The following is a 576,716-nucleotide window of genomic DNA, read 5'->3' as shown; positions in this document are numbered from 1 at the left end:
AAATTTTCTGCCCAAGGACATTGGATTTTAAATAGTAAAACTGATAAATTCAAAATTTTGTACACCAGGTGGCAATGTATTATTAAAAATGGCTAAATGAACATGTTTCATGGACATCATTAGATCATTGCTGCTTATCACTGAGCACTTAACCTGGAAATAAGACCAACTCAGAAGACATTGATCCAACTGCTCTGATGTGCAGATTCCACCTGACTCTCCACCTGAAACTCTCAGCAATGATCTTTTTTCTAAAGGTGGATTTTCCACCTCCTATTTTAAAGGGCAATTTTTAGTATTATGCACACATTATGTACAACTCCAAGTTTAGATTTCAGGTTTATATGAACACTTATATTTGAGGCACTTTTCCTTTGAGAATTCCTATAATTCAAATGCCTGATGAAAAAGGATACTCAGAACAAAATGCTGTAGTAAAAGAGCATTAGTGTTCAGCTGCAAGTCAGCAAGTCTGCAGTGGTTCATTTGACAACATTCAGCTTTGTACTAAACCTTGTAATCTCTAAGAAGTTGTCAAAGAAGGGTGTCTAGCAATATTCAACAGAAGAAGAGGTCAAGGCATATGTGAAAACCTAAAAATCTCCTTCTATGTGAAAAATTTTTTAAAATCTAGGATGTATTTCTTATTTTTTTTTCTTCCCAGCACTAACAAAGCTAACAGCTAAACCACACTGGAAAAAGCTTTGCATGATGATTGTGTGTTTTACAATCCTGGAAAAGAGAGGCTTAATCCCAAAAATCAAATTAAGTATTTAGCAGACCTCCATAATGACTAAAACTTTCTCACAGAAATTCCTTTCTTCCTCTCCATGCAGTTTTTAGCATTTTTCTTCCTGTGGAGAAGAAAACTGAAGTAAGTCTTCAAACACAGGATGAGAACTACACCATTCCCCAGGAAGAGCAATACAAACAAATGTTTGTTCCAACTGAAGTTTCACCATCTCCAGACACAAACATTTCCTTTACAGTTCATGTGATCTTTGTCTCTCAGTAGCAGGGACTTATGTGTCATCAGACATTCAGTACGGAACCAAGCTTTTTTCTCCAGATTCTTGACCAGGTCTTATTTTTCTACAGTTACGGCTGAGAAATTCCTTGATCATCTCTTCTAAGGGTCCCATTTTAGTCACACAGATAGAAGTCTGTATTAGTCCTGTTTATCTCAACAGCCCCTTTTCACTGAAATTACAGGTTCCTATCTTTGGCTTTTTACCAGCTTCACCCAGCTACAGCATAACCCTGCTTGCCACAGAATTGTTTGTCCCATATCAAAGTCTTATTCCAGGAAAAAGCAGAAATACGGCTTTTTCTTTAGGGGATCACAGCTCAAGACATCTTGTGTCTCAGGTGTTATCCTGATTCACAGCACATTGCAGACTTTCATTGAAGAACTGCAGGTCTCATTTTCTACCTAATTTATACCATTAATATGGGTTTTACTGCTACATGAGCTTCCTAAGGTATGCATTGCTCTATGGTTATTTCAAGTCCAGCTAAAATTACACATTTTCTGCAAAGAAAGATTTTTCAGGATAATATGTCCAAAAGTTCTTCATCCTCTAAGAATACAGTGGAAAATTGGGGGCCACATTTGTTTGTCTTAATTTTGAAACCAAAATCATGGGTGTGTGCATGAAGTTGAGAGCAAAACACTTCTTTGGGTTCTGTGGAACATGACAAGAAAAACCCCCTGAGGTTTTCAAAAATTTTAGGTGACATTATTTTTTCTTCTGAAACTGTATTACTAGTAATCAGTATCTGCATATCTAAGAGTACATATTTACCTCTTTTCCAAAGTCCCTAAGAGATAGGTATAACCTGAAGATAAATAGTCATGGCTATGGGGACAAAAAGAGTAGCTAAATCCATTGCAGAGAATTGTGAACCTTTCATTCACTTGGAAGATCACAGAATGAACAAACTTCATCCAAGCAAAAATTTTTTAAAAGTTTAAAATCTTACCAGCAACTGAAGTGCTTGGGTATTTGGAGCTGGTCTGATAGTGTCTGAGCATGTTAAATACAAGCTCTGTGTGTCACCTCTTTTGTGATTCAGTGATTGACCTCTGCCCACAGTAGCACACATAGAGACACGTACACCACCTGTTTTGGGTAACTCCCCATTGTGTTGTGGGGTTTTGTTCTCCAGGTTGTCCGCGCTGTTTACAAGCTATCTTGCTCCTGACATGCTTACCAGCCAAGCCCCTTTGTTCCTCAGGAACTTTGTGGCAGAGCCAGGTGAGTCCAGGGATGCTGCAACAGGCTGCCTGTGTGGGATCTCAGCAGCTCTTTCTGCATGTTATAGCTCTAGGTCATGTGAAACTGCAACAAATAAAATAACAATAAAGCCAGTTCTCCTAAGAATGATTTGGCACCTTTCAAAATGTAACAGGTAATGTAATGCAACCCTTCAAGTGTAATAATTTTGAGACTAATCTAAATCAGGATTGATTATGTATTTAAACTCATCTTCCTTCCAGAAGCAGTTGATTCCAGGAATAATATAACCCGGAGCTATTGTTAATGCCATGATGTGTGATGTATCTCTCCGAAGTCATAACATATTTGTAGTAGGAAGAGCTTAGGGGGAAAAACAACCAACCAGCCAAACACATACCTTTAAAATTAAAAGCTATGCACAAAGATATCCACCATTTAAAATTTTAAAAGCCCCAAAGAAGCAAAACAACCCCCAACAAACACCCAAACCCTAACGCCCAAGTAAAATCTTACCTTTCAAAAGCAGTAGTATAGTAGCATAGTATTTTTGTCTTACTGTTTCATTCTCAAAGTATCATTCTCAGTTATTAAAAATTTGGGCTCAGAAACTGAGCCACATGGGATGCCATCTATGTTTCACTAACACAAGTGCTGATTCCTCTTGCTTTCTAGGTCAATAAAGAAATAACCGGGTTTCACTGATATGAAGGATAATATCATACAATCATTGGCATAAAAATGCATTTACAAAATAAATTTTATGTTCCTGGACTGTGGAAATTACATATTGGTTTCATCTATTGCATACATATGTTGACCATATGGCTACATGTTCTAAGCCCGTCCGGAACACTTACAATAATTTTCCAATAAATCCTCTGTGTTATATCACCCTCTCGTCTCTTCCTAAAAATTACAAAGATTTCTTGATTTTATTTAAAAACTAGAAATTTTTGAAGTGTCAGTTATAAATATTTGAAGACTATACGCCTCTGTGAATTGTAGTTCATCTATCCTGACCACTGTATTTTAAAGACGATTTGTAAGCACAGTTCTAGAGCCTTGTGCAAGCCAGGCTATAAACAGTTTTATTACTGAATATTTTGCCAAGAAAAAAATTGCTAGTTTTCTTTGAAAAAAAAGAAGAAAACTTTTCACTGGAAATGCATGTGAAATGTAATTTAAATGGTACTGACTGAATTTACTGCACTCTGACCTCCTAAATTTGCATGAATCAGTAGGTTCAAATGGTTGAAAAATATCTTGAAGGAAGAGAAAATACTCATTAACTGAATCTCACAGTCCATGTGAATGCTGTAGTTTCCCTCTATTTAATTTCTTCACTATTCTGAGTTCCCTCAGCACCTGCAAAAAGAGTTCCCAACTCTTACCTGAGTCCTGCAAGGAGGAGATTCACATCACCAAACTTGCAGCTGATAGGGAGACACATACACCTCCAAAGGGCAATTCTGAATAGGAGCAATGGATAACTTCCTACAGTAGTGTCTCTTTTTGGCTCAGGAGTTGAATTTAAGTGTTCCCTTTTGAAGACCTTCTCTTCTTTTAGGATTTTCTGTATATGGGAAGACAGAGAGACTATTGTACAGCTTAGGGAGATGCCTACAATTTGACAGCAGGGAATATGCAATATGTCTCCTCTTCAAAATACAGATTATATTACATTTTCCTGGCTTCAGCTGAAGACACTTTCACTGGTTGGTGATATTATGACAGTCTTTGTCATCTAAGCATAAAGCAGTATCTCCTTTTCCTTTGCAAGAAGAGCAAGTGTTTCTTTGGCCACCTTTTGTTTCTATTGCTTGTTAAATATGCATTCCATTTGATGAAAAATTAAAGAGAAGAACATATTTTAGTGCAGCCAGGTATGTTGTCATAACAATTTCATTCTATCTTCAAAAATCATGTGAAAAGAATGACTGTCACCTACAGTAATATTAGCTCTTGAATCTTCCTCTTAGAAATGCAGGATTGTACCGCAAATGCAAGTTCAATCAGTAAATGTTTTGATATAATCCAAAATTAACTCACAGAAGATCTATTTTTGTCTTAATCTTTTGGGACATCGCTGACTTGAATAAGAGACAAAATTATTCCTACTTTTTGGGCACTGGTCTCTTTAGTTAAATTGGATTGAAGCACCCTATATCCTTATTATGCTGCATAAGTATAGAGCCCGAGTTCTAAACAATTTCACCTAAATTGACTTATCTGGGAAAACATATACTAACAAATACAACTTTGTTAGAAATAAATGTATTGATTCTGCTGCTCAGGGGCTTAGTTGGACAGTGACATCCCTCAACAGAGCTGCTAGTTCTGAGCTTTTGGTCAGAAAAAAAATGACCCTGACACCGTAAGTATATCATGTGAGTTAGACAGCTACATTATCTTTGTTGCAAACACAAGTGTTAAGTGCATAATATATTAACTGTATGTTGTTAAACACTGAGCAATGGAAGCTTGCATCTAACCATGTATGGTAAATTGGAGTTTATATTTCAGTTCATTTGCAAAGCACGGGAAGAGGAAGAGCCTACAATAAACACTTGTCCAGTTTGTTAAACATCATCAATAAATGACCCAGCAGTGCAATTCCTGTTTAAGGGCGTAATGTTCTTATGTGCAGTCTCATAACAGAACAAAGTCAAATAAACCAGGGGCCTCAACTCAATTCTCTTGTGTCCTGTCACTCTTCTCACTGATGTCCACATACAGCCACATTGGCCTACTGCTGGGAACACCTATTGTCCAGGGTGTGATTGCTTCCAAGTGCAGTAAAGAAAACAGTGTTATCACTCAGCAGAGAATGCACTTTGCCCATAACAAGTATTTAAGAATCAACAAGAGGAAGTACTTTTTCACACAACACATAATTACATTTTGGAACTCATTGCCACAGGATGTTGTTAAGGCCAAAGCATAAATGGAGTTAAAGAAGAGATTAGACAAATTCATGGAGAAAAAGTCCACCAGTGGCTATTAAAATATGATGGTCCAGATGCTGTCTCTAATTCAGGAAATCCCTAAGCCATTGTTTGCCAAAAGCTGAGGAGAGGGTAAGGGACGTATAACAGCAGACAATGTTCAGTACTGGTGTGTTATTCTTGTATGGATACTCAGTAAAAAAACATTAAAAATAAAAAGAAATAAACTATGCTATCCATCCTACCCTGTCTACAAACTTCTGAGCTCAAGGTAACCAAAATTTAAGCAAATTTAACAAAGAGCTCATGAAGTTGGTGGAAATAGGCAGATCAATGGAAGAGAGACTTTTTAAAAGCATTTCTTTTTTAGCTGTAGTACCAGCTCAGCTTTTATTAAATATTTACCCAAGATAAATACATAAAAGCATACAATACAAAAGCATTGAAACTCTGTTCACAAACCTATGTGCTGTTATAATATATAAATACTGCATAGCCTATCAAAATAGTTTCAACTAAATGAGAGCTGTAGTGAACTGTAATGAATATTTAACATTCAACACAGACTTATGGTCACATAAAAAAGCCCCAACTAATTCAGAACCCAGTATCAATCCAGCTGCTGAAATGCAATCAATATATACCACAAGAGAAAGAGAAAAACAACCCTAGAAACAATACAAAACAAGTTTGTTTATATTTGGTAGTAAAAATGTACATTATACGTTGCCATTCATTTGCAGTCACATACATAAAGTCACATCTGCACCAAATGTTCTACTCCCTCCCTTTGAACTCCTTTGAAATATTTCCTTGGTCTTTTTAAAGGAGTGTAAAAATGGCTTCAGACAAGTAATTCAAGATCTGTTTTGTTTCTTATCAAGATTTCCTTCCAGATTATTAAGAGGGCCTCAAAATTTAGCTAAACAAAATAATCATGTTGGAAAAAAATTAATGATTCATTTGAAAAAAGCATGCTTCTTGGCAAAAAAGGAAAGGAAATTAATAGAAGACAAAGGCAATAACTGAAGTACTTCTTTATAGAAATAAGCCTGAATGAATGTCAACATTGATTCTTATAGTCAGCACACATGATATGAACAGTATTAACTCTTTGTGTGTTATACATTATATATGGTAGAACACTTCAGACCAAACCATTTCACAAAGAAAATGCTGGTTCATGACTTAACCTTTTATCCAGTAAAACATCTTCCTGGCATTCCTGAGAGAGCTACAGAGTCCATAAAAGACAGAAATGAAAATCTGTCTCGTTAGAAGTTATTGCCCTTTGGGGAAACCCTAAATTTGAATGCAAAGAATCAGTATAGGAAGACTACAATACTTGGCCAGGAAACAAGCATGCCTATGGGATTGGTTTTTGGATTGACTCTGACTTCAGTATATTTATTTCTGAGTCTCAAAATTTCTAGCCAATAATAGTCCAAAACCACAATTTCATCTTTTAATATTGCATCAGAAGTGTTTTATATACTGCCCAACTTACAGTACCTTGTAAATGGAAATAAATCAGTAAGCGTGCCCTGAAGACCAAACTTACTGCAAATGGCTCAATCTTAAAGCTTTTGCTTGTACTTTTAGGAGTTCACTAAGCAGTTGAGGATGTTTAAGTGTGAAGGCTCAGACACTCCAGGGAAAATGAAGAGCAGATAATTATTTCTAACATATCATTTAAATGTTTTGAGCTGGTCCCAGTTGTCCACAGAGAAGTCACTAATTCATGCCTTCTCCTTACAGAGAGGAAAGCACCCTTAATAATAACTTGATATTCAGGGAATAAAGAATGCTGAGACTTGAGATAGTAAATTTTAATTTTTTTTGCAAAGTAATGAAAATTACATCTGCAATTGCCTATGTCACATAATTAATTTGTGAATAGAAAGGAAATTCCTTTAGTGGAAATTGAATACTGAAACTATTTTGGGTAAATAACCATTCCAGTGCCTCGAGGACTCAGTGATTGCATCTCTGCCTGTGCCTAAGGCTGCAGACAGCTGCAGTCTTGTGTCAGTATGAGTGCCCTTGCAGTTACATGCTGCAAAGCTTCCAACCCTGCCCAGATAGTGAGAAGGAAATATTTTATTAAACGTCAAGTCCATTAACTCCTTAGTATTCAGCAATGGCAGTACTTAGGGGAAACCAAGAATATGTCACTAAGATGAATATCTGTTAAGATACTCCCATATCACTTTACATTGATTTAAAAAGAATTTCCAGCTAAAGTAAAAGCCTATCAATTTCCAGTTCTCCAGCAGTCATATAATTGTGTGATGTAAGCCCATTGGAGTCTACTGGAGTCTTTCCAACTGCTTTAATATGTCTGGGGATGAAATATATCAGCTGAACTGACTAGGTAGTAACACTGGGGAAGATTGCCTAGGACTCCAGATGAGCTTCCTGTCAGTTCCCACAGCTCTTCCCCCAAACCGCTCTGATTAGGAAACAGCAATTGCCATACTCTGCTGACTTTGGATAAAACAGTAAGGCTCTGACTACTGTGTATGCACTGTGAGTTGAAGGCTTCCTTCTGATAAGTGTTTGAGGGATAAAATCTAATTATTTTCCAGGAACTTAGGTTAAAAGTATAGATGAAGCCATGGGAATAAAAAATATAAGTCAAAAAGTAAACATGATTTACATGATCCTCTCAAGTGAGACATCTTTATAAAATAAAGAAAAAAAATTTCATTCTTTTTCATTAATGCAAATAATTCAATTAACTTGTCCTCACACAGGCATCCCATGCCATTTGGAATATCAGAAACCATTGTACAGTCTTGGGAGCAGAGAAATGTTCCTCCTTTTCAAATAAATATCATAATCTAATTCTGAACTATAAAGAACAAATGTCAGAAGTTTAACTAACACCATCATAAATAGGTAATCTTATCATAAGTAACATTAATTTAATAGAGACACTCCTGAGATATATGCTGGAGAAATAGTGAATCTCTAATTTTCAGAATAATGATGCTGAACCTGAAAGGAATTTCAGCTGATGTGATTTCTCTCATTGCTGGGCTTACCTGACCAAGTATGAAATTTTACCCAAGTAGACTCTATGTTCATATAAAACAACAGATCAGGTAATGCCTCCAACAATTACAATTAATTTTAATTGCACCCTCAAGGAATCTTCAGTCAATTACTGAAGGCTCAGTTGAGGCAAAGTCATCTAATGTACAGGACAGGTGTGAATATGTGAAGAACAAGTAAAGTCTTCTGGAAAAAAATATGAATTATGAATTTTTTCAGTCTGATTGGCTTCATAAATATTCAATCAATATGTACCCCATCTACCTCTGTATACCTTTTGCAAAATTTGTCCCAATAAGATTAGATGTTCTTGAATTTTAGGCTACAGAAAGCTTAGCTCCATTTTGTAAGGAAATTACTTTTGGTTACCCCAGAAATTTTTAATACCTCATGTTAAGTGCGGTTTGAGTAATTTTTTTCATTTGACATCCCAGAGATTGACTTTAAATAAATATAATAGAATATTATTGAAGGCATTTATTAATTACAATCCCAAAGCCTTGAAATCCAATTATCTAAGACATTAAATTATTAGAGAGTTACAACTTCTTGCGAGTGGAAGAGGAAGGGCAGACCCTGATCTCTTCCCTGTGGTGACAGTGACAAGACTCAAGGAAATGTCATGGAACTGAGCCAGGGAAGGTTTATGTTGGGTATCAGGAAAAGCTTCCTCCCCCAGAGGGTGGTCAGGCACAGCTGGATCGGGCTCCCCAGGGCAGTGGTCACAGCACCAAGCCTGACAGAGTTCAAGAAATGTTTGGACAATACTTTCAAGCACATGGTGTGACTCTTGGGGTTTCCTGTTCAGGGCCAGGAGTTGGACTTCATGATCTTGATGGGTCCCTTCCAACTCAGCATAATCTATGATTCCATAATATTTTCAAATAAATAGTTAAGAATAGACTTAAACTGAAGCAGCTGTTAGGGTCACAAGCTGTAATAAATCTTGCAAAAGTCACTGATCAATACTAATTTTACAACATTAATGAATAAATATGCCATCTACATTTAAGAAAATGGTTTTTTGCAGGCATCTTACAGAGCAAAATGAAATACAAAGTTTGCATTTAAAAGATTATTGAGAAATTCCCATTGTCTTAAGTCTGTTTCTGAATTAAACTATACTAACTCAAAGAACCCTAAACTTGCAAACTGACTTAAATTGGCAGAGAAGAATTAATTTTACCTGTGTCTGTATTACTGCCTTCATGATCTCTAATGTGTTCTTTGGGCCAGCTGATCTCCTCCTTTTATACTATCAGCACCCTTCAGTGTGTACTGGCCCACCAGTTGTGCCAGTTTATATTTAATCCTCTCCACCTCACACTAGACACACCATAGATTTTTGCACAGACTACATTTTAGATCCCTGGGGTTTATTTGTTATTCTAGGAACTGTTTTCAAGCTGAGTTGAAAACCTCCAGTGAGGTCATCCTGTAATACACACATGGGTGACAATATTGTGGGCTTCTGCAACGGCAAACCCTCCCTCAGAAGTCGCACTTGGGTCAAATTGCATTTTGCTGATATGTGTGACCTCTCTGTGTGTGAAAAACATTTTAACTTGCAAGAAGTGAACCATTCCAAATGCTGTGTGTGAGAGAAAATATTCAAAATAGATCTCAGATATTTTTATTTTTAATGTAGCATATGAGCTATGGTATTTCTAGGTAGGTACACAATTTGTATGTTTGCCCCTATGGTCCCAGAACAGTTTTAGATCACAGTGTGATCCTATAAAACATTATCTGAGTTTTCTGGAAAACTATTATATTGCAATATAATTGAACCTTGTTAATTTTACAGAATAGTAGAAAATTACTCATCTCTTGCTTTGCTTCTTGGAAATGGGCAAAACCAGCTAGTACTTTTAGCTAAAGTAAGAATATTTTTCTTTTGTTCTTCTTTCCATATGTATTCATCATCTCCAGATTCCAGTCACATAGGTAAATTCATACAGGATACAAAACTAGAAATACAACTCATACAAATCCATTGACTTTTGACTGAATGAAAGTAAGTTTTATAAAAACATTTTCCCAAACTACAAGTTATTTTAAGGTTTGAACCAAGTCCAGTTTCCAGAATACTTAAATCTTGGCCCCAACTTGCTGGAATATGACCAAGAACCAAAAGATTGGCAAAACCTAAGGAACGTGACCTGAGAATATAAGATCCAAAACTCAAGGAGGTTCATATTGTCAAAATGTCAGTGCACTGCACTGAGACAGTGACTGCTCCCCCCTTGCCCCCTATGCTTGCTTTCTTTCACAGATAATAACTTGTAGACACCTGAAAAACATTAATGATGAAAGGTTGCTGAATACTACAATAAAATATAATGTTTGATCAAAACAGGGTAAAAGCATTCTATCTGGAAAAAAAAAAAGAATAGAGTTTATTGCAGTTATGATTATTTTGATTGCAAACTAAAGTTTAGAAATACAAGGAAACACAGCACATCTGGGAACTCAGTCCCTGTACACAGCACTTTTAATAGAAGTTCTGGTTCCACTGGTCCCCACAACTCCTTCTGCACACAGCTCTGACAGTCAGCACTGCTGCTCTGCTGCAAACCACATGAATTTTGTTTCTTTGCTGCATCACACAAAGCAGCTGGACATAGAAATCTCATTTTCTGTAGGTGTGAATTCTGTCAATGGATTAAGAACCTGCCTTACTAACCTATTAATATCTAAACAAGTCATGAAAACAGTGCAGCTTTAGTAGTTATTGGCTCAGATATCATCTAGAATGTTTCACAAACAAATATTTTTTTAATTATTAGATTAGAAAAATATCATTGATAAGTATACTGATTTGGGGATAATAAGAGGAAACTAAAGGTGAAAGAGTAATTGCTGAGTGTAAACTTAATCAGAATATCAGAAGTCATACACCAGTCATGAAAATTGTCTTTTTAGGGATAGAGAAAAGTATTCATATAAGCAGAAAGTCACTTTAAAACAGCAAGTAGTTAGAAGGGCTGGCTGGCCAAAAGTCCTCCTAATTTGGAAAAGGAATGGAGTTACAGTCATTTTACTGTGAGTTGATTTCATAGAGAGCATCATCACCTTCACTCTTCCATCATTATGTATCCTCACACATCTTTGAAAAAAGATATGGAGTCAGTTTAATGCAAGAAGAGAAGGCATAGTCTCCCAGTTTGGACAGAGAGAGCAAAAGGGAGACATGATGGAGGTCCATAAAACCAGGAAATACATAGAGAAATTGAATAGGGAAGCACTACTCACTGGTTTTCTTTGTATAATAATCAGGGAGTACCCAATTTATTTACCAGGCAGAAAGTTTAAAACAAACATAGGAAGTCATTTTTCACACATAATTAGATCTCATTCAACTTAAACTGTGGAACTCATTATCACAGGATGTTGGGGAGGTCAAAAGTCCAAAAGGCTCCAAAAGACATTAAAAATTCTCATGGAGACTAGAGCCATCAGATGCTACATAGCCTCATAGTCCAGATGAGACCCACAGTTCAGGAAATGTTTGCAACCACTGATTGTCATAAATGAGGAACTCACTCCAGGGAAGTAAGCAGGTGTAGCACATTCTATCTATGTTAAATTTATTCTAAGTATCTGCTACTGGTCATTGCGAAGTACAAAATAACAGTCATGATGGACAGATGATCTAAATAAATATGACATTGCTTCTTTCCTCAAAATTTGTTATTTATATGAATGAAAAGTAAATATAAAGTGATTGCCATTTTGACATTACAATCTTAAATCAAATTGATTAAAAGAAAATGCAAGGTGCACAGTAATGATCAGATGTTCCCTGGAGCACCATCAGCAAAATAGGGCAGAGTTCCAGTTTTCCTCTTGGTTAAGAATTCAAGAGTGAAAACTCTGTTCTTTCTGTGCTCCTCAAAATCAACATATTTTGAAAGACTTATATATTTCTCAACCTAATTTCACATAATCAGCTTCCAAAATATGTCTTTTTCACTCTAGTAGTAAAGAATTGACACATTTCCTACATCCTTATTGATTTCATCATCTCAATAATTTTCTTTAAATGCATGTTTCCTTCAAAGATCCAGATGACATTGATGAAATACTAATGCACTTTGGAAAGGAAAAAACAAGTTGAAGAAACTGACATTGCTGCATATTGCTATTACTTCAGGCAGTGTTTTAGCAACAAAGAAGCATATATAAAATTACATGTTTAGAAAAGAAAATATACTTGAACTTAGAGCACTTTATGTTAAAATACAGGCCAAGGCTATAACAATGTGTCTGAGTAAGGAAATTTCCAGTTCTCCTTACTATGTTTACAGAAAGAAGTGCTGTGTTTTAACATCAGGCAGGAAAGCAAGTTTCCATAGGCAATGATCTACAACAAGTAACAAGATGCATTTTGGTAGCCAGCACATGTGGTAGTTCTATTAGCTTGGAGATTTCAAGTAAGAATCCCCCAAATCCAGCTGCACACAGGAGCTGCTTAATTTTGTGTTAGCTACATGTACTTTTTTCCAACTCAACAAACTGTGCAAATAGTTTGGCCAAGGATTAGATGGTTCCTGGCAATTTCAAGTGCTCCAAAGAACATATGCTAAGTAACTTTCTAGTTTGTTTTGCCTTCAGTGTATTTGAACAATTAAGGAAAAAGAATAAAGCAGAAAAATAGCTAATAATCAATTCTGATGAGCAATGTTTACAAGTTCTAAGGGCTTGAATTGCTATAACTGTGTCCTGAGATCACCTTTTGATTTTAATAAGTTTGTAACACTGTCTTGTTCCTCCATGGAAGCTCCTTCCCTTTGACTAATAATTAGAGATATCAAAAGAAAACCAAAGTTTTGCTGTCATGACACTAGAAAAGAATTTTACTACTGGGATAGTAACTATTGTCCTAGACAACAGTAGCTATTAATTTCAAAAGTAGATCTGAGTATCCACTATATTTCCATTTGATATCCTGATCTGGCAACAGCAAAGCTAAAGCGGAAGGTAACTGTTACAAGAATTAAGTGCAACCAAAAGCATAATTGTTTCAAGGAGCATCAAATATGGCAATACATTAATTGAGTTTGTACAAGCCCACAAAATACAGATGTTTGTAGCAGATCACATATCTCAATCTGTTTTGAAGCACATTTTGTACAGGAATGTGTCATTGTGTATGGAACCCTTCCAGTACATGTATTACTTGCTAGGATAAGACTAGCCCTTCTTATTTTCCTCTTCTCACCCTTCCCTGAAGAATACCACAGCTAGAACATTATATTTGTGATGTTAATGTACTCTTCAATGAAGCAAAAAGTCAATTAAAGGATGTTTTCCCAATCTATTGTCTCTCTTACCTCTGCCTTGATTGGTGCACTGGTGATAAGTGGGTTGATAACATTAACTCAGCTTTTTCTGTTCCTGCCCTTGTCTGTTGCTCCTGGGCACCTTTTCTCCTTTGACTTCTGGTCCATTCTACATCATGTCTTTAACATACCCAGTATTGTAGCCTCTTCACCAAATGACAGGAATCTACAGAATATATATAAAAATAAGCCTTTATTGGGGGATACAGAAGAAGAGTACAAAATAAAAGTTTCTGCCATCACATGAAATGTGAGCATTATCCATAAATAAAGGGCCTTAAAGTATGCTGACCTTATGAATCAGCAACTTCATCTAACTTCAAGGTAGGTTTTCATTTCCAAGTTGGCCTTTCTTTGACCAGAGATACTATGTTACTTTCAGAAGTCCTTTCTAATCCAAATTATTCAATGTTTCTCTGTCCTGCCAGTTTATTCTGGCTGCTAACATCCACTTGGCTTCCCAAATGACATATCTGTTATAATAACCACTTATTTGCATCCATTTTTGTAATCACTAACTTGTAGGAACATACTCTAGACTTTGATGAGAACTTATATTTCTGTAACCACCTAAAGAAAAGAGGAAAGTAAAGAGGTAGTGCAAAGGTGTTTCCTGTCAGAGTTATAGTACAGGAGAATGAAGATCATAATGATGTGCAAGGACAAAAATGTTGGGACTCCAGTGGAAGATGGCCCCTTCATAATGGGCCTTCATTGGAGACATCTGCTTGGCAGATCTTCCACTGCTTCTGTGTTCAAATGGGGATGCCAATAAATAGGAGAATCTATTCATAGAGATGTTTTTAAGAGTGGGCCTTACATCCACTCAATGTCAGGAAGTCAAAATAAAGAAGTCCATCAAAAAAGTTGCTGTTAGTAGGTCCTCTCAAGAACAGCAGGAGAGCTTGACAAGGCAGTGGGTTGACTGAAATATAAGAAATATGTATTTGCCTGAAGCAGAAGAGGATCTGGAAGCATGAAGGCTTTAGGTTATCTAGGGAATCTGAAGCAACTCCAGCAGGAGAGAAGGCATGTGGCTGCTCAGTCAGGAAGTGCGGCTTGCTTAGCCTCAGCAGCCAAGGCCAAAACCAGATTTCTGTCTTGGTGACCTGGAAGGAATTTACCCTACTGATTTGAGAAACGTGCCCTAAGGCCTCTTCTTCTTCTTTATAGTGGTGCTTATACATTTCAAAGAGCAGTGCTTCTGGGACTGCTGAGGAAGCTGAAAGAATGATCTGCTGACTTGTGAAGTATTAGAAAATGCCCCTGCAAAGGGCCTGAAGTCCACTTAGAGAAAAGCTGCCAGGGCTCATGTGAATCACAGACTACTCCACCACATTGCTAACCCACGTAAGGATTGATGGTTCCTCTGGGGCTAAAAGCGAGCAGATCAGAAACCACCAGAGCCAGAGACTCACACTGTATTCTTCTCAAATCTCCTCAGTGTATGAAAAGGCTAGACAATGACTGACCTCTTTTGGATAATATGAGATATACACATGCTTTCAGGGATAGAAGGACAAAATAAAAGCAGTTAGTAGAAGGAAGAGAAAATACACCCTGCATACATACCTATTCTGGTAGCACTTTGGCTTCCCTCTTCATGCTGCAAAGAGACTTCTGCATAGATGCTGTAGTACCCAAAAAGAAAGGAAGAAAACTTTTTGGATATAGTCATCTGAAAAAGCTGAAGAAATTTCAGTCATTGAGGATAATTGATTAAAATGGCATGAGAGTCAGAAAAAAGAAAGGCAATTTGTCAGATTGATGAATATCTTACATTCTAAACTTCATCAAAAAGTAAAACGCCCTAGCAAAATCTGAATGCCTTCATACCTTCAAAATTATTAGCTGATTAGAATTACAGAGATTTCTTGGATATAACATTAACAAAGATTTCACTTGTTCAGAAATAAAATACAATAGGGTGATGATTTAAGTGTTACCTGGAAATATATGCATGGAGGAGTTGGGGTAGAGGGAAATAGCAACCACACTCATAATAAGGACAACAGTGATTGTCCATAGAGAGCTGAAACCAATGGGAGCTCTGAAATAGGAAACATTAACACTCCCCTACTAGTTAGCTAATGGTTTATTAACTTTCCCAAGAAGATAAGTTAGTAACTTCCTCAGACAACAGGGTTAGCTGTGATGGAGCTTGCAATGTCTAATCTGATGAAATGCCTTGGTGTCTACAGTTTGGTGTTTATAGGTGCCTATATGCACGTTTATAGGTGCCTATATGCACACGTCTTAACAAGAAGGTCTCTGGAATGTTTTCACTTCTGAACTGAACCTGGCAATTACTTGGGAGAACATCAGTCATCATGCCAGAGAGTTTTCCATCTCTTTGCTGACACAAAAACACTCACTGGCAGTGTTTCACTTTCTAGTAAATTTTCAGCCAGAGAGAAGGATTCATCTTGCCTGTTTTTACTGTAACTCCAGGGTAGTTGCGACTGCCAACATAATAATCCTTAGTTTTCTGTAAATGAGAACAGGCACTTTTCAAAATGATTAAATGTAGCCTGGTTTGGATATTTACACTAAATTGAGAAAAAACCAAACTTTATTTCTTTTTCCTGACTATGGATTCTTAGTTAAGATACAAAAGTCTGCAATGTTTATGTCTACACATGCTACACATGGTCAGATGTATTTCACACAGAGGAGAAACGACCAAAGTGCAATTCTTGATTACAAAACAGAATGGCTGTTATATTGTTTTCCTGAAACAGGCAGAAGTGACTCAAGGATTAGAAGCTAGAAAGCAATTCTTGTTAGGGTGACCATGAAATTACCAAGTCAATGTCATTGTATGGATTTCACACTATTCCTGCAATTTAGCAATGCCATTTCAAATTGCAGTCATGTTTCCTTTAAACTTGCCAGGTGTCTTCTGAAAACATTTTGTCCTTCTAGAGTGCCAAGTACAAGCTACAATGAAAATTGACACAGACACTAGCCCCAGGGGAAGCTGATTTCATGTCACTAATATGCCACCTTAAGAGCCAGCTACCAGAAAGACTTTTTTGACTGAAGGATTCCGTAGAGATTTGTATCTGCCTCACATACATCTTAATTTGTTCATGACAGTCCGAGGTGGGGAAAACCATAAACATACATAAGACCAGCTCTGTCATAAATGATGTTTCCCTTTTTCCACTGCACTACTAACTCTATTGAGGGAGTATAGCTAATTTGCCTTATAGTTATTATACATTATATATATAAAATATAAAATATAAAATATAAAATATAAAATATAAAATATAAAATATAAAATATAAAATATAAAATATAACATTATATATTTACTAATATATTTATAATTATATATATTTATATATTATATAAATATGTAATATTCATAATATATGTAATTATATATTGTTTATAAATATTATCTATTTATTGACAAGCAATGATTTGCATTTTTATCAACTTACTATTTCTCTACTTAAAACTGCTTTTCCTACTATGCAAAATGCGATTTCTTTGCCTTTCATCAGTTCTCAAAGATTCCTTGGCCCTCCATGAGTTCCCCAAGAAGAGCACAGTGAATCAAAAATTGCTTTGTCTTGTTTCCAAAGTAAACACTATAGTCTCATATCATGTTATCTAAATATTCACTAACTGACCTTTCTCCTTTTGTGTCCCATATTATTAATAATATTAATCATAGTAAGAATTTTAATGAAACATTTAGATTTAGCCAAACTTTGTATTAATCTGTTTTAATTTTTATCTCTCAAGAACTGGAAGTCTATTTGAGTCTTCTCTCTGATCTTACACCTGCATTCATATGCCTTACATTTTTTTCCTCTTTTAGAGAACAGAAATATGCCTTTTCCTGCTTTCAGTGGGATGCCTTCAATTTTCCAGTCGTTGAAGAATATTTTGTATTTCTTCTATCTTACTATATTCCCCCTTTTCCTCAATATCAATATATTATCAGGCATATTCTCAAAGCACTGAAAATATTCCTTATATTTAGAGATAAATTATGCTGCCCTAAGTATATAATTCAAGGCATTTTATGCTGCACAATTAAACACAAAAGAAATATTAAGGGTTTATTCTTTAAGGAAGTTATCTGAGACAGTAATAATGCATTTGACTCGGATGATAACATTAATATTATCTAGTATACATATATATATATGTGTAACACAGAAGCCTCAAAATACTCCATGGAGAAAATCTTGTTTATTATTTTCATGCTTTGAACAAATTTATATATTGGGTTTGGGGAGGAAATTAATAAAAAGAAAGAAATTTAAAGCAAAATAAGAAATAGCCATGTGACTGCCAACATCTAAGCAAAAAAGAAATCCAAGAAAAGTAGCTAGGGAGTTTCCTGAGTAATTAATAGGACAAGAATCAAAATACAGCCACAGAAATAACAAGCAGAGTGTATATTCAGTACCTGTGGAGAAGGGAAAAATTTCTCTCTAATCCCTCCAGATCCCCTTCACCTTTAATTTGACTGAGAACAATTGAACAGGGTTTGTTAAAAAATCAAAAAATAGCTAAAAATGTTACCAGGCATGATGGAGAAGTTTCAAACAGGAAGTTAGGGTATTAGCAAAAGAAGGAAAAAATAAGTATAGATAAATAGCAGAAAAGGAGAAAATAAAAATATTCTAATTAAGAATACAGTTTAAATAACTAAATCAACATTTAACTAGAGGGGGAAAGGTAACCAGAGCAAGAAAACAAAAATAGTAAGAATGTAGCTAGGGATGGTCTTTGGAATGGAGTATGCCTGATTCTTCAAAGCTTTTCAGCAAGATCCCTTGCTAAGCTAAAAGAAACTATCATGCACTAAGAGTAAAAAATCTTCCAGAAGATTAGAAATTGGTTAAAAGACAGAAATCTAGGCAAAATATAGACTGAGATGGCAAGAATCTGCTGCCAAACCTTTTTTGCTGCTCCATATTTTCAGAAATTATATGAAATATGGAACAAATAATGAGTTCACAACTGTCACCAAGTCCACAGAAGGTAGAGATGTACTCAGGATCATCAGTTCTGAGACTGGTTGAATCGGGCAATAAACAGTTTTCACTAGAAAGTGTCACCAAGCAATTAAGTTGCCTTAGGATGAAAACCATTATCCAGAAAGTGAAAGCCTATGGATGTAGGGGAAAAAGAATACCTAAGCACAGATACAGAAAGGTGTGTCTGAATTTCTTTTTACATTTCAAAGGCCTCAGACTTGCTTTGAGTATATTTGTGAAAACATTAATTTAAAGCTCAGCCACAGCTAAAAGTCATGTATTATTTGGAATTAGTAAAGGAGGAAAACACATCAAAAACCAGTAAAAACAATATAGAAAATTAAAAAAAAACACTGCATCATGCCATGGCATCATGCTTTCCAGGATATCATACAACTAGGGAAAGCTCAGAAAAAGAGAAACTAAGAATGAAGAAAGACTCCTATACAAAAGTAGATTAAGAACAGAAAAAGAGATATTTGAGGAAGAATGTGGTAGATCACTACCAAATCCTTTAAAGTATGGGAAAACTAAGCAGTTTAACTCACAGATTTTAGAAAACATAGGTCCAGTGAAGAATCCATAGCCAGTTTGGAGAAAATTTGGAAGATGAATGAGGAAATTAACTGTTTGAGTGAGAAATTGAACAGAAGTTAAAGAGTCTTTGCTTTTTTTTCATCACAAAAATATCTTTCATTGTCCTACATCCCTTGTTTTGGCAAAAGAAAAAGGGAGACAAAAAAAAAAAAAAAAAAAAAGAGGATGAAGAAAATAGCAACCCTGTCCAACTACTAAACCTGATTGGTTTCCATTTCATGTAGATTCTGTCTTATAGTTAAATAATAAATATTTATGCATTTATGTATAGAACTTCTCAGCTAGTTTTTTGTGCTATGTCTTTTAACAAAAGTTTGGGCTCAAGCAGAGAATGAGGCTTTGAGCCTTCTGACTGCCTTTTTTAATATCTCCCATTTGTATACACATACACATTTATTTGTTAGATTGAAATGGGTTTATTTGCCTTGTGGACTTCTTCCCCCCCCACCTCCTTATTCCCCTTCTTTTGTGTCTTTTTACTTCAAAAGCTTTGTTTGATTTTCCAGGAATGAAAAAATATACAAAGTTGTGAAAAAAAGGAAACGTAACAATTTCACATTCCTTCAGGATGGAATTGTATGACAAATATTATAGCAGGGCAATTATAAACCTCTGTATGGAGCTTTCTGTCTTTTATATGTGTAGCAATTTTTGGCGCTCATTTGGGCCCAGGGCCAGGACTGGAATTGGCCTAACCCAAAAAACAACTAACTCAATGTTTCAGTCAAAAGCTGTGATCCTGAAATCCCCCTCAGTGTGCCACTACTGAGCAGCCCAACCTCAGTACTCCACACCTTCTCCTTTGAAGTTCTCCAAGTATTTAGGCAGCCCTGAAACGGCTTCTCAAAAACAGATGTGAAGCTGGTCTGGTGCCTGAATTCAAGCCCTATCTCCACTGTCCATGTGAAACCAAAAAGGTTTTGGCATAGAACAACTTTTCTGGCACTGTGGTGGGGTCTGTTCCTGCCCCAGCTACCTCCAAATACCTCATGTGCCCCCTGGGGGTACCATGCTCTCAGAGCTTCCCACTCTACCCCAGGAGAGGGGCAGAAATTCCCCCCCTCCACTGCATGTGCTGTTCAAATTCTGGTTGTGTGAGAGGGGGTATGAAGGCAGCAGTTACAGCCCAAAGGACTCAGTGGGCTCCAGGATGCAGCAGAAGATGTGTCAGGAGTCCTCTGACACCAGCAAACCAGAGAAACTTGGCTCACGGCTTATTTCTCACTCAGAATGCCTGGCCTGGGTCGTTCCCTGCAGAAATCCTGCCATGACCCTTGTTCCAGGTTCTCCACTGCAGCCAGGTCTGCCACTTACAACCTCCTTCAAAGCACAGCAGCCCATCTGCAAGAGGTCACACCGGGCTCCAGGGGAAACATCCAGGAATCAGGGAGGAGTTTCAGGTCTCTTGGTTTGAGACACCCACGCTCCCAGCCAAAACACCAATGTAAAGATTACCCAGGATTCTTTAACTCATGCTGCTCTGTAAATTTTTCCACCAGGCTGGGAGCACAACACTGTGGGCTGACTTTTAAGGCATTTTATCTGCAAATAGTGCAGTCAGCTACTTCAAAGCCTGTTTCTATAGGCAATGGGCATTCACACATGTGTGAACTTCTCTAGGGGCAGTAGCATACCTTGAAGAACCATGTCCCAGTTTGAAGAGAGCTTTTTTTTCTCCATCTCTTAGGTAGCATTATATTTTTCACCAGTTCCATAATGTTATTTATTTGAAACACAGTTTCTCTGCATTATGCAGTATGTCCCAGAGACACAAGGATTTTTTTTTTCATGTTTTAAACAAGGAAAGTCACAAAATAACAATTTAAACACTCTTTGGAGTTACAAGCTTCCAACATGAGAAAGATATTTTAAAAGCATTATGGACAATATGACATTGTAACAGTCAAATGGTTATATCTTCTGATGAATTTTCACCTACCTTTTCCTTAAGTGGACAAATACTACATACTTTTACAAGCATAAAATTGGGGAAAAGTGTCAGAAAAATCAATACAGAGCATTTTAGTTCTTTAAGCCTATGGCAGACAACCAAGGAGTTTTAACCTGCCAATATACCTTCAGGAGAGCTAGCTGAGTGGTCAGATATGACTTCTGGAGAAACATCTAACACTTGCATTCAATCCATGTGAGCCATAGCGACAGATCCTGACAGTGTTCATTGCCAGGACAGATGTGCTGAAATTTCATTTTAATGCACCTTGAGTTTTCACAGAAATGAGGTTCTGTAGTTCTGAAAGATGCATAGCAAGCAACTCTCAGTTCCTCCTATGAAAGGTCAACCAATCTTGACATATGCTGGCTACTCCTGAAGCTGACAATGTCACCTTAGCTCTGAAACAGTAGAAAGACTGTGATAATTTAGTTATTACAAGACTAGATTTTCAGACTAGACTGCACAGTCCAGAAAGACAGGATGCCATCCACAGGACCATGGAAAAGCTGGAGAAATGGCACCATGGCAGTCTCACGAGGTTTACTGAGACCAAGTGCAAGGTGCTGCACCTGGGTCAGGGTATCAGTCCAGGCTGGGAGATGAGCATATCCAGAGTAGCCCTGATGGGAAGGAGCTGGGAGTGCTGGTGGATGAGAGGCTGGCCTGGCAATGTCAACTTGCAGCCCAGAAAGTCAAATGTATCCTGTGCTGCACCAAAATCAGGGTGGTCAGAGGGTGAGGGAAGGGATTCCGCACCTCTGCTCCACTCTGGTGAGCAGATTCTCCACCCCACCTGCAAGGTCCTCAGCACAGGAAGGACACAGACCTATTGGAGTGAGCCCAGAGGATGGACACCAAGATGATCAGAAGGTTGGAGCAGCACTCTTACAAAGAAAGATTAAGATAATTGGGATTGTTGGGAAGAAATACAGTCAGGATGGTGAAGTACCGGAACAGGTTGCCCAGAGAAGCAGGAGATGCCCCATCCCTGACAGTGTTCAAGGATAGGTTGGATGATCTAGTGGAAGACGATGTCCCTGCCCATAGCTGGAGGTTGGAACTAGGTGATCATTAAATTTCCTTCCAACCTAAGTCACTTTATGATTTTATGCTTTTACTTTTTTAATTTTTATTTGTAGGACTATGGTATCATTCAGGTGAACAAATAAAAAACTGAGAATGATACATACACACACACAGACACACAGAGAAATATATACACATATATACACACACAATATATAAATGTATATATTTACCAAATAAATCTGCACATGTGGAAACAATCTGTGACATCTGGTCTTTCGCTAAATCACATATATTTATATATAGACACATCACTGCTTATGTATTTACTCCAAACTTCTCTAAGATCATGATTCTCAGAGATGAAAATTGCTGAGCTCCATCCACACAGCACTAGGCTTTCATTAAGAAATCCAGTTCCCATAGTAATACTCTTCCATTCTGCATCTTTCCATCCAAGTACACGCCCAAGTATCAGAGAGAAAATAGAAATCAATGAGCATAGTAAAGTGGTAAATTTTAAATCTATCTTATGCACAAGAGTGATATTATGAGTTGAAGCCATATTAAAATTTAGTGTAATGAATCAAACAGGCACTAGACCAAGCAGAGAGGGTATTTCTTAACTCAAGGTTAGACAGCAAAATGCTACTAAAAAAATCCAAAAATCCTTTTTTTAAAATCTTGCCCTCTGTGCTTAAAAATTAGCCCAAGATCCAGTTTTAATGACTATCATCAGGAGAGTAAGTAAATGTCAGTTAACAGAGTTAACAGAGTAATATTCCCAGAGAATATTGGGTAGTTAGATGGTGACAAGTTGCACTGTGATCTTTTTAATTCACAACTTCTGATTGAAGATAAACATCTGCAGGAACCTCATATAGTTTGCATCAAGAGTAAATAAAAGTCTCTCTCCTGTGGATCATTATTCTGATAATACTCAACTTTTCACCATTTGTTTAACCTCTTACTGTAGAATCAGATGAAGATCTAGAAATGTATTCATATTCTCAATTAAAAGATCCAATCAAGATACAATCTTGGACACACCTACGCTGCTGTATAATCCCACTACATCAAATGAAGTCAGGAAATTAAATGATTGTGGAGTCTGTTGAATTCTGGCTTGATAAAATCTTTTAAGGAGCAATAACTGAAATCACAGTTTCCTAGGCTATAACATATGCATTCCACTGGAATGCAAGATGTGGGAACCCAGGATATTCCCCTGGCTTTCCTGGAGTCTGCACAGGGGGCTCAGAAGTCTTGGCAAGGTGCCCAAAATCCCTGTGAGTTCGATCTAAGTCCCTGGGAGAAATTACCATCTTTATATATAGAATTACAGAGTCACAGAAATAAGTAGAGTGTTAATTGGTGTATTAAAATGTAGAAAAGTAAGGTTTTAAAGATTGTTTATATTAGGGGGTTTGAACACAAGATGGAGGATTTGTGGCATAGTAAGAAATTCTTTCTTCTTCTTCTTCATGGCATCCTTCTTCTGTGTCAGGATGCCAACTCGGGATTGGTGAAGGGAAAACTGCACGGTGTAAAGTGGGTATAAAGTATTGGTGATTAATTGTAAATAAAGTAGACGTAAATTAGGGTATAAAACATAAGTCCTGCCCCAGAGGGCAGGAGAACAGCCTTGGATGAGTTGCAGAGTGGACCACTGTAAGGTAGAAAGAAAATTCCTTAGATAAGAAAGAATAAACAACCTTGGAAACCTCAGAACATCAGCTTTCGAGTCTTCTTTCGTGCCCTGCTGTGCCCTGGCTGCAAGACAAGAACTCTCAGACCACCCTTTAATGTGCAGGTGAGTGATCTCTGACCATAAAAGAGGTCGCTGCCTGTCACAGCAAGACACTTCCTACAGAGCTCCTGTGTATGTAATAATGTATGTAGAACTACATTGTCGAAGTGCCTCCATTTATTTAAGCTACATTATTACTACTAACTTTCTAAAAGGTACCCACACAGACTAGATGGGTAGCATGTCATCTGGAAAAATCCAGCTTGTCAAAACAAAATAATTTTTGCAGAAATGTGACAGTTTCACAGACTCAAATTCAGGGTAAAACACCATATACAGGAGCACTAAAGTTCAAAGCATCCAAAGAGCTCAGCAGTGCAGGCAATCCAATAGATTCAGCATCAAATCTCCTCCTTTTGCAGATCAAGGCTTTGAATTTGATTTTACTGGATTATTTAGTTTATTAGGCCAGTATTTCTTACCATATTATTACACAAAATGAAATGAGTCCAACATGAGATTACAGTAAATTCACGAATACAAGCCGCACTGACTATAAGCCGCATCTCTGGGTGTTGGCAAATATTTTGGTTTTTGTCCATAGATAAGCCGCACACGAATATAAGCCGCTCTGTCGTTCGCAGCGAGGACCCGCGTGCAATTATTAACAGAACGGCGGGAGGGCGGGGTTTACTGGCTGAGCTAAGGCTGTGCAGGCTCGGCCCGCTAGGGGCCGCTGACGGGGCCAGGTGGTCCAGCACGGTGCTGCAGCTCGGGGCCGGCCGCCGCTGCCCCTGGGCTCGGTCACCCCGGGTCGGCGCTGCCCTGCGGTGGCAGGCAGGGACGGAGCTTCCCCTGCTCCTACGGCAGCGGCGGCGGGCGGGGACGGAGTTTCCCCGCTCCTGCCGCGGCGGCGGCGGGCGGGGACAAAGCACCCCGTCGGCTCCCCGAGCCGCGGCAATGGCTGCGCGGGGCTCCCGTCGGCTCCCCGGGCCACAGCAATGGCGGCGCGCGCTTCCCCCCCCCTCCCCGGGCCGCAGCAATGGCGGCGCCGGCTTCCCCCCCTCCCCGGGCCGCGGTAGGGGCGGCCCGGGTCCCCCCTCTCCTCCCCGGGCCGCGGTAGGGGCGGCCCGGGTCCCCCCCCCCCTCCCCCGGCCGCGGTAGGGCCGGCCCGGGTCCCCCCTCTCCTCCCCGAGCTGCAGCAATGGCGGCGCCGGGCCCCCCCCCCCCGTCTCTCCCCTGGGCTGTGGCAGAGGAGGAAAGAGAGCTCTCCCGCCTCTCTCCCCGCCCCCCGTTCTGCCTACACGGATCCAGGCTCCACCCGCGGTGCAACAAAGTAGCGATTTGTAACAATCGCAAAATGCCGACTTTGCAGCTGCTCGGCTCAGCACTCTGGCAGGCACTTCTGAGGTTGTATTAGCTGCTCCTGATTATTAGCCGCATTTCCGGTTTAGGAGCAAAATCTTAGTCAAATTGGTGCGGCTTGTATTCGTGAAATTACTGTATGTTTTATAGCAGTCACTAGCTTAGATTGTATTCTTTGAGCAGCGCTGTACAGAAATATCCATGCTAGGCCACAGCTGAGCTGCTTTAGATACCAGAAGGAGCAGAGGATAAATAACTGTCTGGTTTTTTTTGCATGGACACACACACACACAAAAAATTAAGACAATTGTTCCTTAGCTGCTTGACAAGCCTGGAGAACAAAGATCAAACAGGAGGAACTGCAGCACACTGAGGGTTAGTATTAGAACAAACGTTTTAAACTTTAGAAAATTTCAGCTCTCTCAGAGAGCTCCATGGGAAGCTTCAATGAAGGATAAAGGAGCTAGCACATGCCAGGAGTTTCGCTAAAACTGTCTTCCTGGGAGCACAAAAACAGCTCATCTCCTTTAAAGATAGAGAAGTAGGCAGAGCAAGGGAACACCTTGGCTTAACTGTGAGCTCCTGAGTGTTCAAAAGAGAAGTGTTCCAGACTCAGAAAAGCAGACAAACACCTCTCAAGAACTACAAGGGCATTGCTACAGTGCACAGAAATGCCAACAGAAAACCAAAAGCTGAACTCAAATAGAAATTGGCCAGACATACACAAAACTACAAGAAAGGGCCAATTAATGGATGCAAACTAGAAATCACTCATAGATCTTCAGTCAGTCATTCTGAAACAACCCTCCTGTAGGACTAATGGGATGACAAAACCACCACTGCTTTTAACATTCAAGCTTGATATATGTGTAAAATTGATCAAATGAAACCATAAACAAAGCTACCAATCAGACTGGCTCAAAATCAAGAGGATTTTTCTCCAAGTAGGGAATTCTGGTCTTCTGTTTGTATTCACTGCAGTCAGAGGTCCTTCTGACTTGCTCTTGTTTGGCTTGGTTTTGGTTTTGCCTCCTCTCAGACTTATAATTCACTCAGCCACACATCTTACTGGAAAGTGTGTCTTTTATTTTACCTTGAATGTCAAGCATATTAACAGTCTCTGATAGTAGGACAACAGAAAAACAACACGTTTGAAAGCGACTTATGAAGCACTGGTTAACTCAATGCAGAACTCTGCCTTAATTTAAGAAATGGATTTTAAATTCTCATGGGAACTGCGTCTTTGCTCTTTATGAAAAAGCAAGCAATACACTTCATTAGCAAAGCATACAATGAAAATTACACACAGCTGGCTTAAAATGAAAAAGGGAACAGCATAACAAACATTGCAGCTGGTCAGCCACCAGTTAGACCTTTCTCCTTGTAAACCTGCTTCTTCAATTTGGCATCGCAGTCCTTGAGCAGAAACAGCAAAGGGTATATAACCTGATACTTCATTACACAAAGCTGTTACATTGGGGTTGTGCAAACATTTTTACATCTTTAATTTTGTCAAATCATAGCTAAAGCCAGCTATGTTAGTTTATTGCTCTTTTTTATTTTTAATGTTATTTTCATATGAGTTGAATCACCCACATGGAAACTTTTGACATTTAGTAGTTAGTTGACAGTACCATCTTCAATAAAACCTTGGTCCTTGAACTTGTAGTTGTACCATTGCATTTCACCTCGGTTTTAAGCAGAGCTGCATGGGAAAATAGGTGACATTTCTTCTGTGATAAGTCCCAGTATCTGTCTTAATTCATAAAAATCCAATAACACGCTTTCACTCACATCTAGAGCAATGACATATGAAATGTACATAAGGCAATGAAATTTGCACACATATGAAGTCAAAGCCAGCCATAAAATATTCAATATCAAATACTCTGTATGTTGGCTGCATGTGAAAAATTTCACAGTTATTTATACCTGACCAATGCCATTTAAGACCTAATTCTGTTCCCAGTGGGGTTTCCAGCAATTTTGCAAAGGACCTTCTTTGGTAAAAAGAAGTAAAAGGAGAATGATAAGACATTAAATACTAAATTCCAAATACTATATTTAGTTTTATTTCTATTAAAATTTAAAAAACTTGAGATTCAGCTAGTGCAAGATATAAAAAAAAAGTGACTGGAGTTTTGGAGTTTCTTGTCTAAAGGAATGTATAACCTTTGAGATCATTATTTATAATGCTTTTAATGTCAGAGGTACTTTTGTTCCTTCTTATGGGATTATTGCTGGTCACCTTCCTGAGATTTGAAAGACCATGAAAGACAAGCACCGTAACTATTCCTCTAAATTATCATATCACAAATTAATAATTTGGTCCTTTTCTAAATGGATCTCTCCCCACAATTACACTAAAACACAGTGATGGATCACAAATTCCAGGGGGTCCAACCGGTCCTGGCATCCCTGGAGTGCCACGATCTCCGTCTTTACCAGGCGGTCCACGCTCTCCAGGACGTCCTTCCTTACTCATGCCTGGTGGGCCTTCAGGACCTTAATAACACACATGCAATAAATAAATAAATGCATTTACTATTAAATGAAAGTGAGCAAGTATGGACCCATAACACCTGCACTCTTCGGTGAAGTACGCAGATAAAGAAAACTTCACTTCCTGCAAAAGACACTTTTTTGTTACAAACTGTTCATATATCTATATAAACAACATGGTATCTTGTAAACACTTTTCCTAAGCACAGGGAAAACACTTTAAATAAAGATAGTTTTTAAAGCAAAATATTAAAATCTGCTGCAGTACACTATTCTACTTTATCATATAATCTGGAACCACGATAACAAGAATCAGTCCCCCTATTTCTATTTGTTTCTTTGGCTTTGGATGGAGCCCTAATGTATCTTCCAAATGCTCAACTTTACATTTTGTACACATACACTAATATCATGAAGAATATTTTCCCTCATTAAGCAATGCTTACAAGTCACATGATCATATCAGGGCTCAGTTTACAGACACAGCTGACTTCAGGATACATCTATCAAGAAACAGTAGTCTCAGATACCAATCTCCACAGGACCCATCTCATATTGAATAATGTATTATATGGCAATTTATAAGGTATGCAAGAGACACGCATTACTCTAAAATATTTGGAAAGTAAGATGTGTACAAACTATATAAGTTTTTTGAAATTACATCAACATTTTTCCTAAACCAAACTTAAAAAAATTAGTAGCATGCACTGAACCTGCACACCTGAACCATCCCTCACCTGGAGGTCCTGGGGGCCCTTGGATTCCAGGAACGCCAACTCCTTGATTGCCTTTTGCACCATTCTTCCCTGGCAGTCCTGTGAATTAGCAAACACATGCATATCTTTGCACATCATTTTCATCAAATGATGTCAGAAATCAGCATCTCATAATATTTACTGAATTAAATATGTAATATTTCAGGAGCAAATAATGGGATACAAAACAGGTCTTTTCTGCACAGTGTGACTGGGCTCTAAACTATGCTAATTTCTACAAAATGTAGAGTTGATGTAGCAACAGTTAAGTAGACAGCCACTATCAGCTGAGGGAATAGATTATAGGTAACTAAGAAATTTGCTGTCATTGCCTTCTTATCAGCAAAGTTTTTAATATGTTGTATTAAGGAGGTGTAAGTTTTTCATCATAATTCCTGTGCAATACAGAATATATAGAATATGTTCCACAAAATACACAGCAGAAGTAAATCTCCACCAAAGAAATACTGTGAGAGTCAAAATATGAGCTCTCTTATACTATTACAGCCCAATAAATTCAGTTTCTTCATAGATACATTATCTACTTTTCCAACTTTTATGGAATAACCAGAACTGTTAGTGTCAGCTCCAGGGGAAAAGTGCATATTCTCCTGTTGGAGATTAAATAATAAAAGTACAACAGGCAAATCATCATTACATACAAGATGAATTTGGTGTGCTAGGTCACAGGTAGTAAGTCAAAAGAGAGCAAATATTTACCAATAATTTGTCCGCTTACCATTTGCACATTACTAGCTAGTTGTTATTTTACACAGCTTTCCAGATTATTTTGATACTACCAGTTACCAAATTATTGACTCCACTCAGTCTCTTGCTCTAGTTCCAGACTATATACGTGCAGTTAACATAAAGTTTTGAAAATACATCACAGAAATCAATTGGAATGCTTGGACAGCTGAGTTGCCTGAAAAAACTCAGACTAAAAAAACTGAACCTGCCTAAAAAGAATCTAGAATGTTTACAAAAATCATAAAGAAAGGAGCAAAAATCCTTCTGAAATAAAGAGAACAAAAGGACAAAAAGTCAGGAAATTAAAGGGAGTCTAAAAATTTGTTGGATGTCAAAAATCAGCAGAGATAGTAAGTGGCCAGTGAATAAATACTGTTCCTTAAAATAGCACAAACAAACAAGTTTGGAAGAAAAGAAACCAGAAGACATGGAAATACTTTGAAATCTATATCTAGGCATATTTGATCAAAAAAAATAATCTAATGCAGGTAGAAACATTTACATGAGACTAAGAACTTTCAAAAAGATCACAACAGAGTTTGACTATAGTAGAACTGAACAATAACTATCTGGCTGTGTTTCTGTATTCTCTCTTCTGTCACATGTTCTCTGAAAGTGCTGAAACATCCACACTGCTCCATGTTCACAATTCCATTCAGCCAAACATGCCCAGCTATTCTCTTACTCTACCCTGCATTAATCCCATTCAAAACAGAAGCAGAAAACCAAGACATAGCACTGTGACATAAGCACACTGTACCTCTTGTCCCACGAGCCCCAGGGCGACCTGGCATGCCCATCAGCCCTGGAATGCCATCATTCCCTGGTAAACCTGGAAACCCTCTTGGGCCTTCAGGGCCTCTTGGACCTGGTGGTCCTGGAAGTCCTGGGGGAGCACTTTGGGACTGACAATGGTTACAGTTTTGTAGTCTTCCACTATGGAGAATGGCAGGCAACTGGGCTGGGAGAATTCAAACAAAAAAAATTGCTTAAAGTGTTGTAAAAATAAAAGTATTGCCCCCAATCACTAATACAAAACCAGTTCCCTCTCTTAAGAGAATATAATACCTTTAGAAACAAGATGGTAAAGTATGGAGCCTGTGATGTGGAAATATAGTTCCATACGTGTAGGAAAACAAGAATAAATAGCAATATGGAGCTTGCTTTCAAAAAAGTGCTTCTGTAATTATCAGGAAACTTCTTTAGCACTTCAAATAAGGAAACAACAGTAAAGAAACTTCCAAACTTACTTCTGAGTACATCTGAACACACCTGTCGAATAAACTCTTCTGAAAATTCTCGTGCCTGAATTGAACAGAGAACAGAGCATGCAATTCTTTCTGGTTTTTAAGGCACACGAAATGAAAAGTTTGAAGTCCTATACATACGGGTTTTCCATCTGATCCAGGTGGTCCTGGGGGTCCTCTATCTCCTGGCTGACCTCTGAGACCAGGAGGTCCAATCAAACCCTGGACACCAGATTCTCCTTTTTGTCCACTGACGCCTCGAATGCCTGGATCTCCTTTCTCACCTTTCTGGAACAAAAAATCAATGAAAAGCCAACTGTAAGTTCACCGACCATTTGGAAGGTAGGCAGAACCAAACAAACATTCTGAGAAATCTTTGCTGAAGTTCTTCATAAAATCAATGTGAAATCAGTGAAAATTAACTTTATATTGATGAGATCTATTTTGCTAAAATGTACTGAAATTTTCAGATTCCTCAGTAGCTGTTTCAGATAAAATTACCAAAGAAAACTAGAAATAAATTAACTTTCTAGCTTTCAAACCCCATTTTACTGTTCATTATTAACACATGGAAGGAAGGGTTTTATTCACTTTTTCCTCAGAACCAGAAAATTTTTTATAGTATGTTAAAATCCTTGGAAGGACAGAAAAACTGGATGAGAAATTCTGGCATCACTGAAGTTCCTTACAATATTAACTTACAATAAAAATCAAGCCTTTTACCTCATCTCTGCAGTGTATAAGACATAGGGAAAAATTATTTCAGTTATGGATTTTTTTTTACTTCCTTTTATTTCCATCTGATTGATAGTAACTGTAGTCTGTTTGCATCACTGGAAAAGGTAAAAAAAATGCTGAAAAATATTTCGATATATCTTCACCAAAGCAATGGTTCTATGTATGGAATTACCCACTGCAATAGTTCATATGGAACTCTTTCCCTGCTCTGGAGCCAATAAAACTTTATTATGTGCCCAAGATTGAAGTCAGTGTCCTATGTTTCTGCATAACATTATCAGTTGTTGAAAACTTCTCTTTCTCCACTTCCAACTATTTTAGATGGAATTGTGAGAACAGGACTATTATATATGACAAACTTATTGAAGAGAATAATAGAAGTTTAAGAAATACTCATGCATATGGTCTCAACAGACTTACACTGAATTTTAAATTATGGTATTTATATTACTTCGTGACATATCCTATATTACTTATCTTCACATCAGAAAATTCTTCACATCAGAAAAATTCAAAGTTTCCTGTCTTGGTCTATATTAGTAAAAATGCCTCGAATTCTCTAAATGAATTACTACAGGGTAACAAGCTTTAGATTCAGTGTCAGACTAATCAGTTTTATGAGCTAGCCAGTGAAATCAGACAGGTAGTTCATGCTCTCACAGAAACAGAGAAATGCGACAAAATGTGACAGATGTCAGTCAAGTGCCTAAGAGTACTGCTGGAGTACTGGCCAGTTCAGGGGCATGACCTGAACAGCAGTCCATACCTTCAAAAAGTCGTACATTAATTCAGATACAACTTCTTCCAAAATTGCAGTTGTAATTTATTTTCTTGATATTGTCATCTTGAATATTGTAGTCACAGAGAAGGGATCGTCTTAAATTCCCTCATGTAAATTTTTGTACTTGCTCATTTCTAGTACATAACTGCAAAGGTGTTTGTGTTTCATTTAAATAGTCAGCAAGGCTTGGAGATAAACACATGGTGGTTATGTAGCTACCTGTGGCTATACTAGAAACTATATGTGCTGAGATCTGAAATCATGTTGAGTTTATAGCTAGGAGGGGTTTTATTTTGGTCCTTTACAATTTTAATTCCTTTTACCCCTTTGCACTATATTTACACTAAAGACTTGCAAGCTGAGCTATTTGAACTAAATGTTGAAGGGGCTAGAAGTCATTAAGAACCAGAGAATACTGGGGAAATAGCATCTACTGTAGAACAACATTAGAGGCAAGAAGCCAGCCTAAAAACACCAGGAGAAAATGCTGGAAACATCAGCAGAACTGTCCGAAGAACTTGCCAAGAAACAACTGAAACTGTAGGGGGGAAATTTTCTGCAGTATATCTTGGTCTGTTAATGCTCAACCACATCCATGCTAGGCCTTGTTTGCTGATCCTTGCTATTGGCAAAGAAAAGCAAAGAAAGGAGACTTACAGGCTGGAGAAACTTTTTAGAAATCACAAGTCTAACAAAAACCGTATTTTATAGAAAGAGAAAATAAACTAATTTTATAGGTTGGATAAGTAAACACAATGACATTATTATAGTTTAATACATAGTAAGAAATTATTAAAATTAATTTCCCGAAGAAATATTTTATTGCTGTGATTTACAATACTTAAGGAGACTAACTCAACAGCATACAAGGAATCTTTTACGAGTTTTGGCAATAATTTAGCAAAACACCTATAAGCCAAACCAAAACTGAAGTATTTCCTAGAATACTCACATAAGCATATGAAAAAACTTATATGTTAAAATGGATAAAATAATTTCATTATGAGAATGGAAATTCCAATTAATGTATTCAGCTATTGATACGCAACAACGCTTTAAGGAAAAAGGTTGAACAAATTAAATTTGCAGGAGAATTAGATTAATGGGGCAGTGTATACTCTGATTTTACAAAACATTAAAATAAATATGTAATAACCAACAAAATTAATATTTTAGATATCAATTTTTAAACAACATGCAGTACAATGACTATTTTTCTTAAGTTATTTTCTTTAGTTATTTCTCTGTGTAATCAGTTCTTTCTCTCTTTTTTTGCTGGTTGGTTTCTCAGCTTTTTAATTCTCTTAAAGTGTACGCTTGGCTTCAATAATTTTTAATGAAATGTATATCTCATTTTGCCTCTTTATAACTAATACTTCTTTCTCTGATATTTTTCAATTTCTCCTCTGTTGCTTATATACCCATGAGCACAGAAGTAAGACTATACATACATTTTACAGATCACATAATTTGCAGAAACAATGGAATGATTTTGTAATACTATACCTATCATTGCAAAAGTACATACCTCGCCTCGTTCTCCACTCAATCCTTCTACTCCCTTTAATAAATAAGATGAAAAAGAAATTTAAAATGCAGGCTGAATTAAATTTCCTGGAATCAAAAATTAATATTTTTTGTCCTTTGTTTTCAGCAATTAATCACAAATGTTAATTTTTAAAGATTCTCTGATTGCTACAAAATGAAACTGCATATAATGATGAAAAATACATATCAGGTGAATGAACACCTCAGTATTAGCTTTAATATCATGTACCAAGAGGAGAAGTTGGGAATATATCACACGTTATTATAAACATATAAACATAATATAAAACACAAAACCTCATTTGCTTTACAAAAGAAATCACGTGTCCTAGCAGAAGTAAACTCCTGATTCAACCTGTTTAATACTGTCTTACTAGGTAGAAATTAATTTCAGAGTCTTTGAAACACAGACTCTGTGATAAGGCAGATTTTGCATGCTAGCAAATTATTTTGGTGTAATTTCTGCCAAGTGGTTCCGTTATGTCTCATGACAAGATGGCAGTTCACTCTTCTGATTCATTCTTCTGGACAAGGAAATCTGTATTGTGTCTTGACAATTTTTGGAGAGATTTTGTATTATCTACTAAATGACTGATTTTTTTTGGTTGCTGACCAAACCAGATAAGCATGGGAAACAATTTTAGACTCAGTCTGTATTATTTTTTCTGCTTTCTCCAAAAAAAAGCAAGCAATCAAGCAACAGCAATTCAGTTGCATCATTCTATCTGAAAAAAAATGTTTTCTTTCACTATCACTTTGTTTTCCCTTATGACTAAAATAACAAAGATATGAAGAAATTCTCCATTATTTGCTAAATTAATAACCAGAAAGTTTAAATTGTAAAACATTAGTCTAGTACATTGCATTTGGTGAAATCAATGACCCATCTTTTAGTTTAAACTATTTATTTTTTTCAAAATCTGCTCAGGTTTAATAATGAACTATTTTCAACCTACGTATCTCTGAGAGTGTTAGCTAACATTCAGTCTAGATCTCCTGCCCAGAATCCCCAGGAACTGAGTCCATCTGGCTAGACGGGCAGCTGTATCAATGTTGTAATTCTGAAAAAAGCAACTATGGCTTCCTTCCAAGTCTAGTTTTAGATATGTACCTCTAAAAAATACTTCTCTGTTTAGACATGACATGGATTATGCAGTTAACAAGTATTTATAAATACTAGCAGCTATTTTCTGCAGAATAACAAGAAAGCCAACTATGACACCATCATAATGCTCTGGTCTAGAGTTTAAGAGAAACAACTGGATCTCACTTATTTTCAGCAGAAACAGGAAACATCTGTAATTTATGAGCACAGAAGACATCAATAATGACTCCCAGTATAGTCTAGGAGGTAATGAACTATATGAAAGTGTAGCATGAAACATGCAAAATCTTAACATCTCAAGTATCACTCTTACAACCTTTACACCAAAGACACTATTTGTTGTTATCTGCATTTTATATTACTTACAACTGTTCTATAAAAATATTCTATAATTAAGGTTTTACTACAATAAAAGTAATGCACTTATGGCCTGTTTCTCAAGATATTAAATCACTGAACACAGAAATACGTAGGTTGGAATTGACCTCCTTGGATTCAACTTCCTTTGCAGAACAGATGGAGCTTGATCAACTCAGCATGCTGTTCAGACAGGTTTTGCCACAATATCTATGAGCAGCCAGCTCCAGTGTCTGACCACCCTCAAAGCAAAATGTTTTTCCTGCATATCAAGTTCCTGTGTTCCAACTCGTGCATTTCCTCTTATCCTTCAAGCATGCACAGCTGAGAGAAGTGTTGTTCCATCTTCTCTGTATGTGTTACATTTTTTATTTTAAAAACACTGGGAGTATTTAACAGGTAATTTATATAGACAGGTTATCATGTTGTACATAAATATATTTCACCTGATGCAAAGATCTACATGTGTTGATGGAAGAAGTGTTAAGAAACAAATACATATCATACCCTCAAACTGGGATCACTATGGCTCCCTCAAAGTAGAATCACTATTTTAACAGTACCTGTAAGCCTGGATTTCCTTGTCTTCCTTTTTCTCCTTTCAGTCCCTTCAGAAAAAAAGCACATTTTATAAAATATAGATTTATCTGGTACATGTAATTAAAGGATCAAAAAAATAATGCAAGGAGCTAAATACTAAAATCTCATTCAAAGCCAGGACAAATCAATCTGAAAAGTTACTCTTCAAAGAGATTAGAGCAGAAACTGTGCAGAATAAAATTTCTATCCTGAATGCTGAGGAACCAATCCAGGATCCAAGTAATAATAGGATACTCTTCTTTTTCTTGTAGGTATTTCCAGGATTTTAGATAACAAGGAGGAAAATGCCACATGCTAATCATAAAGTAGGTAGGCAGAGGCCAGGTGGAGTTACTTCGACCCTGTTTCGGTGATCCTGCAGTGCCCTGCAGGCAGGGACAGAGTACATCCTGTGACAGTCCTGGGTGATGTCCCTGGCCTCTGGGGCAGCAGCACAACCTGTAACCCTGTACCTGAACCACACAGCTCTGCACCAAATGCCAACAGCCTGCTCAGCCCACAGAAATGCAGCTGAAAACTCATGCTGGCCATACTGGGCAGATTTCCTTGAAGGAGAGTTACTGCTGCTATTCAAGTTAACCTTCCATGGAGTTCAATCTTAAAAAAACCCTGTCTGAATTAATACCTAATACTTGTACAAACAGCAAAGCTAGATGATTTCATTAAAAACAAAGTTGATATACCTGGATACCAGTGTCACCTTGGTTTCCTTTCTCTCCCTGTAAAATATTAGAAGAAAGGTCACCATTTAAACATGAGTCACCTCAAAAACATGCAGTCTGTGCTTTAATTTAACGCAATAATTACGACAGAAACATCTATTTTTTTGTTATACTGAAAGAAAGCAAATCCCTTTATCTCCATATACACAAAAAGAAATCCAGAAAGCTATACTAAGAAAGGCCTTTGTCATTCAAACAACTATCAAAAAGAAAGTGGATACTCACATACCAAGTAAAAAAGTAAAAAATACAACATAATGAGGTGGTAAATCCAGCAGGATTTTATCTACTCAGCGCATGGGGGTGGAGAGGATGCAGACAGGAAGGGAGGCAATGTTTCTCATGGGTTAAATTTTAGCTGAATGAACCACTGCACGCAGAAGATTTGCAAAAAAAAAACTAACAAAAAAGTACAGTAATTTCACGATTACAAGCCGCACCGCTTTGACCAAAATTTTGCTCCCACACCAGAAATGCAGCTTACACTCAAGAGTGGCTAATACGTGAATAATTTTCTGACATTTTCAAACTGGGAAGTGCAAACTGAGTCAGTGCAAACTGCCAAGTTGAGCACCTGGTAGTAAAACCCGGTATTTACGCGATTGTTACACATTGGTTACTCTGTTGCGCAGCGGGTGGAGCCACTCCTTGCAGGCAGCACAGCAGGGGGGAGAGGTGGGGGAGCTCCCTCCTTCAGGCAGAGCAGCCTGGGGGGAGGCAGGGGCTCTCTCCTGTTGGTCCTGCGGCTCGGGGGGAGGCAGGGGGCTCCCGTCCCCGCCTGCCGCCGCCGTGGGTGCCAGCGGGCTCCATCCCCGCCTCCCACCACCGCCATGGGTGCCGGTGGGCTCCGTGTCCCTCTGCTACCGCGGTACAGCGCCGGGCCGGGGCGAGCGAGCCCAGCAGCGGCGGCAGCCGGCCCTGAGTGGCTCCGCTGAACGGCAGCGCCGAGCTGGGCCACCTGGCCCCATCAGCAGCCCCGAGCCCTCATGGCCCGAGCCAAGCCAGTAAACCCTGCCATGCCGCAATTCTGTTACTATTTGGCAACTTTGTTGCACGCGGGTCGTCGCTGCAAATGACAGAGCGGCTTATAATTGGGTGCGGCTTGTGTATGGACAAAGAACGAAATGTTTGCCAACACCCGGCAATGCAGCTTATAGTCAGTGCAGTTTGTAATCGTGAAATTACTGTATATTTCATCACAAAACCCTATATATTTAAATTAAATAAAAATATTTAAGGACTAAGTTTCATTTCTACCCACTTGTTTTGCCTCAAAATGTTTGAAGTAAATAACAGTGAGGGGATTGGCAATCAGAGGGTGTAAACAGTACTTAGAAGTCAGGTATGTGGTTTTATCAACTTCTCTGAAAATTATTTAATTGACATTGGAGAGAAACAGGCAGCGCATGAAAACTATTCATTCCAATTAACAACAGAGGTATAAAATATGTACTCCAAAAATGTGGTTACCTTTCTTCATTAATTGAAAAGGAAACTTAAGAGAGATGGCTCTTATATAACTCTGACATCTCATGTTTAAATACACATAAATTAAAACGCTGAACCATTAACACAGCTCATGAAACAAAAGACATATCTATAGGGAGTGAGAAAAACTTAATTTAATAAAGAAAAAAATTAGAATGGAGATTTTTGGCTCTGTTTTTTGTCAGTTTTCTTGTAAAAGCCAAAACTTTGTGTGTTTGGTTGGGGATTTTCTTGGGGGGGTAGAAAATAAAAGAATGTGTAGTTAAATGTCTAATAATAGTGGAGATTTTTGCCATGGTAAATATTTTTCTGACTGAAAATCCTAGAACATAAGACGATATTTATGCCAGTTGTAGTATTTTGCTGTATTGTACATGAATGTAAAACATTCTGTTGTTTCATATTTTAAAATCATCTATAGCTGAAAGACTTCACTTCTACTGTCAGACACCCAAAATGTGCTTTTCTTCCTGAACAATTCCAGTTTGTCATTGGACTTGTAACTCCAGCTAACTTTCCTCTTCATATAAAATAAATGACCTATTCAAAGGCTTATTCGGTTTAAAATTTAGGGAAGTTTTGTAAATTTTAACAAAATCATCTTTCAGAAAATATTATTGTCTTAGTACATGTGCCTTATACAACCCCTAGATATTGAATATATAGTGATAATGAAACTAATTAAACTATTATAATAACACTGACTCCATGCTCTAGTCAATGTAAGGCATGGCCATATATGTGTCTACTGACATGTGAAGTACTCTAGCATATGTAAGACGTATATGAAACACAAGAAACATGTGCCTTCTGGAGCAGAAGATGAACTCTATTGGAATACTTCTGCATGGGGTTTTCATAAAGCTTTAATTATAACACCACCTTTTTATCTTATTGTCTCTTTACCCTTCAACTTTTCTCTTCTTATGAAAGTGAAATGCCTGATTTAATTCTATTCCTCTAATGCTATACTAGGTCTGGCTGAGAAGAAGTTCATTTTCTCCATAGCAGAACTCATTGTGCTGTGCTTTGCAATGGTGGCTAGAAAGGTGTTGATAACACACCAGTGCTTTGGGTATTGCTGAGCAGATTGTTGCCCTGCAACATCAAGGCTGCCTCTCCAAATCCCCCCCCCCTTTTCCTTCAAGCTAGGGCCAGGCAAGATCTTGGGTGGAGACACAAATTCAGGCTAGGTAGAGAAGGGATTGAGAGTAGCCCTGCAGAGGACTTGTGCACGTTGATAGATGAGAAACTTCACATGACCTGGCAAGGTGCACTTCCAGACAGAAAACCAGCTGCATCCTGGGCTGCATCCAAAGCAGTGTGGCCAGCAGGGCAAGGGGTATGATTCTCCCCCCTCCACTCTCCTGAGACTCCACCAGCGTTCAGCTCCAGGGCCACCAACGTAAGAAGGAACAGATCTGCTGGATCAAGTCCAGCAGAGGGCCATGAAGATGATTAGACATCTGGAGCATCTCTCTCATGAAGACAGACTGAGACAACTGGGGTTGTTCACCCAGAGAAGAGAAGGTTCTGGGGAGACCTTAGAGAAGCCTTCCAGGACCTAAAAGGGGCTTAGAAAAGAGCTGGAGAGGTACTTTTCACAAGAGTCTATAATGACAGGACAAGAGGGAATGGCTTCAAACTGAAACTAGGTTCATTAGGAAGAAAATCCTTATGTAGAAGGTGGTGAGGCACTGAGACATTGCTCAGAGAAGGTGTAGATACCTCCTTCCTCTAAGTGTTCAAGGTCAGTTGGATGGGGCTTTGAGGCACCTCTTCTAGTGGAAGGAAGTGTCGCTGCCCACGACATGGGGGTTGGAACTAGATGATCTTTAATGTTCCTTTCCACACAACCATTCTATAATTCTACGACATAGCCAGGATAGATGACCTAAACTGAAAGGGATATTCCATACCATAAGATGTTCACTCTGCAATAAAAGCTAAAGGCAAGGGTAAGGAGAGGAAGTTTCACTATTTTGATATTTGTCTTCCAAACCTCTATGTGTACTGAAGTTCTGTTTCCCAGGAATTGGCGGGACAATACATGCTGACAGGAAGCAGAGAACAAATACTTTGTTTTCCTTTGCTTCCATGCATGGTCTTTCCTTTTGCTTCATTAAACTGCCTTTATCTAGACCTGTGAGCCTTCTCCCATCTTATTTTCTTGATTTTTCCCTGTCCTTCTTAAGAAGGGAGTGATAGAGCAGCTAGGTGGGCACCTGGCATTCATTCAAGGTCAACAAACCACAAATGCCTTCACATCAAGGGCTTTATCTTTCAGAAGAAAATTTTTAGGATGGGAATATTATTGCTTCAAATGTGTCCAACTGTTATCTTATAATGATATATTTAGAGAAAGGATTTAGTTAAATAATGATCACTTATAAGAAACGCACTTCCAAAAAAAGATGCAATTAATGTAAAACTGGAAAAAATACTTACCTTTAATCCCTGGGTACCAGGAATGCCTGGGTAGCCTGGTTCACCTGGAGCTCCTGGTACTCCTAGATCTCCCTGAGTAATACAATAGCTTTGTGTCAGTGATGTTCTGTGTGTAAAAACACACACTGAATGTTTCTCAAGGCCACATGATACACTTTGAATATGATATTTTAAAATTTCATAACTGAAGACGATTTAAATATCTGAAGGATTTTTGAAGGGATGGTGAATATAGAGAGCACATCCAGTATCTATATTGTCTTTTAATACAGTCGGCGTTTCAAAATTACACAAAAAATACTACCTCAAGTAATGACAATGTTTGCAGGTTTGAATTTAATGAACATCTGATGTTCACAACCTACAATCTAGTATAAAATTAGTAAGAATAAGTCATCAAATGGATTCTGGTGCAATGTGATATTAACTACTGTTTTACTGTGAAACAAACTGTCTTATAATTAACCAGGGGATATAATGAAAAATTAGTAAATCATTAAAAAGTAAATTAATCCTTTTCTTGAACTAGAACACTTCCAGAATCATATTTACCTTGGCTCCTGATGATCCTGGTTTCCCCTGTACTCCTGGTTCTCCTTTATCACCCTATATAACAATGCAGGAGTGTGGTTGACACATCATTATGTTTTGTCACGTGTGCTATGACTAGCAAACATAAACAGACACAGTTGAGAAACTGCCTCTTAAAAAGAGGCACAGGTAGTGACTGAAAGGCCGAAGTTTTTCTCCATTACACGTAGCCCGAAGGTATTACTTTCTCTCAGGAAAGAAGAGGTACAAAACCTGATCTCCCAGCCTCTGCGCACCTCTCCCATCCCCACCTGCCTCACTTGCCTCTCACAGTCACATCAAGTTTGTGTGTACTGACTTCACATTTCCCTCATCTTATTTAATTATCTAAGTAAAAATATTTATTTATGTTTTGGCTTTTATTGCAGACTATGGAATTAGACATATATTCAGCATGAGGATTTGCATTAAATATAAGATTTATTGACTACTTCATTATGGACTTCTGTAAGAATGAGCTTATTAAGAACGATTCTCTAAGAAATAGCTTATATTCTAAGCAAGATAAATATATAAAATAGAAGCCTTTTTCACAGACAAAAATAAAGTGAATTAATTTTTAGTTGTATCATAGGTATTCAATCTTCTTGACCATAGAAAACATTGACACTTAAAAAAATGCTACTGTCAGTACACAATTATAAATAAATGCATATAGTCATATGCATCATTTTGGATGTAAAATAATGTATGGGGGGAAGGGATCTAAATGTAAATGCAAAATTTGAGAAATGGATTCTAGATTCTTAAATATTCTCTAGGACACAATTCAACGCTTACTTACAATTTAAATTAATTTTGGATTAAATTAAAAGGCTACACTAACCAATCTGAATTTGTAGTATTTATTTTAGCTTTTGAGAACATTGGTAAAATTAGTTCTTGCTGTAGCTGCAGTGCAATCAATAAAGTTACATCTGAAATAAGTTTGGCTCCTTGGGTGGAAGAAACAGCACATAACATTATTTAACACAATTAAAATATAAATAAATGTAACATGGGAAAGTTGAGATGTATACTGAGAATTATCTCGTTTCCAGCATTGCAGAACATTTTCCAGGACTCTAAAGCTGAAACAGTCTCATGATCATTTCTCCAATTGTTAAAAACCCCACGGGATGACAGGCACCATTATTGAGCTATATTAACCTCTCTTGAGACTGAACTATTGTAGAAGGTGACTCAGGGAAAATCATACAGCTGCTCACCAATATTCAATACACCAAAAAATGAGCTGCAAAATCCTGGCACTGTCGACATCAAATGTGCATGGCAGTCATGTATCGAAGTCACAAGCAAATTGACTCAAACACTCACCTTAGGCCCAGGAGCTCCAGGTAGACCAAGTGAACCTTCTGGTCCCATCAAACCCTATTTGTTTATGAAAAAGACAGAGACATTTCTGTACTAAAACAGGGGAATAATGAGCTTGGTATTGTATTAGTAGCATCATTATTCTATTTCTTTAGTGAAATAAACATAAATATGGTGTCTTTTATATATACAGGCTATAGTTTTGATATAATACAGTGGATTATTTAGACCTTCTATGGTCTAATGAAGGGCTACTGTGCAATGAAAAAAAAACATACAGGAGAAAAGAACAGTACTGTCATGGAATACTCCTGAGAGAAAAAAATCTGCAACTCAAGACCCAGTCGTAATGCATCCTTAGTTATAACTGTAAGTTACACAAAAGTTTCTTGGATTCTGTTTAGGGTTTCCAATACCAGCAAAAGTATTTGTGGCATTTCATAATTCTGCTTCTCCTTTCTGACCTGTGTCCCTTAAAGGCTGCCATGACTTGACTCCTTGTGCAAATTTTGTGGAGATTTATCAGGAGCAGTTAACTTTTGGGGCCACTTTCCATCTTCTGTAAAATCTTCAGAGCTAAACTGCTCATTCAAAGACCCAATAGTTTCCGCCATTTCAGATCATGACAATTCAGCACATATACAAAGCCAAAACCATCTCTTGGACTCCTTGAATGGAATCATGGTCATAGAGGTATGTTTAGCTGTATGTTCCCTACATAAAATAAGAGTTAAAGAGTATTAAATCATCAAAGAGCTGACTTCCTTTATTTCTGTTTAAAGCTAGTCTCAATTACACTTTAGAAAAGCAATCCTTCTTTGAAATCATACTTTCCAGGAAGGAATTCCCATTAATCGTATTTTCCACATCTGGTATTAACAATTGCATTTTTCACCACTTCATCCCACTTCACTTTTAGTCTAGAACTGCATGCATCAATAAAAGCAACATATTATTATTGTTTTACTTAGACTTGCTTAAATACTGTGAAATACAATTGGCTATAAGGGTGTGCTTAAGAAGCAGCATAAAATAAAAGCATGACACAGAAAGTCAAACAATTAAATAAGGCCTGGATATCTGACTTGTCAGAGATTAAATGTTATCAATTATTCAAACTAATAATATTTTCAAAATTCACTGTTATTTAACATATAACTGTTATTTAATCTTTGCTTTCATATAAATAAAAACAATCACCTTCTATTTAGTAATAATATCACATTATCTCAGACTTCTTTCAAAAGTTACATGCAATCAAAACCAGATATATTTTTTTATGCAGATAACAAGTCAGTTTTGCAAAAAAATCAAACTTTATTTGCTAAAACTAAAAGGGTGTCTTTGTTTCTGCAACAGAAGAGAAAATTCAGGACAAAAACAAGAAGTAATTCTCTGTAGCCATGGTTTTCAGAATTTCATCAGTTTTCTGTTATTTCACCTGTGCTCTACCATTAGCCAAAGATCAATACAAATTAACCACAAATGAAATCTTGTCTGTTTTATGATAAAAAAAATACTGGTCACCAAAACTTTCCAACAATAAGTACAACAAATATTCTTTAGGCCATAGACACTCTTACCACCTCACTAGAACATTTCTAGTGAAACATCAATCTTTGGATTACAGAAGTGGCATATGCTCACCAAAAATGTCCTTCATTCATTTTATCTTACACAAAACAAAAACACTATATGTACAGAATAGCTTCTTTTTTTAAAAATTAAATTAACTATGTGTATATATCCACACTGACCTGCAAGCACACACCAGAGAAGGTAAATGAGAAAATACTGTAATTTCACGACCATAAGGCGCACTGGACTATAAGGTGCACTCCCCGGGAGCCGGCACATTTCGCAACTTTGTAGATCAGATAAGGCGCACTGGACTATAAGGCGCACTTTTGTTTTGCAGTGAGGAGCCGCGCAGTGCGCAACAAAGTAACGAATTAGTAACAGAATCGCGCCATCGCGGGTTTACTGGCATGTGCTGAAATTTGAAACATTTTAACAGATTGGTGTAGCCTTTAAATGCAGCTCCAGGCAGGGCCCGGCACGCCTGCACGCCGCTGACACCGGCTGGCGTGGCTCGGGACTGCCCACTGCTCACGGTTGCCAGGCGGGAGCCGGGAAAGAGCTGGGAGAGAGCCGACAGAGAGCGGGGACACAGCCGGGACAGAGTGGGGAGAGAGCGGAGGCAGGCAGCCGGCAGACAGCGGGGACACAGCCGGGAAAGAGTGGGCAGAAAGCAGAGGCAGACAGCGGGGACACAGTGGGGATACAGCCCCAACAGAGTGGGCAGAAGGCAGAGGCAGAAAGCGGGGACACAGCGGGGATACAGCCCCGACAGAGTGGGCAGAAAGCAGAGGCAGACAACGGGGATACAGCCCCAACAGAGCGGGCAGAAAGCAGAGGCAGACAGCGGGGACACAGCCGGGACAGAGCGGGCAGAAAGCAGAGGCAGACAGCAGGGATACAGCTGGGACAGAGCGGGCAGAAAGCAGAGGCAGGCAGCTGGCAGACAACGGGGATACAGCCCCGAGAGAGCGGGCAGAAAGCAGAGGCAGACGCCTGCAGATAGCAGGGACACAGCCGGGACCAGCCAGGAGCTCCAGCCGCGGGGAGGGAGCCGGATTGCCCGTGGGAAGGGACTGCTCGCTGGCGGCTGGGATCTGGTGTGGTCCATGTCGAACTCACTCTCACTGTTAAGAACCACCCTCAGTAACGCCTTCACCCACGGGTAGGCAAGAAGCTTTTCTCTGATTGGTTTATTGTGGTCAGAAACGCGGGTCCCGGCTTCCCCCTGGGATTGTTTGGGCGTGGAGATTTAGACAAATCCCGCATTTCTGACCAGGATAAACCAATCAGAGAAAAGCTTCTTGCCTGCGCAGGGGGTGAAGGCGTTACTGAGGGTGAGTGTTACCGGCGAGCGTGAGCTCGGCATGGCTCCACAGAGGAGACTAGCTTACGACGCACATTTTAGATTAAAAGCAATCAACCATGCAAAACAACATGGAAATAGAGATGCAGCTAGGGAATTTTTTGGGGGAGTTTTTTTCCCTTCACTCTTCTCAAACCTGGGACGACAGCCCTGGCGGTGCTATCTGGCTTCGCTGCTCCTGCTGGCTGCAACACCTGAGGGGACAACCAGGTCCCTTGGTGTAATGAAATGCCCTTTGTTATGTAATCCTGGTAATTAGGTGCTTACAGACGCTGAGTGCAATACTCGTTAGCACGTCTTCTGTTGAGTAAACGAAGAGCAGTTCCCAGGAGACTACAGAGACAGACCAATACCAGAGGACACGCTGAGAAGGGCGACCACACCAGATCCCAGCCGAGGGCGAGCAGCCCTGAACCAAGGCAATCCCGAACCAGCCGCAGTCCGGGTCCCTCCCTGCGACTGCAGGTCCCGGCTGCGTCCCGGCTCCCCGCGTCGGCTGCAGTTCCCGGCGGGTCTTGGCTCCCGCGTGGCGGCCGCGGGTCCTGTGGGTCCCAGCTCTCTCCCTGCGCAGTAGCCGCACATCCCACAGGTCCAGACTCTCTCCGCGCGCGGCGGCCGCGCCTCCTGCAGGTCCCGGCTCGGCTCGCAGCTCGCACTTCCAGGGTGGCAAATGTCACAACTTTGTACATCAGAAAAGGTGCACTGGACTATAAGGCGCATTTCCAGGTTCGAGGGAGAATTTTAGTCAAAAGGGTGCACCTTATAGTCGTGAAATTACTGTACATTTATTTTAATTAAAGGTCAATAATACATCTACAGGAAAAGGAGTAATAAAATCAATTTTCCTGGTTTTCTTCCTTGCACTTCCATTACTAGGTCATATTTAACTTGTTTTGTTTAAAAAATTACATAAAGACTGCTAAATTAAATCAGCACACTGCAAGAAAGAAACTTTCAGATGCAATATAGGAAAAGTTTGTGAACATAATCTGAATACTATATAAAATTAGAAGAGAAGAGAATGTCCTGAACAAAAATACAGAACAATTCAAGGACATAAAATGTAGCATTCTTATAAATTGCTGATGTTGGCAATGAAATAGGGATAGTCATTACCGAAGAAGAACTTACTGAAAAATTTTCCCAAGCTATTAATAGACCATCCACAAGCTTTCCATCTGTGTTTTCTGGAACAAACATATTCAGTGTGACTAATACAAGGAAAATCCCACTATCTTTTCTGGTTTAAATTCCCTAACGCCATATAACATATTCAGATATTCCATGCATCAGTCTCCTATTTAATTTATCAGGTGACAAAAAATACATTACATAAATTGACAGGAAAGAGGAATAAATTATTTTCAAGTGTATCATGAACCAGATGTTATTTATGTGAATAAAATTTGAAGAAAATATGGTAGGTGAGTTAAATAAATATGAGAACTCTGGAATCCCACAAGGCTTTATTGGAAATGATGATATAGCCCTCCCTCTGGCATTTTGTTCAACTTTTCTCAGAAAGAAATGGAGAAAAAAATTCCAGTAACAGGAAATAAAAATAGTTAGGAGGCACAGGTGAGAGAACAAATGTTCATGTGTTAACTAAGAGTAGGGACATTTGAGCTTCCAGTTCAGGTAGTGTTTCATCCAAATTTGATCTGGACAACTGCAATAACTGGTTGTCAAGGAAATCTATTTTTTCCACAGATCTGTAGGAGGTAGCTGGAAAAGTCCTCTAAGCTCATGAAAAGAAAACTAACCAGTGTACTCTCTTTATACAAAAAAGGATTTCTGACAATTGTAGTGATTGTGCTTGTGATAATCAGAAAAGGAAGAGATACTGTTTGGATAGGGGGTAAGTGTACACTGTGTAGGAAATTCTAAATTTACTGGATGACAGAGTAGCCCAGAATTTTTAAAATCCCAAACTAATTTCAATTTCTGTCTACATCACTTGTAATTGATAATATACTTTATTAAGGAATAATAAGGAGAAAGAGAGGAGAAGGAGGAGGGGAAGGGAAAGGGGAACGGGAAGGGGAAGGAGAAGTTGACATGCAGTAATCAGGCTGGTTTTTATCTGTTTAGATAGACAAAGGGGATTCTGATGTCACTTTGGAGTGTTAAAAGTAGAAGTAGTACATACTTATATCTTCAAGGAGAAATACAGAATACTCAGTGGTTGTCTAAAAAGGCCTTGATAATAATTTCTCAATCGTCGGTACTGTCACAGTGTTAAGACCATTTTAGTACCTACCTTTCCTTGCATTACAGGAATAATATTTTAGGGACCATTCTTTCCCACTTTCAGTGACTGCAGGGGTATTGTGGTGGCTTGTGCCTCGCTTGGTTTGATGACAGGAACCTTGAAGTAAAAGGATGCAAAGGATCTCAAAGTGAACCTTTTAGTCCTCTGTCTTTCTTGATGAAGCTCTTTAACATTCTAGCTAAATTATAAAAACCAGCCTGATTACTGCAAGTTCACAGAGGATGATTTTCATAGGGAAAGACCTCCAAAAAAGACGGGAGACATATCATGAGACAAGTATTAAACTGAAAAATACAATCTCTCAACAACTGTCAAAATCCAAGAACCTATAAAAACGTACTCTTACCTCTTTCCAAAATATTAAGAAGCTTAAAGTAATGGCAAGGCTAAGAGAAAAAAACATTTCACAGCTTTCAGCCAGAATTTCCAAGTTTTAAATATGTCACTGAGCTAAAAACTTATATTTGCCATAGCCTTGTCTTTCCAACCTGCAAATGCTATTTTGCTCCTGTATTTGCCATTGCATATTTGTTTATGACAAGCAGAGAATGACAACATCACAATCATTTGTTCATAGTAACACAATTTTGAACTTACAGTATCTCCTGGTGACCCTTTTGCTCCTGGTTGACCTGGCGGTCCAATTTCACCCTGTATTTTTAATATAAAGAGAAAAATTCTGTGACTAATGCATGTATACTTAACATTTTTTAATGTATCTTCTTTAACTATGCAGATTTAGTTAAAATTGTTTCTCAATGTATTATGAAATTAGCATGGTTCCTTTTAAACTATTCATTCATTCTGGAATAGTTAAAATAAAACCTAATAAGAGATTTTAAATATAAAATGAATTGTCTCCATTATTTTACAGTAGGATTTGATGTCATAAATCCCCATCATGAAAACTCTACTCTAAGCCTGAACTCTTAGTCTGGAATGGGTGTATATAGTATGGGTTTTAACTGTGTTTTGAATAACTAATAGTACCTTTTGTCCTTTTGCTCCTTGGTTTCCAGGAATTCCAGGAATTCCCTGAGATGGAAAAAGAAAACCTTTTAAATCTCACCATAATTTTTTTAGGACTTGCCTAAATGATTTGCGTTCAAAATATGGGCAAAGAAAAGCGGAACAAAATAAAACAAACAACAACAAAAATACAAAAAACAAAAGAAAAATCATCAACAAAAAAACTTAAAAATAAAAACATCCCTCAAAGCACCAAAAACACATAGGAGAAAGATTTTCAGCTAGAAACATGCAGACTACTCTAGGGATACAGTGAAACACTAATATTGAATTGTTCCCCACTGCTTTTGTTGCAGGAGTCCATGTCGACTGCTCAGCAGGCTCACATGCTCTTGCTTGCCCCAAAATTTTCTCAGTATCATTGTTCATTCAGCTCTACAGTATATCTCAACTTTTTCTAACAGTGATCATTTAATTGAACATGATTCAGGTTAAAACAGAACTCTGTATATGCTTAATACAGAAGTATACATTCAGTTAGTCTTTTTTTCTCTCAAGCAAAAACTATTCAAATTTGTTGGACAGACAATGTTCTTACTTGTACTATAACTCAACTGCAGCAAGAATTTGGTTTACAGACTTCACATTTAATCTAATATTGAAAATAACATGTTGCATGAAGACAAGAAGACTGTTCTAAACACCACTGAATCAAATGCATTCTATGGGAAAAAATAACATAAATATAACAACCATAACATAATAGTTTCCATATGGATAACATCTGTGCAAGATAGTTTCACTGTTTCGCAATTTACACCTGCTTTCAGTAAATAATGATCCCAGCAAGTAGAAACAGTTCATTGGTCAATGGCATGAGTTAATTACGCCCTGATCACTTTACAGACCATCAAAATCCAATGTATTTATCATTAAAGGAAGAGATCAAATAATGCAATAAAAAGAACTTGAAAATAATGCCTCATACTGAGGCTTCCACTCACTTTATCTTACATAACTTTTCTTACTTTTGTCCAAAATCTTCTTAATTTTTTTGCACAAATACAGAGATGGAAAATAGAGCATATTTGTCACCACATTTGGGAACTTCCAGACCTATCAATGGGTTCTCAATATAATTATTTAATATAATTGCAACATTTAATAATGTAGTTACTTATTTCAGTAGCTGTAAAATAAAACCAAATTATGAGTGTCTGTACCTGTATTATAAACCATAATTTAATGTATGTTGAAAAACATCCCACTAGGTAGCAACCCTCTTGTCTGGAATATACCAGAGATTTCTAGTTACACTTCTATGCAATTTGGAAGACTCAGAGAAGACAGTTCCACACACTTATCCAACACAACAAATTACAGTAATTTCACGAATACAAGCCGCAGCAATTTGACAAAAATTTTGGTGGAAACCCGGAAGTGCGGCTAATAGTCGGGGGTGGCTAATCTGTGAATAATTTTCTGACATTTACAACCCCAGACGTGCCAGCCAGGGCGCCGAGCCAAGCACCTGCCAGTAAAAGCCGGCATTCCGCGATTGTTACAGTGTTACTGTGTTGCCCTGGCTCCCTGCAGGCAGCACGGGGGGGCGGGGAGAGAGGCGGGAGAGCTCTCTTCTTCCCTCCTCTGCCGCAGCCCAGGGGAGGACGGGGGGGGGGCGCCGCCATTGCCGCGGCCCAGGGAGCCGACGGGGGCCCTGTGCCGCCATTGCCGTGGCTCGGGGAGCCGACGGGGGCCCTTCGCCGCCATTGCCGCGGGTTGGGGAGGAGGGGGGGAGCCCGCGTCGTCATTGCCCGGGCCCGGGAAGCCGACGGGGGCCCTGCGCCGCCATTGCCATGGTTCGGGGAGGACGGGGTGGGGGGCGCGCCGCCATTGCCGCGGCCCGGGGAGGACGGGGGGTGCTCTGCCCCCGCCCTCCGCCGCCGTGGCGGGAGCAGGGGGTGCTCCATGCCCGGCCAGCGCCGCGGCAGGAGCGGGGCCGGGGCGAGCGAACCCAGAGGTGGCGGCCAGCCCCGAGCAGCACCACCGAGCTGTGGCCCTGTCAGCAGCCCCTAGCGGGCCGAGCCTGCACAGGCTTAGTTGAGCCAGTAAACCCCCCGCCATGCCGCAGTTTTGTTAGTATTTGGCAACTTTGTTGCATGCGGGTCCTCGCTGCGAACGACAGAGCGGCTTATATTCAGGTGTGGCTTATTTATGGACGAAAACCGAAATATTTGCCAACACCCAGAGATGCAGCTTATACTCAGTGCGGCTTGTATTCGTGAATTTACTGTATTTACCATGATATAAGCATGCCTAGAAGAAGAAGCAGCACAATGTCCTGCTGAGCTGTGTTGATCTTTCTTGGTTAAAATAAATTGCTGGTTCACAACATTTAATATTATATCAGTGACAAATAAAGATGTAACTCCAAGAACAACAATTGTAAAACTAAGTTATATTTCCATTCTTTCCCTCCCCTTTTTTCCCCTATTTGACTGATTCTGCCCTACAGAGATACGTGGAACTTAGGCCCTTAAATCAGTGAGAGTTGGTCTAGACCTTAAAATTCTCTTATGGTTCACTGACATTCACTCAGCTAAGAATTAATACATCACTTATGCTGATGTGGCTGATTTCCAGAGTACATGGGGTGGAGATTTTCATTACTCTCCACATGTAGATTGGCACACAAGGAGAATGAAGTGGCTAATTTAGTCATAAAGAATGAATATTTCCCACAAATTATTTTTCTGTGTATCTTCCATGGTTAAGTAATTACAAACAACTAATTTCTGTAGGATCAGCTCCGGAATACCTAAAAATTAGAACTGGTTGCCTTGTCATTATCTATCCCAATCTATTACTCACATTTACTTGGATAATCTCTGGTTATGCCAATTAGAATTATTGGCACTTTCTCAGAAGACAGTGCATCTTGGTATCTGGAAGGTAGTTTAGATATCAAGAGTTTCCTAACTTCCAAGCCAAAAGAAAAATCAAGCTTTGCAAATGTGTCTTGTTCCCAAACAGAGATTTTATTTGCCATACAAATCCTTAGTATCTGAGTATCTTTTCTTTTTTTTAGTCCCATGAGTAATAAAACATTTTCAATAGGAAGTTACATTTAATAAGATGACATAACACTAACTAAACTGTCAAAGAAACCTTACCTTAATTATCAAAAACTGCATTCTAACTTTAAAGTATGAGGCAAAGCAATTAGTTTTACTCCATTTGTAAGACAATTTTAAAAAAATATTATATTGCAACCAAAACTATCACAAATGCCTGTGTTTAATCAAAGCTTAATATGAAACACATTCATCATGCATTTTCTCTGCCACTAAGGGAAAAACAATGTTTGGAACTGCTACAAATGTGAAAACTGCCACCCACTGGGAGTAATAGAATCAATACTGTGGAATAGTTCATGATTCACTGGCCCATAGAAAAAAACCTGCCTTTGGGGATGTCCTTTTCAAAGCTATCAAGCACATTTTGTTCATATAAAATATGAGAAGGAGTTGTAATTCTAAAGTTTCTTTTCCCTTGTCTTTCCAGAAAATGCATGCATGTTAAATGGTTCATATGTATCACATATGCAGTTATATTATCAATAGAAAGTAGCAATACTTTTCTAGTCAGAACATCTAAAAATCAAACCTAAATATCAAAGTTCTACTGATTTCTCTCCTTGTATGAGTTGGTGAATTTCTATACTTCTGAATCAGTTAATTTTTTCCCCTTTCTCTTTTACATCAAAGCTTCATGTAAGTTTTATTCAGTATTCCTTCATATTTAAAAATTAAATTAATCGCAAGTACTGCCTCAGTTCTTTTACCATCATCAATTCGACTTCATCAAATACCTTTACTTCATTCCAATACCTTCCTCCATTACCTGAAATTTTCCCTTAAATGGGAAGTATTTCCTTACCCCATAGAAGCCTGTAATATTATTCATTATTTTAGACTTAATCAGCAAGTGCTATAATCACATGAAATGTAAAGCCAGTATGATAGTCTAGGAAATCTAATTCCTTGGTTTAAAATCATGTTTATTCTAAAAATTCTCAACTGCAGTTTTATCACTTACTGTTGAGTTTGTACCTAAAAAGTAATGTCATTGTGTACTTGCCTGGCAGCTAACCAAGATTTTTGGAGACTAGGTAAGGACTGCTGTCCTTATTCTTCATTCAGCCTCTGCTCCTTGTTTAATTATTTATTTTCTACCTGTCTCACCTATGTGTACCTAGAAGTCTGTCAGCTTTCTAAAGACTGGTTAGGCCTGGGGAGGCTTTGCAGAGTAACTCCAGGACCTAAAGTGACACTTGAATACCAGATAATTGAAGTAATAATTGAAGTAGATAATTGAAGTAATCTCTAGTGTCACTGAGAGTGTTGTGGGATAGCAGATCTATATCACCCTTTAAAATAGATGTCACTCTGCCCTAAATACTGTGTTCTGCATGCCAGATGCTGTAGTTGTCCTCATACAGCTCCAATGGTTCTTGGTGGCCATGCCCAGGCAGCCAAATCCCACACACCTTGATGTCTACTTCTGTCGCAGTATCATTGCAAAATGAAGCTCATCTCGGTATACAATCAAATCCCTGGATGCAGTCCTTCTTGGCTGCAGCCTGCACAGCTGGGACTTCAGAACACCCAAAAGCATTAATTTGTTTCTGTTATGAAGAACCTCAATTATGACAGTTACAAAATTCTGTATAAATATTTTATTCCAGTTTCAGCAATTTAAATAAATCTTCCATTCTTTGACAATATCTGGCAGATAAAATGGATTTAACTGTAATAGAATGGATTTAACTGTAAGAGGAAAATGTTTTCACAATCCCTGGAAAAATTTTCTTGTAGTTTTCATTAATCATGAGGTATCTATTTTTGTTTTGGATTATATTAAACAGATGGACTTTCTTCCATGCAACCCCACAAAAAATCCATTAAGGAAATTGCCTGGGGCCTTATATAAAGTTTAACTAGATGTAAGCATTTTTACTTAAGACACAAGCCACATTTCTCAAAATATTTCCTGCTTTTTCTAGCTAGTACCAGGATTACTTGCATCCTCCTCATGGTTAACTTTATGCTTGCAAATAGCAGAAGAAACCATGCAGAAGACTTTTTTTCAGAACAAAACAAAACCATATATTAGCTCATTTCTATTCTTTATTTTCTACAACTGTCTTTAATATTCCCCATTTCTTTAGTGCATGGTAGGACAGGACACCCTATTATGGAAAGTAATCTTTTCCCTATGGAAAGTAGGATTTTCTAGACTACAGTGACATATCCATAATCATAACATTTTCTCTCTTCTCTGGAAGATGTGAAATTACAGAGTATTTCCAAAAGCTCTTCTCTTATGAGCAAACTGCTTTGCAGTCAATTCCCCAGGTAGATGTAGAGAACTTTAGTATAATTGTCTTTATTATCTTATTTTCTTCCAATAAAAAGATGGTATTTCTAGCATATATGAGTTTTCTGATTTATGTTTCAACCAAATGGTTCCTTCCACTCTGAAAAATATGCAATTCTGATTCTGGGAAGACCCTAAAGGGCCTTACATAAATTACAGCAATGGAGCAAGATACACAAAAGATATCTATCTATCCACATATTCCCATGATCCCTTTAAACACCTGGAAAACACAACTCTTTATGTATTACTGATCCTTACTTGAAAAAACCTACTTGATGATACATGAGAGATTTACTGGAGACATGCAAAAAAGTATAAGTCAAGCAAAAATTTGGATGAAAGTGCAACAATCAAAACACTTTTTAAAGGATTATAGCTAATCCTTAATAGTCCTAATAGAATGAAAGAGACAAACCGAATTTGGATAATGTATAAAACTGGAAAAGAAAGTCAATGAAGCAGAATCTGCTACTACTGAGTAGTTTCAATTGATGAAAGAAAAAAAGGGCTACATACAAAGAAGAATTCCCACAGACATAAGGACTATCCACCAGACTAGCAGAGCAGCTTTTAATTAAGTTCAGGAAAGAAAAAGCATTACCAAGATCTTTGCAGCTATAAGACTGCAATTTTCAAACACTTTTTTGGCAAATCAGTTATTACCAATAAAACACACATGTTAAATGGGGAACAGAGTGACCCCTATTGCATTGCCAACAACACAGACCTTGGAAAACTATAATCTGAAAGCTGGAAATACTAGTAGAAAATGAAAACTGTGTATATCTTGTCACAGGCTGAAACTGGTGTCACTTTTGATTCTTGTAAAGATCCCTCAAAAGTATAAGAGCATCAGACTTGCCAAATCTTCATGGATCCAAAGGTGGGCAGACAAAACAACTCCCAGCCCTGCAGGTGACACCATGATGCCCTCCCTCTGCCTATTGTGCTGGCACCAGCCTTAGAGACTGAAATCAACATCCAGCTTGTCAGAAATCCTACAGACTTCTAAATGCTGACAAACTGACCCAGGTTTGACACTTAAACACACTGATACTCCAGCAGTTACAAGCCTTCAAAATGTTTTAAAATTTCTCCATTACTTTTTCTTGCGAGGAAAAAACTTGAGGGTCACAGCACTTGAGCAACTTGCACACATAAGACAGGGCAGGTTGAGGCCAGCAGAGCCTCTCCAAAGGGAGTGCTGCTCTGTTCCTTACACCCAACTCAGAACCACAGAGTTCTGTCCTCACAGGTCACACTGATGCAGATGGACAGAGGTTTCAGCCACATCTCTTTCCCATAGTAAGGAATCACTCATTTAAATTAGCAGTGAGTAAGTTTAACAACAAATCATGCTTTTTTTCCTTGGGTATTTTTTTTTAATATGGTGGATTTTGCGAAATTGGTCACAGAACACAGCAAAAGCAAACAGTAAAACCATGTTCCAAAAGTGATTGTAAAATTCCAACAGAATTGGTCCATTGCTGGCTACTAAGCAGGATGGGCCAGTGTGCATTTTTGGCTAAGTCCCAAAGCTCTGACAGAGAGAATCTGACAGTAAATAACTGGTGAAAAAAAAAAAACCTTTCTATATAGCCCAATCCATTTCCAAAGAAAAAGTTCTGAGACAATTCCTTTAGTCCAAGTCTGTTTGGCAATTGTTACCTGTTTAAGAAATAGCTAAGAAAAATTGGAACAAAGGCTGGGACCAAATCCTTCCAGAGCACAAAGAAAAATCACACCTTGACTCCCTCAGTAATCATTAAGGTTAAATTTAATTACTAAAACTAACTACTCTGGCAAAAACTAATTTGCACAGTAAGAGGTAAACATTGCTTTTTAAAATGGTTTAATAACATTAGCAGAAATATTAGTTAAAACTTGCAAATGGATTTAAATTCACTCTTATTAAAGATCATGGTGTTTTGTTTTGTTTTGTTTTGTATCAGAAGCCAGACTAACATTCTGTATTCTGGCAAGACTTTCCATAACTTCAATTCACAGTAATTTCAGTATGGAAGGATTAAATAAAGGAAACACTTACTGGGTCAAATTTCCCCAAATTTTCTACATCTATATTTACTTCAGTGACTGAGACTTGAGTATCAGTTTCTCAGTTTCATGCTTAAAGTTTTTTGTGGAGAGGAATAATGCAGTGCTATTGATCAAGAAGGTCACACACAGAAGTGATAGCCCAACTACCACTTGAACACAAAACTAACAAAGAAGCCCTGCTACAAGTTGTTTATTTGTTTTTCTCTTGTGTATTTTCTGCAGGGTTTCAATTAAAATAACTTTAATCCAAATATCTAAACTTTCTAAGACCGTCAAAAATAAATTACCCCTTCTATTGGAGACACATATTTAATGATGAGCTGAATGCAGATATCAGTTTCACTGTAGAAAAAATCATATTAAAAAATAGACTAAATATAGACTCATACTTGACCATATGAGGTGAAATGAAAACCATTCTGGGTAATTCCCAGAATTCAGGCTGTAATCTGATGCCAGATACAGCACTCAGAGCTAGATACATCTAGAGTGCTTTGTATCACCACCTTGACCACAGTTCTCAAAGGAGGCTGTAATCAGAACCTCTGAGGACTCAGGTACAAAAATTTTTTTCTCTGTCTTTTCCCATCTTGAAGAAGATGACTAACTAGAAAACTGACTATACTGTTACTGCTCTGTTGAAGATGGATCAGAGGAAAGAAAGTCAAACATCTTTCTATGTGTGGTTAAACAACTTACCACAAACATGTTGCAAAGCATAGAAGAGAACAGCAATATGCAACCGAAATCAGTTGATAAAATAAATATTTATGTCTGCTACATTGCAACCCAGTGTCTTCCCACTCTCTATGTTTGGTTTCTAAGAATAGCAATTAGCTGGGGGAAGTTTGTTTGGTCTTCAGAGTCACTGGAAATTCTGGCAGATACTTACCTAAGTCATAAAATGTTAAGAAGAAAATTGAATAAAAGGAGATGTTATTCTTTAAAAATTAATCAGCATATTTGAAATAACGATTACTGGAGGCATAAACATCAACTTTCCAGGTACTAACAAGTCAGATGCCAGCCCAATATATAACATGTATCAGACCAAACATTCTCTACAAGCCTTTCCTCAGAAAAGTTTTCTTAGCTGAATGAAATTAGCACACAAGTTCAGGAATGCTCTATATTACTACTGACATCAGGTGGATCCAAAAAGAATGCAAATGAGTCCTTCTTTATATATCACATGTCATAGGAAGTGAACGTTGAGCATTTCAGGTATACTTATGATATTCCATTGTACCAATTAACTTTCAAGATTTTTACTAGTTATTTTCAGCAGGTTGAACTAACCAGTTACAGATATGCACACACACACACATTATATTGATTTAATTCTTTAATTTCAGCCAATTCAACAACCCCTGAAAAATCAGTATTTTAACTGATACTTGAGAATATAGAAATTTCTGATAAAGAACACAGGATCAGTTTAAAATTGTGTGGATTTGTCCATTCAACTTTTCAAAAATCTACATTTGATCAAGTCTAATGATTTTTTAGGATGTCTTTTTTTTGGGTCAAAGAAATAGTACATCAGATAATATACTTGAAATGTATCAATACATCGTTTGCTCAAAGGAACAGAAACAATTACAGTAATTTCACGATTACAAGCTGCACGGACTATAAGCCGCATCTCCGGGTGTCGGCAACATTTCATTTTTTGTCCATACACAAGCCGCACCTGATTATAAGCCACTCTGTCCTTCGCAGCGAGGACCCGCGTGCAACAAAGTTGCCAAATAGTAACAGAATCGCGAGATGGCGGGGTTTACTAGCTCGGCTCAGCCCGCTCGGGGCTGCCGATGGGGCCAAGTGGCCCAGCTCATTAGGGCCGCTTGGGGCTAGCCGTCGCTGCCGCCAGGTTCGTTCGCCCCGGCCCAGCGCTGCCCCGCGGTGGCAGGCAGGGATGGAGCCCTCTGGTACCCACGGCGGTAGTGGTAGGAGGGGAAGGAGCCCCCCCGCTCCCGCGGCGGCAGGAGGGAAAGGAGGCCCCCCATTCCCACGGTGGTGGTAGCAGGCGGGGACGGAGTCTGCCTGCTCCTGCAGCAGCAGGCGGGGGCGGGAGCCCCTGCCTCTCCACTGGGCCACAGGGATGGCAGCACAGAGCTCTCGCCTCCCCCTGAGCTGCAGGGATGGCAGCACGGAGCCCCTCGCCTCTCCCCCAGGCTGCGCTGCCTGAAGGAGGGAGCCCCCGCCTCCCTCACCCCCCACGCTGCTGGCACGGAGCCCGCCTCCACCCGCCACGCAACACAGTAACCAATTTGTAACAATTGCGAAATGCCAGGTTCTACTGGCAGGTGCTCGACTCGGCATCTCGGTTGCACTTCCAGGGTTGGAAATTTCAGAAAATTTTTCACATATTAGCCGCTCCTGAGTGTAAGCTGCATTTCTGGGTGGGGGCGAAATTTTAGTCAAAATGGTGCAGTTTGTATTCATGAAATTACTATAGTCAGAAAAGCTTTTGAAGGATAATAAGTTGCACTAAACTGATGCTTTCCCACTTAAAAACACATCATCATATTGCATAGCTATAATGTTAACATGCCAAAACCCACCAATTTCTATAGAAAAACCCACTGCAATATTAATACCAAGAAAATATAGTTTCTGGTATTGAGAAAAAAGGTAGTGATGTTTGTAAGCACATGTATATCGCAGTCTCTGCAATTTCCTAAATGCACAAGCATTTAAATAGGCAAACATTTATATGTATTTTTGGGGAATATTACCATGAATATTATTTGGGGAATGTTACCATTCATTATACATTGGATGTGTAATGAATACATCCATACCACCAAATGGATTCACTCTTGGTTTCAAACCAGATCCCTAGACTCCCTCTAGGCGAAGATGAAAACGTGAGAGCTAAAGGCTCAAGCTATATATCATCCTTCCCTCAGGGGGAAAAAACACAGGTGGAACAACATATGTCTTACTCTAGACAGAAAAAGCTTATGCTAAAGCACTTCAGCTGGCAATTAAAACTCACTTTCTAATACCAATAACCAAGATGAAAAACATCAAGTTTAAAGTCTCTATGTGAAAATTTTAAAAAAATCCCCAATTATTTTATTGCATAGAAGCAAACAAACTCTTCAGAAAAGCCTGTGGTTTTGTGTATAAACAGGTCTAGCTCACTGGAATCAGTCATGGAATACAAATAAATCATCACTACCCCTAATTTTGTGCTTAGAAGTCAGTTACCGCACTCTTTAACAAAGCTGCACCTTCAAGTGCTCACTGTGGTACAATTAAGAATCATACTGTTTTAACACTCATTGTCAGCTTATAAAATATTAACAAATTATTAAGAGAGATTTTTAACAAATGATAAGCACCTGTTTATTAGAACACAGCTCATGAAGTTAGAAGAAAGATTTTAAATTGTTAAAACACTTTTGCTAGAGGTATTTCTATCTCTATGTTGACAAAACACCAGCAGTAAGAGAGGAATGCTGGTGTCTAACTTATATCCACATTTTAATTAGCAAAAAAAGTGCCAGTATAGCCATAAAAAGACTTTTATTATCATAAAAACCACTAGTGCATACAAGCAGAAAACAGAGTGCTCTGAGTACCATTTACAACTATTTATAGCATATGCCATTCAAGTCCACAGTGGGTTTACAACTAGAGCTCCTTTCGTATTTACTTACAACTTTTAAGAATTTCCCTTTGTTAACATTGCATTTTTAAAACAGCCTTAAAGAAATGTTAGCAGGGTATGCCACCTCTTCTCTACATGATTTCCAAAAGTTATCAAATTTAAAATGGCATTAGCTAAAAAAAAACCAAAAAACAACTTTCCCAAGTTTTCAACAACTTCTTTCTCTGTAGATAAAACAAGGACAAATAAGATATTATAATTAGCAAATTAATATATTAATGTAATTGCATTGTATGAGAAAATAAATTTAAAAATTAGAAATCATGATGAACAGGCAGACAGTATGAATTAGTTGGGAGAGAAATGTTAGCTTTTCCACTTAAAAATCAGGTATTATTTTCCTAGCTGCATTAGGTTAGTGGATCCAAGTTTATTACAGCATTTATTGTGGTCCCAGTCCAGGCTGAATTCAATGGGAGTCTTTCCATTGACTTCAACACACTTTGGATCAGCAACTATGATGTCATGTCTTGTATCATCTTTGCCAATTGGGAACAATAAAGTAATTCAAATTAGTTGGCCTGAAGTTCTAGAAGTGTTTTAATTACCTGTTTCATTACAGCACTACTCTCATATTTTCTTCTTAACTGCAATTAACTCTTCTGTAATTATAGTATGGAATGAATTTAGCTAAAATAACTTGTCAGTCAGAATGAAGATAACCCGGGTTGAAAATAAAGGCCGCTCAAAATACATATGGCTACCAAGAAGTTATATTTGACAGAAAAGCCTGCATTCAGTCTAAACAGCGTGTTTGAGCTTACAGCACTACATAATTAACAAATGATTGTGGTCAAAGCTGTCATCTCCCCCTTTCTCAAGTGAGAACAAAACTAACAACATCTGTTACGTAGCTCAAGCACTCAGAAAGTCATCAGCAAAACTCTGCTCTGTCTACTTCAACAATTTAGATATTAGAAGGAGGAATAAAGAACCAATACCAAAAAGTGCATTCAACTAACCAAACCTACTTGTAAAGAAGTAATGAAGCATGGCAAATGCCTACAAAATCATCACTATCAGTCATCTATGCATTAAAAAATCATCCCACACAAATAATAACTTTTTTTATTATTATTTACAGGTAGAAGTCAGAATTTTCAAAAAGAAATAGGTATTCTTTTGAGACCCACAAACATTATTTGCAGAGAAAATGTTAATCTTTACACCCCTTATGACTGTAATGCTGACACCTTTGAAAAGCAGGCCATCAGAGCTCAGGTCCTACTATCAAGGCATCTCAGACTAGTACAAAAGCATGAATATCAGACCAGAAATGAAAACTTTTGATAGACTCACACCAACCACTTTGTTGAGTCTCCTGATCACTTTTCTCTTAAAAAACTGACAGGAAATAATTTCTTCTTTACAGACTACTTACAAAGAGAGTGCTATTTTACAGCAGGGCCTAATTTAAGGCGATATAAAATCTGAGAGAGTATTTAGTGCTCTATGGAATATTTCCACAAGTAATAAATTCACACAACACATGATCTTTCGAACACTGGAAATACAACAGGATCTTTATGCTTTAAACTATGAAGAAATTAAAAGCATAAATACAATAATCACACTAGGTAGATAAAAAATTAAGTAACACTTTCAGAAAGGAATTTTTTAACAAGGCCTACTGCACAGTTATACATTAGAGGTTTTAGGTTTGTTTTCATCCTAAGTATTTTATAACTCAATGTGCAAATGCAAATACAAGATACAAATGCTGAGTAAATGGCATCTTAGTACGTAAAATTGGTACAAAGCAACATAACATCAACAGCAGGAGCATCAAGCAAAACATTACATGACACAGAGAGGAAAATAACAGTGACAAAAAAACCCCAAACTTTGTCTGCATACTACTACATTACTAAGTCAAGATTGTTATTTTCTTTTTTCCTGTTTCTATCAATAGAAGCTTAGCTATTAGATGCAGTAGAATTACATTAACTATCTATTTGCTTTCCAAACATACAGGATATCTGGCTACACCAGTTTGTTTTCAGGATTTCTGCATTATGAAGACAATACAACTTCTGCTGTACCTTGTGTATTTTGAACATGTTTCAAGAAGAACTCTGCTACCATTGCATAGCATGAAACACATATTTTTTTTCAGAGAATGCATTGATCCATAGCTGGCATTCCTGATGGAGTTATGAAAGATCAACACATAAACCAGGAGTACAGGTATAACAGCGGGAATCAGAAGCTGAAAGTCATGTTATGCTGCTATCCCTGGCACAAATGAGGCCACATCTGAGGTCTTGCAATGTGACCTAAATATTGAAACAAAACTCTAACATTTTAAGTGCTTGCAGATGTATTTCTGAAAAATATGATTTCTGGAGAGTAAACATGAGCAGTTGCAAATGCTCAGACATATTACTTGTGGCAGAAGAGCATATGCTAGGCCTAGAAGAGTGCTATGAATGTCCTGCCAGCTTTACCCACAAGCACTCAGTTCAGAGTTCCCATCTGCATAATTGCAAACACAAGGAGCTTCCACTGAAACCCAACTCTGAAAACCCCAACCTATGTTAAAAGGACAGTCTGAAATTAAGCTCAAATAAATCTTGATTTATTCTATAGACATTTGGTCCTTCAAAGAATGCATTTATCAAAACAGCCTGTCATCAGCTAGATAGATGACTAGCCTTGAACTACTGAAGTGACAGCATGGTCTGTTTTTGCCATCAGGAAAATGAGCTTGATTACTACCTTTAACAAATCCTAAATTATTCTGTCCATACTGTCACATATTATTCTACAGAGTGGGTAGAACTGGGAGAGTGTGGTTGACTGAAGGTCCAAATAGCACTATTGAGGGAAATCTTCTGAAAATATTTACTTATTTTTACAAGCTAATTTTTCTGTTTGTTACTTTGTGGATTATTAAGAATAATAATATACCAGAAAGTACTCTGTCCAAAAAATAACTACACATCTCAAGGGCTGGAGGCACTGGGAGTCCACCTATGCTCTCCATCCTAGATAGTTGCTCCTAAGATGTCTCAAGAAGCATTCATTTCCCAACCATGTTCTTTTTATTTGCTAAAGCAAGAGGGATCATAAGATGACTATTTTTTAAATCATCAACTTAACAAATTAAGCCATGTCTAACACTAATGTGGTTGAATGAAAGAAATAAAGGCTGTCTGCATGTATGTTGGGTGGGGTATCCACACAACATGCTGAGCTGTCCCAGGGCCACAGCTGCATGTGGCTGGGCAATGATACAAAGTTATCCAGCTTCAACTGCGTCATCCAAGACTTGTCTTGTGCTTAGGCTGCCTATTGGGCTGCCCCAGGGATGGCACAGCACAGTTCAATCCCACTCTTCCACACCAGTGGTCTAACTATGAGCATCCCTCCAGAGCAGTTCACACTGAATTCCACAGCAGGGGAGAGGAGAGGAGGTGCTTACACATTATATTTCAAATACACTTTGGGGGAACAACAGAAACAACACAAGCAGTAAGTTGCAAAGTTGCACAAGACATCACTCACAGCACCCAAAATCCAGCTCACTTTCCAACAGGTGAAAGCCAATTGTCCTCTACTTAAATAGAGGAACCCATATATCCCACAGCTCAGGATAGCTTTCATTTTCCAAAACCCCACTTTAACCACATTTCTGCACTGAACTTCTCTGCCCTTTGCTCCTCCTCCAGGCCCTAAATAAATGGGAGCACTGTGTTTGCTCATGCAGGATGGTGCTAAATCAGCAACAGAGGCAGATGAGCAAGGATGATTCAGTGTCTTATATTCCCTAATGGTGACCTTGAGGCAATTTTGTGGTCAGCTTGTAGACTTCCTACTGCTCAGAACCTCCACTGATTATAAATGAAGCATGCAATGCAATTCAGCTTGCTCTATTAGGATTGTTTAAATTTTTTGTAGTTGTTTATATTTTGGACGTCTCCTTCTATAGTATACTGTGGTGATTTAAAAAGACTTCTTAGTACTTTTAATGTTTTAAATCTACCATTTCATTTCCCTTTAAAGCAAAATCATGGGACTCTAGTGATGAGTTTACACTACTTTTTAAAATGTTATATTGTGAAGCATTTATATTAACTTCAAACCAAAATTTATTTCATTAGTAGATACAGTTCATACTTAACAAATGTTATCACACTAGAAGGAGAGCTGTTAAAGTATTAAATATTTAGTTTTCTCCAGGTCATAAATGCCCTTCCCCTTCCACTTCTTAATTTTTTTTAAAAATCACAATGACCAACTAACATTTCTTTTGTAAAAATTAAAAGACAAAACAAGTCTAGGGACAATAACAGAACTCATTTTTATCTCAACACATTTGTTACAGTGTACCAACCTACAATATAACAAAATCCCTTCAGCTGTATTTTATGATATTTAATTAACACTCACTTTCAGTCTTTCCTACATATGAAGACACCACAGACTGTAAAAGGTTAAAATACCTCAAGTTATTTGGGGCCGAAAAAGAAGAAAAAATAAAGCCAAAGGAGGAACTATGTGAGCTTTTCACTTAGGTAAGTGGGAAGAAAGTCTCTTGGGCATGATTTTTCAGTGTTTTGCAGTCTATTCAAAATGTTTTAGAAGGTTTTGGTGAATACATAAAAAATGTAAACGAAAAACTTTCAGAATTTTTCAGCTGGAAGTGTTATTTCCAACTCCTCATAATCAAAACTTTCTATCTCATTTCAGTATCTTGTAACTCTGCCTCCCGTTGCATTCAATACCACAAAATTTCTGACTGTATAAAGCTGTATCTCTTTATCTTACAATTCAAAATGTAATTCAGAAAGTAATTCATCTGTAAGGCAGTGCTCCACCAACTGAGCTCTGTTTACTGCTCTTGGCCTGCAGAAGAGCTGCTGATGGTTTGAAGACAGCTGGCTGTCTCTCAGCACTCAAAGCTGCTACCTTGGCTCCTCTGCTTCAAGCAGTCTGCTGGCCTGGAAGAGCCAAAGGAGGAAACGACAAGGACAAGCCCAGCTATCAGATATTAAGAGGAGGTAAAATGAGCTGCCCAAATACCAGTAGAGGGACAATGTCTTTGGAAACAAGCAAAGCGAAAATAAAGCAGCATGGTCCCCAGCTGAGCAAGAAGAACAGAGATGCAGACAATATGGTGCAAGATCCAGGGAAGTAAAAGGCCAGTAAAACTGGGCAAGGGAAAGGTAGTGGATAGTGAAAAAATAGACTTTAAAAGTGTGATTAACAAGTATCTGAAAGAAGATACAGCATGTAGCAGAAATGAGAGTTAGACCATCCAGAACCTTTCCTCAAGTATATAATTATTAATATTTAAGTGTTGTTGTAGTAAGAACACCAACAGGACAGAAGTCATTAATGAGACAATTTTATACCGTATATATATATCATATATATTTATATATCAGTATACAACAACAATGTGGTGAAGAATCTTTTCTTTTAAGGCATCTTTGACTTTAAGGGCTTGTTTATTTTTTTTTAATTTAATCAAATTTAAAGATGAACAAGCACTTTTAAAAACATGGGCATATCAATCAATCTAAATCAACATAAATTAAACATGAAGTATAATAGCTATTAACTAAAAAAACAAACAAACAAAATCAACAAAACTAACAAATCAGTACGTAAGGATATTTCAGCAATTTAATCACTTACAGGCTCTCCTCGATGTCCTTCCAGGCCTGGAGATCCAGGCTGCCCAACTTCTCCCTTTAAAATAAAAAAAGTCCTAAGAAAACAACCTTATTTGCATAATAAAAATATTTATTTTAAACAGTAAATAATATTTTTAATCTAAGTAAAATTTCAAACCAATACACATTGAGACTTCACCAAAAATCTTTCAACAATTTAAGACAGCAAGAAGTGTCATCAATCCAATATTCTCTCATGTTGTGTCTGACAGCTATCAGTTTACAAAAAGAGATGAGAGAAAATTTTCTTTTCACTCAGAACAGCAATTTCTGGTAGAAAAAAATGCATAAAACAATAACAGACCGTTACTGTCTAATTTTTAGTATAAATAAGAGTATGAAAAAAAAGAGTACTGCAGAATACAGTAGTACCACAAATGATCAAATATTTATCAAAGTATGTATAATACTAAAGTATTCTGAAAATTTGAATAATTCCAGAAGTAAAAGTACATTAAAAGAGGCAAAGATACAGATACATATGTAGATAGATATACACACACATGTATAAAATAATCTGTCACAACTTAAAATTATAAAAGCTGGACTTGAAGCAACAATGGGTAGCATCTGGGTTTCAAGCCATGTTTTTTCCACATTCTTTCCCAAAATGAATATTGTAAAAAACCAGGAAAGCTCCAACAGAAATTTCCTTCAAAGACAGCCTGTTTGTTACTGTTCTGAATTTGATTACAGACCCAGAATGAAGCAATGTTTTATAGCAAGCAGATGTTGAAGTCAGGGTAACAAAACGTTTGAATGAAAAATATGGTTTCTATTAACTATTACATTGTAAAATTAATAAAAACTAATGAGCACGTCATATTTTTGGTACTACAATAATAAGGAAAATAGTCCAGAAAATGTCTTTCAGTTTAAATGTACACACATTCACACAATATGGTGAATTCTCTGTATATTGCTTACAAGGATAAAACATATGAAAGTACTCTCCAAATTCATGTTTTAGCAGTGCTTCACTCTAAATTGCCACCAGTGACAGTTAAAATTTTATGCTAATGTTAACCATGTCTATTACCTCTTCATGCTATCAAATATCAGAGAAGAAAAAAAATCTAGTATCTAATTTTTTTCCTATGTTCTGAAGTACCAGAAAACGAATTTCTCCTCCACCTTAGCAATAATATCTGTGTATGTGTGTGTGTGTGTGTGTACAAATATACACACATACACACAAACATATATGTAAAATAAGAGAGGATTCATTTGAAATAAATTCCTGGAGGTAACCAAGCTCATATTATATATAAAAGAAGTCTAGTCTGGACAATAGATGGAGGATTGATTCAGCTGACCAGACACCAGGAATTGAATTCCATTGCTCCCACACGGACATTTGGTCATATTTGAGATACCCAATGGTATCTTTTCTACTCCCAGTCCAGAAAGGCACTGGCTTTCCATAGGACTAAGATCATATTTTTCAGCTCCCTGAGGATGTTTTTGACACTAACGTATGTCAAATGCACCAGGGGGTTTTTATGTGCACAACTAAACTGATACCTATGATTCTGCCTTCTCTGAGCTGCATGACTCTCCAGACTCCACTGGCATTACCCTGGATTCACCTCATTGGCAGCTGCTGCCTGAAAGGTTTTAGGTCTCTAAATACATCCCTGCTGCAGCAGCTGTCACAGATATGCCAGCTACATCCCCAACTGCACTAGACAAACATGGTCACAAAATAGAAGATCCAGATCTCCAAATACAAAAATATCAATTCAGAAAAATGCACTCAGAAGTACACTTGCATTTTTGAACACTGAAGTAACATTAATCTTGAGCAGCCCTAGATAATTGTATTATTATTAAAATAAACCTTATAGAAACAAAGCTGCTGTTGAAAAACTTCTTTAAATCAATTCAACTGAGCATTTACATCACATATTTTTAAAATCTTTTCCTTGTGAACTTAAAACTGATACAACTGAAGTCTATGTTTCAACAAATTAGAACAGTGCAAACAACAACTTGGCAAGCAAAACATCCAGTGAGCTCACAGACTGCAATACATTACAGAAATACCAGATCCTATTGCCTTTTTTACAGTAGACACATACTTAGTTGAAAAACTGTTCTACATTAAATACAAACAGCACTGCATAGTGAAGAAAAACATATACAAAAATATTAATCCAACTGAAGGTACTTTCCCCTGATTTTCCTGTAGCTCCCTTCAAAAGCAATTATATTCTTCAATGTATGCTTGTATACAAATTGCTTTAACAGAATCATAGGGTTAGAGAAACACAAAAGGATAAAGGAAATAAAGGATACACAATCTCTAATGATCACTGATACTTAATAAAAGCTTTGCTCACAGAACAATTGAAAACAATTAAGTCTGCTCGTTGCTTCAGTAAACTTCCACACCTCCCAGTAACAACATTATTTTGATTTCCAGTAATATTCCACAGAATAAACTCGGTATGTTTACACCACCACCAATAGCAATGCTATTGAAGACTTTTATCAAGATATTAATATACATTTCTACATACCTTGAAGCCAGGACTGCCCGGTAATCCATCTTTCCCATTTCTGCCAGGGTCTCCCTGTGGCAACATTTAACAGCAATCAGCACGTAAATTAACAAGCAAAAGCTAATGACAAATTGTCTTAAGAAAACTTACAGATCGCCCAGGCATTCCTGGAAACCCTGTATCTCCCTTCTCTCCTTTTGAACCCTGAGAAAAAGAGCAAGCGGAAAGTAAGTAGTGCTCAATGTTTATGCCACAAATTCAATATATTTAACCAATAATTCATGTATTTGATTTCTTATTTTGCAAAAGCACAGAAGATCTGTTACTTCCTTAATTCAGGTAATTGTCAATTAATAACTACTACCCCATTACATACAAATATGCCTCAAACTACAGAAAGGCTAACACAGACCCTCTTTCAAATTGTTTTAACTCTAGATTGTGACTATAAACACATGAAGAAATTATAAGGCCAGATGAAAATACAGTTGTTAGCAATGGATGGCCAAACTATATTCTCTGCTTTATCCAAATTACAGATTAAAACATCTCTCTTCCCATCTGCTATCAGCCTCACTCCTTTCATGTGCTCTTCTTCTCCCTCCCCTAACTCCTCTCCCTCTCTCCTGTTGGGTTATATGCACATCTGTATTATAAAACATAGACTTCTTTGCCTTATAACTATTACATATGCCCCATATGCCTGTCACCCCACCGACATATTTACAAAAAACACGTGCATTTTGTGCTACGTGAAAACGAATTACACCGATCCACTGACAGAATTAAAAGATTCTCAAAACATCCAAATAAGCAGAGCATGAGCTTGACATTACTAAATGTAAATACATCCAGCAAAAGCAGTTTTTCTGAGCTGTAAAGAATTGCATTTCCTGTGAATATGTATGTTATAAAAATATTAATTATGTTGTCTGAGGTTCCCATGCCCAGGCTCTCAGTGGGAATGAGGAGCTGTGTGAGGGGAGGCAGGGGCTGCCCCAGCCGGACACAGCCAGATCCATCCGAGTGGGGAACGTGTTTAACAAGGGACAGAAACATGACACCAACAAAATAAGGAAAGAGGAGGTAAGAGACAGCTCTGCAGACATCAAGAAGAGGGTGCTGGAGCACAGATTCCCTGTAGGCTTTGGAGGAGACCATGGTGGAGCTGTGGTAGCCACAGTGCAGCCCATAGAGAATCCGTGTGAGGCCAGGTTTGCCCTGAAGGGCTACAGCCCTTGGGAAGGACCTGCCCTGGAGCAGGGGAGGAGTGGGAGGAGGAAGAGCAGGGAGAAGCTGATTAAGACCACCCTACCTTGCTCCCCATTTCCTATCCTATGAAGGAGGGAAGCTGAACCTGGGAAAAGGCAGGGTGGAGGAGAAGGGGGTTTAGTTGTTTGGGGTTTTTTTTTTCTCACTATCCAAATTTATTTTAGCTGTCAATAAATTAAATTACTTTTCCCCCAGTAGTCACTGTTTTGCCTGTGACAGAAACTGGCAGGTGATCTCTCTCACCTGGATCATCAAGCTTTTCCATCTTATTTTCTCCTTTGTACTGAAGAGAAGGAAGATTGAAAGAGGTGCTTGGGGGTTTGCACCAGGCAGATGGTCTAGGTGATCCCATTACAGATACATAAGCATTTTGCTTTAATATATGCTTATAGAGTCACTTGCCTTTTTTCCATATATTCCTGGCACTCCTTGATCTCCTTTAGGACCTCTTTCTCCCTAGACAAAATGTATATGAGTTAATTTTTAAAATAGAAGTAGTTCCATAGAGATCTATTTATATATATAAAGTATACATGTATAGCACACACAAAGAAGGCAAAGAGCTCCATGTGATAGAAAAAATATGCCCAAGACTTAAATGCAAATCCTGAATTTGCCCAGCTTTGCTAGAGGAGAAGGTAAGAATGTCCAACATGATGATGAGAAAATCCACAGCTCACATGCTTAAGGCTTCTACTTTCTATAGAAGGTACTTTGTGATTCCCACTACTTTAATATAGGCAGGAACCAAAGTGAAAATTCAGCTCTTTGAAAAGGGTTGGCCTTTTCTGAAGACCTTATTTGAAGAGTTAGAAACATGATTTTGGAAAAGCTAAGATGTAAATTCAGTTGAGTGCTGACATAGAAGAGCAAAAATATGGGGAAAATTGTTTTGGGGAGCACACACATGAACTAAGTTCACTGTGATAGTTCAGAACTGTTCTTCAAAATTCTGTCACTCACATAGAATGACAAGAAAATCATATAATTGTTTTTATTTTTTTTAAACATTATTTGTGATGAAGAATCCTCTAAGTAGTATTAAAATCAAATTAATAGAAAATCCCATAGAGCAAAACAGAAATTAAATAACAGGTGTTTTCTGTTGTTTGATATCCATGTAATGAAGTTCCATGGCATGTATCTTCCCTAAATATCACCTTCAGACCTATTCATTTTAAGCAATTCATCAAATGCTCTGAAGTAGTATTGTATATAGACTTGTTTACCCTTTAAATGAAACTTCAGGAAAAGCTGAAACATGGAATATTGTAATAAGAAATATTCAATTTCAACCTTTGGTGCTGGCATCCCATGTAATCCAGGAAAACCAGGTAGTCCACTGTCACCCTGAAAAAGCAAACATATTTTAAATCCTTGTATCAAAGAAGTAATATAGTAGTAATATAATGTAACAACATTCATATTCTCAGGATGAATAAATAGTGGAAAGATGTAATATACATCACTGTATCAACTTCATAATATTGGTGTGATGACTGAAATTAGTTTTTTTTATCTTTAAACAAAGTTCATTACATAAAAGAAAAATCTTAATCACTAAATTTTAAACTAAATTTATGGTAATCTTTTAGTAAGTCTTATGGAGGTTCAATAGCAGCAATTTATGACCTTATGAAATTTCCTCCCAGCTTACTCTTCATGAGTGAAGTATTAAAATACAAAATATTAACTACCGGCTCGAGAAAAGAAACTAAACTAAACCAAAATACAATTATAAAACAACTTTGGCAATTTGACAAATCAGTTCTCATTTCAGAGGAAGAAAGAATCCACTTTGGTAAAAACAGCTTGGCAATTGAAAAGACAAGGTAAAATACCACTTATTTTTGTGGTTCTCAGAGGTGTTGGATGTCAGGAATTCCAAAGTTTTGGTATTGTTACTGAAGATATTTAACTGACAATTTGTCTGCAAGTTCCCTTGAGCAGTAACAACAATCATAAATTACAACTTGTCACTACTTGACTTGAAACAATAATTACAATCCTACTTGCTTGGTGCAGTAGACTACTTCACATAAGAAAACAGCCAATCACAAAATCATTTTCCGACAATCAGAATGTTTTCTTTCCATTAATACCCACTTTTATATTGAACAATATAATTCAATTTATTTAATATATTTCAATCAGATAGAAGGAACAGTAAACTATGCTTAGAAAGTAATTTCATATAATATTTCAAATTCTAAGACAAGGGTTAAACCAGGACAACATGTCTCAGTGCCTAAGCAGATTGAAAAAGGTCTGTCATGTATTTGCAGTAGGCAGGAACATGACCACAGGAATGACAGCCTGTGGATTAATGCTATCACAATACCTCTCAACAAACAAATAGTAAAAGCAGGCAATTAAATGGAGTTCAAAAATAAGCAAAGGTTTATAAAATCAACACTTCATATATCCATTGCTTCTTAACAAAAAAGAGTGGAGTCTTGATTTCTACTCAGAAGTGGTGGTTAAATTATTGGACAAACTAAAACATTTGGAAATGAAAACAATTTTAAATTAGCTACTAGAGAAACTTTACAAGTAATGGGATGAAATAAAGACATGAAAATTTGGGCACAACTTCCAGGAAAAAAATTCTAATGGCAAGACCTATTTTACAATGGAAATGTTCCCTAAAACGGTGGTGGAAGCCCTATTTTTTGGCACATTTTAAACAAGGCTAAACTGAGCAATAGGAAATATTCTATCTGTCACAATCCAGCACTGCGAGGCAAATAGAGCTTTTCATCAGCAGCGTCTTAATTTCTACACACAGCCCAACACTGACTGATTAATTAGATTAACATCTAAAATCACTTAGATTGAGATGAATAAAGCACAGAACACATAAGCAATTTTTCAGTTCTAACCATGAATTTGAGAGTTCTGCTGAACAGTGACATATTTAAGGACCTGCTTATTGGGAACTTCAAAAAGAAATTCTAAGATCTGTTGGGAAAACAAATGCTTATTTTACAGAAAGGGCTTCGAAGTTTTAATGAATCAAAACCAAAATAATTGTCACCATAATCAGCTCAGAACTTTTCTAAACATAGGGCAGAAATGTGAGAGAAGCCCATAGCCAATGGGCAGTTTATTCACTGCGTATACAGAAGATCCAGAGTCAAGTTTATCCTGATTACCAGAAGACAGTTACATATAAGCTCCCATATCTCTCTATATCTCCAAGCTACTGGCTACACCTCAGCTAGAATTTTCCACAAAAAGTTTTGGGTTCAATTAGTCAGTGTTTGCTAATAAAAAGTGCCATCCAGGAATTCCTACCTAAGTCATCTGGATACTCACTTCAAGAGAAAAAGGGTGAAAAGAGTGGAAAAGAAACCATCCTGACAGATGTCTGTACTGGGCTTCCAGGCACCCACACTTAGATATACTTTCTAAGTATATATTATTTAGTGAAATAAAGTTGTTACTGGCAGTGCTAAAGCCTATATAAACTTTTTTTTAAATAAAGAGGGCCAGATTCAGAATTTAAACTTAGGATTCTTAGTTCTTCTTTATTACCTTTTAGCAAAAAGTTCTCACAGAACACTCATGTGAAAATACTGATGCTATTACCTGTATAACCAAAAATTGCAGTAGGTAAAAGCTTTTTATCTATTATTCTTGTTTGGGTTCTTTTACCTTTGCCCCATCTTTTCCTGGTTCTCCCTTGACACCTGGCAAGCCACGAGGTCCCTAGATTGAGAAAGAAATTAACACCAGCTCAAATACTTATACAATCTGATACAGAATTAGACATAGAAAATGTGACACAACATGGGCCAGAGACCAATGTGTCAGCTGCCTGATTCCAGCATTTGGTGACTGGACACAGAAGCAGAACTAAGCATAATGTGTACCCAGCATGCATGAACACAGCACACTATCATATTCCATGGCTGAGGAACACTGAGACAATTTTTTCTTCTAACCAAAGACCACCTCATGAAAAAAAAAAAGAATGTCACACAGTCATACCAGCCTGTTCAAAATCACAACCTGTCAACATGTGAGCCCAGAGACGTTCCCTTCAATAACCCATCAGATAGCCTCCACATAAGCCATTTTGCAGGCTTACTCTTGGCCCCAGTAGGCTCTCAGATACTTAATTCCACAAATGAGTAAATCCTTGACTATCATTCAGACTGGATCATGCCACAAGTAAAATACAGCACAGGTTTCTAACAACTGTCTCAGTAAAGACTACTAAATTAATACAACAAAGAAAAAGAACTGTCCTCTATCCATCTGGGCTTTATGTGAAAATTTGTTCTGGACTGTGCATTGTGGGCAATCCATCACCATGACAAGACTTCAGATCACTGCTAGCGATTTACAGAAAAATTGAAGAAACTACTGTTTGGCTTCTGGGGATAAAAATGCCTAATCTGCAGCTGAGTCCATCTTCTAGAGGCCTTACCTAGCACTGCTTAGATTTGCAGTCAAATTTTCAGCCTACCTACAAACCCCAAAGCCATGTGGATTTCAAAGCAATTCACCTAAGGATGACTCCTGATTTCATGACACCCCTTGAGCTCTCTTCATTCCTCATACCTCAACTCTCAATGACAAACAAGATATTGAGAGAGACTTGGCAGGATTTGTCTCAGATATTCAAATTCTAGGAATTAAATAGAAACTTACTTGAATCCCTGGAGTTCCTGGGATACCTGGAGTTCCTGCTGATCCCTGGTATCCCTAAGGAAAAGAACCAGTACTTGACCTTTCTAAAGCAACATACACAAATTTCCAAACACCTATTAAAAAAAAACCAAACAAAAACAGACAAAACCAATCCTCCTGCTTAATAGAGAATTTTTGTCACAACCCTGTAATTTTAGGTCACAGATTTTAGCAACTGCTATCACAATCATACATTTGGGATTTGTATTTCAGCTTTCAAAAATTTTCATATCTGCAGCTGAAGTTCTCAGCCTCCAGACTTTAGCTAAAACCAGTTATTTTAGAATTGTTACACAAAAGCATAATAAACATATTGTTTTATTTTCCACTGGAGAAAAAAGAAATTAATCCACATATGTAGACGCACTTTTTTCTCTCTCTCTTAGGAAAAATAGCTGAAACATGCCAAGACTTTTAAAGTCTTCTATCAAGTTACAGAAATAAGCTTTAACAGACAAGGTATGTTCTAATACATTATGCAGCTAGTTTTATAATATCCCTACATAATAAAAATTCCATTGTTGATATTAAGCACTTAGCTATGAACTTCAAGGTATATTACAGTCTATACAAATAAAAAAAATAAAAATTGAATGACCGGGACTACAAAAAGAAATACTAAATAATTCATGAGTTAAAAAGAGAATGTCAGGAATGCTTTGCTCGAAATCAACATTGGCAGAGCAAGAGAACCTTTACAGAAAACAAAATATATCTCTATGTTGTGGTAAATTGGATTCAATTTACCAAGTACAGCAAAGATAGCCAGTTTTCACGCAAAAATTAACTTTAATTATCTTTAAAGAATCTTTAACTTAATTATCTTTAAAGAATCCTTTAAAAGAGGTAAGTTACTGAATAATAAGAATTTTTCATAGCTCATTTAAGAACATTTTCCTTGTAGTAGAAAAAACGAGCTACCAAGAGGATTTTTTCAAGAAAACATATAAAAAAAGAAGAGAAATTGTTCTGTAACACTCTGAGGCTACTTGGTTCCGACATTTAAACAGGCAGACAAAACTGAATTTGATAAATCCCATTAAATGGGCTATCAACTTCAAATACCCAGAATTCAATCTTGATTTGAACTGAGAGAAGTAATAATCCTATCCAAATGGGTTTCCAGCTTAAAACCTTGGCAAAAAATTTCCTGGCGTGATTTCCACACTGGTAAAAAGGAGTTAACAGAACCTTTGCAGTACAAGGAAGGGTGTTTGATTTCTTCTTTGAATCAGTCAGAGCTTCCTAGGAATAATAAATTGAGCTAAAATTATTTGCTGGTTTAGATACAGGAGAGTCGTTGCTGTGCCCTCTTCCCAAAAGACATTTGAGCAGTAGCCCAATGAGCCAGCTGGTAATGTTTAATATAGAAGTAAACAGAATTCTAGGTCTCTGTCATACATGGATCCTTTATCAAGCATTTTACTTCTAGTGCTCAAGGCAGTTTTAGCAAAATCAGCTTTAACTGTAAATGGTATAGTATCCCCAGAGTGCTTATGGGTCTTCTGGGCAGCTGAAACAACTCACCAAATCAAAAAATGCCTCTAAAAGTTTATCCACCTTTTTCTTAAAAAAAAAAATTTAAAAAAAGTTATGACCTTCTGTAGGATATAATTCTATGCAAATAAAACTTTATTTCATAATTTAGATCTCTGCAATGCAATTTCCCTCCTCCCTCTTACTGAGCAGGGGAAGAAGAAGAGGACAATTTCCTGGCTGAACTGAATTTCAAAATCACAAGATGAATGGAGGACAGCAGAAGAATTTTCAACTTACAAAACTGCATATTTAGCTCAGGGCTAAATATTGTAATGTACAGTAATTTCACGACTATAAGGCGCATCCTTTTGACTAAAATTTTGCTTGAAACCTGGAAGTGCGCCTTATAGTCTGGTGTGCCTTATATATAGACAAAGCACGGAAATTTGCCAACCTGGAAGTGTGAGCCATGATGGGGGGCTGCAGCGGCCGGGCAGCCGAGCCACGAGGGGGAAAGGCGGTGGTTGGCACTGGGGGTGGGCGGGAATGCTGGTGCCCGCGGCACACAGAGGGCACCTGGAGCTTTGTTTAAAGGCTACGCCAATCTGTGAAAAATGGTTGCAAATTGAGCACCTGCCAGTAAACCCCGCGGTAGTGCGATTCCGTTACTAATTCATTACTGTGTTGCACACGGATCCTCGCTGCAAAAAAAAAAGTACGCCTTATAATCCGGTGCACCTTATACTTGTGAAATTACAGTAATTTCACGATTACAAGCCACACTGACTATAAGTCACATCGTCGGGTGTTGGCAAACATTTCGTTCTTTGTCCATACACAAGCCGCACCCAATTATGAGCCACTCTGTCATTCGCAGCGAGGACCCGCGTACAACAAAGTTGCCAAATAGTAACAGAATCACAGGATGGCGGGGTTTACTGACTCAGCTCAGGCCTTGAGGGCTCGGGGCTGCTGATGGGGCCAGGTGGCCCAGCTTGGCGCTGCCACTCGGTGGGGCCACTCGGGGCCAGCCGCCGCCGCCGCTGGGCTCGCTCGCCCTGGCCTGGCGCTGCGCCGTGGTGGCAGGGGGGCACGGAGCCTGCCGGCACCCACGGCGGTGGTGGGAGGCGGGGATGGAGCCCCCTAGCTCCCGTGGTCGCAGGCGGGGACGGGAGCCCCCGCCTCCCCCCCAGGTCACGGGGCCAGCAGGAGAGAGCCCCCCACCTTCCCCTTGGGCCGCGGGGCCAGCAGGAGGGAGTTCTCCCGCCTCTCCCCACACCGTGCTGCCTGTATGGAGCCGGGCTCTACCCTCCGCGCAACACAGTAACCAATGTGTAACAATCGCGTAAATGCCGGGTTTTACTGGCAGGCGCTTGACTCGGCAGTTTGCACTGACTCGGTTTGCACTTCCAGGGTTGGAAATGTCAGAAAATTATTCACATACTGGCCACTCCTGAGTGTAAGCCGCATTTCCAGTGTGGGAGCAAAATTTTGGTCATAATGGTGCGGCTTGTAATCATGAAATTACTTTACTGTAATTTCTACACAAACCAAACACACTGTCAATGTGTTCTTTTAATGGAAAGCTGAAGAGAGAAGATTCAGACAGAAATTCACAGAAAGTCACAAAAATTTGAATCACTGTCTGGTACAAATAATGTTGTTTGGGTGAGTTAAAAAACATCTTCTATAAAAATAGCCCCAAAAACCTAGATTTCATAAAAAATTAGTATATAGTTGTATCATTGCTCCTTTTGCAGCATGGATCATCCATCTACATGATAATGCCTACAAATTTTTTGCACTAAAGTCAGCTCAAATCCTCCTTCTCTAATGACAAATCCCTCAGTAGGAGTATCTATGTGCCTATGTGACATACATACATATCTGCACGTATAGCAGTGCCATAGCTGTCATTTTATGTAAAAGGGACAGAAGTGAAAATTCCCTTTCCAATTGATGAGTTCAGGACTGAAGGTTCTCTTTCAAAAAAGCAGAACACACTAAATTTACCACAAAAATATTTTTTATCTGAGCTTGATCTTATCTCATGAACTTTTCAAAAGATACACAAATAGTTTGAGAAGTATTATAGTTAACTCTGAATTTTATATTCAGTTTAGAATCCAGTTGCCTAAATAAAAAGTCAGCTCCTGCCATTTGAGACTCCTAAGACAGCCACTCAGTGCTCGAAGACTGGCACAAAATATTTGTAGTGTGGGCAAGACAAAATACCTTACAGCATAAAAATTCCATATCTTTTGTGGTATATTTGTTAAATACCTGTTGACTATTATGATAATTTAGACATCCTGTGTCTCTATACCCATTTATATACTAAATGTATGTGTCTTAAAATCCCACCTATAATGTTTCATCACTGTCGTCAGTCAGCACTACTCCACAGCACTTTATTATTTTGCATCAGTTCATCTAAAATCAGGATAAGACAAAATTTATCTCTCAGTTTACTGTTGTGAGACAGTACTGACCATTTTCTAGTGCCTGAAATTCCTTAAAAGGAAAGTGATAAAGAGCAAGACGTTGAGATCAGTTTTGTCCCAGACTGCTGGATATTTGAAAAAGTCACATATAAAATGAAATTTTATAATTTAAAGAAAATGGCAATAATTTGCAAATAATTCTAAGGAAAAACACTGAACACACTTCCTAGGTCAAAGAACTTTCATAATAGCCACAAAAAAATAGCAATACTGTCATCATCCTTACTGGAAAAACAAACTTAGTTTGCCTGTAAGGGAAAATATTGAGCATGAAGGACATTTGACGAGTATTAATTCCAAAGAACTGGAATGGAATTGGGTGCAATAGCAGAGGAAACCTCAGAAGTATATCTTCAATGTATTTGCATGCCTAAAGGACAAAAGTTCAGACAGCATTTCTAGGCAGATCTCATCTGATAAGGATAAAATAAAAATAAAAATAAAAATAAAAATAAAAATAAAAATAAAAATAAAAATAAAAATAAAAATAAAAATAAAAATAAAAATAAAAATAAAAATAAAAATAAAAATAAAAATAAAAATAGTGGATGTATGGATAAGGCAATGGGAGCTGCACTGCACACTTCTGCAACAAAAAGCTTTTGGAGTCAATGAAAATCAACAAAGGCATGAACACAGGACAGCTTGGGAAAGACACTGGGAGAAGTAAGCAAGGTGAATTTGGCTAGGAAGGAACCAGAGGTCAACAGTGGTGGTCTAAAGATACTCAAGGACTGTAAACACTAAGTAAAAAGAACAATTTTGGGTGATGTAACTAAGCATAATAGAATTCAACTGCAAAAGGAAAATTAGGAAAACACCCTGAAAGGTTTGCAGACCACTTGTGGTAGTTTCTTGCAGAAAATCTTCAAAGTACAACTATCTAAAGTATTACAAGACAAATCTTCAAACTCTTTTCATAAAATACATTACATGTTAAAAACCAGAAATTGTTGTAACTATGCAGACATGTATCCATGTTTATTATTTCTGCATTTCATTACACTTTCCTCCATTAGCTACTCCATCATCTGCCAAGGCCTTCATAACTCAGAGCCCCTAGCAGTTTATTTTACCTAAACATGATGTTTTCAAATAGCACAGAGGAAAAAAGATCCATCAAGATCATTAAATAAAAAGTTGTAAATCCAGCTTTAAAACTTTCCAAGCTTCAGGCTATTGGGAGATAGGATGATGTACCAAGAGAGTCTAACTTCCTCCTCACTGTTTAGATGTTCATCCTTATCATATCCTCTGCCTTTGGCAGCTGCTGCAGGTAGTGATGTGGTCTTTTATGTGAACTCTACAGTTGTCTCTTCAGCACAAGTCAGTGTCAGGCACCGCTCCCACTCCAGACTTGCAGGTCTCAGGGAAGACATTACATGACTGTATCAGAGCAGAGCAGAAAGATCTCCTCTAACAATAACAAGGCCATAGCATTACTGAGGAATAAGTATTTTCCTGGAATTGAGAGCAGCATTTCACAGCTGAATTATCAACTCTATCTATAAAAGCTTTCTGAGAAAAGTAGCTGCAGAGTTTACAACAACTTAAATCCCAGGCAAGCCACCCAGTATCACAGGGAATTCTATGTATATGTGAAACTATTACCCATTTTTATTCCAAAAGTATGGTTGAAATAGCTCATCATTGCTATTATAGTAAGTACACCATGAAAGATTTGGCCTTCAGTTGGTTACTAAATATTAAACTCTAGGTAATACAGCTATAATAATATTCTATAATATTTTAAAACATATATTGGAACAATCAGAAATTACTTGTTACGTGAGGCTTTTGATACCTTATGAACTCTATTTCCGCTTGTATCAGTAAAGTCAGTCTCACCAGATTTTTTTTTGTAAACTGCACATTTTTTCTCATTTCTTATTTTATTGTCTGTACTGTAAAGACAAGGCAAATTGTTCCAAATTTTCATGAGTGAAACTTGATGGAACACTCAAAAATTGTCCAGATTTGTCAGCTGCATGGTTCACAGTTCAAAACTGAAAAATGGATGGGTTTTTAAAATTTCTGTCAGCAGATTAATAACCTATCACCTCTATGAACCACAAGCGATCACTGCATAGATTCTGATAATTTATTTTTCCCCTTAAATTGAGTTTTTCACCAGTACATATGAAGCATCGTTTGGAATAAAAAATGCCTTTGTGACCACACAGTTAGGCTGCTGAGTGCTTCCAGGGCCAGCAATCACTCCAACTACTTCTTTCTGATTAATAATGTTCATGAAAATGAGTTCCATTTGAGATTCAAATATTGATTTTATCCTTGCACTTAATTATCATTATTTTTATTTTAACTAGACAGTTTAATAATTTTAGGTTCTAAATTATATTTTTATTGAAAAAAATGTATTTTCATTAAGTATGCTTCTCACTTTCAGGCGTTTTTAAAGTTCCTTTAATTGATCTTTTCTGTATGTATCAGAATATTAACAAAGGTGGCAAAGGGAGAAAACAAAGATACTCTAAACAAAACTAATAAAAATAACATTTAAGAAATTACTGAAAATAATTTGAAATTGAAAATAAGTCATGTTCATGTTCACTTGCCCAAATATTAGAATTAACGATTTTACTGGTTAACACCAGGTAAACAATTATTTTTTCGTAAGATTGAAGATATTAATAGGAATTGTTTTTGATTTTTCTAAACTAAAATTAACATTAATTACTAGAACAAACTAGCCAGCCCACAAACAACAACCTAAATTTTATTAGATGTTTTACTCTAAATTCAGTTTCATATAGTAATATAAATGCATACCTAAAGCCTTTCTCAGAAGAAACATTTTGTTGACCAGTTATACTGTTCCAAGAAAATAAATAACAGATCAGCAAACTGGAAAGACTTTAGAGAAGAACATAAAAATGTGTTTGTGAACAGAAAAGACTGACTTTGCAGGAAAAGCTTTTCATGCAAAAGCCATTTGATTAAACCGACTATACAACTACCTGTAAGCCTATGGTGCTGTCTGAATTAAAAGCTTGTTTCTCAGAGTTCCCTGGGACATAAAACTAAAAAGATTCAGATGAGCAAAGTTTCCCCAAACAAAAAAAAAATCACTGACAACACAGAAAATGTTCTAGCTGCATTAGCAAATACAAAAGAAAAATAGAAAGGAAAAGACAGAGGAATCTGTTTCCCTGCACAGTGAATCTAAAGTTCTCTCACCATTCACAGCTAAAAGGTTGCCAGGAATGCACCCAAGAATCTGCTGTAAGGAAAAATAATGCATACTGGCCAAAGGTGCAGATGACCTAATTGGTTTGCAATTATGTCCTTACAAAGAACAAGTGCAAAAACTACAACTGATATTTCAAAAGCACTTTTCAGTAAATAAAGCTATAGGATTTAGCTGCAAGCAGTTCAAATAATGCAAGCTCTTCTGCAAAGTGATACAATTTCTCCTGTAGTGGAGCTTTCTGATTCTCAATCTGAGACACTCTGGTGATCTTTCTTATGTTGAGAGAATGCCCATCTATGCACATTATGACTCACTCACAGGAAAAAACAAGCCATAACTCCTAGATTACAAAGTTACAGTAGGTCTACAGTATCAATTTATTTCGTCATTATTTGTGCTGTTACAAATTCCGGTGCTTATGGGAAAATAAATAGCCTTGGAGTGGAAACCTCTTCAATAAAGTATGAAAAAGTCATAACAAATTGTTTCTAAAACAATACTGTTGTAGCTGACCAGATGCTTCAGAAATGAAGTCTTAATCTATTTGTTACAAGAGAGAAGAGAAACTGATGTTTCCCTTCCAATATCCAGTCCATTCTGCTTTCATTAAAGCTTGCATGGTATCTCTTTACTTTTCAAAATATCAGACTTAGCTGGATTGAAGACTCTGCTATGTTTATCAACACTGCCAATCTATTTCCAGAAATCAGCATGGTCAGACTATGATGGACACCTTTCCCCATGCAAGTCAGTGTTCAGACAGTTTGTATACCTTTCTTTTATAGGAGATCAGAACTGGTCTTCATAAGCTTAAGCACCACCAATTATCAATTGAAGAGATATTCTGATTTAATACACTTCTCCATCTTAGAATACTTTAAAAGCTGCATTTTCAGGATTGTCTACAATCAAAATGCATTATTTTAAAGCACTGGTAGTTTCAATTCAGATTGTATTCTCTAACTCTGGTTCAAAAAAAAACTGAATTTAATAGCTATCAAAAACTGTCTAAGAGCAAAAGTATAAAAACATTTTACATCACAGTGAAAATGAGGATATTTGTTTGTGGGACTGATGACAAATTGATGTATGCACTGCTCACCTGGACCATCAGGGTTACCATGCTCAGGTTTCAATATAACAAGTCTCATACTTTAAAACAGGGAAATACTCATTTTTTAGAAATTATTACATTTCTTTTTTCAGCATCTATTTTCTTCCTGTTAAACTAACTCTGCTTACAAATGGAATCGCCACAGTTAAATGAACCAGTTTGGAACAAAAAAATCTATATTTTTAGAATTTTACATGTGTATCTACATATTTTGATGGACTACTTGAGGTAGCCTACAAAGAAATTATATGAACCAAGGATCAAGCCCTGAAAATAAAAATATCAGATTTTAGGCGACCCAAAGGGCTTTTTAGAGAACAAATTCCTAAGGAGCAAAGACTGAAGTTGGTAATATAACTGCTAAAAGTAATGCAAAGACCAACAGGAGCACTTATAACCTGTTCTTTGCTTTACAACAGTACTCTAATACTTACAGTATTTTACCTTGAAGCAAAATAGTATGAGTGACATATTCATACAACAGTTTCATGCAGATAGCGCTTAAATGACATTCACAGTTTCAAAGAATGGAGACAAAATAATCTAAATTTCAACAATCTGGTATCAGTGATCCATGTTTTTTCTCCTGTTAGTTTTACATTTACAATATATGACTAAGTTTTTAGTACTCACAGGCTTACCATCTGGACCAGGCAGACCAGGATAACCATGATTCCCAGGCTGCCCAGGCTCACCCTAGGGAGAAGCAACGTGTGAACACACAAAACATGTAAGCATTCTAAAATTGTTAGAATGTTTTTAAATTAGCACAAAGCAACCTTAATCCAAACACATTCCACAAAACAGTCTCTACAAGTCTAGAGACCTACTATTGATAAGCAATTCCCATAGTGAAAAAGAACTGATATAGGGGGCAAAGTTTTTGCCAACTTCTCCCCATCTTGTTGTGCAGTACTTGAACAATTGAGTCCACACTTAGTTACAGCACAAATTTGCCCCATCAACTTAAAAGCTTTCTAGTCTTTTAGCACTTTAATGAACAGAAATAGAAACACTTTTTATCAAACAGATGAGACAATCTTTAATAAAACTTTATTAATGAAGTAGTTATTTTCTGAAGAAATCGCTCACTTGCTTTAGCTGCGCCTAATTCTTAACATAAAAGCACTAAAAAGGCAAGAACCAAAATTAAAATCTGCAAAATAATTAAGTACTGCCTGAACACCAATTGCTGATGAAAAAGATATTTTTCAGATTTCCTCCCTTGCAATAATTTTGATAATCACTGTTACAATCAGATTAAAGTAAAAGAAAAGTTGCTTGCCAAGGAAAGAGAAAGAAGGAACTCAACATATCCTCCAAGAGTATTCACTTTCTGTTTATTTTACTAACAGTTTTGATTTGAACTCAGCAAAATCCAGTAAGACTTGAACTCTAAACCATTTTAGTTGTGCAGGGGTGTTAAGTGGGTACTTATTTCTTCAGCCTGAACCATCAACAGACATTGTTTCATATATAAACGACAGAAGTGTAATGCAGAACTAAGTGGAAAAGAATACAGAATAATGTCTTTTTTGAAAAGCATAGCCGTTAAAATTTGCTAAATTAGTAATTAGTTACCCATAATTATTGTTGTCCCAATAAAGAAGTCCAGGTTTGGGATTTGAGCAAAAATAAATTTGCTTTCAAATATACCATTTAACAGTGAAAAATTGTGCTTTTAACTTGAAAAGCCTAAAATATCAGTTACTTGTATTTTGAAATTGCTTTAATTTAATTATGTTTATTGTACTCCATTAATATCACAAACACAAAAATTAAGTTTAAATTCATTTGGTTCTGCAATCCAGTATTCAAAAGTTAATAAATACTAAAACTGAGATAAGCTATTCAACCTTAAATTGGCTTCCTTTACACTTTCTGCAGCCTTCTGTGTTATGTACCATCTTGTCACCTGTACTCAATTATCCCTAAACAAATATTACAGTGCATTGTAGTTGAAAAGTTTTACATAAGGCAGTAGGTATAGATCATCCAAGTTCTGAAATTTCACATTCCTTCATACTTTACAGGAAGGGGTTTTCAGTTCTTTTAAAATCACAAACATTTCATCCTCTCTCCTCTTTTTTTCTCTAATATGGTAAAAAGAGAATGAAAAAGGTAAAAGACCACAGAAATTGTATTACATGAAATAAATGTAATGTAAATCTGCGTTTCAGATTTCAATTCCCTGATCAGAAACTTTTTCCACTGTATCAAGAAGCCCTTTGATTTGAGGTAGCTGCAGCATACTGTAACCTCTTTTATGACAACAGTAGAGAAGGTTTTTATTAATTTGCTTAATGAAAGACAAGTGATTTGGGGTTTTCTTGTCTGCACTTTATAATTCTGTAAACACTGCTTAGCACAGTTATTGAGAAAGATACTAAAGCAAATACTAGGGATTTGAGTTTGCCATGTAAGACTTCTGCAACTCAAGTATAGGTGTTATTTTAGTTCTTCATCAACACAGAAAGGAGGTCATCAGCACAGCTAATGTGCAACTCTTCCAGTAAGCATCTAGTTCATTCTTTTACAAAGAAGGAAGAAACCCCCTTCTCCATCAAAATAATTTTGTTAGAAAATAATTTCATCCTCAAACAATTAACAGCGCAACATCGTTTGCTGAAGAGTAGCAAGCAAACACAGGTACACAGGTCAGATATCCCAACAAGACAGAACAGAGACTTACTTTGGGGCCTGGAGGTCCTTGCTTTCCTGGTGGGCATATGCAGGGGGCAGGTGTTGAGCCTACATCACTGGGACCATTCATGCACTACCAAGAGTGAAAACAGCCATCAGCACACAGCAAAAGGCAGCCAACAAACACATTGGAACACTATGTGAAGCTGACTTTCCTTAGGCTGCCTTTCACTTAGGTCTTGGCATTCACTCCCTTGTTCAGCTGGAACTTGAGCTTATCTCAATATGGGCCTCCAAATACTTCTCATGCACGAAAACATTTGATCCAGAATAAAAAGAAAAAAAAAAAGTACTAATATTGGGCTGATACCTGTAACTTTGTTTTTTCACAAATATTTTGTCACATAGTTTGATAATTTTAAATCTTGAAATATGAAAGATCCTTCTCCTAGCTAATCTATACTCATACTTTAAAGTGTGATCAATTCTCAAATATAACAATTTAATTTAGAAATGTGTACAATTTTGTCATACTTATGCATAGCATAATGATCCAACCACTGGCATGCTATTGTGTAGCAAGCCTGAAAAGAAGATAAATCCCAAGTCTCCTACCTCCTAGGCACACGCTCCAACTATGAAGCTACTTGAAGGGAGGCAGGACACAGCTGCTACCACTGACTCCCAGAGGTCACTAGACCTGGTCCCAAGAGTGCCCATCCTACAAAAACCATTAGGTGATCTCCTCCAACCCATGCTTCCTGCAGCACTAAACACTAAACCTCGGCAGATAACATAACCCTCTAGAATTCCTTTCCTTTTTTTTGTGATATTTACCTCTCACCATTAAGCCCCACATGAAACCTCAGTGCTTTACTCAGGCAGGTAAGGGGAGAGCTGCTAAATGAAATCTGTTAGAGGTACATCTGTACTAAATCTTTATGTTGAAGTTAGACTCAGTAAATTATTTTTCACTCATCAACCCTAACCCAACAAGTTCTTAGACCTATGGAAAGGCAAAAATCTAAGAATCCAAGCTGAAAAACAAAGATTTTTGTATTTATTATCTAAAACTTTCCATATCTTCTACTCCATATTTTGTAGAATAATGACATCTTTAAAGATGTATCTTGATTGGAATTCTTCTCAGGGTCAAATGATTGATTAAAACACAAACCCATGTTTCCTTTGCAACGGTACAAGTTGGGAGTTACAGGTAAGGTTGGGGAAGTTGTCATATTAAGTCTTGAGATAAGCTCTGTTCAGGGAGTTCCCATTAGGACAATGCAGGTAACAGCTACCTTACTATACATACCCCCCCAATCCTCTGCAAATAGCAGCAATTGAATTGAACTGGGAGAAAACATCAGACCATTTATTCTAATAAACATGTGTTTTTTCAGAAAAAAATTTGTCTACTGACTAGAGTTCAAGCAAGGGAAGTCCAGCACTCTTAAGCTTAGCAAATTCCTGTCCCCTTTTGAAAACAAAGTGTATATTACCTACAATATTAAGAAGCTTATAAAAAGTCAAATACTACCTTAAACTGAATTTGAGTAGTTTAGGATCGAGCCTACCTCTCCATTCTGAAACAAGAAGAAACACAATTTAAGAGTACAGCAATATTTCTAAAAGGAAAATCCATTCATTTGGAAACACTATCAAAACTTCTGAGTTGTAACTGTCAAGAAATTATAATTCAAATTTTAAGACTTTCCGAGACTTATGTGCAGCTGCTATTAATGCATATGAAATTAATTTAGTTAACTGTGTTTAAGGATCTGTCAATGGGAGTTATCTGTAGCAATTTTCAAAAGATAATGACAGATATAATACTAAACCATGTCAGTATATACACACTAAATGTTTAGATTCAGGTCAAACCTTTTACCAGAAGTAGCTTCTCATCAAAAATATCATCTGCTTATTCATTCATGTCAAAGAATGTACCAAAATACTTCTGAAATCTCTGCTCTCTGCCTGAATCCAGCATCTGGGACAACACAGGGCAGCACAGAGGCAAGGCTGGCTTTTTCTCCCTTTACTGTGACTGCATTAGACTCTGCTATCAGTTGATCTTTGTTCCAGTATCTGCAATACCACAGAACAATCCAACCCCAAATACTTCAGCAGAGCAACCATGAAATTGTCTGTCACGATAGTTTAGTAGCCACCATTAGCTGCACTGTCCACAGGAAAATTCCCATGCACAGTCACTGCAGATTTCATACACACTCTGAGGACACAGAGAGCCTCCTCTGTATTCAATTTTCAGCTTAAGTAAACCCTAGAGAAAGTTTTCATTTTCCATGGATCATAAAAGGAGCCTAAAATTACTATGCAGCTAGGTATCTCTGGGAAAGGGGATTAATTTGGGTTGTAATTAGTACATAAAGCCTCTTCTTATTTCAGGAACTCTGATACTACCACACTCTGACAGAATACAACCACAAAGCACATATTCCTCCTTGAAGATCATCCAACATTTTTATTTTCTGAAGCAGTCCAGAATTTCATGGGCAAAGTCCAAATTTAATTTTAAAAAACAGACAGTGAAACTAAAATGGCAAAAAGCAATCTTTTGGCTTCAACTCTTTGATAAATTGCAGAAAACATAAGATATGAAAGACTTTTTAGTGCTTGCTTTCTTTATGCAAAATATTTTTCATTTTATTACTTTTCATATCCTATTTTTAATTTGTAAAGAGCAAAAAGATATGTGATGCAGTTAGATAGCTATATATTTCATTTTCTTCGAGATTCAAAGCTAGTTTTACAAAAGTGTTCCAGCACCTGTTAGTTCTTGACACACAGAGTCAGAGTTCAGAACAGCTAATAATCCATTCACCTACTTGCTGCTTGACTAAAAGTTGAAAAAGCCCTGATAAGGATGCAGCAGACACACTGGCCCAAGAGAAAAAGAAGAAAAACAGACTAGCTGGCAATACATGCCAGTCTGACAAAAAGGAAAATCTGGATGCTTGATATACAATGGTTCTATTGTCAAACCAGCAAAATCATGTACTAAATCAAATCACAACATGAGGAATGTGTGTCTATGCAGTAAGAAACTGGCAGCTGATAATCTCTAGCTCAGTTTGTTTTAACCACCAAACAAAGGAGAGTATTTTCAATCTATTTAAATCAATCTCTTGCTTATGCTTTGAGATGGGAACTGAATGTTTAAACCCTGCTCTGTCAGTCATGACTGGTTTCCAAATCTGTTTGTATATGTTTTACATTTCAGTGCATAATTAACTGTAAGAGGACCAAGAGAAGGTCAAGAGGTCCCCACAAACTTACTAATTGCGTACATGTATCATAAAATCTTGATTTTATTTCTTTCTTGTACTTAATGTATGTCTTGACATCGGGGCAACATTTCAGATAATGGGATATTTATCACTGACCTCAGCATAGGTATTTCTAATGGGAGAAAGTGATTTAGAAATACAGGTTTGCTGGTTATGTACCAAAATTTCACAGATTAAATGACCTGACAAGTAGCAAGAAGTATATCAGAAAAGTTCAAAAGGTATGTTTAAAGAGTTTTACACTGAAAAAACCTAGAAGTTTTATTATTCTATAATGCTTAAATTGAAATTTAAGAGAGGATTCTGACATTTTTCTATACTCATATATATCAAATTTACACCATTAAATACCTAAACTGAAACAGCTTGTAAAAAACTTTGTGAGAAAATAAGGCTGAAAACAGACAAGGTCCGCGTCACTTGACATTGCACAGGTAACAAGCATGTGTGTGCACCAGCTGAATCAAAGCAGTATAATTTACTTTAAAACTTGATTAAGTCAGCTTTAAACAGTGATTTTTTCTTTTTTTTAATGCCAAGTAGACCTCAAAAGTTCAGCTATCATACTCACAAATCCTGGGATTTCACAGACTGTTTCTCGATTATTTTGCTCTGGGTCACAGTAGATTCGTAGTTTTTGTATATCAAACTAAAATTCAAAATAGAAAAGATTCTTTAGATATGTGTTCACTACAGCTGAAAATCAATTAAATATACAGAAATATTTTTAGGCTACACACAATGATAAACATGTGCAACCAATTAAACACACTATAACAGAATTATTTAAATAAAAACAATAAATCCAAGAAGTTTTTTTAAATAACAGAAATCACCATCCATATTCCCTGGGAATTAATCCAAACACATGCATCACATACAATGGTGGCTGCCAATATCATTGAGGAAACAAGTTAATAGCACAAGCAAGCCTACCCTCTTTCTCTTTACCTTAACAGACCTGGGAAGATGCTTCTACACAGACCTGCCCGTATTAGATGTAGGATTAGTAAATTCTGGTGAAGTACCTGAAGGCATTCCTAAGGCTTATTGTTTAGTATACAATATAAACCTTTAAAAAGCATTAAATAAAAGTACTGGTATCAGGTAAATAAAAGGGGTTTTTTTTATTCTCCTTTGTTGCTACATTCCAAAACAAAATTAAACCACTGTCAGTTTTTCTAGCATAAACTATCATGACTGCAAAGCAAAGAGAAAGAAACTTCATCAAAATTATCCTCTTTTACCAGCATCACCCATACACTGATGGAAGGACATTTTACGGAAATGTCAAGCAGAGGAAATTCCCTACTTTAAGACACTCTTTCACAAATTCAGGCAACCACGTTGCATCAATGCTGTCCTTGGAATAAGTGAGACCAGTTAAGAATCTGTGACAGAGGATACATCCCTTGTGCTAAGTCCTCCTGACCATTTTTATTCTCTCTTAAGTATTTTTTGCATACTAAATTTCAATCTACTCTAAGTTAGAAAAGTAAGCTCAAGAAAACAGAAGCCACCAATGCAATGTTAACCTACAACATAGCGACTGAATTACTGTAGTTTTATCATGTGCCTACCTGTACCGTTTCCTCCTTTCCAGAATACTTTCCTATTTGGGTAAGGCCACTGATGTAAATACCTAAAACAGGATTTAATGGCTTTGTTTCAATTTCTTGGCCATCTATATACAAAGTTACAAAGTCTTCTGTTACTAAGAGACGAATTTGATGCCAGCCTTCATCAAACAATGTCTAAGAAAAACGAATAAAACAGAATTGTTTAAAACAAAATGCCTTCAATTTAAATAATGATAAAACTGTACTTTAATAATCAAACTGCTGTTAATGGTTGAGATGATCAAGGCTGCAGGTTTTACATACAAATAATTCTAAACTATACAGGCAAATAAAGTATTGCCAAATAATATTGTAATTGAAAATATGACAATTTCAGAATTATTTTATAACTCACATCATTTTTTGGTTTTTCTTTTTAGTTTATGACCTTGAACATGCTCAAACCTGTATTTGTTAAAAAAATGCAGTCAGAAGCCTATTTATCAACAGTGGTATAATGTCTCAAACACTTCAGATCATCAATCATGGTGAAAAAAATAATGGTACTTATAATAAATTGATAAATGATAAATAATCATAAAGATTTATTTAAGAAGAATGTTCATCAAGATTGTATTGACACTTATACTCTGTTTAGAGACACACAGGTCTAAAAACACCATGAAATAATTGTTCTCCATAACAGCAAGGCAAGCATGGAGAAACAAAATCCAAAACAAAACAAATACAAAATTGCCGCTGAAAGTTTTCATGGTGAAGTTCATGGATACCTGGGACTGCATGAATAAGATTGATTTGTCTGTGCAGCTCCAATAAACAAATAAATACAAATTGAAACAATTTCCTAATGATTTCCAGTAAATCAAGTTTAACACAGCTTCTTAAAAAAATAAAAAATAACTTTGCCTAGTAATGATTATTAAAAGGTAGAGGAAATTTGGAAAAAGAAAAGTAAAAATTCTCCATTCAGTAACAGAAGAATAAAATACCTCTCCCTAGAAAAAGCTTAGTTGTTAAGACCTATTCCTTGGATAGAGTCCTTCTTTCACTGAGGACTTATATTTAAAATTCCTTCAGCCTGATTTGGAGTATAGATTTGAATGCAGGCCTCTGTTTCCCAGAAAAGTTGAACCCACTTGGCCATGAAGTGCTCCAGCAGCAAATCTTTCCCAGTCTTTTTTGTCTGCTGAATTAGCCCTCTCTGTTCACTTAAATAATACTCCCTGTGGCAGGAAGAGCAATCTCTGGGCCGCACATATTCCTGCTCTAAATGCAAAAATAAGGTCATTCAATCTCCATTCCTCTGTCTCATCTGCAGCTAAGAAAATCTTTCTTACCAGAGTGGAATACTTCAATGGAAATTACTGAAGAAAGACTGAAAGAAAACCTTCAAATTGTACTAGAAAACAATAAAACTGGTTTGCTCTAAGAGGGTAGTATTGCAATAATGCGTACTTGAACTCCAGCATGATAGTGACATACTACTTACCTTTACATGAGGTGCAGCAAATTTAATAACTTGTGTGCCATTTATTAAACTTGTTGTAGTGAATGATAATGTCTTCTCTTCTCCATTAACAGTGACTGCTATCTGTGGTCTCTTATCTAGACTCAGGATTCTCCACAAATCCCATGTCTTTTTTACTTTAAATCTTTGAGTGGAAACAAACACATAGGATGGAGGAAGACCTTCTGGAAACACATTCCTAAATAAGGGGGAAGGGTGGAAAAAAAACAAGACAATAATTGAACATTCATATAATTCTTGAAATATGTCCTTGTCGCTTAAAGAAACAAAAAAATCTTACTGAATATAGAAACATGTTTATAAAATTCAGTACCTTGTTAACTCTGAGAGGTCAACACGTGAGGTTACTTCATAAGCTTTTGCATTAGTGGTTGATATTTGAATTCTCTTTTTAACCTTTTTCTTCACACCTAATCCTACAAGAATGTCAAATCCTTTTTCATCTCTAGCTGCCACTGGAATTCTTGTTGGACAAACAGATTCTGCAAATAATAAAAGTAATAAATACAAAGGACAGTCCAAAATATGACTTAAAGCTTCCAAGAAAAGTAGCCTCACACACAAGTAATTTTTTTATCTGCCTTTCAAGAAACAAAAAGAGAACTGAGAACTGTCAGTTAATGAGAGAAGTGGTATGCACGATCCTTAGGGACTTGAAGCAAGAATATCAAGATGCCATATTTTGCTGCAATTACATTCACACACTATTTTGAATTGTCACTAATTGTAGTTAAAGGGTACTACAATATCTGGCTAACAAATACATTGAATTTCATTTCTAAAATTGCATGGTTCCAAAATTATATAAAATTATAGATGTTAATTTCCAAAATGCACTAACAACTTGAATTGAGCATCCCTCCCAATTACAAAATCAGTTTGAAAATGGACAAAGTTAAAATTATCTCCAACATTTATTTTCATTTTATTTAAGTCAAAATGGACCCTGAGTTCTTTTGTCTGTTACACTGAAATCTGGTTGACGTTATTCTCACTGGAAAAAAATGTGGGATATATTTTCTGTGGAAGCATATGTTAGCTGCACATTATCTTGGTTAATTATCTTTACACAAAAACAGTGGACCTAAGTAGTCCCAAACAGAAAAAAAGAAAAAGAGATGGGACAGTGAAACTTAATACTAAAACACTGGGGTAACAAATCAATGAAAATAAAGTTTTTTGTTTTACTAAAATTATGCTAAACTGTGTATAATAAATATCATGGTTGATTTCCCACTGTTTCTTCAGAAAAGCATCAGTTCATAGGCAGGGAAGATGTTACAAATAGATTCCAAAGAAGGGGTGGAGAGTTCTCCTACCTCCATCTGGACCAGCCATGGGCTGGAAAACTGTCCCTGTGCCAGTGAATTATCAGCTCAAAGGTCTAGACAGGCTCCTTTTCATAATATGAGCAACACTGCATGACCTCTGTTTCTAACCAACCCCAGGGCAGTCAGGAGCTACCCCACTCTGGTGGGGGAGGCAGGATATATATGCTATAAGAAAATTCCACTAATCTTCTGTGCAACCTGTCATGGAAAAGGACAATCCAGCCTAAGGGACACGTCATATCACCAAGAAGCCACATAAACTCCCCTTAGTTTTCTTTTCCTCCTCACAGTAAAATGACACCTGACTTCCAAATTAAAAATAACTGTCTGTTCTACAAGAAAGAACTGCAAAAACTCTGCCCACATTTTGGAAATTAAGATGTCTACCTCTTGAATAATTAAAAAAATATATATATATATCAAGTCCAACAAAACTTTTCTTCTCATTCTTCTCAAAACACATATTTAAGTCCACATTCTTATGCTGCTAGGAAAGAATAATAGTGCTTTTTTTTCAGGTTTCTTCTTTCTGTGCATTGTTATCATGGAACTATTTTCTAAGCTCATTTATTGCAAAGCTGGATATCACAACTAACAGAGACTACAGATAATCACACACTTGTACACAGATAAGCACAGGGTCTCATCAGTTAGAATATTACATATTTGGTGTAAAATCAAAAACTAAAGGCAGAAATAGGAGTACTTTATGTAAGAGGGTCATTATTATGGAATAGGGCCAAAATAACTGTTCCAAACTTACACCAACCAAACAAATTAGGCATGTATAAAATTACACACGAAGAAACTATTTTTTTTTTCCAGTGGGACATTGGTGAATTACATGAAAAATGCCCAGTCAGGTAGATCCTTTCGGGTCTTCTGGATAATCTTGTGGCAGGACTATTTAGATAACTAACTGAGCCATTATACAGCATGAAGAAATCAGTGGCAAAATTAAGAGCTGTCTTCTGTCGGAAATGGGGTTGTATTTCCAGTCCTTAGTACCAATCCCTTCAACTCTCTAGTCTTTTCTGAAATCTTGCTGCCTTTTAGTGTTTTTACATAGTTTTCAGATGCTTATTTTGTTTCCTAAAGAATGAAATAACTTTATAATGTTAAATCCCAGTATCTGGGAGAAAGCAACTTTTCTCTGTGTCCTCCATACAAACTTCTGAAGTCACTCCTGACACAATTTTTTTTTCCCTATAGCATACTGAGAGTACAGGAACATTTGACTTTCAGAATAAATAATAAATACTAAATATTCCTTGAATATTGTGGCTGACAGGTTCAGGAAGTTGTTTTTCCCGATGTACTCTAAAACAAACACTGGAGTCCCCAAAAGGCACACTAGAGCCCACCACTGTTCTTAAGAGCAATACTTGCCCCAAGAACCACCAAATCTCAGCTTCCATTGTCCAGAAAGCAGACAGGCTCTGTGGCCTTTCATCCATGTTTACTTAAGAATGGATTTTATAATTCCATAGAGTAAAAGCTAAGGTATTTTTAGACATTTACATAAACACCATGAAGAGGGAATTGCAAAATTTTCTGGCTGTTTCATGTGTTTGTTCACAGCCAAATCATTGCTGCTCAGCCCTCATGGAACTTCCTCTCCCTCAGTCAAAGTGAATCTTAACAACATGATAACCATGTTAAATAAATCAAACTATAAGTAAATTAATGCACAACTTAGCTATAAAAATTCCAGTTTATCACTCTTGGAGTTCACCTGCTAAAGACATTGTGGTTAGAAATTAAGCTGCCAAGTGGTTTTTATGGTTCTGCAAAAGAAGCACCTAAATGCTAAAACAATGGAAGTGTGTGACATAAGGGAGACGAAGCAAAGGGTCACTTCAAGTCACACAAATAGTCAACATTCACAGATTACTGCTGTGAATCATGTGAAATACCACAGATTAAATTTAAAGGATGCTAGTTAACTTGATGCTGAAAGCTGAAAATCCATCTTGACGAAATATAATGGCACTTCTTCTAAAACTTTAGTGAAAGAAAATACTGAGTTTATTTAGTGTTTATTTAGGGACATTTCTCCCTGCATTAAGTTCTATTAAAGAATTTAACTCCACTTAGTTGATTTAATTTTTGGACTGACCCCCTTACTACATCAGCCACAAAGAATTATTATGATTTACATTTAATGTAGCAAGAAATAAACACTAATATCCTCAACAAAAGATTCACCATATTTTTTTAATGAAGTTGATAATCAAAGTGAGAGCAAACAAAATCTATTTTTCACTCTAAGTAAATATAGAAATACAGTACAACTGAAATAGGACCTACATAAATTCTTGATAATAAAACATGTACAAAATACCACTGACATACTAGAGTCTGAGTGATACATTATAGAAGCAATTTGCTATCTTTTTTATATATAAAAGAAAGCCATTGTTTTACAAGATTTCAGAAAACTCAATGCAGTAATGCTGTTACCATTCTAAAGTAAAAGAGTCACTTCAAAATGTTGGTCTTGGCTAACTCTTCTACAAAATTCTTCTAAGAAACATCATAACTGCTTGCTGCGATTCCAGACATCTACTCCACTCTCCTGAGCCTCTACCTGGAGTGCTGTGTCCAGCTCTGGGGCCACAACATAAGAAGGATGCGGACCTGCTGGAGCAAGTCCATAAAGAGAGAAAGCCATAAAGTTAATTGGAAGGCTGGAGTCTCTCTCCTGTGGAAAAAGGCTGAGAAAGTCGGGGCTGATCAGAGAAGAGAAGGGTGTGGGAGGACCTTAGGGCAGCCTTCCAGTACCTAAAGGAGCATTACAAGAGACCTGGAGAGGGACTTTTCACAAGGGTACATAGTGACAGGATGAGAGGGAATAGTTTTAAACTGAAGGAGGATAGGTTTGGATTAGATATTAGGAAGAAAGTCTTTACCATCAGGGCAGCGATGCATTGGAACAGGTAGCCCAGGGAAGCTGCAGATGCCCCTTCCCTGAAAGCGTCCAAGGCCAGATTGGATGGGGTCTAAGCAACCTGATCTAGTGAAAGGTGTCCCTGCCCATGGCAGGGGGGTTGGAACTAGATCATCTTTAAGGTCCCCTACAATACAAACCACTCTATGATTCTGTGATTTTTGCCAGGAGACTTTCTTCTGGGTTTTTCCATACACACTACAAGTATGTATTCAGAAGAACTCCTGTTGTAATGGCAGGTTGTCCTCTCACTTCTCTAAAATAAATACTGGATTGTGCCTGAGGATCAGTTGCAACTAGAAAGTCAATAAAGCAAACTCCATATTCTCGGCACTATGAGAATTGCTGAAATATTTTAGTGTATTTAAACTTTATCAATGAGCAAAAAAAAAACCCTGGGCTTATGGCAAAAGGATACACACTGAAATTAAAGATATACTGTGTTAAAATATCTTTCCCAAATATACCTCTTTGTTTGACAGAGAAAGTAACATTTTGGGAGGATCAACAAATACGATCAAAAAGAAAGAAGATCACAGTAAAGAGTATCAGGTCCCTTAGCTTACATTAATCATGTATTCTAATCGTGAAATTAAAAAATATGTGTACAGAACTACATTTTGCACACCTAAAATATTTTATAATCACTTACCTTCACAGAGCTTCTGTTTTATAACTTCTTTAATTCTTGATATTGCAATATAGTCTTCAACATAAAATACATAAGTTGATGAAGGTTTATTGGCAATAGCTTTAAGTTCATCCTCCTCAATTTCTGAGCCAACACCAATTGCAAACAAAGTGATCTTATTTTTCCTTGCTTCTGCTGCTACATCTTTGACTTCATCTTGGGACTTTCCGTCAGTGAGAACAACTGCTATTTTTGTTAAAAACCGTGAAGATTTTGCAAAAAGATGGTCAAAGGCAAACTGAATAGCTCTTCCTGTTCTTGTATTTCCTCCCAGATAGTGTACGGACTCCATCTCCCTGATGAGGTTCTTAGTGGATTCATGAGTTCCAAGGGGAATTTCAAGTACAGGGTAATCACTGTACTGGACAACTCCAACTTGAATAAACTTCGGCCCTATGTCAAAATTTCTTGTAATATTAACAAGCCAACTTTTGATTATTTCAAAGTTTTCTGGGCCAACACTGTAAGAGCCGTCCAAGATAAAAACTAAATCTGCCGGAGCAGTTCTGCAACCTGAAAAAAAAAAATCATACAAATTATTTTAATGAGCCCTTTCACTTTCTTCCTCCACAGTAAATGTTTTTCCTATTAATTAGTCTTTATATTAGGATCTATATTGACAGATACATTCTGGCTGAAAAAAAATTAGTAGAGTTCATCAGAACCAACTTGTGTGTAAGAATGTTTGTGTAAGGTACACAGACCCAATTTGGTATCTGAAAGCCACACCATTTTCTGGTTTTTACATTAGCACCAGAAACAACTAAGAAAAATTTTGGAATTCTCTTCCTTAGTTGGCAATTGCATCCCATTCAACAAACACAGAGGAATATATATTGAGTTTTTTCATATCTCATCTGCAGAGACAATAAACATGAAAACTCCTTTTTGTTAGCAATCAAAGCACACTGCAGAGGAAGGCTATAGCCTGAATACTAAAGAATCCTTTTTAAAATACAGTAATTTCACGATTACAAGCCGCACCTGATTATAAGCCGCACATCCGGGTGTCGGCAATGTTTAGGTCTTTGTCCATGTAACAGCCACACCGGAATAGAAGCCGCATTTTCATTCGCAGGGAGGACCCGCATGCAACAAACGAATTAGTAACAGAATCGCGGGATCATTCACCCTGGCCCAGCACTGCCCTGCGGTGCTGGCGGGAGGAAGGCACGGAGCCCCCGCCTCCCCCCTGGGCCGCGGGGCCAGCAGGGGGGAGCTCCCCAAATTCCCCCCCAGCACTGTCGGCACAGAGCCCGCCTCCACCCACCGCGCAACAGAGTAACCAATTTGTAACAATCGTGCAATCCCGAGTTTTACTGGCAGGTGCTCGGCTTGGCACCCTGGTTGGCACTTCTGGGTTGGGAAATTTCCGAAATTTTTTCATATATTGGCCGCTCCTGAGTGTAAGCCACATTTCCGGGTTGGGAGCAAAATTTTAGTCAAAATGGTGTGGCTTATAATCATGAAATTACTGTACATTTCAATTGAGTTTGGACACTGCTACATGGCATTTACAGAAGAAGTATTATAAAATCCTGTCTCAATTAAATGTTGCTGGTAGCATATTCTGATTTTTACAGAAGATAAGTATTCAGTGAATGAGCTCAACCTCCAGAATACAGAATCACGTAAGCATTTAGTAACTAGAGTGCAACTGCATGCTGACTTAGGAATGGATTCAGTTCTCCTAGTTGTAGTCATAAACTGAGTTTTTAGACTAAATTGCCAACCACAAGCCATGGACAGACACAAGCATTTCCACAGGAAAGTCATACCCATGCTACATGCCCTGAGATGAAGGGAATAACTTTCTAAAAGAGAGAATCACCTTCCATTGGCTATGAAAGACACACAAGCTGCCAAGGACATGGCCAAAAGCAAGACTGATTATTTTGATCTCATGGAATATGAGGTCATGGGGCTTACTATCCTTTTGTTTTCTAAAAGTCTGCAGCTCCACCACAGGAAGGAGAGCTTTACCTACCCTGAAATCTGCCTATGGACACTTCTGGTCAAGACAATATTTCACCTTCCTTGAAAGTAAGTGACCACAATCTGCTGGAGAAATGCTCTTGCAATACAGGTGGTGGTGAAGAGAAGAGACACTGGGATAAAGAGCAAAGGGAATCGCTCAGTGCTTCAGGGATATGAAGCTCAGAGTAATTTCATATGGGAGGGACTCATTATCATTAGACTCTGCTAAAAGCGCGGTATTCATTTTTATGGATACTCCTAGAGCAGGTACACTGAAAATATAAAGTCTTCCTAAACACCAAAAGGAATTTTATAGGGTTTGTTGCAAAACACTGAAAATTGCTGGATTGAGAGCAAAACTGGAGGAAAAAGATACACCCTGGAAGTATCATTGCGGCTAGAGGCAAGTCTTCGACAATCTTTTTATTCATTTCAAGAAAATTACTTAGCTTTAATGTTTTCTTTTCTATAAACCAGATTTAGAGTATAAAAATGGTCTGGTGGGGTATGAGATGCTAATTTTGAAGAATGTGCAAGAAGGTATGTCCCAGAACTGGAGTTAGCTTCCTCTCACAGAATCTTTATTCTTCCTTACCTATTTTCTCACATAACACTAAGCTATTCAGAACATGACTTCTGAAGCAATGAAAATACAAATACTCAATTTTAAATCAAGACTGAAGCTTTACAGTTCAATCTGCCCCTGTGGGCATTTCTAAGACACAAATAAAGACATTCCCTTCCTAATGAAGAAATAAGATATTTACAGTAATTTCACGGTTATAAGCCGCACCATTTTGACTAAAATTTTGGTCCGAACCCAAAGTGCGGTTTATAATCAGGTGCGGCTTATATACGGACAAAGAACAAAAAGTTGCTGTTTTAGTTTGGAGGACAGGTGTCTGCTGAGAAAGGCAGGAACTTCTCTTTGAAATGGAGAATGTAAACCCCCTCCCTCCAAATTATTATAATTTGGAAATCAAGGGGCTTTCAGGAAAAGACATGGGAATTAGGAATAACATTTCTTTTCTAGGGAAATTAAAATAGAAATACAGTACTACAAGGAAACAAACTCCAAACCCTGACAAAGTCAGAGTACAACCTGACACCCTGTCAGGCAGGGTGTTGGTAGCAGTCCCATTCAATGGTGGCTGCATCCTCCTGCAGTGACAGATGTGATTCAGTTGAAGCAGTGGTCCTGTACAAGGTGCAGTTTCCCTCTGGATGTCCAGTGGTGATGTGGAGAAATCCGGTTTTCCACTGGAGTCCAGTGGAGAAAGGGGCTCCCTTAGTGTCCCAAAGCCTCTGTTTTTATCTTGGTAAGAAATGTTGGGCTCTTCCCCCTGGCTGGAGCAACTTCCAATGGGATGTAGTAATTTTATCAGTCACACAGTGAGACTCAATGGGCCATTAGCAGAAAATCACTCACTGGAGGAAGGATGGGGTGTGAAAAGATAAAGAACAATGCCCTGCCTGGTTTCAGTGGATGGCCCATTAGCAGATTATCTGCCATTGAGATAAGGATCCCTGTCCCCACCCTCAACAGATGGTGATAGAACAGATACCTTTTATCACACTCTGTATTGTAACACGCGGCTTATAATCAGGTGCGGCTTATATATGGACAAAAAACTAAAAAGTTGCTGAAACCCAGAAGTGCGGTTTATACTCAGTGCGGCTTATAATCGTGAAATTACTGTAAGCTATTTTTCATATATTATCAAATTTTCACCAGGAAAATTATATTGGAATAAAATCACCATCAACAGAAGGACACATGTGACCACCAAAATGGATACTAAAAATGTGAGGCATGCTTTGAAGTTGCACATATCTGGAAAGCAAAAATTAAGACCTACTTGCTCTTGTTTCACCATCTTCAGTTGATACATAATCATGAAGTAGCAGAACTAACAGCATATGAAAAAATGTTACAATCTGTGCCATGTGTATTTTATTCTCAAGGTCTTGATACAAAACTACATGGGGAAAAATGAAAAAAAAATACAGAGTTATTACATTACAAATAAACACCCACACTTCTGCAGTTTAAAAATTCTGCCTGAGGAACAGAATCAAATCTAAGACCAGATATGCCCACCCTGCAATGAACCATTGACTCAAGTGTCATCAGGCATGTAAAGCCCAAAACTGAGATTCTAAACTCAACAACACTCACCAGCCTTTTTGCAGAAGCTCAGTTTATACACTTCTCTGGCTAGGCATACTCACAAGTAGATTATATTCCTAGTCACACTTGTCCAAACACTATCCCACTATCCCACTCTATAGCCATTATCAAAAAAGGCCTTACCAAAAGATCCAAAATATGGCAAGTGTTTATGTATCAGGTACTGGTGGGGAGGTGCTACTTCAGTCTCAACCCACACACCTGGCTACTTCAGGGAGTCTGGGACCATTCCCACTTCTCTAGCCCAGGACTGAGACTGACACCAGCAGTCAGGGTCTCAGCAAGCCCCAGCCCTTCCCCAGCAGAGCCAAGCCCTGCAGACAGTGTACTGAAACATCCAAGATTACATAAATTACATACACCTTCAAATTTTTTTTCCCTCTGTTTATGTCTCTTTTTCTATCATGGTTTATTAAATATAACCCCCTGTCAAGCAAACATGCAATTTTTGTCTCATATTGCTGTTAAATATATTATTTGACTTATTTATTTTAATTAAGAAATATTTATTCATTATGTTTATTGAAAAAATTAGTATCATAGTGGTAAAAGATACATTTTTGGAGTACTATATTAGAGATCCATTAATTTCAAGACTGTGAAAGAAAGTATATTGAATCTCTTTTGTATTCTCTCATCTCATCCTTCAATGTAAAATTGCAATTTTCAGGGTGAATTAATTTCACTGCAGAGCAGTAAACTTCCAGGAAATGCTACTCCCACCTAATGTAATTACCCAAAGTTAATAAAGCAAAACTGTAATTATTCTGTTATTAAATCTCTCCTTCGCATTACAGGTAATTGCAAGGTAGAGTCGTATTTTATCATTCATATTACCTTGTGTCAGAATGGGTAAGAAATCAGACACACCTTGGGCTTTATGGGATAGAACAAAAGATCCAATTTTCTAGTTCTGCTACACAAATACTGGGATATCACCTTCATTCAAACAGATTAAGTGGCAGGTTTTTTATTCCAGCTATTTGAAAAATGAACTATTTAAAACTATTAAACTGTGTATAAGTATTAAGGTTGTAAGACACAAAGATATTAAATTAGTAGAGGTAGACAACTTACCTAGATTGTTTGGTTTGTTGGAGGTTTGTACAATTAATCATCCAAAATCTCTCCCAGCCTTTTCCGTGGCAAATGTTTACTGTAAGGTAAAACATGTTTCTCATGAGTCTAAACTGAGCAATATCAAAGAATAACATGTGAAATTAAATCTGTGTGGAAATTTGAACAGCAGGTGGCTGAAGGACAACTGCAAGCTTTTAGGATATCAGAAAAATGTCAGCCTATAACTGAAAAAAAGCCCAGATAGAAACAGTACAGAGAGTTGACATACGTATAAAAAAGCATCAAAAAACTATAAAATCATTTTTATTCCTCCTATGAACAACCCAAAAGAAATAAAAAAATAAGGGATAGTTTTGAAAAAGAAGATTGAACAAAATAGCACATTAACTAACTACAAAATAGAACATTGACGAAGTTTTGTTGTTTGTCACCTCTGTGATTGTCTAAATGGATATTTATGTAACATTTAATTTATGTAAAAGGAAAATAGAAAACAAGCAACTTTAGTGAATTCACTGCTATCAGTCCACTAAAAGGTGAGTACAGCGCCAACTACCATAAATGCTGTAACTTTTTAATGGAATCAAAACAGTACACTAAATTTTAAAGAATTATTTTAACAACACACTGCCTTGAATGTGAACTGAATGTGCTCTGTGTCATGAGCACAGGTCAGGTGCAGACACCGGGATCCTACTCGCTGGCACTGCTCTCCTTCACCAACCCCGCAGAAACCACAAATGCCTTCCTGAAACTGCACTGTGCCTTTCATCTCTGCTCATCGTTCAGCAAGCACTTACCCAGTGGTACCTGCAGGGATGAGCCTACCAGATCTGCAGGAATGACAGAAGCTACAGGAAGGAGGTCGATGCTCAGAAGGGGAAGAAGAAAGCAGAGACCTGCAGGAAGTTCTGTGGGGAAGGAGGTGCTAAACAGAAACACTAATACTTCATGGTGGGAGAGGTACATGTGAAAGGAGCATTTGCTGACTGCCCTGGGCTACAGAGAGGCATCAAGAATACTTACAGCAGCCTTCAGTGCATGTCTTTAATACTGAAAAACATCACATCACAGCAAGATTTCTTTTGGTGAAAACCATAGTCCAACTTACACTTCTTAAAAGGAATCAGTAAAATAACTGTCAAATCAAGTTTATCTGATTCACAGAACCAAAGTGTGTTCTTGTGACAGATCATCTTTTCCATCTGTGAGAATCTCTCTTTCATTTTCAACAAAGCCTGTACTTGAGGACTTCATTTTAAGTATAAACCAAAATAAATATTTAGTAGGCCAAAATTGACCTATTCATAGAAACCAAAATTAAAAGGATAAAACCAAAGCTTAAGCAACCAGATAATGAGGATTCCAATGCTCCGTTTACTAGAAAGGAAATAATATTATAGCACTGCACTTTCAACAGTCAAAAGAGATGCCAAACCAACAACTCCAGAGACCCAGCTGCTGTATCTCATCAACAAAGTAGTTATTGAACAGGCAATAAAAGTGTGCTTGAAACTTACAGAAACACCACCCAATCCATGAACGAATATTTTAAATAAAACTTTTGGCCTCTGTCTTTTTCCATACTATCCCTAGTGATTAGTTCGTGGTTTTAACAAAAGTAACCAGGAATACACATAGAACTGCTTTCCCTCTTCTCAGTTATACCAAACGCCTTTTATATATGGAAGTTGATGTAGGAGAAATTCATACAGGGTTACTAAATAAACACACAGATGTTGCATCCAGCTCAAGTAAAAGGCGGCAGACAGAGAGAGCATTAATGGAGAAATAGCACATGCGTTACTGTATTTTTCAAGGTATCCTCATAGTTGTTTACTTTTTCCACTTTAAAAGGGACAGAACCCCACCACCAACCCAGGCTTTGTAATTCTGGTGATGTTTAGGATGGCAGGAGCAAACCTTTGGCTATCTCCCAACTCTACCAAACTGTTTAAATTAAAGTCACAAGGTATAATGAGGTATTAACTGAGACAGGATACGGGGTTGGGTGGACCTTTAGTGTGACTCATTATGGCTGTTCTTTCCACTGTATCCTTTACATTGTAGTATTTTATGTGCCAGTTTGATAGCAGAAGGGATGTTAGAGTGAATGGAAACAGTTCTCTGAGGAAAAACTGCCTGTCTCAGACAGAGGGAAAACAAACAGCTTATGTAAAGGTTTCTGCCCTGAGCTCTCATAATAAGGGGCTGCAGAGCACCCACAATATTTCTGAGTGATTTGCATCAAGACTCAGGTAAATTTCTCTGCATCTGAGAGTACAAAAAAGACAAAGCCCTAGGAGTAGAACTAAACATCAGATCCTTAAACCAATGGGGTAGGAGTGTAAGACCCTGCTCTCCAGAGTGGAGTTCACATAGAATTATTTCTGTCTTCACCAAAGGCAGAATAAAATCCAGCTGCATCATCCCATACCCTCTGAGGGCATGGTCAGGACAGTGATAGCCTCCCCCATGCACATTCACTGTTTGTTGTGCACACGAGGAAAACTCAATGAAGTTTGGAAACTGGTGCCACAGCAACTCATCCACGTGCTGACATTTTAGGCAGCCTTAACCAATTGGACAGTTCCTGCAACTTATTTCTTGGTTTCTTCTGGGCAGTGCAATTTTGCTGTGCAGCAGCATTTGCACCAACAGGGTCACTGAACTCTGCTGAGTGAGAAGGGAATGGAACTCAACTTTCCTATACTGTGGAAATGTGCTACAGCCATTACTGAAACCAACAGCCTCTACTTGATTTTTGAACGAATTCATGACTGTGTATTACAGATGGCAAAGACATGCAATTCCTAGAACAGCTTTGCTGCACAGAAGTGCACAAAGGTTCAAATGACATCTCCTCTGCATGCACAGCAGAATAATTTCACATCCAATTTAAGTTTTCAGTAGAAAACTTATGCATCTAAGCAGGTTAGGCAGTATTTCCGCCTTGTAGTTATGATGCCTAAAAGCAGCACCTTGGGTATCTCAAAGGGTACTTTACTGATGCAGTCTTTCCACAGCAATTTTTCCAGTGCCCAGAAAAATATATAATTTTATTTTTTCCATGAATCCATTTAGATCAATTTTTAATCTTATAGAATCAAAAATACTTGCCCTTCAGTGCAGTTTTGTCACTATTCAAATTCATAGAGAGAGATTTCTTTTCTCTGAAAACCCCAGCTTCTCTGCTGCAGGAAGATTTCTTGCTGAAAAACTACGCTGAAAGGAAGAATTTCTTCCTTCACTTCTTCCCACTGCTAGTTACTGCCCAAGAACAAAGTCAGGAAGGGTATGGCTTTAACCTTTTCCAGCATTCTGAGAAAACAACCAGACTAAAGGTTATATATATTAGCTTGCTTTCCAAGTGTAAGTTAACACTTCTCTCATATTGCATCACTGCATAAACATCTCATAATTCAACTAGAGATCATTAAGTTTGGCATACAAAGGAACAAGTATGAAGACATTACAACAATAACGACTGAAAGGACATACAGCAGATTCTTTGCATTTTCAAAATTTACCCAGTACTACAGGAACTGCGCAGCAAGAAAAAGGAGCCCTGAAAATCCTGATAAATATGCATTAAGTAATATGGGAAAGTAATGCAATATTGCATCACCACCTTTTCATATTTGTTCCCTCCATTTTCAGAATTAATGAGATTTGCAAATAAAATGTTAGAAATAAATAGTTAAATGCAAATTGACCTATCTCTACCTAATACTACCAGTCCTAAGCATTCAAAAAGTCTATGAGGCTATACTAAGTCATTTTCTTTCATGAAGTCATTCATCTGAATCTGTATTTCTTTCCACTTGGATCTCAGTCCCATTCTGCATTCATGTTTTCCACATATTGTTTTGATTCTATTTTTTTTTCTTGGTGGGCACAAGTGATGAGGTTGTTATACTTGCAAATATTTAAAATAACAGCATTTCCTTGGAAGGGTGAGGCTGTAAAGATATAATTGATTTAGGCTTGGTTTACACATACATACATGCACATAAATGCAAGATTGCCAATAAACAGATAAAATCTCCAAAAGAGACAAGTACATCGGTATCCCTCATACCATTTCTTTCTATTTCTGTGTTGGAACAAAAGATTTTGGCACCATCAGCAGTATAACTACATTCATGCCAGGAATTTTCTAGAACGTTAAATATATGATTAAAGATGTGGTTTTATTAAGAGGAGTCAAGAAAGAAAATTATATGTTTAAGTTACCCATATTATGAGTTTTCTTTGAATTTTTAATAGTAAGTATTAGTGCAACAAGGAAAAAAGCCATTATAAAACGGTTCAATTCTGGTTAATTCTTAGCTGTACTAAGTCTATCTATGAATACATGGCAATATAAAGTACACATTGTGCGCAGTTTCAGGTATTTTTTTAAATACCTGATTATAGAAATCAGAAAGCCATGCCTAGACTACCTTGAAAAGAAAAGCCTAGTGCGGGCACTGCTTGGGCAACCCGACCCATTTCCATCACCTTTGCTACCTTTCTTTTAACAACAGCAAGCAAGACTAAGAGGGGTAATTTTGTTTTCTTTCCATCTATGAATCTAAAGCCTACCTGGCAGACAGATTAAAAAACAGAGATCTCCAAATGGAGCTGGAGAAACACATGGAAAATTGAGAAGGGATGAAGAATGAAGACAAGACCTCTTGCTCTTGTCCACAGTTGCAGCAATGAGAGCTGTGCAGAGTTGATGGCAAAGCAACTGAGTTAGCTGAAAGTCAATGTCCAAGCATGTGAAGAATATGAATGAATAAAGGAGACCTCAGAGAAACAGCAGCATCACATCTAATCTGCATTTTCAGAAATCAGTCCACCTGCCTCTGCGTATACATCTGTTGTCCCTCAAGTACACATTAGCATGGTCTGTTTTGCTGTTCTAATGTTATTTTGTATTTTCTCCCTCAAAACTCGGTAAAGGCAGTAACTACTATTTCAAGATGATGTTCAATATTTCAATTATTTGTGCCACAGATACAATTTAAATGTCTCATTAAAAATAGTTAACTTGACTTAACAGTCAAGAGAGCACTGCCAAAACTACTGATAAAGCAAACCACTTCAATCTTCACTCCAGAAGTCATTTTACAGATAGGTAAGAAAGATACAGGGGACCAGTAGTTTAAATGCACTCATTCTCCAACATGATTACAATTCCTATTATTAGAGGTATTCAATATAAACAAAATAAACTCATAGGAATTAGTACTACATGCTAAGATTACACTTCATATAGTAGCTTTGATATATAGTATCATGCAGATTATATAAAGATGCAGAGGGGATTAAAGAATTTATCATCTTTTCAGCAGATTTTGAAAAGAAGGTTTTGTATCAATTGTATAAAGGCTTTATACCAAGCTCCATGCTGTACATTGAAGGTTAAATAAGCAGTTGATACATACTATAACCCAAGTAAGATAATACATATTTTTGAGAGCAAATAATCCTCTCAAATGGAGATGGGCTGTTTATTCTTCATATGATTCAGTAAAGCACACAAACCCACCTATTCCTCCAGTCTACAGCAGAGACAGTTTGCATTCATGCTCCAACATCTGAAGTCACAGAAGACTTGTATTTTTAAATCAAATTTCTTCTGGCACTTTGTACTTTGTTGGATTTATTCCCACTCCAAGAGAATGCTGTGCCAGGAGCCAGCAATTAGTTATTGTAGGTTAAAGACAAAGGAGGCTTACCACAGCATTTGAGCTACTGGACTAATACACAACTGACTGGGAAACAGTATAGGATGGACAACATAAGGAAGTAACCAAACTTGGCAAATCAGATTTCTGGCTGCAACAAATGAATTTGAAGTCTCCCTGGAAACTATGATTTAATCCTGTCTGTGAAAAGCCTGGGCTATGATTTCTCTCTTATCAAGCATCTTGAGATTTTACAGAACTTTCCCTCCTTGGACAGACCCAAGAAAAACAAAACAGCTAATCAATAGGATAAAATCTGACACTCACATGGTACAGTTGAAAGTAACCTTGTATATGATAATAGGAGTCTGTATAAGAAATGTTTCAACCAACTCCTACAGGAAATCTCAACATTCAAATTTTGACTGTGCACATGTATAAGTATCTATGTTACCAAACAGGGAAAGAGAAAAATTTTAGTAGAAATTACTACCTGGTACAATAGTTTGGGAGAACATTTTGTTTGCACTAAGAAATTTAGAGTTCAGTTGGGCCAGTGACAAGAGAAACAATCGTTGGGGCACATAATGAAACAACTAGAAATTATATAAAGTAATTATATATAATTTCATAAAATTACATATAATTTACCAATGAAACCACTATTGAAATCAGTTTAAGTCTAAGAGAAAGGTACAACAATCTCTAACAATGAGTGTTGATAAAAAAGAGTCATAAAGGCAATGTAAAAATGGAATCAATCCAAGTCAGAACTCCTAATGCAATTAAAAGACTACTTTTGGATCATGCCTATTTGACAAGAGATACACAGAATTGCTCATCAGTTACTACTGTGGTCTCAAAGTTCTCAGAAAAGCACGACAGCTGAGGACCTAAATATTGCAACTGCTACCAGATCCAACTAGGACCTCATGCATCAGACACACATTTCTGCTAATAGTTCCTCATCCACTTCTTTTCCCATTACATTTATTTTCATCTTTTTATTTTAGTTCTTCACTTTCATAAAAGGGAGGGTAGGGTTGGCTTAGCTGTTATTTGCAATGTGACGACTGTAATATTTGCCATGAAAACATGACAGATGCAGTAAAAAATACACAGGAGGGGGTTTAAAATAAGTTTACTTTGCAAAGGAAAGAATAAGTCTGCAAGCTTTGTTTGCTTCCTTCAAGTAAGGACCAGAATCAGAAATAGAAATTATATTTTTCAGTCTTCTTATCTTTTTCTTCTATTCCTTTCTCCTCTTTATCCCCCATACAGGTTTGGATTCCAGCAACAACCCCATTCATGTAATTCATTGTCTTTTTTCACAAATCATACTTAATGGTATTCTTTGTTTTAGTGTAAGCAATATCAAAGGCTGGAGAGGATAAGAATAATGCTGTGAATGCCTGCTTTAGCCAAAGACATCCAAACTTCATTTGAAAGTCTAGTCCTTTGTAATTCTTTATCTGTCCTTTCTCTTTTCCATCATTTCTGGAAAAATTCAATTAAAGGCAAACCAGAGTTATCTTTAAAAAATAAAATACTCCATAGCCACAGGAAAGGATGATTAAACTATCTGTTCAAGCTCAAAACCCAAAGTCATTGTTTTACACTATAGAATGAATGGATGTTTATTCAATTTAATGTAGTACTTTATGCAAAGGTATCATGAAGTAAACTGCCCTCTAAAACATTTGATTATATATCAGCATTTTAAATATACAATACAATATACAAATTCACTGACATCAAACCAATAAGAATCATGTAAGATGAAGAGATAAAAAGAATTTTTAGGTTTTTCAATTCTGTGGTTCTACGGGTTCTTTTTACTTAGTCCTGTTTTCACTGAAAATATCGACAATCCACTCAAAGGAGGCTGTGAGGGCTGAAGGAATGGAAATAGCATAAGTTCTAGAAGAATTTAGGACCTGAACTAGTAAAACTTTGAAAGAATTAAATTTCTATTCAGTGGAGCTAAATCAAATCCTTAAGATTTTAAACAGTTTTTTGAGGGAAGAAGAAAGAACTTTAGCACATGCGTGCTTAAAGGGGAAAACAAACATTTGCTGTTTCAAGTATATCCAAATTTTGGTACTTTGAGAAATACTTGCATTTCCAGATCAGTATGATCCCAAGCAAAAATTAAAACCATGCAGAACTTCCACACCCAGCTGCATTACACCTGCAAAAAGACACAAGATATTCCAGCAAGTAATCCAGCTCACTTTCTTTGCACTGTGATGACTCTTACAACCCATTATATGAGACAATTATTTCTATTACTTTTATAAAGTATAAAATTCCTTCCTAGTCCTACCATATGGTTTTATTCAGTCAGCCAAGTAACTAAGGACAAAGCAGCTGCAGAGTTGAGCAACAAATGAATGGACAAGCCACATCAAGAAGGCTTTGCAAAGATGCAGGATGGGCAGCAAGCCTGCATTATACAACCCCTGTCTCTGGGTATTCCTCCTGCAGAAGATTCCTGTATATTTCTCTGCTTTCAGCTTTGTTTCACAAAGGTAAATAGCCTTAAGAAAAAACACAAAGTAAGCCAGATACCACAGAAACTTCTTCCTGGATTTTGTAAATCATTTTCTCACATAGAAAAAGCACCAATATTTCCCAGTGTCCCAGGTAGGCATCTCAACAGGGAGCTATTTTTTATTTCAGCATGCTTGTTATTGTAAGATCCCAGATGAATTCCCTATTTCTACTTAAAAGTGTTGTACTTCTGCGGTAGGATGACCCCAGCTGGAGGCCAGGTGCCCACCAAAGCTGCTCTATGACTCCCCACCCAAGCTGGAAGGGAGAAAGAATATACAACAAAGAATTCATGGTTTGAGATGAGGCCAGGGGGAGACAACTACCAGTTGCCATCAGAGTCAAAACAGACTCTACTAGGAGAAAAATTATTTTATCACCAATCTAACCAAAGCGTATCCTGAAAACACCTTCCCCACACCCCTTCCTTCTTTCCAGCCTCAGCTTTAGTCACAAATTCTCTACTTCCTTCTTCCAGCAGCACAGGGGATGGGGAACGGAGGCTGCAATCAGTTCATCACATGTTTTCTCTGTTGCTCTTCAGGGGAAGCCTCCCATGCTCTGGCACGGGGTCCCTCCCATGGGATACAAACTCCTCCAAGTTGAGTCCTTTGCATGTGCTAAAATTCTTCATGAACTGCTCCAGTGTGAGTCCCTTGTGGGGTCACAAGTCCTGCCAGGAGCTTGCTCCAGTGCAGGCTTCCCATGGGGTCACAGCCTTCTTTAGGCATCCACCTGCTCCAGAGTGGAGTCCTCCAGGAGGATGTATCTCTGTACTCCCATCCTGCATGCGCTGCAGGAGCACAGCTGCCTCACCATGGTCTTCACCGTGGGCTACAAGGGAATCTCTTCTCTGGCACTCAGAGCACCTTGTGCCCCTCCTACACTGACCCTGGAGTCTGCAGAGCTGTTCCTCTCACATGTTCTCACTCCTCTCTCTGGCTACAGTTGCCATTGCACAGGTTTTCCCCTCCTTCTTAACCACATTATCCCAGAGGCACTATAACCATGAGTGATGGGCTCAGAAGCAACTGCAGACCCATCTTGGATCTGGCTGGCATTGACCCTTTAGCCACAGGAGAAGCTTCTGGCAGCTTCTCAGAGAAGCCACCACAGAACCCCCACTAATACCAAAACCTGGCCACACAAACCCAATGCAACTTCACATATCCAAACATTCTGCTCTATTTTGTCCCAGTCTTGGAGCAACAGTGCACATTGAGGTGATTATCTATGGAATGTAAGACAAAAAAAAAACCATTGTTGAAGTAACCTACATAGAATAAACTAATGAAAATTATTATTCTGGGTGATCTAGGAAGTGCTGCTTTTTTAGATATCCCTCAGTATCTGCTAATAAACCTGTTTCTGATTATTTAAAGAATGGCCTTTAAGAAAGCAATTTAGCTCCTTGTGAGAGTGTCACCATTGCTACAGATCACTGAGAGAGAACCTAGAGGAAGATCAGATGTCTGAAGGACTCTGGGGGACTGCTGTAGTATGGGGAGTGAGGGTGCAAAAGCTGCATGCAGTCCTGGTCAGTACTGTCTTGGGGCTGGAAAAGTCCAGTGGGAATGCAACTTTAAATCTCCAGGATATTGTGAGGAGAACTTCCTTCAAGATTGAGAGTTCTTTAGTTTTACAATAATAGGCAGGGCCATGCAAGTTTGTTCTGCACTTGGAAGTTCTTAGAAATCTCAGTGTTCAAAACTGTAGAAAATCATTTATCTGCCATTGCAGGCAATTCCCTACAAGCTGGCACTGAAAGGATGGAGTGGGGGTGGAAGGCTGCATCCTGTTCCATCTTGCCAGTTTACTCATGGGAAGAAGGCAAATTCTTTCCTCCCACTCTATACCTATGAAGAAATCTTCAGCATATGGGTTAGAGAGTCGTCTGGCCCCCAGGCATGAGACTTGCTACTACACTCAGCAGTGATCCCAAACAGTCATAAGCACTCATTACTCACACACCTCTTGGATTCCTACCAGGGAAACAGAATAAATCAGGTACGTTTCTCCCTCTTTTGAGCAACAGTTTAATACTGTTTACCAGAAGACCTACCACAGACTATTCTGAGAGATTACCTATTTCATTATATGGGTTATATATATAATAACCCATACAATAAACAGCCAAAGACTTTCCCATGAGGACATGGTTTAATGCTGAGCATAGTGATGGTGCTGGGTTGACAGCTGGACTTGATGTTCTTACAGGTCTTTTCCAGCCTTAAGAATTTTATTATTCTATTCTGTCTCCTCCATGCCATTCTGCTTGCAACTTTTCTGTTCAAGTGATACTGCAAGCAGTTCTGCTTTTTGCTTCTTTTTGAAAGGGGTCTTGAAGTCTTTAATAATTCAAGTGTCACATTTCTGAATCAGCCAACTTGATTTAAATGAGCCACTGGTGAACAAAATGGCCAGTAGAGGTTAGAAAAGTATAAGGAACATTTTTTCTTTCAAAAATACAGATTAATTTTTCCAAAGTAGTTACCCTATCTCAGAATATACATGACACAAGCAACGTATTTTCCATTGAGTCCATTAAGAAGTGTCACCAATGTAGCCTGCAAAAGGATGAATAAAGTAACATGGCACACTTACAACTTATGGCAAGTTGCTTACCTAGTATATTGATGGTAACAGACATGCCTGAACAAAGTACAGGTCCTGCTTTCCTGCATAACCAGGTGTACAACTTGGCTTTCAGAGAAATATCACAAATTTTTAAAAACCCAGATTTTATATTATTATAAGTTTTAATACAAAGTTTTTTTTAAAAGTGAAAGGAATACATTATTATTTGTGCCAGAAATCTGACATTTCAAAAGATGCCAAATGCATTTTCAGACACGTTCCAGAGCTATTCAATTTGAGGTGAGCTTTTCTTTTTTAATATCAAACTCATTCTCTTAAAAAAAAATTGGTAGATATCAGGTTGGATTGGTTTTTTGTTTGTTTAAAATGATGAATTTATAAACATCTTGAGCATCACTAACGCATTTCAGAGCAAACACTTGTAGTGTTCCTAGGGTTTATTGTGGCACTAGAGGCTAAGGATCATACAGTTGGACAAGCACACTATGCATGCAGTCTTAGTGATCATACATAAAGAAATCTTATGGAGATAAATGCATGTGCTAAATGTTAATTTGTATTTCCTACTGTAAATGAAAAGCCATGGTTTAACAGCATTACCAGCACAGATTCTTCAGGTGCATGGTGTTCTGCAGCCTCCCTTTTGGGAGTGATCCTTTTTAATTATATCTAATTCTCAACTGTCTACCAACATTCTGACTATTTTCTGACTATTTTTCAACAGAACACAAAAGATGCTGGAGGTAATAATAGCAAGGTTTTTTTCTCCAATTAATTTAAAAGTACTAGTTACAAAGCAGTTTGTTACAAATGAGGTGCTGCTGGTTCTTTTTGTGGTATAAGCCACATCCAGAGATTTGTCAGTGACTGTATTTATGCTATGGAGAACCAACACAAGCAACTTGGTTTATATTTTTTCACCATGATGAAGAGATTCATAATAATTTTTAGAGTGTTATTAGAAAATATTTATTAGCTTTTAAATTGTGGGATTGACAAACTGTTGAAAATATAGTAAGACTGCAGCATGAACAACTATTTCATACACATGGAAAAAAATTAAAAGAAAAAAGTTACATACGCAAATCATCCAATATATAGTAATAAAAAAATTATGTTAGACAACATAAGCAAAAAGAAATCAACATGGATCCAGATCAAGAATTTCTAAACATAGTCCTTTATATATGATGTTCCTGGTCTATAAAGTTTGATTCGCAGAAAAAATGTTAGTAGACTTAACACGAATTTTTAAAAAGGTTCCAAAAGGCAAAAAAGCTTTATTTGCATATTTATGTCCTCCAGTAAGGCAAGAGGTAAGATCACAGTATGACCAAGAAGTGTTGAAACCTCTGTACCAGAGGGCAACCTCGTGGTGGTGAAGGTAGTCAGGAGTGAGGCACAGCCTCTGCCTTGGCTGACAGAGCATCACTGAGCGAGTGCCAGAGAGACACTTCTCTGGTCCTGCTCAAACACATCCTGAAGAGGAAAATCCTAAAGAAGTTGCTATATATGCCATTGGCTACAAGCCAATAATAATGTTACCTTACCTCCGCCAAAGAATATAGAGAATTTTTTACAGAATTTAATACTAAGGGACAGATGGACACATTCATTTTTAATAAAGTGTGTTATTGTCTACATTCTGTGCTGAAGTATAAAAAATATGTAAACTTTAACACAGACATGTGAAAATAAATATGGCATTTACCTGCAAGTTGTAAAACTAACATCTTTGGGTTTAGACAAAACCAATTATTGTACAGTGTGTGACTTCTTCAACTTAAAATGACTTGACAGACTGCAGTTTCCACTCAAAACAAAAATAAAAGAATAGTGATCTCAATGGATCATAAAATCTGCACCTGGACTGTAATTTGTTGCATTAAGGCCTAAATAAACAAAGCATTGTCTGTACAACTGGGCCTGCAAACAAAACAGATCAGGAAGTCATCAAAATAAATAAGCTTACATGTTACACCATATAACTTGAAACTTTAAATACCAGCTATTCTATTTCCAGTTACAGAATGATATGCAGTGCTCAAACCTCCACCAAACGTTGCCTTTCATGTAAAAGAAACAAAAAGAAGTATTCTTTGAAATTATATTCCTCCAATTTTGATAATATGTTTACAAAACACAAAACTACTGAAATATTGAATCCTATGAGAATGCTAACTTGATACATTCAGAAGTTATATTTGCCACCGCAAAAAATGTGGTATTTGCAGGTACTTTAAGACCTCAGTAATTATGTAAGTGGTGTATGAATTCTAGATAATTCACAGAATAGGCTAAATAATTTCATATGGTTATTTACAATATTATTTTGTATAATGGTCATCTCCTTAAAAAAAAATGTATTTTCAGAGGAATTTTTGGTATAGTATCAAGAGCTAAAGATGGTGTGTAATGTCATATACTGTTCTCTTACTTAAACTGTAAGAAATAGATCCACGCTTAGTAAAATGAATTTTCTTGACTCTGAGCCTCATTTCAAAATGTGTGATTACATTCTTGGTCGTTATTTGGGCTATATAACTCATGAGAATTCACACAGCTTAGCTATAATTTAGCCACAACTACAAACTATTTCATAAGACATAAGCATTGTTTTATATTTTAGCTCTTTAAAATCAAATACTGTCATATATTTTTTTGAATGAACCTGCTAAAGATGAACTCTACCTATGTACATGATAATTGGTCTCAGATAGCATTAAAGGAGAAAAAAGTGCATATACAAATACAGAAAGTCAGTCTCTTTTCAGTCATATTGTTAAGCTTCCATGAAAACAAAAATAGATTGAAAATATCAACTAGTGAAAAAGGTATAAGCAACAGAAAATGGAAAATAACTACTTCAGGAAAAAAGTACAAAAATGTCTATGTCACAAAAGGACACAGGAGTATTTCATAACAATTTTTGTAATAATTATTAATATTTTCCATTTTATCAAAATGTTCTCAATCAGATTAATGATTTAAAGTGACTACATATTTACTTCAAGTGTCAATCATCAGTGCCTGAGTCCTACTGGAGTATTAAAGTAGCAGAGTTTTCAGAATAAAATCACCATGTAACAGAATTTAGCTCTTTGATTTCTGAGCAAGATTTCGTTGCCTGCAGTTGCCCAACTTTTCAAAGGCACCCTATAAGTAATTCTGCAGGAGCAGGAGAGATACATCACATAGATCTATTTTAAAATTGCATACAGTAACCATGAATCAAATCCAGAACGGCATGTAGTCAAGAGTTGAAAAACAGAGAAAATCAGGTCTTCTTCAAATTAAATGCTCTGTATTGGACAGCTCCAGGATGGTTTTGTTGAGTTCTGGTACTGAGAGGTACCACCAAGCCATGAACTACTGATAAATACAGTGAGTACTTAGGTATACTTATGCATGCACAGAGAAGAAATTCTCCTTTGCTAGAAACACCTCTTCTGAGGGCAGATGCCTTATTTAAATCCAGATCAGAAAAGAAAACAAGAGATAAAATAAATGGAATGTCTTTGCTCTTTAGGAAATAAAAATTAAACTTTATTCTTGGTACTGCTTAGCTTCCTCGAAGACAACTATGTGCTTCTGAAAATTAGGTGCAGCTGTCCTCTCTTTTGAGCTCCTTAATGAAATCCTCTGCATTCCGGCTTCCCTCCCCTTTTTGGCAAAACTTGTCAATGTTCTTTTCAGCCCAGTCATGAGCACGCCATGGCCATGTGGGCCCCTTTGCACAGCAAATGGACTTAATCACAGGGGCATACAATTACATTCCTTTCTCCTCATTGAAAATTCACCAGGGAATAACAAACATAAACCTCCATTGTCTAGGACCTTTAAAAAGAATTTGCTGTTATTCCTATTCAGCAAATCTTCCTCCCCTTCCGTACTCCTTATTCTTTTCCATGGCAGTAAAACAGGAAAAAACCTCCTGTATCATTTTATCTTCTACTGAACTGCAAGGGCCTATTTTTCACAGTGTAATATATTGCCAGCATTTAGTTGCATTTTATCATCAGTAATTTCTCATGGCTGGTGTCATTCTACATAGGACCTGAAGAATTCTCAATTTTTCTTTTCAGAAATAGGAAAAAATGTGTCCAGGTCTCCTAATTGCCATTATTTCCCCATTTTTCCTTCTCTCTTAACTTCCAGACACAGCTGTTCAAAAAGCTGTTTAATTTATTTGGTTGGTTTTCTTAGGCTTGCCATATGATGCTCACTTTCTCTGCAAGTAACAGCTTCTGAAAGACAAAGGTGGGTTTTTTTTTCAGTAGGTAAGAATTTCAATTTCTTTTCAGTAGGAAAAATAATTTGGAGGGTTGTCTTTGAAAATTTCCCTCCACATATTAACACTTTTTATTATTATATTTTCACATAGAGGTTCACTTAAGTTGCTATGAAGGGCTGCACTTTAACTCCAATGTTCTTGGTTGTAGTTTTCCACACTGTTCTGTCCCATGAGTTGACAGAGAATGTCATGGTATATCTCAAAAATTTTCTTACTTTCACCCACACAGTTCTGCTTCCTCCTAATGGAAACTTTTTTAAACAAAATGTGATACCTAGGCAGATATCATTCCACTTGGGAAAAGAGGGCACATAGCTTCTCACCAAGGCACTGACATTCAGTTCAGCTTATATTTTGCTAGGAGTGATCTACTTTACCCTTCATGGTCCTATGCTATCAAGCCCAAGAATTTAAGAGCTGGAGGCTCCTATGTCCACCTTCCATGGGTAATCAAACCTCTGATAAAATGGAAGTCCAGCATTATGTAACTTTCCCCTGGGTTTCTGTCTTGAGTATAATCTCAGAGCCACTTCCCAAAGAACGCTTTTTTGAAACATTTCCCACAGCTGAGAAAGCAGTGAACTCATAACACTAACAGATCTGCATGGTCCATTTCTACTTCTATTAAGCCATGTTCTGCATAATTCACCCACTCTGCAAGTCATTGCACAGATGTGTCTGCCTCCTCCACAAGGGACACTGCAGCTATGCTTACACTGTTTATTTTCTCTTCTGCCTTTTTAATCAACTGGGATTATTTTCTATGTGCAATGAGGAAAGGAGAAACAGTATAAAACCAGGGTCAGATCCCAAGTGCAAGGAGGAACATATTAATCTAGTCAAGAAAGGCAGCAACTAAAAAAGTTTAAACAGCCTTGCTGTTTAAATCTCTGTCTAATGAAGTTTCTTGGGGCGACAGCTCCTAGAGAGCCACCCAGGGTGTCCCAGGTGGTCAAAGAAATAAAAAAGTACATTTGAGGACACTGAGGACAGGATTTTTCTAATTGCACCTATAATTTCAACCTTCTCAGTGTCCCATATCAGGAAAAAATTACAGTAATTTCACGAATACAAGCCGCACCAATTTGACCAAAATTTTGGTGGAAACCCGGAAGTGCGGCTAATATTCCGGGGCGGCTAATCTATTAACAAAATTCTAAAAGCTGCCAACACGGAAGTGAGAGCCCGCGGCAGCCCCAAGCCAAGCTGGAGCCCGGCTGGCCCCGGCAGAGGTGGGAAAGCCTGGCAGAGGCGGGGCCAGCAGTGTGGGGGGCGGGCGGCAGAGCCTGAGCCAGCAGGGCGGGGCAGGGAGGGCGGCAGAGCCCGGGCCAGCAGGGCGGGGGAGCCCGGGAGAACTGGGGCTAGCAGTGCAGGGGAGCATGGCAGAAGCAGGAAGGCCGGCGGGTGGGGCTGCCTGGCAGCGGGGGAAGCCCAGCAGAATCGGGGCCAGCAGTGTGGGGGAGCCCGGCGGTGCGGGGGCCTGCAGTGCCGGCCAGGGCGAGGAAACGCGGCGGCGGTGCAGACGGGAGGGGGCGGCCGGCAAGCCTGGTGGCGGCGGCGGCAGCCCTGCCGGCGGGGCGAGCGAAAGCGGCGCTCGCAAAAGCGGCGCTCGGCGAGCGAAAGCGGCGCTCGCGAAAGCGGCGCTCGGTGAGCCAAAGCGGCGCTCGCGAAAGCGGCGCTCGCGAAAGCAGCGCTCGCGAAAGCGGCGCGGGGCGGGGCGGGCGCGGTGCTCGCGAGGCGCGGCGCAGGGCGAGCGAAAGCGGCAGCGGGGCGAGCGAAAGCGGCAGCGGGGCGAGCGAAAGCGGCAGCGGGGCGGGCGGCGAGCCCGGCGGCGGCAGCCCTGCCAGCCGGGCGAGCGAACGCGGCAGCGGGGCGGTGCTGACGGGAGAGGGGGGCCAGCGAGCCCGGCGGCGGCGGCAGCACCACCCGGCCAGCCCCGCCGAGCCGTGGCGCTGAGCTGGGCCACCCGGCCCCGTCGGCAACCATGAGCGGGCCGAGCCTGCCTGGCCCCGCCCCGAGCCAGTAAAGCCCGCTATGCCGCGATCCTGTTACTAATTGGCCAATTTGTGAAAGCTGCACACGGATTCTCGCGACGAACGAAAGTGCGGCTAATATTCGGGGTGCGGCTTATCTATTGACAAAGACAGCAACATTGTCGAGGCACCGGGGGTGCGGCTTATAATCCGTGCGGCTTGTATTCGTGAAACTACTGTATGTACCACTTCATACATCTTCCCTCAAATGTATGCACTACACTGGCAGTCTAGAAAGACCATCATACTTGCTGGCAGCTCCTCTGCTAGTCTGGCAAAAAAGTCTGCATGCTTTAGTGAAGCAAGAGTTATACCACCAATTTTAAACTGATCTCAATAATCTGATACTTTTATAAGTTGTACTCTTAATGTGATTATGCAAATTTATCTAGATACATGATCCTGAAAACTCTTATAGAATTAGGGAGCTCATAAGGAGGTGGGAATTGGAATTACCTACTGAGACCAAAAGAAGCACAAGGTACTTTCAACAAGACTTCCCAAGTGTCTATTAAAGGCTACACCTAGATGTACTCCTGTTATCATACCAGCTGTAGCATTCTTCATTTATGTGTTTTCAAGTTACCTTAATTTGGCTCGTTTTTATATGCTGAAACAGCTCTGACTAAAAAGAAAACTTTTGGAAATCATTAACTTTACTTAATGAAGAAAGTACAGATTGTTATAACATATTTTGGAAAATACAAGCTGGCATGCTTTAAAAATAGTTGGCTTAATTTCAAACTAGAGCTCAGAGCTTGTTTTTTTTCTTCCATTTTCTGTTGATGTAGGATAAAAATGAGTTCAGGCAAGTTAGGACATATCATCACCATGGCTCTGAAGATTTGCACAAAAGGGAAAAGAACTGTCAATTTGGATAATGTAAATCAATATTGTATATTTGGTAAACTGGATTAAATGCAAAAAAAATACAGAGCTTTGGGTAGAGTAAGCAGTCTTTAAAATATACAAAGAAGTTCTGAGCTAACCAAATGGCACTGTTAAAGTACACTACAACCAGAGAAGAAGGGGCACTCTTCATTCCAACAACTGTATTTCCCCCTTTCAAAGACAGCCTGGGTAAAGACACTTCTCTAGCATATTCCACAGATAAAAATATTTTTTTAATATACTACAAGCTTTTTTTTTTTTGCACAGCACATATACAGCTATGTATATTCCACATTTAAAGCCCTCCCAGACAACATTAACTTCTTAATTAAAACATTCAGAAAACCCAATGATCACTTCTTCATTCAACATTTTTTACACCCACAAACCTGCACACTTGTAAGCAAGTAGTCCACTTCTGCAGCAGATTTTACCTATGCTAAAGAAGATGGGAATGGCAGAGCTACACCCTGAACCCCTGATTGGCACCTATGTACACAGCACTCTACCACCATCTCCGAGGACAGAGATTGAGTGTATGTGAGGCAGACTTGCTCTACCTCTCTGCCAGACATCCCTCACATCATGCAGGACTCCAGAAGGAGTAAATCTCTCTCTAAAAGGTCACTGAAGTGCTGTCTTCATCTCTGCACAGGCCTCTCACCTCTCTTCATACCTCCCTTTATCACCTTCCCAACAGCCAGAACAAGTGACCCTGAGATCCCAGCCCTTTTCGCAAAGCCCGGGAGGGATTGGCAGGGGGCAATGAAGAGGGAAAGAAAAAATGTCAGCTTGAGTGAAAATGGATAACTGCAGAGGCAATAAAAGGCACCCCACCAAGTGGGACAGTAAAAAAGACAATGAGAAGACTGGTTTGGTTGGGAAGTGTGCAGAAATAAAAGAGACTCTGCTGTCACAAATCTCTGCCAAACCTTCCCTGTCCTAAAAATGCCCTGAGCCCTACTCATACCTCTGTTCCCTTGTAGCTGCCAGAAGACCTCCACCACTTGTCCCACAGCCAAAGGGCCCTTGAAGTCACTTCTCAACCCTTCTTGCCCCAGAGGATCTGCAATTCATCCCAGTCCCTCCTTGTTTTACCCTCTGTGATCTCCATAACCCGCTCATTTTGCCACATCTGTATTCATTTCAGTCATTATTAAGAAGCCTCCAGCCCCTCTTTAGTTCAAATTAGAGCTTCAGAGCAAGCGACCAGAACTAACCACAGAAGAGAGAAAAACCTTGGAATACAAAAATCTGAATTATGAAGTGGTCTTAAAGTAGAAATATACAAGGTGGAAATGTAAATGTCCCTTGTGCTAATACAGTACATTCAACCAGCCTGTTCTGAGAAGACTGAAAATTCAAGGAAAAATGCAAATCTCACTGGCATGAATGATAGTTTTATTTTGCATCACATCAAGTTCAAACAAATTTCCCTGCAATTTTTGCATGCTCTTAGTTATAGAGAATGGGTTTCATTCCAGTGGCTGTGTGTTTTACTTAGAGCAGCTATTAACTTCTCGCTATTTAAATCCTGTTTTACTATAGCATGAAGCACACTGATAAAATGATCGATGTATTCCACACTGAAATTATATAAATTAATCAACATCAAAATTATATAAATAACACAAAATTCCAAAAGGCTGACACAAATTTACCTCGTACTTGCCTTTCCACTCATAGTATTATTCAGTATGACCAACATTGCTCATCTCCCTGGTCTCTATCACATGAATAGTGTGCCTGACATCTACCCTTGAAGGTTAAATCAATCAGCACTGCTTCAAAACAATGCCTGTGCAGATTAATGGCAACTTGGAAAAGTTTCTTTTGTAAGTCTCACAGTACCCCAGTACCACAGAAACCAGAAAGAGGGTAAAAGTCCCTCAAGACATTTTTTCTATGCTCCCAAAGGCCAAAGTTTTCTTCTACCATATATTGTGTTTTTCTACAGCCAGACCAGTTCAAAATGAAGGAACACAGAAGCATTGCAGGGGTCAGCCTGTTTTCATTGGCAAGAGCAGGGAAGAAATGTTAAGCCTCGATTATCATGGGGCTGTTTTTACTCCACAAAGCAATATGCATTGCCACAGTGTAGCAATGTTCTTGACAATTTTCTGCTTACCCTAAATTTTACTCCAGATGGGTAGCACTGGCTACTTACAAGCAGATCTGGATGGTGGAGGATCTTTGGATCTTCAATCCAAAGATGTGAGCTTTGCCAGCACCGGTGCTCAAGGAGGTGCGCTGCACTCCATGCAGAGAATGCATAGCAGGCAGCAAACCCTGCGGCCCGGCATGCTGCAGGACAGGCAAGCCAAGGAACTCAGTCTGTCCTTGCTGCACAACAACGGGGTGCTCAAGCACACGCGTCTCTATTACAAAATACTGGTTCTAGAGGCCACGTTGCTTTGTGGAACCGGGGGAGCTAAACTCTGAGGCAGCCTCTTTGTGACTGTCACCCTAGGACAGATGGCAAAGTTGGCCTTCCAGTCTTTGTAGGCCCACCCTCCCTAACACCCAACATTTTCAGATACTGCGCTAACAGGTAGATTTCATGGGTTTTCAACACAAACTTAGAATCAGTGAAGCTCTGAAATGTGTCAAGGGGCTCATGGCACCAAGAGGCCTTCACCAGCCCATGCCAGAACCCGAGCCCCCATGTCAGCCCCTGGGGCCATCAGCCCTGTCCCAGTGATGCCAGCCCAGCCCAACCTGGCCGTGGGCCCAATCGAGACGGGTCCCACAGCAGGGCCAGGTCCCAGCCTGGCCTCAGCCCATTGCCACGGAGGTACCAGATGTGCAGGGCTGGGGCTGCCCTGGTGCCCCCGGAGACTCTGCTCTGTGCTGGGGCAGCGGGACAGGCCAGGCTCAGCCCTGCTGCACCTCCATAGGGAGCCTCCACTGCTGTGCCCTGACAAAATTCCTTCTTGAGATGATTCACAGAAACTCTGATGGGGTCCAGAGCAACAAACCAGAAAAAACAAATGAAAGACATTTTATAAGGCACATCTTGGTTACTTCAAGTACTCTAGCCTGCCACGCTGCCGTGGGTGTGATGGAAAGCAGCTGAGAAGCAAGGAGCAGAAGATGCTTCAGGAACACCATGTCTTCAGCAGGGTTACTGGGCTCAGCTCTGGTCATGCCAGCTCAACGAAGAGAAAAAAGGCAGAAACAAAGACACCTTAATAAAACAGATTGCTAAGAGCACTGAAAGGGTCTCCTTTTTCCACAAAGAGAAACTGGAAAGATTGAATCAGCTTTATTCAGTGCCTCTCCAAATACTAAGGGCAGAACACAGGACACAAAATAGTAACGAATAATCTAGAAAGACAGGTTAGATCTCGTCTGTTCCCACTCTTATAAAACTGGGATGTTCAAAAAACTTAAGTGATCCTTTTTTGGCCTGGAAGCTAATTTCTGGAAGCCAAGAATGTGGTAGAATTTTCAATATAATTGACATTTAAATTCATAGAAACAATACAATGAATAATACAATCAAAGAATAAATATTGAGCAAAGCAGCAAAAACCTCAAGGTAATGGAGATAAGGGAAGAAAACCACCCAAACTCATTTCAGTCAGCTATTTCTGTAATTAGTTTGGCTAATAACTGCACCAAGCAAAACTTTGTGAAATGTAGGATAACCTAGAAATTTCAAAGTATGTTTAAGAATTGAATTATATTCTGAGTACTTTCCACAAAAAATTTCCTGACATTTACTAATAAGTCAGTTTACTAGATATGATGGTACCAAACCAAGATGTGATGTTCATCAGCACACCATACACCACTGCTCCTTGACTTCAATGGCAAATGCAGTTTTAGCGGAAGGGAGAAGAACCATAAAATCTGGTATAAAAGTTAGGCATGTGAGTGAAATATTACAAATGGAGCCATGTTTACCACACAGAGTCGTTTCTTTGATATACATGACCATCAAGAGTGGATGAGTTCACATGCTGGTCTCCTAGCTGCCTCTGCCACCCCTGGAACCTTTAATTGATCTGGAGAGGTAATTTAGTGTTTCTGACAACAGGAAGGCAGGATCACATCTGTCTTAAGGATTTCTGATGATTGGCTGGGCATCAAATGCTCAATGACCTGTACAATTAGACAGGACTTTTCCTACCAATTTAACTTAATCTCTCCCACAGCAGCTCAGCAAGCTGGCTCTTGTCATATCTCCATTGGATGTGGAGAAGAGTTTGCTCCAACCACTCTGCAGCAACCAACACAGTTAAAGATTGTTATCACATCTCTCATCAGTTTTTGCTTCCCTAGACCACAACATTCCAGTTTTCCCAAAGATTATGTTTTCTAGATCTCCGACCACCTTTGTAACTCATCTCCTGCTGAACTGGAGATGAGTAGCAAAGGTGGTCAGAGATCTAGACTCTGCTGGAACTTTGGTGTCCAGAATCCCAGATAATACCGACACCAGATCCCAAAGTCATAACTACCAAGAGATGCCCTCACACATCTGCAACAATCCCCAAAGGAAATTTGTCCTGATTTTGCACATCTTTAACATGTTGTATCCTGTCAAAGTTTTCATGCTGAAAACTAAATCTCCTAAGGAAACTACTTAGCACAATTCTTCAAAGAAATACTTTGTTCTCATCCTTCAGTTCAGTATTATGTATTCGATTAAATTTTTGAGTGGTGTATATGATAAGAACCACCACAATCAATAAGGTTTGGGAAAACTTCCAAGTAAGTTTACTAACTCTAACAGATCCACAAGGCTTTCTTAGGTGCCTGAAAGCTGGAAGACTTTCAGAATCAACCAGCAGACTGGTTTCCCAGCCTTTTAATCCTCGAAGATCAGATCCTTTCAACACCATGTAAATACCATGTACATCTAAGCATTACACAACTAAATAGCAGTAATAGCAGTAATCAGAAGTGGCCCACACAGCAAATTTTTCTTTTCAGGTACAGCAACAAGTATAACTGCAGTTATTATGAACCCTTCTACTTTACTAATTCTTGTTAAGTCTGTACTCCCATGCCACAACCTATTACAGAAATTAACCAGAAACCCGTTTGCTGGTTACAGTGCAAGGTTTTTGTATGGCACAGAAGGACATCGCAGGACATAAATTATTTCATCTTGCGCCAATAACTAAGCGAGGGTGTCATGCTAGTCCAACCTGCTGAACGCACCGCAGTCACGTTGCAAAAAAAAAAAAAAGGAAAAAAAAAAGCGTGACATAGTCCACTGCCAGCTGTCACTGTCCCTGCTAAGACGGAGGGACAAGTTTCCTTATCTCAGCCCCACGGCTCCCGCGGCCGCCCGGCTGCGGACCGTGCCCGAGGCCGCCCCGAGGGCTGCACCTGCCCGTGCCCGGCCATGTCTGTGCCCGCAGCGAGGGGAGCTCCGCAGGAATGCAGCCCCGGGCAGCCCGGCCGGCCGCCCCCCGTGTCCCCGGGACCCCGCTGACCTGCAGGCGGCCGCTCGCCGTCCCTCCGCGGTGCCCCGCCTGCCGCCGGCTGCGCTCGCTGCCGCGCCCGCTCTGCCCCGCGCCCGCTCCACCGCGGCAGCCCCGGCCCCGCGGAGCCGCCCCGCCGGCAGCGCCGCCCCCGCCGGCCCCGCGCCCTGGCACGGCCCTGCCTGGCCCGGGGCCAGCTCGGGACTCGGCCGGGGCCGCCGCCCGCTGCTCCCCGCCCGCCTCCCGTGCGCCCCGGCCCCGCCAGTGCCGCCCCCGCCTCCCGCACGGTCCCGGCTCTGACAGGCTTCCCCCGGTCTGGAACAGCATCCCGACCCGGGCTGCTCCGGGGATCAGCAAGCTGCTGGATAGCAGAGGGGCAGGCCAATGGTTTGAGGTAGTTTGGTGATACACACCTGCCCATCATTCAGCATTTCTTCTCCAGCTGCACAGACAGAATGACATCGAGTCCTGGCCCCAGAGATTGCTGTGTCCGGTCTAGCAGGAACACTGTGTATAGTAACTGGATGACCAGACAATAAACCTATAACTTTCATGTGTAAGGAAGTTTTACTAAAAGCAGGAGCTAGTGTCCCTCAGCACCTTCACAAAAACTTCAAGAATCCTCCCACTTGAAAGAGGTGTGCAAACCTGCCTGGCCCAGGGGAAGCAGTATCTAAGAGCTCTGGGGCCATTCCCTAATTATTTATTTACAGGTTGTACCTAGGTGATTGATGCTCCTCATGTCTGCTCCTAGATATCCAAGATGTTTCTTGGAGAAACATCAGAACTGTCTCAAAGGCTTTGGCAAAGGCATGTGGAGAAAAACATTCAGTAAATAACAGAAGTGCAAGTTTTCATCGGACTGGGTGCCTGGCTAACATGGGTGTGAGACTGATAAGTGGAAAGGGGACTGCAGCTTCCCTAGATCTCTGTGAATAAAGAACACTTACATTAGAAACCAATGTGGCTTATGGATGCCAGCAGTCACAAGCAGAGGCTCCTTGCTCTCATACTCAAGGCCCTTACCCCCTCTGCCACTGCCATTTTCAGGGTCAGCTTGTTATCTTGATGCTTTTCCAAGTCATCATGGGTTATTTGTACGGTGGGCACACCAGCACCCCTGACCAATTAATCTATTTTGTGATAAAACATCCCATCCACTCCTCCCTCAGATATTTCCTGCTTGCCTTATACCCAGGTCTGTGTAACAGCTTGTGTTTGCAAAGTTCATTCTGCCAGGAGACAAGTCTGGGTTCAAATGCAGCCCCGATATGCTTTAACAGGTAGCCCGTTTTGAGGATCGCTGAAGAGCAGTGGGTTTTTTGTGAATGAACAAGGCAGGATGTGTCTGTGTTGCCCACTCACAAACAAAGTTTAAGCAAACACCTCCACACTTGACAGAAAGGGTTTTCACCTTTCAGTTAAGTGCGAATAAGATATAAATTTTAAAAATCAACCATGTCATTGTCTGCCTTCCCCAACACGGCAAAAGATCAAAAGATGCTTTTTCTTTCTAAATTGTATCCCAGAAAGACACTGTTTGGGGACATCTGAAAGGAATGTCTTTGATAGTTTCCCATCCTCCCTCTGACTACATGTTTGGGAAACTGAGCAGCTCAGCCATGAACAAATGTATGTCTCACTTTATGATGGTGCAGTTTCATTGCTGTCAGTGAATTCATTCATATATATGTGCATATATGTCTGTCTGAAGACACACACGTGTATTTTCTCTGTATTTTTTTTCCAATTTAAAAGAAGAGCTTCTAGAAGAGAGATGTTAAAGAAATACTGCAAATGAACTGCCATGGAGCAGGCAATACCTATTTTAGCTAAAAAAGTTAATGAAAAACCTTAAGAACTATACCATGGGCAGCGTACGTAATAGCAAATGTAAACTCTAAGAGAGTTTAAATCTGACAGAATCAATATTTTTTTGAAGTGTAGCATCTCTGCACCATTGTTTATACAATGATGCTATTTCTGTTTATAACAAAAATTACCACCATTCATGGCCAATGTATTGTGGCTCCTTAAACATGAATAATTTACCAACTTTGATGTTACTCTAACCAATCTATCTCCTATGAATGACTTCAGAAACATTACAACACTATATGTACAAACTTTGCCTTTAACCCAATCTACAGTTAAATCTGGAAAATTTCAGTAATAAAACAGTGATCTTGTGACTTAAATCTACCACTGATCTCCCAGGCTTCACAAAAAAATTCTTTAATTTAGTTTACATCAAAAAATGGGATAAAAGTATAAGTCTTGTTAGCCCTTATCCTAGTCATGGCACAAACACAGCCCCCAGTAGATCATTGTGTTGCCATCATGTTTATTCATCCATTAAAATTTTCCTACCATTAAATTGTTAAGATGGTGATTTTTTAGCTGTGTATTTGTCAATAGCATTTGATGTTATTTCCTAAATAATGAATCTGAAGAGGGGAAAAAATATTCCTATGTAAAGCATAAAACAGTATGGTGCCCAGTGAGGGCATGCAAAAATGAAATTAAATGAAAAGGCAATCTGAAATCTAAGCACAATTTGCATCCAAATTAGTCATTTTGAGGTCTCCAGAACATTCCTATCTCGCTTCAGGCAATCAAAAATTGTGTCATCCTCCTCCCACACTGTGAAAGTTCTTGATGCCTTTCTTTGTCTCAGGATTCTGTGGTTTCAAATTAAGTTTCTGGTTATTTTACAAACAAGCTACATTAGCCAAGGCTATGTAAACAGAAAATTGTTTCCTTGTGAAACTCTCAAGAGGTACACTGATATTACCTAAATATATTGAAGATTCAAGTTTTACTGACTGGGATTAAGAAAAATACCTTTCAAAACCTATACACCTATTCTTCTATATCTATTTTCTTCCTCCTGAAACAAGCATCACATTCTGTAGGCCTTGTTTCTTCTTGCTCAGGAAGAATTTTTAATTTTTCCATTTTCTTTTCCTCAGTGAAGTTTTGAAGGACAGAATAGACAGGAACCTAGCTGTGCCAAGTCAATGGAAAAGTTTGGAAATGTACATTAATAAAGATTTCATTATTATGTGGGCCTGCTGTTGTAATGACTTGCATACTCAAGTATTGTGCAAGTACTCAGAAGTACCTTACTCAAAAGTTTTAGCTTTACTGATAATTCCATGATGTGCATATTGGTGTGAATCTAGTATTTGCAGGGAATCTCTTGAGGATGTGAGTCATGGAGGTAGCATTACTCAGCACTGGAGAAACCATGTGAAGGTCAATTCTCCCAAGCCCCAAGTAACCACCCACAAATTCTTTTTTCCTCACAGCTGCAATACAGGGCCCTCTTCCATGTCCTTCAGTGTGGGACAAATGGAGTGGAGAAGCAATAAAGACTGGTCATGAACCAGCATCTTTTAAATTCATATACTGTTCTGCATAATGGTTTAAAAATACACATATTTAGATGATTTCCAATCAACAGTGTTCAGGTAATGTACAGTAATTTCACGATTATAAGCCGCACCATTTTGACTAAAATTTTGGTCCGAACCCAAAGTGCGGCTTATAATCAGGTGCGGCTTATATATGGACAAAGAACGAAAAGTTGCTGTTTTAGTTTGGAGGACAGGTGTCTGCTGAGAAAGGCAGGAGTTTCTCTTTGAAATGGAGAATGCAAACCCCCTCTCTCCAAATTATTATAATTTTGAAATCAAGGGGCTTTCAGGCAAAAATATGGGAATTAGGAATAACAGTTCTTTTCTAGGGAAATTAAAATAGAAATACAGTACTACAAAGAAACAAACTCCAAACCCTGACAAAGTCAGAGTACAGCCTGACACCCTGTCAGGCAGGGTGTTGGTAGCAGTCCCATTAAATGGTGGCTGCATCCTCCTGCAGTGACAGATGTGGCTCAGTTGGAGCAGTGCTCCTGCAGAAGGTGCAGTTTCCCTCTGGAGGTCCAGTGGTGATGTGGAGAAATCCGGTTTTCCTCTGGAGTCCAGTGGAGAAAGGGGTTACCTTATTGTCCCAAAACCTCTATTTTTATCTTGGTAAGAAATGTTGGGCTCTTCCCCCTGGCTGGAGCAACTTCCAATGGGATGCAGTAATTTTATCAGTCACGCAGTGGGACTCAATGGGCCATTAGCAGACAATGACTGGCTGGAGGAAGGATGGGGTGTGAAAAGATAAAGAACAATGCCTTGCCTGGTTTCAATGGATGGCCCATTAGCAAATTATCTGCCATTGAGATAAGGATCACTGTCCCCACCCTCAACAGATGGTGATAGAATAGATACCTTGTATCACACCCTGTATTGTAACATGCGGCTTATAATCAGGTGCGGCTTATGTATGGACAAAAACCAAAAAGTTGCTGAAACCCAGAAGTGCGGCTTATAATCAGTGCGGCTTATAATCGTGAAATTACTGTAATTTGATTGAGTTACATAAACTTCTGTATTTGTTACTAGTGATCACATGCAAAATAGTGACATTTCTAGATATTGAAGACAGCTCACTGATATTCCTTATCCATGACCCTGAGATTAACTCAGTTGATGAGAGGACGATGCTAATAGTGCCAAGATTCTAGGTTCAATCCCAGTTTGGGCTATTTGCTTAAGAATGGGACTTGTTAATCCTTGTGGATTCCTTCCAACTCCGAATATTCCATGCTTCAAAATTAAAAATATTTTTTGCTAGCTTCAAACACAATTTCTGCTCTCAGGCTTGTTTCAATGAAATTCTGTGCCTATTTTTACTTTTATCTACTCCTACAATCAGCCACTAAATAGTAGGAAGTAAGCCAATAAGATCAGAGATAAACGTAGATGCTGAGCCAGCTCAATTTACACCTGTGTATGACAAATAATTTTCATGGGATCAAGCTCACTGTGGTAAATAGCAATAGTTCTTCACCTCAGCAGACATCCCATGCATGAAGTATACTTGTGGTTCTGATAATCATATGCTTGCCTGTGAATGGCAACATTTAGTGAGAGATTAGGCTATGTTTAGGACTCCAGGGTGATACTTTAATAAGGTTGCATTCTAGACAATGTCAAGCTTTACAAAGGTGCCACAAATGAGTGTTTTAAGGTCACTTAAAGAACTATTGGCAAGGCAACAGCACAAGAAGGGGGACGGATGCACCACCTCACTAGGAGATGCTAATAAATACAGGTTCTATAGTAATCGCACCACTTAGAATGTATGCATTAGAAAACTAGCAATGCAAGAGATTTACTTAACTATGCTGTCAGCAGCCACATCACATTTTTAAACCATCTCTGCAAGAGCAGGTTGTATTTTAACGGACAGAAATTCAACAACTTTAAGCAAACCAATATTTCTGTATTTTCCATCACTTCGCCAATAAACATACTTTGGTTTACCATAGTGGCATAGTCAAGATTCTGAAATGAATTCTACATTGTTATGGTGCGCAGGGACTGGGGTGGTAAAAGAGAAACTAGAGCTAATGCATGAAAATAAACATCTGGAAAATAGTAGCTGGAACCAAGAATTTGCAAAGCAGAAGTTTCCACGATCCCTGTCATTTAAGCCATTGCTTTAAAAAAGCATGATTGAAAAGCTGTATTTCCACAGTTTAAGTGACAGCTCTTTACAGTTTAATCACACTAATGTAGGCACTCCAGGCTAGTGATACAAACACTTAAATTGGCTGTCCACTTTTGGAACCCTGTCTCTTTCTGTAAACACTGAGCAGAGACTACTCCATGAACATTTAAAGGAGGTCTTTATACAAATCTGGGATGAAATTATATAATGTCAATAGCTGTCATGAATGAAGTAGGTCTTTAAAAAAGGGGTGGTGCATTTGATTTTCAGTTACTAGTCATTAACACAGAAGACAAGAGTATTTAAAATGCACAGAAACTTCTAAACAAGGAAAACAGACATTTTTTCAACTTGTTAGATTTTACAGAAATATTACAGATTTCTATCCATTCAAAAAAATAAAAATAAAACGCTCCCCATTTTTCACTGCACAATGCTATATTAGTACAATAGGCACTTTTGGCACCTTTAAACATTTTTTTAGGCCTTAAACTAATAGAGGGTAAGCTAGATACTAGGTAAGATATAGATTAGATATTGGGAAGAAATACTACAGTGTGAGGAGACACTGGGAGAGGTTGCCCAGAGAAGTTGTGGATGCTCCATTCCTGGAAGTGTTCCAGGCCAGGTTGGATAGGTTTTAAAGTGACCCAATCTGATGGAAGGTGTCTCTGCCCATGGCAGGAGGGTTGGAACAAGATCGTTCAGGTCTCTTCCTATTCAAACCATTTTATGATTTTCAGAATACCATACTGAGCATGACTCAAGATATAGAATCTGTTCCCACTACACCATTTTCATTTAGTTGGATCGTACAGAAAGTTCACCTGGATAAAATCATTCTGATTTTCCTTGAGGAAAGAAAAACAAAAAAAACCCCTACCAAAACCCAAAAAACCCTCCCCCAAAACAACCAAAAAAACCCCCGCCCAAACTCACCCCCACCCCCCCCCCCCCCGCAAAAAAAACCCAGCAGACTGTATTCTTGTGCCCTGTGCATGGGAACTTGCTAATTCAACAACTGTCCTGTAACTCAGGTATCTTGTAAACCACATAATGAGCTATTTTCTTCTCTTGTGAATTAATATAATCCATATTGATTGGCTCAGAACTGAGTTTAGACGTGCTGTAGGCAAAAGTTGTTTTAAATATATTTGCACTGGTTAACACTCAAGACTTTTCTGTGATGAGATCACTATCTTGAATCAGCTTGATAACATGCAGCTCCAAATACCTGATTTTGACCTCTTGAGTTATGCAATAATCGTTCTGGGTAACACCTCTATGGAGAAGTACTTCATTTTGTCAGTGGTTTCATTGTTGTTGCAAGATGAAAATCCAGTCTTGCCTCAAAATGCTGCCCTGCCAACTGCTCTCAACTGTTATGGTTGGTGACTTCTACACAAAAAAGAAACAGACATCAGGTAAGCCTAGGATTTCTGATCTAGCACATTCAAGAAATGAATCAATAAACAGTTTTTGGGTAGTAATGTACACTAGAATTGTGTTTAAATATCAGTTCCTTTTTATTCTTGATTAATAGATGATTCTCAATATGGAAAGTCTGTAACTTTAATAATTGCTGTTGTTACTGCCAGCAGAAGACCAGATGCATGGTAAGGCAGCAGCTGATTGGGCAATTGCTGTAAGAGTCTGCTCAAGAGATGAACTTTGAAGCCTGAGTGAAAAGTCATTTTATAAATGGTCCCTGATGAAGAAATAGAACACAGTGCAAAAACAATGATCAAGAGTAGCAAGTAGTGAGCAGAAACTGCATGGAAATTTCATGGCAGATTTTTTTTTCCCCAGAGGCAAAACCCGAGTGATTTTCAATGCAATCAGAAAATACTGAAGGACTTCAAGGTGCAGAATTTTCACAAAAATGTCTCTGGCCACCTAGGTGAGAAAATATGTTTCTTAGCTGGCTCCAACCCATGTGGTGGGGGTGCATTTGACTTCAGAGGCATCAGACAGTAGAACAACTTAAGCTGAGGATTTTCACCTAACAGTAAAAGAATTTCTGGGGTTATTGGAGAGCTGGCAGCAGTTTTTAGAAGTAACCCAGAGTGCTGGGTTTCCTGTAGCATTTCTCTCCAGACATCCATGGCTTGGAAGTGCCAGAGCTGTTGCCTTCGTTCTTGACCCATACAAAATAAGTGGTCAGGTGGTTGAGCTGAAGAAATTGTGCCTAATACTAATCCTCTGCCACTGCAGACAAGAAAAGAAGTACACCTTACTTTCCATGCTTTTTTTTTTCCACAGTAAATTGTTTTGTGCTCTTATAGTATTAAGATTTCTTATCAAGGTGTTTTGGTAATGGATTTGATCCAAGTCATGGGAGTCCTCAGGATTCTAATAGAGTAAGGGAGTTTCAGGATAATACTCAAGTGTTCATTGTCAGTAGAAATAAATGTGACCTCCTGAAGCCATGGCCTTGCATGCAGGGTGACAGAAGAACATTCTGTCATTGCCCTCATTCTGAGCAAGGGCTCATAATAGAGTCAGGTAGTAAATCAACATGTACATATGTAAGACTACGAACCACTCTTTGAAACTGGGAGTGCTCTTTTGCAGATTTTAGACTCAAGACAGATGAAGGATTGAGCTGCAAGGGAAAGGAATGACCAGAAGTAAGTGGAGCTAAAGAAAAAGGCATCATGGGAACATTGTACAGCAGGGGTGGTATATCAGAGCTTCTTAAAAAGACAAAGCCCAAAAGCAGCACCAGAATTTTAAAAAAATCTAGGAATCAACTCAACAAAAAATGTCCATAGAAAACAGTGAAAGGAAATTAATAGAGCAATTACTTTGTTTCTTGTCTCCTCCAAGTATAATGAAAAGGTGGGGACATATGATGAGAAGCAGCAGTCAAGTATAGCTTATGCAATATTGCTGAAACTAAGCAGCCTCTCTCCCACTGGATCTTCTAGCATATCACACAGTAATTAAAAATAAGTTCTATTTCATGTTAGAGGATGTCTTCAAGCAGCGATCACCACCATTTTCCACACTTACAACTGTATCAAACATCTAATAGGGACATGAAGGTACGTAAAGATTCCTGCTTAGAAAAGCCTTCACTCACAAAACAATCAAGATAATCCACCTTATTATACATGAGATACTTTTGAAAAAGAGGTAAGGAACAGAATATATTCACAGTTTTAACTTATTTAATATATGGTTATCCTTCAAGTTGAATTATCAAAGAGACATGGAAAGGGAAATAAAAACATCTGTTATGATAACCTGTGGAATGCTTTAGTGATGCAGAATTCCATTTGGACTCTTGAATACACCAGGGGTATTTCAGATGTTTGCAAAGAGTATAACCTAAGTTCCAAGGATCAAAAAAAACCCTCACATCCTTAAATGACTTCATCTGTTCCCATTAAACATGGGTGGAACATCTGGTAGAAATGGAAAGTACTCCAAATCTTTTTAAGAGCCAGGGTTTAAATTTGTGAGAAATAATGCTCATTTACAAAGGATCACACACTTTTCCTCAGACAAAAAGTCAGTGATGGGGGCTGGAGCCTTGTGTCCAAAAATATGGAGACTAACACAATGGAAAGTTCCTATATATGTAAGGAGGGCACAGGGAGGGCACATACAACATCTTTAGAGAGCAGAAAATAGAAGCTACTCTTCTAGACTGAGAAATAGTCAAAAGATTAATCCTGAAGAAGGGAATGATTTCAAAATTATGCCATATCTTACTCATTCCACCTACTTGCCACGTACCTCTGATAAGTCAAACTTTTCTAGTAAGTATGTTCTTTGAAAAACAAAATTGTCAAGCTCAACTGACACAAACAAAAACTATTGAAAACTAAAAGTTAGAGAACTAAAAAAGTTCATTGATTTGATTATTATGGAGATTCTCCATTTTTTTCATAAATTTACTTACTGAATATAGAATTAATAAATACATGGAGCACAGAATTCAGAGTGACTGCTAGGATGTTTGTGAATTCACAAGATGCCTAAATATGCATCCAAATAACACCACAATGCTGGAAAGTGAACAGTGCTTAGTTATTCGCATTCAGCTACAGATCTAGTGAGAACAACTTCATCCCTAACTTAGGATGACTTCTAAGAATGACACTTTGTAAAGTGGATTTTCAGGAACGCTGGAGAAGGCTTTCAGCTAATGAAACCAGATGTACAACCTGAGCAGCAGTACCCTGTCTCCTCTAAAGTCCAGAAAGCAAGTGAAATACTCAAACAATTTTCAGCTAGATCCTCTCAGTCTGAGTACAACCACAGGCTAAGCCTATAATCAAATGCTGAACCTGACTGGGAAGATGACATGGCTGCACATGTCCGACAACACATCAGATGCATGCTATAAAGTTTCCTAAACTTATCATGAAAAACAAATCATTTAGAGAAATAAATTTCTGTTACTTATTAAAACAGTTAGTGAAAGCCAATTAAAAAGTCAACCATTACTGTTAATACCTAAAAAAATGACAGCTTGAGGTAAGCTGAAGGCATGGAAGTCAATGAATCATAAGCAGGGGGAAAAAAAATCGAGCCATAGTCCCCATCCTAAATAATTTCTTCCAGTTTCCTTAACTTACTCTTAAAGGTGTCAAACAATGAAAAAGTCCCATTTTATCAAGGCAATATATTATCAACTTCATTTATAATTATTTTTAAAGTATTTTCTTCTTATCCTTTTCTTTTTCATTATGTGTTGTTCCCGCAATTATCTTATTCACTTTTAACTTCAAAGATCATCTTCAGTATCTTTTCAGTTCAGAGTTTAAATGTAAACATTCCATTTTCTATGTCCCTTTGCAAATATCAAGCAAATAATTCTTGTTTGCATTTCAAGAGCAACTTTCATGTCATGTTCATTAGGAATTCATATTTTACTTTTTATCATTACCTATGTACCACTGCCATTAAAGATACAGAAACAAAAGTGAGTTAAGCAAAGTCAGACATCCCAAGACATTGCACCTGTACTATAGCCTAGTCAATACTAGAAATATATTCTTGATGTAGAAATAGAAAATTTATATAAATATTATAGATTTAAGTTAATTAGAAATGCTCAAGGCAAGCCTAAGATTCAGGGGGTGTTTTTAACACAGATACCTGGAAAAACTCCAGGATATCAGACTTCTGGCACCTCCAGTAATAACAATTTTCCCTTTCACATTTGCCTAACACATACAAATTCCCACTAAGTAAATGGATTATTCCCCTTTCCCTTTCAAGAGCTAAAATATGAGATACAGCCAGAAAAACAAGGAAAACATGAGGGAAGATATGGGGGAAAACCAGAAAGGAGGACATGAAATGGAATTGCATTTGAGGAGTTTTGGACTCCTGAAATGGCATGATGCCTTTGTGACGCAAGGTTTGCCTTGCTCCCCAGTGGCTCACTGAAATGTCTCAATGATTTTCTGACTCCTTTTCAAGTCTGCTGGATCCTGAGTGGTTCACAAAACAGGCATGAATTTTCATTCCAGTTCTGTAGTTTCAAGTGCTACTGCTCGAAGTATAATCAAGTCCTTCCTGTTATTACACAAGGTTCAGCAATAAACTGGTGCAATAAACTTGTCTCTCTGACATAAAATCTGATCACAGTGTCTTTGGCAAATTGATTTCTGGAAACCTAGGAAGTGAAGCAAGACTAATACTTTCTTTCAAGATAAATGGATAATATTCGTGCAGTAATCACTGTTTATTGCCTTTGACATAGGAGAAAAAGATGGTAGATCACATGTTGTGTGATATTGAGCTGGTTTTCCTTGGTAATACATTAAACTGGTATCAAATAATTAAAAGGATGGTAGCCGAGAAGATGATACTCAGTTGAAGAAATTTTGAAAAAGAAGTGTTAAGATGAACTTTACAGAAGAAGAGCAAAAATTAGCTTCTTTTTGAAAAGGTGCAGTTTTACCTCACATTATGCTGAATTCTACCTTAACCCAAGGAAAATAAAGAGATTTTACACATAGGAGCTGAAAAAACCCCAAACCAGCTTGCTGTTATGAATGAGCCAAATGAAGGTGACTGCCATTGCAAGCTCCCAGCTGCCCCAAAGGGAGGGAGGGCAGACAAGGTGTGGAGGTGGGACTGCAGGGTGAGTCATGCCAGGGTTCATTTACAGAAAGGTCAGCAGGGAATGGAACAGGGACCAGCTGGCATTACTCAACTGCTCTGTGAGTTAACATTTCCCACACCCTGACTTTTTTCTCCGATTCCAGTATGTCCTTCCACTCAGCATCTTTTATTCGGAAAATCTGGACTGTTTCCTTGGAAAATGTATACACTCAAGTTACTAGAAGCAGTTTTGTAAGCCACAAATCGTGTCCAAAGCTCATGTCAGCATCATACAATGTCCCTAAGAATACAATTTCTCCTGGGCAGATAGCAGTAGCCCATGAGTACACAGTTCAATTTTTGTATAAATTAATGACAATTTACGTTTAGCTAAACTTTGCCTTAAGTTTCTGCTGCTTATGTAAATAGTAAGGGGAGAAAAAAGAAAAATATTGTCTTCTGTACTCAAGATTATCCTATGTGTTCCATGAATAAAAATATTTCCATCCCAGTAGCTGAGTGTAGAATGTGTTAGATTTAATTTTCCTTACTACAGAAAGCAAGGGTGAAAAATTAACATATTTCAACATGTGTTATTTAAATAAAGTAGGGCATTCCAAGTAACCTCAGCTATATGCCTAGAAATAAAAAAAAAACAACAAACCAACCAAATAATATTAGAGCACTCTTCTTGTATATTTCATGTGTTCAGGGGCTTTTTCTTTATTTCTAAGACTGTGAAATTGGTATGCTTATTTTTCTTCAAGTAAATTTTAGGCTAAGCATTTTACACATTTTCAAAATTAAATATTGACAAGACCTGATTAGAGTTAGTTTTCGGTGATGTTTTAATAACATTAATATTTTTATTCAGATTTCAAAACTTGGAATTTCTAAGTAATATCCAGGAAATATTTGGATTTTTTTTAACAATACTGTGATTTCACAATGCTACAACTTCCAGGACTAAGCCTAGCTGGAAGAATTTGTTTCTGACAGTCAATTTGGATCTGAGTAATGTGCAATGCTTCAATGTGTGTGCCCAACAGACTAACTTTGTTACATCTGGCATAAAAATATACAGGCTACTGGAGAACATCCTTCTTTCACCCACTACTATTGCTGCTGTGTACCAGGATTGTTGCTATTCAGTGAAAAAACTCAAGCAAGCACATTATTTGTATGCATCACACCTCGTTACAGAATGCTAACTTTTGTTTAGAAACTTCTACTGATTTTCAGATACAGATGAAACAAGTTATAAGATGTGTATAGAATACAGAATTTTTTGAGCTTAACTATGCATGCTCAGTGGAATCATATATTCATATTTTTACTCAAAGATTAGACACAATATAGCCATGAGCAGTTTTATCTAAAAATCACTACCATGTGGGTCAGAAAAAAACATGCAAATTCTCATAATGTTGTGTACATATAACAGTAGAGTTTAAAGTGGAGTAATACCACCATAATTAGTTTTAAAAAGGGGAATAGGTCATGCCAGAACAAGATTCAACAGTTTCTTTCATTCAATTCATTCCAGAGATTGCAAAGTGTGCTGTCAAATAGCTTGGGCCTGATATAGCTGACCTCATTTTAGTTATTACAACTTGGCATTCATGGTCTCCTCTAAAGAAAGAATGCTAGAAATACGCTATTGGGAACTACCCTTGTAAATTAAAAGCATTCCAGGTCAATGGCCCTACATGCAGTTAGACATAACCCTCCAGATGCTGAGCTCAACCCATCCCTCCACGTGCTCTGCCCACCTGCCAGGCAGCATGTCTTTCTAGGACCCACAGTCCTCACAACCTCAAATAATAAAACACATAATAAAGATGTTCTTGAGCCCTGAATTTAATAGGGCAAAAGTATTGCTGGAGACTAACCATGCTGGTTACTGCATCATTCTCCTGCCCAGGCAGGGCAAGAAAGCAGGAGCTCCACAAAGAGCAGAGAAGGGGGAATAGAGTGAGTTTTGAAGCAGGTGTGTTTGGAGGGCAGTGAAACAGGTAGATGTAAAAGACAAATTCTGGCGACAAGGCCAAATCTTTTGTAAAAACATCCTAAACAATGACAACACTAGTTATATTTTTTCTCAGCGATACTGTAGGGAATGCATAAAAAACAAACAAACAACAAAAACATAAACCACAAAACACCAAAACAAAACAGGAGGTGAACCAAATTACTGTATTCTACAAACCCTTCTATTATATTCTTATAGAACATTATATTCAGGATCTCTTAGGTCATTTAGGATTTGGGGGCTTTAGAGTGGACAGATGAAGAGTGTTCACTTATCACAACAGGGCACACACCCCCAGGAAGCATGCTGGATAACAGCGTGAGCTTTGCTTCTAACTGAATTACATATGACAGGAACATATAAACTGTGTTGTAAATTTAGTTTTATCATAAAAATGTTCAAGGATAAAGCTTACCTCTCGGTTCTCAATTGCTTTCCAAATCAACTGGCCCATAACTCCTGCCCCTTTACCTTCATTTTCGCTGTGCTCACTTAAAACTTGTCAGGTACTAACCGTAGTGGGGTGGAGACTGTTAATCACTATTAAATTTATCAGCTTCCCTCTACATCTCTTAATTAGTTGCCCACTCTTAAACAATGAGTTCATCTCCTCTCTTAAATGGGCAAATCTGGTTTGAGTTACAAACCCAGCTCAGACAAAGGTAGAGCTACTGGTAAAAATGATCAGCTCAAGGACCTGGATCACCTGGGCACAAGTCCTTTTAGAAGGGATCTCCATTGTATCAGTACTAACAATTGCTTTTAGCTATGGCAACATTGGAGTAGATAGAGTTTAAGATACTTCCCTCTGGAATTTTTCCAAAGCAGCAAGTTCTGCTCAGAGTGAGAGCAGAACAGCAGAGCCTCCAGATGCAGCCACAGCATCTTCCATTAAAAAGGGTGGAAAGAAAAGGAGCATAAGGTAGGGCAGTCCAGACCCTTTTCTGCTCTGAAAATGCTGTCCATGTAGTTGTGAGGAAAAAAGAAAGAAAGGATGAGAATGTGAACATCCAGAAAGCTGCTTCTTACATAGAGAAAGGGAAGAGACTAAAAAATATCTAATATATGATCTCATAAGATGTTATTCTCAAACACATCCAGCTCAGGTGTCAGATTGATATCATGCTGTTACAAAATAGTTTAGTGGCTAGACTTGTATGTCTCTCCTCTGTTTGAGTACAGTTTTTTCTGATCTATTTCTGCCACCCAGTGGATATCTCATATGAAAACTCTCCTTCGTGTTTATTTCAAAAGATGCCCCAGAAAACATGTCCTTCTCTGTGTGATTATGAGCAGGTAGCTAATACCAGGGTCTTAGTGGGCAGGATTATGGTGGAACATTAATTTTCAGGAGCTTTTGCGTGTTTTTTAGTATTGTAGTAATGTCTGCTCTCCCCACTCCCAATTTGGCTCTTTTTCCCTCAGTTTTACAGCTTTGAAGGAGAAATAAAAACACTCCTTTGGCATAAAAGGTATTTTCAAATAAAACTAGTTCATCAGAAAACAGAGAAGATGCTCCAGTAATCCCTGCCTGATAAAAGTCTTTAGGAAAATAAATTATTTTTTTTTTCTAACAGCAGCTCAAATATCATGAAATAAGAGCACCTAGAGCCACACACTGAAGTCAACAACAGACATAAAAGCTGTTCCTAAGACAGTATTATCTATTATGTGCTTTGTATGATTAACTGAAGAAAAGCTCTAGTATAATAAATAAAATCAGTCTTGAATAGGGCATTTTCTAATATTAGAAAATTTACTTTCCACCATGGAAAATATTCTTATGAAGAACATTTTGCATTAAGATCAATATCAAATTAATCTTCCATCTAAAAGGCTTCTTGAAACCTACTAAATCTCATCTAAATCAATGGAAAATCCTAGCTATTAGGTTATCTTCCACCACCAAAAAACAGATTTAAAAAGAGAAGGCATTATAAAATACTCTGAACAAGGCAGTCAGAAGCCAGTCTATGGGCTGAACTTTCTTCACTAAGATGGGAAAAATGGAAATGTTAAGACAAATATTAAAGTATAAATGCATATTGCTCTCATGCTTTTTTCTTCAGCAAATCACCACATCAGCCAGTTCAAATAATTTGCAACTTTTGTCTCCAAAATGGAAGAAATTGTAGGATTGCTGAGCTGAAGATAGTGAAATAAATGTCATTCAGTGCTGGGCAGCACTAGCACACACTCAATGGTTCAGGGCAGACTACTCTTTTCCTTAAATCCTTCTCTGACTTCTGCTCAACCCAGAAATACAGGCCTCTAAATTAGTGAGGTACCTTCAAAAAGAAAGGTTCAGATAAAATACTTAAAAAAATAACTCTGAAAAATCCTTGTTAAAGCAGCTTTAAAAACTCTGCACTCGCCAAGCCCATTTCCTCCTGTATCTTCCTGTTCATGGCTCCTGATGCTCATAACTCAGGCTCACTGATTTACATCACTTATAGACAAGTGTCTTGGTTTGTCTTGCATCCCCAAGGAGAAAATTTGGGAATGGCTGTTATTTCTGTCTTCTTCCCTCCCTTGATAGTCTTACTGAGGAGAGAGATGCTTAACAGACCAGAACAGAGGGATGTGTTCTAGCAGCTGAAAGGATTAAACTCCCATTTCCCTTTGTCCAGTAGCTTCAAGTTTATATGGCTCATCAGGAAAGACCTTGTCTCAAGCTGGATGATAGATCTAGGATATGCAGTATCTCAGATATCATTTCCCCAGCAACAGCCAAAGCAATGAATGTAATAGCCTTTCAAATTTAACCCTTTCTGAGCATATGAGCTTAACACTTCTTGGACCCTGTGGTCTTGTTTCCCTCAATCTCATCATTGTCCTCACCATGGCCTGCAGAAGAATCTCTGCTCCAGTACTTCCCACACCTCCTCCTTCTCCTTCAGTGACCTTGGTGCCTAAAAAGTTGTTGGTCTCTCTTCTCTAGCTGCAGTTGCCCAACCAATGTTTTACTCCTTTCTTAACTGTGCTATGATCCCAGAGGTGCTACCATGTCACTGATGGGCACAGCCTTGGAGCCAGCTGGCATTGCCTCTGTCATACAAGCTGCTGTCAGTTTTTCACTGAAGTGACCTCCACAGCCTGCCAATATCAGATCCTGGACATTCGAACATAATAAATCTGGGTTTTTTTCCCCTGCAGGTTCCTGTTGAAAGAAATGGAAAACTCATTTCAGCTTTAGTTCAATGAGAACAAAATTAAGTTAAACATTACACCAATAAAAGTCCTTCATGTTCCATGTCAGTGTTTCAGCTACATTTAGATTTGTGAAATGGGCCTATTTTTCTCTTCCAGTGCTCTTACCTAGTGCCCAGGATATACAAGAATATCCCAGTGTCCTGGATAAGCCACCAGCCAGTTTCTGCAGAGGGGGCAGCTGCTGGCCCATTACTTCCTCATGCTGTCTGCAGAAGCAGAAGTTTTGCACTAAGAACATTCTTTCACACACTTCTAATTGTAAGAATTTCTAGAAAAGGTTGTCCCTGTAGTTAAGGAGCTTTAGAAACATTGGGAAAATAAAGAAGAAACAGCTACATCAAAAAATCTCACAAAAATGCTACCTGAATTCCCTGTAATTAACTGGTTAACAGTGTTTGGCTGTACTGCTGCCTTCTAGTATTAAGCTAAAGCTAAAATTGTGTTTATAGTCAAATATTCAAATGTGGTGGTTTTAAAATATGCTTTTTACAAAAATAAGGAAAAAATGTACAAGCGATCTCTGATCTTATCAGATTGGTTTAATTTCCTTATAAGGTTAAATTCTGATTCAGTGAGCCAGAAATGTTCCCTAGAAACATATTTCTGTGTCTAAAGACAGGGAAAGTTTTTGTCTATTTCTGTGACAGAAAAGCAAAAAGATAATTCAAAAACCATACGTAACCAGAAACAAATTTCTGAAAGTCATCAGGAAAAGCTTATGGTCAGAAAGTTGTCATTCTACAGAAATCCTGCAATTCAGTATTCACTCAGCAAGAAGAGAGCTGCCTTTTGAGTCACACTTGCACACCAAGGCTTTCCCCACCACAGGACTTTCAAATGTTTCTCAATTTTGAAACCATAACTAGCAATGCCTGCAGTAGCAGGGAGTTTTACTGCAAAACAAATAAAGGTTGTTTCAGTATGCTTTGTCACCACTGATCCTTATACATCCTCACTATAGACTGTTTAGCCCTTGTTTTACTTCCGTATCTTCTGCCAACCTTTGCACTGTTTGGCACATGGGGAAAACTGCCAAAAGCTGCAGCTGCTCCAGATCTTTGACAGGGCATAGATGGATGGCATTTGCTGCCTGACCAGCCTCTGCTACCATGAAGAAAAGAGCCTGAGTTCTGTTTGTCTTGTTCAAACCAGAGTGCTAACCCCAGCCACTCTTGGTGTTTAGGTTTTCATGTTTTAGAGATTATTTTTTTGTATTTCCCAAAGCTTGTGGGACCTTGACTGCTTACTCTGAGATGACTCACATTGGTGGAAATTAGACAATGGAACATGGAAAGACAACAGTAAGAGCAATACAAAACCTTCATGTAGGAGACAAGTCATAAAATCAACTTTCATTGCTTTTGCTGTGGGCTGTCCTCTGTTTCAAGTCTCTCAGATATTCCCCAAAGGGAAAAAAGTAATTTGTACTACCAGCTGCCTTCAGTAATAACAATTTTATAGTTCTGTTGAAGATAATGACATTATGCTACATGTATTTCAACTTTAGACTCTAATAATGCACTTGAACTACAGGAGACACACGTAGGTATTGCAGGGAGAATTTACAACAGACAAAGAGCTGTCCCCCTTTGAAAGAGAAATTAATTCATAATACAGAAAATACTACAGCATTAAAAACCTGTCAACCAAATTAGCAATTTTATATTACTGATCTCATCTAATTTTTCAAGCAACTATGTAACTTTAAGCAATTTCCATATCTTCATAAACACCCAGTTTATTGGCCTGTGGATTTAAAGGAGTTACACAAAGGAAGCATCAAATATAATTTGTAAAAGATCTTCATTCTCCTCCCTGATGCTTTTATCATTTAGAGATTAAAAAATCATATAAAAAATTTGATGAAAAAGTGGAATAGCTCCTTGTCAAGGTACTAATTTTCTCCTTGAAAGTTAATGTTAGCTTGCTTGGTAGTGACATATGCCAGATGTTTTAAAGGACATAGAATAGAAAGAAAATGTTATTCCATCCAACATGTACCCTTTTCAGACCTTTCTCACCTTAAATAACTGCTATTGCCTGAAGGAGAAAAGTGTTATTTTTATTAAGGAAACAAAAAGAAAATGCAATCAGAGACCTATGGAAAGAGAAATCCACTAAAATTGTACAATTGTGCCACAACTCTGACAATTCCATACTCTATTGGATCACCTAGAACTCTGCTAACAATAGATAAATACATTTTGTCCTCTCTACGTGAATTTATTATTGTTGAATATTTTTAAATGACGATGCTGAAGCAGAGCACTTTCTGTTCACCTTCTAGTTATACCTTGAGGCAGAAGGTACTGTAGTTTTACCCTGTAGCTCTGCACAGTCCTGGAGGTGTGAGGAGAAGATGCTGCCATTACTAACTCTAGGACTGATTCCCACAGCAGCCTATATCCTGAGTAACACTCATGGCTGAGAAAACAGCATTTCTAGTGCAGCATACAGCATTTGGCAAACGTGACAGCTGAGCTTCAGAAACCTTCACATCACACATGTAGGACACGTAACAGTGCAGCACAGATGAGATCAGGCACCAGAGCAGAGCCTACCATGACAGCAGCAGTGAAAACCTCTCAGCTTCCCCCATGTACTTTTGGGTCTGGCTGCTAGGATGACAGCTTGCTCAGAGTGACACCAGAATGCTTCAGTTTGAGAATTATTTTTTCCCCCCGACAGAGAATCATAATTGTATGTTGCCTTCTTAATGAGTGATTAACATCCCAAATCCCACAGCAACCATCCTCAACACGCCATGGCCCTTGCTTCCTCTCTGCTGAGAGGAGCCAAGCAAGTCTTATACAAGGCCAGATTTCTGGAGGCCAGGTGCTTTTCCACAGGCAGAGGGGAGAGGTGTGGGAAGACATTTGTAGATTTTTGTGGGATCACAGTGTGCAGGAAACCAAAAAATTGTGCTGACCACCTGCGCCCTGGTTTTCTGCGCTGCTTCTCACCCTATTAGCTTCAAAGCTGGCTTGGTAAGAGAAGGGTGGTACCTTGTTTTGATATTGAAATTGAAGCATATGGCTGCTATACTTCTAATTCTCTCAGAATGTCCTTTTTGCCCTTGGTAGTTGTATTAAAAGACAAAAGAGCCATGAAAGGAAATCAGCAGCACTTCCATGTGGACATGGAAAGCTCCTCAGGGATAGCTGGCTGTGTTTAAAGGTTATCTGGTGGCCTGGGGCTCCATGCCTTTGCTGAATGCTACTGACACATTGGCTTGATGGGTTTCCAGCAACACCATGTTCAGCACTCTCTCTATGCTGGCAACGAAGAGGCATTATTTATTTTCCAAGTTCTGATTTCCATCCAAAGGCAGATTTGCTGGCAAATGAGTTTTAGTGACTCTGCAAGCTAGGGAGGAACAAGCACTGGAGAGCTGGCAGGCCTTTTTTCCCCCTGCATCTGGGAAGAAGATTTCGAAGACAAAGCCTGTGCAGACAGGGAGGAGGCAGAAGGAGGTGGAGAGAGACATCTCCTGTCTGTACCAAGTGCAGGCAACCACCTGGGATTGCAGCAAGCAGCTCTTGGGAATAGCGCTTGGTTCTGGCTTTGGTTTTGTTTTTGCTGTGTGAGGAACTGCAAAGCTGCTTCTTCTCAGAGTACATTAGAAAGGCTGTAAATTCTTGTAGCAGATCTGTCCCTTGGCAGACACTACAAGCACAATCACATAAATGCTTTGGGGCTCCTGCAATTCCCACATCAAGCAGGGCACCCATGCACCCCGCATGGGGCGACCTACACAGCAGCAGGCTGCCTCACAGGCATAGCAACTCTATCCATTCCTAAGCCTCAACCCCCTTCTAAAGCCCCCTCCACAGGCAGAGCTCACTATGACCATCTATCTCTTCATTTTGACCAAACAATCAGTTTCCAAATATTCTTGCTTCATTTACTGAGTGAGACTAAAACTTGCTCTTTCTTGTTTATAAATTCATTTCAGCTGTGCAGTCAATAAAAAAGCTGCATGTTGTCAGACAATCACAGAGAATTAGGGAGAACTGGCAAGCTAATATTAAATAACCACCAGGAAAAGCAATCATGAGAGGAAGCCTGCACTGCCGGGAAGAGAGCACAGCCTGGCTCTATCGGGAAGTTTCCGGCAGCCTTCCAAGCAGGCTTTATCTGCATAACAGTGAATTTCGAGTTTCTTTAAGAGTATCTCAGAGACACATTAAATAATTATCTTTAACTACACACACCATGACACTAATTAGAAAACAAATGCATGAGTAAAACAAACCCACACACCAAAGCCCTCTTCTGCTCCTGGACACAGTTTGTGACCACGCAAGCCCTGCAGCCACCGTGTCCATCTCTGCTTCCACACTGGCCCAGACACTGCTCATCTCCACATGTGTCCAGCAGGTTCCCCCCACTCAAACAAGATTTCAGGTCCTGTGGAGAAACTGCGGAGTCTTCTAATTGAATGCAGACTAGAGTCAATTACATTTCTATTGAATTCAAAAATAAAATCATTTTATTTTTCAATGGAAAGTTTTAGGTCAAATACTCACTGTCTGCAGCTTTATGAGGAGCGACACCTTTAATTCAGAGTATAGTACTCAATTTTCTTCCATTTAGTACCCACAAAAAAGGTTAAAATAATACAGTAAACTCTTTCACAAATAGTCGACTTAATTAGTAACCACAACACTGCATTTACAGAAGAAAAGGGTCCCACCAATACGCAAGATAGTGTGACCTGGTGATGTAAAGCACACAAGCATGAAAAATTCCCTCAGTTTTGAGCTCTATGGTCACCACTAGAGGGAGGAGCTGGATAAGTAATACTTAATTCCATTTGAGAGAAAAACACTGGCTAGCTGTAAAGAGCTCCGAAGAGGGGTAATTCTGTTATAAGAAAGAAGAAGAACAAGCTTTTCACAATTAAAAGCTCAAATATTCTAGTAAAAATCAGGAATCTTTTCCCCTATTTCTATAAGATCAATAAATGAGTGATGGGGGTGGGGTAGGAATCTGCCTGAAGATAGTTTAAAATTCTATGTAAAAATGACTGCTTTTGGCAGACTTGAAAAACAAAACAAACAAACAAAAGTCCCACCAGAATAAAAATAAAAGGATACTGACTATAATGAAAAGAAGACATTCCTTAAGAGATTTCACAAGGGTGGAAAAGGGGGCGCTTGGAAAAAACGTGGTTAAACTCTCAGAATAATAACTCACTTGTGAGTCCCATTAGGGAGCCAGTCAGCATCACACACGCACCAAGCAAAAGAAAACAGTGACCCCCCTACCTGATCCCCCAACCAAAAGAGGACTTGTCAGCTGATGGCCTCATGGCAAAATCTATTAATATCTTCAAGTGTTGCTCTCCTTACTTTAAGGGACAGAATGGTCCTTCTAACAATCAATATATAATTTTGCATTATTTCCTTTCTTGCTTAATGCTATCATTGTGCCAAGGATGATTAAAATCTTTCCTTGCATTCTTTACAGTCCTAAGCATGAGTGTTTGATCTGGTGTGGTATAGAAGAGACACAGAGATTGCCTTTCTGTCAGGACATGAATGACAGTATGATCTTTGCTGCCGGAACTACTGACTTGCAGTAAATTCCACCCAAGCTAAAGACTGCAACACACGCAAAAGGCCACCATGATGAAATACTCGGATGGGAAACCTTTTGGGTAAGCCACACTGTAAGAAAAATACATGTAAGGGCTGTTAGAATATGCCTGCTGACAAATAGAGAAAAGATCCATTCAATAAATCAAGGTTTCTCACATCGCTCTTTTCATGGAGCAGAGATATCCACATCAAGACCCGCATTTTAAGATGAGTAGTTAAAAGATTTGACTGCATGACTCTTCCTGAGACTAATTACCCATATGCCTGGTAAGTCCATTGAATAAAAGGTCACCATTTTAATTTTTATTCTTTGACAAATCGCTGCTGAACACACCAGGGTCACTCTCCCTGCAACATTCAGCATTCTGACAGCTGCACAGCAGATGAGACTGCCTAGAGCAGGTTGCCCACTTATCTATCCTTTGAGGTGGGTTATATTCCAGCACATCCAAAGGTGCTTTTATGTGTATTGATTGCAATTAACACAATGATCTGTTTGTTTCGTAATATCTTGTCTCCTAAAAATAAATCACAGAGAGTTTGATTTATAACTGACATAGAGCTTTTCCTGTGATTCATGGCAGGATTTCTGTAGTGGGCTACATTTTGTGAGCTGAATTTTTCAACTGCAGCTATCTCCCTTGCCCCAGACATTCTGAATCCCTGAATAAGTTTGAACAATGCAGTCTGGATTTTTTTTTTTTTTTAATTTGTTTGGGGTGGATCCTTTCAAACTTGTCCATGGTAGAGTTTTCTGCCCATCCGTTTGACTTTGGGGGTAGAATTGTTATTTAGAGGCAGATACTTATCAAGAAACACCTTGTAAATGCTTCCAATAGAAAATGTATCTGGTTTGGTTATTTCCTGGACTATGTTCTAAAACTATCAGGTTTTGAAACTCAAAGGAATGAAGACACTCCTCTTCTTTCTAAGAAGATCTCAAGGGCATGCACAGCTCTTGCACTGGTGATTCCCAAGGGGCTGTTGGCTGCCTCAGAGGAAGTCAAATTATGGACCTGCCTGCTTCCTCATTGCCTGCTAAAACCAGAGGTTTAGGATAGTTTGGACTGGAGAACACAAAGTCCCAGCTCTCCACATCTGAATCTGCACCTAAATTGATTACTAGATATCTTTCTTAAGAAAGCTCAATGTGATTTTTATTAATTTCCTTCTTTTGGCTACCTGGTACATTCTACAGTAAATGCACTTTCAAACCAATAGACTAGTCAGAAGGTATGAGACATTTCCTTCCCCAGCTCTAACAATGACTACTTGCCCTGGGAAAAAATATCTGCTGTTCAGAGTTGCTGATTCCATAGGTAATTACACACAAAAAGGGAGTGTTTTGTCAGGAAATGTGTTTCTTATCCAGCTACATGAAACACAATTGCAGCCACTAACTTAATTTATGTGTGGGCTTCAGCTGTTTAAAGATAGCTGCAGTGTCTCTCTGCATCAGCTGTTTAAAGATAGCTGCGGTGCCTCTCTGCAGACCCTGGACTCTGACAGCACTGGATTGGCTGTGGAAATCTTGAAGTCATGCACAGAGCTCAGTTACCAGTACTTCCATACTGATATACAACGATATACAAACTGAAGAGATTTATGATTTCAGAATACATTGAAAGACACCCACTCATAGATTTAGAAACAAATTTGGTGGGTTACTTTATTAAATAGCATAGTTTTTGGATATTTTCTATTCATTTTCATGAGAAAGTAAACAATTTTAAACTTAATGTTAAATTGTATCCTAAATGAAGGTACAGTTCAGGACGTCTTTTAATTCTGTGTATAGACAATGGAAATAAATACATATAAATACATAATACACATAAATACATGTGCATATTGAAACAAGAAAAGGAGGGTTACGTTATAATAAAAGAGGTAATTTTTAATTCTGTGAGAGTTCATTTCTCTCAGGAAAAAAAAAACAAACCCACAAAGCATGTTGTATTCTAGTACAATTAACAGACATTGTTAAACTATTTCAATTTTAAAATATCATAGATAAAACCATGAAGAAAAAGCATGGTTTCTTCTCCATATTTTTCTTCATCATAGCATGTTTAGTGTAACAAAATTAGTATTTTTGACTAATTCCAAATGAGAAGTTTTGGATATGAGGAGAAAGGAATAAGAGAGACCATTTTTATATTTGCACACTTGCAGCATTGATTAAATACAAGCATAATGAAGTGCTGGAAAGTATCACCAGTAGAACCAAAACAACATGAAATTGCAATGTATGAATGGTATGATACATTATATATATATCTATCATTCAGATATTTACTGTTGATTCCAATTACTATTAGTGATAGTCCAGTATAAAAAACCTCTTAAGCATTACCTTTGAAGTTATTTTTGTATTAAAAAACCTATGTTTGAACATTAAAAAAAATCTTGATGACCTCATAAGTGTTCTTATTTAATGTGCTCTGAATCGCTGTCTAAATATACTTTAACTCTATACAGAACAAAAGGCTTATAAGTGCTACACATGTAAATATATAAAATCATGGTCTATATATACACACTATAATTCTTTTGAAATTTAGATTGAAGAATCCTCTACAATAAGAAAGCAGCAGGCAGCATCTTCCATAGGTAGAACATTAATATAACACCCCCTCACATTTGCTGGAAAAATAATAGAATTTCAACCAACATGTATTAAAAACCTTCTAGAAGTAGTGCAATTTAAACCTATTTTGCTGAAAAGTGAATTTAGGTGTTGAATGTAACAGAGTTTACTGTGAAAGCTACACTAAAAAGTCAGCTTTCTGCTCTTCTACAGACTTTCAATAGATGATTATTGTAGCTGCCTTATTTTTTTCACATGGCTTTGATGAATTTCTCTTTCCTGTATCCTGAATTTAACTATCCAGACATGGATAATATTTCTACATAAGAAATTATGATATTAAACAGATTCATTTCTTATCATTATCACCATAAGAACCAGCCAGGAGGAGTTTTTCTCTTTATTTTCAGAAGGCAAAGATCAAAAATTACTCATGACAAATCAAATCTCGTAATTATTAAAAAGCCATTTTTGCTAAAGCGTGTGTATATTTACCTTAAAAGACAGCCTGAACATTTTGTACTTGATACCTTGGGGAAAAAAATTGCTTTTAATATTCCTATAATACAACATTAAAAAAATTATTATATGAACTGCAGTTTGAACTGTTGTTCCTTGTTGTTGAATAAAATTCCTTATGCTGAATACAATCACATGTTTTTATGAAGAAAAGGGGGGGAAATCAAATGCAAGAATTCCTCTAACACAGTTAACCAAATGCTGCATGTTAGTGGCAGTCACAAAGAACAGCCATCTGTATGGATACACTGTGATGGGTAGAACTTCTGCAATACAGGAAAGCAACATTTAAAAAAAACCAAAAACAAAACAGTTCTTTGAAAATTGGAGAAATAGTAAGGTAAAACTTGAACCAGGAGAGTAGCAGCACGATTATCAACTAGGATAAAATAAATCTAGTATAGTAGCTATTAAGTAGCTTTCAAACTAAGACTGGAGCTAAAATCTGTTTTGTTATAATCCTTTCAATTATAATACTGAGATAGCAACTGCAAATTACATGAGCACTAAAAAAATCCACAAATATGTGGCCATCCTCATACAAACAGCTACCACCAGGTTTCAGGCTCTTCAGGGTTTGATTATCATGTGGTTAATTTTTATTGTCTGATATGAATCACGCCTAGTTTCTTGGACTGAAAACAAACAGATTAATGTTTCTTGTTCTTGTTTCCATTTCCTCTGTTTCATATGAAAATGTCAGAACAAAATCAGTGGTGAAAATATTCATAGTCAAACCTGTCCCTTGCCAGAGTGGGTCAGCTCGATATATGCTCTGCAATATACAAATGGAAACCTAACGAGTTCCAAAGGAAGCATTCTGCCACATCATGTATCAAGCCTATGGTCACCAAAATATATGGTCATCCTGTCCCTTACAAAGGAAATTTCCCAGCTGTAGGTACACAGTAAATATTTCTTCCAGCCTTCTTAGAAACCAATTCTGACCCCTGTCCATGAAGGTCTGCTACTTTGTTTTTTTTTTGGTTTTTTTTGCAAATCCTGGTTTGATAAAGTGATTCTTCCAGGCTATCATCTCAAACATTATTCAAACTAGAAAATATTTTAATAATAAATGTTTCTAGATACAATACTTATGTTAGTCCTCTGCCAAGGACTACAGCAGGTACAAAGTTGCTAATAAATTAATGGCAAGGTCAACATGACATCATTGCTATAAACTACAAAGTTATGTACAATGACTAAGCACAAAATCCACCCACAGGTTTAGGTGGCTGCAGATATCTAATACTCATAGATCATAATATTACAGAGTAGAGAAAGGAGTAAATCTTTCCTATTTCCAGGTACCTATTCACAAACCCTCATTTCCATATTGCTCTTCTGTTAAGGGTAGAAAGAGTCAATCCTTCTGGAGCCTCAACGTACAACAATTTCTGGTCCACACCTTCACAGGTGTGTCACTGCTGGGGTCACTGCTCTACCAGGCACATCTTTAATATTTTTCAGTTTAAAATCAAAACTATCCAATTTTAGTTTCAAAAATCAAACCGCTGTAATGCTCACTCGAAGTAGAACACATGGCCTCGACTGCATCTGGAGTTAAATGTCCCATGGCACCGTGCTTGCTGGGGATATGCTCTTGCTTGTCCAGTGGAGGGCAGCAAAATATTTACTAAACATTCCTCCTTCAATGTCTTCATCGCTGAGTCGTTTCAACAGATGACTTCATAAAAACATTGAAAGGATTCCGTGCTTCTTCGTTTGGTTTACAAGACCTTACTTAATTGTTTATTTTAGTCAGAAATAAGTTTTTAGAATCTCTGAGACTATTTTCACATCAGTGATCATGCCTTAAAACAAACAGGGCTTGCTGTATAAATAATTCTGTGATACTCCCATTCTTCCCAGAGCTAATGACATCTGTATCAAGAGGAGGAGGGTCCTGTGCTCTGCCTCAAAGTTAGTCTGCTCTCTGAAATGCTTGTGTAAATTTACCAATGGTTTAAATGCAACTGCAAATCTCCAGCACAGCTGTACCGGCATACTGATCATCTTGCATCATTCATTTGCTCTGAGCACACGTTATCTCAGCTTTTAGCCTAACAGAAAGGGGAGTCAGCGGCACTAATGGAATAGTTTGAAGGCTGTTCTAAGCTGGAAGCCAAATTGAAAAAGGAAAATATTTTAATGAATCTGTTAATGGATTTTGTGCAATTCTCTTTAGTATAATCTGACTAGCAGATACATCTAGTTTACATTGATTTTTTCATGGAAAGATACTGATAATAACCTTCCTTGTAGAGACAGACTGACTGCAGAAGGACTGCTGAGAATAAAATACATCTTGTCTAAATTCTTTAATCTAAATCACAAGAGCTGTAAAAGATCTTTAACTAAAGAATGCACATGTGGTTTATAGCTTGCAAAAAACTCTCTCTTCATTATATGGTTGGGGTATCCTCCTGGAAATGAGTCTCCTACTGATTTTTATGACAAGGCAGAAGGTAGAACAAAGAGTCACTACAAAATAGTTTGGAGTCAGCAAGAGTAGAGAGGCAGCTGCATTTGCCTCCAGCCTCTGCTCACACTTTACACTGAGCTGGCAATACCTGTGCCACAGAGCAGCTCCAGCAGTGGAGTTTGCCCTGGAAGGAGAGCAGAACAGATGCCCACGTCCCAGGGGTCACAACTGCTGTGCTTCTGGTGCTGGTTTTAAGCAGTCAGTTCACGGGGTTGGGCTGAAATATTGAGGAGCAGTGCTGGGAACAATGCACACATTATGGACAGAAATTTGAACCATGCAGGGGATTTTTCCTGGCAAATACTGGCAAAATTCAGTGGTCTAAACTTTAAATTAGGCAAAGAACTATCAGCTGGATTGAAAGTATGTATCAGTTAGCACCTAGATAACATAGTGAGTGCACTGGAGAACCCCTCTGACTCCATAAGACAGGATGTAAGGAAAACAAAATGAAATTATTCCTGATTATAGCCCTGGGAATTCAGGTCAGAGTAGCCTGAGCAAAAGTAGCAATTCTCAGAAACAGAAAAGGTTTTTCTGTGTTTCTCACTAAGATATTGGCAGCTGACTGTACTGTAAATACTCAGCTGCAGACAGTGAAAATGAAGAAAATAATCATACAACAGAACTCGTGAACAGCAAAGAGCAAGACTGTGGTTGGGGGACGGAAGATAACAGGGCTGTCATGCAGGACTGTTCTACAATCAGCAACAGTGTATTTGCAGCTGATGCTTTAGATAAGCTAAATTTCTTGTTAGCTGAGTGAAAACGCAGAAGAGATTGGAGATGTCTTAGTAGAGGTGCAATTTCAATCAGGGAAGGGGAATTCAGGACAGGACACCCATACAGAATTTTATGGAGCATTATTCCTAAATTTAAAAACTCCTAAAGTAGAATGAAGATCCTATTTCCTCTTGGAGCTGAATGAACTATCCATAAGAAATACTTACCACACAGGACATCAGTATATATTATACATCTTAGGTAATTACAATGCACAAAGTACCTGTACATACACCTAAACTATACTTCATGCTCACACGTGACTCTGGCAAATTATTTTTACTGGCACATGCTGTAGTAAATTACAGTAATTACAGATAACACAATGCTTGTATAGTGAGTGCTGGCACCAGAGTGGAAATCTTGCAAAAGAGAAGTGCTCTGCCCTACAGAATGCAGGGGTTGACTGAAGAACTGTCCCAGGGCAGTGTTTGTAAGGTCACCAGGGCTTGCTGATGAGCCTGGGCAAGTTTCATTCAACACAATTGTTTCTCAACTGGAAAACATGAATATTATTTCTAAAGCATATGGAGCTGCCTTAAGTGGTTGTTTACAGTAGTATTAATTGCTATTGGGCCTGATCAGATGGAAAAGTTTAAAGGAACAAAGCCGGAAAATTGAAACAAAAGCAAAGAGAAGGAGTGGCCCAGTGCACACAATAACCAGGTTCACAGCTGCTCAAAAACATCTCAGCCATCCGGCTCTCGGGGACTGAACTGGCCTGCCAAGGTTGTCAGAGTGACATCCGTGCAAACACTGAAGCTAAAGCCTTTCCTTTCCTGATTTTGCTGGTTTCCCGTCAGGCCTGGGGGTGTCACCCTGTCCTGCCCACAGTGTATTCCCTATAGCTTTTGCTGTGAGATTCCACTTAGCTTCCACTGGCCTGCTTGACTCTGATGCTTTTTTAGAACTAAATGCCAGCAAAGGATCAGGAGCATCCTTTCAGCCTTGACAAAACATACATTTATAGCACTGGGATGAGAATCAACACAGTTTCTTCACAGCTGGAAGCCTGGCACTGCATGCTGAGGTGTCACTTTTGTCTTGGTTATGCCTGGCCTGGTTCCCCCAGTACCTTTCCCTGCCTTAAACTGCTAGATTACCTCCACCTCATGCAAAAATATGAGCAAAAGAGATAACACCTTTTACTCTTCTACCAGGTCCTCCCCCCCCCACAACTACAACTGACTCATTGCTTTCCTCTTTTGTGTCTCCTTTTTAGTTCAGTGGTTTTGCCATGACAGCAGGCAGCTTGCTTGGAGCACAGCTCAGACCTGGAATACAGCAAACAGGCTGTGATTTAAAGTTCACCTGGGAGCACAGAGTTCTGATCAGCCCAAAACACATGAAGTACAGTCTAAATACATTAGTTTCGATATATGACAGCCCTGACACCACAGACCTACCTGTATTTCTACCAGATTTTCCAGGCACAAACACAGAATATCTGCTTAGAGTCTTCCAGTTACAGCTATCCCTGTAAATGGGATTGTAGAAAACAAAACAAGAATTATTTTCAAACATAGCACGGCTGGTTTATATTCTTTTCCTGTAGTGGGAGATTTAACCCATTGGAAAAAAAATACACAAGGTACGAGTATATTTTAATAAACAGCTCATGGAGAGCCCAGAAAGAAGCAGTAAATAGGCAGAAGTAAGACACTTCTTGCATTTGGTGGATGCCTGGGCAAAGTAGCATGGGTCTGTTCAGAACAATAGAGTTTTCCTCTCTGGCAAGGGGGGTCCAGCAGGGCCAAGGAGAGCGAGGAGGCAGCCAGGGCTGCTGCCCTGTTTGAGCAGCACCTTTCTGCCCTGGGCTCTGCTTCCTGAGCTACACACAGCGCTGGCAGAGCTGCAGCTGGGCACAGACAAACTCCTCACCAGGCAAGGGAGCCAGCCATGGCTGGGAGGGGACACCTCGCAGCTGGGACAAAACCTGGCCATGCTCAGAGAACCGGGCAGGTGTCGAAGAATGGCAGCAGCGGAGCAGCAGGGGACAGTGCCAGCTCTGCAGGGGCTCCTGAGGGAGAGAGAGGCAGATCCCATCTCACGGCTTTTGTGCCGGCTCGCAGTCCGAGCTGGAGAATGGCTCCTTTGTCTCGGCCCCTCACTGGGTCTCAAAGCCGTGAGTCAGCGGCCAGATGGCCGGGGCAGCCTCCAGGAACGCGGCCCGGGGGGAGGAAACAAGGAAAGCTTCATTCCTGGAGTTCGCACTGATCCCTGAGGCCTGGACAGCAAAGCTGCAGGGAGCGCACAGCGCCTGAGGGGCGGCTGAGGGTCCCCGGCAGCTAAGGGCACTCCCAGGGAAGGAGGAGAGCTGGGGATGCACCTTTAGACAGATGGACTGATCTGCTTAGAGCTGCTTGGAGATTGTGTGATTTGAAAGTGCGGCTGGTGAGCGGGGTGTCCATTCCCTCACCGTGCACCGGCATGCCAGGAAAAGCCTCACTTCCAAAAGAAAGCCCCATAGCCGAGCCATCCCCGAGAGCCATCACTCGGGGAGCTGCCCAAAATAGAAACTGCACAGTGGTGCCAGAGGCAGTGAGGCAGCGTAACTAGGAAAATGGATGAAAAACAAGTGCTGAGCAACAGAGAGGTATTTTTGTATTAACCCTGCCAAATGGATTATTTATACCCTAATCTTCTGCTGTTGGTATGACTGAGCTTTTTAAAGGAAAGTTGCAGCCAGCTTCTTCTGGTTATTTAACGAGGCAGATAAGCTCACGTCTTAAATCAGTTCCACCAACCCCTGGCTGCCATCCCATGCACATGGATTTCAGGATAATTCTTAAGGAAGGCAAAAAGTGACAGTATACAAAGAGCAATTCTGGGAACAAGGGGGCATAAGGACTATCCAGACTGTAAACAGACCTTAAGCAGCAAAACTACAAGTGCTGGAAGTGTCTTGCCTCAAGAGAAACATCCATGGCACGATTTGCTGGTAGGGGAGCTGGATCCTGGTAAGGAGTGGACTTGGCCCAAGCAGTTTTTGCTGTCCAGAGGGTGTCAGTGAAAACTGAAAGGCAAGGAGGCAAATATACACAAACAGAACAGGGTTCTCCAGTTCATGGGAGCTGGGTGCCCTGGCATTAGCACACAGAACACTTGGAGAACAGAAAAAAAGACAAAAGCTTGGACTACAGAAACGACCCTGAAAGGATCAAGGCAAAGTCATTTCTACATCGAATCACAGCATCTAAGCAGCAGCAGGACCCACACAGCTGACACCTATGTGGAGCCCACACCTGCCCTCAGATGCCTTCTTTTCAAAGCCCTAGAGCCCCTCTTCTGCATTACCAAAACCCAGGTGTCATGCCCTGAGTGACTGAAACCACCTACGTAGGATGAGCAACAGCCTCTGCCTTTTTCTCATTAGTTCTGTTCATGTCATGGTGGAAGAATGGTCACCCTCAATTATCCTTAAGAGACTATGCAGCTCACCACAGCTGCTAAAAAACTGAGCTAAATCCTTCCAGGCATACTTTGGATATTTACACAGCAGAATGTATGTATAGCCATTTATTACAGAATCCTAATAATGGACTCCCATCACCTCTCACATCTACTGTTGAGATCCTCCATTCCTTGGCTATCTTTAATATTAGAACAGGTTATGTTCCCCTAAAATTTAAAAGAACTCTCCTTTACCACAATTTAAGAACATTGCTTCTTATGTTTTCCCCCCCATGGAATATAATTTATTCCCTTCCTCCTTGGAGTATTGTTTAAAATATTTTAACAAACAGCGTTATCACGCCTCTCCTCAATCTTCTTTTCTCTAGACTAAACATCACCACTGCCTTCAACTCATAAGACATGATTTTTTAAACCTCTATCTTTCTATTTCTTTGTTTCTGAACTCTGTCCAGCTCTGGTCCACATCTTTTCTGAGGGTAAAACATCGACAGAATCATATCTGAAATTTCATCAATACTTTAAGTACTAAAATAGTCACTTTGGACATCTCGTTATACAGGATCTCTGACATTACATCTCATTGCTGGATTTGTAGTTTTTAAGTATTGGGGTTTTTTTTCCCTTCAGGCTTTCACCATGGAAAATAGAACTTTGGATTTCACCAAATGGTTGGGAAGGATATCAGAGACTCCCATGCCAGGAATCTGATGGCTCTGTAGGAAACAAATCCAGATATGAGAGTAGGCTTGAGAGAATAGATGATACCTCTTACTAGTTTATGCAGACTTGATAGTGAATTTGAGCTGATTCATAGTGAAGCACACAATGCTCTAGTACAATTATTTCAATAAAATGAGAGTGATACATTGTTAAAATCTATACCAATAGAAAAACTAAGAAGCAAGGACTACAAACAAAATTACTTATTACAAAAGCATATGCTGAAACCAGATTCACTAGTGGAAACTGGTAATAGTTTCCTAACTTTGTGAGGAGAAACTTAAGTGAATTAAACAAATGTCACCATAACCAGACCAAAATACTGTAACATGTGATTTAAGACCGATGTTTAATTATTTGCTCTGTCTAATTATCTAGTGGACTCTGGCAGAGTCCTCACTGACTGATGTTTTAGTTACCTTTCTTGAGTACTGAGATTTGCAAAACTTTATCCACAGCTTGCAGTTCCTCTATTTTTTTCCCTCTTTGGCATGAAATTTAGCATCTAATCGCACTTTTTACATTTGGCTTATGATTGCCTACCAAACTATTTCTCAGGGCAGAATCTGACTCATAAAATCTGGCATCATCATCCCCCCAGGATTGCATGTTTGTCTCAACCAGCCCAGCTCTATAATAAAAAGAACATTTGAAAAATTACCTACACTTCAAATCCTAAAGTATCTTCATTTGTCCTTATCAAAAAGGCAGGTCTCTTAAGCTGCTTTTACCTGTCAGTCAAACTTCTGGCAGCTTTGCACCAAAGCTGTTAAGCGTCTCTGTTTTCTCATTTACCCATGTGTCTCTTTTCTTCTTGATGCTGTCATTATCTCTGCTACTTTCTTTGTGGTCTTGTCCTCAATTATGGATTCTCTGGTTTTAGTCAATTTCTAAGTGGAGAGAAATAAGAAGTCTGAGTGAATGTTTAGAATTAGCAAACGGGTGTGTTGGACACTGAGGAAAGACCTTTGTAGGACTGAGAAGCATGATACCTTTATTAGGCACTCCATTAACATCAAAACTCTTCACCAACAGGTTTATACCAGACTATTCTGGGAGCTGGTTAGATTCCTGGTTTTAAATGGTTGCATACCTTCCCACCCTAACTTTAGAAACTGGCTTGGTTACAAGCTTTACAATTTCTTCTTCTGTTAGCTATTTCTTCCATGTTCTAGGGAAATAATGTGAAGTTCATGCAAAACATACAGAGATTTTCCAGATTTGGAAGCTGCAGAGAGCACTGCAGTGGGGAACTCACGCAGGTCTTGCACCTGACCCAGGAGACTTGTAATCACCCAGAGGCTGACACAAAGAGTAAGATTTTAAATTCTCAGCTAAAGCTAACAATCCGGTCAGCAACAAAACTGACAAAAGAAAACAAAACTGAGCAAGGAAAAGGAAAAAGAAAAAAAAAATTAATTGAAATTGGATTTGGGTTGCCTACCCCACAGAGAGAAAGATATCTGTGTCAAGCAGGCTGAAGATGAATTTTCTGTAGACAGCATTTAGCACCAAGTCTGCTCTGAAATTTTAAAGAATTAAATAAATTTCATTCAAGAAATAAGAGATTGCCCAGGAGAATGAAAACCCCAGATAATGTATGTCTTCCAGAAGGAAGAGGGAAAAGAAAGCATGTTGCAAAGAGACTAAAATGCCTTGTGTAGCTGCCAGGGCTCAGCACAGACTGCTCCAGCAGCACTTGGTGTGCATGTCTCCTCCAGTCTGACAGTGTCCTGAGGCCAATGTGCCCACAGTGATGAAAGTTACCGAAATAACCCCATCTCTGCAGGCTGCAGCTGAGGTGAGAACAGGGGGATTGGTGCTGTTTGCAGGAGAGGGTTTGGGGCACGTCCCAGCAGGCTTTCAGTGCTCCTCAGGGATGGGCATCAACACCTGGGAACCGCTGGCCCACAGCCCGCTGAGGGGCTGTTATCCTGTGCAGGCACAACTCACACAATTAGCTGATCCACCTCTGGGCCAGGAGAGATCCTCATAGCTGCTGGGGGTGCTGCCTGTGCTAACAAGCTCCTTCAAAGGCAGTAAGTGTATTCATAACAGAAATTGAAGCCACCTGGGAATAAAGAGATGCCTGGAGAACCACGGATGCCAGCAACACCTTAGGATGAACAGTCAGGCTGCTCTGCAGACTGTAATTTAACATTTCTGCCCATCTTCTAGGATGACAAGCCAGCTTAAGCACTGCTTCCCAGGAGCATTCAGTGGTTCAGCACAGAGCAGCACTGCACTTAATCCTGTCATCCAAATTCTTCGTTGTTCTTGGAAAAGATACCAGAATACCATGGGAGGAGCTGGCCTAATTGCTTCCTTTCATTACCATCTATGGATGCTTCTGTCAAGCTAATCTCCTTTACTGACTGGGCTTCTTTGCAGCTTGTGAACTTCAACCTCATGAGAGGGTTGGAGATACCAGCTTCTTTGTCCACTTCCACCATAGTATATTTTTCAGCCTCCTTTTTTAACTCTCTCTGCCCATCATGGTCATTCAAAGTAGTTACTCTTTTTCACAACTAACCCTGCTTCTCAGTCTAAAGTGGTAGAATGCTCTGGACAGGTTATTTTCTGCTTCAAACAGACTAGTGGCCTTATCTATTTTTTTATTTATTTTTAAGCTTTCCAGGTATTTTTTTTTGCTTGACAGCTGAGTTTTATGCTACCTACTTCAAAATTCCTACAGCAAAGAATTCTTCTTTTTCTGCAAAGTAGAGATGGCATAGAGATGACCAAAGACCTATTAGCATCCCACCTCCTTCCTCATTCCCAATACTCTGTATTGATTTTACCAGAAATCAGTATTTAAATAGTGTTTAGCAGAGTATCTATGACGTCTGTATAGGTAGAAAATCTCGTCCTATGCAATAGCATTAGAAATAGCAGCAGAATTACTACAGAAATTGAACAGCCTCAAATCGTTTGCTAGGCACAAAGCAGAGTTAAACAGAGTTTAACTGTTTTTTGTTGTGGCCTTTAATTACTAATCAGACACTGAAATTTGTAAAGTTTTTATTCCCTTCTAAAAGAAAGGTCTATCTTTCTTTATAAGCTCAAGAGTAGAGTTGTTTCAGATCCCCAGTCCAACAACACCCTGATCTGATTCCAGCAGAGAAGGTAGAGCAGTCCCTTCTGCCAACAGTGGTCAGTCCTCATAAATTGTCTTGGTGCAGCACCCCTTGATCTTGGCAATTTTATCTCAGTCCTTTGGCCAAGAGAAAAGTGGCAAATCTGTAGAATGCAGATTTCTCAGGCCCATGTGCAGGGCCTGTGAATTTGTGTGTAGAAGATACTTCTGACAGGAAGGCTGGATTTCCTTCCAGCTGTGACATCCAGATGGACAAACCAACACTTTGTTGGAAACTGTATTTCCAACAACTGGAACAATTACAGCATACCCAACAAGATAGGACTCCCTTCAACATATTTGGATAGAAACAACACAAATAACAGAAGATAACCACAGCCATTTTTGATCACAACCATATTTGACTGACTTAGAAGACTAGCACTTGAAAGCTATAGGAATTCATTTTTAAAATGCTTTTTCCACTTGGACAGCAACCACAGCAGAACAAGGAAAGTTGATATAGAAAGAAGGCACAGATTTAAAATAGATAAAAATAAAGGAAAAAGAAAGCAATTAAATTTACATTTTGAAGAATAGTACCAATCCTTCTGTTTTTACATTTTTCACATTTTCAGCTACAGAGCAGGTTGTAAACAAAGGAGTATTCTTATGAGGCAAAGCAAGAAAAGGGTAGAAGTTCATTTTGAGTCCAAAGCCAATAACCCCCAAAAACAAAACCATAAGTTTCCTTCAGCAAAGTACTTTTATTGTTTAACTTGTGGAAAGTTGCTCTATAATTAGAAAAAGAATGAAATTAGTTTTTACTGGTTTGGTTATAATACATTATTTTCTGATAAGAACTTTTGAGAGACCTAAAAAGTTTTTGTCTATGAGCAAATTTGTAGAGAAAAGTAGCCTGACCAACAAAAAAAAATATTCTAAAACTAGGGGATTTTAAAACACTAAAAGTATGCACTTTAGGGTGCAAAGCTGGTTCTGCTTGCAGGGTTTGTAGTCCAGTCAACAGCATGAAAGGAGAGATGAATTGAGAGACCCGTGAAAAGGACTCTGATGCCACAATGCAAGCTGTTCTTGAGGGTGAAAAAAAATTAAAACAGATAATTTGTCACAAATGTGAGCCTGAAATAATTTTATTACATAAGTACCCAGAGAGTTTTTTACGCTGTCTCTTGTGTTAAACCATCTAAAGGGTTTTTAACATCAATCTTATTTAAAGTCCTATATGTACCATACAGTAGGATAGTCATTTCAGCAGTATTGAGGGTGACTCTTAGCAAGATGGCCTGGATATAAACATCATTAGCCAAAGCGTCTGCTCTTGGCCAGTGTCAGAGACAGAATATGAAAACAGACATTCGATTATATACTGTAAGGCCAACAGACTGCACAGAGATATTACTTTGGGTCTCAGTGACAAGTTAATGCTGTCAGATCAAGCCAATTAATCTTTGTTTTGGTCTGTTCAAGCTAGCCAGGCACAGCCAGAGCCACAGTGCTGCTCTGCTGGGGTATCTCCCTGAAGCTGAAATTTCACTAACTATGAAAATAGGCTGGGAGTAATAACCAGCCTGTGGAGGCCCATGAAGGTGGCTACTGCTTTCTCTGGTATGGATGTGCTAGAGACCCCTTGTAGGAGCAGGAGCTCACTCCCTGAGTTACTCTGGTGAGGGCACTGCAAGGAATTAAGCATGGGGGGAAGAGGAAGTATCAGTGTCTTTCTAAAGACTTTTGTCTACTTTAAATACATGAAAAGCCACTGAAACTGAGGAACCTTATAATGAAATAAAGGCTCTTTAAAACATCATAGGATATTTAAATCAGTGGGTGCCGTGAAATAATAACACCATGAATGTAACACTGTCAGAGAAGTGAAAAACATCCAAAAGGTGAGGCCGCTTTGAAGGACCCTACCTGTGATCACTGTGCATAAGCAGTGCATGAAGATGAGAGCAGGACAGACCAAGAGTTCTGTGATGAGACAGAACAGAGTGGGGGGGGTGCTGTGTGGAAAGAGTCTGGAAAGACCAACTTGCAAATCCAAAGCAAGTCTGTCCCTCAGCTGAGGGCACTCATGGAGCCAGTGCTACTGGAGGATCACAGGGTACCTTGTGCAGACCAAGGGAAGCCACAGAGCCACAGGAGCCAGGACACAAGCAGACAGGTGCTGCTACAGATGGGACTGGGTACCAGTGCGCAGGCATTGAATGAGTACTGCCATGCTACAGTCCATCTATATACTAAGCTGTATGCAAAGACCATATAAATCTTTATTGGGAAACACTATGTGGAGACCAAAATGTTCCTTGGGATTAATACTCAACTCCAGCCATTGCTAGAAAACAGTGAAAATAACAGAGAAATCTCTGTAACTTGAATAGTTGGCTTGCTAACCAATACATTTCACCTCTGGAGTTGAGGAATCAGTAGAAACTGTAGCAAAAAATGCAAGCAGCAGACAGACCAATGTGATAGCCTGAGGAAGAGTGCTACCAGAAAACAAGGGAGTTAGGTTTTGGCACACTAACCAGGGTCACTGCAAGGGCAATATACCTGAAGTAGTTTCCTTGGATTTTCAAAAATATTGAACAAGGTCCCTCCCAAAGACCCACAATAAACAAAGGCTGGTGTTAAGGAAAAGGGGACCTTCTTAATAAAATTATGATCTTAAGGGTAGGAGTAGAATATGTAGAAATAAATCAAATGCCAACTTTCGTATGGAGGTTTGTCCTGGATTGGAGGACAGGTGTTTGATAAGAAAGGCAGGAGCCTCTCTTTGAAATGGAGAATGTAACCCCCCCCCCCTCCCAATTATTATAATTTTGAAATCAAGAGGCTCTCAGGCAAAGATATGGGAATTAGGAATAACAGTTCTTTTCTAGGGAAATTAAAATAGAAATACAGTACTACAAAGAAACAAACCCCAAGCCCTGACAAAGTCAGAGTACAACCTGACACCCCGTCAGGCAGGGTGTTGGTAGCAGTCCCATTAAATGGTGGCTGCATCCTCCTACAGTGACAGATGTGATTCAGTTGAAGCAGTGCTCCTGCAGAAGGTGCAGCTTCCCTCCGGAGGTCCAGTGGTGATGTGGAGAAATCCAGTTTTCCTCTGGAGTCCAGTGGAGAAAGGGGCTCCCTTAGTGTCCCAAAACCTCTGTTTTTATTTTGGTAAGAAATGTTGGGCTCTTCCCCCTGGCTGGAGCAACTTCCAATGGGATGCAGTAATTTTATCAGTCATACAGTGGGACTCAATGGGCCATTAGCAGAAAATGACTCTCTGGAGGAAGGATGGGTTGTGAAAAGATAAAGAACAATGCCCCACCTGGTTTCAGTGGATGGTCCATTAGCAGAATATCTGCCATGGAGATAAGGATCACTGCCCCCACCCTCAACAGATGGTGATAGAATAGATACCTTTGATCACATCCTGTATTGTATCCCAAGACAAGGTTATGTTAGGGAATTGTGCCTTTCAGTGTAGTCAAAAACTGTTTAGAAGCAGAGGTGGCTTAGCACAAGTGAAAAGTTGGTGATGAGGCAGTACAAGGAAAGAAGAGGTTCAATACTGAACAGGCAGAGGATTTCAGGAGGACACAACTTCCCTGACACAAAAAGCTTCCAATCAGCAAGTAACATTAAGCAGAATAATGAGACTGGTAAAAGGACCAGGAAAGCACTCATGTCATTTTGACCATTCCTGAGAGTACAGCAGAAGGCAGCAGCAGAGCAGGTCATAGCCATGCTCTCAAATCAACAACACTCTTCTGGGTAACTCTAAGAATATGACTGGAAAAAAAAAAAGAAGTTATAAACCCAGCAACATAACAACATACCAGATTTTATTTTTAGACAAAATACAGCTCTTAAAAACATCAGTGGTAATGGAAATTTCTTTATGAGACCTACCTCTGCCCTTATTCATTAGCATGTCAGTGGCTAGAATAAAATAGTATTTCATTATTTTATTCTATTCAATTGACCTAGAATAGGGTGATTTTAATCTCTTCTTCCCTGGTAACATCTACAATGCATCACATGATCTTATCTCCTTAACTCCAATTATCCTGCTTTTCTAAACAGCAATTTCATTTGATCTATCTCTTTTTCCTAGAACAGCCAAGATTACTGTTCCTTCTGTAACATCTCTACATGGGAAAGATTTGTATTTACAGAGAATACTGCTTCCTGATGGAAAATTATTTTCCAAGACGTGCTTAGGTAACTGAGATGCAGCATCCCATCAGGCAAAATATGATCTCTCAAATGATCTTCAAGCTAAGCAGGTATGTAAGAAAGTAGTACAAACAGGATCCAAACATAGGACTCCTGCTCCTCTCACTGTTATTTCTGAACTCTGTTGAAATTCAGAACTCTCCTGCTAGAAATTACCATTGTTCACATTTTAACAGCAGAATTGGAGCAGCCCAATTCACAGATGACTTGCAGCTGGATCCCCACATTTTTGCAAACAGCTGGACCCTTGTAACACTTGAACTTCGCAGGCTTAAGCCGCATCTAAAAAACATGCTTAATGTAAAGACTGCAGAACCTGGCAGAGATCCAAAATACCACCTGCAGCATTTACATAATTTATTTGCTTTCATCCCATATTACTCAGTACAAGGAGAGATGTGTTAGTTATCCAAGATTTGTTCTGATATTGGAAAACAAAAACATGTACACAGCTCACATAGGAGTGGGGGAAAAAATTGAACATTTTCGATTAGCAAATATGAAAACAAGTGTATCTTTTGTCTTCTCTTGGAACAGGATCCAGATTGGGATAGTTTATATGACATTCCTGGAGGGAGCATGCTCTTTCAGCATGCCATATCAGATCTAGGCATGAGCTGCTGTAGCTAACACTTGCCACAAGTGCTATGAATTCTTTGTTTTCTGTATTCCGAGGGACTTTTTTTTTCTAGCTTGCTGATCAGTAGTATCTGACAATGTCTGAAATGTAAAATTCTGTGCTTGGAGAGGAGTGACACCAGGGGTGGCTGCATTGGGCTCAGCAATGTGAGAACCTCCTCCCCTCCACAGCCAAGCGCCGTGCACGGCTGGCTCCCGTCCTGGCAGCTGACCAGGCTGCCGAGCAGCACTAATAGGCATTTTGGGTTTTGTGCTACAAGATCTCTGCATGAAGACTATTCAGCACAGAGGCACTGCCCCAGTAAACACCCTCTCTAGTCTGCATTGAAACTGTTCCAGACGAGCTAAAGTACATGTTCATCAGAATCCGCTTCCAGAGCAATCCTGTTAGCTTAATTAAGTCTTCAGCATCCCAAGAAAAACAGTCAGAAGGAGAGCAGTCTTGCAAGCTGGGAGAAGAACCATCTTTCCCCAGTCTGCCCCTCCAAAATAACTGATCTAGGATTACAAAATGCCTCTGCATGCAGCAGCAAGACATGAGAAGTGTGTCAAGCACAAGAAAAATTATTGTAAAAATTTGACATGACAGATAAACATAGGAGACATTAACAATAGCCAGTTTTTCATAGCCTGCTTAGATCCCTTGGATAAGAGTAGGCACATGATTAACCAAAAATTCTAGCCAATAGCTGATGTTATTTCAGCATTTTTCAAATGCTTCAACTAGAACCTTGTCAAAATAAACGGTGGATTTGTGCTGTATGTGCTTATATGGCAAGGTTGATCCACAGTGATACTATTACAGTGTTGTAAAGCATAAAATCTAGTTAATGGTTTCTGCCAAACCATGAATCAGTTGCAAAATAGCGACCTAAAGCATGTTCTTTCTTTTCCATTCTCTAATATTTCTTCACAGCACAGCCCAAACAATTGCTCATAATTAAACTGATTGGAGGAGCAGACACTGGCAGGAAATACACTGCTGGCACTGCTCCGACAGCACTTCATTGTATTGGATTTAGAACAATTACATCAGTTCCTTTCATTTTTGCAGAAAAAGAGGAGGGGGGCTGTTTTTCATCTTTTGCTCTCTACGAGCAAAATCGATGTTTATCAAATCTCCTGAACCAGATTCACATATTTTTAATGAGCAGTGTTAAGTGTATCCCTAAATACCCTGCTGCCTTTGCCCATCCTCTTCACCTTCTTTATGGATGCTTTGTGTTATTGGTCAATATCCATCAGGGTATTTTTTGAGGAAAACATAAGTAGATTAGCTTTGCATAGTGGAAGGACAGAAAAAGAAACATATTATAAAACAAGCAAGTGAAAGTAGAGTTGAACTGGAGTCCACATTTAAAAATAACATGACTTGTGACTTCTTCCACATCCAAGGAACAAAAGTTGGTGGGCACATATTACAGAGGAGGATAACACCCCACAGCACTGTAGGGAAGCTAAAGACAAGTTTTGCCCTTGAGCAGACTTACACAGTTTAAACAAAATTTGAACAGAGACAAGGGGGTTGTTGATACCTATAGAGACAAAGTCAAAAGAACACTACATAAAACTGAAACTGTTCCTTTTCCTTCACAGTAGTTTTATACCCCAGACTAGACTTAATACCCAGCATTTCCTACACCAATCTGAAAGTTTTCAGCTCTATTCAGAGTACCTACAGCTCACAGCTCTGTACACACATAGAGGCCATATTTAGGAGGTCCTTCAGCCAAATGAATGATCTGTATAGCAAGAAGCCTTGTTTTCAGTTCCCACAGCCTTGACAGCTGTGTCTTCATTCTGCAGTGCCTGGTCTACTGCCCAGCTCATAGAGTAAGAGGATGGTTTGTCTCTACAGGAGTTTCATGCTCCCAGCAGAACATGTGCAACTTTGGGTCTGCACAGAGGCCAGTCACAATCTGGCAGTCAGATACTCATGCAGTCAATTAAAGGGCTTTTTCTCTCACACATGCCCGGCAATGTAGCACTTCCCATGAATGGCTGTGAATGGACCTTTGAAGAGGTTCTCACAGAATGAATGTACCTCTGTTTCCCCCAGCTGCTGAATAGAGGGCAAACTTGTTTCAGAAATATAATCTATATTAGTAAATTTATAAGTGAGATCTGTGCATTCATATCTCATTCTTTACCCATGCAGACTTAGAAACAAAATCCAGAGTGTTTTTGTGGGGGGAGGAAAGAGAAAAACCTACTTGTGAATAGAGTACTGTGCAAGGAGTGAGGAACATAAGGCTTGCAGCTTGGCCTCAGCAAATCCCTTTGTTTCTTTGTCCTTCTCTTTTATCGTATTAAATCTTGTCTATCTGTATAAACAGATCCCCTGGGAGCCCTAGCTCTAGCTGCTGCTGCTCAATATTCCTTTAGTAGTAAATCCTAAAAGTATAAATATCACTAAAAATTAGAATTTGTATATTGTAAGATGAGGTTACAAGTCACAGAATCAGAAAATTGCTGAGGTTGGAAGTGACCTGTAGGAATCCCTTAACCCATCCCCCCACTCAGAGGATGGTCACCTACAACATGCCACTCAAGACTACATCCAGTCAGGTTTCTAATGTGTCCCAAGGATGTCAACTCCACAACTTGTCTAGGCAATTTCTTTCAGCATTCAGCCCTCTTCACAGCAATATCTCCATGTATTCTTCCTACAGTCCAACTTGAGCACTTTGTCTTTCCTACTTTCACAGGATACCACTGAGAGTCAGTTTCCATCTTTACTCCCACCTCTGCCCCAGTCAGGTAACATCTCCCTCTCTCTCACCTCATTTTAATGCTGCAATCCTTCCATCGTGTGGTTATTTGCTGGCCTCCCTCTACTACCCTCATGTCTTGTACTGGGAAGCCCAAAAGTGGACAGGGCCCCCCTGGGTCCACCAGGACTGAGCAGAGCAGAGGGCTCCCCTCCCTCAACCCGCTGGCAAAGTTTTGCTGGTGCAACTCAAGAGACTGCTGGGCACCTGTGCCAAAGGACACACTGCTGGCTCACACCAACTTTGTATCCACCATGAGCCCTAGCTTTTTCCCGCTTCCCATCTCATCAGACTCCAGAATATTCTGGTGCTTGGATTTACTTCTTCCCAGGTGGAGGACTTCACACTTACTCCCTGGGGTGAACATCATGTGGCTCCAGGTCACCACTCCTCCAGTTTGTCAAGACTCTCTGAATGGCAGCACAACACTCCAGAGTATCAGCCACTCCTCCCAGCTTTATATCACCTACAAAGCAAGTTCCAGACCCAAATAAACATGAGGTGGATTGAACCAGAAGAAGTTTGGATAGAAAAACTTCTTCACAAAAAGTGTCAAGCACTGGACCAGGCTGCCCAGGAAAATAGTCACCGTTCCTGGAGATATTGTGTAGATGTGAAAAGTTGTGTAGATGGGGCATTTATGGACTTAGTAGTTCTGGGTTAACAGTGTGAGAATTATCTTATAGGACTTTTCCAGCCTAAATGGTTCTGTGAGTCTAAAACAGGAGCAGAAGTACATTTTGACCTGTCGATAATGGATTGCACAGTTTGCACTGCCCCAAAGATGCTTGAGGCCATCTAGACTTGAGAATCACCATCAGCTCACCTGTCAGAGGCACAGAGGGGCCACTGTGCAGAAGGACTTTTTCTCTTGTTTGTGCTGCATCATGCCATTCTCAGTCATGAGGATAAATCAATTACATGGAAAAATGAAGGAGAAATAGCAGCTGCTTGTTGCAGGAGTGCAGTAGCTCTGAGACACAAGTAAAATATCAGCATTTTAAATTGGATGTTTTTTCATTTAGTGTGCAATCTCTTTTTGCAGTTTATCTTTCTGTGTAAGAAGGAGGGTGCCTACTTTCTATTTATAACTTTGCTGGGAAAGAGTCAATGTTTTGGTTTTATTAGAACACTGTTAGAACAGAAACATTCCAGAGCCCCAAACTAAAAGACAAATTCATATTCATGTTTGTGTTTCCCTTGAGCCGGTGCTCCCTAGCAGAAACACTCGACAGGCACAGTGTAGTGTAACTGCTTGACTTGTACATTTGTAACTAGCGTATCCAATGCCTTTTCCAGAAGATAATACTGTATGACTAAACAGTGACTTGTAGCTATTTTAAAATAATTTAAATTTCCAGATGAGCCAGGATGTCTTTTCAGACAAGGAAGATTAAATTTAGTTTCCTAAACAGACATAATTAAATAATTATATTCTTGAAAGAGAAGGATGTTCTGCTCAGGTTGAAGATGAAGATTAGCGTGTGCCAAACCAGTTTCTGGATTTGCCCACAAATTTCCTGAATATTCCCAGCCAGAGGGCTTAATCTGCTTCTCTCATATCTGCAAAGGTGGCATATTCCTGCTTCCCTTCTTTCTACTCTTCCGATTTAAAATGGTAAGAGCAGAGCAGCACTCTGCAGAGGCTACAGATACCCAGAAGGAGGGACCAGCAGTGGCACAGTAACCATAATTTGTATTTAGGACACTCCCTATGAGGACTGAACACTTCTATCCTGCAGACAGCTTTGGTACCTACTGCATTTATAAAAAAGACGCATTTGAACATTTGCTCTTTGAGCTACACTGTTCAGAGCAATTCCAACTTCACCAAGAGGTGTTTGTTTGCATTCCCTCTCATCTGTTTTTTCATTTTAAATATCTTTGGAACAAGGCTTGAATAGCGTGATATCTCAAACATAAGATAAAGTTTGGAAGTACACAGAATGCTTATCCCATTCTAAATCAACCACCTATTGGCCTCAAAACAAAAAGTTTCAGTATACTTTGAATTCCATTCTCCAGGTGAACTGAAATGCTAGGGAGAGATGTGTATGAACATGAAAATACATCCTAAGGCAAACCATTAAAGTCAGGCTTGGATTTATTTGGGATTTTTCCAAGTGCTCACATCTACTGATTTTTGCATTCTTACATTGCTTTTGGTTTCTTGGTTTCATTCACCACAGACAACAGAAGTACCAAATAGTCATCATCATTTTTCCACCCAGAAGTATGAAGTCCAAAAAAAAAATCCCCAGACTGTGAGCAAGAAATGTCATCTCTATCTTGCCATCTCAGCTAGTCATCACAGTCATTCCAGCTTTAGTGACAGAGGAATAGTGCTGGCAGAGTGCCGTAACCACTTCACCAAACCAGACAACAAAGAGTTAGATTTGAGAGGAGAGTCACCATCAGAAGTGCTGGAAACAGAATGTGTTTTGTTAATCTAATGTTTATTGGAAGCACAGCATCACCAAAGCATTTCTGAGGCAAACCAAGACTAGCCAGGAAACTATCACTTCTGGTATTTTTCATACTTCCAGTAACTTGACCCCCCCCCCCCTTTTTTTTTTTTAAACTATAGAAAAATCACCAACACTAGTGCTTTATGCTGTTTTCTTTCAGAAACACCAGCCTAAGAAATGCCCCAATATCACCCAGCCTTATACTCTGGGGCTTGTTGCTTTACACCATTTTGCAACATCTCTTTGAGAAAATACTCTCCCAATGTCATTAACAGCTTGAAGAAGCACCGTCCATCTCCTGCTTTACTGCCAGAACAGAGCTCTGCCAAAGAATAGCTCTTGCAAGATACGACATTGAATGTGAGACTCCTTGTTTTATTTTGGCCCGTCTCCCCTCCTGAAAGACTAACTGAAGAATAACCTTGACAGAAAACACAACTAAACACTGACTTAATTAAAAAAGAATTAAATGGAATTTCATTTTTAGCCATCTTTCTCCTGGCCTGATCAAGTCCCAAACTCACCCCACATCCCCAATGCTCAGAGTCAGGAAAAATGTTTGTGCTGCAGGACTTGCTGCTCTTTCTGTAATTGACAAGTCTGCTTTTCCTAGAATTTAACACTTATTTCAGAGTTTCATTAGGAACTATACTTTAATTTACTTTTTTCATTGCCATGGCATTTAATCACTCTTATGGACCATCCTTGGACAGGATTGGAATTAACACAAAACCTTTTTGTTTTCAGGCACATGGATTTCAGCCTTATTTCTTCTATTCTGAGAGGTATGAATAAATTATGCTATAATTTTTTCTGACATGCATTGTTAGCTAGATCTCTCCAGAGATAGACACAGCTGGTGCTCCATTCTGAGACTACAGATGCGAGTTTACAGAAAAAATGTTTCCTTGCAAGTTAATATCACAACAACTCAATGATGTCTTTCTCCTCTTGTATTTTAATCCAACTGATTTTATCTCCAACTCTACCTTCCAAACCATGTATACATCCAAATGACCTCAGTTTGGTAAGCTCATGCACAGGCATTTAATTGCTAAAAGCCTAGCACCAAGCCCAAAAACTGAGTTTTCCAACCCATCAGTTGATGTTAATGCAGCTGCCTAAAATATTGCCCATCCAATAGGTTCTTCTGAAAATTTTTGGTAGTTTAAAAATCATAGCATAATCTTTGCACAATTAAGCATTTTTTGCAGAGTTTTTATTAAATTTTTTAACAGTCAAATTAGACCACTCTGCTTGAACTCAAACTCCCTCAACATCATTTGACTACTCAGCTGAAAAGTTTTGCTTTTATTTATGTAGCACTGGAGACCATATCTTATACCCTAGAGTTCAATAACACAGCATTCAGGGCCAGAGACTGACTTATATAACGACCATACGAAAAGACATTCTGGACACAGTATATATGTATCTAAAGACAAGGGAAAGATTCCTTAATCTCTGCCATTTTGATAGAAAAACTCCAGCTGGTAACCCTCCTTTTTAGTTTGTATTGCTATTTAGGAAATTCCTAACTAATTGTCTACTCCTAGTATTTCACTAGAGCATGGGTTGTCCGATGGGTGGGACGGGATGAACCCTCTTGCTGCTGGGGCTGTGCTGTGGCAGCTGTGACAGACATCTTGTTCTCATGAAACCAGCCCAAGCAGCTGCCTGCCACCCCCAGTTCTGCCCACAGACACTTTTTGTTACCCCCTGCCTCAGGGCATCTCTGCTGCAATGGGGAGAGGTTGGTGGTGCCCCTGCAGCCAGACACAGCCCAGTGGAGGATTTGGGCTAGTACTGACCAGGGTTATTTTACCAGATGAGATCACTGCTGTATTGTTGGAGAGCCCTGCACACATTATTTGAAACAGAGTGGGAGCTTGGAGGGGAGGACGAGCTCTCTCACATGGAAAGATTTAAAGCTACCAAATAGTAAGCTCTCACTCAAGGGCTGAAGTTTCCAAGGGCAATTAAGAAGAGCTTTTCCATTAGGAAGTGGCTATATTAAAATTCTTTTGCATCAAGAATAAAATCCTCCTCAGAAATCTGGAAAGATTTAATAAATCCTGATAACCTACAGGGGTTGGAGGGGCAGGGAAAGGAAAAAAAAAAACCAGAGAGAGAAATGAATGCCCTGAATTGTGTGGAGATAACAAATTACTAAAGATTATTTCTTCATTAGTTCCTCTACTAGGAAAGACAGCATGTGTATAATAAAGAAGTCTGCTTGAGCTAGTGTCCTAATCAGTAGACTTAAGGAAGGCTTTCTAGTGTCTGAAAGCACTGTGATCACGCTCATGCTCTTCCCAAACATCAGCAGAACCGAGGAGTCATCACCTCCCAAGAGTCATTGCCAGGTCTCTCAAGAGAAGAGACAGCTCTGCCTACGTGGGGCCATAACCAGGAGCTCCAGCCCAGCTCTGGAGCTGGGGCTCACACACTCCTCACCATCTGGCCACAGCGAGCATCACTTCAGCTCTTATTACAGAGCCATACACATGGGCTGGAAAATTCAGTTTGCTATTTTATTTGGAAATGCTGCAGAGCTGTTGCTGAAGTTCAGAACAACTATATTTGTAAATACACTCTGTGGCAAAAAAAACCCAATAGCATTGCATAGAAAGAGCCTCCACTGCAAGCATCTTGCCTTCCTTAGGCTTGCCTAATTTATCTGTGGTTTGTTTACTACATTTCATTATATTTTTACAAAATAAATTACATTTACTTTAAAATGAATGTCTATGCCCTTAAGTTCCAATGTAATAAACTGTTGCTCTGGATTAATTTCTCACTGGATAACTATTCAGTGAAATAGTTACTTGTTTTTCTTCATTCCAGAAAGAGCTATTCATGCATGGCCATACTCAATTGTGTTTATTTAGAAGGCAAATAGGAAAAAACAAAACAAAAACCACACAGATACCACAAACAAACCCCAAAGCAATCACACCATACTAATGAATAGCTCATGTCTTTTGGAAAAAAGCACTTCCTCAGATCCACAGGACACTTGAAAGGAGGAGAAACGTGTCAACATGGTATTCTTTTCAATTACTTTAGTTTTTTAATGGTTTAGGAATTGAGGTTGTGCCACTGTCCCCTGAAAGACACAATTTTCCTTGTGCCAGTGGGTCCCAGGAGACTCAACGAACAGAAAACTCAAAGAAAACAGGATTGGTAGGCTCTTTGCAGAGATAGATGTGACTAGGAGTAACACAAAGAAGAACACACTTGTACCTGGGTTTGCTGCTGAAGGATCTCAGGAATGCTCAAAAGCTCCTAAAGTGTGAGAACAGTAACATGATGGGAGTCTCCAATCCTTTACATGGTTTGTGTTTCCTGAACGTGACTAGAAATTACACAAAATTATGTGATGATCTGCATACCCCAAAGTACCTTTAATGCATCAAAAAGTTGTGAAAATAATACAAGCTAGAAGTGGAATTTCCAAACCACTCAGGAAAATCCCATCCAGCATTTCATCCAGCCTGAAATAAACATTAATTTGGGGTGGGATTCATTCTACTTAAATTAACCATCTGAAGATTAGTTGGCTAGGGCTGAGCTAGTCACTGCAGGATCCCCAGCATCAGTGGAAAGCAATGCACACCCCCAGGAGCTGCAATGAATCACATGGACGCAGTGATGCTTTTTTCCAGAGCACCCGTCCAGCAATGTGCACTTCAGGAACCTCTGAGCCAGCGTTTGCAGCTTTATGTTAAAACCTGTCAAGGGCTCCATTGCAGAACTCTCCTCTATTAAAGCTGAGCATGTTCTCCTTCACTGACTTTCCTACCTTTCAATGTGCTTATTTACCCTCAGTAAGCCCTTTCTTCTGATCTCATAAGTGCTCACTCCTTTGAGAATTACTGATTTCTTTTGCAAAGCCATGTGGTCAATCTCAGTCTTTGTCCACATTAACTGATCTTTTCAAGGACCTTCAGGCAGCTTCTAAGGCATAACATCCCTCCAAAAGCTAAGCCAACTTTTGAATAGTATATTAATTCAGGCTTCTACTACTGTCTCATTTATTATTGCATCTATAATTTTCCCAAGTCCAAGCTCATCAGCACTTTTCTTGAGCTTACCAGTACCTTTCCCTTTCTGGAAAAGGTATCCATTACATATAATGGCATCCATTATTAGACAGTTTTCAGCCCTCATGCTCACATGAGACAAGAGGACTCCAAGTGGCAGCTTAGCTACTTCAGTCTTTGGTGGATATTGCCTAGTCTGAATTACCTTATTTTGTTGGTTTGTTCTATAAAGCTTCAAATCAGTGTTGCTTAAAGTCACACCCTCTCTTCTGATAAACAAATGTGGAGTTCCTCAATTTTTCATATGTAAAAGCCTGCTTTCCTCATCCCCACTTGTGTCTTTGTATATACTTTGATATTTCAAATTATAGAGCTATTTCTTTATCATGTGAACTCACTGTCCTTAAAAATAGCCCAGACACTGCAAACTCTTTCATAGATCACTAGGTTCCCATTGTTCCGCCTAAAGAACAGAAAGATCTTAGTTGTCTTTTCCAACTTAAATTATTCTGTGACTCTAAGATTTCTAAGAGCCACAATCAAGCCCCAAAAATAAGAAAAAAATTGAATGGTATTGGATAATTTTCCAATTGTTGTAAAGACCATCATGACCCCTACAAAAAGCTCCACATCAGCTTTCCCTGAGGACAAAGTTATCACTGCTCCATCTGCCTCCTCTCAGAAGAACAAATAGCATTGTAAATGCTGACAGGGCCTGATTTATAGGTTGGGGTTTTTACTCCTATTCAACTAATCCAAGTGCTAATAACACATGTATTAACACTCTCATACTTACTCAGCCAGGATTCCAGCTAAGTTACACAATTCACCTTCATCACATTTTCCTTCACCCTTCCAATGGAGAAAAACAGTTTAAGCAACCCAAGCTGCAATCCAAACTATTTAAACTATTTCAGTTCATCAGCACAACTAATAAATGATGAAAAAGCAACCCCCAAGATTATTTTAGCTTCAGATCAGATATCATTTCATTTACAACAACAAAACTCTGAACAATTCTTTACCAGAGGACTTAAAAATACTTCAATACTATCAGCCACTCAGCATTTTTGTTACAAAGAATTTAAGGTGTTGCCTCATCCCTTTCTGAAGAGCTCCCTTTTTCTCTGCAATATTCCTGGTTTTAGGAAATATAAGTTGTTTTTTTCTACGGAGATGAGTAACCTACCTGCACTGTTGAAAAGAAAGCAAGCAAACAAGTCAACTATCTCTTCCACCTCCATGTCTACAAACAAGTTATTCAAATTCAGCAAAGAAAACAAGTTTCATTAGGGAAGCACATATTCTTTTGTCTATAAAAGTATACTCCCTTTGCACAAACATATAAACCTCCCAACACCACCCCCTCAATCAGAACAAACATCTAGCTAAATACCTCTTTCTCCAGGATGAGCACAGGTGCTACCAAATAGCCTAAGAATGGGAAACACCTGGAAGCAGTTAGGGCAGTTCCTATGCAGGGAATGAGGCAATGCTCATTTTCCATCCCAGAATGTTAACAGCAAATGCTCAGCCATATGTCTTCTTGCCACATACCCTGAGGAACACACCTAACACTAGAGCCCCTGTCTCGTGTGCAAGCTGTGGGGTGCTGCTAGCTCTGCCAGAACTATGGCAACCACGGGTCCAAATCCTGCTGCTCACTATGGTATGGCATAGCTGCTTCCATCAGTTTATTTTTATAAAATGAATTAGTTTTAAATTAATATTAAATATAACCTCATTCATATGCTTTTGTAAAGGGATGTGCTGGAGGCAAAGACTGAGTTACTGTCATCTATTGCACTAGCATGGACGAAGATTACAGTATACCTTAACTGAATCTGAGAATGCCTTGGCCAGGAGCAAAACAGAAAGGCAGAAAGCTGAAAATTAAAAAGTAAAGGAGCCTAGTACTGACTCAGCTGTTCCAAGTTCCAAGTATACATTATTCCCTTAACAATATGGTTACCATAGCAATAGGCTTTCCAACCCTTCCTCCCAGCCCATCACCACTGCTCCTTCATTGTGCAGGACAATCACAGAACAAACAGGAATAGAGTCTAGGCCACACTAAGTTGTAGTTGACTCAAGCAGGCTGATGAGTTTATTATCAACTCCTTTTGTTAAAAGGAATGTAATAAAAGGGTGAAAAATGCATTGCCAATGATGAGGTTGTGTAAAAACTCATGCAACTGAATAAGGTGGGGATGTACTTTGTAGGGCTGATCCTCCATCTCCCATTTATGCTGGTACCAAAGAAGAAATTCTTTTAATTACAGAAAGATGGAAATTGAATACTGCTACTTTCTTTACAAAACTAGTTCACTAAAACTGAGCTACCTATCACTTACCCATATGTTCACATTATGCCTTTTCCATGAAATTCTGCAGATTCATCCTTGGGTCACAGAAGCATAGAGCATCCATTCTTTATTTTCAGACTTGTCAGTATGAACTTTGTATCATAGGCAACAGAATTTTGAAAAGTCTCTTAGTATCAACCTAAAGCAGTTAATTTTTGGAAGAAGTTAATTAAGGTATAACATCTGGAGGCAGATTTAGGCTTTTTAACTGAATTCCCAGTCCTTTAATTTACTGTTAATTTGGTTTCTGACACTGGATGATTCTCCAGCCAATAAATGAACTCTCCTACTACCATCCTCCCCCATTTTGCAATCACTAGCAAGTCACAGTAATCTATTTTGTCCATGGGTGTTATCTGGCATTGGATTACTTAGAGGCTGGTCACCCCTCTAATATTTCTATAAAGTTACAATGTAGTCATACAAAAATTCCATGAAGTTGCATAATTAATGAAGCATTAATAAAAGGCGCTTTAAGTAGGTACCAACACTACCTTCTGTGGGTTGCTCTTGGGATTCAAGGTACTGAACTATGTATGTACCCTTGCAAAGCAGTTAGATTTGTCCTCCCGACATCCTTGAACATCAGTCCTGTGGTTGAAAAAACGCACCAAAAACATCCCACCTCTTTCAGTCAAATTATCCATGCAACTGCCTAAATTCTATCCTTTTTCCTGCTTACAAGTAAAGGTATTTCAGCTATTGTGTAAATATTGGAAACTACACAAGGGTGTTGAGGGTTTCAAAAAGTACCAGAGTAGTTCTGATCTATTTTAATGTTCTAAGAAAGCAATCACTGGATGAACAGAAACAACAGGAAAGGTGAAAAATTGAAAGATAAAATAGTGCAGCAGAGACTTATGCTTCAGTAATCAGTAAACACTTGTGCTGATTCCCAAGCCAGGTAGGACCAGTTGATCATGGCTTACTACAAACCTTTGTACAACTCTGTGTTGAAGGAAATCCTGATACAAGTGGATTTTGATAGATTCAATTATCTTTTGAGTATTATTTTGTTTATCTGGCCAAATCCCACCCAAGTCCTTCTGATATCATCAAAGGGCATTTGGAAGTTCTAAGGATTTTGCCACTACTTACCACAGCATCTACCCAGCCATGTTATAGTACTCCCACTTGAAGCTGCACCTTTCTTTCCAGTGAAACTGAACTATTAACCATCCTTTCAATGAATCCATGAATGCCTGGAATGTTTCATTGACTATAATAAAGCAAGTGAATTACTCTCTATGCCTTTCATACAGGGTATATAAATGACACAGTTTAATATAGAGAAAGTAACTGCTGACACACAATAATTACATATAATTTCATATGTTCTGATATGTGCAACTTAGTGTTTTATTAAACAAATACAGTAGCTAACCAAAATCAGATAGCTGATAATGGGAAATAACATTAAAGCCTATGGTAATTATTGGTCATCTGAAATGGCATATGCTCTACAACATAACACAAAAAATTACCTTCCTGTGAAATAAGAAATACAATAGAAATAAAGTTAAGGGACATGTTTATTTCTGAGCTTTCTGCAAGCAAAATTGCTTTGATACAAAATGAGTTCAATGATACAGTGCTACCATCCACTCAAGCAAAAGAAAACCTCACATTTACATGAATGCACTTTATATTGATATTCTTACAGAATAATAGTTCAGATATCCAGAATGTGTCTGGCCTCATTGAAAGCAATGGCACAGAAATGCTGCAAGGTATTGGAATATTATATTATTGGCAAGTGCTTAATTAACTTTGTGAGTTCTCTGAGAGATGCTGTATAAATAAGGGTACTGTGAATGTGTGTTTGTATTCCTTAGTAGTTTGACGTAGATCGTTTAGTGTTTGTTTAGTTAGCTCAAAACGTGTAATTGTGTCTTTTGGCTTTCAGTATTCTCTTTTTCTTTTTTAAAGAAAAATCATGAGGTATCCTTTACTGTTAACTAATGACATAGTGATAGGCCTTTTTCATTGAGGTTGCAGAGACTTACTGTACATTCAGTACACTGTACATTCGGCAATTATTTTTAGTGTACTTTCTACATGTTACTGTGTACAACTGTTAGTTTACATTAGAACTCTTCCCCTTCTCACAGGATATGGCAAAACAAAAAAGAATCTGACAAAAATTATACACATAAAATAAGAAGACAAATACACAAATAAGGCCATCTGCAGAATTAAAAATCCACCTCTTGCGATATTTCACAGTAATTTCTACATAATATTTTACATCTTATGAACTTAAATATTTAATGCAAAAGGATAAGACCTTTATGGAGCCAATCATATTATCTCTTCAAGGACTTGTCCGATTTGCTGGCTAGTGGCCTTCTCTGGGGAGTTGGAATTTTAGAGGGCTTGGCGGATCCTGGCCGAGAACCTGCTCGGGGCGTCGGCCTGCTTGTAGCAGGAACAGTCTCTGACATATCTGAGCACACAGACTGGATTTCTGAAATGTCAAAGTCAGATGCGTCACTGCCTCGGCGGCTGCTTGACCTGCTGCCAGCCTTGCTTCCTGCTCGGCTCCCAGGTCTGCTTGGAGTTCTTCTGGTTTCTAGAAAGAGAGAAGATAACCATGAGGATTAAATGTAAGGACGGAAAACCTGTGCAGGTCTTTCCTCGGTCTTTGGCAACCCCAAAAATTTCCTCAATGCACAAATTAAACTTTACACCTCTACAAGGCAAGCTAACTGATGCTATGTCTCACACTAAAGAAAAGGAAATGCAAGATCAAATGCTGACACATAGTTAAGCCATCACTAGCACATCTCATTAAAAATGCATTATCCTGGCAGCTTTTCTTGACTTCCTAGACAAGCATTGTACCTTCACTCTACAGCCAGAGTCTTTCTTTCCCCTGTCATTTTCTGAGCTATTGGTTGGAAAAAAACAAAAACAGTATCTGGTCTCTCCATGCATTCATGATTTCCAAGTATAGGCATCTTGGAGATGCAAATGAACATCCCAATATTTAAATGTGCTACCCCTCTTTAAAAAAGAAAAAAGTTAAATCCATACAGATGAAAGCTGTAACTAAGCAAGGGCAAAGTATATGTCTTGTCCAACAAAGGGCTGAGAAGATGAGCTCTCAGCAAGCCTGCTGAGTAAAAGCCTGCCCAGACAATGTGCCATGAAGGAAAAAAGCACAACAATTAATCTTAAACAAAAAACAATTAATGTGGTTTTTAATAATTTTCCAATTACTTTTAAACTATTTTTGATCTTCACAAATCTGGTTCCCTGTATTTATGAAGAATACTGTGTTGAAAAGCACAGCTTCACTGCTTTCTATTTTCACATACTGCTTTAAAAATCTCTGTGAGATATTCCATTAATAAAGTAATCTACAGCTGCTCCCTGCAGTTCTTCCAAAAGAAATGGACAGTCATGACTAAGTGACTCCTTTGCTCCATCACAATTGAGAGTAACTTGAATACTGTAAAGACTGGATCCTTTGAGTAAATGCTTCTTCCCTAGTTCCTTGGGCAGATACATTGGAGGTACCACTGTCAAGAGGATTGCAGCCCTGAATTTGCACATCCAGAGCTGAACACGTGAATGGAGGGCCTGAATACGTGCACCCTCAGCAATGGGTAGACAGTACAACTTTTACTTCTTCCCACTCTTCTGACATCTCCCCTGAACCCTAAAATGACCTTAAGTATTCAGGTGGAAAACAAAGCAATTGCTGGATCAATCTCTGAAGACACTCACCTGCAAACTGAGCTCTGACTCTGGTAGCCGCTGTTGACAAAATGCCACTGTCTTCTCCTGAGTGGAAACCCTTCCCTGATAGATACCCTGGCAGCCTGAGTTTACTTCCTTGAATTGGTGTTCCCTATGCAAACCAAAACACAACAAAAACATATTTTAAAACTGAAGATAAGGACTGGAATTAGGGATTACATAGGTTAGAATATGATCGTAATAACAACATTCACTGTGAATCTGAAATACTGGTTTGAGCCTCTATGGGCACTATTCATAATGTGAGTTTTAGAATGTTCCTTTAGCAGGTTTGCATTTGAAGTAGTCCAAATGTAAAACAATAACAAGAACAAAAAATCATTTTACCACTCTGTGTAGCATTTTAGCATCTTTGTGTGAATTTCAATGCATAGGAAGAAAGAAAAAAGCTACATTTTTATAATTAGTCAAGCAGGTAAGATTGGTTGATGGTACATATTGAGATTTCATGTCTGCATAGCTTGACTTTCCACCATTCTGGCTGTAGTTATAGGTGATGAAAGTATTTTTAAAATTGAAACAAGGCTACCAAATTTCAGAAACCTTTTGCTAGGAGGAAAAAAAACCAAGCCAAAACAAGAAAAAACAGGAAAAAAAGGGCATAGGACTAATTTTAAAAGTTCCAGTTGTCAATATACTGCCTTACAGTGTCTCTACTACATATTCTTGCCCTGCCTGCTTTCTAATTTCTGAAATGAGTCTTGATTTACAATCTGCCCCAAATAAGAAAATTTCTTTCACAGCCACAAAAACTGAATCATTAGATCTCAAAATTAATATCATTCACTAAATAAGAGGTGTATGCAAATAAGAAGAAAAACTACCGTATTCACAGTAATTAAATTAACACAAAAATGCTACATAAATATTCAAAAATAAGAACGAACAGTGCAGCAATGAATGCAGTTTGTGGAGTGGCTGGATCCCAGGATCCTGCATTCTGTGCCTTTGATCCCCATGCAATTGTAGGTAGAATTAAATACTGAAAACCAAGATCCAGAGAAGTGCGTTGGAAGGTGCCTTGAGCTAAGAACAGAGCAGAGGCCTGGCAGGATCTTGTCTGGCAGCTACCAGTTCAGACCACTTCTGGAACTTCTGAACAAGAGAGTGCTGAGATGCTACAGAGCAATCTGCTGGCTCTGACAGGGCAGGTCACAATATTTAATTCTCATTAAAGCCAAGTACAGTGCTTGGCATACAGCTAGCCATGCTCTGGGAATCTCTGCTATACAGGCACTGCTTGGGAGGGTAAGGAAAAGGGGAACACTGTTACCTCCACTGAAGCTGCTGCATTCTGGACAAGGCATTGGGATAGACTCACCAGTGCAAAAAATAAAACTAGCCTGTTCTTCAGTTTTGCTCTAAGCCCAAATGCAGTTTACATATAAAATGAATAACCTCTCTCTTGGGCAGTAAATGCTTCAGAACGCCTTAGAAATTCACTGAACCTACCCCACCCTAACCATTCAATTTATAATCTTAAACCACACTGGTTTACATAAAAGAAAACTCACTGAAACTACTGGCAGTTGGAAGAGCAGATAAGAAATACAGTGCCCCCACATGAGATCAGGTCAGCTGCTTTCCTGTCATTGTAATTCAATGAAAATAACACTTTTCCATGTATATAAACCCTTTAATGCACCATCAATTAATCTTTCACTGCAGTTACCAGCTAAGAGATGAAAGAAAATACAGGAATATATTAGAAACTGACAACTGACTAAACTCTGTGCTGTTAATGATTTTAAGCCACAGCCCTGTGTGCTTCCAGTGCTGTACTCACAGACACAACTGCAGTGTGCACAATGACACGCACAGGAGAGAGAAAGAAATTTGTTGAGCATATTTGAGCAAAGCCATGCTGAGGTTATGGAAACTTCACACCAGAAGATGTCACATGAACAGCAATAAGCATCAAAATGCAGATTTGTGGAAAGCAGATACAACAGAGGGGGTGGTAGCACAAGCTTCTCTCCAAGCACTCCATCCAAGCCAGGGCGAGAGTAACTCCCACAAATGACACATCAGTGTGCAGCCTGATCCAGCTGCAATATTTTCACTGACTGTAATTACATTAGAGCAAACACTTTGGCTCCAAGCCTCTTCAAATTTTGGTCATACAGCCTAATTGCCAGCACAATCTTAATTGCTGTATTAGCAATTTCCATGGAAGCCATCCTAGTTTCCTGTTAAGTCATCAAATAGCTATCCTATTAGAGCAATGATTGGTCACTACCCCCCTAAACAAAACTGTCAGTTGTTGTAAAGATTTATGTATCACTGCCAGACTTTTGTGCCATCTTCTTCACAGTGTCTGAGTATTTCTTCATTTAGTGGTTTTGCACTAGAGATCATGATTTATTAATCTTGTGCCTGCAGTTCAGAAACATTGTACTACTTAATGAATTCAAAGTAAACAATTTTATGAAAGAAACCTGCAAAGTGTATTGAATGTTTTATTATTTTTGAAGTACCTTTCCACATTTACTCAACCCATTTGTTCCATACTTTTATGATTTATTAACCATTTCACCTTTAAAAATTAGCTCATTGAGGCTGTATTTTCCTAAAATTGAAAAACATGAAAAATAGAACATTGAGGGGAAAAAAAAGTAAGAAATAATTTGACAAAGGTCGAAAATAAAGACAATGGATAATGCATTAATATACACAGGATGTTGCAGCTCAGAAGCACTGAAACTCTAGTGGCTGTTAGTGAAGTGACAGTTTTAGTGAGGGAAGTCGTTAGACTAGAATTTCTGTCCTTACTGTACCTCTGCAGATGACCCTTGACAGTCTGTGGATTCTGGTGGCTTAGAAGGAGTTGATGTTTTGCTGTTTGTCAACCATGGTTTACCATAGTTGCGTGTTAAATGATGTGTTGTCTGTATGAAACAATGGTAAATCAAAATATGAAGGACAGCAGAGGAAAACAACGTCATGGAGAAGGATACCTGTGCCTTCAAAATCTCAGTAGAAATAAAATCTAAGCAGAAAGAGTTAATGACAAATGTTCTAAAATGAAGAGATGGCAGAATTTATTTTTCAAGTGAAATGAAGAGGTTTTTTGATCTTTTAGAACAGTTCCCAAACTGCCAGTTAGTTCATGTGGCACCACAAATGCAGAAATTCTTCCACTGCCATGTTGCAAACAAACAGTAGAGAAAACACATTGAAAACACTTCTCAGATCCACCCCAGACTATGAAATTAAACGGACAACCTTTTTCTCCATCAGCTAGAGAAAGCACCAATATTACTGGAGCGCGGAAAAACCCAAAAATTCAATCTATATCCCATTTGTTAACCCGTGCAGTTTTGTACGTTTCTCCTTACCTTCGGTGTGCTTGTAGTAACAGCTTGTGGGGCAGCTGCCTGGCCAGCTTGACTGGACAGAGAAGTAGATCTGTTGGGAGAAGCACCTCTTGACGAGGGTCGTGATCTACGGCCCCTTGGTCGGAAAGCTGCCATGCTCTGACTGGCACCATCTGCCAAAATGAATTTTTCACGCAGCTCCACGTTTGTCCTCCCTTTAGCTGCAAAGAGAGATGTTCAATGACTCAGATATGAAAGCTATCACAAGGTGTTTATTGCCCTTTTTGCCATGCCAACTCCAACACATTTTAACAATAAATAAAATGCATTACTATGTAATGCATTTATTTTGGACACAGGAGAGTTATGTGCAGGACTCACTTATTCTAATACTTTATGCCAGCAGGAATGAACCACTGTCAAAGGAAGTCAGCGTGATAATGGAATGCTCAATGTGCTAAATCATTGTTAATCAATCAACTATTAATACATAGACACAACCTGATGGGCAGTTTTGCTAACTCTACAGCTATTCATAATAAATAATACTTGCTTGAATTTTCTAGAAGAAACAGCTAAATACAAATTACAGGAAAGCAGCAAATATATTTATTCAAAACTATGAAGTTATGTAGTTTGGCAACATGCAATGATGAACATAAAACCCAAACTAGGATGAGGCAATTGGTGGCTAAGCACTCAAACACACATACAAACACACATATGAGAGAATGTTCTGCATGAATAAATGGAAGACATGTTAGCATTTAACTGTGTCAGTGTGAATGACAATTGTTTTTGAAACACTCTTCAAGCGTGTCAAAAAAATTAGCTTGCAAAGCACCAGCCCATGTAGGAATATGTTAAGCTAAGTATGATGGGTGAAGCATATAGTTAAAAGTATATATATATATATATTAAAAAAGCGGGAAGGAAATGAAGAGAGAGAAGAAGAGGAGAAGGAGACAAAGAGAGGGGTTTGCCAACCTATAGTAGGCTGAGTGGTAATTGAAGAGTTTGATTCCGAACGTAACATTTTACTCCCGTGATGATGAACTAGAAAAAATGACACAGGACATGGGTCACATTAAAGAAAATCGTTAGCAGGAGAAGAAATCAAGTACAGCAGCTGCATATGCAAGAGACTTGGAGCACCAGGCCAAAAGACAGGACTTGAGCAAAAGCTGTCCCTAATTGCTCTGAGGTAGGTTCTCAAAGGTCTCCTAGGCAAAAAGGAAATGGCATTTGGACAGACTCGACTACAGTCCCAAGTATTCTTGTGTAGCAGCGGTATTTATCTGCTGACATAAAGAAGTAATACAAGCTAAAGTGATTTTATATTAATAGGTGCAGTACTTTTAAAGCTGTTTATGACAACAGTTCTTTGCAAGGTGATTCATCTGAATAAACGAGGAACACTTGGTGGAAAAACAAATTTGCTCGGTGAAGTGGTTTAGGAAAAGTTTGAATCTGTATCACTGACTTCAACCAGACAAAGATTAGGTACAAATGCACAACGTCCAGTGATGTTGATTTTACAGAGTATTCTTACAGGTAATCTTTAGACCCACTGTGTTGACATCTGCTCACATATACCCAAGAAAAAGGGTCCTTCTTTTGTTCCTTTCTATTTCTATTCTTCAAAAGTGCAGAATAGTAGAAAATAAAATGTGCCTCAGAAGATCTGGCTTCATTGAAGTGTTAACTTGGTTAGTACTGTTGTACCCCAAACATTTTTCTCAGGCCTATTGATGGGTAGACTGTTACAATTCATTCCTAGGTTGATGCTGAAAGATACAATACTTTAATATTATCCAATTAATTTATTGGAATTCCTTATTACAGTCCTCAGTCTACAGTCTACAGTGTACTAAGAAAACAGCTCATCTGATGCAATGCCCGGGAGGGCTCAGTGGTAGAGCACTCCCTGCTCCCCTGGAGCACAATGTCCTCCGGACCAGAACACTTTCCACTTGCTTTCTGTAAGGCTCGGGGCTCTACAAATGCTTCTGGGGAAGATGCCAAGGAAAAGACAAGGTTACAAAGGTAGAGACTGAAAGACTGGGAACAGTCACTGGCCAGAGGTTTTTGTGGTGGTGATGGTGGTGTTATTCATCAATTCATTTGCCTTATTTTGACTTACTGTGCTGCTGAGAAGATTTTATTGGACACTTCTGTGTGCTATTTCTGCCAAGTCATACAAGCCACTTACATGCCATAGAGTATATCTGGGCTAAGTTCAGTTCTTGCTTACACCACTGTAACACTGAAGGAACTGAGAAGAAGACACCATAATTTTTCCAGACATACGTCAGTGCAACTGAAGAGGATCTCAACCATGTGATTCAAAGTTCACAAAAATGTGACATTTAGTGAGATGATGTTTACAACAACTGGCATTTTGTACAACTCAATCTCCATCTTGAGACAGTGAATGGTGACTGCATCCAAATAATATGCTGCAAGTCTTTAACAGCTCTGTTACATACCACGGCAAGGATCATTTTTCACTAAGAACTCATCAAGTGCCATCCAGCCACCTCCAACACGGACCATGACCGTACTTCTTAGGATACGAACAAGGCGCAGTTGTTGAGAGTCACCAAACTGCAATAAAAATCAAACAACAGTCTGAGGTTCTCAGGCATTCAGATGCAGTTCAACACTGATAGATTAAAAAAAATCAGACTTTTAAAAAAGTTGATTTTTATATTTAATTATTAGTAAATGCTAAAATAAATCAATTTGTTTACGCAGATTATTAAAGCTGTTAAGATTTCAAATCAGATGGCACTGCATTAATCAAAAGAAGATGGCAGGATTGTAAGAAAGAAACTCAGGTTTAATTTTATGCTCGATTCTCAAATGTCTGAGGTCATAAAAGAAGCAAAATTAGTAGTACATTATTTAATTGGTTACAGTCTGCTTTTGTGCAAATTAATGAAGACCTATTTGCATTATTTCACTGGTGAAATCTTAAGCAAACACTTCTGCAACAGTCTTGATTTTTAATGTTGTCAGCTGAAAGGAAGGCAGCATCACTTCAAACAATCAGTATAATCTGGAAATTCAAGGTGTTATGAGTGGTTGCACAGTTCTATCAAATGATTCATCTATGGGAATATTTTCAAGCATAGCCCTACAGTACTTATACTGCTTACCTACAGCAAGGTGCATGTGGGGAATGGAACATTAAAGAAGCAATGAATGATTAATAACTATCATTATGTTTGTCATTCCTCTGTCTACACATCAAGGTTCTTCACAATTCAGGGATACAAAACAATCTGTTTCATACTAAGTTCTTGAATGAGTCCATTCTTCCTTTGGGCTGATGGCCAGGCCTAATGCACATTTTGCTCTTGAAACCTGTGTAACAAAACTTGTACGCAGTACCTTCACTCAAATTTAGATCAAAGAAAGCATGACCAAAATGTGGATCTTACTATCTTAAGAAAACTAACCAGAAGAATTCAGTACTTTTGAGCCAGCACTCCTAAAATATTTTGATACCAGATCACCAGGCCAAGTGCAGTGCAACCTCACACAAGCATGCAGAGCACTCAGTAAAACCAATGGGAGTTGAATGCCCCTCTTTGGGACAATCTCTGAACCCTGGAGAAGGCTGGCCATAATTCAGCTGTACCTGCTTGCTCCAGTGAGGGGACTGAACAAACCACACAACAAACGTGATCCCTACTTGTTAGATGACTTTAGTTGTTTGGTACTATTCAAGCCAAGAAGAGAGAATAAGTTTAAAGGAATATTACTTTTAGGAACCAAATAAAAGCAAAGCTTGCTTCTTAATTCAATAATAAATTGTATTTGTTATAAGCAAGAACATTCACATGAGCATTATTTCTAAGAGTTTTATAATAATGCATTCAATATGTGCCAAACAAAGAACCATTTTATGTATGTAGATCAAATTTTTTTTTAAGAAAAACACATCCAAATTAATACTGTTTATTTTCATTGGCTTGTTCCTAACAAATTTTTTTCTAGTGATTCTGAAGATAGCATCTTTCTTCTTTTCTTTATTTTTTTTCTCCATCACAGCCTAATTAGTCAGTTAGACCCCATCAGGCAACTACACCAAGGGTCGAATACAGTGTGCTTGGGAAACTGCTCACCTAGCTGAGGTTGATTCAGAAAGTGGGGCTGGCAAGTAACACAGTAACACAATAGTATCTATCTATCTATTGCTGCATTTCTTATGGTAACTCAGTTGATTTCTTCCTAAAATAGCCTGGATACCAACTTTCTTTAAACACTATTTAACATTATTTCAAATAACCAGAGGTAAAAACATAAAGGAGTTTAAGCTACAAAAGGCCTGTTTTTGACAATAGCCTGTAGGTGCCCTTCTGCGTCACTAAGAGTTTCTCAAGAAATGCTCTATGTTTCCCAGGTCTGAGAGTACAGATGACAGATGAGAGGATTAACATAATTTCAAACAGCTCTTTCAAAAAGAGACTTGTTCTATATGTGGAAAATATTTTAAACAATTACTTAGACATATTGCTTGAGGCACATGGCAAGATTATCCACTGCTCTATGCTTTCTTCTATAGTTCAACAGGCTCTGCTAATAAACAAGAGTGCACCCACATTTTCAGCATCTTGAGATTTAAAATGGCTACTGCTGTTGATGCTAGCATTTTCCAGAATGGATTACATCCCTTATTGCCTTTTAAAAGTATAAGACTAACAGTATCTGATACCTGGTTTGCATAAGGTGTTTCCATTCTTACTGGGCAGATAGGATTTAGCAATTCAGGAAGCTGTGTAGCACAGGAGTAAGTGCTGGGTAGTGTTTCCTCCTGAGGAGGACTCACCAGTGACCCAGCTAACACAAAGGATTCTTAAACACAGCTCCAGAACATCAGAGACTTGCCATAGCTCCTTGAAAACACTATGAGAGAGGGATTAGTCTAAATGGGAACACCAATTTTGCCTATTTCCAAAATACGTATTTAAAGATTGACTTAGTACATAAAATAATAACTATATGTAGGTTCTTAATCAGTCAGCTTGATTGTGTAGAGACTGTACCTTTTTTTTGCAAAGATGAAAGTATTTTTTGTGCAATTTGCAATAAATAAGTGATAAGACACTGTGATCTGTTTGCCATGATTAGCCTTTAATCAAATAGGCGAAAAAAGACATTATAGGATTTTGAAGGATTCAACTATAAAACTGATTAGATAATTGTAATCTCTACAATTGCAGTTTAAATGCTCAAGATTTTTTGCTATGGGAATTGCTGCTGACCATTATCTGGTTCCTTTAAAAGTAATCTCCTTAATGAGGAAAATGACCAAAGAAAGCAGGTGAGGGATTGTAGATGAGGGATCCTGAGACAAGGAATGCTCCATAGCATTTAAAGAAATACCACAGCTGACCAGCAATGAATTAGCTGAAAATTAAAGGATGGCAAGAAGACTGACCATTGCAAGCTTAAATCACTATGCGTTAGGAAAAATTAAAAAAAAAAAAAAAAAGAAAGAGAGAGAGAAAAAAAAGGAAAAAAAAATTCATAACACATTCCACTGGTTTATACCTGATTTCCCAGGAAGAACTGATAAGAAATGAAAAATGGAAGAAAGACACGATTAGTTTACAGGAAATTCTCTACATGACCTAGAACACATGCAAACTAACACATTAGACATTCTAAATAAAGTATCTACTTGAAAGATGAGCAGGTAGCTAGCCATCCAGAGACTGAATATTGGAAAATATTCAAGGCCTTTGTTTCTTTCCCATTGCTGTTTCTGTGGTCTCTTAAAATCTACAAGTACTTATTAATCTCTCTCAGCCAAATACTGCATATTTCACCTCAAATTGTTCTGGTTATTGAATCCAGGGGTAGTAGATCTTTTTCTACTGTGTGATATTTATTTTTCCGTGATCTAGAATAATTCTGCAGGTATCTAACACTTTGCTTATGCTTCAGAAGTATGTGTGTTCCAGTAAAATGACAAAAGAATGCAAAAATGATTGAATACACTTTGGTAAAAGATTTTTGAAGTACAACACAACAACACAAGAAAATACTAGTCAGTGTTTTTATGAAACTAATAGAAAATCAGCTACTTAAACACTTAAGGTATCCAGGCAGAAAGACCAGCTTTTGAGCATATACTGCATGTATGTATGCATGTGTATAGATGTGTGCAGTTAACTCTTAAAAACTCCTATGACTGAAAACAGCTTCAACAGTTTAAATGAAAATAAATACAAGCATCAGCAATTTTACATACTTTTAGTCTATATGTTCTAACAAGAAAAAAAAAATTTAGACAATCTTAAAGAAAATGTAAAATTGTCATACAAGATTCTTGTGAATTCATATAGCCTAATTCCTTGTGTAAACCATGTCATATGAAGAAAGCTGAAAGAACTGAGGTCCTTAAAAGACTTACCCTGTACTTGTTATCCCCAATCTGTTCCACTTGAAACCGTTTCGCACATTTACATTTTGCTACCTGCCTTGTAACCTGCAAAAAACCACAACAGGATAAGTACTTTAAATATCACATTTCTAATGATTTGTGTACCTAGTAAACTTCAAATTAAATAGGAGTGAAAATAAAGTGAATTATTATAGAATGTGTCTCCAGTAGAAAAGAATGCAACCTAAGAAAGCAGAGAATGTACCTCATCTTCAATTTTGTCAGCATCTGTGAGAGGCTTGTATGCATCCTTGTTTGGATGAAGAGCTGCTACAAATTCATAGTAGTCAATATATCCATCACCATCTCTATCAAAAATGTCAGCAACAGCACTCATTTCAAGTCGGCTTGTAGGGAACTCTGCAGGACAAAGACAAAACCACAAATTTTTTCACTTTTCATTCCCATTACAATGGGAGGCTTTATCATAAATATTAGAAGGTGATTGGGCATTTGGTGACAGATACTGCTTATCAAAAAAATAAGGACATTCAAACAAGTGAAAAAACCCAATCTGAATCTCCAGTGTTACCCAGATATTGGATTAAAATGAGTACCATAGCGTGGCTTGAGGACAGAAACAAAAGCAAGGGCACAGAATAAACTGAAAAGTATGTTTAGGGGAGGATGTTATAATTTTGACCTTCAAAGTGCATAAAATACCAGAAATTAACAAGATAAAAAGTTAGTGAGGAAAGGTCAAGCAAGCACTTCTGTGCTGATTAAATCTGGAATACAAAGCCTTCTTAATGCAGATCCATGCATGGTGTTTCATTGAGTCCTTCTTTAGATCAAGTTCACAGCAGCACAGTATTAACCCACACAGATTCTCAATGAAATGGTCAAAGAAAACTTCAAGGTGATGAACAGGGATTGTATCAGGAGTGTTTGGTGCTCATAATAAATTGATACTGAGTTTAAAAAGTAAACTATTTAACCTCCTGGTGGCATTAGGTTTTTTCACGAATTTTTAACAATTCAAGCAAAACAGCAATATTCACATATAGTGATCTTTTACTGCAATTCCTAAAGCAGGGGGAAAATATACAGAGTACAGTATTTTTCTATTGAGTCACACTAAAACGCAATGCTACAAGCAGCCCAATTCCAAATGAATCATTACTGTTCAAAACAAAAGTCTCTATGTTATGAGTCTGTTCCTAAAAGGAAATATGATCATATATGTGATGTGGGAGACTTACATTATCACCCTACCTAAGAAATACTGATCCACCAGGAAAGCTCAGAAAATTCCTTTCTAGCTTGATTGCTTGGAATTTTAAGCCTTATTATATGAATATTGCCATGGCCCATGAAAACATTGTTTTCAAAAATTACAGTTTCCTTCTGTAATTGAAACTATTCCATGTAAGTTCTTTACTTAAAATCATATGACCCTATGAACAGATTTTGAAAACCATCTATAGGTTACATATGGTACTTTTTACTATTATGAGTAATCAATCAAAAGTAATTGTTGAAGTAACTGGAGTACTTATAGCAATGACAATCTGAGTTCAGTAAACCAGCAAACTACTAATTAGACAATAATATAAATGTGAGACTTGTAACCTGATTCACAATGTAAAACAACTAGAAAGAGTTTCTAGTATCTAGAAATATTTTCAAATAAAATAGTTATAATAATAATTAATAAATTCAAAAAGGAAATCTGTGACCTCCTAACACAATAAAATGCATAAGTCACACTATCTAGACAGTAAGACTTCATGAATGTTTGTTCCAAGTTCAACAGTACGTTAATTTTAAAACTTACTTGAAGAAAGAATTCCATCGATAAATTCCTGTCTTGTAATCTTTCCATCCTGATCTTTATCAATCCTCCTAAAGAAATCCATCACGCGAGACTTCTTATGGTTCATCCAGCGCATGTATTTTTTCCTCCAAATATCAAAATCAAAATTGGCAAATTCTCTCAGCTTAATAAAAAACAGAAAGAACTTTTTTTTCAGCCGAACTCTATCAATCTAGAACATCAATGCAATAGATACCGTCTGCATTTTGTTGAATAATTGATTCTTTGAGGACCTACGCAAGCATTTTAAATATCTCAACTCTCCTCATTTAAAATGACAATGACAGCTTTTAAAGCACATTAAAGCATGTGTATCACAGTATTTTCAGCTGGCTGTGTCATACAATATAATGCAATAAATATGGAAGTTGTTCACAGTATTGGAATTTAATCTAGGGTAAAGAGAATTATGCAAAATTATGTATATTCTGTACAGTGCTTTTCTGACCTCTTCAAGTCTGTCCAAAGCATCGTTAAGTTTTCTCCTTCTTTCCAAGGCCAGAAGCCAAACTTGCTGCCATTTGCTGACTAAAAGGTTTACCCGTGGATTCTTGGTTTCAATTTGTGCCTGGGCTGCTGATGGATAAATGCCCGGCGTTGGGGAACGCTTTCCTGTTAAAACATGATAAAATGCATAAGGCTTACCCAGTTCAAACAAAACAAATGTTCACATGAAATGCACTTGACCCTCCTAAAATTATTCCTTCCTGACCCAAATAAGGATGTCATATCCCAAGATGATTCAATATACAGGGGTTTTTTTTCCTTTTTTTTACCATTGCTGGGGAACAATCCAATGGTGGTTATCTAGCCAGAAGCAGCTGGTGAGGGCTCCACTAGTCAAGCTGCACAGCTGAAATTAAATCTTCGTAAATCTCTCAGAGTTGCAAAGTAAACAACCTCATTTTAGAAGCAGGTTCCATGTATGGGTAAGTATAAAATACAATGGGTAAGTATTTCTAAAAATACAAAAAACAATTTCCTCACTTGATGATTCACTTTCCATTCAGCTTCACTGAATACACTTCTAACTGGATTAATATAATTTTATAGACAGTAAGAGCACCATTTTGTCTCTATATCTCTCTGTGTAGTTGTCTGCACTTTCAGATAATGGAAGATTTGCAAAGACTCAGCATGTACTTGTTAATGGAAGTTTAAGGGCACAGGAAAGGCTGCACTCTTTAAAAATAGCTATTTCATGAAGATTAGTACAAAATGTAAAAAATGCTGCTCTGAGAAATTTCATGACAATTTATAAAAAAAAGAGAGATAATTAGGAAAGATGGCCAAGAGAATTTTACACTCTTTCACCAGAAATTAATCAAACCTATTAGATTATTAGCAATCTGTAAAACTTTATAGATAGAGAAATGGTATGTGAGACACACCCCAAAACAGGCTGTTACTTACTTCCTGCTCTCCCCTTATCAAGGACAGGAATATGAGATTGTACTGGAGAGGGTTCAAGTGCTTTCCTTTTATAGGTCTTTGTAACTTTATCCACATCGGGCTGTTTTCTGGTCATTTCTTCCATGAATGTCTGTAATCAGATAGAGGGGATCTTAAGTAACAATACACAAAAGTAACCAGAGGAATGAAAAACATACACAATAGCAAAACACAAAGTTAAAAAGAAACACACAGAAAGACACTTACAATGCCAGCCTCACAATACAGACATTGATAAATATTTTATAGGTAAGAAAAATCAGCAATATAAGCTTTTAAGATCACTATGGCCTGGCTGTTAAAAGAAGGCTAAATCTCAAACCCAATCTGTCAAACTCCTTTATTAACTTTATATGGTGAGGTGATAGAGAACAGACTTTTGCCTCCAAGATGCTGCTGTTCAGACTGCAGTTCACAGAAGTGAGGCAGCTCTGGTGTGTAAACTGAGGTAAGTGAATGAGCATTCACGACACCAGCAGCTCCCTCTGGTACTTCATAAACCTAGTTTTGATATTTAATCAGTAAAGCCACACTGCAGCACTATCATACATTTCATGTGGGTTTTCTTGTATCCCTAGTATTATCCTTGCTTGTATTTAATTATTATAAGAAAGAATAGCAAAGGAGATTTGCACTTGATGGCGCGGCAGCCTAGCTGAGATGTGAGCCCCGTGTGAGTGACACATGCCACTTAACAATCCTTACCTGATGTTCAGCTATAAGCGCTTTAACTTCCTCAATCTCCTGGGGGATAACCTCTTTATCTTTCTCAGTTAGTGTCGTCTCTGCCCACTGCAACCAGGACAGCAAGGCTTCCAGCAGCTCCTGGTTAGCAATAAGTCCAGCCAGAGCTCCTGCCAGTCTCTGTTGATGCTGTTTAGCCCATGCTAAGACCTTGACAAAGGAACCAGTACGTGAGTATGTGCACATCTGAAACTCTTCACAATGTATTTAAAATTGTTCTGCTAACTGTAAACCCAGAGCTACTTCTTAGGTCTACTGATGTTTGAATACCAAAGCTGTTACACGCAGAGGCTGATCACTAATAGTAGCTAAGTAACTAGAATGTCTAGTCCAACACATTTCTTCCACAGATATTCAGGATTAGGCGCTGCTAAACACAGTAACTAGCACATTCAGGCAACATATTAAGAATTTTAACTATATGTGTGTGTTAGTGAATCGCACAGGATTTGGTGTGAGTTTTCTTCCTGAGCACTCCTGAAGCCATATTTTGCTATCACTAGCATTTTTTTTTTTTTTCTTTAAGCTTAATATAAAACAGAAAATATCACCTTAACAGCTGAGGGTACAACCTACCTGTAGCCACTTAAATCATTTAGGTATCGCCCAGATTAAGAAGATGTTGGACTGAAATCCTCTCTAAAGTAATCAGAAAATCCCTCACATTTGCCCTCTTATTTTATTTCCTTTGTAACTTTTCAAGTTCACCCTAGAAACTATTGGTTTTCCTCATTTGGGAAGTGTCAGACAGTATTTCCTTTAATACATACAAACAAAAGCTTGACCATCTGCTTTAGCTCTTAAAGCCCTGTACGTTTTGAAAGAAAGCCTAAGGAAGCACTGTATTCACATCCATCACCATGGGTATTTTAAATGTTTAGTTCTCAACAGCTGGATCATTTCCTCACAGTGTAACTACCATGTTAGTTGTCAGCTATGTTCTAATTGAAGATGGACTGCTGCAATGACGATGGTTCAACATACACTGACCTCTTCAAACCTGGCTCTGATGATTGTAATCCAGTGCTTAATGGTGGTGATGGAGTCTGGGTGGCAGATAGCCAGAATAGCTTCTCCCATATCTGTTGCTTTATTCAGTTCTGCCTTTTTCTCTTCCAGTTTCTTCATAAATTCCTAAAACAGAGGTTATATAATAGAATAATATTATATATAAAATATAATTTTAATTAGATGCTGACAATTTGCAAGAGAAATCTGAGTGCATAATCTGGAAGGCCATGAGCCTCTTGACAGCTCAAGCAGATTCAACTTGCAAGAGGAAAACTTCACTTGTAGGAGAAAAGCTTAAACTGTTTAAAAAGTCTGCTCCACATAAAAGACTTAACAAAGTTCTAACACCTTATCCCAGCTTGCCTCTCCTTAGAAGCTCACCATGCTCTAAATCTAAATCTAAAGATGCATGCCCTTATTTAAAAAAAAGGAAAATCACAGCATTCAGAAATGCTGCAAACCAGATATATGGTGGTTAGAATCACTATGGGCAACATTTCAATGACTTGGATTGTCAGTTACAGTAATTCTTCATAATAAACTATCAAGCTCCTACCAGAGGCTGGAAATGTCCAACTATAATTGCATGCTCAGACAAGATGACAGAGTTCAGGAGCAGCTATACTAAACTAACACAAATGTGACGACTCAGCAGCTGAGGGGGAGAGGCACAGCATGTGGGAAAAATCTCGTAAAAGCAAAAGGATGTTTACAGCTTTAGGCATCCAAGCTCATAGTTATTGGTATTCCTATGATAGCAGCACCAGAAATGGATGTGGGGGAGAAACAACAGTAAGAAAAAGCAACTGAAAGAAGGACTTTTCCCATCCTTTCTATAGCTTGCATTTATTTTATTTTTTTTCCCCTTTCCCTTTAATTTTTGGTTAATCATTACTATTTCAATGGTTTTACTTTTCTGCTGAAATATTATGCAACTCTGTGTGCCTCTGTGAGCATCCTTAACTGGAACTGCTAATATCTCTCAGTGTTTAGTGGAAATTTTTTTATACTTTAACATCTTTAATTAGGCTATAAAATAGAACTATGCCTCTGAAATCTTAACTCTTCCTTTCTCTGGCCATAAATCCATTTATTTTGGATTAAAGATTAAATTAAAGATGAGCCAAGTCAGATCCTAGTCAATTCAAAATCACCAAAACATTGTAAAAATAGGTTCTTCAACAACTCATAATGACATTATCCTGTGTCTTTACAAAGTTAAGTATAAAGTTATTATGAAATAAAATGTAACAGACATAATCTCTTCTACATTGTTCTGGAATCCTGGAGTATGAAGGCTCTATATTTAAATGTATTTGTTGCAAATTAATTTTGATTTAAGCTTTAATTATTGCCAGAGTTTACGACCCAAATCGTAATACCAACCTTCTCTCACAAAAACGCATGCATCCTTGCAATATTTCAGTTCAATGTGGTTTTGGAAAAGCTGAATTGGATTATAATGAGAGATTACCAAAACAAAACAGAGACAGGTGGAAAATGGGCAAAAAACCCCCATTGTGTTCCCCTGCTTAGCTGTACTAGAGTATTTCAAGAATTAAATCTATGACGCACAACCCACAGTGTATTAAACTCCCACTAATTGTATTGAACTCTGGGGCAAAGCAGTGACAGACTCATTTACAAAAGAGGAAATGGGATGCTTTCATTGAGCAATGTAGTGCATTAACCCACTACATCTCTCAGTCCCCAGTGAGGCAAACAAGTGACAAATATCTCTCTGACTCAGACAGCAGAACTCACTAAATCATGTGCAGTATTCAAGAGAAAAATCAGAAATGGGCATAAAGATGGAGCATTTGGAGAAAATACTGTCTGAAGAAAACATTTTTACATGCAGCTGAATACAAATGCAATAAAATTATTTTACAAAAATAGTGGCAAAAGGATGATACATTTCATATTTATGTAATAATTTCAGTCATACATTTTTAGTCTAGTATGCAGCATTATAATGCATACATGGTATTTAAAAGTAATATATATTACTTATTCCCTTATTTTCTTTTTGTCTTTCTGAAAGCTAATGTTATAAGCTTAAAAGGAAAGATGACCTATGTGAGAAGGATTGTGTGAGTGGTAAAACTGTAGTGCCATAATCTTTTTTAGCTTGACAATTCCTCTATTTCTATTGTTTGCCCTTTAAGAGAAAAATGTGGTTGGGAGAGCACCTCCTAAAGCCAACTAAAAAAATTTAAGTACAGTATGGCCACATCTAACACCGAGATTGGTTGTGTTCAGTTAGCTATCATCCTTCCCAGCTGGACAGGCTTTCTCAGAGACGAACTGCTTTGAGATTCCAAGTTATGCTTCAGCTTTGGCAGCACAAATCTTGAACTTAGTACAGAAATATTTTGCTAATCCATCTACAGTGTGGAGGAAGACATTTAAAATTCTATTTTCTAATTATTTCAGTGGACCTAAGATTTCACCCAGTTCTCTTCTGTGTAGTCAGAAGATTAAAAAAATCAAATGAAAGGGAACTGGTGAAGTACATGTGGAGAAACAGCAGCTAAAAGACATTTCATTGAACAAAGACATTAGGTGGCTGCTGCCCACATTAGTCAACACACTGTGAGGTTGCTGTATCAGCACTCACTGATAATATACACATTTGATGCATGCACTCAGTTCCTAGGGCCCTAAATTAAAATTGAAAACTGTTTCAAAACATTGCATTTTAAGGACATTGAAAATCCCTCAGTTTAGAGCCATTTAATAGCCCTATCTTGCATGTACTCCTCTGCATAATAGTATTAGCAAACTCAATTTAAATAGGATGCTTTTCCAATCTCCATTTCATAAATTTTGCTTTAACTTTCTTCAGAGCAATGATGAACATATCCAGAACTTACAATTTGTTCTATAACACTGAGGGCACTACACCTCTGGTATTATTTTGTGTGGGCTGAGTATTACCCCTGATATTATTTTGTGTACATTTGTGGCCTTCTATTTAGAGAGTGAAAATTTCACCTTTATGATCCTTACTTGCCAATTTCTCATTTCATTACTGCACAGTAATTTACTACCTGCAGTAGCTATGCCACTGCAATATGACAGTAGCCAATGCATGTGAAGCACGACAGCATGCTGTTTCACCATGACAAAAGGTTCATGGATGATAATCTCATTCTGCTGACATTTACAAATGGCCTTGCAAGAAGAGTTTATGCCATTTATGTCAATGGTGCTACGGAGACAGACACAGTTATGCTACTGTAGCGGTCTGTGTGGTAATTACTGGCATGGTATATTCCACAGAGGGGCTTGCATCTGTCTCTAAATGTTTACAGCAACTTTCTAAAGGCCCGTTTTTTCTTTGATAAGTCAAGATGACTCAAACAACAGCCCAACGACAGTCTGGACATCAAACTCTTAACTTCATTAAATTTTTAGCTTCTCTACAGAAAGAATTGCCCCAGCTGGATGCTGGATTGAGATAGACTCTCCACCTATCAGAACAATTAGAATGAAGAGGATCCTATTCATTTTCTTGCTTACCCTGTGCTGCTCTATCAGTGTTCGCAAGGCCTCTTCATCGTCTGGAAGGATGCCGTGGAAACGAAGAGTCTGCTCTGCCTCTGCCAGCCATTCCAACAGGACATGGACAACTGAGTGGAATTCTTCTGCCTGTTAAGGTACACGAAGTCATGGTCACACATGAGATGACCTGACAGACACACTGCAGCTTACACAGGGAGACTGAGCCCACATTTGGAATCATTAATCATCCAGCAGTACCGGCACATTATCTTTCCATTAAAAAGTCAATGATACACAGCACTACATTTTCATAACTGTAAAAACAGCTTATGCTTCCCAAAAAATTATAGGAAGCCTAAAAGCTGTTCATGCTTTTAGGCATCTGATTTATAGTGCATTTGCAGCTCAGTTGAGAATGTCATGCCTTTTTACACTGACAAATTACATGGGAGGTGCTTTCAGGGACCAGCTGGAGAGATGAGAACTATCGTCTGCACAGTCCAAAGCACCAGTTAAGCAAAATGAATTGACAGCCTGTTGGAGAGTGACTCTTTTGTGTTTAGAGAAAACAAGAAAGATTCACCTTTGGGTACATCAATATTCAGACACAATTAGTGTTTGAGGTAAGTTCAGGATTGTGTCTGCTGAGCAAAGCAGAGCAGGAATACTGTACATAGTAGATACATTGCTACTGCAGAAGCCCCATCCTAGCATCAGTCCAAGCCAGTATATCTTCAGAGAGCTGTACATCCATGTTGTCTCAGGTTTGGAAACAATACAGATACACCTATTTATCTGGATTGGAACCAGATAATGCTGACATACATAGACTGTTCTAGGTCATGACTGCACTCAGCACAACTACATTTTTCCTCTGAAGTACCTCATCGTTCATTGCAATTGTGCCAATGTAAAGAATTCTTCAATACACAAATTTACTTCTCTACAACAAGGCACAAAAAGCATAATTATGATTGTAACCTCCTGCTTCTTGTGAATGGGGCACAGTTCTTTATCATCCTTCATATTTGACTGTAACTTCAGTGATTTCCTTAGATGGTAAGGTCTTCGAAACATTTGTTTTGCGTTTGTAGCAGAGACTAATAATAACAGGAATAATAAATGCTAAGAGGCACTATTTATGTGCTGTCCTAAAAGGATAGAGAAGGTAAGCAATGCATTAGCATGTATTAGCATGAGTATTTTCAAATGAATGACATCAAGTGAAAATGAAATTAAATTTTTGGCAACTAAACTGCCAGATATTTTTTTCACTGCTTCTCATAGAGTACATGTAGTAACATTATTATTCCTCTACCTGCCGAAGGGCCTGCTCCAGTCGTGTTTGCTTGGACACTGACAGGGCACAAACTGTCTCCCAGCGAGTGCTTAGCTCCTGCATTTGGACTTTGACCCAGGAAGAGTCATCACGACTGCCTTCTATCAGCTCCCTTGCAGAGCGCTTCAGAGCCTGAACACTGCTTGTTCTTTTTCCCAGCTCCTTCTGGAAAACCTAGACACCATCAAATATATTTAAAATATGTTTAACTCATTAGGACATGCTTACGTAAAAAAAAAAACAAGAAAAAACTACTAGTTATGAAAACAAAACGAAAATGCGGATTTATTTCTGTCAAGATTAACTCCATTTAAGTGATGCAAAACACGTAAGTTCTATTTATTAGATTCTGTAGAAGAGAGTACTAATGCTTCCTAACACAATAAAACTGGAACATGGTAGGAAAATTTCAGGTAGATCCCAAGAATCCATTCTGGTTCAATGCACGGGAAACCTAGTCTCCTTACCACTGCTGGCTTTCCATTCCTTATCAAAGCAATTGATCTGACACAGATTAACACATAAGATTGCTGTGGCAGGAAAAGATCAGATAAAAAGCTAACAATCGAGAGGGTCTAAAATCATCCAAACAGAAATAAATCCCCATCTGGAGGTCTAACTGTAAGGTTGTGGATCTTGCTGTTTGTTCATATATTTATGTGGGAGCATGTTCACATCAGTAGATTGAACAAGCTCCAATTACTTAAAAGAAGCTCTTAAAAGAAGATAATTACAGATGGACAGTGGCATTTCAGAAGCAATTGAAGCATAGTGTAGGCTAATTTGCATCAGACAACCCATGTTTCCAAACATTTTTTTCTTTTGAGGCCCAAAATCTCCTACTTAGTGGAGATGAGATACTGAAAGTCACAGGTGGATGAACAGAGGGACCTTCACCTCCTAATCTTCCCAGGCTGCAGAGCTCTATTTAGGTATCACCTTTGCAATACAAGTAATTTCAGCAGCCATTTCTTCTGACATACTGAACTGCAAAACTGGGATTCAGAAGCAGAGTACAACATCTACTTGTTACCACATCCAAAACCACTTCAGTAACAAAATGCTGCAGGTTTCCAACACAAGCTCCCTGGGCCATGGTCCAGTTGAAATCTATGCATAACTTTAGCACTGTAATTACTCTCCTCCATAAATATACAGGAGCCCCACAGGTCTGAAAGGCTGCTGCAGTCATGATACATGCACTGGACATTTAGTTAGCAGATGGACCAAAAAAAGAGCTGTCTGCTCCAAAGTTTTCCAGTAAAATAATTTTTGCCATCTCTTACCCTGGACACACATTTGCAAATGCATATTTGTGATTTATGATATTATATTAATAAATACACAGGGTAGCACAATAAAGTAGAATATTTAAGTGCTAACTGGTATTAATGAGTCACTAAGAGTTGTCCTCTTTCATGTATGTTTTATAGCATTTTGTATATTGACTGTGTTTGCGTTACAAAACCATTTCATATTTCTAAAAATTACAGAATAGTGAAAGATAAAGATATTATTAAAATGCCACACTTATAAATAGTCCAGTAATTAAAAGTCAGTATTTTTGGAACTACCTTGTGGTTGTCAATCAGGTTCATTACTAAATCGATGTCTCCATGTACTGGTTGGTCTTCTGCTAGTTGAGGTTCAATTTTGTATAACCAGTCAATGAGAGCTTGCAGAGCATCAGTAAACTGTCCTGAAAATAGCAGGGCTTCCTCCAGTTTATTTTGCCTGAGAGGGGAAAAAAAGCCAAACAATCACAGACACACAAAATAATTACGTATATACTTCAGCAAAATATTTTCAGCATATAATAATAGAATCATGGAAGTGTTAAGCCTGGAAAAGACTGGTAAGATCATTGAGTCCAACCACTATCCCACCACCATGACTTTCACCACATCATGTCCAAGTGCTACATCCACATCCCTTTGGAACTTCCAGGGATGGTGACTCAACTACTTCCTTGGGCAGTCTCAATGCTTCACAACCCTTTCAGAGAATAAATTTTTCCTAAAATCCAACCTAAACCTCACTTGGTGCAATTTAAGCTAGTTCCCTCTCATGCTGTCATTTGCTGCCTGGGAGAAGAGACCAAACTCACCTGGCTACAGCACCTTTCAGGCACTTGTAGAAAACAATAAGGTCTCCCCTGAGCCTCCTTTTCTCCAGGCTAAACACCCCCAGCTCCCTCAGGTGCTCCTCACAGGACTTGTGCTCCAGACCCTTCCCCAGCTCCTTTGCCCTTCCCTGGACTCCCTCCAGCCCCTCAGTGTCTTTCTCACAGTGAGGAGCCAGAACTGGACACTGCACTCGAGGTGTGGCCTCAGCAGTGCTGAGCACAGGGGGACAATCCCTGCCCTGCTCCTGCTGGCCACACTATTGCTGACACAGGCCAGGATGTCACTGGTCTTCCTGGCCACCTGGGCACACCCTGGCTCATGTTCAGCTGGTTGTTCACCAGTACTTCCAGAGAATTTCAAATCAAGTCTCCCTTTTTAAAGGGCTCTTCCTTCCACTTCTTCCCCTGCTCTTCCAACATACCATAAGGAAAGTATGCATTTGCAGTATTTTGCTGCTTTGGTATTCTTAATTATCAAACAAGCTAGCCACTCTGGTTCTACTTTTACGCAACAAATTCCAAAAACAGAAGCCTTTTTCTTATTTGATGAGTAATTGGTTGAGTTTCATTTACCTTTCCACTGACTTTCCACAAATTGTATCCCATTTATCTCTTAGTTCACTCAGCATGTCATCAAGTTTCAAATTGTCATCAGCCAAGGTGGTTTTCTCTTTCAAGGAACGTCCAGTCCTATTTGTGGTATCATACACAGAATGTTTGGCACCAAGAGATTTCTGGAATTCCTATATATGGGAAAAAAAGGAAAATAACCATATATCATTAACTCTTACATGCCATTTTTAATTAGTCTTGGACATACAATTTGCAACATAAACTGTAAATGTTGCTGTAAGAATAATTTAAACTTACTGCAAAATTTCTGTGGCAGTACCACAGTGCACCTGGGCACTGACACTAGCAGATCCCTGCCTTTTGTCCTTCTCTGGAAATGCAGCTCTACGACTACTGGAACAACTTCAGGAAAATCCCTCCTTCAGCGAGGGTAATGACTCCTGTCCTACCATAATATTCCCAAATTTCAGCCCAGTACTCAAAAGGACGTGAAAGAACTGCTACTCAGGGAGCCATTAACTGAGCACTCTTTGCACTACATTCTCACAAACTAAGATTTCAAGCCAGTTGTAGAGCTCCCCAAAAGCTACAAAGGTTATCCTGGTTTAGCTCAAGCTGGGAAACCTCTGAGCAGAAGCAGCAGTCAGGTAACATCCCAATAACTCAATCAGTGCAAGAAGCAAAAATTACAAGCAGGTTTCTGTGCCCCAAAACTTTGGACAATGGCAGTGACAGAGTCTGCCTGCCAGCTCCTTTTGCACAGATCCTCTGGAAGATTTTCACAGACACAGAGGAGCAAAAGAAACACAGTTCATCTGCTACCACACAAGAATTAAATGACTGACAGGGTAAATAATTAAATAAAAATAAAGGAACACTGCCAAAAGCACCAGTCCAACAATGCAGCTTTTAAATTGCAGCAATGCTTGAAATGTCTTATTTCACACCTACATGAATTGCTAGCACGGAATCAGTTGAAAAAAAAATTACAAGTTTGTTTTAGAAAACCCTTATATACAGCATCAATTTTATTTTTTTTTTTTGTTACCAAAAAAGAAACATTTGTTTTGAAATTCAGTGTTTCCTTAATATTTTTTCATTTTCTTCATATGAAACAAGCAAAAAAACTTTTAAGAAAAAACATAATTGGCAAGCTGGCGCTACAGTAAAAATAAATACAATTTTCAAAATAAACAGTTTTTATAACAGTTCCTTCATTACAAACAATATGCCCACGCTTCTTTTATTTGATGAATTTTGTTAATTACTCAACACTACACAAACAATGTTACTAGGTTTGCACAAGGAAACACAATTAAATTGCTGCCACAGAAAGATCATACAGGAAAAACAGATTTAAAGACAGCAAAGGGTTGCAGTTAGTTCATTCTGAGACTAAACCATATCTACTTTCATTTGTCTTCAGGTATAAGAGATTTTGAGAGTAGATTTTGGTTTAAGCTGCCAGGATCAGATAGGTAAGTTAATTAATTTGATTTTGTTCAGTTAGGTACCTTCCTTCTAAGGAAGATCAGCACATACAGATAAAATTAGCCAGTTTCATATAAATGTACTGTAAGAACACTCAGCATTAGCACAGCAATGGACGGGGTGACCTAATGCAGGTTTTTCCATTCCTGACTCCTAAAAATGATAAAAAAATTCCAATAAACAGACCATGAATAACCCCCAAAAGTCCCTGGCAACATGCTAGATATGAGTGAGAGAGAAAACATATTATCTTGGCTTCTCTTTTTCAGGGACTTTTTTTTTGGCAGTAACAACTGGCAAAGAGTGAGTCCAAATTATTGCTTACAGCACACATTCAGTTGGGATAGTAAAATCCTTAACTAAACGGAGCAAGGAAACCTTCAAGGCTGGACAGAAAAGACAAAGACTGACACGGGGTATATGTGGGAGTGGAAGGAAAAGACTCAAAATACAAGGAAGGACATTGCCGTGTTGGGAGGTTTGACAACTCATTAAAAAACAATTGAGTTGATTTCTTGAGAGGTGGTGTTTGAAGTTTAAAGTCACAAAGTTCACCAAACTCCCTCCCTCATACACATCCATCTTTTTTCTCCAGATCACCAGTTTCAATCCTTATGTGCCTGTACCAGTTTCATCCCATTCCTCAATGGTACTCAAGCAACTCAAGCAGTAATGCTCTGCAAGCTTTTTACATGAAAGAAGCTGAAGACAAGATATCAGGGACAGAAGTGATGAGCCTGCCAGGCCATCTGTGGAAGCCTGGTCTCATAAAATGTACTGCTGTAGGTATAAAGCACATATCAAGTTTATCAGGTTTAACTTTTCTGAAGATGGGATGAGAATACAGGTAGAGAGTCCTGAAAAACTGAAAGCAAATCACAGTCTTGACCATACTGTGAGGAATTTGAATATGTAAAGAAAAGAGAGGAGTGAAAGGATTACAAGATTAGTAAGACTCAGACTACCATAACAGCAAGATCCACCCACAACAGTTCAGATCACTGACTTCAAATTCTGGCAACAGCAGCAATCCCAAGACAAACTGAAATTGCAGAGTTGGCATGACAGAATGTTAAGGTAGGTTTTTATCCAAAGGTTTTAGAAGCAGACCCAGGTAAAACTGGTTTTGCTTGACCAACCGCCAGCTCTCGCTGTATTAAAGGAGAATGTTTTCCTGGCTGATAAACAACACGTCATGCAACCTGAGAGATGATAAATAAATAAAGCAGACTGATTAAGTCATTAATATACATGACAAAATTTGTCAGAGGTAAAAGTAATCACCAGAAGCTACAGTGAAAATAAAAAATTAGATACGCAAACTCCTCAGGATATTGTGAAATATGAAAAAAACAGGAGTAAACGGAGAACAATAAAACTGACATAAAAAGTAAATATATGCCAAAACGTAGAAAACTGAATGATCTTTCAATACTCTAGTGTTTGATGAAACTACCCCAAGAGAAATCTTAAGACGCAATCATATCTCTCAAGAGTCTACCACTCATCCACTTGATCCTCAATAATATATTACTTTAGGCATTTTACAGAAGTCAAAATGAAGTAAAGACTACTTCTGTCTTTGCTTTTGCTCCATGTCTGATGGAATTACAGAGTTTTACATTATCATTACAAGTTTGAAAAGCCAAGTGAATGAGAGAGATTTTTACATATTCAAAGCTGAATTTCTGAAAAGATGGTTTCCAAGTTTTGAATCCAATAAAGAGAAATATGGGAGCAGTATTTTCTCTAATACTGTCACAGTGTTTTCTAGGGGATTTCATTAATATTTCTGGTTGACATAAAAAGCAACTGCCAATCAAAATACTTGATTATGTTTCACTTTTGAAACTGTCCTGCAGTATCAAAAGAAAAATCTCTCCCCAGGTAAGTGGACAGTAAATTTTTGGTTTAAGAACTTAAAGAAAGCTTCTTCAGAGATCCCTATTCTGAAATTGTATTAATCTGCTTTTCAAAGTTTCCATGGTGCTGTATTGTTCTTTCCTCTTTATTTTAAGCATTCCCCCACATATCAGGTACTGTGAAATGTTTTTTTCATTCACACCCTGTTAAAACACCATCATTTCATTTGATGTGAGTAAACACCCCATTGCAGTGAGGCCACAAATCTACTTTCTTTGCTGATTGAACAGTAAGTACAAGGCTGAAAGACTTACCTACATTTCATCTTTTGTGGCATTTTGTTGTCATGACTCACCTTATGCTGTGCAAGCTGCATCTTTATTTTGTCAGGGTCATTTGCAATTTCAAGATCTGCATCCAGAGATTTCTCTGACTCTTCCAGCCATTCCATCAGTTTATGCCAGGCTTCATGGAACTAAAGGAAAGCCAGATTTGCACGGACTTTAAAATTCACTGGTTCATGAAACAGTCCAAAAGCATTAAACCTCAACCAAGATTGGTAAACTTTGACAAAATTTGCTGTGTTTTTTCTCCTTGGTCTCTTAAAAAGAACTGGTCTTGCCATGTTCCCACTGTATTTAGTCTCCTTCCCCAAGTGAGTTAATAACCTTTAATGATGTGCACACACCATGTTTATCTGTCAGAGACATACTAGTAACATCTGTCAATGTGTTGGTCATTTAGATTCCTACAGTTTTAGTAATGGATAGTAAATACAGAAAGAACAGGGCTTAGCTATTGCTTATACAGGATCATGGCAGTAAATCACTGGGGAAAACTTCTGTCTGGATGACTGTCCAAAGCGTTCCCTGTAACACTCATAAAAGCTCTCAATGTATCAAATGCTATCTTGACGAGCAAGGAACAGATCTTTTATCTTTCTTCCTGTTTCAAAGAAAAAAGCACTTCATGGAAGGAAGCAGGGAAAATGTAAAGATTCAACCAGCTTTCACAAAGTGTCATCTGTTTGGGTTTTGATTTTTCTAACCCAGTCATTTCTCTCTCTCTTGAAAATTCTTCTTGCTGGGGCTGCCTACACATGGAAGCACAAGAAACTAGTTCAGAAACCTTTCAAGGCATCTAAGACCCTGTTTGTCAGGGCTGTTGATTAGGCCTTGACACCAAAAGCTGTCAGTACTCCATCAACACTGCACATACACAATTGTCATCTTAATAACACTGTATTCAGCTTTGTAAATGCTTACTGAGATGAAACCCAACTTATTGCAGAACTGCTGTGTGTGTGAATGCACAAGAGAAACTGACAGAAAATAAGAAATATGGGATTGGCTTATGAGCTAATTCATTGTCCAGAGAACTTCTTGCTCTATGAACTGAGTGGTGCCAGTGGTGAACATTGGAATGTGGTTTGGCTGTGAACATCACCAAATCTTGAATGATCATGTTCCCTTGAATAGAAAGGGTCTCTACTTCCTGTTGATATTTAAACAGGTTACATTCCTCTCACAGATTTTGCATCTTATCATTTATGTTCCTTGGTGAGGGAAACATGTATCTAAGGAAAAAAGCACAGATGCTCCGCAATAAAGAAAACTGCAAACAGCCCCACTACCCCCCCAAAAACAACCTCTCCAGGTTTATAAGGAAATAAATGGAGATGTCTTACCACACAGAAGATATTGGTCTAGTAACTAATGTAAGAGATTGAGTGATAAGTGATGAGTGTAACTAGGACACAACATAGACCCAAGAAGAAAATACTAAGGAGTATTCCCACAGATTAGTGAAAACAGTTCATCACATTCTTTAAAATATACAGGATTGATTCTGAAACTTCTTTTTGAAGATAGATGGCACTAATACACATCTGGAATCCATACTTTAACTTTCTTTTTTCAGACTATCCTGTACTGCAGACAGAAGTCACTGCTTGGGTTGAAAATGATGCTTTCACCTCCCAAATGAAGTGTTCTGGGATTGAATCACAGAAATTGCTCCACTAACTCAACACTGTCTGTTACACTAAACCCAGGCTTGCTTTGTAAGTGCTTTAAAGCATCATATTCAAGAATCTGGATGCAATTACAAATAAGTTCAAAGAGTTGTACAACAGCTGTTGTCCCATTACCTGTTTGGCTCTTTTCCTTGCATCATCCAAAGCTCTTCCCCTTTCGACTAAGCGTTGGACTACTTTTTCCCATCGACTCTGTACACTAATCAGCAGATTCTTAATAAGGACAACGTCCTGTTTCTGGCTGAAATATTTCAAATGGGTTCCAGTTTTGTCCAGCTCTATGATCTGATCTCGATGAGAGTTCACTTCTGTGGCAAAAACCTTGGAAAAAAAGGGTGAGAATTACTGAGTACTGTGTTGGGTAAACACTGAAAAAACCCAGTCTGATAAAGAATGATGTAGTGAGAAAGACTATAAAATACAATTTTAAAACAAATGAAATGTTTCTCTGAGTGCCAGCATTATAGGGTTCATTTGGACATTGCTACAGTATCTCCACAGAGTGGGAGAAAAACATTACACATCTGTTTCTTTACATACCTTGTGTTCATCAATTTGAAATAAGACAGTGTCCAAGATAAGACTTGGCCGAGAAGCTGCAGTTAGAGTCTGCTCAGCCTGAGTAAGCCAGTTGATGAAATCTTGAAGTGAGTTGTGGAACTCCATTGCTAAATTGAGGGCTTCTTCCAGTTTGGTCTGCAAAGACAGGTCATACTTTATTAGAGGCTGATATTGTGCAGGGGCTTAAGCCAAGGAAACCATTTTAGTTCAGCACTTTGGAGTAAACCATTTTAGCTTAGCATTTTAAAATACTTTTCCAACTCAAAGTTTCTGAGTTTTAAAATAACAGCCTGTATTTGAGCATATTCAAGGATACAGGAGTTACAGAAAAATTATGTATAACAAATTAATAGAAAATACAGCACCTAGTATCAAGATAAATTTTTCCTCATTAGAGCATATTTCCTACTACTTAATCCAAATGTGACATTTAGATTTATCAAGTTCAATGCAAAACCAGTAGAATTTCAAAATCTGAAAGGCTGCAGTGCACTTGGAAGAGCCTCAAGTAAGTCATCAAATTTATTCTCTTGTACTTAATGAAGAATAAGTTTTCCTAGAGGACTTCTTTCTAATAAAGCCCAATTTTCATTTTGGTTGCCTGAACCGAAACCAATCTGGGATACAGAATTTTGTTGATCATGAGACAGCAGTTAGAGATTTTCGAACATTTACACTGCTGACCTCACCAAACACTCCAACCTTACAGCTTCCTGCAAGAAGGTACTCATACTGGGTATTAATCAGTTGCAATTTTTACTTTATTATCACCTTAAGAGACATCAGCATTATAACTTTAATATACAGCTAAATTGTCAGTTAAATACTTGTGCTTTATACTCATCAGGGCTATACAGAGAGTTTCTCTGCTTGCAGTTGTGGGTATTCTTTTTGTTTGATTGAGTTAGAGCAAGTGGACTATATTTCGTGAAGGAATGAAAGCCATATGAAATTAATAACAAGAAAATGTGTGTTGCATATCAGTGAAATCAAGCTATTGATCTGTTAGAACAGAAGGTAGTCACTTGAAGTAAATAGCAAAAGGCCAAGCATTTGGGAATTTCAAGAAAAAATAGCTAAAACCTAGGAAATTTTAACACAGCACTGAGGAGGAGATAAGCTTGAAGGATCATTCAGTCTCTTATGTCTATGATTACTGAAATAAAACCCAGAAAACTCCTAGTCCTACCAAATGAGCATTAACAGTATTAGTTAATATATTTCTACAGAACAGACTTGTGCCATTCTCACCATGCTCCTGCCCAATTACAGCTAATTAACTTCTTGAATTTTATTCTCCCCAGTACTTTCTAAACATATGTTGTGGGTTGGCGAGGTTTAGAAATTTTTTCCATTATTATGTTAAGCTAGCCGGGATGGCTCTCCTATTAGCCGTTAAGAGCTGGAGATAAAGGACTGCTGAAGCAATGATGGCCCATTAGGGAAAGGTGGAGTCCTGCTTTTGTGTTCCGCAAGTAAGAGGACACTGGGGGTAGGAGAACTACACAGCTCGCCGGCCGAACTCGAGGAGAGAGGTTCCGTTTCTCCTGTTGGGATCAGGCTTCTTGGATTTGGACTGCTAAAGCTTGCTGTTTCCTCTGAACAACTGGGAACTGGGACGCTCACGGTGAGCAGAGCTCCTTCCTCACCCTTTTCTTCCACCTGGGGTGGTGAAGCTACCTCGCCCCCTCCCCTGCCCCTGCAGCAGCCGCGACTAAGAAGCCGCCCGCCCTGGTCCATCGGAGAGCCATCGGTGACTGAAAAAGGGACTGGGACTGAATTCCGTTCTGTTCTGTCACTGTTTTTTTTTTTCTTTCGTATAGCTGATGCTGTTTTTGTTTGTCTTATAAATATTTCAGTAAAGAACTGTTATTCCCAACCTATACCTTTTTTTGTGCCTGCGAGTTCCTGAATTCCCTTTTCCTGGTAATACTGTCCCTTTAAACCGGGACAACATATTACTGAATTATGCCAGTCTCTACAACTGATTTTAAATGTAAAAAATCAGGCAAGTATGCATCCACAAAAGCACTAATCATTATCACACTAAAATGCATGATTTACACTTGTATTTTTTATGTAAAAAACACATACTTTTCTTTCACTGAGTTTTGTTTGCACAGATTCCCATTTTTCTTTTAAGTTATTTATGTCCTGCTCAACGTTTGTTTCAGCAGACTCTGGGCATCTTGCAAGCATCTGCTGGCCTTTCTGCATTAGACTCTTGTATGTCTCTTCTTTGGCCTCAAAGGCAGCACAAAGCTCCTAAATAAAAAAAGGACCAGAAATAATAAGGTAGAAATTCAATACTCTTTATAAATACCAGTGTAATACATATTCCTCCCCCAACATTTAGCAGGTGTGATTAAGGCTAATAAAGGAAACACATGTAATTCATAAAAATCCAAATGAGAAAATGAGGGATCCAGTTCCTCAGGAAAGGAAAACTTATATTATCTGTCAATGACTTCTCTGAGATTCAAAGATGGGCAATGTAAGTACTATGCACCTATTGAAGAAGAGTTGGTGCAACTTGGTTGGTTTAAAGTCCGTCTGTAGCCAAAACACAAAAAGTGTCAGCATTATACAGTGTGCTGAAAGCCCAGACCTATCCAATACCCTTCAAAAGTAGGAGGAACAGCTTGGAAGGGCTGGTTTATTTTACATTGTCTATATCTTACTTCACTTTTTAGGCATGAACACTGAATTATAAATTTAGTTATGGAGTCAGAAGGGAGAGGAAGAATAGGAATCACTGAAACATCTGCAAACACCTTTTGTAAAGATGCAAAACTTGTTTTATTTGTCTCAACACTAATAATGGTTCAGCTTTGGGCATGTCCTAACAGGCTACTAAACTACACTGTAAATAACAGTGTTGTTTTGAAGGCTATTAAATTTCTTTAAGACACTATAGACATTGTGGTATATAGAAACACTCTGTATTTACCAAAAAGACTCTTAAAAGATAGTTAGTCCTGAAATGCAATTTGCAAAGCATTCTAACACTGATACTTACCATATGTGCATTAAGCTGCTCTCTTGCTGTTTCTGGTAAGCCTCCAACAGGTTTTGATGCCAACAGCTGACGTTCAGTGTCTGTCAACCATTGCTGCAGATCCTCAACCTCGCCATGGAAACCTTGAGCCTAAATTATACCATATCATTTTAGAGATAACTTAAATGTTCTCCATTCCAATACCAGCTCAGATGCATAAGCACACTGGCAACTGGTTTAATTGGGTATTTAAAATAGTCAAAGGAAATTAAAGAAGAAAAGAAAGGAAAAAGCAAACAAACAAACCGCCTCAACTCAATCTAGAGGATAAGAACAAAATCCATAGAAATCATGAAAGCAATCCAAATAACTACTGTGAGACCAATGCTTTCCCTGAAAAATACACCTATAAAGAAATTTCACCCTTTACTAACATGTCGGCCAAAAGCTGAAATCTTATATCAACACTGTAAGGGACAGTGCCCAGCTGTGGAAGATACAGCTGGATTCAAAGTTCCTCCAAAATTCAGGAGCATCTGCATCATGGGTTTGATCTAGGCCAATTTCTAAAACATGTATCTGTGTATTTAATGTAAAAAGACATTTTTTCTGAGTTATCTATTTGATCATTTCCTGTTCACCTGGATCAAGGCACTATCCAGCTGCTGTTTCCTTTGTTCTGTTTTTTCCAACAAGTTTTGCCAGCGCTGATTCAGGAGTTCCAACTTGCTCCGTAAATTACTTGCTTCTTCAACAGCACTTGATTCAATCAGGTCATTTCCTGCTTTTTTAACAGCTTCCACCGTAGACTGATGAGCGAAAACATCATTTTGCAGCACCTAAAATTGTAACACAGCATGGCCATAGTGGTAAGTTAATGAATGAAGGCACTCACAGTGATTGAGCCAGTTGCAGTTCAAGGGCAAGACAGTAAATTAACATCAGCACAGGTATCAGAAATTAAAGCTTACAACTAAGACCTCTTCAATCAAAAGCAGTAACAGACCATTCTGACAAAATACTGATGTTTATTTTTCTGTCTTGAAAAAAATAATATATTCCTTCTGAAAGCATACATTTGTGAAATTATTAAAGGTTTCTAGTAGTGCTGGGGAATAATTATTGTTTCACTTTTTAAATTTACTGTATACTTTCCTTTAACAGGATTTTTCTTTGAATACTACGTGCCTGCTGTGCTATACAACAACCCAGCTGCCATAATGTCTTCTTGGGCATTTCATGGCTACAACTCTTTTCACATTATGTCAAGCTACCAGGACACTTGACCTGTGCTAAAAGCTGGGGAATGGTTGCAGTACTAACACCAAAAGACCTATTCCATCTGCTGGAAAACCTCGTATCACCAACCACAGTAAAAACCATAAAAGGCAAAACTTATATTTGGGGAAAAAAAAGCTGTTTTCAGAAGGATAGGGGGCAGAGCAAGAAAAGTTTTAATACACAAAATGGTTGGGAAGAGAATGGTAAACCCTACTTAAGAAATTCAGGTTTATGACTGCTGTCTTCCATGGGGTCTGACTCAAATTCACCTCCATCAAAGTGCTAGCATATGGAAAAAATATAAAGCTAAATAAAAAGGAAGTTAAAAATAAACAAAATGGAGCAGAATACAAAATAGCAAGTCACAAGTAGACCCTGAATACAAAATACACATCACATTTACTTTAATTTTTCTAAGCTAAGAACCAGATTATTTTATTTTCCTACAAGGGTTAAAAAAGGTATTCACAGAAGCAGATGCATCTTATCCCTTCCTTCCTGCCAAGACTCACTGAGAGCAAGGTCTATTCTTTCCAAAGTTATTCAAGAGGTGGATGTTTTTACAGGCTACCACAGGATGCACTACTGTGTGAACTTTCTAACCTATAAACTCTGTATTATGAAAAGGAAGCAGATTCATTCATGTGTTTGTTGAACTCCTTCAGGACAGACACAAATGATGTCTTCATGCTTCTTCACTAGTAAAACACTTCCGTTTGATAAGAATATAAAAGGTTCATGGAGCAGAACCGGTTTTTGTAATTTTATTTACTTTGTTTTGAAAGAGTCTGCTTATAACAATAGTCACAGAGGGTATGTAGATAGTGTAGTCTGCTCAAGTTCCAACTGACCACCCAAAAGCCTTCAGAAGCTATATAGCTGCATTAACACAGACAATGAAAATACCTTAATTATCTGCGTACTGTCACTTTTAATCAATTCTCTCAAAATCCAAAATGGACTCTGAGTACTTTTTACATCATATGCAGGCCAAAAATTAAATGGCAGATTTAAAGGGAGTGGAATTACAAGGTTAGATTGAAATCTTCAAGCCTAGAAAGAACACACTGTTATGAAGAGCACAGAGTTACACACAGAGGCAGGGAGATGTTCTACGAAAAAAAAAGGCATAGCAGAAGCATTCTTCCATGGGCTCCAAAATAACAATGATCAGTAAAAATACTAAAACAAACAACCAACCAACCAAACAGCAAAATCTTAACCCTACAGTAAGTAACAGCGAGAAAAAGATGGGAGTTTGCACAGATTTTTGGAGAAGCATTCCCATCTAAGCTGAGCCCAACTGACACATAATTAACAAATCACTGTTTTTTGAGAGGGAAGAAAGAACCAAAGATATGCAAAAATCATGCAGTTTGTGAGACCTGGCTTAAACAGAACTAATCAAGGAGTTTATTGCTTCAGGGAAAGTAGCAGGTTCAGTAACTTTTGAGTTCCCTAGGTCAAAGACAGGTGATTAGAGGTGGACACCAGGGTAAGCTGTTTATTTTTGGCTAAAAACTATGAAACTTGCATGGCATATGCAAGAAAGGAAGGAATGTGGAGGAGTAAGAGGAAAGAGATTATTTATTTCAAGCCTTCATCATCAGCTGTAATCTGCATCCTGAAAGTATATGTAGAGAATTACAGTAATTTCACAACTATAAGGCGCACCCTTTTGACTAAAATTTTTCCCCGAACCCAGAAGTGCGCCTTATACGATGTACAAAGTTGTGACATTTGCCACCCCGGAAGTGAGAGCTGCGAGTGGGGGCAGCACCGCGGGAGCGCCGAGTAGCGATGGCAGGGCAGACGTGGGCAGCTCCAGGCACCGGGAGCAGCGTGGGCAGGAAGGCAGGGGGCAGCCCCAGGCACAGGGAGCAGCGTAGGCAGGAAGGCAGGGGGCGGTCCCGGGCGGCCTCAGGTACCGGGAGCAGCGCGGGCAGAAAGGTGAGGGGCAGCCCCGGGCGCCTTATAGTCCGGTGCGCCTTATATGATCTACAAAGTTGCAAAGTTTGCCGACTCCTGGGGGGTGCGCCTTATAGTCCGGTGCGCCTTATGGTCGTGAAATTACTGTATTTATAATATGTGACATTTTACTAAAATACCCATCCCTAAGATAAATATCAAAAGAAAATTTTGATTAATACTGATTATAATTACATACATGATGTTTGGCAAGTTCAATTTCAATAGCTTTGGGGTCTCCACCCACAGGTTTCTGTTCATTCAGCAAGTCTTCTGTATGTGTCAGCCACGCCAGCAGCTCATCCAGGGCATGCTGGAACTGCCCCAAGGCTAACAAGGCACCTTCCAGCTTGTGCTACAGCAAAAATAAAGTTAACAATAAAATCATTTCACAATGCAATTGAATTGTCTTACAGTACCATTAGTCACCATAATCCGGAGCAGAGTCCACATATAAGACAGAATAAAAACCAGGGAGAAACAGTTACCCAGTACAGGCAATGCTTTGTAACTACAGCTGAGTTAGCAATTTTCTTGTAAAGCCTTGCATTCCAGGCTCAAATTCCTGGCCTTGGAAGAAGCCATACAACCAGAACAGAGTTAAGGTTGAAGGTTCTTTCATCAGATGTATCAGTAGCTTTTTATCACTTAAAACATATTTTCAACACAAATCCAATTTGGTGCATGTTCATTTAAAAAAACTTCTTTGTCATGAAATGATTCAGTTTAGACTAAATAATACACTTCAAAGGACTCACATCTCTCCGCTTGGTAATTTAAGGAAATAACACTGAAATAGTTAAACGTTAATGGGGTTTAATTCAATTGCTCAGTTCTGCAGCTACTATTACTTTTGTACATATAAACATGTTTTCAACTGCTACTTAAGACATCATCAAATAACCAAAATGGTAATATATAATCATATATATTATCATATTTTATATATAATATATAATAATCTATAATAATTTGACATGGCATTAGACAGAAAATCTGTAAAGAAAGTTTAAAAATATCTTAAAAACTCAACTAATCATACCATTCAAATACTATTTTATACAGTTTTTTTAGCTTCTAAACTAAAAGGAATGTTTAAATTAACATAAGCATTATACATAACAAGGAGTTTTTCACAAAAATCTAAGTCATTAATAAAGCCCCCACCTCCAAGCATATTTACCTGTCTACTTATAATTTTGTCTTCTAGGCTGTCCCACAATAGTCTGAGCTCTGAGAGAGGGTCTTGCACAGTGTGTTTGTCACTCTCTTGTGTTGCCTTCTTTAGCAATAGTTCTGCCTGATGGTTCAGCCTTTCCATTTCTATCTGCTGCTGATAAGCTTCTGTCTTAAATTGCTATGGTAAATAGAAAAAGAATAGAAATAAATGAAACACCAGTAATGATTATAGAATCATAGAATGAGTCCATATTCTAGGTCATGTGGTTGTGATGGTGATAATGCTTTAAACTTCAATTATTCTTGAAAGGAAGTGAAAGTAAAAGTTCTTTAGTAGAATACCCTCTTTAACACATAATTGGTGTAACAGTCCGAATTCATCTTGTGTACACATATTCTGAACTATGTAAGGTCGTGATTCAGAATTTACATCATAAAATATATGAAACAACCTGCCCACAGCCAACAAAATCTACAAATGACCAACAAAACCAAGAACTTTCTCTGACCATCACATATCTCTGCTTTTTAAATGCAGCATAACAGATCCCAACATCAGGTGCATATTCAGTCACAAGTACAGACCCATGCAGACAGGATTCTAAGTTAGACTGGAATTTTGATTTTCACTTTACTCATGTATTGGGAATGTCTGATCTGTGTGAGCATCTACATAAAGGCTGTAATGGCAGAAGCAAAGCCTTGGAGGCTCCTCTCAGAGCCTCAAATAAATTGTTCATGTTAGAAACCAGAAAACATAAAGGTCATACCAGAAGAATCCTGCACATAATAATTTCATAGGCTTTCAAAAGAGAATGAATAACAGTATAACTATTTTTGGGCTATCAGAAAAAGTAAAATACAGCATTGTGAAAATCTGGAATAGATTTTTAAATTAAGTGCATTTTAAAATTAAAAGTTTGCAATAAAATATTTGAAAATTTTCATGCAAATTCTTCTTTACTAAAAATTGAAAATAAAAATTACATTTGACTCAAAAAATACCAAACGGCACAGAAAAATACAGACAAATGGAAATATAAACGAAATAAATTGCTAGTTCATACCTTAAGTTCCTCTGTTTGCTGCTTCACTGTCTCCAGATCTGTTCCAACTGGGGACATAGATGCCAACTTGCTGCCAGCAATATCTACCCAGTCAAATAATGCCTGAAAATCACAGTATGATAGTTAAGTGTGAGCAGAGAATTGCTGTTATTTTTGAAAGTTGTATTAAGTAGTATGTCAGAATTTTTCTCCAGAGAAGGTATTGCTGCACTCTTTCAAAGAAAATAATTTTTCCAGCAAAAACCTTACTTCTTTGTCATACAACAGAACAAATACCCATGTAACATTTACAGGAGTGTGAATTCTGCTAGGCTGGACTTCTATTAGCAGCAAGATTCTGCCAGAACTATTCATGCTGAATAGCAATCTACTTCTTATGTAAAATCTGCAATTTTCATGAATCCCCAAAAGGTAAATACAGGACAAACTCTGTTCTACAGTTCTTGGGAGTGAAAATGGAAGGTGGTGGATAGCACCTTAAGTGAGGATTACAAACAAACTTCTTTTGAAGAAAGCTATTTGTGTAAGGAACATGGAACTACCCATTCAGTACATACTAGGCAGTGAAGGACCATAACTGAGTTAGAATTAATCTCTATAGGATAATGCAGAGTGACTTAAAAAAGATAAATAATAAAAAATAAATTATGTCTCCCCAATTCTGATGCTTTGTGGGTATTCCTTTTGCTCCTGATACAATGCAGAACCTCAAGAATACTCTACATGGATTAAGAACCCCTGCATCAATCTGAGCAATTGCACAAGGAAAAAAACACCTCCAACTAGGCTCTTTTCCAGCTGCCTATTATCTGTGAGATACTATTAAGGAGAAATGCTTGGGACAACCTTTTCTCCCTGAGAAAAGGAGAACTATGCCCAATGTCCTCAAGAGGGTGAGGTAGCTGCAGTTAACAATCTGTCCATAATACTTTTCATATTGTCTACTGAAATGAGTGTAAGACAGCACTTAAATACAGTTCTTTCACGAAGTAGCAAGTTTGTAGGATGTACCATGTTCAGCTACAGGAAATAGAAAGCACTTAAACCAAAGAGTGGTGATTCTAATTGTCTAATCAATCTCTGCACAGTAGGAACACGGGAGAACCCAGAGAAAAATCCATAGTGATGATGCACTGCAAAACAGGCATGTTGCATTAATATGAAGGAGTGGTCTGCTGCTTGATCTGCACCAAATACAGAAGTAATTGCCCTCAGTGTCACATGAAATTCCAGTTTTAAAGATATAATGAACCAGGGAAGACAGTAATTCCACCAAGAAAAACAATCAAAACCAAACCACACAAACAAACAGCTTCAAAAAACCCAACAGCACACACAGAGAAAAGATCATCGTATCAAAGGATAGATTATGCTGGAAGAGACCTTTAAAGGTCATCTGAAGTACAACCCCTCTTTTTTTAAAAACTTCATCAGCTCTAGGAAGCACAATGTACAAGACATTGTAAAACTGCTGGAATATTTGCCTACAGATTTAAAAAGGGAGTAATCTTCTAAAGTATTCTTAGTATAATTTATCCTATCACAATAAGTATAATGGTTTAGTAACATTATGTTAATAATATTTTTCCTTAAAATACTCAAACATTTTACTTATAAATAAGGTGGAATAAAATGTAAGTGCTTTAACTGTCTTCCACTCAAAGAAAATAGCAGCAGGTGAGTACATAGATCTGTACTCTGTTCCTTTCAGACCACAAAGATGTGTCATAACTTTAACTGCCTTGACTATCACAAGAAAATGTGAGCACAACTACTATGAATGTGTGGTGCCAAAAAACCTCTGCTCTTTTCAATAAACAAGGGGGTATTAATTTTGAATCTAAACACAGTGCAATATATGGACATGAAGAAAACAACCCAACATATGTATTCTTTAATGCAAAAAAAAATCCCAACAAACCAACCCTAACCAATCTTGAGAAAAAAACCCTGCCTACTGAAGAAAATGGTCACTACAACCAGCAGTAACTACTTGTCACCTGCCTAATCACATGACACTTTTTACTGCAACCACATTAAATCCCACTGACTCAAGGCTGGGTTAGGTCTATCACATCATTTTACCTGTAGTCCATCTTGGTATTGAACAGCTGCCTGCATAGCTTCCCCAAGCTTATCCACACGTTCTTTCCATGTTTTGTTTAATGCATCCCAGGCAGAATTCAGCTGCAAGTAAGCACAATTTACTCCAATAGACAAAAGAATTTTACTGCTATATAATATGCACTTACTAACTCTTCACTGAACAATAATACAAATAAACTAAGTGTGACTAGTTCACATTTATTCCATATTAACACTCTTGTCCTCCCTGTCACTGCATAACTAGTTTCTTTCAGAATTCAGTAGAGTTTCTGGATTACAAAAGCTGTAAACTTCAATCCCGATTGAATTTTTTTATTAACAGAGATATACTACAGTTAATAGAGGAAATACTACTAAATCATTTGGAGTTGCATCATCATAATAAAAATAGTTTGAAAGAATCATATATTGCTGATCACTGCAGAAATAAAAAGTTCTTTACAGTCATCCAAACAGGATAGTCTCAGTTAAGAGTCTCACTTGGCATGAACAATACATATCCAAAATTTTTTCTAGCATGACTTTTGCAAGAAATAGTCACCTACAACATTAATTAGTGAGTATTAAAAAAAAAAATCTCTCTTTTACAAAAGTCCAAAACATAAATTGATGAAATAAAATAGTGTGTATATTCTAATCTAATCTAAGATTCAGTCACTCAAAAGTTAAATCTTACTTTACCACAAAGACTTCAGTGGTGTCTCACTTTTACCACAAAACTTTTATTTTCAAAACTTGTTGGGTCATGGGGAATATACCAATTTCAGCTGAGTAAGTAAGCAGACCTAAGCATCTGCATTTCCCATACCTCATCTATACTCTTGTTGACAATAGGTTTGTCAGGCTCTCCACAAGCAGCTCTCAGCTCAGAGCCAAGGCTCACAACTGCTTCTAGTTCTTCTTGTAGTCCATCAATTTCTTCTTTAGCAGCCTACCAAGAGAAAAAAAGCCAATACTGCTAATACTGGATTTAATAACCTATGTACAGCTTGCCTTCAAGATAGAACACAGCAGGATTCATTCCACCTTTGTTTTCTTTCAAGTCACTTGGACTTGCAACTGGATGCTTAGAAAATAAGCATCTGTTTGTAGTGTCAGATGAAATCAGCTGACATCAGTCTAAATTGTAACAATGGTTTAGGATGCAATTTTGCAAGAGATGGGAAAAACAAACAGGAAGTTTAAAATTATATTTCTTTAATCAGAGTGTCTTCTTTGTCAGAGGTTATCATTCAACCTTCAAACATTTAACTATCAGTATAAATAATTACAGGCTTAGAAGATAATACATAGGACATACTACATTTGTCCACCCTTCATTTAGATGTTACATACTACTTGAGGAATCTCAAGTATGTACAACTTTTAAAAGTCTCAGTGAGATGGTCATTATATACATATTTACAAACAAATAAGGAAATGTAATGACAAGCACATATTGCATGCTTGTTGCAATTAAGCCCAGATACATGCTATTAACTGTAGACTCTTGAGATACCATTATTGTAAATTTCTACACAATTATCCCTCTTAGTCTTTACAAAATAATATATTCTCCTCTGCATACCATAAATAAAGTCAAGAAAATACATTTTACTGACCTCTGCAGCTTCTTGCTGCTGCTTGACTACAGATGGGTCAACTCCAGGTCCCTCTAGTTCTCGAATGAAGTCCTGAGTATCTTTAATAGTAGCTACAAGAGCCATATGATCACACCAAAACTTTTCAGCCAGTTCCATTACATCCAACAGTTTGGCCTCTCTTTCCTCAGTCAGGGTCTGGATGTCTTCCCAAATTAGGACCATTTGGTCTAGTTTATCTTGAACAGCTAAACAACAAAGGAACTAGATTACTACCTTGGCAAACAATTCTTGGTCATAAATCTCTCTACAGTTCTACAGCAGAAACATATGTGTACATTTTAAAATTTAGACTCTAAAATATTTCTTTGCAGAACTCCTTATAATGTTAAGTGGAAACAAACACAATGGCCTTTAAAAATAAAATAAAGGTCATATCCACAATGAATTATTCTAAACGAAAGCTTTGTTTTTATAAATCTTAAGCAGCTTCTCAAGGAGAACATTCCCCAGATTAGAGGTCATCAGAAATGAAGAATTTTATATGCTGCAGCTTACTGCATTTCCACTACATGAAAGTTTTCTCAGTCTATTACCTTTAGCAGACATATCCTTATCAGCACCTTCTGAGCGAGCAATCATTTCCTCCCCTCTCTGTTTAAGTGTCTCATACACTGGCTGAAGTTTTTCTAGATCCACTGACACATTCTTATTTTCACTGATCTGCTCTTTTATCTTCTCAACCTCTGCTGAGATGGACGGTGGCTGCCTCAGACGTTCAACTATGCGCTTCAGACTCTCAAGAGTTGGATCTATCTTGTCATGAAACTAGGAGGGTGGTAGAGGGCAGAAGGAAATGGCAGACAAATTAGAATAAAATAAATAAACAAAACCAAAACAACTAAAAAATGGCATCTGAAATTATAATGGAAAAAGGCATTTTACACCTCTATCCAATATATGTATGTGCAAATTGCAATACCTCCCTCTAGGCTCTTTTAATATCTAAATTTAAAAAAATAACCCTGCAAAATAGTAGGTTCTTTCAGATTCAAGAATTTTGTAAAATTCAGGTTCAGTCCTGAGACACTCCCTCTGAGGCTACTATACATATGAAACTCATGTAGTTTGTAGTTTTAGAGAGCCATGGCTTGCTGACTCCATCATTTTAGAAAGATACGTACTTTTCTATTAAAAACATACATTTTCCTGTTAGGACCAACATACTGATACACAAACTCTGATTAAGGTTTTATAGGTAAGGTCATGCAAAAAGATATTTGTTAGTGGCCAGGTGGTGCTTGCTGGTGCACTGAAGGTTTGCTACTTTCTGCAGCTAAAAGCACACAACAGTGGATATTCTGTACCCTTTCATGTTTGACTGAGCCCAGGTAGGTGCTCAGAAACTCAATTACAGCTGTGTTGAAGTGGTTCAGCCTTTAGGATAGCTCCAAAGTTAGCCTTTATTATATGCTTTTACATTCTCAAATATCTCACACCACCATGCCCCTTTCAAATTAAAGAAACTGATAAATTGTGTGTGCATTAAATGACTCTCCAGGACCTACAAAAAGCACTTCTGACAACACTTGGAAAAGATACTAGAAAAAACATGGCAAAACCAGATTACCTTATGTGAACAAATAACTACATCCTTTCTATTCAAAAGAATATACACAGGCAATATAAATATAATTGCTTTTTCCCACCATACAACCACTTCAAATCTGACTGTGTGGCTAACATTACGGGCCTCAGTGTTTTTGTTAGAAGTGTGAATATCATACAGGCCAACAAAGTGTGCTATGAAAGAAAAGTAGACTTCCCACATTCAAGACTTCCGAGAAACTGATTATAGCAACAAAACCATACAAAAGTGATAAAAAACTGAAATTAATTTGGCAATATTTGGGTCTAATTTTAGGATATATATTACATTTTAAAGTTGTCAGTGCATTCAGTGGGCCTCCTTGTTCTCAACTTCAACAAATAACACAAAGTGTTTTAGAACTTAAAAGGAAGAAAATGCAGGTCATAACAACCTCTCATTCTAGCTTCATACATTATGTCCTTCCTTTGATACACAGTGCAATTTAATATAATTTCAAACCTGAAGAGTTAAATAATTACTCTTCAAGGACTGTCTAGACAAACATTGACATAGACATCATAGTACAGAGATCTGATAATATATATTCACATATCTTCATAAAAATAGATTATATAAAATTACATTCTGTGGACATTAGAATGTTTTGCTTTGCCATCTGCATATACATTCAGGTATATAAAATGAACCATAAAGTATTGCATAAACAATTCAGTAATTTCCCAACATCTGATTATATTCTAGGTGTTAGCAAAGAATGCATTTCTAAGTCTTGCTTTCTGTACTCAGACAGTACAACTTGTTGATGTCTACCATATACAAAACAAGGACTCTAAGTAAGTATCTTGATTTTCAAATTGGCAGCTCCACATATGGGAAGGAGTAAGCATTTATGACAAAGAAAAAGAGAGGATCTAAATAATCATGCATATTTCAGAGGTGTGAATAAGGAAGGTGCTTAGAATGACTGAAAGTTTATCTATTAAATATTTATATACAGAACATATAATATCTATAACCAGTTCAAAAGCAGGATGATACCTGATGTCATTTAGTTTTGCTTCACATTCTTAAACTCAGCTGCAGGGGTTAGGAATATGACATTAATTATAATGACCTGACAAAAATTACTTAGAATGTAGAATTGGTAAGATCTTTGAGGTATATTCCTTTACTTAGTATTTAATACCTAAGCAGAATATACCACTTAATTTTCAGTGAACAGAGGAAAAAAGGGGAATTTCCTATAAAAACAGCAGTATAGAACAAAGTATTTTTACTCAGTTTTTCATATGTGTTTATGTACAAAGTTTTACTGATTTATTTTCTGAATCTGGGGTCAAGGAAAAGAATTTCTGAGTGAATTTAATGACAATTAACCCAATATTTAACTGTTGCTAGAACATGGCATTTGACAATACTCTACTGAAGTTCATTTAATAGGTTGATGAAGCTAGAATATGCAGCTTGTGTGGACTTGACCTGAATTTTGTGCTGCAGACATTTTGTGACATCTAAGTTTCCTGGTAATACTTTCCTGTAACAGTTTCAGCACATTATGTTCAGTTCTTTGGAGTCTGCAAGTGAAGAGCCAATGCCGCTACCACTGCTAAACTACCCGTTAGTGCCACTGCTAACTCTGTTAACTACAGCTGTTAATTCCTAGAAAAAACTATACCCAAGATAACTGATCAAAAGTGAACATTTGCTTACAAATGAAGCATCAGCTGGTAACAGACCAGTAAGAGAAAATGAAAGTGAAAATCAAATCCCACATTTTTGGCCCACTACATTTTTTTAGTTCAAAATTAAGCAGCTGCAACATTTTTCAGCGGCTGCTAAGTCCTAATACTGACCAATATATAAAATTATAACCCCTCGAGATACAGAAAAATCAATACTATTAGCAGTGATATGAACATTCACAGACCATTAGGTTGAAAAATCCAGATGAAACAGTAGCTTAGTCTTGATATATCCATGTAAGATGACAATGTGTATTTTTCCATTGAATGAACCCAATTATACTTTAAACCTTAATTGATACCTGAGTACACTGAGAAATGGCTTCATCCAGTGCCAGCGCTCGCTTTTTGACATCTTCTTTAATTTTACTGTAAAGGGTGTCAGCTGCCACATATTTCTCTTGGATAGAAAAGCCTTCTCCTGGGCTCAGCTCCAGCAACTGAGGCCCAGTTTTGTTCATCTTATCTATATGAGGCTTGTGCTCAGCAATCAGCTCACGCAGTTGCTATAACAAATGAAACAACTTATCAGTTTCTTACACTTACACCACCACATTACAACTGTCCACACTTCCAACACATCCAGCTGGCAAGAAATTCCAAACAAATACCTTTCATCTTAATGTAAAGCAGAAATAAAGTTAATGACTGCTTTTCCAGTGATCATACCCATTCCAACACAACTATCCAGGCATAAAACACCAGAACTAGACACACACTGGAAACACTCTGGTAGGACATATGATTACAGGCAAAATACAAGATGCTAATTATGCATATGATGCTAACAACAGACATTGCCCATCATATTTAGTACCTATAATGACAGAAAGGGCAATGATATTCCAGACATGGGTGTAACACCACCACATATATACTTTTCATGTTGATACTGGTCACTTGCTGCAAAGCCTTTCATTGAAGAACATCACAGAAAGAGGTACCAACATTGCAAGAAAATTAATTCAAATTATCCTTGATTTAGGTAGAGGAAACCAGCACAGGGAAGGGTCAAAGAAATCAGTGAAAAGGGCAAAAGGACAAGCAAGGGTGATCAGTAGAGACCTACCAACCTTGTTTACCTGTCTCTCCTTCTGGCAAAAGACCCCTCTGCCTTTATAACAGAGCTATTATTCAACTTATACTATGTTTAACAAGTAATTGTATTATTTTTTTATCTCAGCTGTCTATTTCTTCTCATCATCCACCCAGAAGTGAAAACTGTGCTGAAGACTGTGCAGGGGCTTGTGGAAGTGAAATGTCACAAGGTCTCTTCCAAGTTGTCTAAGGATTTCAGATCTTCCTGCTTACACCCACAGAACTGACAAAAGGTAAAGGGTTTTCCTTGTGTGAGTAACCCCATCCTTCCCCCATTTAATTTACTTTCTCATCTCATCCCTTTCTTTTCAGAACAGTCCCAGTCTTGTGAGGCACTGTCCGTCTCAGTGCTGTGAACTCCATGTGTTTCTATCCAATAGCTCCAGTGCAGCAACATGAGAGGCACATGCCCTGCTCCTCCCAGCTGAGAGTCTGTTTAAATTAATGAAGACACAGAAAACAGCCTATATCAGTCTCAGTGTAAATAAGTTCTCCTCTCTTCAACTACGGTCCTTCCTTAAAAAGGAATCCAGATGCTGGCTTTCTTCCTTGCTCCTCCCCAGAAGAGGAAAGATTGAGGAGACTGGGAAGACAGCGACACAACTCCTCAGTCCCTCAATGACAAAAGAGAAATGAAAATAACCCGCTCCCCCAACTCTAACTACTTACTTTGAATGTAACTCAATTTGTACACCTTGCCACAAGAAAAATAATGTTGATTAGCTTAGAGGAGGAAAAGGAGATTATAAGAACAGTTTGAAAATTTTTAAAAAATAATTTTTTATGGTTTACTTTTGAGCACACAGAGATGATTTGACACAAGGCCACAAGAGTGCACATTTCTAGGTCTAAACCTTATGCTAATACTCTGGCAACAGCTCATTTCAAACCAAACTAACTGCAAGTTACTCACATAGAATACACTCTGAATTCCACAGTTTGGAAAAAAGATAGTAATCAGTAAATACATCAGAACAGAAACATTAGGTTCTCATTCACATTGAGAACTACTTTTTTTTTCTTCTTCTTTTTTATAGAACAACAAATGATTTGGTCTTCTCCATGATCTGCTATTGGGTAAACAATCCTAGCAAACAAGCATTTCAGAGCAGATTACGTGTTAAAAGTGCCTGGCATTAATCTTCTATTTAACAAACAAATCTCAGCTAATGGCATAGCCTGGGGACAATGCAAAAATAGAAGCTCATCTGAAAGGCTTCTCATAGAAGCAGCATGATTAAAGTACACGAGGAACAATCTTGCAAGGAAAGCAAGCATGATATGGTTCACAGTGACTAATCAAGGTAGTTTGTAAAGCTTATGTTGTATAGCTAGTCTTAAGAGAACATGTTTGTTCATTCTGGACATAATAGAAAGACAAACGAGTGAACCTGGTGTTTACCAGTACATAAGAGTGGCACATTTCATTAGCTGGTCTCAAAGTAAACAAGACTTTGAAGCTAGGGTTCATGCTATCTAACTTGAGTCACTTAATTGAAGCAGCTAAAATAAAAAAACCCCACTAGTTACTCCATGCTTAGCAGGGAGAAACAGGTATCTCCAGTGGCCATACGGGTTTTGCATCTGCCAAAACAAGCAGGTTTCTAACCTCAGTGGGATGCATCTGATTCCATGTGATACTAGACCTATGAAACACCTCTATTTTTATCCAAACTGATTATATATTCATCTAAGAGAACCCATACAGTCTACAACACTGCCACCTCTATTTTGTAATGCTATGGTAAACAATTATTTATTTTAATGATTACACAGCAAACGTTCTTGACACGATAAATTGCCATGGGATTGGTACTTAAGGAATCAATTCTTGGCCCTTTAACTGTTTATCTTCCTTAGGTAAGTTTAGTTTCAATGCCACCAGCAAAACAAAAGCCAAATTTTTTATACATATGTAAGATCAGCATGTCCGTATCTCTATACAGACTGTACCCCCTTTAGTTTCTTGCTCCAACATCCCATTTGTGTTCTTTCTGTTTTATTCCAAAACTGACATTAATATGCACTTCTAAATATACTACTTAACTGAAACCTTTTATGTGTTCAGTTCTCTCAGTACAATGGCAATCATTATCCTTTAACCCTCTTCTATACTTCCACAACACTTATTACCTTCCCCAGAGACTTTTGCTGACATGCACAGTTTGGTAAACAGCAGAGACATGACTGAAAATGTATATACTCTGCATTATTATTTTAATTTTTTTTTAACAGAGTTTTCAGTTTTAAGAATTTTGCAGAGTACTCCGCAGTTTTAAGCAAAATACTTCCTGGCTTTTAACACTTTGTTTTTCAAAACTGGCAAAATGCTTACCCTATGTTCTTCTTGTTGTTGCTTTAATGTTTCATATTCAAGGGCTGGTGCAGGAAGCTGAGAGATGATCATTTCTGTTTCAGTTAACCATGGCCAAAGCTCTTCATAAGTCTCCCAGAACTGGTTAACCAGAGACTGAGCCCGTTCCAGCTGGAGGTTTCTCTCTGAGTTCATTTGACAGACTGCATCATATTTCTGTAAGAGGCTTTCAATCTTTTTCTGAAAAATAATATGAATTTTTAAAAAATATGTTTTTCATGTGTCTCTTACCTTCATTTCCAAACATTCTTTGATAATTATAGCACCAATTCACAGTGAATAAAATTTCAGTTTTGATGTTTCCACAGTATCACTGTTTAGGGTGGACAGAATCAACAATGAGGGAGATCAGAATTTGACAGAGTACTTGCAAAATAATTACAATACATTTAACAATACTGATATTTACAAATAACACTTTACTCATAGAGCTTTTAGTCAAGCTGCAAATGATGTGACTGTAGACCTTAGCCCAACTTCCTTACTGCAGACACTTTTCTTCAGTGACACTTGGCAAAAACTAAGTTTTCCACAGCATTTCTGAATCAAAGCAAGATGAACAGTACACAAAATCTGTAGGGATGTTTAGTTTGGTTTGGTGGTTTTTTTGGTGGGGTTTTCTTTTCCACTCTGGCAAGAGAATAGGATACACTTTTGTGACTGTCATTCACAAACTTGCAATAGAAACCACAAAACATTAATTTCCAGGTTAGCATACATTACTTAATGAGAATGTATTGCCGTTAATAACAAAGATAATAGTGATAGAACTATAAGGCTTATATATTACAAATGTAATGAATTTGGGCATGTGATAATAAATGAAAGTATCAACTAGCTATACGATCTATATTTTTCCTGTGGAAAACTGCCCTTATTAGCATGTTCATGAAATATAATATGTGACAATGCACAGAAATTCTAGCCTTGGAAAAACCACATATCTGCAAGACATTGAATGTGAATAAGATTTTTTTTATTTTGGCAGAACAAGCAATCCTTTCATTTGTTATGTCTTGCATGTAAATTAATTATAGAGATGCTATCCAGAGGACAGAACATAACCTTAACACACAGATATAGAGTATTTTTGACAAATAAAAGTATTTAGTAGAGACTCATAAAAACGTGCTCTGCCTTATGACTACAGTTTCATAGACAGAACATCTCATCTATTTTAAATTCACTTAAGAGCAAATCAAATTTATTTAGAGATCCTGCAGCAGAACACAATTATACCAAAGTGTTTTTTTTCATGGATTGGAAGGACTGAATCTACACAATATATCTAGCCTCACTGTAATTTAGCAAAAATTTCCCAACCCCACAACTAATCATTCCTAAACACCAAGAAAAATCCATCTCTACGTTTTGCAGCCCTGACATTGGGTTCTCTGTGCCTGTGTGTAATAAACAAAATCATAAGAATGCCTTTCATGGGCTGTGATGGATGCAATAATCTTGGCAGGCAAGGTCTTCATGGAAATCAGCAGAAATGAAAGTGAAGATTCACACTGTGGTGCAGAGTTGTTGAATTCAGCACAGAAATGCTCATGCCCGGAGCATCACTGATCCAAAGGAACTCAGAAGACAAACTGCCAGATTCCACACATCAACCCAGATGACTAACACCCCTTCACTCAATCATCTATAGGCTAAACTGCTATTTACTATGGATGAGGATGATAAATGGGGCTCCAAATTAGTGTCAGGCAAAGAAGCAAGTACACAGTGTTTGTTCTTTTAACATCCTGAAGGAAGGGGAGCAATACAGAACAGCATTTCCTCTAGCATTACAATCCCCAGGCAGGAAGTGACTGTCATTAATGCTTTTTCATTAGTATTTTTTAAAAAAACACTACAGGAATCCTTCCACTTATACATTGTCTGCATATCTGCCACTGCAGCTGCAATTTAAGGAACTTTACCTTCATCATCTGTTTCTCTTCTTCAGTGCACGTTTTCATAATCTTATCCCCAGATTTAACGAGTTCATCTATAGTATCTTTGTGCCTTAAAATCTCCATGGTAAAAGCCTTGAAACACAATAAAAATTCGTTAGAATAACATTTTTTTAAAAAAAGTATTTGGAGCAAAAACTGGTTTTGAAGTGCATTAATTATGATGGACTGAAAATTAAATCATGCCAGTACATTTTCTAGATGGAGAGTGTGCCGGCCAATAATTAACATGACAGTTGGAAATGCATTTCTTTTACCTTTTGAACTTGCAGCTGAGCAGTGGTCTGGTCTTTCTCAAGCCTAATATCACCCAGAGACATCAGTTTCTTTTCTGTTTCTGCAATCCAGGCAAATTCAGCATCAGCTGCTTGATCAAACTAAATGAGGGAGACATGAATTAGTTCAGCAGTTCTACAGACATGAAATTAGAATAACAGTTTCAAAAATTTTAAAGAAGATTAAACAACATATTTTTGAATTTTCAGAAAGATGGCAGCTCAATTTCCATTTGAGGTTTTTAATAAATGAAATGCAGCGCTCAAAATGGTTCTGAGGGATTGTAAGACAAGCAGCTTAGTTCATAAGCATGACAAAGCAACAGAAGCAAATACTTTTTTCCAAAACCCACGGCTCTCTAACAGTCATAAGAAAATAAAAAAGGATTATAATCTCGGAGTTTTAACTACACTGCTTGTTTTTATTTTACATGTCTTTTTCATCTGTGTTTATTATTACTGCTGGTGTTGCAATTATCCTGAGACACAGTTGTTTGATGTTACCCTATTAATCTGAAGAGTTGCTTTGATATTAAATGATCAAGGCAAAACAATCATAGTTCCAACTAAGTGCAAAAACCTCACCTCAGATTAAATGCAAAAGGTTTTTTTGAGCATTTGGATACAGCCAGTACTTTTCCTAAAATATTAACTTCTGACTACATTTAGTCAACATTTAAGTGTTTCAGAAATTTCCTAAAAGCACTAATGTAATGGGAGGACCCGTTCATCACTAATTTGCAAAGAAAAACATGAAAAAAGAATGTGGGGATCTAAGTCTTCTGAAATGTGAGACCAATTTTTAAAAAATGAATCATATTTTCAATTTTCTCTTCAGATCATGTTTATAGGCATGCATCTTAGCACACAAATGTTGCAGCACTCAACCAGGGCAGCTTTGAGCCTAAGCCATAGAGAAATATTACATGGGATGTATCAGATGCACATTGTAGAAACTACTAAGAATTTATTGAATTCATCAAAACTCTGGCCCCTCTCCAAAATTAACCTAAATATAGCCCTGAGTTATTGTGAAAGTCTGTCAGGATGCTTTAGGTCAGAACCTACTACTTGTGCTGTTGATGCCCACACTTTCCTCAGAAATCTCCTTCTGAGACACTCTGAGTCATACTTGTCTTTAAAATATGCTGGTCTGCGCCTTCATGGCTGTAGATCATAACAGCCCTGCTCTTTAATATAAACGGAATTTACTTTAGTCACCAACTCAAACTCTCAGAGGTTAATCATGAGTTCCACAAAATGAAAGAAACAGTTGTGAGAAACAGTTCTCTATGAGTCAATCTTTTTCAGCCTTTATAATTCATTTATTACGTGAAAGAGAACATTATTTTACACTATATGTTATTTCTCAGAAAATAAGACTCGTCCTAAATACTGTGACATCCTACTAGAAAGGTATGTTCTGAAATAATCAGTATTGTAAACATTAGCATGAAACACATGCATCAGTGGTAGTTAAATCCTGGCTTTAGAAACTACAGTTCACAATCAAGGTGTTCAGACGTCCATCTATTTACGATAGAAGTGGAGAAGATGATTCCAAATGTGTTAGATGTACAAATTAACTGCAGTGTGACTTCCTGATACCAAATACTCATGGGTATGTAAGCAATATTGAGGAAATATTAAATGGAAATAACAAAATCAAGGCATGGCACTGAAACTTCTAAGTTAAATAGCATTGAGGAAGGGAAGAACTCTAAACTCAATTTGCTGAAGGTATAGGATTTCCAATTTGTGATGCTTAAAAACAATATTAAGGAATAAAAAGCATGAAATTGGCACTCTCTGCATCAAAAATTTGAAATGTTCCCTTCCCATTATACATGGCAGTTACTTATGAGCCCTGAGCTGCACTTTGAGTCACTATAAAGTCATATACTTAATCCCCATGCAGTTTAACCAAGCATAGTTCATTGTGGTACATTTTCTTCTGATCAGGAATGATTGACTTCCGAATATGATGATGCTGTGATTTTCCTCATGAATGCTTTCTAAAGCACTCTCTATGGCTGCTTTAGAGTGAAGAACAAGCCCAAACCAGAATATGACCTTGTATTTCCACATAAGACTCCTTCACTAGAGGACCCCACAAAGACCTTCAGTCTTGAGAAATGAGGACTAAACCATGCAGCTGAATTTGTATCTACTATCAATCTGGGACCATTTTGCCCAGCTAGTTAAAAACTCTGGGCATTGCATTTCTCTATTATTCTTCCAGCTTCCATTCACAACATGAAGCTACTCTGCCTAATAATCTATGTTTCTTGGTGTATTCCTCACCTTGGTCCAGGAATATCTCACACAAAACCCACACTTACTCCTCCACCCAAAACTTCTTAATAGTATAGACACTTCAACAAGTTGCAACAGTTGCAAACTTTAAGTTGCAAACTTAAAGAGCACTACCTTCTCCAAAAGTGTTTTTTATTTTGCACAGCTAAATGGGAAGTATTTTATCCGTTACTGGAAGCACATTAAGCCACCTGACACAGTGCATAGGAGTTTATTGTGATGATGTGGGGTGGCTGAAGTAGAGGTTAGAGGTACGCAGGGTGACAGTGCAAGGTGCCCTTTAAACATGACCTAGTGGAATACAGCTCTGGATTTTTTATGTCTGGACCTGAAACCAGTCAACTTATGCCAGTGGATGCAACATACTCATGGAATTCAGAAAATCTGAAGGAGAGCCAATATATAATCTCCTATCTCACCTTATCACTCATTCAAAAAAAAAATAACACCCTTCATTTTTGAGGATTAGGTTAATGAAACCAGAAAATATTAATTAGCAAACACCATAAAAAGAAATCTGTTGTTATTTTTAGGCTCACTTAGAAGAAAATCTGAATTACTGCCAGTCTCTTTTATTCAGCTTTTAGCTAATTTTGAAAGTATCACACATGCTTTCTCCTTGTCCTGTTATAACTGTTTATAGGAATTATATAGCAAAAGGAGAAATCTCCACCATAAAAATATTTTTATGTCTGAACTGGAAAACTCTGTTTTCACAATACATTTATAAACTGGCTTAAATATGAGACTACTTAGTGACAAAATTAGAGCCCAGTTCTCAAAGTATATGTATAGAAAGGTTCACATATTAAATAACTCAGGTTTTGGACCCCAAGAAGGAAAGCATTGTAGATATTAATAAAAGCAAGCGTTATTTAAATCCTCCACTACAGCTTGAAAAAGGTCATTCAGTTTTTAATTGTGTAATGTGCAGAGGAGCTAGACAATCAGCTCATGCCAAAAAGGTGTGGCCAACCTAGCAACATCAGTGTCACATCCAGAAAAGGTGGCTCAGGATCCTTTTTATTTATTTTACTTAACACAACATGATGTACAAAAGATGTGAGCCACTCAGTTCTTAAGGAAACTCGGACTTAAGGAGCCACAGGATAGTAACAGCAATTTTACCTAAAATATTGTTGTTTGCATCAACAAAAAGGGAGACAACCACAACAGACTGCAGATTAAAAGATTTCTGGCATTCATATTTTAACACTGGAGTCCCATTTCATTCCCATTTCATTCAAATGGGCCTTTTGCTGCTCAAGCACAATAAACTTTTGGCACCATTCTTAAAGGACAGCTCTTGTTCAAGTACATATGGCCAGGGACTGTTCCTGTCCAAAGAAGAGTTTCCAGTACCTGCTGGGATCGCAGGATGGCAGCATCAATCTCATCCACTTTCTGAGAGATCGTGTCACTCACTAATCTGTACCGTTCGTTGTCCTCCGTTATCATCTTGTCCAGCCCCTCCCTGGCCCTCCACGGCACCAGCTCCAGGAAGGCACTGCCAACTTCATTCAGAGTGTCCACTAAGCCTTTGTTGTTCTTTGCTTCTTTTTTCAGCTCCTGTAAAAGGCCATTTAAAACAATCTAACCATTCAAACATGGCAGTATATGAATGAAACATACACAGTTTGCAGTTTTTTCATTCTTTCAACTACTGAGTCCAGAACTGAAATGTTTACACAAACCAAAGGGCTAAATTAGAATACTTATTTTCAGCTTATTTTCAGCTAAACTGTATTAGCTTTTTGATACTGTAAGTTGTTTGACAGAAAAGTAGGTGATTCTTAAGAGAATTTTCCACAGAATCTAACCTAAATATATTTCTCCATTCAGTACGACTGTCTGAAAATTTTATAAGAATTGTTACTACTTCATGAAGCATTCAAAGAAAATAAAACTAGTGGATGGCTGCAAACTACAACTCCATAAGGAACTAAGTCATCAGCAAAAGAAATCAGCACACAATATAGCAAATGAATTCCAATGATTTCTGCAATGACTGGATTAAATTTCAAGCACACGTTCACACAAAGAATGAGTTTTTACCTGTACAGAACTCCCCATCTATTATAGAAATTTAATAGAATTTTTTTAAGCTTCCACCCTCAACATTTTCCATACCATGCAATATACACCACATTTTTTCTTTTGAAATAAATCTTGTTAAACAAAATTAGTAATATATATTTAAAATGCTGACATTTCACAGGATTTTATCATGCCACAGCTAAAGAACTAAAATAACTTTGTTTGACAGCTTATGAAGTTTCCCAGTCTTAAGTAGCTCCTCCAATAAAACAAAAATGTTGCACTACTCTCATGCTAAAAATAAACCTCAGCCCAATTTCGTAAGGGATTTTAACAGATGACTGGAAAAAGTTTGATTCCTAACTACTGTTACATTTAGTCACATGATCTGATGCCAAAATTAATTATTTAAAAAATTATTTCATATCAAGCATAAATTAACAGAAAACCTCATCAAATCACAAAATAGTAAAAAATTCACAGGTTCTAAAACCTACTTTTTGTCTTTCTTGTACTTGGCTTAATTCTTCACCCTTCGGTATTTGAGTTTCATATGAGAGTAACTCCATCTCTACTTCATCAAGCCATTTGCAGAGTTCCTCATGAGTTGAGTGCAGCTGGCCTGCAAGCTGCAGAGCCTGCTCTAAAGTCTTGGATACATCAGAACTTAATTTTGTAATTTCTTTGTATCTCGCTTTAATGCCTTCCAGTTTATCTTGAACAATTACAACTTCATCACCTAAAATATTAAAGGAATGTTATTTTCCATGATCACAAATATTAAAAAGAAAAAACAAAACCACAACAATAACAAAAAAAACTAAAATCCCAAACTTCACATATTACAGTAACCTCAGTATTTAATTTATAAAATAACTCAAACAAGGTAACAAGGCCAATCCTCAACTGTTGCAAATTATCATACCACCACTAAAGTCCACAGAGATACAAAGCTTTAGGATTAGTCCTTCTGTCTTTTTTCTGCTTCACTAAACTATTACAAAGTAAGGAGTTAAATCCAATTTTAATCAGAAATGTTCATAAAAAAAAATCCACCCTTAAATTCACAATATTTCTTATAAAGGCAAAATAAAAGATATGTGTTACCGAAAATGTAAAGAACAAAAAAAAAAATCTACATTACTAACTAGACTTTCAATTGCAGTAGATTTTGACATCCCAGTTCACCGTCATTGCTGTACATTTGAAACACAACTCAAAAGGCTAAAAGAAAAACAATGCACTGAAAATTTATTGTTCAGATTTCACCAAAGAATATGTGCAATGTCAAAGTTTGGAACAGAAGAGGATAATACTACCCTGCACAAACATACATATGTCTCTAAGGGCTCAAGAACTTTACAAGTACTGGAAAATCTGGACAGATGTTGAGCTACAGAACAGACACATTGTATAGAACTGGAATGCAACTTTTCCCACAATATTAGTTCCCATGGCCACAGCTTTCCCCTTGCAGTAATAGGTAGTCTAATATCTTGCTCATCTGTGGATGCCTGCAGGGAATTCACTGTGTCCACTGCTGCCAAACAGCTCTCCACTATGAGTAATGTCCATAACTCGCCATTAGGAAGGGAATGCAGGTTCACCAAAATTATTTTCCACTAAAAATAATAAGAGGATTCAAGGACTAAATTCTCTCCAGGCAAAAAAGGCCTTTTGCTCACTTAAAGTAAAATTGGCCCCAAAACATAACCTAGCTTAACCTCAAACCTGACTAAAATAAACAACTGATTGTTTTAACCAATAAATATGAACCATATTTTGAAGTTTCACTTTAGTTTTCTTAAGCACCTACAAGTACAAGAAAAAAAAAGTATGACAGATTATAGTTTTACTTAAGTTCTCACCTGTTGTTTGCTTGAGAAGCTCTAAGCCATTTTGTATAGCTAAATCAACATTTTGTTTTCTAAGAAGAATCTCTTCCTGAAGATCCTATGAATAAAGGTCATTTATGTTAGTACAGTCCTAAAAAACATATTAGTCTTATTTAGAATAAACATATTGAGATTTTAAACAAAATATGTTAATGAAAATAAATTACATATGAGGACATAAATAAAATTAAAATCATGAATTAAATAAGAAATGAACAGAAAACAAAATACCAGTAGTTCAGAGTGCTGTTTCTCAAGTAATTCTGTGTTGCAATCTTGGACTGACAATTTGTTCAGTTTATCATGGATTTCATTCAGCCAGTTCATCAATTCAACTTCGTCCTCCCCAAATATCTGAGCATTGCTGTAAGCTTGCTGGAGAAGTTCAGACCTGCTGTTGCTCTTCTCTTGAATTTCAATGTATCGTGCCTGAGCGGAATCTAGCTTTTCCTGCACCATATCTTTATCTTCCCTGGAGCACATAGTCTTTAGGGACTGACCAGCACTAATGGCCTGATGTAAACTCTTATTGTGAGCTAGGACATCATCTTCTAGGGCCTATATTTTATTTTAAATAATGAAGAATAATGGAAAAGAAAATCAGAAAAACATAAAATGAATTAAAGTGGAACTCAATAAAAATTGGGAAAAAAAAAAAGACATATTTCCAACATAAATATAAAAAACTTAAAATACAGAGGGAACAAAAATGAAACAGTATGGTAAAACGAGTACAGTGCAACAGCTTTGCCAGCTGTGCTGTGCTTCACAGAAGCATCTAAAAAGAATTACCAAAGCTAGTGAGTTTGTATCTTACTTTATGCTGAGAAATTTGCTGCTGCAGTTTGGAGGCCTGTGTTCCAATAGGTTCTGCATTTGCAAGTCTCTTCTCTGTGGTTGTCAGCCACTCCACCAGAGGCTCCAGAGCTTCGTGGAACTGCTGCGCTACCACCGAGATGCCTTCCAGCTGACGGTTCCTAGCAATACACCCAGGGAAGGGTTATCTTTGGGCATGAAGTAAGTGTCAAATAGCTTTAATGAACTCACTTGAATCCTTTGAAAAACACCCTAGAAACAGTTCAGTGTCATTGTAGGAACCAGTCACCAAATGAAAGAGACATATATCCATGATACTTAATGAAAAGCAAGGCAAAATAAAAATCAAATAAAATTAAAAACAAACAAACACCTCCAAGGCATTTTGCTAACACACCAGTTTTGAAAATAAAAATAATATCACTTTATTCATATACTTTTTGCTAAAAAAATCTAGCATTCAATTCAGCAAGAAATTGTTTTATACCCAGTCAAGACAGTTTTCAAGTTTACAGCCGTCTTCGAGCATAAAGTTACATTGGCTTGTTTATCACACATTTTAAAGTTAGCCAAAGGCTTTACTGAACCAGAACATACTGTCATTCCTCCTCAGTATTGTAAAATATCTTTAAACATTTTTTCAATGATGACAACAGAATTATTTGGTTCTAAATTTACATCTCCTGTCCTGGATAAAAGCTCTCAATGAAGCTAGTGAGACATCATTAATAAAGCATAGAGACTTGACCTCCAAATCAGGAAAGTGGTATCTAAAACATTTCTGGTTCAGATTATTACATCTCAGAGAAGACTCTTGATTACAGCAAAGTGTTCTCTACAAGCAGTGTACAAATGTCATTCAAGCAGACTTTTAGGAGAGATTTGTTCTACATGAAAACATCACAATAACGTCTTTCAAATGAGGATCTCATTCCAGATAAAAGCTACATTCATATGTGCTTTCCAAGGCTTATAAGCAAGGTAGACTTGACATTCCTAGCCATGGAACACTCTGAAACACATGGAACATCCTCAAATTCCTTCTTCATTTCTAGAGACCACACAAAGAACAAGGGAGACAAGCTTGCAGCTAATGGATGGCTTGGAAAAAGCTGCAATTTCATTTGTAATTAGATATCACCAGGCTGGAAGGATATTATTAAATTAAATATGACATTAACATTTACCCCAGCTAATGAGTCAGATTCCTTCAATAAAAAAGAAAAAAAGAAAAGAAGGAAATAATGGTCTATTAGTGGTTGACTGATTAAATAATCCTATTATTAGTATGAGGTAACAAAACAGGTTCAGCTAAAGAGAGGCTACCAAAGGAACAGAAGACAGCAGAAGTGAGTCCAATGCTACTTTAAGTACCAATACAACCATTTGCTCTTCACTGTGAAGTTTCACTGTGCACTTTAAATTTTTCTTCAGCTTCCCAAGTCCTGTCTTACTCTCAATTACAGGTCTTTTTCCAATCTGTCTCATGCACCCTTCCTCTACTCTGAAAAAGACTGTCTTTCTCAAATCCCCACCCAGAAAATATGTTCAGTAACCCTTTCAACACAGATTTCCTCAAAGACACTTTACCGTTCATAACTTTATAGGTATTTTATACATTGACAACAACTCATAAATGTAAGCCTGTATTTACACCGATACTGCGTGCATGGATTTCGTTCAATTTTTTTCAATTGGAACTTTAAGTGGACCTCAATGACTTTTAAGAGATAGGGTTTTCTGTGTTGCTAGAATATATCTATCTATATACTTTAAAGTTCCTTTTTTTCTTGAAAACTAGGGGAGTTCAGCACTTGCATGCATCTGCAACTGACATTACAATGACCTCTAAGTTGCAGAAACTAATTATCATAGATGATATTTTAAAAAAAAAGAAAGAATTGAGTGCTCCTTCTTTGTAGCAGTAATTCAAGTCTTTGAAGTTCCAATAGAACATCATTATTATTTTTTAGGTGTAAAATTTGCACTTGATTCTATTGCAAAACAGGTTCTTCCCTCAAAACACTTGCATTTTAATTAATTAACAGAGATAAAATATTCAGAAGCTACATATGTAGTTAGTCCTAGTGGACTATCACATTAGACTAAACATTTTTAAAGAGCTTTTGGTCTCTTCAGGTCACTTTTCTCCACTTTTTCCTCAGAGGACCTATTATGTCAACATCAAGACACCAAGACATAACGCAATCAAAAGCGTGACAGTACTTCACAGTATAGAGTTCCACATGCTGCTTCTAAGCATCTATCACATGCTATGTCTACTTTTTTCAAATCCATGAAAGAATTTCAAGTACCTTGTTTCAGCTTTACTGAGCAAGGCATCCCATCGGCTATCCAGGAAACTCAACTGTTTCAGGATTTTCACTCTGTCAGCAGGCTCCGCTGACTCCGCAATTTTCTCCCCTTCGCGCTTGATTGCCTCCACAGTGGGCTTGCGGTCATCCAGCAGCCTCTGGAGAAGCTACAAAGAGAGCAATAAAGCACCAGTTTAGTAAGAAATATTGCAATAATGCAAAAGTAACAACAGCAGACTTCTTGAGAAGCTGTTATAAAAAACCCCACCGAAATCTAAACCACAATGCCTATATCGTGACAAAAACATGAACAAAGCTAATCAAAGAGACACACATAACACACACATCAACCCCTTCACTGACCAACACAGGCTCCTTTTAGTTTCTCAATTGTTTTCTGAGGAACACTGGAGTTTCATGAAGCCCAAAAACAACCCTGGTTTCTCTGAGGTAAGGATATGTTGCAGCCCAAGAAGCGAACACATAGAGGAAAAGGGTGTTCTACATAACACCATTGAAGAAATACAGTTATTAAGAATTAAATTACATTTTACAGGAATATTATGGGAAAAGTGCATGCCCTTCCAATTTGGCATCACAGAGGTAATTCAGATACATAAAGAGATGCGAAAATAGATAGTAAAACTGTTGTATAATCAACTCATCACTTATATGAGATACAACTGAGTTCACCAATCTAGTGTAATACATTAACTTCTCCATGAAGAATAAAATACATCTCTGTCTACAATCCTCCCTTCCTCCATTCCCTAGGTGCCTTTGGTAGCAGGTATCCCCAAGACGACAACCTGTACTGGCCATAACTTTGTAACGTGGGTGGCAGTGGGCCACACAGTCCAACTGCATGAAGTGTATGTTTTATCATCAGCTACATCATCATTCTTTTTTCTATAACCACTATTAAAATATGCCAAAGTTGATGACACTGATAGAGTTTCTACATTAGCACAGGCCACTTCCCAACAGGATTACAACTAATTACCAACAACAACCACATGAAGATCAAGAGCCAAGTATTTAAATCCGTAATCTGCAATCTTATCTTGGTAGTACTAGAGTGAAAACTTACTTGGTTTTATTGCCTAGCTTTCAAAAGGCCAAATACTGGATTTTATGCTTTCTCTTTTTCCAATGGATTTTTAACATCCTTTCCAAATAATGTTAATAATTCTAACCAGAGCTCAGATTGCACAGTATCACTCTGTCTTATCTCCAAGAAGATGAGCACTTCACCCAGCCCTAGACAAAGTCTTGAGTTTTGAATAGATCGCTCCTTTAAACACCTCAGCACACCTCAGTGTAATATGATATACTTGAACAGATATTATGCTTTGACAAAGACTAGGAATTTATTCTCATTGATCCAGTGGAGGGAGAGAGATTCTGAAACCATTTCACTTGCCTTTTGTTCTTGTATTTGGGCCTTGACAACTTTGAATTCAGCAGATGGTGGTTTCTGATTAGCCACAAGATCTTCTGTATCAATGAGCCAGCTAAGCAGAGATTCAAGGGCATCCTGAAATCTCCCACAGTGGAGGAGGGCTTCCTGCAATTGTGCAGCACGCTGGGCAACCTGAAAACACAGGAGAGGATCTCACCCATTCATTTTATTTCTGTGAAATAATTAGTCAAAATCTGTAGAACATCTATCAATATCACTAATAAATACTGTAGTTTTTGTAAATATTCATAATCCATAAGCACTATGTCACAATTCAGCATGAATCTCTTGGGGTTGGAGACATTCAATGAAAAGAACAGACTGACTCCCAGTAAATCAGCCTGCTCTAGTAATTCCTTACAAGTTACTCCTGCGTTATATAGCTACAGTATTATGAAATATACTGATGGGATGTTTGCACTTTTGATGGTCTTTATTTTCCTTACAGAAACAATGAGCCAGGATTTCAAGTAGCATCTCTTAATAAGGCCCAGTAATGTCAACAGCGAGAAATAGAAATAGGAAAGGAGAAGGCAAATATGTGAACCCCAGATGTCTCTGGTTCTGCTGTACCACTCTTTCAGGAAGAGAGCAGAAGATGAGCACTGTTTTCACTCCCCACTCTCTCCATTTTCCAACAGCAGCTACTGCTGAAGGAGGACTTTCAAAAAGTACAGAAAAACATCTACAGGGAGTTTTTCAAAGCAGTGGTACTTTCTGATGCCTCAACCAACACACTCCTTAAGGTGCTGTAAAGGAAACGTTCCACCAGTCACACAAAGCTGGGCTGTATCATTGCTCTGTGCACTGGGCAGGTACAACAGTGTATATGAGCAAACACAACAAAGTGAAAAAACATGCAAACGATGACGGAAAAACAGGACTGGATCTCCAGGGACCCTTTCCAATTCCAACCATTTCACGATTCTGTGACTGTTTCCTGAATAAAAATCCAGGACAGACCTAGAGAAAGTTTGGCAAAAACTTTATAAATGATAGTAACACCTCTGGCTATTAGCAATATAAATGTTATCCTTAGAATTACAAACAAAGTAATTGTGTAAATCAAACACAATTCATAATCTTAGTGAGCATTTGATTTCCTGTATTTTGAAAGACATCAGCGAGCAAATAATCAAAAGGCAGAACACAATAAAAGCAGGATAGTATACAAGATAACAACCTTCTTATTAAGAGTCTTCCATCGGGTGTTGACATCTTCAAGGTCATGTTCAAGGTTTTCTGTGTTGGTACTTTTAGCAGCACTCTGAATAAGGCCCTGACCCAACCAATTTACTTCCTGTTGTTTTACTTGCAAGGGTTCAATTTCTTCTTTCTGGAATACCTGCAGTAGAAACCCAAGAGAGACATAAAACATGGTAACTTCTGTCATAAAATGCATCTGGTGTTTACATGACAGTATGCAACAAAAGCATTGCTTAAAACTGGCGTCTAGAAGAAAGGAAGCCATTCCTTGTCAGGACCTTCTTAAAAAAGCATTAATAAATCTAAACAGAATAGGCTCAATCTAAACAGCAAATTCAATAGATCATAGGAGGGGAAATGGCATACATTTCCATGAGTAGTTTTAGATAGGAAGGAAAGGGACAGAGAAAAAGAGAGGGGGTGGAAGTTTTGGGGGTTGAAATAAAGAAAATTTCTGATAGAGAGGGAAAACCAAAAAGACTGGAGAAACTCATCTGTTTAATTATCTATCAAAAAAATCTAACAAAAAATGGCACAGACCAAGAGAGACAAGTGGAGTTTTTTTTTTTACATATTGGGACCAAAACCAAAGTTTTAAGTCCAAGAAACAGTGCAGGAAGAGGCATTTTGGGATCGGTTTAGTTTCTAATGGTAACAAGTGAGGAGGAGGCACTACAGATGCTGTTGAAACAGTATCCCGGCAGACACCCAGGAAAATGGGTTTTCATTCAAAGGATATTCTTGCAAATTACCAGGGCTTTGACCATGCCCAACAGCAGTTTGAGCAGTTTTGTGTTTGCTTTACTTTACTCTCGCAGGTATTTAGGCCTTTTCAGAGTCAGATTATTACCATTAGCAACAGCAATGTAAATCTCCATTTGTATTCAGCAGCATTAAGCTGCACTGACACAAGTGTCAATGAGATCAGAAAATGGCCTGAAGCCCCTGAATTAATTACACAGGCCAGTGAAAAATAACCAATGAATAAACAATGCTAAAGAATGCTCAACTTTTGACCCTAAATCCTTCAATTTCTATAGCAGCATTCAGTAACAGTTTTGGTGTACACTTAGTGCATTCAAAGCAACCTTTCTCAGCATCCTGAAAAGCAGAGATCGCTCTGAATGTACCAGCAACTCTCCTCTTTTGCACCAAACACGCTGTGGCAAGTGATTGCTTTCAAAGCTGCAGACCTCAGGTGGCTGAGCACACTTCCACCAGCTACACTTCCACCAGCTTGACAAGTTAATCTAGAAGCTACAGCAAGTACTCTAAACATGAGGGGTAAAATAAATTAAGCATCCCTAAGAGATTTGCTCCTAAAAAAACCAACAAAAAACCCTTAATACTCTAAGATTGTGGTTACATGAAACTGGGAGTGCAATGAGTTGGCTGCTCCTAGAAGAAGGAAAATGATTGTGTTTTTCTTTACTGTTGGGTAAGGAGGAGGCAGAATAACATTTCAACACAGAATCAATAACAAATTCTTCTGTTATGTGCCATAAAGTCACATCTTTTGAGAACAACGTCCTACCACAGAGGAGACTGATCTCCATAATCTGCCCTTTAAAAATGCACACATTCTTTGTGGAGAGAAGCTTAAAATAAATTACAATTATTGCTGAGGCCAAAGTTTACCAGAACAACGTAGCAACAAAGCTTGAAGTATCTCAGATTTCAACCAGAGTGGGAAGAAAAAAATTACAGACCCGACAAACACCCTTTCCTTATTACAAAGCTTCCCTTACTCTCTTACCTCATCCACCACTCACAAAGCACTGCAAGATCCTGTGCTTGTAAAACACTACCGTAATGTCAGATCTGCTTTCTGGCACGCAAATGCACAAGGCAGCTTTCAGAAGAGGCGGTGAGCCTTTAATCTGCCTGCTTTGGAAACCACAAGCATCTGATACTGCTGCCTTTACCTTGATGAGTAAGGCTGCTCAGGCTGAGCACTTGGGCTGTAGCTGCCCTTGAATGGCATCGCCTGCGACCTCACAGCGCACCCACCAGCACAGAGCTCGGAGGAGCCATTCATTCCAGCCGGGAGCAACAGGCACCAGCTGGGCAATAACAGCCCTGCTCGAAACAGCTGGAGTAACAACCACTCCCCCAGACCTTGCCCCCACTTCATTTCCCATACTGACTACTTCATCTATTTTGGACACCCCGTGTGTGCTATGCAAGTGATACTGATCACTGCATCTGCCTAATTTATAATTTCTTTTAAGTTACGTTTTTGCGGTAATGGCAAAACTTAAGTTTTAAACAAGTATCTTTATGGTTATATTATAACTATTTCACATATATATGGATTTTTTTTTCTAATTACCTTGCTAGACAAGAGGCCATTGCAGACTGTATCCAAGGTGTCTTGGATGCCAGTAGTCCAGATATTGCCTTTATTTCTCTCTGGGAAAACTTTTGGGCAGTTTACAGTACTATCTAATTCAAACTGTTGAACAGAAAATGCCATTTCATTTGAGCCTGTACATGCTACACTGCATTCCTCCGTATCAGATAAAATTTCGTATTTTGCAAAATCCAAGTCACTAGTATTTACAGCAGCATTAGTGTAATAAACATCTACATCATCCACATAATCCTCCTCTACTGTTGTGACTCGTGTTTTAGTTTCTTCATAAACTTCATATGCATTGTCCACTTCATTTTTATCTGGGGTAATACTTTTTCCATCGCCTTGAAGAGGATCTTCACGTAACAGAATTTTCTCTTTGAAACCTTGTAAGTGAGAGTACTTCCCCTCCATCTCTTCCTGATCACTCTCACGAGTCTGGGCATTGTTTTGTTTTACTTTTCCAGAGGGTAAAATGTCATTCAAAGCCTGTCTGCAGTTTTCATTGACAGGAACACTTAAGCTTGTAAGCAGTGGGGTTTGCTGCTCTCTGCAAATTGCTGGGATATATGGTCTGAACTGACCTACTACATGGATATCTTCTGCAGAAGACAGACTTCGTGTTTGAGTTTGCTCCCCTGCTAATGGTGTATCTTGTTTATCTTCCCTTTCTGTTGGAGGGCTGCACAAACCAGAGTCATCCTCTTCCGAGGTTAGAGAATTCGTACCCCATTTGCATTTGCCTAGTCTATCTGCCTCTGACAGATCAGCAGTTTCATTAAAGGAGCTTTCACTTCTATTAGTGTAATCTGGAAAGCTGGGTGGAACAAGCATTCTCCAGGATCGCCTATGCTCCTTCTTTTCGGTGTGAGACTTTGCTTTGGGTAACCCAGCCGTCCGAATTATATCACTGTTCAGTTTAAGAGCATCAAAGATCATTTTTTCATCTAACTTGTTTGCTTCACGGCTTCGGAGCTCAAAAACACTGGAAGAAGTAAGGGCACCATTGGAGCACAAAGTACTGATGTCCAGTGTTCTGTGACTGTAGGGTAAGGTCCGGTCTGTGAAATGCCTCGAAGAGAGGCTGCCCTTGGAGCCTGAATCAATCTGTTCATTCAGCCGCACCGTGTCATAGATAGACCTCTGGGGAACGTAGCAGTCTTCAATATTTAAATCTTCATCTTCTTCCCCTTTGCCAACACATGGAGGATTCTGACGTAGACAGTCTGGTCTGCTAAGTGGCTTTCCCATGTTGAAAGTGTTCACACCTCCGTTTTCATAGATTCAGGGCAAACATTTAAAAAACACTAGCAATCTGAAGAAACAGTAAACTTGCCCTTAGCATAAGATGCATAGATACAAAAATATACACCATAAGATATGAAGTGGTTGAGGTCATTCATAATCAGTGCATCCGTTTAAAATTTACTTTACCTGGATAAGAGGTTTCCTAGTCCACCAAAATATAAAGTGCTTTGGTAAGAAAGCAACAGAAATGTCCCAATGTCAAAGGAAAACAAATTATAGTAGAAACCAGTAGTAGCCAAATATGTCAAACATTCAGTGGAAGGCTTCATTTATTTTTCCAGGTCACAATCTGTATCCGAAATCTCCCAAATAAGCCTTCAAATGAACAAGTGTTACAGAAGGCAGTACATTATCTTCTGTACATGACTGCTTAACTGTAATCCATTTAACTGGCTTGCAGGGTCCCATCTCCTTTATAAATAAAGCATGGTGTGGCAGTTTAAAAGGACAGAATCCACAGTGGCTTGTATGGTCCTGACCAAGGCACGGAGAAAAATCCTGGCGGTGGGGGAAATAAGTTAAATCCAAAACAGTAAGAATAATAAAACAGCCCTTTACTTTTTTGGCAGTAGCTATAAATAACCTTGATCTTAAAGGCAGCTTATCCTCCTCTTGTAACAGGCTTGTTCGTGGTGCCTCCACAAGTCCCACAGGAAAGCATCACTTTCTCGCAGTCCAGCCAATGCGTCCTTCGGGCAGACCGTCGGAAGAACAGTGTTTCGCTTCTCCCGATGCCGTCCTGGAGAGCTCTTTAAGGCAGCCGCCGAGCCGAGCGAGCGTGGCGCGCTCCCCGAAGGCACGGCAGGTTTACATTCGGCAGGTCCCGACTAGGAGCTGCAGCTAGCGGGCTGCCCTCGCCTCCTCCTCATCTTCGAGGCGCAGCTGCCGAGGAGCCGGGGGAGGGAAGAGGGAAACCCCCGCCGTGCAGCGCCGGCGCGTCCCGCCCGGCTGGCCCCGCTGCGGCCGCCAGGAACGCCCCGCTCCGCTCGGCACCAACATCTGCCCGCGGCCCGCCCGCGCCCCGAGCGCCGCTCCGGGGCTGCCCCGGGCTGCCCTCCCCGCGGCCCTGCCCGCCGCCTCCCGATCTCCCCAGCCGCCCGCGCCTCCGCCGCTCGCCCGGTGCCGCGCAGGGGGCTGGCGAGGGCAGGCGGTGCCATCGCTCCGCCCCAGCCCGCCTGGAGCGCCGGGGGAGCGGCCGGCCCCGCTCCCACAGCCCTGCTCCCAACAGCCCCGCTCCCACAGCCCTGCTCCCACAGCCGCGCTCGGGCCGGCCCCGCTCCCACAGCCCCGCTCCGACAACCCCGGTCCCACAGCCCCGCTCCGACAGCCTCGCTCGGGCCGGCCCCGCTCCCACAGCCCCGGTCCCACAGCCTCGCTCGGCCCGGCTGCCTGCCCGGGACAAACTGTGGGAAGGAAGCAGCGCTTGTACCGCGCCCGCACGCCATCGCCCCGTCTCCTAAAGCAGGCATTTCAACGGAGGCTTCCTTTCCCAAGTTACGCCGAAAGTTTACCTCTGTATTATTTAAAAAAAAAGAAATCCGCCCAACTCGCCTAGTGTTTAGATTAGGTGTTGGAATAGTTATACACTGCTGCACCTGACATGCAAAGTGAGATGTTCAGTCCAGTTTTGACTATGTTCAGTCTGCTCACTGGCCCCGAGGCCAGAGCTTAGGGTGGCGTTGGCTGACAGGGCAGCCACTCCTGAAGAATCCAGCTCTCACTGAAAGAAGCATTAACATATCGGGGAAAAACTAACTATATCTGACTTTTTTTCTTTTTTCTTTTTTTTTTTTTTTTTCAATGGGATAGATTGGAGCTCAAAACCAGCCAATCAGGACAAAGATTCCAGTTTGGGAAACTGGCATCTTTTAAATACAGTTCAACACTTTGCACCTACACTTCTAGCTCATAATCACAGAGGGGAAGGGTTGGGAAACTCGTAGGTAACTTGCCACCAGCACAGGAGGAGCTGCCATGACCAAGGCGCTCCACTCCAGTAGAAGCCAAACCCCAAATGACCTGAGCTGCTGGTGTGACAGCAGCCATCAGTTACAGGGACCATTCAAATCTCAGTGTAAGGACAGCATAAGGCACTTAGTGCTGAAACTTAACACATTCACTACAGTCAGCTTGAGCTTTCCACATTAAGCAGCAAGCGGGATACACTGTATGCAAGAAATACAAACATACTACACTTCATGTTTATTGATTTACTTAATAAACAGTCAGCTACCTATCAAAACACTAAGGTCATGCAAAACAAATTCTCTCTTCCTCCTCTCTGGTAAGCAGCCATATAGCATTTAGATTATGCCAAACAGATAATCAACTCTAGGTTCTCTAGCAGAGAATATACTGTAATGGTAAAGATGTGGAAAGACTCTTAGATACTTTTGATGAAAGGTCCTATCATCCATGGTTATTTTCACCCAAAACAACCAAAACCAGATAGAGCCCTGCTGAATTCAGAAAGTGCGGCATGTCTCTACAGGGGAAGGGTATAGCTGAGATTGGTCTGGTTTTGTTCAACAGCAAACTCATTTTAACAGTTAAAAAATAGTTTACATTTTTCATTGTTTCTGCTGGACTTTCATATGACAGAAAAGTCACTTTGAAAACACAACTCTTAAAAAAATTTTAATACTTGCTTCTATTACCTTTGCTTTTCAATACAGATCTTAACTGTAGTAAATCCTGTGGAAGACTTTAGAATCTTATTCTAGGTTTTGTAAACAGCACATGGAATATGCAACACTTAAAGAGAAACTTCTGATTACACTTTCAACATTATTTGCCTTCAAAGCAAAAATCAGAGGACTGACACCCTCTACATATCTAACAAGACATGCAGATGTGGCATTTAGGGGTACAGTTGATGATGGAGTTGGCAGTGCTGAGTTAACATTGGACTCTATGTCCTTAAAGGTCTTTTCCAACCTAAACAATTCTGTGGTTCTATAACATAAGCCAATTAAAATCTTAGTTCAAGCTCATTGGCAGGAATACTCAGGCTACCTAAAAATTCCCATGAAGTCCAATTAGAAGGCAACCTCTAATGATTATATCTACTTTTAATCCAAAAATAAAAGCAAAAATCAAATTAACCACATGCTCATGAAAGCTGCAACAGTGACATGTTGGTCTTACTAAGAATGACAGTACAAAGAATTGTGAAAAAGTTTCAAAATGTAAAATAATTCAACTTTGGGTTCTTTCTCTATTTCAGAGAGAAATGCTTCTCTAACTGCAAACATTCTAACACTGTGTAGCTACTCAAACCCAGAGGGTTTGGTTTAGTCCATTTGCACAATTCTTTTTTGTTTTGTTTTTGAAGAATGGTGGCAGACTCAGTATACCTTAACAAACCTAATTTACAGAAATTTCCCTTCAGGACTAATCTATTCATTACATACAGACTTTGGGGTAAAAAGCATCTTACAAAGCCAAGTTAATGAGCAATTTTTTGTGTGTGTTTTATATTAATTGAGATAAACTCTTCATTTGATTATACTCTTCCTGAAGTGAAGTAAGAGTCATGGTTCTACTTTGAAATTAAGTGCTCTGAAGATTTTCATTTACAGAAAGTAAATTTTATAACTGCACTGTAAATAAATATAGTTTAACACTTATGGCAACTACTTACAATTTAACACTGACAGCAACTACTTTCAATGTAACACCCTATACTGACTGGAATAAGTACATTACAAAGAAGAAATATAAATAAAACAAGTATGCATATGCATTTTAAATATATATATATATCTATAACACAACTCAAAGCCAGTTTATTTTTTTAAAAACATTATGTGTTTTAATGTCATGCCAAAAAGATGCACACTGCTCTAACTCTTTGTACATAAAAATTGGTTAAACCACAAAAACCACCTCTGGCCCATTACACGAGATCCTTCCCTGAAGAGAGTGGAGATTTCATGTTAATAGACCTATACCAAAGAACAACTCCTGTGCTTTACTCTTGAGGAATTGAAGCTGACTGTAGCTGACCACAGAAGCTAAAGACATGAGGAGCCAGACTGTGGTTTTGTGGCCACAGCCACATTTTCAGGTTTATGTGTTTGCGTACGTGCACAAACATGTGAGCAAACACAAACACACCATGAGTGGAGCAGGATCTGTGGGATTCAGTCTCCTGTAGTTTGCTGCCTCAGGTAGAACTGCTCTCTGGAAGGGCAAATAGTATAAACAGATAGATTACTTACTGTAATTTTGATATGCCCCAGTAGCACTGACACCAAGCATTAGGAGAGTTGATCCCTATCCTCCTGCTATCAGTATCTCTTCACTATCTACACTCTCACTTAGTAAAAGTTCCCATCCTGGTCTCCCTATTTCCTTTCTTCGAAGTCTCCTCACTCTGCTGTTTTATTTCTGCATTTGCTTTTCACTTATTTAAACAATCCCTTCACTTTTTCATCATTCTTCACCTCCTGTTTAATGGATTTGTGTTTTTAATCATAAGCAAAAGCATGACCTGAAATAGTTGCTTCAAGCAAAACACATTTCTAAGCTTATAAATATCTAATATAAATACAATCCTACAGAAGACTTCTGGATATAAACATGCTGCTATCACTGTTCTCTCCAGGGGTTTTTTGTCTTCTTACCACATAAGCTCTTGTGTTTCAGGGATGCTGTCACCCCGCTGGTCTGCACAGGTCATTCACTCCCAAACTGCTCAAGTACTGCATTGTGACCAATGCCCTGATGAACAACACTGGGACAACACACAGGGAACTGGATTTTCCTACCATTCACTCATCAGGTTCTGACACTCCAGAAACATTTTTCTTTACAATTAAATACACATTTTTACATATAAAATTCATTGTATACAGTATGTATTAACAAAGATCTGAAGCTGCACCTAATGTTTGAAATTCTAAGAAATGTGGTAAAATCAGAGATCCCAAACTGTCCACAACTCCAGTCCTGTATGGTCAATGTAAGCAAGAGCATTCACAGCAGGAGCTGTTGCTATTTTCCAATATCCAAAGTGTTTTACTAACCATATACAAAGAAAAGCCATTTGTTTCTCTTTTAAATTGAGATAGACTTGTTAGGATAGACTGGCATACAATTTTAATCCTCCCAGTCTAATGGAATCTCCTCATAATGTAAGTATTTGTTCAAGATTTTTGTCTCTATTTATGCATTCTCAAAGATCATCAAAACTCACAGTAACTTCTATTTTAAATTCCCAGATGAAAGCTTTCTGGTTTAATTTTCCTTTCCAATATGGCTTAAACAAGCAAAATGCACCCTCTGTTGGGCCAGCCATGTAATGACTCTTTTCCAAAGTCATCAAATTTTTAACAGCATGGCTAATCAAATCCTTCAGTGAAGGTTTGGCTTTATCATTAAGTGTCAATTAAAGCACAAATCATACAAACATTTGAATCAATATTATATATTTTTATATATTATATAACCAAAGCAGCGCAGCATATTCAGTGCTACTGTATAGTCATTAGGAGATTTATGATCTTTTTCAAACACTGCTTACATCTATAAATCTTTCTGGTGAGTGCTGGAAATTCATTTCTTGTAACCTAATCCAAGCAAGTATCTGTACTTACTTCAGCAGCAAAGCTGAATTAACACTCACCATCACTGCAATGCACTTTTTTGAGCTGGACATGGATTGCTAGCTGGAATATTAAAAAAGGTACACACAGAAGCTCTGGAGTGCATTTTGGATAAGGATGCTACAGAAAAATCCTAATATCATAGAGGTATTATTTTGCGTGTTTTCTTTTTATTAGGATGTTTTCAGGTAAGGGTGAGGTAAAACTGGTCAGTGTATCAGAACAGAAAATGGCAAAAGGTAACATCTTAAACCTAAATATGCTGAAACCAGGTGAAAAAACCCTAAAATACTCAGATGAGCAAAGTGAATATGGGTTGGTATGTGAACACTGGAGTCTAAAATTCACACTTACTGTGAAGATGAAAGTTGCGTAATACATGGACAGAGACAATATGCAGTTTCTCAAAAACAGAAAGGCAGATGGATTATGGGAGGTAACAAGATAGTGAAGAGAGGTGAAGAGGGAATTGGAGTGCAGGAACCAGGAGCTGAGATGCAAAATTCCCAATGTGTGCCAAGCCGTAGCAAAGGAGCATAAGATCCCCATTTAAAACAGATAAAATGCACGCAGGCAGAACAGACTGCTGTGAAACAAGACTCCTCTAAGGTCTGCACTTAACCAGTCCCTTTCACTATTATTTTTAATAAAATGGTACTGTGGTAAAATACTTTATAATAGTAAGAAAGCAATCTTCCTACCTTGAATGTATTCAGCTGCTGATTAATAGCCTCTGTTTCCATTCCAACAGGACCTTGTGACTCTTCATGTTCTTCAGCTCTCCCAAGCAGAGTGGAAAATTCTTTTAGCTTACTGTAAAACTCCTCAACACGGCAAATAGTACCCTCCACTTGATCTTCCCTGGCTTTTGCTCTGTCTAGTAGCTTGTTGCACTGTTTATTTAGAGCTTCCAAGTCTCTCTTTATACCCACAAGATCAGGAGAAGCTTCAGCTTCTGTGGCTAGCATAATTTTACAGTTCTTATTAGCGTTTTCATTGTTCATTATAAGATCCTCCAACTTTTTCATGAAGCATTTTATGTCCTCTCTCTGTGATTGCAGTACCTTGAGATCTCTCCCAACTGGAGACATGCTATCAAGTTCATCATCAAACTCTGCAAACTGAGAGAACATCTCTCTGATGCTGTTTTGGAAATGGCCAATTCCCTGAAGTTTGGTCTCTAGGAATGAGCATCTATCCTCAACTTGCTGCTTCACTGCAGTGTATTCTTGCTCCAAAGATTCAGCTTGGAGTAAGAGGTCAGAAACACCTGCTGAATCAGAAGCTTCTACCACCAGGTCTTGGGCAAGCTTTTTTGCTAAATCAACGTGAGGCTTTAAAACTTGCAAGGCTTTCTGCTGGGCCTGCATCATTGTCAGGTGTTTGTTACTGAATGACTGAGGTCCAAGTGAGTCATGAGCTTCCAGATGTTCTTTGGCACTTTTAAGCTGTCTTTCTGTTTCCCTGGATGAGTCCTGAAACTCTTTCAGTCTCTGTGCCATATTTTCCAAGCACTCTCTCTTCTTATGTAACTGCTCTGTAACCACTTTCACATTCTGATTAAGCACCTTAGTTTCTTCTTCAACAATTTCTTTATCTGTTTGACTTGCATTGAGCAAACTTTCAGCAGAATTATTTAACAGTTCCACTATCCCGTGGTGTTTATCCAGGTCCTTCTGCCATGCCCTCACCTGAACAATAGAATCTTCTATTTCAACAGGGTTTATGCCAACTTTTAATTCACACAGGTTGCTTTGGCACTTCTCTATCCATGGCTGTAGGTTTTCTACATGCTGCTTATATTTGAGGGCTTTCTCCAGACAATCTGCTAATTTATCTTCCCTTTCTTTTACCTGTTTATTAATTTCATCCCAGTTATTCTTGAGTGTTGCAATTTGGGACTGCATCTCTGCTTTGTCATCTCCTTGAGTCTTCTGTAAGATACTTTCTCCTTCTGCAACAATTCTTTCATATGAACTAATCTGATCGGTCATTGTCTTCTTAAAATCTTTCTGTTCTTCAATTAGTGATTGCAAGGCATCAAGTTTGGCTGACACAGGACGAGCCTGGTTCAGCTCTTCTTTCTTTTTGCTTAGCCAGGCCTGAAAGTCCTTAGACATTTGCTGGAACTGATGAGAAGTGGTGTATGCTGACTGGAGCTGCTGAACATGGTTATCTACAAAGGAGAGGGCAGTAGAGGTTTATTAGCAGAACCTACTAGTATTCAGTGAAAAAAATAAGAACTAATATTGATTCTGTTATGCATGATCATTAATGTTAAAAAAGCCAGTCCTTAGTATGTGAAGTTTGACTGGCAGACAACCAAATTTCTGGCAAGGGGCAGACTCATTCCTGTAATACAGAAGAGCAGTGAAGGCATTAGGACATGAATCAAAAGAGGTGAGCTTATCCAGTCTGTGTCTACATGGATCCCATTTGGGCAGATTTTGGTGGTTAAAAACACACAATTGTGCTTCATGGTACTGTGAAGTGTAAGCACAGGGAATATTAAGTGGTATATCCTAGTTGGGTCTAATTCATGGCCTACAGGCAATACATGTTCCTAGGGAGATTCTTTGAAGTTCCTCATGACCAGAGGAAATTAAAAACCCAAAACTGAGGCTGCTAGGGAGAACAAAGTATGAAATTACTTGCATTGTATTACTTGCTCTGTTCTGTTGTTCAGAAGGTAAGGAAAGGCTTCAGATTACCAGCCCCTTCTGTCACAAGCAGTTTTATACAATTACCACTGTGTTTCACTAAGCCATTAACTGTGTTTGCTTAGAAATTATCATTTTGGCTTACACTCTGCCCCTATGAACTTGGGTAACTCAATGAGCAGCATCCTCTTTTGGTATTCCAATTCAGTTAAGATGCACCTGAAGGAAGACAGGACAAAAGCAGCCTTGCTATTTTACTCCAAGCTCTCTCACAAACTTACCTTTTCAAGGCATGGGGATTCTTCTAAATTCCAGTGTACAACTGCTTAGGGGTTGAACTGGATAGAGAGCTGGTACCAGACTCAGTTCACTCAACACCTCTGTCACAAACTTTTGCATTACTTTATGTCTTAGTTACTATTTTTCTTTATATAAATACTAACCTTTAAATAAATACTAACCTGCTTTTTGCTCAATATCCTTAAATGATTTTAAGATGCCATCTAACTGTCTTGTAAGTTCTGCTTTCAAATACTCTTCCCCAACCAGTGTTGACAGCTCTTCACAAAGAGCTTGTGCTGCATTTATATTCTTCATTTCCTGCTCTATTTCAGCCTTCATTTCTTTAGCAATTTCCAGCTGTTGCTTCACAGCATCAGGTTGTGTACTCACAGCCAGGCTGCTGCTGAGTTTGCTGTCCAAGGCACTTAGCTTATCAGACAGACTTCTGAGTAAACTTTGATACTCTGTGCTTTTCACAATGGCTTGGTCAATTCGGTCACATCTCTTCTTCAGCTGGCTGGTTAGACTGTCCCACTTTTGTGCCACAGCTGCCAGTTGCTCTTTTACAATTTCATGTGAGGGTGGATGTTCACCAGGTCTCTCCAGAATCCCCTGCCCAGCAATAGTTAACTGCTCATATTGTGGCTTTCTGGTGTCAAACTCTTTCAGCAGAATCTAGGGGGGAAAAAAGAATTTTTAAAAAGAGTCTACTTCATGAGAAAAAAAAAAAGTGCTTCTGATAGAAAATCATGTAGAATTTGTTGTAGCTAAACTCTATTATTGAGTGTATCCAAGTTTAAAAGCCAGTGAAATAAATGTGCCTTCTTCATAAACTGTTGCTTCCAAGTCTTTACATCAAAGAAACAGAAAAAAATTAGGTGAATTTGCACATCATCTAGTAGAAATTCAACCAGGAGATAAGTAATTAAGTAACCATACCAAGTAAAATAAGTGCTGTTTAGTTTCAAGTAGTGTCTTCTTTTCTAGACAGTTTTGATATTTGTCTTAAGAAAGAACTTCAAAGAAGGTGTAGTCTGACATAATATCACAATGCTGTTATAGGACAGAGACTATTGGCTAATTTACAAAATGACTGAATGTTTAGTGTAAGACCTTTTAAGTTTATATCACTGGTTCTCAGTATTTTATTTCTTTTGACAGTAAGTCACAGCTTTCAAAAGAAGGGACAATATAATGGTTTTACTTTACAGAACATTCCAAACCCTTTCTAAGTCAATTAGGTTGAACTTTAAAGGACTGTGAAGCAATACATGATAGTCTTATACCATCTGTCTAGACTTCTGAAGCACTTACAAGCCAATATTGAGCCGTAGTATTTCACACAGTATTAGAACAAAGTTCATGTTTTAAACACTTAATTTTAAACAAAACTGATATTAAAGCTTTAATAACCCTTGTTTTTCAAATCAAATAATTTCCCATAAGTTTAAAATGATTGGCAGCAATAGAAATGTTTGAAATTAAATTTTATACCTTCTGCAACATCATCTGATTTCACATTCAGTTTATTTTGTCTGCAGTCAGTAAATTACTACAATTTTTCATTATACTTTTTCTTCTGTGTTTGACACTCTTGGCCCCATATCTATTCACAGTACTGCATTTCACTTGCCTTCATACTTTTGTTAGCTACTGGCACAATCAAGGGAATAAAATCTCTAAAAGCTAGTTCTAAGACTCTTCATGAGGAATGACAGTAAAATGTCACATTAGTAAAATTCAAAGGGGCATTTTCATTCCATTACAGAGAAACCACAGTATGGCCAAAACAGAAAGACATATTAGAGGATCAATGTCTCCTCAACATTTTTCTTTACCTGTTCTGATCTCTGTTCACTCTTATGATAATCTTTTCTTGTGATTACTGTAGTCAAGTATGACGTAAGCTAATACCTAAAGATAAACAAATCTAATGGCTTATACTAACCATGCTCTGATCTAGGATGCAAAGCAGTACTTTGCTCATAGCAAAAAGGCAGAAGAAACTTAAATCAATAATGTGTGTTGGCACTACTCACCTGAACCTGTTGCTTTTGTGTATTCAGCATATTGGGATCAATTGATAAGGGTCCCAGCACACTGACCATTAGCTCCTTCTCTACAAGCCAGTGCTTCAACTGAGCTTCTGCTGTCTGGAACTGGATCAGGTAATTTGAAGACTCCTCCAGTTTTTGTTGTCTCTCAGATGTAACTTGATTGAGTTCTTTCCATTTGGAATCTAGCAAGGATAATGTTAACATATTGCATGCATGTTCTAGCAGATGGATTGTGAGACAGCAGACTACATAAGAAACATAAACAGAGCTCTCTCATAAGGTTTCTTGCTGATTAACTCCAGATGCCTTACTGCAGTGACTCTGCAAATAACATCTTTTAAAAGTCAGACCCACATACACTTGGATGACAGTCAGCCACCTGTGGAATTTTTAGAGCAATGAATATTTAACATGAAATAAAATTATATCAGAATACTACTAAATGAAATATCCTCAAATTCAGGCTTTGGTTTCAAATGATATAGAAAGCAAAGGGTTCTACTCAGTTATAACTCAGGTGCCAGATTTAGATAGACACATGTCCATGCTTATTCATTAATAAATTCCATAAGTTTCCAAGGATAAGCAGAAGCCCAAAATTAGGCTTCAACTCTAAACAGCCCTCTGAAAAAGCCTAATTCTTTCAAATCTCTGTATCATTCATCTAAAACATCTAAATCAGGTACCTAATGATGGCTAATGAGAATACTTCTGCATATAGGTATTTCAAAAGCCCTGTGTGAGCTTAGTTTCACACCTTGCCAATCTGTGGTCTTCTCCACTATGGCAAGTGGCTTCCAGAGCAGCCTTTGAGTCTTAGTCTTGTAATTTCCCCCTTCCCCTCTGATACTGTCAGTGCTTGCTCAGTCAGCTCTGGTATTTTGCTAACTCTCCCTGTCTCTGATTCTCATCCCTGTTTTTTGCAGTTCCTTTTGGTGCTCCACAGTCCCCTGCTCATTCTGTATGAATCCCCTTTCAACACTACTAAAGGTCTGTTGGAGACTTGCTACTTAAACTTTTTAGAATGTCACTTACAAACAGACTGGAAAAATTCTCAGCTTCAAAATTACTCGTGGTGTAGCAATGGAAATGCTTATCACTATGAAACAAGATTGACATACAATGCTACTGACCTATTATTTATTTAAAATATGACTAACATAAAAAGAATTTTTAAAAGTTCAGGACAATTAGGTGCTGCAATATCTCAAAATCTATCGACCAAACATGGTAATTCTTTTTTTTTTTTTTTGATTGGCTTAAAAAAAAATTAGCAAAATTTATACAGTTTTAGAAAAGAGCAAAATACCACCAAAGCCACTAGTTCATGAGGAAAATACATGCAGAAGAGCACTACCAACAACTCAAACCACTCTCTACATGAAATTAGAATCACCTTAATGTTATATTTGTAAAAAGAACAAAATATATATGTTGCTTGTAACTGGCCAGTCAAGTTTTAGCTCCACACCATTTGAAAAAGAGAAAGCCTCTCAAACAGGAAATCAAACTATAGCCTGTGCACTAATACCAGTTCAGAGCCCATGGACATCACTGGAATTGCTTCAGATCTACGTGCTTACAAATGGAGTTACTTCCACAGAATTTAAGAGGTAAGAGGAAACAAGATATTAAAAATACTTGTTATTGCTAATAAATTTTAAAATTCATAATAAAACAACTTCCAAATCAGTCTGAGCTATAATATCGCTTTATTGAAGTACCTATTTTATCCAGTGTTTGTCTCCACTTAGGTGCCTCAGGAGAGTCAGGGTTCTTTTCCAACAGCTCTGTAACTTTGTCCTTCAGTTCCTGCACTTTATTTGCACTTTGCTTTAATTCAGTTTCAAAAAGCTGAAAATTCAGGTGATAAAATAAATAAATAAGAGACTAAAGAAGAATGGTAAAGTTTGCAGTCCATAATACTGAGGTGCCAAATATGAAGATAAAAAAATAAATCTCTCTCCTGTATATACTACTTTTCTGCTATGAATCTCAAAACACGTTATATTGACATATATTACTAGTCAATTTTTTGGAAGAGAGAACCTAACAGACATAAACTATATTGATAATTATTGTTTAATTTGAACAAGTGGCAGAACTAGAAGAATTCAGTTAAACAAGATTCACTAGGTCCCATCATATTCACATATACTTGGAATCTATTTGTGTACAGAAGGCAAACTGACAAAGAAGGCAAAGTATAGCTCACAGCAGAAATAACCCAGCTAGCTCTGACAGAGAGGAGTGTGGTGGGGCCTCATTTACCTCAGTAGAAGTCCTGCTATCACAGATAGACTATTTCATGTAGATCCCCTAAACCAATAGTTTAAAGATAATCAGAGTTTTAAGTGTAAACCTAACAGAAGACTAAGATACTCCTGCAAATCCTAATTAATGCTGTTCTTGCAGACAGAAGTGAATGTTTCTTATATACCTGGCAAAGGGTTCTTATATGAATGTTCATAAGTAACAAAGCTTGCCTCCTGGAGCTGCTTTTAAAGTATCCATAACCCACAAAATGAACACTGAACAAACTGTTCTTGATTTAGCACTTTTAGTAAAAGGTCCAATGCATCAGATGACTCTTGCCTAAGCACTCGCTCTGTTTTCCAGCTATTTGTGAATACTTTTCTATTACTACACTGTGGGTTAGATCATGATTCCTTTGCACATTCTCTGTTAAGAAAAAAGAGCTGGTTTTCTTTCACATTAAGTCTGAATTTTAGGATTGAATGTTATCCAACTATGAGGAATTGGTAGCTGGTCAGGTGAATTTTTAAGGGTGACCCACCAAATATAAAAGAAACTCAGTTAAATCTAATTCTGTCTTTGTTTATATACAATCACAAGCAAGAAAAGAATTTTCTCTATCCATTACATTTCCCTTTATAGATGAACCCTACATGTGTAAATATTGTCCTTCATTGCTAGGGAAGCATATGTCTCCAGTGCTGAAACAGGACAGAAGCTTACTGCTGATTCAGTGCTTTTCTCATATCAATTATAAAGGGGGAAGGAGGCTGTTGTGCAGCTATATAACTTAACAAGCATGACAGGACTGCTGAAGAGAAACACCGCCTTGGAAGAGACATAAGCTGCTGCAGCTGCAGAGACCAGGAGGTCTGTGGAGCATCAGTGAGCCAGCAGCTGCAGAAACAGTTTTTGGACAGATACAGCCCTTCAGACTTACAAGTAATCTGTTATATACCTCTAAACCACGGACATCAAAAAAGTTTATTGCATAATCAGTATAGCCTCAACTTTTCAAACTGTCCACCAAAATTACTATTTTCTGACCTGCAAAACTCATTCTCTCTGACACAGCGCTCCCTTACTCCACTGACACAGTTTGCCAGATTCGCTCTAAGCCTGACTAATATGCTTAGTAGGATCAGTTAAATACTCTCTGCAACATTAAGCTAGGCTGAGATATCAGTTATTTCATAGCATCTGCCTAATAACTACAAGAAAAAGTATTTGTTTGAAGGCACAAAGTACCTTATGTTGCTCAACTTGGGCTTTAACATCTTCACTATCTGTTGGAGTAGCTTCCCAGTCTGATGCAGTTTTGTCCATTTTTTGCAACCAATGCATCATTGAGGCTGATTCTTCCTGAATATTTTGCATTTTTGAAAGCATACTTTCTAGTTCTGAAATCTTTTCATTCAATAAAACTCCCAGATCTTCATAGCTGTGATTTACATTAGACATAGCTTGTTGAACAGTTGTCAGTTCTGTAAAGAGAGGTGCACGAAAAACTGTGTTGAATGTTACAAGCCCTCAAAACAATACTGAATGTACCCGTATTGAACAGTATTCGGAGTTACAGTAGCTAATAGTCCCCCAAATAAGAAGTCACTGAATAGGTTAGAGTTATTTCCAATCCACTCTAAATGTGGTACCACTACATCTGAATGAGCTAACATAAGTTCCTATTTGCAAGAACTTCTTATTTCACGGAAATCATTATTTCAATACATACAAGTGCACAGACATGTTTCAGTCTTTCTACCCACTGCTGTTTTAGTATTTTAAGTAACAATTCCATCATCAAAAGTTGAATTGACTGGGCTACAGTTCAGCTACCATGAAGTCCTCATATAAAACTTCCTCTGTTTCTATAAAAGACTTGGTCACAGTAATATAAATGTATATAAAATGGGTGTCTTTGTATACATATATTTGTGTATACCCATGTTGTGAATGCTGATGTGTCAATCAGATGAACGTGATGAATTTTCAATCCCCATTGAAAGGTATTTCTCAAAAATCATGTCTTATATTAAAATAGCTATCCCTGTATACATTTATAAAAGTATACATTGATTCAGAAAACAAAGGCAGATTTTATTGGTCTTCAAAGAAAATAATGAGATAGGTATTGTTATAATTGCTTATAATATCATGTCCTAGTCAATGTAGTTGTCTTCTGTGATGGTGCTGAGAAATTTCAGTCTAATAATGACTGCTACAAGCAAATTTATGTACAACATTTAAAAAATACTTCCATATTTAACAGCAATTGGCAAGCAACATTTCTTTATCACATGCTGAAATCTTTACAGACCTTTGTTTTTCAAGAAGTCCTGAGTTCCTGGAGCTCCTCCTTCACCATTTAAAATTGCACCACCTGTGGATCAAAAGAGATGAAGCCTCTTGCTTATCTGAGCCTTTTCCCACCAAAATCCCAGCACTTCATTTCCTCTTCCATGATCCACAGCTGTCATTACAACATCAACAATGAACTGCAGCCAGCCAGAACCATAAGTGGTATCACACAGGCACAGCATGTGCACAGTGGGTGGGATGTACATGCATGCACTTAGGGTGCACACATATATGATGTATCAGCAGCACACTGCTCACAGTTCTGCACTAAACAGCTGAACAGGGCCCAAGGTTTATGCCCTAGCTATGAAGCCTATTCACACATCCAGATTGGTAACATCACTTCCTTCCTCTCTCCCAAAGAACCCTGTTCCCTACTGAGAACATTTTTTTACCCAGCTGTGATAGGTATTTCCTGGGAGAGCATGAGCTAGCAAATGCTGCACCTGAGGAGAGCACTAAACATTAAACAGCAAAGAGTGCTTATGGCAGACACCACAACCAAAGGCACTGCCTACTTAGGGCACCTTTACCCAGCAGGGAAGTGGTTCAGATACCATTCCTGGAGGTATTTTAAAAACATGTATATGTACCACTTGGGGACATGGTTTAGTGCTGGACTTGTCTGTGCTGAGTTAATGTTTGGAGCTCGTGATCTTAAGGGTGTTTTCCAACTTAAAAAGATTCTATGCTTTATGTGCATTGTAACTCTGCACAGAAAGCTCTCGAAACTAACTGGATTAATCCCTCCCTATTTTGTCATAAGCAAGACTCAAGCATGTGCTCCATGACAGGAACTGCAATGTGGCACTCATACACCTTACTGTCCTTACTGTCACCTGGAGGCAGCCCTATTAATTAACCATCATATCAGAGCCTCTGAAACCAGTGCTAATGGGCTTTGTAAAATGCAGTCAGACCAAAGAGCAGGGCCACACGGTCACACTGCAGAGATCTGCAAGGAGAATCACTTCCCTCTCTCCTGCACATATGTATTCCCAGAAGAGCAATTAACAGAGGAAGATTAATGGTTGCCTTGGAAAAGGCTGTGCATCCACCCCCCCATACCGGCTGGACAGTGAGGACCACATTAGTGGCAGCTGGAGGACGGCAAGAGAAAACAAACCAGACAAGAGAAGACACAGGCCCCAGCCAGAGTCCTGTAGCTCTTCATGCCCTTTTAGCTGGACTCTGGTATTTATAACTGCGATAAAGTATACACAGTACAGCTCTTGTAAAGGAGGGCAAATGTTCTGGTCAGGGAGGATTATAGCTGCTCTTATGTGATAGAAAAAATAGTTAAATAGCTATCTGGATGCATAGGAGTAGAAAAGAGGCAGAGAAATGAGCCCAAATAGATCATAGAAGATTCCAAAATGTTCTTTGAAATACTTTTATTTAAAGTTTAAAAAAAACCCCAGAACAGAGGTAGCTATTACAAAGATATATAAGAAATAGTGTTCTACTTTTGCTCAATAGGTATCCTGTGTTATTCCCCAACCTCACAGTCATTTGCAGATGACCAGTGAGGGCCAACACACTTGAATTTATTTCCAGACCTAGTCAGTTCAAGAGTTGACTGAAAATGTGATTATTGCCATTAAAATGCCCAACGTCCTTGAACTATGTCTGGAATGATATTTGGCAGAATTACTGGTTTCTGTAAAACACATTAATATATAGCACTAGGGTAAGAAAAATCATGGAAATAGACTTGCTATCTTTAAATTATGATTACCAGTAGAATTTAGCTGAAGGTCTAGACAGAACACACATTTTGGCCAAGGAAAATCATGCTGAGATACAAAGATGATTCCCTTCTGTGCTGATGTTTCAACTAAAACACATTAGACTCATACTAATTATGATATCATATTAGGGTGAGTACATTTACCTAGGCTCCTTTTTTATATAAACCTTTTCCTCATTACCCTTCTAACAAAAACTCCATAACTCCACAAACCTTTCTGTGTTTGCTTGGTGTCACAGAATAGCCTTTTGGCCCTTAAATATCTCTGTATCTCTGTGCAAATTCATCAGAGTTTGCAAAACAAGGTTTGTATTTCTCCTGCTTGCAGACTTGATGGTGTGTTTGGTGTGAAGCACCAAACACTGATCAGAACGAGTCCACTTCTCATTCTCAGAAGCTTTCTGAGATGAGGTGAAGACAACTGTGATCCTGTCATTTTATTCACTATCTGGGAATTACATAACAGCTCTAGGACATGTTAAACTTTTATATCAGCGCACTTTTACATTATTTTGGCAGAGTAAAACAATGAGAACGTGTTAATTTTTGTCCTAAAGGTTTTAAAAATTATTGGAATGTTAGGCTTACCTGATTATACAAAAGCATACCTGATTTGGCAACTGCTCTCAGTTTTGCAGGAGAAGTCACAGCAGTGATTAAGTTACATAGCAAAGTTCCTCTGCTATTCATTTTCTGCAGTTCAGGCGCCTTTAATGTCCATTCATCTTTTAAATTCTGGTTAAGAAATACAGTAATTTATTCATTACAAAACTGACTTCAGACTTAAGTGAATTAGTGCACAGAAAGGAACAACTTTCTTGCTTGGGAATCTGTTCCAAAACACACAAAGCATATGGGAATGTAAATGCAGATTGCAAGCCCCCTAGTTCCAATTACTGTGACTGCTTACACCTTAAATCTGTATTTCAATATTAGAAATAGATGCCTTATTTCCTTCAGCCAGATTTCACTTCTCCTACAAAGGCTTACCAATGTATCTTCCAAAGGTTTCTTTAACTCCTCTGTATTCAGAGAGGGCTGTGCTGCTGGAATTCGTTCTGTCGTCTCTTTTATCCATTTCTTTAATGATTCTACAAGGAGCTCAAAAGCATCCATTTGTTTCTGACAAGATGATACATCCTCTTCTCTAGACAATTAAAGACAAAGCAATGACAGTATTCCTTCTAATAATTAAGCCAACAAATATTATTAATATGATGTTACTATTCCTAAATTCAAAATGTCAAAAAGCTAATTTTATGGATATAAGCACAATGTACAAAACCTAGTCTTATTGCAAAGGTAAGTTCTGTGGAATCTCTTGCAATTTCTCCAGTTTTCCTTTGCTGTCTGATGCTAAATAGCACTCTGAAGCAATATACACAAACAGCAATTTATGTTCTATCACAGAAGGGGAGAAGTAGAGTTTTCTTAAAATTGCCAAGAATCCTGTGAACGTCACAAAATTTGAAAAGTTACTTATCTTTATGGTTCTTTTTAGAGCTCTTGGGTCAGACAGACTAACTACAGAGGCATTTTCAAATAGAATATTTTCCTTCCAATAAAAAACCTTACTCTGGTCAACTGCAATACCTTGAGACTGGATACAAAAGGATAGCAGTATTCACAACATTCACTTTGTGTTATTAGCCAAAGTGGAAACACTTTGATTATTCAACTTACTTTTCTTTTATTGTCTCCTCGACCTCTTTGAATTTCTTTGACAAAGCATTTACTTTTTCTAATACCAGTGCTTTATCTCCAGGAAGAGCATGGAGTGAAAGTTCTTCAAGGAGCTGCTTCAAAACTTCCAGATCCTTCTTGTGTTGTGCCAATTCTACACTAGCTTCCTGCAAAATAGGATTACATTCTTCATATTAGACTTTACAATCACTTCTTCAAAATTAAACTCTTGATTTCAGCTAACCAACCAATGCTGGGAAAAAAAGGCCTTGTTTCTTATTCAATCACTTAGATGAGTTACTGTAAGAATGCACAACACATTCAAATTGAATGCTACAGTACCTGCATGTATTGAGACACTTCACTAACATCCTTTCTTGGTGCCTCCGTTTCACTTAGTGCCTGGTTTTTCTCATCTAGAAATGATTGAAGTTTTGTTGAGAGACCTTCAAATAACTCCACTTTAGTCTTCAATTCCTCCATTTTCATAAGCTTCTCTCTATGCTTGTTACTTGCATCAGAAAACCGTCCTGCAAGTTCACTCATTTTAGCTTGCAGTGTGGAAGCAGTGGATGGATCTGCTGTTTCCATGAACTTCTTCACTTTTTCATTCATAGTGTTTATGCTGCTTTGGCGACCCGCAATGTCTTGCTCTAGCATCTGAAGCACACAATAAGTACTTTGTATTACTTGCAACTAAATTTTAAGAAGTGAAATTCGTCTACCATAGAAAGCAACAAATCACTACAGCTGCACCATCAGTGTAATCTATTTCAGCTATAAAAATCCTTACGAACAGCTTCACTTCACACAACAGTCATGCTACTTACAATGCTTTTACTAATAATGTCCTGAATAGCAGCAGAATTCAAAGGCACTTGATCTTGTTCCTTAAGGCTCTTTTCAACTCCTTCCATCCAATCCAGCATTTCATCCAAACCATCCTGCACACTTAGGGATCGTGTCAGAGTTACTTGAAGCTTCTCATTCCTTTCATTCACAGATTTGGATAAATTGTCATATCTTTCCACAATATCATCTGATAAAGAGAAGATATATTTCAATTTTTTCCTCTAGCCAAACTAAGCTTTTAGTTTTCTTCACCAGCACTCACCAGCTGAGTCAAAAATTGCTACGTTAGAAGGAAGAAAAGTCAGCTTTAGTCAGTAAAAACATGGAAGCAAGACCAACAGCTTCAAACAGAGCCAACAAACACACCAGACAAGGGAATTGAGGGAGTAGCATACAGCTGTAGTTCCCAGTGTTAGAAACTGGTTTCCATGTAGCTCTACCTTAAGACAGCTGTTGACTGTCCTCAAGAAATAAAATAGCAGAGTATTAAGACAGCTCTTCTACAATTATGTCTCTTATGTGATTGTGAGATCTGAGAGGTTCTTCCAGATGGTTCTTCATTAGACATCCGACACTTTCAAAATAACTTGAAAGTTACAAGGTCCATGTACTCCCACAGAGTTTTACCACCAACTCCAAAGAGTCAAGGCACAGTTGCTTTATTTTGTTGTTCTGCAAGTTACTTATGGGATTCCATGAAGAGATAGCTGTGTGGTACACAGAGACCATCTTCAAACTTCAGACAGTGGTGAATGTCATGCTGTGCTACTTCTCACAATTAATAGGAAAGATTATTAGGTGTAGGTGGTAAGTTTTTGGTGGTGGTAAGGGTTTGTTAGTGACAGCTCATGTGACACAAGTCAAGGGCTGCCCTGTGGAAGACACAGATGATTCCAGCCAACTCCAGCTGACCCATCACAGGGCACAGCTGAGCTCCTCAGCCAAACTGGCGCTGTCACTGGAAAAATGTACTTAAGAAAAGGGAAACCACTGCATGGGACTGAGAAATGAGGGAGAAGAAAGTATGAAAACAGCCCTGCAGACATGAAGGTCAGAGAAGAAAGAGGGGGAGCGATGCTCCAGGTGCTGGAGCAGAGAAAAAGGCTTCCCCTGAAATCTGTGGAGGATGGAGGAGCAGGTAACCACACTGTAGCACATAGAAGACCCATGCTAGAGGAGGTGGATATTTCCTGAAGGAAATGCAGTCTCCATCCACACTGGAACAATACGAGCCTGAAAGATTTCAGCCTTTGGAGAGGTCCCTCACTGGAGCACAGGAAATGTGGGAGAAGGAAGCAGCAGTAGAGAAATTACAGACTGACCACAAGCATCCATTTCCCATCCACACTGCTCTGTTGGGCAGGGAGAAAGGGGGACTAGCTGGAAAGGAAGGAGTGATGGCAAGCCTGGAAAAAAGAGTGGGGTGGAGGACAGTGTTGCTGTAATTTGTCCTTGTTTTGCATTTCCTAAACCTGTCTTATTTGGCAATAATTGCGCTTTAATTTTTGCCAAGTCAATTATACCCCTCTTTATGTCAACCCATGGTCTTCTATCTTTATTTTTACCCCTGCCCACTTGAGTAAGGGGAGTGAGAGAGAAGGTGGGTGGGCATCTGGCAGCCTGCCAATGTCAACCCCTTCATGGACAGTTTCTTAAAGTTAGAAGGAAGTAATTCCTAAGCTAAGCAAACTTCAAGTAACTGCTTGTAAACAGGTTCCTTGGAGTCATGTTTCTCTGGAGAATTTATGATCCTCAGCAAATCACTACCTCTGCTTGGCAATCCCAATTTCTGTAAAAAGAAACAAATTAAATGACAATGGAAACTATATGGATCGATGTAGGAGAGAGACCAACAATAAAATTACTGTGTTGTAATGACTTGAAACTCAACAAAACATGGACTTGAACAGTGACATAAGAATGTGGAAGCTCTGTAATTTTCCTCTTCCAGAACCTGCATGCAGACACAAGTGATTAAAAAAGGTATTGAGAAAAGCAAATATTTTACCCAGTGTTTTCTGAATCTCATCTTTGTCTGGTGCCAGCTCTCCCCTTGTGTCCAATAACACTTCAGCAGCTTTTTTCAGTTTTTCTACAGCAATTTGGTGGTTAGACACTTGTCCCTGAAGAACCTGTAAAATTGCAGTATTATCAGTTATATCAGTTTTTCAGTACAGTTGATATTCACATAAGCAAGACTTGAAATATGTCACAGAACCTAAACTTACTGCTGGGAACAAATTAATTCAATTTGTGACCTCTCCTTAAGAAAAATCCTGACTGGTGATTATGGCTGCTGTTAACCTTCTGGCCCTTGTTATAGTTCATTCACCATCTTTTTTACCTTATGCTTTAGAATGCATATCTGACCCAACTTATTTCTTGCATGCAACTTCAAAGGTGTCTTTTGATTAATTGTTTCTAAAGTCCCTTCGTACAGACTTTTATAAATATATTTTTCAATTCAGCTTCTAGGAACAATTCAGAGGGAAAAGCATACAATCAACAGCAGCAACTACACATTCACCAGCAGTGGTATCAACAAAGAATGAACAAAGGATCAAGCTGGTATTGTAGCACAAACAGGAATAGCTTGAAACAAGATGAATTTGCCTTCACAGTCAGGAACCCCTGAAGCAGTGTGGCTGAATTTTGCCTAGGTTTGTCCATCTAACCAAGGAACACATGATCAGAGATTAGCCCAGCCATTATTTTCTCCAGAGTCAACAAAGGGCTGAATCAACTTCTAGTGGCTTTATCTCTCTAGTGTGTAAGAGTACTTTAGGGTAAATAATCTTTAAATTATTTCAGGTCTCTGTGCTAGTGTTTGCTTTGATTCACTTGAACCTTATACAAGTCCATAATGAAGGGACATCTCATTTATTTTTTGATATTCATTGATATTCAATAAATATATGAATAAAAAGGTAACCCCAGGAGCCCTGCCAGCACAAAGGAGTCTTGTCAGTGCATTCAGCACTGGTACCCAGAGCATAAGACTGTGCCAGGGCACAGTACATCATCTTGCTGACCCACTTGACACAATGAGTCTCCAAGAGACCTGAAGAGGCTTAGGCTAGTACTTGTGCAGAAAGAAAGGAGAAAAAAAAAATATGTACCAGAAAACCTTGTATGTAACAGAAGGCAAGCAAGCTGATGCCAGAGGCAGTGAAGAATATTCTGAAGAACAGTTAATCCCCATAAAAAGATTAGACCTCACCATGCTGCCAAGGTCTGTGTCTAGCTGGATTACCAGCTGCATGTGTTGGCTAAAAGGGACAGCTTTAACTTGCAACACCTGACTTCCTCAAAATACTCTTTGTTTTGCTTTCATTAATTGGCTTGCTTTCTTCAGACTCCTGGTTTTTCTCTTCCTTTCAATCTTTTGACATTTTGTACCCTCTCCCTTCTTCCCTACTCATAGTCATTGAGTGCTCTTTTGTGTGGCAAGTAATCCATGTGGACGTTTCATAAAAAGAACCCTAGTACTCACTCCTTTTGTATTATGTCCATGAAAATTTGCATTATAGAGAATATAATTCATTTTGGCATAAGGAACAAAAAGTTTAAATGAAGCTTCAAATTGTAATTGGTTTTATTCCTACTCTTCTAGTGCTTGAAAGCACAAATTGTTAGGAGTTCACAATTTACACTTTTAATTTTGTTGGCTTAAACATGGCTGTGATTTGTCTCCTTTTGCTGTTATACACCAAAGTGCTTGGCATTTCCAGTGGCCAATTTGAAAGATACCACAGATAAAGATAACTACTGCTCAGGCTGATGTGAGGGAAATGGTTAAAACATGTACTTTCCAAAAGCCATACGCTATCATTTTTCACTAATAAATGTGTCTGACCTGCACTGATACTTCACTGAGCACAGGCAAAACAGTGAGGAAGTGCCTGACCATTAGTCTTGCTCACTAAAAAACAAATCATCTTGCATTTTATTTATAGTATAGGTGATTGAACGTGTTTATGAAAATATAACAGTCAGTTCAAAGATGACACTTCATATAACTCACCATATACCTGAGTTCCTAAAGCCTTCTCCAAACCTACACCTTATACAGGTATTCAGAGTTTTACCTTCACAAGCTCTATCACTAACTTGTCTTGCCTGTACTAGGATTTACATAAAGTCATGAGTTACATCCTCAGTGGCAAAAAATTTAAAATATTATTTTTCTGTGCAACACAAATTATGTTAAATTCACTCTCTTCAGGATATATAGCACTGGGTGAAACTGAAACAGGCAGACAGAATACTGACATCACACTGTTCACCTGGTATGATCTCTTTCATGATGAAGTAACAATCAAATGGACTTCTCTACCTGGAACCCCATCCAAGCCTTATTATGATAGGAAACCATAATCACTAAATCCTTTCTTAGTTAAAAAACTTTCCAGATTTCACCCTATCATTTGCTAAGTGATTGAAAACACATCTTGCTTTCACCCCATTCTTTTTCACCCGGTGCTTTTCAGATACTGCTCTGGACAGCGAATTTCAGAACCGTAGAAGATGTACACCCACATGCAAAGCAAGATTTTGGCCTGCAGCCACTTGGATTGTATTAGAGTATCCTGTTTTTCAGACAAAAAAAGCAGTTCCTTTTAGGACAAAAGTGCTGCTGCATTTTAAAGCTTTTCACCTTAGTTTCTTCAAGTTGTCTTTGGAGATTTTTGGGATCCACTGCAATTGGCTCTGATAGTTGTTTGTTCACAGCTTTTTCAGAGGCCTGGAGACCTAACAAAAGTCCTGATGAGGCATCTTCATAATGCTGGTATTTATCCACCAAGTCTTTAAGGTTATTTCCAAGGATGCTACACTAAAAGAAACAAGAAAATACACAGGCATTAAACTTTGTGCTGCATTTCATACCAATCTCAAAGTTATAAATTCCTCCCTGTAATAAATTCCTCCCTGTAATACTGCATCATTTTTTCCTGTCATCATTTCACTGTCTAACTGATTTCTGAACTGAGACATTACAGCTGGACAGGTTATGCAGGTCTTATCAGTTTGTGCTCCTAAAGGGTGATTTAGGATTAAATCACTGATGCAAGTGGGAAACTGGAATCTTACTTGCTAGAATAGGAAAATCTTCTAGAATAATTTTTGATTCACCAATATAAAGATTATTTATCAGAATTTGGCACCAAAAATGTAGAAATGTAGTAGCAACTAGAAAGTAGAAATGTAGAAAGTCACTGGAAACTAGATTTTTTTTTTTTTTAAATCAGGAGAGATACGTATGTTCATTAAAATACAGGCAGTGAACTACTGTTTGCATAACTACCCTACCTGTGAATCCAAAGTTATATGGTTCAGCGTTGTACATATGCTTTGTTTTATTCATTTGAAAATCTCATCTGAACAGGATTCTATTAGCTCTATATGTTATCATGCCCCAAAATGTTTACAGCAAATTGTCACATAAAGTCAGTGAAACTCTTTCAGACTTTCTGGAGATGGTTTCACAAGCAAAATCTGATTGTATCAAATCATAATATTTATAAACAGTTATATTAAATATTTATATTCTGAACCTTCCAGATACTGTATTTTAATATTTACAAATGATATTTGGTCTCCATCTGGTGGACAGACATAGAACATGCTTATTTATATAACCAGTTAACCAAGAACTGATTTTAGGATTCCTTCAACATAAAAGCCTATAAAAACATGTCTCACACATGTGCAAATGCATATATATAAAAGTAAAAGCAATCCAAGTACTTATTAAAAGCAAGAAACTTTCTCAAAAGGCAAAAAAGACTACTATCAATTAATTTACAACTTGAAAAATCTCACTTAATTGTGGATGATCTCACTTTTTAGAATTCTGTCTTTAAAGACACAAAAGGTCTGCTTTGTTCTGCCTATTTATTGCCAAATATTTAAAGCATGTCTGTTACAGCCCTGCTAAATATATATATGGAAAAGACAGAATTTGGAAAATTGACAAATCCAGCTGGTCGCAGGGGATTTTTATGTGCATAAAAATAAGCTCTCTGAAAATTTTGTTATGAAATCTTTACCTTCACACTCAAAGTAATTCAATAAGCCAACTGGAGGAAATCTAACCTGTCAATAGAATTGTCAATTTAGCTTCCCTGTTCATAACAGTTAAGCAAAAAAAGGACAATGTGCTTCTGTAAATGAGCAGCTGTCTTGACAAACTGAAAGAACAAGTTTTACACTGCTTTTTTAACATGCAATCAAATACATATCTTTAGAATTTACATTTTTGAGCATGAAAACATTAAAGAGAGAAAAATTTCCAAACAGAGATGGCCACTGTTGCAGACCAACACTACACCAGTGCACACTGAAGCTCTACTAAGGAGTTTGAACCTATGATCTTAAAAAAATATGAAATAGCACAGCCAAAGGCTACTGACAGCAACTCTCTCTTCAATAGTTCAGTCTCAAAAGTTTACAGTTCTGGAATATAATCCACACTTGGTTTTTTGAAAACAGCTTGAAATTTGGCATGATGCCTAGGTGATGTTTTTCTAGTTCTAGCAGGTAGATTCCATACGTGAACGTGGCACAGAGAACTAGATGATCTTCCCTCTCTAAGGTACATAGAGGATTTTGCACTGCTAATTACTCATTAGTTAGACACTAATCTGATCTTGTTAAGAATAAAATGTTTACTTGGCAGAGCAGTGGAAAATAATTACTGTCCTTAAATCACTAAGTTCTTTCATGCCTAGTGCTGACAACAAAGCTCACATTGGGACAAAGTATTTCAGGACACAAATTAAAATTACCTGCTATCTTTGGCATAGTCTCTCTCTTTTTACATTCTTTTTGTTAGTAGGGAGCCAAGAAAATAAACAGCTGTGGGAACTATTGCAAGTAACATAAAGTAGCATTATACATCTGAAAGTATTACAATTTCTTTCCAACCCAAAACATCACTCAAGGCATTCTGAGCTGCCACAGTCTCAGAGACTGTTTAAGGTTGTAAAGAACAATGAAGAACTCTGGTCTGAGTTCTTCCTTATAACACAAAGTAGAATGTATCATCCATTCAGACCTTTAACACTTTGACACTTGACTAAAGCAGATCTAGAAAAGCATCTTGTTCTATTATCTCATTTTGAGAAACAGAGAATTTACAACTTCTCACTGTGTTTGTTTCACCAACTAGTCTACACAAATTGCTAAATCAATTACAGTAGTCATTCCTATTCAGTAGGAATAAAACTTACCTTAGTATAGAGAGATTTGAAGCGATCTGAAGCTCTATCCAGTTTATTTTGCACTTCAGCATACGTAGCTGAAGTATCGATACCATCTTTGTCAATCTTCACACCATCTCTTTTGCTACATGACCTTGCAGCATCCAGAACTCTTTGTCCAGAAATTGTAATATAGCGTAAATCCCCTTTGTGAGATATAACATCTTCTGAAAAACTCTTCTGCCTTTTCAGTTTGACCATAATACCACTGAAGTCAGAAGCCCCTGCCTCCAAATTGTCAAGTTCTTGTTCTGCCTGCTGCAGCCACGTTTCAAATTCGCTATAGTCTGCATCAAATTTCTCCAGTTCTTCCCTTAGAGAATGGGTCAATCTCATCTTCCGTTCTGATTCAGCCAAAGCAGTTTCATACTGAGCCTTCAGCTCTTTCATATTCCTTTGCATCTTGTCTTTTTCTTCAGGGCTAAGGTAGTGCCCTTGTTTCTCGAGAAGTGCCTGAGCAGACTGAGTTGCTACTATGATGGCCTGCTGCTGTGAAATAATTTTCTCATGTTGAGCCTACAAATAAAAGAATAAATTACAACCAGCACCTTCTCACATGGTTCCTCAGTAAAGGACATGTAAAACAAAAACCATCAAAATGATAAAAAGCTTTTCTAATTTTAATATTTTTTTGTTACAAACCTCACATTTTTTCAGTAATTTAAGTGAAAGTGTGACTCTTGGTCATCATATTTCTGTGCAGTTAAAAAAATTTTATAAAACAGTCAATGATAATTTTTGCCAGATGCACAGGCTATAACCATATGGAAATGTTCAAGTATCAATGCAACTAAGCAATACCTGGATGTATATATATCACATAAATATTTTCCCCTGTTCTTCCAAAACACAAATCTGTAGAGCAAAACTAGACATTATCAATCTTTTTAACTATTTTCCTAACAAAATTAATTTCCTTATTACTTAGCATTTATGATAGTGTACTTAGGGTAATCAAAATTTTCCTAATTCTCTACCTCAAAATGTTATTTAACAAATAAAACATTCAAAGGTAGGAAACTTTCCAATTCAAAACTCTCCATGTCCCATTATTTATATTGTAGCTACTATTACAGAAAAGTAGACCTAAAGGAATAAAAGCATCATAGTACAGACACTTTCTTCTTATACTTAGTGAACAAAAATTATTACTTAGTTTTGAAATTTCAGTTTTCAAGATCAAGAGCCATGATTCTTATAAAATATAGTTAGGTATAATAGGTCCTGTTGACATTAAAAATCAAGACACAATCTACACATGCAAAATTTTCAATCCTATAAAAAACTGAAATCCAGGAACTAGTAATATATTCCAAATGAAAAACAGATTTCAAATATATTCTTTCCAAAAAATCCTTCATACTTGAAGGTCTCCCATAAAAAATAGCTATGTAAAATAAACATTATGTTTTTCTTCCATTTTCTTCCAGTACAGTGGCCAATTATTCTGTAGGCACTAGGTGCAGAAATTAACTGTCAAAACAGTAGAAGTAAAAATATCATGTACACAAAACCCAATAATCCTCTTTTCTTAGGTTGCTTTTGGGGTTTGTTTTTTGTTTTTTTAATAAAAAAGGAAATCCAAAATACTCTCAGCCACAAGCATAACAACTTTCTTTAAGGTGTCAATCAACTCACACCTAAAGTTTCTTGGTTTCTCAGCTGTAAGTCAGCAAACACCATAAAACTGAACTCTTACTATTTTAAATGCTTGCAACTTACCAGGAAAATCTATTTTTAAAATGCTGCACTGTAATTTTATGTAACTCACTGTTCTGAAGCCTTCAAACACTGCTTTCCCCTTGTGTTAAAGTTGTAGGAAATGAAAACTATAATTTCAGTAAACTATTATTTGCAGAAATTTGCAACCAGCATTCACAGGGAATTGAAAGGGGATGAATCATGAGTATCACTAAGATTTCTGAAAAAGTCACATAAAGGGTATGAATTTATATTGCTACTTTTTGCATTGTATTTGACTGCATCAATTTCTCTCTACAAAAAATAGACTCGCCACAAAGATTTTTTTATTTACCTTGCTGAATGTGTCCTTTCTCTTATTTTGCAGGAAACAATTATAATAACAGCAAAAAGTGACAAATACATTTGTGTGCAACACATTCTAACTACTGAAATTCCTATCACTGTGTATTACTATCTTCTTAGTGCTTGCTCCAAAGCCTATGACAGACAGGATGAGATTGAGTTCACTTATGTTGAATATGGAGTGATACAGCTAAATGTTGAATAAAACCAGTAACAATACCTTGACTTTCTGATATTGCTGGTTCAGATTATCATCTATGCTTTTTACTAGTCCATCCACCTGAGTTTCAATGTCTTCCTGCATTTCTAGGAGATTACCATTGACATCATCCTCCTCTCCTTCCAAAACCTCTTCAAAGTGTGTTCCATTCTGTTCTATCACTTGCTTAAATTTCCGGCCATGCTCTGCTTCTTTATCCACATTTGATAACCAATCCAAAAGATTTTCTATTGTATTTTTACTTTCTTCCAGCTGTTCTATGGCTGCAACCTACATTGAAATTTCAAAATTTCAATTTAGAAATCCTCTTTAAAGATCACAAAATATCAAATAAACATATAAATAAACCACTTATAAAATACATTAATATCAAAGAAAATTTTTGATTAGTATAGAAGTTGCTGTTTACTTTATAAGAGAAAAAAACCAATAGTTTATTAGTTACCCAACTGAAATATATTATCCTCTCCACAGTTTATCAATATGTATTGGGTTTGCTTGGCCAGGTGTTTGAACTGGGGGGGCTGCAGGCGTGGCTTCTCTGAGAACCTCCCATAAGGTTCCTCCACGTCCAACAGACCCAATGCCAACAGGCTCCACCATGGACCCATCCCTTGCTAAGGCCAAGCCCATCACCAATGGTGGCAGCAATTCTGGGATCACATAGTAAAAATGTGGGGCAAAACAGCAGCCTGAAGAGAGAGGTGAGAAAATGTGAGAGGAACAGCTCTGCAGACACCAAGGTCAGTGCAGAAGGAGGGGGAGGAGATGGGGCAGGTGTCAGAGCTGAGATTCCCCTGCAGCCCCTGGTGCAGCCCAGGGTGAGGCAGCTGTGCCCCTGCAGCCAGGGAGGGACATGGGGATGCAGAGATCCACCTGCAGCTCATGGGAAAAATCCACTCCAGAGCACATGGGTGACCAAAAGAGATTTCACCCTGTGGGAAGCCCACACTCAAGCAGGCTTGTGGCACAACCTGTGACTCCATGAGGTCATTCCACACTGGAACATTGTGGTTAAAGGTCTGCACCCCACAGAAGGAACCACGCTGGAGCCCCTGGGAAGGACTCACACTGGAGAAGTTCTTGAAGGACTCTCCTGTGTGAGGGACCCCACACTGGAGCACAGGAAGAGTGTGAGGAGAACTCCCCTTGAGGAGGAAGGAGCAGCAGAGACAATATGTGATGAACTGACCACAATACACATTCCCCATGCCCCTGACACCAGTGGTGGGAATGAGGGAGAGAACTCCAAAGCTGAGTTCAGGAAAAAGGGAAAGGGAGAGAGGAGGTATCTTTAAGATTTAGTTTTTATTTCTTATTATCCTATTCTGATTTGATTGGTAATAAATTAATTTCCCCAAGTCAAGCCTGTTCTACCTGTGACAGCAACTGTGAGTGATGTCTCTCTGCCCTTATCTCAACCCACAAGCCTTTCATTAAATTTTCTTTCCCCTGTCCAGCTGAGGAAGGAAGTGATGGAATGGCTTTTTGGCATCCAGTCAAGGTCAACCCACCACACAACAATACTTACAGTAATTTCACGACTATAAGGCGCACCCTTTTGACTAAAATTTTCCCCTGAACCCAGAAGTGCGCCTTATAGTCTGGTGCGCCTTATCTGATGGACCAAGTTGCGACATTTGCCACCCCAGAAGTGTGAGCCGTGGGCCGTGGGGGGAGCCGGCAGTGCCATGGCAGCCGGGTGGAGGCAGGCCTGGGGGCCCATGGCTGCCGGGTGGGGATGGGCCCGGGGGCCCACAGCACCGCCCCTGCCTGGTGGAGGCAGGCCTGGGGGCCCATGGCTGCCAGGCCAGCAACCGCGCGAGGGGAGTTGGGGGTGGAGCCTCGCTGCAAAAAAAAAGTGCGCCCTATAGTCCGGTGCGCCTTATGGTCGTGAAATTACTGTATACCATAAAACATGAAAAATGTTTGAATAAAGATATGAAATGATTGCTTAAAAACCTTTTCTGTTTCCTGCTTAATTACTGTCGTCATAGCTTTATCCAGTTCTTTTTTGGACTCTTCTGCCTTCTGGCTAAGGAGCAAACACTTTGTCTTAGCTTCATTTAGTTTCTGTTCCAGAATAGTCTTGTCTTCTTGTGACAACTTTTCTCCATTCTCTTTCAAGAAAGTTTCAGTATTTTTCACAATCTCTGCCAGTGTCTGGGCACTTGTTCTCATGTCTTTTTGTATCTCCTTTTGATAAAAAAGAAAGCAAATAGGAGTAAGTAAATTATTAATGAGATCTGTCCAATCGACTTTATTGGCACTCACTCTCTCTTCTAGGGGTAAGCACCATACTTCTCCTTCCTAGCTGCACAATACATTACTAAATTGCAGATAATTATTAAAATCAAAGGCATCAACATCTGACAACGTTGTTGCAGCTCAATCTGTCTTTTATAACTTTTTTTTTAAATTGCAAATATGTTTGCTTACAGTCCTCTTCAGATTGAAGCCACTTTTTTCTCTTTAACAGACCAAATACTGTGTTTCCATATATGCAGAAGAACATATATCTTATTCTTTTAGAAATCAAGACTTAAGTAAATCTGCTACTCTGCAGTTAGTAAAGTGAATCTCCTGACAAATTCTGGTCCATTACTCTCCTAACAGAAAGCTGCTAAAAATAAGCTGACTGAATAGAAATCAGAAAATTGCAATCATCTTTCCTGGGTGAAAGTTTTCCCATATTTCTTGGGGTTTGTTCAGGCCAGAAATGGCATACAATTGTTTTTTCTTCTTTTGTAATCAATCATAATAATTAAGTATCTCAAGAATGTTTACTTGTATTGTATTGTATTTACTTGTATTTTTCATAGAGGACAGATCATTAGTTTTAATCCATCCAAAGCAGTTTTCCTAGTCTGCCTCCCAATTGTCTGAGAGGAGCTTTAATTGTAATGATTATACTGTTGAATACATTCCCCCAGTTACTGAAACAATTACATTTTTCACTTTTTTATGCAGTGTAACAATCTTGGAGATGCAAGACAGAACATTTGATTGTCATTACAGACTACAGATTTTGCAGCAATTACAGAATACTACAGCTAAAACTGCAGCTCATTTTAGCACTTCAGCACATACATTAGAAAGATTTTCCTAGGGACCCTGTATCAAGAGAATCTTCTCCTGTGACCAAGATCTCTATGCTCCCTTTCAAACTGACTTGATATAAAACCCCCATTCCCTCCTAAACACACCTTTTGAATAGGAATTCCAAGAAATCAGTCAGAAAATAACAACTAGTCTGCTAGGCAGCCACAAACAGCTGATGGAAAAAAAAAATGGGGTATATGCTGTATCTCCTCTTACAGAGAGCTGGGGCTCTACAGTATAGTAAACTAGAATTAGGAGGAGGAGGAGGAAGCAGTGCACCAAATCCTTCAGTCCTTTAACTATCATAAACTCAATATCCATCAGGACAGAGTAAAAGCTTGTAGATGACTGGATACAGCTGAAGAGCAAGGCAAGCAAACAAATTGAAAGGGGTTTACCTCCTGAGGATACCAAAGAGATTGCAAGAAACACTAATAAGAATTCAAAACAAAACAAGTGTGAAGTAATGGAAAGCCTCAGGCAAGAGAAAACATAGCAGCAACATTTTTCACAGTACTCTGAACAGGAATAAACACTCCCTGATACCAGTTAAAAAGCTGGCTAAATTATTTTTGCATAATAAGCATGTGATTTTATCACATTCAACAGGAACAATCTTAAGCTAATACATTAACAAAATTCATGCCTGCTTCAAGAGTGCTTCTTGAAATGTGTAGCACATACTTCCTATTCTAGTGTCTCCTCAGCTGGAGGTCTCTCTTGTCCCACTGGCATATACTGTCTCCTCAGTTGGAGGTTTCTCTTCTCCCACTGGCATATACTGGAGTGTATTCACAGGCAGCAGTTTAAATGCATGCCACTAAACCTTTACTTTTGGTAGGTCAAACAAATCTATTTTATTCTCCTCTCACATGACAAGCCTTGTTACTCAACAAAAGAGTTGAGTCACTGTCCTCTGCACTCAGCCTTCTTTAACTTCTCTGCCCAGAATTGTGCATACCTCCTGTTTGGTCTGGTATTGTTCCAGCTCAGCCTTGCTGTCTCCAATAACAAGAGACTGTCGCTGTCCGATGAGTCGATTTTCAGTCTGTGTAAGCAAATCACAGATTTCCTGCAGCTTCTCTTTGCACTCCTGCTGCCGTTCAGCCACATCCTATATTAGAGCCAAGTACAATTGAACAATAAGACAAAAAATCCTCACTTCAGGAAGCAACAGTCTTAATAGATATTAGAAATCTTTGAACATCAATATTGCAAAGCAATTATTTTAAAAGTATGCTGTAAACATGATAGCAGTGGTACAAAGAGCAAGATGAACATACAGACGTTATGGATAAACCTCAAATATGTTGTAAGTAAAAGAGACCATGTTTGATGGAATTGCCCAATAGAAGTCTGGCCATGCACATATGTGAAGGATGAAATCTCCAAACAACAGGAGTGAAAATCCAGTCTCTTAACCACTTGAAACCTGTGGTAAACACTATTAATTCTGAAAAAAAGGACATCAAAACAGAAGTTAGTTGTGAATGTAAGTTAGCTCTCTTTTGGTATGCATAACATGTTACCTGAATAGAAACTGTGGAGTTTTTAAGCAGTAGAGAAGAACAAAACATGCAAGCTCATTTTGTTACAAAGTCCTAGAAAACTTATCCGCGGCTTTCCTGTACTAAATTTTATACTTGTTTCACAAAATATAGTAGAAAGAAATGCTCTTGGAATGGCAAAATAATATAGTCTTCAGAATACCAAAGCACTTTTAATTAGACATAAACCATGGGCTGAAGCGGCGATTCTGAGTCCTAACAGTGCTGCCATGAGAGAAGTGAACGTGCTGTGAAGTTGCAGCATTTTATCAGCCTCTTTTGACTCTTACAGCCATGCCAGATGAAGTAATTGTCCCAACCTGACTCAGTTTTCCCAGTGCCCACGCCTATTCAGTGATCAATACAGCCCAGATCAATTACTGATATAGCTGCTGAAGAAACAACACTTGTGAGAAACCTCAAGTAAATGTCTCTCAGTGCTAGAAAGAGCAGACCTGTGTCTGTTCATGATTTAATATGCTGTTTCTGTGAGCATACCAAGGAAAGACAAAAGTGATAATTCACCAAATTTCATCAACACCATCTTTGTAGAATTACAAATGTATCTGTAGTAAAAAGGGAAGAGATAGAAATACACTCAATAGTGCATGCTGGTATTAAAATTCTTCATTCAAAGACAGAAACATTCAGCACACATTTACAGTAATTTCACGAATACAAGCCGCACTGAGTATAAGCCGCATCCCTGGGTGTTGGCAAATATTTTGTTCTTTGTTCATAAATTAGCCGCACCTGAGTATAAGCCGCTCTGTCGTTCGCAGGGAGGACCCGCGTGCAACAAAGTTGCCAAATAGTAACAGAATCGTGACAGGGCGGGGTTTACTTGCTTGCTTGGCTTGGGCCATGAGGGCTCAGGGCTGCCGACAGGGCTGGGTGGGCCCAGCTCGGTGCTGCCGCTCGGCGGGGCCGCTCGGGGCCGGCCGCCGCTGCCACTGGGCTCACTCGCCCCGGCCCGGCGCTGCCCCGCGGTGGCAGGGGGGGCACAGAGCCCGCCGGCACCCGCGGCGGTGGTGGGAGGCAGGAATGGAGCCGCCCCGCTCCTGCGGCAGCAGCACGCAGGGACAGGAGCTCCCCGAGCCACAGGGCCAGTAGCCTGGAGTCCCCTGCCTCCCCCCGGGCTGCGGGGCCAGCAGGAGAGAGCTGCCCCGCCTTCCCCACCCCCTGTGCTGCCTGCACAGAGCAGCTCCACCCACCGCGCAACAGAGTAACCGATTTGTAACAACCGCGTAAATGCCGGGTTTTACTGGCAGGAGCTCAACTTTGCAGTTTGCACTGACTCGGTTTGCACTCCTGAGGTTGAAAATGTCAGAAAATTATTCACATATTGGCCACTCCTAAGTATAAGCCGCATTTCCGGTGTGGGAGCAAAATTTTGGTCAAAACGGTGCGGCTTGTATTCGTGAAATTACTGTACACAGAAAGGCAAACCTTCTGATCACCCAGCTCTTGCACTGCCTGTAACTGAGTCTGTAAACTTTCCACTTGAGAACTTATTGCTTCCTGTGCTTCCTGAAAAGATTTCTGGGTGGTATTTAAGAGCCTCAGCAGCTGTTTGCTCTGATTAGGAGAAAGATCCTCAGCATGTTCAGAAATGAAGAATTGAACATCAAACGCAGTGGACTCCAGTTGCATTTTTTTGCAGTTGAGCTCTGCAGCACTGTTCTGTAAATGAAGTGAAGGGAATTATTAGTAACAAAGAAAAAACTGAGTGCAAATAAACCACAAGTATCCCTACAATCTCTTCTTAGCCCCTATTCCAAAATGTTTTTGGTGGACAATTTAGCCGTGGAAAATCTAAACTCAGAATCATACCGACACTTTCAGTTAATGATCTTGTACATCTCTATTTTCTTTGCTCTTTCATGGATGTTTGAAAACTGACTGACCTTCAACTCCAAAAGATTTATGGCAGATTAGATATAACATTTCTAGGTCTGGAGATCCAGAAATTTTAAAATATATACTTGAAATCATTCCTATTCTTACCTTCACAGCAAGAATGTCACCATTTCTAGCAGTGTGGCAAATTCTGCCAACAGCTACATACTGTGGAGCCCCTATGGCCATACCATTTCTCTGGAACTCTATTTAGGCACATTAAATTTTTTTATTATTCATACACATAGAAGTATATGAACTTCACTAAAAACATGATGTGCTTTGTTTTCCATTACTCATTTTATGGAGTATGTAATGAACACAACTTTTATCTTTTCCCATCTTGTGTTCTCTCATATAATTGATTAGGAAGACAATTAAACTTCAGTAAAGATTCTGAACTCAATACATAAAAATCCAATTTTAATCACTGAAATATTTGTATTATAAATTAGATTTCTAAAAGGCTCAGATTTATTGTAACCAATGTAAGTAGAACCAATAGCTTTCTCAATAATCCTAACTCTATGAAAATATTTTTGCAAGTGAAAAAGCAAATCAACAAGATTTTATTATTGTATTATCAAATAGTTGTCTTCTTAAATAAGTACTTCTACTCATCTCTTTAGGCAACAGAGGTTATTGAGAAGGGAAAAAAAACAACCTAGCTAATAATTAATAATAAGGAGCAACTTTTTCCAGAAGCATCAACACCTGCCATAAGGAGCACTTACTTTAAATAGCTGTAAACTTTTCTTCATCTCTTCTATATCATTACTATTCATTGTGAAGTTAGTCATGATTTTATTGTTCTCTGTGATCCAGTCTGAAAATCTCTGCAGTTGGTTTAAAAGTTTCTGGTGTAATTCTGCAAGCTTAGACTAGAAAAGGGAAGTTGTATATTTATTTATGCTCCTGGAGTCTAATAAAATTTTCTACCATATAAAATTGAATCATACAGGTATCTTTATACTAAGATAAAGAAAGAAAAGCCAAATTCCTTTATCTTAGACCAATCACCTTGAAGAAAATCAAAGGAAAAAACATACCATTTCCAAGTCAACAGCACAGACTATTTGTTTTGCTCGTTTTGAAGATCTATCACAGACCACCAAAAATGCTTCCAGCAAAGAGTCATAGCTTATCTTCAGCTCTTTCAGTTTCTCTTCTGGAATATCCCTGTTACAAGACTTTAAGAATTCTTCTGCCAACTTCATGTCGTTTTTCAGGATAACTGTGCAGCTAGCCAGTCCTGATTCAAATGACTACAAAGAGAATATATCAAAAACTATTAAGTTGCTAGGAGAATTGCTTTAATTACATTTCAAATATCTCTTTTGAAACCTAAGGGCTATTTCTAGCACCCATCACTGAAGTACAAGCATAAAGAACACTTTGCTTACCTCTAGTTGTTCCAGTTCAGCTTTTAGTATTTCTAGGCTGTTACTGATAGGCTGTTGTTTATCTAGGTGGTTTTGCATATCTTGAAGCACTGCCAAATGTTCTTGCATTTTCTCAGTTAACTTTGAACATTGCTGTACACCATCAAACTGAAAATGAGTTTTAAAAATAAGAGAAGATTTTCCAAACTGACTTGAAAATAAGCAATAAATAAAAGCCCTTGGGTTTATTATGATTTATTTTAAATTTATAATCTAATTTTTCAACCATTTTTCCAGTTCAATTGTTCTCTCCAGCACTCGGAAAGATCCACACAATTCCATTAACACAAGACACTGAGCACATATTCTTGTTACTTACCATGCTAGTGGTGGTGTCTCCCACAACTGCTTCTTTTGTCTTCAAAACAGGCTCAGTAAAGCCTTTGGACAGGCTTCCTGTCTTCCCATGCTCCTGATCACTTTTCCAAGTAGTGGTTGTGTTATCTGCCAAAGTTTTCTCTTCACCAGTTCCTGATCCAAACTCTGATTGTTCTGTTGAGGAAAGAGAATAAAGCCCATCTCCTCTGCCTTTACCCTCATGCTCTGTGGTGGTACCAGCACCCTGTGAGCTCATGAGCAAACCATTTATCAGCTCCTCTAACTTGCTTGTACTTTCATCTCCAAGTGAGGTTTGAAAAATTTCCTGAAGTTCAGTGGTAGCAAGCTTGGGAACAGGAGCTTTCATGTCTGTTTCACTGTTCCTTTCTTCTGGATCAGCTGTCTTCTGCTTGCAGGATTCCTGCTTCAGAATATCATGAAGAAGATCAGGACTTCTGCAATCAGGCCAAAGTTGTGAGGGAGCACCACTATCCTTGGGCTCTGTACACAGCGTGGTGACCATTAATGCAGTTCTAATAGCATTGCTTATTTGCTTCAGGTTTGACCCACTAGAAATTTCACTTGCAAGCTGAGTGCTTCTAACCATTTTCAGTAAATTTTGCATTAAAGTTCTGGTATCAGAGTAACTTAGGGGTTCATCTTCCTGTTTGCAGTAAACATGTCCCATTTTCAGTTTCCTTTGTAATAAATTCTGCAAGTCTTCCATTAGTGTGTCAGACACATCTGCTGGTTGTGAAATACCTTCCTTTACTTGAAAATCTTTGCAGGGTCTCATTTCTTTTTGTGATGACTCTATGAACACTTGTTTTTTGAAACCATTTCCAAAGGAGGAAGTCTCACTGACCGTGACATTTTCTCCCATCGTGTTTTTCAGCATTTCATGTTCATTCTGGGCACCGTAATTCAACTTAGTCCCAGTGCTACTCAGAATTGCAGAAGAAACATCAGTGGTGTGGGTATGTCTCTCAGTAGGCAGCACTTCACTTCCATCCCCTAATTCTTTGGCATCCTCAATACTTCCTAAAGCATCTGGTTTTGTGGGAAAAATTTCACTTTCATTGCTGCTTCTGTTTTCTGGAATGTCTCCAAGAACATTGTCAGTATTTTGACAGTTAAGTCTCCCTGTTTCTTTAGTTATGCTAATCTCCTTTGGTTTCATTGTATCAGGTGGGGGGAAAGAGCAAGTGTTAAATTCACTTGAATGCATTTCTTCCACATTTAGCAGAAAATCCTTTTTATTCTGTATACCCTTTTCCCCTCTTTCCATGTCCTCAAAACAGAATTCAATTTTATTGAGTTCTGAACGGCCACCTTCTTTTATGCATGTTGTATGTTGTTTTAAAGAAGCAGAAATGTTAATATCTCCCTTAAATTCATCTGATCTTGCACCTTGAATGTCAAGAAAAGGCTGATCAACATTTACTTTTTCTTTACTTGCAACAGGAGTTTCTCCAGCAGTTTTAATTACTGTTGCATCAAATATTTCCCCAAGGTTTTCCATCTGAATGGGACTATTACTTAGACCCAGGATATCACATTCCTCTGTAATATTTACTCTATTTTTATTTTCTGTAAGAATTTCACAATCTCCTTCTATTTGACCATGCTTCCAACTGGTGACTGGATGTATTGGGTCCCTAAATGAATTATTATTACCCACATGAGGGGTATCTGTAAGGAATTTATTATCCATTTGGGATGAACTTTCCTTTAGTTGTTCCATATAATTTAATACGTTTTCTTCTGCAAGTAGTGCCTCTCTCTGTCCATGATTTGAATCTAATATTGGCATGGTATTACTTTCTTTATTCCCACTATCAATAAAGCATTCTGAGAGAAGTAAATTTGTCCAGGTACTTTGGTCATAATCAGTAGCTTGCTGTAGGCAGGCTGTCACACTGATGTCAGATTTCACAGTACCATCAAGAAGCTGAGAACCTGGTACCCTAAACTGTGTTTCACTATTCTCTTCACTCTTCATGGACATCCATTTAGAGTCAAAGGTATTTTCAGACTGAACAGGCTCAGTAGTGTCTTGTGGCTTGGGTTCACTTTTGACACAAGTCCCATATTCTTCTTCTGTTTCCTGCTGTGTGTCTTCATCACTGGTACATGAAAGACCAACAAGTCTTCCTTCAGAAATATTTGACATTGATTCACATATTACTGAGGATAGTTTTCCATTTTCATGGTTAGGCTGGAATTGCAAAGTATATCCTGTCTTGTGGCCTAAAGAATAACAGCAATCATCAATATTATGATTGTTTTCATTGCTCCTTTCCACATCTTCTACAGACATTAACAGCTGGTCACCTTTACATTGCTGATGTGAATAAAAAACATCCATTTCATCTTCACTGTCAGAATCAGTGTCAGAGTCATCATAACTATCATAATCCTCCTCATAATCTTCCCCCTCCTGTGTACCTTCAGATTCCTCCTCACACAGGTCACCATGTACTTTCATTTCAACTTCCTCAATCCTGTCTTGTACATCTGCTTCATACATTCTCCATAAATAGCTCATGCCTCCTTCCTTTCTTCCTTCACTCTCAGCAGTAACTGGTAACTCTTGCTCCCTCTCTTCAAAATTCACTGTTTGTTCCCCTTCCTCAGGGATTTTTTCCATAGTTTTAGCATTTGCAGAAGCTATAGATATGCTCTCAGGTTGCCCTTTCACATTTATATGAACATTCTCTTCAGCACAAGCTGCAAATTCTTGAAAAGAGCTGGTCTCTTCTCTTAGGGTTATTCGACCACCTCTCTCCTCCAGAAAACCTAATGGAACTGATCTTCCAGCCAGTTCTGGCTCTGGTGTATCATCATCCCCCAACTGCAAGGTATCAAACCCCTCATCACCTTGAGAAGTGTCAGAGGAAACATCATCATCATCATCATCAGTTTGTGGAGTATCATAGACATCACTGTCATCATCGTCACCCCGAGGTGTTTCATAGGCTTCATCATCACCATCATCCAACTGAGAGCTGTCCTCTTCAGAGGCTACCTCACCACATGCATGCTGCAGGCAGCTACTCTCCAGCTGTGGGATGCCATCATCCCCCTCCACTGATGAGTCAGAACTACTGTCACACGGCACTAACTTGTGGAATATAAGATCACTTTCTTCTACGGTCAGCCTTGGTGCTGTGCTGTTACTGTCCCCCAGGGGTGGTCCATCATGGATGGCAGTATCACCACCCAATGAAAGCCTATGGTGCATGCCTGTGCCGTCTTCTAGACACACTTTATTCTGAAAATCAGTACAATCCTCCAGGGACGGCCTCCCATGGATATAAAGACAGTCCTCTAGGGATGGACCTGCATATTCCTGTAGAAGTTGCGCACCATATCTATTGTCTTCAAACTTTAATGTGACACCACATTGACTAACCAGTTCTTCTGGAAGTCCATATTCAGTGTCTGCACTGATGGATGAACCAAGATGGCTCTGAAAATTATCTTGCTTGCTATTATCCAGTACCATTCTGCTACTGTCAGCTTGAAATACATGAGGCTGATATTCTGTGCACCTTTCCAGCTTCTTCCATGTTCCATTATCTGACAAATCATTCACACTCATGGAATTTAGTAATGTTTTATCATTCTTGTTTTCTTTATCCAGACTGTCTCCCACACAAATCCCTTCTTTTGCTGTTTGTGATAAAAGTCTTGTATTTGAGTCATCTGGAAGATATCCTTCAATGTTTCCTGAATTCATTTGCTGATGGTTATGCTTAGAGAGTTCTGCCCACCCAGAAACTTCTAAAAAACCTCCGAGTTCATTTCCCTTCATGGAATTTTGAGTGCTACTTACTACATTTCTAAGTTCTGCAGGGATAGTTAACAGCATCTCCTGTGTATCTTCTGATTGTTCAGTACCAAGAGCATTGCAAACATTTGGCCTGCACACAAGGAGATCTCCTTGTAAAGATGTGTAATTCCCAAAATCATCAAATTGATTACATTTTCTGTTATTACAAGTATTCTCAATGCCTGAAAGATCACCCTGAACACTGTCTGCTGATTTAAGGTGAATTCCTTTTGAGCTTACATATTTGTTACTAAATTCCATTTCTGACACACCAGCATTGTACCCAGCACTATCACCTTCCAGCAACATGCTGATGACTTCCTGCAGTTGTCCATCATATAACAAAAGTCTCTGTCCAGTGTTTGCATCCATATAACTATTTACCATCAGGTAAGACATGAATATTTTCTTAGCTTGATCTGGATTATGACATACAGGCTCTTCTGTGCCAGAATCTTCCTGTTCCCCCTCACAGTCATGAAATACAGATGGCAGAAATTCATAAGTTGATAACCATTTTGCAGCATTTTTACAAGGGGATTTCAATTCTTCTACACTGGGCATTTTATCTGGTAAATTCACATTGGTCAAAACAGATAGAGTATTACTGTCTATTATCCCTGATTCTGCAGCCTTGTCAAGACTGATTATTTCACAAGTTTCTGGAATGTAAAGTGCAGCTATCTTCTTTCGGTCATTCAGTATTTTGAATGCCAGCTCATTTGTAATCATATCTTGGTGAAAAGAAGTTGACACGGGGAATATTTCACCAGTTTGAGGCCAAATTAGCCCCACAAAGCCCCTCTGTGCCTCTAATACCAGCAGAGCACTGGTAGAGGATATTAAGTTGCATTGCACAGCTTCATCAACAGTCAGGCGCTGTCCTGAGTTGTGACAAAGGATTCCACCAGTCTGAACCTGATGCGTGAGGATCCCACAGGCCGTGTCCTGATCTATCATCCCTCGTCCCATGGCCTCTTCCACAGTCATTCGCTTCCCTGAGTCGGGGTCAATGATACCTCCAGACATCAACTGAGCACCCAGCAGCCTGAACATCGTTTCCCTGTCAATGAGCCCTTCATGGGCTGCCCTCAAAACAGTTACCTTCCTTCCACATTTCAACACAATTCTCCCTTTCTCTTGTGGTTTCACTGGTAGGAGTCTTAACCCTGTTGCTTCATGTATTATGCTTCTATGAACCATCTGTTCAAGGGAAATTTTCTCAGCACAGTTGGGGTCTATGAGATCTTTACATGTATCTTGTCTTTCCAGAAGTTTTGAATATAATGTTGGAGAAATGAGATTTCTCTGGAAAGCATTCTGCAAAGACAGCTTTTCTCCAGTAGATGGCAAAATCAAATACTCACTTGAAAGCTGATTCTCAAGAATTTTAACAGCCAGAGGTTCTGAAATCAAACCTTGTTCTAAAGCTGAAACAACTGGAATATTTGCTAATGATGATACTGATATAAGCTTCTTTGCATTACTTAATTCTTGCAGCTGCAACAGAATGTGCTCATCAATTAAGGCATGGGCTTTAGCTTCTTCCAAATCATAACACACTCCTAATTCTGGAGAAATTATTCCAGAAAGAATCAGCTGATTCTCAAGCAATCTAATTCCAGTGTCATAGTCAAGAAAACCTCTTAAAATAGACTGAAAGACTGAGAGGACTTCTCCAGTTGTTTGGTCAATGACACCAGCAATGACTTTATTCACCTAAAAGGGAATATAAAAGAAAAGTTATCATCATTTTTGGACTGCATGTTTAAAATTTTATTTTGATTTTGAATGCATTATAAGCATAAAAACATGTACTTACCAGGCCTGGAGGAATGTTGTGAATGTTAGCAGCTCAAATGCGCAAGTGATCTATGTCAGTCATTCAACAGCACATGATGTGATAAAAGATTTAAAACCAACATGCATCTGTGAATTGAAAACCTATGCTTTGCATACATAAACAGGGTTAGTGAAAGACAATAGAAGAAATGATTGCAGAGAGGGCAAATAGAACATATACCTGAAAGGCACACTTTCATGCTAAAAATGTCTGTGAAAGGTTAGAATATTTGGAAACAGTATGTGATTCAACACAACCATGCTATTCATGTTTACAGCATACAGCATTTCTGTATATACACTCAACAATATGGAATCAGATACTCTAGCAACAAATACTGCATTTAGTTTGCATGGAAAGCATGAAGTCAGTTTGGCAACATTATTTGAATTCATTACACAGATTCTGCCTCTATATGTACATGAGAATACTCGCTCCATTTTTAGAACTTATACCCATTAACAAATATATTCATAGTGCCTCAGAGCTAATTGTATTATGTCGTCCCATTTTCATACCCAGAAAAAATTTTAATAAAAACTGAAAGTAGATCACTTCTAGGACATCTCAGAGTGATATATGGGAGACAGTAACACGTTATTTTACGGTGTCATTTTTGCAGCAGAAACGCAGACTTATCCAGCAGTCAAAGAATGGCTTTTAAGAGAAGAGTTAAGAGATGAATGATTTGCTTATCTCTCTTCATGCAAGGCACACATTATTAAGACTCTTCACAAAAGAAGTCTGATGAATAGAATGCTCATGTGCACGGGTAAGGTCACATACAGTATTTCATAGCAAATACACACCTTCCGTCAATTAAATATCAAGTTCCTTCCACACATTGTTAATTGCAGCTTCTTCATTTGCTGATTATGTGTGGTTTGAAAACCATGCAGTAAATCTCAAGAGAAACTGAAATCTAAGTTTGAATCTTGTTACCTTCTCTTCCATCTTTTCATCACCCAGATGTGCTTCCTGCAGCTGCTTCAAAGCTTCATTGGATAACAAGCTGTAGCTTTCCTGGAGAGATCTAACTTGCTTTTCCATTTCATGTCTTTCTTCATCTGTCATTCTATTTTGAAAAAAAAATGGAAGAAGGAGATCTCTGGGTAATTTGTGACTTGTTGGGAGTGGTCTGTCTACCTAGCTTTACTTAAAAATGGCAAGTAGAAATTATTACAATTCCAGACAAGTAGTCTGGAAAAAATACAGCCTAATAATAAAGATGTTCAAGAAAGCTACAATCTGATTGCAGTTATTCAGGAAAAGAAGCATTTAACCTTTGCATGGGCCTTTGTCTACTGACTACCAGTCAAAACAAGTAACATAACCAGTAAGGAGTCATGAGATACCTCAGCAATTTAGTAATTTAAACCATCTGTTTTCAGACACAGATGAAACAATCTTGTGAGAGGTAGTTCAAGTACTAACTTACTACAAATCTGTTAATTATTTTGATTTCAAATGAAAATTTAAATATCTAATATTTTGAGATGACCAGAGCTATACAAACAAAATCAAATTCTTGAAATAAACAAAATTGCATCAAGCTTCACCAAATGGGAAGACAAAAAACACCAAAATGTACATGAAACGCAATTAGAACTATAAGGATATGTGATTTCTTTTTAAGCAAACAGTATGCATTGATTCAATTAATTTACATTATTTGAAAAATAAAAAAATGGCATACTTGTCACTGTGCTTAGCTAAAAATGACTGAGTAGTCTGCAGAGCTTCAGCTATTTGTTCTTTCTTGGTTGACATTTCATGAAGGAAAATCTGAAAAATAAATAACCTGTATTCAAGATTTGATAATGTACATAAATAAACAAAAACAAACAAACAAAATCTTATTTGTATCTACTTATTGCAATAATATAACAGCTTGATTTTTAAAAAAATACTGGCTCTCCTTAGAACAATATTATTTATCAGAATTTTATCATTTACATATAAGTAAGTCCTTATGATATGCCTTTGGATTAAGCAAGCTGTTTTCAGAAAACTATTGGGCAAAGCCAATAAAATATTTCAAAATGTTATCTGATGGAAAATTAACCAATAATTTAAAACCACGTATTATAGTTGGCACAGTTTATAGCAGCTTTATAAAGGTTGTGTACGATAGTCATGTTCAAGAAGCTGCTCACCAAAATGAGAGACAACAAATTTTTGAAAAAACAAATCAGGAAACCACAAGCCTTCATGAAATTCAGTAACAGAGACAAATGTAATATGAGACACCTGGAAAAATGAATTAATATTCCCCACACTATCAGTTCTGTGTCATCCTCACAAAAGGACTTATTCTGGTAGAGGACCTTGTAGCAATTTAATCTTCCAACTTTCCTGAGAAACTCCATGCAGTTTCTTCAAAGAAAAACACTCCGTTTGGATAAATAAAGGCAAATTATCAAAAGGGTGTTCTGCAAGCCAGAGGTATTTCCAACACAGGTGCTAGGTCTCAAGCAAGGTGCTTGGGCCCCTCATCCACTTGGGTCTGGACACAACCAATCTGTCCTTGTATGCAAAAAGTCTCCTTTTGCAGTCACCACCAGCAAGCCACACTCTCATCACTTGTGCTGCTTGCACAGGAACCAAGAGAACCCCTGGATGCACTATGCAAGAAGATGAGGGGAGCAGGCTGAAGTAGAAGATGGGGTGACAAGATCTACTCTACTCAGGGAACCAGCGTCACTGTGGCTGCTGTGTGCACCCTGTCACTACTGCCATCAGCTTCTCTTCCCAGCACCTGGCTACACCCCACAGCAACCCAACCCTCTGCGTGAAATGCATTTCAGCTGACATTAGCTATGGAATCACCAGCTCCTACATGTTGCTACACAACTTGTCAAGGCATCATTGCTAGTCAGTGGAGACACAAATCCAGGCACCTCTGAAAGGTGCAGGTACCTCACCAGCCATTTCACAAGGCAAGCAAAGGCCCTCTGCAATATCTATCTCCCACAGGAAGCCAAGACAGCCAGCTCACAGGTTACTCACTGGAGGCTCAGGCTACACAGAGATGACACCCACAAGCTGAGATGTCCCAAGGAGTTGAGTGCTGCCCCAGCACCGATAAAGATTTGCAATGTAGTCTTTAACAGGGGCAGAAAAGGACCAGCACTGAATGCTGTTGCAGATCCCGATTTTAACTACTAGCAATTTACCAATCAATATTTTCAAATCAGTACAAGCTTACTTCCTCCTGTAGATACAGGGACAAACTCACAGCTAGCACTGAGCCTCTCTGAACAAGCTACATGCCAGAACAGTGGTCATCAGGACTGCCAACCTGCCCAACAGCAAGCTGGATTTATGCACATGCTGGTCCAGTGGCCCCAGTGGATACCAGAAAGTATCAGCAAAATAAAAAGATATTTTTATATTCCTGTTAACATATTATTTATATCCTGTTCCATATTTTTTGGAACAGGATGCCAAAAGGGCCAAAATCGTGTTTGCATAACGACACATCCAGTGCTGTACTGAGGGATTTGGACAAGACACTGTTCTGTCCGTCTTGCTGCCCAGTGTGCAGGTAAGCCTTCACCTACTGAAACCTTTCTAGGTGTAACTAAGCTATTTCATGGGGTAAGTCCAGCAGAGGAGGGCCTAGAAATGACAGGAAACCTCACAGATGGAAATTTATGGTCAGAGTTACAACTGCACACAGCGACAATGTCCTGTTAGATACAAAGGCATCAAGATGGGCCACTCCAACAGCCTGTGGAGTAGTGTGGAAGCAGAGACCTCAGTCACCATCTGCTGTACTTCCTAGGACAGCAGTTTTGACTATCCCTTAAGAAGATCCCTCAGATTAACTTTTCAAAAGCAAGTAATAGAAAATTGGCCCTCAGGCCCCTTCTACCAGCTTTACACTTTTCCAGCTTTCCTGGTGCCCAAAATGCCATCCTGACAGGATGCATTCTCCCTCTACAAAGGCTGAAATACACTCTGCAGGGTCCAGTTTCTCCAATCTGATATTTTGGAGTGTCAAAATATGTCACATGCTAGGTCTGTAAAAAGCAGTGGGAGCTTCTTGAGTAACATGCTTGTGTTCCTAAACATTGATGTTTATTTACCCAACTCTTTGCTCACAACCAAATGTGAAATTATGTCCTGACGAAAATGTGGATGGTGATTTGTAGGGGAAAAAATAGTATTTATGGATTATTTTGGCATTTTAATCCATGCAAAACCCTAAAAAGAGAAAGTGGTGCTTTATCAAAAGACGTGTGTACCTGCTGCTTAGGTAAATCTGTCTTTTCAGCTTTTTCTCCTTCTTCTTTGCTGAGTGTCTTGCTGAGGTTTGACACCCATTTCAGTAAATCCCCAGCTTTCTCAACATGTTCCTTCTTTTCCTCTTCCATTGATTTCTGATGAGTGCCATGAATTGTAAAGAAACACGTAAATGTAAATTGTTGACATATGTAACATTAATGTCTGTAGAAACACAATTCTATCAGAATGTCATTATTATCACCACATAAACACAAATTTCTTTTTTATTTACCACCACATGCATTACTATGACACTTTGATGTAGGAACAAAAATGCCACATAATTATAAACAATAATAAAATAATACCTCAAATGATTTTTAATTATGATAAAGGTGCTTATTCATACACACATACAATCATTATAAAATGATTGATAGCAAGAAAAAGCATAGCTTCCCAGCCATTACTCAGCAGATAAAATCTAAAAAGCATTTGCATACAAAGTATCTTTGAATTGCTGCCTTTGCATTACCCTGAGGTAAGGATATGTAAAACCAGTACATCTTAACAGTCTTTATGCACATGGATTACCAAATTACAATTAGGAAGAATACATTGCTTTTATGTCTACAGAAACAAGAAAAAATAAGAGTAAAATACTGAGACATTTAATCTTTTTCTGCACAGGAAAACATACACCTTTTCATATAAGTACAATCTGTTAGGTGGACATTTATCAATATTGAGAAAACTTGCTTAAGCCCTTCCATGTACCATAAGTAAAAATGAAAACATTTTATTTCAATGGGTTTTTTAAAAGTTTGTTATGTAATTGTAATTCATTTGCTTATTAGAGCAGAAAACAATTCTAAGAAAAAAAACCAACATGAAATAAGAGGAAAACTCAGGACAGGAAACACAACTTTTTGGTGTAAACAGCCCATTAAAATTAATGAAATACCAGTGTGAGAAAAAGTACTGATGCATGTACTTACTGCACTGCAGATTTAATCCTTGCATATTTTATTGCCACTCTTGTAAAACAAATGGTATCTGCAGACTGATTTGTAATTTTAATTTAAGTGACAGGTCACATGCAATACTTTAGTGTTCATTCACAAAATGGGCAATCCAGTTCAATCTTTAATGTAAGAATATGATTCTTGTGTCACCTAAATCTACTCACTTTGAACTAATAATAACTTCACCAACCTCAGTATAATTTCTCACTTACACTATCTACATGGAAGACAACGACAGACAAGTCCTTCAGGTAAGGACTAAACACATTGATTACATTTTGAAATTATGAATCTGCCTATCTACAAATTTAAGTTTAGAAATAAGTAATATCTAATCCCAGTTTCAGTAGTTTTTGCTAATTAGTTGTTCATAACAAATAGTTTTACAGCAACTAATTAATGGTAGAAAATACCACTTATGATCTTCCATAAAGGTCATCCAAGATATTTTCTTTAAATGTAACAGGTTTTAAAGCAGAGCCCAAAATGAGTCCTAATATCTTCTGTCCACTATGAATTATAGTAAAGACTGGAAATTCCTGTTTTCATGGGCTGAGCTGCTTCTAACAGCCGCAGCCCAGTGTGGCAGTCAAAAACAGCTCTGTCTAAAGCTTCTTTGTAGGTTATCTTCTTCTTAGTTTTGGGGCATGTTAAAACTTTAATGTGCAAGTTTTCATCCTTCATCTTTGTAGCTGTGATGGCATCAATAATACCATTCTTAATTGCATCTTCCATTGTTAATCTGGAATGGGATTTTGGATCTATCAAGCCACCAGTCAAGTACTGATACTCCAGGCAGCGCATGCCCATTTCTTTGTCTATGGCACTTAAATGCACAGCTTCCACAGCTGACATAACAGTGTTCCTTACAGGATGAATGATCCCAGTAAAGATCAGCTCACACTGCTGGATTTGCTTGGCACAACCATCATCAATTAGCTCTCTTTGCAAAGCTTCTGAAACACTGTACTTTTTCCCCGTAAATGGATCAATTACACCTCCAGTACTAACCTGAGCTTCAAGGCACCGCAGGGCAGTAACTCTGTCTACCAAATTTTTGCGTGAGGCTTTTAGGACTGGAATTCTTTCATTGGTTTCTGAAAGCCAGAACCCTGCAATAGGACTGTTTAAATCTTTATTTGGCTGCGAACTGCTAACTAAAATATCACCAAACTCATTCACTGTGATGAGGCCCTCCTTGTATTTGTTGACTAATGCTCTGTCAATTCTACCCTGATTTAAGGTCTCCTCAATATTAAACTGTACACCCGTTTTAAGATCTGTAAGCAAAAGAAAAGAGTTTCCATCAGAGTCAAAACACGTAGACTCTTTCCAATCAAATTCCTGTTTTGAAAGCTCAAGATATGTAGTTTTATCAATATAATTTTTTTGATAAGCCTCATATGAAGTCATTTCAGCTCCTGTGTCAACATTTATTACAGAAATTTTATGACTTTTCTCTGCTGATGGGCTGCTTATTTTCCTTTCACCAACTGGAAGCAGAAAGCATTTACTGCTTATACTGAACAAACACATTTTCAGCAAATCACAGTAGTACATAGCTTTCCTGTTATTTGGATTGTGGAAACATTTTGCATTACTTGAAGGTTCATGCAAAAATTTTAAAATTGTGTTATTAAGCAAGCCAAGCTGCACAGCAGCTTCTGGAGGTACACGAACACTTCTTACAGGATCAATAACCCCGCCACATGCAATTTGAGCCTCAAGGATATTTTTACCTTTTTGTCTTTCTAAAAGTTGAGCTTCCATAGCCTGAAATACAGACAGCACTTTCCCCAAACAGCAATAACCCAAAACAGCTTTCTCTGCCTCAAGCAGTCTACTCTTGAATTCACTATCTGCAAGCCCTCTAACAACTGAATCATCAACAGAGAATTTATGACCTGTTGTGGGATCGATAATGAAACCAGTAGCTGCCTGGGCCTCTAAAAATGCTAAGGCCATTGTTTTTCCTATGATTTTTCTTTTTGCTGCTAAAGCAAAAGAGAGTATCTCTTTGCTGGATTCAAGGTACAGCCCAGCTATAGCTGTAGGTTTGCTTAAAAATTTTTCAAGACCTTTCTGAACCTCATCAATAGTTTTCTGTCCTGAAATGAGCTGCTCAACAGTGAGCCTGTCTAAAAGTTTAACTTCAGTCAACTGCCTGGCAGTTACATCATGTCGGAGACCTTGAAATTTAATAGCATCATATTCCTCTGTAAAATATTCCAGCTGAGTAGCATCATCAACAGTTCTCGAAACCTCTTCTCCTAAGAAAGAGCTCATCTTTGCAAAGTCTTCTTTCCTAAACCCTTCGGAAGTTTTGTATCCCTGAAACATTCTCTCTTCATTACCAAAAGTCTTGTCATTTTCTTGGTTTAATGTTGTGACTTCAACATGCATGTCATAGTGCTTGTTCTTCACTATCTGTAAATAGGAAGTTTTTGACACAGTGAGAAATACAACTGCAGACTATGCTGTATCTAATTCACTCCTAAATCCACCACCAGAGAAAACAAAGGAAGAACTTGAATGCAAGTCAGAAAGGAGAACTACTACTAGAACTGGCAAGCAGAAATACATAAAGAGCTTGAGTTTTGCAATGCATTTGCCATTTCAAACATTTATTCAATAACAGGAATACGACTAGACTAATCACCAGTAATTGTTGTTTGTTACTATATGACCTTACTGCTTGTTATCAAAGTTTACTTTGATCAATAAAGATACAACAGTGTATGTGAATTCCTATTCTCAATACAAATTTTTAAAATAATCTTTCTTAGACATTGACAAACAAACTGGTAGTAAGCAATATAAAGCTTTTTTTGTGTTATGTAAGACAGAAGGGGTTCCCTTCACCAAGGCAGGAACATAAGAAATACTAAACAGAATAGTAATAAAGCACAACCAAAACCAACCAACCAAATGGACTAGTAAAAGGCACCGTTAGGAAGGCAAACCCTCACAAAATGTAGTGTGTACCTCCAAGGGATGCAGTTTTACCACTCCTAATTCATGTTGTGTGTCTTCTCCATGTCTAATGTTTTGTCTGGAACTGTGTAGGTTCCTGTTTCTCAGTGCATCCCTTTCAGATGTCCCAGAGATTTGGCTTGTTTTATCAAAAGTTATCTGGAACTGTGTACTCATCTGTGAAACAAACTCCGTGAATGACTGGGAGCTGGAATCTTCTAGTGATTGGTTTATGCTTGACATCTGAAACTGCACCTCTCTCGGTATTGTATCATCCGCACTCACATACAATGTATTTTCTTCTATTTGATCAGATTTAAAACCTGATCTTTCCTGTTTCTGCCTTAACAAAGGTGAGTTTGGTTTTGTACGTAGAGGAAGCTGTTCAAATTCTTTAGCTGCAGGCTCACTCAGGTAACTGAAATCATTCCCTCTTCTCTCACAGCTCAATTTAAATCCAGAATCTTGGAGCTTATTATTTTGCTGAACTTCATTCTGAAATGAAAGAAACCTGTGTTCACTCTCCCTGACCTGCAGATCCATCTTCTGTTTCAAGCTCTCAACCACGCGCTTCTGTGCTTCCAATTCTTCCTCGAGTTTCCTGCACTTCTGGTGATAGTCCATTTCAGCCTGCTTGCCTTGCTGTAGTTGTTCATGACATTTTTTAAGCCTTTCTTGCAGCTCTTCCATTTGTCTCTTGTACAACATGATGTTTTCCTCAGCCATATGCTTTTCTTGCTGAAGAGCAACACATTCTAATTTTATACTAGATATGTCCTTTTCTGTGATGCTATGGGATTCAAGTAATTTTTCAACTTTTTTCCTAAATTCCTCTGCAGAGTGTTTAAACTTAATGGACTCTTCCTGAAACAGAATCATCTTCTTGCGTGCCATCTGTTCATCCATAGTCTTCTGATGGAGTTCATCCTGCAATTTTTTTAATTTGTTACTTAGTTCTTGTACATGAGCTTGTTGTAGAGCTATCTTCTGCTCACTCATTCTCTTTTCCACAGTTAGAGCATTCATCTGAGCATTTAAATTTTTAACCTCACGGTCAATGCTAAGGGTGGAAGCATTTTGTTTATCACATTTTTGTTTATAGTCACTAGCTAAGTCTTTTGCTTTTGCAAGATCAACTTCTAGGCTTTTGATTTTACATATGTATTCTTGCTCAATTATTGTTTGTTTGTGCAATTGTTCATTTGTTGTACGCAACTGTTCTTTGAAACCATCTGCTAGGGCTTTCAGCGCATCATTTTTCCTCTGGATATTTTGTTTTTCCAAAGCCATCTCCTCTGATTCGGATTGAATTTGCTTCATCAGTAGTTTCGTTTCAGTGTTCCATTTATTAAGGTCTTCTATCTGCTGTTTCAATGTTTCTGAAACCTGATTGCTTTTGGTTAATTCATTCTTTAGCATCTGAATTTCATGCTGATTTTCTTTCTCTACTTTTGTTTTTTGAAGCAACTGTTCTTTAATTTTCTTATATTGGTCTTGAAGATTATTTGCTTCTCCTTTGCATGACTGCGTTCTGTGTTCAGCTGCCAGCTTCTCTTTTTGAAGAGAACTGATCTGTGAGTTTAAATGTTTGATAGTGATTTCAGTTTTTGTCTGTGATCTGGTTAATTCTTCTATTTCTCTTTTTAGCTGTGTCTTTTCTTGCTGAACAGATTTCAGGTCCTCCTGGTAGTTCATCTTGAGCTTTTTAAGATCCATATTTTCTTGCATCACCTCTTCGGCTTTACCTGTGGTTCTCTGAAGCTGCCTGTCCAGTTCTTTCAACTGTTGCAAATATCCCTGCTCTACTTGATCTTTTTCCTCCAACTTAATTTTTAGGCATTTAAGTTCACTGTTTACTTTATCTAGTTTTTCTTTTAATAAACGTGACTTTTCTTCTGTTGATGATTTTTGAAGCTCAATTTCGTTCAGTTCATATTTCAGGTCTTTAATCGTTTTATCGGCTTTTTTGTTAGCAAGGGTCAACTCATCTATCTTTTGTTTGAGTTCTTCTACTTTTTTGGCTTCTAGTTTCTTCTGGAAACTCGTCATTTCAGAATCAATCCTACACTGGCTGCCTTGCCCAGCTGTGAAAATCGGCAGAGAAGTTTCTCTAGTTACAGAGTATGTGCCTTCAATAACCTTCCTTCTGCATTCAGTTCTCTCTCTTTCTTGCAGCTTTATTTCTGATAGGTTCCCTTTAAAGTCAAGATCTTGTTCCATTTGCTTGATGAGCTTCATAAGTTTCTCTTCTCCATCTGTTTTTTTCTTCAGTTCCTGCATCAAGGTGTTTTTTTGTTTCTCTAAATCATGAAGGTTAGTATCTTTTCTTCTTAGAAGCTCTTCAAGGTTTCTTCTAGCAAAGGTGCTTTCTTCTATTTGATTTCGAAAAGCACGGAGGTTTTCTTCCAGTATACTTCTTTGAGTCTCTGCCTGAACAATGAACTGCCTTACACACTCCAACTCCTGCTCTGCATCTGCTTTCTCTCTCTCAATGCTTTCTAGATCTACACGACACTGCTTTGCCTCTTGCTCAGCCTTGGTCTTCTGAAGACAGATCTCCTCCATCTCCTTTTGCTGCTTCTTCCGCTCTTTTTCTGCGGCTTCTCTCACTTTAGGGAGCTCCTGTTCCACTTGGATTTTTTGTTTCTTCATATTCTCCAACATCTCCTCAAGGGTTTTTACCTTTCCCATGAGTTTTTTATTCTCATCAGCTGTGCTATTTTGCCGTGCCATTAGATCTGAATACGCCTGACGTGCAGATGCTTCCTTACTCTTTAAAATCTGTAAAAGAACAGATAAATTGGAATGTACTTTTTGTAATACAGCATATGGAACATATTAGGCTCTTAAAAAAGCAGAAGGGAAAATACTTACTCATGTATAGATGGCATGTCCAGAAAGCAGGATGAGCAGTTCCCACCACCATCACCTTCTCTTGAAGGCTTCAGGAAGTTAGCATTAGCATTGTCTTTGTCAAACCCTTGACAAAGACATCCACAAAGCGAAGAAGTCCTGAAGTCTCCCACTTCAGCCAGCTGCCTCTTAGCAGAAAGCAACACCAAACTGCTTACTTTGGCTTTGTCTCCAAACAAAGAGCTAGAGCAAACAATGACCCAAATACATTGTGCAAGAATTCCCAAGGAGAAAGTGGCCTACCATTTCTCAATCAGTTCAGCAGAAGCTGGAAGAAGGATTTAAGCTTGCAAGCACAAATGACACCAGAAAAGTTTGGAAATCCCCTCCAAGAAAAGAAAGTGTCTCAAAGCCAAGATGCAGCAGCTCCAGAAAGAGCAGTATCCAAAGCCCCGTACATCCATAGTGTGCTCCCCAGTCCCAGGGCCCCACTGACTCAGCTGGGGGACTGCTAAGGGCACAGCTGTCTGCAGAGCAGGCACAGAAGTGTAAACATGGTAATTAAGGAAATCCTAATGAAAACCAGTTGGCTGGTCATCTCCATACATTGGCAGATCCAGAGCAGGTCTTTTAAGCAAGAAGTGTAATCACCAGTAATAATATTGTTGAAACTATACATACCTTGTCTTCATTAGCACTACTGTGGTGCTACGTTACCAAATGTGAGCTAACATGAAGTAAGAACACACCTATATTCCTATGATCATAAAACAGGGCATGAAGGGTAATGACAGCAACGTTTTCAAACAGACAAACCATTGGGATACTTAAAATTTACCAGGTTTACTTGATTTTTCATGTAATATCTGAGACATTTCTTAAAAGGTTAATGCAAAGGCAGCTTCTTCAGTTCCTCTTTGTATTTCCCTGTATTATAATTTTGAACAGCCCCCAATAGAAGCAAAGTATTTTAAATGATTTATTTTCAAATCTTTTATACTCACATAAACACAAAAACTAATGCATTATGCTTCAAAAAGAAGATCTAAAAATATAGATACAGTAACAAACTGTATCTTCTTAGATTTCAATTTTCTAATCAACATGCTGAGCATCAGTTGGGTGGAGAAAAGGATGGCAAATATTAACACAAAATAAACATAAAAATTAATTTTTAAGAACTTAAAAATCTTATGCATCTCAAAATGCACAGTCATTGATACATGATTAGCATATTCATTGTTTAAATTATGTTCAATCAATCTTAAATCACTTGACCTTGACATATTTTGTGATTCAAATGTTGATTTGCATTGATTTAGAATCATTCTTAGATTAACTCTGTCATTTGCATTGCATAGAAACTCTGGTACCTTAATAATAGTTGTGCTCCTTTTCTCTTCATTATCTTTCTCTCTCTTTTTTTGCTTTTCTTTTTTTTCAAATAAGGTTTTTATGCCTACTTTTTCACCAAATGTTTTCTGGAGTTCAGTGGTTTTTCCAGGGACCTTTTTGCAATTACCCTCATCTCTACTGTTTCCTTCTGAAACTAGCAATAAATCTTTATATTTCTGACCCTGTTCTAGCCTGTCTTCTCCACTCTGCTTCTTCCCACTTCTGTTTATGTTGTCCAAACCGTAAGTGTTACCCTGAGGTAATTTCTTCACACTTACTTTCTCACAGTGATTTAAAAGCTTTTTTGCTAGTTCATGTTCTGATAATGGAAAATAATCTTCTCCTCCAGAAAAAATTCCTGAGAGACCTACATTTGCATTTAAATCACCAGCATTTCCTAACAATTCTGTGCCTAAATGTTGATCATTCTGCAATGGTAATACTTGAAAATCCAATGGATGGGATTCAGAGACTTTTGCTGCACAGTGAATCACTGAAATATTTCCTGAAGAAACAGCCAAGATTTCTTGCTCTGTATTCTTGGTTTTATTTGAATTTAAATTTGATTTTTCTAGGATTTCATTTTCTATGAGGAAGCAATCTTTATCCAGAGATGCTTTCTGCAGTTTGTCAGTATTCCTTTCAATATGATGATAAACACCTGCATTGCTCACAGATTGCAAATTTAACTTTGTTTTTTCACTTCCATTGTGCTTTGGCAGCTCTCTGAAAGAGGATGTAACTTTGTCTAAAGATGTTGCATCCATTGCACCTGAAAAAGGATCACCTTTTTCACCACACACTTGAAACTCTCTATCTTCAGATTTTAAAGTATTATGGCTCTTGGTTTCTGTAAAGCAATCCTCTTCATGCTGACATTGAAAATTAGTTCTCTGTGAAAAATGTTGCTGTTTGTAAGGGCTCATACCCAGGGCCTGCTTTGCAGTTTTTAGAGTTACTTCAGCTTTCTTCATTGTTAGCTCAAAATCAGCTTCTGATTGCTTCTCACATTCTTCCTTTGTTGAAATGTGACTCCCTGACTTTCTTGAATTTTTTTTCCCTGTGGTTTTGTGTATCACTTCCACTACAGGCAACTTCTTTAATTTCCCCTCTGTTTTCGGTCTCTCTCCATTAGCAATTTGCTCACTTAACATTTCACCAGGATCATTGTTCACACTCAAACAGATTTCAGTTGAAACAAAACAATCTTTCCTGCCATTATTTTCTTCTTTACTTCGGTTACCAAAACCCATTACACTCTCCTGCTCTGTGTGCAGCTCACTGTCTCTGTTGCCACTAATGCTACTTTCCTGAACACTGACATTTAGAAGTTGCTTAAATGTTCTACCAGTTTTGATTTCATCATATCTGTCTACAGTTAATTTTCTTCTGTTCATTTCCAGATTCTTTTCTGTGTATTCAGGTTTACTGGAAGAGTTCTGGTTTTGCAAATATTTCACATCCATCATGCTTTCATTAGGTTTCTTTTCTTCTCTCAATTCAAGATCTTCATTACATCCCAAATGTTGAAAGATTTCAACTGATTTCACAGGTCGCTGGAGTTGATCCTCTTCTGGTAAACTCTGAGCATGACAGCACATGGATTAAACTGAGATATGATGGAAAGTATCTTATTTACTCCTTAATCTCTTTTTTCTTAATGCCATTACTGAGAGTTAGGAAGAAAGACTGCATTAAAGAAAGTCTTGGAACAATCACAGACTTCAGAGGTCTGTGAAGAATTTTTCTTCCCAGAAGAAAAAGAAACCTCATTCCTCTTTTGAAAAAGATTATTGTGTTTCTGATTTGCTATCCTGATTAAAGAGAAAAAAACCCCATTATATTATTTTGAGAGTTGAAACCTGCTTAGGTTATCTTCAAAGAAGCTACCAAAGATTCAGAAGGCTGACAGGGGGTAGAGGAGGAAGGAAGAGGGGTACACTTGATTTCAAAAAAAAGTAATCCTGGAGACTCAGAGCAGGCTGAAACTCTAAACATTTTGAAAAATTCCACTTGTTCTTGAAGGACATGAAGTCTATGAACATTCACAGATTTTTTGATTCTTTTTCTTTGACTGACTTTTTATCCTTGATGACATTATTATAATTAGTCATACTACATCCTCAGTTAAAATGGTTACTTATAAACAAACATTATGTATTTCCATCAGTTTGCTCCACCACTTGATGATGCCCAAAGATACATGTTGTTGTTAGTGTTGGTTCAGAGGTATTCAATAGCAAAAGCCAATAAAGACAAAATCAGCACCACAATTATATAACATTAATTTAAGAACTGTTTTTTTCTTTAAAAATCATATTAAAATTTATACCCATACAGTAGTGTTCTCCAATTTTATCCAATCTATACAGTCTATACTTAAGACAATGTAGTCCTTAAAGAAAGACTATATACTACATAATCTCTTTCTGAGAGACAGTTTCCAAAAGAAAGTGAAAAATCTAGAAGGTTTTTCCTTTTCCCTCAATTATTTGGAAGATTTGCTCTGTAGCAAGTATGTATTTTGAGTATAGTAATTTCACGATTATAAGCTGCACCATTTTGACAAAAGTTTTGGTCCGTACCCAGAAGTGCAGCTTGTACTCCAGAGCGGCCAATATATGAACGATGTTCAGAAATTTTCCAACCCAGAAGCGAGAGCCTGCAGCAGCCCCGAGCCAAGCCAGAGCCTGCGCGGCCCCGGTGGCGGGGCAGCACTGGTGATCCAAGCCTGTGATAGTTCTCTGTATTTTTTCGGTGTTTTCAGTCTTGTGCGGCTGCGCGGTTCCCCATCCGCTCACCTGCCCGGCCGCCCACGCAGCTGCGCGGCTCCCCACCCACCCGCCTACATGGTTGCCTGGCTCTCCAGCTGCCCAGCTCCCCGCCCACCCGCGTGGCTGCCCGGCTGCCCAGCTGAGTGGATATTTAAAGGCAATGCGGATTCATTGGAAATGCTTGTAAAATGACCACACTATTGTTCGTATCTTTTTCCGCTTGTTAATAAAACTTGCAGGGTACGCTGCCACAGCTATTGTCTCTATCTTTTTTCGCTTGGAAATAATGTTTCCAAGGTCGGCACCTGCCAGTAAACCCCGCATTGATTCTGTTACTAATTGGCAACTTTGTGAAAGTTCGCTGCAAACAAACGTGCAGCTTGTATTCAGGTGCAGCTTATAATCGTGTATAATTACTGTAATTTGTCTGTCTAATTTCAATAACCTACTCTTGCCAAGTAATATCCAACACTAAGCATAAATAAAATGCTGTTTGACCTTAAGGAATTAATACAGTGGAAAGCCAGAAGGGAAAAAAATAACTGATTGAACAGATCAAACTAATCTCAGAAATTAATTAAGAGGGCATCTCATCTCCCTGTTGAAAGAACTTCCTTGTAGGTTTTTAAGTGGACCAGAATGCATACTATGCAATACTAAAAATATGTATACATGGGTATATACTGTGAGTTTGCCTTCATCTTAATGTCTGTTTTTATCCAAAAGATCAAGCCCTAAGGTATTAAAATTGAAAGTATTAATATTTAAATTTAAACTACATCTCCATCAGAATTCAACAAATCATATGATCCTTCTAGGTGGAAGAACTGGCAAAATGTATGGATGGTACAGGATTGTGCTTATCTGAATGATAACACTGCTACATTCCGGTATAATATGCACTACATAAGGAATTTTAGTTTTCCACATCTGCTGGTAACTTTGTGAATTATTCCAACAGGTATATTGCATTTAGTTTGCCTTGATGTTCTTTTTACTTGGTTGACTGCCAGAGAATGACCTACCTCTTCCTCTTCCAGTCTTTTCAAAGAGTCACCTGCAAACTTAATGTACTGGGTCATCAAGGTCACTAAGGCAGTGTACCGAGTCCGTAGATCCATGAACTGTAGAGAAACAAAGAGGGAGGGGTAGCTGTCATAGAGGTGAACACTCCCAGTAAGCTTGAAAGAAGTGCTCTAGAACCTATCCTGATTTTGATTTCAAAATCATGATTGTGGAATCCAAAGTTCTAATTTTGATTCCAAATTTCAATGCTGCCAACAAGGTGCACTTGAATAAATATATGCTAGGAATCTATGAGCAGATTCAGAAGAAGAAACAGAAGAGAATATTTTGACTTGACATTCATTTGATTCTTCCCCCTGTAAGAAAACGTTTCCAGAGGGGTAAGCCATGCTTGTCACTGTTCCTCTCTCTAACAGGTAGAAGGCAGACAGATTAATCTTTCTCACCTAAATGAGGTTGATTTACCTTAGAATTATCGAAGTTTCCAGATCTGGTAGGTTTTACTATGGTCAAGATGAACTTCTTGCTTACTGTGATCAAGATCCAGTCCAGAGGTAATTCTAAACAGTTTCACTGAGGCATTTTTACTGAGTTTACAGTTCTCATACAGCTTTTTATAATTTGGGTAACTTTTTTTAATCAGCTGCATTATACTATCTTGCTACCATAATGTAGCATAAGGAACAAGAGAATATTTTTTGTTATCATGTATCTATAGAGAAAAAAACCCAATCTTTCTTGGATTACCATATTTAATCATTAATAAATCCAAAACTGAATTCTTGTGTTTACTCTGTTTTAAGCAAAGACTTACATTTTCCTGCCATAAGAAACGCATTTACCTCTTGAATAATGAAGTCTGATGAGCTTTGCATTCTTCGGCGCTTCACTGGAGATTTTTGTTGGGAGTCAACCATAGCTCTGTAGGTCATGGTCTGCAACTCATAGTCCTGTACAAGAGAAAATACACAAAATCTGGCATTACACATGATACTGACACTAAAAACATGGGATTATAAGTGTAATGTTATTGCTACCTTCACAGCAGCTGAGTATTGTTCTGAATACTTCTGGCATTCATCTATTTTGCTTTGTTTCATTTCAATCTCTGAAACCAGCATCTGTAAAATAGGAATGTACATTTTTACCTTAAAAAGTTATTTTTATTACTATTATAATTAACATTTATACTTTATCTTACATTAGCTAACATAAATAGATGGTTTGTTAACATCTACTTTACCTAATATGCTCCTATCCATATGTGTACAAGTAATTATGCTCAAGCCTCTGTCCTCAGCTTTATCAGATTTACAGTACAGTAGTGAAAAAACCTGCCAGGTTAATCGTTGGTGAATGAGCTTAAAACAAACCCAGGAATATATAATTTCATGCATATAATTTATTGTCCTGTCTATTTATACTGCATTTCCTTCTTGCAGGAGACAGATGTTAAGCTCTGCTTCCATGGAAATATTTCTAAATCCATTAATTAAAAAAGCAGCACTGAATATGAAAGTATGTGATAAGTCCAGAAGTTTAAAGTTTTGATGTTTTGTACACTTGAGAACCAAACAATCTGGTCTATTAAACAGTGATAATAGTCACTGGGTGATATATTAATGGCTGCACTATAAACCCAAAGTCATAAAATCTGGTGATTATTTGGAGATTTACAGTAGGGGTTGATGGATATATACCCCTCATATTAATAAACAAGATGGAGATCACTGATACTGTAATTCTTTGGCTAATGCTTAATGCAGTGGTTTGCCACAGTGACATTCCTTTCATACCTTATGCTGGTTCAATTGCTTAGCCAATGCTTTGCTATTTTCAGGATGTATTTCTTGAATCTTTCGCTGAGTATCTTCCACTTGTTGAATCCAAGTATCCAAAGAATTGTAAGTGTCTTTATAATACTTCAGAGATTTATTAATACCTTCTAAGTCACGCAACCTGATTTTATTTTAGAAGACAAATCAAAGGGGAGAAGATTAATATTAAAGACAAAAAATACAACACTAAGACAGCTTTAAAGGTTTCAAATGCCTTAGCTCTGTTACAGTTCACTGTATAAAGATACTAAAGTAACACTAATTAAACAGCAAATTCACTTCTGAAACTCTAGGGCTCCCAGATTGATGAACTCTTTCATATAGGACATCCAGGAGAAATCCTAGTACACAAGAAACTCTACATATCCCTCATTAGTGTGTTCAACTGCTTGAAATTCCAGAAGCACAGGAAAGCCCAAGAAAGAGGGAGGGCTCTGCTACAGCAATCAGCTCTGCTACAGTAAGTGAGAGTATTTAAAATGTGACCTATGACTGGGGAAGGAGTGTGCCATGCTGGAGTCAAGTTCACCATACTCTCCATACCTCCCACAAAACAGCAGGAGTTACACTAAAACTAAAGACTGTAAATATGCTAATGTGCAAAAGCAATTGAACATGTACATCTAGTTTTAAATCATGTTTTGGACCTAAAAAGAGAGTTCTCTGTATTTCTTTAAAGTCATTTCCATACTGAGGGAAATACTGAGTTTTTCTTTCATGATCCTTATACTGCTATTTGTTATCATAATGTGATTTTGGCGGTTGCTCTCTGCAGAGCCAGGAGTTAGACTTGATGATCCTTGTGGGCTCCTTCTAACTCAGGATAATCTATGATTCTACTTAAAAGATCATATAAATATGACCACACAAAAGTGCAAAATAAACAGAATTAAACAGCCTTTTACAGTTCAACTTGGAATAAACTGAATTGCTCTAGTGCTGCTCTTAAGATCTCAAAATGAGATTAATAAAGAGCAAGCAAAGAATTTTTTTTGCTCAGGTTTCATACTTAAGCATGTTTTAAAGTTAACAACCATGAAAAAGATCATAATAACTGCAGCCAATATTTGTCCATAAATTTTGTATAATTATCAGTGCCAAGCTGGTAGGAAGAAGCAAAGATAATATTTGCAGAAAGCAGCTTGTTTACAGCTCTGTACTGCAGTTACCACAATCTGTCCTATTTACACCTGAAGCCACTATGTATTAGCAGTCATTTTTCAGCACATTCTGTTTAGGATACAGGCCTGGGAGGAGAGCATGTGGTTCATGCTTACTCTCTTGAAGAAATATGAACACTTCAGTACCTCATAAAACTACTGCTTAATCATTTCAATTATGCCACACTAACAACTGATGAAAAATCAGAGGTGGAACTTAAGCTTGTTATTCTGCAGCCAGTTTTAAATGATTGACCCTTTTCTCATCTTCTGACTTCCAGCAATGTTAAACAAACACAACTAAACTAGTTAATTACAAGTGAATAACTTCAATATTGCATGTGAATGCACATTCATTCCTTAGAAAAGGAGGACAAAAATGTGACAGGTGAACTTTTACATCAACAGCACTATCTTCAGTGTTCTTTTTCAGGCTATCTAGAATGACAAACTAAAGTATACTTCAAAAAACAAGTTCAAAACAACTGCACAGCACAGAACTCCTTGACCCTTGTCCATACTTTTACTTTCAGCCTCTATAGTTCTGCTTCCTTTACATACAGGAAACAGGACTGTAGAGACTGAAGAAAAAAGCATTTCCAGGAATGCCATGTATGGACATCTCCTTCAGAAAGACAGGTGGGTGTGTTCTGCACACCTGTGTAGGCATGTGCACTTGAGTAACAATTTTCAGTATCAACTTGATAGTAAAGAGTTGAATTTAGAGCACTATCTCTACTGGATATTTAAAAAAATAAAAGGCACTTCACTAAAAAGTTATTGCACCAAAAACTATCACAGAAGTCAACAGAAGCTAAGAACTTCAGACTTAACAGTTGAGTAATTAAAAGCAAATTAAAATGAATCCAATCATAACTGATGAATCAGCTCAGCAATTTAACCCATCAGTACTAATGTGGAGAAACAGATTGTATTCCATAGGACTGCCAGGCATTTCTACAAGTTTGTTTTTTTTAAAGAAAAAGACAATTTATCTCCACTGTGTAGCAGTACGTACTAAGTTTCTGTATCTTGTTCATCTTTTGGAGCTTAACAGTCACAGACATTTCCAGTGGAAAAGTAAGACAATGTTGTCAACAGCACAATAAAGGTCTTCATCCCAGCACATCCCAGAAAAAGTTCAGAAAACTATTCAGACCTGTTTTAACATTGATTTCTGATTGTTTTTCCTCAGAAATAAAAAACCCCAAACCTGTACTGTTTACAAAACAGTAAAAACACAGATTATAACAAAAAGTCATACAAACCTATTTTCAATTTGAGAATGAACATTTTGCCACCTCTCAGCCAACTGATCAACTTTTTCTTTATGCCAGTCAAAGTCAAGATCACGTTCCTTGTGCATTTTAAACATCTGATCACTGATCATCTTTGCCTTCTGCAGTTCATCCTCTAAGGCATGGAATGTTTGTCTTTTCTCATCTACTTCAGATCTCCATTGCTGGTAGGTGATTAAAAAAAAGTTATAAATAACTCCTAAATTATGACACGTTTATAAATTAGTATTTTACACAAGTATGTTGTATAAATGAATGAATAAAAATGCTTCAATTAATATTTTACTTCTGCTTGCTCAAATACTCAAGTGGCACCAGAATGGGTCTGAAGCAATAAACTGCAGAAAAATTCCAAGTAACAGCAATACCCACAATACATAGCCCAAAACACAGACATCAAATGAACACACGCGCTTCATAAACTACAGTTTTAAAGAAAAAAATATTAGGCAGATGCCAATCATTCTGTCTAGCAAAAAGGTCTTACTCATAACTTGTAATAGCAAAATGAGTTATATACAGCAAACAAAAAATACTGTACTTCAATGTTTCCATTTCTCAAAGATATCTGCCAAACTTGCTAAGAAACCCTGATCAGTACACCGAAGCAGTAGCAAGAATGCTATTTTGGTCAAACTTACATAACATAAATATATGTTTATGTTACCCTAAGTATATGTTACCTTCTGAAGACCAAAGAAAAACTTACTGCAGCATTAACAAGTGCCACTTTTGGAAGTTCAGATACTTTAATGTATTTTGCAACAGCAGGAAAATGCTTTCAACCTACTCAAATCCTAATGCTCCAAAGCTCCCATTTTTTTCTGAAATGTCAATCCTAATACCACCTAAAGCTGAATACACAAGTCAATGTTTGATACACTGAGTGTAGCATAACGAAATCAGGTGTTACAAGACAGATAGCTTTTGTCATATTTTTTTGATTTGCCTATGAAAAGTCACCAGCGAGCTCTTACCTTTAATGTACCCATCAGATTTTCAATATTGTTTTTGTCAGCCGTTACTGCCTCTTCTTCACACAACTTAGTTTCATAGTGTTTTACTAATGATTCTGCTGTTTGGGTGTTCGTCAGCACCAAATTTATAGTTTTTAATCTGAAAAACAGACCCCCTGTTAACTGAACCATCAATACCAACACTCAGCACATTTGTGCTTTTCAGCCTTTCCATGTCACAGGGTACCCCCTTTATACAATGTTAAAATGTTAACTCCCTTTTCCTTGATCAATATCTTTCATACTAGTAGATTTAATGTAACAGAAAATTGTAACCTAAACATGTGTCACAGAAGACAGCCTAATACATACTTGTCTATGAAAATGGAAGACATGGAGTAAACTTGGTTCATGTTTTGTATAACAACATTGAGTTCAGAGCGCAGAGTAGGGACTGAAGGTGAACCAGCAGCTTGACTGAAAAACTCTTCACATTTATTTGTGATGACTCCCAAGTCATCCTTTAGTCGATCCAGTTCTTTCTTCAGTTTCTGTAAAATGAAAGGTGATTGATAGTGTTTTCATCAACCTACATCAACCTGATATACACTCTACATATCACTGTGAGTACAAGTCTGCCCTCCTTTGCATCTTTGATGATGGCACTGTTGAAAAAAATTGAAGAGAAGCATATGTATAGAGAAACTAACAGAGTTGCCATTGATCAGCATCTTTTTGCTCACAAACACAAGCTAAATATTTGACTTCTTTCAAGGTAAGCTACAAACCTTCCTGGCTTACACTCAAAAGTCTGGATGTATTTGTTTTTTAAATAAAACCTTTTCCTGAAAGGCTCACCTCTTGCTCTGAAATCCTAAGCACATTCTCATGTACATCATCCCTTTCCATTGGCGTCCGGATCTGCCGTATTAACCGCTCCTCACAACTCTCCAGTCGTAGTCTGATATTTCTGACTTCAGAGATGTACAGATTGTAAATAGATTCTTCCTGCTCCTCTGTTGCAAGAATTAAGGCACATGTTAGCCAGCAAAGTCATCATGTCATTTTCACCATAACTTCTCACACTTTATCAAGTCATTGCTCGACAGGTCTTTTTGTGACTGGCCAAAATGCCATCAGTTTTCCATTGGAATTTTAGTTTTAAGGCAAATGTTAGGAATACTTAATTTTTGTTTTATTAAATCATCTCCTCACACATGAAAAATAACTATCTGTGATCATTCTGCACAGGCATTATCTCTATGGTGACATTGCTAAATTCAGTGACTGATTCTTTTAATCAATGGTATCAGGGACATAAACTTCTTTCAGATGCACAGGGCACCACGTCTTTCCTGAAGTTTAGTGAATTTGCTAATGAAGTAATCAGCTTTGCACTACTGTATTTCTTAGTCATCAACTACTCAACAGTAAATCACAAGAGCTATTTTAAGCTTTCTGTTCTCACTGTATTAATACAGTGTTAATTAGAGTTAAGAGAGCAGTAACTACAGGCATCCTATGGAGATAGGAAAATAGCTAGGATGTTTTCCTTGCCTTAACAGGGTGGAAAAATTCTAATTCTGTGCCCTGGTTTGGGATACCCTAGGACATTCTGTTACAAACTCAATAATGTAATCAAGCTGGTTTTCCAGCATTCAAAAACAAAGAACGTAGAACTAAGCAGTGACCTGTAATGCTTATAATAAATTCTTAGGTGCAAATTTTTTTGTAGCGTTCTGTATATTATGAAACACATCAATATTTTTACATAGCTTAATACATATAAAGCGTAAAAAAATAAGATTTTTCTATACAATGGAATTGCACACGTTGAAATGACTGTTCAAAAGAACACATGCAGTAACAATATCAACATGATAAAAGAGATCTCAAGAGCAAGAACAAAATCTCATAAGGGCATCTTTCTAGTGTTCTAAGCTGAGTTTTACCTCTTTCTGCAGACTTGAGAAGCTCTTGATAGTATTGCTTGCAAACATTAACTTCCCTTTCAAGCTGTGCTGTATCGGAGCTTGTAAAGATTTTGGACTCCTGACTGTCTTCCACAAAATCATCAAAGCGGGACTGTAAATTGCTTAGAACCTGTTGATGTTCACCTGGCAGCATTGTCTTTATCTGCAACAGATTGTAGACCCGAAGCACTGTCAGCAATGGTGCATCACTCACACAGTTCCTGTGATGCTTTCTATCCAAAAGCAACACTGATCAATCACTAAGATGGCAAATTCAAAGAATTGAGGTTCTGAAAGCTCACTGCTCCTTAGCTGGAGTCGTCTTGACAGTTGATAATTTATACTCAACAAAAAATTCTTTTCAATCTTTTACATCAGGAATGGCCTCTGTTAAGACGACCCTACATCGGACTTCATTTCTCCTGACTAATGCCATGCAGCAATACTTCACGCAAGGGACACTTCAAGAATTATCTCAGATTCCTCTTTCCAACAGTAACAGTGCTAAATTAGGTAGGAAAGTGTCATTTTTTGTATTGCAAATATTATTTGCAAGTTTTTGATCTCACACAGTTTCAATCATCCTGTGACTTCCTAGTAAATGGTTAAGAGCCCTTCCTAGTCATAACACTTACTGAGGCAACATTGCCAGCTCGAACAACTTCAATTTCATTTGTCAGGTAGTGCCAGGACACCACACTCTTCATGTTTACATGTGACTCATGCCAAAGAGCCAGAACATTCTGAAATTGCTGTTCAATCCTGGAACAAAAAAAAAAAAAACAACTCTGATCAAGTTAACACATAAAAACAGAAAAAGGGAAAAAAAAAAACATCAACAAAAACTGTAAGATATTCTTTTAACCTGAGCTTCAGGTAAGTAGATTTTAATAGAAAATAGGTAGTTTTACTTTGTCCCTACCTGTTGGCTGTATCTATTGCTTCTTTGTTCGGTGGAGGAACTGTAAAGCATACAGATGGAACCATGGCCTCATTACCACTTGGGCTAATGACTTTCCATTTAGCACGATGGGAGTTGTTCGCTAATACACACTCATCATCTTTGTAAATAGTTATCTAGTATTAACAGAAAAGCAGAATAATTTGATGAGCCAAGCATTACAAAATAATTGTACAAAGCACTTCTGCAAATCCTGTCAACAAACAAGCAACAGAACAACAAAACCAATGTTCTAACCAAAGGATTTGCTCTTGTTTACTGGGGTGGAAGAAATTTACAGCCCAGCTTTCTCCAGGAACATGGTAATTAATGAAACTTTAGCTGAATTCTTACATCTGTAATTGGTTTGAGGAAATCTTAGTTTCTAACCTCAATTTGTCTATAGTCACAGATGGCTTTAATTGGAATGGATGTTTTGAGTACACAGTCGGGGTTCCTTGGCTTCAGCTGAATTATTGCCTTTGCTCTTCCCACAAGGCCTGCTACTGTGCTCTTGTACTGCAAGAGTTGTTCTTTTTCTTCCTAGAACAGTTAAGAAAAGAATACGTCATAAGAGATGTCCAGAATACAGTACTGCCTCTTTGATCCTGTTATGCTTTTTTTCCCTCCTTGACTCCTTCTACTGTGTTTTCTAAAAGTAACATTTTGCAAAAACAAAGTATCTTTCTGAAGCCACTGTCTTCCCACACATCTGGTATTCTAAATATAAATAAATAAAACTCTATTTTAAAATTATAAAAAATAGTAATTTATTTGTAAGTTCTGAAAAATCAGCATTTTTCCTTCACTTTAAATTAATAATCTTAACACATTTTATATGCCACCATTACCTACACATTTCTTGTTCCATTGTAATTCCTGTTAAGAGGATCCTACCAAAGAGCTTACCATAGACTCCTGGACAAGGTCTTCCAGCCTATGAAGACTGCTTGATCTATCACAACTGTATTTTCGGTATATGGTATCTTTTAAATTCTTCAAATATTCCATGGCTTCTTTGGCATCACTGAAAAACTAGGATAAAATAATTATCTGGGTTATTTTTAAACAACCTAAAAAACACAGAATCAGCTACACTGAAGATTTCAAGCGCTGTCTTTTAAAACAACCTTTTCTCATCACTTGAAGTGACCACTGCACCACACTCAGCTATGCATGACCTCATGACTAAATGTACTCTTCAAAAAGGAACACACTGTTAACACCAGTTATTCTTGGTATGAGCTCCAAGCAAAATTAATTATGCAGCTATTGAACCTACAGTTAATGACCATTCCTGCAATGAAAAAAAATTTATTAAGCCAGTCTTGCTTTCCTTGGAATTACAATTATTTTCATATAGAAAGTACAGACAAAGCCTACAAACTATAGAAACTGGCTGCAAAATCCAGGCAGCACAGTTGGGCAAACATTTTGTGTAGGAAGGGAAATGACTGCCACAGCTGGCAGTTCTGCAAGGGAGTCTGCACACCCAAACAGGGGTTCTGGTTATGCACAATTGGAAAGGGTAATCCCATTCTTTCCCTTAAGTCCTATTTCTTAAATCCAGAATTCCAGTTTCTTCCCCCTGTCACAAGGAGCTCATATTGCTTTGTCTTCTTCAGTGTCCCATTCCTAACTCTGAGTTCTCATCCAAAGGCATCTCACTGCTTCAACAGCCCCTTCTCTTCAACCATGCAACCCACAAGACATTAAGGATTCATCCTTATAATTTAAATGTTTTAAATGAGTAGATTGAGTAGATTTAAAAACAAACAAAAAAAATCAACAAAGATACTCCTCTGTCTATCACGGTCACGCAAGTAACTTCCCCATTTGTTGAGTATGTGAATGGGTGACCATGAGATAATCAGACAGGTGTATCATGGGATGTGTCTGCTTTCAGGGTGCTCTCTGCTCTGTTTATTATCCACTTTGCCCTGAGTAGTCCTGGAATAACCATCTAGAATATGTTCTCCCATGGCCATCTCTAGCCACCCTCCACACTACATCATCTGCAGCAGCTCCACTGACAGCAGTGGTGCACGACAGGGAGAGAACAAGGTTTCGTTCTCTGAGTCTCTACTTGCAGCTGCAGCACTGAAAAAATCTCAGGCCAGATTTTCATCTGCTGTGAACTGACAGAACTGTAGTGGAGAAATAGAGGTGTGGCAACACTGTGGGAGCATGGCTTATTATCTACTGATTGTACAAGACAAATGTCAAATCTACAGTTACTGAGAGAGAACAACTAGAGCTTTTGGTGGAACTTTTTGACTATGAGCAAAACTTCAACTACTTCATATCCTGATTTATTTACTTTCTTACCTCGAAATATGCAGCATTTTCTCTCAAATGCTGTTCAACACAGTGGCAGAGCTGAAGAATCCAGCTCCATTGTGTCTGCATTGCAGCTCTATAGGCCTTTGAGGAAGGGAGATATGTTACAAATGGAAATGGAAACTAAAACCTTTACATAATTTAGGAAACACAACAGTAAACAAAAAAAAAAAAACGCAGCAAACACAAACAGCTAAAACCAGATCACCTCAGCCTGGAAAACTAAGCTGCAGCAAGGAAAATTCCAATGAGATGTGAGAAACACACACTGACACTACAGCACAGTCAAACAAAACAAAACTTGCTCAGTTTGGACTGCCAAGGAACCACATGCACGCTCCCAGCAGGGGACGCTCCTGCCTTTGGGAAATCCCTCCAATTTCAGGGTCTCAACTCCTGTAATTACCAGCTCCAAACAGTTTTTACATTGAAATTCCAGGAATTTCAAATGGATGCATTAATGCATAGATTGTTACGTATAAAAGGATATTTTTACACGATATTTTTATAAATATCCCAATACAGCATTATTGGAAACAGCATAACCTGCACAGTCATCGTGACTGCAATGATTTCATAACAGGCAAACTCAGTGTCTTTGTACACCACACCAAAAAGAACACATTAGAACAACTTATATTTTTAAAGAACAGAACTGCCCACATTATTACAGTCACTTAATATTCAAAGTAGAGGAAGGGAGGGAGGGAGGGAGGCAGGAAGGAAGGAAGGAAGGAAGGAAGGGAGGCAGGAAGGCAGGAAGGAAGGCAGGAAGGATTTTCTTCATATTTCCCACTATCGCATATATAAAGAGCAATAAAAATACATTCCATTCCCTCTGACTTTTTTCCTTCTTCTATAATAAATCAACTTTTTATTGTTTCAGTCCTTACTTCCTACTGTCTGTGTCTACTCTTTCCTTGAAGGTCTAAAAGGAGAAGTGCTGTACAGTCTCCTTTGAAAACCTGATATGACCCTACAACAGCTACAATAATTTTTTCTGTGAATTGTTTACATATATAACATAGATTCAAGCCTGAATTAAATCATATCACCTGGTCAGATTTTCAACATCCAAACAAGTTTCATAATTCACTGACAAGTAAGTCATGAAACCAACCCTAAAGCCTAATAGGAGTCTGCACATACAGTAAGTGATGACAAAAACCCTTACTAAAATTTCTTTCAATTTAACAGGAAAGAAACCACATAAAGACTGTTCTGTGCCCTCAGTCTGTCAATTCAATTTGTATCAACAGCTCTAGAGGTTGCATTACCAGAAACATCTGTACACACCAATTAATTTTAGAGTTTAAGAAGATTTCATCTAAGCAATCCAAGATGCAACCGTAACTTTATAAAAGTGTTTTTACTTTTTGGAAACTGGAAGATAAGTACACACAGATGTTGAAGAGAAATTTTTAAAAGGCCTCTTTAATTTAGAGTCTTGTTTAATTTTCTCTAAGTTTGCCTTCTTTTACCCCAAAACTCAGCTCTTTTAAATCCCAAACTTTTCCTGTTTTGGTGCTGATTACCTTACCTCAATGGTTAGCCTGGCTGGGTGGTTTTCAAGAAGCAATTGCTCAGCTATTTCTTGTACTGATTTAATAACTTCTTCTTTTTCATCAAGTTCTCTCATTAATTCCTTTTTTCAGACAGAAAAAAAAGTTTTAGAACTCTAATTATTAAAGATAACTTAATTATTCCCTCTGGATTATATTAGCAATACATACTGCATGGTATTCCTTTTTTCTTGTTATGTTGGGGTTTCTTTCACTCCAGTCATATGCAACCTCTTCCTCTTCTTTTTCATTCAGCCATATCAACTCTCTAGTAGCACGAGACACAAAATTGTGAAGAGTATCTAGATGTCTTTCCTGATTTCTTGATGTGTTCTTTATTAAAAGGAAAAGAAAAAGATTTTTAAAAAATTAGAATTTAAAGCTCATCCCTTATCAGAAATTATGCACACTGAAAAGCTGTACATGAAAGAGGTATGCTTAACTTACCAAGAGTTTTGAATACTGACTCTCCAGTTTGTGCAGCTTTTCTGCATAAGTGAGTTTAAGAGGGGCAGTCATTTGGATCTATATTTGGTATATGAGATCAAAAGACATTAAAAAGGTTAGATATGTGAAACCATTAGATCTTATGATTTCATAATAAATCATGTAGAGATCAGAAATAAAGGTAAGACTGAAACCCAAACATAGTTATAAAATTCAACAATAGTTTATGGGTCACTCAGTAAGAAAGTAATCAAAGAAATAAAGAACATGATGCAGTACCTCACTGATTTTGGCTTCTTTAAGGCTGGATTCAAATTCCTCTATAGCTTTGTGGACATTTTTGTGATTTTCTAAATGGCTTTCAACACTAGGCAAATCTGAACCCCATTCTGCTCGATCAAGTTGAACCTTACAAACAGGAAGAAAAGATTAGCCATGGTCTGTAAAAAGTAAACGTAATCATTAAAAGTAAACTGTTTCTGCAAAAATTGCTACCTGCATTTCTTCTACCCAGCTCAACAGGTCCTGGACAAACTTCATGTTCACCTCTTCTTCTGTCAAATTCTGATCCACAAAAGCTGATTTCATAAGAGGTTTCCTGATTTGCATCAGTTTGAGTGTTTGCAGAGTCCCACTGTCTACTCCCGTCACATAGCTCTGAATTAACCGTGGTGGGATGCCTGATGGATAAGCAGGAGTGATGGTTGGGGTCAGTCTGGAAGTAAGACCTGATGTCAAACTGGAAGAAGTCAAAGTAGGTGTTAAACCTTGTGTCATTGCAGCATTTAGTTCAGGCGTTAGGTTTGTTGTAAATCCTGAGTTTAAGCTTTCGGTTATTCCTGATATCATCAGCTTTGTCTGCTCCGTGGTCAGTGCGTGCCCCTTGTTGTACACGGAGGAGCACTCGGTCCGTATGGCCATCAGGTCATCACGAAGTTTTGCAACTCTATTAAAGTAGAATTAAAAAAAAACAAAACAAATGAATGCTTATGATTAAGGTTTATCATGATCAACTGGATACTGACATGAGTTTGCATTACCTCTTACGCTTTAGTAGCACTTAAATATTTATAAGCAAGTATTTTTACCAGAAAGTACAGGGAATAACAGCTTATGGTTCTATACAGATAATAAATGCAGAAATCGGGCAAAGACTGAAAAAATGGTATAGGCACTGACACGCACTATAGACAGTTCCAGGGAGCAATCACCAAACCAGAACTCTTACAAGACACTACATGTTGCGGTAGATCAAACACCTGCAGTTCACTGCCAAGGAGTTACGCACTTCATCTCAGTCAGTCCAAGGATGAGCCCCAAAAAAACTTCTTCAGAAAACAAAATTATGCAGTTTAAATGTTTCTTTCTGACAGCACTGTGCACAGTGCTACACATAACCTACTGTTACTCCACTTACTACCTGTAAATACACCTACAGCTGTCACCAGAAATCTTGCCTCCATTTAAAAAAATCAAAGTTAGTAAATTCTAAATGTATTGTATGTGCAATAAAACAACCTAACATCTTTACACACAGGTATCTAGTAAACATTAAACATTAAGTCATCTTCAGGGGTTGACTTCATTTTCATAAATAAGCACAAATAGCTCCTGTTTTCTTCAACAGTTTTGGGCAATGCACCCTCCAGAATATTTGATATTTGGGTGCCCAGTGACAGACCACAAAGTGTAGGCATAGTTATAAAGAACTGAAAACTTTGTCCATAATGGGAATCCACACTTGAGACTTCTTTTATTCACACAAACATACTGTAAAGTACCTTTGAACAAGCTGGTCTGCTTGGTAGTATTTTCCATCAATAAGAATTTGGGCATCAACCACTTGCTGGCGGAGGAGATTCTCAGATTCAAGAAGATACCCAGCTATCTCTGCTTCATGTTGGAACTGAAGCCCTGACTCCAATCGCTTGGTGTCCTTAAAAAATAAGAGAGATCATAAGCCTTGCAGCTAAAACCAAAGAGGTATCAGTGCTAAGATTTAAAAAATAAAAAAAAAACAAATAAAAAGAAAACAAAAAAACCCCACCAAAAAAAAACAAACCAAAAAACAAAAAAAACCCCTTGTTTTTATCTTGAAACTATTCTGAAACATTTAGTTAACTACAGAACAAAAAAAAATTAACAGAACACACCCTAGGCATCTCTAGGTGGTATTTTCTTGAAGAAATGCTAAACTAACAATACAATGTAAATTAAAGTAGCAGCTATTAAGGCTACCCTCACAAATGCTGAAAAATTTTTTGCCCTTTAAGTTCTATAAATTTATGAATACAGACAAGTAAAATCACTGACTGACTTACAGACTGCAGAGCATTCCTGGCAAGTACCAGTTTGTCCTCACAGCTCCGGCTGTCCCGCTGAATTCTGTTCGCAATTTGCTGCAGCATTTCCAACCTAGGTGATGCCAAAGCATTTCAGGAAAATAAATAAATACTATGTTATGTATACTTACAATCATATTGTGTGACTTTAAAAACAAACAAATTAATCAACAGCATCTAACACAAAGACAAATGCATGCATATGTCAAGTTACCTGTTCCCTTCTAAGGTTCCATTACCAAAGCTTATACAAGATCTAATCAGCGTGGGACCACAATTAACAGAAAGGAAATTCTCATTAGAGTCAACGCTGGTTCGAGTACTGGTGCTGTTGCTAAACAGCGAATCACTGCTATGATAGCTGTAACTACTGCTATTCATTTTTACATCCAGAGCACAGTTCTTCTGCCTGTTTGCATTTGCTGAAAAATGAAGATAAAACTCCTGCAAAATGTACAGCTTCTAGGGATGAAATTCCACTCCTGGCTTTTGAAACACCTAGACTCCTCCTTTATATAGGCTTCAGTATGCACATTTAAAACCCAGCAATTAATATTCTGCCAGCTCTTCAAAGGATTTTACCTGGGGCTATGTACGCTACCTTGTTTTTGGCTTCCCTACCTTGCATTAAAGCTTGCAAGTACAGACTAGGCAGCAACAATGGGGCGTCTCTAGGAAACAGACACACCAAATATTTTATTGAAGTGTCACTAAATAACTATAAATGAAGTAAGAACTAAAAGAGCTCTTTGCAATGTCTCTCAGACTCCTCAATGGAAAGTTTCAAAAGGGAGTGAAGGGAGAAATCCACACTCAACAGTAGAGTACAAATACCCTCCAGGCTGGGTTCCTTTTCCTTCAAATAGAACTGCACAATAAAACTGGGGGAGTATTAGGATTAATCAGTTCATTACAATATAATCTGAGACACTTATATACCATCCAACCTACTGTCATTCCTGCACTGTCCAAGCATGCATCTTCAACAACTTTCCTGTCCCACTACACTGTCATCCTGAAAATTTCCCTTCATCTTCCACATCCACAGCCAACTGTTTCTAGCTGTTTTGACCAGAAAAAAAAAGTAAGAAAAATCTGATCACTGCTTTTAAGTTTACTTTTTAGCTCAGAATTTGGGCTGGGGTGATTTTTTCCGTATTTCAGCCCCTGCTTTTAGGATTCCTGAACAACCACACCCACCCCATAAGGTGACTGTTTACGCAGCAGAGCTCGGCAAAGGCACAGACACACCCCAGCAGCAATGCCAAACTCTGCTAGTTTTGCAAACCAGAGCTCAGTTTGGCACTCTCTTCATTAACACCATATTAATTTTGATCCCATACACCAATCTGGCCACACATTTTCTGTTTGTGTTGGTACTTTGAGATGTATTCAGCTGACTTGCAGGCAAAGTTTTATTATTCACCAGGTTTCAGTATTGGCTGAAGTCACATTTTTGCCACAGATTTCACCCCATCAGCTGTATCAGCACTCACGATGATGAGATGCACTGGCAACCAGTGCAACAAGCATGGATTATGCTTTTGTATCCACCTCAATCAATACTTTTAACTTGGTGACTAAGCCAGAATCACTTAATGAAATTTTTTCTTTCATTTTACAGTGACTATCATGTGTAGTGACTATCACCATATGACCTGTCACTTTAAATGTGTTTACCCTTCCTGAAATATGGGAAGGAAGTTAGGTTCATGTTTGTTTATCTGTGCTCAGACCATTTGAAAAAATACAAATAAACTAATGTCATTTACACACATTCTCAACAAAGATAATCCAGCTTTCTGCAAGTATGAACAGAATTTCTACTGGTGAAGCCAGACACTTTGCTTTTGGCAGGCTGGGACAGATTAATTTACAAGACCTAGCAGGCTGTATTTCTGCTGCTGCTTTCCAACGTTCTGCTCTGCATAATAGGGAAAATTCAGTATTGTGTGGACAACTTTGTATTCCTTTATAGGAACTTGTTCCACAGTTGGGTATTGTGAATCAACACCTCCTCCTGAATCTGCCATTTCAGTCATGCTCTTGTCTTGTAAGCATGACATGTTTCATCAACCCTGACTGCCTTTGTCCTCTGACTGAAATCTCTCTTGCTGAGGACTTCCTAAAAAATGATCTGGATTCCTCACACCTGGTTTCAGGTACCTAAACCAGAGAGCCAGGTCACCCTGCTGTCACCAGAAAGTCAGCAATAAGATTCTCTAGGAAGTGATTCAGATCTTAGACATCTCCTTTGGATACATAAAGTCAAGCAGAATTAATCCAGATTCAGGTGTCTATCTACCCACAGGTAGAAGCCCCCAAAATCATTTAACTTTAAGAGGGTTTTTTAATTACTGAATGGATAGCATCTGTGTCTCCCACAGAACTTAAAAAATGCTCCTGACCTCATCAAGACTTCAATCATGCTTAGTACATCATCAGTGATGCACAAAAGCATCCCACAGCCTACTATCAGCTACTGTGCCTTTCCACACCTAAACATTTAGTGTGTTCTTGAGTACCACTAACATTTTAAACAATCTCTACAGGGGACATTAGCCTGCAATACTGTGCACCAACAAAAATACACATTTCATGTCAAGGATGAGGAAGGTCCTGACATGAAATCAAGGTCCTCATATGAATCAACATGAATTCAATGTCTTGAAATGAAACAATGAAGTGGTATAAACCCAGCTTTGACTAACTGCACAAAGAAGGTGTTTATATATAAAAGTGCTTTGATGATCTGAAGCACAGATGCTGCTCATCACAACCTTCTGAACCCACCAAAGCTGTTTATATCTGGACCTGCCTCTAGGCAGGTAGAGAATTTCAGACCTTGAACAAAGACAGAAATGTTTGATCTAGAAAAATAATATGGACATTATCACAGAAGAAGAGATTTAGAAGTTGGGTTAAAACAATAGAAAATATAATAACAAAGCCTGTGAAATATTCACTAGCATACCTCTCCACTTCAGGACGAAGGGTCTTCTCTCTTTCCAGCATGGCAATAATCAGCTTTCCCCATTCTTTTTCTATATCATTTGGATGGTAGCCTTGAGAGAGTTTGATGCGTCCGAATTCTATCCAGACCTTAAAAATTCATATGTACTTGTTATTTTAAGCCACAGAAAAGGAACTTTTATACATTTCAATGAATCTAAAACTTACCTCTAGCAGTTTATATAGATGTTTAATTTTTGATTTTTCTATCTCCTTCGGTGGAATTTCTGTTTCTTTAAACTGTAAATATTGATTATAAAGTGCCTACAGAAACATGAAAAATAACATCAAGTTTTATTTACAGTGAATATAACCTTAGTTTTCAAACCTTCTTCTAATATTCTTCACAAGCTTATCTTTATACAATTCAACTAGAGTTCTACAAAAAACAATCAGTGACAAGGTAAAGACTTGCTGTTGATCATATGCTAGCAATGTATTGATTATACTTTGAAAAGGTTAAGGAGTAGTACTGTTCTACAGTGGACTTGATTGTATAAATCAACAAGCATGTCATTTGTTCAAGTATGCTTTGAGTCAGTAAGATAAAGTGTAATTCCAGCAAGCAATCTAAGCCACCACACCTCACCTTCAATTCCACAGGATTATTGGGAAATGTTCTGTCAGACATTATCGTGACATGGTGTCTGATCCACTGCATGAGGTAGTTCACCATATTCTGATATTCCACCCATTTGACTTCAACATCCTGCCAAAGCAAAATCCAGAGTACAGAAGAGATGAAAGTCATCCATTTCTGCTTCAGCTTTAAAAACTGAAGTCTTCACACATACAGAAAATGTATTTTGAAATCCTGCAATTCTGAGACAATATTCATTTGCTCTTTAAAGATTCCAAATATATGATTTCAGTCTTCAGTTTTGATCCTCATTAACTCTACTGAAAATAAAATATTTTCTAGATTAATAAATTTCAAGCAGTTAAGAATCAGAAAGACATAATTTATACATTTACAACTTAAGCTCTTACAAAAGTAAGAGCTTTGACTTGATCTTTCTCCAGCTTCAGACACATTTTTTTCAGTTAAGCTCTTTGCACAAATATTTTCATGACCATGACATGAAGTAGCTAAGACTCACAAATCTCAGCCTAGAAAAACCATGTCAAAGGAAAGTGTGACAGCCCTATGGAAGATCTAGCTAACATTCTGGATCTGAAATTCATAATTTTATTAATGTAGCTCACGCACTGCACAAGTATTGTTTTCCTACTTACATTTGCACTGATGCCTTCACCACCTTCTGGTACTTTGGGAAATGCATCATAAAGTGATGACACATAAGTTATTACTGACTTCTCATCAGGTGAGGAAACATCGACATCTAAAAGCAAGACAGAACAATGCTTTATCACATAGTCGTAAGAATGCCTACAAATATGCTACAACCTGCAGGCAGATTGGATTTTATTTAAGTCTTGGGGGTTTTGCAACAAAGCCATCTGTAGCTCTCTTACCTTCAGGATCCAGAAGTCTTGCAACACCAAGTTTTTCTGCTACAAAAAAAGCATGTTCTAAGTTTGCGAGGTTGCTTTGAACAGCAACAGTATTCATGTCTATCAGGTCCGGCCTGCCAAATAAAAACAGCAACACTTGATTACAACTCTTTACCAGTTTTGAATTACTTCTGCAGTGATAAATCAAGCCACGAGCATGGACAGACACAGCAACAGAGTTTCCATTATAAAAGGATTTCACTAAAATCGGGTGAACAAGCTGAGACCACTGCTAACTGAGAACCACAAGCAGCAGAAAACTCCAACACTCGGTTCTTCACATACAAGCTGGCTTCCAGCCATCCCTTATACACCTCTGTTTTCTTATGCATATTTATTCACGTGCATTGACACTGTATTTCAACACCTAGTCCTTTCCACTGTTCTTGAGGGAATTAAATTCACCTTTCTGTTTTACAGGAGGGAGCTACTTTCTACTGCTTTCACAAGTTTTCAGTCATTCTGCATCAAATTCAGCATGTGTCCAAAGTCACACAGCAATAAAGTTTTGTCACAAAAACATCACTTTAATCTTTTCTGATGAGTTTCTTCAAATGCATTGAAGCCTTGCTTTCAGATAAACATTGGTGTCAGTTCTCTCATAGTAACTCTCAGCTCCATGCACTTAAACTTCCACACCTTCATCCTGCTAAACGCCATTGCCAGCCACAACATGCTTGCTTTAATGGAATAATTGTCTTAAACCAATCTTGCCTATAAATATTTTTAAGGCCCATAAGTATTATCCTGCATCAATCCTGTACCAGCATCACTACTTTAATGTTTTAAATTAATATAAAACTTTGAAACTAATAATGTCCTTTAAATTTGCTATGTAGGAGCTGAGTTTTAGATCTTGTGATTCTCAGTGTGTTACTCCTTGCCTCTTTCAGCACTTGGAATTCTCACAGTCATTTACCAAAAAGAAATAAGGGATTTTCAAACATGCTGAGCAAAAGCTCATCTCACTGAAGTCAACTAGAGCCACAAGGGTCTGAAACCTTTGCTACTGAAATCCTACACACTGAAAACCAGACTCATCATGAAAAAAACCTAAAACAAAGCAGAAAAATAAAAAAAAATTGGCACACAACTTTCAGCAAACAATCCAGTTCTTAAATTTTCTCATTTTTGTTTCTAGAGAAACTATTTTCCTAGTTTTACCAAGTAGAAGTTTTAAATAATTGCAACAGATAGAAATATGTTAAATACCATTGTTCAAAATTAATATTAACATTTCATGTGGCAGCACCCTAAATCCCCTTGATAACAAAATGGTATTAACTTTGGGAAAGTAAGTACAATCTTGTCTTTGAACTAACAACAAGCACACTGTAAATAAAAATCCATTTCTTTTCAGCCATTCAGAATCACTGTGCTCCTTGTGCTCTTTTGAAAACACGTCTACAAGATAGATAATAATACTGCACCCATTATGCCTTGAAAGAACATTTAATAATAACAAAATGCAAGCAGTGCAATATAATCCCCCTAAGGAAGTGGGACTTTCCACTTCCAATATGCTTAGTGGGAAGCATGATCAAGCTCATGCTGTTCTTCTCTGAATTTCAGTGCAACAAAAACAATGCAATGAAACCAATATCAGCCACTGCTCTCAGCAGCACAGAAAATCCATGAAAAATAAAAGACAGTACAAGAAAAGAAAACTGAGCACCCCATCTCCTGTTTCAGCTACAATAATGGAGATGGTATGAGTAAAGATTGCTTTAACAGCAGTTTTGACAAGAGAATCAGGTTTTTATAAGAGTAACACTGTTGCTTAGGTTATTTTTTCCCTCCTGCCTACTTTATATTTGTTTCACATTTGATAAAATGTCCCAAGAATAATCACTTGCACTGCCTGTTCAATTGCCAAGTCTCAGAACATGAAAGGACATGTTGTAAAAGCCTTGACTATTCCCAGAAATCAAGCTGCAGAGACACTGACACAATAATCTCCTTAGAATAAAGATTTCATTTAGTTTAAGAAGAGGTAATGTTTTCACTGTGATACAGGTAACAAAATCAATAAAACCAACTTCTCTTGCATAATAAAGTATTTTATTTTGTGAGTTGTGGCTTCGCCACCCAGCTGAAGAAGAGCCTACTCTGTGAGATGCCTCTCCACCTTTTAAACATATTTTCCCATCCCCACAACTCCTACCATCATTGGATTATCTTACAGTTTCCCTTTAAGAAGAAGGGAAAATTGAAATTAATTCTGCCAATTTTCAGCTAATTATACACTTAGCACATAGTATACTGACCTAGATTAACTGGTCTATATTTATCTAAAATCTTGCTCTCCAAGAAAATACTACAGAACATGGCATTCATGCCTGTCTTGATAGTGCATGTCTTTGGTTTTTTAAAGGCTCCACAGCTGACTGAGAACAAGTCCACTGATGGTTTATGAAAGGGAAAAGACAAGTATTATCACTAGAATGCAAAAGCACCTGGCAAGATGCTGCCTAGGGCTTGGGGCCTCCCCCTTTGCAGATCACCCTCTCCTCTTCACAAGTAGTAGAGGGATATATTGCAAAGCCAAAGGAGTTTACCTCCCAGAGCTCAGTAAAAGACCTCTTTTAGCCTGAGAAAAGTGCATCCAAAAAACATAGCTCAGGAAATCACTCACTGCCATATCGTTCCTTTTGTTTAATAGTGGGGATTTTTCGCAATTTTAAATAGAAATAAATGCCATTTTTACACGCTGTAAGCTTGCAGAGACACCTGTCTACTAACTTGAAATAACTGTTGAAATTGCAGTTGTGATGAGTACCCACTAATACACATTTATTTAATTGTCGTAGTTGAAGCAAACACTAGACACTAGCAAATATGAGTTTTGTAGAAGTTATTTATATGTATTATAAATGTACTTTATATCAATTTGTATAGCATTATTAAGTAGCTTTATGCATAACCAAGAACAAATTAAACTAAATGCCCTTTAAGTTACATACAATGACTCTACCTTCTGTCATAATACTGTGAGTCATCTTATGGCAGACTTTTCAGTGGGCGGGGGCCTTGCCATTAAAGCACACATAAACATCCCAAACACCAGTCAAGTTGGAACATTCCATGCAAAGAAGATGCTTCTGCTGTAGCCACACCTAAGTCAAGGGTTTGGCTTCCACACTGAGAGTCATTAATCATTCAATTTATTAAAAAACTAGCGACTGCCATTTGAGATCTTAGTGTAGGTGTTGGAAATTCGAAAAAATTTGTAACAGAAGTGATGGGAAAAATGTGTAATTAATACTAGATGAATTAGGAAGCTGACAAAATTATGATAAATTCAAGAAAACAATACTTAGCACCACAAAGAGAAGGAAGAGAACTATATCTAAATAACAGCAGATATTTCTGGTCAGCAAAGACTCCTTGAAATCAGAGTTGTGCATAATAAATAACATTAGGTACACGTAGATTTTCTCATTGCCAGAACTTTATACCTAGCAAAACAGTTTATGATCTAGTTACATGTGTATATATATATATAAAAAATATCTGCCTGTTAAAATAAAAGATTCTATTTGAAGGGGATTTGATACCTCAAAACAGAAAAAGATGTTTAACTGAACTTTAATTTTCCTTCTCCTCACTGTTCTGGGATGACACTTGCTAAAGTTACCACAATGTTTATCTTTACTAAAACATATACATACATATATATATAAATATACACATATATATATGTATCTATCACAGTAATATTTCACATGAAAATTCTGTTAATGCATTCAGAAGGCTGAGAAGCCTGAAGTTATTTACATAAACTATCTAAACTGTTTAATCTGCACGATTTTTTCTCAGTCAAAACTCTTCACCGATATTAAAGGATATTTCATTCTTGGCCTACATTTAGTTGAAACCCTAACAGAGACTTTCTAGCAGCACTCTCAAAAAAAAAACCACGCCTGAAGATGCAGAGTGAAGTGTAACACGTCACTATAGTCCAATTAGTTTTTCCAGTGCTGTAATTAGAAAATGCTTATAAAAGTTAAACTTTTTTTTTCATTGTTCAGAGACAAATGAAAAGGACGGGTGCCAGAAAGACTCATGCCTTTATTAGGGATGGAAGAATTACTAGAACAAATGAAAGACCATGCCAGCATACAGTCATAGAAAAAAAATTAAAAACAAACAAGCAAACAAAAAATAATCTATTCTAGAGATTTTGCTTATTAACAGAAACATTGCAAAGAAAGGAATAAAAAAAAATAAATTTTCACGTAAAACAGAAATTTGAGCTCTATCTCTTCAAATATGTCTCTTGTTATTTTCCCAGGAACTCTACAAATGAGACGATGAAGCAAAATGTATTATTTAACCTATAAAATTAGGCCTACCATCTGCCTATCTCTTAACACATTTCAAAAATACCGATGTGTTTACACCAGTTTATGTGTAGAGTCAATGTTCTGGAACTCACTAAAGAATTTGTCCCCACTTGAGGTACAAATCTAAGTCTTGTTCAAAACAGCTTGTAAAAGAACCTGCTTCTGAGTCAACAAAGACTGAATCAACAACGCAATGAGAATGATGGCTGGACTTCAACTAACGTGTACCATTATTTGTGCCCCACACACTTTTATTGATTTCCATGTTTGCAGTGCTCTCATATTGTCATGACCAGGAGATACAACTACAGTGTTGGGGGTACCCTTCACTAATAGATATGCCTACCACATTTTCCTGATTTATTTTCAGGTAGTCTGATCACTTAGAGAAGATGAAGTGGAGAGTTTCTGCTCAAAATTGGTGAGGTTTGAATTTGTGGCATTAGGGAGGAAGAGACCTCTTCCATCATCAAAAACAAGGACCACAATGTGGACATACAGCACAAGGTTCTGCAGTAGGTTCCTTGGTGCCAAAAACCCCATGCTGAAGAAAGGACATAAAATGTCAACTCTGACTCAACACCATCTTCCATTACATCCTTCCATTCCCGCTCATTCAGAAGCTCTAGATTCATACATGATATGATGATTTAAAAAATTACTCCAATGCATCAAACCATTGAAGCTGAGCTTGATGTCACTGAAGTTAGGTAACAGTCCAGAATTCAGAGAAAATAAAATATTTCAATTAGAAAACTGTCATTGTAGGAAAACTTTATCCTTACAACTGTGATAAATCAAAAAGCATGCTGTTGCATGCAGCTCTGCATATTTTTTGTTCAAGTATGTGACAAAATCTTTTCTAAATCTCCCCAGGACCCCAGCCTCAATTACATACTGTGTTAATATGATCATTATGCCTTGTATCCTCTTTTTGGTTTTGTTCTCTTGTCCTTTGTCATGGTATGACAGGAATGCCTGCACTACATGATTTTATGTATCTCTATGGATTTCATTCAATGCCTCTATAAAGATGAACAAAAATGCCTTTTTATTCACTTGAAAGCTGAAAACTTCTCATGTGATCTGAACTCTTCACCTCTCCTTTGCTTATTTTTTCATCGTTTTTCATCTAAATTTTCAGATATGATGAATAAAACTAAAAAAACAATTGCAATAGATAATATAACAAGGGCACACTATTTATAGATGCATGTCTATTCTTCAGACAGCCCTGCATATTATATCAAAACTTCCCCCAGAAAAAGAATTAATGTTTTAACTGCACTTAAAATAAGGAAAGCAAAAGCTGTCACGTGCACTAACATTAATTCATTATTGTTAATTAATTAATTAACAATATAAAGAGCTAACTCAGGTAGTTCCTTCAATTGTGCATGTCCTTGATTTCACAAACACTGAATTTAATAAAACTACTGAAGCCGCCTGTCCCACCTTTGTTAGCACTGAAAAACTTTACCTGTAACTTGCCATACCAATTAATTTAGATAAATACACAATAGTGGTATTGCAATATCAAAGATCTTTTAGTTAATTGTGGAGTTCATCTTCAGCCATGAAAAACAAACCCCAATCACAACTTGGCAGTAAGTTTGTGATGCAGGTTTCAAAATCAGTACAAATATGAATGAAAATAGAAAGGATCTGTTAGCCCTTTCACTAGCTTTAAAATCAGTTTTTACACTCTCTTAGCATTAAGAGCTGTTTCCATCATTACAAAACTAGTAATGGTACAGCAATTTTGGCAAATTTTAGCTATGATAAAATTTAAATAGTTATGAGGCTCATAACTAGTAACCTCAACCCACACCATGCAATCGACAAAAATAATAATAAACAATGTACTTTTTCTTGAACTGTGAATACCAAAGAGACAATGAAGAAATACAACTAAACTCTTTTTCTGTTCTGCATCCTAAGAATACTCCCTCCAGACCACAGCAGTGGCAGCTTGACAGAATGGCTTCCCAGTGGGATTAGTACAGTTACCAACAAGGAAGAATGATGAGGTACTGTAATGACTTCAAACAACTTCCCAAAGGCTCCTTGTCCTGTCTTGGAAGCAACCATTTCTTCATGTGCCACAAATTTGCCAAAGGCATTCCCTGAAGACCAAGACCTTTCCCTATGTGATTTATCACAGGCACATACACCCCCACTGCTCAGACACCACATCCTTTTGGATTAAGACTTCTGACACCCTTAGGTGTCCTGGTCTTTGCCAATCCAAGAGTACAAAGCACACGAAGTCCAAATTAAAAAAACACCCAGCCTTTCAAAGCAAAGCATTACTTTACATTTTATACCCATTAAAATGGCAACAGAAAAACTTATTTCATCCCAGTTTTGTTTTGTTTTTGGTTTTTTTCTCAGTAACTGCAAAAAGAAAACTGTTATTCAGCTACTACTTAGCAGTAAGATCCAGCACAACATACACAGAGATATTTTAAGTCCAGATCTGAAATTAATCAACACAACTGACTGGAAGTCATCCATCTAATACCCACTAAAGCTAACCACTACCACAACACAAGATGCTAAAATTGCAGGCATGCTTCCAGTACTATCTTAATACAGCCTTTACCAAGTGCCATCACAGAATTCTTCTGAGTGCATCTGATTAAGGTTGGTTAGGTAACTTGCTGTTTGTAAATCCATTAGAAATATACTCAGGCAAGTAATCTGCTTGTCAATCTCTTTAAGTATCCTAAAAGCAATTTATGTTTTCCCAAATTGCAAATTCTCAACACTGAGTTTATTTATTCTACACAATAAAACACAGGGAAAATAGAACCACACAATGAGGAACTTGGAAAGGGGGTGCAACACAACCAAACTCACATTTTCTTTGTGTTAAAGCTGGGTTGCAATAAAGTACAAGTCACAAAACAACAAGCCAAAACCAGCAGACCCAACTAATCTCTTTATTTAAAACATATCCCCTAGCATTTTAAGGCTTGACACTGTGTAATATTTAGTTTCTTTCTCATCCATTCCCCAAGGGTGTTCAACGTGTTTCTGCAAATTGAGGCATTATTATCCCTCCCCTTAAGGAATGTATTCAAGTCAGTACCTGAGTGGTTGCAACATGTTTTAACATCAGAGGGATGCCACATACACTGCCAGCCAGGAGCTTAGTGTTCAACCAACTATATATACACAGCAAATCGTGCTGGGTAAGGTTGAAACAGCTCGTTCCAAAGCAGAACAGTTATTTAGCAGGCATCAGTCTAGCTTGCGCCACACTCAGGATGACATCCACTTCGGAATTCTGAAAGCATACTGAGCTATGATAACAAATTTCAAAAGAAAAGCACTGTGACCCTGGAAAATGTGTCTCTCTCACTTTATCTAGAATTTATGGACCTGTTACATTGCTGCTTCCTCTGGGAACACAGTGCAGCTTCTATTCCTCTTCCTCCTACATGAAGCACTTAGTGTACCTGCACTTCTTCCATGCTGCATTCCCTGTTAGTCTCTGTTCCTCTTTTGTCTGGGAACAGGAGCCATCTCCTCACACACTCTCTGCACTGTATGCAGCTTAAAACTATAGGCATCATTAAAGCCTTGCAAAAAGTTTACCAGCAACAAAGGCTCCTCTGTATCAGATCCCTGTATTTCTTTAACAGAAATTCTTAATACAGTAAAAACATTTTTATTGTGCTCAAAATGTGCCCCTTTTAACTCTATCACCACTTTCCCTCTTTGTAGCATTTCTAATACTTGTTAGATGGTGCCACAATTTATAGAAATTGTCTGCATGAGGCCTTGACAAGCCTTAGGACAGCATTACATGAAATAACCTCATTTGTTTTCTTGTCTTAAACCTTTCATGTGTATACTACAGTCCTGTTTGCTTGTCAGACTGCTGCCTGACCTGAACACATTTTATCCCTTTTTTCTCCTAATCAGTCTTTCACATTTTCTATGGCTGCTGACATTCACCTAGAAGTCCAGACATAACTGGACTTGTCTGAGTGTACAGAAGGCAGATCAAGGGTCCATGACCTTTAGTCACTACTCCTTCCCATAGCATGACTGTGGCCCCCTGTGACCACACTCTCCCAGGCAATACCTGAGCCCAGTTCCAGGGACAACACTGACCCAGGACTGCACTGAAGAAGCTGCACCCTCTCTTGGGGGAAGAGGGAGAGTTCAGCCAAGCAGACATAAGCCTTGCCGTAGCACTTACTCTCAGGGCTAAACCCACTTCATTTACCAGAACAAACCTAACACCTGAGACTAGAACTTAAACGTGACTTTATCTGGGAACTGAGCCTGCAGATGCTGTTTTTCACCATACAGGCACCACTGAAGCTATTCATTAAATGCTATTATCTAGTTTGACAAGAACATAATGCTTTTGCTGGAATTCCTTTTTTAAATGCTAAAATCAAAATTAACTCTCTACTATAAAAGCTGTGAGAATACAAAGATAAAATGTATAAAGCTATATATACAGGTATAAAGGTACACATAAATGTATTTTTACAAAAAACATACATGTGCGATATTAGTAATTTCCTATCTTCTATACTTCCATCTTTTTTCTCTAAAAAAATGAGTCAGTCTGTGACCATGTCTGTTTTCTGAATATCAACAGCCATTGTCCTTAATGAAGCATTTACAGATATCAGCTAACTGGAAATCTTATAGCTATCATTTTTACTATTTCTTAAATTCCATTTCAGACTTTTTAACTGAAGTTTCCTGTAGTCCTTATGTACCAAAGGTTCAGGGTAGTCTGAGATCAAAACAATAGGTTTGATACTTTTTTATCTAAATTTGCTTTAAGATAAATGTATGTGCCAAGTGCAATATAGATCTACAGTTTAGATTACTAGCTCCCATCTGGCATATGACTCCTACTGAAATGAAAGCAGCTTTCACTCTCTATAGAAAAAAACCTGTTCCTATATATATGGGGGATGTAACTGGGATACAGTTTTAAAAAAATTAGTGTTTCTTCTTTCTGAGAAAAATGCGTATACAAAAAAAAAAACCAAAAAAACAAACACACAAACAAATAAATAAAACCACAAATCAAGAGTATTTACCAAAACACAGCCTAGTGACTAGAAATATTCAAGGTGATAAGGCTGCAGAATGAAGATTCCAGGGCGTAGGTAGTAGTATCTCCAGAAAAATCTGGGCATTACACCCTGATTAAAGTCAGTCTCCAACTTCAAAGTCTGGCTTACAGGTTTTTGCTATGTACCATATGATGGCACAAAAAAAAAACATCACGCAATTTTGAAACTGCCTGAAGTCAGATTTCTTCCAACACAACATATTGAATAAAATAACATACGTCTTCAATGAAAAATTAAGCTATAAAAGGCAAATGATGTAACAGATGAAACATACAGCATATTCTTGAATCTCCTGGGTGTATCGGTAGCTTTCACTACAGACCTGACCACATATCTGAAGAAAAGTGTGTAGGTTAAAAAACACAGTGTGAAATCTTTGTGTGTATTTGTATTTAAATACAAATACAAATCTGGCTAATGTTCAGTATTAAAACTAATTTTTAATGTTATAATTTGATTTGGTCTTTCTGTGTAAGGACAAGTATTACCACAGAATAGAGTAGGTTTAGATTTGATATTAGGAAGAAATTCCTTTCTGTGAGGGTGAGGAGGCACTGGAACACATTTCCCAGAGTTGTGGATGCCCCATCCCTGGAAGTGTTCAAGGTCAGGTTGGACAGGGCTTTGAGGAACCTGGTGTAGTGGGAGGTGTCCCTGCCCATGGCAGGGGGGTTGGAACAGAATGATCTTTAAGGTCCTGTCCAACCCAAACCATTCTATGATTCTATGATTAAACCAAACTCCAGGGCCTGCAGTGGAGACCCCCCAAGGCAGCTCTTGAGGTCAGTGTGAAGCCCTGTTCCCAGGGATTTAAACATCTACAGGATGTAAATGAAAACTTTCTATACTCTTCAAAAGTTCAGCCAAGTAATCTTCAATCTTCCCCTGTAAACACAGACCACTGGGAACTGCTGAAAATACAAAGAATCTTTTCACATAGAAAAAAATTACTTTTTTCTAAATTTGGTAGTGGGAAAAAAATCAAGTCTTGTATGGCTCCAAGTACCTGAAATAAAGTAATTTTTCCTCTCATTTCCATTATTCATAAAATTACTTTCTTTGATTTAAAGAGCATTAAAAAATCACTGCAAGTCATTCATACTCTTCATAGAAGAGAGAAAGTAACTGAACGTCTTTATGAGAAGCTCTGACAATCAAACCCTCACTGTTCAAGAGGACAGAAAACAAATATCCTGCATTTGCTCAGGAGAGACAGTGAATGACTGCAGTGTATGTGCTCCAGCACCTGTACACTGCCCACATCCCTGCTTGGCACTGGAAGTGGACCACTGCCAGCACAGCTGTGGGTGCAGGAAGGACAGGGAGACAGGGAAGCACCTGGGTCACCCCCTGGGCCACCAATGTCCGCCAAGATGCTGCAGTGGGTGTGGCAGTCAGTCACAACAGGGACATCCCACCCTTATGGGGTACTTCCCATGCTTCCTGGGAGAGCAGGGAGACATGGCATATCCATGCACTATTCCTGCAGTTCTGCATCACAAATCTCAGCTCGCTTGCACTAAAAGATGCTAAGATCCTCTGTCAAGACAGAAAAACCAAAGAAACAATTCTAACCTGCCATTAAGAGAGGGCAGGCTGCCAATTCTGAAGGGAGAGGCTCCCTGCCTGCTGGCAGCTGAGTCACACCCAGCTCCTCGCCCAGCCCTTCACAGCTTCAGCAATTTCCTGAAGTCTTGAAGCTGGTATGTACTTACAATTTTAAAAAATCACGTATGCCTGGAGAGGAGGTAATTACGACCCCGCCGCTCCTATCCCGTCAGCTGGATCTGGACAGTGACATCTCCGTGTCTCATGGGCCACTGACTGTAGGGATCATGTCGGACTCACATGGGCTTGTGCTCTCAATGGTGCACCCAGAAAAGGCCTCTCTGGAAGCCTTGGTGCCAGGGCTGTCCCCTGGGAGCTGCTGGTGCAGCTGCTGCTGGTCTCTGGCCCACAGCTGAACTGTGGCCCCTGCAGTGGCGCAGCCAACCTGCAGCCAACACACATGGCAGGTCCAGCCCCAGCACACCCCTAAGGAGGCCCTGGTGCGAGGGCTGGGGCTGCCCTGGTGCCCCCCTTGGCTGCCCCACTCCTGACTGGGGCAGTGGAAGGGGGCCTGGCTGTCAGGCCCTGCCCTGATGGATCTCTGCAGGGAGCTCCTGCTGCTGTGCCCCAGCATGGGTCAGCACGTGCTCTCCATCCAACACCCAGCTTAATGTGGCTCAGCACAACTGCAGTTCTACATACAAGCCTGGCTTTGAGCCTTCTGGGTTTTACTGTCATAGCAGTAAATGTCATTCCCTTAAAATAAGGTATGAGCCAAATTAAAGTTCTTCATGGGAAGTCATGTCCCACCTGAAGAGCCCCATCCCCCATTTGCACAGCTGATGCTCCTCCCAGCCCAGGGTGCAGAGGGCTGCCACACTGCAACACGACTGACAGATGTGCCCCCAGGGGGATACTCCACAGTGGCAGGTACCACCCCCCTGCCCAAGCAGGCACATCTGGTCATCCACCCTGGTGGAGCACACCAGTTGGCAGCACCCACAGGATGCTCAGACCTGCTCCTGACACCATCTGTGATCTGCAAACTGGAAGCTACTAAAACAGCAAATGGAGAATCACTGCCAGAACTATGCATATATTTTAATGTTTAACCTACTTATTGCTCAGAAGACAAATGAAGCTTTAAAAGAGGTCTCTGGAGTAAAACAGTACAGTTAAAAATAACAGATTACTGGGAAGATCATTCCTCTCTTGTGAGCAATAGCTGGAAATTATTATCTCTGTTTTAATGGTACAAAACAAAAAAGGAAAGCAACATAGAAACTCACTGAAATCAGTGGAAGAATCTCACTCTCATTCCACTTGAAATGGAATCCAAGAACTAACTTCTCACAGCAAAAACACATTAGATATGGTTGGTAAACACTCCTGGGAGGGCCACAATCCTTAGGTGAAGTTATGTTTACAGAAAGAAGTTAAGCTCAATGGAAACTGGCACAGAAGCACACAAATGCTCCCCAGCCACTGGATCACTTGCTTTGTGCAACACACTTGAGTCAAAGGTGCCTGCTCTTCTCTGGTGAAACACTGAGAATAAAACTCACAGAGTAATGCCAGAAACACTGTTCCAACAAAGCAATTCAATCATATCCTAAGGTATTAACATTTGCACAGCTGGAGGACAGGATTCAAGTTTTTCATTATTTATTAACTGATCTGTAGCATAATTACCAGTTGTTTGAGCAGTAAAGGCTACACTGCTCTATGTAGGAGATAGAAGGATCCAAAGAAGTTCTGGGAAATATTTTCCATTATTCCATCTCATTAAGCTCCTTCCTTTTTTTTTTCCTCTCTCCAATCCCTCTATTTTTTTCATATTGTTTATTTTTTTTTATTACTTGTCTGTGCTATGTTCATTCCTTTGGCTGCTCTGTCCCAAGTAAAACAGCCTTGTCGTCTGCCAGCTATTTCCTTTTGTCTTGCCAATGTTACTAAAAGAGACTTTTTTGCTGGCATGCACCTCCTCCCTGACCAGCTACCCAGAACAGAAGCACAGTCAGAAAACAACCTCATTGACTGAGATGCAGCTTCATTTTACCATGAAATTATGCACTACCACAGACAGCCTCTGTGGGACTTGGATCACTGTGTATGATGCTTGCAGCCTTTATAGCCTATGAGGAAAAGGCTGCACCTGTCTCCCATTATACTTTAGTGTCCTAATCCCCGTAAGGTTCACATGTATGTTGTGTCTACCTAGACTTCCTTCTGTGGTGGGCCAAGTGGTCCCACAAGAGGAAATAAAGAACAAAATAATTTGCTCCAGGCTTTGTTCACTGGATGTGCAAGGAAAAACAACAAATTTTCCTTTGCTTGAGACACTCCTTCAAATTATACCAATGAAATCATGTACCCTTAAACTTCCTCATGATATGTTCCAGGGCACAGAGTACAAACTACACGTGCTATGATAAACCCAGAAAGCCTCATGCAGTGAAGGACAAGTCAGTAAACACTGATTAGCCCAGCAAGCAGAATTCTCTCCCACGTGGTCTTCTAAGACACAAACCTTCCAAGTCAACTCAGGAACCAAAAAAATATGCAATAAAGAAGACATGTCACCAACCAAGAGAGAATAGTCAGCACATCAATGATTAAACCTCTGATAACCTTGATGCCAGTCAGCTTTGTCAAGAGAGGCTTGTTCTCACTTAGAATCCAGAATAAGAAATCCTCTCCTGTCAGTAGACATCTTCAGCTGTATTTCAAGTTCATACTCTTTAGTCTCTAGTCACAGCCACCAGCAACTCTACAATGTCTGCTTAACTTCGTAAGAGTATGGTCACAGAAGCACAAATCCCTTCTCAGACTGAGAACATCCAAGTCAGCTGGCAACATTTTCCATGAGAATACCCTTTTACGGGAAATGCATCTCAGAGTAGGTCTGGGCTCCACACATAAACACTGAAGAAGCTCTACACTCTAGGGCCATCCAAGGGTAAAGTCACACAAGAAAAAACACAGGGATCTCAGACATAGCCCAGGTCACACAGCAGTTGATGGCTTTCACCAGCAGTACAGTTTTGAACTTTGGTGATCAGTTCTGCCTCTATCCCATCTACACTTAAATATCAGAATGACAAAAAAGGACTGTGTGAATTCTGGAAACACACTTCCTAGCAGCTTGAACATGCCCCAAGAAAGATATACAGGATTCCTGGAAATCCTTCTCTGAGGAAGGAGGGGCATGGAAAGGTTAACAAGGCGTCCTTTGGCTGCAAAGTGCAGGAAATCATCGAGGAAGAGTCAGTGTCATCTCCACAGCTGCAGCTCTATTACAACATAAACCATAGAGCCCTCTCTCTTTGTACATTAAAATGCTGTAATTAACATTTTCCAAGGGAGCAAACAGAGTACTTGCCTGTATTTATGAATGATGGCATTAAATAACCTTCCATCGCGCCAGCAGGTAGTGAAATTTTCACAGCGTATTCCAGCATAACCCTCTGTTGTTTGCTGTGACCACAGGAGCAGTCTCTCTTTAGCAGACATGTCCTCTGACTCCCCAGTAACATGGATATCAGATATCTAAAACACAGTTAATGTAAAAATTACAGTTACATCTAATCCATAAGAATCTTTAAAATATTGCAGAAAATCACTCTGCATTGCTGGAGAATTTACTATCTGGTATCTGCATACATGGATATGATGATTATTCAGGTACTGTATTGATATTCTTTCATGTCTTGTCTTTACACACTCTAAGGATCTTCGATATGAAATACAAAATTCAGTTTTCTTCAGTTAGCCAGTTCTCATTCTTTTTAATTTCTGGGTACAATGTAATACTATTACAAAATGCAAAATACTTAACTGTTTATGATGATAATACAATCTATTTTTATGTATGACACCTATTATATATAAATACTATATAAGTATATATAAAATGCAATATGCATATAGCCACATTTATACAATAACCTTATTCATATTATTCACAATTTATTTAGCTATGGAAACCCTCTCTTAAAACAGGTTAATTTACATAGTTCATGTTCTGGAATTCAGTAATAAAACAGTAATTCTGAGTGAAAACTAATAATAATTGTTTTATTAAAAATTTTCTGAGCAGTATTTTAGGAATGATTAAAAAGTTGAAGGATTATAAATAGAAACTTTGTCCAATCAAGTAGATTCAGTTTTGTATTATCTAAGGATTATTAACTCCATATTAGGGAAAGCAGGAAAGTACTGGGAATTTTACATTCAAATACTACTTCATAGTACATTAGTTTATCCCCTAATGAAGTTCAGTCAGCTTCATAAGGAAACTATCACAGTATAAATATGAAGTAGACATTTCCCTAACTTGCACATATACTGTTTGTACCTCATGTTATAGAAATTGTACTCAATGTAAATGTAAACTCTAAAAAGGAAGGAAAACAAGTGCCTTGACAAAGAAAGGGATATAGCATGCTGGCATTTTTCTAAGTGACCACTTTTCCCACTTATCCAAGGAAGAGACAATATAAGGTGTTATATATATATATATATATGTAGCTCCTATATATGTATATAGCTATATATATAGTTATATATATAGCTAGATAGGAGCCCATATACCACAAGGCACTGTAAAAGCACCTGAACACTGCAGCTCAGCCATTACAAAAAGCAGGCAGAGCTGCTTGGGCAGAGACAGGAGGGCTTGAGGCAATGCCACAGTTTGTGGGTAGACAGCAAGCACCCTGTGACCCCCTGGAAAAGGCTGCTCCCCACAAGAGCACACCCAGCACTGCAGAGACACAGGTCTGCTCTGGCTCCAGACCCAGCCTGAGGCCACAGCTCAGGGCAGGTTTGCCCACAAACAACTCTGGGTGCTTGAGTTTGCTGCACAACAGCTGTAAATTGAGCTGTGCCAATTCCAGCAACCCCATTCTATCATAAACCACGCAGCTACACTCATGAGGTCAGATGGGATGGTCATAACAACTCCCTGGTCTCAGAATCCCTGCACACAAGGGTATCTTCTGTCTGGGCTCTGGCAGGGGGAATTCCAACAGGCTGGGCTGGAAATTATGGGGTTTTCTCACATTAGAGCCACACAGTGCCAAGAAGAAAGATGAGTAGCTTGCCTACTGGTGTTGCTATGACATGGTTTAAGACAATGTGGTGGGAAGCACTGGGAAGCAGGGAACTAAAGGAAGAGCCTTGGAGATGTCAAGGCAATGGAGCTCACACAATTTCTGCATTACCACCTCTCATTCTTTCAGGGAATTGGGAGCATTTATACCTACATAGGAAATGATAAATAAATTTCACGTAGGGGAAAAAATTACATTATTTTCTATTCAAGTAACCACAAAATCACAAGTTGTGAATGCAGTCCTTCAGATACCTATCACAGGTCATGGTATCTGCTGGATCTACGTAAGGGAAAAATACAAACACCAATGCTAGAAAGCAAAACAGTTTTAACTGGTCAAATAGCCCCTAAATAACCTGACAGCATCTTCTGCATCCTATTGTCTCCAGTTTCAGCACATTTTTAAGAAAAATTAAACAGAAGTGAGAAAAACTTTTTTTTTGTTCAAAACAAAGTAGAGAACACATGAAGCTGTGATAATTTGTACATTTCTAGGTATCAAAATCCTGCAAAGAATATTCACTGAATGAAATACAGATGGGATGAATCGTGTCTGTAAAGACAAAAGAAAATACAATGTGGCAAAAGACCAACTTGTAATCACTCTGAAAATTTCCTTGTAAAAATTCAGGGAACTCAGCTGTAGTGCAAGACTTTTTTCTGTGAGTTAGCTTTATTGTTTGGTATTTCAAAGCAAGAAAGAAAACTAAATGTTTTTTCAGTAGCTTTAGTTTCTATTCATCACAGAACAACCAGATCACAATATAAATGAAGTCAACCATTTACTGCTTATCCGGACAACGCTTCTGAAAGAGATGATGTCATCTCCAAGTGCCAGATGTCTAGTATAAAAAAAAAGGACCCAACAAACCCAAACCTATATTTTTTGTTTGTCATTTTCAGAAAGTCCTCTGTGTGTAACCCTTAATTATCAGATTTTTTAATATTCTCTAGCATGAGCAAGCTAACAATGCAATTTGCTAATGGCCCTCCCTTACTGCTAAGTTCAAACCTCAGCCTCCTTCATGGTTAATTGAGCAGGGATGGCTATGTACACTTCAGACTGCAGAGAGTGCAAACGCAGCATGTTTGAGTGCACATTAAATTCCTCTGGAAACAAGTGATTTCAAACATCAAGGTAACTTCTGAAGGCTGTACTAGTATCTGGTGTTAGATATAAACAACATTTTAATCATGAACACAAACACAAGAACTTTTACTTTGAACATGACCACTAGGGAAGCTCACAGTTGAAATTTTGGATGGTTAAAACACTGATTTAATTTATTACATGAAGATCTACAGGTTTTTGATCCAAAATCTTCCAAGCACTCCAGTTAGCTATTGAAAGAGAAAGGGAAAGGCCTTTCACTCATGGAGGTACCCATTTCACTACAGGTTAAGGAACATTAACATCAGCCTGAGCACTTCTGTTCTCTAAATAAAATATTTTAGCTTTTAAGGGTGACACTTAGATTTTTTCATAAACAGTGAATTAGTATTTTAAAAATAGAAATGCTCTAAGTGAAATGGTGAGTCAAATGGCTATATTTTACCACATCTACAAAGGCTCTGGTTTGCAAGATACCCCATTAACTCGAAACTTCTTAATAAGTAAAATACTACCACAACAAAATAAGGTGTAAGAGAAAGGAAGAAAGCCCATCTTTCCTCTGATAATCCCATAAGGACAGTAGAGATACTTATCCACCAACTATGCATTATCATCAATATTTCTAACATCATTTCCCACAGGAGAAAAACAGGACAATTAAACTAAGAATGATAGAACAGAAAAGAAGGGGAAGTCAAATCTTCTACTCATAAAATTTAGTCCTTCCAAAGTTTGTGTGAACATTTTATATCCCATCTTTTACTCGATATAAACTGCTAAAGTAGAACACATTTGTTCCTTAAGCATGGAAAGAACTAATTACAGCATTTGCATGAGTTTGAGCAGTTGTTTGCCAGAGATTCAGTTATTCAAATTATCTCAAAGCATGTGAATTAATAGTTATGCAAGAAAAAGCAAAAGAGGTAATTCTCTACACAGTCCTTCTATTTCAGGATCAAAATCTTAACTGGCACTAAATACCTTCTTTCTTGCTTATAACTGGGAGAACGTGTTCTGCTACTACACATGCTTCTCAGTCTGTAAATTCCCCCCTGCATCACACAGTACACAAAATTCAAACACTAAAAAGCCTCAAGCTTTTTCCTTGTGCTGATTTTAGTGATGCAGTTTGGAGCCCAAAGAGCAGAGCAGACTGGAAAAGACTTCCCAAGAGATCAGTAGTGATGCTGGATTTCTGTAATTAATTTTCACACTGCAAACAGAAGACCAGGACTCATACAGACAGTACAAAGTCTTCCCTCTGAATCTATCTTATCCTAAATGTTTTGAAGCAAGTCTAAACTTGACATAATGTACTAAACTGCATAAAAGTATATAAGGACCTAGAGATGCATGATTGTGGTGGGGTATTGTCTCTCTCCCAGGCCCCACTATAATCTGAAAAATGCTTATTAAGCCTCAGCAGAAAGTAAGAAACTTTTCTTCCAAAGCTATTAATGAGTAGCCAGGAGCAAGGCTTCAGCAGCTCCCTCTAAACTGAGTTCTGTAAAGGTAATGAAGTAGCACATATTTGAACAAAAAATCATATTTTTTTACACATGTAAGAAACTGTACCACAGAAAGAAACTCAAAGGATATATTTTAGCAGAGGGGACCATACTGTTTTAGAGGGTAAAATGTATCTCTGTTACACTGCAAATTATCCAACTGTGCCACTGAGTTTCCTCTGGTGTCTGCTTCTCAGTTTGAAAAGCCAACATACTTTCAGTTATCAGCCACACCTGAGGCACTGTGTAAGCTGAGAGCACATTACAGCATGGGTACGTTGACAAGGTAAGGGAAGACTACTGACCTCTGTAATTATAGTAAAAAAAAGGGCAAAGCTAAGATTGCTAACTGCAAACTTTGTGTACCAACTCAGGCCAGTAACACAACCTTTGCAAACTCATAAATACCCACTTTATTCAGTATAAAATAGACAAATACAAGACATTAAAATGCTTTCCTAGTTCTCAAAAACAATCAGAAGGGAAGTGGTTATGGGTTTGTACAGTAATTAAAGTCTGAAATCTAGTTTTTCCTGGGTTTTTTTAGAGGTGAAACCTTGGTTTTCTTAAAATTTCTTACACTGAGAATCTTGGGTTGAGAAAGGGATCTGGACTGAAACCCAGACATTTAGCAACTGAGGCATTTTGCCTGATGTGTAAGTAGTTTCATATTCATGCAGTGTTTTATCAGTATCAGTTGATGTGGGTGCTCAACCAAAATCTTTATTCTCCCGTCCTCTGTGGTAACAAGAGGTATAGACCTGGTTGGAGTAATAACTGCAGCAGTATTAGAAGCTGTATTACTTTCATTATACAGGAAAATGCAGACATGGTTAGCTGAAGAAACAAGGCCTCATATCCTCTTACTCAGCAGTGATGTTTTGTGCAAATCAAAGAACATTCCTAAGCTGTTCCTGAATTCCAGCTAAGATTAAGAGGGCAAAGATCTCTATGAGTATTAGGAGGTTAATTGTACTATTGTGTACTGCATGTTGTAATTGGGTGTGTTATCTATGTTTAAAAAACTAAGCTCAGACAAAGTATTGTTTGATTCCTGTTAGAAAAGTTAATTATATAAGCAAAAGACGTTTAGTTAGCTCTTTGCTGGAAAGAATGCCTTTGGCATTCCCATTTGGCGTTGCCCATTCCCTCTGCTCATTCAACTGAAAGCCCAGATGTCCCCACTGAGCAAGGGGAATCAGTTTTAGACCAGATGCTGGTATCAACATTTGAGTCACATGTACAGATTTCAGTTGTCCTGAAGATGGGTGGGGCAAAACTGGAAATACAGATTGAATTGGTAAGCATGGTTACCAAAATTTTGCTTTCTTTCTGATATTCTGCAACTAAGATTGTATTTTGGTTTCTTTTATGGAAAAAATAAAAAAATCCTACTCTCAGAGGAAGATGGATTTTCAATAATTAACATAAATAGGTCATCTAAGCAGTTTGGGAGGAAAGATCCTTTAAAAGAAGTGTGGAGTGCTATTAACATGATTAATGTTTACTTGTTCTATTTCAAGCTGCCTACATAGCTCTGTCATTCTTCAGTTCCTACTGGCCATTACTGACGAGAATTAGAAATATTCCTTTCCTTGATACAAGACCCAAACGAATTACAAGACCGTAAAGAAGGTAGCAAGAAAATACACTGCAGATACTGAATGTGAACTCTAAAATTCACTCCACCTACCAGCAACATTTTAACATGAAAATCTCTTTCCTAAATTGAGAAGATCAAACTACAGAGAGAAAAATAGCACAAGAATATATCAATAATCCTAAAGTATAGAGTTATTGCATAGCCTTTGAAAAAGATCAGGTGATATGTTCTGTCCTACAAATACCCATAGTATCATAGCATGTAAGATGTTTGTTCAGAGCAAAGTGAAGATACTTTCGTAATAGAAAAACTGTTTAAATACATTCTAAGGTAGCTTTCAAAGATAATGTACTGTATCAAAATATTTACCTTGCTCCTGTTTGGTGCAATGCTAAAAAATGCCTTTTCTTTTGGCAAATGGGAAAGTACAGCATCAGGATAAAACCTCTTTTGTTCAAGTACAGGATCACTTTTTCTTTCAGAAAGAAAATGATGCAGCTTTTCAGATTTACTGCTTTTTGAAACATTTTCAACTCTGCAAGAACTTATGTTTAACTCAGTTTCTTCATGTTGTCTGCCTAAAATGTTGATAGCAGAATCCGAAGTAGTTCCTTTTCTATAACCAAGACCACTGGACTTCTTCAGGAATGCTAATTCTCTCCTGTTATCATCCTGTGAACATTTCCACGCACAGTGCTTCTCTGAATTGCTCTTGTTTTGTTCCTTTAACCATATATCTGGTTCAGCAGACTTGGCGAGCCTCTGATTATCACCATGAAGGCTCTCCCCACAAAGAGAATCACTCCTTGCTTCCTCCGAGAAAACTTTTGCTTTAGCAGTATTGACTGAAAGGTCTGTACTCACAGGCAGAGCATTACCAGCCACTGTCACTCTCCTGGGGAAGAAGTCGGCCAATCCCACACCCTTAGGATGAATCTTGATGTTTTCTGAAATCTCCACTTCATACTGTCTTTTTCCTTCATTTTCTTTCACGTGTGCTGAATCTGATCCCTCCTCAGTTGATTTCTTTCTCCTTTTTCTTCTGAAATATTTTCTTCCCGGGGAATGTTTATCTGGACTTAGGGGAGCTTTGGCAGGATCTAAACACTGTTCTTCCTTTTCAGCCCTCACACATCCACAGACATTCCCCATTTGACTGTCTGTAAGTCACAGCCACACAGCTTCATTCATTCCCGTGTGTTTATATACAATTAAATCTTCCTCAGAAAGTTACGAACTGCCGTTTCCACCGTAATTTCTTCCAGACCTCACATCCACCCGCCTCGGTACGTGGCCATTTTGCTTATGAGAAATGCACACGCAATAAACGCTGTGGCTCAGTGCCCAGGCAGGGCCTGTGTCTGATTAGACACTGTGGCTTATTTCTGGCCACCAATCCTCTTAAATAAACATCACTGTTCCAGTGTTGGGCTGTAATGCTGATTGCCTTTCACAGAGATGACATAGCATTTATGGGCAGCAGAAATTTCTCACATGCATTTCAACTTCCCGTTTCACTTAGTAACTTGAGCAAGATAAACTAGAAAAATATGTAGCAACCTTTGAAACTATTAGTTACATTCCAAATCCAAAAGCAAGCAGCACAGAAAATAGTAGGGATTTAGTCAGCAGATTTGTTTTGCACTTCGTATGCTTTTATTACCTATCCAGTGATTCACAAATGGGAAGATTAAAGTAAAGGATCAGAAATTGCTCTGACAGCTTGCTGGGGGTCAAGTTTTTATTTGTGTGTGGAGTTTTCATAGCAGCTAATGTGACTTCACTGATTTGTCAGCTATAAATAACCTGCTGCTTCACTGCTGTCATAAAAACACAACAGCTCTGTCAGGGCAGTGACATTGTGTACTGGGGCTGAAACTTCGCAGCAGAGTTAAACCTTCTGGCAGATAAAAGTGAGATGAATCATAAAAGCCAATCTACCTAGAAAACTGATCTTAAGATTACTGTTATGCTCCTGTAAGGCATTTCTGAGTAGATCTGAATATAAGATCCAAGAAACATCTAACTATACCTAAGTAGAAATACACCTTTTTAAAATGCAAGCAAGTCTAACCTCTAGTATCCTTTGTTTGGAAAAATCTTTCTAGCTTTCCTCTTTGCTTTTGTCATGGATGTGCAAAATCTACTAAAACCAGCATACATAGCCGAGGACAGATATGTATGGTTTCTCATGCTGAGAAAGAACTACAGTGACTTGCCAGGCATTGTCAGGTGTTACCATTGACTTTCCCTTGCTTATTTGAAAAGGAATTGCAATAATCAGACCCACAGACTTTATCCCCAGAGGCCAGTTCCACTGAAGTATTCTACATTCTAATAACAGAATCTAAATGGATAATACAGCAAAGATCTAGGATGAGCTTCCAAAGAATTCCCAAGGATATAGTCACTCACTGTTCACTACTCTCAGGGCACTGGAGTAAATTTTGACAGTAATGCTTCAAAAATTTTGCACTGTAACACCACAGAATACTGTGACAGATGGGCAGCTATGTACAGGCACAATGCTAACAAGTTTCTTTTAAAAGTAAGCATTTGTTCTATCACTACATTCTTTCACAGCCTCGATTTGTATTTGCATTTGTAGCATGCCCAACATACAGGTGCAGTTGTGACATTTGCTCCCTTTACTCATGATGAAAAAGTTGTATCCTAGTCTGTTTTAAAAATTACATTAGAAAAGTCACTTTTAGCTGAGACCAGAAGAATTACTGATTTAAAGCACACTTCCACATGAGCCCCCTTCATTAACAGAAAAACACATTTAAAAAATCTTTCTAAATTACATCCCTGTGTTTTTACAAAAAAAGAGCTTTTACACCTAAATATATACTTTCTTCTCTCTCATCAGCAAAGATGTTTCAGGACTTTACAGTGCAATGGGTCAAGGCTGATTTAATTTCACAAATATATAGTTTCTGGTTTAACAACAAGATGCTAGTAATAATATATGGTTAAAGAGATTGTAGTATAATAATCTTAAAATATATATAAAAATATTATATTGATAAAGGAGAAATTATGTAAAATATTAAAGACAAGCGTCCAGAATTTGAATGGACAACTGCAAATCTTCACACTAATTCAAAATGGATTAATACAACGTATCGGTAGTATGCTGATGTTATTCTTCCTCCACAAATTTCACAGGGGGCAAGAATTTCCCTAAAAATACTGCAAATTTATATTTTCAATGCAAGTGCATTTTTAAATTAATATATGTGGGTATCAAGGTTTCTAAACAGTATTATATTAGACTATTTTACTAAGCTTTACTGGGGTGTGATTTTATATGTATTTCCTTTAAACTTCTTAGATCTGTAACAGTCACCATGATAATACCTTGTTTCAAACAGAAAATGACCCTAAAATACGATCTTTTACGTCTAAATTCCTGTAGATTTAGTGGCACACTGACTGTCACAAAAATGTAAAACAATATCTAATTCAAGAAGTCAGAAGAAACACATTTTTATTTTACAGCTGACAATTATATTTTTAAAGCAATCAGCAATTTACAGAGCTCCTGATCTTGCACATACTTTAAATTTTGATTATTTTTCTTAAGTGTAACTCAATTTCTCAACAATCAGTTGCCTCTGAAGTAGAATAAATTAAAAAAAAAAAGAGCAGAAATACAGGAATCAATTCTAAAGCACTGGTTACAAGATGAGTGTTCCCAGCAATCCTGCCCTACTTCTGCATATTCCAGGTCAATTTACTCAAATGCACCTGGTACAACAACTGCAGCTACTCCTAGAAGAGAGCCACAAAGATGGGGAAGGGTCTGAGGGGAATCTCTGTGAGGAGCAGCTGAGGTCACTTGGTCTGTTCACCTGGAGGAGACTGAGGGGAGACCTCACTGCAGTTACAGCTTCTTGTGAGGGGAAAAGGAGGGGCAGGCTCTGATCTCTGCTCTGTGCTGACAGTGACAGGACCTGAGGGAATGACCTGAAGCTGAGTCAGAGGAGGATTAGGTTTAGGAAAAGGTTCTTCCCCCAGAGGGTGTTTGGGCACTGAAACAGCTCCCCAGGGCAGTGGTCACGGCACAAAGCCTGACAGAGCTCAAGAGGTGCTTGGACAATGCCCTCAGGCATGTGGGGTGACTCTTGGGGTGTTCTGTGTGGGGGCAGGAGTGGGACTTGATGACCCCAATGGGTCCCTTCCAACTCAGCATATTCTATCATAGCTCTATGATTTATCCATTTCTAAATATTAGCTAATAATGCATTCCAAATATACCTATACAGATGATTAGTAGCCTTTATATCTTTCTAGACATAGGTAACTTTGAGACTACCACTTTAACAATACTTACCAGCTGTTCCTGAGAAGGAGATCAGCTCTCTATTAGCAATTCTTTCTGCTGTTCCTTTTTTTTGTCCAAGAAACAAATAGTAACTTTACAGTCATTTTAACTTTCTAAATTACTTATATTCTTGAACCAAAGAAAAGATCAAGGACAACAGAATTGATAAATTGCATTTATAACAGTTGTCAGGGTTTTTTATATAAAGCTCTGAGCAAAATAAGTGAAGATGATAAATGAAAGTGCTAGTAACTAAAGAAAAAATTACCACTTTCAGCTAACTGAAATTCTATGAAGTCATAACTTTGGCCTCAGCAAGGAAAGAGACAGAGTTAACAGGATTACACTGGAGATTCAGAAGAGGGAAACCGAAATTTCTTCCAAAACCTGTCAGCTAGAGTAGAGATTATATTCTAAAGCACCAAAACAGATTACAACTGAGAACACCATAACACAGTGGTGACAATACCAATGGCTTTGTCTTGGACAGCTGACTAATCTGACTAGCCCTGAATGGAAGCTCAGCACTGGTTTGAGTCAGAGATCCAGGTGACCACCAGGAATTGTTGTGTTTCTTTATCTTGATACTGGATTTTTTGTTGGTATTTTTTAAAACAAAACATGTAAAAGATACAAATTTATACCCACCAATGCTACAAAGTTTTATGGACAGATTAACAACAGACTTTATCTGGCATGAAAACCCCTAAGAAGTATAACATGAATAAAGAATTAGACCAACACTTGTGTACAATTTGACCTGTCTTAGAGGCCACTTAATCACAAACAAAAGGTTAAGATTACAATTAAGACATGGAAAACAAACGATTAACACTGAAACATTGAATGGCTCACTCAGATTTGTATGGGTTTGCATTTAACCACAGATTTCTGTAATTTGTCAAGCATGTCTGTGACTGAGAAATGCATTAATTTCTTAACATGGGACAGGTGCATAACACATTAAAATGGCAATGTTGTTGAATATCTGTGTATTTGTTAGTCTGCAAAATGATGATAGCATTCACCCTATGTACATTGCTAATTTATGCTTTATCATTCATCTCATATAGTCAACAATTATTGTACAGGAGAAGTTACTCTGCTAATCAAACCATGCCAGGTATCTCTTATCAAAACCCTACTAGTAATTCATTTCAGGTACTCCTGGATCTAAGATCCCTTTCCCCTCTTTTTTGTGTGTTTACATAACACAGCAGAAGTAATGGAGTGTTTAGCACAAATGGGACGTGTCATTTCATGGTACTAAAACAGCATACCAGATAACCAGCAAGCATTTTGTTGCACAGCCCTAAGGTCACACAGAGAATAACAGAGAGATAAACATAAGCCAAAGAGAAAGCAAAAATTAAAGTAGCACAAGATAGAAAACAAGGATAAAAATAAAGGCTTGCCAGCACAAACAAAAGGTTTGGAGCTGTTTGAGCTGTGCTGGCAACCACTCCTCAAACTCTGAAAAGATGTTCACCTACCAAGTCACAACCACCAGCAGGAAAGATTTTATATCCAGTGAGATGGCTTACAAATAGAGGAATTTGCTCCTTATTGGTGGTTTTATGGCATTAATGACAGACACTTCATGCTTCTCTCACCCTTGCTGTGATTCAGATGAGTCCCAGAAATTTCAGGAAATCCACATTCATTTTCTTACATAATACTTAGGAATTTTACTATTTTTTATAAAAATCACTGAAGAATTCCAGAAGAAACAACTAGGATTTCAGCTGAGAAATAAAATACCACACGAGTACACCCTAACAAATGCTGAAGGACAGGTAATGCTGCATTGGCTAATGACAGACAATGCAGCTACCACATGGAATACACTTTATCCTACAATCACATACAGTCACAGATGGCACAACTGGTCACATAGTTCCATTTTTAAATCTTTAAGATCAGACCTTGAACTGCTCTGGTTGTTTCAAAGCAGAGGCAGTGTAAATTTCAATCCTTGCAAGGCACACAGCCAGGGCAGCACTAGGAGTGGCTGCCAGGAGAACAGTGGCTGAAGGCTCTCCTGATCTCTCACGGCCACCTCAAGAAAGCAGACAGCATGTCCACTGAATGGTGACCCTACCATGGGATATCCCTCTGTCTTCTGCACATCATTTCCTGAAATGGGTTACCTCAGCTGAGCTGCCTCCTCCTCTGGCCACTCTGTATGAAGGCCACAGCCTTACAAACCTGTTTCACCAACACTGGTAAAAGTTTAACTGCTGATGCTGTCCATGACTATGAGCTACGTCTATCAGCAGCCTATAGACTGCTTGAGGGCAGACTAACCAAAAGTGATTTTTATTTAAAGCTTTATGGGAAGTCAGCACCAAAATAAAAAGTATTTGTTGGCTGGTAAGAGAAATGTAAAGAGGTCACATGTGCTGAAGGAGGCCTGAGAGAAAGTGCCCGTCTGTCTGGAGAGGGCTAGATGGTACTGTAACACCTGGACAAAATCATTACTGATCAGGACCTTGGAATGCTGCATCCCAAAGAAGTCTGACAGCAAAGAGCGGGGAAGAGTGGAAGGAAAAGTGTTAGATGGCAGTTTCTGAGCTGAAAAATGATGATGAAGCTGAAACAGAAGTCTATTGAGTCACTACTTAGAACTTTCTGAAATTTTTTAAGGTCTGAGTTCACAAAGGTCTACTTCTAGCTAGGTACCAAGTTCAAAGTTTTTCTTTGCTTCAGCATGATTTTTTCAATCAACTCCAAATAATTTTAAACATTTAACATCTGTTAAAGAATGCTTGCATTGGTTTGAAAGGAAACAATCACCAGCTTTCACAGAATTCAAATATTACTAAAATTGTGATGACTATGAGGACAAATGCTGCTTTCATTTATAGTTGCTCATCTCCAATGTCGTCAGTGAAAATGTACTGGATGTTGAAGAAGGAGCACATTAAAGTATTAATTTGGATATTTATATATACAGCCTATGATTGTACAAAATACTGTAATCTGATTTAGCATGTTCTACAGGTGCCAGGAAAATAAGTTATAATAGTTATTACATTATGAAACTGAATTTAAACTAAGCCACCCACTATAAAAAGCATGTGAAATACGTACATTGAAAGCTTGCATAAATCCTAGTAACATATATGCATTGGGGCTTTTCAATACCCACAGAACAAATTATTTTCTTACACACTCAGTTTAATAATCCACCAGATTTCCCATTCCAGCTTTTCAGTATGTCTTATGTAATTACTTGGGACACAGAAGAATGGATACTTTCCAGACTTGTGCAGCTGCAAAAGCCAGTGCTGTAACTCAGAATAACATTTATATTTATCTAGTTATGCATACTAATTCACAAAGCCGTAACTATCTCAGGATATAATTCAGATGCAAGAGAAACATAATCCTCAAATGTGTATTTTCTTTTTTTTTTCCTAACATGTCTTTCCTCTAAATCATTCCTAAATTTATTACAATAATCAGAGGGATTTTCTATTTTGAGTAAATAATACCCTCCAGATAAGGACCATGACTCAGAGAAACAATAAGCCACAAACAACAGCCAGAAAAAAAAATCTCTGGCACCTTGACTGCTTCCCAGATTGCAGTGTTATTAGAATACACATAATTGATGCGTAGCAGAGCCAGTAATATCATGCAGCAGACAGCTTCTTATGCTCACTGAGAAATTAACTACTTCTGCAAATGTGGGGAAAATTAAGGGGTAATTCAGGTTAAAAGATCCCCACTTAGGTGTCTAGATACTCATGTTTACACACTGGTTAGGTTTTGGATAGATCACTTTCTGCAGTGGGGGCAGCATTCAGTTTCCTCAACACGGGCTTCTGGAGCTCTTTGAGGTATACTGCAATATCCCAACTGGCCTCTAGCTGCAGGTCCAGAAGATAATGAGTCTCTTACAGATTTGGTGTCATCAGAGAGCTCCACACGTCCTGCATACTCTAGGACACCTCAGATATCACTCAAATGCCACCTGTCTTTAGGAGACTGAATCAAAAGACCTATAGTAGTTGTTCAATCACCAGCAATGTTTCGCACTGAAGCAGAGAGATAAGTCAATTAACCATCTATAGAATAGAATATTTGAGACACTTTAAAACACCTAAGATATCCATATGGAAATACTCACATGGGTGTCTCACAAATCTCCAACACAGATGTTTATGTTTAGTTGAGTGGAGTGAACCTCCAGTAGCTAGTCAGTTGACTCACAGTCCTGGCTGTACTAACCGTATAGACTAAACCTCTCTCTTTCCAATTATCAGATTAAAGGGACAATTGAGGCAATTGCATAAGAACTTAGCTCCCCATAAGCACAAGGATTTAGGTGTCTTAACTTCTGAATCTAATCACAACTTTCCCGATAATTATGGAACTATGCATAAACACAGTTATTATCACAAAGCTTCATCCCTTGGTGAAGACTCCACTGCTACACTTCTCTGTTCAGATTTTCCCTCATTTTCAATCTAAGTGAAGAGAAAATATAACTTGAGGTCTAAGTATGTACAGTCTTTGGAACTTCTGTACATTCTGAACCCAAAGTGGCCATATGTGGGTGACAAACACACCGAATTGCCATATTCTTCAGAGGAAGTGGCATAGCAGGACATGTCATGCAAGCACAGACTAGTGCAGAGTGTGTGTCTTACACCACTTTACAAATCCCTTCTGATTCAGTGTAGGTAAACTGCAGACATTAGTAACAAAAATAGTATAATTTTTTAAACATCCTATTTTTCAGTTACTTCATATGTATTGAATAGGCTTAAGATTTAGTCAAGCATCAGTAGTCATCCTTAAAATTATTTTTTCACCAACATTTTAAGATATAATTTTGAAAAAGAAGGTCACCAAGATGGCAAACCCCATACTGGGGGGCATCAAGTACAGCCCAAACAGCCAGTAGGGAGAGGCAATTATCCTGCTGTACTCGGTGCCTCACTCTGAGAACTGTGTGCAGTTCTGGTCTCCACAGTTTAAGAAGGGTATGGAGGTCCTTGAATATGTCCAGAGATGAGCAACAAAGCTGGTGGCAGGGATGGAAAGCATGTCCTACATGGAGCACCTGAGGACTTTGAGTTTGTCTCGTTTGGAGAAAGGAAGGCTGAAGAGTGACCTTACTGCTCTGTAGGGAACTAGAGGGAGGCACTGAGCTCTTTAAAAGGGAACCCATCTTTAGAAAAGGAAGAAAAGACAATGCTGGGAACTATTGACTCCCCTCTGTGCCTGAAAATATCATGGAACAGATCCCAGGGAAGTTGTTAGGATGCCCCATTCCTGGGAATGTTCAAGACCAGGTTGGATAGGGCTCTGAGTAATCTGATCTAGTTGAAGGTGTCCCTGCCCCCAGCAGGAGGGGTATGAGGTAATTCTCACAGTCCCCTTCCAACCCAAACCATTCTGATTCTCTTCTCCCTGGAATCTAGTCACTGGACACGTGGGAATACTTCAAAACTGTGCTGGAGACATTCCTTGAGAGTGGTCAGACATTGAAACAGGCTTCCTAGACAGGTGGCATTTGGAGAATGCCCTAAGCAAGATGCTTGAACTTTCAGTCAGCCCTGAGTTGGTCAGGCAGTCCCACTAGATGAGTGCTGTACTTCTCCACCAACTGAAATATTCTACTCTGACAGATCTGCAAGATCTGAACTGTACTTGCAGACATTCAGTTGGTAATTTGTTATTTGACAAGTAGTTATTTGGGTTAGGACATAGTGAAGTGTGTTTTGGCTACAATTTAAATGCTTCAACATATTTCATATGGAGCTGACTACCTTTCAGAGGACAATCCTTGCCAGACCCATTCACCTAAAGAAGGTAATTTATATAAATTTGTTTTCCTTGTCATCCTTTTTTTACAACTGGTAGCACTAACATCTGCTATCACTTCTTACAAGCACCTAAAATCATACCAGATGTCTTGTGCTTCATCTAATGAAAAAAACTAACAATTTCATTATGCAAAAGCCTAATAATCAGGTTCAGAAACATAAAATACACATCAAGTAAAGCTTTAACTTCCCCTAACAGCTTCTATTAATAAGTTGTTAATAATCTTTATTTCTTAAAATAGAGCAACTTTCAATCACAGCTTAATTCTGTAGGTCATGCTTTAAATATATTTATACCCAGCCTTTTTTTTCCTCTATATAGCCATATGGGAGCAAAGACATGAAAAGGGGAGCAGAAGGAGCTCCAGGTCCTTGCTAGTGTTTTCTCCTTTATTCTACATGCTGGTTTGGGTTAAGATGTGCACTCTGTCTAATCATGTCTTTGCTTCTCATTAGGATTTGCAGTAGGGTATATTAGATCCTAGCATCTCTTCTGGCTTTTTAAATTTTTTTTTTCTCAGTCATAAATCCAATGTAGAATCCTGCTTTTTCTGTGTGATCTTGCAAATTTCTGATCATTTAAAATGCCTACACAGCAGGGAGTTCATCGCTAACAATGCTGCAGTCACTAAGGGAGAATTATCTGTCATCTGAATTACATCATCTACAGCCAGGGCCATTATGCAAGCCTCCTTTTGAGGAGCAATTTAACACCACACACTGTAAGGCTGCATTATACTGTACACAATCCCACCAGTGTACAACAACCAGAGTGCCACCTAGTGTGACCCAGGCCACCATCACTGGGGTAGAAACAAATGCTGACATGGGAGGAGGCTGAGAGTACAGCTTGCTAAAATACCCACAGCGGCAGATCCTGAACAAAAAAATATTCAAGGCTTTTCAATATATTTTAATACTTATAAAAAGGAGTCCATAGAATAAAACAAGAAGGATATGTCCAAATGCTGGAAGGAATACATCAATTACTGTCTTTAATGATGTTCAAAACTGAAGCTATTTTTCTCTCACTCCACAGACAGGAAATGAGCAAACAAAATCTTGAGATTCAGTTTGCATCATGAAACAAGATACATTATAAAAACCTTCAGAAACACATTAGAGAAGAGATAAAATCCATGGAGTCCTTCTGAGTCAACATTCCTCACCAATCTGCAAGAATCTGACCAAAATCATATAGTCAAGCAAAACTAGGCTTACCTGAAAGTGCAAAATTATGGTCCATATCAACCCCAAAGTCAATTTGGGATTCCCATCTGTTATATCATCATTTCTGATGTTAACCAGTTTCACCTGCCATCACAGAAAGAAAATACAGGCAAAATTGAAATAATTATGCCACAAATACATACTGCATTACATAGGCATGACTGTAAAGGATGCCCTACTCACTTCCTGAGCCTACTCTGCTGAGTTTTTTCAGCTCTCAAAAGCAGAAAGGAATTGCATTCTGCCTGTAAGTGGCCTGCCAGGAATTGCCCTCTCCCACTCACCCTGGGATGAGGACATTCCTCAGCTGTCACTAGGCTGGCAGATCTGCTCCCCATGCCAAACACCCTTTGCCTCAGCTCTTGTCAAAAGGGTAAGGCAGGACAGAGCAGGGTAGGATAACATGAATATAATGATCTGTAGCTGCTGTATCAGTCCCAGGGCAGTGCTGACACTGGGAAGTTATCACTGCCATTCTTCCACCCTACGCTTTCCTGCACTTAAACAAGGATTCAGCAGCAGGAGTACTGGCCTGCTAAAGCACAGGTCTGGCTTGATAAAAGTAGGAATTCAGTATCACATTTAAGTAAACAATGGCTTTAGAAAGACAATAATTATCATAGTACTTGATGCTGTACTTATTCATAGTGCTATAAAAAACGGTTAATAGGATTAAAACAAGAGCTGCAGTTAATTACACTCCCATAACCTCACAGAGTTCAATAATTCCAGCTTTTTGTTTAATTTTGTTAATATATGTAATTCCACTATATGTATTATGCATCCATATAGCCTAATAGTTAAAGATGACTCAGCTGAAAGACATTATGCTTTTAGCTTACATTAGTAAAGTTTCATGCACATGCTTTTCAACATATACCCTGTTATCAACTGAACAAGCAAAGGCATGTCCTTCTTTTGATCTGCAGGCATAATCTTAAATATTTGGACGGGAAAAAAACATGCAAAACCACACTCTCTGCAAGAAAGACAGTGTATTCCACAGTTTTTTTGTTTATTTCTCAAGTCAGGTTTCAAAATTATCAATATATAGTCTCTCTCTGCCCTAAAATCACAATAAAGTATTGTACTTGGAGGTTACACTGCCAAACCGAGCCAGTTAACCCCTAAATACAGTTAGAAACACCTACTAGAGGGCTGAAACTTTTATAAACTGCAAGCCCCACTGACAATTTGCCAAGACCAAAGCCCTACAAACATTTTGTACACTAGAATACAGCCATCTGCAGGAAGCTGCAAGGCTAAAGAGAGCACAAAAATCCTCCGAATCACAATCAACAGCAGCACGTGCATGTTCATAGACACGAGGATGACACAGCTCTACACCTCCTGCATTTTAATCCACATGGTCTGCCATGCATAAATAAGGCATGGTGCAGCACAAGTCCTGAGGTCCTGCTGCATGAAAATGCCATTGTGACTGTCAAGTAGCATTCATTTACTTTGTAGTGTACTGTTCATTGGCTTACTTAGCTTAACAGGAAAAGTTTGCTTTGAACTCAGCAAAGGAGGATTTTGTTCTCAGTGCACACAACACCATTCACTGACCCGAAAGGCAAATTTGAAATTTCAAAATGCAAAACGACCTCTGGTTTCATAACAAAACTAAGTATCTGTTTATGGTTTGCTACCTCATGTTCTCTCAAACCTTTGAAGTAGCAAAAACAATTTTTTTTTAAAATCAACCAACCAGAAAGCATATTTTCAGTGTCAATTCATTGGGATGTGATGGATAGGGACTAACAGTTTTTCCTTCCATGTTTTGGATTTTTTAAAAATTGCCATTTTGTAAAGGGAGAAATCAAGACTTCTGTAAGCATTTAAAAGATATTGAAAAGTGGAAAGATTCACAGTAGCAGAAATGCAACAGTGTAGATTTCCAGTGTCTAGCTAAAAGGAGACACAAGTGAAATTAAGCCTGAATCTTCCACAGCACCCAGATAGCTCTGACATCTCCCTAATTGGTCTAAAAAGACCAGTTTTGCTTTAATCAGGATCAAAGTTTGAGAAAGTTTTCTCAAAACATATACAATCAAAACAAGGAACTCCCATACAACATTCTAATAGACTCAAATTGGCATTTGCACTAGAAGTTATATTGCGAACAAAACTGCATACCACCTACTGTCTGGGCAGCATGAAAAACAGTTAAATTCACTAGAAACAACTCCTAAGGATGTCACTCATAATTTTCTCCTCTTTAATAGCATATAGCACATGGAATGTGCTGTTATTGCTCAGGGAAGGGTGGTGTAAAACTACCTTTCCCACATCTCTCTTAACCATCTCAAGCATGACATAAAGCTGAGCCTACATGGCCAGCTGTTAGACAACATGGACAAGAGACAAACCAGGACAATTTTGTTACTTATTATCTACAGGTGACATAATTTCCATTAATTCTTTTATTTTTATTATTATTTTCACCATACCTGGCGCTTTTTCAAATAGTCAAGTGCAATTTGGACGTTCTGCAGTCTGTGAAAACGCATCCGACCTTTTTCTCGGGGCTACAAGTGGAAAACAGTAGTTGTGAGACTTTCTCATCAGACAAAAGAACAGGCTGTTTTAAATACACCATGTAGAACATTTGAAGCACTGCAGCTTTAATGAAGTCAATAACTTTGGTAGAAAAGTGTGCTTTAGCTATTTACTTTAACTGTAGTTATTTTTTAGTACAGTGGATGGCAAGAGAGATCAGTGGTCCCCAACAGCAACTTTGATCCATGCAGGCTGATAGCTGTTCCCTGTAAAGTACTATTAAGGCCAAGAGGACTACTACCTACAGAAACTAATCTGGAATACATTATTATAAAATATTTACAGTGTATTAAGCAAAACAAAACATAAGTAATGTCATGGACCTTTACATTGTTCTGGTAAACTCTGTGATGGAAAAGCTTACCTCTGGATGGAACTTCATGGCTTAATGGTATGACTGCATAATCATTATGATATCTATACATATTTTTTTAAAGCAACTATAAAAGATAGTACCTTCCTCCAAACAGAAAAATATAACATAAACAGTTCTGGAGTGTAAGTTTAAACTCTTGACTTGGGTAGAAAACTTCAAAGCATGAAAAGAACTAACAAAGTCACTCCCCTCAAAGCAAAGTCAGAACTATCAAAAAGAAACTGTAAAGTAAAAATGAGCAGGGTGTTAATGGAAACATGGCCAAACTGCATGCAGTTAGTGCAAAATCACCAAGAAGAGGAACCACACAGAAAACACATACTTAGCTGTCACAAATCAGCATGGGAAAGCAGTTAAATTTATACCATCAATATCACATCCAAGTCCTTCTATTCTTCCTCATTTGAGATTTTTCACAAACTCTCACAGCAGTAAACTGAAGCAGACTATAATTGCTAGAGATCAGCCATGAATATGAGTATTTCCTCAGACAATCACTGTGAAACACACAGATAAGCCCAAGCCTTCCTCAACTGCCTTTTTTCCCCCTATGGAGTATCAGATGCTTGCCAAAAAGAAACATAGGAAAATGAAGTTGAATAAGAAGCATAAATGAAACAAAAAGAATTTTCATTTCTATTACAGAATCTTCTATTTAGCCCCTTGTTTTTCACACCAATAACTCAGGATCAAGCATTACAGCCCTTGCTATCAAATAGCTTCCACTGATGGAATGAAGGACTGCAGATCTGGAACTTGGTTTTCCACAACAAGGAAGGTATAGTAAATCTCAAAATACACAGTTAGCATCTCAGAGGGGAAATATTTTTTTTTATAAAACAGTGCAGCATTTTTGGTTTATGCTGCACTCCAGAACAAAAGCATACAAATTCCACTGAAATCACAACTGCAGCACAACACATGGGAGCCAGGAAGGCAGTCAGGCCCTATGACAGCAAGTTGCTTCAGCAAATGCCAAAATGCAAGGTCTAAAAAGGCATGAAACAGCTCACTTGGACTAACAAGCACCCAACATTTTACCCTTTATGAGTACATATTTCCCTTCTGGATGGGCAAAATATAGAGAATCCATAATTCAGCACTTTTTGCAAGAAAGATAAACTCTGGAAACTATCTGTATTTTTAGTAGCCACAACACAAAACTGTCATTTAGCTTCTAATCTACCTGCTTTGATAAAAATTCTAACAAACAGATCTGCACACTGAATTACCTTATTTCAAGATATTACCCAGTATTATGGCACACACACACACCATGCACATACTAAACTGGTGCTTCTAATTAAGACAATTTTTTTTGCCATTGATTTCACTAAGAAGAGCCTTCAAGTCTTTGTCTAAATTACTTGTATATGGACAATACTGTTTGCAAGTTAAAAAAAGAAGTCTTAGTTTAATGGAATTATGGTATTTCCCTATGTTTATTTTCAAAAAATATTTTATAGTTTCATGATAGTGTTGTCCAGTATACATTTACACCATGGTTTTGTACAGTTTAATGAAAGAAAATAAATAGAAATCTTTAACATTTGCATTTTACCTTTCACAAAAAGACTGAATAAAAATCTGTCTTTATCACAGCTCCACCATAAACACACGTATCCTGATTTATCAAGACAAGTTATTTTGTCCTTTCTACAGCCCACTACTGCAGCACACCAAACTAAGAATTTGCATTAGCAGACACCACACTTCAAACACTGCATTAGTACAGTTATGGGGGTCGGCACCTACCCCCTTATCCTCATCCTCCACATCCTCATGCTGTTCATTTGCGCATGCTTCTGTTGAACTCACCAACCGTAAGGTCTTCAAAAAATCTCGCTCTCTTGGCTAATGAATACAACAGACAGGAGACAGGACAGCAAAAACACAAGACAGAGCACAAATGAAAAGAAGAGCATGAAAAGAAGAACATAATGAAGAGAACAAATACCAAGCAAGGGAAGTAATGCTCACAAAGAAAGGAAATGACACCTGAGGAGAGTGTTAGAGAATTTCAGGGACATTTGATCCTTGTTATTTGTAAGTTACTCCCTTAAATGCAAAAAGATATTAAGCATCCAATACTTGTTAAAACAAAAATCGGAAAGAAAAGGGAAGAAGAAATAGTGCATTATCCTATTAATAAAGGAAGTCTCTCTAACCACAAGAAACGAAGAAAGAAGATTGCACTCCCCCACAGAATTCACACCAGCATATTTACTAAGAGAAATACAACTTGTGTCTTTGGTATCAGATCACAGAAAATATCAAAGAAATCTACAGCAGTCAATACACAAGGAGTTAACAACCAGAGAAAATGCTAATTAACAATCTGAAACCACTGTATTATGCTCTAAAATATTACCAAGGTGTCTCCAGAAAGGACTTCTAGAAGTGAGATTAAGTTATGTCCATCTCTTAGGTCTTCATATAGGTCATTCACATGCTTTCGAACCTGCAAATATAAATGCAAAAAATAAATACAAGATCCTCGTTTCTACCTGAGAATTCATGTTCATATGAATACATATCTTTTAAAATACAGTTAAACCCCAGCTACACATCAGCATTGTTTTTTAAAATTTCTTCACTTTCATGACAAATTTACAAACGCAAATTAATTGTAATAGATGAAATTCACATCTGTGTCAGCACTTGCACACATCACACTTTATATCACTTTAATGAAAAGGAAAACAGTGTCAAGTTACAGGCAATGAATGCATGTAGCAATGAAAAAATCAGTATCTGACAATTTAAACAATATCAGATACTCCCCTATTTGGACCTAGCGACCACTATGACAACAGTAGCTAGATTTAATGAATTCTAAAAAAATACACAACAGACATATATTATCAGCAGCACACATGTTCACAGTCAGGCCAAAAGTAACACACTTCCTAATCAAAGTATCCCATCCACCAATTAACAGCATGTATCGTCACCCCAGGTTTCCCAGTACCTAGTGAGTTTTCCCAACGACTCAGACATCCACCTTACACCCCTTACACAACGTACCAAAGAGCAATGACTTTGGGTATGAACATAGAGAGGGGCTGCAGTGACAAGAGAGGCAGCTGGAAGATCCACCTTTACTGACAGGCACGACAAAACTGGGAGATATCTGTCCACTGGCCAACTTCTTGATTCTTACCATTAGCTTAAATACAACTTTATCTGAAACGTCTTCAACAATTTCAGCCAGCTGCTCTTTGAATGTGACACAAAAGACCAAATTTTTCAGAATCAGAGATTTTTGGCTTGCTAGGGCAGAGGCTTTCCAGCTACAGTTTAATGTCAGCTCCCTGGTGCTCCTGATGAACCACCAGATCAGAAACTTCCTAAGCTTAGGATAAAACACAGCCCCAGAAATTTTCTTCTTCCTCACCTCTGCTAGAGATGAGTTCTTCTCCCAATATGAGATCCACGGGACACACTCTGTCCCATATCCCATATGTCCAACATACATGTGTGATGAGGGCAGCAAGAATCGACCCAGATCTTCAACTTAATGCAACAACTCTGTTTGCCACACTTTTGGGGGAATTTTGAGACTCAACCTGTTGCATAAATAACTGTCTCTATACCTAAGATTAGCTTCATAAATGCTTTTTAGTTCAAGTTTCCTTAATCCAATTTTTAAACATGAAATTACCCTATAATCTGTTTTCACAAACACCATCATCTTAATTGAGAGTAGCATCAGAATATATTTATGCTTGTGCTGAAGACTAGCCAGAACAAGTCATCTAGAGGACTGTTCCATGAGGAATTAAAACATATATTTTCCAAAACACTTACATGGACTCTATATACACAGCCAAGTTATGATCCAATACTATAATACATTTCCATAAGCTTTACACCCTCACACACATACACAAAATAGTAGCATTTTAATTTTAGTTACTTTTTTTTTTTAAATCCTGCAATGTAAAAAACAGTCTAAGAAAAAATTTCTCTGATAGTACTGAAATACTAATAAGCTGAACAAAGAAAAAGAACAGGTGCTCTCCTCGTACATCTCTGGTGAAAGAAAAGGGAAGCCATATAAATAATTTATATCCCTGATACAAGATCAATTATGATAAATGTTTGAAAGATGAGAAGCATAAGAATCTTTAATTTTCAGCCCACGTGTTATTTTTATATTCAAAGAGCTATATCAAACTGATTGCTAAACTTTTTCTGTTAAAGGTAGACAAGTTTTCTTTATGACAAAACCCTGTGAGAGAGCTGCAAGTCCCATCACCCAGGACATGTCACTTCCCACTTCTCTTTGGAAAGCAGAATCCCCAGCCAGAACAGATCCACAGTGCAGGCTGGTGGAGGATAAAACGTTCAGGACAGAGGAATGTGGTGTACATCTCAAAGACACTACACCAGCACAGTTAACTGTTTTGTGCAGCATCAAATCAATGCCCACATCCTTTTCAACATAAAACTCAGGGGATTTGCCCAATGTGCAGGTATTTGAATTGTGGGGTGAGAAAATACCACTATTTCTGTTTCTCAGCTTTTTTTATCCATTAGATGCAAGATAATTTTGTTATCCTGCTATTCTGTCTCTCACAGCACACATTTATTAACCTTGTGATTGTTTCTTATGTTCTGAGGTTTCCTAAGTATCACAAAGACAACCATCTTCCCCAGTTTATCTTTCTAGAAATCATGGACACTTCAGAGATGAACTCACAGTGGATATGAAAAAACTGGCACAGAGCTGTCAAAACAGGAAAACCAGCAGTACACCTTATGCATCTTAGTTCTGCCACTGGCTGGCAATTACTGCGAGGATTAATTATTTAGTACATACTGTGCCAGTCATCCAGGTACAGGGCAACATAATAAGGGATTTCTTCCAACACTCTGAGCAGCAGATGTGCATCTAAAGTGCTGTATTTGGGCAACTGATGTGAGCAAGTATGTTCACTCAAAGCATCAGATCACTTCTTCCAAAAGGAGCATCTTGCGCTCCTCAAGAGATCCTACATTGACACTTCAGGAAAAGCTTGAAAAATCACCTCTTTCTAACTAACACTTGGGCAACTCTTGTCTCTCAACAAATATAACAAATTCTTTCAACTTGCAATAAACAAATATAAGAACTTCATTGCTCCTTACTGCGACATTCAGCCTCCTTCAAAACACATAGTACCACAAATCCTGGATGTTGATTAGGGTCCCTGGACAGATGTGTGCAATCTACTGAGCCCATAGAATCTCACAACAGTTCTTGTGGTTTTTCAATAAAATCACAGAATTGTCAGCCTGACAATTTACAAGGTCCAAACACAAAGTAGGTTACATGCTGCCTCAGGCAACTTTTTGCAATATACCCATATGAGTGCGGCAGATTTGATAATCTGGGCATGAGAAGAGATTCTTTAAGGAAGACGTGGAAAATGCTGAGTGGTTGAGGTGCATCTGACAAAATTTAAATAAGAAAAGCAAAATGGTTTCACCAGTGAAAAGGAGACAGAGTAAACGTCTGTTTCAGAAGTGATTCATCTTCTGATCTTCATCTTCTGGTATGTATATGGTGATGTTTGTGGTAAGGAAAGTTCCATTCTCCTTGACATAAGCATCAGATATTTTTATATCACCCTTTTCCAGCAACCTTATGCTTTGCAGCCTTGGGGAATCTCTGCCCCAGCACCAGTAAAAACCAGCTTTTAATACTGTAGCAGCGACAAAGCTTGAATCCTGATCCCAGACCCCACATGTTAGACGCTTGAGAGAGAGAGAGAGATGAAGACCAAGAAGATGGCTGTCGCCTCCAAAAGCTTCCACTTGGATCCCCACACTGTTCTGCTTCCATAAAATTCCCTGGCCCACCAGGCTTGCCCTCCTCTGTGAGCTGGCATCACAGCACCTGTCACCACTGCCTACAGTCTGCCTGGTTCTTCCCCTAACAAGGAAAGAAGAGCATGATTCAGCTGCCTGGTCACCTACCTAATAAAGGGCTGGTTTATGTTTGGTTTATGCACTTGGTCTCCCTTCTCCAGAAGGACTAATGTTTGCTGGCCAGTCCCCCACAGATGTCTGTACTGAACACCCTCAAGCAGTCCTAGATGCCAATGCTTAGTGAACCAAAATTGCCCGTAATGCTCTCTTGTTTTGCCATCAATCACAGTAGAAAAGCCATCTTCCACAGAAAACCTATTTCTTCCCATTTTTATTGATATTAGTTGTCTTGATTGTAGAACAAAATCTATAGTTTTACACACTAATGGCTGCTAACAGTTATATGATAGAAAGGGAAGGACTGTCACTTCTGCTGCTGGAAGTAAAACCAGCTTGGTCTTGACTAGGATGGATAGCAGATGAACAGGTCACCCTCTAACACTGCCATACCTACGTCCTAGTAGAGCCTGCTGGAGTAGGACAAGGAGCAAGAGTTTTAAATTGAAATAAAGCAAATTTAAACCAGATATAAGGAAAAATTTTTTACAGTAAGGGCAGTGAAACAATGTAGCAGATTTCCCAAAGAGGTGGATGCCCCATCCCTGAAAACATTCAAGTTCAGGTTGGATGGTTTCTTTGTCCAAGCAACCTGATCCAGTTGATGATGATGCTGCTCATTGCAGGGGGGATTGGACTAGATGGTTTCAAGTTGTGTCAGGGGAGGTTTAGGCTGGGTATTAGAAAAAGGTTCTTCACCCAAAACATGGTAAGATGCTGGCTGCCCAGGGAAGTGGTCACAGCACCAAGCCTGACAGAATTCCAGAAGTGTTTGGGCAATACTCTCAGGCAGATGGTGTGGTTCTTTGGGATGGTGCTCCACAGAACTGGGCGCTGGACTGGATATTCCTTGCAGGTCCTTTCCAATTCAGCTTATTCTGTGATTTTAAAGGCCCCTTCAAACCCAAACTGTTCCAGGATTTTATGATGATTCTACTAAAACAAAGAAGAATCACACCCTTTATTCTTGATTAGAAGCAAATATGGCAGGAAAATAGGGCTGTGCCCATTTCTGTGCACACAGTGAGTGCACACCCAGCATTCACATAGATCAGACTTTCATGTCAGGATGTAGTGTGTTCCAGACCAGCACCTAAAATGTACAGAGCACATTCTCAACTGAAACAGTGTGTGAAGAAGCAGAAACAAACATTGCTGTGCTACAGAATCTAGAAAAGAGGCAAAATAGAAAGGAGAGAGAATATAATCAGATCAATCAGGAACAACTCAAAGTAACGCCCATGTACTGGAGGCCACCAGGAAATCCCTGAGGCAGGTGAGGTAATCACTGTGGCCCTGGCAAGATGCATGACTCAGAAACAAGGCAGAGTTTTGTGCTCACTTACTTGCAAAATTACCCATTTTTTTACAGGGTCAGGAAAGCAGACTACTATAATCAAATATCTGCCTTAAAAACATCAGAAGTCTCCCTTTCTACATCATAATTAAGCTGAACTTATCATTGTGAGAACATGCCAAATTAGACCTTTCCTTATGGTTTCCAGAACAGGTAAAATTAGAATCAAATCTAAACCATATTTATTTTGAATAACTGAAGTTCAGTTGACAAGTCTTCATAAAATCAGTGTCATTACCCAGAATTTATCAAGAATTATAATATTACAGCTCCAGCTGAGGTTGTTCAGACCACATTGCCTGGGAAAGTCTTTTTCAAGTACTGCTCTCCTTACTTCTTTAAGCAAGGTTAATTAAACACCCAGCTCAGACATAAAGCATTACTGATTTTTCAAAGGAAAAATGCAAAAAGGTTTAAAAGTTAGAACTGTAAGGGATGTGTTTCAGGGGAAAAAAAGGGTCAGGCCTTAATTACCAGTGTGGTCACAGATAAGTCCAAATGACAGCTGGCACAAGGCCACTGTGAGTTTCACAATAAACTTCAAATTCATTCTTAAAGAATCTGAGTCAATGCCTGTGGAAGAAAGATCTCTTAGAACTCTGACTCATTTCAGTAACAGTAAAACAATTTTCACCAAGATAATAGATAAATAGTTAAGAGCCTCTATGACTACAGTGTTCCACAGCAAATGCCATCAGCATTCAAAGAGCTGAAAAACTTCTGTGGCCACTGTTGAGATTCTGACAAAGTAAAGGACCAAAAAAAAAAAAACATTAATACAAAAAGTTGTATTTGTGTACAAAAATAAAGACTTACTAGCCTGACACATGCGGCATGATTTGTGAGAAACACTCTAAAATCCTGAACAAACTGTAACAAGATCCACTAAGAAGCATGTAATTGTCAAAATATGAGATGTGTCAAAACATTCCCCCGTGACTGAACGGCAAGGAAGTTGTTTCTCCAAACATCTTCAAGAGTACTTATTTTACTCTAGAGACTTCTCACATTGCCCCATGTGAAGGATGAGCTGGCTCAGCAAGGGCAGGCTCACTCCCCAGGTTCTCTCCCCGCTCCGTGGGGCAGTGGGTGCTGAGCTGAGCTCCATGGCCAGTTTGGTGCCATGCCAAGAGAGCAGGGAGCCAAAGCTCCGTGCAGAATGACACACACACTGACAGCCTCCCCAGGTCACCCTGCTCTTTTATCTCCTACTCTGAACCCAAAACTTCTTGCTGGGGAAAAACCTGAATTCCAAACATACACCCTGCTCACAGTCCTTGTTTTGTTTGTAATCCCATAGTAAACTTCACCCATTCTGTTAAAAATAACCAAGCACGCAGGTTTAATGAGGAGGATTGACCCTTGGTTAGGAGGACTGGGGCAGAGTCAGGCAGGGCAGGGGCAGTCGGAGAGCTGGGCTGCAGGTGATGCTGCAGGTGATGTTGTTCCAGCACTGGACACCCTGCCAGCCAGGCTGGCACACACACTCCTGACAGGTCTCTTCTGTCCTCCTGCTCACTTGCAAGCAGAGTCTGGCAAATCCAGTTTTAGGCCTAGTGGTTCCAAAACTCATTTTCACTCTTTTCTCTTGCTGGACAGCCTAATAATCACTCTGCAAGAAATAATTCTTGCAGTTCACAGAAAATAAACAGTTCTTTATATCATACTCAGGAGTAGTTTTTCTGTCTGAATATGTTTCTGGATATTAATTCTCAAAAATAATAGAGACAGCTAATGTTACTCAATTTCATAAAATTCCTTTATGATTTTATTAAGGCACATTTAAGCAAGTCACCTTTACAGAGTGAATTAATCATCCCTGATCTCTGTTTACAACAGATGTTTCCTAACTGAAGATTCATCCTTGACTGCATCCTTGGATTCATCCCTCACTTTCTCATCTGGCCAATACTTTACACTCTATTATCATGACAACAATAACATCCTTTCAGTGTTTCATCCCCCTAACTGCCTGTCCTTGTATCTCAAATCAGACACTTTTTTTCCCCACATTAACCTTCACGTTTCTCCCAGACAACTCAATCATCCATTCCTTTCACATTCTCTATTTTGCCCCTGCCCTCAAATATTCCACATGTCTCTGGATAACTCTACTAATCATAAAGTATTTCTATGGCTTTAAGGTATAAATATACTGTGTCTCAATTTTAAAAAATTCATTAATACAGCCATTGCTAAATATCCATGTATTTTTCTTAACTTCCCACATTTTTATTTCATGAAATGCATTCCAGTATTTTCCTAATCTCCAAATCAGCAAGTATGTAAGCAAAGGTATAATCCTTACATATATATCAAACAGTAGGACATAAACACACACATTGAGGAGTCCTTTTGTGGATTTTAGTGGATGTGTGATATTCAAAACAGCATCTTTGTACAGAAGAACTTCAAGTAAGTGTCCTAAATGTCAAAAGTACTTTCTGCTTTCTTTCCTACAACAAAAAAACAAAAAACAATTGGCTCCACCAACATCATCAAAATGAGCCAGATTGGAAGGGACCACAGTGGGTCATTTGGTCCAACCCTCACATCAGGGTCACCCAAGAACACATTGCACAGGATTGTGTCCAGATGGCTCTTGAATATCTCCAGTAAGGGAGAGTCTACAATCTGTTCCAGTGCTTGGTCACCCGCACAGTAAAGTTCTTCCTCATATTCAGGTAGAAGTTTCTGTGCATCAGTTTCTGCCCATTGCCTCTTGTCCTATTGCTTGGCACCACCAAGAAGGCCTGGTCCAGGTCCTTGATACCCATCCTTTAGATAATCATGCATATTGATTAATTCCCTGAGTGTCATCTCTTCTTGAGGGTCAACAGGCCCAGTTCCTTCAGCCTTTCCTAGTAAGAGAAATGCTCCAGTCCCTAAATCACCTTTTTTGCCCTCTGTTGGACTTTCTCCAGGAGCTCCATGTCTCTCTTGTACTGGACACATCTCAAAACACTTTGAAGAATGGGTTGGAAAGTTCTTTCCAACCAACACTGGCCCAACCACTCAGGATATCCTCTCAGGTCCCACTCCACTTACTTATTACCATTATCAGGGCACTACCCTCTCTGCTATTAATCCTTGGCACAGGCTTGGTTGCCTGCTTGTAAATTTGCATATTGGGTTCAGCAAATCCACTTCAGTGAAGCCCCTGCAGATTCACAAGCAGAAATGCCTATTTACTAACACAAAATGGATATCTACTCCATCACTGCTACAATTTAAAGTTCTAAAATATAAAGTCACAGAGATGTCCAGCAAGTTTTAGAATCTACCACACTGAATTAACCTTCATTTTGTGGATAGCTCTAAGAGAACATGAGGGGCTGATGGAACCTCATATGAGGTTGTATGTCGCTCCACTCATACTCCCAGCCAACAATACCTTCTGCACCAGTTGTGATTTCAAGGCACAGCATGTCCATCTCTCCTCCCTCTTTTGTGCCACTCTAATCCTTTTAGATTTTTCTTCAAATCAATACACTTTGTTCTGATGTTTTTGTGTATACAAGTAAAGATATTTATGAATTCCAGAAACACCTAAAATCAAAATGTGACTCACAATCTGCTTAAAGCCTCGCTTGTGACATCTGTTCTCCCATTTAAACATTTTATTTACAAAGGTATAAGTGCAATAAACAATTAACGAAGAACATAAAGCAAACCTCACTAAGCTCCTCTCAGTGGAAGGTCCTTGCTCATGGGTGCTGCCTCCCAGAGCCAGATGATGCTGCAGCAGCTGACAGCACCCACGGCAGCAACAACCCATGGCACTGGCTCTTCCCAGCACCAGTTCCAGCTGCAGCTGCAGCCATTGTTAATGACAGTACCCCAGCAGGCTCTTATCCTTTCATTCAAATTTTGTGACAGTAATCTGCTAATGAGACTACATGTGGTAGCATGTAAAAAAGCACAGACATACCATTTGCACCACTTCTCCCTTGTCCACCTGCTTTAAAAGACCAGATGTTCCACAGCCTCTCCAGGGAGACAAATTACCCTGCAAGGTCCCTAACCCCTCATTCTTTTCTTCTCCTTGGGAGTGAGGCATTATGCTTATTGGAATTGTGGACTTCTGGAAGTCCCCTGTCTCCTCTGAATTCTTAAATAGAATGATAAAATGTTACAAACAAGTTAGTTACTAACTGTTGGATAAATAAAAGGTGTGTGACAAGGAAACGTAACTTACCAAATATTCTACAATCTGCTGTTTCCTTATCTGAATTTCACACTCATCTGATTAAAACATATTTCATCGAGTCAGTATTTTACAGAACAAAGAGACCAGAGTAATGCAGACATCTCCACGTTGGTCAAACCTTTTTTTTTCCCTATTCCTTCGTAATGTATGCATACTTCTTTTTTCTTCATACTCTGCCATAATTATAGAGTCTTTCTCCTGTGATCTTCCATGTCACATTAATTAATTCCTTGTACTTCTCTGATTTTACCCCACCTTGCTTTATTAACTCCTTTATACAAACCTTTAGTCCTGCTGGTCTTATTTCCAATTCTTGTACAGCTCCGTTGTATTTCACACACCTTGTAAGCAGCAGTATTTTCTATACAATGTCTCCTATCTATTCTGCCTGTCTCTAGCCTGGCTTTGTGCCTCCTACACAAAAACATTCAATAGCTGCCAGATCTCCTGCATTTCTGCCTCTCCGGTATTACTTCCCCAGGAGACCCTACCTATTGCTTTCTCCAGTTCATTATCTTGCTCTCACTTCTCTCTTTGCTTTGTAAAGTGAACCTGGGATTTACAACCACCCGCTTCCAAATTACCTTCCTTTTTTAAATTTGGAAGCAGTCCCTCCCAGCCAGTCCAGACCTATCTAACTAGGCAGCTTTGACAGCAACTTTCTGAATCTTCTGGCAGGTTGAAGGTCTCTCTGGCTGCCATCTCACTCCCAAAACTTGTCCACACCAGAGGGAGCCACCACAACTCCTGCAGCAGGCAGGGAACAGAACAGCAAGCATGGTTTGCACACCTGCTGAGGACGAGCTGTGCCACACAAATGCCTCTTACATAGGCTACTGAGGGCTCCTTTGTAGGTGTTCAAATGCAGAATTCCACATTGTCCCTTCTGTGAATTATGAGGATAAATGATTTCCCCCATCACTAAACAGTTCTGTCTTTCCAATGCTAAGTTGGTGGCCAAAAATGCACCATCAACTGCCTCGATTCCCCAACCAACAGCAGCCATACTGCCTTTTTTTTCCTGCTTTATATTTGGCCACAGGGTTTCAATACACCCAGTCCTCATCACCCTTTCTGTTTCCAACTTGCCCTCACCATTACTGGCCTGTACTACATGTTGTCAAATGTAGCTAACCAGGGAGGAATTGTTTAAAGTACACAAATGTAATGCTAATAACATTAAACTTAGCTCAAAACTAACCCTCACCAAAGGCAGTACACTCTAAATAGGCCTGAAGAAGGTAAAAAAGTACTAAGGCTGGTTGAAAAAAAATTATTCCAATTAAAATAAAGGTATTTTAAGTAGATGAGCATTGTTAACATTATGTGATTACCTTTAAATGTCCCTGTTCAAAGCAACATAAACACCTTTAACAGAGAGCACATTTCCTTTCAGGAAAAACGTGTTTATTCTGATGCCTTCTAAGGCCCTCATGCAGTCACACATGTACACTGCCTCAGGGCAAGCCTTGCTTTCCAGAGTATGTGAAATATTGCTGTAGAACAAAATACTTACGTAGTTTTTATGATTAAATGTTTGAAGTTGCTCACTGTCTGGGGTCCACATACTGGGGCAAAAACTGCTCCCAGTGGAGCCAATGGCACAGTTACACCAGCCCAAAGGGAGCTAGATCAAGCCCTAGTACTTCTAAACTGATATATAAATTATTATTAGATACAGATACATCAAAAGTATATCTAGATAAAAATAAGCCCATGCATAATTTAACAATTAATTTAAAAGTCAAGACTTCATTGCAAATGCTAGAATTTTATCTCCTGCAATCTCCAAGGATTAAATGGTATTAAATAAAATCTATGCTGAGAGTTAATTGCAAACAATGGACAGAACAAAAAGAGAATGAATTAATACATTAATATATTAAGTCTATAATAGGAAGTACATTGATTCCAGTGGTTCTAATTCATCATGCAGTCAATGCATGGCAGACTTAGTTCTCCTTATACTCATTCTTTCATGTAAGAGCACCTATATAAAACAATTTCTTAAAAAACCACACATAAAAGCATGTGCTCAACTGGTTCAGTAGGGTTGCATGCCATAAAATATCAGTGTGCTCAAGCTATCCTATATTACATGCATATTTAATTTACTGGTTTCAGTTATTCTCTTTCCTGTTCCCATTAGTCATGAAGTCTGAATGCATTAAAGAGGATCAAATAAAATTAGTGGTACAGTTTTTATTGACTGTAATTTGATTGTTTATTTATTTATTTATTTGCTTGCTGGCAGAGAGATTCTTGTGATGCAATTCATCATTAGCCTTTAACACTTTTCTCCAGCTTTAACTTGTGGCGTTTGTCACTACTTCTCGCTGCTTCCTGGTGACTCCCTCACCTAAACTTTGATTAAACACTAAAAAAGTCCCCAGTTTTCTTGCTGAGCTGCTTTGCAAACAGCTACAGATTATACTAAGTAGTGTGGTTTACCACAAGTGGAGGATTTTTGAAAAAAATTGTGCACAAAATAAACTAATATTGTGCATATTTCCAGGGAAAATAACAAAAACTCCTTTACACCATTAACTGATTATATAATTCAAGAGTTATTTTAAATTATTTTTTAGGAGTATGTCTCAGAGAAAAAGCACTTCAAGACCTTTTAGAATTGGTCCTGAAAATACAACAGCAAAAATTTTTAGGAGAAAAACTGAAATATTCTTCTGTCCACCGTAAGACTGTAGGCATAGTTAAACAACTGAATTCCATAATAGAGGAGGAAACACTGACACTTTAGCTGTACCCAATGCCTAAAGCAAGCTAGGAACCACATTGAAGTGAAATTTTATGGAAGTTGCACCCAATGCATTTTGCTGCAGCTGTCAGAATAAACTGGGAGAAATGCAAACAAAGCTCATTTAGACGCACCAGCACAGCAAGGAATCAGTCTTATTTTATTTAACAGAGGGGGTAAAAAAGTAGCTTTTTCTGAGTGTGTTTCAAAATTAAAAGGTGTTAAATTGAGCATTTTTTAAAAAGCTGCTACCATTAGATTAACACCAGGTGCCTCATCCTTTAAATACCAATGTAGAGCTACAAAGTACGCATTTCTAAAAGCAGAGGTGGGGAATTTTACATGACATTTTAACTGCATGGCTAAAAAAGAAGATACTGTGAGTAGTGCTATCTAAAATAACAGCCACTAGTGTCAGTAAAGTGCCAGCTTTCAGCAAGGAATGACTGTGTTCCATCAGGAATAGTCAATCCTGCTGCCATTAAGGCCGTACCTGAACATTTCACAGAGCAATTGACCTAAGAGGCCATTTGCAAACTGTGTGCTGCCTGAAGGACACACAGGAATCAATAACTTCAGGTTTCTCTTCTGAATTATTCATTCAGTCTTTGCACAACAAAAAGCTGCTCTCTCTCGGTAATGCACTACCACTGAAACACAGCACATGGTTTTGAACACTAGGCTTTAAAACAGTTTTCAAAAGCATTTTATCCTGCTACCTAAAAAAACCTGGTTAATAACACCTTTTAAAGTGAATTTTGGAGCAGCTAATGTCTGTGAAGGGATGCTGCCCATTGCTCCCATCAGCAGCTTGTTTCTCCCAAGGTAGGGTCAGCCAAGGGTCCCAAACCCACACTCTGGGTGGCACCAGGTGGCTGGGCTCCCTGTCAGTGCCATGGACAGGACATCTGTCCTCTCCAGGGAGCTGCCCAACCACCCAGAGTAATGCTAGATATTGCTAGAAGGCCAATTAAGAGGCTCTCTACAACTTTTTCTACCATGAAAAGGAAGAAGCAGTTTCCCTTGAAGGGAGGATACCTGGGTGTTCACTATACCACTAGCCAGTCTCTGCTTGCCTTGCCTCTAGTTCTATTTTCTGTTCATCATAATTTCTGATATAAAAAACAAAGTATTTCAAAATAGCCCATTTAATCTCTCAGGACTAAGACCTGGCACGACAAAAATATTTTTTAACTTACTTGAAAAAGAAAATCGACAAAGAGGAATTGATCTGCTTTTATTGTTTTCATCAACAGCTTCTTTTATTTTCTGACTTTTATCTCATCCTGCACCTGTGTTTCACACTTGCCTCACTATTTTCTTAAGTTTTGGTGTTTCAATTTCAAAGAATGTCAGAAGGAAGTTCTGGGCTTTCATGGAAGCTAGGTTTCTCCTTGGTTGCTTTAGGACCATAAGAACACTACATTAGAATAAAACTTGCAGCCACAAATTTACCTGTTCTTGTCACATCAAGAGTAACTTACTGCTCCAGCAAGATTTAACACCCTATTTTTACAGCAGCAGAGTGAAATACTTGCCGGAAGCAGAGGCTGCTTTATACAAGGGAGGAGATCTCTACCCCACCACACACTACACTGGCATGTGAGTTCTCCCTGGAAGCTCATACCACAGCAGCAGGCGAGTCTAAAGTCCAATATCTCACCTCTCCAGTCTGTATGTCAACAAGACATAGAAGATAACATTTAGACTGGAGCCACACCATCAGACAGCAAACAGTAGCCTTAGCAAGTCTAAAGCTTCAATCAGTCCTCAGAAAATCTGTTGTTAATTCAAAAGAAAAATTCCAGCATTAAAAAAACTTAGAGACAGTCCACTTGACCTTAAACTGTGGAATTCAAAGATAACTTAAACAGCTGAATTTTGCAAATAACACATTATGTACCTGTCAGAAAGTAGGTATCTCAAGAACATGAGCAGGAAATATTTCTGCAATGACTATGTTTCCATTTTAGCAAAGCACACAACATGCTTTACTACTCAACTAAACTGACAAGGGACTAACACTGAATTTTAAATTTTATACACTTACATGCTTTGAATCTAATGCAACTAGAAATGGACAACAGACAGCAGAAGGGAAAATATTTAGCAGTCATCTTGTTGTTTGCAGATACTCAGTATATCCCAGAAATATAGAACTCAATCAGAAGAGTGACAGTAGGTTTCCATGCCATTCCCCAACAAAAGATGGGAACTCTTAGAAGCATCATTGCCGCTGACTTAGAATAAAACCTCTTGAATACACTGCTAAAACATGTAAATTTGGGACTTTCTCAAGTCCTGCAGGAGAATGAGTTTAGTTAGAATGAGTAAGGAAAGCACTAAATAAGAAAGGAAAATGTGAAAATAGATGAGAAGAAAAAAAAAAAAAACCAAAATGATCAGGGGACAGAGAAAAGAAATAGGAGAAAGAAAGTAAAGAACACAAATAGGAGAGAAAAAAGATTCAATTAAAATGTGATTCATCCCCATGCTCATAGTGGGGTAATGTCCAGATGTGTGGTCTGGTCTTTCCCAAGATCTCTCAATTTTCATTATCATCTTTTCTGCTTCTTGTTGAACCCTACACATGACAGACACAGCACACTGGATTCCTTCTACAGTCAGCGGAGCAAAAGCATTCCTAGGATACAATTCATCTTCTCCTTAGGTAGATGTCTTAGTGAAGGGACATTTAAAAAGGGCCTGTTCCCTCAGCTATCTACTAGAGAAGTCTGGGTAACCAAACAGACCTATTGCAATGCCTGACATGAGAAAATTTCCATCTTGGTTTGTCTGGAACAAGGTATTGGCAGTGAATGTGCAAATACGAGTTGCATATGATTTGTATTAAAAATGAGGTGGTTGAAACTGAGGGTTCAAGTTCAAGTCAGTGCACTGACCAGGAGAGGTCCACTGTCTCTGCTAGAATGCACTTATTTACTGTGCTACTTTTTCTACATTCCCTCCACAATGTAGTGTTTTCTAAATATGCCCTTATGTCTTAAGATTGGTTTTAATTTCCACACAAGTCACTGTTCTAGAAACACCATTTAAGAACAAATCTGACAACTGTATCATCACCTGTTTTTAAATTATTTCCAGGAGTTGCTACACAAATTCCAAGTTAATGGAAGAGCTATAGCCAAACTATACTTGTGTGAGCTAGCAACACTTGAATTCTAAAGTGAATCTGAGATCAAAATCAAGGCCAGCAACACAGTCAACCCACCCCATCTGTCTCATCTACCTATATCTATTCCTCTGCAATCATCCAACCCAGAACTATTCGAAAATGAAGGCCTAAGGCCATTGACCTTGCCAAGCAATGCAAAAGGATTTAGAGTGAACTCTTTACCCTCATTCCCTTATGGCTTTAGAGTCTAAATCTTTTTTAAGCTGCTCCCAAGAGGCTGACAGGACGGCAATGATGACTGTGCATGTTTTAGAAACATGTAAAATGAAATTGTATAGAAATTTCATTTTCAGTACACCGCTCTTCTGTAAAATAAGGCACTATTTTTAACTCATATTAAGGGATTGCTCTCCAAAAAGCTTCAGAAAACTAAAGATGCATTTTTAAAATACACAAACAGGAATACACAAAAACATGAGTAGACCCTATAAACATGACAATAATTACCCTCAATTAGATGAAGAGATGCCTGATGGTTAATTTGGATATTGCATTTTACTGCCAGAGTACTGGCAAATTTCCTCGATTTTTTTTTTCCTTCAAATCTAATTTCTCTGAAACATTCTACAATGGATACATTTCTTATATTATAAGCATGTGGAAAAATTCAGAAAAGGAAGGCTGCAGAACTGCCTTCTGTCTTTTCTCATTAGCAAGTAAAAGACTTCAGGGACATGGGGCCATTTGGATGTTTCAGGAATACAAGGAGAAGGCTTTTGTACAGAAGGGGGGTGCCTAGAGCAGCTGTTTCTAGATACAGCACGTTTCCCTTGGGTCTAACAAATTCACAAAGGAAAACCTATTGGTATGAGTAGTTGTGTGAGCCCAGACTCACCCTGCCCACAGAAGGGTTGTACGCTGCACAGAGACTGATGGCAGCACCACTCCTGATGGCTCAGCCATGGTGACAAGGACCAAAAGACCTCTCTGCAAGAGAAGTCTCTTGCAAAAGACAAAATTGAGTCCATCTTCAGTTCCAAGCCTGCTCATTTTCACACATCACATCATTTCCAAGAGCTACATACATTTCAAAATTTTAGAAGATGTGAAACAAAAAAGGTAGGTTCAAACATCCACATCCCTGTAGAAATTCTTTTGTTTCAGTGTCCAATAGTTCTCAAATACCCACAAGAATAGCCACAAGAAAGAGAGAAATAGTGAAGTTGTTCCCTAAAAACTGTTTTTCTCTAAACATGAATACAAGATCTTTCCAACAGTATTTGAACATTGCACTCGTTAATTAAATCTCAACTCTGACAGTTTGCAGATACATTTTTATTTAATGTGACTCTAACATGAACTCAACCTCGGAGTGGGGGGGTATATCAAAGGAAGTTATGTCAAGTAATTATACAATCTGTTTCTCCAGAGAAATGTCTAGGCTAGACAGCTGGCACTGAAACAGCAGATTAAATTTAGAACTGAAGGGCCATGCAGTGAAGGTGAAATCGCGGCTTTTAGTTCTCTGTCAACTAAAATCTGTACATGTTGTTAAAATAATATGCTCTGTCCCTGAAGCAAAGTTCACTGCTATTCAAAAGAAAGATATTGAAAAGTGGACTTTTGCCCCTGGAAAACCTTCATATCTAATCCATGAGCAGCATATTGATGCCACAGGATGATCCAGAGATCTTACAAGGTCATTCCCCCCTCCTCAGCAATTTTATTTTCTCCATTTGCCTTAGCTGTGGTTCTACAGCCATGACACACTAATTCCAGAAATGAGCCAAACCTTACAGAATGAAATCAACTTTGACTCATTTTAATTTCAAATTCAAGTACTCAATTAGATCACCTTGGGCAGCATTTCCACTCTTCCATGACTCCTCAATGACAAAGCACATGCATAAACCTCCCAATTTAAGATCTTCCTTATATTAACACAGCTGCATCCTGAAATCAAACATGTAGTGGAAGACACAACCACTGCTGTAGCAATCAGTCATCCAGACATGACAGAAATAACAACTGACCTTCATGAGATGCTGATTTATCCATTTTGTGAATGTCTTCTTTTGCACTTTGTCACGCTCATCTAGAGGTAAAAAGGAAAAACAAATGTTTTAACAGCTCTACAAATGATGCAGATTTTTTATTAAGATCTTTATAAAATTAATTTTCTAATAAATTTTAAAGACAGAATAGCCTGCAAAAGCTCCAAAATGTCTAACCAAAATAATAGCATAGAAATGGTTTTTTTCAGCACACCACAGCATGACACAAAAAAGTTTCTTGACATTCCAGGTGGGTTCCTCCAGAGCAACAGCTACTCAGGTATTACAGTATCCTACTAACAAAAATCTAACTGCCTAGAAGAGGTCAACTGGCACTCAAAATGTACTGAAAAGGTCATGGCAAACTTTTAAGAACTATAAATGCTACTCCCAGTCTATATAATCAAATTACCACTAATGCATTAGGCAATAGAAAATTTGTTGCAATATGAAAGCTAACTTTTTCAATCATTATGCTTTTCAACTGGAATAGCACCCTTGTTTAAACACACAAGGACCAGTTACAGCTTCAGTCAGAGAAAGGACTCTTAACTCTCTACAAAATAAACAGGGATGTCCACTGACCCAGATATGGGACCCAGCCACTGCCAGCAGTTTCCTCCCTGGCATGGCAGTTAGCATCAATGATTGCCCACAAAATGCTGTGGAGAAATAATAAAAGTAATAGACTCAGGGTAAGAAAGCATCCCACTTAAGGGTATGAGTATATGTATGTATTCTGCTGAGCCACACTGGAGAAAATCTAACCACCACCCCAGCACAAGAGTCATCTCCAGCTATTTGAGCAGGGCCACAGCCAGTAGAACTGCTACAGAGCCTGGTCAGAGCAGGAGCCACCGTGCATTAGGACTGGGACCACCTGTGCAAGCCTAAAATAGCAAGAGCCCTTCTGCCCTGTAGGACACAAGTGCAGCTGTTTCATTGACTCAGGCTATTTGCAGTGTGGCTGAGAACAAGCAATGAGCTCAGGTAGCAAAACAAGATCCCTGTGTACCCACTGCCATCACTAAAAGACTGAACCATGTCCTGTATTTTACATTAAAAAATACTTTTTTTGGGTTGGTCAAATATAACAATAAATTAAAATAAATTTGCATAAAGTCTTTCAAGGACTTTCAACTCTCTGGTGTGATACTGAGGTCTTTCAAAACAGTGAGACATTATACAAGAGTCCATCCTGGGCCAAAGTGAGCACCAGAAGGGGTTCCTAGCAGTACTGAGAAATGAGTATTGGGGAACAGGAGCAAAAACAAAACAAGTAAAAGCCTGTGAAGCCTTTGAACGGTCCTCTTATGTGACTCTCAGACTTTCTACAAGTTCATTCATATCTTTGCATTTAATAGTCACAGACACTTTTTTTTTCTGCTATTTTTTCTATCTTTTAAACACACCTATAACTTTCATAGCCACAGTTTACTGTGGCAATGAATTCTTCAGGCAGCATGTGTAGTGTACTTGTACATCTGGCTCTGTAAGAAGAGTTGCTGTTTCCTAAATGCTTTTTCCACACTACTTAAGATATCCTAAGCTCCTGACATATGCTTTCTTCCCCTATTTCACAGCTCTGCAGTCTCTTATTCAACTTGAAGACCCAAATAAAGAAGAGAAAGCGAAACTAGACAGCAAAGCTGTACTACTGGGAAAAAAATAGGGCAGATTAAGAAAATATTTTGCTATACATACATTCCTTCATAGCCTTCATCTAGCAAGACACCATTTCTGATGTAAGTTATTTATCATAATAAGCAAATGTAGAGAACAGAAAATCTCAGAAATAAAACTCCAGAAACACTTTCACTTTTAACTGTTTCATCATGAGCAGCTGTTTTAAAAAGAACACAAAGTTTCTCAACTGCAGAATTTCACAATGTACAAAATGCCTTTTTTTACTAAGATAACCCCATCTAGTTTTGACCAAGTACAAAGAAATTTACATTTTGGGAAATGTTACTTTGACAGTTAAGAAACCAAAAATATTGAAAAAAAGCACTTTCTTATATGTCATTAGAATAGGAAGTCACTATTCAGTTCAACTCTATTTTCAATTAAAATGCTAATGTACATGAAAAAATTGATCCTTTATATATATAAATACAAACACTCAGAAAAATTCTGTAACTGACAGACCCAAATGCGTAAGAAGGAAGAAAGCTGACACCTGTCATCTCGTGAAAAACCAGTATTAAAGGGGGAAAAAGGTCACCAAAACACCACAAGTGTGATTTTAAATCAAAAACCCGAATGCCCCCAGAAAAGCGAATGCACGTGAACAGAAAAAATACAGTGTCACAGTGTTCAGTATGCTCGAGCTCAGAGCAAATCCAAGTCCCCAGATGAAGCAAAAACAGGTAAATGACCACATAAACACCAGCTAAGAAGGAAACGCACAGAAAGCTCCCGGAGAGAAGCTTCCCCCCGAGAGCTCTGCCCTGTCCCCCGGCTGCATTACTGACCCATGCAGCACATGATTGCCACCAGCTCTGCACTCTGCTCCTTCTTATCCTCACCACACTCTCTCATTCTGCCCTTCAAATCTCCAGAGTTTCTTCTCGTTTCGGGGAAAGGAGAGCAAAGGAGTGACCAGGGCTTCTCCTGGTTGACACAGAGTAGCAACACCCCTTTTTAAAAAAACCAGGAGCAAACAGCCCATGTGCTGCCAGAGTAATCAAAACTGCGAGCCCTCTGGCTTTAACTCACGAGAAATAAATTAAGGATCTGTGTTTGAGGGGTTTTTTTTAAACTTTTGGGCACACTAGTATATATCTGAGTACAAATATTGAGCCATCGAAACAAGGAAGTCTGTTTCTACCTCTACCAGCAGTGAGCAGCAAGGAAAAAGAGAGTCACCCTGAACCCAGTAGCTGGATACTCAATAAGCCAAGGTAATTTAAGAATGCAGGTGAAGCAGAAGTGAAGATAGAAAGCACATATTGCTAGATTGTCTGATCTATTGATTAGCATAATAAACCCTCTGTGGTTAATTAATCAACTGAAGCTTGTCTGCTTTTACCTGCAGACATTATTCTGATATATCAGACAAACTCAAAGTCTTTTATGCTTTATGTGCCTGGAAAGTAGCTCAGTAAAATGTCAGCAGTCTGAATAACCCACTTTATGAACCTACACTATAAAACAGAGGCATCTCAAGAAGGTTTCAGATTAGAACATTTGGACTTAAAAAACAGTTGCTGCAAGTAAGGTCTCCTTCTGCGTTTTTGTCATTCCTCAGTTCCAAGCACAAACTCAGGAGCCAGATCCTTCTAACACCAACACTGCTTTCCACAAACCACTAAAAATTACACGGCTCACACTGTCTGGAAGTCTGAACAGTTTCTCTGGAAGTCAAGTTCACTAACAGGATTACACCAAAGGCAACATATGGCATTGATGCCTTTTCAGTGCTCTCCCGGGGAGAATCACAGACCTGCGCAGGTTGGAGAAGACCTTTAACAGCTAACAAACAACTGCCAAGTCCACCACTGAACCATGTCCCTGAGTGCCACATCTGTAAGTCTTTTAAATTCCTCCAGGGATGGTGATTCAATTACTTTCCCGGGCAGCCTGGTCCCATGTTTGACAACCTTCCCGTGAAGAAATTCCTCCTAATGTCCAACCTCAACCTCCCCTGGTACAACCGGTACAACGAGGCCATTTCCTCTTGTCCTGTCACTTGTTGCTTGGGAGAAAGGACTAACCCCACCTTGTTACAGCCTCTTTTCAGGCAGCTGTAGAGAGCAGTAAGATCCCCTCCGAGCCTCCTTGTCTCCAGGACAAACACCCTCAGCTGCTCCTCACAGCACTTGTGCTCCAGACCCTTCCCCAGCTCCTTTGCCCTTCCCTGGACTCCCTCCAGCCCCTCAGTGTCTTTCTCACAGTGAGGAGCCAGAACTGGACACTGCACTCGAGGTGTGGCCTCAGCAGTGCTGAGCACAGGGGGACAATGCCTGCCCTGCTCCTGATGGCCACACTATTGCTGGCACAGGCCAGGATGTCACTGGCCTTCCTGGCCACGTGGGCACACACCGGCTCATGTTCAGCCACTGTGAATCAGCACTCCCTGGTCCTTTTCCACCAGGCAGCTTTCCAGTCACTCTGCCCCCAGCCTGTAGCTCTGTGTGGGGCTGTTGGGGCTCACATGCAGATGCCACTGAGTGGTCCTCTCTACCTCAATGCAAACTTGAAATCTTCTCTGAGCAACCACACCAGATGCCACCAGCTTGAATGAGCAGAACAATGTGCCTGTCTCCCCATTGACATAAGGAAATGCAAATGAGTGCAGGAATACAAACTCCTAATTCTCCACCTGAGCTGCCAATTTCTACACTGCCTTCTTCATTCTAATGGTGACAATATCCAAGTCTACACCTAGTGACAGACAGAAAAAGAAATCTTCTTTTCTATGACAGCTTTTGGCATTGCTAAGCTGTATTTGCTTCTCTGCTGATATTGGTTTGCATACATGAATGAATCAACAGGTTTTTCTTCATTTGCCGAGGTATTTGCAAAAGCCCTGATAGGCTTATTTCCTATATTTATTTAAGAAAACTCATGCCATACTCATATAACTGACTTACATTTATACTCATATACAAATGCACTAGTTTTTCTATACATATTGTTGCTATTTATAATATGTACTGTATTTTAATAGTACCTTTTTAGAAAACTAACATCTGTAGCATAGATGATACTAATTTAAGAAACAGTTATTGAATAATGTATTTCATGTTGTTGTTGAAAATGGAGCACCAATTCATTCTTTTTTTTTTTTTTCAAGCTCTAAACACTAAATTCATTCCATTATAGGTTTTTTCTCTGGTATTGCTAACATTCCTTCTGTAAGCTAGACCCTGGTATGTTCAACATCATATTCAGAAAACATAATTAATGTATGGTCTCTTGGAGAACCTTTAGTTTTAGGGCATTACCCATAAACACACAACATGTAGGAAATAAGGAACAAATCCAATTCTCCAGTCCGTGGTAAAACTCCTTATCTTTGGAGGCTCCTGCTCATCCAAACTTGACCTTAACTTCTCACAGGCCTTCCATGTCTATACCAACTATTCATTCTTGCTCATTAATTAGGAACTGGCAGACATTCAACATGCCTGTCACCATCTGAAACAGTCTCCAGGAAGGTAAAATCTCAGTTCAAACAAGGCTAGTCTGAAAAGTTAAAACTAAAGGTTTTTCCAAAGGGAAGGGTTGAACAACCTCAATAACAAGTAATCATCTTTCATATAATTAGTGAGTATTCTTAATTATAGCGTTACTTAGATCAATTTGGGACAAAATAAAATAAAACTGTTATGAAAGTGTATGAGTACTGACCAATGCTATGAACTGTCTGCTGTTGGGTCAAGTTTCCATTAAGACACACACCATGTAAAATCTTACACACTTTAGCAATGCCCTTTCCATAATAAAAAAATACATATATCCTTTCTACTGTAAAAATACCAAGCTATGGTAAGGTCCTGCAGAAATTCTAAAATATTGAAAAAATACACTTGGGGGTTCAGGTGGTTTTGTATATTCAACCCCAGTACAGTAGTCAAGACAAACGAGTCTACAAAGGTGACAGTTGCAGGACCAAACCCAAACCTCTGAAATACTTAACCACTTAAAGTGACAGAACTGGAATTGCAAAGTACACTTAGTATTTATCATAATAATTTAAGTTGTTGGCTAAAGGATCTCTAAGTTCTTGCTATCTTCACCTTCAAAATCCTGGGCAAATATGGTAGTTTTCATAGTAACCTCACATGAGAATCCAGCTTCTTCTTAGGGATTTGTTTCCTCTAACAGAATATTTTGCTCCAGATAGCACTTGATGCATTTTATTTCAAAAGAATACTTCATGCATTTTAATGCATAATGGTGCTGTTGAATGGAGACATCTGTCAAGCTTAAAAGCAACATCTTATATTTTACCTCCTCTGTAATTTTTTTTATTGATCAGCTTCCTCTTGGATTTATGAAATCAGAACTTGTAATATTTCATTTATATCCCTGTTGGTATACATCTATCAGGACAGTTTAGGGAATAATGTTAGTGTTTGTAGGAACTTGTCGTGGAGTCATCATCATATTATTTTTTTGTTTGTTTTAGGATTGAATGGAGGCCTTGACAGCCAAATACAAAATAAGTGGATAATTAAGAGACAGACTGATAAGGTACACAATTTAAATATAGAAGAAAGATAGTATGGGTATGGATCCAGAGAGAGGCATGGTTCACCTATGAAAAGGAAGAATTCAAACTAAATATATATATATATAAAATCATACATATAATTAACAAGTCTAGATAGTGAAAGAAGAGAGTGAAATCTCTTATCTCTGGATAAAAGATTTCAGAAAAGACATAATAATGGGGTTACATCCTATTGAAAGAATGGTAAAAAAAAAGAAAAAATTTCAGGAGGCAGTAGGGCAGACAAGCACTACACAAAGGATCCTTACACATAGATATAGCCTACTATTTAAGAAATGCAAGCAAAAATGAATGGTGTTAGGCATTCATAAGTAAGGAACAAACTCTTGAAATTCATTATTTAATTGAGGGTCACATCAAAATAATGAAAACCTAAACCCCACTTTTAAAGTCTTATTCATTCAGGTGAAATTATTTCATTTCTCTTTACCACTTTCTGCTTATTCCATCACTTCCACATTCATGACAAGTTTCAACTCCAGCTCATCTGGCCTAGAGATGGGAAGCTTCAGCTACCACTTATGTGGTCCACACCTACACAAAGAGGCATGAAAGATGCTGCCTCTACACATATGCACATGCAGCTTTTCAGAGTAAAAGATGAGGCACAAGGAGCTGCTCTCTCACTGTGCTACTCCCACATATCTGAAACTTGCAACTGATGCAGCACCACAGGGCAGTTAGGTTATGCAAAGTTTCCATCAGCAACTAGAATAACCTAGTGGAAAATTCTCACATTCAAAACATTTTTCATTTATGTTTAAACCCTTGAAGAAAAGCTTGCATTATGTGCTGGTGTTTCCATCACTGCTAGCAATATTTTTAACCGCACAGCCCCCAAGGATGGGAAAAGTTTCACTGGATCCTTCTGTACTGTTCCCAAGACATTCACTCCCAGACATTCATCCCCGTCAGAGGGGGACACTGGTGAGGTAAAACAGGGCTTCCCCAATGTTTGTCACAGTCAGCTGCCACCCTCACAAACAGGAATTTGAAACTGGCATCATCTATCCTGTGTTTTTTCAGAAAATGTATCCCACTCAACTACTGCCCTCTGATTAGGTTTGCACTGATCTGGTAAGGTTCTTACAAAAGAGTGACTCCTCTTCTGCATTCTCCTAATCAAATCAATTCCCATAAAGCTTCACTCTATGTCATATCAGATGTACACGCAGTTATGGAAGAATTTCAAATTTACACCTATCCTAAGCTTTGCACTGTTAATTTAAATAGCAATTAAATGCAAACTTCAGTTTAGGTCTTCTCCTAATTTTTCTGGTTGCCTCAGTCTGTGAAGAATTTAAGTCTCTCTCCAGTTTAATTTCCTCTGAAATTTTGATTAAATCTCTTACACATTGGGATGAAAGGTCACATATACAGCTCGTCTGATTACAAAAATGAATCAGAATAAAAAGTTTTGCCCATTTATTCTGAAATCTGATTCCCTTCATGTCCTATTTTTATTAAAAACTGTGAACTATACACACTAAGAGTTGAGGATGAACTAGAAATTATACTGTTTTCTTCAAATTTCAGTCAAATAAGACCAAACTCACACTCATTGTGAAGTTAACAGCTAAATTTCACTAAGTAAAGCCCCCTTTAGCTCCTATGTCATTAAGGTTCAGCCTTCCTTAACTAAAAAATAATGTTTGCAACCTCTGACATATTTTTTCAAACAGAATATTTATATTTCTCTTTTGCAAAATAGTATTGGAAATTTTATTTGCCACATCGTTTCTGAGTATACATTCAGCTATAAAAATGCAAATGTTTTCAGAAAAAATGCTCTTTAAAGAAATGAGCCATGTAATTTGTAGGCTGAAAGTGAACTAAATTTGGCTACAGAACATAAATGCATCAAAGACTGGCAAGTCTTATAAAAATTGGTAGAAAACACATAATAGAGACTACAAGGATTGAAAATAAACTAGGAAACTTCAGCTTTTTTTTTGCATTACATTTAGTCATCACTCAAGAGGGCTTCCCAATGAAGTTGTCTTGAATGCAACAGCTGCACACATAATCCACGATATTGTCTTTTCATCTGTGCTTTACTTGATGCATATTTGTTCAGCCAACTCCAGTGACCCATTTCAGCAGCTTCCCAACCTTCCAAGCAAAGGACTGAAACAAAAGTGCAGATTAATTCATGGAGAGAAGACTTAAAATATTACAGAAGTTTAAATGTTGTGATCTGGAACAATACTTGTCTTTGAAACTCTGCAATTCTTTGCAACTAAGTATCACAACCTGTTTCATTAATATGCCTATCCATTAAAATCTGAAATTAATTGCTTTGTTACATTAGGAGCATATTTGCAATGAAATCAAAAGACTTACGAAATAAAATAAGTCCTTAGTCACATGTAAACTGTTCTATTTGCTCTTACAAAAGGCTTTGCAAAATACAGTGCTCTGAAATATATGTTGCTACTTTGCTGTAAAATCAAATCCAACATTTAGATTCTCATGCCCACAACAATCCATTAAATGATTAGATGGGCTTATCAGGTTCTCATATACATACTCAACAATAAAATCATATCAGTAGCTGCACCATCCCCTCCAGCTGCACACACACAAGTTCTTGGTTTTCTTCTTACACAAAAGACAATTCTATAATCAAACAAATTAGCACAGTTCCTGAGTCTGTGTAAGATACTGCTGTAGCAGAAAGAACTCCAAGAGACAGCCAGAAGGAGAAGATTTCTCTGGAGTCCCAGGAGCTCAAGCCGCCCACATGGCATGGGCACACTTTCTTCCTCGACACATGGAAGACCTCAGAGTCCTGCTGACAGACTCTGGACATCCATTAACACCTGTTTTGAGAAACTGTAGTAAACCAGTGATATCTGGGACCATGAATTCACACTCCAGGCCACAAACAGATTTTTCAGCTTATGAACAACTGCTGTGGCTAAACCCCTCCCAGTTTCCAAAGCTGCTGCTTCCCAAGTGTATCAGACCATGCATGACAGTGGGGTTTGATTAACATCAATTGACATCAATATTCATACTCCAGATTGACATAACTGATATCAAGAGATATTTGCTGAAAAACAAAGTCTGAAGTCACATCACAGGAGAGTGTTTTATAGTTTGTTAAAAAAAAATAAGATTTTTCGATATTTTTGGAGGTCCAAGATTAATCCTAAGTGCACATGAATGAGCCATCACAAATTCCATTGATTCTCACAGAGCTATGACCAACATTGATTCTCACAGAGCTATGAGCACTTCCAAAATCAAAATCAAGACCACGTGCAGACAAAAATCACATGAAAAATCTAAACTACAAAAATAATTGGCTTGCCATTTAAGTTTGTAATATTCTGTAATACACCTCAACCCTACATATGCACATGAACATGAAACCACAATAGGCAGTAAATAAATGCTTTCAGTCCTGAAAACATTCAACAATTTGCTAACTGCACACCCATCTGGCTCCATAGGAAATTACACTCAAATTTTCACTTGGACCATTTCCTGCCACTACTTCTATCTGCTTGAAGCAGGATGAAGAATTCATCTGTCCTACACCTGAAATACTGAATTAAAACTGCAGGCCTGCCTGGCTTTACCATCCCATGCAGAGGATAATATGTAAAACTTAAACTACTGGAACAAGAGCTATATTTCTGGTATTATTTGCAGGAATGTAAATTAAGAATTTCCACAACTGTATGGAAGAAATGTTGCTATATCTCAGTGTGTGCACAGACATCAAAACCAAGAGGAACCCCCAGGGATGACTTCAAAATTCATGGAATCTCAGTCCTTTGGCATAATTAAGTAGCTACTTCAAAACTAATCAGAAGAGAGACATGAAATTCAGTTCAAAAATAATTTTCTCTAGTGTCTTCCAGTCCCAGCAAAGAGTGTTCCAAAAGATTTAGAATCATAAATGAAACAAGGGTCCCAGCAGCTCAAAGTTGATAGTTGAAGAATCAGACAAGAAATCAACAAGAGATACAAGCAGATCACTGGAGATACACAGGAGATAATATGAATCAGAAGTGGTTACCTACGAGCCTGTTCCACTTCGGAAGGAAAAAACAAACCTCAATAGAGCATCCAACTTTCTTATTTAGGCATTTAAAAAACAGCATTAACCAATTCAGATTAACCAAAGTGACATAAGAAAACACTATTGTCCTCTGGAGCACTGCAGAGCTCCATGTCTTGTTCTTTTGTGCCCAGAGTCACTCCTGGGTAAGTACTGAATTAGCACAATATCCTGTGAACAAAACTCCTGGAGCTCAGTGACCTTCTACGGTATTTTCTTTTGTGCAGACCTCTCCCCTAAGTCCCATAGCAGGACACACACTTAACTATTACAAAGAGCCCAACGAAGCAGAACTGCACAGCTGGCAACTAGCAGTACTGGAAAGCTATAATGAAAATAATCGGTTTCCAATTTGATTCAATTTTCAGTACTGCTTTACTTCTTCCTTCTAAATGAGAGAGAAAGCCCATGTGAAAATGTCACATCAAGACACATTCAGCCTGTACATAGTCCAACAGAAAACTCAGTAGACAATAGCTTTTATTGCAAAATTTATTGTAGCACCCCTTGACTTGTGGCTGTATCATCCCATGTTAAATTACCTCTCCAACCAGAATTTAAACTAATTTAAGAAAAAGAGTTTGTGTGCTTGGTGTAAGGACTTCAACATCTCAGTTGTCTGCCTCAAGAACTGTTTAGACCATGCAAAGATTTTGCCACGAGATAAGCACAGAATGGAGTGCCAAGTCCACGCCTGGTGGAAGGATGTGTGGTTAGCACATCCCAGGTAATGTATCCAGAAAATAATTCCCACTGTGGCAAACCATGTGAAGAAGCAACTGCTCATATGCCTATCATCAGTCAAATAAAGATCACCCCAAGTGATAGGACAGATGGCAGCTGCAACCACCAAACACCATTGAAGCCCCCCCACAATATTCCTCTGTGGATACCTGAAACTTGGACTGTAAGTGAAGCCACAGTGACAGGAACTTCAGATAAGAAAGGTGGTATTATTGTCCAAGTGTTATCTCAGGGCTAGGGGGAGGTAAACAAAGCTGGAGAGAAGAATGTATCACTGATAATGGCAGAATTTATGGGCCACAAGGAAAGCCAACTCAGCAACAGTGCTGAAGTCAGCTCAGACTGGGTAAAAGGCAATTCCAGCAATGGGAAATCACAACGACCAACTCACAATCCACCAGTTCAAAAGAAGAGAAACACTGAGCAAGAGACTAATTAAGATTAGCCAATAGAATAAGAGAAATGTGTAGCCAAAGAGCATTAACTACTTTGTTTTCTAAAATGTATCAATAAGTTTTGAATTACCTCGGGACCTCCATCATCTGGGTGAAGAAGGATCAATGGATGGCACTGGATCCATGGGTGGCACCCATCTTCCACCTAATCTGTCTTGTTCTCATTCTCTCTCTCCTCACCCCCCATTTTCTATTTCCATCTCTCTACCTCACATTTACTGTTAAATAAAATCAGTATTATTAATTTCAGAATGTGGTCTTGTTCACACCTTAATTTGGGCACGGACAGCTTTCAATCAGATCATACATTTCATGGTTGTTTTTGGGTGTTTGGGGGTTTTCATAAGTAATCAATGAGGTTCTGACACAAATTTAAAATGGGTTTCTACATCACCACATGACAGCCTATATATCTTGAAATAGTGAACCAAGTTTTAACAGAAATCCCTCACTGGATGTCGAACTAAACAACAAAGGCTTATGAGACTAAAGCCTATTTCATCAATCCAGTGCAAACTCGGGTCACAGCAGCTTACTGTGTGTACTGCATCACTGCACTAAGAAAACTGCAGGCATTTTCCCCAAATTCCCAGTAGGCAGTGGAAATCTATGCTGATTTTGCATATGTCTGTCCATTGATAAAGTCCTTCTGCTTTGCTTTTTATACTCTCCCTTGGAGAAAACGCAGTGGGATATATTCCAAGAAATCCATGTGAGGGTCCTGAGAGAAGAAAAGAAGACTCAGAATAGCATTCCCTTTGCAAACTCTTCAGCCAGTCCTCTGCTTGCATGACTCCTGACTGACACAGAGCAGAACTGGAGGGAGAGCAGCAATGTTTCCATGTGACACACCCACCCAGCCTCTGAACAGCACAGTCCTCAGGTCCATCACCTCAGTGTCAGCTAAGACTCTGGGACTTTAATGTAGCATACAAAGTACAGGAATATACCCACTAACAGACTCAAGAGAGCTTGAAAAGGGAAGAGTCGAGCAGAGATCTGTGCTGCTAGGTTTGGCTCAATCATTAGGTCTTTCTACCTCCTCAGATCTTCTAATACTTTGATATATTAAAGGAGAGTAATTTGGTTTGCATGTGATGTCAAAATAACAGGAACAAGAATCAAAATCATTGAGCATTAAAAAAAAAAATCTCACCAGCTGATGTTTACCCCATGGACATATATGATACTGCTCCTCATTCATCTCCACCAACACACTCAGCCATTGTTCTCCCTTCAGTTTCAAGAACAATGGAAGATTCTCTTCTACAACAAAGAAATGTAAAAATAACCACTAGGATGTTTTCTGTGTTGTAGGAAGACAAAGAATACACACATGGTTTGAAATCACTATCAGATTTCCAGAAAATAAAAAAAGTATCCTAGTCAATTCAATCTAAAGACTTGACCAAAGAAGACATTTTATTTTTAAGTGTACAATAATTTGAAAATTTCATTGACTGCTTTTCTTGATTACCATACAAACCTAAAGAAAATACTTCCACTGAGTTCAGTTCAAACAGTTTTGAGCATATTGTTTCCCTAGGAATACCGTCTTAACCTATTTCATAAAGACCTATCAGCAAAGCATTTCTTTCATTCATGTAAAGAAAAGCCAGTTGACCAAACTGTCATGCTGAGATGTGCAAAATGATCTTTAGCAGAAAAACAGGAAAATTCTTAGAGACTGGCATGTGACTGCTTTTCACATACAGGGTTGCAATACTGAATATGGAGTTTCTATACAGCATATACAGCTGTACAACCATCTGGAAAAGCAATGGAAACCAACTGGAAACAGCATGCTAGGGAGGGAAGTCTACCTGGGCAGGCAGGTGGCCCTGATCATCAAATTATCTTTCCCATCTTAAACTCTTATTCTAGATTTCAGAGAGCACGCAACTTTGCTGAACATTTATCCAATTTCTCCATGTCCCCATTTAAGGTAGACTTGCAATTTATATTCACAGTCTGTATCAAAATGTATTTCTGCCTTTAACTTTACAGAGAGCTATGAAAGTTCCTACAGGATCACAAATTTTCTGTTCTTAATGAAACAACCTACCTATACTAGTAAAAGAGGCCAACCACGTAACTGCTTATGCTGGTATGATTAAGTTAGTGTGAGAACTGTGAACTCAGAATAGAAAAAGGAATAATAGCACTATTTAATTAGATACAAATTATCCTGCAATAATTACCACACAGAAAGTGAATTTCCACACATAAACAGACAATTAAAATGGTATCTTTTCTTCAATTAACCATTTCCTTCCCATAATCAGGGATTAGGAAAATACAGTACCATTTGAATCATCCATTATGATCATGCAAAATTTATCAGTCCTGTGATGGTACTAAAGGTTATTGAACAAGTGGGGCTGCAGGATGATATGAGGGCAGGTACCTGCTTCTTCATTAAATTTATTATTTAATTACTATTAAATTTACCTTTAATTGCTATTTAAATCACCTAAAGGCACTTTCCCATCTAACTGCACCACCACAGTCAGGGATTTTACTCTGCTGTGCAAGGTGTCAATGCAGCACTCAAGGAGCTGGGACACCTTTGCTCTTCTGATCCCCTGGAGTTTGGGACACCTCAACTCCCTCATGTACCTCTGATGACTTCCTATGAACAGCAGCTCCATGCCGTCTAATAGGAAAGAGGAGTGTCATTACAGATGAAGATGTTAAGGTTCCAAAGGAGCGAAAAGAATTCTGAGAAATCATTGCCATGCATAAACAGCAGCTGATAAAGAACAAAACCCAAGAACCATGGGCAAAGGGAGTTTTGAAAATAGTGATGTCTGAAGAACATGAAAATTTGAGGAATGAGAAATGATATGGCAGAGAGAGCTGTGAGTGGTACTGGAGATAAAGACAAGAAGCTAGTACACAAAATAGTGCAAGGAGAGGATTCCAGGTCAGCAACATACAAAGATCATGATCTCAGTAAAAATGAATGTTGAAATAATTGATTAAGCTTAGCATGTGGAGAGTTACAAAGATGGATCCTGTGGCAGTCCGTACAGGACTCAGGCCTCTCAGGAGGAAAGTTTATGCTGCATGCACAGAAAGAAAGGCAAGTCCCCAGAACCACTCCACAGTCTGTGAATAGGAGCTTGAGAGAAGAGTCACATGTTTCAGACTTAGAGGCTGGTAAGTGTTCTCAACAGTGACACACACAGGAAAAAAAAAAGAAAAAAAAGAAAAAAAAAAGGAAAAATGATTGAACAAGCAGACAGAAATTTGTGGATCAATACAACAGGGCATTACGAATATCTTCACAACAGATATCACTAGGATAAATCTGAATGCCCATAAATCCTGAATGGGAGGTAAGACCACCAAAGAGCCATTACGATCCCCATGGAGTAAGCAAAATAAAGACAAGGGGGGTTCCATCCAAAGAAAAGCCACTGGAATAACCACAGAGAGCAACAAAAGCAAGGAAGGAAGTGTAGTTAGTTGTTTCAATGTAGTCACTGAAGTCAAACATGGTGAAGAAGGATTTTACAAAGTATAGTCAATACAAAGCTCTGAACATGCCAAAACATTCCCTGAAAATAAACAAAGTAGTCACATGTAAAGTCACAGTTAAATGATGGATTTAACACATCTTTTATTTAAATCTAATATTTGCAATGTTTAATTATTTACAGAAAAAGCTAAGGAGTAGCAATTGTGCAGTTGTTCTTATTTTCTTTCATTTAAAGATGAAAGGATCACAGGATTTAGAACTTATAACCAGACTTGACTTATCATGAAACATAACTTGAAGAAGGCTAATGAATGCCAAGACAGGGAACACAGGCCAACAGAAGAAGGATGACAGTAAGTGAGGCAGGCTGAGTGACATGCCACCTGCCTGTCTCAGGCAGAGGGTTTGATTACCACCACTGGGGTTGCCAGAACAAAATTTCACTCTCCATCCAAGTTAGGATATATTTTTAGTCTTTGAAAATATTACTGGACTATAAATGGATGTTGTTCTAATAGCTTTTTATTATTATTGCAATATAGAATTAACAGTGCTTTCATGCACAGGGATTTGACATCCTAAAAGCAGAAGTCATATGCTAGGAAATGAACCCCACGAGCCTTGGTTAGCTCCCCCTGACAGGCACCAGCCAAGCACCAGGTCAAGGAGTGCTCCTGACACACAAGGAAAGGAGACCAGGGGACAGCAATGACCACAGAGGACAAAAGGGGCTCCCAGAAGAGCCCACAGCAGCCGTCATGCAAAAGGAAACTGAATCATGTGCTCAGCCACCGGGGAGATTTGTCTTCTCACTTACAGTGCTCTCATTCAAATAGGAAGGAAACACATCCCTACCACAGATGGATGGACAAAGTTACCCACTGTGGGGGAGCCAGAACCACCCTCCTGAAACCAAGAGCAAAGCTCCAGGAAGGAGCTTCTCTTGTATGTCACCACAGTATCAAGGACAAATCAAAGTCTTGTCCTAGACATGCAATGATGCATGTAAGAAACACTCCAGTTTGTCAGGCCAGACCAGTCGTTTTGCAGCTTGTAAGCAAGGCCATGGCCAGCCCAGCCAGAGGGAATGTGGAAGGGTGTGAAGGAGGTCAGTTCATGGCACCTGGTCACACAGGTCAACCACTGAGCAGTAAGCTCCCTATCTGAAGTGCTGTATTATCCACACTACTTTACTAAAAGCAAGGTCAGATGCCACTTAAGAGTGTCCCTAAGTGTCCCAGTCCTTTAAAAGGAGGAGCTCCAAAAGCTAAGGGTCCAAAGTTGTGCTTGTAAACCTGAAATAGTTACTGCCTGAAATAAAAGGATCAAATTAATTACTGTCTGAAATTACTGTAACGAAATAAGATACAAGTCTGCCTAGTCACAAGATGCTGACAGGATATGAAATACTTGATTTTTACAGTAGTCTGGTAGCAGTGCACCTACAATTTGGGGTGAAGAGAAATTTATTTACAATTTCATAGGATATTGTCAACAACCAGTTTGTTCTACACATCAGGATTCTTTTACACTTGCTGCAGCAAATCCAGCCTCATGAAAATTCTGCTCTTTAATATAAGGTACAGCTACAAATAAACAATAAACCTGAACAAATGATCCCCTTGAAAATAGGCAATATTTTCTGCTAATAACAATGAAGAAGGTATGAATGAAACTTATCTTCAGCAAAGGTGCTCCATGAACCACAGATACACATGATCCAGCAAAGTCCCAACACAGAACTTCTGAAACTGTCCCCATACCAGAATGGGACTATGTACTTCTTATCTATGAATTACTATGAAGAATATCAATTTTCTGTCAGTCGCAAAAAAAAAATACTAGATCCAGAATTGTGCAGACAAATCTGAAACAAGGAATAACTGGGGAAGATGCTGCAGCAGCAGTCCAGGGCTTCAAAACCAGTCAGCAGGACAAGATCTTGCAAGCAAAAGTACAGGACACTTGTGCTAGAAGCTATATTCTAAACACTCCATTTTTATGACTAGAGAAGTAAAGATTACTGAATATTAACAATCAAAAGGTAAAGATTTACCTAACAGACGGGCCTGGAACCACTGTCTTTGCAGAGGTAAACATTTTATAAACTAATGGTTTATAAAGTTGTACACCATTACAAAAAAAAGCAAAACATATAATATTTACTAATATTACAAAGCTTAAAGCTGATCAGAGCCCAGTCTCCCAGGCAGAGCAGTATTTTTTTGGACTAGTCACACAATGCTGAGGACTGCCTCCAGTATCTCTGAGGGATACATGCATGACATTGTCATAGAGGGAGAAAATTATTAAGGAAACCAAGATTTTGCGAAGTTTTACTTAAAATGGCAGTCACAGTAAAAGTCCTGGCTTCTGTGAAAATACGATTATTTATGAGGGAAAAAATGTCTTAAGATTGGCTCGGACAATGTTCCTGGGATGGTTAAAAAAAACAAAAAGAACTCAAGTCTGTATTTAATTCTTTCCTTTATGTCTTCACTGGACTGGCTGAACCAAATCAGCAGATGCTGGATGTGTTTGCAAGCATAATTAGGTCCATGATTTTAAAGGATACTTTTCTTTTTTTAAAAAAATCATACAACCTACAGCAGAGACATTCCTCATTGTCAAGGACTCACAGGCACTGTAGGTGTGACAGATCTTGTCTCCCTAAATGCCATCCAGAACAGCTGCACAAAGCCTACTGACTAATAAGGGGCAAGAATGTCACCCTACATTAACAGCTCCAGTTACAACACAATAGTGATTGTTAAAATATTCACTTCTAGGTAGTTTGCAGTGTTACAGACATAATCTAGGTTTCCAGATTGATTTATAGTCGACAAAAAGACCAAAAATATGAACTGTAGGAAAAATAATCAGAACAGCTTAAGAAAAAATAAATTCATGCTTACAGTGTTAAAAATAACACAGATGAGTCATGGTTACCAATAACAAATTGAAGCTCATGCCCTGTTCAAAGTGGCTTGCTTAGACATCTTCAGAAAGAAGCATGATAAATATACAAACACACCCGCTTTCAAAATAAACCCCTCAAAAATAAAACACAAATATGAAACTTAAAACAAAAATAAGGTGATGATAAATGAAAAGCAGTAATATGCCCATGGGTCGTCAGCTCTACATATTTAGGAAACCACGAGTACAACAGAGGAGTGGAGACATTAAATGTTCTCAACAGTATTTTGTGAGTACACTGGAAAACCTCCAACTTGCATTGAACACACCTAAATAAATAGGTGGTTAAAACTGAGTGTTTTAATATGAAACAGCATAACAATAAAGGCACCAAAGCTATTCCTGTCACTTTCCTGCAGTCATTGGGGATGTTGATGCCTGTAAGCACCACATAAGCAAGGTGCCAATGTGCTCTGATGGTGAATTTGGCTGCCTCTGCCCCCACAAATTCACTGGCCTTGTGTGTGCAGTACAGCATGAACTGTGTTTCACTTCTGTCTTCACACAGTTAAGTGAGGCAATAGAAAGTTAGAAGAAAAAGGACAGGAAAAAGATAACATATTTTATTCCATTTCTTTGTTAGTTTGTTGGCACTGTGGCAGTGACTGTCTTCCACAGTGCAAAGTACTCAAAAATATAGGAACAGGCACTTACTGCAAACTTTTCCTTTTTCATTTTTAGGCTGCACTTCTGCAAAAACTGTTTTAAACTCAAGCCTCCCCCTGAGAAAAGTTTAAAGGAAGTAAGTGAAAATAATCTTACAGCTCCATCTGTACTTCTCCATGTACCACTCAGTCCAACAGGATTGAATGCAGAAAGCAATGCAAGATGAAGCAACATGTCTGCCCAAGAGCATATATACATATCTGTAAAACTATAGATTTATGTTATGCAATTAACAGAAATTAATATGTGTGCATATCATAAAACTCCAGGTTATGGTTGCTATGCAATGGGGTTATAGAAGAGAAATGCAATTCCACAATGAAATAGCAAAGCCCCTTTTTCCAAGGACCCTGTCCTTCCAATGCCAATTTTAGCACAGGATTTTATCACTCTAGTAACTATGGTGCAAGACCCATGAACAGAATAAATAAATTAACTGGTTTGGAAAGTAACTGAGACACAAAGCTGCAGCTCAGCCACACACCCTTCCTCATTCATACAGGAGATTCCTACAAGGCTGCCTCAGAGTCATGTACAATTCATCTGAGGTAGCTCCTAGTACAAGCCATGATTTCCATTCTGAGTGCACTCCTTAAAATTTCAAATTTTTCCAAAGGTTTGTTGGGGTTGTTTTTTTTAGCGATATACCCAATTATTACAACTTCAGAACACATTGGAATAAGCGCACACCAGTTATAGATGCAGTCAAGAAATAATTTAAAAAATACTTTAAACTAACTCACCTAACCTGATTGTACTGACAAACTAGATAACAATAGATTAAGATCAATGAAAATAAATCTTTTTCTGGAGACAGTCCCTCCACCCAAGGAACCCTGAAAGTGTGTGCAGACAAGCCCTTTAAATGCTGAAGTTAAATTTTAACAAGCTTTATTAACATTTGCACAGTTTGTTTTAAAGACACGCTCAGATATTTGGTCAGACCTATCCATAAAGATTTGGTGAAATTTTTAACTGAATTTGCAACTTTCATACAACAAATTCCTATTCCAAGGCAGGGCTAGTGATTCGCAATTATACAGTCTTTTAACTTAAAATTGAGGGGGAAAATATTAAATTAGTCCAGTTAGAGTTTAGGGCCTGCACTTTTTACCAAAGTAAAATCTCTCTCCAAAGTCAGTTTTTTCCTTTCAAAGCTCTTGAAAATGATAATATTTTTTTTTTTTTTTTACCTTGTAGCCATGAAAACAGCCTTCATTAAGGGAAGGTTTCTGCCATTGCTCCCTCTGGTTCTCACCCTCAGAGCATTAATTAGCACTGTGCTGATACACAGTGTCTGCAGCACAGCTCATCCACAAGCCCGGCAAGTCCCATCTCCAGTTCAAGGAGAAGAAAGGAAAAGGCAGCAGCCCTACCTGGTACCTGGAGTGATGGGGCCAACAAACCAGGCAAGACAAAGGTTAAAGTTACTTTGTCTCATTGCAGCCGTAAGGCAGATCACACCTGGCAGAAGAAATTAAAACTAATGGTAACATGTTCTGCTTGAAGTAGTCCAAGAGGGAGAAATACTTTATCTTGGTTCCAGAAACGGGCACAAGAAGGGACAGGGACCAATTGAACAATCAAATACACCTTGAGGAAAACGAAGAGAAATCTAGGTGACTGCTGCAGCAATTCTGTGTATGTCTTTGGCTGTCCAACAGTGCTGCAGCTGAACTGGCTCCCAGAGAAAATAAAAGTCTTGTTGGCATTCCTTCTAGGTTTCTCCAGTCAGGGCACAGCTGGAGGCAGCAGCACCTGGTGCAGGGAGCTGCAGACTGGCCCTGCTGTGCAGTCAGGGGGGCAGGACCTGCCGTGGGGCCAGGGCAGCAGCCCAAGAGGGATGGGCTGGGACAGCAGAGCCACGGTGTCCTTGGGGCACATCCTCTGTCAGCTCCTGATGGATGCACCCCAGTGAGCTGCAGGGGAAAGGTTGAACAACTTCCATTTCATCTGAGCAGCCCTAGCGTGTCATACCACCTCTCGTAAGAGACAAAGCTACAAATGAAATAGGTACATGGTGCGTATATGAATTTGTGCATTAATGCAAGCTATTTATCTCTGCAATGGTTAGTTCCTGTGATAATAAGTATCAACAGCACTTACAGAAAAGAAGCCATTTGATGTCAGAATATAAAGGAACTTTAAGTTACAGAATTAAAATTTTAATAAGTATCTACTTTTCTTTCCATTCAAGAACAATGCCACAGTCTAAAATCTGGATTTCCATAAGAGTGATTTGTATCAACAGTCTGCCAAATTATCCTAGTTCTTTTCTTAAATTTTCTTTTTCTCCATCTGTCTACACACTCCTATGCACTTGGTTTCCTTCTCCCACTTACCGAAATGGCACTGTAACAAACATTTAAATATTAATAATGGGTGTGCCTTGCATCCACACAATTCCTTTGCCAAAATTAAATCACCACTGAAACTCAGAGATTTGCATCACTATTCAACAAAAGTAAAACAACAAAAAGCCAGGCCAAGAATGATGAAAATAAATGGACTATCATGTTCCAGGCACAACTAAGTTTTTCCCCATGCTCTCCCACAAGAAGCATTAGGAAGATTCATACATTTTTAAAACTATTTTCTCCTGCGATAAGGTCAGCTCCTGCATCAGCACAGGCTCTTATCCTCCATGTCATGCATTCAGCACTGCATAAGGAACACACTGAATACAGCTGTGTCCTTCCTCTTCTGCTGCAGCTCCCAGCAATAATTTCACGTGACACATACAACACAGGCATCATGTATATGAAGGCATGCTGCTGCTATTGCTTTTGAACTGTTTTCAATAACTTGTTTAGCATTAAATTACTTGTCCAACACTGAGGAAAGATCTTTATGGGTCAACACACTTGGGGAATGGCATGAATTATATAAGACTAAAATGTAGAAATTCTTGTAAACATTGCAGATTTAAAAGCTCAACTGAAAATTTTTCTGGGTGGCAGCTGTCAATTCAACTATCTAAACTTTAAGAGTTGAATGTTGCTTCAGGATGAGTTTAGTGCTGATTTTAGCCACAGCCTATGAGCTGATCAGAAAATTCAGAAGTCTTACAGCATCCTCTACTATTCTAGCAAGTAAACCAAATAACTCCCTTTCAAGTGAAAAAACAAACCCACAATTTTTAACTCATTCTCACTTGAGAGTTTTACCTCTTAATCTATTTCCTGAGGGACGTCCTCTTCATACTTTTAATTTAATCTTGTTTTACATCAAATGCTTAAAAAGGCACTGAGTCTATGCTACAGTGCAGGTCATCAAACCTCACTTGGCCCCTTTTATTCAGAGGGTCTGCATAGTAAAAGCCATAATTTCCTCATGATTAAATACTCATCGTCATCTTTACCAACACTGGCAGTTTTAGTTATTTTTCACAGAAGGTAAATACAATCATTTTGGCCAAGTTGTTAAAACAATACCTGGCACTGCATGTACCCTTGGTCTTACACATCACCAGCACTAAACATGAACTCTGTCAAGCCCTCCCTGTTCACCTAACCTCAGCTGTAGATGTGCTATTACACAAACACCTCACAGATAGCCGGGCAATCCCTTTTTTTCCTACTCAACCTGAAGCTAACTGCAGTAGCTGCACTTGAGTAATCTTTTTTTTTCCCCTAGTAGCTCTTTCTGAGCCATCCCAAATCTCTGTCATCTGGAGAAAATACAGCTTTTGTAGTTCCATGTCTGATATCTATGAATAGTTCTGACTATTTACAACTTTTAAAAAAAAAAAAAAAAAACAAACCCAAGTTTGGATTAAACAAGCATGGTTTCAAATCCACAAAGGTAGGTTTTTTCCTAGGGGTTTGTTGGTATTTTTGCAGGGGTGTTTGTGTTTGTTTTGTTGTTAATAGCCTCGCCTCCATTGCTTTCAACTTTTGAATCTTTAGGACTTATATTACCAAAATTTTCACTGTTGCCATCCAAGCTAAAAATCTTGCCATTTGTAATATAAATTCAGATTCTTCTAAAATAATAAAAAACAGAAATGCAAGTTTTAGTACCAACAGTCAGTGTTGTAAAGCACAAAAATAAGAGGACCAGTGATAACTGATATACAGTAGTTTCACGAATACAAGCCGCACGGATTATAAGCCGCACTTCCGGTGCCTCGACAATGTTGCTGTCTTTGTCAATAGATAAGCCGCACCCCGAATATTAGCCGCACTTTCGTTCGTAGCGAGAATCCGTGCGCAGCTTTCACAAATTGGCCAATTAGTAACAGGATCGCGGCATAGGGGGCTTTACTGGCTCGGGGCGGGGCCAGGAAGGTTCGGCCCGCTCATGGTTGCCGACGGGGCCGGGTGGCCCAGTTCAGCGCCACGGCTCGGCGGGGTTGGCCGGGTGGTGCTGCCGCCGCCGCCGGGCTCGCTGGTCCCCCTCTCCCGTCAGCACCGCCCCGCTGCCGCGTTCGCTAGCCCCGCCGGCGGGCTCGCCCGCTGCGCCGCGTTCGCTAGCCCCGCCGGCGGGCTGCCGCCGCCGGGTTCGCCGGCCGCCCCCTCCCGTCTGCACCGCCGCCGCGTTTCCTCGCCCTTGCCGGCACTGCAGGCCCCCGCACCGCCGGGCTCCCCCACCCTGCTGGCCCCGATTCTGCTGGGCTTCCCCCGCTGCCAGGCAGCCCCACCCGCCGGCCTTCCTGCTTCTGCCATGCTCCCCTGCACTGCTAGCCCCAGTTCTCCCGGGTTCCCCCGCCCTGCTGGCCCGGGCTCTGCCGCCCCCCTGCCCCGCCCTGCTGGCTCAGGCTCAGCCGCCCGCCCCCCACACTGCTGGCCCCGCCTCTGCCAGGCTTTCCCACCTCTGCCGGGGCCGGCCGGGTTCCAGCTTGGCTTGGGGCTGCCGCGGGCTCTCACTTCCGTGTTGGCAGCTTTTAGAATTTTGTTAATGTATTAGCCGCCCCGGAATATTGGCCGCACTTGCGGGTTTCCACCAAAATTTTGGTCAAATTGGTGCGGCTTGTATTCGTGAAATTACTGTACTTTATAGAAAGCCATACTAAGGAAAACCCAGAGAATTCTGATCCCAAATTATTAAATAAGGAAGTGTCAAGTATCATATTTGTATGACAAGTGCACTAGAAAGGTAAGATATTCATGACTCAATTCTATGTCAGAGTTCAGCATTTTTACACTTAACTCCTTAAACTTCAGTGGCATGAGAGTTTCCCAAATGTGCTGCACCATTGTGAATCATAAGTACCTCTTTAGTGACTTGAGTAAATACTGAACAACTCATATAATCTCAGTTAATCCTAATATGAACAATTAAACCCTTGTATACTTCTACCGTCTTAAAAACTTACAGTCTGAACAAAAGATGTTACAATCAAAGAGAAACACTCCTGTTAACCGCAGTGAGATCAAGATGGAGACTTTATTTAAATGCGACTGTCTGAGAGCTGACTGTGATTTCAAAAAGGAAAGTACCACCATCCTTGTAACAACAGCTGTGCAGCCACAAAGACCAAACTACCCAGAGGCAAACCCCACTCCCATGGCCATGGTATGATAAGCATCCTAAAATGGTCTGGCATTTTCAAAAGGGCCACCAAACCCAAAGATACAGGCCTGATGACAAAGGGAGCAGCCATGGGGGTTAACGTGAGAATCCAAATTTCCAGTATCTGACTTCAGTTGCATAAAACTTCTCAGAAAACAAAGCTTTAGCTTTCAGCTACAGCCACTGAGAAGCCCAGACTGGGACAAGCAGTGAAGCTTCCGAACAAGAGTCATATTTAAGTGAAAAATAATAGCATCAGTTTTTAGTGGTGCCCTTTTGAAGTAGCTAAAGAAACAGATTGATGACTAAGACAAAAAGCAGTGGCAAGTATAAATCCACCATGGGTTTCAATACTATATTTAAATAATATTTTTATGTCAGTGGAATAGTACAGATGAAAATTAGAACCTTTTGTATTGACAGCGGTGGAGCAAGAGGAGTTCTATCTCCCTGACAGTAAAAGAGACTGAAATTAGAAACCTGAGAAACTTTCAAGTCCTCCAGCTCCCACTTCTGTTACGTGCATATTTGGTATCTCAGAAGACAACCAGCAAGGAGACAACCAAAAATGCTTTCTGAGAGTTTTCCTAGTACAGGTACCACTGTCTTCAGTGGTACCCATTGGAGCTTTGCATTTCCGAAACAGAGACCTAGCAGAGAGACATCTTCCAGCACAGGTATTTTCAGGAGTTCCTCTCCTATCTGTTACAATTTTGTGAATTATTTTTCACACTATGTGATTCCAAAGGTGCATTTTTTCCATAAAAGCCAATTATTATCTTTGTCTATAATTTGGATTTGAATAATCAGCTATACAGTTTTCATAAACATTTATTACAGTGAAACAGCAGTAGTGAAAATGAGAACATTTACCTTAGCTCTTCTCTTTTAGGGAGCAAATGCTCAGCTCCATTACAGGAAAATAGGATCAGAATTCCATAGAGAACCACAATGATCCCTTGATACCAAGTTTGCAAGCTTTACTGTTACTTTACTGCTAGCTTAAACACAAATTAGTATAATAAAGGGGAGAAGAGGCTTGGGAATGCACTCCTTACTTGTTACCAAAATAATATCCTATTAGTGTTATTTCAGTAGGGACTGACTCTGTGAAGAAAGTAAGTTAACATGATTTAAATTTATTTTAAAATAAATCCCTAAACCCTCTTGTAAACATTAAGCATTACCATCTAAAAATATGTAATTACACTCCCTGTCTCTTATTTTCTAGAAACAAGATACAAAAGCACTGCTCAATATGCTTAATGCAGAAAGCTGGGAGGTAGGGTTAATATTATTAGACTCTAAGTTTTAGTACAGTGGAAACCTGGCATTGGTCTGATGGAGTCCAGGATGATGGAAGGGATGCTGAAATAGCCAGAGAATGGGATCAATTCCATGTTCAGAAACCTGATCTGAGCCTCTTGAGCCATATGTGAGGTAGCAACGCCAGAATGCAATATGTGTCCTCACCAAGAAAATGGATTCAGCATATAAATAAATCAGAGTGAATTTAAAATAACTGACTTCAACTTTTCCCTTCCAGGGATGAGAAACTGGAAAGTGCTGAGGGATTCTGTCTCGTTACCTAACTACTTTTAAAAGACATCTCATTACAGAGCTCCCAGAACCAGAATTGGCATTGGAAAGCACAGCTTTTTTATAGGAGTCACACTGCTAGCCAAAAAAACCTTACAGCTATGCAGCATGAACAACAGGGATATGTTCTCCCAGGCAAGCCAGTTTCCTGATTCTGCTCCCTCAAACTTAAACATCCAGACCCTGAGGAGCACTCTTGCAAAAAGCAAGATGAGTGAAAGTAGGGACAACATCGGAAAGTTTAAGATTATTCTCTTTTGGTTTTATTAGTATCCAAATTCTAATTCAAATAGCCTGAATGATCACCTTAGGTAAAGGATGCAATTGGTAGCAGACGAGTATTTGTACTTCTCCCTAAGCAGCAGGGTATCAAAAAGAGCACCTGCAATAGCTTCAAGAAACCTTCCAACAAAACTATATTTGTAATTACGTCTAAAATAAAAACACAAAAAGGAAACAACTGCAGGCCTCCATGATTACTACAGATGAAGACTTAAACTACCAAATAAGTGACTTAAGGAAAATTACAGAAAATCAAAGTTTCAATACTTAGTCTGTTTTTTCACTTCACCATTGTCTGGAGAACTCAGTTTGTATGGAAGATAGGTGCAGAATTAAAATCACATCTTTACACTATCTCTGGAAGATCAACTGATTTCCCATCTGTCAAAAGAGGGAAGAAGCCAATCCCACCATCTGATAAGATGAAGGCTCCCCAGCAGACCCCAGACAGCCAAGAACAGTTATCACGACTTGACAAGCTGAACTCACCTGTTGTGCTGCATCACACAGAAAAGGTAGCTACTCAAGTCTATAATCTAAATGATTTTACTTTTTAACTTCTACATCCTAAAACATACCTGGAAGAAAACATTAAGTCTATCCAGTCTTTGTAGAATTAGGACAATGTTCTCCAAAGCCAAGTTGACTGCTTAACTATCCCAAGAATTAAAAATTTCTCAAGCTGGAAAGATATATAAAGGATACAAAAGACCATTTCTTCATCACATCTGAACCACAAACTAGGAATAAAATACCTTATATCCATAAATCAGTTCCCCTCTTTGAGAAACCATATGGGTTTTTAGTTTATTAATCCACTACACTTGTATGGTCAGAAAAAAAATTACATCACCTGGTAAAAATTATTGCCAATATATAAAAGAACCTCAGATAACAACTAATACTCATGCTCAGTACTACCTTAGCAGATTGCTGGTACTATTTATTCAGAACTGTGCAGGAAGATTTATTATGTGGCATTAATAAATTGAGTCAATACACAGGTCAAACTATAAGCATGCAGTAGTGCCACAACACATTTTTCCTATTTACTGCACTTCAACATTGGCTCACAGTGCATTACTATTTTCACAGTGGGGTGCTTTTTCCTCCTTAATTTCCTGTAGAGAATGACTTATAAGAGTAACTTAACTCCTCCAGCCAGTTCCTTCAAATAAACTGGAGAAATCTGAAACAACAGTTACTTCACCAGTCATAAGATCACACTGCTCTTGCACCACTAGACCCCACAAAAATCTTTTAAAATGTAAAGCTCTTAAAACTGTAAGATTAACAGGAGTAATTTTTAAGACTAAAATGAAACAAAATTTTTTAAAAGAGTGAGCTTGTTTTGAACTTTTTGAAAGTATCAATTTGCAATGCAGTTTGTGTGGTTGTCACAAAGTTCTTTGCAAGGTCTTCATCCACAGTCCAACAGAATGTGGGGAGTCGAGGTTCATCTAGAACATAGGTACCATGGAAATGGAAATCCATAATTTTTAAAAATTGAACTATAAAAGGACAAAATCCACTGTAATCCTATGTAACAACCAGACTTGGAACAGGAAAGGATGACACAGAGATCTATCAGTGATAGAAAATCTTAGTTAATGTGCCTTGGCCCTGGATGCAAATCAGTTGCAGAGACATGAACATTCCAACAATGATAGCAACAGGCTGCAAACGATTTCGCAGATGCAATGAGAGAGATTTTTGTATCACATCTAGTCATACTGAGTGTTTTTTCCAAAGGTCTGAGGTAGAGTAGCTCTTCTTGCCAGGAAGCTCTGTTTGGCAGGCTCTGACTTTTCCATCTGTCCTTTATCCAACAGCAAGGCCAAAATAAATTCGTCACATTTACCTGCCAGTTTCTGCCTTCCAACTTTCCTAGACCTTTCAGTAGCATATTGAAAATTCATTAATACGGACAGCAGAATTGAAAATCAGAATGTCAGTGTCCTCTTTACCCAAAAATGTATAGTCTCAATGTGCAGCAGGAGGCAGTGCCATTATGCACTGGTACAACAGCATGGTAGTTCTAATATTTAACTGGTCAACCTCAAAAGTTACTACCTTGACTCAAAATTATAGAAAATGCAAATATATATACATACATTTTTTTGGTTGGTTTTTTCCTCAAGCACAATTTGGGAAGCATAGGAACTGTTTAGAGAACCCTAAAAAAAATTTGTCATGGACATGAATGAAAACTTAACTCAATATTAATTCAATATTAAAGCATGTTTCTATGAACAAAACCATGGGTCTTTTCCTCACTGAGGAGGAAAATGGAAACAGTCATAGACAGGAAACAAACGTCTCACATAGCAGAAGTTTTTTTACTCCAGTGCTGTCAAAGCAGGTACAAGGAGGGGAGAACTGTGATCTCAAATCTAATGCAAACAAGCCTTTTAATCACTCAAATCAGACTGCCATGGTTGCAAGAGGTAAAGGTGCTTATTCCAGGACACAAAAAAAACACTGGGGGAAGACTGCAAGCCCTGTTGCCTCCACCTGAACAATTTTCACAGTGTTTTCCCTTCTCTGGATCATTTCACCTTGAAAACATAATTTTTTTTTTCCAATTCTGAAAAGCCAATTCTTTTGTCAATTATTACTCCAAGCATGAATACTTCTCAAACTCTGGACTATCCATCACTATTAAAATGCTTTTGTAACTTCCAAACCACTTTAGGAAAATGTAAAAAAGACCACAGTTTCTTGTAAATAGTGTTAGGAGAATTATTGAGCATAATCCAGGATTATCCCAGTGAGATGAAATGGACTAAATAGGTCATCATAGTACACTTCACCATATTCTTTATTTTTCACTATCTTTGCTATATTCTCTATCTCTAAAAAAGTAACCAACAGAAATATTTTTCAAAGTTTCCCCATTTCTTTTTCATGAGGAAAAAATAAAATCAGATTTTACTCCTTGGTGCCATGTATCTGGCAAACTGCTAGAAAAAAACACACAAACAAAAAAGTGTTGAACAAGTCTCCTTTTGTAATAAAATCCAGGTATTTACATGTTCAGGTTTCAACTTCAAATAAGGAAAATCATAATAGATCTTTTTAGCAGAGATTTTGGCCCAGTAATTTCTTCTTTCCCCAGAATAAAGCAATTGCACAGTAATGCTATTACTACAAAAATATGCAGAATCTGAATGACCTAGCAGCCTTGGAGAACACACTACTAGAAAATGACACTTTATAGTTTGAACCTGACATGATGTGCACTTTTTAAACTAAGGTTCCTCACCTCTCATTATTTATATCTGCTTTCTTCTCAGTCTATGGCATTTGAAGATATTTTTTTAATGATAATTGGTTTTAGGAAAATCATACACAAGTTTGAAGTGATATCACTAAGCTACTGGTCACCCATAAAACAAGAGTGAAAATATTTAAATAAATGATAATGAGTACACATTGTCCAGATGTGTTATAGATGGAAGAGGATTTTTGACACTAATTTATGCACCCTGCTGTGGGACCCCATCTAACAAAATTTTCTTAGCAAAGGACATTAAAGGTCCTGGCAATTTTTTTGTTCTGACAGCTAATGCATATTTATTATAAGTAGTGAATTTAGCAAGCCTCTTAACTTGCTGAATCATACATTTATGGAAGGTCAAGTCTCATTCCTGAGCCAAATCAATTTCCAACCAGGTCTTTGATTTCATGAAGCAGGAGGAATTTAATCTGCAACATCACCTAACCTTTACCAACTACTCACATTTCATTTGTGACTACTAGATTTTCCTGAATTGATTTTACATCTCAGATAAGTGCAAATGGAAACAAAATATACCATGAAAGTGGGTTAAAAAATAATATGTTAAACATTTGACTGCCAATGTTGGAAACTGTGCTAAAAAAGAAATGTCAAAAATAAGAAAGCACAGTTCTAAATGGTAGTTAGCAACTATGAGTGTTACAGAGAAGGTTGAACTTCCCCCAGCATTGGGCCACATATCCTGAGGAACTTTGGGAAATAATTCTTGTCTGCTTGTCCTGTCCAGTGCCAAGCCCCAGCTCAAACCAGGTAACCATTTTATATTTGGAAGATAAGATGCATAACCTTTTAATCCAAAAGTATGCAAAAAGTCAGAACACCTATCAGACAAAACTAAAAAACTTTATTGAGGTTTGGTTTCTATTTTCTTTATATTAATTGTCTTACAACATATAGGTCAGCCAAAAAAAATTCCAAAGAATTATTTTTAAGGAGGAAAATATCAGTCATATGACTTCTGCAACTACATCCTACATTTTTGTATTTGACACCACAATGGATGATGCTTTACTAACCAAAGGACAGGCCAGATCCCACCAGCAGTAATTCCTGTACAAGTGTCATGACTTTAGAGCAGTTGTACTGAAGGCAAAAATGCAAACTCACCAGCTTGCAGAAGTCAATCCTTAGCCACACTTTTATTCTGAGGTAATTGATCAAAAACATGGGCCAGATAATGATGGATTTCCAAATATTTGTTAGCATTCTGAAAGAATATTTAGCAATTATAAGGTAAGCTGTAACATTCAAAAGTGCCATTGGTACTTAAAATATAAAGCCTTTTAATTACATCAAACACAAGCCTTAAAGTTCATACCTCCTCATGCAAAAGTAAACAAGAGTGAACATGCAAGTAGGAATGTTTGTCAGCCTATAGAAAGATGTCACTCAAAGAGTACTGGCAAAATTAACAGTTCAAGGTGTTTTTCTACTTTTGTCCTACACATATAAGCCACAATTATTATAAATATTACAAAGGTTTTTAAAGGGTCAGTATTTGCAATCATGGGCAGATTTGTTTTTCAGGAAGGAAGTAAAAGCAAATCTGCTCAGCTTAGCAGAGAAATATCATCAGGTTTTCATGGTTGGAGTTTTACATGTTGCAGACTTGTTGATTTTTTTATTATATGTCTATAATAAATATCCTGATGCACTTTGAACATCATCTGCTTCTTGTGCTGAAAATGCACCATGACCACCTACTTCTACAGTTCTCCCCTAAGTTCATCATGCTAATGAAATAAACTTGGTGGGCCACTGGCCTTGAGCATCCTAATTCAAGCACAATCATGCTCTCATGTTAACTCAAAAACAGTATGTGAGATCACTTCTTCAAAATAAGGTTTTGCTCTTCCACACCATTTACCAGCAGACTGATATCAAGTGCTGTTCAACAGCCATTTTAAGGCTGAATCCACTGGTTCTAAATAGAAAATAAACCCTAAAATTTAGGCAGCACATTGTCTGTCAGTGTCTGGCTTTGCAAAAACCAGAAGTTTAATGGTTTTCCTCTCTGCCAAAGTAATGGTATTCATCTCCATTATGTTACACCATATTAGTCAGCACCATTCTTCAATTTTCAGTGGAGAAGTTCTTGGATCATCTGCTCATGGTCCATCAGGCAATTTCACTGCTTCTTAGGCTACACCTACACTGCAGAATATCCATGTTCTGCAACACGCTGTAAGATTATTCAGACCAAGTACCTGATCTCAGTACACTACAGCTTTCTTACTTCCTCATGCCCATGTTTTCTTTCCTCGGAAACCAGGATTCACATTGCATGAAGAAGCAAAAGAAAAGGAAAAATTAGCAGTATGTGCTTGTGGTTCATGCCAATATTAAATCAGACAAGGACAGGCTGTGAGGTAGGACATGGAAAGCATTCTTTAGTTAACAGAAAGGGGTATGTCCAAAAAATGTGGTTCTAAGGTAGGTCCCACACTCCAAATTTTAACAATTCAATGAGGTGGGATTACTCTTGACCTTCACATTTCTGTCATAGCCTTCTGCAACCTCCTCAATACTGTCATGACTGGCACAGGGGGTAAATTGTTTGGCTTTTTGGTCTGGGGGGTTTTTGTGGGTGGTGGTTTGGGGTTACAGTAATTTCACAATTATAAGCCACACTTCCGGGTGTCGGCAACTTTTCAGTCTTTGTCCATACATAAGCCGCACCTTACAATACAGAATGTGATAAAAGGGATCTATTCTATCACCATCTGTTGAGGGTGAGGGCAGTGATCCTTATCTCAACAGCAGATATTCTGCTAATGGGCCATCCATTGAAACCAGTAGGCATTGTTCTTTATCTTTTCACAATCCATCCTTCTTACAGAGTCATTTTCTGCTAATGGCCCATCGAGTCCCACTGTGTGACTGATAAAATTACTGCATCCCATTGAAAGTTGCTCCAGCCAGGGGGAAGAGCCCAACATTTCTTACCAAGATAAAAACAGAGGTTTTGGGACACTAAGGGAACCCCTTTCTCCACTGGACTCCAGAGGAAAACCAGATTTCTCCACATCACCACTGGACTTCTAGAGGGAAACTGCACCTTGTACAGGAGTACTGCTTCAACTGAATCACATCTGTCACTGCAGGAGGATGCAGCCACCATTTAATGGGACTGCTACCAACACCCTGCCTGACGGGGTGTCAGGTTGTACTGTGACTTTGTCAGGGTTTGGAGTTTGTTTGTTTGTAGTACTGTATTTCTATTTTAATTTCCCTGGAAAAGAACTGTTATTCCTAATTCCCATATCTTTGCCTGAAAGCCCCTTGATTTCAAAATTTCAAAGAGAAGTTCCTGCCTTTCTCAGTAGACACCTGTCCTCCAAACTAAAACAGCAACTTTTTGTTCTTTGTCCATATATAAGCCGCACCTGATTATAAGCCGCACTTTGGGTTCAGACCAAAATTTTAGTCAAAATGGTGCTGCTTATAATCGTGAAATTACTGTAATTTTTAAACACTACAGTGAGCATAACAGTAAGAAGTTCAAATACATCATCCACTTACACAAGTAAAATATAAAGCTACTAACTCAGTGGATTTTTTTTCAACAAAATGCTACAAAAGTCACAGTTTTGATCACAAAAATGACAACTCACATAGGAGGGTCTTTTATTACAGCTAGTCTCACTGTTTAGGGCCATAGTTCCAAGTATTCTGCCAACAACATGCAGAAGTAGTAGTGCAATTCTACATATATAAGTACCTGAAATATATTGAAATATTAACTGCAATAAGGAAAAATAAATCTGCAATGGAATAATTTAATATTAAGTCTTCTATAACAAGTATCACAGAGTATTTTTAAAAGCCCATGTCTGAAATAACGCTTATGTAATTTATTATTATTTTTTAATGAGTAAGGGCCTTTAAAAATGTCTCTCAGTAGCACTACTTAACATACCTTCCTCTGAAAGTGATTCATGCAACCAGGCTAGTTACAGGTTTTTACAAAGAAACCTTTATATATCAAAATACCTGTGGACTACTCTTACCGCTAACAGATATGAACAAACAAAAATAATTTGTTATTTGATAGAGCATGACCAGTTTTGGGTACCTCAGTCTTCAGTTATGCATCCCAGTAATTCATCACCAAAAATTTTTAAGTCAAAAAACCAGCTTAAACTCAAGCTCAAATACCATCTTGTGCGCCCTAACTTCAAAATACTTCTCCAGAACAAATTCTACACACAGGAAATCCATTCAGTGACTAGGCAAGGGGAGTGAGGCTGTGTTATTTAAAGCTGTCAAATGCTCCTGAATTTCCCTCATCCATTATATAATCATAAAGCCCTTTAACATCTAGCAAAAATGTAACAGGTTTTAGAAGTATAAATATCTATTATCACAGTCCACACAGGGAAGAAGAGAGCAACTACTACTCTCCCTCCTTCCCTTCTGTAACAGCAGTCCATTACCTTTCTTTTATCCTTAGGAGACTTGCAGTAACAGTGCTATGACATTTATCAAGATCTTCAAGTGATGACTGAATTTAGATGCTTTATTACAGCAGTGTTCTATTCAGCCCACAGTGTGGGAAGGTACCTTTTTATTTGAGGAATTTTTGCATTCCTTTTCACAGTTTTATTTGTCATATGAAAAGACTCCCATATTGCATGGCTATTTACTTTTGCTTTAAATAACACCTCAAATAAATAAAGAATTATGGTCATTTCTCCTACAAACTTTTATTAATCCTATGCAGTGATCATTTCAGTTAGGCAATGTAATTGCAATTCCAACCTGGGAGAAAAGTCAAAGACAAGAATATTATTTTTAGGAATGGTCTCCTTCCCACTAAAGACATCAGCTCTTCTAGGAGTGGTTGCAAATGATTTTATCATGAGTATCATATCCACAATCAACACTGAGTTTAATGAGGTCTTGTCTTCTGGGGCTGGGTGGTCACACAGACTCACATGCTTTCAGAGTATTTTGCTTTAGAAAGATATTTAATTGATCAATGAACAAATTCCTCATACTTCAGAAGGTTAGCCTAAGCCACAAAATGCAGTGGCAGTATAAAAGAAACTACTGACTTTTGCAAAGTAAGTATTGCCTTTAATCTTATCTGCTACAAATTCAGTCACTCCACATCACTCCTGGAGAGGCTGCTTTGTGCTGCTGGAAATAGGAACAAGATATCGATGTCAGCGTTTCAGGTAGCAGGTGATCCCTGCATTCAGCTCTCACAAGCATTTGATGCTATTTCAGATTACAGAAAAGTATTAAGGGAAAAAAAACTAAATGTTGATTAAAAAAACAAAGGAAAAAATATGTACATGTCTAATGTATATTTCTTAAGATTAGCTCTTCCTAGTCTGCCATATTTCCAGTACAGCTTTTTAAGTAGTTCTATTATTTTACTGTTCCTGCTACATACATCTCCACAAGCATAATGAATACACTACAATAAAAATAAAGATTTGCAGCACAGCATGATATTCTGAGCTCAGATTTATATATTCACCACAGCTTTTAGATATTTTCTGCTGTTTTAGTCTTTTAAGTGTATTCTAGTTTGCTGGAAAAGCAATACTTTTTATCTACTATTTGCATTTTCATTTTCTATTCATTTTGCTACATCTTTACATTACTCAAATGGTGTTGACAATTACGTCTAATTATGTGGTTCAGTTGCCTTGAAAAGGAGGAGTATAAAAATTTTCCCAAAGTCAATATATCAGCCAGCAGCATCCCAAGCTGTAGAATCACATGTTTCTGAAACTAAATTCAAATGTTTCAGCCCAAAACTTGGGTGCCACCATAGTACACATTTTTTTATGTACTGATACAGAATATGCTCTTAGGTCATCCTTTCCTCCCTTTCCTCTACCAACAGAGTAATCTGAAGCTGAAATTAGTGTTAACTCTAATTATCAGCATAAAAATCTCTTTTTCTAGGAAGCTGATGCTTACTCTTGAACTTGTCTGTCAGAGGGAGCACAACTCATTAGCTGCTAACCCACCATCTTCATATCACAGTGAAAACAATGACTGGGAAGTAATCCAATCTCACTCTGCATCTCATGTATTCAGCGGCTGTTCTCCCTGAGCCAGCCTAATTTGCCAAAAGGTAATGAGAACAATTTAAGTTTTCAGGGAATATAAAACTGGGGAACAATGTATAACCTGATATAAGACAAATTAAATGTGGCCAAAGGAGTGAATCCGAATACAAAGTTAGGTGTCCACGGCAAAGTTAATGCAAAGAGAATACAGTGTAACTAGGCACATATGTTACAAAGTACTGAACCATATGCCTGCTGCAAAGCAATGGCACCAAAGTAAAATTGTTTGAGATGGCAAACAGGGGAAACATGCATAAAACATTATTATGCACATCTAAAATAAGAAAAATAAATGTCAGCAACCAGGCCAGATGTATACACCTCACAGTTCAAGCTACACTAAATACACACAGAACCAACCACCATCGTATAGGGAGAAAATGCTTCTATCTACATATAAGCTGGATATAAATAAATAAATAAATGTGATAATGAGAAGATCCCTTCTATCTATTTTTTCCAGCTATCCCTAGTGACACCAGACACTCATCTCCATGCTGTTCCAAGCAATTTATGTGGCTCTTGGCCACATCACAAAACCACATCAAGAGCTGGAGCATCTCACGAGGAAAGTGGTGATCGTGGCCCTGTAGAGAGCGAGACCTGCATTTCAGGGGTGCCCATGCTTCCTAGCATGGAATCCAAGGCACATTCCCATGTCACTTTGGAAAGGTCACAGTACCTCAGGCTTGGTGGCTGAAAACATTTATGGGTTACCATGGCTTTCCAACAGCCTGTCAAAATTTTGTTGATGATGGGCAGTCATCTGTGTGTCACATCCCATGCCTCTGCACAGCAGAGAGTGACTGGCAGCTCCTGAGAACCAGTGACAAGCTAGGAGATTTGTTACTTTCACTTGTTTTTTTCAATTGACAAGTATTACTGGTCTTTTTTTCAAACTATAAATGCCATTTTCATATTTTAGATTTTTTTTTTGCTATGAAGTAAGAGAAAAATCCCTTTTTTATAAACTTATCCATTGGATATCTGGATTTTATATGGTCATTACATTTTTTTAAACGACAGCCACAGCCACAGCACAGGTTTGTGTATACACAATGACAATCAAGTGCTCTCTGAAGGACTGCTGAAGAAGCATTAAATCAGTTATTTTGCTTTAAGAAGGTAAGCTATTTTTAGGGAAAAAGGTCTATTATTCTCAACTTTGAGAAAACAAAATTAATGTCTTCAATATGAAAAAGGATTCAAAAATCATCTTCCATACAAATTGATTATATTTTTAGAAGAACTAAGTCTTACCTAAGAGAACTATCTATCTTTCAAATTACATGAACTCTCATTTGGAGCAAACACATGAGGAATAGCCCACTCCAACACAGCCAAGAAAATTACTTTTGCATTTTTCATAGTCAATTTTGCCAAAGGCTACAGGATAGAACATAACAGCAGCATAGAATTCATAACAATTTCACAATCTCTGAAATTTTACTACAATACAACTATGCAAATATTGATCATTTGTAAGGCTTCAGCTTTTAATTCTATTGTAGATCATTCATTATTCCCTTTTTGCCTCTAAATCAGTAGCCACGTTTCCACTGCTAACTTCAAGCTAACTTCAGCAAGGATTTGACATATTTGCAGATTCAAGTAACTTTTCTATTACCAACAATATGAAAATCTTATTAAAAATACATACAAGTTAGCGCATACTCCTTGCCCATTGGACCTAAGAAGAAAGCAAGCATCTTAGGTTAACCTACACTTCATAAACATTGCTAGTTTCTCAGGAAAGTACCCAACTCCTCAATGCTCAAATACAACTTTCTCGACCACTTAAGCATTGCTTGGAATGCAGCAATACCACTAAAACTTGAATTCACATCTTTTTTATGTTTCTATCCTTCCTGAAATATCTTTGGCATAAGTTCATTTATCCTAGGCACTAAAATACTCCCTTGTAAAATACCCATTCTAAACAGAAACTGAATTCATAACTGCAAAGCCACAACTTATAAAGAGGTCAGAAAAAGCAATGAAATCTCTTATTTAAGCAGATGGCATACTTTCTCAAACAAATGAAAATCATAACAAATTGAATAATACTTACTAACTTGGAAATTTTTCCCTTGGCTTGATATTGAGGATAAAATGTCTTGGCTCTAAATCTGCACATAGAATTTTTCCAATCTTACCATTACCTATACTCCTTAAAATAGGACATCAGAATTTAGATTGCTTAATTAATATGACTAGAAGGTAACTGTGACACTTATTATAGCCTAGTAACTATAAAATATTAAAGTTGCAAAAAAATTTTAGGGCACTTTTCAGACTAGATCCATACTAGAAAATTAAACACCAGCCTGGTGCTCATGGGAAACAGAAGTAAATCCCTCCATTCTAGTAAGTTTTTGATGGAGATATCTTTAGTTTGCTTTCAGCCCATGCCAGCTGCCCACCTCCCAGACAATTCTCAGGCACAGTGCAGGGTGAGCATGGGTCATCCACCATTCCCAACAGAGCTTGGCTGAAGCCCAATGTGGAGAAAAAGAATTTCAGAGCATGAATGAAGCCTCCTCTAGGGCAGTAGGCATGAGTGCACAGAATTGCCCTAATCACGCTAATTTACTGGCATTGATGCAGCTGTAAAACAAGTTTTGCCTCAACTTTTTAATCCAGGTTTCAAAGTATTGCAGTGACTGTCCTAAACTCTTTACCTTTAATCCTTGCAAACATTAATCATGCTGACTGCTGCATTCTGGAAAAGGAAATGCCTTCCCAAGACAAGTGGGGGACTGTGAGGCCAGGCAACAAAGGGACACAGAGCATATCAGATATATCACAGTTACTCTGAGGCAAATGTCAGATGTGCCTAGAAGCACAGTGCTTGCTGAAAGAAGAGTTAGTCACATCCCATTTCACCAGTGAGCATGAGCAGGCACATGAGGCAGCTAATACAGATGGGCTCATGCACTGTAATCTCTGGTTTTATCTTAGTCTAGAGCAACTTGTGCTTTTGCAACCCCACACAGCAATTGCAGTCCTTTCAGATGCAGACAGGCAGTATTAAACCCGTGATGCTTGTGAGGCTGGACATTTCTGAACGGCAGAAGCCATCATGTGCCCTGGGTCTTACTGGATTACAGTGTACAAAACTCTCATACCCTATTGCAAGTGAGTCTGTAATTCCCTTTGCACACGACAGGCCAACACCATCCTCTCCACAACAAACATGGAAGAGTCATTTCAGCTGCCTTGGACAAGCAGCAGCTGAAGCACTGTTCTCTTGAACTGAACATCTGACCCAGCAGTTCAGCCCAAAGTGCACTGCTTATATGACTGCTTGGCTATTCAGAGTTTACACTACCTTGCTGCTGCACTTACTCCCCTTCACAGCTATCCTGGAAGTCAGTGGAAGATGCAGCAACTGGTCTCCTGGAGTGAGCCCTGATGTTCAGCTGGAGGAAAAGGTTAGCAGACAGCTGGCATCTTGGCAGGATTAACTAGGTTATGCACTTTAAGATTATCTGTGAAGACACAGCTGTGCCTTCTTAGCTTCCACATACCTAAACAAACAGAGCTGGCAATAGTCAGTAAAAGAAATCAAAATCTTGTGAACATTAGACCTGCATTTATCTCTTCTGTACTAAATGTGGTTCTAAAAAGGGAGGTTTTAGATGAAAATTTGTCATTCAGAAACGAACCACAGCAGTTGCATGGTCCTGGTGAAATGCTGTTGCTTGGAGACTCAGGTAGAAATTTGTCACTGAAGAACTACCAAAAATAGCTCAAGTGATATTTCATTTGGCATGAGGTCATGAAGGCAACATTCATGCAAGGGGAGATTCATAAATTTCAAAATCACGGGATCCCAAGCTGACCTTGCAGCAATGGGTTTTTTGACAGCTAGGACAAGCTTTAGTATCATGACAACAAGATGCAGAAAAAGTATCAGTGGCAAGCTGAAGTGTAATTAAAAAAAAAGTTGCTTTTAATGAAACAAGTTGTCAAGGACTGTCAGTAATGCAGTCTACATGAAACTGTACACAACTGTGCAAGAATGTCTTCCATACTTCAACACCAGTCTCATTTATCAGATGGACCCCTCCTCTAAACTAAAACACCCTGGGCTATACACAGCAGTTCTTATCCAGACCATGCCAAGGAAGTATATTGGCAGACACAGGGACAGAATAAACACATCTCTTGTCCACTTGAACAACTCAAACTTTCCTTCCAGAGCAACATGACACTGAAAAAAAAAATCTCTGCAAAGATACCTCGTTTAAGGAATATGTAACAATATTAGAAACAACTACTCTACAGTGAAAGAAATAATACAGGCAGGGAGGGAGGGAGTGATGCAGCATGTGCAAATAGATTCAGCTAGGTGTTTATTAGACCTGCCAAAGGAAAGTCACTGCTGCAGAGTCATCAGCCCTTAGAGCTGTCTTAAGGCTCCTGGGCACATCTCAGAAAAAAAAAATCAGATCCTGGGAGATCCAAATCAGCTACTGCCCCCACTCAGAGGTCACAGGTCTGGGCCCTGGGGACAGCTTATTATCACACTGGGCACCCTGTCCCTCAGAGAGCAGCCCATGCTCGCTGCTCCCCAAGTTCCTCAAGATTTCCATTTTCTCAGCCAGACAACAGCATAGAAGGTGCTACGAAAAGGGAAATCTCTTATCTTGCAAATCTTCATCGTTGTTTTCATAAGTATTGCTTGAGCTGCCTGCCACAGTTTGATTTTTATGGAGTTCCCTATCACAGATGACAGTGTAGATCCTCTCAGCGCAGTGGAGGACGTTATCAGTGCTTTCAATAAAGATAGTTACATCCACAAAAGGCAGCATCATAACCTCTCTTGATATTCCCCTTGTTCACAGCTCTACATTTTATTTAGGTTGTTGCTGTGGAATAAATTAATACAATTTCTACGGCTCTGGTTCTTTGTGGAAGTGTTACCATACTGTAGAGTACAGTTCAGTGTTTCATCCCAGCCTTTTAATTTTTATGGATATAAACAACAATAAACAAAAAGCAACCTTAGAGACAAAGACCAGGACCTACACTTTTCTTACTTGCACGCCAATCTATAACTTTCTTTCCTTTCAGCCTTTTTACTCCTACAGGTTCACCCAGTAACTCAGTTTTAAAAGAAAAACATTGTATTCCTACCCAAATACCAAAAATACTCCTGTCATTCTGGTTGCAGATAATCAAAACTCTTCCTGCTCAGAGAGGCCTAAAATTACACCTAACTCTCAAACACTCCAGTCACTGCTATTCTTATGCAAATTCACACAGAAGTAGCATTCAATTTTGGATTAGGTTTCCCTGGTTAGTGAACCACAGAAAACATTGAGGCAGTTTGCTCTCTGACCTTTGGCATACAGTGAACGCTAGGCAGAGGACAAGAGCATCACCTCTGGGAATGCAGTATTTCTCAGAAGACACAGATACACTAATGCTCCTCATAAATTCAGATACCCAAAGAAGATGAGAGCGGTGGAAAACAGCTAACCTGGACCACTGTATGAAACATCCTGAATTAGGAAGGATTTAGGACTGGATTTTGTTCTTTGTCTTCTATATAGTTTTGTTACATATGCCCATACTGCTAGACATCTGAGTTTGCTTTAAGGCTTAGTACCTTCTCATTTCCTGGCTGCACCAGACAAAAGAGTTGTCTGTACACTGGGTGGCCTGAGGGGTGGGCATTAAATCAGCATAACAACACACTCCAGAGCATTTCTTACAAGAATCACAGTATTTTCCAAACATTAATTATGTTTCCAACTAGCAGTACTTACACTCCTAAGGGAGTTCTTCCCACCCCCTTACTGTCTTGTTAAAGCCACTTTTTAGAAACTTTTTAAGTTGTGCAATGAATTTGTTCTATGGCTAGTCGTTCTCCATCACTGGGTTGCTAGGTTAAAGTAATTCAGCACTGCTAATGATAATAATAAAAGTCATTATGTTCAAGCACACATTTGATCTTCCTGTCAAGTCATCACACAGTGGCAGCACATTAAACAGGATGGGATATAACACAGTCTGCCAGGAGGGCCCACAGGTGGAACCCAGCAGTGCCAGGCTGTGGGGACCTGGAGACCAGCTCTGCTGTGGAATCACAGGAGGGTCGTTCCCAGGGGGCTGACACAGAGTCCCAGACTCTGGGATACTGGGGGACCCCAGTGGGGTAGGCTGGGACATTCAAGCCCCTTACCAAAACCAACAGCAACTGTGATACCAATTTAAACACAAAAATAGCTTTACCCTGATGTCAAAAGCCCAGCATGTGAGATAAAATGCTCCACTTGCAGATAAAACTGTTGTCATACTAAAAATATCAGCAGCAACTGACACATGAAAATTCCTGTTTACAAACTCACAGGAAGAACCAGATCATGAAAGACCCCACCCTTCACAAAGCAGCCGACAGTGTCCATCAGGAAAGTTTCAGCACGGGCAAGACAATTGGGAGAAGAGGCAGATATAAATATGTAGTTACTGAAGTTAATAAAAATACCATTTGTGCCTTCCAAATCAGAAAAAAAAACAACCTGCTAATTTTAAAAGGTTAAATCTTGAAATCATGATTCAGTCTTTGTTTTGATCAGTTGTCTCAAGATATAATTTAACAAGACACTTATCTGCATGATTACAGAATGTACTCTCAGTATTTTGGACAAGACTAAGGATGACTAGCATTTAACAGGGAGGATTTCACTCCATATGTCTTCTTTTTCAAATTCCAGATAAATTTTATATCAATATGTAGCTACCAAACAGTGAAAAACCTTAAAGCAGTTAAGATTTCAAATGTCAAAAATTATGTTGGATTTCAAAAAGGCCAGTAATAGTGTCTTTAAATTACTTACATTAAAAATAATCAATATTTACATTTAAAAAACAGAGTAAAGAATAACAGATAAGTCACATAGAAACAGGAAAAACCAAATCAAAGCTGTATTGAACAAGTATATATCTTAACAGGATAAAATGAGAACACATTAGGTACTACTAAGGGAAATTTTTGCTTTACAATACACACGTGCCCCACCCGTATTTTCTAAAATTTTCACATCTATTTGATGTACCACAAATATTGTGAGATGATGGAGGGAAGTTATAAAGTAATTTTCAAAATGGAAAGAGATTGCAATGTTGATCTCTTTTCACACAGATATTAGGGAGTAAAATTTACCCTGGTACCAGAAGGTTACTGGACTAAACATCCAGTGCCATCAAGTAAACAGACACATGCTACAGGAAAACTTTCTGGTATAGCAAAATTCTCAGTCAGATAGAAGCCTTAACCAAACAATGGTGGGAAAAATCAGGATAAAAAAAGAATCAGGAGACTTAGGAACTATCATAAGTTAAAAAGAATCATGATATAAAAAACAGACAATAACACATGTTCACAGATCATCAGAATCAGGGAGGTGGTGAGAATAGACAAGCCATTGCAAAGGCTGTGTATGAATGAATTCTTTCATGAGAAAGGACCTAGGCTTTAAGACAAAAATTGGTTTTTCCTTTCCCCACAGCCTCCTTTACAGAAAAATTACCAAATTTCATTACAAGAAGAAGTCTCAAAGAATACATTATTTAAACAGCAAACCTAAACACATCCACCTACAAGCAGCCATCTACTACCAACTAACTACAAATTCAGAATGGACTAAGGTATCAGAGAAAAAAAAACCCCAAACCTGTTTACAAAAGCCTACACTAAAATAGATCACTGTTATGCAGATAATTTGCAAGAAATAAATGAAAAAGCTTGAGAGATTACTGGTGTAGCTCAGATCAGTTCCACCAAGAGTAACTGGAAAACACAAATTAAACAAAACCAAACCTAAAATACTGGGAACAATACTTGTAATGGAAAATTGTGATGTAATGTAATGTAATACAATGTAATGCTCTGTAATAGAATGGAAAAGAGCTTCAAAATAACTGAGATCACACTTAAAACTAACACTGCCAGGTCCACCACTAAACCATGTCTGCAAGTGCCACATCTACACGTGCTTTGAATCCCTTGAGGGATGGTGACTCCATCACCATCAATGAAGTCATCATCCCTCAAGTCACTGGATGGTGACTTCACTGGGCGGCTTGTCCTCATAATTTCTGTCATGATAAAACAGATTACTCCATAATTGTTTGATTTCCTCTGAGTTAAAAACAAAACCAGCTATGTGTATAGCTATATACATATATATGTGTCTGTGTGTGTGCACATGTAAATACAAGAAAATTTGACTCATATTTCAAAACATAACTAAAACCAACAACGATATAGGGCACAATTCTTTTGTAGCCTGAAAAATTTATAGAATAATATAGTCTAGAATTCTAGCTGTCTTCCAACATGAGAAAATGGTGTGGTTTTCCAGAAGTCAATAATGCATTCTACATTTACTGAAGAGCTGGAGAAGGCAGCAAAAAAAACATTCAGTCTTGTCTGATGATACCAATGTGTCCAAATTGGGAGCACTCCAAAATATTAAGATTCAGACTCACTAACTGAAACTAGAAGGATTATTAGAAATGGCAAGATAGGAAATATGATTTAAACAAAAAGTAAAATAAAAAAAAAAATTAAACACAGAAGGTAAGCATCTCTGAACTACTAAAACCATCAGTGGAAAACTGTCTGCTAACTGCATACAGATCAATAAATCTTATACTGGGTATTCGGGAACTACCTTAAAAGAAAAACAAAATCAAAGTGAATTCTTAAATTCGTATCAAAGACATACTATACAAATCAGCAATGCAACAGAAGTACTACATTCATTCACACATCACAAGAACATCAATAGTAGGAGCACTGAAGAACATGTACAGCCATTAAATGTTTTAGTACCATGGCACAGAAAGAACTCTGAGAAGCTGAGATTTTTAATCTTGAAATATAGAAGTAACAACATTTTAACTGAAAAAACTAATAAAATTAAAAAATATTACAGTAGTTTCACGAATACAAGCCGCACGGATTATAAGCCGCACCCCCGGTGCCTCGACAATGTTGCTGTCTTTGTCAATAGATAAGCCGCACCCCGAATATTAGCCGCACTTTCGTTCGTCGCGAGAATCCGTGCGCAGCTTTCACAAATTGGCCAATTAGTAACAGGATCGCGGCATAGCGGGCTTTACTGGCTCGGGGCGGGGCCAGGAAGGCTCGGCCCGCTCATGGTTGCCGACGGGGCCGGGTGGCCCAGCTCAGCGCCACGGCTCGGCGGGGCTGGCCGGGTGGTGCTGCCGCCGCCGCCGGGCTCGCTGGCCCCCCTCTCCCGTCAGCACCGCCCCGCTGCCGCGTTCGCTCGCCCGGCTGGCAGGGCTGCCGCCGCCGGGCTCGCCGCCCGCCCCGCTGCCGCTTTCGCTCGCCCTGCGCCGCGCCTCGCGAGCGCCGTGCCCGCCCCGCGCCCGCCCCGCGCCGCTTTCGCGAGCGGCGCTTTCGCGAGCGGCACTTTGGCTCGCCGAGCGGCGCTTTCGCGAGCGGCGCTTTGGCTCACCGAGCGCCGCTTTCGCGAGCGGCGCTTTGGCTCGCCGAGCGCCGCTTTCGCGAGCGGCGCTTTGGCTCGCCGAGCGCCGCTTTCGCGAGCGGCGCTTTCGCTAGCCCCACCGGCAGGGCTGCCGCCGCCGCCACCAGGCTCGCCGGCCGCCCCCTCCCGTCTGCACCGCCGCCGTGTTTCCTCGCCCTGGCCGGCACTGCAGGCCCCCGCACCGCCGGGCTCCCCCACGCTGCTGGCCCCGATTCTGCTGGGCTTCCCCCGCTGCCAGGCAGCCCCACCCGCCGGCCTTCCTGCTTCTGCCATGCTCCCCTGCACTGCTAGCCCCAGTTCTCCCGGGCTCCCCCGCCATGCTGGCTCAGGCTCTGCCGCCCTTCCTGCCCCGCCCTGCTGGCTCAGGCTCTGCCGCCCGCCCCCCACACTGCTGGCCCCGCCTCTGCCAGGCTTTCCCACCTCTGCCAGGGCCGGCCGGGCTCCAGCTTGGCTTGGGGCTGCCGCGGGCTCTCACTTCCGTGTTGGCAGCTTTTAGAATTTTGTTAATAGATTAGCCGCCCCGGAATATTAGCCGCACTTCCGGGTTTCCACCAAAATTTTGGTCAAATTGGTGCGGCTTGTATTCGTGAAATTACTGTAATTAGACTCCCTTTTGCTTATTGCTACACTGACAAAATCAAATTGCAAGCAGAGTGCATTATTTCATATAGCATCTAAGCCATTGGTCAACACTAACTGCTAGTCACCAAGACAAATATTGTGATTATCTGTTTATTTACTGAGAAGAAAAAAAGCAAATAAATTTAAATATATTAGCCAAGTAATTAAGCCAACACATGGAAAACAAATCTTTGGTGTTCCAAATGCAGTTAAGATACAGAAAACATCTTGGTGTATTTCATAATTAACTTGGTTGCACACAGCAGGGTGGGTGCATCTGCTTTCTCTGGTAGTGCAAATCCAGACTCTCTCACCCTGAGCAGCGATGTTCACACATCCAGGTGCAAGTCAGAGTACTGAAGCCAGGAGCAAAAGAAACAGTCACTTCAGAAGTGATCATGCTCTTGTCTGTCCCTGTGGTGGTGTTCCCTCTCTCAGCACTTTCCCCTGACGGAATTAAACTAGCCCTGAATTTCTCTCGCAGTAGGACACGAGCACATCAGTGCATCACCTGGTACTCAAGTTCCAGTCAGGCTTGATCCTAGGAACTCAAGTTCCCAACAGGAATCACCACATGGCCACACAGCCTGAGAAATCTTTCAACACACAGCTTTTACATTTCATTATGATAGGGAAAAGCTCAAAGATGTCTCTACAGTTTCAAGCACAGTTCAGGGAATGAAGCTCACACTGCTTCCTAGGACTAGAGCCAGTGCACCAGAGTGCTCCCTGTGCCAGTGGTAGGCAGAAGGACAATGGAATTGAAGGACAACTCAATTCCACAAGAAGCACCTCAAAGGAAACCCATCTTCTGCCTGCTCTTTGTAGGTGCAGGCCCACAGGGAATCCAACCTACAGCTAAAATTTAACTTAAAAGTAAGGAAGAAAGAGGAGCCATGGGTAGGCTAACAGATTCACACTGGGTATTTCAGATGCTAGGAGTAGTCTTAAAAAAAAAAAAATTAAAACTTCCCCCAATTTTCAATGAAGACGTATTCCCAAATAAAAGCCAAATGATCAAAGATCAGGAGTAACAAAGCATATTAGATGAGGAAATATAAAGAGAAAAAAGCAGTATCCAGCACAAATTACATCTACAAACAATTTAGTCATACACCCAGACCCCCAACAGATGATTCACACTGTTGCCACTGAAACAGCTACAAAAATCTAGGCACCAAAGTACATTTCAAGCTTAGAATAAAGATGATCACCCACTTGATATTGCTATTTAATCAAATCCTTACATTTGATACTAAATTGCAAATTATTGCAGAGACACACAAGCTCTCAACGTGTAAACTTAATTATTTAAATTCTCCTGAGTATTGTGTAGTTCCCAAAGCAAAGAAATGCTGCAGTATGACAGCCAAAATATCAAGGCATAAACATGTATTGTTTCTAGGACACTAATATAATCTTTATAAATTAGATTATAACTGATGCAGCTCAGTCCTACCATACATCCACTTTAAACAGCATGTTGGATGGCTGGATTCCATTTAATCCAAGATCTGAAGGAAATGTATATCCATGAGAAAGCAAAAATAAATGTACAATTTAAGTAGAAACATACAAGGTCTACAAGAACCAATGTGATTTCACTTAATACAATTTGCAACAGCAGAAAATGACAATTTGCGTGGATATTTCCAGCAGCAGGATAGATCTGGCCTCACAAGAAGTATATGGACTTCGTTAACAAGGGCTCTATTTTAAAATATTGAAACAAAAATACAATGCAAAAGTATCCTGTTGAGAATGGTAAAATTATAAGGTAATTTCATCAAGGGACCTAATCAACTTTGGCTTTCTTCCTGTGGCTCATCTGTGTCTGTTCTTCTCCACTTTAAAGAGATACTGAGCCAAAGGCTGCTTTAACTCCAGTGTAAACTGAAGGTAGACAAACATTTCCAGCAAAGCAAAATGACAACCTACACAAAACCACAACAAATGTCTCTCAGCAATTGCTTTGATAAAAATTAAGAGAGTAGAAGGTGTAAAGCCTAACAAGTCTGCTCTACAAAGAAAATTTCAGTATGTCTGAAATGTACGCTCTTTTTAATTCAGAAATCAACTTTCTAAAAATTATAATTAATTTCTCTCCAGAGAAGATTTCACATTTAAAACATTTCAAAAACTGAATTTTAAATGCAGAACTGATCTGCAATACATGGTATTATGAAATGGTTTCGAACACCAGGTTATGATAGCAATAATGAACTGGAGTATAGCCACTGGAGGAAACCTTCCAAGGCACAAGCAGCAGGGAAGAGCCTAATTGCTATTAAAGGTCATTGGGACTTGCAATCACATTGTCCTTTCGAAAATATCCTACTCTGAAACTGTAACTACCTTAGCAATAATACCTTCTTCCCAGAAGTTATATGCAGCTACACAGCAGCATCTTCTCCAGACAAATGCACTAGTCATTTCCTAATTCCTAGGATGCAATGTAAACCCTTTATCTCAAAATTAAAAATTTATCTAAAGGCAAAGTAATTTAAAGCATTAAATATTTATAAACATCAATAGCTAAGTTCCTGACTCCCACCAAAATGAACAGAAGTTTTGTTTGAATAAAAACCACAGCACTGAAAGTGCCATTTCTCTTTCAAAAAAGCTCTTTTGCTTGAACAGTTTAGGATGCTTTATCATTAATATTACCACAAAATGTCTGTCCAAATGGTTACACTCATTTTCTAATGTTGCTTCTACTGTGCCTAGGAGACTTGTCACATGAGGAGCACACAGAGGATAATCTGATCAGGCAGAAACAAAGTCTATGAGCAGACTTTGACAGGATATCCATTCCACTACCCAGCAAGAGACTTTCTGGAACTTCTCTGTTCACCCATAGTCTCACCTGCAAAATGCCCAAAATATGCTTCGCAAAGTTGTGTACAGACTCAGACTTTTACCCATTTTGTGGACTAAAACATCCACACATTTTCTAATCCCAGTACACAAGAGCTCTACTAATTTTAGATCCACGTGGTGCCAAGTGTCACAGCTGTCAGATAGCTGGATACCTGAACCTCAGGCCAAACTAATTTAGTTTTCCAACACAATTAGGTTATGAACCCCACATAACTGCTGGGCTGTATTTACATGCATTGCAGAACACACCATTAAATACTGTAATTTCACATGTTAACTATGAAACTGAACAATGAAGATATTTTTAAAAGCAAACCAAGCTCAAGAGGGCCATGTGGCTATAATCAAGAGCAGATTTTGGCCTGTGCCACTGGAAAGCCCATCAGAGACCTAATCCTCCTTGTCTTACAGAAATAGTTACACTAATTGTGTGATTGTGAGGTGCAGAATTTAACCGCCATACATTTGCCTAGAACATTCATCCTTTCACAGATTTATTGGCAGCTACTGTCATCTTGTACAAAATCCAAGGAATTAATAGATTAACAGTCCACAGCAAAATTACACACTCACCAGGTAAAATAAAGTTAAATCTGGAACCACGCTTACTTGATTTTAATGCAGCTACAGTCAAATTGGAATATCCTACAGGAGGTCTGATTTTAGAAGGAATATGCCTTATCAAAGGATCAACTATTACTTGGGCCCCAGCCTTGGGAAGAGTCTTGTGTGGGAGGGTTTCCAAAGCCAGTCTTTCCCCACAAAGCACCAAGCCTGCCTACACAGATCAACTTGTAAGGCCTGGCCATTAACATGCCCTTCAGGATTTGACCAGCAGACTGAAGTGTCTTTGTGAGCATTGTTTCACCTGTTTGAAAGCTGGGCTGACTGGAAGCATTCAGTACATGAATATTTTCACCCACTACAGAAAAACAAGGCTTTGTTAAATTAAACGGCTTTAATGATGTTTTACAGGAAACATTTCAGGCATGCAGCAATAAGCTGCATTCATATTTGACATTTACAAAACGTTATTATTTTAAGCCTGAACTTATACTTGCGCTTAAATTCAAGTATATGAATAAGCCCATTTTTATTTTACAAGGCAGTTATATCCAAGTACATTCTGAAATGGTGGAATGAATTCTTCAAATCGGGCATGTTTTAAACAGTGTAGAAGAAAAATAATAAAACATAATCTGGTTTTCAAGCAAAACACCACTAGAAATTAGCCAAGCTGATTGAAGAAAACAATTACTAACACCTCAATCAAAAATACAGATTGAGACAAAACAAACCTCAACTCAGTAGTGACTGAAGCTATTTTCCTTTTTTCCTCCCCTCATACTTCACCACCTCTTGGTTTTCATCCTAAAAAAGAATTATGGAATATTCCTTTGAGCTCTGTTTAAAAGATGTTGCTGACTCAATGGGAATTGGGAAGCAGCAGAAAAGCAATGAAGCAGACCTTTGATATCTGCTCCAATTCACATACCAAAGATGTCTGAATCGAAGGCAGACAGAATTTGGCCATAGTCAACCAAACAGGTACCTATTAAAATCATGGAGAAGCAGCCACAGTTTATGTATGCCATCAAACTGAGTTTCAGAAAACACTGCCCAAATCTCACACAATCCTCACACAAACAGATCTTTACACAAACAAACCTGATTGCCCAACATTCAGGTTATTTTATTTTACTCCAAGACCTCTTCACTTCAGCTCAAGTGAACACCTCATACAAGTCAAATCAGCAAGATCGGATTTATATTTAAGATGAATGTACTCAAGGCAATATCCCATCCCCAAGCCCTTTAAAAGTAAGAACTACCACTTTAAACAAGGAGAAATGTTGAAACAGAGTAAAACTTCATGTTTTACATTTTAGGTGACCCAAGTTGTCCATTAATTTTCTCCAACTTCAGACAGCCCAAAAGCTATTATGTTTCCATTCCTAATTGAAGGAATTTTCTGTTGGCTACAATTCTTCTTTCCCAGGAGAATAACTTGGTGCAGGAAATGTGGTAGGAATATGGGAAACAAGGGCTGTCTTGTGAAGATTGGTACGGTGGTAAACAAATGATTAGGTGACATGCGGCTGGATAACCCACACGTGCTGACTAGTCAGCCAAAATAACTTTCCCATTTGCAAAAACTTTTTAAAAAAGTAATCAAGCTCAAGGCTAGATACTACCAGCACCCGAAAAGAGGTCAAAGAAAACCATCCATAGTGGAAACTACCTAATCAATTACTCCAGGATTTCCTTCTGCATTCAAAATCAGAACCCTGAAGCAGAAGATCTAATTAGTTCACATCTGAGAGCCCAGAAGAGCACGATTTCTGCTGACGGAAAATTCAGGTCCCCAACTTCAAAGCATAAATAAGGAAATTCAGAAATTCACATATTCCAGAGGCAGGAGCATCTTATCATGGCCCCTACTGTCTTTGCTCCGTGAAGTAATCTCTGAAGAAGAATATCCCTGGACTAAATCTGATACCTAACATATTTAGGAGCCTCCAAATTCCTAAAATGCAGCAGCAATACATTTTCAGATGCATAAAAACCATTCTGTGCACATGCTCCCTTCTTGAAGTCAGCTCAAAGGAGCTGAACAACAGGCATCTATTGTTTCTGTCTTAATTGAAAACCTGTACCCAATGTCAGAACAGCTTTACTTGACACTACCCTCAATCAATCATTAGAACAAATTACATTGTCTCTGAACCCTCCACAGACAACAAAATGCATCAGATGACCTGCTAGCTCTCGTCCATCTCCAGTGTCTTTGTTCTCAGAATACAGAACCAGAGTTGTTTGCTGTGCTTCAGCTGAATGTGTAATATCACAGATCTCTTTAAAGCAAGAGAGTAAAGCCAACTGTGAAACAGAATGCACTGAAGTTTAACAGCCTGACCTGAGTTTTGCTGTCCCCAGCCCCAGACTTACCCCTCCTTCCTACAGACACAAGGGCTATGCAGCAAGTCCCAAGTACCCAAAGGATACACTGATCAGGCACCCATTCCAAACAAAATATTCATGTGACACCTTTTCAAGCATTAGTAACAATTTAGAGAGGCCCCTGAATGGCAAGACTGTATTTTTCATGGGTAGTCATGTCACATTGAATTTTCTAGTAAGTCTGTTTCCTATAGATGTAGATATTTAATCTACACCATTAAAAGTTCTGCATAGCCCAGATAACCCTATATATTTTGAACTTTAGGAGTTACATAGCTAAAGAATGTTGTTGAATAACTATGATTTATTAAACACTTAACTCCATGAATTAGCTCTTTTCCAGATACTGCAATCACGCTGCCATTAACAGATGTACCCAATATCAAAAATGATGTCAAAATTGAGACGATCTAGTTACATAATCAAAATCTTTCAAAAAAGGGTTATTGCAACTGCTATTCAAATAAAATTTACTACCTAAAGAATACATTAAAGAATGACCATTTCAGAGGGATGATATATTTATATATAAAGTTCCATTTCAGTAATAAACTTCAGATTCTCAGTTTATTACTTCAGATTTATAGCAGAAGAAATCTAATGAATGTACTTCATTTACAGCTTAAAATCATAATCTTCAGCTATTTAATGCTCAAAGAATAATGGCACAGAACAATGCACTCTTATGCGATATGACAGAAATGGCACTTAATGTTTTAAAAATGAAACATATATTAAATACTATTGGAATTTTCTTATTCATCAATAAGGCTAGAGCTAACAATTTTATTACATTTTGTTCCCAGGCAACCATGAGGTAACTTACAGAGCACCAAGAATAATTCTTGAAGTTCTTTGAAACCTCCCAGAGAACTCAAATATAGTTTTTGAGAAAACGTTGAATCTTTACTTATATTAACAAATATTTCTATGATTTCTCATATCACTATTCAGTCACAAGCAAGATGCAAAATATGTAAAATACTTCAGATAAACTATGCTAGATATTTTATTGTCACTCTCATAATAAAGGGTTTGCCTTTGAATTCTTAAAAATGCTACCAAGAAAGAAGCATTTTCTTCACCTGAATAAGTAGCTGGATTCAACCTGATTTGTAAAATATCTGAGATAATGTGACTTTTTCTTCCATCAAAATGCTTCAGAAGTACTGAAATAATTACTAATCAAAGAAAAAATATTGACAGCCAGCAACTGAGCTGACCAGGGATCAGAAAACAACACTCTCTTCTCCCATAGCAAACAGCACTTCTGTGGTATGTCAGATTTAGCAAACAGTTGCCTAATTATTTACTGTCACAGCCAGAGACATGATCAGCAGACAGAATTTGGAGACACACAAATATCGTGCTTTCAACTTTTAAAAAAGCAAGGTACTTGGTACTGCATGATCTTCAAGATCTGCAGCCTACTTGGGCAACAGAAACAGAAGAAAAATTCACTTTTCTACATTTTAAAAGGGCAGTTTTTATCTTCTTAAACCAAACGGCCTGATCATCTTAATGATGTAGCATCATACGATCCCAAGCCTTCCAAGACAGGCAATGAATTTTGTACAGCTGACTCTGCTAGTTACAGTACTCAACAGCTGGGACATAGATAATTTGGCACCCTGATAATGGCCTAGATGAGTATGAAGCATTCTGCAGACTGTATAAAGGAAAAAAAAATGAACTATCAGCATTAAAATTATAGATTGAAGCTCATCTTATATCACCACATAGTTCACATTTGATTAAGAAGTTTACTAAAGGAGGTGTTTACAAAACTGAGAAATTCAGAGAAATGGCACTCCCTCTTCAAAGGCTATATTGTAGCAATTCTTTTCTGATTAGATCAGCTCCCATAGCAAGACATCAGAACAACAATCGCTGTAGTGAAGTCATACTACTGGGACTCGAATGGGAAATCATGACTGGCTTGAAAACACATTTTAGAAAGTAATGCGTTTTCCAGGTTTCCAATATATCTTAATTAAAACAAGTCCAAACCTTTACCTTTGCTCCAAATGGCTGAATAAAGTATACCTTGAACAGCAAAACACAGCACACCAATATATAAAATATGATACTAAAAACTAAGACAACTGACATTGGATCCTTCCAAACGATTTCAGGATTTGGGGGTCACTGAAAATAGTATATGAATTGACTCTGTGTAACCCCCACAATAAGATACATTCAAATACTTTCAGAAAGTGCTTTATTTTTTACAGAGATGCAAATCAGTTTTCAGAGTTTATTTAATTGAAATCCTATTGTTCCCCAATACATAAAAACCAAACCTTTCAGTCCCTTTCCTGATAAAGCTCCCATTGAAATAGGGGAAATTGGGCCTAATTTCTTCCCAGGTTTTTAAGCAAGTAATTGGCATAAGAAGGAGCCTTGTTAAACCTAATTCCACCAGGAAATAAAAGGTGATCCAAAGCAGAACAACAAGCTTTCTCAGTGTTTATTTACAAAGTAAATAGTCTACTAGCTCCAAAATCTTGCAAAGATCAGATCAGCTGCATGTAAATTAAAGAGTTAAAAAAAAAAAAAAGGAGAGAATGGAATAAAGATGTGCTTTGGAAGATGAAGGCAATCATCAAATGGTAATTATTTCTCAACTAAAATGCACTAATGCGTTTCAGTACAGGAACGGTGCACATGCTCCACTGCTGCATTGACACAATGGGCAACAGACACAAAGGAGTCATTAGTCAATACTGCTAATGACACATGAAATTGCAAGTGACACCAGTACAAAATACACTCAGAACCAACAAGTTCTCATAGTCAAAATAACCATCTGTTGAGAGCTTATTTTTCAAAATACTGCTACTAACAACAAAGAATAAATAAAATCAATTATCAGTATCTTCAAATCAAGCTGTCTTAAACTATGCCACTCCCATTCCCATCAGTGGAAACCATTTAACAGAAATCTTCAGGACTGATTGAAGACATACAGCTGAAAAACTTCAGATATGAAATCTAACATCTTATTCCCTAATGTTACAAAAGGACTGAGCTCTGCAAATGTCAGCATATGCAGTGACATGCTGTAAAAACTATTTCAGGGCTGAAGGCTCAGTGTGAACAGTTAACTCCATCCCTTTCACACTTGGATTAAAATCAGAGCTGTAACTCTTTTGATAAGCTTCTTCAGATTTAATATTAGCAAATGTACTGAAAAAACCAATGAATCATCCAAACCCTCCCTTCCATCCCGATGCGCTTAAGAAATCAGTGCAATTTACATTTCTAGGAAGATTAATTTAGCTGTGTGCATCTTCATCGTGATAAAGGCCTTTTTCCTTATCTTTCTGTATTCGATGAAAAAACTCAGATGCTACACAAACTAAGCTAATTCTTTGCCCTATACGAAAATAAATTAATAAATAAATAAAAATAAACCGAAGCTTTAAATGCGAATGCACATCGAGACATAAACCCCTGTGTCCGCACTGCACTCGAAAAAGCGACTTTTAAGCACGCGAGAGCGCCTGTCACACACTGGTGAGGTGACACGGTATTTATACCTATCGCACAAGCCGCCCACGTCCGTTCACCCCGGACCGACCCTCGCAGGGACGCGGGGCCACCAATCCTCCCCACCTGGCCACCAGTGCCTCCCGGGTCCGCAGTCGCCACACCCGGCGGGGCGAGCGGTCGGGCGGGTGTGGCGGCACGGCGCGGGGAGCGCTGCCCTACCTTTGTATCTCTCTAGGACATCTTCGTAGGCTTGCAGGTACTCCTGCTCCTCGGCGTAGAAATACGCGCCGGGGGAGAGGTAGCCAGCCATGGCCGGCAGCTAGCCCAGCCCAGCGCTGCCCTGCCCGCCTGTGCGGCTCCGGGCGGCCGGCAGCCTCGGGGGTGGCACAAGAAAAGCCCCGGCAGCAGCCGGCGGGGGGCGGGCGGGGGGAGGCGCTGCCAGCCCGGCCAAGGAAACGCCCCCGCGGCCGCTCGGGTTTCGGTAGCCGCCCCTCGGAGCGCGGAGGGGCGGCACCAGCCCGGCGGCCGCCGCCTCCCCGCCGCAGACCCCGGCTCCAGCCCCATGGCCAAGGCACCGCCTGCGGGGCCGGCGAGCTCCAACACCGCCTGCAGCCCGCCCCGCCTCCGCCGCGGCTGCCGGGGCGGGGACGCGCCGCCTGCAGCACTGTCGGGGCCGGCGGGGACACTGCACTCGCGGGGAGGGACCCCGAGCCGGCAGCCAGCCGGGCCGGGAGCTCCCGCAGTCCCGGCGGAGGGGCGAGACGGGCGCGGTCACCGCCGCGGGTGTCACCGCCGCGGGTGTCACCGCCGCGGGTGTCACCGCCGCGGGTGTCACCGCCGCGGGTGTCACCGCCGCGGGTGTCACCGCCGCGGGTGTCACCGCCGCGGGTGTCACCGCCGCGCTGCGTCCCCCCGCCGTCCCCAGCCCTGACCCCGCTCCGGTGCGGTCCCTGCAGCCCTGCCCCCAGCCCGCCGGGCCCCGTTCTGCGCGCCCTGCTCGCGGGGGCGGCGGCGAGATCCACGGGCCGGGCCGGCTCCGCAACCCCCGCACTTGTGGCTGCATGCTGCGGCTGGTGGGAGCCCGGATCCGCGGCGCTGCTCCCGCTAATAGCGCCGCTAGGATGAGTTACCCTGGGAAATGGTGTCCCGGGAGCGACCCACGGAGGCGCATATATAATCGGGGTGGTTGGGGAAAACAACAGCGGTGTTCTCGGGGAGCACTGAGGACCGCCGCATCTTTCTGGGGCTCTTTTACAGGCGTTTCCCAGCTATCGCCAGAGTGATGCGGACCTCCGCCCTATTTTCGACATCAGCTGTCGCCGGGCCTCAGGCGCACCGGGGCGGCTCCGTTCCGGTCCCCGTGCACCCCGAGCGGACAAAGCCCGGCGCCCGGTCTCCCGCCCCTCGCGGAGCATCATCGGCCGCCGGGCCTCTCCCCGCGCTGCGGCCGCTCCCGCTCCGCTTCCACCCCGGGCGGCCGGCGGCTGCCTCGGCCTTGTGGGCCGAAAAAAGCGCCGGCCCCGCTGAACCGCCCCCCGCCGCGGCTGCAGCCCCCGGCCGCTGATGCCTTTTCGCATGAAAGTTTAATGGGCGCACCTGCGCGTGTTTCGGCTCGCCTTCCACACGCATCAGTTCACCCAGCCGCAAAAGGCGGCCAAAGAGCTTAGTCACCGCCCGGGGGGGCTGCGCTCTGAAAGAGAAGGGACGAGGGTCCCGCTGGCTCCCGGCCGCCCCCGACCGCGCCTTACCGGCGATGCGCAGCACGGCCCGCTCGGCAGGGTCCAGCACCGAGCCGCCCTGGATCTTCCGCTTGGACCGCTCGTGTTTGGGCAGGTTCCAGGGCAGCGTGTCCCCCGGCGCCGGCGACACCGTCCCCGACCTCTGGCTGAAGTCCTCCTCGTCGGAGAAATCGGCGGAGGACGACATGGAGCATCGGTAGGACGCGTTGCCGGAGCTCTGCACGGGAAGACAGACAGACAGACGGGGCGCGTGGGGAGCAGCTCGGGACGAGGGGCTCAGGTGGCGCCGGCGAATACCCGCCCCGCGTGGCGTGGAAAAGCATCTCACGGGAAAAGGAGGATGGGGAGAGGGCTGCCGCTCACCATTGCTGTGAATTTAGGGGAAAGCGGTGCGTGCGGAGTGCCGAGGGTGATCCTCCAAAAAATAGCCGGTCTTCAGGGGCAGTGCATTTGGAGGGATGTCGGGGTAGAGCCGTGGCCTGCGGCTGGGCAACCAGCTCCCGAATGAGCCTCCCACTTCCCCAACAATAAACCCAGTAGCAACAACAGCCGAAAAAAAAAAACCACCAACCTTCCCGGCTACAGATCGATGGCGTTTGGCTCCCCCGCCAGGACAAGGGGAAGATGTGCCATCAGCGAGCTGCTGGTAAATCGGCCCCTGGGACAGACCCAGGCCCGCCGGGAGCCAAGGGGGGCTCTTCATTCACCGCCCCGGGTCTCTCCTGCCCCACGCTCCCGGGGACAGCCTGGCTGGCTAACGGGGACGGAGGGAGGAGGGAAGGGAGGAAGGAAGGAACACGATTTCCCAGGGCAGCCCCTTCTGTCACACTCTGCCAGGCTGCTTCGGCAAAACAACGACTGATCTCGGAGTATAGACTGTATCCACTTCTAGGCTTCCCACCTACTCAAAAAAGAGCTCTTCCAGAAACGTAAATAAACACTGATGCAGTGCAGGGAGAGGACTGCTGCCATGTCTGTACTCCCTGTTTATGGCAAAGTGTGAAACGGAGATGTGTGAACAGTAATAGTTTGGATGTTGAAATTTAAGATACATCATTAAACACGTTATCAGGACCCAATGGACAGCAAGGTGCTATTCCTTTAACTCTGTATTTTCTGATTGAAGGGATTCGTGGTTTCTCCAAATCACAGCACAAGAAAATGATCGGTTTGATTCGTCATTTCATGTGGGAGCTACTGTTACAGCCTTTCAAAAGCACAACCTGATGCTCGTCCAATTATGTTAATTTTTGGGAGCGTGCTATTGTCAACTTTTACAGGTGTAGTAGAATCATAGACTCACAGAATTGTTTGAGTTGAAGGGACCTTTAAAGACCATCCAGTTCCACCCCCCTGGCTGGGGGCAGGGACACCTTCCACTAGAGCAGGTTGCACAAAGTCCCATCCGACCTGGCCGTGGGCACTTCCACAACTGCACTGGCAACCTGTTCCAGTGCCTCACTGGAATTTCATAGTGAAGGATTACTTCCTTATATCTAATCTAAATCTACCCTCTTTCAGTTTAAAACCAGCATATTTTGTTACACAGCAACAGCCCCATCCAGCCATTCTAGATTCCAGATTTGATAGTGATGCCTTGGGTTTTAGCTTTTATGTTTTTCAGATTCTCTGCTGCTTAGTGTGTGACTCTGAAACTTCATGTTAGGTGTTAGTAAGGTCTCTTCACAGGGTAGTTAGACAAAACAATCCCTTCCTAGCTAGAGAATCAAGGACAACTGGTACCCAAAAAAAGCATAAACAACAGTGAGGGAAAGGGGGCAAACCAGGGGACTGAAACTTCATTGCCGGGGCTGTGGTTGGATAATTGACCCAAATATGTAGATGAAACAAAACTTTAAAAAGTGTATAGACTCCTGATCTTGGATTTGATTTGGGCGTAGCCCCAGCCAGGCTCTGGCACTGCCCAGGGTGCATCCTTTCAATAAATACCTATTTTATCTCTTTGGCTCTGTCTAGTCTCTGTTCCAGGTCAGCCTTTCCAGGCATCAATATTAAAGTAGATAGTGGTTTAGGCTTGTATTGTAGCCCATTTCTTAATTTATTTCTTTTTTCTATAAAGGGGCTTAAAGGGTACCTTTACTTAAAGAAGAAAATTGTACAGTGATTGACATCTGATAAAATGTATTGTTGTGGATACTTGTGGAGGCCTGAGAAAATACAAGGCTGCTTTTTTCCTGGCTCCACCAGTATCCACATATTGTTGCTGTCTGATTTTTTTTTTTTACTGTCAGTTGTCATGGGGGATATTTTACCCATTTAAAACTCAGAATCTTCATAATCCAGAGAAACAACATGAAGCACTCTTTGCTGCACATAAAAGTAACAATAATATACAGCTAAATAATCTGCTTTAATAAGAGGAGATAACTTATTAGTGTTTTTTCTTTCTGGTCCTCTTCACTTCTATCCCAATTCTCCTTTTTCCTTGTACAGTACTCCACGGTGAAGTTTCAAACATGCAAGTTGAGAGGGAGGGAATGAATACATAAAACCAATTAATTGAATTCTTGTTCACTGTATTGTGATGTAGAAAGAGCAGAAGGTACGGCAAGAAAAACAGAAACATGAGATGTCTGATACCAGCTCAGATTGCCTTCATAATTAGTTTTAGTGCAGAGACTATTTTGCTGTCAGTTTGTATAATGAACTAAAACTGGATCTCATAAAGCAGGATGGTCACATATATGTGTCCTCCTGATAGGAGCTGGAAGGGCTCAGCTTGCTGCAGGGCACTTTGCTGTACCAGCTGGGGCTACCAGGGTCCCTCACGTGCTTAGTCATGGATTAGGTTCCTTCGAGCCTGTCTGTAGCTGCAGATTTTGCCATAGAAGAAAAAGCATTGCCTTTAATCCAAGCTCTGACCATCCTGCTTCAGGACTGTACCTTCTTTTGGCTGATCAGCAATCCCCAGTATCTTTGGATCACATAGACCCACAGTTACAGATTCTGACTTTTATCTTTCTCACCTTCTGCCTTTCTAGCTTATAATATGAAAGCCCAAACACAGTGTTGTGAGGTGCTATAGCGATAGTTCACTACTATTTATGTAGCAGCTTGAAATATGCAAAGTACAAATATTGAACAAAGTACAATAGCAACTGCTATTGAAGTCTTGGGGAAAGATCTCTCAAGTCTCAGATTTATATTTAAAAGTAAGCTGTAAGTTTTATCGAGTAGGATTTCCATTTTTTCAAGAGGCCTTCATAGCCCATTATTATATTTCATAACATCTCCTCCTACCTGTAGCACTATTGAGTGGTCATTCTTTATGCACTATCAGTCTACTGAGATGTCAATTCTGCCTTTTAGTCAGCTCTGCTACAATACTGGAAGCTTTGTGAGAAGACTCCACCCATATTTTATGAGAATCAAACTGAACAGGCAATGGTAGAGCAGTCTTTGGCATCTATGTGTATTACAACGAGATATCTGCTTTTAGGTTCTCCTACCTTAATTAATACATGCAGTAACCAAATGAATAATCAAAACCCAATTTAGCTTTTAACTGTTCAAGAACCATGTTGTTTCATTTTCAGAGCAATGCAGGCAGTTCAGAAAGGAATTTTTCATAACAGTAAAATCTGGAAAACATTAAGAAATGACAACTTCTAACTTAATTACAGTCTACTTTCTTATTCAGCATGGAGATACTTCTGAGTAATGTGTACACCGAGATATTGAGCACCTAAGTATTTTTGACTTTGCTATTCCAAAGATGTTTATAATGAACTGAACAACTTTGCTTGAGTAAATTAACAGCTTTGATAAGAATTCTGTAATTATTCCTCTTTTGCACAGGCACTGTTTTTGTACCACTCATCCCACTGGACTCCATGTTTCCAGCATACACATTTTCCATGATAGAGCTGTATATCCCAAATAATCATTCCATTATCAGAGCAACATATTAAGCAGTTTAAAAAATAGGAAATAATGCAGAACATCTGTACTACTCTGAAAAAGGTTCCTAGCCCATTAGGACGACACGTAAAAAAAAAAAAATCTAAAAAAATTAAAAAAAAAAGATTGTTATACTCTGCTAAAATCCTAAAATCAAAATATGTAAAGAATTAAAGAATTTCTGTGTAAAGTACATTGCTGTGTTCAAGTGTAAAACTGCAGTTAATAATACACAATTATTTTTGGGGGCTGAGTGAACTTTTCTATCTTCTAAAATATTGATCATCCTTGCTTAGCCTTCTCTTAGGGACTTAGCAAGGGTGAGGGCTTGGCTGCTCTTAGCTTGAAGGCCCGTAAGGTCACAGCCCAGTTGCTATAGCTGCTTATTCACTGCCTCCGATTGTGCACTGGTGCTGCTCAGCAGCCTCCGCAGCACAGGTGTGCGTGGGGCAGGCAGGGCACCGCAGCCCCTCGGACTCACGGAGCTGGGCCAGGCGGAGCTGCCACCATCCCGAGCCAGGGCTCCCGAGCCGGGGCTCCCAGTCAGGGGTTCTCAATCTTGGACTCTCATGCCGGGTATCCCAAGCCGGGGTTCCCTTGCCGGGATTCCCATGCTGGGCTCCCATGCTGGGCTCCCATCCCGGGGTTCCCATGCCTGGTTCCCATGCCGGGGTCCCCGTGCCGGGGTTCCCATGCCAGGCTCACATGCCGGGGTCCCCGTGCCGGGGTTCCGAGGCTCGGTTCGCTGCCGGTGCCGCACGGGGTGCGCAGCGCACACGAGTCCCCGGCAGCGCCGGGTCGGCGGGAGCGGCACCGCGGACAGCCGAGCTCCCCGTGCCTTTAACACGGACTCGGGATTACAGCAGCGCCTGAGAGACAGGCTTGCAACTGTGCTGTGAAAGCGAGCTGGCTTCCAGTAACGGGGACGATTTCAGAGCAGCATTTTGCATACTTCTTGTAAAAGGGATGCGGCCAAGTTCCAAGGCGTGATTTCCCCTGAGGAGGGAAAGCAGCGCTGTTAGTCACAGTGAGGCACTGCCGAAGATCAGGGAGAAATGAGTGGAGGATGGTGTAGCTGCAAATGTGTAGAGTACTGCACACCAGCAGAGATCAGGTAAGCCACCTGTAAATAGGAGCTGAAAGGGCCAAGAACAGCGGTGACTGCACACTGGCATTCCCGGGGGAGGAAGCATCAGCCGAGGTCAGGTTTTAATTTCGGTCAGGCAAACCAGCTGGGAAAAGCTGCCGCAAGCCTGACGCCCAATTACCTTCATATTACAAAAATTCCCCGACCCTATGACACATCAGAGATTGTGCTGGCCAGCTGAATTCTAATCAAATAGTTTGTACTTTCACATTTTATCTTTCAGAAAATTGTCCACTGCAGCGAGTCCTTTCATGCTGGGTTTTGGAAGCTGTGGGAAGTACAGGTCAATACTGAGTGGCATTTAATTTTCAGTTTAGCTATGAGTCATTTATATTTCTAATTTTTTATACTAAAGTATCTCTGAATTCCTGGAACGTATGTTTTTCTTTTATTATACTCATTGTGGGGGAAAGGATAAATAAATATCAACAGAAATTAAGCACTAGAATAATGATTTTACTCAGTGTGTTTCAGCAAAATTCCTTCTAATTTAAAATACAGTAATTTCACGACTATAAGGTGCACCCTTTTGACTAAAATTTTCCCCCAAACCCAGAAGTGTGCCTTATAGTCCAGTGCATTTATATGATCTACAAAGTTCAGAAATTTGCAAACCCCGAAGTGAGAGCTGCGAGCCGCGTGGGGAGTCGGCAGGGCCACGGCTGCCAGGTGGAGGCAGGGCTGCGCCCCAGCAGGCATAGCCCGGCCCCGTGCAGGCGGGGAGGAGCCTCGGCAGGCATAGCCCGGCCCCATGGAGGCAGGGAGGAGCCTCGGCAGGCTTGCCCCGGCCCTATGGAGGGGACATGGAGGGGCAGGCGGCAGAGCCTGGCCCCGGGGAGGGGGCACGCAGGGACGGCAGGCACAGCCTGGCCCCGTGCAGGAGGGGAGGAGCCCCGGAAGGCTTGCCCTGGTCCCAGGGAGGCGGCACGGCAGGGCGGTGGGCACAGACCAGCTCTGGAGAGGCAGCACGGAGGGGCGGCGGGCATGTCCCGGCCCCACCGGGTACAGGCGGGCCTGGGGGCCCGAGGCACCGCGCCTGTCAGGTGGAGGCGGGCCCGGAGGCCCATGGCTGCCGGGTTGAGGCGGGGCCTCGGCCAGCAACCGAGCGGGGGGAGCTGGGGGCGGAGCCTCACTGCAAAAAAAAGTGCACCTTATAGACCGGTGCGCCTTATCTGATCTACAAAGTTGCGAATTTTGCCGACTCACGGGGGGTGCGCCTTACAGTCTGGTGCGCCTTATGGTCATGAAATTACTGTAATTTAGAATATCAATTGAAAGTAAACAGCTATTTTTGTCCTTTAACATCCCAGACTAAATGATATTAAAGTGGATCGACTTTTAAAGTAAAATAACTTAACAAATTTAAGACAAAATCTAGGGCAATTGAACGTTCCCATTAGTAAATCTTTACCACTTTAACCTAGTTAGATGATAATGCAATGCAGAACACAAAACATCCAATGTATGTAATCAGGCTATGTGAGTCCCTTGGGACTGCATGTTGTCAGAAATGATCAAAACTCAAAACACACACAAATGAAAGTACAAACAAGGACAGTGTAAAGCTAGTGATGATGAACTTAAAAAAAATCACCAGCGGAGATGCAGATACAGGAAATTAATTTTTTTCTTTGGTTCTGTGGCGCTCACTTAAGAGGACATACATACTTCCAAGTACCTATGTTATCAGGAAATATGAAAATTACTACAGAGTTTCTGGGTTTGTATTTAATGTTTTAAAACAATAAGCAGAAAGGTGGAAGGCAAATACACTGAATTTGGAACTTCTGATGATCCAGGGTCTGGATCTACGTTAAACTGTCTTTGCAAACAGGTAGGCTTCTCAAACATCAAGACAATATCTACTTGCTTTGTAGAGGGAACTTACAGTAATTTCACGACTATAAGGCGCACCCTTTTGACTAAAATTTTCCCTCGAACCCGGAAGTGCGCCTTATAGTCCGGTGCGCCTTATCTGATGTACAAAGCGGCGAAATTTGCCAAACCGGAAGTGTGAGCTGAGAGCCGTGGGGGGAGCCGGAAGTGCCACTGCAGCTGGCTGGGGGCGGGCCCGGAGGCCCGCGACACTGCCCCTGCCGGGTGGAGGCGGGCCAGGGGGCCCGAGGTACCGCCCCTCTCCGGTCCAGGCAGTCCTGGGGCCTCATGGCTGCCGGGTGAATGTGGGCTAGGGAGGCCGCGGCACCCGCCTTCCCGGGTCCAGGTAGTCCCGGGAGCCCATGGCTGCCAGGTGAATGTGGGCAAGGGGGGCCGCGGCACCCGCCTTCCCGGGTGGAAGCAGTCCCAGGAGCCCATGGCTGCCAGGTGAATGTGGGCTAGGGGGGCCGCGGCACCCCCCTTCCCGGGTGGAAGCAGTCCCAGGAGCCCATGGCTGCCGGGTGAATGTGGGCTAGGGACCCCGCGGCACCCCTGCTCCTGGGTCCAGGCATTCCCGGGGAGCCATGGCTGCCGCGTGAATGTGGGCTAGGGGGGCCGGCAGCAACCCCTGCTCCTGGGTCCAGGCAGTCCCGGGGAGCCATGGCTGCCGGATGAATGCGGGCTAGGGGGGCCGCGGCACCGCTGCTCCTGGGTCCAGGCAGTCCCGGGGAGCCATGGCTGCCGAGTGAATGTGGGCTAGGGGGGCCGCAGCACCCCCCTTCCCAGGTGGAAGCAGTCCCGGGGGCCCATGGCTGCCGGGTCCAGGGTGGCTCGGTGGCTCGCGCCACCGCCCCTACCGGGTGGAGGCGGGCCCGGGGGCCAATGGCTGCCGGGTTGAGGCGGGGCCTCGGCCAGCAACCCCACGGGGTGAGCTGGGGGCGGGGCCTCACTGCAAAAAAAAGGGCGCCTTATAGACCGGTGCGCCTTATCTGATCTACAAAGTTGCAAATTTTGCCGAATCCGGGGGGGTGCGTCTTATAGTCCGGTGCGCCTTATAGTTGTGAAATTACTGTACATTCTTTCTTTCTAAAGGTAGGAGAAGATGGAAATAAGCATTCAGGGTTTATTCTATCACATGCATTTGTGAGTCTGTGATTGTATTTACACAAGGAAATTCTGATGCTTTCTTAGGCTTTCAAAAGAAGATGAGGTGTTTTCTGCATACCAATAGGTCAATCTCTATCATTCCCCCACTTTGAAAATAAGAATGCAATTTTTCTGGAAGAAATAGGTTATTTGGGGACATGAAATTCAAAATGGATAAAGATCTACTTATGCACTTGGGTGTTGCAATACAGTTTTGTAACATCAAATTTTTTTTATTGGATAGCCATCTATTTACATACCTAAAAGTGACGTGATGCACAACTGAGCTTTTGGTAGAGCCAAATAGTCAGAAAAACTGGTCACTCAGCATGATGAAGCATCCCATTCTTCAGGGACATAAGTCATACACAAACCTTCTGAAACTGAGGAGGTTTCATAACAGCAGAAAGCATTACTTTCCTTTGAATTCTAAGGGAACTGGCTGCCTTTTCCTTTTCTAAAGATGTTTGAGACATAGGCTCAGACCCTCATCTCCCAGCAGCCAGTCTAGAGGCTATTCCTCAGTGACCTCCTGGTTGAGGAAAAATATTTAAAAAAAAAAAATTTAGATATAAATGGGAAAAGAGGAAGAGGTAGAGCCTAGCTGCTCTCTGGGGAGATGGAAGTGCTGGGCTCTGACCCCTGCTCTGACAACTGCTTCTACATTCTATTTTAAGTAGTAATTGGGTAAAATATTGAAGTAGTCCCTGAACGAGACCTGTGCAAAGGAAGCAACAGGAACCACTGTGCAGCTCATGTATGCATTCTGCAGAACTACACCAAATTTCAAGTTCTAATATATTGGTCTGAAGTGATACTATCTTCTAGTAGCTAAAAAAGGAAATTAGTGGGTATTACATTACAACAAGTAGAGTTTTTGCTTTCAGGAGTAGCCAGTTGGTAGATGCTTCACATTTATCACATTTCACAGATGCTTCCCTGTTAATGTGAGATTGAGCTGAGGGATCAGATACTGTCAAAGTAATCTTCACAGATCTCAGCAACATCCACCAAGATAGCCATCATGAGAAAAAAACAAGTATGTTGTTGAGCAAGGAAAACCCGCTTGTTATTTTTTTCTTTTTCATATGAATGTGTTGAAAAGCAAGGCATACTTCCTGCACTGTAACCAACACCGACATGCAAGTGAGGCCAAATAATATTGTTCAATAACTGTGTCAAAGCCATTAGTTTTTTTAAAAGCTTCTTAGTAAAACTGCTAACCAAAATGTGGATTCTTTCTGAATGTCATTTAAAAAATAATAATATCATCAACATGACAGCCATGATATGTTACATATTAAATCTATTCCCTTATTCCTCCTCTATTTCCTTATTCCTCCTCTATTTCCTCTGCTTAGTTTCCCAATATGAATTGCAGAATTTAATCTTGAAATAGCTTGTCTACATTATAGAAGCCAATAGAAAGGTATTGAAGGTTTTGCAATGGGGAAATAATATTTTGAGCTGTGCATATCTGAGAAGTTGCAGCATGGTGAATAGATATTTTAGTTAAGTTTTATGCTAAAACCATCAGGAAAATAAAAGTGTTCTTCTGCTATCATTATCTTGTTACAAAATTAATGCTTCCTACATTAATACCTAAAATGTCAGGATTTCAGGTTCTCAAAATGGTGAATTATTTCTGTAAAAGAAATGTATGTACCTTAGATGACTGTTGAATATTACTGTTGCAGGAAAACTTCCCAATATGTAAAAATAAATTTTGTGTTAATTTTTAATTGCTATTTTGTATTCATCCAGACATGGCAGACCCAGATCCCCCTGCTCTGCCAGACACAAAAGAGCATAACATGACAAAATGACTAAGATTTGAGGAAGGCACACAGTTTTATTTGCCTTCTGCACCTACAAGGCAACCAAGTAATAGTGGAAGAGTCTGGAATAAAAAATCATCTAGCTGCACATCCTTATCTCTGCCTCCTAAACTTTCCATTGTAGACTGTATTATATTATATATTTATGTTTTAACAATAAACTAAATTACTCTTGCTATAAAGGTATATCAGGGCATAGAAGCACTCTGGAAAACAAAGAGCGAATTAAAGTTCTAAGAAGCTTTTAAACCTGTGATGGCCATAGATTGTTTTCAAGAAAAAAATAAAAAGAGGGCATGGAAGAATTTTTTTTAAATGGCATTAAGAAAATCTAAAGCAGTAGTACACGTATCCTTATAATTACACACACCAATTTTAATAATTAAATTATGAGATTTTCTCTTATAAAATCCATACTGAGTTTCTTTATCTTAAGTTTGCTTGGAAATATTCTCATCCCAAGGTTTAATTTTCTTGAAAATTTTTAGCCAAAGCTGACTGAGGAGCCTGACAGCAAAATTATGAAAACATCCAGTAGTTATTTGTAAACAGTAAAAAAACTTCCAGTGATCTTTTTTGAGAAGATTGTAAACTTTGGGATGGATACTTCAAATATGAATATGCTTTAAGCTAGACATAAGTCTTTTGCCATCTTTGTTAAAAATCTGTCTGCATTTGTCAGAGTGATGAGTCTTTGAGGTATAAATATCATCTGCTATCCCTGGCATCGGGGAGTATAAAGTAAAGCTTTTAAAGTTTGTGTTTGATCTCACTACTCTGACAGGAAAACTGCTGCAGAACTTCCTCCTGTCTTGATTATAAGTGATCTTCTAGTTGCCACTTCAACCTTATTCCTGGTCTTTTGGGGAATTTTTGCAACAACAGTGTCCATTCCCTTAAATAACCTTTTTTGCTTCCCCGATGTATTCATAGCCTGTATTCTATCTCCTCTCACCTTTTTTTGTTTTGCTGAGCAAGTTAACTTCTCTTCATCTCTCCTCACCTACTAGTAGTTCTTCTTTGCAAAGGTAAATAGTTTGATTTAATTATTCCTAGTGTTCAGGTAACTACCAAAGTTATTTTACCAGACTTTATTTAACAAGGCTCAAATTTCTCAACTGAAATGTCTTCAATGTACCATCTCTGAAAAATCCCTTCAGATTGGCACCCCCTAAACAAAGAGTCTCTCAGGGGTTTTAGATCTGCCAGACCAGTACCCCACCATCACAGAATGACCAAGCAAATTTCACCCTCTCAGCTCTTACCTCCATGCTCGGGACACCTACCATCCTCACCAAGGAGCTGACCAGGATCCTTCCAGCTTGGAGATCCAGAGCAAAAACTAATCTCTGCATTTAATCATCGCTTTCCATGGTTTCAGGCTGATGGCAGTGTGGACAAGAGGCATGGAGAGCAGGGGAAGGCAGGCACCAGACCTGAGAGGCAGGGACTGTTTGGTTTATGCCCGGTGTGACTCGCTGAGCCGTGCACAGCCAGCAAAAGGAGGAAGCCGTACGATGTGAATGTGGAGAGGACAAACACCGGAACCAGCACACTGCAGGAAAGGGCTGGAGAAACACACTGGGACTGACAGCCTGAGGCACAGAGACTGCCAGAGTCTGGGAGCTGCGGCTGGAAAGCAGTTGAGGGAGCAGCAGACTCTGTGCATAAAGACTACAGGAGAAATGGACCTGCAAGGTAACTGTTGGGTTAGTAACCATCAGTGCTGGAGGAAGAGTTTAGGATCTGACATGCTGGCGTGAGACTGGTCCTGCCTCTGCAAGAGGCTTTGAACAAGGTGGTTTAATGAACAAGGAGGGTATGAACTGTATGTGAGAAGGTTTCAGAGAAGATGGACAAGAGCCAAAGAATGGAGTATGCAACCAGAGGCCACAGGGAGGCAGAGAAATCAAAGAGACAGCCTGAACAAGTGCCCCAGAGCAATGAGAGAACTTCCCAGGTGAACTTGGGAAGGGCTGTGACATGAAAGAGTGAAACAAGAACTGTCAGAGAAGAGCAAAAGGGCCAAGGTCAGCATAGGAGTGAGGACTGGACAGCGAGGAAGGAGTTAGCAGAGGAAGGTCAGGAGCAGGCTGGGGGAGACATGGCAGAAACAGCCACACTTGGGAAGAATGAGCACAGGAAAGTGCATTCCCCTAAGGAGTCTGGAAGGAAAGAGAAATTTCACCCCAACGCCGGCCGTTAGCTAATATCTGAGAGTTCCTCTAGTTCCTCTAGAAACAAAAAAACCTCCTCGCCTGTGCTACTGATTCATATGAGGAATACAGATGCCATCAGTCTCTCCCTGAAACCCAACAGAATTTTTCCATACTGTAGTCAAAGTGTCAAACCTGCCAATGAGCTACACAGCAGAGCTTTTCCAGTTTGTTTTTAGCAACAGTAGGAAATTAAACACAAAGTCCCTGTTAAAATACTTTTCTTAAGGCTGCAAAGTTAAGTACTAAAATGTTACCAAATCCCAAACTTGAGGTTCACCATGCAGCCTTGGTTAAGCCTGTTGATTTGTTTATTATGACACAGTCATAATGATGTGATCATATATTATTACATCCTCAGTAATTTTCTTAATATAAGTCTTGCTCTTATTTAGTGCAAATGATGGGTGATATTCACTCCTCAAACAGTTATTCAGTATTTTGTTTGCTATCCTCAGTTCAATGGGCAGCCCTAGAACTTACTTCATGCTATTCAAACACTAGTGTGAAGAAGGAACTATCATTTAATAGACTGGGTTTTGGTGCTCATCACTACAGTAGTATGTAACTGCTTCACTCCCATTACACAGGATGCAAACTACACCAGGAGATATATTTTTTTCCCTAGGTCAAATTGAGATACGAAGGATCTGACTTTTAAGAGCTATTATAATTACATATCAATAATACTCAGACTACAGCACACACAGATTTCAGTGGTGAATGGCAGCTTAAGAACTTCTGTAAACCCAGCTACATACTTCAATTCAGGCACTTAGAAAATGGAAGACAAAAAGATGTTCTAAACCAGTTGTTCAGGTCATTTACAGTGACCCTGTGCCCACCCTTCAATCTCCAAAGCAGCATTCACTCTTTTCAAAGCAATAAGAGATCCTCTGTCTTCCTGCAATCTCCTGTTTTATTCATTTATACACTTTACAACTTCTGCAGCAGAACTCCTACACATAAGAGTCATCCTAAGAGCACTTCTAGCCTATGATGAATACAGAGTACATCCTGTGAAAAACCAGTACACCAACATACAATTAAAGCCTGCATGACAATGCATATGCATAATCCATGGAATTAAAGCTGCATGTGTAACCTTAATTCCAGTGCTTGATAATATCTGAATGCTTGCCTCTGCCAAACTATTCTTTTACCATCATACCCGTGTGTAGTGTTATATATAAATACACATGGATAAGGGAGTCCCTTGCTATATAAAGATGTACTTTTATGTGCCACAGTAGGATGTTACACAATACAACTCAGAGTGACTCTTGCGGCAGTGAAGGAAAAGGAAACATCTGCATTTAGACTATAATTACTATGCATCTGTGAGACAATTACTGGTCATTTTAAACTGTGCAAACAACACTGTCAACAAGATCAGAGCTGATTAATTTTTTTTAACCTGCTTTCAGCTACTGTACAGAATTTACCATTTATAATCACATACATTAAACATTTTTTCTTACAGTTAAGACTGCAAGCACATTTTAGCAGCTTAGGTTTCTATTACTAGCTCTTCCAGAAGGACACTGGGATTTAAAAAAGAAAAATTCTGAACAGCTAAAAATTTAACTTCTCAGTGAGGCTATGCTGCATGCATGTAGTAAAATTTTATCAATGAACACAAAATCACAGTTAACAGACATAATGGCAAAATGATGGTAGCAAAAACAACTATTTGACATTTTTCAAGCCAGAGTTTCACAACTCTGTTTCTTTGATACAATATTTGAAGACTACTTTCTCTCAGTTGCTTCTAATTTAGTAGCAAGTTAGCTTCAGCTCCAAGGACCAAGGGTGCACTTTGACCCTTTGAACACTTTAGATTGAAGAGAGTTAGACTGGTTTAAGCTCTCATTCCATCTTCACTAAATAAGCTTTTGCCCTGGGAATGAAAATTGACTCAGACAAAATAAAAATGGTATGAAATCACCTATCAAGACAAATCTGGCTATATTAGAGGGTTTTGCCCACAGGTACAGGATGATTTGCAATGGTGTACAGAAAAATAACAGATCTGATGCAATTTTCAACCACATAACTTCAAATCTAAGTAAATATATTCAAAACAAACATGATCTGTCACCACAGGGGATAATAAATTCAAATTACCTTAACCTTCCAAATAAGAGCTAGCAGAGGAGTCAGTTAAGGTGTTCTAAATACAGATTTGTACTGTTACTGCTAGGCTTATTTCTTATGTCGTTTTCCATTCATTGTTATCAATTATTAGCACTATTGTAATTAACCTGTTTCTTTTGTACTATGCTTAATAGCTGTTGTAACTCATCTATAGGAAAAAAATCACTAGAAAGACAAGAATAATTTTACATCCCAAATCTAATTCTTATTAGATTAAAATTGTTCTGTTGTGTTTCAGGAAAAAGTAGTTTTAAAATAGTAATGCAATCACCTCCAGGGCCCAGTGAAACTGATGGCAATACACCTTTAAGAAATCCCTTCAAAAACCTGAACTGCCTAGGAGCTGGGCAGAAGGAGTGGAAGAAATGGGCAATTGCTGTAAAGCAATGGATGAGCTGCAGGGTGGAGAGGGAAAAGCAGCCAAGAGGAAATCAGGAGCAGGCAGCAAGGGAGGAGGTCACAGAAACTGGAAGAACAGCGGGAAAATGAACTCTCTGGGGAAAAATGTTTGTGAAGAATTTATCAGTGAGGAGTTACTTGCTATAAGAAAAGCAATAAAACACAGCAGTCCAAAAAAGAGATGTGAACAGTCTCTTGGAAAAAGAACTAACTTCAAAGTCAATCTAATAGCCACTGAAAACTTTCTCTTCATTTCAAACATGACTGGACTTAGCATTAATAGTCATATTTGCAAAGCTCCTATGCACCTAAAATAGGTACCTTGAGATATTTTTAAAAATGTTTAAGATGGCCAGCTGCTTAAATCTTGTTAAAAACTTTGTGAAACCATACCTAATAAACTGTGAGGAGCTTCTTAAAATCCCCATCAATATCTTTTAAGTCTTTGTCCTGGTTTCAGCTGTGGTAGAGTTATTTTGATTCCTAGTAGCTGGTACAGTGCCGTGATTTGGATTTAAGGTAAGAATGGTGTTGGTAACACACTGATGATTTAGTCATTGCTGAGCACGGCTGACACTCCATCAATGACTTTTCACCTTCTCATGCTGCCCGGCCAGCACAAGAAGCTGGGAGGTGACAGAGCTGGGACAGCTGACCCCAGATGATCAAGGGGATGTTCCATACCCAGCACCCTGAGCAACAAAACTGGGGGGAGCTGACTGAGGGTGGCAGCTCAGTTCAGGGGCTGGTTGGGCATGGGTCAGTGGGTGCTGTGCAACTGCATTGGGCATCACTTGTTTTGTACATTGCTTCATAATTCTTACTATTTTCTCTTGCTTTTCGCTCTGATTAAACTTTCTCTCAACCAACAAGTTTTACCTTTCTCTTATTGTCTCCTCCATCCTACTGGGGGGAGTGAGCCAACAGCTCTGTAGTGCTATTCGTGTTTAGCTGCATGCCAGGCTAAACCACTGCAGTCTTAAAAATGCAAAAAATGCAGTTCCTATATCACTTTTTATATGGATTTATATGGATTGCCTGTGTTTGTTCATTTTGGTTGTGCTCAGATTGTCCTGACAGAGGACCTGTGTATGTGTGTGTGTGCACACGTGCATGCAGAATCTGACAGCTCACAGCTTTGTTATACATTCGAGAACATTAATATAATGTTAATAAAAATGCTGAAAGTGAAAGATGCCATGATAATGTTTTGCCAAGTTTGCTTCTAAATGTAATTCACAGGAGACACAATCCAGGATGAGCAGATGTCTCCAAAAGAAAGAAGATATTAATGCAATCTATAGATTAAATAGCTAATAGTTGGGAATAACCAAGTCTTGTGAGGGTGATGGGCAATATTTGCATCTCATATGTTTTAGGTCATTCAAACAGCATGTAAAGGACATAGTGATACTGGAAAAATAGTACATCACATCAGAGTAAGAATAAATGGAAACTAATGAAATTAATATTATTTAATGAGACATGTTAAAAACTCCTAAAAGGTCCTGTAGAACAACTTTATCTATATTAAAAAAAATTATTCTCAAGGTGTCAGAAATTAGAGACTTCTGAGACTTCTATAAATTATTTGGTATCAGATGTTTAAAAACACTCTAATGTGTTTTTCAGACAGAATTCTAATACTGATTTTCCCATAAGTTCTAAGGCTTAAATGCAGCTGATAAGTAAAAACCAGGATAGCTGAAAAGACCATGAATGGGACAATTTATGGTTTTACAAGCACTAAAAATTGATCAAACTTTGCTGTCATGGTTTCTTTATCAGGGTAGTCATAGTGCAAGTTTCACTTTAGCCGCTGGATTAGTTTCAGTGGAGCCTAATGAAGCTGCTCACATCAGGTTTTTTCCACGTGCGATCTCCTAGACATCTGACCACTCCCTGTTTTCCTTGTAGTGACTTGTAGTGATGCTGAACCGATCCTTAAGGAGCTAAATTGCTTCAGCAAAAGCCAGTCTTTAAATCATTAGAAACAGGCAAATTAGGAGACCCTGAGGAATATCTACAATCAGCAGTGCTTCTGAGAGCATTATTTGTCATCGGTTTATTCTTTGTAGGTTATTTCAGAGAAACTTTTCTTCATAACAATGTTCAGTAGATAATCACCTCAATAAATGCTGTTGCTGCAATTCTGGGGCAAAATAAAACACCTTTGGATGTGTAAAGTACAAGGCTTTTGAGTAGAAAGAGGGTTTTCACATCTGGAAGTGAAGAAAACAGGTTTCTTTATCACCCTGTCTCTGTAGTCTCACGTCTTAAGAGTGATCATGACAAACAAAAGTGCAAATTTTGGTACTGCATCTCATGATTGTCAAAAATCCTGGCAGCTGCATCAGTCAGTAAATTCAGAAGCCCTTCAAACAGGTTAGCAGTGGAAATGTCAAAAGATGCTGCTTTGACAGCATCTCTTTTCAATTACGTTCATAGACATTCATTGTTTGGCAGAACTGTGCATCTAACTGACCCCACAGCTCAGGAGCCACATGTTTACACAAACTCAAGGCCACCTATGAATTATTTGCAGCGTTTTATACTTTGTGTCAGAGCAGAAGCACTATTTAAAATATAGATAACAGTTTCAAAATGCTTGTAATAGAACCCTCAGTATAAAATCTGCCCTGGAGAAGTATTGCTAGGCAGCAGCACGCTCACAAGAGATTTTTGCACATCCTTCCACGCCTTCAGAAAATTTAACTACCTATACAGAATCAGGTACCCAGTTTGTGAAAGGAGCAATATTAAACACTCCCTTGACATGCATGCAGCCATACTTTAGGGTTCCCTTTGTTCTCAAGAGTTCTCCACTGTGTTTAAAAAGTACATGTCAGTAATATTTATCTGTACTCTCCTCCATAGGAAGCTGATGTAAACTGTCACCTATAGAGAATGTCAGCACAAATAATAAAGCCTCTAGTAAGAGGGTGACCTACAGGGCATTAAATATAACAATATGTCCTAAAAGGGAAGCCTCAGCACTATGTTCATGTTGCACTAAAATAAGATAAATAAAAATGAAGATGGCTTATAAACTTTGTTTGGCAAGGATCAGTATTACCACAAAATATATTTAATGTCACCATTAATGATCTGGAAGGTGTAAAAAAACAATTAAATTTTCAGAGAAAACTAATGTTCCATTTCTGCAAACACCTCCTCACATAGATACTCAAGTGGAGCAATTATTGTCTTCAGCAGGATTACTCCCATCTAAACAATTACAAGTAATTTAGTTCTGACAAGATCAGGAACAATACTGGAAAGATCTCAGATTGCTATGCAGGAAGTAAGAAATAATAGAAGCAAATTCAGACAATTATAGCAGCAGCTAGGAAACTGCAAAATAAGATTTAGACACAACAAAACCAACCAAATACAAAACAGTCTAAATTAGCAAGAATAAGAAAGCCTAGCATCTAAGTATCCACCAAAGCTTTTAATGAAATATCTGAAAAGTCTTTATATATATGCATATATCTTCATATGACAACAAAACAGGCTAACATATTGCAGGACTTAAACATTTGCTGGAGCAAAGAAATAGCTTTCCATAAAGTTCTTTTATAGTAACTTTGGAGGTACCATTCTCATCAGAGAAAAAGAGGACAAAAAACTATGAGTAGGGAGAAAAAAACCAAAAAGGATAACTGTTTTATGGGAAGAAATTCTGTCTCTTGGTTAGCAGATATCATACATGACTTTTTCAAGTGAAGACTCAGCAGAATATGATCATAATATAAACATCAAGACAACAGATGACTTAGAGTGGTTCAAGTGGGCAGACCTAGGAATATTGTGGTGGGGAAAGATAATGCATATTAACAAGAACATTTCTGCCACTGAATCACGTAAAACTTTATAAAGATGAAGGTCAAAAGTCTCTCAACTTCAAGACATTGAGACTAAGTAGGATGAAGATGCAATAAACTGCAGGATGGACATCCTGGTGACTGCCTGGAGCTTCACAACACTGCAGTGATTTGTCATGGCAATGGCATAAACCTTACTCATCCTGTCACCATGGCATTAATAATACACTCAGAATGACTTACAACGTCCATGAGATATTAAATTGGTGACTTATGTTTTCTGGATTGCAGTCTAATAAAGATAATTTATTCTTTTTTTGGTAGAAATGTGCATTCATCAAGGTTGTAGAAAGAAAAGCTATCAAAAGAACCATGTAACTATAAAAGATACACTGCAAAAGCAATTTCAAGTAAGTGACATAATGGTGACAGCACTGAGAAGTTTTCTTTTAATCTGGGATTTATTATTGTTTCACTGAAACCTAGGACACCCTAGGACACAGTGGTAGATCGTAGCAGACACAGCAGAAACATGAAATGATACACAATTAAATAGTAATACTGTATATTCTCTGTTTTTATTTTCTTTTATTTTACTGGTCCTTAAGTCCCTGACATGTTACTGACTTTTGGAAAAAGCAGGGCTTTCTTAGCTTAACTAATCCATTCTTCCAAGCTTGTTTTGCTGCTTACAACATTTCTACAGTTTTAGCTCTTTAACTCAGTGGCACTGATGCTCTTTTTCCAATTGGTAATCAGTGGCAATTGGTTACAGCCTCAGCAGTGGCAGGCAGGCTTACCCTTGGCATAGGGCTACCATGGAAAAAAATATGAACAATCAAACAAAAAAAAGGAATTACAAGAACCCCAAGAGGAGTGGTATGGAAAAAAACGGGTTGATGATGGAAGAGGTGAAGGAAGGACAAAAAAGCAGGGAAAGGACCAGAAGTGAATAATGAACAGAGGGAGTTTAGTAGGAGGATGGAGTAACAGAGTAGTAAGAGTAACAGAGCTGGACAAAGTAGTCTTGAAAGTAAGATAGGATGGGAGTGAAAGGGAGATGGTTGAGAAGAAAGTGACAGCAGATCCTTGAAGAAGAGTAGAAGACAAATCCATCAGATCAAATTAAACCACAAAAACATGGGCAGTGTAAAATAAACCAGAAAGAGAAGCATGAGAGAACAGAGGCAAATGGGGACTAGTGAAGTGAAAGCAGAGAAACAAATTCAGATAATAGGTAAAAAATCTGGCAGTTGTTGGCAGCTATGGCTTTCTTTGTAGAAGTTACTTGTTCTCTCAGGCAGTGTAATTCCACTAAGGAATGCTTCCTCAAACCATCTTCAGAGCTCACTGATAATTCTTGGTGCTCAGTTAACACCAATCTAGGAAGGCTCAGTTAGGTTCTAGCAACTTCAAGATAATCTGGTTTAGGGTATGCTCAATAATTACCTCTTTAATAATACTGACTATATAGAAGTTGCTCAAGCCCCATAACACTGGCACAGAAAAGTTATTCAGAAAATGTGTCAAAGCAATAACCTCTCATTAAAAAGAGAAATGCATTATGCCTGCAGGACAGAATAGGCCTTCATGCAAATTTACATTAGGAACTGTATGTCTCAACAAACTATTATATTTCCATACTAAAAGTAGGTTATCAGTGAACTGTGTGTAAATCAAGCTGAGGAGCAAAGAATTATGAGATTTGATCTAAGTTTTGTTGAGCAGAAAGATTGTAAACACTGTATAAATTAGAAGAAACCTCAAAATTAGATCTAGTAATGATATTTAATATAAATTTGGTTCAGTATATAACACCTCTGTTAAATCTGAATACGGTATTTCAATAAAATGCACATTTGCTATACAAACCTGTTAGGTAATATCATTATAAAACTATCAAATCAAATATCTAATTTGATTATAGTCTATAGTCTAAATAATAAATTTTTAAAAATCAAAATGTAAAAAACCCTCTTCAGAACTGGACTTTTTTAGCAGTATACATCAACATTAAATACAGTCTTACCAACTTTTATCTGGATTTGCTGCTGAATACGAGAACTGAAAAGGTTTTTTAAAATCAGGAAGAGAATATGAATAGTCCCTAAATTATAATTATGTTACATGCCTCTAAGTATAAGCACTTTTATACTTTCAGTGCTATTTATCCCTAAAGGTAGAATACTTACAGGTTTTCGAGTTGGGGTAACTTGGACAGAATGGTAAAATTCCGGTTGGACTCGGCTGCTTTTCTTGATTTTCCTTTTTCTTACAGAAGTTTCCTGCTCACTGAGATGGTGAGCTTCCACTATAGGCTGTGTTTCCTCCAGGCGAGGTGCCACACGTCTTCTGACATGGCGAGGGCTTGATCTGAAGCCCTAAAGTAAGAGAAAAAGCGATCATCGTGTTTGGCATCTCCCAAAATGGAGCTGTGTAACAACAGCAACAACACAGGATCTTAACTACAGCTCAAGGTACAGGCATGCTCACCTTAAATTAATATAATGTCCATATATACTGCATGTGATAATAAAGAGATGTTGCCAAGTGCTGTAAATATCACATTTGATTTATATTCTCAATTATATATATAGTAGGCACAGCCAGTAGCAGTATTTATAAGCTTACACTTTTAGTTATTTATAACTAAAAAGTTCTAATTTAAATTTTATAATTAAAAATTTCCACGTTAATTCTTAGCCTCGTGAGAAATGGTTTTAGGGAGCATGGGCTGAAAACGTGGACTTTTTTCCTGAGAATGAAAGTGAAGAAAAATTGATTGGTGGTAACCAATATATCGTCTCAGAAATATTGGCCAACTTATATTTGTATGTATGTATATTTGACCAAATTAATAAACTCAGGAAAAGCTGTCCTTCAGAAATGCATTTTAGAGGCTTTCTGGGAACACCTCTGAGCATCATCCAGAATGGCTCATGGCCTTACAGAATTTCATTCCTTTAATGGCAACATGCATAATGCTATCCCTTTATTGCTACCTGCAGAGCACTTACAATGAGCATTCTCTCATTCCACTGAGTCCTCTTATGAGCATGCACAAATCTGACAAGGGCCATTTGTACTGAATACAATGTTGGTTGATATTAAACTTGGCCAGGCTGTAAATATTCATTCACTTAGTCATATCAGTTTTCAGCATAGGTGAGCCAAACCTGTCCTTAGTGACAGTCTGCAGTTTAAGGACTATATTTCTTTTCAAAACCAAGAATAGATACAACAATTCCTAATTTTCTACTTTCTTTATTCTTCTAGTAGAATGCCTCTGCTGAATGCAACAAAGCCAGCATTTTAGAATCAAACTTCGGCAAGGTTAGATTTCAGATAAAACTGCAGAAATCTATGCTGTGAATCTAAATATTCTGAATTCCTGCCAGCAGAAAACTAGTGGGAGCAGTACATTGCCATATAAATCTGCTGTTCTTTTTCTCCACCCTTCCATTAACTTTTGGGTTTTGTTTTGCTTTTTTTGTTGTTGCTTTAATAGGAAATCAGCACAAAAGAGTTATCCTAAAATGCTGTTATGTTGGTAAATTGAAACAATCAGAAAGTATGTCTCAGTGAAAACTGGATTTGTTCCACTAATGTTCATGAGACTGCAAGGGAAGACAGCAACAGTCTGTCCTGGACACTGAGGTGGACAGACAAACAGCTATCTTCATTACTTACAGATATTCCACATTAAGTAAATATACCCTTAAATGGCCAAAAGACACAAACACGCATTTACATACACATGCTAGTAATTGCTACAGATACACATTGCATGCAACAGATGATGTAAAAAGGTTGAAGTGGGAAGGTGAAGTAAGTCTCAGGGAACAACCTTCTATAAGTGAACCCTGGAGAGGAGGGACAGAAATAGAGCCCAAATCTACTTAGTCAGTCTGGGAGAGTCATGTATGCAGTGCACCAGGGCTGTGAAATATATATGATGCAAAGGTGCAGCCAAAATTTCTTGAATCTTTTTTTATGATCCCTCCTACTCTACAGAGGCAATGGAATCATTGAGAGTTTAGGTAAGGACAGACCTTGACACCCTGTATCTGCATGGAAGCAGGACCCTGCCCATACCAACCAAAGCAAGCAGTAAAGTGGAAGCCACTGCAGCCAGCACACCTGTGCAGGTTTAGGAGGATTGCCAAACATTCAAAGACCTAAATCTGAGACTCTGTCACACTACTGCAGCAGGATAGCTTATTTCCATGTTCTCCCTACACCGTGAAATAGCTAACAGATACTTACAAGGTATCATTCAACATGATACTAGGGACTGTTCAGGGTAAGAGGAAAAAACATAACTCAGGGAGCCTCCTGTAGAGGGGCTTACTGCTAGTGGGAATTTTCTTTTAGCAAAAAATGCTAGTGTGCATTGGGGATTATTCCATGGCAAGTGAAAATATTCCTTAAGAGACCAAAACACGCAGCAAATCTATTCCAAGCTCTGAAATCAGAATAGATTTTCTAATGTCAAATGCATTATGGTTTATGTACATGAGGGCCACTGGCCAAAGCCCTGTGTTATACCCTGCACTGCTCCCTCACCACACTCCCATCCCATTAGCTGGATAAAACTCTTCAGGAAAGTATGTTTATGTAACAGAAGAATTTGATAGAAGCCAAGCAGCTCTAAAAGTGCTTAGAAATGCATGCCAAATAGGGATTTAAGTATGTGGGTCTGTCTCACCAAGTGGCTTCACTTCAAAATATGTCTAGGTTTATTGATTATTATGTTTTAATAAGAAAACGTCACCTGTGATTTCCAGAAAAATCTGTTTATAGACAATGTTTCACCTTGATAAGTTCTGTATTTTTTCACTTTTGCTGTTTATTACTAGTAAGAAAATGGGATCTTTATCTCTTTAAGAGCTCATCTGCTTCTGTTTGCTGAGGCTCATTCTTCTCTTGAAGTCATAATCTGCCTGCAGTATCACAAATGGTTGCTGTGAGGAGGATTATAATGTGATAAAGGCAGAGGATCATGATTTCAGGTGGAAAATTAATTCTGTATCTACAAAGATAATGTTACAAGGACAGAGTCCTCAGACCAAATCCCAAAATGCTTACTCATTCCTGCAATGAGACTCTACCAGAGCAAAGATGCGAATCCAGAGAATTTCAAAATTTGGTAATCAAAAATGAAGACAGGAGGTAAAAGTGATGTAACATATGGAAGCTGCTACTCCTGTACTCAGTGCAAAATTAGAATGCCTGGTGATTCCTTCTAAACAGTGAAATGAACAGAAGCTTTTTGTGTAATCTGTTTTATTTATCCCTCAGTTTAGCCCAGAATTAAAACCATCATATTAGTACAGCAATCAAAATAAAAACCACGGAAATCACACAAATATTTGTTTGGCAAAAACAGCACTATTTTAGATGTTAAGTCAGTGCTCATAGATGAGCAGAAAAGTGTTACAAAATGCTCAGGGAAGCACAGTGTACCACCTGAGGCCAAATCACTGAGGAAGAGCTGGAGATTTTAAAATCATATGGATATTTATAACGAAGTTGCTCTAACACCATTAAGCAATTTGTAGCTCCCAGTATCATGTGAATGCTGTGTCACTGGGCAATGAAAACCTTTTCTTGTTCTTTGCACTGGGAGGTAGTTGCTCATTCCCAGAACCTACAGCCTGACTCATTTTTGTGCCTGTAAAATTCTGAAACAAGGCAAACCAAACAAAACTTCAAACATGTATTTTTAGAAAACCTGTCTTCCAAATACCAAAATAGCTGCACAAAGATTTACACTGAAGTAATCTTCCTTAAAGAAACAACTCACATGATCACCAGAACCAGGTGATTCCAGGCATATCAGAGAAGAACTGAACTTGGAATTATCTTCTCTGCAAAAGCAGTCATGTGCATCCTTCCAGTTAGAGTCTGCTAGAATCCAGGAAGAACGATCTTCCTAATCAAATTCTACAGCAAACAGGAATGGAGAGGCGTCTCTGGAAGCTCTTGCAGAGCTAAAGGTTAGCTCACCTGTCCCAAGGAGCTTTTCTATATGAGGAAACAGGCTGGGAGATCAGCCCCTTTTGGCTGAAATTCATCCTTTTAAGCCTTCTCTGAATGTTGGGGGTTTTTTGGTTTGGTTTTTTTTTTGTTGTTGTTGTTGGTTGGTTGGTTTTTTCTCTGGAATGGGGTGTGATAATATTGAAAGAACCTACTCTGTCCATCTTTATACCCAAATCAATGATAAACATTGCCAGCCTGGCCACTGCGTGCCACAGCACACTGTATAAAATTACTTTCAGAGTAAGGTGTTCAGTGAAAAAATATCTTATCCAGGCAATTTTTAACATCACACCTCTGATTCAGTGACCAATTTCTTGTCTATAGAAACACATGTGGGTTTTCTCTGACCAAAGTTCAGCAGACATCCCCTCCCCAGGTTGCCCTTCAAGCCACCAAAGCCAGCAGGCCAGATGAACCAATCCTTCACAGCACCTATTGCTCTCCATACCCAGAGCCCAGAGTGACCACTTCACTCACAGACATCCATACTGTGAGTATCCAAACTAAATAGCATGGATCAGATCCATGGTGGCAAGATTTTGGTCTGTCTCCAATACAATATTCATCATTCCATATTTTATCATCAGACTTCCTTTTATTTTTCTCCTTCTACATGAAATTATTCTGGTCTCTTCCATCACTTTTTTTTTGCCTGTTAGAGTTTCACGTTTCCTCATTCACAGACATCACTCTTGATGAATCCTCATAATTCAGTACAGCACACTTACAAATTTATATTACTGTATATGTAACAGTAGCACATGTTTTTCTGCTCTTTTTAAACATTTCCCTTCCCATCTTCTTTCCAATGTGACACTACACATTGGAAAGCAGTCCTCACTGAACTATTAAAATCATTCAAAAGGCCCTTTCTGAAGATCACAAACCTAAAAATTAAGAATGTAGTTAATGACTTTTTTCTGTAATACACTCAGCCTTGCATTTCTTAACAACATCTTGTGTACTTATTTACCCCATTTCTTCAAGATGATCTGCTATTTGATAAAGAAATATGCATACTCTGCTATCCTTGTTGTGTTTCTGTTTATACTCATTCCTAATCCAGTCATCATAAAAACCAGGAATTTGAAATTTCCTAAAAAAACTTGTTTAGCTTTTGCTTTTATTTAAATTTACAGATGAGAACATTTTGAATAATACATTGAACCTTTTTCTTTCACTTAGTTTTTCTGTATTTATTTTTGCTTCTTTGTCTGATACTTTATTAACAACAGATGAATGCATCAGTGCTACCCCGTGTGTGCATTATTGCTTTAGTGATATAAATCTCCAACTCCTTCATTCTTTCAATGTGCAATTGCATTAATTTACCAGCTCCTTCTCCTCTTCATTCCAGCTTCCACTAGCCCTACAGCCTTCATCATGCGTTATCTCTATTTTTAGGCTTGATAAAAAGCCATATTCAGTTTCCTTTTTTTCCAGTGTATTTTATGTAGAATATATTGGTTGTCGGAATTCTGATCTTGGAACACAATCTTTCCAGCCAGTATGGGGTTTTGGAGTCAGTAAGCATTATCATCAATAGAGGTAAAAGTGCATTACCTGATGTCCAGCTGAAGTCAACAGAAATCTTTGCATTAACTTCAGCGGGCACTGGACTGCAGCCCAGTTTACCTCCTGGCAGAACTTCAGGAAATCAGAGAGAAAGTGCTAGCTAGCATTAGGCCACAATTCAGTGACAGCAAAACTTAGGTGTGTTTGCAAAGGCCTTTGCAGACATTTGAGTAATTCCTGTGGATTAAAGTGCGCTAATAAATATCAAAGCCAGAAGAAGCTTAGATAGGATGTCCAGCTTTGTGTTCTTGCTTTCAAGGTTTCTGACAGTGGTTGTACGTGCATAAGAATTGTCATCTGTTACCATTGTCAACTAATGGCCTAAGAAATAGTCTTCAAATTGTCAGTTACCACATGTTCAAATCTTGGGAATTTTCATGTCTACACAATCCACAACATCTTAGGGCTGCAGACATTAGTATGCATAGCATCAAACCCTTCTCAAGATGCTGGCATTCTCAACTCTTCAACAGACAAGCTGAAATAGAATTAAACCCTGTAGTTGGAGTACCTGCTTCAACTAAAATGGCAGTTTTAATTAAATAACTTTATTGTATCAAATTCCCCTGCACACTGAAAGAAAAATTTGAGATTCTTTCTGCTATATATATATATGTATATGTATATATATAAAATATATATGCATGTATCTATGCATCTGAATTGTAAGAACAGTTCTAAAATAAAAAGATTGCATTATTTCCCTCCTTCCTCTACCATAGAGATTTCCATCCCAAATATCATCAGCTTACAAAGAACCAAAGAAAACCCCATATCACTTATTTAATTGCAAATTCTGCAAGTTACACCCAGTTCTCCAAGATATTTACAGTAAAGATTGCTAAGTAATGTAACATGTAAATTTTCTATCACAGGAAGATTACCTACACTCACTGAGTGTATTATTTCACTAACACCCAAGAAGGATGAAACTGCATTTGTTTTATTTTGATTCCATCAGAACTAAAAAAATAGACCTGTTTTTTTGTGTGTGGCTCTCTTCACTATTTTTTTAAATCTTACAAAGGGTTACTCCTATAAAGATCTGAATCAGGACTTAAAACACAAAATATAAGATTTTACATTCCATTTCTCATTCCATTCCCTCATTAGCAAGCTTTCACTGATGCTGCTTTGCATGCCTTATGTTTATTTTAGGAGATATTATTCTTATCTTATAAAATATAAACTCTAAGCAGTGCTGGAACCATTTCTCAGATATTGAAGACTGTGATTTGGCACATGCAATATTCCAAGATAAGTCCACATGTTCAAAGGCATTTAAAGCAATTGCTTTTTACATAACCTGAACAAGATTACTTTCTCAACCAAATTCATGAAATAGAACATCAGTAATCTGCTTTTCAGTTCCTAAGCAGGCCCCCCATGCAAATACATAAGAGCCCATGTATTTAGGTATTTAGGAGCCCCTAGGTTTAGGTGTGAATTTAGAATACAGTGTCTAATAACCAACGTTGTTACACTGCTGTTTAACATGACATGTTTGTTTTTTCCTGTCATAAGGTTAGGATTCCTATTAAAGCACAGGTAAGTTGTAACATCAGGAAAATCAGATGATCTGCAAGCAAATAGCCAAATGGCACCCCCAGTCATACCTCAAGATACCCTTTAAATACTCTTTCCTGCCTAAAGCTATAAGCCACAGAGGCTGGCCTGTTCTCCAGGCAGTGCTATCCCTCTCTGACAAGAAGGCTTGCAGCTCTCCACAGCAGCTTTGCAATGGCTTGTCCCAGTTCCTTCTCTGTTACCTCAGGGCACTGCAAGCCTACCTAGGAAGGGAACTATTATTTAAGAGCCAAAAAAAAAAAAAAATCAGTGTACTGCTTGATCAGTGGTCTGCAACATTCCCCAAGCACGACCCCCTTTCCAGCCCTGCTTCCTCCTTTTTCCATCTCACCATGTCATCTTGGGCAGTGTCCAGTATATATCAAGAATCTGCCAAAAGGAATTAGCTTTAAATATTAAAAATACAGTAAGAAGCTGAACAAGAAATAGCAGAGATTGCCAAACCATACCAGTGCTGCCAAACATCTAATACAAACAGATTACTCTGTTCTGTCCAGTGTGCTTGTTTGAAACACAAACTGGTAAGAATTCTTCCTGCCACAGCATGTGAAGATGTGTCTGTACTTTTTTAGTATAAAATAAATGCATAATCAATGAGAGACTTAGAAGGAATATATTATAAAAATATACCTAGACTAGAATTCAGGTATCTATTAAGATAACTAGATTCAGATACCAACAACATACCTGAAGAAGCATTGCTTCCTGTTATCACCAATAAAAAATGTAGTTGACACATTCAGTGAGGCTTGAAGAACCATTCAGCACATCCTGAAGCAGACAGCAGCACTAGGTCAGGTGAGTACCTGTGTAAACTATAATCTGTAGATGCCTACAGTGAGCCCATTGGGCTGCATAAGGGCCTGCTGTTTTCACAAATTCACTTTCCAACTCCTACTTCACATGAAGGAAGGCAGTGGGATCAGAGAAAGCAAGAGAATGATGGCTCAAATTGGTTGTATCATTTTGTTCTTTCTAGAACATGGGAGAAGGATAAATACAATAATTCAGCCTGACAGGATTATGTATTTCAGCTGAATTTGTGCTATCAATTTATATAATCATCAATTAAGCCTGTAGGATCTGTGTTTCACTCCCAGTCTGCTCTACTACCTACCCCACCTCGCTGAAGCTGAGTGCTGTATTTAAACAGCTGAGTGGACAGGGGAGATAAGGACATTGGCACAACTTGTGAGAAATGTGTCTTTGCCCGAACACCAAGTGCATTTAGTTTCTGTAGCTGATGCGGTGTTTTCACACTTCAGCCGCAACTCATGTTTCATTGCCACTGATGAGTCAGGAACAGCAAAGCTCTGACTCTCCTTGATGCAAGGCAGCAGGGCACAAGGAGCCCAGCAGGGGTTCAGACACTTGGGGCACAAGTATCCGGATAACAAGTACCCGGGCTCGCTGGTGAACCAGAAACACAAGGAGTAAGCTCAAAGCCAAGGCAGTTTTGTTAACACTAGGCCAAGATCAGGTGTCTCCACTGTGAGCCTGACATGCTAAAGCATCTCTGCCATAGAGTGCTGAGTCTTGCTGCAGGAGGCTGGAGGAGCCCCCCTGCCCACACTCCAGAGCCTGAGGCCCTCCGAGATGCAGAGCACGTGGGGCAGGGTGAGCGGCTGCAGCTCTGGCTGGGATCCTCTCCCGTCTGACATGGCCCAAAAAGACAGCTCAGCTGAATCAGATCCTACATGAAAACATCAAGGTGACTTCACCCTGTGCTCTGCACATTCTTCCACAGCACATCAAAGTGCCTCTACTTAAAACAGTCTGGGAATGGAAGAGAGTGTGAGGTTTCCATGCCCAAGGAAAACACACATAACAGCCTTGAAGCAGCCACAACCCCAAGGGTCATAGTACCTGTTCGTGTGGTGCTTTCTTACATTTAATACCCTCAGTCTAAAGAGCTGAGCTGTTTCTGAAGGAGCATCCACAACCTGATCTGTCAATCTTATAATGTAACAGTAACTGAGAAATCGGTGCAGATGATGAAGCTTTTCTGAGCAGTGTGTGATCTACGGAGCCCAGCATGATCTCTTCTGTCTGTGTAAGAACAGTTTCTTACAGGAGATGTGCCCACTGCAAGTATGACCTCAGCTATTTTAATTGGTGGTTTCAATCTGAGGTTTGTTTAGGGCAAAAGATAGCAGCTGGAAGTTCCCACTCTGTACACGTGTACAACGTGTCTGCTAACAGGCGGATGGCCACAAGCCCTGCTCCCCCTTGAAACCAGGGTTCTGCTTGTGTGAACAGGGAGTGTGCACATAGCACAAGTGAGCTGCTGCTCCTCTAAAACCCACATTTCCAGAGACAGAAGCAGTTACTGAGAAACATGGATATTTAAACACATGGTAGCTGTGAGGTTGCTGGCATAACTGTGTATTAATGAGAAACTAGAGTGAGAAGAACTTCTATGAGGTAGTGTATCTTTATGCAGTGATTTTCCTGGTCCTGCTAGAGAACCAGGATGTGTTTACTTATAAAGCAGGTCCCAGGTCCATGCTTGACCACTGATGTGGACCATAACATTTGGTCAGTACTTTTCTAGGTTATTGATAGAGCTCAGAGGTGATTCCCTCAGCATTTCGAAGCTCTGCAGACCATCAGAAGCCAGAGCAGAGATACAGACAACCAGAAGGCTACATAAATACACCAGGCATTTCTACACTACATTGTAGTACAGAGTAGAAGTACCCAAGTTAACTTCTCTGGAGTTAGCTCAGCTCAGCACCTGAGCAGTCTGGCTGCAGCAAAGAGACAATTGCCATATATTTTGTGATACAATTGCCTAACTCTGCTGTTCTTCAGCACAAAACAATGCTTCTAAAGAGCTATCTAAAGGCAGCACTGCTGTGTCTAAAGCTCACAAAGAGTGATGGACAGATGACATATAGTAAACCAAATCTCAGTGATACCTAGTTTGCCATGTGACAGCTCATTGTGGCAAACTCAGTCTCGACCACATTATTGGATATGTTATGAAAAATGAACAGAAGGATTTGTCCTTATACAGTGTATTTATAGCTCTCCATTCATTCCTATACATAAGTGCTATCATACATCTAAGAAAACAATTTATTTTTTCTCTGATTTATTTTTCTTTGAACCTGTTCCTTAACTCTTAGACAGCTAATGGAAAAATAGTTTAAACATCCTGAGGGAAAATCATGTCAAACACAAAGGTAAAATATTTTTAGGCTGATTCAGCTTCGTAAAGACAATGAAACATCCTTTCAATAGGTGAATGAATGTATTTTTCTGGCTAGTCCTGCACATTTGTGCTGGTCCTTGGATGCACTCCCTCTGATCAAACAGAAGACTTAAATTCAGCTTGGAGGCTCTGTTGATTTCTGCTTTCACTGGAGCTGTACATATCTGGAGCAGTTTATAAATAACTGCAATGCTCAGGATGAATTATGGTGCAACTCTTCAAAGACTATTCATTATTGTTTTGGAAGATAACTAGAACTGTATTTTTAGGCAACTCTCTTGCAATCAGCCTCAGAAGGGGCATGATTATGGCAAAGGTACGCTTAGGGACAAGCTTATGAACAATTTTCTGGGCATATGTGATGAGAAAATAATATATATATTTCCCAGAGACTATTGTACTATAGTTTTGCAACCATTGAACCATACTGGATGAATTGGAAAACCCATTTGTTCTTAAAAAATGTCATCAGTCTTCAATGAATTATTTCACTACCAGGCTAGTCACAACAATAAAGAATCACAGAATCACTAGTTTGGAAGACACCTTCAAGATCAGCAAGTCCAACCCATGCCCTAACATCTTAACTAAGCCATGGCACCGAGTCCAATTTTTTTTTAAACACATTCAGGAGTGGTGACTCTACCACCTCCCTAGGCAGACAATTCCAGTACTTTACCACTCTTTCCATGAAAAACTTTTTCCTAATATCCAACCTATATTCCCCTTGGCACAGCTTGACACTGTGTCCTCTGGTTCTGTCAGTGCTGCCTGGAGAGACCGACCCCACCTGCCTACAAACACCTTTGAGGGAGCTGTAGAGAGCGATAAGGTCACCCCTGAGTCTCCTTTTCTCCAGACTGAACAACCCCAGCTCCCTCAGCCATTCCTCAAAGGGTTTGTGTTCCAAGCCCCTCCCCAGCCTCGTTGCCTCCTCTGGATGTGCTCAAGCATCTCCACGTCCTTCCTAAACTGAGGGGCCAGAACTGGACACAGCACTCGAGGTGTGGCCTCACCCGTGCTGAGTACAGGGGCAGAATGACCTCCCTGCTCCTGCTGGCCACACTATTCCTGATCCAGGCCAGGGGCCATTGGCCTTCTTGGCCACCAGGGCACACTGCTGGCTCATGTCTATCCTGCTGTTGACCAGCACCCCCGAGTCCCTTTCTGCCTGGGCACTGTCCAGCCACACCATCCCCATCCTATAAAGTTGCAGGGGGTTATTGTAGCCTAAATGCAGGACTCGGCACTTGGACTTGTAAAACTTCATCTTACTGGACTCTGCCCATCCATCCAACCATTCCAGGTCTCTCTGCAGAGCCCTCCTACCTTCCAACAAATGGATACATGCTCCCAGCTTAGTGTAGTCTGCAAATTTACTGAGGAAAGACTCAGCACCCTCATCCATGTCATCAAAGAAAATACTGAAATAGACTGGATATGTACAACCTGGTAGTGACTGTTCAGTGTACTAAAATGAAAATGTGGGGTCAGCAAAACTCAAACCACCTCATCTTATTCCTTTGCTACAGACATGGTTAACACACACTGCCAGCCCTTCCAGAGAGTCTTTTCACAAAGTCTCAACTCCTATTTGTTTTACTGGTGTATTTACTGCTAACCCACCTGGGGTTAAATGAAGTCAGAATTTACAGTGGACTGTAAAACTTGCACTGATTTGTTTCCTAGTTGTTTTAGGCCAGTAGGTCTCAGTGGAAGCATCCAGAGGAAACTTGTCCAAATTATATGAGTCAAAATTAAATAAACACAAAGTACAGTAATTTCACGAATACAAGCCGCACCAATTTGACTAAGATTTTGCTCCTAAACGGGAAATGCGGCTAATAATCAGGAGCGGCTAATACAACCTCAGAAGTGCCTGCCAGAGTGCTGAGCCGAGCAGCTGCAAAGTCGGCATTTTGCGATTGTTACAAATCGCTACTTTGTTGCACCGCGCGTGGAGCCTGGCTCCCTGCAGGCAGCACGGGGGGCGGGGAGAGAGGCGGGAGAGCTCTCTTTCCTCCTCTGCCACAGCCCAGGGGAGAGACGGGGGGGCCCGGCGCCGCCATTGCCGCAGCCCGGGGAGGAGAGGGGGGACCCGGGCCGCCCCTACCGCGGCCCGGGGAGGGGGGGGGAAGCCCGCGCCGCCATTGCTGCGGCCCGGGGAGGGGGGGGGGAAGCCGGCGCCGCCATTGCTGTGGCCCGGGGATGGGGGGGGAAGCCGGCGCCGCCATTGCTGCGGCCCGGGGAGGGGGGGGGGGAAGCCGGCGCCGCCATTGCTGCGGCTCGGGGAGCCGACGGGAGCCCCGCGCAGCCATTGCCGTGGCTCGGGGAGGGGGGGGAAGCACGCGCTGCCATTGCCGCGGCTCGGGGAGCTGACGGGAGCCCCGCGCAGCCATTGCCGCGGCTCGGGGAGCCGACGGGGTGCTTTGTCCCCGCCCGCCGCCGCCGCGGCAGGAGCGGGGAAACTCCGTCCCTGCCCGCCGCCGGCGCCACGGGCGCGGGAAAGCTCCGTCCCCGCCCGCCGCCGCTGCCGTAGGAGCAGGGGAAGCTCCGTCCCTGCCTGCCACCGCGGGGCAGCGCCGACCCGGGGTGACCGAGCCCAGTGGCAGCGGCGACCGGCCCCGAGCTGCAGCACCGGGCTGGGCCACCTGGTCCCGTCAGCGGCCCCTAGCGGGCCGAGCCTGCACAGCCTTAGCTCAGCCAGTAAACCTCGCCCTCCCGCGGTTCTGTTACTAATTGCACACGGGTCCTCGCTGCGAACGACAAAGCGGCTTATATTCGTGTGCGGCTTATCTATGGACAAAAACCGAAATGTTTGCCAACACCCAGAGATGCGGCTTATATTCAGTGCGGCTTGTATTCGTGAATTTACTGTAATACCAGGTTGCTTGTGACTACCCACTGACACTGATACTTTCAGTTCCTGAGGTCATTGTATCTCTAACATGAAAGGTAAGAGAAAGGAAAACTACGAAGCTCAGAGAAAATTTGAGGCAAAAGATTTATAAATCTGGTCATTTTTCTTCAATGATATGAAAACTGCTGCTTTAGCAATTAGCACAATTATCCCTTCACAATCTCATAAAACACAACCATTTATAGAACCTGAATGACAACCTTTCTTTTCAACAGTTCTTACCACCAAATCAAAAGACATTAAGAATTATACCATTCAGATTAATTCCTTCCAGCCTAAGGGCTAGAAGCTTACTTCCCTTTTAATTGAAAGGTAAAAATCTCACATAATCCAATGACTCCAGAGGCTTCAACTATGAGGAAAACTAATTCAGAAAGAAATTTAAATCACAAGAAGGGGCAACACGAACACATAAGCTTTTAAATTAAAAGGTACAAGACTTTCAGACCTCTTTCTAAAGCATAAAATGGTAAATATTGAAATGTATCAAGTCCAAGCCCACAAAGTACTCAGAGAAAATTCCTCTACTTCATGAAAAAAACAACTTCTACAAAGAACACAACAACAATGTAACTAGTGAATCATTGCTAGCCTCTACATTTTTTCAAAAATAATTTTAATATTATTAATACTAATAATAATAAAAAGGCCCAACAATGGATCATAGTCCCTACTTTGGTAAACTCTCACTGAGTTATACTGTTATTTTGGTGTGGTTTTGGTTCGGCACAGACTTTTCATTCTACAACTGATTCTCAAAATAAAGACAGACTAGTGCAAACAACTACATCAAAGTCTGATGTGTCATGTAGCAATGAATATTCTGTTGGAAATTTACTTGTTTTCTTTTAAAGCAGTGGCATATCTAGGTCTTCCTGAGATTAGGAACATTAACTATTCTGGGTGTGATTCCTTTGTGACTTCATGGAATTTCCATAGTACCTGGTGAATAAAAGAATCTTAAGAGCAGATATAATGAACCTGAGGACTGTAAATAAAAAATAAATTAAAAATTTGACCAGACTAACTTCAGATGGTGGCAAGTGTTAGTGGGGAGGTGGAGACATCACTGTATTATCTCAATAAACTCTCACATCTTCCTGGTTAATTTTTTCTGTTATTAAGCACCTCTAACAAAGACTGACTTTAACCTACTTTATATTCATAATGATTCATGCAAATTTTCCTTCTTTTGAGGCAGGGGGTCAAGTGTTTAAGTTCATTCTATAATAAGCAATATCTGCATATACTTGATGTTTAATAATGAGGCATGTTTTGCAGAGACATTAAAAATCAAGGCCCACAAAAATGAACTATTAGTGGATTCAATACACCAGTGGCATATAAAATTCAAAACAGAAGGGCTGAAAAGGATCATAAATGCACTTTCAAATTTTTTATCTACCCTCCCATAGTACGCAGTCTTATTTTTTATTATGTGGTTCGGTATTAAAGGAAAAGGATTCAATAGTTCTCACTGTATCTAGACAATGAAGGCATGCACCATGAGAGCTGTGGCTGTGGCAAAGAATCTCAACATAAATTTGCACACATCTATTTTTTCCAAATATAAGGCTTTCCTGGCAGGCAGTCAATCATGCAGGAATTGCCAGCTCTCTGTAGATAGGGCAATTATAATTCTCTGTGCACTGCTGCTAGACCACCTGCACGTTCACATGTGATGGAAGTCAGATTTGAACTCAGCTCTCAGGAGATGAATGCCAACCCACTGCTATTTACTATCAGCCTATTCTTCATTATCTTTCATTATAATTAAGAAACACTATTTATAACTACACCTGACAAACAACTAAGCATGGTGGGAGCTAGCAGATGTACCTTGTGCTACAAAACTTGGAACTGAGATATTGCATTAATTTTGGGGGTGGGGGGATTATGCAAAGCCCGTATTTTCGTGTATCATGCTTTGCTTTCATCAACATTTTATTCCAGTTGGAAGTGCATAAGGTTTTGTGATGACAGAGACAGAGAATGTCAAATTCTGCTTCAAGATAATGTTTCCAATATTTTTATTGGAAATATGCCCGTAGTTTTGTCATTAATGAATTCTATTAGATTCATTAAAATAGGGTTTTACTTGAAAAAATACTGGAAAATTAAAATTTAATGATGTCAAATGAGTCATCATTTCTCTATCAAAAGTCTCATCAGATAATGAAGGGGAAAACAGTTCTACCACTTATTTAAAAGAGCAGTTTAGCCCACTAGCTGCAGTATTACTCCATCTAAACAAAATACAGAAAATTAAAAAAGAATGTAACAGTTACTCTAGCATGTTTTACTTAATGAAAGCTTCTAGGAACTATTTTTTAATTTGTCTACTTCTGACTGGATGATAAACAAATAACCACACGCTGAAGCAATAAAAATAAATTACTCTGCCAACTAACTTCCCTCTGAAGTGTCACCATGCAGGATGGCACATATTTCAAAACATTAAACTTAATTTCCATCTAGGCACAGGGCTGAGTGAATTTTACATGGAAACCAAGCATTTCATATTGGACAAACTGAATATTGAAAAAATATTTTGATTTCCAGAGGTACACATTTGTTCAATTCACTGAAGCACTGGTGAACAAAAACCTCAGGGTTTTCATGGCTTAAGATAGGACACTCCCTATGGCATCTTCTTTTCGTGATAGTGTGTACAAATTTCAAAATAGTTAAGAATTTAAAATTAATTGCCAACATGAACCATGCTGCAAAAATGTATCCCATGCACACTTTTGAAAACATTATCATAATTGGATAATTTTCACACCTACAGCAGGGTAAAGGAAAATGCAAATAATTTAAAACAAAATATCAAGGCTTTCAATGGCATGAAGATATGCCTTAAATCAATAGCAGGAAACCAGACAAGAGAAATATCTAGACAGGAGCTCTACAGGGCAGCATGGAAACAAAGCGGGTACTAAAACAAATATTATTTTTCATATTTTCCCAGCAATTATGCTTCTCGTTCAGAATTCCTAGGAAGTGGCTGGGGTTTGTGTTATACTTTCAGCACTGGCATGTAAGAGTTTTGATTCCCCTGACCTCTGAATACAAAGTCTGCCTGCCAAGCCCGCTTGTAGTCTGGATCCTTCTGGGATCTCCCGCGGCAACATCCAAGCCAAGCAGGCAACTTTCCTGACAAGGAGCAGGGCGCAGGTGAGGGCTGTGGGCAAAGCAAGCGAGCAGAGGCTCTGCAGTCACAAACCTGACCAGCTCTGCGTTTACTGAGAGGTCAGTAACTGGGCTCAGGGCTGCTTTTGGACACAGGGAGGTCTGGCACGTACAGCAAGCACAGCTTTTCTCCAAGTAACCAATTCCTTTGGGAATGACACAAATCGGCAGGCCGGTTAGGGTAACACAGATGAAGAGCTCATTTTGTGTTGGGAAGGAAAAAAAACCAAACCAAGAAATGAAAGAGGACATTATGTCTTTCATGCAAAATGAAAAGTTCGCTATATGATTCCATTAACAAAAGACCACGACAACACGTACTCGGGTAAAGAGAACAACTTCTGACCTTGAAATTGCGTGCTAAATAAATTACCTCAGAGCGAAAGTGATGAGTTCTCATGACAGCATCTGGAAGGGAAGCAGAAAGACACACAGGCTCCAGCGGCTGCACCTCGCATTTCGCCCCGGCTAGCGGGTTTACCCCGCCACTCGCCCTTTGGCGCACACTCCGGGACGGCTCTGGCCCTTCAGGCACAGCCCGCAGCTCCGCCCGGCATTTATATTTAATTCATCGGGAAGAAGTTCGGCATAAAGTTCTGCTGCGCTTTGACAGACCGGGGAGGGCTGGGGGGGTTTCCCAGCCTCTCACCTCTCTCCCTCTAGCCGGGGTTTTGCTGAGGGATGGGTGGAGACAAGGCTGCCGCAGTCCTGGGCTCGGCTTGAATTTTCTTTAAAGCCTTTGCCCGGCTAAACCGTGCCACGGCGGCCCTCCGCCGGCAGAAACCTGGGGATGGGCCGGGGAGAGCCCCGCCGCCCTCAGGGATCGGCAGCGTCTCTTACCTCGGCTCCTTGAGCGACCTGAAAAGACGGATTTGATGGGATGCCTCCCTTTCTGGAGCCTGCGGTGCCAGCAGCAGAAGAATAAAATCGTGGCAATGGTCCCCAGCAGCAGCAGGAGCAAGAAGAGGGCGCACTGGATGCTGTAGGGTCTCAGCAGGACCAGGAAAGCCGCGGCAATCATGGCTCAAGCGCCCGGCTGCCCCTGTGCGTGCGCGGGTCTGCGGCGAGCGGCGAGGGGCCGGGCAGCGCCGGGCAGCCTCTCCCCCCGGCAGCGGGGCGGGCATCGCCGCCGGCACCGCGCTGCTGGAGCCGGCGGCCGGGCGGGAGGCGGCGGCGCGGGGGAGGAGGCGGAGGAGAAGGAGGAGGAGCGGGATGAGATTCAGGCCGTGACTCAGCAGCCGGCGATGGTTGCGGTGGGGCTGCCCCTCGGTGCAGCGCGGCTGCCGGGAGCGGGCAGCGCGGCGGGCAGAGCCGGAGCGGCCGCGGGCAGCGGCGGGCGGGGCGGGGCCGGCGCCGCATGGCAGCCGGCGGGGCACGGCGGGGCGGGGCGGCAGCGGCGGCGGCAGGAGGAGGAGAAAGAAGGGAAGGTGCCACCGGTGTCGGCGGAGAGGAAGGAGCGGTGCATCCCGCCGCCGAGGGGACTCGGCCGGTGACATCACCGCTGGAGCTGCTGAGAGTCGGAAAATGGCTGCTGCGAGGTACCGGGGGACCCCCGGGGGAAAAGAGGGGCTGCGGCCGAGGGGCGAGGGCTGTCGGCACGGCGAGCGCCGCGCAGGTCCGTGGAGAAGGGGTCTGTGGCGTACCCTGCACCCCGGGCGTCGGACGAGGCCGGTTTGGTGGCGGGGGAGGGATCGGGAAATGATGAGATCCATCCCGACAAGGTGAGCAGGGCCCTCTCAGCTGTGTGCGGGGCTGCCCCGTGTCCCCGGTGCCGGGTGAGCGGGACGGGGCAGTGCGCGCTCTGCGCAGCGGGGCTGTGAGAGCAGCACCTGCAGGGACCCCGCAGGAAACCGCGACCAGTGCGCTGCAGCCAATGTCAGCCCGTGCCCTTCGCTCACCGCCGGCCGCAGCTGGCGCAGCATCGCACTCCTGCCGTGTGCACCGTATAACGAGAGTTCACCTATGTTGCTGTTTCTACCTCTGTAGTTGTTATTGTGATAGTCCAGACTTCCAAAGACTGTTTCAGAGGTGTTTGGAAATGTAGCTCTGAACTCCCTCACAGACACGGAAAAAAAAAAAATCACTTGCTGAAAATATAGTCAGGTACCATTTTGCAACATTGCATTTACTCTCGTTACTGGGGGAAAAGGTTCATTCAAGGCAAAACTCATATGCTTTTCATGCATCTTTGATGTCAGCACATAAAATTGAAGAACACTTCTGAAACTTAATAGAAATAATTTAAATCTCAGTGTAAATATTGAAGAAACATTGAAATGTTTCTGCTTTATATGACTGATATGAAGCTACAGAAATATGTGCAAATTTAAGTTAAATTTAAAATATGCAAGCTGGAAAAACAGGGAAAATGTATCTGTGGTAGCTTAAATAAGAACAGGAAAAATAAACTCTATATTAGTAAAATTAATTTGTCACTGGGCTAATAACATTGTATCACTTTACTGTACCCTGAAGGTTATGGAAATCTGTTATCATTGAAAGATGCTCATGATAGCAGGGGGTGTAAGTAAAAAAAAAAAAAAAAGAAAAGAAAAGAAAAAAAGGGGTTTAGGTCTATAATAATTTATCCCAGTGATTTTGTATCATTCCATGCTATACACCAACAGAGTGAGCCAAAATAGTCTGTCCTATTACTTTGTAAAATGGAAAGTTGCTACATTGCAGCCATGGATTCTAAGCTTCCCCTCACTGCCTAGAAACTGCCAAATGCTGTAAGGTTGTGTTGCATCACGTGGTGCAATATTGAAATCTTTCCTAATACCGCAGTACACTGCAGTAGAATGGTTTTGATGCAGATTACCTGGAGATTATTCAAACTGTCCACGTTACCTCAGTGAAACATGAAGCAAATTGGTGTGATCCTCCTGGCATCATGCTGCAGTGCCACGCTGCAGGATATTGCAGGAGCAGGAAACTTTTCGACACCTTTAGCTCTGCACTGATGTATTGTTTCAGAGTGGGATGATGGAGCAAAAGTAGCACGGCAGTGACTGCACGGTAAATCACAGAGAACTGAGGGGGAAGGGTTCTTCTCACATTGTTCTCAGGTAATAGCACATGGAAATCATCTGACAAAGCTCAGTGAAGGCTTTTTAGTTTAAGGTTTATAGCTTTTCCCTTCTAAAAGTTAGGGCTCACTGGTGTCTTGAAGATAATGTTTATCAAAAATGATACGATAAATTTCATGACAGCTGCTCAATTGTTTTTTTCAAATGCAAAAGAGAGTACAGTTTAGTACAAGAAATGCTGACATGCATGATTTTTCAGAGAGCTGCTGCTCCAGGCTTTTGAGTCAACTGTCTCACATATACATCAAATTGCAGCTCAGGCTTTCTTTATATTCATTACTGCTCTGTGCTTGTTAAGTACTGCAGGGTATGGTAGTGTGATTAAAATATTACTTCCATGGTGAATAAAATTTAAATTGCTGAAGTTACTACACATTAAAAATAAGCAAATGATATGTGAGTAGATTTTTTCCCCCAAATAGTAATAAAGAGAATTTAAGAGAAGTTTTACATGTATCACACTATTAATCTAAGATTCTTTACAGAATGTTTTTTAGGGGACTTTTCCTAAATCATAAGGATGATAAACAGAGAAGACAAAAGAAATGAAGAGAGAAGGTTAAAACAAAATCTCTCATCTGAGATTTGACCTCAGAAGAGAAACCCCGGAGGTGAAGGCATTGCAGAGAAGTAAAAGAAGGTAACAAAGTCTTGAAACTAACTGTGATCACAGGGAGTGGAATAGAAGGGGAGGTCAGAAGTTGTTGAAAAGTGGAATTAAGTGTTTTATAATCTAAGAAGGCAGTTATTGATTCTGCAGTAAGCAAGGGGTCCTGCTGCCATTTCAGAGTACACTTTTGCAGAGTTGTGAGCAGGTGGGATGTAGAGTCCTGCAGATACTTGCTTTGATGAGGACCATAGGCAAACAGAGCAGTGACAAAGTCACTGGCATGACTGAAGCTTTTGGTGGCAGTGAGGGAAGCAGCCTTTCACTTGAACAATGCTGAGGGATGAGGTGGAGATAATTACTTGTGCAGAGGGATCAAAAAGGAAAGTTCTGCTTCACTGAACCCACAGAGAAGAGGTGACCAGCAAATGTTTGGAAGTGGAAAGGCACAGGAAGATGTTTCTGTGATTACAGTTACTCTTGAATGCAGTTTACCTATTTTCCCCAGTTACCTGAGGTAGGGAAACAACATGGAAATTGTGTCAAACTGCAGCTTAATGTAAGAGTTGAACAGGGAATGTGCTGTAGCAGCAGCAGCTCTCCTGCAGGGAGGCAAGGCAGTGTTGACCTCAAATATTCTTTCAGCCAGTCTCTCATGCTAGCCTGTTCTGAGTTAGCAGTCTTGCCCAGCAAGACCTTGTCTTGCTTGCAGAATTTCAACAGTTTCTGGGCTAGTGCATATTCCTTGATAATTTAGGTGATGTTCAGCCACACATTTTAAAAGAAACTAAAAATTCTAGCTGAGTGCCATAGGTTAGGCTGACAGGCAAAAAAAATGGGATGTTGAGTGGAGAAACCATGTCTGCAGTAGTTTGCTGACCTCTGCCAGTGTGAGCCAGGGGATTCAAGGGCACTGCACAGCTCTGTGAAGGCACCTCTCTGCTCCTGCAGACTGGGGCCCTGTGGACCTCATTGTGCAGCTGTAACACTCCCTGTATCAGTGAGTTGAGGGAAAAAAGGTCACATGCCAAATCTGGTGATGTGGACATAAGAATATGAGATTATGCATGAAATTATTTCAGAAGAGTAGCTGAGTGAGTAAAAGGGTAAGATCATCTCTTTTCACTGGTATGTAGGTATGCTTGAGGACTGTTTTTGTACTAATTAATTATAATTGAGTAAAATATTCTGCCTAAATGACTACTTAACTGGTTAGAAGGGTTCTCTAATCATCTAATACTTTCTAAAAAAATATTTGGGTTTTTCCTCATCAAACAAAGAAAATACAAAACCAAAGAGGCAAGCAGAGAAAATACAGAAGACATCGTAGTATCTGAGTTATCAACTTCTTTTGATGAAATAATTGACTTTTCCCCTCGATATTCTACTCACATGATGCCATCAGTGCTACCCTAGCAGCTCAAACATAGCATAGGAAATAATGGGAGAGTTTCCAATAAATTATTAAACCTTATAAAACACTTTCTTGAAAGTGAAAGTTGAAAGAATAACACTTTCTGGCTTGATATAGGCAACACATTGAAAAGAAATCTGTTATGTGAAATGATATGTTCTAAATTCAGCAAGGTTATTACAAATCTCCATTCTGCAAAATTTGCTAAATTGTTTATTCCATACAGTGCTTTGCATGGTTAAGAGGCATGCTAGCATTAGGTAATTCTCACAGTATCTTTCAAATTAGGTAAATATGTATTATTATTTCAGATTCATTGAAAAAGGTGAAGTATATATTTAAAGGTTGTATGATTTACCCAAGACCAAACTCTGTCATTCCAGTGCTATAAACTAAAGCCCTCCATGGCTGGAACATTTTGCTTTCTACAGGTGTCATAGGTGACCATGCAAACCCAAATTCTTGTCAGCTTTATATCTGTAGAGGTAATTGTCCTTATTTTGTGGGTTTGTCAGCTCAAACAACTTGCGTATTTAAATTCCCTCTGTTTATAAGACTGAAGATAAATCAAATGGAGAATGAGCCATACAGTTGTACACTCATGGCTTACAGTGTTGCTGGAGAAATGCTAGCAGGAATCCTGTGGGCATAAATTGACTTTGTAGGCAGAGAGGCTGTTCTTGAGCCTAGATGGGAATATACTGCTGAAACTCCTATGGCACCTTTTTTAATAACAGCAGCAGTGTGCCCCTTTGTCCTTGGTTGAAATTTGTTCTGTATTCATTTTTGGCAGTGTTTAGAGTAGCAGTTGTCAATCTGTATGTGGCCTTGCCTTCCAGAGGGAATTGCAATTCATTAGTATTTTAACTATATAATTGAAAGTTGTTTTAGGATTGTTTCAGACTGATATACAACACTGGTCATTCCACTACCTACAGTAAAAAGACATTTAATTTTACAAGAGGGGAAAAAATAGCTCTAGTAAGTTTTGAGGTGTTTGTCCTTGCAGGTAAGATGTGTTGCTGTCAATTCTCTTAAGTGTGTGCAGAATTACTTTTAGTTGAAATAATATTCCCTGAAGTAAAAGGACAATATATATGTCTCTTTTTCTAGTTAATGACCTTTAATAGTAATGCGGATTTTTTTTCTCCTCCTACCTACCAAAATGCTGCATAAACAGAGCAATTGGGGAAGAGCTTTGGAGTAAAAGAGCAAGCACTTTGAGTGTTAATAAGGCATGACTTCTCATCTATGATCACTCACCTATGACAGTCGGCAAAGACATAGACGTAGATACAGTAAGATGCTTCTGAGTTATTAAATACTGATCAAAAATCAACCGTGGAATTTTCTAGCTTCTATTTCACTTTTTTGGTTTTAAGAGCTGAAGGGAGAATGCCACCAACAGTAACGTTTTGGGGTAGAATGAAATATATAGTTTCTACTACCTTATAAAAAGAGTAAGATACATCCTCTTATAACATCTCATGTCATCTCTTTTTTTTTAATAAGTCCAATTTAAAAGTGCGTTAGTTGCATGCAGAAAGTATGTGTAATATTTTTTCAGCCTTTTAGGAAAAGGTTATTTGACTGCTTGGGCTGTTGCATGGAGCAAGTGCACAATTATTGTACTTCAGCACAGATTTGCATGTGGTCAAGTTCTCTAATGATCCCATAAATATTTTTAGACAATATAAGTGATGCATCAGTGTTCTTTAATGTTTATAATTTGGGAGCTGTTAAAATGGATTGCATTGGATTACCCAAGCCAAGTCATAGATGAGCATGGCCGAGTGTTTGATTTTATAGAGCCTGTTTCTCCTTCCAGGCTACTTATTGCTTCTAAATGTTTGGATATATTAACCTGCATGGAAAGAGCTTTCTTGGGATTATTCAAATTCCTGTAGCATAGGTATTTCATCCAGTTCAATAAATAAAGAGATTTAATGAAGATAATAATGTCATGTGAATTAAGATAGCTTCCTGCATCTTACTTGGCATCTTGTTACCTCAATGTGAATCTTTCACTGAGCGTGACACAGATAAGTAAACGGATATGGTTTATAGGCATATGAGATATCTAGGCTCCTATTTAAATTCAGGTAAAGCATCGAGGCTCAGAGAACAATGCATTTTCCTGAATTTGTGTTTAGTGCCATTTGAGGTGCCTAGAGGTAGTAACCACCATTGTAAGCCCAGAAGAGGGTCCAAACCCTGTGTGAAGTCTGTGCCCATCAGAAGAGGCAGCTGGAGGCCAGGCATAATAATTTATGGTATATAAGACTGCACCATGCATTTATTTTTAAGCCATTGTATTGAACCCTACAGCAGCTGAAAAAAGCTGAATTGCTCTCCAGGAAGCTTTAACTGCGTGGAGTAGGGGCTTCAGGCTTAAAACTGCTGGAGCTGCTCAAGGCTGAGACATCTCCAAAAGGATGACAGTTGTGATAAAAAAACCTGTGGGACATTTGTACTTCTAAAGTAGCAGCTCAAGGCCAAGCAAGTAACAGTGGTGCTAGACACCTGCTTAGGAAGACAAGTTGACCCCTGCATCTCCAGTGATTACAGCAATAACTTCAGACCCCTGGTGCACCAGTGACACCTAAATGTAAGCATCTTAATCTAGAATTGAATACTTCACTGAAAACACAGTAATGATGCTACCTTATCTTGGAATCCATTAAAAAGAATGCCATGTTTCACTCATAGTTGAATAAATTATTGGTTAGAACAAAAGTTTAGTACTTCCAGACATACTAAATATACCTGCTTAAAAATTCATTATTCAGCCTTTCCTATCACTCAATTTAACAAATAAAATTAACAAATTGATGCAAATATCAGCGTTTTTCCAATTTAAGCCACAGTTCTTCAGAGGACTTTGACATATTTAGATATTAGTATTATTTTATAGAACTCCTAGGTTGCTAAAACGTAGGAGGAGGTTACTGTTGAGAAAAATAAGAATGGCTTCATGAATTCCTTGGGTCTCTCAATAGATTTTAGAATGTGGTACAAGGTTTGCATGAAGTTCTCTGTGTAATCCTGTGAGTTGTAAATGCTGCTGAGGCTTTAGAGTCAAGGAGGCCATCTGGGTAAATAAGGCCAGACCTGCTGCTTTACCATGAATAGCATCACTTCTTAGAAAAGTATCTTAGGTTATTTCACAGTGAGTCACACCAGGATAGTGATCTGCAATGAGGAAGTGACCTCTTGAATATCAAGAATAAAATCACAGAGTTTCATCCTTCCTGTGGAAGATAAGTGGGATCATTTCTCTGATAATTTCTGTGCGTTTATAGTCTTAAGAGTGCAGTAGTGTGCTGATACATGCTCCCCCAGATTCCCAGCTGAATTTGGAACACAGTGATACTGATGATTGTGGAGAATCTGTACTCTGTGTTTTTGAATCGTCTTTTCCCAGAAATTACCAAGATATCGCACTGTAAATCTTTTGAGCAGTTACACACTTTTGTATTCTGACACCATGTAATTCCACTGAATTAATTAGTAAATCTTACACTGGTTTTAGGTAAAAAATATTAAAACCTACAGCAGGGCATATAACTTATATAAATATGTTCATGTTTTCCATCATAGACTTGCTATAGGGAATTTTGAGGCTTCAGTGCAGCCCAAGTTTTCCATCAACATTGTATTTAATATTCTGACAAGTTCAATGTAAAATGTCACAGTCTAAATAACACAGACCAAATCTGTCACTACCACTTATCATGCTGAATGGGAAATAAATAGGTTTTTAGAGGTAGATTAATTTTAAGATCAGTTAAGTTTGGGTTTTGCTTTGTTTTTTTTTTCCCCAAGGAAAACAGGGATAATTGAAGGCTGAACTCAGAGGATAAATAATATAAAATATTAGTACATAATAAAATATTAGCTTTTTAATGTATTTATTATGTATTGCATTAAGGCTACAGACATTTGGCCTAAACTAAATCCCCTTGCATTCCACCTGGTCCTCAGAAATCAGAGGGACTGGGTGCAGCTGGTCTTAGCTTCTATTTAGAACTGATTCAGCATTACCAGCCTGGTTGAGTTCAATAAGAAATTGCATGATCACAGACTTGCAAATACTGCAGTTTATCAGTTCAATACTATAGATCTGAGTTCAATAAAAATTTTCACAGTCCAGATTCACAAAAATTACCATTTCCTGAAGTAACAGGAAAACAGGTTCAGGATTGCTGGCGATAGCATTGCAGTAACTCCAGTGTATCACTACAGCAGGTGAGAGTAACAGAGCTCTATTAGTGATATATAGATAGAAATATGAAATTATTCACAGGTATTTACAATGCACTGGAGGCACAAAACTCACCTAGAGGCATCCCTTCAGGGGAGGAGAATAGTCCATCAAACAATCCCAAGCAAGCAGAGGTGTTTCCGCCCTCTTTTTTTCTTTCTTTGCCCCAAACCATTCCTTCCTTTATGTTATAGGTGTTGTTCTGATGGTTATGATCATACATGTAAGGCATGTTTTCATTTCTCTTCATTTGCATTCTTAGGATGTAACAGTTAATATGCAAGTAGGCTTAATGAGGGTCTTGGTTATTTTCAGTCAGAATTTATAGTTGACACAAAAGGTAGAATAAACACTTTGGCCCTCCTCCACCTGCTGAGGTGGCAGTACAGCCTGTCTGACCTTCACTAGAAAGGCTTTGAGTGCATCCTTGTCTCCTTAAAGGACCACATTTATAATTAGGCTGGTTATGCACAGAGGCTGGTAGAGAGGTGCAGGTTTTCTCTGGGGCTTCTCTGAGACTTCCACTTCACCCAGGCATATTCAGTCCTTACACCTTGCTCGAGCTGGGTATAAGATAAGGAGGGGCACATCTGATATTTTTCTCAACCAGTCTCATCAGTTCTTCACTGACTTGAAGCAACTCTTGTAGCAAGCCTGACCATTTACCATAATTATGGATCTGTGGTACATGGTTGTGGTACAATTCCTTGATTTGCTGAAACCAGTGTCAAAGCCCTGTTTTAAGCCAAGGGAATCAGACTTGTCAAGTGGGTAGACAATCACATGTGGTAAACTTGTAACTCTTTGCACTGTGTTTACTGAAAAAAAAAGAGAAATAATGATCTCAGCATGCCATCTGCCAGTTCTCTGGCTGAATGGAACAGACTATGTCAGACAAAGGGTGAGCTATGTCTCTAAGTGACCTTTTAGTGGCTTGGGATTTCTTGCATGGTTTTGGTTTGGTTTAGTACTGGCTTTTTGTGTTGCCTAGTAACAACATCACGATTACAAATTTATAGCATCTGTGCAGTATGTGAGGTGTTAACATGTTTGTAAAAATTAAGAGTCCAATTAATTTCTCCTCTGCAGAACTTTAAAATTATATGGCTCCTTCCTTTTACCTTTTTCCCTTCTACAAATGACCTAGAATAGTGAAAAATCTTAAATTTGCAAATCAGTAGTGTTTTCAAATGGAACATATAGTAGAATTAAGTACAGTAATTTCATGATTAAAAGCCACACCATTTTGACTAAAATTTTGCTCCGAACCCGAAGTGCAGCTAATAATCAGGTGCGGCTTATATATGGACAAAGACCTAAAAGTTGCTGTTTTACTTTGGAGGACAGGTGTCTGCTGAGAAAGGCAGGAGCTTCTCTTTGAAATTTTGAAATCAAGGGGCTTTCAGGTAAAAATATGGGAATTAGGAATAACAGTTCTTTTCCAGGGAAATCAAAATAGAAATACAGTACTACAAAGAAACAAACTCCAAACCCTGACAAAGTCAGAGTACAACCTGACACCCCGTCAGGCAGGGTGTTGTTAGCAGTCCCATTAAATGGTGGTTGCATCCTCCTGCAGTGACAGATGTGATTCAGTTGGAGCAGTGCTCCTGTACAAGGTGCAGTTTCCCTCTAAAGGTCCAGTGGTGATGTGGAGAAATCCGGTTTTCCTCTGGAGTCCAGTGGAGAAAGGGGCTCCCTTAGTGTCTCAAAACCTCTGTTTTTATCTTGATAAGAAATGTTGGGCTCTTCCCCCTGGCTGGAGCAACTTTCAATGGGATGCAGTAATTTTATCAGTCCCACAGTGGGACTCAATGGGCCATTAGCAGAAAATGACTCGCTGGAGGGAGGATGGGTTGTGAAAAGATAAAGAACAATGCCCCACCTGGTTTCAATGGATGGCCCATTAGCAGAATATCTGCCGTTGAGATAAGGATCACTGCCCCCATCCTCAACAGATGGTGATAGAATAGATACCTTTTATCACACTCTGCATTGTAATGTGCAGCTTATGATCAGGTGTGGCTTATATATGGACAAAGAATGAAAAATTGCTGGCACCCAGAAGTGCAGCTTATACTCAGTGCGGCTTATAATCGTGAAATTACTGTAACTTGTAAAGCATAAGTGGCTTTCAAAGGTCCCTGTGGTTAGTAGTTGCACACAGGATAATGCCTGTGAATGATAATGTTTCCTCTAAATGAACCAATGAACAAAGCATTCAGTGTCAGAAATATTACTTGATGACTTGCAGAACTATGTTAGAAACATTTAAAACTGAGAACCAGATACACTTTAATGGATTTCATATGTCATCCTTTTGGCTCTCTATAGCTTCTGTGGTTTACTGGAATCTATCCTACTATTCAAAATCCATTCAAAACAAAGAAAAGCTAATACAAGATTGGACCAGGCCAGCTTCTGTAAGGAGACACACCAACTCTGTAGTCACTGAGTAGCTGATGGAGAGAAATAGGCTCTCCCAGACAGTAAGTCATCTGCTGTCTTTTAAACACATATCATAGGTGAGATGAATCACCTCTCTTTCTTGCAGTGACTGAGCCAAATGTGGCTAGACTATCTCTCCCTTTTAAGGCAGTAAAAATTTGTTAAGGTTAATCCCAGTCCCCAAGTTATTTTGTTTGTTTTTTGATGATACATTATATTTTGCCTTTGATCTGTTTTGGCAAATAAGATTTTAGAGAGAAGCATCTCCAGCAGTCCTGAATTGGATCAGGTTCACATTCATTCCTGTGGGAAGTCAGGGTGAGGAAACACTGTAGGACCTCTCTTCCAGAAAGTGAAGTGTTTCACTATTCCTCTCCCTTATTAGTGACATTTTGTTCTACCTTTCCATTCCCTTTAATCACTGGCTGGAGATGATGCCAGCAGACAGTTAGGTGTTATCCCCAGGGCCCGTGGATTGTCACAATAAATTCTGTGAAAAGACGTAGTTTGATTAATGTCTACTGCAGGAGCTGAAGGAGTTGCTCCATAATGTAAAAACATTTACAATCAACTACTACACTCTGCTCCTTTTACTTGGTGATATAATTATTTCATCATTTTACCCATAGCACAAGCAGTTGGGCTTATGTCCAGTAGAGCTGCAGCAGAGAAAAGGGGGTCTGGCCAGTTGCTGTTGCTGCCCCTCGACTGCTTTCCTGCCTTGGTCCCTTTATAAACAGCAGGAACATTCCTTCTCTCAGCATGCTGAGAGAATATGGCAGCTGTTAAGGCCCTTAGTGAAATTGGTTTAGCTGCTAGTACATCCTCTGACCACAGGCAAGAATCTTATCAGCTCAGAAGAACTTTATATATAATGTAGATAAATTGCTGAGCTCCGTGTCCTGCCATGACCACAGTAAAAATTGTCCCTAGGTTAAAGTGGCAGGATGTATTTTCATGGATCCAGGTGCTTGCCTGGTGTAAAGACTCTGTGAAATATTTTGTTGCCATGTGCTTCACAGTGTCTACCAGTGGCACAGGCTGCTCTTATGGGCTCTGAACATCCAGAAGTCCACGTTTCCACTGACTCCATTAAGCTGTTTAAAAATGTAGACAAGTCTGATACCTTCCAAAAGCTGTTGGACTTGATCCTGATGTGCATGATATTGGCACAGTATGTACGTGACTAGCCCTAGTGCCATGGGGAATCATCACTTGCCCTGCATGCTGTGAACAGCCTGTGTATTCATTGTACCTGTGGAAATCCTGGGCTGGCTTGCTAACCCTGTACAAGTTCAGACCACAAGAATATCCCATGGCTCAGAGAATATTTGTTTCAATACATAATGACACACAAAAGACAAACTGTTAGAGGACTGCAGGGAAACATTAAAAAATATAGAAGTCAATCATTCAGTTATTAGACTTAGCACACTGGCAGCTCTAACTTTGCTGCAATTCTGTTGCTCTTATGTGGACTTTTAGGAGGGTAGAGAAGTAGCTCACAACTGCCAAGGACAAAGGGGTAAATATCAGTAACTAAATATACAGTAATTTCACGATTACAAGCCGCACTGATTATAAGCCGCAGCTCTGCGTGTTGGCAACATTTCGTTCTTTGTCCATAGATAAGCCGCACCGGATTATTAGCTGCACTTTCGTTTGCAGCGAGTATCCGCGTGCAGCTTTCACAAAGTTGCCAATTAGCAAAAGAATTGCGGGGTTTACTGGCTCAGCCCTGCTCGGGGCAGCCGCCAGGGAGCGGCCCCAGCCCGCTCGCCACTGCCGCCGGGAAGAGGGAGAGCGGCATGCCCGGCCGCTGCCGCGCCCCCCAGGGTCAGGCAGCACCGCCGCCGCCACGCTTCCTGGGGCTGGGCAATGCCATCGCTGAACCACCACTGCCCCGCCACCTGGGGCCGGGCGGGCTCCGGCTCGGCTCGGGGCTGCTGTGGGCTCAGACTTCTGGGTTGGGAAATTTGTTCATATATAAGCCGCTCCTGAGTGTAAGCCGCGCTTCTGGATTGGGAGCAAAATTTTAGTCAAAATGGTGTGGCTTATAATTGTGAAATTACTGTGCTTTGTCTGAGAAGCAAAGAACTGGGTGGTGGAGATTGCTGTGCTGGGTTGATCAGAGGCAGAAGTAACATCTTTGAGCCAGATGAGAAATGTTAAGCTGAGTGAAGTATATGCTCAAAAGCATATTGAAAAAGAAGGAAGAATACTGATACTCAACTGATTGCACACTCCACCTGTTTCAAATCTGGTATTTTTGTTGTCCAGACAAACATGCAGTTCCAGTTTGGACTTTACCTGTCCATAGTGAGGTCAGTGCTGAAACTTTGGGTTCTGTTTTGTCTATATTTGAATGATCCCTGTCTGTGGCATGAGGATCCACCCAGCATGGATCTGTGGCAGAATGAGGTCTCTGGCAAGTCATGCTAGGCAGAGATACTCAGGCTGCTCCCACTTCCAGATTTTGGATGGGATGGATGTTTTCTGATCTTTAAAGAAAAGTAATGTCAGTTCTTGCAAACACAGTCTCCTTTCTCCCGTGAGGCAATACTTAACAACCCTACTCCTCTCACACTAAACACATTCTGCATGAAATTTTTATTTAATACTCCTTTTAATGGTGATCTCTTATCTATACTGCTTGCCCCATTGAATCAGTAAACATGTTGACAAGACTGCAGCTGTCTTCTGTAAATTAGCAAGTTCACCCCTGTATGGAAAGGCAGCTCTGTTGAGGCATAGCACAGACATGGAATAGTGGCAAAGTGGGCTTCTGCAAACAAATGGACATTACTTCACAGAGCAGTGCAGCCAGATATTCTCACTTTGACATAATAGCCCCATGTAATTCTCCTTCTCTAGCTCTGAGTTACCTTTTTGACAGCCTCTTCATGAGGCACTTCTGACTGATTGAGGCCAAGTCAATTGCAAATCACAATGTCACATCAAGGAATGAGTTTTCAGCTCTGTGAAACCTTTTTGAATTGACCATATGGTTGCTGGAAAGGAGATTCAGGTTTGAAAATGAGATTTTCTATGTATTGATTTAAAAATTTTGAAGTGGAAAATATTTTCTCTGAGTATAATGGCAACACTTAAAAGAACTGACTACATTTCCAGTAGAATTTACACTTTCATGAAAGGCTATCAGCCTAATTGGGAAAATAATGCTCAAAGTATGGCTTGTTCCCTTCTCCTGGTAGAGAAATTCAGTGCTTTAAAAAGCCCAGAATGGCGCATTGCTTTAAAAGTATTGTTTCATGAAGCAAATGATTTAACTGTGTATTTGGGTTTGGGTTCTCCTTGTTGAAGCAGCCCAGCTCTCTTCCAGTCCTTAGCCTGTCATTTCTTTTGTACATCAAGTTTTCCACTGCCAGGATGTGTCATACCTCACCCATTCAGTTGTCCTGAGTAGTTCTGGGTTGGTTTTCTGTGGCTGCAATTGTCTTCCTGCCCATGAAATGGTAACCATACATCCCAGTTAAGAGCATGTTTAACTAGCACTTTCCTTCATTCTAGGGAAAGGTTCTATCACACCTGTATGTTTTAGTCAGAGGCTGGACTAAAAATTTTACTGAGACAAATGTAGTAATAGTGGAAATCCCAGCCAGATTGAACGTAGAAGTAGTATGGGAGCAAGGACTCTGTGCGTGAAAGCTGTTTTCCGTGTATAGTTTTGGAGGCAAATGTCTGATGAACAGGTGTTAAACAGACCATCTCCCATCTTTCAAGGGGGATACAACTCACTGCTTGGATAGTTTTTACTTTCTTAGGATATTTTCATACAAGGTAATTACCAATATCCAGCAAAAGGAGGGTTGTTTGGGGCTTTTTTAAGTGTTCTTGTAAACAACCCTGTAGTATGATACAGTAACTTCTATTTTTTCTTATGATGTCCTTCAGGAAGTGTCTGTGTGACAAGAAAGCCACTTAACAATGAAAAAATTCACGCTGTTTGATTTTGTAAATGATAATTCACTGCAAATTGGGGAGACTTCATGGATACAGGACCTTCCCTGTGATGATAATGAACTAGAAAGACTTCTGAAACCTAATGAGCACGTACTAGTAAACTGGCCAGTGGGAGAAAGAAAGACAGAAAAGCACCTGGTGAAAGTTGTGTACATGAGTGGTGAGTGCAGTTCCAGAACATTTGTGTGATATGAAGCATGCTTTTGAGATATAGTTGCCTGATTGTGCTTTGGCCTTTTTCCTTTCCATCATTTCAGATGACCCCCAAGAGCTGGTGGAAATGATGCAAAAGATATTACAAGCAGATGAAATCACAAAAATACAAGTCCTTGGAAAAGGCAAGAGGAAGAGGATAGAAATGATATTCTCAGAAAGTGAGGACAGTGACCTGGATAAAGAAAAGGTGAGTTTCTGTCTTTATGTGCCTTATAATTGTTGGGTCCATAAAAGAATGAAATAGACTGTAACTACTAATTCTTCATGATATAACACGCAAAAGGTGTATAGTAAAGGAAGGAATACAGGCAGCCTTCACATGGTACCTCAGCACAATAACCTGTCAGACTTATTACTTAGGCCAATGGATTTTGTCCTTTTCTGTGTCAAGAGATGAATGTTATTCAAGGCTTTGATGCTCTGTAGCTCCATTACATTTTCTCCTGTAAGAAATCTGACTAGGGAAGAGACCAGGTTTTCTGGGGTGTGCCTTGTGCTGAGGTCTGCAGTGACAAAATATAGGAAAGGAAAACATATAAGTTAACAAATCTACAAGTACATTTCTTAAAACTATTAACCAAGAATTCAAGTACACAGTGAATAAAAATTTATGGTATATTATGAAATACTGTCATGAAAGGCTCTATAGGAATGCAAAGGCACTGTTATGCACTTTTTACAGGGGAAGATGATGAAACATATAAAAAGAAAGAAATCATTGCAGGCATCTGCTCCTGCCAACATCCTGAGTCAATTTGAAACATCTTTAATTAACAAACAGGTAAACATCCATTTTCACAATTTTAATGTATTAAGCAAAAGCAGTCTAAAAGGTATTTTTGAGGAAGGCATAGGATTTTTGCCATAGTGAAGTTAACAGTTCTAAAAGATTCAGCTTTGTAAAATTCATGAATAGAGAACAGAGACAAAGGTACCTAACAGTTGCATATTACACTGACCTTTCATTTTTAATTTCTCTAAGAATACCAATTGCTATATTTTGTAACAACTTTTATTAAAATGTACTGAGTCTGTTTATATGAGAGAATTCTTTTATTTAGCAAGATATTTTAATGCAAGTTTTAATGCTTTGATTTAATGTTGTTGTTGCTCTAGATATCACAGTTGTTTGGGTTTTTTTTTCAGAGAGAACCATATTCAGGAAGCAACTTTCTATATAGTGAAAGTAGCAGTGATGATGAAGAGCCTTTATTTCAACTCTCCAAGGTAGAACTATGTGCCAAAATTAAAAGTCTCAAGAGGAAGCTGACAGATACCATAAGAGAAAACTGCCGCCTAAGGCAGTCCCTGGTGATGCTTCAAGGTAAAGTCAGGAGTATTTTGATGAAGAGGAAAGCCTGAAGGTCAGGAGAAGCTTGATTTGTAAGAGGCCATTTGGATGGGAATTATGGATGCTCAAGCACCTGACATGATCAAGGCCTACCATTAGCATCAAAGTCCGTGATACATGGCAGCATTTAATTCCAGCAGCACTTACTGTCTTACACAGAGGCCATGCAATCACAGAGTTAGAAATGAAAAAAATCTGTCAAAATCCTTCCAGTTGTTCCTAAGAGAACCTTTCTGTATGCTGTGTAAGCATTGGCTAAGCCCAAATACTTCTCTGACCAGTCCAACCAACCTTATTTACTAGCAGTCTTTCTCGAACAATTGATATTTCATTTATTCTGATATTACTTAATTTCTAATTACTGTAATTATTTACATTACTGATAATCTGATCGTTTCAGATGCACCAAATTAAATTCTTTCCCAGAGATTAAATATTTTGTTCCTCTGTAAATGAATCCTTCATCTCTTGGTCATCTTTGAAGCACCTCTCACTTGTCCCTGTCCCTTACTCTGAGGCAGCCAAAACTGAACCCAAAATTTCAAACCACTAGTGAATGACTAAGGTTTAAAGAAGATTTACTCCTTCCATTGCCAGCTACACCATACCATCCCTAGACAATCTGGTATCTGGTTTTTTTAATTGTCAGATGATTTTGCAACTGTTTATCATTTTCATTTCCCACCTGACTGCATTTCTTACCTTATTCGTCTTGGTTTGAATCATTCATCTCCACCTTTTAAAATATTATTTTTAGGCATTTTCTTAGGGTTTGACAACTTTCCTCACACATATAAGTCAATTTACCTTGCATCCTGAGCAATTATCTTAGTCTTTTACAGTATTTTCTGTAATTTAGTGATTCTGTACCTTGCTGATATGTCACCTCTTGCATCCTTTTTGCTCTGCATTGATTCTTCTTAATCGATGCAATAAAAGTTTATACTTTAAAATATTACTTTGAGGAAAGGTTATTTAAAACATATTCTCTATAGATTAAAAAAAGGGGAAAAGCTTCTGCAATCTGTGTAACTTCTTTGAAGGAAAAAAAAATCAGACATCACTTAGCCCATATTCAACAGCTTTATGGACTTGTAGAGATTTTGAGATTGTAAAAAACAGAAATAGTCTGGTTTGTGCCATGATGGGCATAAACTAATAGTTCCTCTTAGCCTTGCACTGAACTGATCTATTCTAGAAACTGAGGCCAGATCTTCATGGCTGGGGACAGCAGAACAGCAGGAAAGCATTTGAGAGAGCAGGAAAAAAGTATATTGAAATGTCCTTGCTGACTACTTTGAGTCTTTTGCATTATGTCAGGAGTCTAATTGCAAAAATAGCCCTGCTTATGTAATTGGAGTCTGAAAGCTTCAATTATTATTTTACCTCTCACTTTTCATCTGATTTCAGTGTTGCCACAGGCAGTCAGTCATTTTGAGGAACTGGTAGGGATGGCTGAAGCACTGCTGAAAGGGGGAGTGACAACATCTACGTCCAGTCTGCATCCACATGCTCTTTGGAAGGCATCTCACAATCCATTAGCAGATTCCTATGCAGCTACTATGCATAGTAACTCCAGCTCACCAATAACTTTGAATGTGGAAGATGAGGAGCAACAGACTGAAAAACAGGTCAGTTAAACAGGTCAGTTAAAAGGAAATTTCAGGCATAAAACTTTATACAGTATAAAGTTTACCGCTATAGCATAATATAAAAAATAACCATCAGTAAAATAATTTGTCATCATTGCCTTGATATAATGACTAATGAGCTTCTCTTGTGCAGAATTCTCTTTCCATGAGAAGCATAAGCATTTATTCAGTGTCTTGTACACTTTCAAATTCACTTTAATTTAGGCGACCTTGCATGTCTGTGGCTAAGAGCAGAATGGATGCATGAAGAAAATATCAAGATCCAAGGATAACTTCCAGTCTAATTGTTTGGATGCCAAAGGGGAATGATAGTATTTCAAAGTGAATTTAAGAAGAATACCAGCAGTCTGTTCAATCTGTTAATTTCTAATTGGAGGGTGCTATATTTCTTCTCCTGTTCCAGTCATTGGCCAGCAGTTAAGTAGAAATACATGTATACAGAGTTACTGAGTAAAGAAATTCCCTTATTCTCTGCAATTATAAGAGAACATGATTGAGAAATCTAAGGCACAGAGGCTGTATGTGAAAAAATGAAGGCACAACTAAAAGAATGATTCTAGCATCTGCATTTACAATTTACATAAACATTATTATGCACTGGGTCATGCTAATCCATGCAAATCATTCTTGTGTGTTGTCGTGGAGTGCTAAAATCCAAAGAAGTCTGTTTAGAATTATCATGGTATGTTTTGACTGCATATTGGAAACCACAGAATTTGACCTAACATCTTCAAAGACATTAAAAGACCTAATTTTCTGAGCAACCTGCCTTACTTCATAGAGGTAGCACGGAATTGCCTATTAGGAGAGTTCAAATTCTTAGGCTGTACCACTGCTGCGTGCAGAAGCCACTCTCAAAGCCCAGGACCAGATGTCGCAGTTCTTAGGGCATGTCTGCTCACAGGCAGGAATATTTGCTTGGGCACAGTGCCATGCTACCGAGGCAGAACAGAAACCATGCCAGAACTGGACCACAGCCAGCCTGCATGGAGTGGAAGCAGAAGGATTTCGCTATGTCTGAACATGTCCTGTCTCCACTAGTGAATAATAAGGATCGAAGGGTTTGCTAGGATGCATGGGGTCCTTAATGTGCCCCACACTTCCTTCTGGAAAATAATCAAGCTGTGTGTATAGTCCCAAAAGCTGAGCAGTATGCAAGTGTCGTGTTACCTCAAGCACACCATTTGCAGAGATTACTTTTGAAATTGTGGTTTAAAAATATAAGATGAAAAAGATATTTCAGTGGTAATATTATATAATATTTCTAGAAAACGGCAATAGTTATGCCTATGACCAATTTTGTTTTCCAGTTCAAGATTGAAAAGTGGCAGATTGCACTCTGTAACAAGAGCAAACCTCAAAAATTTATAAATGACTTGATGCAAGCACTTTATACACATGAATACATGGCTACACACAGCCTGACAGGTGCAAAGTCCTCCTCTTCAAAGGATAAAGCGGCAAAACCAGCTATGAATCAGAATGAAGTTCAAGAAATCATAGGTGATGACTTGTTAACTTATTCAATGTGGCTCTGACTTGACAGGGGGTTTTCTCAGAGGGAGGGGTTGTCATATTTAACAGCTGGTCTACTCAGGTGATGAGCTGCTTGCTATTTCCTTCTTCAGCTACCTACTTTTTTAAACCATCTGTTAAAAATACTGCCAGCAAAATACTAAGTAGTAGTATTTCTATTGTGTAAATTCTGTGGGTTTTTTTCAGATGACTGCTCAGGCACAGTGATGTTGTAAATTTTTTCAGCCATTGCAAGGTTAACCTGCAACAGTCAAACTTGGACCATGATGATAGCAGATAAGGGAAGGCAAAAAGAGGGCACACTTGGATCAAATTTTAAATTAGGTCTGCTGTGTTCTGAAGTTTAGTGAATGTTATGAATTCTGACATTTTAAATAGTGCTAGAGGCAAAATGAGACTGTATAGAAGACAGAGATAGTGATCAGAGAAGCAAACAAAATTTGATTTATGCTGATGTTTACTGCAGAAAATATATGGTGCATAGGACAGAAAATAATTTCAGACTAAAGTATCAGCTTTCAAGAAAACAGTATTTTGTGAGCATATGAAGCCAAATTTTAATTGGATTCACACCTATAACTAAATACTCTAACAATATAGCCTTAATTATTGTCATTCCTCCCCCACTGCTATTCCCTTGGACCAATGCAGTTCTCTTTGTTCCCTTTTCAGCTTAGCTCCAGTTCCTGTACCTTAGTACAGTTTTCTTGAAGCTAGCCAGCAGTTTCAAAAGTTATCACTTACAAAAACCTTTTTTGCTTAAGAACTTTGTTAGAAAACAATGCCCAAAGTCAAGAGAGATGGAAGGAAAGAGTGTGGAAGATGCTAAAAATGTATTTAGAGGCAGTAAGATGAAAGAGTTTCAGAATGACTTTGGAGAAAAATGAAAAATATTTAATGGGATGAGAAAAATAGTTGGACTCAATCATAATAGTCTTTTTCAACCTAAATGATTTCATGGTTCTAAATCCTACTAGGGCCTAGACAAAACTGAAAAGGGAAGCAGAGAAGGTAATCAGGACATGGAATACAGCATGTTGTGAGAATTCAGTGGCAAAGCCTATAAAGAAATCAAAGAACTTTGTTAAGGTAGAAGAGAATTTAATCAGAATTAAATTCTGTTTAAATTCTCTGGGAATTTAAACAGAAAAGTGTCAACATTATATAAGAAAAAAAAAGAAAAATTAGAAGGAAGCTTGGGAGTTCTAGGACTGTAGAAAATTAGTTAGTAGATCAGATTATTTTAAAAAGATGGAAACTGTAGGACTTCAAAATGAAATGAAAGGGCAGGGAAATCAAGGAGAGGGAAGATGATGGAAAAGAAGGGAGCAAGAATGCATTCCTCAAGTTGAGTCCTGTTACTGTTGCATTCAAAAAATGTAGCCAGGCAAAACAAAAGGGAAAATTTTAGTGACATCAACTGCAAATGAAAATTAATGAGGAAAAAAAAAGTAAGAATTAGACTCATAAGGACTGATGAGGATAGGAAAAGGACTGTAATCAAGAACAGAACATAAGGATGGAGGATTAGCAAGCACAAATCACTCACTACAGAAGCCCTTGTGGCCCTGGAGTTCCTTTTGAGTCTGTCAAGTGAAGGCATAGCAATGTGGAAGGCACAAAGAAAAATAGGATCTGGCATGTGTAAAATCTATGAAGGACTTTGTAAAGATAGTGAAGTAACTAGAGTGGAAGCTGAAGTAGCTGGGGAACTTTAAAAGATGCAAGAAATATATTTTATATCACACATCTCTTGTTTCCCTGATTTGGAGGCTCCATATATATATATCATCTATTTATTTTTCAGGAATCACAAAACAGTTGTTTCCAAACACAGATGATGCTTTAATTAGGCGAATGATGGGACAAAAACTCAACAACTGCACCAAGAAGCCAATTTTAAGCAAAGATCTTAACTCAGGTGCTTTTCAGAAACATAGCTTCTGGTAAGTAAAATTTTAAAAATGCCTGCACTGCGTAATTCTGCATATTATTTCATAGTAATAAAATCTAAAAGCAATCTTAAAATTCAGGTAACAATACATATTTACCGATTTGGTATATGCACTACCAAGCCAGTAAATATTTCCATAACCTTATATTAAAAGTATGTAATACAGAAGCAGTCCAGCTTAGCATTACTGCACAAAAATAGTTCTTGGTTCTAGACAAAGCAGCACTATTAAATGAGAGGAAGAGAAAACACAAGTAAACACATGGAGTTGGTTTGCTCAATATGTCTATTTTAGATTTGGCATTATTTACCTTTCTTATTATTCTCTGGCTCAACAGAGACCAGTCAATTCCATTTTCATGTCACCTGTTGTACCCCAATTAACCCACAAGTGAATATAAGGAAAATCACACCTCTTTGGTACATATTTATGAGAGTACTGTAGGAGAGCTAAAGTTGCAATCATTTACTGCCAAGAGTCAAAATTATTGGGTCAGAGGAATTAGTAAACAACATCTTACCTATTATGGACATTTTTGCCTTGTGAATGAAAGTAATATAAAAATACCAAACTCATGGCTAGGGTCGGTGAAGTCAGCTATTTGCACAGTTGTGTTTCCACATATACCAGATGTCCATATCACAGAATGGAGGAGCTGGAAGGGACCTCTGTAGGCTGGCTGGTCCAGGCCCTGCTGTTCCAAGCAGAGTCGCCCAGACCAGGTTGCTCAGAGCCATGGACAGTTTGGCAGAGACTCCACCACCTCTCTGGGCACCCTGTGCCACTGCTCCACCACCCTCACAGTGTTTCCTGATCTTCACACAGGACCTCTGGTGTTTCCATCTCTGTCCATTGCCTCTGCTTCTGCCACTGGGCCCCACTGAGAAGAGCCTCCATCTACTTTTCACTCTCCCATCAGACACTAGCACACATAGATAAGATCAGCTTGAGCCTTCTTGAGGCTAAACAGGCCCAGCTGCCTCAGCCTCTCCTCAAGAACCCAATAAGAAATGAGCAAGAAACAGGACACAAGATTAAAACAGGGTGACAGGGAAAAGAGATTTGTCCTTACTTAGATTTTCTATACTGAAGTAACATTTTTCTTCTTCCTAGTTCACTTATCTCCTGCATGTTTATAAAATCCAAATTTACAACTGTAAGACACTTCATAAGAAACAAAAACCAACACAACAAAACAAAAATCCCCCAACAACAACAAATAAGAAACACCCCAAGATATTTGACTATGTTATGATACAAATGTTTGAAAAGTAGTAGTGCTTTGCTTCTAAAATTCCTTTTCAAGCCACATGGTAGTACTCCATGGACCACCAGTGGTCTGTGAATTATTACTTGAGAAATACTTAGAGAATGTCTGTTAGGAAAATCCACATACAAAGGTTTTTCCATCTGGAAACAATAAACAAATGCACCAGCCTGGCAAAAATAAAGTTTACTATGTTAATGCTTTTCTCCTAGAGATGAGAAGACTTCATAAATCAAAGGTCCTATGTATTTGTAACATACAGTATGCAATGATTCACTGCAGTATTTTTCCTTGTCTTTAACACAGGCATGAAAAATAATAGCACAAAACCACAGATCTTGTCTTCTTTGAAAGTATTAAAACCTTAAATATTTTAAATTTTTATCTTCATCAGATGAATCCATAAATTTTGCTAATTCCTGAGTCTTCTAATGTACACAGTATTCCTGAAGCCTTGATAGAAAGACCTTGACTATACTAAAACAATTCTGGGTTGATATTTAATACTGCCTATAGACCTTCCAATTTAAACTCAATATTTTTAAAATGCCCTTATGTCTATTACTGATCAGTGTTTATGTGAAATCCACTCCAACATCTATTGTAACCAATTCAGATATTGCCTGAATAGTGTCTTTTGAACTGATGAGTTTATAATAGATTTTTTTTACATCTGTTAAGTATTCCCTCACTGTCAAAGCAGTTAAGCACCATATAAGTAATCAAGATAATTTGGTGATTCCTTTAACTCAGATGATACACATTCTCTGTAAGAAAAGTAAGACAATTTATAAGTGCTCATAATCTCACTGTTACTCCTTCAGTCCACCTTCCAGCAATTAAGTACAGAGAGGTAGAGAAAATTCTGTTGTGCAGTACCTTTAGTAACCACCTATCCACATAAGTTACTAACTTTAAAATCTGGTGATGCTGCAGCTTTTATTTCCTCCCTTGGTGCTATTTCTTCCTTACTCATCTCCTCCACCTTTCTCTTGAATTATGATTCAAGAGAAAAAATTTGGAGTCAAATCCAATGAGACAGACAGGTTTCCATCTCAGATCCATGAAGCTGGGGTGAAACAAGGAACAGGGCAATGTGACAGTGAAGAAAACTATTTAACTAGCTAATAAACAAACTGCAGCGCGGAAACTAAGAACAGTACTAATTGCACATTTAATGTTAATATCTCAAATTTAGTTATAAATTGTCTCAACAGTGGTTCAACAGCTGCTCCTCAGGGCATCAACTCTTCGGCTGTTCCCCCTTGTACACAAGACCAGCAGGATGATGATTCACCAGCTGCTAATGCACAACTTCAGCAAAGGGACAGCTGTCTGACTCCTCCAGCTCCCACCCCAGAAGGTCAGCAGGAGTGCCCCAAACCCGCTTCTCCTAAGGCAGAGTCTCAACTCGCCAGCAGCTCACCAGCGCCCTCTCCCAACCAGAGCTGAGGACAGGATCTCAGGAATTCAGACAAGGAATAACAGAAGGTGTTTCATTCCAGCTCACATGCTCAATGGAGATTTAGAAGCAGTATAAAAAAAAAATAATATCTAAATTGTACTAAATATATGGTAGTGTCCAACAGTGGACAGAGATAGAAGCCTGAGAACTTTCTTCTCAAACAAACGAAAATCCCATAGTCAAGAAAAGAAATGAAGGCATATTAATATCGTAGGATTTAAGATGTTATAAGATATATGCATGTTTTGCAGTAATTAAAACTTATAAGGAAGAATACGAGTAGAGTTCCCCCTAGTTAGAAAAAAAATATTATTTAAAGTACTACCAAAAGAATATATATGAGTAACCATAATTCCCCTTGCTTTCACCTTGACCGCAAACTGCTTAACTGATCACAGAAAGCTATTGTATATTAATGCAAAAAAAATATAGTGATATGGAGAGAAAATAGAAAGATCTCCTAGTGAAATGAAGACTGTGGCCAGCACAGGAGTACAAAGCATAGGGCCACATGAGCAGAGAAGAAGAAATAAAGTAGATGTTTAAGGCTGCTGTTAACTTGGAAAACAAAACAACGTTCTTAGGGCAATGAAACTACAACTTTCAAGATATGCACAGGAAAGAAGCAGTTATTTTTTAACCTGTCAAAGTAAGAAAGGCAATGAAAGAAGCCATGTTCCTTTGTAGCTCAGGGAAGAGTCTTCCAGGAGAGCCTGTCTAGTTATGGAAGCCATTCTCTTAGAGGGATTCTGCTGCTGGTACTCTGCTGGTTCAGCAGCTCTTACTCTCTCTTCTTCCCTGACCGTCAGGTCCATAGGATAAGGGTGCCTGGTCCCTGCAGGTGGGAAATAGAGGACACTTCAGCAGAAGCAACTAGTAAAGGGCAGAGTTGCCAGCTTCTACTCCCTGTGTTTTGATTTTGGAATGCTACCCCTTGCTTAGAGAAAGGGTGGACAGGCAGAATATTCCTCATGGGACAACAACCAGAAAAATCCCAGTATCTGAGCAGTTCCCCTTGAGATCTGATGCCAGTTCTTCCAGGAAGCAACTGGCAGTCACACAAACCCTATAGCAGCCTAAGGAAGAGGAGTGGAAGGTACAGATTCCCCAGGGCAGTGGTCACAGCTCAAGCTTGACAGAATTCAAGAAGTGTTTGGACAGTGCTCTCAGGCACATGGTGACTCTTGAGGTGTCCTGTGCAGGGCCACGAGTTGGACTCGATCCCCATGGGTCCCTCCCAACTCAGCATATTCTATGGTTCTATGATTTTTTTTTTTGCCTTGCTGACTGATTTCAGGTTTTCAGTGTTCTGACATGGGAAGGAGAGAATGCTTGGGACTACAGCTTTTCTGTTTGATTGTACTTCTCCCAGAACTGAGAGTACTATTAGCTGAATCTATTCCAAACATGGCAAACAAGCAACTAAGAAATCAGATTGGAGAAATGAAATAAAGTAGAAGAAATCTAGCTTGATTTAAAGAGGATTTCAGGATATCTGAGTTACAGAAATAAATTAGAAATAATATTACAGTGAACACTGAAAAAAAAATCTGAAGATAAGGTTATCAGCCAAATACTGCTGAAGGGAAATGCTGCAATCTAACTGTTCTAGAGCAAGGCACTAATAGAATGTACTGTGGAGAAGACTTTATTGTGGGCTGGGGTACAAATTAAGTGATTTGCTATCCTTTTTCATCTCTCACCGTACAATTCCTTGTAGATCAGATCAGGATGAAAGCAGGTATGAAATATGTTAGTCCTATCTCATGGTATTACCTACCATCTATAAAACATAACAGAAGGATGTTTTCTATTATGTAAATTTTGTATATGTAATTGTATGTACAGCATATATAATAATGTATATAGTTAATCATATTTTTGAATCGACTTTCTATCAAATAAAATTAAACATTACTATGTCTTAGTGCTGTTTTATTGTCCTCACTGTCTAATGGGCCTTTTCTTATATCAGCTGCTGTGTGGAACACACTAACATACAAGGCGAGGGTTTTTATCTCAATCTTCTCTTTAATAACTGTTCTGAAGCCAGCTTCTGTCAAGCTTGTCATTTTACCTGGGGAAGGAGTTGGCCCACCTTACAAGGACACTCTAACCTTAAAGCTGTCACAGCTGATGCTGCACAGCTGCTGCTGTTCTGCCCTTGGGCAGGTAGGAGGAGCTGAATGTGGCAGCTGCTCTCCCTGGGGCTGGTGCAGTGCTGCAAACCTCACTGTACTTTGTGCTTTTCTACTCTGCTGGCTTGGTAAGTTGTAAAAGGAAAACCTGTGGGGCTGGCAACTCACAAAAAATATAGGAGTCTTGTGGTAGGGTGGAAGGCCTGCTCCTGGAATGGGCCAGGGAGATAGGTGGGTATTCTGGGTATAATAGGAGATATTTTAATGTTTTAACAAAGTATAAAAAGTGAGACAGCTGCAAACTGTCCTCCTGTTACTAAAGTATAGAAACAATGTCATCCCACTGGACGAAAGCAGATAAATAGCTGTTACACAGGTACACCATTAACAAAAGGGCCATATCTCTTGACCAGAAAGGTACCAAATACAACTGTTTTTTTTCAAAATTTCCCTGACAAACTCTGAGAACACAAAACTGAAGACCAGATAATCACAGATTAGAAACTTCAGCAATAATAGAAAGGGACATCAGATCAGCATAATGCTGCTTCTCCCAAGATCTGCATTAAAATAAAAATTACAGTAATTTCATGACTATAAGGCGCACCAGACTATAAGGCGCACCCCCCCGGATTCGGCAAAATTCGCAACTTTGTAGATCAGATAAGGCGCACCGGTCTATAAGGCGCACTTTTTTTTTGCAGCGAGGCCCCGCCCCCAGCTCACTCCGTGCGGTTGCTGGCCAAGGCCCCGCCTCAATCCGGCAGCCATTGGCCCCCGGGCCCGCCTCCACCCGGTAGGGGCGGTGCCGCGAGCCACCGGACCACCCTGGACCCGGCAGCCATGGGCCCCCAGGACTGCCTGGACCCAGGAGCGGGGGTGCCGTCGGCCCCCTAGCCCACATTCACACGGCAGCCATGGGCTCCCGGTTCTGCCTGGGCCCAGGAGCAGGGGTGCCGCGGCCCCCCTAGCCCGCATTCGCGCGGTAGCCATGGGCTCCCGGGACTGCTTCCACCCGGGAAGGGGGGTGCCGTGGGCCCCCTTGCCCACATTCACCCAGCAGCCATGGGCTCCCAGGACTGCCTGGACCCGGGAAGGCGGGTGCGGCGGCCTCCCTACCCGGCAGCCATGGGGCCCCAGGACTGCCTGGACCGGAGAGGGGCGGTGCCTCGGGCCCCCTGGCCCGCCTCCACCCGGCAGGGGCAGTGCCACGGGCCTGCGGGCCCGCCCCCAGCCGGCTGCTGTGGCACTTCCGGCTCCCCCCACGGCTCTCAGCTCACACTTCCGGTTTGGCAAATTTCGCCGCTTTGTACGTCAGATAAGGCGCACCAGACTATAAGGCGCACTTCCGGGTTCGAGGGAAAATTTTAGTCAAAAGGGTGCGCCTTATAGTCGTGAAATTACTGTAATTGATTACAGGTAAATGTGTGATGTTCCAAAGTGCAAAATTCTGATATGAGCAACGCATTATCTGCAGTCCTCAGAAAGGGAGAAGACTGATGGCTGCTACAGAAGCTGTGGCATTAGACTGTATGGCATTTACTGGACATTTACTACTGAAAAGGTAAGCAATACTAAAACTAATAAATTTTTAACTATTTACTTACATTACTGCATATTAGATTGAATTTGAGGGTTAGCATGGAAAAAAATTTGGTAACTTTAAGAGTTAGTCAGAAGAGTACTAGTTTTTTAAGGTGGGAAGAATATTGATATATATGAAGAATAGGATAAAAATCTTAATGAAAAAGTATACTGTTGAATAAGTCAAGGAATTTAATGCATATCAAGTTCATGTCCCCTTTTATTAGAGTATATAGATAGGAGTAAAAATACCCAAACCATCAGATATCTAAATTTTCTAGATCAAGAGTAAGTGGCAGTATGCCATGTTGATACAAGAGGGAAATCAATTGTTATAAAGGCAATCAATATTTCACTTAAGGGAGCAAGGAGAGAAGCAAGAATGTTGAAATATGTTTGAATTAGAATCATAGAATTGTTCAAATTGGAAGGGACCTTAAAGATCATTTAGTTCCAATCTCCCTATCAAGGGCAGAGACATCTTCCACCAGATGATGCTGCTCAGAGCCCCATCCAGCCTGGCTTTGAACACTTCCAGGGATAGGACATCCATAATTTTTCTGAGTAACCTGTTCCAGTGCCTTACTACCCTCACAGTAGGAATTTTTTCCTAATATTATTTAATCTAAACCTACTCTATAATTAAGGGCACATAGTGAATATGTGGAATTAGTTGCTAGAGAGCATTACTGAGTTTATAAAGATCGTCTGCTCTGAAACAGCTTCCACATCCTATGTGATATCCAGACTTCATTTGAGCTTTGGACTTAGAGATTTCATGAAGATCTCACAAAAACCCCTGCTTCTCCTTACCTCACCTCCCCTTCCCAACATGTTCTGCATAAGAACATTCCTAAGCTGGCCCAAAGCCTGACAACTGTTCTTTCCCAGGAGTTAGATTAAATACATATATTTTGGAATTCAGAGTTTTGTTAGCATATTAGAAATTGCATGGCAACTCTCTTACTATTTTTTTGTTTAACTGTATTGTTTACATACAAGGAGCACATTTGGACTGGTCATTGCAAGAGTAAAAATTTACATAAATTACTGAAAAATTCGTATTTAAATGACAATCATTTGCATAGGGTCTCAGAGTTTGAAAATGCCACCATGCCGCCCTAGTAACTTTTTACTACAGGCCCTCATATTTTCTGGTCTCAAGAATCAAAAGTTATCAAGTGTAAATGTGAGCTACAGAATGACTGCTATTGATGTTTTGTTAGCAAATTCAAGTTACAAATACAAAATATTAAAGTTTAGGCAGCAACAATGATTTTCCAAGTGGCAGTCATGTTTCCATTATTTTAATAATGAAATTAAACTAGACAAATGAGTGTTGTTTATACACCAACAAGAGTGATTAAGTCGCACAGCTATTAATGAGTACATAACTAGTAGATACAACTAGCAGCTCAGTATGTCTATCTTCTACCATAAAGCCGGTTTTACATTCATATGGAAAGAGTCTTAAAACTAACAGTAGTACTCTGTGCTTTTAAGAAAAACAAGTGCACTAATTAATCCCTACAGTACCTGATATGATATTGCTGGTAGTTGCTTATTCTCTTGCATAACACCAAAATTTAAAATGCCGCCTTGAAATCTTTCTCTCCTGTGTTTACAGGATGTGATAAGCACACAACCAGTGAAGTGCTTTGCAGGTGGGAAAGCAGCTCTTTTATACTAACAAGCAACTCACAGGTGACATTTACACTGTTCAAAGCCAATGCATTGAGTAAAGATGATTCATAGTGACTTTTATATCGGGTGGCAAAAAAATAACTATATGAAGAAGCAGGTAGCAGATAAATAGCAAGAATCATGGGCATGGGGGTCTAAGTGATGTTTTCTCAATCCTGGCAGTGAGGGGGCACTGATAGGACACGTCAATACTTGTTGGCAGAACCTGTGTTGGTGACAAGGATTTCAGTTGTATGACCATGGGACCCTGCTTGCAAAGCACGTTCTGCTTGACAGAGATCTACCTCACTAAGCAGGGCAAAGCTATTTTTACCAATAGGATCACTGACCACACAAGCAGAGATTTAAACTAAGAATTGAGAGAGTAACCAGGGGATTGATGGACACAGAAAAAAGCAAAAGGGCGTAAGGTGATGTGGCAGGAACAGAGCAGAAAATCAAGAAGATGGGCTTAGGAGAGATCACCTTCAGCTCTTGCATGCAAGCAAAGAAATGTCTATGACACACCACAATGGAGAAATCTCCCAGTCCCTTTCTAGATAGGAGCAGCCTCATGTTTGCAAGCCCTCGTCCTAATGTGGGAGTCAACCACTCAGATATTTGCTGGAGGGACACAAACAACCCAGGAGGTTTCTGGAGTTCAGTGATAACTTCTTTCAAGTCATAAAGGAGTCAACAAAGACCAATACTGAGCAATGCTTTGTTGGACCTATACCCATGAAGGGATTGTGGGCAATGTAAAGCTCAAGGCAACCTTGGCCACAGTGACACGAGATGGTGGAGCTCCTGAAGGGAGGGTGAAGTATGAAAAACAGGCTCACCAACCTGGAGAGTGAATTTTGGTGTCTTCAAAGATCTGCCTAGAAAAGCCCTATGGGATCCAGCCCTGGAGGCAGAGGGGCCAAGAAAGCTGGTTAATATTTAAGGATCACTTCCTCCAAGCTCAGGAACAGTTAGCTCCTGTGAATAGGAAGTTGGGTGAAAACACCACGAGGCCTGTGTAGATGAGCAAGGAATTCCTGGTCAAAATCTAATGCAAACAGAAAGCATATAAAGTGTGGAAGCAAGGATGGCTTACCTCAGAGAAACACAGAAATATTGTTCAAGCATACAGTGATGAAGTTAGGAAAGCTAAAGCATGACTGGAATTGGATCTAGCTAGGGATGTCCAAGACAACAAGAACAGCTTCCCTAGGTACATAGGTGGTAAAAGGAAGACTAAGGAAAATGTAGGCCCATTGCTAAATAAGACAGATGACACAGTCTCACACAGTACATCCTCAGTCTTCAGTACCAAGACCAGCCTTCAGGAATTCAGGTTCAAAAAATCAGGAGGAAAGGCTAGACCAAGGAAGATGTACCCTTAGTGGGAGAGGATCAAGCCAGGGAATACATCAGGAAACTGGGCATGTGCATGCTAAGTCTATGGCCTGACAGGATGCAGGTACTGAGAGCACTGACAGATATCATGGTGAGATCACTCTCAATTCTCTTTCATGGATCTCGGTGTCTGGGACTGGTGCCTGAAGCTGAAGGAAAGCAAATACCACCTCCATCTTCAAGAAGGGTAGATGAGTACTGCTGGATGAGTGGAGCGACGACCATTGCCTATCTGGATTTCACCACTGCCCTCAGCAACGCCTCCCTCACGAAGGACCTTTGCAGATGCCTGGGCTGGATAGAGCACCGCGTGAGGTGGCTGAGCACGCACAAGGACCGGCCTTAGCCCGCAGCGGCGATTTTACCGCCTTCCCGCCCTCGGCTGCCAGCCCCAATAGCCGCCCTCCTCCTCCTCCTCGCCCCCGGAAGCGGCGGGCGGATTTCCCCTCTCCCCCCCGAGCCGGAACTCGATGCAGCCCAGCTGAAGGCGGGCGAGGGGAGGCCCGAAGAAGGAGAGAGCCCAAAAGAAGGAAGGAGCCCGGAGCGCCGGCCGGGGGGCCGCGCCATGGTGCTGCCGCGGTAGCGCCAGCACCTGCCATGGGGAACGCGGGGCGCAGCGGCGGCACCTCCCGATCCCGGCGATCCGTGCCGCGCCCCCGCCCCGCCCCCGGGCCGCAGAGGAAGCGGGGACTCGGCCGGCTCGGGGCGTTGCTGCCCGCGGGACCTGGCGGCGGGTGAGCGGGTGCGCGGGCGCGGCGGTTGCGGCGCAGCGGTGGCGGCGGGGCCCGGCCCGGCGGGCCGCAGTACGGCAATATCGCAGTACGGCAATATCGCAGTACCGCCTGCCCGGCGTGCGGGGCCCGCACGGCCGAGTGCCGCGGCGCCGTTCCTGCGGTGGGGGAGCGTGAGTCAGCACCGCAGCCCCGCCGTTGTTTTGGAGCAGCGAGCTCAGCCTCTGCCGCGGTCCTAGAGCTGCCCGAAGCAGCCGGAGCTGCTAAAAACGTCCGAGCTCGCCCGCAGCTGTTACGGGCCGGCCGCGGCTCGTCGGTGGCTGAGCGCCGCTGGGCTGGAGCTCGGGTCGCGGCTCTTGCTGGGGTTTCAGGCTCAGGCATATCCTTGGGCTGCTACACTGCAGCTATGGCTGCTGGAGCAGTGTAGGTATCGGCGTGCTTTGGAGGGAAAACCACGTGTTACACGTTTGGAAAATACAGTAGCGTGATTTGAGTCGTTTATCGCTTGTTGTGGTGTCGCTGATAATTGAGAGTGAATGATAGGGACTTGTTGAATACAGGTAGAATGCGAAACCAAAGAAGGCGTAAAATGGAAAGTACTGTATAGTTAAACGAAACTTAGAAAGTGAAATTACATAGAATGTTTTGTTTCTGTTTAGGTAATGGAGTCTCGTAGCTCTGACAGCCCTCGCAAGAGTAACCCACCAACTTCTGAAAGTGAAGATGAGATTGAGTTCGTTGGAGTAAGTAGACCTTGTACTGGAAATACACTGCTTGTAAAAATACACTTTTAGTAGTCAAGTAAACAGGAGAGGGGTCTTCATTGGCTCTGTTGATGATGATTATATTTTGATGTGAAGCTTTACTCTTGAATATAAAGATAACTTCATTTGTGAACGTTTGAGGCAGATTACAACTCAATCTTAAAGGTTTATGTACCCTTTCTTGGAAGGGTATAAGAAGATAATAAGTTGGTGTAAGGTATAAGTTGGTCCTGTAGAGGAAATGTTGTCTTGAGTATCTGAGCAGGCGAGGGGGGTATTGCAGTGATCAGTGAAGTATATCAGAAGGGACTGTAGATAACTTTCCTGGTAGTCATACTGTATAACATTTTGCTTCATGAATAGTCCCTCTAAAGTTCATTGAATAAATCACTGCTCATTCTGCAAATCAATGCTGAAATCACTGTGCTCAATTTTGAAGAGGAAGGAAATAATGGGTTAGAGGCCTTAAACAATCCTCTCAAATTGTGAGGCGCTCTTTATTGTATAACACCTAATGTAATGCTGACATGCTTTATGTTAACATAACTTTAAGACACTTGTATCTGTTGGATATCCAAGAGAAGCAGAATGTTTTTCATGTTGCCTGTGTTCTAGCCTCAATCTGTCATCAGTGAAGTGGTGCTGGATGGCAGGATTACATAGAATCGTATAATTGTTTATGTTGGAAAAGACCATTAAGATCATTGAGTCCAGCCATTAACTCAGGACTAGGCCATGTCCCTAGGAGCCACATCTACACATCTAAAGATGTTTTTCTTTAAGGAAAAAGCCATGTTACTAAGGTCAAGTGATTCAATGATGCCAGTATTTTTAGTGGCTGTTTTTTTGTTGATTTGTCTCATTTTTGAACAATATGCTGAATAATTACTAGATACCCCTTCCCCCATTTTGTATGGTGTATGATTAAAGTAGAATTTCATCATACAGACTTTTTCTGCAGGTGCTCTAGTACAAAGGACAGGTATTTTTTTTCCAAAATTATAAGTAGTTGGTTATCTCCGAGGTGTCTTAATATTTTGCTTGATTCGGGCAAAATTGATTTGGTTTAAAGTTCATTGTATACACACAAGTATTCATGTGCATCTGCAGAGAAAAACTTGGGATTGTTGGTGGATGAGCTGGCAAAGTGTACTTGCAGCCCAGAAGTTTCAGTGTATCCTGGGCTGCATCCAAAGCAGCGTGGCCAGCAGGGCCAGGGAGGGGATCCTGTCCCCCTGCTCTGCTCTGGTGAGACCCCACCTGCAGTGCTGCATCCAGCTTTGGGGTCCCCAGGCCAGGAAGGACAAGGATCTGTTGGAGTGAGTCCAGAGGATGGACACCAAGATGATCAGAGGGATGGAGCACCTCTCCTGTGAGGAAAGAATAAGAATTGGGATTGTACAGCCTGGAAAAGAGAAGGCTTCAGGCTGAGCTAATTGCAGCCTTCCAGCACCTGGAGGGAGCCTACAGAAAAGACGAAGGGGGGCTTTTAACAAGAGCATATAGTGAAAGGACAAAGAGGAATGGCTTCGGACTAAGAGTATGTTTAGATACTAGGAAGAAGTTCTTTCCTGTGAGGGTGGTGAGACACTGGAACAGGTTGCCCAGGTAAGTTGTGGATGCCCCCCCATTCCTGGGAGTGTTCAAGATCAGGCTGGAGGGGGCTTTAAGCAGCCTTGTCTAGTGGAAGATGTCCCTGCCCTTGGCAGGGGGCTTGGGACAAGATGATCTTTCCAACCAAAACCATTCTATGATTCTGTCATCATGACGGAATAAGCTTCATTTTCCTCAAACTGGGCAATGGAACAAGGAAAGTAGTATAACTTGAAAGTGAAAGGACTGAAGGGCTGCTGGAGAACAGTAACTGAAAGAGAACTGAAACAAAAGAACTAAAATCAACACCTCTGAATACCATTTTTTTTCCTTTTGACTGTGGGTAATAGAGATCCTTTGTGGTCCCAGTGACTATTGGTTCCAAGAGAGGCTGCTATCTATAGGAAGATGACTCTGCTCAAATTTTTGCAGGATTTATATCCTGGAGGAGCTTACTATTGTAATTGATTAATATGAGGGGAAAGGTGTGTGACCCTGGCCATCACCTAATATCAGCAATATGTCTTCAGATCTCATTTGCTTCTCTGAGTGAAGGTGACTTTGGATTTGCAAAAGGATTTCTAGACTGCTTGGCTTCCTTTAGGTCATCATCTTCATATAATAACTCTTCATAAGTGTTATGGATGGATGCCTCCTGCATGTCCTAAAGACCCAGTGCACAAGATTGTACTGTATAAATTGAATTGGAGAACCTGCTGGGCTATCCCAGCCTGTGCTCATTTTGATAGGTAACAATTAGCTGTAGGCCATGTGGTTTCTGTTTTTCTTCCTTTTTCTCTTCTTTTTTTTTTTCCTTCTTGACAGTCAGATGTGGCTTTAGTGTGGGTTTTTTGTTTATTTGATGAGTTTTTCTTTGTGGTTTTGGGTTGGTTTTTTTCTACTTCATTCACTTGGGTGTTTGAATTCATGCTGTAGGACTATGCTTTTGCTCCATCTAATAAGGACTTTTTGTCAATCTGCTGCTGCCACAGATTTTTGGCTTTTGTAGTCCAATTCACGCTCATTCAAGAAACTTAAAACAATTCTTCCATCATTTTCCACCTTTTAAGTCTTCATTAAAACATATTTTGTCCATTTGAAATCATTACATTTTATGTTTTGCATACCACCAGAGAAATATGATTTAATCTTCAGTGCAAGTTGTTACTCCTGTGTTCTTAACATAGGATGGTCTTGCCCCCATTTTGCTTACTTGGGAAGGATAAGGCAAGAGTGAAGAAATTCACAATTGTAATGTCCTGTGAATAAATGGATAGATAATTCAAGTTGCTACAGTTGGCACCAACAGCATCGGATTCAGAGGAGAGTTAGTTAATACACCAAATCAAGTAATGCACTAAGACATGGTAGTTACTACAGTAAATTCACGAGTACAAGCCGCACTGAGTATAAGCCGCATTGCCGGGTGTTGGCAAATATTTTGTTTTTTGCCCATAAATAAGCCGCACCCGAATATAAGCCGCTCTGTCGTTCGCAGCGAGGACCTGCGTGCAACAAAGTTGCCAAATAGTAACAGAATTGTGGCAGGGCGGGGTTTACTGGCTCGGCTCGGGCCATGAGGGCTTGGGGCTGCCGACAGGGCTGGGTGGCCCAGCTCGGTGCTGCCGCTCGGCGGGGCCGCTCGGGGCCAGCCGCTGCCACCGCTGGACTTGGTCACCCCGGCGCGGCGCTGCCCCATGGCGGCAAAGGGGGCACAGAGCCCACCAGCACCCGCGGCGGTGATGGGAGGCGGGGATGTAGCCTGCCTGCTCCTGCGGCGGCAGCACGCGAGGACGGGAACCTCCTGAACCGCGGGACCAAGCAGGAGAGAGCTTCCCCGCCTTCCCCACCCCCTGTACTGCCTGCGCGGAGCAATTCCACCCGCCGTGCAACAGAGTAACCAATTTGTAACAACCGCGTAAATGCCGGGTTTTACTGGCAGGAGCTCGACTTTGCAGTTTGCACTCCCGGGGTTGAAAATGTCAGAAAATTATTCACATATTGGCCGCTCCTGAGTATTAGCCGCATTTCCGGTATGGGAGCAAAATTTTGGTCAAAACGGTGCGGCTTGTATTCGTGAAATTACTGTAATTAAAAGTTTTGCTTCCTTTACCTCTGTGGTGTTAGATATTCAGAATGAAGTATTTGTCTCTCTAGCTTTTAGTTGCAGCACAGCAGGAACTGAATAAAATGGTAATGGTGTTAGGCAGCAGCTCATATTTCTGCACCCATGCCAAGTCAGGCAGGGACTTGAGTTTTTGTATTTGCTAGGTTATGATGTCAAAACCTTTTAAGTGCATGTTAGTTTGCTATGTTGGTCAGTTCTTGGCAGTCTTAAAAGTTGGAAGTCTACTGGGACAAAGATTCAGAGTACAAATAGTACAACTTGTGTCAATTTTTAAAAATTTATTTTAATGTAAACTTGTTCTGTGGTAATAAGTACATTTACATATATATACATAATTATGCTCACATAATTATTTGTCAGAGATAATTTTGTGGTCACATGCGTGAAAGCTGGATTCATGTTTTCTGTATGCCAGTGTGTGTATAATTATGCAGAAGTTTAATTGTGCTGTTTAAGTAAACTGGGCACTTGGTCTGACTGTGCATAAAGCTAAAACAACAAACAAAATATCTTGCATGATGTGTCAGTGGACAAGGAGTCTGTTGGCTAGGCCAGATCACCCAAAGGTAGAGTGAAATGAGGAAGGGGATGAAAGAGAGACCACTGTTTAGGGCTTTCAGAGAAGACTTTGGGGATAAAAATGAGCTTCACAGAACTCCTTGAGAAGAAACTCTGAAGAGATGAATATGAGGCTTCATCTTTACCAGTCACCAGTTAAACAAAATATTGTATTAACAGCTAAACTTGGTATTTTGCATAGCCTAGTGAAATTACAGTTCTGTTGATGCTTCCAGGCAAACCTGTGAATAACAGCAGAGATGCCACAGCTGCCTGGAGAATTAAAAACCTATAAATTCTACTCACAGAAGTAGCTGTGATCTATCTTTGTTGCTCAGTGGCATGGCTTTTGGTTTGTGAGAAGATTCACTTTTGAAGATTGTTTAGAGAACGAATTTGGAAGTGGATTATGTTGGGGGTTTGGGGGATTTTTTAGTTTGGGTGTTTGTTTTGTTGTTGGTTGGTTTGGTAGAGTTTTGGTGGTTTTGTTTGTTTGCTTTCTTTGAATGTGAAGGGTCTTTGCAAGATAAGGTGTAAAGAGTACATAGTACATCTGAATACTTTTATGTTTCTGGGTGCCAAGTATCCCAGTATAGTCAGCTAGAGAGGCCCCAGCTTTCAGCTGTTCATGGAGAGCTTGTCCACGTTGTTTTTTTGAAATCGCGGACTGTTTGTGTGCCAAGATTTACTCCCCCACTCATCCAGTGGGAAGTTACAGCAGGTAGGATGAAGCTCTCTGATCCTCAGCTTCTTAACTCTCCTACAACGATGGAATCCTCAGGGTTGGCACCATCTTTGCATTTAGTTGAAACATGTGGAAAATAAGGTAGTTAAAACTCTCTTAACTTTCAGTTTGGGGCTTGTGTGGAGGTAAACATACACAAAAATTGCATAGAAAAAGGCACCGATTTTGAAAGGAAAAAAAACATGTAATGTGTGCAGAAAACATTTAAACAAGTATAATATTACTTGTGTTAAATTTATTGTTTTGATCACTTGGACTTCTGGGTTTGAAACCAAATTACTCTGCATTTCAGCTGTCAGTTTTGTAAGTTTTGGTTAGTTGTTGAGCCCTGAGAGTAAGTAAACACAAATAAGAAAAATCTCTGCCCTTGAAGAAGCTGTTAGGATCAGAGCTGAGCATTTCAAAACACTTCATTTAACTGATTGGACAGTCAGGTGGTCATAGTGTGTCTTTGAGCTCTTACTTGCTAACACTTGTTTAATAAAGGTTTAATTTCTTAGAAGTGTTGTAGAACCTGTCAGTTTCTACAGAAGCAAATCTGCAGTGGATTTTTTTTTAATATTTTGTTTAGAAAACCATGTTATCTTTATTTAATCATAAAGAGTTACTCTTTGGGGGTAATTGGAGGCTGACAGCTTGATTCATAGAAGCTTTTGTCATCTGTCCAAGATTTCATCCCTCTTCTCCTCAGTGAGACAGAGGATTGTTTGTGCCTGGCCAGCTGAACAGCTTTACTGCCTTGGAAGGTGGAAGAATGTAAATACTGAGATGCATTAAGAGCAGCAGAGTGGATTCCATGCTGCTTTTCTGTCTGCTACTCATTGTAAGGCAGTAGGTCTTCCTAGCCTGCCCTATGCAGTTGATTGTTCATATCTTGAAGAAACTGCCAATATATGGCAGAGGTAGTACATTTTATCTCTGAGATATTTAATTCTCTTGTGTGTGTGTTTTTAATGCTTTTTTCCAGGAAGGACCTTTAAGGCCTGTCCTTGAATGCATTGATCTTGTCAGCAGTGAGGATGAAGAACCTAACAGCAGTTCTTATTTTCGTGTGAGTATGGTGTAACGGATTTTGGGACATCTTGGTTGAATAAAATAATTGGTCTTCTGTATTTTTCCTATCAGTTATTCTTCACAAAAGCCTTGTTAGATGTATTTTTAACAAGTACTAAATAACCAGTATTGAAATATTTTAATTGTTCTACTTGCTGTTGAGTGAAAAGCAAGAATACCAGCACTTCACGTTTTCCAGAGCCCATTTTCCCTCCTTGAAATGACTTGGTACTTTGGTCTTTCAGTTGTCTTGGCAAGTGTGTGGAAATAAAATGTCACTTTACATGCAGCCTCAGAAGCTGGGATGTCCAGTTTCTAACCTGAAAACATACTTGGTGTACTACAAGGCCTCTTCTTTCTAAAATAACTTTTTAGGAACAATGTATGGGTTGAATGACCTTATTCCGTTGACAGTCTGGTTTTTAGCTCACCCTAATCTTTCATAATCTATTCTAAGAATGTACAAGTCAAAAGCAGGCTCATCAGTTTATCTATTCCCCAAACTTAGTGTGCCTGCTCTGCAAGGCCTTTGAAAGGAGCATCGATAGACCCTATTGCAGTTGGTTTTGGCAGCAGTGACTATCTTTTGACTTTTGTTTTCTTGTGTTGCAGCAGATAATGTTTGTAATAAAGCTGATTCTTAAAGAAAGGTGGATCTTCTGTACATGCACAGGCTGACATTACAGGGATAATTACTAGAGCTGATTGTGTAAGAAGGGGAGGCTGCAGTATATGGCCTTTCCCTTAGGCTAGGAAAAGCTCATGAGCTGCCTTTTGGAAGATAATGGGCACTGTTAGAGCAAGAGTAATAGCAGTTTTCAGGTTTTTTGGATGGGCTGCATCTTGGCTTTGAAGTCAGGAGGGATTTTGTTTACTTAGAAAAACTTACTTAGCTTTTCATTTGTTAGAGACTTCTAGGACAATGAATGTGTTCCTCCACTGCATGGTGAGGCTAATGTTTGTGGAGGGGAGGTTGTTTTCCAATAGAAGTTACAGATGCTGTTAAAAAGGAAGAGAAAGCTACACAGTAGCTCATGGAACTTGGAATGAGAGTATCTTTATTGTGCTATGTTGTGATGCTTGGGCATCGCTTTTCACTGTATTAGTGTGTGTTACATAACAATCACCAAATAAGAGTTTAACTTTCCAATTGTAGAGAAATACTGGGAGTAAGGATCACATTGATTACCAGAAGGAACGAGTTGCATCAACCCTGGATCGTCTGGCACGCCATGTTGAAGTAGAGAAACAACAAAAAGAGGAGAAAAACAAAGCCTTTAAGGTATTGGATGTGTTTTATTTTGGAAGAATTGCATAATAAAGGCCTTGTAATCACTAGTGTCTTTGTTTTCACTATGAAGTAAATAGAAAAATTGGTGAGGCATACCTGGAATTAGCAACTAGACTTCTGTTTCTGGGATATTGTGTGAAACTCAACATGGACTTTGTCTTTTCAGTGGCTTTTAACTGATCCATTTGCTAGTCTTATTGCAGTTCCTAAGGAGGGAAAAATTAAATGAAAACCAATGAAAACCAATACTTAAAACTTTTTTTTTTGTATATATAGAAGAGGAAACTTAGTATCAATTATTTTGATATTCTAACATTTCAATTAATTGAAAAATAACAGTTATCACAAACCACAATGCAGCAAGCCTTGCTATTTACCTGCTTTTGTCTGAGATTTTTTAGAAGCTGTTTGCTGCATTATGTAAGGTAACATTTCATAATGGGATAAAATTTTCAATGCTTAAGGCATAATTTTGAAGTTGAGTCCTGTTAGTTGCACTTTGCAACTATTTGAAAATAATGTGCTTTTTACTTTCATTACAAACTGGGAGGTACAGTCAGTGGGCTTAATGGTAGGACTGCTCTCAGTGGGGGCTGGACATCTTCAAGGAATGAATTACAAGAACTTCATGGAATTGAACAGGGATAAATGTAAATCCAGAGTTGGCAAACTGCTGACTTTCCAACCTGATTTTCTCAAAACTGTTAATGGCTTTTAAAATCACATAACTCTGCTACAGCTTGTTACATTCTATGGTAGACTGTGCAACTGTAGTACAATGGAGTAAAAGGCTAGATTAGATATAGTCCAAGGTAGCCTTGACCTCTGGAGGCCTACATCCCCCTTCTGTCTCTTCCACTTTGAATTTGGTGACCTGTTTATGTCTCCACATACAGTTTTTCAACTGTAAAGTGGAGTCAGAGACAACCATGTAGCTTTTAAAGTAGCTTGAAGGCTAAAATGAAGGCTGAAAGATCTTTTCGTTAAATATTTTCCTCCTGCCTGGCTCTTTGCTCTTCATCAGGAAATACAAACGGCAGACTTAAATTTAGTCTTCAAAGGGAAAAGACCTTTTTCTTTTTATTTTTAAAATTTTTCTATTACATTCTATTTTTATTGTGCTAAATAGAAATCAGTTGAGTTCTAAGATTTTTTTTTTCCCCCCTCACTTAACTTTCTGTGGGTGTGTTTTTTAGGAACCCATATGTAAGTTTAGAGATACATACTTAATCTTTTTTTCTTTGGTTTTTTTTTTCTTAAATTTGATCACAACATTGTCTGGTATGTTTTTTCCCTTAGGAGAAAGTTGATTCCCAATATGCTCATGGGTTGCAAGAATTAGAATTTATTCGGGGACACAGTGATACAGAAGCAGCAAGGTTATGTGTGGATCAGTGGTTAAAAATGCCAGGTAAGAATAGAAAACTAAGTCTGGGTAATGGTTTCTAAGTCTTGTAATGCAGAGTAGAACATGTGAAAATTGTGTTGAACTTGCAGGTGCCTTGTGCGTAACCAAATCCTACAATATATAATTCTGCTAGAGCATATAATTGGAAAGTTCCTAAACATTTATTTCCATGAAAGCTATTCTTGTAATGCTTTGCTACTTGGAAAACTTGAGATACAAAGTCCAAAAGCCAGTATGGCAACGTTAATTATTTTTATAAGCAAAGTTACTAGGAAGAAAAAATATTTCTGTTGAACTGCTGCTTGGGAAAGTGTAAGTAAATGTAACTTCACAGTGTTTAATGGATGTAAAATACTTTCTGGAGGACCTGGAGGAAGGGTATCAAACTGTTTGAAAAGTTACACTACTAGGAATTGAAGAGACAGTGAATGAGCAGACTTACTGTATTAGGATTGAAGGACAGTAAGTGGATTGTTATTGTGCTTTTAAGAATCACTACAATTTGATTCTGGAATATTTTAGGGCTTGTATGTTACTTGTTTTCTTAAACCTCTGGTTAAGAAATTCAGCTTCTGGTTAAGTACTTTCTTTTGGAACACAGGTCTGAAACCAGGCTCTGTTAAGGGTGGAAGAAGGGGTGCTAATAAGAAGATGGGTCAGACTCAAGTCAAAAGCAGTCCCAAATATTGTCCTGTGATGCATTGCAACAGACAGTTTGATAATGTACATCTTCTTCTAGGTCACCTTCAAAGGTAAGGAGATACATTGCAAGAGTTCAGTGCAAGGAATAATAAGTAATAACAGAATATGCTGTAACCTGGGACATCAGCGTCAAGTCTGCTTTAAAGTGCCTGTACTGACAAAACTCCATTTTGAGAGCCAATTAAATTATTACAATTTATATAAATGAGCTTCATGAGGGTTTTTTTTTGTTTGTTTATTTTAAACTTTATGTGCGTGGTTTGTTTTTTTCATTCAGAATTGATGTCTTTCTATTGTTGAGCATTTTTTTAATATCTGAGTTATTTTGAGAAGTAAGATTTCTGTACTCCAGTTTAGTTGTCTTCATCCAAACTTGAAATAAACCAAAAGGCTAACTTATGCAGGTTGTTGGTAAGATAAAAAGAAAAGCCCCTAATGTAGGGAAAGAGGAGCAAATGCTATAGGCTGTGTGTTCATAACTAATCTTGCTAGTCAGTACTCAGTGTGTCTGTGTTCAGTTCCAGCAGATACTGCCTTTTAACTAGTGAATGTGTCCATAGGCAGGGTGGTGAGAAGTTGAGGGGAGTATCATGGGTTAACCCCCATAGTCAGCTCAGCCCCACACAGCTGCTGACTCACTCACCCTAGTGGGATGTAGGATGAAAGTGAAAATTCTGGGCTGAGGTAAAAACACTGTAATAAGTAAAGCAAAAGTTGCATGCACATGCAAAACTAAAAAAAGAATTCATAGGCAGAGCTCTGTCACAAGTGATGGTTACTTGGAGTGATGCCATTTGTCCTCCCCACTATCTCCCCTTCCTCCTCCACTCAACTTTTATTGCTGAGCAATAAAAAGCTGTGTCTCCCAACACTGGTGAGACAGTCCAAAAAACAGAAGACTTTGACACTGTGCAAGCATTACTCAGCAATAACTAGAACTTCTCTGTGCTATCAACACTGTTGTTCATAAATCCAAAACACAACAACCATACAAGCCACTACAAAAAATGAACGCCATTCCAACCAGAATTAGTACAGGGAGATAAAAATTTGTGAAGTATAAAAATGTCTGTGTAGGAAATTAAGGCTTTGTTAGTTCTTATAAAAGCAATATGATTTCTCTCCAGAGTGGCCATTTTGTCATGTAAACCACAGGGAGAATCATCTCTGTACAGGACTCTTCAACTGATACTTTTCGTGATAGGGGAAGTAAGGAATTTTTATAGTTTAGGTTGGTTAGATAGGGGGTTTTTGTCTGATAGCTTCAAAGGACAGAATTTTTCCCTTTTAAGAAAAAGCTATTTTACTGTTTGGAGGGGACTAGTTTGCTAATTATTTCTTCTTCTCCAGGTTTGATCATTCTCCCTGTGACCCAACAGTCACATTGCATGGACCCCCACATAATGCTGTTGCTTGTGTGATATGCTGCGAAAGATTTTCAACCTCTCAGCAGTACAATGATCATCTTTTATCTAAGGCAAGAGCATAAGGATAAATAACTTATCCATCTGAATGTAGTAGAGGGTTTAAGACTTAAAATTTTGCATTGATTTTTGGTGGGGTTTTGTGTTTTGTTTTTTCTTTTACCCTCTTTCTGTCTACTCTCTTTTAATCTTCAGGATAGTTTTCTCTGATTCTTCTATATTTCAAACACCTGGTGCAGCCTGACAAATTCCCTTTAGATGTGACCATTAGGTTTTACTTTTCGGTATGCCTTCAAGAGGATTATACCTTTGACTTGAACCTCTTGTCCGTCTGTTAGTGGTGTGGATAGGTATTCTCTTTTTTTTTTTTTTTTTTTGCATTTCCAAAACTATGAAAGGTAAAAGCAAGAAGTTAGTCTGAAATAAGTAGTGACAGCAAAGAGAAGCAGCAGAAGGGAGAGGAGGGGGGTTTATTTAAGCAGTCTAGTGTTGAATTGGATAATTGATAGCATTTTCAAAATTGGGTGTTTTTATAACAAATATTCTCACCTGGTCTCCAGAAGCTGCATTAAATTTGGGAAAGTTTTAGAATTTCTGAAAATCAGACTTACGTGTTGCTTGTGGTAATAACTCTTGATATGTAATCATACCTGACAAGCTGAAAGATAGCATTGTAGTATGTCCCTACTCTTTTTCCATTGCTTCAAAGTTGTGTGCCTCTGTGTCCAGTGACATTAGAAGGTGTAGCAGCCAAGGTGGGGGAAGGGCTTGCAGAAGATGAGATTACTTTGATGTGTAAGGATGGGGAGATAATCCTAGTCAAAGCTCTGAGCATATAATGAAGATTCTTGGAGTGCTGTAGAAAGAAGAAGCAAAAATATCAGAAGCAGAACTAAAGGATTTTTGCGCTGAAGGCAGAGCTCTGGAGTTGATGTAGAAGGCAAAGCAGATGGAAGGAGTTCACTTCTATAAAAGTCACAGACCTTTTGGGGTACTCTGAGGAGCAGTGTTTTGGCGAGTTAAGAGGTTAGCAAGATTAGGGAAGAACTGACATGAGGTAAAACAGCTGCTTTATTGACAGAGGCAGCTTTTCCTGAGAGCCTGGGTAAGGGGAATGCCTAAGAATTACTGGAGCCCACAGTCCCTGGGAAGGTGCTTGCTCCCAGTGGTGCAAGAAGGGGATGGAGAAGTTTGGTGTAGTAAGGGTGGATGAGTAGCTGAGTTTGACAGGGGTACTTTGGCCAGTTCCTTGTGTCTTGTGAGCTGAAATGCAGAGGGGTAGGCTGTAGATAAATTCAGGTGTGGTACCTGAAAACCTAAAAGTGAAAGTATTACCACAGAAATGAGAGAGGAATGGGAGGACATGAGAACTGAGCCTGGTTTCTTGACGTTTTTTCCTAAATAGATAATTTTTTCTTCCAGCTAAATGAAAATGATGGGCATAAAAAAGGTATTCCTCCACAGCATATTCAGTGTTTTGCATGCCCAAACTGCTTCCTCCTTTTCACCAACAGAGATGAGTGTTTGCAGCATATGTCACAGAAGAACCACGTCCTCCAGGTTTCTGAACCAAGTGGTACGTTGCTACTAAGTGTACTGCTTATAATATTTTTTGAAAATTCGTCTTTTAGATAGAAAGTGACATATTTTTCTCCTGCATATAAAATCTTAAGGTTTTAATGTTTGCTATTAATGAATTCTTATTTTTCTTTTAAGATCGTAAATGTGATGCTTTGAAATTCATACTTTTTGTAGAAATGATTCCTCTACCAGACTTGCTGTAATGAAATGCTGTTGAGTCTCTCATATAAGCTTCACATCCTCCAGTGACTCCATGCAACTACTTTCCTGAATAATTTTACATTTAGCATGTTGTTAGAGACTCAGAGCAAAACACATAAATTTCTTTTTCAATTCCAGTCAGAGTGGCTGTTGAGTTCCTTCCCCTTACTCTATAGTCTGTAGTGTGCTTGGAAGCTATTTTTCTTCTCAGTGTCGTTGGTATTCCTGATGGCAAAGACTTGTGAAAATGTCTTCTCCGTATAATTGCAAATTTAGAGTGCTTAGCTGGAGCACTGCTGCCAGCCTGATGTCTTGCATGCACTGCATGGCTGCTCAAGGCTGACATACTGGTTATGTTGTGAGGTGGCAACATCCTGAACCGTGCTTAATAAAGTCCAGATGAAAGATCTGTCTGATCATAGTGTTGCAAAGAGGGTTTATGACTATCATAGCTGTACTAATTTTTTGTTTTTGACATAAGCAATAGGCATTAAAGCATTTCCTTCAGTGCTAGCTAAACTGCTAAGAGGCCATATTTTAGACATTGTAACTTTTGGGCAAACCTACATGGCCAAAGGGATTCGTGTAGTTATTTCTCATCTTTCTAAGTTTATCTTTGACTTGTGCCCTCTCCTAGAGTGGCTGCAGGAAATGTACAGAAAAGGCAGGCTTTGAAGGAATCCCCTGCAGGTGGAGTCAGTACTGCTGCCTTCATGTACTGAAGTAACAATCAGTTATATGGCTGTGCTTTCCCTTATGCATTGTCACTCTAATGTACTTTTATTCTCAAATAGGTTATTAATTCTGAGTGTGATGACTGCAGATGCTTTTAAATTCAGGTCATAGGTTTTGAAAGAGATTACTGATGAGCTATTGCTTTGAAAAGATTAAAAGCACAAGTTAGTGTTTTCTTCTTTAGAGATGGGGAGTGCTTAACTCAGAAGAAAAAATTGAGTGCTCCATTTTTTACTTTGCATTAGTAAGGCTTCATGATTAATAATTATCAACATGACCTGAGACATGCCAGTGAAGTTACCTGAAAGGCATAACCTCAAATTACTGCCTGCTGATCACATCTTTAGTAAAACAGAAAAATCAAAGAGAATTTGCCTGCTAAGGTGCAGAACATGAACAATATATAACCCATAAACCATTTTCCATTCTCTTTTCAGTAGAATTTTCTTATTCTGCTGGTACTGGAAGTTTCCTATGGAGTATATACTCAGAACAACAGAAAGTCCTGCATCTAAAAATTTAAGAATTATCGTTAAGGCTGGGAAAGAGAGAAAGAGATGGTTAGAGTATGTGGGAACTTGTTAAATAAATTGTGTGGGTTTTTTTTTTAAATACTCTATGGCTTAAAACAAAATTTTATGTAGTAGAAGTAGACAGCTGGTGATAGGTGGAAGAGAAGAAGGTAAGAACCTTCCTAAGAGAGATATTGACCTAGGCATTGTAGAAGGAGGAAAAGGAAAGTAAAGTCACTGAAAAAGCAAGATGCAAACAGATTCAGGTATAAAATGGTTACAGAAGTTTAAAAAATTCAGGATTTAGTTAAAGCTTCCATTGCACAGTTACTGTAGCTCAGGTGACATTTGTGAACTTCCTTCCTGAACCCTGTGACAAACTAGTAATGGTAGTAGTTATGATAGCAGAGAGCTGAAATTCTGTGGAAAAACTCTAACATGTAGTTGCACTTTGTACTGTTGCATTTTATAGATGCACTGAAGTCTGGCTATCCACTACCTTTTCCATCCTTTGCAAAGAACCTCTTGATATCTCTGTGCAAGGAGGTCTCCTTCCAAGTGAAGTGTATGTCCTGCTTCAAGATACTGCGCTCACATATGGAATTAACAGCTCATTTCAGGTTTGTGAGAGGTGGTTGTCTTTATAATGTGGACATCCATAGATCAATGACAGGCATGCAGACATGATTTTAGTGGTACTAGTGGATTTCAGGGCAACTAGGACCATCTGATTGTTGCCTTCCTGAATAAACAATCAAAAGCCTTCGCTCTTCACTTTACCCAACACTGCAGAAAGCTGATCAATGTCAGGATCCTTTTTGTATCTTGTGTAGCAGAATAACAAAGTTGTTCTCTGTTCCACTGTTTCTAATTTGACAGCATTTGATTTTGAAAATGTACAGTCAAAAGCATAATCATCAATCTACATGTTAGCTTTGGAAGTTAGCACCTAATTCTCTTCAAAGTTCGGAGACTAAATATGCATGGTTTTGTTGGCAAGCTGGTAGGTGGGTTAAAGTCCATAGTGGACACTGTTTCTATGCACTTACTGCTGTAGCTACTTGGTAAGATACGAGTACATCTGAAAGTTTAAAAATGTTTCTGGTTATGATATAACCTCCTTATGTTTTTAATCCATTCTAGAACACGTTGTTACAATTCTGGACCCATGGCACTGTCAAAGAAAAGCATCTCCCAAGTTGCAGAAATATTTAAAATGAAAGGTCATTGTGAGAACTGTGATGAACTGTATGCTGATAAGAATCAGATGATCCAACACAAACAAACCACTCAACATAACATTAGAATTTTTGATACACTGGAAGAATCCATCTTGATGTTCTGCCATGTCAATGGAAAACATAAAAATCAATCTCATTTGTGCCACATTGTGGAACGGTCAAGACCATTGCTTAAAAGACATTTGAGTCCAGATAAGTCCTCCAGTGAAATGGTGTCTGCTCCTTCAAAACGGAAGAGTAATTTAAAAGATAAAAGTGAAGATAAAGTTGCAAAGCAAAGTCAAGGTAGTGCTTGCAAAGTAAAAGTCTGGTTTTGTGAATGCCTTCAAAAGTTTTTTACAGAAGAGTCAGTAGAAAAGCACATTTTATCAGCAAATAGGATCTGTCACAAGTGTGCTGTGTGTGGAAAGCTGGCTGAAAATTCAAGCATTATCCGCCTGCATATGAGTCGATTCCATGGAGGAGCACACTTGACTAATTTTCTTCTCTGGTGCAGAGCATGCTCTGTAGATCTTAGAGAAGAGGATATTATGGGACACATAAATGAATTTCATGGTGGGCATAGTTACTACTATGAGCAAGAAGCTGTAGAAGATGAACCTATGCCATCTGCTTCCGATGCAGTGAGCATTTCTGCAGGTGGAGATAAAGACTGCATTTCCAGCCCTATGGAGCTCTCCCCTGAAAGTGGTCCTGTTTTGGGAAAATGGCAGTGCCGCATTTGTGAGGAGATGTTTGAGTCTGAAGAGAGTGTTAAACAGCACTGCATGTCCTTGGAAAGCCATGCATTTCACAGGTACTCGTGTAGTTTATGTAGAAATCATTTTCGGAAAGTAGGAACACTGCAGCGGCACTTCCAAGAGCATCATGATCAGGAGGTACAGACTCAATACTTCTGTGGCCTTTGTGGTAATCTCTTCTTCAACACAGAGGAGGAATTTCTAATCCATTACAAGGAGGTTCATAGCATGGACTATACATTTGTGCCTGAGCAGATGGAACTGTCCATAAAAAAAGATGAGGACTTCCTCCCAGTCGAACAAGGAGACCGTTTAAACTGTGGTTGTCGGACAACTTACATCTCCAAAATAAACAGGAGGAATGATTATGAGAATTGTCAGAAAACCATGCTGCAGAAAGGAAACTTATGGTATCGATGCTGCTTGTGTTCTGCAACGGCACAGAATATTACTGATTTGAACAGTCATCTCAAGAGTCACACATCAGTAAAACCTACAGGAGGGATGTATGTTGTTAGATGTGCTGCATGCAGCAAAAACTTTGATGATCTTCAAAGTGCACATCAGCACTATCACATGAAACACTGCTTCTTGCAGAAACCTGATCTGTCAAGCCTTGCATCAGAATCAGAAGACACAGTATTCAAGTTTTCAGCAAGTGGGACTTGTGTGGTCAGAAAACCTGACAGGCAACGGTTTCAAGCATCTCCATCCAAAACTCAGGACAGACCACAGTTTTCTCCTCTGCAGGGCCTAGTAGAGAAAAAGAAAATAAAAAACGAGGACTTAGAAGAAGAACATAGTGAAAGTATGTAAAAAATTTCTTTTGACATTAGAAAAGTGTTGCTGTCCGTAACACACTCCATTTCATTGACAGTATATGTCACATACCATTTAGTTACATCCAGTCTATAAATCAGCTCAGAACTTAGTACAGTAATTTCACGATTATAAACCGCTCCATTTTGACTAAAATTTTGGTCCGAACCCAAAGTGCGGCTTATAATCAGGTGCGGCTTATATATGAACAAAGAACGAAAAGTTGCTGTTTTAGTTTGGAGGACAGGTGTCTGCTGAGAAAGGCAGGAGCTTCTCTTTGAAATAGAGAATGTAAACTCCCTCCAAATTATTATAATTTTGAAATAAAGGAGCTTTCAGGCACAGATATGGGAATTAGGACTAACAGTTCTTTACTAGGGAAATTAAAATATAAATACAGTACTACAAAGAAACAAACTCCAAACCCTGACAAAGTCAGAGTACAACCTGACACCCTGTCAGGCAGGGTGTTGGTAGCAGTCCCATTAAATGGTGACTGCATCCTCCTGCAGTGACAGATGGGATTCAGTTGAAGCAGTGCTCCTGTAGAAGGTGCAGTTTCCCTCTAAAGGTCCAGTGGTGATGTGGAGAAATCCGTTTTTCCTCTGGAGTGCAGTGGAGAAAGGGGCTCCCTTAGTGTCCCAAAACCTCTGTTTTAATCTTGGTGAGAAATGCTGGGCTCTTCCCCCTGGCTGGAGCAACTTCCAATGGGATGCAGTAATTCTATCAGTCACACAGTGGGACTCAATGGGCCATTAGCAGAAAATGACTCTGTAAGAAGGATGGATTGTGAAAAGATAAAGAACAATGCCTACTGGTTTCAATGGATGGCCCATTAGCAGAATATCTACCATTGAGATAAGGATCACTGCCCCCACCCTCAACAGATGGTGATAGAACAGATACCTTTTATCACACTCTGTTATTGTAACGTGCGGCTTATAATCAGGTGCAGCTTATGTATGGACAAAGAATGAAAAATTGCCGACACCGGGAAGTGCAGCTTATAATAGTGAAATCACTGTACTTGTTGTTTCTCAAATACTGGATTCTCAGTACTTCAATTTCCAAAACTCAGACTCCACAATTTATTGTTACATGCCATATGTATAAAGGTTTGGGAAAAAAACAAACAAAAAGGCAGATGTGAGAATCCTGAGACTGAAACATTTGATTTTCAAATTAGTTTGGAACATAATTTGGTGTTAAAAGCAAGAGGACCATCAAGTATACCCCAATTAGGGATCTAATGCCTAGAAGTGTAAACGTGATCTATTACACACATTCAAAAGAAACTTGCCTTCATATGTATATATATATATAAATATTTATAAGCTTGTAAGTGCTTTCTGTGTGGGCAATGCTGTTATATCACCATCATCTCAACTTTCTTAGCTTGCCAAAAAGCAGTATCAGCTAAGAATTTATATTCCTAGTATGTATTGGGGTTTTTCCCTCAAGCATGCAATTTTTTTCAAGTTCATTATCACTTCTAAGAATGACATTGAGAATGCTGAATGTGTACCTTGTGTTCAGAAACTGGAAGCGTTTCTTGATTACTAGTGGCGTCATAATGCTTTTGATTAAGAGGTTGACATTTATGTTAGAAGTACAGCAAAAAGTGCATATCTAAACATTTTATGTGCTTTTGTGCATGCAGGCGGTTGAATGTCACAGAGACTTGCCACAGTCAGGGGTACACATCTGGATAAATGAGTTGTTAAAGTGTCTTGGTGCAGGATGACAGCTTTCTGTGCTTACCACAAAACTATCCAAGTCTTACACCATCATATAGCCAGATTCTGCTCTTCTCTCTAATTTGTGCATTATTAAGTGCTAATTCAGTTATTTTAAAATCTATGCAGTCACCAAAAAACATCATGTTTTGTAACTTTTCACTTACATATGTGACTACAAGAATTTTCAAAAGCAAATTGGTTGACCAGAAAGTCACATGAATTTTAAATGTGTCCTTTTTATCCCATTGAAGATAGTGAACTTCCTGATCTTGACTATCTGAGCACCATGACTCACATTGTGTTGGTGGATCTGGACAACTGGGGAAGCTTTTTCACACAGCTGCCAGCTAACCTGAACCAAGGGACATTTATCTGGGGTTTTCAAGGTAAACAATCTTTGAAGTAAACTAAAACACAAGATTAACAAGTCTATATATGCACTTGAGCAGAGATTCCTTGAATCTGAGAGAATGAAGAACAGCAGCAAATAGGCACTAGGCTTCTAAAGTTGCAGTGTCACAGGCACCACGTAACAGAAATGTTCTTGAACTTTTCAAACTCCGTCTAAGACGTCTTTCTGACATCTCTCATGAACTTACTTAAGCTGTGTCATATTTTCATAAATATTAGGACAGCCATAATACTCAGAGATTATATTAACTCCTAAGTCCTTCTCATGAGGCTGGGATTTCTTACTTTGGTTTGGATTTTTAGTTTCAGAAGACATGATTTTGCACTGTCTCTGTGCAAATTTTGTTCTGTCTCTGGCATGTTCTTTTAAGGGTGGTCCTGATCATCCTGTACTACAGCAATAGTTATATGTCCCACTTTGAAGATACCGGTGATTTATGGAACTCACATTATCGTGGGTTTCATAGAATAATAAATAGAATGGTTTGGGTTGAAAGGGACCTTGAAGGTCATACCATTTTGCAAACTCTGCGTCCGTTTAACTTGATACTTCTGCTTATCTGACTGTTTTTGAAACAACTGCTTGTTCATACTTTTTCTACATGTTTTCTGTGTATCTGTCTTTGTAATTATTTTGTCTGTGGTACATTGATTTCTTCAGTAAAGTGTAGATTATGGTTAGTTTCAAAATAGTTATGGCCTGAAACACAGGTGTCATCTTGCCAGATTTGTAGGTCAGGTATGTTTTACAGTTGGTAAACACTATTGTACTGCACTTCCTTCTAAGATTTTTTATTATCTCTTCCCATAAAAGATAATCAAGGATATTATGAAAGCTGAGAGTTTTCATGCTGCTCAGGTTGGACAGAGAGGCCTGTTGGTGCCTGGGTCACTTTTTTTTTTCCTCTTAGAAACACATTTTCCAATTAGCTGATGAAGGCAGAGTGAGTATAGCTGTTAATGTAAAGTGGTAGAGATTCAAAGAGTGCTCCTGAACCTGTAATCTGGTATCTGCTTCTTAGGAGTTTTGGGGATGAATCCTCTAATCTTCCTTGTTAAAGCAGGTTATTCTCCTGAGTTTTGTGTTCTACTCCAGCATTATTTCTCTGTCACTACCTGTACTGTCATTACCTTTGGCCTTTCTGTAACAGCACTCCTGTACACATACAAGCCACAGAAAATACTGATTTCAAGGTTTTAAATCATAGAATGTTAAGGGATTGGAATGGACCTTAGAGATCATCATCCCAACCCCCTCTGCCTTGGGCAAGGACAGCTCCCACTAGACCAGGTTGCTCAAGGCTTTATCCAACCTGGCTTGTGACACTGCCAGGGTTGAGGCATCCAAGACCTCCCTGAGAATCTGTTCCAGTGTCTAACCACTATCACAGTAAAAATTTTCCTTCTAATAGCTAACCTAAATTCCCTCTTGTTCAGTTTGTGCCCATTACTCCTTGTGCGGTCCTCCTGCAGTTCCTGATAGAGAGTCCCTGTCTGGCTTCCCTTAGGCTGCTTGAGATTCTGGAAAGTTGCTGTGAGGTCTTCATGCAACCTGCTCTTTTCCAGGCTGAACAGCCCCAACTTTGTCAGCCTGCCTTCATAAGGCTGGTGCTCTTACCAGTTGTCCTCTTACTAACTTCCTGACCCTCCCCTGGACTTACTCCAACAGTTCCATGTCCTTCTTATACTGGGGACACGAGAACTGGACACAAGTAGTCCAAATTGGGTCTCACAAGGTAAATAAGATAAATGATATCTCACACTTTCCATTTTATACCTAATAGGCGTGGATTTCTATTTCATCCATGTTACTTACTGCTTCATTTATGTACATTATCTTTCCCGTATGGCAGAGCAACCTGTTTGTTCTTACTATCTTTTGTAAGACTTTGCCCAGCTTGAACATGTGGGCAGATTTCGCTTCACCTGTACACTCCTTTAATTCTATTGTGATTTTGGGTTTGGTTATAGTTTTTAATTGCTGAAGGCTGGTTTATTTCTACAGTTATTCAATCTTCTTGGCCTTGGAAAAACTTTTTCTTGATAAAAATAAGAAACTACTAGGAATCTATGCCTGGCTACTCTTGTCTGGGTTTTTTAAGAATTATTTAGTAAAGAAGCATTTCCCCACATGAATTCAGACACTGGCTTTCAGTCATACTTCATTATTCTATCTAATTTACTCAAAACTACTTTATCATTAGTTGACTTAAATATGTTTGCTATAACAAGGTCTTCTGTGCTGTTACTGTTTTCCAAGGTTAAAGCATGATTTTGATGATTAAGAAAAAATTGGTTGCAGCTAGGGATGTCTGAGCTGAATTGTCAGAAATTTCTATTTTCTGACTTACGGAAAAGAAATAATCTTAGTATAACCATAGCATTACTAGTCTATCAGTAGGAACCCATACTACAATACTCTTACCCAAAGGTACTTCTGTGCTAGTTAAGACTCTGCCCAGAGGTGTTGCAAACACAGGTGCCTGATGGCACAGCACAGCCCATATCAGCACCACTCGAGTTACTTACTTCCTAATGGGTGTGCTACATGCAGGCTGCCTCGTGGGAATGGCCCCTGAAGCACATGAACTGAAAAAACATGCTAAAGAGCTTCTTGTGAATAAAATGGGCCATATTCATAGTAAAGAAAAATTTACCAGTTTTAGTGTCAACTATACTGGTTTTGAGCCTGGGAGCACTAAGGCTTCCAGGCACATCTGGATCTATTATTGTAAGTACCTTCTCATAATGATGGTTTGTACAGTTACTTGAGGCATGCTATTCTTGTTTGTTTAACCTGTGAAAATACAGCAACCCTTTTTTTCTTGTATTTCCCAAACAACATTTCTGAATTTTCAATTATAATTTTTATACAATATATCTGCATTATTTCTATTATTTCGGCTTCTAGTATAGCCTTAGTTTTGCTTTGTATTGTCTGGACTCTGTATTGTTTCTGTCTTCGCATACTCAGTTGTCTTTCATCCATTTGTGGGCTAACAAACAGAATAAATACAGGTCATTGTTTTCAGCTGCCCTGGTCAAAAGTTTATGTTGTATATTTATGCAGCCAGAAAACAGGGCTGGTGATTACAAGTCTTTCCCAAATACCAGTGACTGAAGGCTGTCACAGCAGACAAGAGCAACTTGAAAATAGGGTTTTTTTCCCTAATGAACAAGTTCCACTAAATCATTTCTGCGTAGACTCTTAATCTTTGTGATTATTTTTGATACCATCTTTTTCCCACTGGGCTGAAAAGGCAAAGGGGAAAACAGGAGAAGTCTACTGAGGAATGCTTTTCTTTGTCAGATTGTGGGTGGACATGTTGGCATGAACCATCTTTTGCAGCCTGTTTACTTGAGCATTGGTTTCCCATGTCCTCATGTGAAGTGCCATCAATGACTGCCTTCATTTTCCATTCAAAATCCTTTCTTACATCCAGCCTCTCTATCATCTAGTAGATATTTCTTAGTCATTGGAATGTTAAAAAATTCTTAGTTGCTCTGGTCAAATTGTTGTTCCATTTACTTGCCTTTTTATGGTGTCATATGTATTTTTGTGGTGCAAGCTCCTGTGGTTTCTTCTCTCTGAGAGGCTTCCTGCTTCTTTCCTTGCAGCTTGTTTCAGTCTGGTACTGGTTTTGACTGTAGCAGGCACTTTATTCAGCTCATCTTTGTTATCCACCTATTTTCTCAGCCTGTAACTACATGCTTAGCATACTGTTAAAAAAATTCCTGCACCTTTATGCCAGTTGTAGCCTCATTTTGCTCATCCTTGACTGCATCCATGGGTTTGTCAGGACTCCAGCATTTCTCTCAGCTGTTGCTCCAGTTCTTGGATCCTTTTTTTTAATGAGTTCTGACATAGGATGTGTCAGGCAGTTTTAGTACATGTTGACTCTGTAACTCCTGTTGTACAGGTTTTCCTAAGAGAAGCATTCCTGTTACTTGTGCTGTGTTTCCAGAGCTCTTCTGATTTTGCACATTAACTGTAACTGTGCTTGAAATGGGAGAAAAACACGCCCTTGCGTCTAAAAACTCATGATATCCAGAAGATAAATTTTTCAGGATTTGAAGAAAAACAATTGTACAAAATTGATAGAGTAGCATCAGGGTAGCTACTTTTTTTTGCCTTCTGTCTAAAGAACAAAAAGGCTGGGGGGATTTGGCTTTATGTTTCTCTTAGCTTTTACATTGGTCAAAATAAATTCTGTCTTTGAAGACAGTTTTATATTTGCTTTTGCCTTCTTGCATTCTTGATTCATAGAGGCATTTCTGCCCAAACCCATGGTTTGTTTGTTTTTCATGTTTGGTTTTTATTATTATTAATGTTATTCCTCTTCACTGTATAGGAGGATACAGCAAATGGAAGCCTCCAGTGCATTGCAAAATTTACAATTATCTTAAAAGGATTGGATGTTTCTTTCTTCATCCACGTTGCAGTACCAGAAGAGAAGCAGCAGATTTTGCTCTCTGTGTCCATGTAAGTTAGGGCACACTCACTTTATTGTGTCCTGTACCCAGAGAAGGGTGGCAGATCTACTATTGATGTTAAGTACTAATTGCAGATGACATTTTTAGATTCTTTCCATGACACTGTGTCCCCTATAAAAAATGATAAACCTGGATTGAGTGGAGCCCAGGTGGTCAAGAAGTGACTTAAAAATTAGCCTGAATAGGTCAACACTCTGTTGTGGAGGGGAAGGGAGCCTGGTTAGGGAATGAAGAGTAAAAAAACTGCACTTCTTACAGTTTCTGTTTAAGAGTGATATGTAACTCCTTTATCTCTCTTCAGATAGCCCAAATCTTGAGCCACCTTTACAACAGAGTTGGATGGGTGTTGGTTTCACAGACCCTATTGAGCTAACAAAGAACAGTGCCTTTATTCAGTAGACTTTGGGGTTTGGCAGGGTTGGGGATGTACAGGTGAGGGACAAGAATCTGGGATGTCATGGGCACTCGTGTTCCTAATATAGAATCATAGATTTTAAGGTTGGAAAAGACCTCCTAGATCATCAAATCCAGCCATCAACCCAGTACTACCACCGTCATTAAGCCATGTCCTCAAATGCCATATCCACATAATTTTCGAACACTTCCAGGGATGCTGACTCCACTGCTTCTCTTGGCAGCCTGTTCCAATACTTGGCAACCTTTTTCAGTGAAAATCTAAATCTCCTCTGGTTTAGCTTGAGGCCATACAGTGCTTTATCAGTTAGATAAATTACTACCTATCTAACTGTATAAGCACATTTTTGCAACAGTGGTTTTATGTTTCATCATACTTTTTATGTTATTCTTAAAATGCTCTACAGAGATGACTTGTTTTCTGTGGAGATGTTTCTAAAAAATGATGCTTTTTGGGAATTTGTTGCATACTCCCATCTGTCCTGTTCTGGTAGCCATCACTAGTATCTATTGTACATAAAGAAGAAATGAGCGTCACTTTTGAAATAGTGCCTTTCACAGTGGGGTAATGTGGCTTGGATCATAAAGGCAGGAATAAATTACTGTAGAAGACTTTCCAATAAAGATCTGTCTTGCACAAAGCTAGCCAAATGCCATGAGATAAAAACAAGATGTCTGTTCAGCACTTGTAATTTGTTTTGTATAGGCCGGTCGTCTGGATGAGCACCTGCCCAAGCAAATTCCTTTCACTGTTCTTTCTGGAGACAAAAGCTTCCTGGAACTGGAAAACCAATTTAAAATGACCCAGCGGTCAGCTCGCATCCTGAATCCTCACGACATTGAGGGAGACATGATGTGTGCCTTGCTAAACAGCATTTCAGATACCACCAAAGGTAGAAAGTAAACATTAAATACAATTTTTCCAGTAAACTGATAGTTCATTCCAATAAAAAAATGGAACACTTCCACTGGTAACATAACCTGTTGCTTGGTGCTTCTTGTATTATGCTAGTATTTCAATGAATAATAGATTAGAAAACCATTATGCTTGGGCATGTTTTGAAAACAGACTTAATAAGGCATTTTTATTCAATATAACAAACTCTGTTATCCCTGTATTCTTCATTACAGCAGGAGATAAAACTGATGTTTGAGTCTGAAAACTCCTTTCTAGTTAAAGAGAAGCTGTTGGGTGCATAGTTATCAATTTGTACTCATCTGTTTGGCTTTATTTATGCTGTGTTTATGACCCTGCTAGAACATCATTATTTCTCAAAATACTTCTGTCAGTTTTAACTCTGACCTCCTGGCTACTTCCTGTCAGTTGATAATTATCCTCACTGGCACATGACTGACAGTGAATTTGGAGAAAAAGAATCTCAGTGGAAGTTTTTAAGCTCTCTGAAGTGCCAGATTCTAATGCCATGGTAAAATGATCACATTGGTTTTATATAGGATAATCAAAGGGGATTGAGCCAGCTCATTTTCATGCAAAGGGTACCAGAGCTGAGATGAGTTTAAATACTTATCAGCATTTTAAGGTATTTTGCTCTTTTCCTAGAAGACCTGACATTTCTCTGTAGACACTTTTGCTTTTTCCGCGTTCTTGTTGTGGTTTTGGAGGGTTGTAAATTCAGGACATATTACAGAAAGCTGTTTCTGAATTAGCCCTAAACTGTTTTCTGAAAAATTACACTACCAGTCTTAATACAGGTTTATGAGAGCTATGGTACTCCTGTTCCACCAAGAAGATTAAAGTGGAGCACTATCTCTGAATAATGAATGGGCATTGATTGATTAAAGGGGGAAAAAAATAGGGGGAAAAAAGTGTGGTGATTTAAGTGCTTTTGATACATAGTTTTCTGGCCTCCCCAGGCATTAGAAGTTCCTTAATTTAACATATCTTTCAGTGTTCTTTACTACATTAATATTTTATATTATGGTAATTGACCCTTCCTGGAGGCTGCAAACCTTGACTTGCTGTTTGGCTGCTCGTTGTGTGTTCCACTTAAGTTACACATGTGGTCATTATTAAAAAAAAAATCATTGAATAGGAAATTGATGGAATGACACATGATTATTGTGTCTGTTGGCATTCCTTAGCAAACTTGTAAGGAACAGAATTGTCCCCTTTTTTAGTCAGTGTCAGCAAAGGGGACCCAGATGGCAAGAGCTGCCTTTGTCTCCCTGTCCTGCATTAAAACAGAGTATTGGAAAAATTCACTGTTGGTTATAGGTCTGTATTTGCTGCATTGTGGGATGATGTTGTTACCAACAGTTTTTCAAGTTTTTCTTTAAAAAGATAAAGCCACCACATAGTACACACGAATTGTGTGGCTCAGCATCGTTTGCAAGTCTTAATGTGGCAAAACCAGTATTGGAGGGTTGAGATGGAAAGTTGTGCAGTGTATCACAGGCTGGTATAACTTGACCTGCTTGCAGAAAAGCAGCTGAGTATAAGGAAATACAAACAAGAATTGCTTGCTTTGTGACTTTCTTAAGCCTGTGGCTATTATTCTGGAGAGGGAAGTAAGTGAGAAACAGGACAGAGAATCATGTTGAAAAATATCAGACCATTGTTGGTATTGGATGAGTTGCAAAAGCAAAAAGCTCTTTCCCTACATCACCTTCACAGAGCTATCATTAGCTTCTGAGCACCTGGATTGTGTTTGGATGTGGCAATCTGACAGGTGCATCTTGTGAACCGTTTTACCAGCACAACTGCTGTGGAAACTGTAGTACTGCATTCATTTTAAAATAAATTAATAAAAATGAAATTTTCTGCCTGTGTTGCAATACAATGCAAACTGTATGTTACTATAGGAAACCCTTCGCTGGAGGAGGTGCTTTGACTTCCTTTGAGGTATGAAAAGAGTAGGCACTGTTTTTCTCTGCTGCTTCTAAGCCTGAGTTCATAAATGAAGAAGGTTTTTGTTTTTATGCTGAAGCCCCAACACATGACAAGAGCTTTATGCATGTTAACTAGTGGTTTGGGAAGGGCAGAAGAGAGGAATTTTCAATGTCTTTCTTTATAACAAAAAAATCATAGTGTGCAGAAAAATACCAATATTCCATTGTCTATGTCTTGATGATATCCTGTGTGTTGAAAGTACACTTTTAATGAGTGCTGGACAGTGTTGAGGGTAGGTTGTGGTAATATCCATCTGGACACTGACAGGAATGTCACAACTTTTTGGTTAGCAAGTTATTTTTATGTGAGTTGATTTCTTTAGCTTAACTGTATTTCTCTTGGTTATGTTCAAAGGAGATCCTTCAGTGACTGAGCTTTTATGTAAAACAGACTCTTTTAAATAATAAGAGCAAATTTTTCGTAGTATTCCTTGTACTTTCTTTTGAAGAGCCAGTCTGTGTCATGAGCCTGTCATAATCAGTGGTGTACTGAATGTAGTGTTGTCTGCCAAGTAGCCACCATACCTCTTCCACTGACCCATAAAGTACATTCCACGGTGCTCAAATGGAGTTTCCAGCCTGCATCTTTAATCTGCTACTCTTGCCTGAAGTGCTTAAATACTACGAAATGCAGCTTCTGTGAGAGTTATGTTTGGAAGAACAGGATTTCAGTTAATTTTAATGAATGCTCCTAAGCTTCCTAGCTCCCACTATGCCCCAAAAACTTTTGCTTTACACACAGCCAACAAAAGAATTTAGAAGGACAGAAGAACAACCATTGAGAATAGTTGCTATACTTCTCTGTTAGTGAAGATTTTCATGGGTGAAAGTCTATGTGTGGTCCAGTTTGAGGTCCAGTGTGAATGCTGCATCTGTCTTGTCTCTGCTTTTTCCAAACCTTTAGTTAACACAGATTGCAAATGATTAAAGTTGGGTCACAGCCTCCAGCCCCCACTTCCCTGAACGTGAAATGAATGTGAAACTGAATGTGAAGGCATGAGCCTCTGTAGAGTGATGCATGATGAATGAATTATAGTTTCTGTAATACATTCCTTTATTATAGCAGCCACAGCTTATTGCAGTAGTGAGTGATAAGAAAGTCACCCTTCAGTTGTAGCCATGTGTTCAGCTACAGCAGGAAGTTACTACTGGATTTGGAATGTCAGTGGCACCTCTTCTATGTATATGCCCTAGGGAGAAAGCAGTGTACTGAGACCTAAGATACTGAGCCTTAACAATAGTTGTAGGGCAATGGGTAAACTGGGAAGACCTCACCACTCGGATCATACAACAAAATTCTTGAGGTTTAGCTTAAATCTGGCTTTGAATTTGAGAGTGGAGTCTAAGATAAAGGTTAGATGAAAGTCTGAGTGACCATCATTGTATTGACCACAGTTTCCAAGAAATCTAAGTGGAGGAGAGTGGCAGCTTGAGAGCTTCATTTTTATTTGCCTCCTACACTTGAATGAGCAGCTGCAGACCAAGATATGTCAAGTGAAGCTTGCTTTGCATGGAGGAAGAGAGGTCTTGTATGATTGTGCAAGTAGCTGTACTTGAATTTACAGATGATATTACCTTACTATGAAGACAGATTAGAACAGTAAGTATTGGGGAATAGTTTATGGGAAGGATCCTCAGCGGCATATGAAAAAAGGAATTAAAGAAAATATTCTAGAATCCAAGGAAAACAGTATTTTAAAGGCAGCATGGCCACACACACCAAATGTGATTGCTAACAAAGGTAAGGGTGGAGTACTGATCTAAAGATTCTGGCTAAGTAATTCCTAGGATCCTGAGTTAACAAATGGTATCCATAAGGTAGCACTAAAACTCCAGACATCAGCTGTAAAAGGAGAAGAGTCAGTGCTGGAGAGAGATAGCGTGATGTGAAGGTCGCTGTACATTGGAATGGGAAAGAGGCAGGTGAGATTGGGAGTTACTGAAAAAACTAATAAGAGAAGGAATATTTTAGGAGAGAAGTAGAGGTGGGGTGTGCAACTATCCAGTAGACAAGAGGTGTGTTGTGTGGTGAGGGAGCAGGAGGAAGCCTGGGGAAGGGAAATTGAGTCTCTGGTGGTAAACCTAATGGAAATTTATCAAGGGGTTGGTGGTAACTGCGGAGGTTGCAAAAGAAGATCAGATATAGTGGGGGGATGTTACCCTGAGCTGTGTGGACAGCTAATCCAAATTCAAGCTGTGGTGCTTTGATGGCAGGACAGTGGGTGGCACTTACCTTCTATGTAAGTTATCAGTGTCTCCCCAGAAAAGGTTTCTGAGAGATACATGAAATGTTAGAAAATCACTGAGCTCCATATTAATTCAGAGTTTGCTTTCCTGTTTTCTCAGTCTTCCAGCAGGAACATATCAGTATGTGAGGACAATAGTGAGCAGTAGGATTTATTTTGAAAGAACAGGTACAGCCAGAGGTTCATAGCTGATGTGTATTTGACAAAATGTACTAGAGAATAGTACAAGAGATCTTAAAGTCTCTTGCCTCTGAAACTGGCAGCTGCTTTTTCCTCTGACACGAAAGGAGTTGGGAGCTATAGCATGTGCTGAGCATTTTAAAAAGAGGGACAGGACATGCCTAGTTTCTCAAAATTAGTATTCTTCATTAGAAGATGCCAGCAGTATCAGGAGTGTATGCTGACGAAGTGTGGGCTGGATGAGAAAACTGAAGTGGATTGAAAACTGGCTGAACAGCCAGACCTGGAACATGGTGATCAGTGGCATGAAGTTCGGATGGGATCAGGAACCAGCTGAATCTCAGTACTTGGACTGACCCTATTTAATGTCTGTTAATGACCTAAATGATGGGGCAGAGTATGCATACAGCAAGTGTGTTGATGACATGAAAACTGGGAGTGGCGGTTCATACACTGCAGGAACTGTGCTGCCATCCAGAGGAACCTTGACAGGGGAGAAGTGGGCTGACAGTGAACCTCATGAAGTTCAACACAGGAAAATGCAGACTTCTGCATTTGGGGAGAAACAGCCCCAAGCATCAATATATACTGGCCAGGAGTCAACCAGCTTGGAAATGGCTTTGCAGGGAAGGACTTAACTTGGTGTCCACCAGGACCACTGACCATGAGCTAATGTGTGCTCTGGTGGTTAAGAGGTCCAACAGTACCCTGGGCTGCATTAGGAAGATTGTTGCCAGCAGGCTGAGGAAGGTGATCATTTCACTTTATTCAGTAAGGTCATACCTAACAAGTTTGGAGCTCCCCACTACCAATGTCTTTTCAGTAGTACTCAAAAGCTATGTGGACAGAGTCCTGGGCAGTAGATGATTCTGATTGAGCCAGGAGGCTGGACAATATGACTTCCAGAGGTCCCTTCCAATCTCCACCATTCTGTGACATTGCCTGACCAGTCTGGTGGCCTTTTATGGTGGAGCAACTGCAATGGTTGACAGGGGAAGGCTGTGATGTCCATCTGCCTGGACTTCTGTAAGGCCTTGACACCGTCCCACATGACATATTTATCTCCAAATTGGGGAGATGTGGATTTGATGGATGGATTTGTTGGTAGATAAGGAATTGGATGGATGGGCATAGCCAGAGAGCTGTGGTCAGTGGCTCCATGTCAAAGTGAAGGCTGGTGACAGATGGTGACCCCCAGGGCTCTGTCTTGGTACCGATGCTCTTCAGTCTCTTTATTAGTGACAGATAGTGGAATCAAGGGCACCCTCAGTAGGTTTGCAGATGATATGAAGCTGAGCAGTGCAGTTGACACACTTAAAGGATGGCATGTCATCCAGGAAGACCTGGACAAACTTGGGAGGCGTCCCCATGAGGTTCAACAAGGCCAAGTGCAAGGTGCTGCACCTGGGTCCGGGTAATTCCAGACATGAGTAGAGCCTGGGAGAAGAGCTGCATGTGAACAGACCAGTGGAGAAGGACTTGGGGGTTCTCATGGATGGACAGCTGGACATGAACCAACAGTGTGTGGTCACAGCCCAGAAGTCCAGCTGCATCCTGGGCTGCATCAAAAGAAGAGTTGCAGGGACCAGGTCAAGGGAGGGGATTCTACCCCTCTACTCTGCCTTTATGAGACCCACCAGAAGTGCTCTGTCCAGTTCTGGGGTCCTCATAACATGGATCTGTTTGAGTGGGTCCAGAGGAGGCCACAAGGATGATCAGAGAGCTGGAAAGAAAGGCTGAGAATGTTGTGGTTGTTAAGCCTGGGGAACAGAAGGCTCTGAGGACACCACATTGTGGCCTTCCAGTATTTAAAGGGGGTATTATGAAAAAGAGGGACTTTTTACATGGGCAGATAGTGACGAGACAAGGGGGAATGGTTTTGTGCTAAAATGGATTAGATGGTAGGAATAAATTATTTGCTTGGAGGGTAGTGAGGCACTTGACTAGTTGCCCAGAAGAGCTCTGGATGCCCCATCCCTGGAATTTATTTTTTGTCATGTGTACTTACACCAAGAATTGAGTTAGGGAGTGATTGCTTCAACTATTCCACATCTAACAGGTATAAAAAAACTTAGAGCAGTCTGACATGTCTTCCAGGCTGGAAGATTAAAAGGATGGTTAATACGGGAGAAGCCACTTGCAAAATGCCTTTTCTTTGCACTTTTTCCTCCCTATCATTAGTAATTGTAGTGACTGCTTTTGGGGGAGGAAGGGGTGTGGGTTTTTCTTTCCTTTGCTTTGGAAAATGATGTAAAAACTAGTATCTCTTCTGCTCAGAAATAGTAGGCAGCTCCAAAAAGAGCTCACAGTCAGTCTACCAAGTGAGTGGAGAAGTAACCATTTTAACTGCAGTGTGTATGTATCTATTTCTGGCATCTTTTTGGGCTGCTGATCACTGTTTGACACCAGCTGTTGGAATTTTTATTCCTGGAATTGGGAAAGTCAGCAAGGTTCTGCTCAAACCTTGTTGTGTGTCAGAGATTTGAAAACAAATTTTGGAAAGCGTACCTGAAAATTTGAGTTGCTAGATTGGGTAATTCAAAATGCCAGAGGTCACACAGTCAGTAAATTAGATGGCCACATCGGAAAGTTCTTTGTTGGTTAATGTAATGAGAAGTACATTGATGTATTAATAAATGTGATGACTTTAAGGAGAGTGCTTCTGTTGGGAAGACTGTAGCAGGCCTTGTTGATTGCTAATACTGTGAGACCTCAGTGCAGAGACCATCTCCCAAAATAGCAATAGCCTGTAGCAGGAGGAGAATGAATGCATAACGTGACTCATTGGCTTGGTTTTTAACCTGTGCTTTACTGTGCCTCTGTTTAATGGGGAAAAAATCAACCAATAAAAAACTAAACCAACTAACCAAACAAACCCTTACACCACTTTCTTTAGGTACATAAATCCCTACTAGACACTTCAAAATAAAGCCATCCTTCTAGAGCTGGAAATGAGCCTTATGAGGAGTATTATTAAAAAAGAGGTTGTGGAGTTTTGGCTGGGCTGAGTTGTGATGAATTAATAGGTTCAGCTAAATCTGTCAACTTTCTGCTTATATGAGACTTGAACAGCAACATCTGCTGAATTGCACAGCTCAGTTGAGTTTCAGCACTCCATTGTTCAAATGCAGTATTTGGGCAATAAAATGCAGCTGCAGTCGATTGTAGACAGAGACATGCTAAGGCGCTTCTCATAATTAAATGCTTGATACATTTTATAGAAAGTGAGTAATTTATAGAAAATGAGTAATTTTTAATAACTGAAGATTACAAAAAAAAACACAAATGCGGTAGACACAGTAGCTTCTGCACCTATTATTTCTTGTTACTGCTTTAACATAATAAAAATTGAAGCAATCTGCCTCTAGATATTATGGGAAGAAGGGGAAGAAGGTAGTTGAAAACTGTCTCCTGAGTTGATGTCTTAAAGTACCACTGGAATGTATTTTTATCTTGTTTTTTTTTTTTTTTTTAGATAACAAATCTTCTCTTCAAATCAGTTGGTATTATGGTATTACACTAAGAGAAATGCGAGAGAGATGTTAATATCTTTATTAGAAGCAATGTGTAATTTATTTCATTTCTGCATTTAAGGTTCAGATAGTGAAGAGGATGAAGATATGAAAGAAACAGTGAAGCAGAGCTTAGAAGAAATCAACAAACAGGAAGGTCTGTCAGTTTTTACTTTTCTGTGTTCAAGAGCTCTATTATGGAAGATACAGAAACTAAACTTAAAACTGGTTTTACAGCAAGTGACCTCTTAGGAATACTCTCTAAACTGTGCTGGGCAGTCCTGTGTAGTGAAGAATGCTGTGATGAGTTATAAATTTTAAAAAATTTGTAACCTGTAAAGTATGGCAGCAGACTAAAAATCTATTTCATTGGACACCACAGGGTACCAATGAATTAAAGACTTGACTGAGTTCACTTTGTACTGATTTAATGTGACTGTGTTTTCTCAGAGCAGAGCTATTGACTAAATAGTTGATCTTCTGAATAAATAATTCAAGATTAGATATCATTTCACAATAAAGCATTCTGGTCTCCTGAAAGAGCTGTAGGGTTATCCTGAATCAAGGCTGAATTAGCATCACATCTGTCTGTTCACATTCTATCTTACACTATTTGAAGTTGTTTTCATCCTTTTGCTGTTGAGCTTACTGGTGATGTTCGATGTAGTCACGCATTTTTGATGATGGACCACAGTGTACTTTGAAAATAATTTATTGTTGAAAGACTTGATTCTGCCCCTCTACCTGATGGGAATAAAACAAACTAAAAAAAAAAATCAAAAAATATCTATAAGCTCAGTGATAAAACTGATTACTGAATCGTACATTCCCAGAATTTATTCAGTTTTAAGTTTACCAGCTATTACTAAATATTGCTGTTAAGTGTCCAGCGTCCATCTCCATCACTGAAAGTTTGGTGCATTCAGTGGCATTTGGTGCATGCAGGAGCTCCCATTTCTGATGCTGCAGTGCAGAGGCATCTGACCTTATGAAGCAGCCTGGCTTCAGATGAGTCACAGCTTGGACCTTACTCTGGATTTTTGCACAGGCTTAATGGCTAAATAACAACATATTTTAATGCAAGCAGTTGTCTGCAAATGGTTTTCCCTCTTTGTTTTTGTTTCTGTGACCATGTAATATTTTTCTTTAAGCAGCTCTCTTTTATTGGTAGGTCTGGATATTACAGGAAAGTCCAGATGCATGGGAGAGCAATCAGTGATATGATCTCTGAAATCTCAGCCTTGCATAAAACAGCCCAACATTATTAAAGTTTTAAAATTCTATTTCCTTCTTCATAAGAATAGACAGATATTTCTTTTTAATAGGATGTGCCTGTGTCCTCCTAGATGAATAATTCATGAATGACAGTGTGTCTGAAAGTTGCTTTAATTTTTCCAGCTATATTATTGCTATTTGCTGTATGTACAAACCTTATCAAATTTATGGTATTTGATCACTAACACCAAGCAGTCAGTGCCCAAAACAATCTAAATGTAATGCAAAAAACAGAGTTTCTTTTTTGAGTATTATGATAGTTGTTGGAGATTATTAGAAAGTCAGATGAGTGCAATGCGATTTTCCTCCCCACCGTCAAAAAGGTTACAGCCTGATCTAAATTATTCTTGCTGCTAATAATGACTTTATCTACTTGTCTGACCTACCTAGTAAGAGTGACAACACTGGTGCCAAGTCAGAATGTTGGTATGGGGATATCTCTGGATAAGGAACTGGAATTAAAATATTGAACTCTGCTTGTTATGTGTGTGTGTGTGTTCTTTGTTTTAATACTGGTATTTTGACCAGTAAATACATAGTTGCATTATGGTCTTAAACTAATCATTGGGCTGCTCCTAGTTAATACAATGAAAAGCTGTAGAAGTGTTTTCCAGTGTTTTATAGTGTTGAAAAGTTAGCATAAAATAGAAGGAGAGGAAATATTTTCATCTGTTTCTTAGGGGCTTTTTGCAGTCTACTGACATTGTCCACAGAAGTAAGTTCATGATTTATGTAGTAATATTAAAGTAGTTGTGTTTATGATAGTTAACAATTGCAGTTTGAAATTACAGTCTTTTTTTATTTATGCAGAACTGCAAGATGCAGAACTGCAAGATGCAGAACTGCAAGAAGCTATCAAAAGGAGCCTTGAGGAAATGTAAATGAAGATACTTCAGTACACTTAACACCATGCCATCAGAACTGCTCACAAAAATGGAAGCTTGTTCATTTATTTACAAGGGTTCAGAAATGCCACTTCTAAAATGTCTGTAATTGTTAGATTAATAATCTCATGTCCTCTGTCATACTGATGAACAGCTGGAGTTTATTCATATTCATGGCAATGTGCTATGTTTGATTAAAATTTTTATGCCTTGTCATATTTGTTTCTAAGGGGTGGTGACTAAGTGTCTCCAATTTAGCTGTTTAAAATTGTTGCCTAATTAGTAGGCTGGTCTTAATAGGTTATTTGGGTTCCTGGTTGTTCAGGTTTTTTTTCTTAAATTGGTTCTTGCATTTAATTTTTTGTCACAAAATGTCATTGTGTTTATGTACTTTTTCACGTGGTCTCTGCAACAGATAAAAATAGTAAATTCCAGTTATCTCAGATTTGCCTGGCTAATCTTGTTATAAAGAGAAGCTTAGATCCCAGGGTTGTTGAACATATGGCCTAACTGTTGCCTGTGGCAGGTCTCACTTCATAGGCCATACTTTTGTCTCTGTCCTTTTTGTTATAAATGTCAGAATGAGGACCACAGGCTGTACAGTTAGTTTACCAGTTTTGTTTTTATAAATGTGTGTGTTTTTTCAATAGTGGCAGAGTATTTGGATTTGATGACCTAAAGTTTGATGACTCCATTGTCTCTCCCTTATCTGAGGCAGGAACAACTTTTAAAGGAACAGAATCTAAACAAACTTCTAGTTTCTGTTTGAAATACATGTGAGAAGATTCAAACTGTAATATTTCTGTATACTATGGTCTTTGCTCTCTTCTGTTCATGAAGAGGTGGCATTGGATAAATGAATGTAAATGTGCTAATTATTTTTGTACTGTCCTTATTTTAAGTGAAATTATTTCTGTGTTTAAAATTCTGTCATCTTTCTCAGTTTTGTTTAAAAATACCTATGCAAACTGTCCAGCTTTACCAGCCTGTTATCCTTCAGTTAATTATTGCTGTCAATCAGTAAGAAATCTCAATGTAATAAAATTCCAACTTGTTTCTTTATGATTCACTCACCTTTCGCGTTTCCTTCTACCTGCTGTATCCTTAAATACTCATCATGCAAGTAGATACTTTTTGTGGAGAATAAAATGTGGGGAAGACTGGATTCTTCTCACTATTCCAAAGAATCAGCATAGCTACAGCAGTTTGTCATCATGGTTAGAAAAGCTGAAAGACTGACTCTGGTTTATTTCTCACAACTCTGATATAATTGCTATCTCTGAAGCAAGCAGAATGAATGAAGAATCTTGTGAGGTATCTCAGCACTCACTAGCAGTCATACAGCTTGAAGAAACTGTTCAAATGCCAGAACATAGTTGGAGCACTTGCAGTGCGTTTGAGTGTGACTCTGAAGGTCCCAAGAGGACCTCTTAGTGGTTTCCCCTTGTGTCTGCTGCTGGTTTTCCTACTGCCAGTCTTCAATTAATTGTACTCCTGGTAAAATTCAGGTGTGAAGGTCACACTGCTGCTGAGAAAGCCTTATTCTAGAAGATTTTGAGTTTTCTTTAGTTACTTAATCAAGCTTAAATCAGTTCCAGAATTTTTCCTGCCCCCTGCTTCTGTTAAAGGGTGGAATGAAACAGAAAACAATTTTCATCCTCAAAAGCATCTCCATCCATGTTATAGAAGCTTTTGGGCAAGTTTTTTTTCCATGTACATCCTCAAGTTTCAAATTCCTTCCACATAAAAAGATGTTTCAGTCTGAGAAAGTTCTTTGGCTCAACCTGGGTAGAGCCAAAAACCTGGGTAGATCGTCTTCTCCAGAGTCTGCTGTGTTAGAATTTGATTATATGCTTTATTTCTCATAGCATTTTATTCTGTCATAAATGTAAAGTTTGCTTGTACCTGATGGCCATGACTTAATTGGTTGCATTAAAAAAAAAGTCTTGTGTGCACACTTATTCTGTATCCTTGAAGCTCCACTTATAAAACTCATTGCATTGGCCTTGTCATTTGCTTACCAAAACAAGTGGCAAATCCCAACCATTGCTGCTTTGGCTTTTATAAAACAACTAAATAGAGTTCTAGTTTCTCCATTATTTTTATGATAAATGTAGTCTTCAGAATTAGCAACATCTTGAAATTTGGACTAATTTTGAAGAAACTTTTGTCTTACTGAGGTTCTCTCTTAACTCAGATTTTTCATTGTGAAAGTTTCTGCTATCACAGGATTGTGATACTTCTATTTCCAGAAGAACAGAGAAATTTGGATTCTTCAAACACTGCATGTACAGACATGTGATTTGTTACTCACCAGCACCTTGTCGTTGAACACCTTGAACTGGAAAAGTTGTCTTGTAAATGTGTTTCAGAATTTAATGGTTTTGTCTGCCGAATCTTGTTTAACTGGCTGAAATTTTTGAGGTTTGTCCTGCATATGCTGAGAAATTGCGTTTACAAGCACAACCTGTCTGTTAAAAGGGGCTTGCCTAGCACATTTATACAAGAAGTGATTTGTCATGCCCTTTTGAATTCAAGAGCGTTTACTTTTGTGGTGATGTTTGAGTTCATTCTTCATTAGCCTAATTCAGTAGTGCTTTTTTGTATTTATCTTTAATGAGGAAAAAGTAATCTCCACCTGACTACCACCAGCTGTTCATTTTAATGCTCTTAATTTCTGTATGGTGCATGTGTTAAATTTCACAAAACTGAAACCATGACAACTTGAGATTGGCTCTTAATTCTTTGGTGCTTTATGTGCCACATTCTTATGAAACAAAATCCCTTTTTGGTCATATTCAGAGACAAGGTGAGTTGCCAAATAAGTCAGTGCAGCTGTTAATTAAAGTCCCTGGAGCACTGAAGTGTTATATCCGCCTGGTTACTTCTGCTATTTAATAATATTTTAAAAAGAGAGATAGTAGCTGACTCTAAGATACTTGCCTTGTAGTTTATTTTGGGTGGTGGGTTAATTTTCTTAGCTCTGCAAGGAATACAGAAATGACCACCACTGTTCCTGTAGTGGTCATGGAATGCAAACCTTTATGAAATCTTTACCAAATATAGTGAAGTTTATAGAGGTATGAAGCTACGCCATCGTCTTTCTTAAAAGGAAAGTGTTCTATCATCTGCTTGCAGTGTCCTGGCTGTGTTTACAGAGACTGCTGTAAATTGGAAGGAGGTGAGGAGGATGAGTGATGAATTGCTTCAAAATTAATTCAGAAAAATTGGCTGACATTAGCACAAAGATATTTTCTGGCAATTCTTTCCAGCTAAGCAACTTTATGAAACTCTGCATTTTTCTTTGGTACTTCTAAACCCCTTCAAGTTTCCTGTAGAAATTCTTAACTCAAATGGTTTGGTGCTCAGTAGTAACAATATGGGTTAAATAATATGGCCTGAGATATTCTAAAAACGTATGTAAACAAGTCAGAAAATTTATGGTAAATGGCAAGAACACGCCAAGTATGGACTTGAATGGCAAAGCTCTGCATGCATGGAAATTTAATGTAAAGTTCCCTTTGTAAATCTGTGCAAATTGGCTTTCACTGACTGCAGTATCCTAACTTCTGATAGTCCTTCTCTTTTGTTTTTTGCTCAGAGCTCCACTGTCAATCGACCGAGCATCTGCAGCTGTCCAGAATGCACTGGCTCATTTAAATGTTGACTTTGCTCCAGTGAGAATGAACTGCTGCATGCCCCAAAATGGTCATAGCAGCTCTCAGATTGCTCCTGAGACAGAGGGCTTCATTCAGACTTCTGACAGGCCTGGGACCTCGGGGCCTGCCTACACAGTAAAAAAACTGCAGCGTGTAGAGGCAAACCCAGGGCTAGTTTTAATTAGCATTAGTAACAACAGCAGTAAAGCACAGCAGCACAGGCTCAGCAGGTGTGAAGTGAGGGGGCAGCCTGCTGTGATAGCACACATGTATTTTGATTGAAAACATACCCTGAAAAGTCAGGTTGGCCCATCTTTATTGTTAGGGTGCTGGGGAGACTGCAGGCTGGTTTTGGTTGGCTGGTATGAGCCATGGATGCATCCTTCAGCCATGTCTGGGAACTGCTGTGTTTCCAGAATACCTACACACAAGGAAGGTTCTTAACCACAGAATGGTTTGGGTTGGAAGAGACCTTAAAAATTATCTAGTTCCAGCAAGCCTGCTGTGGGCAGGGACACCTCCCAGTAGACCAGGTTGGTCAGAGCCCCTTCCAACCTGGTCTTGAAAACTTTCAGGGATAGAGCATCCACAGCTTCTCTACACAACCTGTTCCAGTGCCTTACCACCCTCATAGAAAATAATTTCTTCCTAGTATCTAACCTAAATTTCCTCCCTTTCAGCTTGAAAATACTAAGTTGCTGTAGGTGAAGGCAGGAAAATAATCCTTCATGGCATTTCTTGGGTGTGGACTTTCTCTTTGATCCTGTTCCATGACAGCTCATGTGTAAGTGTTAGGGTATGTGACAAGGTATATATCAGGGTTTGAAATTAGGCAAAGCTGGAGCTAGGGTGCTATTTACTAGTGTTACAATTTGCAGTGCTTTTGGTGTAAGTCATCTCCCTGGCTCTGGAACTTCTATGGATGCATCAGATGTCTGAGACCTGGGAAAGTTGCTCTTTCTGCTGTCTCAAGGGACTTTGTGCATATGAATGAGACTTCTGATCATTGCTTTGTTTTGCAATCAGCACCCATCTTTTACAAGGCTGTAGTTTAAACAAGAGGCAGCCCGTGTTTTCACTGCTGTGATGGGAATGCAGGAACAATGGGATACACACCCTCTCCGCATGTTTTTCTGGTGCCCATAGCCAGAGCAGGGCTGTGCAGTCCTTCACATGACCACAGATGTGGGGGCATGGGAGAAGACAGGGATGTTAGCATGGCATCACCAGCAGTCCTGATCATGCTTCATCAGTGATGGGAAGGAGGAGGGTGAAGAATGTGCTGTGTTTCAGGTGTGGGGGCCCTTCCTCCTCCTATTGCCTTGTGGCCCAGAAGGACCCTATTCCTGCCTTTTGTGTCCCCAGAATTCCCTCAACTCAGCTATGAATCACTTTCCTTCCTGCAGGGATGGACTCCAATCTTTCTAGACCAACCAGCTGTTATTTTAGAAAAATGATGCCAATTGTCCCTTCACATACCTCTGCAAAAATAGAGGGGGTGGGGGCAATCTACTCTAGAGAGCAGGAAAAGCAGTTTTCAAGGTCCTTCCAAGTCTCTGAAGGGGAAAATATCCCAGTTTTCACAAGCAATAATTTTAAGACTTGTCATGGAAGACTATTAATCCTTTTAAATTTGCATTTTGTTTCCACAGTTTTGCTATTCGTTCTTCTAGTGTAAAGTGTCCTTTTGCTGTTAAAGAGTTTAAGTCAAGTGTGATACATTTGGACACTTAGGGCTGTTTTGTGCCTCTGATTCAGCTGTTCTAACTTCTGCTTGTGTGGAATTAAACTCCTGTTTGTTTACCTGTTGAGGAAAACAATGTTCAGAGCTGTTCAGCTACTTTGATTTTTGCTTTTTAAACCCAATCTAATTGATGCTTAATAAGTTGGTATGGAAAGAATAGAAGGATTCCAGGAAACAAGTGGTGGCAAACTATGTTATGGCTACAAATGGTTTCTGTTTGGGGTGGGAAATGGTTTTTAATTATCTTCTATAGAGACTGTAGAGAGATGGATGGAACAATTGTTCAAATGAAGTTATTTCCATGAGCTCACAGGCAATGAGCCTTGCTTATCCAACCATGTAAAACAAAGAAAACTCAGGCAATTAATTTAACGAGAGTACTTGGGACATGATATCATTCTGAATGGACAAGCCTGAGAAAACAGCTATTTTGAATCACACCAGGATAAGCATACAAAACAGTATCCCTGTGCAACCAAATCCCTCTTAGCTGGGTGCCAAAAATTGGTCTGTTAGAGCCATAGCGTATTTGCCCAAACCTTGACTTATGGGATAAACAAATTCCTTTTTAAATACTCACAGTAGTGGCAAGTAAAACTTACGTGTGACTTGAATTGCTGGTGCTTGTGAGAGAGAAGGTGCCATTTCATACATGCAAGGTAAATATGTTCTTGGGACAAGCCACTACTAGATATAGATCCACTACCTTGAAATAGATATATCTTTTATTTCTGGCATAGAAAAATAACATAAACTACTTTTTTCTTTCCAGTAAGCTTTTTTTTTTTCTGTAGAATCTTACAATAACAGCTGGTGAAACAGCTTCTTTTCTGCAAGTAAAAGTAGGGGGCTCTTACAGTTGCCAGGAGAAATATGCACTATGAGTAGCAGTATCTAAAGTACCTTTTTTTTCTTTTAGGAATTCTGTTCCAGTCCTGCTTGCAGTAAGGGCTGTCTCTGGTTTAACCTTTCTCTCCTTTCCAGCTTCTGGATTTTTAAAGCCCTTTATTTTTTCTCCTCCTGTTTCTTGCACTTTCCACTGATTTCAGTTTTGTAGTTTACTGTTTAATTAGCCTTAAATAAAAATAATAGTTGGGTGGTTGTGGGTTCCTTGTTTTCTTTAATGAAAGAGCAAACTAACAAACCAACCATACAGACCAGTTCTGGAACACAAATCCTCACAGCTCCCATCTCACACAAAGTTAATATAGATATTGAAAACTTCATTATTCCTCCCGTAGCTTTTGGCTGAACTGCAGCCAGAGTTCATGGTGCTTTTGGCTGGTCCAGGTTTTGTTGGTTTTGCCACGAGACAGGAGCAGGGCAGCCCGGGGTCTTTCTGCGCCCCAGATGGTGACAGCGAGGAGCAGAGGCACCACGCGGGGCGGTGCCGTGTGTCGGGGTGTGCGGTGGCCGGGCAGAGACGGGACACACAGGGAGCTCCTGGAGCAGGGATCTCAACCAAGGGTCTGGAGAATCTCTCTTACCAGAAATGGCCTGAGGGAGCTGTGTCTGTTCAGCCTCGAGAAGGGGTGACTGAGAGGGAACTCATCAATGTGACTACCTACCTAAAGGACGGGTGTCAAGAAGTTGGACCAGCCTCTTCTCCGTTGTGCCAAGTAATAGGACAAGAGACAATGGGCAGAAACTGATGCACAGGAAGTTCCACCTGAATATGAAGAACTTCGTTACTGTCGAGGTGATGGAGTACTGGAACAGGTTGCCCAGAGAGGTTGCGGAATCTCCCTCACTCGAGAGGAGGCAGGGAGGTTGGACCAGACGACCCAGTGCGGTCCCTCCCAGCCTGGCCCGTCCGGTGATTCCGTCGCCCCCGGCCGAGGCGAGGCGGCCCCGCCGCGCTGCGTGAGGCGGCGCCCGCGGGCCCGGCGCGGGGGCGGGGTGGCCGCGGGGGCCGGCGGCGGGGCGGCTCCTTCTTTGGCCATGAGCGAGGTGCCGGCATTCGGCCGCCGCCGCCGCCTGCGGGACGCGGGGAGGGAGCGGCCGCAGCGAGGTTCCGCCGGCGGCAGCGGCGGGTGGGATGGCCCAGGCCAGGATCAGCGCCAAGGCCAGCGAGGGGGCGCAGCAGCAGCCGCAGCAGCAGCAGCAGTCGGGCGGGCAGCTCCGCGGCCGCTTCTACCGCTCCACCTCCATGGCCGACCGCTCCAGCCGCCTGCTCGAGAACCTGGACCAGCTGGAGCTCAGGTGGGGCCCGGGCCGGGTGCTGGGAGGGGGCCGGGGCCCCGTCGGGCCCCGAGCCGGTGGCTCCGCGCCGCGGGCCGGAGCCTCCCCCGGCTGAGGGGAGTGGGGGCCGTGCGAGGGGACCGAGGGAAAAGGGTTCTCCTTCATGGGGGACAAAGTTTAAAAATAGGAGGTGCTGCTCTAAGGTGTGCTAGCGTGGCCTGGAAATACACGAAAGTAGGAATATGTGTACGAATGTATGAAAGTAGACGTTTTTCAGAGAAGGGCTGCTTCGGATTTGTTGCCGTTGAGGGCGTGGGGAGCCTTTAGCGGCGGGGATGTGCTCTGGGAGCCGAGACACGGCGGGTACGAGCCCGCGCTGCACCGTGTCTGTGCTCCCACCCTGTCCCTGTCCCGCATCTGCGGGCAGGTGTTTTGTAAGAAGATGCAGGAAATCCGAGGATAAAACGTGGTGTCATTTGGGCTCGGAGACTCTGGCAAGCCTTTAAGCTGCAGTGCTGAATGCTGGCGTGTGAGGCTTCTTGTCTTCCAAACCTGTCTTTGCACTTACTGGTTCAGCTATGGATGTTCTCGTGTTTGTGTCCACCTCCTCTCTGAGGTGTATTAAAACGTCTCACTGTAAAATGTGGACAGTATTTCATTCTACAGCTGAGGTGTTTTCCCGAAGTTATTGTAAATGCTATGTGAATTTCATAGTTGTGCCAAGACATGTCCTGACTTCTGCTACTGGACGTTCCCTAAATAATACCGTTTTGACTTTTTTGCCAGTTTGGCCTCATGAGAGGTGATACCTTGCCTTTAATCATCTTCGCTGTCCTCTCAGCTCTCCTAAATTGCATAGTGTCCTTTCTGAGGTGGATGGATGTGCAGGATGCCATGATTCACCTCTTCTGGTACTGTTTCCACACACCCTTTCCTTCATTACAGCTGCATATTGATCAGCAGCTTTCACAGAACCACCCAGAATGTTTCTAGGACTTTCCTGTAATTAAAAGAGCTTTGTGGGTTGCAGGATTTTTATTTCCCCTTTCTGCCTGCATTACTTTGCATTATTCAGGAGTGGACTCGATGTGCTGTTATATTAGCCTTTCACTTAGCTTGATTAAATCTCCTTGAAGTCCTTTGCAGACTTCTCTGGATTTGACTAAGCAAAATCACTGTCTGCAAACAAGTCTCACTGCTTATATCCAGGTCTAGGCATATGATGAATATATAATCCAAAAATTAGCATGAGAATATGCAAAAATGTGTTTTAGATTTGCTGAGTGACTCTGAAACAAAGCAGACAGTTTGGTTAGCCAGCAATTAAACTCTCAATTAGATTTCCCAGTTTGCTGTGGTTCTTTCAGACAGACATAATTCTAAATGTGGAATAGTCATGAGCAAAAAAAAAGGTCTAATTTGATAAAAGTCACTCAAGTTTTATGTTTTTGGGTTTTTTTTTTTACTATTCACAACTAATCAACATGCTTAATTTCAAATTTATTTGAATGACAGGAGGAAAAACTTCTAAACTTTCTCCTTCTCCAGCTGGCTTGGTTTTTCTATAGACCCTCAAGATGTTGCTTGTAAATATAAGAAGTGCAAATTTGTCAAACTGAACTACAGCCTTTAATTAAAACTCTCAACAATCCTCAGTTCTCAAGTTGTTTAAGATGATCTGAACTCTGAAGCAAGCCTCATCCCTCTGGAAATCACAGAATGGTTAGGGTTAGGAGGGACCTTAAAGGTTGCCTAGTTCCAACTCCCTGACACGGGCAGGGGCACCTTTCAGTAGACCAGGCAGCTCAAAGCCCCATCCAGCCTGGCCTTTAACACCTCCAAGGACTGAGTCTCCACAACCTCTCTGGGCAGCCCGTTCCAGTGTCTCACCATCCTCATAGTGAAGAATTTCTTCCTAATACCTAATCTAAGTCTATCCTTTTTCAGTTTAAAGCCATTGTAAAATGCTCCAGTGTGAACAGCCTTCCTTTTCCTCCCTTTCTTTCCACTGTCAGAGCTTATTTTCCAACAGTAATGAGGTATTTTTGTACCTCCCCATTAGGTTTGCAGAGGGGCTTTCTTGAGTATGGAAAGTGAGCAGGGAAGGGGAATTCACTTGGCTGCCAGGGAGCGTGTGGCCAAGGCAGAGGTGGCGAGGGGGGCAGGTGGCACGTTTGCCCCTTGTAAGGGCTTGGACCTTCGCATTGCCGTGACGGCCAGGATATCTCAGGAGCAGCTGGAAGCGAGACCAGAGGCTCTGTTCATGAGTCACTGCGTTCTGTTGGTTGTGCTAAGTGAAAACACAGTTTTAGGTGTGACGATACATGAGGTAAGTCAGATTCTTGCTGGGTATTTTTAATCTTCATTTTTTGTACTTTTTATCTTGTTCTTTGGATCAACCATATTCCCCAACCATTCATTCCAGTGTTCCCAGCACTGCTCACCTGGGAGTGGACACTCAGCTGAAGCAATTAGGGATGCCAGGGTGAAACCCCCTGTTTTGTCTCCCTCCAGTGTGCCTGATTAGCTCCATTTCTGGAAAAAAAATCTGCTCCATCCTCAGATGTTTCTTATTTCCTTTGAAAACTTATCTGAACCTCCAGCACGTGGGCTTTAATAGTGGGCTGTTTAAGTCAGTCAGTAGTTTAAAGGACAGAGTTATTGCAGCTGTCCTAAGAAAGCGGGTGTCAAGTTTCTTATCTGGAAACAAAAGCACAGCCTGGTCCACCTGTTTCTCAGGGGAATGCTCTGCTCATGTAAATGGTATGTAGCAAAGGAAGGCATTGCTCAGATAATTGCTCACAAACAGGGAAAATCAGAAGGAAGGAATGTCTTTTTCAGTGTTAGGTAATAGATGGAATATTTAGTTGATATTCAAAACAACAAATACAATCTAAGTAAAATATGATTGGAGGTTTTAATCTCTGAGGAAATATGACCATGCTGCTGCATCAAAATAATTGATAACTGGGCATAAATGTTGTGTTGTTGTATGTTGTGTTTTCTTTGCGTTTTATTCTTTGGTTGGTTGTTTTTTGAGACTTGGATTGTGTTTCCACCCCTTCCCACATCAGTCACCTGTGTTAGAAGTTTAAATCTTCCAAATTTTTTTTTTTAAATTCCCACAAGGAAAGGAAAGATTTCCAGAAACCTGTGAAGTTAAGAAACCATACATTTTAGGAAAGAAGTTATAAGAACTGACTTCATGGTGTGATCCTGACACATTATTTTCCTGAAGTTGGTGTGACTGGTTTCCATTTTTTTGGGGTTTTTTTTTTCCCCGCTAGAGCACTGTTATGAAATGACCCTTTCCCATTCTTGTGTGGCACTCTACATTGCAGTTTAGAAAATGGTAAAAATTGCTGAAGAAGCAAATAAAATAGTTCTTAAGATTTTGTTGTATTACCTTTAGTAAATTAATGTCAATCAAAGCTCTAGTTGGTGAACTGTGTTTTTCTTTTTTTGCAGTATGCAACATTAATTCTGACAATTTGGCTTTTAGGTCCTACCTCACATACCAAGCTGGCTTTTGGAAGCAGTGGTATTTTAGGCACTCTCTTTAGAACTGTACCAATTCAGGATACATCTCTGCAATGCAGCTTTTCCACATTCTTCTTAGGACCCAGCAAAGCCTGTGGAAATCATGGACTGATCTATGGACTGAAGGCAAAACTTTAGTTTTTATGTCAATACAATGATATACAGAATATGATTTTAAAATTGTATCAAAATTGAAATTCTGCACTTCAAAATTTTAATTTACAACTTTCCAGCAACCACAATGCATTTTTAAAATTGTGAAAATACTAGTTTTTTTTAAAAAGGCATGGCAAGGCATTTTGAAAATATTGCTAGACTTCTTAAATTATAAAGTGGAGACATCTGACGTATGAAATGACTCCACCTGCCTCGCTGCTCTTACTAACCAGTACAAAATAATAATTAAAAGTATTTGCTCTTGGCATGAATTTGCATTGCATTAACTTTTCCCACTCCTCCTCAGAACAAACATTAAAGGCAAGGCTCAAAGCCTGTGCTTTCACTGACTGAATTAGGCTAAATATTTTGTAAAACAGAATCATTTTATGAGCAGGCTGCATGTGAAGAGTGACTATATCGTCAAATGCTCCCGATCTTCTGCTTTCACCCTCTTTTCCCTTACTGCTGTTTTCCTGAAGTTACCTGCCTTCAGCTAGCCTGCGAGGAAGGAGCAGCAGCTCCGTTCCTGTCTCAGGAGATGCGTCCTCATCTGCAGAGACAGCAGTGAGCCACTGCTGTCTCAAGGCAGTGCCCAGGAATGTTGAAGAGTGTAGAGCACCTAAGAGACTTAACAATGTTTTGGTTTGTTTCCCCTTTTCTGGCCAGGTTTCATAAACATTTCAGGATAGATGGATGGATTCTCGTGATGCAGCTAGACCTTCTGAGCTATGCATTGCAAGCATCCAAACCATCAGCCAGGTTCACATGATGCTCTTGTTTTTCTGTGCAGCTGGTGAATGCAGAGTTGATGGTTTTGGTGCAACTCTTGTAGTCAGTTCCAGCTTGGAAAGTCCTCTGCAATTCCCTACCCTCAAGTCTTAGAGAAAAGCCAAGAGAGTGGGATATTTCCCTCTTTTGTATCAGGTCTTCAAAGTGTTGCATTAGAGTTCTCCAGTGTTCTTTTCCATATTATGCAGCTGAATGCAAAAGCCCCCTCTTTAAAACTTTGGTGGAGAATAAGACATGAATTAAGGAACTGGACTCTGATTTCTCATGCAGCATTTTCACATTGCCCGGGGTGAGCTGGGTCTGTAATTCATGTCAGGAGCAGGACAGGCTGTGGGCACACAACCACACACATTACCAAGACCCAGGAGTTACCCCTTGGCCTGACTGCATTACATGTGAGTTTCAGCACAGTAGTGGGACTGGACTAGGGGTCTGGTTTCAGGAGTTTTGTGCTTCCTTGCAAGCCCAGAAATAGGAGCTGCTCCCACAGAAGCTTCCTCCCCATGTGAGCATCATTCCATGGGAAGCACCAGTGACAGTGGGGGCTGGCAATCCAGCATCTTCTCCCAGCGACCAAGGCACACCACTTGAGTTGGGGAAATCCTTTTCATATTAGTAGAAGTGTGTGAGCTTTGTCCCACTCACAGGGTTTTCTCCTTTGTGAAAGGGAGTGTTTGGCGCTCTGCAGTTTTCTGGAGTGTTTGGTGCTTTGCAGGTGGATTATATGGGTTCTGCTGGTCTGGAGGGGGCTCAGGGAGCCTGGGCCCCTTGCTGCTTCCATCTCTACAGCTGCCACCCTCACTGCCAAATTCCTTGATGGGGACTTGGTCCCTTTCTCTCCTAGTTAGGCAGCTGATAGTGATTGCCAGTTGGCTACAGGACTTCTGCTGTTGGACTACAGTACTATCAAGCTCTGCATATCCAGATTGACCATGGAACAGGACAGAATAGCACTGTCAGTAAAATAAAAGATTTAAGTTTGATTGAATTGCTGTTGTTTTCATTTGCCCTTCCATTTGTTTGTTTTTTAAAATTATATTGAGTCTTGAAAAGTGAAGTTAAGATAAAGTTATGAAATCAGAGTCTGTCTCATGAATAACTAAGAACTGACAGTACTGACTCTAAGCCAAAGTTTGAAACAACAGTTCATTGCAGTTATATACCTGAATAGCTGTTTTATTATTTAAACGTTTTGTTTGGTTCAACACGTACAGGGTAGAGGCTTTCCGTGATGCAGCATCTGCTATGGAGCAAGAGAAAGAAATTCTGCTTGAAATGATCCACAATATACAGAACAGCCAGGATATGAGGCACATCAGTGAAGGTGAGAAGCTGCTTTCTTGTACTCTCCAACTGACTCAATCTAATCAGCCCATCTTTTACCAAACAGTTCTCTTTGCTGCTGGTAAAGGTGGAGCATTGGGGTCAGCTGAGGTTGTTGAAATGTCCTGAGATCTCCTCTTCTTGAGTAAATTCATGCTGTTCAGGTGGATGGACTACCATGAATGTCACTACTGTGTATGTGAAAGCCTATACTCAGTTTGCTGATACATTTTCAAAATCTAGATTAACATTGCTGTGCTGGGGGAGAGACATTGATGATGATGATACAGTTGAAAATGATTTGGCTACTGGACAGGCATGAGTGTTACAAAGTGTACAGCCTGCAAGAACCTGATGAGTAAGACCATTGTAGTTGTGTGATTCATGGCTTTAAATATATTCCCTTAACCTGATTATTAGGTGCTTTAAATAGCTGGTTTATTGACTCTTCAAAAGCCTTTGTAGATAGTGTGTTGTATTCATATTTTAGAAAAGCAGCTATACTTCCAGAAAATAGAAAATCAGTTTTTTCATGGTCTCTTATAATAGCTAGTTTTCTCTTTATGGTCTTCTGGGGTATTGTCTAAATCTCTCCCTCAGAATGGCACAGAAGTTCTTAATGAGCCAATTCTGTTACTGAATGTTTCCTGGTAATATTGTATGTTTTGCTTTAAAGTGACACAACAAGCATTGTATCACTTGTGGGAAAACACTGCTTACAATTTTAGTAGACTTTAATGCCTCACTTCAAATCAGACCCTGGCTTCTATGAAATGAGAATGACTTGGCTAAATGCAAAAAGCTCATTTCTGGCTTCTGGAAATCTTGGTGATTGTCACTTACTTAAAAAAAAGTTGTTTACTGCTAAGTTATAGCAGTTTGAGTGTCTTGATGATGCCATTTGCACAGGAAAGTATTTGCCTGTAACCAGGAATATTTTCTTGTTTTGGATTGAGGTGAGAGAGAAGAACTTAATTTGACTGCTAATCGCCTGATGGGCCGAACCCTCACTGTGGAGGTTTCCGTAGAAACCATCCGCAACGCGCAGCAGCAGGAATCCCTACTGCACGCCACCAAGATGATTGATGAGATCGTGAATAAACTCCTCGATGATTTGGAAGACGCCAAAATGCGCTTAATGTCACTTTATGGTGCGTGCACGTCCGACGTGCCAGCAGGACCCATCGATCAGAAATTTCAGTCTGTGGTCATCGGATGTGCCATTGAAGATCAGAAGAAAATCAAAAGGCGCCTAGAGACTCTGCTGAGAAACTTGGAAAATTCTGAAAAGTCCATCACATTGTTGGAGCATCAGAAATCATCTGTTCGGCAGTCTTGCAACAGCAAACAGGATTAACCTATCCTCCTGGCTACTTCTGGCAAACCACAGGATGAGCAAGTGCCCATAAAAAGCACACAGAAGCCAAGAATTCTCTGTACGAGCACACACATATGTACACATCCACATGCACCAAAGTATCTTTGATTGCCAGGTGCAAGCATTTAATGGGTTTTGGTAGCATTGGCATTTTCTTTCGGCAATAAGGAATGCTATCAGTTCTTCTGTAGAGTCAATACTGCTCTATTGCAAATTGTAATTGTGCTTCTGCTGAACTGACAGAAACTGAAAATCTAGCCTTTCCTCCATTTTCCTGGGATTTTTAAACTAAAGTTGTTTTGTCCTATCATGAGATTTCAGTTTTTCTCTGCTGTATACATGGTGTGTGTGAACCAGACTTTTGGGGACAAAAGACAAATCATGGCAATAAATCAAAACAATTAATAAATTGTTTATGGTATTTTCATAAACAACACAGTGTCCTACTCCTTACCATTTATAATTTTGCAGTTTTTGAATATTTTGAGTAAACCGATCACAATACTTCTCTAGAGATAGACAGGTCTCTCCAGTTTGTAACTGAGGAAGTGAAAAGCAACACATGTATCCCAGGGATCACTAGCCAGGCTAGAAAAGACCTGACTCTCAAAATCCCCCCCTCCATGCCTGGTGAACCATTCCGCTCTCACAAGCTCATTGTAGCTTTGAGATTGCTGTGTGTTGGTTTTTAAAAGATAGTAGAAAAGGGAATTGTACATCAGCTACTCCTCCACTTCTGCATCATCTATGAAGCCACAGAGCAAGACATTTTGACTTCTCACCTGGCAAACACTATAATTGTGGCTTGTGGAGGACGGGACTTTGTCCATCCAGCATTACTCACCCCTTTGTGTGAGTGGTTTTCGGTTTGTTTTTATCTTCCACCCTCTCACTCACAGTAACTGTTGTGCTCTGTGGCTGTGGGTCAAAAATTGCAGATTTTAGGGTGTGCCTGGAGTTTTGTAAACCCCTGGAGCCTGGCCAGTCTTGGAGTACTTCACCCAAGGGTGGTGGTGCCCTGAGGGGAGCAGGGGGCTCTGTGCTCAGCCACCAGCATGCTGAACTTGGCTCAAGTAAAAGCTCAGCTGAACGGAGCCCCAAGGGTCTAAGTGATGCCACCAACCACAGCTGCCTTGGTGGCAGTGCCTAAGGTGTTACAGTTGGAGTGTCACACCTGGATGCTCTGAGGGCACCAGCCCATGGTGAGAGCCCTGCACATCAGGCTGCTGCACAACCAACAGTCAGGAGCCCCAAGGTTTTAAATGCTTGGAGGGGCTCAGGTGCTCTGCAGGAAAACTCAAGAGCTGTGCTCTTCGAAACCTCAGCCATCACTGCATTTGCTTTGCAGAAATGGCACTTCAGGTGGATGCTCCAAATGCAGTCTAAGTTTCAGCTTTGAGATTGTGAGAAGTTTCTAAGAGGTCGTGACATTAATTCTGTAATTCTATGTTAAAAAATCTTCCAGCTATTCAACAGTATTAAATCCTTTACATTAATATGGAGCCTGGGTTGTTTTCAGAGCTCATGCTGTGCAACACTTAAGCTGTACAGATTCTTCTTGCTTAGAATATTCCTTCAATGTTTGGGTTTTTAAGGCCATTATAAGGTTATTTAGGCTCAAAGTTTTTTTTGTTTTCTTTCTTAGATCCTTTTCATTGTACTGATACCTAAAGAATTTTTATTTCTTATAGTACTTGTGCTATTACAGAATTGCAGAAGAATGGTTTAGAAGGGACAGATGAAGGTCATCTAGTCCAATGCCTCTGTACTGAGCCTAAAACACTGCCAATTAATCCTTATAACGGTGTTAAGCAAACACATTGATTTTACTTGTTCAAAACTGCATGCAAGAGGAAGCAGGAGTATGTTACTGATATGCTTCAGATACTTGGGTAAAGAGGCTGATTTGTGTTTTACTAAAAAAAGAAAAAATACCAAAACAATGAAAAACCCCCCACCAATAATGACTAGTGACTATTTTCCTGTTTATTTTCAGAAAATGTACCAGGTATCTTTGATATATAAATAATACTTTAATGCCACTTCCAGTGTCTACAATCTTTGACTTAAACCTTGTCACTGTATTGGCCAGACCAATCACGAAAAGCAAAATGACCAGGAAGAGCAGAAAAGAATCCTATTTTGTATTTCAACCACATGGTAAAGAAATCAGAGGCAAGAGCTAAGAAACACCATTTCTATTTGAGTGTGGCCTCCACACTTGAGTGCTCTCATGTGCTGCCTTGGATCCCAGCTGTTGGCAACACACACACAAGAATCAAGCACATTGAGGTTGCACAGCTTGTAGTTAACAGCAATTTTTAAAATTTAATATACTGACAATTTAATATAACCACAAAAGTAGTGACTTACATAAGACCCAACAATAAGCAAACAAAGTTTAAAGTCGCATGGTGCAAGTAGTGTCACTTACAAGAGAACAGCAGAATTAATTTGTAGGGATTTTACAGAACAGCATACACAAGATACTCAGTTTTGAATACTGATTCTTCTGCTTGAGGATTTATGGTATGTTGACCTTTTTTTTTTGTACTAATCTGTTACATTTACTTGAGATCACAATGGTGATAAAACCAGTTATGTACATTTCCTCTTAGCCAGTTATATTTAAGTAATTAGTAACAATGCATCTTAATCCTCACAATGAGAGTGGTGTTTCCCCTGGTAAGCTGTAATTTTTCTTAACAACTTTAGTGAGTTTGGCAGAACTGAAAAATTATTTATCAGTATTTTCTACCAGAAACCTGAGAATGAGCCTAGTTCAGTATTAGGACTCACCTGGCTTTTAGATGACTCATATAGAACGCTTCAACATGGAACAGTAGCAGGTTTCTTTTATTCCATTATAGCACCTTTTACCTTAAATCTAAGCATTGCTGTTTTTTTCATTCTGTAATTTTGATTACCTCCTTGGATGCCATATTTAATAGAGAATTATTTTCTTCTCTCAATACTATTTGTGCATTAGAAAGAATATCTGCACAACTTTTGCATCCTATAAAAAGATGGCAAGGTCATTTCAATGAACTGAAGCCTGCTGGACCATCCTTACACTCTAATTTTGGTACAATTAGTGTTCAGGTACTGCAACTTCAACTGAAGGTCTGTCCACACTTAGAAAAGCAGCAGGGGCTCAGGAAGTGTCACTGGAACGGGAGCAGCATGTGTGTTGGCTTGCTGTATGATGAACTCCCACAGAGAAAGGCAGATCATTAACCCTGTTAACACCTGGAGCTCTCAGCCTGAAGGGTGCACGAACAGCTTCAAGTGCAGGCTTGCCAAGTCTTGTGCATGTACCCCACATAACCCCCAGAGTGCTGTGGGTTCAGCTGCTCATGGCTCTTTAGATTATCCCACCTCTACAGAAATGATGTAAAGGAAAACTTCATGTCAGATGTGCTGCAGCCCAATAATGAAGAAAATAAGAAGTTACATTTTACTGAAGCATAAGAATTAAACAGGAAATCAGACTGACAGTGCGGTAATTCCGGCCTTTTGACTACAAAAGTGTTGCCTTAAGAAACACTGAAAATAAGAAAACTTCAAAATTGTCTTAAGTGGAATATTTAATTTTTTATAATTAACCACACACACACAAGCACAAAAATTCGTGTGATCAGTCATCCAACTTTGAGATTTGCTATTTCCAGTTGGAAATACATCCCTAGCATTACTGCTTTGCATCTAACGATGCCCCGCGTACTGGGAGAACACCCATTCACTGAATGGATACAACACAAAATGACAAAGCTGTAGTGTCACACTCTTCAGTGAGTATTTCACTAAGGCATTAACAATCACTTATGTCTCTTGCTAGTGGTAGTTTAATCAGCCAAGGGCAAAGAATTGTGGCAAGATCCAAATACAGCCAATGAGCTATTCAAGAGGTATAAAAAGAATATACAGGAGTGCAATGAATTTTGTGTCTTGTGGCATGAGCATCTCTTGATCTTAATCCAGGGCACTATGGGTGTAACAAAGCTACATCCTCACCCACCATGCAGTCCCAGGGATGCAAAGAGAAGAGCATTTTTATTACCAGCCCTGCACCTGTAGGTTTTGCTAACTAAAACATATGGTATTTTAATGAGTACACTTGGAGTGGAGAATGAAGTAATGTTTGTAATAAAAATTATTCATGAAGGACAACACAAGTGCTAAAACATTTAGGCATGTCTCTTCTTCCAAAAGGCAAAAATTAGTGCCACTGAAGAGTGAAGTGAATCCCTAAGGGTTCCTGCAATATGCAAGTCATCTGGTTTATATCTACACACTAACCACAATAGAATAAAGAATCAAAATTTTCAAGCAGTGTACATGCAGGGCACTTCCCAGAAAGATGCTAATTTGGGCAGTTTCCATCTCAGTCATATTGGAGAACAAGCACTGCACTTTCTTTATTTCTCAATAAATAAAGGTTCAGTTTAGATTTAGGATGGGAGTAAAATGAAAACTCACTGTTATCCAATGCTTCAAATAATTATTTCTATATTAAAGTATATGCACTACATTTCAACATATCTTAAATTTATCAAGTCTGTCAAGTCTCCACCTATGAAAATTTCTGCTGAGTCATTAAAAACAGTAGTTTATGGTGACATACTTTAAATACAAACAGCAATATTATTTGTACAATGTGCTACAGCATAACATAAAATAGTACCAATTGTCATAGTACATAATACTTACTTTTCAGTGTGCTGTATAAAGTCAAACAAGGCAAAAAAAGATGTTTCAGACACTTTGTGGTTTTGTTTTTCATGAAAAATTAGTAAAATTCCATTAAACTTGCAGACAGACAACGAAATGTAAAAGTTTCCATATTAAAAACAGCTATCAGAAGTCTCGATACATACACTCTACCCTAAGTTGTGACATGGCCCCATAATGTTCAATCATTTTATCCCAAGTACCTTACTTCTTGAACTGCTAAGACAGACAGGACTTGACTCCATTAATACATAGTGATTAAATGCACTTGGTAAGAAATAGAGGCCTTTCCAAGAGAAAATACAGGAAACAATACAGTGAAGAACACACAGTTTTGCTGCAATAGCAAAAGGGATGGAGCGCCCTCCTTCTTGCCAGCAACAGAGACCTCTAACAGCTTGTCAAAGAAACTACAGAACTCGTTAGAAAGTCTAATACAGTAAACACAAATACAGAGTTCAGAGATCTTTTTAGTGTTTGTGCATAACTTGCCACTCACTTCTCTCCCTGCAGACAGTGGGAATAAGAACACATTTCAGTTTTCATACTCATTGACTTAGAAACAAAGTCAGTCAAGCTTCCTACATGAATTCACATAGTGAAAAGTCCTTCCTTCAAAAATATACAAGATCACTCAACCAATTTTCATTCTCATATACCATTTATAAAACTATTAAAACTCTGACTTCTTTAAGCAGCAGATTTTGCATTTGTCACTGGCAGACTTGTAGAAATCTTAGAAAGTTAAAATTATATCATACCATACAAAAACATGTAAACAAAATGGATAGTTTTTAAAAGGCATGCATGCTCTTGAAGAGGATTATAAAGTGTTCATTTTTGCTAAATAAAAGGTATCTTGCTTAGCATTTTTTAAAGCACCTTAGTGATTTAGGAGCCTTAGCCCAAATAATCTTGAAGTTAAATCTGGGCTCCTAAACATCTAAATCAGTTCTGTAAAATTACTGACGCACTTTGAATTTTTTTTGCCACAACTCTCATCTTGCAGAATCAGATTTCCTTAACTTTAAATCTGAGACAACATTCAATAATGTCTCTCTAATATAATCTGCTGCAATTTTTTGGATCCCTGTAATTTAGTTATCTATGGTATCTATGCAAAAACTTCAAATAAGACAAATACTTTGTAACAACACTTTGAAAACTCCTTTTTCATAAGACAACACAGGATAAAACAATCAAATTTGAACAAGAATATGATTATATGTTCCTTCTGAATAGCTATTAGTGTTATTTGTTCAACCTGTTAAGACTGAGAAAAACAAACTTACAAACTTACTGGTCTGTAGCATAGCATTAGATAAAAAGGAGCATTTTTGGCACCATACATTTTTAAATCTAAGCTTTTAGGCCCAAAGTATAGCAAGTTAAACATACACAGTGGCAGCTTGGAAAGCTTCATCTGAAATGCAACATTTTTAAAGGACAATTGGAAGATGCTATTTGATGTTCATCAGCTGATCTCCAAGTAACATGTACATTGGAACCAAGCCTAATATTCATCCCGAATGTTTACATATATACCTTAGCACACAAATATATAATGCACGGATCTTGCACCCACAGGACTGCCAGAATCCATATTAATATGGTCAGGCATAAAATGAAGTAGTGTTTTTTTTGCTCTTCATTTATCTTGGTAGTGTCCTGACTAGCCAATTGTAATATTTTCTTTGAAATTTAGTTGCAAGGTTGCTACATTACTTTGGGCCACGAGTTACAGTCCGTACCTATACTTGTAAATATTATCCTTACGTTAAATGTGCTTTGCAATTCAGCAATACCTAGTTCATAGCTGTGTAAGTAATTCCTTGAAAAAGGAAAAGCTCACCTAATCTGTACAAAGTGCACGAGGCAGCCACGGTTCTGTGTGTTGCCACCAGGTGTCTCACGCCACACAACAAACCCATGGCATCAGCAAATTCATCTAAATCCACCCTCTCTCAAGGAGGCACAAGATTTGCTAAAGCACCGGTAAAAGTACCTCTACAGCTGGCTTTATTCTGTATTCAATTGCACAACTTCATCCAAATCTCGGAGTTGTTTAATTTCCTCCAAAAGTGGTCTAGGGTATACTGCAGTTGCTAAAAGGACTTCTGTTTTTCTTGGTCCTCTGTTTGTTGGGTTTAAGGTTGATGACATCTCCACCATTAAGAGTGCTAGAATTTTGGTTGGAGTGACTTCCACCAGCTGTATTAAAAACACCTACAGAATTCAGACGAGAGATATTTTTATTTGTTTACTGCTTGCAGCATAATACATTAACACTTTATATGTAACACCTGCTAAAGCATAATAGAGCCCCTCAAATGTCTACACCAGTTTTTAAAACTATTTTAGGTCAATTTTGCAGCCAAACTGGAAGTAGAGGCAGTTGCAATTACAAGCCAGGCAGTATTTAAAGCTGGTATGATCTGTGTAATTGAAGGGCAGCATATGCACTCATCTGTGTATGTGTATGTTACTAACTACACAAAGTTGTGGTTAGTTGAGTAACATAACAGAAGAAAAACATGGTGATTTAAAAATTGAGAAACTTTGTTGATATGAAGGTAAGCAAAAGACCTGAATAAAAAGGGAGTGCTTTACGGAAAATAAATTACCTGACTCAGAAATGCATTAAAGAAGAACTAAAAATGTTTTAAATAAGTTCAGTCTTACAGAAGGCAACTTACAAACACCTTCTGATTACATGTCAGATTCCTTCCCCATGAGCCTTGTAAGTCCACACCAACATGAGCAATGCTATGTAATGCTAATTACATTAAAAACAAGCATCTTTCTTAAATCCTTGCACAATCTTGTTTAAATTAATTTAGTAAAAGGGCACTTGCCAAGCATTAGCTAGAAACTTTTGTACATCAGTTTGACCATCTTGTCAATGGTCCATCAGTTTGACCATCTTAAAGAGTCACAAAGTTATGTTACAGAAAGAGACGATATCCTAAGATAGGGAGGTAATAATTAGACCCTGATTCACCTTGTATTAATTCCACAAGGAAACAGATGAGACCATAAGCTTTGATGGCACAAAATACTGTTTCTAGGGTTTTTTAAATTATAGTATACGTACCAATCTTGTTACTGCTTGTATGTACTAGTTCTGAATCTTCTGCTGTTTGTTGCTTGAGCTTTTGAAGATATTTATCAGCCAAATACTTAAAAACTGTAAAGTTAAAAAGAAAAAAGTACATCACAGAATGCTTAAAAAAATAATCATCATAATGCCATTATATCAAAATTCTGCATGATGACAAAAGTGCATTTCAACCCCAGGGTTAGCACAAGCTAGTGAGTGATTCTGGGCAAGCCTGTGTGGCTGGGCAGAATCCAGGTCACTCAACTGTCTGCCCAGCTCTTATAGTTTACAGTACTGAAGTCTTGCACAGAAATATCTCAAAGCTCTTGTACAAAAACCTGGTGCACACATATTGCCAAATGTTTCAATTAAGGCAACTTGGAACTTTTTACAGTTATGTAGGAATTTAATATATATATTTTTTGCAAGAAGTTTGAGAAAAATAGTAGTCATGTGAGTAAGTCTATTAATAAAACTTGGCAACAACTTTCTTCTAATTAACTAATTAATTAATTAACTAAACTACCCTCATTTCCATTGGCGCATAAAAAGGACCTAGGAATCCGAAAAAATATACAGCTGAAGCAGAACTTTCAAAACCTAGATGTGTTATGATTATTTACATTTGTAATTCAACTCATTTAAAGATGATACAAAAGAGTTTTACATTTTCTCTTACAGGTTTTTCCCATGATGAATGATGTTAATAGAGAAGAAACAGGAAATTTATTATTAATCTTGGCTAATTAAACAATAACAGATCATTAGGGAGTACAGTTCCTGATTATTCAAACCCAGTCCACAAAAGAGAGAGATTCAAAATTTTAACACTACTCTTATGAAATTAAGGACATTAAAAGTAGTACTTAGGAACTAATCAAATATCACCAGTAGACAAAACACTGCAAGAGATCCAATCTTTTAATGTACTTTACTTAAATATGACTAAAATATAATTATTTCCATCAACTATTTATTAGTTATTAACAATTACAAAATAATCTGTTCAACAATTTGTATACTGCAATAATTGAACTTCTACATGTATTTGTTTTAAAAGCTTGTGTTTACTGACAGTCATTAGGACTAAGGAGCCTTAGCACACTGGCACTTGTAAACATTGCAGCTGTGTGTGTTTGTGGAGAGAAAGATGTGCACAAAGAAATGGGCCTAACCCACTGATACCAGGTAATTTTAGCTGTGTTTAAGACGTGCTGCTACGGAATACAGAGAGGGTTGCCACCAGCACGTGTGAGTACAAGCTGGCTCCAGCCCGGGGGATGCTCGGGGCTATGGAGCAGCGCCAGGACAGGGTAGGACAGGCGGGACACACCCTCCCTGCAGCACCTCCTACCTTCGCTCACGTTCAGATCTTCCTTCACAGACGCTCGGTAGAACCTCACTTTGAGCTTCTTGGCCAGCGCTTCTGCCTCCTCACTGCACAACACACAAATCGACTTTGTAAGTCCTTATTTGGTTAATGTGTCAGCATTTCTTCTTATGAACAAAATGCTTCATGGTAATTTAAACATGGCAAAGTGGGTTGAGAAATTCAAGACAGTCCCAAAAAACCTAATCCTTAATTTCTTTACAATATCTCCACTATAAAAAGAAGGTATTTTACATGCAGTTTCTTTATGACTCAAAGGAATTCCTTCCAGTATTTACTAACTTCACTAAATAAAACTTCCCAAGGGTTTGAAGAAGGGTGTTGGTGAAATCAAAAGGAAGGAGGCTGTAATTAACAGCACTATCACTGCAAACCCTAAACAACAACAAAAACTAATCCTTAAGTATATCTTAAAGAAGCAGTATGCTATGCAATCAGATGAGTGCACAGATGAAATCAAGACTCAAGTTCTTCTTCACTTTACAGAAAAAAATATGTTAAAGAAACTTATGAATACTTCCCTAAGGAAAATCACATCATCTGAAAGATTATGTTACTGAGGCAGACAGTGTATTCTGAGAACCAAACCTAAGTGACATACCATGAATAAAGGAGGAGTTCAAATGCAATTTTGCTTTTCCTTTGAAAAATCCTCAGAATTCTTTGCAGAGGAAGTAGAAGCTGATTTATGCCATCAATGATAGCAAACAGACAACAAAGAAAGCCAGTGCAGGAAACAACAAAAAAGAAGAAATAATTTAAATCTCTCAGGAAGATGATAGAAATTGAGTAAGTGGAGAATGATCAACTTGATCATGCACTATTTTCTACGTGAAATGCTGTGGCAAATAAAAGCATCTGCTAAGCTCATTTTATGACAAGAATGAAATTGGTCACATACACAAGGGCAGAATGAACTGACAATAAAATCTGTAAAGAAAAATACAGCAAGGAAGATTCAGCACCATGCAGTTTGAGAGTATTACCACATACACATTTCTGTAGAGTTAGAGTGTTTTGATAAAAATGAATAATAAAAAACATATTAAAGAAAGCAAAGAATATTAGCAAGCGTTCACTAGCCAGACAATGTGCCTTCGGTGGTGCACAGCAGTTTAAAAGTAACTGAATTTTCACAGGAGAAAAAATTTATATTTTTCGATTTTCTGAGTTGAGAGAAAAAAAAAAAAGGATGTGATTCATATTATACCAGAACCACACTTTTCATGTCATTCCTCTACTACTTTTGGCTTCAGGATGCAGCATGAAACAAACAGAAAGCTCCTAGCTTTGCAGCACATCTGCCCAAATATTTACACTCATGCAGCAACACCCGCCCCGTGTGCTTCTAGGGAGCATCTGGATGCAGGACACAGGTGAAAAGTGAAACATTTCACCAGAAAGTCCCACAGAATTCTTTTTTAAAACTTGTGTATACAGGGTGCATATACTGATCTTTAGAAGTAGTACAGAACTCCTACTTCTTTATGCAAGAGTCATCAAGAAGATCAATCTTATTCTGCACAAGAACTGTGGGAATGTCTCCAACTTCAGTCACAACTTTTTCCTTCCAGGTAGGGATTGCTTTGAAGGACTCTCTGTCAGTTGTAGAAAACACAAGAACACAAGCCTGGGCTCCTAGAAATAAATTACAGATACACACAAATTAGCCAATAAACAATAGAAAAAAATCAATTGTATTTAAAATACGAGGGTTTTTTCAAGTTATTCCCATAAACATGCACTTTTACCACCAGCTTATGTCAAACCACTGGTCGTAGATTCCCTAAATGAAAATTCACTGCCATATTATTCTGATCATTACAGCCAGCTTTATGACTATGGGTCTGTTATCTTTAAAGCTAATTCCAGAGTACTGAATGTATGCAGGGGAAAGGAACAGTAGGAGATCTTAAAAGGCAGGAAAAAGGCATGGGAGGCTTTTTTATTGCTGTTTTACAGACAGATTAATGGAGGCCAGAAGGCAAATTTTTTCCTGTATACAGCATCTGTATACATTTCACATTGTTTTTTTGTGGTAATTTGGATTCTGAAAAGCAGAAAATATAAGTTTTCAGATGAAGTTGTAACTATTTCAAGTAAATTGTCAGTAGCTTTTTGGGGAAAATAAGTGCATTTCTAATTAATACTATCAGATAGTCTAATAATTTTAGCAGAGCACTACAAAAATTATGCAATGCCTTATGTAAATAACAATATGGTTTTTTAAATAAACAGTAAACTCCATGGATACTGAGAAGGTACTGCCACAGCTGAAATATCAGTGTGGTCTTTTGACTGTCCAGTAGGCCTTTGTTATTGTCAGAAACTGCTTTTCTTTGCCCACTTCATTATTAATATGCCTTCGATATAGTTATTTAGTAACACAGTATAAAAGGAATAGATAGTCAGTGTTTTTGAAACTCTACTATAATCTTGTGGTGAACATCTCAAATTAATATCATCTCTTTTTGATCAGTACGAATTTTATCTGAGTTTCACCAAGTACCCCCCTGTATTCTGTTTATCTTTGTATTTCTCTGACACAAAGCACACAAGTTTTGTTATTAGGTTTGCTTTTATTTAGCTTTTTAAAAGCCAAGTTCAGAGTCTATCTTGAGAAAGCTTTCCTATGCTCTAAGATTCTTCCACATGCGTATTAAAACTTCTCTGGTATGGTTTTATACAAAACAATAAGAACTATCCTAAAACTTCAACTGAAGCTCTACCAGTAAAAAAGCAGCAATGCAGCCTTCCATAATTTCCCTTATTATTTGTGCTGTAAAACTCTGTTTTCCCTGTCCACACTGTACTCTAAAGTATGCAATTATTCTGATGCAGTTCCTGTGACATAGGTGAAAAATTCATTATTCTTTCCAAAGCAGATTAGTTTGCATTTGCCTATTATCTCACAAAGTAGCTTAATGGAGATGAGAGCATTTATTAAACTTCTCCCATCTGTAAACATCACATTGTTCAGTTTTAAGACCAAGAAATCTTTTGTGAAATTTCCAAACTAAGACACCTTCACGTCATCTTTCTCCTTCCACACATTCCTTCTGCATGCTACCACAGGTTTAGAGGCAAGTTTAGGGGGAAAAGCCCTAGCGTGTGGTAGGTAAAGGGAAGGTAGTACACTACATCAGACCTTAGTCAATGTGCATATGCAGTGGCCAAGGACAGTAAAAATATCTCAGCTTGCCCATATTAGTTTCAAAAGGGAATTATATTATTCTTTAATAAAGAATCAAACTGAAATGTTTTTGAGGACCTTCAAGATTTTTACAACAAACAACAGTAAAACAAAGTGTCATCAACAATGACAAATTCTACACACTCATGCAACTGTGTATTTCCAAACATCTGCCAAAGTTTTTGTCTGCTGAATCATATCAGACTTAATTAACCAAATAACTCTGCAAGATGCTTATTTAAGAGGAGAAGAAAAATGGAGTTTTCCTCTCAGGTTCAATGCAAAACAGTATCAACTGTGATCTTTCTGAAGTGTGCGTCAGTATGGTGCAGAAGTTAGTATGGCAACAGAGTTCAACAGAAGATACTGCAGGGCAGAGATTTTAATACGCAAATTCCTTTCATCTTCAAGAGATCTGCTAAATATTCAGTATTTTTATTGGAAACATAAACAATTTAAGAAATTATAATACCCATCTAAGAGTTCTGAAAAGGAAAAAAAAAGACCAACCCTAGAATTTAGCCATGTAAACACCTTTTTTTTGCAGGCACTGGCAGTATTCAAGAGTCACATTACACTCTCAGTCACGCACTGCTAATGAAGTCATACACTTCTGCCACAGAACAGACTAGGTGCAACAGGCACCAGCAGCAAAGGCTCAGGATAGTATCAAGCAGGAGCATAACAGCTCAGGATGTTCTCAATGAATATTGTTAACTAAAGTTCTTTTGTAAGAAGTTGTTCCATAAAGCTACTTTGAAGTACTGAAGAAAATGACATACTGTGCAATTACTGCATTAATAATTCCTTATATTTTAAAATGTTCCAATTGCCTGCAGAATCACTGACATAATATTTATACCCAAAGCAATTCAGAAAAAAATTTAGAGACTAGTGCTACTTAATTCAAGTAAAACATGAGCTGGTCAGCTGAATTGGTCTCAAAGATCCTTAGCGGACTATCTTATCCCCATAGACTACTTAACCACATTTTTTTTTCCTCTCATAATGGTACAAAGCCTTTGTTATAGAGAAAATGTAAGGAAATTTCTTGCCATGAGAGGACTCTCACAGGGCTTTATACCTGACCCTACTCATTTCACTCAGTATTTTGCCTCAGCTTTTCCAGGCTACAATAGAAAACATATTCCCTATAAAACTGATGGTGACTTGTTCAATCTCACTGAGATCAAAATCCAGTATCATCATCCAGAAATTCTTATTTACTGCTGATGTTTTAATTTCTGTGGATCCCAGCTGTCTTTAAAAGCTCAGCAGGATTTAATGTCTCCTTAACAGTATCTAAAAGAACTGTACCAGGGCAGTATTGCAGGCCTTCCATTATCATATTTGCTACAGACAAAAGGGGTTAACAAATGCAAACCAAAGCAATCCTATGAAGGCTTGACTGTGAAGAATGAATTATTTTGCAACAAAATGAGGATCCTGACAATTGTACTAATCAGAATCTGACTAACATACTAATGAGCAAGATGTTTGTTTTCCATCGAAAACCTAACAAGGATTTTCAAGATATACCAGTGGTAGCAGAAGGAAGAGGATACATGCATGAAGAAATGATCAAATACTGCCTTAAGAAACATATGACTTCAGTCACACAGAAAGCAGTGAGAAGATGCATGGCACAACATAAAAAAAAAATATTAAATACATACAGTGCTTCCTTCAACTCAGAATTTAGGCTGCTAGACTCCTTGCACTGTGTGATTGTGGACATGCAACTACACTGGCTGCACACAACTTGCCTGCACATAGAAAACCACATCACACATCCACTGTCAGCTCCAATTCTCTTGATCTGCAAGGCTGAATGAATTTGGTCCCTGGACAAGAAACACTCAGAGACAGGCTCTGAAGCGTTCATGTGTGTGAGCACTGAAAAACTGACAACACACAGGGTCCCAGGGGACTACATAAGCCCTAATGTAATGAAGTGAGACAGCGACCTGTGGGAGAAGCAAACCTTAAATTAACACCCAGCATCTATTTTACCTATCTTAGAGGAGTCCTCCCCTTATCAGCAATAATTAGCAATAAAATCCTGGTATTTCCAAAGTAAGCTTGAATTTTTGCTTCTACAATTATGCGATTGCTGAGGCCAGACCAAAATTTCATTCCAGGCTCTTCTGATTTCCCTTGTCCTTCATGAGTCAAAGTCTAGTGAAGAGCAGTCCCTGTATCTGACACCTTGAACTATTTATTATATACCCATCATGCTGCTACAAAGTGTACAGGCTGACTGTGCTCTACTTCACAGCAAAAAACTTCTGTACAAAGAACTCCAAAGCACAGATCTGACAGCACTATGCTGGGCATGAGTCATGACCAAGATTTCAAGATACTCATGCAAATTTTTAATTTTGTTTTTAAACCACCAGGTTGCTTGTGGTACGTGAGGCCAGTGGGTGTAGTTCTGAGTTCTTCTCAATGCTCCATATTCTATCTGTCACAGAATTTAGGAGAAAAAGCCTTTGGCTTGAAACAACTGGAGAGAGCAAAGCACACAAAGCACACAAGAGGACCAAAGGCCAGGACAGTAAAAAGGAAGCGCCAAGAGAATTAACTAACACACTCTAAGATTTGTATGCTCAACTTGTCAGCTGTAAATTATTCATATCCACATGACAAAAGATGATCTTTTTCAGATGAAAGAGTAATCATCAATCACAGGCAATAACAAGAAATATTATCAAAAAACCCCACCTATTAGCAAATTGATTATGAAACATAAAAGGTCATAAGACTGCAACACCCTGAAACAGCTTGATATAATCATTATTTTATCTCTAAATTTTATACCATAGCAGTAATTTTTCCCCCCACCTCAGGTCATTAGTTTGCAAGAACTGAACAGTGGAATCTTTGCTAAGTAATTTTTATCCCTCCCATTTAAAAACCGAGGAGAAATATTTACAGAACCATTGTTAAATTATAAGCAAAGAAAGTTTAAGTACACAATTTGTACCTGGTTAAATAGATAAGCTGCCTTTACACAACTAATACAGTTTATTTTATGAAGGAAATATACTTTTGTTCCTGCTCTTGTTTTAACATATTCAAGGCAGGCTATACTAGCAAAAGAACTGCTGTGCCCTGTAAACTGTCATTCCAGCATGACTGGTGGATTTTCCGCTCCTTGGATTAGTTACTCTGTGCCTCATCCACAGTTTTAGGAATATTTACAACTATGTGTCTCACAGAAGTAATGAAGCACTTTTAGAGGGAAAATATACATTTGCATCTGATTGTTTGAATGTTTACATTCTGTCCAGTTTCTGTGCAGATATTTGTCTCATTTCATTCAATGTTTTCTAAAGGGTACTACTGCATACAGCAGATATAATTAAGACAAGGAACTTGCACAAAGAGAAAAAATATTTAAGAACTGAAAAAGCTGAACTAAACATGCATTGCATACACATGAAAGAACTAAAATTCTTCATACAAAGTTAGGAAAATATTTTAGAGATGTGCAGACCAAGAAAACCCAACAACTACCAAACAACAAACATGGTATTTTCACCTCTATAGTAGGCCTTAGTTATTGCATCAAATTCCTCTTGACCTGCAGTGTCCCATAACATCAGCCTGACATCTTCACCATTAACTCTGAAATAAACAAGACGGTTTTGTGATCAATACAGTAAGAGGAACAAATCAAAACAACTGACATGCAAATACTTCTATTGCTATACTGTAAGAGTAATCCAAATCAAATTTAACTGGATTTAAACATAATGTAACTTATTAATAATATTTATTCACCTTCATAACATACTATAGCAATAGTTCCTCAACTACATTATATGCTCTTTACAGACAATCTGTATTACATTTTCCTCTTCTTCCTCTACATTTCCCTCTACAAAAACAAGAGAGACATCAAAACAAAACTTAGGTGCCTGAAGAATGGTGCTTTTGTCTTTTGAATCAGCTTTCAGAATTTATAGAATTTTCTTACTTCACATTTTCATAAGATCTTCCACTTTACCAAACATAACTGGGTATTACCTACTCATACTGCATAAAGACTTTAATTTTTTCAGTCATTTTTTTCTATATTGGCTAATAAATTTGTGTAATTCTTTTATCATAAGCAGTTTCACTTCTTCACAAGAAATCACAAAAAGAATTTAAAAATAATCAACAGGTCGTAAATACAAAGCAAACTTGTCAAAGAGCTTAGTATGGCAGAGATTCCAGATTTTATTTATAATTTTAAAATTTGGATGAGGAAGGATAGAAAGGATATAAAGGATATAACTAGCCCACAGCGCAAAAGAGAAAACAATTCCCTTTAGTGTGCTTCAGAAACAGCAGGCCTTGCTTTCCAAGCCTTCATCAATTTCAGGATTACAACAGAAAAAAGAGAGAGGTAAAAATCAATAGTATGTCATCTGTTTAATACATACTGGATCTGTCTTTCCAGGAAATCTACACCAATAGTTTTCTTGTAGTCTTTTGTAAAAATCCCCTTGCAATATCGCTGAATCATACTGGACTTCCCAACAGCTCCATTTCCTACTACTACCACCTTGATGGCCACCTCCATATCTTCTTCCAACATCTCTGCGTCTCAGGTGACTCTCTGGTTTATTCAGGAAACTACTGATTCTGTCAACAAAGTAAATAGCTATTATGTTCATAAAAATGCTGTGAATAGAAAGCAAGAGGCAAGATGATCACACAGATTAGGGTGCATATAGATAGCACAATTTATTTCTGTCTCTGTCACAGATTGCTTAAGTAACCTCAGGCAAGTTATTTACCTAGCTTCGGTCTGACACTAATTGAAAACTAATAAACATTGCACGTAGAGAATAATTTATTTGGCTTACTGCAAAAATATTTCACTGATGTTTTGGTGACATTTTTCTTAATGAGGAAGAAATGGAGGCACTGAACTGCAAACTCCCAGAATTGTTAATGTTGGAAAAGACCTCAAAGATCAGCAAGTCCAATCATTAACCCAACACTACCAAGTGCTAAACCATGTCCCTAAGTGCCATGTGCACACATTTTTTTAAATACCTCCAGGGATGGTGATACTGCCTCACTGCCCCAGGCAGCCTGTTCCAATGTTTGATAACCCTTCCAGTGAAGAATCTTCTTCTAATATCCAACTTAAAACTCCCATGACACAACTTGTGGCCATTTCCTCTTGTCCTATCACTTGTTACTTGCAGATGAGACCAACTCCCACCTTGCTACAACCTCCTTTTAGGCAGTTGTAGAAAGCAGTAAGGTTTTCCCTCTTCTCAAGGCTAAACACCCCAAGCTCTCTCAGCCATTTTTCACGGGACTTGTGTTCTAGACCCTTCACCTACCTCATTGCCCTTGTCTGGACACCCTCCAGCCTCTCAGTGTCTTTCTTGCAGTGAGGACCCAGAACTGTAGACAGGATTTGAGGTGTGGCCTCAGCAGTGCTGAGCACAGGGGGACAATCCCTGCCCTGGGCCTGCTGGCCACACTATTGCTGACACAGGCCAGGATGTCACTGGCCTTCTTGGCCATCTGGGCTCACTGCTGGCTCATGTTCAGCTGCTGTTGACCAGCACACCCAGGTCCTTTCCCACTGGGCCCCATTCCAGCCACTCTGCCCCCAGCCTGTAACTCTGCATGGGGTTGTTGTGACCCAAGTGCAGGAGCTGGCACTTGGCCTTGTTTCATCTCACACAATGGGCCTTGGACCATCAACCCAGCCTATCCAGATGCCTCTGCAGAGCCTTCCTACCCTTCAGCAGCCCAAAACTGCCACCCATGTGATGACTTCATCAAAATCATTGGTAAAGTTATTAAAGAGGACTGGCATAAACACCAAGCCCTGGGGAACACCATTAGCAACCAGCCACCAGACGGATTTAAATCTATTTACCACCACTGACTGGACCTCTGTCCCTCAAATGCTTACCTCCCCCAAACTTTTCTCTAGGAAGCTTGGTTTTATCCCTTTTCCCCTTCACATCTGGTCTAAAAGCCCTTCAGTGAGTCCTACTAACTCTTGTAATTTCCTCCTTCGAAACAGGCGTACCCCATGTATTGCCAGCAGGCACGGCTGTTGTGTAGACTGACCCACCATGGAAAAACCAAAATTCTGCCTGTAACACCAGGCTCTTCCTCCTTCTTCCTATTTCATTCCCTGTGATTGGAAGGCCACAAGAGAACACTGCTTGTGTTCCTGCTCCCTTAACCAGCTGTTCCAAGGCTCTGAAGTCTCTCTTGACCGCCCTCGGACTTGCTGCAACTTTATCACTGCCCATCTGATAAAAGCTAACTTTTCCCCACGTTTTGCTGTGCCGGGAGATCATCACAGTAACATTTGGCAGCTGCAGAGTGGCAAATTTCTTCCCAAGACTCAGATCACCCTCCTTTCGAAGGAGGGGGAATAGGGGGAATACTCCCGTTTAAAGGCTGCACCCACCGCCACACTCACGCCGCGCTGGCAGAGCGCGGCTCTCCCGATTCCTTCGCTCGGTTCCCTCAGACAGATATTCCTTGGCTGCATTAGCCTACACCCGGCTGCCCGCATGGCCATTTTGGCTGAGAACACAGGCAGCCACCCACGGGTCCCGGTGCAGGGATCCATCCCACCGGCACCTCCCGGCCCTGCCCGAGGGCGGAGGCCTGGCCGCCCCGGCCCCTCCCGCGGCCCCGGCCCCAGCCCCGGCCCCGCTCCCCTACCCGCCCGCGGCCCCTCTCACCAACCCTTCTGGCGGCGGAGGGGCGCAGGGAAGAGCAGACGAAGGCAAGGCGAGAGGAAACCGCTCGCTGGGGCCGACCCAACCCGGACGCACATCCCGGCTCCCCCGCCCGGAAGCGCCGTCAGGACCGGGGGCGCCGCTCGGGGAGGCGCTGCCCGCTGCCCCCGCCCCCGGGGCTCTGGGGGCTGCGCTGGGCTCCTTGTGCGCCCGGGCCGGCCTTGAGGCGGGGAGCGGGTGCTTTTGAGGGGTTTGCGTCTGGGTTCCTCAGGAAAGATCCAGACAAGGAAAGATCCTTACCTTCATCCCTAGTCCACTCCCTATACGTCGGCATTCCTTACCTCATCGTCTATGGAACACAAAACAGTGGGATCAGCCACGGTCCTTCCTCAGGCTACCACGGAAGGCAGCTGCTGTCCTGTGTTGCGCCACCCTTTTTTGTTAAACAAGATGTGCCCATCAGTGTGGTATACGTGGTCTGCCAGCTCCCAGACTACGTATTAAACAGAGTAAGTTTGGGCGTAACTATAGACGTGGTAGTCATATGAAGATGTAACCTTTATTAAGCCCTTATTTTGGTTTTTGGGTTGGTTGGTTTTCTAAGTTAAACTGCTGGAAGATGTCCGCTGCCTCAACCCCCTTTGCAATGTGCAGAGCACATCCCTGGCTGGGGTGGCTGCTCTCAGTGCCCCTGCTGCTCGGAGATGGCCAAGGAGCACTCAGATAGTGCCTGCTGTGGGTTGATGAAATCTGCCTTCCTCAACAGAGAGCTCTCTGTGCCCGTCCTGTGCTTCCCAAGGCAACAGCTTTGCTCGAGAGTCAATTAGTGTTGCCTGTCCCTAAATAAATACTTTTTTGATTAGAACATCATGTAGTTACACCCAAAAGGACTAGTGAGATTTTATGCATTATTTATGGCTTTTGTTGTGAAATTTATATGTTCTTTTTTTTTTATGCTGACACTGGCTCAGAGTCTATCTGATGCCAGGGCTTCTCTGTTCCAAAAAAGCCTTTAATTGGGGAGCCCTCACATTAAGAGAAATTTGTTACCTGCCTAATACCAAAGTAATATATTGGAAGTAGGCCTTATTATACTTCCCTGTTTTCATGATGGGAGATGTTGGGGGTGTGGCTGGGATTAATTTCGCCTAATGCCTCCATTGTAAACACTTGTATGGTATGGTTCACCTTCAGATAGGTGTCACATATCCCAGGTGGACTGCTCCTTTGATTCTCTCTGTTGGCTGGCAAAGGGAGCCTGTGGCCACAGCTGTACAAGGTTAGAGAAAACATAGCCTGTCTTAAGTTCCCTAATTAAGTTAGTGATGGCTCTAAGTAATTTTAATTTTTAATTTTTTTGTTTTTTTTAATTCTATATATTTTGTGAAGTGTAAAGCTAGAACACGTACTATGACCTACCTGTCACGTTGGCAGTGGTCAGGTACTTCTT

At 39.1% G+C, this 576,716-nt stretch overlaps 6 protein-coding genes across 31 annotated transcripts; 3 read left to right on the top strand and 3 right to left on the bottom strand.

Annotated features, from left to right (window-relative positions):
• Positions 1–26,269: 26,269 nt before the first annotated feature.
• Positions 26,270–124,916, bottom strand: COL21A1 (collagen type XXI alpha 1 chain). Its single transcript, XM_033056778.2, has 31 exons — positions 124,847–124,916; positions 101,347–101,425; positions 99,938–100,057; positions 96,063–96,614; positions 91,443–91,611; positions 91,091–91,307; positions 89,602–89,775; positions 88,593–88,670; positions 86,285–86,293; positions 84,757–84,840; positions 82,698–82,760; positions 73,718–73,771; positions 72,716–72,769; positions 70,355–70,408; positions 69,461–69,514; positions 67,937–67,990; positions 67,805–67,858; positions 65,245–65,298; positions 48,441–48,485; positions 48,048–48,101; positions 42,238–42,291; positions 40,882–40,935; positions 40,330–40,401; positions 36,355–36,390; positions 35,635–35,679; positions 33,590–33,622; positions 30,684–30,830; positions 30,546–30,600; positions 30,056–30,256; positions 28,528–28,605; positions 26,270–27,790 (listed from the first exon to the last, which is right to left on the bottom strand). Exons 3-31 carry the CDS (start codon positions 100,023–100,025, stop codon positions 27,603–27,605), a joined length of 2,874 nt encoding a protein of 957 aa, XP_032912669.1. The 5' UTR covers positions 100,026–100,057; positions 101,347–101,425; positions 124,847–124,916; the 3' UTR covers positions 26,270–27,602.
• A 54,045-nt stretch (positions 124,917–178,961) lies between these two features.
• On the bottom strand, positions 178,962–474,086 carry DST (dystonin). Of its 15 annotated transcripts, XM_033054020.1 has the most exons (104): positions 473,856–474,086; positions 473,362–473,423; positions 456,675–456,863; positions 435,966–436,173; positions 379,287–379,348; positions 362,194–362,283; positions 361,578–361,676; positions 359,338–359,415; positions 356,876–356,968; positions 339,526–339,692; positions 325,097–325,209; positions 324,857–324,963; positions 324,210–324,329; positions 323,789–323,884; positions 323,583–323,710; positions 320,588–320,681; positions 320,048–320,202; positions 318,762–319,212; positions 318,546–318,674; positions 318,267–318,344; positions 317,991–318,152; positions 317,798–317,902; positions 316,246–316,341; positions 314,827–314,952; positions 314,308–314,460; positions 313,900–314,054; positions 313,613–313,739; positions 312,957–313,140; positions 311,863–312,020; positions 311,377–311,555; positions 311,026–311,164; positions 310,019–310,212; positions 307,549–307,711; positions 306,790–306,873; positions 306,595–306,702; positions 305,752–305,850; positions 293,727–293,861; positions 291,173–291,261; positions 290,419–290,551; positions 283,800–289,352; positions 283,442–283,588; positions 283,088–283,303; positions 282,773–282,919; positions 281,589–281,822; positions 279,554–279,706; positions 277,453–277,686; positions 275,491–275,760; positions 273,195–273,740; positions 270,620–270,796; positions 267,971–268,094; positions 265,941–266,149; positions 265,453–265,770; positions 265,111–265,277; positions 264,418–264,574; positions 264,036–264,162; positions 261,637–261,699; positions 260,568–260,803; positions 258,788–258,917; positions 257,046–257,245; positions 255,186–255,681; positions 252,766–254,240; positions 242,769–242,930; positions 241,547–241,717; positions 240,124–240,290; positions 237,810–237,969; positions 237,224–237,550; positions 236,966–237,050; positions 235,595–235,836; positions 234,423–234,629; positions 230,727–230,846; positions 230,437–230,544; positions 228,470–228,688; positions 225,339–225,542; positions 222,279–222,510; positions 221,704–221,930; positions 220,911–221,033; positions 220,082–220,183; positions 217,997–218,098; positions 216,934–217,107; positions 215,950–216,105; positions 213,143–213,340; positions 212,523–212,651; positions 211,598–211,768; positions 209,483–209,638; positions 209,057–209,263; positions 207,263–207,382; positions 203,554–203,723; positions 202,430–202,589; positions 200,835–201,029; positions 199,535–199,663; positions 195,989–196,132; positions 194,960–195,148; positions 194,216–194,345; positions 193,251–193,414; positions 192,764–192,926; positions 191,192–191,346; positions 190,957–191,031; positions 190,092–190,109; positions 187,019–187,136; positions 185,517–185,585; positions 184,551–184,750; positions 183,990–184,100; positions 181,180–181,303; positions 178,962–180,019 (listed from the first exon to the last, which is right to left on the bottom strand). In XM_033054020.1, exons 1-104 carry the CDS (start codon positions 474,034–474,036, stop codon positions 179,754–179,756), a joined length of 23,517 nt encoding a protein of 7,838 aa, XP_032909911.1. In that variant the 5' UTR covers positions 474,037–474,086; the 3' UTR covers positions 178,962–179,753. The 15 variants fall into 15 exon arrangements, with proteins under 15 accessions (XP_032909911.1, XP_032909912.1, XP_032909900.1 ...); XM_033054021.2 differs by lacking the exons at positions 435,966–436,173; positions 456,675–456,863; positions 473,362–473,423; positions 473,856–474,086 and adding an exon at positions 434,437–434,590; XM_033054009.1 differs by lacking the exons at positions 281,589–281,822; positions 282,773–282,919; positions 283,088–283,303; positions 283,442–283,588; positions 283,800–289,352 and having other exon boundaries at positions 318,762–318,946; positions 319,034–319,212; positions 473,856–474,081.
• A 323-nt stretch (positions 474,087–474,409) lies between these two features.
• Positions 474,410–500,206, top strand: BEND6 (BEN domain containing 6). 5 transcript variants are annotated; one of them, XM_033055051.2, is made up of 11 exons: positions 474,410–474,553; positions 476,590–476,744; positions 479,306–479,423; positions 488,753–488,981; positions 489,079–489,224; positions 489,720–489,818; positions 490,184–490,361; positions 491,799–492,019; positions 493,351–493,543; positions 495,384–495,522; positions 498,016–500,206. In XM_033055051.2, the coding sequence occupies exons 4-11, from the start codon at positions 488,786–488,788 to the stop codon at positions 498,248–498,250; spliced, it is 1,407 nt and encodes a 468-aa protein (XP_032910942.1). In that variant the 5' UTR covers positions 474,410–474,553; positions 476,590–476,744; positions 479,306–479,423; positions 488,753–488,785; the 3' UTR covers positions 498,251–500,206. The 5 variants fall into 5 exon arrangements, with proteins under 5 accessions (XP_032910942.1, XP_032910939.1, XP_032910943.1 ...); XM_033055048.2 differs by lacking the exon at positions 479,306–479,423; XM_033055049.2 differs by lacking the exons at positions 474,410–474,553; positions 479,306–479,423 and adding an exon at positions 474,606–474,630.
• A 5,294-nt stretch (positions 500,207–505,500) lies between these two features.
• On the top strand, positions 505,501–542,422 carry LOC116993840 (E3 SUMO-protein ligase ZNF451-like). Of its 5 annotated transcripts, none has more exons than XM_033054965.2 (15): positions 505,502–505,803; positions 506,460–506,543; positions 512,556–512,639; positions 513,798–513,923; positions 515,232–515,343; positions 515,942–516,092; positions 517,393–517,519; positions 518,889–519,042; positions 520,968–521,115; positions 521,639–523,284; positions 525,286–525,420; positions 529,798–529,928; positions 531,060–531,249; positions 539,284–539,358; positions 541,287–542,422. In XM_033054965.2, exons 2-15 carry the CDS (start codon positions 506,463–506,465, stop codon positions 541,355–541,357), a joined length of 3,231 nt encoding a protein of 1,076 aa, XP_032910856.1. In that variant the 5' UTR covers positions 505,502–505,803; positions 506,460–506,462; the 3' UTR covers positions 541,358–542,422. The 5 variants fall into 5 exon arrangements, with proteins under 5 accessions (XP_032910860.1, XP_032910856.1, XP_032910857.1 ...); XM_033054966.2 differs by having other exon boundaries at positions 505,502–505,811; XM_033054968.2 differs by having other exon boundaries at positions 505,503–505,803; positions 531,060–531,246.
• A 6,206-nt stretch (positions 542,423–548,628) lies between these two features.
• BAG2 (BAG cochaperone 2) lies at positions 548,629–556,542 on the top strand. The gene is made up of 3 exons (XM_033054559.2): positions 548,629–548,965; positions 554,647–554,756; positions 555,712–556,542. Exons 1-3 carry the CDS (start codon positions 548,802–548,804, stop codon positions 556,110–556,112), a joined length of 675 nt encoding a protein of 224 aa, XP_032910450.1. The 5' UTR covers positions 548,629–548,801; the 3' UTR covers positions 556,113–556,542.
• A 1,893-nt stretch (positions 556,543–558,435) lies between these two features.
• RAB23 (RAB23, member RAS oncogene family) lies at positions 558,436–575,692 on the bottom strand. 4 transcript variants are annotated; one of them, XM_033054558.2, is made up of 7 exons: positions 575,608–575,692; positions 572,981–573,182; positions 572,092–572,177; positions 566,836–566,992; positions 565,319–565,401; positions 563,959–564,051; positions 558,436–563,090 (listed from the first exon to the last, which is right to left on the bottom strand). In XM_033054558.2, the coding sequence occupies exons 2-7, from the start codon at positions 573,133–573,135 to the stop codon at positions 562,951–562,953; spliced, it is 714 nt and encodes a 237-aa protein (XP_032910449.1). In that variant the 5' UTR covers positions 573,136–573,182; positions 575,608–575,692; the 3' UTR covers positions 558,436–562,950. The 4 variants fall into 4 exon arrangements, with proteins under 4 accessions (XP_032910449.1, XP_032910447.1, XP_032910446.1 ...); XM_033054556.2 differs by lacking the exon at positions 575,608–575,692 and adding an exon at positions 575,250–575,407; XM_033054555.2 differs by lacking the exon at positions 575,608–575,692 and adding an exon at positions 575,270–575,407.
• Between the last annotated feature and the right edge of the window lie 1,024 nt (positions 575,693–576,716).

The sequence above is a fragment of the Catharus ustulatus genome, chromosome 3 (assembly GCF_009819885.2).
Source record: "Catharus ustulatus isolate bCatUst1 chromosome 3, bCatUst1.pri.v2, whole genome shotgun sequence".
Taxonomy (NCBI): domain Eukaryota; kingdom Metazoa; phylum Chordata; class Aves; order Passeriformes; family Turdidae; genus Catharus; species Catharus ustulatus.
This window is presented reverse-complemented; position numbering and strand designations above follow the sequence as displayed.

Bases quoted from the DNA above. Each gene is read 5' to 3' on its own strand.
- LOC116993840 (XM_033054965.2), top strand. From the start codon at position 506,463: ATGGAGTCTCGTAGCTCTGACAGCCCTCGCAAGAGTAACCCACCAACT. The intron at 523,285-525,285 runs GTATGTAAAAAA...ATCCCATTGAAG, and splicing joins AGAAGAAGAACATAGTGAAA to ATAGTGAACTTCCTGATCTT. The intron at 525,421-529,797 runs GTAAACAATCTT...TTCACTGTATAG, and splicing joins ATTTATCTGGGGTTTTCAAG to GAGGATACAGCAAATGGAAG.
- COL21A1 (XM_033056778.2), bottom strand. From the start codon at position 100,025: ATGGCACAGATTGTAACATTTTTTCATATGCTGTTAGTTCTGCTACTT. The intron at 82,761-84,756 runs GTAAGTCTCTGT...GCTTCTCCCTAG, and splicing joins AAGGACCTCCAGGCCCCAAA to GGTGAGCCTGGGCAGCCTGG. The intron at 30,601-30,683 runs GTATGTATAGGA...TGTTCAATTCAG, and splicing joins CTGGATCAGATGGAAAACCC to GCACGAGAATTTTCAGAAGA.
- BEND6 (XM_033055052.2), top strand. From the start codon at position 488,786: ATGAAAAAATTCACGCTGTTTGATTTTGTAAATGATAATTCACTGCAA. The intron at 488,982-489,078 runs GTGAGTGCAGTT...CCATCATTTCAG, and splicing joins GAAAGTTGTGTACATGAGTG to ATGACCCCCAAGAGCTGGTG. The intron at 490,362-491,798 runs GTAAAGTCAGGA...ATCTGATTTCAG, and splicing joins GTCCCTGGTGATGCTTCAAG to TGTTGCCACAGGCAGTCAGT.
- BAG2 (XM_033054559.2), top strand. From the start codon at position 548,802: ATGGCCCAGGCCAGGATCAGCGCCAAGGCCAGCGAGGGGGCGCAGCAG. The intron at 548,966-554,646 runs GTGGGGCCCGGG...CAACACGTACAG, and splicing joins CTGGACCAGCTGGAGCTCAG to GGTAGAGGCTTTCCGTGATG. The intron at 554,757-555,711 runs GTGAGAAGCTGC...TTTTGGATTGAG, and splicing joins TATGAGGCACATCAGTGAAG to GTGAGAGAGAAGAACTTAAT.
- RAB23 (XM_033054558.2), bottom strand. From the start codon at position 573,135: ATGTTGGAAGAAGATATGGAGGTGGCCATCAAGGTGGTAGTAGTAGGA. The intron at 565,402-566,835 runs GTAGGAGTTCTG...TGTGTTGTGCAG, and splicing joins GATGACTCTTGCATAAAGAA to TGAGGAGGCAGAAGCGCTGG. The intron at 563,091-563,958 runs GTACGTATACTA...TGAATTCTGTAG, and splicing joins TACAAGCAGTAACAAGATTG to GTGTTTTTAATACAGCTGGT.
- DST (XM_033054020.1), bottom strand. From the start codon at position 474,036: ATGATTGCCGCGGCTTTCCTGGTCCTGCTGAGACCCTACAGCATCCAG. The intron at 436,174-456,674 runs GTAAGTATTCTA...CTTCCCGTGCAG, and splicing joins TTACCCCAACTCGAAAACCT to AGCTCCGGCAACGCGTCCTA. The intron at 195,149-195,988 runs GTCAGTGTATGT...TCCTTTGTCAAG, and splicing joins TCAGAGCCAGGTTTGAAGAG to GTCTTAGCATGGGCTAAACA.